Here is a 498,010-nt window from a genome sequence, read left to right on the forward strand (position 1 = left end):
GATTGTCCCATCGAATACCTCGAATATTCTATAGAATTATGCTTTAAAAAGAAGAGTTTCCATCTAGAGATGCTTGGGCCCAAGAGCCAAGCACTTGGCGAGAAATATGTTCTTCAAAAGAACTTTTTTTTTTTTTAAAAGACAATGTTTGACCTGATCGTTTGCCACATGTGTGCCACGTGCTGGGTTGTCTTAGACAATCTTCACCACCTTCTCCTCCTCCACTCCCCCACCACCTAACTCCTTATGCTCTGCCTCAGTGCTGCCGCAAGTGGTCCCATCCTGTGTCATGTAGCCTTCCCAGTCTAGGCCACCAGGGCTGGGTGTCCCAGGAGGAAGGAGCTATCCTGGTCATCTGAGAGGTCCTTTCGAGATCTGGGTGTCACCGAGAGCTGGTTAAAAGCAGTAAGTGAAGGTATTAGCTGTCATATAGCAGCTGAGAGCTAAGAAGATAGCAAAAAGGAAGCGTGCCCATGTATGTCATCTCTGTTCTGGGCCATTCTCAAGGATCTTCAGCGGGAGCTCCCACCCCTTAGAATGATGGTCTCTGAGGGTCAAATTACTGTCACAGAAGCTCTTTTCTTTTTTTTTTTTTTTTAAGATTTTCTTTATTTATTTGAGAGAGGGAGAAAGAGCGCACAAGTGTGGGATGAGGGAGAAGCCGACTCCCTGCTGAGCAGGGAAGCCAATGCTAGCCTAATGGGAGGCTCAATCCCAGGACCCTGGGATCATGACCTGAACCAAAGGCAGATACTTAACTAACTGAGCCACCCAGAAGCCCTGCATCATGGAAGCCTTTCATCAAACTGTACTCATCTTACAAATTCCCTTGACCTCTCCCCACTACTTCCTACCTCCCCTTCCTCGTGTTAGCCAGACAGTATTCTTGCAAATCTGGAGGTGGGTAAAACCCCACCTGTGTTTGCTCACCCAGCAAAGCAGCTCTCCCCATGCACGGGACCAAGTTACCAGTTAAGTTCTCTTAGGGGACCATGCCTCACAATGATGAACATTTGTTCAACAGCCACGGAGTCAGGGGCTATGAAAGGACGCGTTGTTTTTTTAAGAGTCAGAGGGTCTTTTCCGTGATTTGATAAGACCAGAGGAGCTAAAAATAAAGCCAGGGAGAAAGACCCAGAAGAGCCATCAGAACGCATCTTCACTGAAACACACCCCTGCCAATGAAACATCCCGAATGAGAGTGTGGGTAAGAGTTTGCCGGTGACTCAAGGTAAGGAATGGTGTCACGGACCCCTGTGGGCACCCCACAGTATCTATTCCAGCACCGCGCCCACGGAATCTGAATAGGAAGTTAATTTCCAATAGAGCTTCCACGCCAGTTCAATCTAGGGAATCATTTTAGCCTTTGAGGCACAAGGGTGCTTTATCAATTCCTTCTCTTTGTTCATCCTTTCATCCATTCAACCAATATTTATTAATACTGGAAAGAGGGTTATTTCTGCTCTGGTGATACTAACTACAGAAAAGTTTCCACCTTTTCCTAATGAGTAAAACAGAAAGCTAACAAATAATTATATAATATTATGTACTATATAATGCAGGGTATTTGGTAAGTACTATGAAGTTTCCTTACACGAAAATGATAAAAGCTAAAATCCTTTTATTTAAAAAAGGAAAGAAAGAAAAGAAGAAAAAAAGAATTCAGATTCAATGTTGCCTGTGATTTCCAGAAGTTCATGGATCCGCAGCATCCCCCACCCCCATGGAGCTGTTCTCCAGCAGTGGTTCCCAAGCCCACAGAGAGTCGAACTTAGTACTCACTTGAGTCTGAAATCTTTTTTAAAGTTCCACCAGCGATCACTGCACAGCGCTAAGAACCATTGTTTTAAAACATCGCTTTTAATGGACATGATGAAAAAGGAAAAGACAATATGATTGACAATTTACATTAATGACAATTTATAGAAGGCTGGCAAAGAGAGACAAGCAGACCGACAAGACACCTGGCTGGGGCCGGCACTGAGTGGGGTGAGCTCGTCAGCATCTACTGTCTGTGGCCTGTCCTGAGAGGGTTCTCCAGCCCGGGGAGCCAGAGTCCAGGGTTCTCCAGCCCGGGAAGCCAGAGTCCAGGGTATAATTGAGGCCGTTGTCATTTGTGTAGTTCTCAGGCCAATCACACCCCGTCCTGTTTTGATTTGGTTTGGTTTAGTTTGGTTTGTTTTGTTTAACTCGTGCCCTTTTTATTATTTTTTTTAAAGATTTTTTTAAAATTTATTTATTTGACAGAAATCACAAGTAGGCAGAGAGGCAGGCAGAGAGAGAGAGAGGAAGGGAAGCAGGCTCCCCACCAAGCAGAGAGCCCGACACGGGGCTCTATCCCAGGACCCTGGGATCTCGACCCGAGCCGAAGGCAGAGGCTTTAACCCACTGAGCCACCCAGGCACCCCACTCATGCCCCTTTTAAATAAAAATTAAAATCTCATCTCTCAGGGCACCTGGGGGCTCAGTCAGTTAAATGTCTGACTCTTGATTTTAGCTCAGGTCATGATCTCAGGGTCATGGGATAAAGCCCCACACTGAGCCCCCAGTTGGGCTCCACAGTCAGTCAATGCAAAAGTCTGCTTAAGACTCTTCCTCTCCCTCTGCCCCTCGCCCCTGCTCTCATGGGCACCGGCACACTTTCTCTCTCTCAAATAAATAAATAAATAAATAAATAAATAAATAAACAAACCAAAACCAAAGCTCATCTCTCCCTAGGGATTCTGAAATCCATTCCTAGTGGCATGTAATCCTTGGGGAAGAACTGCTGTAATTCAGTGTAATCTCATAAATCAAGTCATTGTTCAACCTAGTTTTTCAGAATGCATATGATAAAAGGATCAAGATTACGATGATGTGTTTGTGCTCAAGACACTTTTCAGACTCCTACACATGATTCATGTCCTTCCTGCCCCTCCTCACTCCTTTGATGTTCTCACTAAATGTAACGCCATAGGGCTTACAACCAAGGTTATGCATTTTGCGTTTTTTGATTTCTAGGGAGAAGAATGAGTGGAGGGGAAAGAGAAGGGGGAATTTGAACAGCAGGGAGTTTTGTGTAAAGATGCAAACACTTGATTTCACTCCCTACCAAAACCCCATTAAATTGCTAGTAAAGAGACTTTTTTAAGGTACAAGCCCACGTGAATGGGGAGAAGGGGGAGAGCAGAACAGAGCAACAAAAACTGAGAGCTGAGAAGTAGCTAGATAAGGGGTAATTTACCCAGCCGGCCCGAGAAAATGGAGAGAAAATTGAATCCCAAGCTGACAGCGCAGAATGGAAACCACCCCAATTTGTAAGCCAGAATCCCCATAAGGATCATGAACTGGCAGCAATGGGTACCTCTGGGAGTGGGGGTGAGGGTGAGGGATGCTAAAATTAGAATTGGCTTAAGGTCTGTTTGTGAAACAGTCACATCTCCAGATGCCTTCCCCAAATTCCACACAGCCAAGTGACTGCCTCTCCCCCATTCTGGAAAAAGACAGGGAAGGGAGGGCAGTAGCTGGAGTCTCTGGACCCGGAGAGGCAGGCACTGCTGAGACCAGGAGAGGCTGAAGTCCACAGGTACCATACCCCGCCACCCCCACTCCGGGAAGACCTGCAACTGGACCTTTACCCTTTAGGTAAGAGCTTGACAGAGTCACCTCGGATGGTCTGACCAGCTCCAAAGGAACGATCTAAAGATACTGACCTTGGACTTCCACAAGGAAGGAGCCCAAACATGTCAAGGTGAAGTCTACATTTAAAAAGTTCACTTCTAGCCCAGAGCTTTCAGTAAGATTCTTTGTTTCCTAGACTTAAATATGAACAACCCTCCATAGAGTGGGGTAACAATATCCCTATCCCATAGGACTGGTGTAAAGATAAAAGGAGAGAAAATGGAGAGAAAATTGAACCCCAAGCTGACATGGGGTCCTTGGAACCGTGCCTGGCACCGTAGGACTTAGGCAGATTATTGTTTAAAAATCAGGATTATCAGACATCTAAAGAAAGTCTCTAATAGGACCAGTAGAGACCAAAGCAAACAGAAAATAAAGTTGCTAGGAGATTCTGCTACTGAGAACACAACCCAAACCCCCTCTCCATAATTTATATAAATATAGCTATACAAAAATATATTTCTGTGGAAAAACACATAAACACATAATATATTAAAACTTTCATCCTCTGCATTAATGAACCTTATTCTGATTATCATTTCACAAGACCTGCATATGCACATCAAATCACCACATTGTACACCTTAAACTTATACATTTACTATATCTTAAGAAAGCTGGGAAAAATGTAAAAAAAAATGGACGTACAAAAATTTTTGGTAAGTGGATAATGGAACAAAAAATATTTTGTTGAACAAAGCTGGGGAATTAGAAAACGCTGGTCCACTCCGCAGACGATTCCAGCGCAAACCGAGAGTACCGCAGGGTAATCCGAGGGTAGTGCATGGCTCAGTGGAGCCGAATACTGTAAGAGCGGATATTGACTCAAGCTGGGCGGGTGTTAGACACGAGGCAGGGCACTGGGCAGGGCGCGCCCATGCACTGGGGCAGTAGGGAGGGGACTTCAGAGTCTTTAGCACCCCCGGCAGTAAGGCATTAAAGGACGCTGAAACCCCAAAAGTGGCAAGTACAATACAGAGATATCATCTAGCGATAGACATGAGAATACGAAAATAATTATCCGAGAGAATAAAAGTGCTTCTGGGGAGAGAGAAACTAGGGGAGGCAAGCAGCGAGGGCTGTCTGGGATTTTTGGAGCTGAGCTAGAAGTGTGTTGGTGTTAGAAAATATATCTTGTCGGGGTGTAACTTCCAGTAAAGATGGGAACGTAAAAGAAAAGTTTACCAGCGTCAAGTAGGTGATGATTGTGCCTTTCCCTTTGGCATGGAGGCAGAGCCCAATGACCCTGGAGACAGCCCCCCGCCCCCAGCTTTGTGGTGGCTTTGGTTGCTGTGGTTTTTTTGATTGTTGTTTTCCGCATGCGTTTATTAACTTGAGGCCAAAATCCTACTGCGCGCGACCTTGCAGGCCGGACCCTAGGCAATGACAAAGGCATGTCCTGGTGCCCCCCACCCCCACCCCGTGCACCCTCCCCCAACCCCCACCTCCCAGCAACTGGGAGTCCAGAGTCCTGAGAGCCAGTCAGGGACTCAGCCCCAGATGGCTAACTTTCTCTTAAATTTCTGAGATGTTTTCAACACTCTGCTTTATCCCCTTATTGAATTTGGCCCTTATGAAATCCCTCCTTTGGACAAAGGTGTGCCCCCAGGACATGCAAAGAGTGTGCTTCCTTCCCTTTTGGGGCCCTCAGCATCCCCATCCAGAAAAGGAAGGGACTGGACCAGAGGGTGTCAAGGGCCCCTTGGTGCATCCAGAAAGTTACTACAGCTTCTCTCCTGAGCCCCTGCAGCATTTCATGACCCACACCCAATGGTTTAGCCTCCAAAGGTTAGCTGGGTTGGTTTGGTAGGTTGCTTATTTATTTTGGTTCGTATGTATGACTTATGTTTGTCTCCTCCAAAGAGATGGACGTTCCCAGAGGGCAGATGCTCGCCCTATACTTCCTGCACACAACACCCACCGCCCCCCCAGCCTGGTACGGAGCTGGGTGTCTTATTCATGGCCAGAAAATCTCCTAAAGAAATCATGATACAGACGCTTTCTGTGGGGTAGGATGAGAATTGATACTAACCCTTGGTTTTGCTCTCTCTGGTGTCCCCAGCTCCTGGAACAGTGCCTGACGCATAGTGAGTGCTCAAAACAAATTTTGTTGGCTGGAAGAATCCAAAGGAAAGCCTGGAATGGAATTGGGTGTCTAGACACACTAAAGCATTGGGGAGCAGTACGCTAGAAAAAGCTGTTGGTGGAGGGCAACCCCCCTCCTCACTAAGTGACTTGAGTGAAAAGCAGGAAAAGGAATGCAAAGCCATCTACCTTCTGGCCAAGACTCCCATGGGCAGAGTGTGAATACTCAATCCCTTCTGAAAGACGGTTTAGCTAAATATTTAAAGCCTTACACATATGCATTACCAACTATTTCCTGTCTAAGAAATCGTTTGTTAAAGAATATCGCAGAGGTAGGCACAAGATGAAAGAATAAGAATTTTTATTACAGCATTATTTATAATGTGGAAAAGGGGGAGGCAACCTAAATGGGACTGGTCACAAGAAATGTTTACTAAACACTGTAAGTTGCTTAACGAAGAGAAGAGAGTCAGACAAAATTCAGTGTGCCTTTGCTTTGTAATAAAAGATATATATATATATATATATGTATCCATATTCAGGTAGATATGTACAGTTATCCAAATAGAAAAATACTGGAAAGATTCGTATGAAATGATCACAGTATGAGAGAATTAAAAGTTTTGTTGTTGTTGTTTTTTTTCTGCCTTTGTGCTTTTCTTGTAGTTTTAAAGTTTGCATTGCTTTTATATTTAAGGACAAAATATATTTGTATTTCTTTAAATGACATTACATGGCATGGCTATTCAAGTTTAGGTAGGCAACAATATTTGTGGATAACTACATGAATGTTAATAACACTCTCACTGACATCAGGAAATTAGGGAGACTCACAAAGTCTTGCCCCCTATTTTGAGAGATATGAGAATTTATTCTGGACATACTTAATAGCTAAGAAAAAAAAAAGAAAAGAAGAAGAAGTGTGATTCTAAATGATGTGCCAATTAAATTTAAAGAGTGTCCCTTGTCCATCAGGGGATAGAGATGTTAAAAGCCAGGAGTAAGAAAACTGAGCCCATTTTTAATGGGGGAGGGCCGGACCCAGAGGGGGCCACTTAGGCAGGGAGGAGCAAACAGCGAAGTAGCTTGAGACAAGTCATTAAACATCTATTGTGCACACCCCGCTCTGTGGCAGGTGCTCTGAGAGATATTAGGGAAGCAAAAGACCAGTTTATAGTCTAATTAGAAAGACAAGCCTAGCACTTATAAAACCATTAAAGACAAAGGCTAGACGGGATTGTTTATAATTAGGGCTAAATAGTGAGTTCAGTCGAGTGCTCTGACAATAGTCTGGATTTTAAATATTTTAAGATACTTCTAATATGTATATATGTATATTTAAACAGAATTTCATTAAGAATTCAAATGGGCTAAAAATAAGCAAGGATTAAACATTAGAGCAACTGGACACATTCTGGTATCTCTATGATTTTATATATAACCTCCTGGTAAGGATGTCCCAAGAGATCAGCATCTTGGACAAGAAAGACGCCAGAGCACTTAAGTTTGTGAGGGGACCAGACAATAGGGCTCACCCCCTTTCTCCCAGCAAAGTCTGATGGACTGGAGAGATCTAGGAGGCCCAAAGACTCAAGGTCCAGAGGCTGCTAATGGATTGAGAGGGTGGTGGGGCCGGAAGGAACTCAGAGTTTTAAGGAGATTGGATGTGACAGACACTGATACGTGATAACAAGGGCAGAGACCCGGAAGCTGCTGCAACGTCTGGGGGTCCTGATAGAGAGGGGTGCTGGCAAGGAGTTGGTGTTCCTCCGAGTCCTCCCTGCCTCCAGACTGACCATCTCCTAAGCCTGACCCCACAGTAAAAACACCATTTGCTCAAAAGTCGGAGGGCATAGGACTCGGATCAGGATTCTGCTCCCTTGATGTCAACATGATACCCATCCCTGTCCATGAGATAACTTAGCCAATACGTAAGACAAGAATCAAAGGAGGAAATAAGAAAAAGTCATCTGTAATCCTCATCAGAGAGGGTTGCCAGATTTAGCAAAGAAAAATAGAAAAGCAATATCTGGGCTGTTTATATGTTTAGAAAGTATTCATTGTTTCTCTGTAATTCAAATTTAACTGGGCGCCCTCTAGACCATCCCCCAACCCTGCCATCAGAGGTGACCACCACTGGGGGCTCCACTGGCCACCCCAGCTCATTTCCGAATTCCCTTCAGCCTTGGCCCTTCCTTTAGCACGTGGGATTCTGCGCCTTCAACCAAATTTAGCTGAACCCTGATGGAAGTTGTGGAAGGGCTGTCGTGAATTTGTCTTGGGCCCTGCCCCTCAGCAGGCACCTCAGAGAGCAGGCTTGGTGGGGGGAAGGGGGGTGTCTGTCACAGCCTCCCGGGCATCCCTGCTTCCAGGTCCACCCAATCCCACAGCACTTGACACCAGTCAAGGGAACACCACATATCCCCCCCCTCGCCCCCGCAAGAAGGCAGACACCAGGCCCAGTGCACCCCCATTAGGCCAAGCCAGCACATGTTCAGCTTGGCTCCCCGTTTGGCCACTTCCGGCATGAGCAGCCCTCACGCTGCCCAGCCACCAGGACACAAAAAGGGATTGGAGGGAGCCTTGACCCCACGAACTCTGTATCCAATTCCCCCCTCCCACACGTAGGCACTCCCAGTCAGGCCCTGGGTGGCCTGTCCCTTAGAAATGCCCTCCTGCTCCTCCCCCTCCCTTCGGCCTCCACAAATCTCCTTTACCTCAAGCCAAAGACTTGGGCTGCAGGACCCTCAAACCTCAAAACTCTTTTTTCAGCCCCTGTGCAGGAGCAGAGCTGTCAAGGGTTAGTGAGCTATTCCAGGGGCGGGGTGAGGACAGGCGAACCGAAGGGGAGGAGGTCAGAGGGCTAGCTTCTCGTTCTTTCTCCGCCATGAGGTCACATCTATTTAGTTTGCTTTTATCAGAACATTTTGGGCGCCCCAGATTTCCTTGCCCCACTCCTGCCTGCAACCTCACTCTCTCTTTTTTGCATATCACCACGGGGGGTTTTGCATCTTCCATATATTGAACCAAGTGTTTTGGTTTTCATTCCTTCCTTTTTTAATGAATAGCTGTGCTCCAGGGAAATTTATTTCAGAATATCATTTCCTGTTTGCAACTTCAGAAGGTTGGGGGTGGATATTGCTGAGAGCCAAGTTAGTCAATAGGGCTAGGGAAACAAAACAAAACAAAACAAAACAAAAACCCCGAAACAACAGATTCACCTTAGGGGCATTACTAAAGCAATCCCTGTCAATTCTGCACCCCAGATATTGATGCATACAAGTGTTTAGGAAACCAGAAGCCGCTTTCCCACTGAATTAAGCGGGTACTCACTAAAATAATTACCTGATTTCACAGGAATAGGCTATTAACCCCAATCCCAAATTCAATTCTTTAGATGCTAGGCATGCGATTAAGTATTCCTAAATGTAATCCTTTAATCCACCTTAATCTCCACCTGCCCCCACCTCATTTGACTACTGAAATGGAAAAATCCATCTGTGCTGCTGTTCCGAAGCCAATCCCGAGACGCCCCTCGGTCTTCCTGGGGAGGGTTAATTGGCAGGGAAGAGGATTCAAAGCAGCCCTGATGTTGAATTCATTTGCTCTGGATGCATTTGGGGTTTAGCACCGGCCACCAAAACCCAAACTAAAATAAGCAAGAGTGCCCAGTTCGGTACACATAATAACTTCACTTTACAACTTTTTTTGTTTCCTTTTCCTTATTTTTAAAAACATTACATGATCCACCTGTTCTTTGTTTAAAAAAAACCAAACAAACAAACCCTCAAAATCATATCAAACTATGTGAAATAAAAAGCAATCATGGTTCCTCAATTGCAAATTTCAAATGAAAGAAACCCCTTTTGATAGTTTGTAGGTGTCCTCCCGCCTCCGATTTTCCAACCGCAATGGACCCGCCCTAGTGCCCTCACACACACCTTGGAAGGTCAGAAACGGGGCTTTGAGCCTCCCAGAGGCAGGTAAGCAGCCTCCCTGACATTCCTCCATGGAGTGGTTGCAGTTTCCAAGTAGAAATAGATATTGGGGTGTTTGAGGACATCTGGAGGGGGCAAAGGTGAGAAGATCTGCAACTGCTCCTCAAGGCCAGAGGCAAAGGCATTCCTTGATAAAGCAGACGGTGAGAGTGCTGCTCACTCCAGCTCCCCACCCCCCACCTGCCAGCAGCAGGACCCTCCCTACAAGGATCTCTGATGGGAGTCACCGGGCCAAACACTACCTTCTTGTCGGGCCTCCAACCACGCCTGCCTCCTGCCCTCTCTATGCTCCCCCCACCCAACCCCGCGCCCCGGCTCTTGGCTGGGGACTTGGGACAGGTTATTTCACTTTTTCGTCCTCAGCTGTGCTGTATTGAGTTGAAAAGATAAATATTTTATATCCAAAGGCAGGAGGCTCATGATGCTGGCCCCTGAGAGAGAAGAGAAGGGAACCAGAAGACCAAGGAAATCCAAGACCCGTTCTTACTGGGACCGAGCACACTGGCTGTTGACGCAGAGCCCCTCACTGCACCCCATTGCTGCAGGATGCGGTCCCGGACCCTTCGCAGCCTCATTCCCCACCGCCAGTCCGGACGGTCACCCTGACACTCAGGCAAGCATGTGAGTCTCTGTCAGCTCCCCTTGGAGGGCCTGCTGTCCTATACCTCCCTCTGGCTTTGGGGTTTCCCTCAAATCCGTCGGTCAACCAGGCGGCAGGGGGTGGCATTTCCGGGTGCCGACAACAGGCTGGAGTGTGTGACGGCTGCCTGATCCAGACGAGGCCAGCATAGTCAGTCCCCATGGTGCCCAGCGGACACGTGTGCTCCTCTCTTCTGCCATCTGCCCAGACCCTGAAGACCTTTGAGTCTGACATGGCTGATCATCTTACCCCATGCCAGGCACTTGGACCCAACCTAACCCCCACACCTGCAGAAATGAGAACAGGCCCCTCACCATGGACTGTTGACACCAAGCCTGTCGCCCCTGGTCTCCAGCCTCAGAAGCCGGAAGGGCAATGTCCCCCTGGTAATGAGGTTTGTCTAGTAGGAGCCTCTGCCTGTGCAACCTCCGACCCTTCCCTAGAATCTCGTCCCTTCCTCTCCCTCATTCCCTGCTCTTTCCCCTCCTCCACCCTCTCCCAGCAGAATCGGGGCAGCACAACTGATCCCCACGAATGCACCTGAAGCTGGGGGCCAACTGCCTTTCCCTCAGTGCCCCCCACCATGGTGGTCCGCTACTAATAAGCTGTCACAGACCCCCTGACGCTTCAGCCCATTTAAGCAACCGCTTCTACAGGTTGCCTTTCTGCTTCCTCGGGGCTGTTCCCTAACTGCTCTCCTGTTTCCCCAATTCGCTGAAAGCTAGAGCGGTATCATTCCAGTAACTCCGGACGAAGATGGTAGCAGAGCACGAGACCACTCACCTCACTCCTCTGAGAAGGCACCAGCCCCGAGGCCACGACCGAAAGCTGGTTCACTACTGCCACGGCTCTGCTGTGGGGAGGGTGGGCCTCAGGAGTGAGGTTCTCTAACTCAAGCAGGCATCAGAAACCCCTGCCAGGCCTGTTGAGACCCGGACACCTGGGCCCCACCCACAGTGTCTGATTCTAGGAGATGTGGGGTGAGTGAGGTCAGAGAATTTGCTTCTCCAACCAGTTCCCGGTGCTGATGCTGATGGTCCAGGAAACACATTTTGAGAACCAGCAATCTCCTGTCCTCCAGAGAAACCTGAGTCTTCCTCAAACACCCCCCACCTCCCCTCCACACGTGCGCGTACACACACACACACACACACACACACACACACGCACACGCACACCATTAACCTTATGGAGGAGAGAGTGTCCCTGCAGGAGGGTTAGGGTCCTTAGCACCTGCTGCTTAATCTGTGAAACTGAATCTAGGCTCTTCTGACTCCTGCCCTTTCCTTTCTCCCTTCGCTCTCATTTTTCCTATCTTGCCGACCTTCTATTTCATCTCTCCCCACTATGGCTTTGTGTCTCTGTCTCTGGGCCTCTCCCTGCACACACACACTTCCCTAGTGATGAGTTGGCATGGGATTTATAGAGTGAGCTCTCAGCCATCTGGAGACGCTGGGCGCCCTGACTGGCATATGTTAGAATACGGGCGGCGGAAAGACTCTGGGCAAAGAGACCAATTTGTTAATTTAATTGAGTTGCAAATAATCAGGCAGCCAACAGGGTTTGTGTGAAACCTATTAGGTGCTCTCAGAATCAGCGGCAGGGCAGGGTCCTGGGAGGAGGCCAGGCTCTAGAGGCCCGTCTCTTCCAACAGCAAGGGGCAAGTGGAAAGGCCCCTGCCTTGTGCTGCTTCCTGGTAGTGCAGGGGGAACCTCTGTTGAGGCTCGTGTCACATCCATGGAGACTCCCCTCCCCTTTACCAGGCTGGTAGCTTCTCTCTTTCTCCAGAGACTCACCCCCAGGGTGAATGAGTACCATCTGCCTTAGGAGCTTTGTTCCTCCCCTGCTGGGGAGCAGCCCCAAGCCAAAGATTGGCTTACTTAGGATACAAAAGCTGGGCCACTTATAGTACACGTCTGCCTGGAACTGAGGGGTTTCTTGGGATGAAGGAAAACTGAGACAGTCCCAGGCAACCCAGCAGATCGTCACTTTAGCCTTACTTCAAGGTCGAGCTAATTTTTTTTTTTTAAAGATTTTTATTTATTTGAGAGAAAGAGAGAGAGAGAGAGAAAGCAGGGGAGAGGCAAAGGGAGAGGGAGAAGCAGACTCCTCACTGAGCAGGGCGCCCCATGTGGGGCTCGATCCCAGGACCCTGAGGTCATGACCTGAGCTGAAGGTAGACACTTAATTGACTGAGCCATCCAGGTGGCCCAAGGTCAAGCTAATTTGGCTATGCATGTGCTCCAGGCCTCTCCCTGGGTCTGGACTCCTACAAGACTCCAGAAAAGACTTCATTGCTCATCTACTTCCCAACAGTCCTGTTTCCCTTACTCCTCAGAGCACTCCCCAATCAATCGTGCATGCCAAATCCTTGCCTCAAGCTCTGCTTCTGGTGAACCCCACCTAGACCTCCATCTCCAGCCCCTATCGCCACCATGAACGAACTACAAATGCAGAGGAGGTCCTTCAGTACTTCTATTGGCTTTGTTGATAAGGAATGTTCAGGACAGGAATAAAGAAAAATAATAATGAGATTTGTTGATTTTCAGGGCACTTCTTAGTTTCTTTCACTAGGCTGCCCCCTAACTCCAGCTAGCTGTCAAAAAATTTGTGCCTTAGTTGCACAGAAAGTGGAGGGCTTGAGGCCAAGAACATCTTTCTCTACCTTTGTGTTAAGTACTTAATGTGTAATCAACACTGCTGTCAGCTCTGTGAGGGAAAGAGAAATGAGTAAGACAGAGGCCCTGCCCTCCTGTGTGGCTGTGTTGATAAGACCATTGCACCCACAAAATCTTAGAAGAGCACAAGGGGTAAGTGTTTGCTGAGGTGGCAAGGGCACATGAGTTCAGAGGAAGGATTGCCTGGGTAGGTTGAGGGATACCAGGCAGGCTTCCTGGAAGAGGGGTTGCAGCTGTGCCCTGAAGGGGTAAATAGTCATGACACGTGAAAAGAAGAGAGAACAGAGATCTTCCCAGAAGCCATACCTCTGGCAGGGAGACATGGGCTATACTGGGGATCCTGGAAGGGGACATTTTTCTGGAGGGAAGGCTTGCATGGGGAAGGAGGAGTTAGAGTCTGCAGATCTTAGCTCAGGGCTGAGGAGTTGGTGTCCCTCTCTGTGGGTGGCAGAATGAGAATGGCTCCCAGAAAACTCCTGGGAGAGAACAGACCGGCCAAACCTCGGATAACTGAGAGCCCCACCTTTTCTCTGAGGGATGCCGGCCCCTGACTAGGAGGCTTGGTCAGTCACACAGGACGCTGGGGACCCAGATGGGCCTCGTCTCTTCCCTCACTTCTCCAGGACAGCCATAGCTGTAAGAACATTTGCAAAGAATCATAAGCAGGAGATGCTCCCCCCGTTTCCTCCTCCCTCTAGAAAGCCCTCTTGTCTCTCATCTCCACTGACCCGAATTACTGCTAATCCCGGTCTGTGTGCCTTCCTGACCCTCCCCACTGGACACCACTGCAGATTGCTCTTCCTGAAACAGGGCCCGCTCCATCTAGACGACATTAGGGTCTCCCCACTGCCTTCCTCAGATTAGCTTCCAAAGCCCTTTACCCTCCAAAGCCCCTTTGTTTCCCCTCCATCCCCTACTCAGCATTTCCCCCACAGGCCCTGGGTTCAGTCAAGCAGGTCATGACCCAACACACCTCACAGGCCCTTGCTTTGAGTCCTTGTTCAAACTTTCTTGCTGCCAGAATACCTCACTCCTTTTCTGGGCCCGATTCCACTCCTTCTCTTCAGTGCCCCCCAAACATCTTCTCGTAGTATGTGTAGCCACACAGGCCTTGCCCTCTATAAATTTCTGCAGCCCTGGTGGGGAGGACTGTGTGCAAAGATGGCTGCCCAGAGGCGCTCCCATTCCTGCACGCAACCCCTGCTCTTCCCATCCAAATCTGTGGTCTATCTGTGGACCTCTAGGAACCCAAGCTGGCTTCATGACTTGCTTTGACCTACAGAACTCAGCAGAAGCAATCAATCCTGTGACAGTCTGGGATGAGACCTCAAGAGACCTTGTACTTCTGCTTTTAGAGCCTTAGAGGCCAGAGAAACCGATGAAGAAGTCTGGCTACCCTCTAGAGAGAGAGGCCCGGCCGGGACCTGGCCAGCGCAGGGGCAAACTCAGCTGGGCCCTCATCCCCCCAGACAAGCTGCCCCAACAGACCCATGAGAACAATGACAGGCCTCCCTGCCGAGCCCTAGCCACACTGCAGAGTCATGAGCAAACCCATGGCTGTGGTTTTAGAGTGTCTGGAGTCAAGTCCTACTTTGGTCTGAATCTCGGTTCTGCGATTTAGCGAGCATTGTGGAAAGTGCTCCACAGAACCAGGCTTTGTGCTAAGTCCCTGACATATACTATCTCACGGAATGGGGACCATGATTGTCCCTATCGCATAGGGAGCAAATAAGTGATTTTCCCAGGCCCACACCTAGTAAGTGATAAAACTGGACCATCCCCTGAGCCTGAAGTTCAGAGGCCAGATTCCTAAGGACTGTTTGCTAGTGACATGAGCTGTGTGACCATGAGTGAGTATTTAACTTCTCTGGGCCTCCTCCTCCTCAACTGTGGGATATAGAGATGAATAAAGAGCTGGTCAGTGGTTTATAAAGATTAAATGTGATGGCTCACATACGGGCTGGGCACTGAGCAATTGCTCATGAAATTGTGGTTCCCTTTCCCCTGGTATGATGTACAAACAGCCTCCCAGCCTCCTCCCAACAGAGACTGTTGAAATCCTGAAACCTCAAGTCTTAACATATAAACAACAGTGCCAGGCTAACTCACAAAAAACTTACATAGACCAGAATGCACCAGAGACTCTGTACGAATGCATGGGAATAAAGATATTAGTTGAAAATAATATTGATAATTAAGCAAAGTGATTAGGAAAGGGGTTTGTGTTTTTCTTAGCAGTAACCTGGGCCTGACGGGAGCGGGGTGATGAGGAAGGGCCATGCCGGCCTTGAACTTGAGCTCCAGGAAAATGCAATCATTGCGTGCCGGTGTGGGGCAAATGTTGCTGGCTGTTCGAAAGCAGGGAGGGGAACTGGTCACAAAGGCGAACTTGAGGCTTGAACTCCATCCTCTGTCTTTCTGCCCCTTACAAAGCGGCTGGCAGGGTTTGTGTTGAGGATCTACTGCAACTCAGTGTGGCCATGAATGGTTCCCTTACACCTGCTTCCGCGCCCATGGGTGCCTGTCTCTTGTCCCTAGAAGGCGTTCGTCACAATTGCTCACCACCACCCTGGGCCTGGGGTATAAAACCAACAGTTACGGTAACATGACCTACAGCAGAACTGCATTGGCTGCTAACTTGCTTCTTTACTAGACCTTATGGTGGTCTTGTGTTTGTTCGCCCATGGCTCACTTCATCATCCACTGTCCCTAATTTGTCAACAGAAGAACTTCACACTCAACGAATCCATTTGTCCATAGCTCAGAGTTTGTCTTCTTTTTTGTTGGTTTTATACCAGTATTTTCAGATACATTTATAACCCTTCAGCATCCTTACGATTTTAGCATCTGCTCGAAAAGGGACCTTGGCTCTGTTGCACAGTACGTTCTCTGGATTTAGGTCTTTGTCATGCTGAAAGTTTGTAGAATGGATAAACAAAGCGTGTTGACCCCCATCGCAGAATAGTACGCGACAACGAAATGAACACATGGAAGGATGAATCTCATGAACTTAACGCGGCGGGAAAGGAAGTCAGATACAGAAGAACAGACATGGCAATGATTTAGCGATGCGCTCTTGCAAGGGAAAGGCATAAGAAACATGAGCGAGGGTTACTCTGAGAGTCACCGGGATGGACCCGGATGCCTCAGGGACCCTGGTGATGTTCCACTTCCCGACCTGATGGTGGTTATGCATGTTTGTTTTAGAATATTTTGTTAGGTCTTATAACTATGTGTTTTTGGTAATGGAGAGGGTTGAAAACAATCGTATTCTGAAGTGAGTAGGAATTTAATAGGAACAGATTCTGTTCCATTTGTCAATTATATGCTGCCTGATTTATCATTTCACGTTTACCTCTGGGTTTGCCAACTAAGCTTAACTGAAATCCATCCAACCGTCAGATAAATTGGAAGATGGGGACTTCAAAATCTGCAGGCTGCCGGTTCCTGGTAGGCATTTGCTAAATGATAGGCAATGAGCTAGATGGGGGTATTAGTCACCTGAGAAACAGAGCCAGTAGAATATATATGGACACAGAGATACTTATTAGAAGGAATTGGTTTACATAACTATGGAGGCTGAGCCAGTAGGTAGGAGACAAGTTTGAGGTTGTCTGAAGGCTGTCTTGTATAGAACCAGAAAGAAGAAAATTCAAAGAATTTTCAAAGAATTCAAAGAAGAAGTTCAAAGGCATTTTGCTAGGGGTACCTGGGTGGCTCAGTCGGTTAAGCATCTGCCTTCATCTCAGGTCATGATCCCAGGACCCTGGTATGGAGCACTGTGTTGGGCTCTCTGCTTAGCATGGAGCTTATTTTTCCCTCTGCCTGCTGCTTTGGCTGCTTGTGCTCTCTCTCTCTGTGTCAAATAAATAAATAAATAGGATCTTAAAAAAGGGAAAACGAAAACAAAGGCAGTGTGCTGGAGATTTCTCTCTTGCTTAAGAGAGGTCAGTCCTTGTTTTATTAAGACCTTCAACTGATTAGATGAGTCCCACTCATATTCTGGAGGACAATCTGCTTTACTTAAAGTCCCCTGATTTAAATGCTACTATCATCTAAAAAAAAATCCTCGTAGAAACACCCAGAATAATGTTTGACAAACATCAGCATCCTGGCCCAGCCAAATTAATGAATAAACTGAACTATCATAGTGAGTGTCACATGCTACCTGATTCACTCCTCATGTGGCCTCATGAGTTGATTATTTCTAGCCCCATTTGTACACGGCATTCACAGACCCTGTCTGAGGTTGCACAGTAGGTGAGCAACAGAGGCAGGAATTAAATAGAAGTCAGTGTGACACCAAATAGGAGTGGTAAGAAAGCTTTTTTTTTTCTTTTGTGGCATGAGACTCAATCCAGGAAAAATTTAAATATTTATGGGCTACATATGGTCATCCCAAAGGAAAACAACTTAAGTGAATCTCCTGGGGAAACTTGAATTTTATTTTTATTATTTATTTATTTATTTTAAAAGATTTTATTTATTTATTTGACAGAGATCGCAAGGAGGCAGAGAGAGGCAGGCAGAGGGGGCAGGGGGGGGGGGGGGTAGCGGGGAAGCAGGCTTCCTGCTGAGCAGAGAGCCTGATGCTTGATCCCAGGACCCTGAGATCATGACCTGAGCCGAAAGCAGAGGCTTAACCCACTGAGCCACCCAGGTGTCCCCAAAAATGTATTCTAAAATATAATCATCCAACTTGTTGATGGGAAATGGCCTCTGGTTTTTAGTCATAAAAATGTCATCTCTGGACATACTTGAGAGGAAGCAGCTTTCTAGTGTTTCACCCTGTGGTGGAAGCGAAGTGGGTCGTGTGGCACATTCTGCGCTCTGTCTGGTACATACCAGAAAGGCGACCAGGGATGAGCAGGCTTCACGTCAGATGGAAGAGGATTCAACTGAGTAGGTACGCTGGCAGAAATTTCTAGGCGCTGGCCAAGGCTTCCGCGCGGCTGATGGCTCTGGCTTTTTATCACGTCTAATCTCACTTCAAAACTCAAGGCATGCCTTTCCCTAGAGGAAGAGCGTTATAGCGCTTAACCTTGATCAACCTTGACCTGAATGCTCTTTGGAGGCTGCCAATGCCGCACACCAAGAAAGGCCGCGAGAAGCAGAGGAGAGGAGATGGGGCGAAGAGGCGAGGCAGAAGAGATGTTTTCTGAGAAAAATGGGAAAGAGAATGGAAGCTGGTGAAGGATGTCTGAATTTTTAGAAAGGAACTATGATGGGATTGATGGGGCCTGGGGGTGAGGACAATCAGGGGACAGGATGAGGGAAGCAGGACAAGGGTGTGTTCCCCTGCAGAAGGAAGAAAGATGGCATCTGCAGAGCTGGGCCTGGGCAGTTCCGGGACCGCAGGCCAGCTGGAGACTTGTGGGGGGTCGGGGGGAGGCTATGGGCAGCTATCCTGGTGTGTTAAAGAGCATGGGCTTTAGAATCGATTAAAAAAACATCACTGTAAATTCAACCTAAAATAATGTCACTACAGCACCATCACCAACATTACCAGCATTACTGGCATTACCCGTGTTTCTGGGATATTATATTCTGTGATGTCTGTCAAAAGAGAATATTATTTATCCTTTCGCATCAGCTTGCAGGAGAATTAGAAATGATAGTAAGTGTGAAGCCCCACGCACGGAGCTGGCTCCTTTCTTTCTTTCCTGTCTCATCTTGGGTGTTTGTAGCTTTGCCACTTTTCACGCTGTAAGTCACTGTTCCGTGTCTGTAATCTTCTCTCTTGGGGGAGACAGAAGCACCTGGAGGTAGGAAACGGGGTTCCGTGTGTGCAGGGAGAGCAGAAAGAGGGGGTCTGGGAATCAGACAGTGAGTGAATTCCTGGTGCTCCCGTTCACGGACGGTGACCCTGGGCACAGCGCTGACCTCAGAATCCTGTTTCTTTCTCACCTGCAGGGTGGGTTTCTAACACCTGCCTTGAAGGTTCATGTGAGCATTAAGAAGAATGGATGCTCGGGTCCTGTCTATGTTGTCTCTAAACAAATGTTTGTCCTCAGAGCTAAGTCCAAGCAAATGTTCAATAAGTAACTGGAAAACTAAATTCTGTCAAGCCCTGTCCCTAGGTGAGTTGGATTTCCAGTGTTTGCCAATGAAAACCCCCCTTGGGTTGTGTGGGTGGGAGGTCCTCTAGCTGCGGAGCGCTGGCACAGGACCCCAGCCTCTGCGTGGGAGAGGCCTGCGGGATCCCCGAGTCATCCGTGCTTGCAGGGGCTGATCCCCCCGATGAGGCAACCCTCAGACTAGCCCACACCACCCCTCCACTCTGTGGGGTCACAGAGGTACTTCCTTCCTCCTCTTCTGACTTTGAAATGCTGAGATCTGGTGGAAAATTAAAACCCATTTTGTCAGATTCCCCAGAGATGAAAGGGAGTCTGGAGTAGATGTGAACACTGTAATTAGTCCCCACCAGGCCCCAGAGACAATAGCTCCCAGCCTCTGATCCCAGGGCTTGAAAGCCACATGCTTTCCAAAAGTGGCCAGGCCAGGAGAATCCACCCACCCTTTCCAGCACAGACATCACGAGCTCTTAGAGGGTCTCTGGGCTGGTCTGCTTCTGTCCTGCTCATGGTCTCTGTGTGGGCAGGACTCTCTCCTCTCTGACATAAGGGTGTCTAAGCAGGGATGAGCTTGATGTCCTTCAATTAACCTCTCAGCTCAAGTCCTGTTCCTCTGTTTGGACTCTGGCCCCAATGCACTCTATTCTTCTCCTCTTCCTCCTCCCCCTCCTTCCTTTTTTAAGGTTTATTGATTTTTTTAAAAAAGATTTTATTTATTTATTTGACAGAGAGAGAGATCACAAGTAGGCAGAGAGGCAGGAGGCAGGGGCGGGGTGGGGGGAGCAGGCTCCCTGCTGAGCAGAGGGCCTGATGCGGGGCTCGATCCCATGACCCTGAGATCATGACCTGAGGCAGAGGCTTTAACCCACTGAGCCACCCAGGCGCCCCGGTTTATTGATTTATTTGAGGGGAATGGAAGCAGCAGGAGGGGGAGAGGGAGAGTAAGAATATGTGCTGAGGGCAGAACCCAACATGGGGCAGATCCCACAACTGTGAGATCAGGACCTGAACCAAAACCAAGAGCCGACGCTTAACCAACTGGCCCACCCAGGCGTCCTATCCCAGTTCACTATCTTGAGTGTGTGGAATAACCCCTCTGGCCAATCCAAATATTTCCCAAACCTTCAACGGTGTTCAGATCCCACTCCTCCATGCAGCCCACCTGACCTCTCCAGCTCTGACTCACCAGCCTCTCTTCTGACCACAAGCTCGTTGGAGGCACCCGGTTGGACCCATGGTTGTAGACTCGGGCTGTTTGATCTTCTTCTGCACGAGGGAGTCTTGGCTTCTGAGCTCATAAGCAGGCACCATGGGTCTTTTTTTTGTTATTTCCCATCCCTGCTCAGGTCAAGGCCATCGGCCTCATCCCAACCGTGCTTGTCCCCGAGCCCCTGTACCAGCCTTTCAAGTGGTTTCCTGCTTCTGTTCCCGCCCTAGCACAACCCATTCACCTGGCCAGAGGGCTCTCTTCCGAAAGCAACACTGATGATCTCAGTCTTGCTCACCTGGTCCCCATCCCCAGAGGCTCCAGTGGCTTGGCGATGCCCTCAGCGCTGTTCTCAAGTCCTCTCTGGACCCACGCTGATCAGCCAGACAGAACAGTAGTTACCAGCTCAGTGTCGGTCTTCCCTGGTAGTTCTCAGCCCTCAGCGAGGGCTGGGCCTGTGGCTGACTTGGCTACCACTCCATGTTCAGGGCCTGGCCTGCGGCCTGGCACACCAACACGTTTTTGCTGAATGTGTGATTGCATGATTGAAGGAATGACCCCGTGTGGTCATGGGATGGCCATCAAGCCGTTGGATTTAGTGTCTCCCCTCGGTTGAGCATTCTGTCTTACATCTCTAGCAAGGGGATTTGCATGCACATGGCTTATTGAGGAAGGGTGCCGTGGGAAACCGGTGAGGGAGTGGAGGGAAGCCGAGGGGGGCGGCATACAAATTACATTTTGCATTTGTCCGCAGTTCGTGGCTCAGAGCACCTAAAACTCTTGGGATTTCCTGAGGGATCTGTCTTTTGTTATTCATAAGGACCCCCTTTCCCAACCACCCCTGAGTTTGTGCTATCAAGGGGATTCTTCGAGAACCCCAGGTAGCTTCAGCATGACCACGTGATCAGAGTGTTGGCCCCATCTCGGCGTCACCCCCATGTCCAGGGAGGGGAGTGGGGCTGGTTGTTGAGCTCTACCATGTATGGGCAATCGGTCATGTATACGTGATGAAAGTTGGATAAACATTCTTGAACAGTGAGGTTCATGGAGGTCCCTAGTTGTACTGGGAGGGTGTTATACCCCAACTCCATGGGGATAGAGGCTCCTGTTCTCCAGATCCTTCTGGGCCTTGCCCTATCTGCCCCTTTATGTAGCTCTTCAGCTGGAGCTCCTCCAGCCCATTGGGCTGTTGGGTTATCATCCCTTCCCCCACATCAATGAAGCAACGAACTTGTGTCCAGCCCAGGAGACAAGAAAGACACAGGACATGGTCTGTCCTCTTGGGTTTTTTTTTTTTTTCCTCTTGGCAGGGTCACCTTCTGATGTTTCAAGAGCAGAGTAGGAAGTAGTTTGCAAGAATTTTATTACTTCTTTTCTAAAGTTTTCGATATATTTTCAATTGAGATAGCATTGACATGCAACATTATATTAGTTTCAGGTGTACAATGCAATAAGCCAATATTCGTGTATATTGCAAAATGATCACCACAGCAAGTGTAGTTCAGAACCTTCATCCTCTGTAGTTATAAAAAAGTTTTTTCTTGGGATAAGTATTTTTTTTTAAGATCTTACTTTTATTTCTTTATTTTTAAGATCTTATTTATTTATTTATTTTGACAGAGAGAGAGAGAGCAAGAGAGGGAACACAAGCAGGGGGAGCGGGAGAGGGAGAAGCAGGCTTCTCGCTGAGCAAGGAGCCCGATGCCGGGCTGGATCCCAGGACTCTGGGATCATGACTTGAGCCAAAGGCAGACACTTAACGAATGAGCTGCCCAGGCACACCAAGATTTTGTTTGTAAATAATCACTACGCCCCACTTGGTCTCCAACTTAGAACCCCAAGATCAAGAGCCATGTGTTCTACTGACTGAGCTAGCCGGGCGCCCCTCTGATGAGGGTTTTTAAGATCTAATCTCAGCAACCTTCAAATATACCATATACAGAATCATGAATGAGGGTCACCATGCTGTCCATTACATTCCCAGGGCTTCCTTTATAACTGGAAGTTTGTACTGGTGTTTTGTTATTAATAATAAAGCACTGGAACACGGAGATAATTTCCTTTTAAAAAAGAAATGACAGCACATCATCTCAAAATAATGCCTGTCTCCCTTCCTTCTGTGTTGAGATTTTTTTTCTTGAGCCATCAAGAATGGGGTGGGGGATGAGCCTGCATCCCGAGTGCCCCAGGGATGGTGCACTAGACTGCGAGTGCCACCTGAGAACCGCCGCAGCTGTGGGGACGTGGGCATCCCTTGCGAGCTCTGGCCTCACCCCATATCAGGCAAGTGGAAAGCAGGGATTTCTTTGAGCACTGCAGAGGGCTGGGTGAATCCCAGCGCTGGGTTGGGTGTTGGCGGGGAGGCAGATGTAGGGGAGGCTGCTGAGGGGGCTAATGACCGGCCTCCGCTGAGCTGGCCATTCCCAGTTCCAGGGCACCATTCCAGTTGCTGACTGCTCTCCGTTTTCTGCTTGTGACAGATCATCAAAGCCAGGCTCTGTCCCTGCTCCCTGCCACCACGTTTTAATATTAATTGCAGCCAAAGCAAATGAGAAGAGCAAATCTGTTGTTCCTGAAACAGGCTGCACGTAGCAGAGCCAAATTGTAAGGGATTCTATTTGTATGCAAGTTATTTATGTGACTGCTCTCTTCTATGAGTGCAGAGACATAGATGACTGCCTCAGGGAGGAGAGGGAATGGGTGATGGTCCAACAGGCAGGACCGGACCTCTGCGAGACTCACAGACCCCAAGACATCCCACTGTACCTAAACTCTGAAAGAAGAAGCAGATGCCTCGTCCTGATCAAAAGCAAGGGGCTGGGTCTGCTGTGTGGATGCCCACCCACGCGGAGCACTGGTCAGATGCCAGTCCCAAAGTCCCATCCATCCCGTGACATGTCAGATCAAGGCCAGAGTCATCTGTCTCGTGGCTGTAGTTCCTCAGCAGTTCCCCCAAGGCAAGCGACTGGTGTCAAACGGATCCTTTGTCCTCCCCTCCTCGGAATCTGCGGAAGGGATGTGTCTGGGGAACTTGAGCTGCCAAGGTTTGCTTGGGAGGCCTTGAATGAAAATTTATGCCACTTCTTGGTGGCAGATCTGTGCTGGGCTGATTACCCAAGAGGCTACAAAGGCTTTATTTAGGGAAACAGCAAAGCAGGGTGGAAAAAAAAGGGGGGGGTGTTCTTAAACTTTTGGTTTTTGACACTTCCCTCAATGTGGAAAAACCAGACTTCTTTTTCTATGTCTTTAGTTTAGATGTACGTGTGGAGAGGGCCTGGGTATTAGTCTTTTCAGGATCTAGGACTTGAATGAGGTAGACAGCCTCTCCCCGACCCAGAAAGGTGGAGAATGGGCGGGTGTGTGTAAGAATTTTCTTCTCTGGGAGGCAGAGGTAAGTTTGGGACTTCCTTATGTCGTGAAGCCAGATCTTGGGAAAAACAGCCCAGAAGACCACCCACCTCCCCATGGATGTGAATGGTCCTTCCTGGGGCATGGAGAGGTCCTGCCCTGTGCATACTCGGTGTGTGTCCGAATCACCTGCAGGGCTTACTAGAACATGGATATCTGACCTTCGCCCCACAATGGCCAGAAAAAAAGGCCCCGATGGTAGCTCTTGCCAGTTTCTGTGGTGTAAATATTCCCATCATGGCCACTTTCGAGAGGCCACATGATGCCACTGAACTTGGGAAAAGATATGCATAGTCAGCTCTTTCAGCAACCTAAGAAGGGATGGTTTCCTGGCAAGGAACAGGCCGTAGCCCAGGGAGTCTGCTAGAACAATACATGGGGTCACCCCCCCCCAACACACACACACACACACACACACACACACACACACACACGGAGCCGAGCTCCTGAGGCCTCCCACCAAGAGATGGAGAAGCAGAAAGACTGAGGGCCCAGGGGGCCAGGTACATCAGGCCTGCCCTTCTCTTTTCCTGCTGCCCTTTCCCAGAGTGTTTTTTCTTTTCTTTTTCTTCATAATTTAGATTTTGAATTCCTCATTCTTGGAAATTTGCTTTGTGTCCCACCTTTTTGGATGTCAAACATGCTCTGAGGAACAACCTTGTATCCATAGGTTGCCATTCTACAATTATTTCTTGGGAAATAATCCTTTTTTCAGATTTTATTTATTTATTTAAGAGAGGGAGCGAGAGCAGGGAGAGAGGCAGAGGGAGATAATCTCAAGCAGACTCCCCGATGTGCACAGAGCCCGACGTGGGGCTTGATCTCATGACCCTGAGATCATGACCTGAACTGAGACCAAAAGTCAGTTGCTTGACCAACTGAGCCACCCAGGCGCCCCTTGGAACTCCGTTTTCTTGTAGGAAACACTGGCTCGAAGAAAAGTGTGCCTATTTTAAAACTGGGGATTCATAGTGTCCAGCTGCCTTCCAGAGATGCCACACCTACCTAGACGTCCATCGGCAGCATTTAAAAGTGACTGTTTCATCAGCCTTTCATTGACACTGGATTTTACAAGTTTTAGACATTCTGAAATGTATGGTTTTGTATGTATGTGTTTGTCTGCTTCGTTTCTTCCAATACGGTGTGGGAGTCCCACCGTGAGAGACGGACCGGCATCCAGGTGTAGGACAGACAATCAATGGAGATACCACCTGCCAGACTTGAAAGTACCACTGACTATTTATACACTCAGATCCCAAGGAGGTGGTTTAAAAGTGAGAGCTTGTACAGCCATCTGAGCCTTGCACAAACCCTATGTCTGGATTGACTAGAGGGGGCAGGGGCTGGGGTGGGGGAGGGCCTGGGTCTTCTGCAGCACCATCTCTCCCCACAGAAGCGATCACGATCCCAGAAAGGAACAAGAGTGGACCAGAGCCGGAAGCCAGGGAGCAAGAGGACAAAGTATTAACAGGCAAATGAAAATCAGACAAGGGAGATGAATCAGAAGCGATCTGATAACCAGCCCAGGATTAAGGGCACCCGGGGATTTCAGCTGCTAATCTTTTCTGAGTGGTTCCCTTCAAGCCGTCTGGAAGGAATGAACAAATGGATGGCTTAGCCAAATGGTTGCTCCTGCAGCATTTCATGCCTGGGTGCACCGACACATTGTCACGTTCCCATTGGTTCAGGATTCAAAGTGTGGCTGGTTCACAAAAGCACAGAATGTCAGAGTTAGAAGGGGCCTAGACCACGTGGGGTCTACCTGTCCATTTCACAGATGACAAAATTGAGGCTCATAGAGATTATAGGATTTCTCCCGAATGTACACATCTTGGTATTGGCGGAGCGGGAATTAGCACTCCGCCCTCCAGCTGTTACTCTGGCCCCATTGCCATTTGTTTGCTCTAGTATTTCTTAAGCTTCCTTAATAGAGAAGCGCAGAAAGAATGAATACGGGGGGAAAAGACTAAAAAAGTAAGGTAAGTCATTTCAGGAATCGACTTCCCCAGGAGAGAAACAGCGAACCCCATTTCATCCTTTGTGCGATGGGTCAGTGACCGCACCCCGGCGAGCTGCGGGGAGGTAGCGGAGAGCATGGCGCATGGCCCTTCCCAGACGGGAGCTACGTGCTCGTTTTTGTTGTCATCTGAGAGAACGCCAGCTGCTTCTCGGTCTAAGTGAAAGGCGAATGTTGTCTGGCAGGGAATATTCCTTATAGGCAAATACCTTGAGTTGCAAAGATAGCCACTGCTCCAAGAACTTTTAAGGCTAGACCACTGCTGCCCATCAGAAGGCTTCCCAGTGTGTTAGTTAGGGGGAGGGGAGGAGGAAGCAATTTTGCACAGGAGTCAAGGGAATGAAGCAGGAGGAGAGAGGAAAACTGCTTACCCACCTGTCCGCTGGATCTAGAAAGTTTAGGGGAGGCTGTGGCAGGAAGCCCCTCCTGATCCAGTTTCTTTGGCAGAGGCTACCTTGCAAAAGTAATGGCTAAGGGCAGAGGAGCCTACACAGTTAAGAAGAGCAGAGCGCGGGGTTTGGGATCTGTGGTCCCTGACAGCGCCACTTGCTGTGATAATATTACTATGCTGTTACAATGTTGATCACGCTTCCACTGGGCAGAGCAGGGACAATGACCAGCAACTCCTCTCCTGGCAGCCGCGGAAACAGCAAGAATACTCAGTGGACACTTGCATCCTGGGCTGAGTCTTTCTGGAATGAGGAAGCCCTGGGCAATTCTGGGTAGAGAGGAAGGTGTCTGGAGGGATGTGCTGGATTTTCTGTTCCTATGGGCGGTGATTGCACATTTAATTATTTTGACACACAAAATTAAAGGGTCCTTTCTTGTATTCAAAGCTGGCCATTAAGATTATGAACTGATATAACTGATATCCATGAAACATACATTTACAGACACATATTACAGAGCAATCCTAACTGAAGGTCTTAGTAGTTCTGAATTAAATATATTATACATAATTAAAAAGATTTTTGATAATTTATTGAGATGAAATTCACATAGCATAAAACGAACCATTTTAGAGTGAACAATTCCGTGGCACCGAGTACATTCACAGTACTGTGCAAACTCCATCTGTAGCTAGTTCCAGAACATGTCCATCCCTCCAGGATAACACCCCATCCCCGTTTGGCCATTTCTCCCACTCTCCACTCTCCCCGGACCCCTGGGGACGACCCATCCATCTCTGTCTTTGTGAAACTGTCTATCCTGGGTATTTCATATAAATGGAATTGAGGAGTTTGTATAACTTTTGTAAATGCAATACAGAAATGAGGCAATAGCAGAAGGGACACAGGGCCCTACCACCAAACGTTAAGCCTATGCTCTTTTCATTCTCTGGTTTAGAGATGAAATCTTTGCACTTCTCTGCCTGGTTTTCAGGAATCTCTGTGAACTCTTTCTCTTTCTTTTTTTATTTTTTTAGTTAAATAAAAAAGTTTTTGTTTAACTAAAGATTCCTGGCTTTAGTTAATAATAATAATAAAAATAAAAGAAAAACACCTACCAAGTACATAGTATATTAGATTCTGAGTTAAAAGCATGTAGGTGTTCTTTCACTGGATATTCACAGAAATTTTACCAGTCAGGACATTTCATAGATGAGAAAATTGACAAAGTGATTTAATCCAAGGTGACACATTGGCAGCGGCCGAGTTAAGACTGGAGGTAATGTGACTGACTCTAAAATTCTGCCTTTTCAAAGAGTGTTTATTAAAAAGGGGCCGATGAGGTACTATCTTCCAGTTATAAAATAAAAGAAGACACAGGTGTCTAATTTCTAGCGCAGGGAATCTGGTCAGTAATATTATGAACATTTTGTACTGTGACAGATGGTAACTAGACTTATCATGGTGAACATTTTCTAATGTATATAAATGTCGAATCACTATGTCATACACCTGAAACTAATATTGTATGTCAATTATACTTCAATAAAAAAAGGGTGTTTATTAATCCCAACACATATTACATTTTTCTTGCATTCACTGGTACTTCTCAGACCAACCACTGGGAATTTTTTTTAGCATGTATTTAATGCTAATTATTATTATTATTTTATAATTATAGTATTTTCAAATCAATAGCAAAGTCACTATAATTGCCTTTGTGTATGTATTTATTGTACGCTTATTGTATCTTGAATGTCTCACCTCGCTGGAATGAAAATCTCTCCTCGTGCCCACTATGAAGTAGGAGCTTAATAACAGTGGAAAAGGGGCGCCTGGGTGGCTCAGTGGGTTAAAGCCTCTGCCTTTGACTCTGGTCATGATCCCAGGGTCTTGGAATCGAGCCCCGCATCAGGCTCTCTGCTCCCCCCGCCCGCCCCGCCTACTTGTGATCTCTGTCTGTCAAATGAATAAATAAAATCTTAAAAAAAAAAAAAAGTGGAAGAAAAAAATGAGTGCTATCCTAGGTTTGACTATTCGCCCCGCATTCCACGTTCTCCAGACCAAAGCTGTGCTTCTGCTGCTATCTCCAAGCAGGAGGCCCTGAGCTCCGGAGGCCACAGCTGCTGGGAACAAGGCTGTGGGTGTGGGCTGGGCTGGTCCCTCCAGATTGCCACCTGCCTGGTCCTCTTGTCCTCATGACACCTTCTGCTGCCGAGTCCCCGCCCCGCCCCCGGCCCCCTCACGTCCCGAAGAGGTCTCTCCATTCCCACCCCAGCGGCTTTGCACCTGCCATTCTCGTCCTACGCCCCGACTGCCATGCTCTGTCTCAGTGTCGGTTATTCTCAAGTCCACGGTGTCCTCGGTATATATCACTTCCCCCAAACCTTCCCTGCCTTTCTTCTCGTGCCCACAGAGATGGGCCTCTGTCTGGGGAGAGCCCACAGCTGTCGCTGGATGTCGGAGATGACCTGTCCTCAGGCCGTGGCAGCCTCAGAGGAAGGCGGGGCCGGCAGGGGCCTCAGACACCGCCCAGACCTCCAGTGCCAAACTCCTCTGGGCCTGAAGTTTCCTGGGAAGAGCCTCAGGGATCCCCCTGCAGGAAAGGGGCAGGAAGCGGGGGGGGGGGGGGGGGGGGGGCGGAGAGGGGGGGGCAAGCCAACAGGGTGCTGGGTCCCCGGCCCTACTTAACCAAGATACCCTGTTGTTCTCTGAATGATGGGATTTCATTTGAAAAAAGATACTAACTGGCCAAATTAAAAAAAAAAAAATTAGTTGCTTTTATCCTACTACTTTTTTCTACCTCCTACTTTTATAGATAAGAAAACTGCAAGTTATAAAATTCAAAAGTTTTTCCTTCCTTCCTCCCTCCCGCCCTTCCTTTCTTCATTCTTTCTTTCTTTTCTTTTCTTTTTTTCCTTTCTGTACAATAGTGTCTTGGCGAATGGTTTCCAAACTAGGGACCCAATTCTTGCGCCGTCCCGGCAGCCAGCCCTCCGTGGCCCCCGTGCAAGGCTGTCACTCACAGAGTGGACGTGGAGCGACGTGGGCAACGTGTGCATTGCTCGCCTTGAAGGGAGCTGCTTGTCCCGTCCTTCCTCTGTCTCTTCATTCCCAGGGGCTGGGTCACCAATGGGTCACAAATCAGCTTCCTTGGCAGCCTGGTGAAGCCTGTGTCCTTGACCAGGACAATTTTTTTTTTTAATTTTTATTTTTTTTAATGCATAAAATAAAATACAGGAGCTTACAGAAGAAAGCTTTTGGCATGTAGATGTCAAAATACCTAACGGGACACACACACGCACACACAGACCCGTGACAGTAGAATTGTGTTGCCTTTGTCGACATTAAATAATGACATCCAACAGCAGCAGGACAGACAGCAAAGTATAATTTTGAAATAGGAATGAATGTTAAATGATAGTTTGGGATATCTGTGACACTGTCATAGGACACAAAAGTCACCATGATGCCTATTGGCAGCAGAGTCCCCGATCCCCCTGTTTTTGCGGTGGTTTATCATCACACTCATAATAAAAGGAAATGCTAATTTTTTTAAAAGTTCGTGAAAATAGAGATGTGATTGATTGATTGATTGATTGATTGATTTTTGCCTCACGTCACTTCACAAACTCCTTGAGTTCTCCGTGTGGAGTCCAGGTAGAGAACCCCTGCATTAAGGGGTGGTAGGAAGAGAGCTGAATGGAACTTGAGTCCCTGAATATCCCTGTGGAAGAGAACTGCCCACGGGTCCGGGCCACTGTCCTCTCAGCTGTCGTGGGAGGGAGAGAAATGCATTGTATTTAAGCCGTGGTGATGGCGGGTGTCTATACCCTTCCTACTACCTCCAGTGAGAAAATGACTTGATACATTTTCTCTTTGATCCATTGTGGGTTGCTTTTCCCAACTGTCCCCTCGTCTCTTGAGTGTAGACAAGACCTAGATAGGGGTCATGCGGGGGCGAGGGTCCAGTTAATAGGTGCCGAATGAATACACATCTGCACAATTGGGTCCCCGACCCTAGAAAAGTAGGGTTTTGTGACAGGTGGGGTTCTGAGTGGGGAAGTACTGGGTTTAAATCCTGATTCTGTCATTTGCTGGCTGTGCCACTGTGTGTAGCCGGTGGCGCTTTCAAAGCCTTAATCGTGACATTTGTTAAAACAGGGGTAATCATTTCTCGAAGCGTCCGAAGTCCAATGGGATAGACCCATGATGACTCAGATCTCACGGTGCTGCCCTTTCACACCTGGAGTCCATCCGTGTGAGGCTCCAGCTCTTACGTGACTTTGAGATCACTGTCTTTTCCAGGAATCTCTGCCTCCTGACCCGGGGGGGGGCGGGGGGTGCAAAGGTGGGGACTTGACCTCGGAGGATTCTCGAACCTGCCCTCCTCGCTCTGTAACAACAGTAACTACGCTCTTCTGAACCTGTCCTCTGTGTCGGGCCACACACTTACCTCGTGCATTGCCTCACGCTGGTCTTAAGAAGACACTCTTAGTGCTAGTTCCACTTTTTCACAGAAATGGAGGCTCAGGGAGGGCCCACAATTTACCCATGGGCATTCTGTGATCAAGAGTCCAGTCCCGGATTTGAACTTGATGCCCATGCTTTGTCGGCTAGACGCGTCAGTCCCGTGTGTGTGTGTGTGTGTGTATGCATGTGTGTGTGCATGTGGCAGGAGAGGGGGCTGTGCCAGGCACCCAGGCTGAGGAAGGGAGCAGCAGCTGGCAGGTGCCCCATGTGAGCCAGTTTGGGGATCCCCAGGCTGGGGGACCACCGAGGAGCTGTTCCATGGCTTCTTCCATATTTCAGTCCCCTCACTCTTCCTCCTCAGGGCCGAGTGCTCTCTGCTTCTGGAACCCCGTTCCCGGCCTCTGGGGTGACATCTTCCACTCACCTACCTGCTGACTTCCTTTCCTCTTCTAGACCAATTCCACTCCCTCTGGCCCCGTCTCCGTGCCCCAGCCTGTGCCTTGTGGCCTGTGGCCTGGGCAGGGGCGTGCGAATGGCAGTGGCATTCCAACGGGGCTGAGATCACGGAGCCCGGAGCCCGGGAGAACAGGCTGCAAGGGGAGGTCGGCCTGCGTCACTTGAGGGCCTTGTTGGCAGATCATAAAAGCTGGAAATGCTTGATGAGGTCATTGCACCCAGGCCCTGGGGGCTGGACCCCGCCAGTTCCCTTGGTGGCTGACACTTCCTGCCACCTCCCTTTGGAGAAGCAGAGCCCGCGGGCCCAGGCTGGGAAAGCTGCTCTTCTTGACCTAACCTTTTCCTCTGCTTCACTGTTGGACCCGCGCTGGCCTCCTGGGAGGGGAGGACAGAACCCCAACTTCTTGCTGGGGAGCTCCATTTCCCCCAAGGATCTGCAAACAGCCCCGAGCTCTCCTTTGTAGCCCTTCGCCTCCAAAGGGCCCAAGCAGCCATCCTGCTGATGGGGGGTGGGGTGGGCTGGAAGAGTACGGAGGGGAAAAATAAATAAATAATAAATACAGTCATTACTGCTGATGTGAGAAGCTGCCTGCCATCGTGGATTGGGAGAGAACAGTCTAGAAGTGGGGTGTTGCTCATCAGAAGGGCTTGCCGCTCCCTTCTCTGGGGTCTCAGTTTCTACATCTGTAAAATGAGTGTGTTGGCCTGCAACAGAGGGACACTGAGTGGGTTGGTACCATTCCTCAGATGCTGTGCTGGGTTCCCAGCAAGGTTGGGCCTTTAACAGCCTGCCCCACCTAACAACTTCTGTGTGCATGAAGGTCGCCAGGAAATGACACAGAGGCCCCTGGAATGGTGCCCAGATGCCCACGTAGCTTAACCTCTCTGAGGCTCTAGGGGCCCAGCAAGCATATCGGTCTGCTTCTGGGCAGACCTGGTGCGGACAAAGCACCTTTGCGGTGCCTGACCAGGTCCCGGGAGAGAGAAGGAAGGAGCCAAAGAGGCTCCTCCTCTTCTGTCCTCCCCTCACAGCCTCCTTGTGATGTGGCAAGATGGAGGAGGGAGACTGCGAGGCAGGTAGGACCCGGCTGGACCCAGTGCCTGAGGTCATCCACCCCAGAAGGTGATTTTGCTATGCTCACTATTGCTATAACTCTGGAAAGAACGTCTGCTCGGCAGCCACAGTCAGCCCAGCCGGAGCCGGGAGAGTGGAAGCTGAGGTCACAGAACCCTTAGACAGCCGTGCAAATCCAGTAGCTTGTTGTGCGTGACTTCGAGAGCACCAGGAAGCAGGTGGTAATATCCCAAAGTTTTTAGCTTCTGCCTGAAGCCACCAGGTCAAGCACAGACCCTCAGGCCAGTGACACCAGGACCCGCTGCCCTCCACCGCCCACCCCCCAACCGCCATTTAGTCCTCAGATGGAGCTCAGACCTACAGTGGGCAATGCGTACGGGCAGAGTACCTCAGAGTTTAGCAATGTGCTCACCAACATTTAACTCTCACAGCAGAGGCCTCTGAGATTTGGGGATCACCAAGTTGTGATGTTTGGGCCTGACTTTGTCACCGTGATGTCCTGAGGCCATGCTGAGTCTTTTGGACCCACTTTATCTCTTGACTAAGCCATGATGCCAAAATACAGGTTACAGGTGGAGAACAGGGAGAAGAAATCTACAGTCTGTGGGGGGTTGGGGGGCAAACCCAGCTCGCTGCTTGTTTTTATCAATAAAGTTTTATTAGAACACAGTCCTATCTATTTATTTACCTATTGTCTGTGGCTGCTCTTACTACAAGGGCAGAGTTGAGTTGTAGCTGAGATGGTGTGACCTGCAAAGCCGGAAATATTTACCACCTGGTCCTCTGCAGAACAAGTGTGCTCTGTTAAGGGATTTTTAAATCAAGATGAGTTTCCCCAAGAAAGCAGGTCATCAGGGAAGTTACTACTTAAGCAAAGGCTGGATGTCTAAGAGTCCCCAGAAATGATGCAAACTACCACAGGCTTTGGTATTTAATCAACCGCTAATGACACCCAGCGCCCCCCTGAGGCAGGCCCACTGGTGAGACAGAGTGGTCATTTTGAGGAACCAACCACCAGAGGAAGAGGGTGGTATTTGAGGCTTGAAGTTGGGGAGTAGGGGTGAGGGGCAGTTTTGAGTGAGAGCAGACTCCTACGCTCCAGTGTGGGAAGGAAGCCACCAGGCTGGACGGGCTGGTGCAAGGTGCCCACACAAGGTCTTGTAGGTGGTGGGGGCTCTAGCAGACTGGGGCTCCATGGCCAAAGGCTGTGTGAAAAGGAACAAGTTCATATTCCTCCCAAAGGATTGCTGGGGCCTGGCTCAATGAGTGTGTGTGTGTGTGTGTGTGTGTGTGTGTCTCCTAGGCTGAAGTGATTGTCTTGCTGGGGTCCACAGCACCACCCTGCAGGGATGTCATCGTTTCTGGGGAAAAGGATCTGCACCTGTGTCTCTTCCATTGCCCTTGAATCCTCTCCTCGTCCCCAGCCTCCAATCAGAGCTTGGTGGCTGTCCCAGCCTGCACTCAGCCAAGCAGGAAGGTTCAAGGGTGGGGTCCTGTGTCCAGTTGTGGGGGCTAGCACCAGGGTCTTCTCCCTTTGCCAACTGTGGCAGCTCCGGGTTTTGTTTTACTGGGGAAGGAAGCATTTCCTCCTCCTGAAATGGTGCAGGACCAGGGGAGCCTCTGGGGGCAGGGCATGGAAAGGACCAAGGGACACAAAGTGCGACAGGGTTGTTTAGACTCTGGCAGGAGAGGTCCCCCTTGCTCTGGAGATGGTGACTCTGTGGTGGGGTCTCCAGGTTGTGCGCGCAGGCGCCTTGGGTGGAGGACCCTCTCCCATGTGCTTCTCTGCTGCTAACTTCAGGGCACAGCAGAGGCCGCAGAGGGAGGGGGGTCCGTCTGGGGCCACCACCCCCTCGGCTCTATTCCGAAGGCTCTGCGACTCCGCGGGAGCTCCCTGAATGAACGGAAGCTTCCGATCCAAGGCAGTGCGCCCTTCCCTCTCTCGGCATCCAACTGTCCGGGAGCGGCTCTCTACCAGCTGCTCAGCGCTCACACTGGAGCTTCTGGGGCGCGGGGCGATCTTGCCCAGTGGGTGGGGTGTCACGGCCTCCTCCCCTCTCTGCTGGCCTCCCTACGAGTCATCTCCAGCAGCCGAGACTAGAATCACAGTTCCTTTCAAGTGGGGCCTGAGTGCTCCCGGGGTCCAAACCCCTCCCGAGGGCCACAGCGTGGGAGCCCCAGCGCTTCCTGCCCCGCAACAACCCGCGTGCGTGAGCCCCCGGCCCCAGCACGCGCTGCCCCGCCGGCCCCGCCCCCCCGCCCAGCGCTTTGTTCCCTGAGCGGCGCAGCTGCGTGCGGCAGCCACACGGGGGCGCTGCGCGGCCGGCGGCGGCAGGGGGGGCTGGCCGGCGGTCACCGGCCCTTCCCTTCTCCCCTCTCCCCGCTGCTTCTCCGCCGCGGACGCCGCCTCGGCCCACCGGGGCTTAGCGCTGAGCGCACCGGCGCTGCCGGGAGGAGGATCGGAGGACGCGGGCGGCGGGGGCGCCTTCGCAGTCGTCTCCCATTCCGTGCCTCCCAGGGTACGCCGCCGGGGAGCCCAGCCCACTCCGTCCTGCTCCCCGACCCCTGCCTTCCCCCTCCATCGCCCGCCGTCCTATCTGCCCCCGACCCCCTGGCGGGCCGTCGTGTCTCCGTGTCCCGTGGGGGTGCTTTCTGCTCCTGGGGAGACGTCTCCCAAGTCTCGCTCTAGCTTGAGAAGGTATACCTACTTTGCTCAGATTCGCTCTCTGTAAATACTTGGGTCTCAGCAGGCGCTCAATGTCTGTCTCAGGGCTAAGTTAAGTACGTGGGGGGGGGGGGGCGGGGCGGGGCTGGCGCATTCATTAGCATACCAAGTTTTTAGAGCAGTTTTGGGTTCAGGGCAAAATTGAGCAGAAATGCAGAGTTCCCATATAGGCCAATGCCTCCTCCCCTGGCCCAGCTTCCCCCACGGTTGGCACCTTGGAGCAGAACGGCTTGCGTGTTACAGTGGAGGGACCTAGGCTGACCCTAGTTTACGTGAGATGTCACTCCGGTCCTTGTACGTCTATGGGATTTGACTGGGGTGGGGGAACATGTGTCCCCACTGTGGTATCCTGGTATCTCCCGGTCCTAAAAACCTTCCATGCTCCCTAGTCATCTGTCTTCCCCCAGCCCCTGGGAACCACTCATCCTTTTACTGTCTCCATTGTTTTTGCCAAATCACACTTAATTTTCACAACTATCCAAGACATAGGAGCTTTCCTGTTGTGTTTTTGTTTGTTTGTTTGTTTGTTTGTTATTTTATCTTTGAAGAAACTGAGGCACTGGGCTGTTCCTGGGACCTGCTGAGCTTCCTGGCAGGAGGGTCCTTAAATTCCATGTGCCACCCAGGCTCTCTGCGTCTGTGGACTGGGACACCCTCTTGAACAGTAAAGATAGTAGTGACTTGACAGCAGACCCTGCGGGAGCCCATTGCCATAGCACGGCCTCAACCTGGCCGTTGCTTCAGGAGAAAGTGTAACAGTTGTGGATGGCACAGCTTTGCTCTGGGGTGGAGGCTGGTGGCCTACCCGTCACATCCGCAGGCTGGTGGAGGACAAATGGAGGCCCTGCCCGTAGTCTGCTCCTTCTTTTCCCCACCCTGGGCTCCTACCCCCCCAATTAGGGCCTGATTCCAGAGCATGTGTGGACACCCAGCTTAGAACAGTTGCTTCCAGCCTACTCCTCAGACCCAGGAGTGCACACACGAGGGGGACCAGATGCCCACAGTAAAAGGAAACAGCAGAGTCCCTAGAAGTGGGTTCTGGCCTTTGATGCGGGGTCTCGGGTACCCAGGATATGCTCCAAGTGAGCACACCCCCTTGCCCACCTGGTACACTTACTAGATTTAGCAAATAAATGTATAAAATACCTGGGTGAATTTGAAATTTCAGATAAACAACAAATAATTCTTTTTACTCTGAGTATATCTCAAGTGTGTGCTTAAACTGAAAGATTATTGCTGTTTATCTGAAATTCAAATGTGATCGGGTACCCTGTATTTTATTCAATGTCACTATTCAATGGACGTCTGATCTTGGGGAATGACACATCAGGAAACAGGCCCCGGTGTGCCTCTGAAAATAGGGTTTAGGGCAGGAGACCCAGTCCTCCAAGCGAAGGCTATACTGGTTACAGGGTCCCAAGTTCTGGGGGTGCTGGGGCCAAAGTCCTGGCCAAGGGCTAGCTCCTCGCCCAGTGGAAGGCCAGTGTGGTTTGACAATCAATCTTACCACGAAAGCCTCTGGAACGCACATGCGTTGGGGGAGGGAGAGAATGGGGACAGATGATGATGTGAGGGACACCATCCCAAAGGGGGACAGAGAAGTGCGCTTGCTGCTATGACCACCATCACTATCCCTCCTAGAAGGCTGGGGAGGTTGGAGTTTGCAGAGGCCCTTCCAAGGAGAGTCCGGGAGGAGAAGAAGGGGACACTGACACATCCCTGGACCCACGGCCAGCCAGCGTGAAACAGCACAGCAGCTGGGCAGCTGCCTCGCAGCTCCACCTCCTTTCCCCCCTAGTTAGCATCCCGGGGGCAGGTGATGAGGTTAAGCAGGGAGGACAGCCTATAGAGCAGGGCAGTGGAGGGGGGGGGTGAGGGGGTGGGGGGGTGTTCTCCCTGCTGGCTTGCTGTTGGCGTATGGTGATCTGGGCCTGGGGTCTATCCACAGCGGGATCTCTTAGGGCAGTGAGAAGAGCTGTCCTCAGGAGAAAACCTGGCTTTAGAGAGGAGACATTGGATATGGTGGAGAGGCCAAGGCAAAGGTTCTAGAATGAGTTCCAAAAATCTTTTTGTGACCCACTAACCGGGCTCTGTGAGAAGCTGAGTTCTGGTCTATCCAGGGGAGAGAGAAGCCCTATCCTCAAGACAGTGTCCCAGACAAGCTTGAGCAGGCAGGGAACACTCCTAATCTGTTCCCTGGCCGGCCACCACCTTGTCCTCCATTTCTCTATGCCACAGCCTCCTCGCCTGATGAGTGGAGACAACTGCATTTACCAATCAAATGAAATCACCCAGAACAGCAGCTCTCTGATGGGAAAGTGCTGTGTAAGTACAAGATGGCATTCTTTATTAATGCGCTGTTAAGCCTTTCTTTGGGGCCAGCCCCCGTGTCAATCCAGGAAGAATGGCAAAGGCTCTCCCGGAGCCTTCCGGTGGGGAAGGCACGTGACCTGGTAACCTGCGTGGGGACAGGGTACCGAAGGGTGCGACGTGGAGTCTGGTCGTGGAGATTTAGTTTATTTTCAGACAACCCTGGGAAGCAGATACACAAACCTACTCATCCTCTTTCCAGTGCTCAACTCAGAGGCACTTTTCATCACTTTCTACTCCTCCCTCAACTCCCCTTCTTTCCCACCCCTCCGCAGAAGGGAGGTGGGGGGTAGAAAGAGAAGAGAGTCCCCCCACAGAGAACCCTGGCGTCCGGTGTCTGGACAGATGATAAATTCTGCAGGCAGACATTAACGGGTCCGCCTATGGCCCGGCGACTATCCAGCATAGAGAATAAAGCAGAGAAGAGAGTGTGAGCAGAAAGCAAGCCCAAGAACTTGTTCTGTGTCTCCAGTGAAGGCAAGGTCCATGAAAAACAAAGCTTTTTGCAGAGATAATTACATATGCAACTTTAAGCACTTTGATGACAACACAGGCATGTGTACATGTGCACAACCCTCCATGCATGCTTGCACGCACGCGTGTGTGCCCAGGAATGGAATGTTCAGCAAGCTCGTCCCCCGCAGGTAGACACAAGTGTCATCCTTGCAGGGAGTGATCCGGTGTGTTTTTGCCTTGTTTGCTTGCTATTCAATGGCATCCCCAGCGGGTTACTTTGGATCTGGAGTGATGTCATTCCTGACAATTTTTACATCACACAGCCTTGGCTTACACACATCCCGAAGGCTGAGTGTTGGGCAACTTTAATCCTGTAGAAAGAGGGGAGGATGGCCTTTGGTTGGGGAATTACGCCCCTTTCAAGTGCTCCTTGACATGGGATCTGCAGTGGGACAGCCAAAAGATATCCCACGGCTCATGCTGCCTACCTCCCACCCCACCCCCCACTTTCCAGATGATACAATAGAGATTTAGAGAGTTGAAGTGACTTTCTCCAGGTTGCACAGAGAATCAGTGGCGTGGAAAGGCTGGGAAAGCAGCCTCCTATGTTCCGGTAAGGAACTGTCCTTAGTGGTAGTAAAGAGGGATTGGGAATGGGAAATAATCCAGGAAACTCTCAAAAATCCCCAAATCATAGATAAGTGTCTTGGAAACAGAAAAATATAAACTAATGGTTGGACCCTGCTGTTAGCATCAAAAGCCAGGATGGTGCTTCTTTTGGATGTGAACAGAGAAATGAACAGGGGACCATGTCCTCAGGCCAAGCCCACTGACTGCAGTTGGCCTCTGTCCCCTTTCCGTGCTCCTGCATTCGGACCACTCCTCCACTTGGGAGACCCCTCTAATGAATGAGTATTAGGGTGAGCCAGAAGCTTAGAGGCCAGGAACCCCCTTCCCTGTGGAGACGTGGAGACGTGGGAGACCAGTGCGCTAGCCGAGGCTCATTGGATGCTCCTGCCTGGGACTTTGCCCCTGGAGATAGTGGTGCCCAGGGGAGGCGACGTTCTTGGAGAGGCAGCCTCCTGGGGTGATGGTGGGGATGCTCATGTCATGCCTATTTTGGTTTCTCCCAGTTTTCTGGGGCTGGCTCTTCAATTTCCCATCCGTCCTTAGAGCTACAATATCCTTTTAACTGATGTGTTTGCTGCCTCATTGTTGGTCTTCTGTGGCTTCTAAGCAAGCACATTGCCGGCCGTACCTGAAGGAGAATGAACAGCCTACAGCAGACCCAGCATTAATGCCTTTGTTGGCCCGCTATTCTGTTCACGCATATCTCCCCCGGAAGATTAAAGAGGCACCGGTCTTTAATGTCCAAATAAAATTAAGTTGGAGGCCATCATTAACATTCACCAGGGCCTACAGCCTTACGCCATGAGAGAAATTGTAAAGGTCAGCACAACTCAGTGTCCAGCTGGTCACCCAGCGGAACCCGCAGAAACTTACATGCACGGCCCAAGTACCTCTCATCTGTCCCTGTTCATGGAGTGGCCAATGCTGGGACTCAGGACTGCTCACCCCGTTGGAGAGACACCCCTACATAGGCAGTGAGGGAGGGCCTGAAGCCATCGCCTCTCCCACTGGTGGAACCAGACCAGTGACTAGTGGCTGTGTGAGGATGTGGGGCACAGGATGGCCTGTGACTGGGGGAGGGGGTGGGCTGAGTGCTTGTGTCTTCCTTAGACTCATATGTTGAAACACCCCCTCCCCCACCATGGGATGCCATGAGGAGATGCAGCCTTTGGGAGGTAAGTAGGATGAGATGGGGTCATGAGGATGGGGACTCATGATGGGATTCGTGCTGTTAGAAGAGTCACAAGGAAACTTGCTTCCTGTCCCTGCTCTCCGTCCTCCCAGGACATGACAAGGAGATGGTCGCCCACAGCACAGAAGAACCATCCTGTGCGGGCACCCTGACTTAGACCTCCAACCCCCACAACCCTGAGGCATAAATTCCTGTGGTTTATAAGCCACCCAGTGTGTGACACTTTGTTACAGAGAGTCACTGTTCCTGTGTCCCTAGAGGAGCCTGAGCGGAGGGTGGCGTAGGAGGGGTGTAGCGATGGGAGACAGATGGAAGTTTTGCTCTTGGTTTGGGCTGGCCTGTTTACATCACGGAAAATGACTTTTCTTATATCTGAATGTGACCAGAAAACGTACAGGATCTTCTCAGAATGTGGAGTCAGGGAAGGAAGACCCAGCAAAGTGGGGTGAGGAGCAGGAGTGGGGGGACAAGGAGCCCCTTCTCGCGGGCACGCTGCTGCGTCTGGCGCCCTCCATAAAATGCAGGTGACTCCATGGAAAGTCAGTGCAAACAGACTCCCCCACCCATGCCCTTTCCTCATAGACCACGATGGCTTTCCTTGGTCTTCCCCCCAGCAATCGCAGGGCCTGGGTGAGGAGACGAGTAGAGGTCCCCATGTCATATGTCTAAACATATAAATCAAGGTAACAAATTATTAATTAAACTGTGTTCTAGTCTCCTATCTTGAAGAGCATACCTTCAGAAAGATCTAGAAAACTGGATTCACTAGTCCTCTGGTTCCTTGAGGTTCTGGTGGGGCAAAGCCGGGTCTTTCAGCCCATAGCCACGCCCTCTCCACCACGCCCACCTCTCCCTGCTTCTCCATCCCCAGCGAGGAGAGGTCCCGCTTGTGAACACTGCAATCTACTGGTCTAAGTTCTGTCCCTCCTCCCCAGCAGCCACCTCTGGTCATCCTTCAGCTTGTGGGCGGGGTTGGGGGGGAACCTCCTGCGGCAATCTGCCCTCAGAAATCCTGGGGGAGGTCTGCTCCGGCCCTGCAAAAAGGCTTGAAGCTGTTGAGGCGGTGAGTTGAGGGGGGGGGTCCCAGGTCTTCTGAGCATGCGCCGTCCGGAAAGGGCTCAGGCTCCTCACATGCTAGGTTCATGGGGAGCCCAGGGCCGGGGCCTGGTTGCCAGGCCAAAGGGCTGTACTGACAACCATTCTCAACTTCTCAAACCCCATTTTAGGCTCTAATTCTGAACTCATGACTCCTTTCCTGGCATGTGGGACAGGCCCAGCAGCCTCTGCGGGCCTCCCTACCCGGCATGGGTGTGGCGGCCGCTGTCAGCCCCAGAGAGGGGGTCCTGTTGTGCCCGGAGGGGCGGGTGGCAAGGGAGGTAGGGCTGTCACTGGGCACCATCTGGAGAGGAGGCCTGGCCACATGTCATTAAGGTGCTGCCGCTGAATGGCCTCCCTGGTTGTCTTCCAGCAGCGTCACATGCCAGGCAAACCCTGAGAAAATTACCAGCTCCACATTTGGATTTGAAAAGAGGACGTCCTTGTCATTTGCTTCTTGCAGCTTGCCCACGGAACCCGGCCATGGATGATGCCCCGTCTTCAGATTATCCAAAACAACAACTCCGATAATCGTGGGGGGAAGTCATGTGTGCTGACCCCTCCCCCCCTCCTTCCCTTCCTCTCCCCCTCTCCCCTTCCCCTCTTCCTTTCCCACTGGAGGAAGAAAAGCAAAACGAAAGGAAAACGGTGAAGAACGTAAGGAAGCATAATCATTTTAAATGTTATTGAGGGAGCAGAGAAGAAAGATGACCAGAAGCCGATGTTGACTGAGCACCTGCTACATGGCCGGCGGGGCTGGTGTTGCACGAGCCTCCTCCAGCCCCGTGAGAGCCCTCTGGGTCCATGTCACCTCGTCCTCTGCTGCGCCGAGCCAGGGTGCTCAGTGACACGGGGACTCCAGTGCAGACAGAAGCTCCGGGTCAGGTCACCCGCACCCCCAGAGCTGAGGCTGGGCTGAGTGCAGACAGGGAGGGAGACTTTGAGATCCTCTGCAGCCACTAGCGGCTCTGTCTGGAGGAGGAAGCCAGGTCGTTGAGCCCCTATATGCCCGACAGGGGCACATTTTTTGCCCCGTTCTTTCTTACTGAGCCACCCCCCCTTCTCCCTCCAATGGCTAATCCTCCCCACCCCACAAAGGCCCACCTATGTGGGGAAATCCAAGCCATTAGGAAATGAAAATGTATTTCTACATTTCAGAATGCCATTCCCATGGAATGATGTTGAAATGGCAAAATAAAAAGCCATTTTCATTAAAACTCATACTCGGGCTCTACCATGCCCATTAAATTAGAAAACCCCATTTTGAGAAGGGAGGCTGAGCACGGGGCTGAATGTCAGCACGGGCAGAGGAATGTGGGATCAAGTTCTAGGTCCCCCTAGGAAGGAAGAGTGGGGACAAAGAGGACCCGGGCTGGCGAAGCGTGCTATCTGGGATGGCAGACTCGTGTGTCCCACAGGCCTGGGGCTGGGGAAGCTCTGAATGAGGACTTACCAGAGCTGCTGGGCATGGAGGCATCAGGAGGAGACCAGCCAGCAGCTTTGTTTAAACTGACTTCACGGGACGCCTGGGTGGTGCAGTGGGTTAAGCAGCTGCCTTCAGCTCAGGTCATGATCCCAGTGTCCTGGGATCGAGTCCCACATTGGGCTCCTTGCTCGGCAGGGAGCCTGCTTCTCCCTCTGCCTCTGCCTGCCATTCTGTCTGCCTGTGCTCGCTCTCTCTCTCTCTCTCTCTCTCTCTGACAAATAAATAAATAAAATCTTTAAAAAAAATAAAATAAACTGACTTCGCTCATTGTGGGGATGGCGTGGCACCGTGGCCGGGAGTCAGTATGTCTGGGCTCTAGCTCTGGCTTGGCCAGAGCTCGTGTGTCTGCCGGCCCGTCCTCACCACATGGCCACTTTGGGCTTCAAGCCCATCCCTCATTTGCAGAACACTGCTCGGGTATATGATCTATTTGGGGGCCACACCACATTATTGAAACTATTTTCCTGTTTGGAGAATTCGCATCATGAATCCTTTCTTCTCAAGGTGGAAACCAGAGGTTGACTTTCCCCGGACAGCCTGCAACGAGGCCTTGACCTCTAGCCATCAGATGCACCTGTACCAGAGAGCAAGGTGAGGAAGCACAGGTGTGTGGGATCTGTTTTTTCTGGGAGGATGGTGGTGGAGAGTGGGCCACAGGCGGGAGTTCCCGTGTCTTGGGACCGGCATCAGCCGGGGGTCTCTGCCTAGCAGCTGCAGAACTCAACTCTGCCAGAGCAGTGTGACACTGCAGAACTCAACTCTGCCAGAGCCAGTTCCTGGCTTCCCGGCCTCCAGGCCATGGGCTGGGAGCAAATTCGACTGTGGCACCCCTTCTGTACACTTTACTGCCATCTGCTGGAAACTGGCTATGATATACAAATCTAGTGTCTCTTAGAACAAATACACAGATCTGTCTAGGGTGTGAATAGTGCCTCTTCAAAAGTGGTGGTGCTGTGCAGTGCACAACCTGCACAACTGATCTTGGGGACTCGGAATGCCTGACACCTAGGCCCTGGGGGAGATTCTGCAAGAGACTCTTTTCCTTTAATAAATGCCTTTTCTACTTAAGCTGCCTGGGTGGGCTCTGCGGTTTGACTAAGAATCTCTGCTGATACAGATAGGGATGAGGATATGTGCCTCTCGAGTTAAAACCCAGTTGAGCAATGGATGTTAGGAGTCCTCTGAGAAAACACAAAGCCCTTCATGTGACTCAGAGGGTTTGCACTTAATGTATTAATTTCTAGAGGAACACGGGAAAGGGTCTGATTCACTGTCTTCCTTCCTTCTCCCAGAAACCTCTTTGTTTATTCTTTTGCTTGTGTTGTCAGGGTCAAAGTTCATGGTTAAACAGAGGAATCACGAGGATAAAGATGAGAGAGTGCGTTATGAATATTCCGGCAGGGAGGCTTGTGGGGAAAGCGGCCATGCTGGGTCTCATCTCCGCGCTGCCATATCTCCTATTGTTACGAGGAGGGATGACATCAACCTGTGTATCATTTGTCTGATGAGCTTGTGTGTGTGTGTGTGTGTGTGCGCGCGCGCGTGTGGGTACATGTCTGGCTGCAGATCGAGTCATCAGTTTCCAGGCTTCCCAGGATTGTCCAGATTTGAGATGTTTTGTCCTTATTTGTCAGTCCATTTCAGGGCCCGGAGTTTTGGGTTTAAGCCCTGTGGGCTCTGTTCCTCAAGGTCACAACAGCCCCTGCCCAGGATGTGGTAAGGAGGGAAAAATGAGCAAAACCTCCCCCAGGGAATCCTCTCTCCATCAATTGCTGGAAATGCATGTTTGACTCAGTTTTCAGGGCTTCCGAGCTGAAAGGAGGGAAGGAGGCTGTTTGCTGGCTTGCTCACCCCCCTTCAGTCCTGCACCCCTTGCAGGGTAGGGGAGAGGTGGGACGGGGGGAGGTCCAGACAGACTGGTAACTCCTGCCAGGGTGATTTCCAGGCTGTCCGTTCAAATCAGTCACCCTTGTTGGCTGCTGGAGGCGTGTGGTGTGGCTTCACTCTGGGGCCTTCCTCTCCACCCCGAACGAGGACCAGGGGTCTGCGGAGGCCGGGAGAGGGAGCCTGTGAGTCATGTTCCCCTTTGGTGGCTCCTATCTGGGTGTAAACAGAGGGGAGGCCAGAGAAGACAGACTGGCCACATTCTGAAGGGCAGTTCAGAAGGGCAGGGGTAGGAAGGGGCACCAGGAGGAGGGGGGAGGGTGACCTGGGGGGTGGCGTGTTGGGGAGTAGGCTACTGGATGTAAACATCTTCAATTCTAAAATTTACCTCAGGTCCCTGGAGGGGCCTCTGACTTTTTGTAGGCCTCCACTCCTGAAGAGTGACAGACTTTTCCCATGAGGGGGCCTGTGGCCATGAGGCCCTGTTCTTTCTCTTTCCCTCACAAAGCCCTAACTTCATGTGGCTTTCAGAAGGGAAGGTGCACAGGGGGAACACGCAGTTGGGCGTGTATCTGGAAATACCCGCCAGTCCACTCTGTGGTAAGCTCAGAAGGCCCTCAGGGAGGAAGAGCTGGCAAGGTCCCAGGACAGGAGGCATGGGGTCCCAGAAGAGGCCCGCCAGGACGTGGCCTGGGCCTCTGCAGCCCTACAAATGGAGACTTTTGTCCTGTAAAGGTAGGCCATGGGGGCAGAGAAAGGCCTAAGGTGAAAGACCCTCTTCATTCCCGTTGGTTCATTACTCCTCTGTCACATAATCAGGGTCTCAAAGTAAGCCTCTTCATCACAAAGTCCTGTTTCTCTGGCCCCAAGTTGCTGCAGGTCACAGGACAACGGGTGGGGGTGGGGAGAGGGTAGGTGGCCCTGAGCCATCAAGCTGGGTTTTGTGAACTTGTCCCATCTCATCTTTCTCACTCGTCACCCCCTCTTCCTGGCACAGTCCTTCCTCACTCCACGGTCACCTGAGGATGGGTATTCATCCTTTCACGAATCGATGGAGGGGACCCAAAGGACAGGCCTCCTTCTGTAGAGGACTCCCATCTACATTCTTGAAAGGCTGTGTTGAACCCTTCTGCTGAGAGCTCCCTGCCTCACAAGGGACCCCACTCCTCTTTAGGACCACCGTACATGTTAGAAGCTACCTTTCTTTGCTCCGACGTCCAGCTACCTCCTGGAATCTCTCTCTTATTGGTTGGCGTTGGCCAGACTTTGGGTAAAATCTTCCCTCTACCTGATAGAGCTTTAGAAATTCCAAGGTCTGTTTTCATAGATCTGTTAAGCCTTCCTCTCTAGGTTAAGATGCATAGTTCTCTGTCCTCAATGGTCTCGTTCTCCAACCTTTCCCTCCTCTCTGTCCTGGAGATCCCTTTGCTGTCAGCACCCCAACTTCCTTAGCACCTTGGGGCCTGAGGGAGCAGGTCATGCCTGGAGAGTCTCCATGGAATACCCACCCAGCCAGAACTAGTAGAGATTTTACCCACTTGAGTTTAGGAGTCCCCAGGGGTCAAGGTGTATTGGACCCATTCCCTACCCCTCCTCTGTGTTTTCTTACAGCCCTCAGTGGACATCGACTCCCAGACTGAGGACCCAGTGAGCCCAGGATGCCTGATCTGAGTGAAATCTTGAATCCATGGCCTCGTATTTCTGGCACTGGGTTGTGCTGACCCCCCAAAGCCCTCAGCCATGAGCTTGGGCCTCTCAGTGGTCTACAGGGTAGCTGGGGAATGTTCTGACTTTACTAGAAGATTTTGGGGGGCGGGGGCACAAGACAAGTAATGTAACTGGCAACTAGTTCAAGATGATATTTTTATATTAAGACAAATGCATATACATTATGGGATAGAATGCAGGTATGCGAATTTCAAAGCCACAGCCTCCAACTGCAGAATTTTACACTATGGGAGGGACGTTTCAGGCAATTTTTTTAGGAGTTCAGTCCCCATTCCTTGAATGACTGAACCCCCCCACTGCTGAAGGGCATTTGGGTGGAAAACTTGGAGATGCTCTGGTGTAATTGCTCCCTTTTGTTACTAGAGCCATGTGAGGACCAGAGTAGGGAGGTGAGTAGCCTGAGGACACACTGCACGAAGGAGCCTGGAAACCCACATTTGTTCTCTCCTCTGTATGGAGAAATGCTGCTTTGCTTTACAAGAATGTTGACCATGGGACACTTGGGGTGGCTCTGTCAGTTAAGTGTTTGCCTTCAGCTCAGGTCAGGATCCCAGGGTCCTGGGATCGAGTCCCGTGTTGGGCTCTCTGCTCAGTGGGGAGCCTGCTTTTCCCTCTGCCTGCTGCTCCCCCTGCTTATACCCTTTCTCTCTCTCTGACAAATAAATAAATAAAATCTTAAAAAAAAAGAAAGAAAAGAAAAAAAAGAATGCTAACCATGGCAAGAAAGGGGATTGCATTGCTGGGAGGCGGGGGGTTGGGAGAGGGAGGTGGGGTTATGGACATTGGGGAGGGAATGTGCTATGGTGAGTGCTCTGAAGTGTGTAAACCTGGCAATTCACAGACCTGTACCCCTGGGGATAAAAATACATTATATGTTTCTAAAAACAAAAACAAAAACAGATGCTAATTGAAAAAAAAAAAGAAAGAAAAAGAAAGGGGATTGCAAACAAAAAAAGGGGCTCTGGGGAACCCGGGGTTACCCAGAAAACACAGCTCAAAGAACAGTTTTACTCAGAGAGTCCGTGCTCTGGGTTCTGGTAGAGTTGACTCTGTTCAATGGCCATCCTTACCTCTTTGAGGATCTCGTGTTCCCTGCTTGGGAAAGAGGTTTGGTGAGAAGTGCAGCTCCATTGCCAGGAAAGGAGAGAGGGTAAGGACAGAGCTAGACCAGTGGGGGTCGCCGTGGATGCCTTGGTGGGGAGCTCAGAGGACTGGCGGTGACCAAAGTGTCAGCACTCTGTGACTTTTGCGGGCTCACACACCACAGACTGTCCCTGCACACGCGCACGTGCACACACACACACGTTGCACTGGGGCTCGTGCCCAGTGATGCCCCAAAGCTTGTGATGGCACAGTGCCTCCCACACCTGAAAGGTAGGAGACGCTGAGGAAGTTAAGCTCTGGCCTCCCTGATGAGGGAGCAGGAGGCTGGCTGAGGACAAAGCAAAAGCTGGCTTACAAATGTCCTAAATCTCACTAACAAAGCCCGATTGATAGCAGGATTGTGACACCCCACCAAAAAGTCTCCCAACGATCTTAATGTTAATGGCTGGTCTAAAGACAACATTGATCCAGCAGCAAGGGCAAGGCCTCCGGCCGGCCTGGAACATCCTGGCACCTTGTAGGCCCTCTTTAGCATATGAAAACTCCATTGAAACCTCTCTTCCCCTCACCTTCCCCCAGCCTCGGTACAGAACCTGCCATCCCTCACAACCCGGGGCAGCAGCTCTTCCGGCCCACGGGTCCTGTCCCCGTGCTTTAATAAACCACCATTTTGCACCAAAGATGTCTCAAGAATTCTTTCTTGGTCATCGGCTCCGGACCTCAGCCCACCAAACCTCACCTAGGTTCTAGAACTTCATCATCCACACCATGGAACCACTCCAGACACCTAAAATGAGCCCTGGAAGGAGGAAGTCAGCCTGAACCAGGAGACTGAATAAGCCTTGCTTTCTATGCCTCACAACACTGTCTTTCAAGTGACTAGTGAAGGCTCAAAGGTTTGAGGTTTTTGCAAAGACGTCTTTGACATTATTGTAACCCTGTGACACCGGGTCATCAGATCCTTTTTTGCAGTGAACCCCTAGCCATTGACTTGTTGCTGGTCACCTCTCACAGAAGTGCAACTCTCAATAATTTAATCAAGTCAATTAATACTGTTTAATAAATAGGCCAGAAAATCAGCTGAGAGTTTTTCTCGGCGGGGTGCAGCGTGCGACCAAAGTTATAGAAGATTGTCCTTTGAATCACTAAGGCAAACTCTGTTGTGTCATTTTACATAAAGCAATCACATAAAAAAAAGTTATAAATAGGAAAAATTCCGAAGTTTTCCCACAGACAGACAGGGAAATTGAAACACCAAAGGAAAAAATAAAAGGAAAAGAAAAAAGGAAAGAGAAACAAAGAAAAGAAACAAAACGCAAGCACCCCTGCCCCCCCCCCCAACCCATCTGCGTCAAGTTCTTCTCCATCATACAGTACTCAAGATCTTTGGATATTTTACAATGTACGACTCCAAACTGCAGCGGAGAGAAAACAAAAAGAAGTAACAAGTCGTCTGAAAAACTGAGTTTATAAGAAGTCATTACCTTTACAAAATAAAAACAAAAGCCCCAACACCACTGGATTCCAATTTGTTCATTTTTCCTTGTTTTCTAAAGTCTGGGTCAGCCCCAGTCCCTTGGCTGATGGGGGGAACATGGGGATGATTGGCGGATGGGTTCCAGAAGCGAGTGTCAGAAATGGAGGTGGGAATCTAAGAGGCGGCTGCCCAGAAGGAAGGCATCTGAAGACAGAAGGGTGTCCGAAGCTGTTCCCTCTGATTGGAATGGCATTGGGGGAGTGCGGAGTCAGGGTTCTCTTCTGGGGAGCTGCGAGGGGGACAGAGTCTGTGGTCTTCTCTGGCCTTTTTGTTTTTTGTTTTTGTTTTTTTCTGTTTGCTCAGAAAGAAGCCAAGGCAATAGGAAGAGCCGAAGTCTCTTGTGCCCACAGCTCCTGGACTGGGGACACCGGCCCTGGGTAATCGGTAGGGATGACACTCCCACTGTCGGGGCTGCTGAGAAACACTGGCCAACTCAGCAAGAGAAGGGGGGGCAGGGGCAGGAAATGGGAAAGAAGAACAGGAAGGCGCTGGGCCAGCAAGGCGGTCTTCCTTCTCCGAACTTTCTACAAACTCAAGAACCGGGAGAGCATGTGGGCAATCCTAAGGCCCAGAGCCCTTCAAACCTATACTGGAGCCAAGACTCTGCCTTCTGCCCCGGAGGGAGGCAAAACACCCCAGCTTCCTTCCCGAGGGATGAGGGAGAGGTGGAGGGTGCACAAATACAGCCGAAGGCAATCCTCAGCGATCCCAAAGCCCCAAGGAACAATAAACCCAAACCCCAGGTAACCAGGTGTTTTGTCTGTTTCCAGGAATCAGGGTAGAGGGGGGCAGCCACCAGGTGTTACAAGGGGCCCCCATCCCTTCTGTATGGGCCCCAGGAGTACCAAGAGACTTTGTACAGCCCTGGAGGGGGTGTGTAGAGGTGGGGTAAATGCTTAAAGAGCCATCCCAGGGGCCCTGACACAGTGGCCTGCCTGCCCCGAGAGGTGGGGAGTACCTGGAGTTCCCCAGAGCTGCCTGTGGACAAGCCACACCGCAGCTCTTCTCTGTCACCCCTGCCTAGTGTGGCCACATTTCTCACCTGTGCTAATACAGGGGTGAACGTGATTAAACGAGATCCGGTAGGATAGGTGTTTTCAGTAGGACTTCAGGAGCACACATCTCCCACCTTCTCCAGAATTCTTTGTAAGGGACAGCTGTGTAGATGTGTGTATGTGGGTGGGTGGGTGGGTTCCAGAGGGGAAACTAAATTAGCAGCCTCCCCTCTGTAGCAGGGTAGAGAGGACTGACCTGTCCAAGGTTATAGGGCAGTGAGGGGAAAAATGGGCCGGGCTTCCAGGAGCCCTCCCGCCCAACAGGGCATTTCCCATAAGGATCCCAGGATGGCCGGAGACTAGAAACATGACCCAGCAGAGCCGGTCATAAACACTCTGCCACAGGACTGTGGGGAGGCGAGGACATGTGCCCCAAGCCCTTAGGGTAGGCCTGAGGTATGCCTCAGCCCTGCTCCATCCCGTCTGTCTCTGGCCAAGCTCCCTCCCTCCATCTAGCCCCACAGAACTCCAAAGTGCCCCTGGGCACCCGGGGTGTGGTCTCTTCTGTGGCACATGCCCCTGTGAGTTTGCGGGTGACAGCCAAAGTGAGAGACAGGTGGAGGCCAGACCCCGGGGCTCCAGGCCCTTCATGCCCCTGTGAGTTTGCGGGTGACAGCCAAAGTGAGAGACAGGTGGAGGCCAGACCCCGGGGCTCCAGGCCCTTCGGGAAGAGATGTCTACCTCAGACACCTTCGAAAGGGAGGCAGGAGGCCCCAGGAGGCCTGGAAAGTACCACTGTTGCTGATAATATTTTTTCTCCTTTCCTTTGTGATTTCAAAGACAAAGTTCAGACCCACTGGGCGGCGCGAGGGGAGTCTGGCGGGAGAGGGGGCAGGGCCGCGGGACTGGGCGGGGGAGTCCAGGAGGACCAGCCTAGTTGTTGGCTTCCGACATGGAGGCCACGTGGTTGAGGCCCGCGAGCCCGGGGAGGCCGGCCAGGCCCGCGGCCCACGGGTCAGGCAGCGGGAAGTAGGGCCGCGCGGCCGCCACGTTCTCGGCCAGCGCGAAGGCCAGCAGGCCCCCCGCGTCCCTCTCGGCCTCCAGCTGCGCGCGCCCGAACAGCTTCATCTGCGTCTCCTCGAACTGCCGCTCGAGCTCCTGCAGGCTCAGCGCACCCTTGGGCGCCGCCAGGAAGTGCTTGGCGGGGCTGGGGCCCGGGAGGCACACGGCCGCCCCGCCCAGGTGGCCGCCCACCTCGCCCAGCGCGGGTGGCATCACGAAGGCCGCCTTGTCGGGCGCCGGGCCGCCGGGCCCGAAGAGCAGGCTGGCGGCCCTCCAGGCGGCGGGCTTGCGGCCACGCCGGGGCCGGGCCATGCGGCAGCTCTGGCGCTTGATGTGGCGGTGCAGGTGGTCGGAGCGCGTGAAGCTCTTGTAGCAGAACTCGCACTGGTAGGGCCGCACGCCCGTGTGGATGCGCATGTGGTTCTTGAGGTCGTAGTTGTGCACGAACTTGGCGTTGCAGTGGATGCACAGGTAGGGCCGCTCCCCCGTGTGCTTCCGCATGTGGATCTTCAGCTTGTCCTGCCTGCAACGCAGAGTGGGCGTCAGTCCCCGCGCCCCACGCGGGAGCCACCCCTACATTGCTGCCCCGTTCCTCCAGAACCTGCCAAGGTCCGCCCCTGCTGTGGTGCCCAGATCCAGAAAGGGGGCCCGTGCTGGGACTTCCTAGCATCCCCTGCCTCACTCCACACAGGTGTGGCTACTCCCGGGGATTACAGGGCCGGAGAAGGAGCGGAGTCTGGAAAGGCCTCCTTAACTCCCCCAACTCCCTTTACTTCTAGGCTCAGAATCTTCAGGAGCCTCTCCAGCAGAGGCCTGTCTCAGACTGGAAATGGGCCTTCTGGGGACACTTCTCCCCACAGGTCAGCAGTCTGTCTTTCGTCCCTGTTGGGTGTAACATCCTTTGATACTGGGTTGCACCTTAATTTCATGCCCATTGTCTCCAGGTGGCAGTCTTCCCTCCTGTTGGCCCTGTGCTTTTGCCTAGAGCAAGGTGGGGGGGGGGGCATGATGGCCCTGGGGACTATTGAGATCTGTCTGTCCTCAGCACTAATCTGGGAGTCTGGGGAAGCCGAGCACACCTTGTTCAAGTCTCCACACACTGTGGCTTCTTATCCTGAGTCATGGGATCTCCTCTTTGTCTGCCAAGAATCCCAGGGTTTACAAAAGAGCCAGGTGCGACAAGAATGTAGCCTAATCTAGGGCAAAGCTTTTCAGGATTTAAAAATCTGTTATTCAGAGGGAGGGTATGTGTGAAGGTGGGGCTCCCCCTGGGCTGGGGAGGCCCTGCTCCAGCTGCAGGCCCACCACTAACATGCTGAATGTCTGCAGGCAAGTTACTTAACGTCTCTGCACCGAGCCGAACTTAGCATTAGACATCGGTTCCTGCTGTCCAGGGCTGATGGAAAGAATCTGGGTTTGTGTCAGACTAGATCCAACACACCTCCTGGTGATCTTGAAAAGAAAACTGACCTCACAGGGTTGTCTTCCTAAAGCCTGAGCTCTGCACAAGCCGGCCAATGGAACCTTCCAGCCTGGCTGAAGTGGGGTCAGGTGGACTGCAAGAACTCATCTCATGGTCCTTCTGGAGCCTTCCCCAACCACGCCTGGCAGGCCAACAAGCTCCTCGTCCTGTCTCCCACATCCTCCCTGCAGGTGTGGCTCGGGTGGAGCATCTGCCTGTAATTTGGGGCTCGGGTTTGAGGTCAGAGCAGATGAGGAGCTCAGGCATCCGCCCTAAAGTGGCCAGATTTAAACCACGCTCTGTAGAACCCCAGGACAGCCGGAGCTGGTCCTGGTCTCCTGGTGTCTCCTGGCCACTAGATGTCTCACTGGCTCTCGTTTCTGGACTGGTTCCCCAGGGGTGGGGCAGGAGAGAAAAGGACATTCTCCGGTCCACTGGCAGGGACGAGGGGAGGAGGACCAGGGAGGACCGAGCCCCCCCATCCACCTGCGCTTCCAGGAAGGCACCCAGGAGATGGAGATGGGGGTGGGAAGCAGGATGGGCAGGAAGGAGGGAGTGAAGTGGGTAGGTGTCTCCACACACCAGACCATCCTCTTGTCCCCACTCCCTGTTCCTGCCACAACCCACCAGCCATGCCTGGCTGCGTGGCCCCCTGTTGTGACATCCCATGTTCCCTTCCCCAGCCAGCTTGCTGCCCTTGTGGTATCTACAACCCACATTTCATCCCATTGATTTGGGGTCTGAACGGGATGCAGTCTTAGCAAGCAACTGGGCCAGCGGGTCTCAAACTCGAGGCTGCCTAAGAAGGGTCTTCAGGGCTCCATGGGCAGCGCATTGGGCCCCACTCCCAGAGCTTCTGATCTGAGAGGTGAGGTGGTGGGGGAGAGCAGAAGATTTGCATTCCTAACAAGTTGCAACTACTGCCACCACCACCCCCCAGCCCCGCCCTGCTAGTCCCCCGCACCTCCTGAACAGCCACCTTGGCTGGAGGGCAGACTGGGGTCTCAGGAGGGGAACTTGCCAAGGTCACCAGAGGAGTAATGACAGCGCTGAGCCTAGAATTCAGGCTTTGTTCCTCAGCACTGCAGGAGTGGGGTGCACGGTACCATTTGTACCTCAAGAGCTAAGTGCCGATTTAGTCGTGGGGGGACAGGTCCTGGAACTCCACACATTCAAGGCTCTCAGGGAAGTGCTGAAGCTTGCTGGTCACTGGGCAGGGGACTTGTGTCTTTCCCTGGGCCTGGTGGAGGGTTCGGTGAGGAGTCAGCGCTGGGGTGTTAAGTATAGCCCCTTATTTAACTCTCTTCATGAACTGATATGCTGGATATTTTTCAAAATCCTGATCACATGTAATCGATAGTATTGATGTGGAGGGCCACCCTCAAGTAATGGACAGTGCAAATAGTAAGGCTTCAGATATTCAGACATAAATACCCATCGCTTCTCCCAAGCTTTTCATTAGAGCATCCAAAATAAGTCACATTTCAGCAGCACTTAACTGAAGTGTGTAAGAAGTGCTCAGAAGGTGACGATCGCTTCCTTTTACTGAGCACCTGCTATAAGCCGATGAATATACACCATTTCAGGGACCCTGGAAGGTTGTTATTCATTCAGAGGCAAGTTGTGGTGTAGGAGCAGGGCTGCCATGGCGGGGGGCGCGGGGTGTCTGGGAGTCCCTGCTGTCGCTGTGGACCCACCATTAAGTTGCTGGGTGACCTTCAGCAAGGTACTTAACCTCTCTGTGCAGAAGTGAACCAAGGGCCAGACATTAGTTACCATTGTCTAGGACTGATGAGAGAATCTGGGTTCAAATGAGTTAGATTCAACATAGTTAGAATAATTGCCTGACTGAGAGGACGAGTTGAAGCTCAGGGAAGTCAAGCGACTTTCCCAAACGTATCAGGCCATGAGGGGCAAAGAGGCCTGGGGAGCCATCTGGGGTAGGGTTTTATTTGCAAGCTATTCTGAGGTTGAGAAAGGTTGATTTTCCAACCAGGGACTCCCAGCCTGTGGCCCAGGAGGGCTGCCTCAGAAAGTGTAGACCAGAATAGTCAGCATTTGTGGCCAGCTTTGTGCCTCTGGGGCCAGAAGACAGGGGCAGGCGTGGGAGGAGCTCAGCCCTAAGCAGGAGCTGGCTGGCCCTGTGACTTTTCTTTCCTGGGAGCAGTGGGGAGGGTTAGTAGAGCTGCAAAGCCCATGATAAGCTAGTCCTGGAAAAAAAAATTTAGAGATCATCTGGTCTACCAGGATCGCATTAGTATGTTCTGATTCACAGTCGAGTCAGTGGGCCGGGCCACCTATGTTATTGGCAGTACACTTGCTGGGACCTTGAAAATACTGATTTCAATTAAACACTTAATGCTCAAGATGAGGAAAGCAAGGACAGAGAGAGAATGGCCTTCTAAGGTCATACCTCCTCCTCATCCCTGTCACGACCTGTGCACGTGGATATAATGTACAGGCCCATTGGCAGAGGCAGGCCCAGGGGCAGGCAGGCTCCAAGAACTGGACCAGGTCCTTAGGTGCCCCGGGCCTCAGTTTCCTGACCTCTAAAATGGGGGGCTGGGCTGCACCATTTTGACCTCTGGTGTTCTGTGAGTGTTCGCATCTGGGGAGTGTGCTTACACCAAACCTCCCTCTAACTAGTTGGCTTTGCAGATGATGGTTCTTCTACTCCTGCTTCCTCATGCATCTGGTTTGTTTGAGGAGGAGGCCTAAGTTTAGCCAGAAAGTGTTCTAGCTTGAATCTCAGGGGCTGAACTCTTCGTCCCTTCCGTTTGGGACTGCAGGTCTGGTGGTCCCACTAAAAATTTCTCGAGGCTGCTCCTGTCCGATGGCTGATGTGCTAACTGGCTCCTTGGCATGGCTTGTAAGGCCCTCACGAGCTAACCCTTCCAGTTACTAACTGAGTTTTAAGTTCGGGGAACCCTCGGTGACTACAGTTAACAATACCGCGTTGTATACTTGGAAGTTGTTAGGAGAGTAGATCTGAAGTGTTCTTGCCACACACACACACACACACACACACACACACACACACAATGTAACCATCTGAGGCGATGGGTGTGTTAATGTGTGCACGACCACACATTAGTGTGGTATCCTGACATCGTAGACCTTGGCCTTCTATGCTCTATGTCCATTATATCTGTAAAAGTTGGGAAAAAAAGATCACCCATCTACTTGCTAGCTCCCCTCCCCAGAGTACTGCCCCCTCGCCCCCCCCCCACTAGACATATATGCTGGTCCCTCAGCAGGCAATGCTCTGGGGAACTGGTCAATTCTGTGTCTTTGAACACCGGGAGGCATGAGCCAGACTTTTAGCTATCCCTCCTTCCAGTGCAGAGCCTGCCGTATTATGAAATGGATGCTTGGTCAATCCTGTCTCCTTCCCTTTCTCTGCAGATCTCGTGTTTGGACTCCAGTGCGCCATCTCTGGGCTCCCACGCACGTGGTCAGCGTGCGTGCTCCTTCCTCCCCAGCCCTGAACCCTCGTTCCGGCCCCCCTCCTCCCTGCACCTCTTTCTCAGTTTACTTTGGCAAATTGCACTGCTGGAAATGTCTCCCACTCCCAACTTCTCACCTCCACCCTTCAAGGTCAACTTCAAGGGCAATCCTCTACAAACCTTTCCGTGTCCACCCAGGTCTTATCTTTGGCCCTCACCTTTCAGAGCACCTGACCTGAATACTGTCCCTCGAGCTAGGTCACTTCGGGGCAAGGAGCCCCTTCTCCCCACCACCACTCCCCACCCCCACCCCCGTTCAGCATCACTTAGTGAGTGCTGGGCACTGCTTTTCCAGCCTCACTCAGTCCGTGGCACCAAAGCTACCTGATCTGCTTTGATGAGAACCTGCCGGACGCTTCTGTATTCTGCACAGTTGGTCCACCACCTGGAGCGTGCAGGGGGCGCTCGTGGAGCCTTTGCCGACTGACCCTTGACCTGCAGGTGCAGGAGCAGTTCCCAGAGCTCCCCTGGCTCTGATTCCAGTGCGCTCTGGCTCGCCCTGACTTCTCTGTCTGCCATCCCCTGCTCCGACCCTGTGCTGGGGACCAGCTCAGGCCCCGTGCACCCAAGCCTTGATCTGCATTCCCCCTTCCAGTGGGGCACGTCATGGGAAAGCTGTGCCAGTCTTTATGAGCTCATTCCCTCGCAAGAAGGAAAGGGCCACGGGGTCTCGTCTGGCATCCCCGGCCTCCACGAGGGCTCCCAGGCCCGACAATGCTTTCCCAGCACCATCCGCCCACACCCACACTTCTTGGTAACCTGACAGTCTGAGACAACCCCTCTTCCTGGTACCACTGCTAATGACATTGCATTGTCTTAATAAGTCCCCAGGGTTGTCAGGAGTGGGAGGGCTAAAAGGGAAATACGGGAAAAAGGCAGCTGCCGGGCTCCTGGCAGGTCCGGGCGAGCAGACCACTGCGGGTGTGTGTAGCCAACCGGCATGGGGCTCACACGGGCAGCAGGGGTCGGAGGTGAAGCTTTGCAGCCTTTATGGGCTGGTGGCAGGAGGCCTGGTGGACACTGAGGAGGTCACAGCTGGCCAGACAGTGATGCTCAGGGTGCGAGACTCAGGGAGAAGGACTCCATGTGATTGTGGGGTGGCCAGGGCTGAGAGGGGACAGCGTGGGGCCAAAGAAACAGAGTCTGGTTAAAGCCTTCAAGGCCCTGCCTGAGGCCCCAGGGGTGTCTCATATCTGGAACAATCAGCAGAAAGACAACGGTCCCCAGGGCTGCTTGAAATCAAGCTTGAAGCCGTCTCCGAGGTGAGGGTCTGATGCCAAGGAAGAGACAATGCCGTGGTGGGGGAGGTCTTCCCCTCTCTTCTTGGAGAGCCACAGCATGAGAGTTACAGGCTGGGCTCTCGGGACAGAATGGGGGGAAGGACTCCCCGATCCTTCCACTGCCGCCAGAGCTGTCAGGAATGACACGTGGACATTCTGGGAATCGGCATCTGAGGCCATAACTCAGAGCCTGGGCCAAAGGGCCACTTTGCCAGAGGAGGGTGGGTGGCTCCACCATCCCCTGGGGTGATGGGAGGTGGGGTCAGCATCAAGGGGAAGGCAAAGGAGCCCCGACCAGAGAGCGGAAGCTCAGCTGTGTTTAAGGAAAGAGGGAAAATCGTGTCTAAGAGGAGGAGTCGAGGGTGGCCCATTCGAGATCCCTCAGCCTCCGGGGGGCCCGGTCCCTAGGAGTGGTTTGGCCTTGCAAGGGAGGCTGGGAATCCTGAGTCAGGGAGGCAGCAGCTGTTTTAAGGGGCTGCTGAAGTGCCTGCATCTGGGGAGGGAGGGAAGGTGTTGTGGGAGGTGGTGCAGGAAGTCAGCCCCCAGGAGGGTCCCCACGGAAGGGCTGTGAGGGATCTGACTACAGGGAGAGGCCAGGGCTCAGAGAAGAAGCCGTGCGGGCCAGCTCCGGGAGGGGGCAGGAGGGAAGCACGGAGCCAGCCGGCCATTCCAAAGAATGTGACAGGGAGGGTGGTCAGCGGCAGGCTTCGGCACGCAATCAAGTCCCCAGAGTCCCTTGTGTGAGGAGGCCAGGAAAATGTCCAACCTCCCCCCACTCTGGGGCGCCCCTGCTCCTGGGAAGGGGGGGGCCCAAGAGCAACTCTGATCTTTCTCAGCAGGGTCAGAGTCCAGTGGGAGCTGGGTGAGGGGAGGTGCTGACTGAGGCAGGAACGCAGCTGCTTCAGGGGGCCCAGATGGCGGTCGCTGAGCTGAGCAGGAGCGGACCAGATGGAGGGCGGCAGGGCAGACTCATGGCCTGGATCTGGCCGGGAGGGCTGGTGAGGACTGGTGAGGCTGCAGACATAGCCGCCCCCTACGCCCCCTACGCCCCCTCCGTGATCATCAGGAATGTGCTGGGAGGGAGGCTTCTGGAATGCGGCCCTCCTCTACAACCCAGTGTCCTACCCGAACCAGGAGGCTTACTCAGAGAATGTTCTCGTGTCAGGAGGGCAAGAAGTCTGTCTGCAGTGACTGACCAAGTTTAACATTTTCCCAAAGGAAGGCAGGGCCCACAGACTGGCATGGCTTGGGCAGAAGGCTTTGTGTGTGTGGGAAAGGCCCAGAGGGGAGGGCCAGCGAGGGAAGGGACTTGGGGGGCTAGGCAGGCTCACTGTGTGGCATGCTGAGATGTGCACCTCCTCCGAAGCCACAGAGCCGGGGCTCCCCTGCAGGGGAAAGGGGTCCCGGAGTCAGCCCTGTGGGAAGGGAACAGGTGTGAGAAATCAGGGACATGGACCCCGGATGGCAGGAGGGGGGTGTTGTGACTGACTTGGGGCCTGGCTGGACACAAGAGTGTCCTTGTCTTTGAAGTCACTCCCAGGGGCCTGGGCTGGGAGCCACAGGCTGGAGATGGGTGAATGGTAGTCGAATGCGGATTGTGGCCTATTTTATCTCCCCAAAATGATCCCCGTGCTTTTGTCACTGGTCATCCAGGTGTTCCAGCCTGGTCAGTGGGGCTAAGGTAAATTTAGGAGAAGATGGTGGTGGTGGCAGGGTGCTGGGGGTGATTTGAGTGGCAGGGCCGTTAGTGAGGGAGGCGAGTCCCAGGGACTTTGGGCCCAGCTGCTGTGTGCCAATAAGAGTGCCCTGAGGTCAGGGCTGTGGGGAAAATTATGGGGGCGCCCCTGGGGTAAGTGGGGCCCTGCCCCTCTGCACCTGGAGACTCTCCCTCCACGGTCAGCTCCAAGCATCTGGGAGAGATTCTGTTTGGGGTGTCTGTCTCAGAAGCAGCTGTGCAGGGGCCCCAAAGCCACCTTGGAAACAATCAGTATCATCCTTCTAGTCACCAAAGAGCCTGCAAAGCTCTGACACCCCTGCCACTGTCACTTGAACAGATTACTGGTACCCTTCTCGGGAAACTTCAAAGAGAGTTATGAAACCACCCAAGACAGTAGGTCTCATTATTTTGTAAGGCTCATCTTATTTTTTTCCCCGGAAAAGTACCACCCCTGATTTGCTATTATTCAACTTGGCTCCAAAAAAGAAAAAAAATTAAAAAAAGGTCACTCTCTCCTCAAAGGCCAAAGCTGGGCCCCACCGAGGAAACTCAAAACAACGAGCCCCCAGCAATTCCCAGAGAAAAATCTCCAAGCCTTGGAACACGTGTGGGTCTCAAGGGGAGTTCTTTGCCAGGGAACGGGGCAGTGTGGGGCAAGGACCTAGTCTGGTAAGTCACGGTCACAGGGCAGGTGTCCCCAGGCTCTGTCTGCATCCGAGCCACAGAAATGACCAAGCCCTGATGCAACACCACCCACCGGAACTTTCTCCACTGTCGCAGTGCCCGGGTCAGCCTCACACCAGTGACACACCCAGCACCAACAAACCCTATTTTCCTATATGAGGACGAGCAAAACGGAGCAGGGAACACATCTGAGCCCACAGCACCCCCCCCCAATCAATTCTGAACCCAAATGCTGCAGTGGAGAGAAGGCACGTATCACACGCTTGCTGAATGGCATGGAGTCTGTGACAGATGGAAGGTTTGTGATGTACTGATTTCAGATCTCAAACTTTACAACCGCATAGAGTGAACCCTCGTCCTGACGTGGAGAATCGGCGGGAGAACATAAAAGGAGGCTGATCCTTTAGATCGGATCCAGAAGAGGACTGAAAGGACCACAGGGAGGAGTCTCTGCAGTCTCCCAGTCACAGATTTTGGTCATACATGTCCCAGCTCTGGCATTTTCCTCTCCATGCACTTACAGGTGGCCAACTCGCCACGGAGAGGGGGACCGCTCCTCTGCAAGCAAAGGCCATGGCAGGCACCGCCCCATCGTCCCAGGGCAGGGCTGTGGTGACGGTCTCTGTAGCAGCTCAGGACGTGGCCGAGCATGCGTGGAGTCAACTAAAGTGGCGGCACTCCACGGGGGGGGGCTTCAACCTGGCTCCCGTGGGTGCACAGTGGGGGAGGGGAGAGGGAGGTCAAGCAAGCGCAGCGCGGGGGTGAGGAGGCTCGCTCTGCCTTACCCCCGGACAGCTCTGCGCTCACCTATACTGTATCTCAGCCTTCCACCTCGTCTGTATTTCAGAAAATCCTCTAGCTCTTGAAACGGGTTTGGAAATCCCTGCACCAGGTAAGGCCTCGCGTGCGCGCCTTCTAGCAAATAAACTCGACATGCCTCTCGGATCCAGCGGGGCCTCCCCGGAACTGGCTGTCTCCACATCCCAGCCCTCCATGCCCCGCTCTGACCACCCCCCGCCCCGACCAGGGGGCGGCGATACACACCTGGTGAAGCGGACCTCGCAGATACTGCACATGTATGGCTTCTCCCCGGTGTGGGTCCTCATGTGCCGCGGCAGCTTCCCGGCCCCCATGATGACCTTGTGGCAGATGGGGCACTGCTGGGAGGCCTTGGGCTTCAGCTTGCGCTCCTCCACCAGCGGCCACGGCGGGAAGAGGCCCCCCAGGTGGGTGGCACTCAGGAAGTTGAGATAGGCACCGTAGTCACTCTCCGCCTTGATGGGGCCCAGCGGCCCCCCGGGAAGGTCGGGGAACATGTCCTTGAAGAAGTCGCTAGGGAAGGGGGGCGGTGGGGGTGGGGGCAGCTCCTCCTTCTCCTCTTCCTTGATCTTCCGGTTCTTGATGACCAGGTCTAGTGGCCCACTGTCCATGGGCTGCTCGGGCAGCTGGGCAAAGGCACCGAAGTCCCCCGGCCAGAGGTGCGGGAAGAAGTCGGGGGCGAACGGCGATAAAGAGGGTCTCCTGTCGGCGATGTTGGCCTTGGGGTACAGGTTCTCCCTCAGCAGAGATTCGATGGAGAAGTCCCGGATCACACCCAGATGCCCAGGGCCGCCGGCCTGGAAGGAGTCGGGGAAGTCCCTGGGTGTGTCCGAATAGGCCTTCTCGGTGAGATGGTCCGTCTTGGAAGGGCTTTGGTGGCAGTTGATGTCCTGGGGGTCAGGCAAGTTTTCTTGATCGGCGAAGTCCTCTGTGTCGTCGTCCTCGTCCTCCTCCTCTTCCTCCTCCTCCTCCTCTTCATCCTCCTCCTCCTCGTCCTCGTCGTCGTCATCGTCGTCCTTGTCGTCCTCCTCCCCGCCGTCCCCGCCGGGCTCCATGATCTCCAGACACACGTTCACGATGCACTGGATCTCCAGCATCCTGGCAGCGTTGAGGATGTGCTTGACGTTGGCGGCGGTGATGGTGAGCGTGGACGTGTAGGCGAAGTCCAGGATGGCGGCCAGGGCCTCGGGCTGGACGAAGTCGATCTCGTAGACGTACGGCTGGCTGGCGAGGGTGCCGGCCGTGAAGAGTTTCTTGAAGTACTTGCTGCAGGCGGCCAGGACGGAGCGGTGGGTACGGTACTCCTGCTCCTGGACCACCAGGAGCACGTCGCAGAGCAGGCCGTCATGCCGCTGCTCGTTCAGGCTGCACAGGACCTCACTGCTGTGGTTGGGGAAGGGAATGCCGATGAGCTCGTCGATGCCATTGGCCATGGTCTCAGCCAGAGCCCTGCAGGGATGCACGGAGAGGAGACCAGGATTAGAGGCATCGTCCCGGGAGGGGATCCCCAGTGTGGGGGGGCCCCCCGGAGGCCTGGCTGCTGGGTGTGGTAGCCACAGCACCTCCACCCTCCCCTGCCCTCTCCCCCTCCACCAGGAGGTGGGCCTTCCTCTTTCTCGGCTTTACCAAACCCCACCTGCCATTCAGGGCCCAGCTCACCAGCCAGGCTTTTCACTGTCCAACATGCAGGTTCTCTCCTGGGACCCTGAAGGCCCTCAGAGTTAGGCTTCTCACTGGGCAGCGGGCATCCACCCTGCCACCAAGGCTGTGGAAGTTTCTCGTGAGCACGTTTTCCACTGAATTTCATTTCATTGACGTGGAGCTTTAGAAGCACCAGAAGGGACCACGGGAACCCCAACCTCTCTGCGTGCTACGGGGACAGCGTCCACCACTTAATCCACATGACATCCGTGGGTAAAGCACCATGGGGGGAATGGTCTCTCACTTCTTGGGGCTCCTGCTGGGAAAATGCTCTGGTTTTTTTTTTTTTTTTTTTTTTTGTCTTTTTTTCCCCCCACAAAACCTGTGACTCAGGTAATGGACGAACATCTTGATCCTACTGGCTCCTGTGAAGAGCTGGGCTGGGGTGCTCCCCCCACCCCGTTTATGTTGAACTCTCAACCCTCAGTATCTCAGAATGCGACTGTATTTGGAGGTAAGGCCTTTAAGGAGGTGATTAAAGTTACAGCGAGGTCATATGAGCGAGCCCTCATCTGGTCTGACTGGTAGCCTTGTAGGAGGACAGGAGGCCACAGACACACACGGAGCGGCCACCCCACGAAGACACAGCGAGAAGATGAGTCCAGCAGGCCTCACAAGAAACCAAACCCACAGATACTTTGACCTTGAACCTCTAGCCTCCAGAACCGTAACAAAATCGATCTCTGTTGTTGGAACCCCCTGGGCTCTGCTGCTTTCTTATAGCGGCCTGAGCAAATGGTACAGCTGCTAGGAATCTTAAAACCAATTTTGTGGTCCAGTTTCAGCATGGAAACTGGGGTCTTATAGTTCATGTTTTGCCTTCTGGACCTTCCTTCTGGCTTCCTCTTAGCTGATGAAGTTTCTCTTCTTTTGCACATCTTGACCTCTTTTTTTCTTTTAAATACTGACCTCCTATACATGAATATACCTCCTATTTATGTGTATCTGTGAGCTGTTTCAGATATAAAATACACATTTAAATTCCACATTAAATTCAAATACATCGTTAATGTATCATGTCTGTATTCTGTTACCCTCGGGGAAAGGCATCCCCTGCAGGGAGAAGCCTCTTCGGAGATCCCTTAGCATTCTATGTATAAAATACAAAGTGTGTCCAGTGAGAGTTGCCAGGAGGGAAAAGTACAGGATGGAGGACACCAGGAATTACCTCCCTGTAGGGAGTAAGACTCACAGCCCAAGTCAGCAGGTCCAACCCGGACAAAAAGCCACCTCAATTTTTATGCCACCACCTATAGGAGGACCCTTCTACTTAGGGGAAAGCTTGATTTATGGCCCATGATAAATCCTAGCAAAACCTGGGCCATACCCCAGGGCGATTACCGTGGACAGAAGATAAAAAATAAAAACAAAACCTGAAATCCTTGTGCCCCTGTGGGAAGAGCTTTGAGGATCCCCACACATTTATCTTCTGGATGTTTCTACTCTGGGAAAGCAGATGCAGTGGGAGGGGAGGAAGGGGAGGAGTGAGGAGTGCTGGGCACACAGTATGTGCGAATGGGATCTGGACGTACCAGGAGCTTGGTGGGAAGTGCAGGGTGCTGGTGCTCCGTCTCCTTTCCAACCTCTCCCATCACCAAGGGCCCAAGGCTTCCCTGAGCAATCCCACTGGTGGGAGGGGCTCAGGAGGTTTCCCAGAGTGACAGCCTTGCTGCCTTCCCACCTTCTCATCTTTAAGACATTCATTCCCTAACTAGTCACTGGGTTTTTCCCAGTGCCAGGCTCTGCCCTGACCTCCAGGAATGCACAGAGGGCAGACCAAGAAAGCCCCTGTTCTAACCCCGCTTACAGACGTAACTGTGATAAAGATACAGCAAGATTCACCAGAGAGAACTGATAGCTCCCTACACACCTCTCAAAATGGCTAAAATAAAAACAGGGATAACACTAAATGCTGGTGAGGATGTGGGGAAACGCGTACTCAGCCATTGCTGGTGGGCATGTAAAATGGCACAGCCTCTCTGGAAAACAACTTGGGGGTTTCTGAAAAAAAACGAAATATGTAACTACCATTTGACCCAGCAAGCACTCTTGAGCATTTATCCCAGAGAAATAAAAACTTAGGTCCACACAAACTCAATGCAAATGTTCTCAGCAGCTTTGTGCATAGTAGTCAGTAACTGGAAAACACCTGGATCTCCTTTAATGGGTGACCGGTTCACCAAGCCGCAGTGCATCCATTCCAGGGAGGACTAGGCAGCAATCAAAAAGAAATGAGCTACTGATGCATACAATTCCTGGAAAAGCCAGAGTGAAAAAAGCCAATACTGGTAGGTTACATCCTATATGATTCCATTTACATAATGTTCTCGAGGTGGCATAATTATAGGGATGGAGAACATGGGAGGGGTGGGCAGGAGGGAGGTGGGCGTGGCTATAAAAGGGCAACACGAGGGACCCTCCTGGCGATGGGAATGTCCTGTACCTACACTGTGTCAAGGTCACGATTGTGGCTGATGTCATACTATGATATTGAAAGATGTTACCATTGGAGAAAACTGGGTGAAGTGGACATGGGATATCTGGACGATCCTTAAAACCACATGAGAATCAACAAATGATGTCAAAAATAAAAAGTTTAATTTAAAAAATCAAATGATAGGAAACAACCTAAACCAATCAATAAATCTTCTTCCACCCCAATGTTATTTATCATCTATCTATAGTAGTGGGTGCGTGGTGGGGAGAGGGAGACTACTCAGAGTGGGCAGGGAGGACCTCCTTGAGGAGGTGTCCTTTGCCTGGATGGGAAGAAGGATCCAGCCACAGGACGATGTAGGGAACAGAGTTCCAGGCTGTGGGAACAGCAAATGCAAAGTGGGCAGTTCCACCAAGGCACTCTAGGTCTGGGGGGCCAGGTTCTGCTCTGAATGGTCCCATTCAACTTGGCTCTTGTCTACTGAAAAACCATCCCACTTCTACCTCCCTCCAGGAGGCTCAGGTCCCCCTGAGGTCCTATGTAGGACTCCTTTCTTTCTGACTAGGAAGGGCAACCCCAGGCTGCAGGCCTCAATTGTCCATGCCACAGAGAGAGTTCTGAGGCTCCTTCCTTCCCTGACACCCCAGGCTTCCCTGCTGTCATGGTGGGGGCTAGAGGGAAAGCAGAGGGCTTGAGAATGCCTGGCAGACTAAGAGGCTCCGGGCTGGATGGCAGGATAGGGTCAGGCCGACCGCAGGCCAAGTGCCTGCCCCCCACAGTGGGGCTCCCAAATGAGGGACCAGGACCATCACCTGGCCTCAGGCCTGTCCATCTTCACAACAGCTGGCATTTAGCTCCTCTCATCATCACCGTCCCTATCTTACAGAGGAGGAGAGGGAGGGACAAAAGGATTAATCACAAAGATGTTAAGTTACAGCATAAGGATCTGAGTCCGAAGCCCGGCTCCCCAGGCCAAGCTCTTAACCCCAGCTGCTCTACCTCCTACGTCCACTCCACAAGGGAAGGCCAAGGGTCCCTGCTATCCCACGAGGGGCCCAGACTTCGGGCATTCAGAGTTGCTCAGGGCTGCCTCTGTGCAGGAGGTGCGTGAAGGATTTGGGTCGGCAGGGGAGGTTGGCCCTCCCTTCCCAGGAGGGCCAAGCAGGCAGGGCCAGCAGGAGGACGAAGGCTTGGCCCGCCCCGGGAGCTGCAGCATCAGGAAGTCTTCCCAAGCAGGCTTCAGGCTGTGGCTTTCCTCCAAGGGGGCAAAGCGGCTCTGAGACCCCAGAGGGGACCCTGGAACTCACCCACTTTCTCCTGGGGAGCCTCCCCTGCTCCGTACAAGCACCCCCCATCCTGCCCGGTGGTGGTGGTTCTGGCAAAGCTCTGCCAGGCAACAGGGGAGGAAGGGAGAGGAGGAGGTAGAGCTGAGGCTCTGTCAGGCTTTCCCATCGCACCTTCTGAGCTGACGGCCCACAGCACTGATCTCAAATGTGCCCCACACCCTAGCCCTGTACCCTCTTCCCTCTCTAATTCCCCGACACAAAACCTGCTTCTCAGCCTCCGTGCCTTTGCTCGTGCTGAGCTCCTGGCTGGAGAGCACCCAGGACCCCGCACGTCCGTCGTCCTCCTTCTCCAGGAGGTCACAGCCCACCCACACTCCCAGACTCCACTCAGATGAACCTTTCTCCGGCTCTCAATTCAGATGCCCGGAGGACTCCTGCCATGGACCTCACTCTGCCTTGGACTTGTTTTCTGCGTCTTGGTGTTTCTGCTCGAGATCAGACTGTCATTACGGCGCGCAGCTGGTGAAGACCAAGGGCAGAGGCCCCGTGGCACCAAAATTACCGTTGTACATGTTGCTCACTCTACAATGGCCCTCCCTTAAAGGCAGACTCAAAGATGTCATTCTTGTCTCCTGGCAGCAAGGACTCATGGCCTTGTGTGGTCCACTTCCTCGTGAATAGGGCTGACCTGTGTAACCAGTGGGATTTGCAGATGTGATGGTGTAACCAGTGGGATTTGCAGACGTGATGGTGTGACCTGTGGGATTTGCAGACGTGATGGTGTGCAACTTCTGAGAGGAGGTTATAAGGGACCCTCTGGGGGAAGCCAGCTGTCGTGTTATAGGGACACTCAGCACTCAAGCAGCCCAAAGGTAAGGGACCACGGCTTCCTGTCAGCAGCCAGCACTGGCTCACCCGCTGTGTGACGGAGCCACGGTGAGAGGGGGCCGTCCGTCCAGCCCCAGGCAAGCCTTCAGATGCCAGGGACCCCACTGATATCCTGGCTACAACTCTCTGAGTGTTGCTGACCTGGAGCCACCTAGCCGAGCTGCTCCTGAATTCCGGTCCCACAGACCCTGTGAGGCAGCAAATGTCTACTCCCCGTTTAGATTTCTAAATTTTAAAGTGATTTGTTACACAGCTATCAGTAGCTAACACAGAGCCTACTGACTTTGGACGCATGATAGAACTGTGATATTTAGCAGACGATGGTTAAAAGCTCCAGTCTAAAAGCTCCAGGCCCTTGTCTAAAGTTCCCACAGCCTGGAACTCTGTTCCCTACATTGTCCTGTGGCTGGATCCTTCATACCATCCAGGCAAAGGACACCTCCTCAAGGAGGTCCTCCCTGCCCACTCTGAGTAGTCTCCCTCTCCCCACTACTATAGATAGACGATAAATAACGTTGGGGTGGAATTACAGTATATTACAAGGCTGTTTTGATAGATGCAAGTTGATGCAGTAAGGAAATGGCCCCTTCTCCAAATTCCCACCCAGCTACCATACGGGTGGCAGGTTCCTTGTGCTCAGAAACACCCTCTCTGCTCAGGTTTGCAAATGGAAACGTGAGTGTTAAGCATCAAGTCCAAATCAGAAAAGTCCCAGAAAATCAGTTCTTTATGGAGAGCCACATTTTCTTGCTTGCTAAGGGCTTACTGCTTTAAGGACAAAAATGTTCTAAATGTTTCTGAGAGAAAATTCATACAATTCTTTAAGCTTTCTCTTGCCTTTTCAAATAGAGGAGACGCAACCCACGGAACTGTGGGTGGGTGGTCAGTGTCTCATCGGAGCCCCCTGAAGAAGGGAGACTGGCCATTCCTACACTAACTGTCCCTCTCGTCACTCTGGGAGCCCCGTCTGTTGGGACTGAGAATCAGGAGCCCTTTGCTGTGTGGCTTTGGGAGGGCATTTGGCCTCTCTGGGCCTCTGGTTCTTCATCTTATCATCTCAAGTTCACGGAACACCTGATGACTTGTGTCATGATTTCCAGAAGCTGCAGGTGCAAAAGGGAGATGAGGACGGGCCTCCTCCTTGGGGCCTGGGTGGCCCTGGACACAGAGGCTGGCCTGCCTGCCCGGCAGCGACTTCTCATCGACCTCGGTTCAGAGCTCTCTCCCATTCCCGGAGGAGCAGATGGAACCATGACCGTGAGAGCCGTTCTTCCGGGCAGGAGGTGGGGCTGCCGTTTGCTGTTTCATTGTCTCTTTGGGAAGAATTGCCCCCTCCGTGCACTCCGGGAGCTTCCCCGGTGACCCTGAGCTTCCTAGGCCCTGGAGGGCCTGTAGACAGCACTGTCCCCAAGGCGATGGCACACCACGCCCCTACCTTCCCGCCCAGGCCCTGCATCCCCTTCGTCACCCAAGCCAGGGCAGTGCTGTCTCCAAGAATAACACACTCAGGAAAGAGAATTACACACATACGCGTGTGCACGCACGTGCGCACACACACACACAAACTCTCAGCAGTCAGGAGTGGCATAATGCAAAATATAAACCTCTGGTTAGGAGGGGGTAGGAAGAAAACATAGATCAGAAATATAAGGGGAAGCAGGTGAGAGGCAAGAGGGAAAGAGGAGCTTGGAGATGGAGAAAGGAGATGGAAGAGGAAGGACGCAGGACAGCTGAAAACTTCATCATTCCAAGGGACCTCCCCTGGGCCTCTGCCCTCCGGGGAAGGTTCTAGAGCCCAGGGATGTCGGAGCAGTCCTGTCTGACCAAAGCAGTACTTCTCTTCTCCGAGCCTCTGTTTATTCATCTATAGAATGGGAACACTACTTGTCCCAGGTAGGGTGCCCATGTCCCCCTCTTCCCCAAACAGGAGGATGGGGCATGCCCCCAGTGCACTAGCTAAGGAGGGGAGGAGGTATTCTTATAAGAGGTACTCCTATAAGAGAAACAGAAAAGTGGTGGGGACAGGGCGATTGGAAGAGGCCACCAGGGCCTTCGAGCCACAGCTATGCCTTAGAGAAACCCAGCTTTAGAGGCACTTGGGTGGGTCAGTCAGTTAAGCACCCAGCTCTTGGTTTCAGCTCAGGTCATGATCTCAGGGTCCTGAGATTGAACTCGTGTCAGGCTCTAGGCTGAGTGTGGAGCCTGCTGAAGATTCTCTCCCTCCGTCCGCCCCTCCCCCTCGCCGCCCTCCCCTGGCTCACACTCTCAAAGGAAGAAAGGAAGGAAGGAAGGAAAAAGAAATCTGGCTTTAGAAGTCCTTCAGTACAAATTTCTTGAATGTGACTTGAATTTTCGTATTCTTTTGTGTCCTGTTCTGATAACCCGTCAAGCAAGCTGGCTAGAGCATTTACAAGAATCATTGCTACGACCTACCATGTACGGATGGATCGTAACATGCCGGTCACTGCGCCTCAAATCCTTCCTCAGCGGACACAGCTCTGAGCGGTGCCTATATTTTATCGTTACCTCCAATTTAGAGATCCAGAGCCCGGTATGGAGAGAGTGAGCCGCCGGAGCCTCAAGCTGGCAGGGGTCAGGGCAGAATTGGAACCCAGCGGCACCTGGGGCCAACACCCATATTCATCCCTTTCCACCACACTGCCTCCTACAAAGTCCAGCTTGGGATTCGAACCCTCCTCCCCAAAGGTCGTCTCTTACTGTAGAGATTTATCAGAGTCAGGGCTGAGGGATGTGGGCCAGGGAGAGGGGGTTTGGGGCTGAGACCCATGCACATCAGGGTGGCTCAGTACCAAGCACAAATGAGAAGTAGAGACAGAAAGGCACTGGACCCCGGTGGCTTGGACGATCAGGCCCGGATTTCAGGAGGGGTCTTGTCTGCACTGTGCAGGACAGAGAGGATTTCACCGGACAGAGGGGCAGGAAGAAGCCATCCCATGTCATTTGGATCTGGAAGACTTTAGGTTTCCAGAATCCCCTCTCATGCAGGAACTGGTTTTCAGCCAGCAGGGGCCTGAAGTGGACAGACGGCCTTCTGAGAACAGAAGACCCTGCTCGGAGTGGTGGAGGGGGAGGCCCTTTTCTCGGACTGCCTGGGTCGACCTCCCGGCTCCCCCACTGATGGCCCCTGGGACTCAGTATCACCGTCCTCCAGCTCAGTTTCATCCTCTGTATGAAGGGCATGATGGTCACGTTCACCTCTGAGAGCCATCCCGTGGCTCGGATGAGGAGAGGCACAAGAAGTGCCCCCTGGTACACAGTAAGCTCTCAACCAGTGTCTGCGGTGATGAAGTCCAGGAAGGACACGGACCCCTAACTGATGTCTCAGCAGGACCTTATTGGGAACTGTTTTGTCTTTTGCATACTTTTCTAGAGGTCCACACTATGTAAGCACCTCTCCCAGAGATAGCCCGAGAACAGCCTTTACGTGCTCCCAGGGCCACCCTGACTCATGTAGGGCATGATAATCTTCTAAGGCCCTTCCAGGGCTCCTGACTCATGTACTTCTAACCCAGGAAATGGGCAAGGCTGGGATACATTTTATGCCCATTTTACAGACGAGGAAAATGAGGCACAGACAGGAGCCCGGGCCCCAGGTGACACAATGGATTAGTTCCCAAGTCAAACTTTGCACCAAGGTGTCCCGATGCCCCCGCCTCTGCTCCTCTGATAGATTACAGTGCCCCACGCCCCCTGAGGTGCAGGTGCTAGTCAGGGACCCATGTTCTCAGACTGGTTTTACCGGAAACGAGACGTGCATGGTAGGCAAATGACGTACTCCGGCTGCCCTCGGTTTGCTTCTCGGGGAAACAGGGGAGTAATTGCCTAGATCTCACCTGCTCTAAGGCAGGCTTTGCTTCTATGTCTGGGTCAGATTCAGACTGCCATAAAACAGCCGAATGAATGAGAGCCGTGGGCATAAACTTGAAGTCATAAAGGGCAGCGCGGTGGCTCCAACCCTCTGCCTTGGGAACACATAGCATTTAACAGAGCCCTGTTATTCATAAGACACTTGCATTCATTCATCTCATCCTTATATGATCCCCATTTGATGGGATCAGAGAGGCTAAGCGGCCTGCCCCAGGTCACACAGCTAGAAAACAGCGGGCTGGGCCTCGATGCCTACTCCGGTCCCATCTTTTTCTTGTATTCCATAGCTGGCTTGGTGGTGTGATTTCTGGGACAGTTCTATTGCTTGGATCCACAAGCCCAGCACCTCCCCGAGTCCTGCTCGTTTCAGCAAATCTGGGACTCAGGGTTATGCTTCTATCTGCCAAACCCCCAGGGCAGGCTGGCCCCAGCCTGCAGACTCCTGCTGCCCTGGGAGTGGCCCCACTGGTCTCGAGCCCCAGCTCCTCCCCAGCCTGGGCATGGAGCTTCAAAGCCACCCGGCAGAAGGTGGCCACAGTGAGGGTGAGGGGCCGCACAGGGGCCGAGAAGGGATGTGGCATTCTTTTCCAGACCTGGCTATGAGGCTGGGCGGCCACCTCTGCCTCCTATGGGCAGTGGTCTATGTGGGTCCTGAAGCCTGCAAGGGGCTGGTGGGCCGGAGCAAAAGAGGGGCAGGGAGGCCTGACCCAAGCAGCTGGCAGGCCCCACAAACCTCTGCCCAGGCATGCTCCACCCAGCCCTTGGCAGGTCCCTAAAGCAGGGCAGCCACACCTCTTGGCCCCTGAATGCCCCGGGGCCTCAGCTGCCCCAGTAGCCCTGGCGAGATTTGCGGGCTGGGAGGCTGGGCCCGGCCCCTTCAACTTCCAGCCCGCCTCCCAGAGCACCCCAGGCAGGGTGCCCACAGCTGGGAGAAGCCGACCCCGCCTGCTCTATTACCCTGACAGGACACACCCAGGGCCCACGGTCCCTGGTGCACCGCACCCGGGCCTGGGACTTGGAGCTGGCTGGTTTCTGTGAAATGAGTTCTGGGCTTCCTTCTCCTGCTGAAGGTGTTGGCCACAGCAGGAGTTCCCTGAACGCCGGAATTCAGCTCCCTCCACCCCGCCTCACACAGTGTGTCTCCCCTTCTCTTTCCCCCAATGCCTCGTCCCCTCATCCACAGGACAAGACATGTGAGGGGTGGGCCAAGGGCCAGGACAGATAGGCCCTCCTGGGTTCTCATCTCAGCCATGGCCAGAGTTTTCCTGTCCCTGCGGCTGGGGGTCTGAGTGTTTTTCTCCTGTGATCAGTCGCTTGGGTTCCTGCTCCACTGTTCTCTGCTGAAACCCCTGTGTCCATAGTGCTTCGTGCCTGTCCAGTTCTATACTCTGCGAGGCTTATCCTCATCGGCTTTTCTCCATGCATTTCCTGAGGATCCCCGGGACGGGAGGAATGACTTTGCTGATGACAAATTTAAGCTCAGGCTGGTCATCACACCAGCTCAAGGTCACAGAACTAGGTAAGGGACAGAGACCCCAGACCTCCTGCCTTGTAGCCCAGACTGTCTGTCCACTGTATTGTGCTGCGTCCCTTGCCCACGCCCGTCCTCACTCACCATCATCACCACCTGCATCTCCCCCCCATACCTGCACCAGTTTGATTTGATGAGAACAAGGTCTAGGACCTCCCACAGGGGTCGGAGTAGGAGCAAAAACCAGGTGGGGGTTCTTCCTACTTAAATTCTTCCTGGGGTGAAATCTGCTCGAGGGGGCAGACTTGAGGGGTACCTAGGAGGGTGGCCTAAGAGACGGCCGAGGAAGAATGAGGGGCGGCTCCACATCCCGACATTGGTGATAGACAAGACATGGGGCTATAGGAATGTCAGAGCTGCTCCCTTACCCTGTAGAGGAACCCCTCCCTCTTGGCAGCAGTGGCCCATAAGCAACTGAGCGAACCCAAAGTGGGTGTATGGGGGTATTGTCCCCAACCCCTCACCCACGGGGTGGTTTGAAGCCTTTCCCTTTGCAAAAGTACTTTCACCTCCTTGAGATTATACCCATTTTGCAGAAAAGGAAACAGAAGTGAAGTGAGGTCAAGGTCATAAAGCAATGTGGTTAAGACTCTCGAAGAACTCGCATAGGCCCGCCTTCCCCCTAACAGGGCCATCGATTTTTCTACAGCTGTGCAGGGACCTTGCAGGAAAGATAGAAAGAGTGGGTTCTCTAAGGGGCTGCACGGCCTCAGGAACACAATGAGGGCCTTCTTCAGTGAGCTGGAGGGAGGCTGGGGGCCCCAGCTGAGCACCCAGCAGGAGGGTCCCCCTGCTGACGGTGGGAGTCTGGGCCAGACAATAAAGTGCTGCCCCTCCCAGCTGCTGTCCTTTCATTATTTACTGATCCTTTGTTTCTTAGAGGACGAGGTGAAGGGGGGGCAGGGAAGACTTGTTTTTAGAAAAATCGCACACCTCTTTATGTTCAAAATAAAGGATTTACTACTTGTGTTTATTACAGGTGATTTCCTGAGCCAGAAAACTCCTTGGGAGGCTTATTAAACCTTATTAAGCCACTGAAAATTTAGATAATAAAATAAATCACTTGTCTCCCATAAACAGCTCTAGGCCCCGTGTTAGCAAGTCTGAGTCTCAGCTGCCTCCTGCCGGGGGGCGGGGGTGGGTGGGTGGGGTGGGTGGTGGTGGTGGTGGTGGTGGTGGTGGTGGTGGTGGTGGTGTGCTTTTTAGGTGCACTGGCTGCTGGGCTCAGCAGGGGTGGGGGGGTGGGGGGGCCGGCTGAGCCAGTCCCCTGGGAGCACTCTTCTCTTCATATCTCTGTCCAGAGATGCTGTCTCCTGCGGGGGAAGGGGGAGCGGCTTCAAGTTTGTTAGTTATTTAAGGGGGTGTGCGTGGACTCTTGGGTTAAGTGGCACCCAATTTGCGTTCTTCCTGGGAATATTTTAGTGTCTTTTCTAGAAGGTACCAAAGTGGCTTGCAGAGCTGGCCAGCCCCTCTGCCTGCGCTCTGCCTGCACATCCCCGTATCCCTGTGCAAAGCCACTGCCACTGCCACCCCAGGGGACTTTACAAGGGGAAGAGGGGAAAGCAGAGGCCAGGTGAGAGGGCCATAGCTGGGATGGAGAAAGGTCAAGTTGGTTTTGGGAAAGAGAATGAGGGGTAAGGGCTGAGAAATGCCCCGGAATGCAGTCTACAGAGAGGGGTAACCCCTTTTGGGGAGGAAGGGCAATCAAAGCCCGTGTTTACAATTAATCTCTGCCCTGCAGCTGGATTCCAGGTGACCTTGGTGCGGCCACGTTCCCTCTCTGAGCATCAGTTTCTTCTTTACTGGAAGACCAGGAGGCTGCTGCCCTCAGACTGAACAGCTCTATGCTCTCCTCCAGCTAATCCACTTAAATACTTGGGTTCTGGGGTTGATCCTTGGATTCCAAGGTCATGAACAGCTCACTTCGGGCAACCTTGGGCCTGCTGCACCCAACTGTGAGTTTCCTGGTTCTGTCCAGCCCTTCCCCACCATGTGTGACAGGGACATGGCCAGGGCACACGGGGAAAGAAGCGTGAACACACTTTGGGCTTTCAAAGGATGGATGTTCCATAAATTCAGGGAGGGATGAGCATTTGGCCACACTGGGCAGAGTGATGGAGACCCAACAGGTTGGTAGAAAGTGCTGGCTGTGTGCCCTCCCCCTGCCCCCAAGGGAGGGGAGGGCACACAGCCAGCACTCTCTACCTGACACTTGGATGGGGGTGGTTGGATGCTCGTGGAGCCAAGTGGTGGCAGGGCAGAGCCTGGAAGCCGCTTCTCCAGAATGGGCACTAATTCATCACAAACAACCCCTCAGGCCCTGTGGGAGGCTGTGGGGGCGCAGACAGAGACACAGATGGACAGAGAGACAACCTGTGGGAGACAGAGGGTTAATTCTGAGCTGCCTGCAACGGAGAGCAAGGGAATCAAACTGGTAACTGAGATACTCATCGATGCCAGACGATGTCCTAAATATTTTATGAATTCTCTCACTTAATCCTCTCAAAAACGCCACGAGGTGGCCAGTGCCATCATCATCACCCCATTTTTCAAATGAGATAGAACTGTGACTCGAACCCAGGCAGCTGGGCCCCACATTTCCTGAACAGGCCGCAAGGCCGCCTATCAGCTGGTGGAGTTTGGCCTTTCTAGGGAGGGCTGGAGAAGCGGGGAGGAGAGGCTGAGCTCCTGGCCGGAAGAACTCGCAGTACAGAATTAACACTAGGAGTGGGGAGTGCAAGCCCAGGGGTGTGGACAGGTCCCCAGCAGGGCAGGAGGCAGGGGCCCTGGGGGGGGTCAGGGAGACTGCTCCACCCACGAAATGATGTGGGGGTTGACCTCAGAGGCACCTAAGCAGCCGGGGTTGGGGCAGGGAAAGAAGAACATTCTGGCAGAGAGAACAGTGTGTGGAAAGCAAGGCACAGAAGCTGGAGTGTAACACTGCGGGAACAATGGGTGGTGGGGTGCTGGGTGTCACGGCTGCTGTTCATTCTTTGAGGAATCCTGGGGGGAATGGGGAGGCAGAGGGGAAGCACGGAGGTGAGGCCTCGGGAACATCGGGACTGTGTAAGCAGCCACGGGAAGGAAGTCCCGGAAGGTTCTGGACGGGAGAGGAATCTGCCTGGCATGGCATTTGAGGCAGGTGTTGCAAGAGGGCTAGGGAAGGGCAGCTGGAAACCAGCTAGGAGACTGGTTAGGAGACCCAGGAAGGAGCTAGCTCCCATTACTCACAGCCACGCTCCTGCCCTTCTCAGGGCACCAGACCTCCCAGACCTCCCAGACCTCAGGTGGGATCTGGTGGGGAAGGGCTTCGGCCGAGGTGGGGGCTGTGGGGGGCAGGAGGGCAGAATCACACTCCTGGGCCTCGGCCCAGGTGTAGGACGTCCTAGTTATGCCTCAGCCCTGGAAAAACACTTCTGCCTCCCTGCCATTGTCCGCCTCAACCTGCAGACAGCACCCAGGTCAGCGGCCCAGCTGGATGGCCTCAAGGATCCCCGCTCAGCCTGTGTTTTCCAAAGGAAGTGAAACCTCAGATTTGCCTCCGATCTTGCTTTTTTTCTTCTAAACAGACGCCATCCACCACGAGAACCGCCTAGTGTTTGGTTGGGAAGAACAAACTAGAAGCTTGCAATTTTCAGGCTTAATTGCACAGTTACGTATAATAGTATTATATAGGACTTTTATTGCACTGGGAAAGTCCAAGCATTTCCTTTTCCTATTTATACTCCAGCCCAGTCTCTCCTTTGCTGTAATGTCCTTCCTTGCCTGCTGCAGAAGCCGAAGGCTGTTCGGTTCCAGGAGCCCTTTCCGAAGAAAGGACAATTGGGACATGAGTGGAAACTCATTTGTCTTGAGTGGTTTCCTAGGGGAACATCAGCGAGTCAATTCATACTGGTCATCAGTTACTCAAATGTTTGCTTGACCTGGGCTTCACACTGTGTGGGGTTTTAAACAAGACCCCAAACCTGCTTTTGATGGGCTTCTGGTCTCACTGAGCAGGTGAGACTAACCCACATCAAAATACTAGACAGAAATAGGACCCAGGAAGGAATCTAGGTTGGTTTGGGAGCTACGATCAGGAATGGGAGGCCAGGAAGGGAGAGGTGGGGGTCCAGGACCCCAGTGCTGGGCTGGGGGTGGGGAGGCTTCATCATGATGTGCAACAGGCTTTCCTCTGTGAGTGAGCACAGCCCTGGGAGTCTGGCCTTCCCTGTAGTTTGGTTTCCCAATGCAAACCTCGAAAACAGGTGTCTGTCTTCCCTGTATCATGCCCGCACTCAGCCACAGGAGCCCAGCACCAAGGCCTGGGCTCTCCCAGCCTCTGGGGAGAGGCCTCACCTGCCAACAGCTTCCAGAGTAACTGGAAGTAACCCCCAAACCTTCTCCTGCCCCACCCTGCCCTCCCCTACCCACCACCGCTCATCACTCATCTTCCATCTGCCCTAAGAGTTTTGGTTAAGATTATCCCAAATTACACTGAAAATATTCTCAAGGCACAAGAATCCTCACCTACACTCCCCTGTAGCCCCCAGCCCAAAGAAGCCTGGTTGGCCTACCAAGGAGCTGGAATGGGCTCCGTGATTTCCTCACACCTAAGGAAGTCTGGTCCCCCTTTGAAGTCTCAAGATCAAACATACGGAATAAGCGTTAGAAAGTTAAAAAGTTAGAAGAGAGTTTGGCAAAAACCCATTATTTGCAGAGGATGGAATTGGATACTTTCCTAAATAAACAATGGACAAGTTAAAAAATACGTTAGAGGAGCCCATTTACTTGGCAACAAAAGTAGATGTAACACCTAGGAATAAGCTCATAAGAAATGTGCAAGATCCATATAAGAGAAGTGACTGGAGCATTTTTTGGAGATATTTAAGTGGAAAGATACACCCTGGTCTTGGGTATGGAGCCATAATGCTGGGAACACACCAGAGCCTCCTAAATTGTTCAATAAATCCCATATGATCCCAATAAATATATCAACCAGAATTTCTATTGAAATTAGATAAGTGGACTCTAAAGTTCATGCGGAAAAATAAGCATTTAAGAATGGCTGAGAGAGTTTTGAAGCAGATGAGTGACCGGAGTAGGGAGACTAGACTTACCAGATAGGAAAACACATTATAAAGCCATAAACATAAAATATTTGGCACTGGATCCTGAACAGTGAGACAGATCAATAGAAAGTCATAGACAGTCCATAAATGGCCTCATATAAATTCATATCTGTATAAATTTAGCATACAATAAAGGAGGGAACTCAATTTCTATTTTAAGATGAACTTTCCAATAAATGGGACTGGGACAACTGGCCAAATCATATAGGAAACCAAACAAAACAAAACTTGGATCCCTTCCTCACTTCTTATGCCAAAATAAATCACAGGTACAGCAAAGATTTGCAAGTTTAAAAAAATAGCAAAAAGGAAATATCGGAGAATGAGTTTATAATCTCAAAGAGAACTGCTTTTCTTTCTTTCTTTTTTTTTTTTTTAAGATTTTATTTATTTGACAGACAGAGATCACAAGTAGGCAGAGAGGCAGGCAGAGAGAGAGGAGGAAGCAGACTTCCCCCTGAGCAGAGAGCTGGATGCGGGGCTCGATCCCAGGACCCTAGGATCATGACCTGAGCCGAAGGCAGAGGCTTAACCTACTAAGCCACCCAGGCGCCCCGGGAACTGTTTTTCTAAGTCAGACAGAAAATCTCGAAGCCATAAAAGATTGATAAATCTGACTAAATAATGGCTTAAAAATTTGTGCACGACAAAAATTCCGTAACAAAATCAAAGCACAAATAAACCGGGAAAAATATTTGCAGAACATATGATGAAGGGCTAATTTCCTTTATAAAGAGAGCTTATATTAGATCAGGAAAAGATCTACAGCTTGTTAGAAAGATTGGCAAAAGGCACGAACGGGAAGATCACAGGAAAGGAAATACAGACAGCTTTTAAATATGCGAAAAATGCTCAAGATCATTCAGCATTAAATACATAAAAATGAAATAGAAATAGATTTTAATTTTCATCTGTCAGATGGGCAAAAAATAAATTCTGATGACCTAGAAACTCCCCTTCTAGATTTTTATCTTATAGTTTTATTAGCACATGTGCCCCACTTATGGACAAGGATCACTCCTCTCAGCATTGATTCTATGAGCAAAGACGAGAAGCAAACCATATGTTCATCAATGGGGGGCTAGCTTGACACGTGGTGGAGTTCTAGGCAGCCCTTAAAAAGGAGGGGCACCTGTGTATTGTTATACAGAGAACTATCTCTCAGATTTACTGCAAAGCGTGCTGTCTTGTGCATGGTTTGTTGCCATGTTTGGAAAGAAAAAAATGACTGCATACACATTCTTTGGCAGGTGCATGGGCTATCTTTGGAAAGACACTAAAAACTGGTTACAGGTGCTCTTCAAGATAGGATTGGAGAACTGCCAGTGAGGGGTGGAAGGTAGATTTATTTTCCTATATCCACAGTTGATATAGATGATATTAGAATTTTAAAGGCATTACTATTAAAAATATTGAGTGATTTGGATTCTCTCCTCTCTTTGACAAACTCCCAAATCTTCTGTGGGGTTTTTTGTAATGTCTGATCACTGTCAATCTGTTGAGGGACATTTCAACTACTCTGTCTCAGTTTTTCTGTCTGTAAAATGGGGTTAATCGCACTGGGATGTCTATCTCAGAGGTGGTTGTGCAGATCAGATGAGAATTGGATGAGGACAAGCTTTAGCCATCATCAGGTCTTGTAGGATACAACTGTGGGATATTAGGGGTGGCCCAGGTTCTGTCTAGCACCTACATGCCACATAGCAATATTCCTATGGCTAGAAATGGTAGGCCATGGGTGAGAGGGAGATTCTTCTATAGTGGAAGAGCACGTGGTTTCAGCCTCAGGAGTCTGACACAGGGAACAGGAGGAACGCTGATATGTTTTTAGCATCTTGTGAATGGCAGGACTCCTAGGACGGCCTGGCTGCAAATGGGGTTCATCACAATAATCAAAACCTACCGCTTCCTAGTCCCCCACCTATTTCACACATATTAACTCATTCATGATGCCCATTCTACAGATGCAACCACTGAGCTCTAGAGGCTTGAAGTGACCCACTCAAGGTACCCAGATGGTAAGAATCTGAGCCCCTGGGCCCTGTTCTGCACAGAACTTTCTATGGCTCCCTTTAGGGCATCCCACCACCCCAGTCTGCCCACCGTGGTCCTTTATAGTCTGGTCTTAACCTTATTTCCCAGAGTTGTCTAACCTCAGCTATCTCTTGGCATTGCCCTCCAAACACACCAGGCTCATTTCAGCTTCTGCACCTGTTCCTGAGCCTGCTCACACCTGTCCTGTGATCCCAGTCTTTTCAAGACCCTCCCTGAATCTCACTTGTCCCTGTTGAACCCAAGGTGGCTTTCCACTGTGTGTCAGTCAGCCTCCAAGATGGCCCCCCAAGGATCTTCACTTCCTGGTATTCACATCTTGTGACTTCCCTCTCACATTGTGTCAGGGTTGGTCGGTGTGACCACAGAACACAAGGATGTAATGGTGTGTGACTTCCAAAGCTAGGTTATAAGAGACATTGACACTTTCGCCTGGCTTTCTCTTGGAACTCTTGCTGTGGGGGGAACCAGCCGCCATGTTGGGAGATACCTAAGCAGCCTATGGACAGCTCCAAGGGAGGAACTGAGGCGTCCCACCAGCATCCAGCACCAGCCTGCCAGTTGTGTGAGTGAACCAACTTAGAAGCAGGTCTTGCAGTCCCAAACAAGACCTAAGATGACTGTTGTCCTAGTCAGTCAAAATTTTGACTGCCACCTCATGAGAAACCCTGGGCAGGAACTCCCTAGCTAAGCAGCTCCTGAATCCCTGACCAAAAAAAAAAAAAAAAATCATGAGGATAATAAATGCTATTATTTTAAGCTGCTAAAGTTTGGGGGGCACTTTTGGTAGGCAGCAACAACTAACGAATGCACATTTCTTTCAAACCCTTTGGGAGTTGGGACCTTACCCCTTGGCCCTCACCCATTTACTCTTTTGCCTAGCTTTTCATGTGTATAATCTTGGCTTCCCAACAAAATAATAAACAAGTGTGGGTCATAATTCCCCTAGATCTCCCATCACACCTAGTTGGGGGGCTGGAGACGGAGGGAGAGAGCCACAGTGATTTTTCTGGCTTCCTATTTGTGAAGGGAAGGCAAGTAAGTGAGAGGTCACAGCACACGGGTGCGGGATGCTTCCTGCTCAACCAGGACCCACCTAAGTATGTACACAACTCACAGAATACCTGCAAACCCACAGTCTAAGACCCACAGCTCACCCTCACACCAAAGCATTCAGAGGGGAGCCATCCGAATGTTCCCCAGTGAATCAGACGCACAACCCACAGCCAGGGGTCTCCTGGAGGGCGGGGGCGAGAAAAGAGCCTGGAAAGGGCTGTTGTCTCATACTCACTACCCTGAGTGCTACTTGTGATTTATTGCTTGCTCCACACCCTCTCCAAAAATGTTTCTTTCAAAGCCAGAGTGACAATCTCCTTTCAGCATTTCTGACATTTGATTCTGAATAGATGGGGTGCTTAAGCCCCAGGAACAGTTTAGGAGTTTAAGAATCATAAAGAAAACTACTGTAGAGGGAACTGCTGCTTGTCAAGCAGCCCCCTCCCCACCAGCCCCTCTCAGAGCCAGAGCTGCCTGCCTTGTCCCCAGAGACACAGCTCCGAAACCACCCAAGCTCTTTCCCCTACAGGCTGTCAGTGGGAGGATGTGACCCCCGCTCTCCTCCTCCCCAACTCCCTCCCCCCGCCCATCTCTTTCCCAGGCCAGCAGGCTGATTTTCCAAGACTCATCAAAAAAGGTTGAAGGGAGGAGGAAAGCCCTTTTGTAAAATGGCGTCTACGCAGACGCAGACCCCCCCGTTTTTTTTCGGCTGGGTGGGTGGAGGTGACCAAAGATACAATTATAACGGAGCCCATCCTCTCCCGCGAGACCCATTTTACCCAGCGTGTAATAAAGCCCCAGCTCATCCACCCTCTGATTTGGGTCAGATGAGATGAATTTTTAGCTTTTCTGGGGAGTTCGTGCCAGCGGGGGCAGCAGAGGAGGGGAGGAACAAACAAATAAGCTGCGGCTCCCTGGAAGAAAGGAAGACTAGGGAGCAGTCAGAGCAGGAGACTCAAGAGGTCTCCCTGGGCTCCTTCCGCCATGTCTCTGCTTCCAAGTTAGCTACCCAGGTCCTAAACCTTGGCTGAGATCATGGGTCTCCCTCTCTTTTGCCCCCTTACTCCCAACATCAGTGCGCTGTCCCAGGGCCACCGTCTTTCTTATCTGTGCTCTTCTCTCCATTCCTGCTGCAGCCACCGGTGCCATCACACGGCCCTTGTCCATCTTGTTCCTCTGTCTCCTGCAGACAACCTGCCTCCAACAACTGGAAGGCATTACCAGCATACCTGCCTCCTACCACCTCAGCCCTGCTCAGTCTGTCCTGTCAGCTGAATCTCCCTCCTGACCTCCTCACCCTCTTTCGCCACTATTGGACTGATTCTTGCTCAACCTTTGAGACTTTGCACAGGTGTCACCTCCTCCAGGAAGCCCACCTGAATTAGGTGCCTGGCCTCCATGCTCCCTTCCTTTCCTGTCTCTTAGTCCTCAGCACATGGAGATACAACTGGAAAATGGGTATTATTGTGATCTACCTGGGATAGGAAGTGCTGGGAGTGACAGGTCAGGACAGGGATAGATAGACTACAGTGGGTGTGGCAGGATGGGCACTCGAGTATCAGGGATCCCCCTAACCCCTGGGGTAGGAGGGGCTGCCAAGAGGGAGAGAAATGTGTTCAAGTGCAACCCTGAGCAGCCATGGAGTGTTAGGGTTGGGATGGCATCAGACAGAGGTAGAGACAAGAGTATGTACAACCCTGTTCCGGCTGGTAGAGGCCAAGGAACTTCCCATGCAGTGAGCAGGGGGTGGGAAGGACATCTTGGAAGTAGCTTCAGCTGATTTATAAAGCTTTAGTTATTAAAATTGTAAAAGGAACCATGTGTACCCAGATGCAAACCTCATCAGGGAGAAGGGTCAGGGAGGAAGGTATCCTAACAGACAACAGTAGGATGGGGCAAATTTGGGGTACTTATATATTCCCCTAAGAAAGATCATTCCTTCCTTTTCCCCTTTGCCTCAACACTCACCAGAGTTTGCAATGGAGGGGCCAGCCAACTGGTGCGGGCCTGCCCCGGAGTTCTCGGCCCTTCCTTTATTAGGGCCGCTCTCGCCCTCTCTAGGCTGAGCCCTGGGTCCCAGTAAGCAAGGCCCTCAGGCTGCTGGAGACAAGGGTTGGGGGGGGTCTTCAGACCCAAAAGAACCCCAACTCCATTAGTAGGCTGAGCAAATGATTTCACACACACGTATGGCTGGGCTCCAAATGCACACAGATGGGATTGTAATGAATACAACACAAATGCACGAAACACCATGACTGAATGGTAAGAGACAGGTACAGCCCGCTGGAGGTCCAAGAAATGTATTGAGCTTCAAAAACGATCCTCATTTTGAAAAGGATAGGGCCCCGAGGGCCAGAACTAAGTCCTTGACAGTAAGACTTGCTTCTCTGTACCCTACACGGGATGGAGCATAGAACTTCAGGCATTTGGCCTATGTTTGTTGAGTGACTTGCTGAGCATGTACAGGCCCTGTTACCTTGAAGTAGTCAGTATTACCTTGACCTTCCTAAGGAGGAAGTGACTGGGAACATAAATAGCGAAGAAGGATAGAGCCCCCAGTAAGCAGCAAACACTTGGGTCTGCTTCACCCTTCTTGTCACCCTGGGCCTAGCCATGCATTGGGCCCCTGCACTTTCAAGTAGCTAGCAGAGCAAAATGCTAAACCAGAAAATTCACATGAGCTAAAACTCCCAAGGTGGGGGGGGAGGAAAGGGGGGCGAGGGGAGAATCTTCTTTCTTCCGATGAAACAATTTTGGCTAGGAATAAAGAGGATTTCCTCTGAAAACCTTCAGCCTAGCACTGCTTCATAAAGGCTATAACCTCAAAACATAACCAACACAACCACTGTGAAACGCTCCATTTTGTTCTCCGATATTCAGTTTGAGAGGGGAGGGGAGCATCCCGTTGGTTCCTCTGAAGAGGTCCGATCCCTGGGAGAGGAGACAAGGGCCCTCTATCCCTCTCCCAGAAGGACCAGAGAGAGCCGGAGTGTGCATCGCATGGGATTTCTACACAATTTGGTCTACGGTATCACTTCTGTGCTAAACATCACATCACGTCCACCCACAGAACCACCAAACCCTGAGGGTGTCAATGCGTCCGGAGTATTTTTCATTTCATGCACCATTTCTTGAGCACCTACTATATGCCAGGTATCGCGTATTATGTATATTATGTTATTAACCTCATTTAATCCTTCTGACAACCAACCCTGTGAGCTGGTTCTTTCTACCTCCATTTTCCTATGAGGAGACGGAGCCAGGACTTGGGAAATCCCATGTCCCAGGCATCCAGGAAGGAATGGATTTCCATCCTCCGAGCTCCCGTTGAGAACATCCAAAAGCCCCGTACTGGGATAATGGTGGAACAAGCTGGAAGGACCATCTGCAAACATCTGAAGACGGCTCCTAGGATGTCTGGGCCAGACAGGACATTTTCTAGTTGAAGATGCTGAGGCTCAGAGGGGCAAAAAGTCTTTTCTGCCTAGTTACGGCAGCAAATTCAACATGTACTCCCAGTCAGGAATCTGCTCTGGGCTGGGGACGGCGGTGACCACGTGGGGCCCGCCTTTGGCTTCCCTGCAACTCAGCTCTTCACTGCGGGGAGGAGGCCCAGGTCCCAATGGGTGGGAAGAAGTCTGTGACTGTACCAACCAGCACTCCAGAGACGATCAGAACACACACTTCTCACCCCAGAGGTACTCTCCCTTCTTCTCACTGTCCAAAGCCTGGAGGGGAGGCCAACTTATCCTGGTTTTCCCAGGACTTCCCTGGTTTACTCATTCAAACATTCTGGGAATCCCCTCGGTACCCCGCAAGGAGAGACAGTTGGTCGCCCTAGACTATCTCCACCTTCTTGTATCTACCCACTCCTCCGCCGCCTTGGATGGTCATGTGACACGTGTGCGCTAGAAAACCATGTGGGGCTTTGGCCCCAGCCCACCCCTGGAGGGACAGCCCAGCCCTAATCGATGCCATCATCCTGGGTGGCTCAACTTCTGCTTTACATGGGAGAGGGCGGCTCTCTGTCTCAGGCTCCCAGAGGGGCACAGGGCAGGGAGGGGCAGAAGTGGGGGAGGCAGGGGTGATGGGCACAGGAGGAAGGGAGGGACAGGGATGTAATTAAATTGAGACAGAGGGAAAAGGGAACAAAGGGAGGGGGGTAAGGGAGGTATGGAGAAAAAAGAGAAAGGTGGTAAGACCTGGGCGGGGATGTGTTTAGAGTTACATGGGGCTGTGAGGACCACCTGGGTTGATGTCTCCGTTTTGCAAGTCTTGGGGAAGCTGAGGCCTTGTAACTGGGAGGTTAAGAGCCTCCACCGTAAAAGGCATCCCAAACTCCTTTTTGTACCCAACGCAGCCCTTTCATGGTAGCATGTGTGGCAGGTTCTTAAATGTTCATTACTAAGGATGGTGAAAATAGTGATATTTATCTCTGATAATCCAGACCTATTAAGCAGGTCCGTCCAAGTCAATGTCAACACAAGGCTAGATAATTATCTTGGAAATTTGAGCAACATGGCCATGAAGGATGGGAAGGTGGCCCCAGTCCACTGGGAAATAAGCAGGATTGGCCTTACAGGTGGGTGGCTGCTGGATGGGGTAGATGGAGGTACCTCATGGAGCCCTACCCACCCCAGTGTGCTTCCACAAGCCTGATACGACGCCACTCAGCTCACCGTTCCCTCTCCTGGGAATTCCCACCACGGGGGCATTTTTCATAAGGAACTCGGTGGGAACACCAAAGCCATTTTTATGCCACACCCAAGTTTGTGAGGATTTCTGGATTAGCCCAAGAAGAGTAGATGGGAGCTCATCAGACCGAGTGCTTGTCTCCTTGGAAGACCCTGGGAGCCTGCCCCATGGACCTCAGGTCTACTGTCCATGCCACTAGTTGTGGGAGGCAAAGGAGGGGGAAGAATGGTGACAGGAACAGGGAGAGGAAGGGGGCTAAGATGGGGCGCCTCTCCAGGAGGACGGAATGCAAGGAGGAAGAATGGATGGTCAGGAGGGACCTAGCAGTTCTGTTCTAGAGATAAACAGAGGGAATGGCCTAGTCTTGACTAATACTGGCTCCCTGTGGGTGTTGTTGAGTAGCTAACCTCCCCAATTCAAGATTTCAGCTGCCAAGACCTGACACATCTCTCTAGTTTGGGAGAGGCCTCCACTGTAAAAGCCTTCGTAGGAAACTCCTGTTAGGAGAGAGGGGGCTCCTCCACTCCCACCCCTGGCCAGTGAACTCAAGAGCACGTAACCCTGGTCCGGCCTATTGGACATGGCGGTCAGGACTCTAAGTCTTATGTGAGTGGCAGCTAGCAGCACTGGTTTGTGTCTCTTATTTGCAAGTCTGAACTCGATCGACACAGGTGTTTGGGACACCTGAATACCAGAGCCCCAACAGAGATTCAAAATGGAGATCTCTCTCTCTCTCACACACACACACACACACATACACACCCTCCTGAGAGACCCCATAGTAAAGGAAACTGTTTAACTTTAACTCTGCATTTCCCAAACTTGTTTACTCTTTCTGCTTTGTCTAACAGCTTGCAATATCCTGCAGGACCCGTACGGCAAGGACCCCAAAGGGACACGGGTATGAAGCTGTGCTTCCCAAACTTTTTCAGTTTGGAAATCCATAGAGGAAGCGTATTTTCATGGCACCCAAGAGTATGGGGCTTCTTAGGGGGTTGCTGGCCAACTCAGCTGACAGGATGAGGGGGCGTTGGTTCGTGTTCGGGCACAGAGCTACTGGTCGGGAAGCCTTGGAAAAGAGCTCGGAGTCCTCTGGGATGAAAGCCTGAGGCCAGACCTCCTGGCTCTGGCTCAAATCCGCCTCCTTGAGGTCACACAGGTAGTCACGGATGCCTTGCCTGGGCTTTCCTCTACCACATCACATAGCTTCCTGTCCTGAGCTCTTGGAGAAGAGGTCTTCTTATCCAAGAACATCTGTTTTCTGTCATGGAATGAGGAGGGCAGGGTGAGGCAGCCCATCAACCAATCCACCCTCCGCCCCTGGAATTAGCTCAGGGTCAGGGCCATCCGGCTCTGTCGCCAGCCCCCTCCTTCCCTCAGCCTCCACAGCCTGGATCCAGCAGCAGCTTCCAGGAGCTTCCTGTGTGAGGCAGCCCTGCCTTTGGAGGCTTCTCACCCCAGTCTGCTCTTGTCCTTCCCCTGCCAGCCAGGAATCATCTCTGGCCAAACCTTCAGCTTCGAGGCTATGCACCTTCCAGGGCTCCTCAATGGTTACAGGGCACCATTGCGGCCTGACCCCGTACCCGTTGTGGTGCTGAGAGCCCTGGTTCCCAGCCCATCTCTGGAGTCCTCCATCTGCCCACAGCCCGCTATATCCAGACCCTGCTTGTCCCCCCATCCCTGGCCAGCATCATGTCTGTATTGCAGAGGGCCTGCTCATGCCGCTGACATGCGTCCTGCCAAGCCCTTGGGGCGCAAGGGTCAGGCCGACTTGCCACTTACAAAATCGACCATCACTACTGGCCTTTGACTTAAAGCAAGCTCAATTGCATACACCACACTTGAGGGTGGACAAGAGGCGGGGACGCAGACGCCATTTCCAGAGGACAGCATCGAGAGCGCACATCCGAGCATGAACAAAGCAGCCACGAATTATAGAGAGCAGCAGGACCTGGATGCCCACGCAGGGAGTCAGCAACCCAGCTCTCACCTCCATGTCGAGGGACAGTCAGTGCACAGTCTCCCCTGCCCTCTTGGCCAAGATCTCCAAGAGCGAGTGCGCAGGCTGGAGAGAGAGGCGAGGCTGGCTCACAGGGTCACAGAGGTACTTCTCTCAGGGTCCTCACCGCGTCAGGTGCACAGAGAGCGAGGAGCAGCCGCCGGATATCGGGAGTCTGCCATGTAAGAACCAGCTCTATTCTCTGCCCAAATGGGTGACCTGGAAAGGGAGCTCAGCCCCCTGGAGTCCCTGCTTCCCTCTATAAGTGAAGGGGCTGGGCCTGCCTTTAAGGTTTCTTCATGGTTTTATAACCTATGAATCTCAGACAAGTAAAGCAGCCATGGAAGAACCAGGTGCAGAGCCCTGGATGAGCTGTTCTACTTCTGTGGGTCTTGGTTCCCTTATTTGTAAAATGAGGTATGTGATATAATTTGTCAACTTGGCTAGGCCACAGTTTCCGGATATTTGGTCAAGTATCAGCCTAGATGTAGCTGTAAAGGTATTTTTTAGATGAGATTAACATTTTTATCGGTAGGCTTTGAGTCAAGTAGACTACCCTCTATAATGTGGGTGGGTCTCATCTAATCAGTTGAAGGCACTAAGAGAAAAAAGACAGAGAGCTCTCCAGAGGAGGAGAGCCTTTCTGCCTCCAGACCGCCTTCAGACTTGAGCTGCAACATCACCTCTCCCCTGGGTCTCTAGCCTGCCAGCCTGCCCTGTGGATTTGACAACACCCCCAAATCACATGAACCAATTCCTTAAAATAAATCTCTGCCCTCTTGTTCTCGTTCTCTCTCTCTCTCTCTCTCTCTCTCTCACACACACACACACACACACACACACACGCCAGATGACTTTGGCTAATGTGAGGTAGCTGGATGAGTTAGTGGTCCTCAGACTCCCGTCCTGTGGGTTTTCACCCTGACTGCACATCAGAATCACCGCAGAAGCTGTTAAAACCACCAGTGTCCACGCCCTATCTCCAGACCAGTTGCATCAGCCTCTCCAGGGATGGGGCTGGGGCATCAGTATTTTAAACTCCTCGGGAAATCCCCATGGGCAACCAAGGCTGAGAACCATGGCTGAGTCACTTTGGAACTTATTAAAAATGTATGTTCCCCGAGCTCCACCCAGAACCTATGATTCAGAACCTTTGGGGGCACCAGACTGAACCCTATTCCAGGCACAAGGGTCAGCTGCCCTTGAAAGTCTGAGAACTCTGGGCATGGATTCCCTCTCGGGTCCCTCTCTGCTTTTGACCGTCTCCCATCCCTGCAGTCCAAGTTTTGGGGCTGGACACACAACTCCCTCGCACGTGTGGGCCAAGGATATCACATCAAGAGAAGCCAGGAGAGCACTATCATTTGAGAAGGGGATGCATTCGGCATCCTTCCCTCCCCCACTAAGGGCACGTGGCACCTGCCAGGTAGGTCACCTGCCCTCATAGAGAGCACACACCATGTCCCCACCCATCTTCATATCCCCAGCCCCCATGCAGGGCATGGCACAGACAAGGTGCTCACATGTCTCTGTTGCTTCATGGACTGAATGAACGCATTGTCTCCTCACCACGGGGCTCAGCCCTGTCCAGGTGTGTCTGCGGGTGGCACGCCTCTCCCCTTCCGCTAGTCTCCCCTGCTACAATCTAGAAGGCCCTTCCCTTTCTTGTCATCTTGGCAGCTGGCCATTCTCCAGGGTCCGGCTTACAGTCCTCCCTTCGGAAGATCTTTGTCAAGTCTTCTCTTTCCCACCGCTGAGTCTGACTGAACTTAGGGGCAGGCCTGAGAGCTCTCCAGTCATCTCATGTGCCTCTCTCCTGCATCACCTCCAGACTGGGGGCAGTTAGAGGACGAGCCTCCCTCCAGGTTCACCCAGGGCCGGCCTGCGGCAGGCTGCTGGGAGAATGCATGGCATGTGCAGAAGACATCTGTGCTTTGTGGTCAACAGAGGCTCAAGAAAGCCAGCTGGTCCCTATAACCTCTCGCACCATCCCACCCGCCATTTGGGGGAGCCTCTATGATCAGGAACAGGGCTCTGGGGTGCTCTCCAAGAAAGAGCACTCTTTCTTGGACCCCATTCCTTCTGAAGTCAGGGCTATGCTCTGAGCCAGTACACTATCAGGCCTTCTCACCGCCCTGTGAGTGGAGCAGGAAAAGGGTAGTTATTGTCCCCAGGAAGGGCAAAAATGAAAAGGAGGATGTGGGTCAAGGATGTAGATTAGAAAAAGGATCTGACAGAGGCTTAGGCAGCTAGTTGGGAAACCACTTCTGGGGGCGGGGCGTGACCTCTGGAGGGCCGCGCTCGGAGAGACCTTGCACATCCCCTCCGTGAGGCTCCTGGAGGCTCCCTGAGCCGCCAACCCCACCTTCCAGGTGAGGCAAATGAAGCTCACAGAGCTGAAGTAACTCACTCAAGGCGTCAGCACTCCTGAGTGGCAGGGTCAGGACCCAGGTGGCCGGTCCGTGTGAGTTCAAGGGGCCACTAAGTAAACGACAAGAGGCAGGCGGGGACTCTCTCCTTCCCCCCTCAATAAATACATGGTAAATGTGTACAGTGTGCCAGGCATTGCTAGGCGTATAGCAGGGAACGAAAGTCCACAAGGACTTTAGGGTTGGGTGACTGAAGGATTTGGAATGTTTTTAGACCATGGTATTCTGGAAGGTCACTAGGCTGGTCCTGCCTGCCTGGCTGTAGGACTGTCTTCACAATGACCTTGAATGCCGAGCCCCAGGCTGTGGACTGGTACCCGGCCCCCAACTGTGAAAGCCACAAAGGCACTCTCATCAGACACTGTCACTGGAGTCAGGTATTAGCACCACCTCCTCATGGAGGTCCAGAGGCAGCCGGAGGAAGAGATGGAGGAACAGACAGAGGAAGGCTGTGCCCTATCCCAGCGGATGCCAGCCAAGGGCCCCAGCAAAGCTGGAAAGAACCTGCCCGTCTCAGTGTAGGGGCCACACCTTCTCCCACACAGTGTTCTCTAGAGAAGGGAAATCCCCCGCCCTGAAACAGCACCAAGAGGTCAGAGATGCCTGCTGAGTCACACTTAGCCTCCCTATACCCTGACTATCCTCTTACAAGTCGGCATTGGCCTAGAAGCAGAAGCCCAGAGCAGCCGTCGGGGGGCAGGCGGGACAGATGTCTGTGCGTGTTGGGTGGAGAGCATCTAAAGGTGCCATCATGGAAGTCTCTGCATGAGAAGCATCTAGAAAGCCAGCTCACCCCTGCCCCTGCTGTGCAACCTTTCTCTTTCCTGATGTCTCTGTGCTGATCCTTTGCTTAGCTTCATGCTGAGCCTGGGTTCTCCCCCTTCCCAGCCCATGTCAGCCCAGCCTAGTGCCCCAGAGCTCCCATCAGCTTACGCACCAAGACTTCTCACTCAGAAAATGTGCACATGTCACATTGTGTTACCACTAGGTTTCCCCGCATGGCCTGAGGTCCTGAAGGGCAGGGACCGGGGACACCTTCCTTTATGCCTGCGGCACCATGCCTGGTCCATCATAGGCACTTAACACACGCAGGAGAAATGGAAGAAAATTTCCCAAGAGCTCTGGATTTTCAGACATTCCTAATGCAACAAGACACACCAGACACAACTGCACTACATAACTGTCCAGCAGATCCAGAGAGCACAGCGCTTGCCCAGGGGTTCTTGTTAATGAACACAAAAGAGGAAGTTAGATTCTCTGAAAAACTCCCAATCGCTTGTCATTTTGAGTCAAGGAACCTGGAAGATGCAACCACGAAAGCAACAAAGGACCACCCAACCCCAAAACGGACAAAGGACATGAACTGACCTTTCTCCAAAGATATATGAATGACCCCACAACCACATGAAAAGATGCTCAGTATCACTAATTGTTACAGACAAGCAAATCAAAACCACGAGATACCACCTAATACCCATAAGGACGGCTACTTTCAACGAAAACACCCCAAAGCCAAAAAGCAGAACATAACAGGTATTGGCGAGGATGTGGAGAAATCCCAACCCTTGAGCATTGCTGGTTGGGGTGTCAGTGATGCGGCTGGCATGGAGGACAGTACGGGGTTTCCCCAAAACCTAAACGAAGAATGGCCATATGACTCAGCAGCTCCAATTCTGAGTGTATCCCCCATAGAACTGAAAGCACGAGCTTCCACTGATGTCTGTACCCCCGTGTTCATAGCAGCATTATTCACAATAGCCAAAGGTAGGAACCACCCCAAAGTCCACAGACGGATGGCTGGATAAAGAAGTAGGGTGCATCCATTATACAGAGGAGGGTATATTAAGGTGGGATATTAGTCACCCTGAAAAAGGAACGAGGTTCTGACAGGCTACATTACGAATGACCCTCGAGGACGTTACGCTGAGTGAACAAAGCCGGTCACAAAAAGACAACTACTCTGTGTTTCTACTTGAGGAACTCTTTAGAAGAGTCAAATTCATGGAGACAGAATGTAGGAGGGCAGTTACCAGAGGCCAAGGGGACCGTGGAATGGGGAGTCACTGTTGAGTGGTGCAGAGTTTCAGTCTGGAATGATGGAAAGTTGGGGAGCTGGATGGGGGTGATTGTTGCACAACCATTAAACGTACTTAATGCCACAGAATTATATACTTCCCTGTGCATTTTATGTTATGTGTATTTCACTGTAAGTCAGAATAAAGGAATGGATGGAGTGTGGATGCCTCTTTGAGGAATTTCTTTAGAATCAGCCAGCCATAATGTCTAGTCCAGCTGTGTGAGATCAGATGACACTCTGCCTGTCTGAATCAAGTCCCTCCTCTGTATAATGGGCTAAGAATACCCCAAAGAGAGGGTAGAAATACCCACTTCATGAAACAGATCTGAAGATTGAGTGAGATGTTGGATAGGAGGTGCATCGCCTAGGGCCCTCATCGGTCACCCTTCTTCCCAGCGGGTCCCTGGAGGGTCCTTTCCGCTGGTCTGCTGTGCCTTTGGTGCTCACATCCAGCTCACCTTTCCCAGCACCTGCAGCCCTCCCAAGTCCCATTCCTGAAGGGCAGCTGCCAGCCTTCTGTGATGGAGGTGGGTGGTGGGCAGAGCCCTCCAGGGCCTCCCCAGAGCTCTGGCAACAAGCAAACAAGCGAAGGCTGAAATGGGAAAGGTAGAATTTCACTCTCTGTGGGAAGCTTGTGGTAAATATATTTTTAGAATGGGAGAAGGAAGAAGGTATTTTTAGGATAGGGTACTCTTCCCACTACTTCTCAGATCCCACTTCACCAAGAAGAGCCACCTCTGTGGGGAAGGGAGAAGAGGGGGCAGGAGCGGGGAGCCCAGGGGTCTCTCTGAGGGGTGAGGCAGCCAGCAGCCCCTGCAGAGCAAGAAATGACCCCGTGCTTTGTCCTGAGGCCAGCGCCCCCAGGGGGTTCAAACCTCTGGCCAGAGCCCTTCCATCCCTTCCAGAACCACCTCTGGGGAAGGGAGCCTGGAGTTCCTTTCCCCTGGATGGCCACATCCCCATTCTCCCTTCAGGATGACCTGAAAGGGAAGTTTATAAGAGGAAAAGGAATGAAAAGGATCCTATTTAACAGCACATACTGGGCGGGGGAACTTCCTGACAGGAAATGCTGTGGAAACCAGGCCCGGTCTGGCCATGGAAAACTGGTTTGGCTCAAAACTGGCCAGAGTGGACAGAAGACCTCTCGAGCAGCTGTACGTCGCAATTAAACTGGACTTGTCCGAGGTCACGTTCTTTCTTGTTCCTCTAAGCAAGCAGACATTGTAATAATCTGTACACCACAGGGGGAAAAAGGTACCACTTTTTTTTTTTTTTTAATCTGAGGAAAAAACCCACCCTGATTTGGGTTGCAGAGACAGAAAGGGCTACTGGTCGGGCCGGCAAATCAGCCCCAGATGGAGGCAGCTGAGCAGAGCCAGGCCGAGGAGGGCCACTGCCATCCAGCCACCAGCCTGAGTCACCCGGGTGGGGAGGGCGGCAGCGGTGGGCAGGGGGCGGTTATCTTTCTTCTGGGGCTGGTGTGTGGGGTGTAGGAAACAATAGAACAGAAGAGTCCTTGGGGCTGGGCCCGGCACAGTGTTGGAGGCAGGTAGAGACAGGTTCCCGGCAGGCCTCTCTTCTGCACCAAAGAATCCCAACAGGCCCTCCATCTGAACAGCGGGAAGGCCTCTCCTCCCCCTCAGCCTCTTCCTCTCCTCCCCACCCGTGCAACAAGACCTTGCAATTCCCTATTCGCCGGCTAAGTCTGGCTGTGGCTGGCCAGCTGGTTTCCGCCCCTGCTTCCCCACCCGCTTTCCCTAAGAGCCAGGCCATCCTGGCGCTGGCATGGGTGGCTCAGTCCTGGGACCCTCTCCCCTCCCCCCACACCTAGGCTTCTGCTCTCTCCAAGTTTCCTTTTCTCTCTGCTCCTTGATGTCCTTTCTTGTGATCCCTAATGGAGATGCAAGCTCTTAGGAGGAAGGCCCTGTTGCTGCCTCTTGGCTACTGTGTTAGCCAGCAATGGGGGGATCTGGTGACACTTGTCTCCTGGAATGCGAGCTTTCTGGAGCATGGAGCTCCCCTGTCTTGATGGCCTTCTAGCTATCCAGCAGTGAGCCTGGCCCAAAGCCGGGCTCCGTGAGTGTCTGCCATCCGAATGGATGAATACCGTGGGCATCAAGGCTTAGAACATCCCAGCACCACTCTGAGGCGGGCTTGGTGGCTCCTTGTATAAAGGAGAGGGTTTTTGTGATATCCTTGAGTCAAAGATAGAAGTCAGCCTGGGACAGAGCGTCCTGGTTTTCCCAGGCCTCCCAAACCTTCCCATGATGGAAAGGGGAGAATAAAGGCCTGCTCTCAAAGAGGCGCAGAGAACAGAATGGAGACATTTTTTGCAGGACCGTCTCCGAGCTCTGTGGCCTGGGGAACGAGAGAGGGAAATGGCAGGATCGGGGACACTTGTCTCATTGGGGGACGCACGCCCAGCTCTCCTGCCATCCACAGGCCTTCCCGCTCTGATGTTCTGGGGTGGGTCACATAGTTACTAATATTCTGGCACCTTTTTTTTTTTTTTTTTAAATTCTCAAATTTTCCTTGACCCTTTGGCTCCTCTAGTTAATTAAACTCACATCTTTGCCAGTATCAAAACTAGGTCATCTGTTAAAGAGCACAGGGAAGACAGAGGCGGCATAAAGAAGGAGAGAAAAGAGAAAAGAGGTGTTTTACAACTTTTCTGGTATATAGGCTTCTGTGTATTTTCTCAAACACTGCTTTCCCATCCCACGTACGACAGGGATCGTTACGAGGAAAGCGATGTTTGAGCATCAGTATGAGCAACTCCTCAGAATCCGGCACTAAGCAGACTCCTCAGCAGGCAGACTTGGGCTCAACCTATCACAGTCTCCTGGCCCAAAGGCCCACCTTGCTCTACAGGACACCAGAGGCACAAGAGGGGCCCTCTGGTTTTAGCTGCATCTGTTTGATGGCGGTGCTGGTGATGGCGGCGAGGGTGGGAGGCCGGGGGGGGGCGTGGAGGTGTGGAGGGGCTTCTAGCCCAGCTTCTAGAGAAAGAAGCTAGACGGAAGCAAGATGGAAGTATCACAGCCAGCCCAGAGAGTTTCAGCCTCCAGGGGACTCCTTGGTGCCTGGGGCTCCGGGAAGCCCAGTAGTGGTCCTTCTTCCCTGACCATGGACTTGGCTGAGATCAGTGATGATCACGCAGTGTTGGGCTGATTTGTTCCACTTCCCACCTCCCCACAACCAGGATGGGACCCGTGAGCTTAACCTGCTAGCCTCTGGGACAGCAAGAGCCCCAGGCCTGTTTCAGGTTCTCCTCAGGAAGGGGTAGATCAATTCCTCTGGCTTTTTCCCAGAGGTGGTTTCCTCCTTCCTGCATCTGAACGGGACAGTGTGCGGGTGAAACACAGGTGCTGGAGAGAGTCCACCTGCTCTGATGGCTAATCCCTCAGCATCTGCAGAGATTGGGACCAGGGGCTCCAGACACCTCCACTATCCCCCGCAGATTGAACAAAGAATGGGTTTATGGGCACCTAAGGCAGCCTTTGGCACCAGAACTCCGTGCAGAGGGAATGCTTGCGGCTGGCACCTCCCTCCCTAATCCTCCTCCCCGGGGCAGGGTAGGGCAGCTTCACCAATGCCCACTGAGCCCTCTCCACGTGACAGACCTGGGCCAGGTGCTGCTGGAATAAAAAGCAAGGTGGGCGGTGGGGGGGGTCAGGACCCCACCTAATGAGTGGCCTCTATGTCCCAAGTCCTTTGTGAAGGGCTTGACTCCCATACCTGGGTCTGGTTTTGTTTCCACAGTTCTGGGAACACAATCCTGCAGTGCAATGGGCTCTTCATTAATAACTGTAAAGGTCAATGTGGGAAGGGCCTGGGAAAGAAAAACAGAAGGTGCCCCAGGGCCCAGAGGGGGGGAGGTAGGGGTGGGGCTTCTCTTGGGGGAAGGGCTACCCGCAGCTTTCCCGTATCCAGAACACTAACTCCAAAGACTCCTTGCTTTCTAAGCACCTTGATCTGAGACTAAGGCGGAGGTTGACTGATACTAAGGAAAATACTGGTTGGCCAAGTGACTGATCTCTCAAGCAGAGTAGAAGCAGGAACCCCAGGGGCAGGAAGAACAGGGAGGGGGTCCTGGCCTGGCAGTGACCTAGTTCAAGTTACCAAAGGACTTGCATCCTCACTGACCCATTGAGGCCTCGGACAGCGACCGGTAATGGATTCCACGGTGAACCCTCTGGACTTGCAGGCCAGAGCCAGGGGTCCCTTAATGCACTGCTCCACGGAGAGCTCCGGTAGCCCAAGTGCACTTGGTCCCTGCATGCCCCATCCCCCAGAGATCTGGCTGTGCCCCCTTTTCCATTCATCTAATTAAACCAAAAAGGAAGCTCCAGTAGACTACTAACCTGGGTTTAATGCCTCTCCTTATGATCCTGCATGTGTCTGACAGCCTCTAAGTGAGAGAGCGCCCAAGGTCTCTTCTAGCAAAGGCAATGAAGACAAAGTGGAAAGAAATTTATGATCTATTTAGTGTGGGGGGTGAGGAATGAGTAAAGAAAGGCAATACAGGCTCATTCGTAAGAAGTCAGAAAATACAGAAAAGGAAAAGGAAGAAAATAAAAACCACTGTCTATCCTGGCTACACAGGGACAGCCCCAAGCACAACTTGCAATATCTATATTTTTATGTAGATAGGTACTTTAAAAATGGGATTATATGCTATAAACTGCCTTATAATATAGTTTTTGCCCCCACTTAACAATATTCATAAATTCCAATGCTGTCTCCACTGCCTTTGCTAGAAAGGAGTGGTTAGGGGCTATCATAAACACATTGGGTGTTAAAGTCAGTACTAAGTTGTTAGCTGACGCCTCCTCCTTGATTTAACTGGACTTGTTGGAAGAGCATTGGAAAGAAACCTACAGTCTAGGAACATATACTGGCAGCCATGTTGAACAATTTTGTCCTAGAACAAATAATGGAAGAATTCTCCATCTTCTGGGTTTCTAGCATCCATCTCCTCTAAATAAGGGGGGTCTTCTGGATATCTGGACACTTTTAGAAAGCAACCGTGAGTGGATAAGGGTCCCTGTCCTCTTGGGATTCCCTGAGATCTGTGCCCTGGTCACCAGGGACCCAACTGCTTAAGTCTGTGTTCCCAAGGGAGTTAAAGGGGAATGGATAAACTCGGTCAATAGAGACAAAGCAGATGGTCCTACTTCAGGCCCACCTGAAAGGTAAATGTTTTGAATCTAAACTATTTGGTGTGGCCGAATTAACCAGATAACGGTCAGGCCTGTCCCCCATAGAATTTTGGAGTCTAATTCTCCCACAGCTGAGCATGGCATGAACCAATCAAAAGTTAAAGGTCAAAAAAGTTCCAGAAGTACTTGGGAATGTCCCAGAGACCTCTTTGTCTTGTGCCTATGAAAATTTCAATACAGGAAATTGTTGTCAATTTCCTTGCATGAGTGGGGGTGACATTTAGCAGAAGGAAGTGGGTGGTGCTTGAAAATTACCATCGGTGATTCTGTTATGGCACCATCCAAATACGCCCCAAACCTCATACCTCAACTTGTGCAATTCATGCACCAAACCAGGATGTGTGGGGCATCACTGCCCCACCCAGCCAGACCGAGCCTAGTACAGGGCCTGGCATGAAGAGGCCACTCCATGTGTAAGACAGCTGGATGGATGGGTGGAGGGATGGATTAATGGATGGATGGATGGATGGACGAACAGATGGGTAGATGAATGGACAGATGGAGAAACACGCAGAGAACGTATAGTCAGGCCATGCATAAATGACACCAGGAGGCTTAGCTCCTTTAGCATCAGAGGTATGTGTGGAAGTGTCAGGAGATGAATATTGGAGGGCACTGCAGCTAATTGTGGCAGAAACAACACTCAATGACAATGGTAAGTGTGTGGGCTCCACGCCAGCACTTTCTATGGCCCGGACTTGGGCCCTGCCTGCTGCACTGTTGCCTCCCTGCTTGCCAGCATGAGATGGTGGGGAGGACTCATCATCGGCTCCTTCCATCCCACCTTCCACAGCTCCCATGGCTGGCTTCCAGCCTGAGTGTCAGCTACATCCACCCAGAATGATAGCATGCAGGGGTGTACCCAGGAGAGGCTGGCAGCCAGGTGGCCAAGGATCTGTTGTTTCAAGGAGCAAGCTAACCTAACATGAGTCTTCTGAGGTGGAGAGAGATGAAGGACCGAATGGATCTCAGGTGGTTCCCTCAGGGTTGGAGGTGACAAGAGATTTGGGTATAGCTGGCTTTTGTCTCCAAGATTGGCCCATCTCCCAGGATTCCAAAAGATCTTCATTCATCTAGGTTCTACTTTAGGGAAGGAGTCCTAAAGGGGGAGAGGCATACAGTCAAATCTAAAGGTGCTGTGTCTCTAACATCTCCAACATGGGACCACAGGCCCCCTTGGGTACCTACAGGTGCCCACACACAGAAGAGGAAGTGGGAGGTCCCACCTCTGTGGGGAGAACACAGTGTGTCAGGGTATCCTTGACCCTGGAGCTGACACCCAGACCCACATTCCACAGGGAGCAGCAGACCCTAGCACAGTGGGAGTAGGCTTGCAGGTGCACAGGGGAGAAGTCGTGGGCCAGCCTGTGGCATAGCAGACCCAGAAGGCAGAGAGGGCAGCCCCAGGCCAGGTGAAAGCCCAGCCGCAGGAGCTGCAGTGTTCTCACACTAGAGTGGCAGAAAGAACCAGAGAAATATTGTTTCTGATTACCACTGTGGCTGGAGTTTATACCCCACAAGTATGGCATGGGAGATGTAGGCTGTATTTATGTAACAGTTATTAGGAATTATAGTGTTTTTTTTTAATTGACGTAAGATTCACGTAACATAAAGCCAGTCATTTTAAATTAACAACTCACGATATTGTCATCAACAACAGGTGTGATTGTCATCATCACCTGTATTTAATTTGGAAACACCCTAAAAGAAAACCCCATACCCATTTACCAATTACTCCCCACTCCCTCTTCCTCAGGCCCGAGAAACACCAGTCTGCTTTCTGAATACTTCTTATAATTGAGATACAACAGGGGTGCCTGGATGGCTCAGTCGTCAGGCATCTGCCTTCAGCTCAGGTCATGATCCCAGGGTCCTGGGATTGAGCCCCACATCGGGCTCTCTGCTTGGCAGGAAGCCTGCTTCTCCTCCTCCCATTCCCCCTGCTTGTGTTCCTGCTTTCACTCTCTCTCTCTGTCAAATAAATAAATAAAATCTTTTTAAAAATTGAGATACGACATACAACTGTTGTGTCTGCTTTCTCTCACCTACTATAATGTCTTCATGGTTCAGCCACTTTGTGGCATACGTCAGTGCCTCACTCCCTCTCATGGTGGAGTACTAGTCCATTGTACAAAATGGATATACTACAATTTGTTTATTCATTTACCTGCTGATGGATAGGTGGATGGTTCTACCTTTGGCTATGATAAATACTGCCGTGAGCACTTGTGCACAAGCATTAGACTGAGTCCCTGCTTTCTCTTTGTTTAAGCATCTGTCTGAGAGTAGAACTGCTGGGGGCATTGTAGAGTTACTGGAGCTACAGTGAACTGAAAGGTCAGTTATTCCAACATTACAGACAGGGAAACTGAGGCCTGGAGAAACGATCCTCCCTGCTGCGGGTCACCCATGCATCTGGATGTGAGGTGTGGCCAGAAGCCAAGTGTCAGAGGCTCTTCTTAGTTCAACCACATGTAAATCGTGACCTGTCTGTGGCCTTCCCTGTGGCTTCCGCGGTGTCTAATACACTCCCACTTGCATGTGATTGACTCTGAATATTTATGGAGTGGATGAATGCAAAAAACAAAACAAAACAAAGCAAAACAAAAACTCCCTCTAGTTTTTAAAAATATGACTCACTATGAAAAGGGAAGTGTCCCTTATCCCATCTCGAAGGGTCAAATCATCTTGAGGTCAGAATAAAATGAGCCCAGCATCCACATCCCTTGGAGACAAACACAACCAGAGTGGGAGCAGGGCCAGCTTGTCACTCCATTCTTTCATCTGTTCCTTCCCAGCTACCTCCACTTCTCTTTGTCACCTCCCTCAGGAAGGGGTGAAGCTGGCCGTGCCTTAGAGTGAGCCACTGTGGCTCTAGGAGAAAGTGGTCAGCTCACCCCTCAGCCAGAATCTCTTAGGATCCACACACACAGCAGAAGGCCCCCTCTGGGCCGGGTGGTGGGCTCAAGCCCACTGGATAGGCCAGCTGTCCCATTGGGCTCTCATGGTACCAAGCGAGTCCATCATGTGGGGCATGATGGGGTCCCAAGTCTTCCTGCCTGGCAAGCGACAGGGGGTCTGGGAAAAGGGTCTGTGCTAGTAGACACCAGGAGTCTCCGCTGGCAAGAACGCCTAGTCCACTGACCAGTGAGCGTGTGCCCAGCAGTTAGAGGGCCCGGGCCAGCTCCTTCCTCGCTCTTCTGCCTCCTCCACCAGCTGCACAAGGCTCTCCTAATGACCCTGCCGCTCCTCCAGACGCAGGGAAGGGGCATCCCCACACACTGGCAAGCCCCGCCGACATCCTAATGGTTCCTCTGGAGCCCACCTGACAGTGAAGGGCCTTCTGCACGTCCCTACCAGCGGCGAGACGAAAGCCCGGGTCCAACCAGCCCTGCATGGAGGACAAGCACTTCTGAGCTAGCTGTCAACCTCGGCACTCAGGACCCTGGGCTGCTTGAGGTCATCGGGGGCGTCCATAAACGACCGTGTGTGGGTCTCACCTCACGCTTCTCACGGTTTTCCGTGGACTCCAGTGAAAGGCCACAGGCTTTGTGTACTGGCATGCGGACGGAGCTAAAAGAGCCACGGAGGGTTCTCCACAAAAGGAAGGAGCAAGGACGGGCTCGGGGTCCACCTTATCCACTCTATTCCCCGTGCTGTCCCTGCCTGGCTGCGCCAGTCATCTTACCTCCGTGGGCCTCTGTTCCTGCAGCTGTAAGGGAAGGAACGGGCTCTGTACCATCCCCAGAAGCTCTACAGTGCCCTTGGCGGTGACCTCCATGCCCCAGCATGTGTGCCCCTGACACGGATGTGTGACAGCAGGCTGTGGCTGTAATGTGACGCGCAGGCTGCCGTGTGCGCATGGCCGATCCCTGTTGCGACGGCACACAGCTAGCCCCCGAGTCCACGATGCCCCCCGTGCTTCGCTGAGACCTGCTGCCAACCTCTCCACATTCCTCCTTTGCCTTGGCCACTCCACAGAGCCCGGACAAGCCCTCATGCCCCCTCCCATCGTCAGCTTCTCCACTGGGTTCGTGCCTTCTTCCGTCCACTCCTCCTCTGTGCAACCTCTCAGCAGCCTTCTTTCAGCCACCTGCGGAGCCAGAGACAAGCAGACCTACAACCCTCCCTGGGGAGCCCACGGCCTGGAGCGTCAGGCAGCCCTGCGCTCCAGTAAACAGACTCTGGGGGGTCACGTCTGAGGATAAGCATGCTTACTGGGGAATAAATGGCGGGGGGAGGATTGGAGCCACCTTAGAGGAAGTGGCCTCTTGGGGAACAGGGAGGACCAAAGCCAGGCGGCCCTGGTTGGCTGCCCCTACTGCAAGTAGGGGCAGGGAAGTGCCCTCCCAAAGTGCAGGAGGAAGCCACACTCTCCCTTACCCACCAACCCCCATCACCACCCCAGGCAGCCCCTCTTCCCCCTGGCCACAGTGGCTTTCTCCTTCCTGTCTCTACAGACCCATGACGAGCATTTCTCCGCCCCTGATGCTGATGGTTTGCCCTCTTATGATTGATCCCATGAGACCCTGGACCTCCTCTCAGAGTCCTGTGCCTTCCAGAGTCAGGGCTGGGCATGGGTTGTGACAATGCTCCTTCTAGGGACTTCTTTCCAACCCCCGATCAGGGGCTTTCTCCCATTGGCTTTACCCAGTCCCCCTTCCCCAATCCCGCCTCCTGCCTGCAGGTCAGCAGCGCCAGAGTCGGGTCCAGCTCAGCAACACATTTTGAACCCATGCTACATGCGACTCTATGTCTGAGGCTTCCGCATGGAAGCCACTGGCCCTCTGTCACTGTGGGCACATAAAAGTCAGTCAGTCAAATGAAGATGGGCTGTGGGTCTAAAATAGATACAGGATTTCGAAGACTTCGTACCAAAAAAAGAAAAAAAAATGGGGGGGAATAGAGCACTCATAACTCTTACATGAATTACATGTTGAGATAATAATGAATATACTGGGTTGAATAAATGAATATACAAATATATATTATATATAGAGGATCCGATGCATATATATATATATATATATATATATATATATATATATATATAAATGAATATACTGGGTTTAATAAAATACACCATTCAGGTTAATATCACCTATTTCTTTTTCTTTTTTCAATGTGACTACTAGGAAGATTTTTTAAGTGCCTATAAGACAGTGATGGTTTATACCCCCGGAGACGCCAGGAGAGGAAAGTTTGTTCCCACACTTCGGGCTTCACGATGGTTTGGGGTCTGGGCATTCCAAATGGGCTGAAATTAAAACAGTCTCCCCAAAAGTATTTGTTTGCCACATAACTGTGCACCATTTTCTTGTACCACTTGCTTGGAGAAGACTCCAACGTGCCAAACCTTCAATAGGGCAGCGGAGCGGGGGAGCATCTGGGACCGGACGGGGAGTCTGATCCATCATTTTCCTCCACGGTGAGGCTACAGGTGAAAGTCTCCCACAACAGTCTCTGGCTGTGAGCACAAGGTTGGCCATGCTGGGAGCTTCTCAACCCACCTCCATTCCTAGCAATCATGTCACTTATTGGCAGGGACCCAAACAAGACGGAGCCATCACTCCGACCCTCCGTGGAGAGGAAGCCAGCTCAGAGAAGTGCCGGAATCTGGCTGAGGAGGGAACGGCCGTGCAGGCTCAGCTCCTTGGCTGCCCTCTGGGATGTTTGGCTGTGGTGAGGTATTGGTTGGGGGAGTCGTAGTATGTGACCAGAAACTCAGAAAGGAAGAGACAGTCCAGGCAAACAGCACACTCTGAGTTCCTTCCACATGCCGGATGCAGGTTTGAGGAAATCCCATGATCCTCACCACGCCCCTGCTCGGTGGGTGTGAGCCCAGTTTATGGAAGAGACAATAAAGGCTCAGAAGGTTCAGGGACCCAGCCTAGTGTGGGCTGCTTCCCACTGCTCCTCCACGGAGAGGATCCGATGCATGAAATTGTTGGGGAATGGGGCCTGGCCCAGAAATCAGGCCACGTGTCCCAGATTCAAATCTCGCCAGATTCAAATCTCGCCAGTGCTTTCCCCACCCGAAACTCATTGTTCTTGAGAAGAAAACATAGGCATTGGTGAATAAGACTAGTGTTTAACTTTAAGACTGTAACTCACTATAACATTTTCTTCATGATTAGGAAATAAATCTGTATGTGCGTAAAACTGTGAAAAGTTTGAATATTTATTTTAACTACATAATGAGGCATGTTGTTATTTTCTATTCTATTTTCTGTCTCTCTCTGTGTTTTTAAGCTGGGAGATGGCCATCCGCTAGATGAATTAAATGACCCATCATAGTTTCTCCCCTACAGTTTGAAAAACATGGTCCTACACGATTGATTTCCAAGTGCCTGTCCAGAACTAATATCCTGAGGGTCTCTTCCTGACGCCACACCGAAAATCTGTGAGCAGGTCTCAGATCAGCGTTCTTCCCAATATTCCTCCCGCCCCTCCAACTCCTTTTCTCCTCCCCTCATGTGCCAGCCAACCCCTCCCCCACCCACCCACAGGTGAGGCAGAGAACAGAGCACAATTGTCTGCACTCGAAGACACGCTGGGACCAGAGATTGGGACCAGGAGGCTACTGTATGAAATGTTGCCTCTGACCCCCAGATCGTCCTTTCTGGAGGCCATTCGCTGAGATACGGAGATCTCTGTATTATAATTGAGTACTTCTCTGTGATGGAATTGGTTGTAATAGGGGTTTACAGGAAAATGTGTTTCAGAGCCCCCCAAAAAGAGGGAACTGAGTAGTTCCCTGGATTGTTAAGTGGTGCCTGTACAAGGTGACCCTGGTATTCCTTCTGATTTCAGGTAATAAACCGCCTTATTTCAGCAACCCCTTTTCCTCCTACCTTGTCCCTTCAGCGGCCTAGGATGAGGAGCTGAACGTGCCCTAATCCCACCAGTGAGTGCTGAATTGTGTTGGCAGAAACAGACCTTTAAACACAGCGAGATTCTGTCTGGGGATTTGTTGCAGGGACAGCCTTAACCAGAGAAGCAAGGAGTTGCTGCCAAGTGCCTGTGGAGAGCCTCTACACCTAAGCATTCTGGAAGCTTCTGTGGGCATGTGGCCTCTTCTGCATCCAGGTTTCTTGTCCATTACCCCTGGATGGATGTCCCGCTGGGAAGGGTGGCTTCCTGAACTGGGAGGCAAGCATGGGCACGGGCTCCCAGCCCCATGGCAGCTAAGGAGGGTTGTGACGGGTGCTAGGGGAAGGCGGGAGCCCAGCGGAGGCTCAGCCTTCAGAAGGCCAGGGAAGGGAACCAGCACTGAGGAGCCTAGACCAGCAGCCAGGAGCAGACAAAGAATGAGGTCCTGCCAAACAAATGTCGCTCCGACCCGACTGCTGGATGTTCTAGTGACCCTCTACCTGTCGCCTTGACGAGTTAGTGCTCTGTTTCACTTCTCACTTTCTTTTATTTCAACTGTCATATTTGGACCTATTCTACCTTTGGCTTTGGGATAACTCTTAGGAGTGGTGGCAGGTGACATTTGGGGTCCTGGCCAGCCTTCCTTCACTGCTCCTGTGCCCCTCAGGCCTGACTGCAGTGGGGGCAGGAAATCTATACTTCCCCCGGCCATGCAGCCTACCCCCGGAGATCCCAGTGCACCGTGAGCCAGGGATGGGAACGTGGCCCAGGCCCCAGCACCAGGTCTGGGTTTTGCTTATACAGACTCAGACCCGGCAGGGCCCAGACGGGCTTTTGGGGCTCTCTGGGCCAGGGCAGAGCTCTCCCACATGCTTCTTGGGTTCTAGAGCACCTCGTTTGCAGCACCTGGCAGCACACAGGCAGAAATGACAGCTGCTTGCTTGGGGTGGGGTATCAGGAGCTAGAAAGAGCGTCTCTCACCCTGACCCTTTTCCTATTTACCCCCAGGCCTCCATGTCTGTCTGATGCCCATAATCCCACAATCAAAGCTTCATACCTTTGGGGCAAGCCAAACTTGGACTTCAGCTCATATTAAAATGCCCATCCCTGGGAGTGGTGTCATTAAAATCTTATCAGTCATTCACCTCTTAGAATGAATGAGTTCATTCAAATCAATTCAGCTGAACTCAAGGGCTGAGCTTGGGTCTGGGCCTCTGCTGGGCCTTAAGGTGGATGGGAAGGTGAGAAGATGCAGTCCTTGCTTAAAGGCCCATAGGCCTTGGGCTCTTTTCCTGAGAGCAGACTTTGAAGAGGGGATGGGAAGTTTCCAGAGAAAGGAGGAAGGAAAGACGAGCTCCATTTCCCGACCTGGGCACGCTGTGTTGCATGCCCACAGGGACTCTTCACCACCCCCTCAGTAGAATTTTCTTCACCAGAAACATCGGTCACAGGCTAATCATGGATGGGAATTCGCACCGTCTGAACACATGTGAACTAATAAGGAGTAGAGGATGTAAAAACACAGCCCCTAGTCCACAGTTTGCATTCCTGCTCTGCTCTGTTAGCTGTGGCTCTGAGTAAACGATCTAACCTCTCTGTGCTTTAGTGTTCTCCTCTGTCAAACGGGGAGGTTAGCAGTGTCGACCTCCTAGGGTTGTTGTGAAGATCAAAAGAGTTGGTAAGCTGGGTGAACGTATCATTAGTAGTTTCTAGAATCACTGCAAAAAGGTGCAATTGCCTCCTGCTTCATCAGTGGGCCTGTGTATTGTGCTTGCTCCCAGATAAGGTCATGGACAAGGTGATGAGATGTCATAGATTGGAACAGTCTATCTTATGATAACGAGGCAGGTGAAGCAGCAGAGCCTGGGACAGACTCAAGTTTCTGAGAGAGGACACCAAGGGCAGAGGGTGGGCCTGGCTGTGACTACCGAGGGCAGCTTTGGTCTGGAAGCCACATATGGGATCCAGAGACCACACACCATTCAGAAAGGCTAAGGGGCCAACGGATAGAGGCACAGGCTTTGCCACAGGTTACCAGATGATGAAAGTGCGTCATTAGGGGGAAATGACACTTGGCACTCACTAAGCGAATATAGCCAGGCCTGCATGTCTCAGGTGGTAGGTTCCCCCAGACATGGAGGGACAAGAGCAGGCAAGAGCGTGAGCACCCTGCTCGAGGGTGGGGTAGGGAAGCCCCGACGTCCCACCAGGAGAGGGATGGCATCATGTCATCCTTTTTCCAGCGGCTTCGTGCAAGAGTTTGGATATGGCTGCGGGTCAGATCCCAAACCTCCTGCTCCCTTCACTAAATTATGCTACCTTGTTAAATAGAGAATTTTACTTTTATTCTCACATATATATTTGATTTTAAAATTTATACATGTTCATGAATAAAACTTGGGAAATAAAAAAAAATCACATTAATAAGAAGAGACTGATACTTCTCTGTCTACCTCCTAAGATCAATTCTTGTGAGAAAAGAGTTGATAATGTGAGTCCAGCGCCCGGTTGGTAGGATGCGCTCCGTAAACATTAGTTAGACTTAGTATCCACTGGCAAATCTCTTCAGGGGAAACTGAGTGTGGACGGTGGGGAACTAGGCTTTGGGCTCACTATAAGGAATGCTGGTCAGGGACAGACTGTGGAAACTCTTATGGATATCTGGGGTCTTCAGAGCCTCCTCCCTCCTCTGGCCAGGGCCCCGGCCTGTGTCCAGTGGCAGGCTCAGTGACCCTGGCCCAGGTGGGAGGCCTCTGAGGGGCTCTAGCTCCTTCTCCAGGCTATGCTCCAGGATCCCCCGCTACATGGAGATCCCTCCTGACCATTCACAGGCTGTCTCAGCTAGAAGTCATCAGAGGCCACCACTGATGGATGGCTTGTCCCAGGCAACTCCTGGTTGTCCTGGGTTGGTGGGGGCAGAGGGGCAGTAGGACTGCCTGCCTTCTCAGTAGGACTGCCTGCCCCGTTAAGGAATCGTCCTTCATGCCAGGGGTGTAGTACTAAGCACCAAGTACCCATAGCATGAAGGACGATTCCTTAACGGGGCATTCACTTTGCCCCCACCTCCTTCCTGGGCTTTTCTTTTCCTCCTTGCTGTATGAGCACGATAGCTACAACGAGATTCATTGAGCTCTGAGGCTATGCTCTGAACAGCCTCAGGAGGTAGATACTAGCACCATCCTCCTTGTAGAGATAGGATACTGAGTCACACAGAGGTTAGAAAACACACTCAAGGTCACCAAGCTCATTGATGGAGCTGGGATTGAACCCCAGAAGCCAGGCTTCAGAGCAGGTGTTCCATTCTGCTCTCCCATGGGGCCACACCCAGTGTTCTCTCAGCCAGGTTTGCTTCCTGTTCTCCCAACACCCGTGCACACGGTCCTGCTGCTCACATCCACTCTTCCATTGCCCGGGACACCCTGCCAGAGTCCAGTCTCTCACCACAGTGCAGTCCACACTTCGGGGGTCACATGGAATCAGTGAAGAGTGCTCTGCGCTCGGGCAGAAGACATCCTCCCCTGTTTGCTGTTTTGGTGATGCACGCGAACACCGTTCCACCTGCCTTATTGGATGCCAAGGGCCCCTCTGTGCATCCTTGACCTTCTTACAGCTGCCCGAGCAGGCTTGCGATTGTTTGTTAAATGAACGAATATAGGATGTGCAACAGGTTGTGAACTTGGCACACGCTCTAATCCAAATTAATCCAATTCTGTGTTGGAGGGGGTATTATTAGTCCCATGATGCAAACAACAATAATGATAATAACGATAGGTCCCATTTAGTAAGTGCTGCCTCTGTGTCAGGCATGGTGCTAAAGGGTTAACATATATTTTCTCAGTAACTCCTTCCCACTATTCTGAGAAGTAGCTTCAAGTACCTCCACTCTCCAGATGTGAATACTAAGGGTGTTGCCCCGGAGCTGCTTGGAGCCACCACCGAGTTCTCCAGGGCTGACTCCTCAGCCCTGGCTGTTTGCTGTTGAGAACGCACTATCCTCCCAGGCCTGGAGGAGGCACCCAGAGACACGCCCCCCCCCCCCACCCGGCCAAGAAAGGAGGACATCCAAGTTCTATGAACAAAGGCAAGATATGCAAAAGTACCTGTGACTTTAGGTGACAAGGAGGACATTGGGTTTCCTGTGAAAAGGCAAATTCTCTGAGTTAAGAAGCTGAATACAATGTAACCTTAAAATACGATTCTTGGGGTGCCTGGGTGTCCCTCGGTTGAGCATCCAACTCTATTTGGGCTCAGGTCATGATCTCAGCGTTGTGAGATCAAGCTCCATATCTGGCTCCAGGCTGGCTGTGAAGCCTGCTAGGGATTTTCCTTCTCCCTCTCCCTCTGCCCCTCCTCCTCCCCAAACAGGATTCCTGCCACTTAAGGTGTTGGGGACTTAGAGCCTCCTTTCCAGGATGCATTTGCTTTAAAAATAGGCTATGTTCTTACACTTGCTACTCTCCCACTTCTCAGATCTGTTCGAAGTGGTCAGAGCTACGTCTCCTCTGAGAGCTGGGCTCCAGGGTGCCCCTCTACCCCCGAGCCCCCAAGCCTGCCCAGCTCCTGGGAGCCACTCAGCGGCTGCTATCCGGTGCCTGCTAATACTAGTCTCTGGCCCAGGACGGATTAGATCCCAGGGAAGGTACCGTCCCCAATTTTTCTTATTTCTCAGGATTCGCTTTTGCCTTTTGCCTTATTCTACTTCATTCTCTCCTTGCTATTTTTCAAAGCTACCCTTTACTTTTCAAAAAGACCAAAAGTAGCAGGTTTACATATATACACGCATTCATACACAGGTGTGATCGACAGCGGTACTGACACCCCCTTCATCAAGGTCCGACTCTGAAAGTCCATTTTCGGTGAAACGAAATCCATGCCAGGTTGAGCCTACATTGCCGGACAGACTTAGGATGGGAGAAATGGTTATGGTAACAGCATAAAGATTTGGTCTGGGTCTTCATGGAGTCTCACAGTCTAACAGGAGAGGAAGAAGGCATGCCGCCCAAATAAGCAAGCTCTCCCTCGGTTCCAGCTACCCTGGGGCCCACCAAGTGAATGAAACAGTTGTAAGCTTGTAAGCTGGCCCCATAGGAGCTGGAAGAAGGACACGTTGCCCTGGCTTCGGCTGTTACAGAGCCTCGGTCTTGAAGGATGGACAACATTTACAGACAGATAAGCTCTGGGCTGAGAAGGGGGTGGGCAGATGGTCCACGAAAAACAAACAAAAATCAAACCTGTATAAACAAAGGAACAATAACAAGAACACAGGTGGTATGTCCAGATGATCAAGGGGTTCCATATCGATCCATGGGATGGACTGATAGAAACGGTGAGTGTGAACCTGACAGTAGGCTGGGGGGCGTGGCTGTCAAATCCTGGGGCTTCTGCAATGCCAGCCTAAGGAACCTGGCCTTAATCTGATAGGCAATGGGGAGCCACGGAGGACATCTGGATGCAATAGTGATGGACTGGAAAACAAATCAGCTGGTGGGGGTGTGTCGGCCACGTCTCGGGATGTGGGCTCCTAGCCACAGAGGGATAAGGGCCTTGAAAAGATGACTTGCCCTACACCCATTATTTCAATTAATCAAAACAATCTGGGTCACTGCTTACGTGAGGGCTATGGTGCCCCCGCCCAGGCTTAAGGGTCAGGTTCAGAAAGCCGGGCCCTGGGTTTGTCATTTCCCCAACTCTGCCAGGTGATTCTGATGTCCCTGAGAACAGGGCTCCTTCCTCGCTCTGTCCAGGGGATGCTGTCCACCCCAGAACTGGAATCGCTGAAATGCAGATTCCGATTCAAGAGGCGTAGGGAGGAGCCTGATTTAGCATTTCGAATAAGCTTCCCTGGGATGCCCATGCTGCAAGTTCAAGGGCACGCTCTGATTAAGCAACCAGGAGATGAAGTTTTGTCTTTGTCCTAAACCTAAAAAGTTGTTTTCTACTCTTCAAGGCTTAAAAAACCACCTTGCTACCTGCCTCCTTCAGCCTAATGAATCAGATGCTGGGGGTACAGCCAGATCTGGGAGAGTCTTAAATCTCCCTGAAGCCAGGGCAGGCAAGGGCTGAGTCTCCATCCCTGACTCTGGAAGGTGAGCACTGGTCTCTGCAAGGGCGTCAAGGGTCGTCCCAGGATCCAGAGCTGGGTGCTGTTGGCAGGGGTGTGGCCAATAGGCCGGGCAGGGGGCTGGGCAGCCCTGAGCCCTTCCCAGCCCTTGGCCAGCAGCCCGCACTCAGGAAGCCTCACACAGGGTGGGACACAGGCCTGGAAAGTGACGGGAAAACATCCACATCTAGAGACAGCATGTGCTTTTTCCTATAAGGCCCAGATTTTGTCAGGTCATAAAAGGAGAAGGCGAAGTGGCGGCACCCAGGACATGTCCCATGTCCCGTCTCTGAGAGCCAACCATGAAGCATGGGCGCCCTGCCTGGAGAGAGGAAACGTGCACCCGGCGGAACCCCACAGGCTGGCTGGCTGGCAACGAGGGGAGCTCTCTTTCGGGGTTTGGTGACCAGCTCCTAATCCTGGGCTTCCAATCTCTATCGAAGGGAGTCTCACCCAGGGAGTTAAAAGTCAGTTGAAACGACACCCACGGAGTTCGGGACACCATTCCGCCCTTTCCTGAGCAATCACAGTCTCCATGAGCCCTGCTGCACTGGCCTTCCAAGTGAGCCAGGTGGGAAGAAGGACCCACGTTCCCTCTCCGCTCCTGCTCATCCTGACCGGCCCAGCAGACCTGAGCATGCTCAGTGAGGGGCATCAAGAAAGGAAAAGGATGGAGGATGGAGGATGAGCAAGCTGTGTGTGCTGGGAGAGCCCAGACAGACCGGCACAAGGACGAGGACAGTTCAGCTCGGCCGAGGCCTGTCTTTAGAGCCTTTGCTCCCCCGATCCCCTCCCAAAGCCTCCACTTCCAGGAAGGTTGGCCAACCAGCTGCCCAGCTGCAGGATGAATGGTTTCTGCTCTGTTAGCTGAATCAGGCCCAGCACCCCCCTTTCCGCCACATCTTCTTGGGGCACTCCGGCCCAGCTCTTTCCTCGCTGAGCTCCTGTGGCAGGTGCTGCTCTGGGCGCCCCTTATCTCATTACACAGCTTCCCTCCGCAGCTGTGCTTGCCCATAGACATCGATTACAAGCCACATATGCAATTTAAAATAGCCTGGTAGCTGCCTAAAAGAAGTAAAAAGAAACAATTTCTGACAATATATTTTAACCCAATATATCCAAGATACGATTCTTTCAAGATGTAGCAATCATGATGCATGTTACTTTTTCTCTCTGTCTTTTTTTGCGGGGGTCGGGGAGTGCCGGGGCGGGGAGCGGGGGAGACTGTCATCGAAATCCAGTATTTTATTTTCGTGGTGCTTCCCAATTTGGGGTAGTCACATTTCAAGTGCTTGAGAGCAACAGGAAGCTCGCGGCTATTGCACTGGGCATCTCGAGACAGTATTCATTCTGAGGGCAGGAATCATGTATTAGGGGTCACAGGCACATTGGATGTGAAAGCTGAAAGAAATCTTGGGACCACCCTGTCTGACTCCTTCAGCTGCAAGGCCAGGAACCACCCCAGCCCGTGAGGGACGTGGCTGGCTCTTAATACCTGGGTGAGGACAGCCAGCAGCCAGGCCAGAGTTCTAATCATGCAAGCAGAACCCCAACAATCTTTCTGCATGCGGTGCTGTCTCGGTCTGTGTGGCCTCCCTGGTGCAGGGAGACTCCACCCCTTCTCCCCTTGTACGTCCTTGAGAAACATGGCGATTGGTTAGAGCCCAGTGATACCTTCGGGGCCCGAGCTCTGAGTGTTCGCACTGAGGCCGGTGCCTCCCTTCACCCCCCCAACTCCTCCAATCCTGGGTTAAGCCATGAAGAGATAAGGAGCTGGGAGGAAGAAACATTGGCAAACAAGCCGAGTGTGGACGCCAATCACAATTCTTGGCAGCAGATGGCATTCTGGGAATCATTAATGCGCTCCTATTGCAATAATGAGGGGACCATCCAACCAACAAGCCCGAGAGCTTGTTTGCCCATAGTGGGTCTGTACCTACAGACACGGAGCCCTGGCAGGGATTTCAGGAGGCCACCTCCACTTACTACACTTGCTGTGGTAATCAGTGCTCCCCACCCCCACTTCAAACCTTCTGAGTACCCTCCACACTCTGAACACCAGAGGCTCACCGGGTCCCCCTGGGGAGCCTGGACACTTGGGCACCCCTCAGCCAAGCGCCCCCCACCCTTGCAAAGAGCAGCTATGCCCAAACCTGTTTATACCAGTTGAGCTTGTTACTATTATTTCACAATTTAATTTAATGTAAACTGATGAAACAGAATTGCAGAAAGAAAGCCACATCCAAGTTTTCACACAAACTAAATTGATAGTCTCAGGAGTGAGTCATTGCAAAAATGCTGTTGAGTTAGGTGTGCATGAGATAAGAAAACACTGGAAAGCAAACCAGAAACCTAGAAGGATTTTGCACTCAAGCAGGCTTTGCTTGTGTCTTTATGTCCTTCACTGTAATCTATTTATTCTAGAATCCTCAGATGACGTCTTATTTATGGGGATGTTTATGCAAGAAGAACAGTGGAGGACCCCAACCATGAGACCCATAATCAAATAAAATCCTTGACCAGCTTTGGTGAAGAAGATTCTAAGTTAAAATAAGACATTGAACGTATTCATACACCTTTAGTATACGCCTGCTTTAACTGACTGATTAACTACAGGTTCTGGTCAAGTAATAAAAGCTGATGGGGTCAAATTTTTGCTCACCAGAAAAAGTCCATGAAATACTGCTGGTCTCCACTGAATACTGAGGTTTGAGGTATACGGGGTTTGCATTTTAATACCGGGAGCTTGTATTGGTCAGGACCAGTCAAGACCAGGTAATTCAACAGAGAGGATTCAATGTGAGGGAACTCATGATTAACAAGGGTGGGAGGCTGCTAGACTATCCAGAGGGGAGACCGTCTTAGCAGAATGCAGTAGGCTCTAAGGCCAGAACCATGGTGGGGTATCTGGGAGGAGTTGGAGCCACAGAGAAGACACAGGCATGGTGGAGAAGCCACCACATGTAGAGAGGGGAGAAGAGGGGATATCTGGCTCCTCCCTTCTTCCGGCTCTCCTGCCCTGAGCTAGTGTTTCCCCAACCCAGCAAGGAAGCCCAGGCAACAGTGCTAGTGGGTCAGGGTTTAGGATACAGAGGACAGCATGGGAAAAAATGAATCTGAGGACAGATGGGCCCAGGACTGGCCCAGATCTCCTAAAATCCAAAAAGTCCCCCTGAGTGACTCCAAGTGGCATTTAAGGTTGATCATAGAAAAGTGAAGATTTGGGGGCAACGCAGAGAGAAGCTGATCTTCTTAGTGCCTTACAAGGGTGCTACAGGAAGTGACTGCCTATCCTGAGGCTGGCCTGACAGCAGCTGTGAGGGGAAAACAGAGACAGGGATTCCTTTGGACGTAAACATAGCAGTTCCCAGAAGAGGAAGCAACAAACTGTCCAGGGAAATCCAGAGTCTTCACTGGGAGGCAATGCCACGCTGCATCCAGCTTTTTCAAGTTCTTTTTTCAAGGCTTTTGAAGTTTCAGAGGCTTCTTGCAGATTCTCACCCAAATCCAAAGTCTAGCTCATTGAACTGGCCACGGCCCTCTGTTCTGGCTGTTGTTCAACGGCTGTCCTAAAGTCAGACGTTCCAGACCCGGATGGGCGATGTGGCCATGGCTGACTGGATAATGATGTGATCGTCTGGCTGGCCCCTCTCATTTTCCCCTCACATTATTACTCCACGTGAAGACCTTTTGGGGACCAGCAAGGTTAGGCAGCTCACATTGTGGGGAGCAGCATGTCACAGTTACAATCACTTGACTAGCACTGAAGAGACAATGTGGCCACCAGCCATCAGCTGGGGGTCTTAGGGCAGGTCACGCCACCTCCTGGGTCTCAGGGTCCCTGTCTGTGAAAGAGGGAGATGAACTGACCTTATACATTGTAGGGTCATCCCTCTGACATGAGTTTTCATTGAACAGGCCTTGGAATGGAGGTGAAGGAGAAAAAGGGATCTTACGGAGGAGGCAGATGGAGTCCAGGCACCTTGGAGGACAGCAGATAAAAAATTCCTCGGGTGAGATTTTTTTTTCCCCCATTATCATACGCTTTTCCCCCTCAAAGCAGAATTCTAAGAAATAAATCCTAGTTAATTGAGAGTTCTGGTTACTTGGGGTGCCCTTAATCAAGGTTTTACTGCATTTTCAATTGAAATGAGTTACACACAGGTTTGCATATGCTGTTACTTCTTAAGTGACTTCTGCTCCCTGACCTCATATCTGTTTCATTAAAATTGAACATTTTGAAACGAGAAAAGGGGCATGGAGCGGAATGGTTCCACCTGGATACAGCTCTGGGGAAACAGCAGTCAAGGTGATGAAAAGCAGCATCCAACCATGCCCATACATTAGCTGCCCTACCTGAGAGGCAGGAATTGTATTTCCAACCACACTTCACAGCACTTTTCAACCTGGCCAGGCATTTCTAGGTTATTCTTCTCACTCTGGGGCAGGTAAATTTGGTGCAAAAATCTCCCCCCCCTCCAGTCCCTTCCTAGTAGCAACCATAATTTAACTTCGGCTAGCTAAGCAATGCTGCTGATTATCCCACAACTCTCAAGATGCTGTGTCTCAGAACTCTGGCATTCTTGGGTCTGGACAAATATAAGGAGTCCTTAAATTCCCAGGACCATGTTGAGGCATTCTGTAGCACACACTGGTGTTGCCATTTTACACAGAGATGGAGTGGAGGTTGGCAAGAGCCAAGTCATTTACAGACCTGCACTCTTCCTCAAGCCAGACACCTGGTGGTCAAGGCAGGAGAGGGCAAGCTGCCCGAGTGTAAGCTTTGAGGAGACTTCTGGCACAGGGCTGGCCGATCGGGGTCTTAATATCTGATTATAGGGTGAAGGAACGAATGAATGAATGAACGGGCCTTACTGAGCTATCCTCCTGCAACCCACAACTGAGGGACAGATGGTTGTCTCCTGCCCTTGCTTCCCCCTAAGTATCCAGATGGAGGAAAGCCTATGGTCTGCAAGCTGACGGACAGCTGGTAACCTCCTCTGCGGAACCCGGCAAGGCACAGAAAGCCATATTTCAATCAGAGAGGCGGGCGGCAATCAAGGCAGTCACCCACCCTCTTCTCAAAGCCACCCTTTTCCTGGAAGCTTCTGTTATAGTCCTGTGATACCTGCAGCTCTGCCTTTATTGGGGGTGCAGAACCCTGGTCCCATGACCCTCTCCCACCCCTCTTACAGAAGTGCCTTTTAATTCAGGCAGGTAAACACTGTTACTTTCTTTTAGTGGGAAAGAGAAAACGGAGAATGCACCAAGCGGGAACATCTGATTAGAAAACGAAAAAACAAGAGGCATTTTGATTTCTTTAGAGAGTGAGAGAAGGCATAAACCAAAGAGAGGAAACGGAATCACAGTCCTGATCCCTTAAACACAGGTCACTAGCTGAGCTGTCACTTCTTAGGAAGGCTCTGAACTGCTAAGTTCTCGGACTGCAAATGCACTTTCTGGGCAGCGTACTTACAGAGAAAGGAAATGGGGCTCCTGGTGACATCAGCATGGCTGCAGATCGCTTCCTGGGCTCTGACATGACTTTATCCTTTCTTTTCTTGTAAAATCATTGTGAGGATGTGACAACACGTGACAGGCAGATGGAGAAGAGGGAGGGCAGGGGCTGGCTAGGTATCATGTTGCTTGGGGGCTGAGGGCACTGCTCTCATTGTCAGGGATGGAGCTCAGTAGGAAAGGACAGTTGACAGGATACTTTCCTCTGAGCTCAGAAGCCTGAATCCTGACATGATTGTGAAACAGTGTCCCATCTCGTGTGGAGGTTGAGAGAAATGGGTGGGGAGAGAGCAAGGGGTTCTGGTGATCTGACCCAGTGATCCAGCACCCAGGACCTGCTTTCTGGCAGTTATCAAAGTCGTTGTGGGGTTTAAATCATTTTTGCAGACTTGGAATCATTTTTGTAGACTTGGAATTCCAAGATGGCCAGTCCCTTGAGGGAAGGCTGAGTTGTCCTGATTTCTGAATCTTTGCCCCTGCTGCCACTTTCCCTGAAACCATTACCACCATGGCCTCCATTATCAAGGTGTGGTCAGCAAATACGCAGAATATATAGAAAGAGCCCTCCTTTGGGAGTGTCTGGCCAGACCTTGATGACCCCCTTTTCTTAAATCTGGCTCCTCTCTCCCTGTGTAAGTTTCCCCTTACTAGGGAACCTCGTTCTCTGACCATCGTTGACTAGGACAAAGCTAGGTAAACAACTTGGGCTAGACTAGCCCAGACTTTCTCTATATATGGTTAGACTTGATGGCCATATAAGTAAGCATCTCATATGACCTTCTTCTATCATGTGCAAGGAAAGTCAAAGACAGATAATCTGTAGAGATGAAAGGATTAGTCAGTTGCATAGACATAAGCCAAGATGAGACCGCACAGGGCCACAGGAAGACAAATATTAAAGAAATAACTGGTTGCCAATGGCTTTCCTGGTTCCAGTAGCTCATGGAGTCCTGGATAGCGTTTTCCTGCACGGTTTAAGATCTATAACCTGCCCCTGTATCCTTATAACAAATGGTATTTTCACCTTAAGCTACCTTGAGTTGGTTTTCTTTATTTGCAATCCCAGGAGTCTTAACTAATACAAGGTTACTACCCTACCTATCTCAGCAACCATCACTAATCAATCACAGCAGTCTTCTGGCAAGCCGCAGAATCCTTTGGCTGAAAATCACCACCAATTGAGCTAAGTTAGTAGATAAGATAAAATCTACTGGCACAAGCAAACCCCACAAACTGACCAACTCAAAGTCTGTGATGAGCTAGAGTCCCAAAAAAGTGCAAGAGAAGAATATGGGAGGGAGTGATCCATTCTAAGCATGGACTTGACCATTGAATGGGATTTATCCAGGCAGAGACGGACAAGATGCGTTTTAGGTGAGAGACGACATAGGCATTAATGGATCAAGTCACAGTATTGGTGAAGGACCCAATATTCGCCTTAGTGTCTTTCTAATCACGTACTGTTGGGCTGTCTTTGGTTCTTGGAATACCTTCTTTTGTTACTTTTTTGTTATTTAGGATGTTCTAGAAAGTTCTGCTTACGAAGGGGGTACTAAATAAAGCCAAAAGTTGGCCTGAGTCACAGCTGGGATGCTTGTTCTTCCACTGCTTCCCAGATCCCTGTGGACTTGGCGGAAGGACCAAATGACTTGGTATGTCTTGGTTTCCAGGTCTGGCTTTATCACCAGTGCACCCTCTATCCTGAAGCTTGTGCTTTGGCTTCCCAGAATCCATTCCACCTTTTTTAGCCAGAGCTTCTGATTCCCTATTGTGCATTCTTGGCTCCCACTTTGGACCAGATGGTGTGATAGGACTCCATAACTGGTTCCAAGGTGAAGCACGTGACTGGGCAGAAGCCAGTCAATGAGTTCCATGCTCTGGCTATAAATCAGTCAATGTGTTCCATGCTCTGGCTACAGGGATTGGTTCAGGGACTGGACATTTGACTCAAGACAGCCAATCAGCCCCACCAAAACTAATCCTAAGGCTTGGTCTTTAATAAGCACCAAGAGATGTTCTCTCTCTCTCTTTTTTTTTTTCCTACTGGATCTGAACTGGAGAGATGTGAGGCTGCCCCTGCTGCTACCCTCTTGCCGACAGGAGACAAAGAAACCTGCATTCCAAGTTTGCTCAGCTTGCATTCAGGGGCATCTGAATCCAGCCATACCCATGAATCCCTGCAGTACATAGCCAGTACATAGTCCCCCTTAAGCCAGTATGATTTGGGTTTTCTCTCATTTGCACCCAAATAAGTCCAGTTACACTCTGCGTCAGTTACCTCGTCAATAAAATGGGAAGAACAGCAGCTATCCTTTGCGTGGGACTGTTCCCATGAATAACTGAGTGGGCATAAAATGCTGTATTAATAAGCAAAGGGGCCCTGACTATAAATGATAACACCACTCCAGTAAGTGGTTTTAGGAAGGGGCATCTAGTGTTCTCCAAAGAAATAAATGTGAAATATGTTACCTCATCTTTTGCAACATGTCTCCTCGCACATGCCAGCCCAGGATAGACGCTTAAGAATAACAGCCAAGGGCTGAAAGCTGTTGAAACACTTCCAGTGCTTTGCCATTGACCTGGGGGCTCTCTGAAATCACTCCACATAGGGTGACAGCAGCCCCAAGGGACCCCATGCTGTAGATAACATCTCAGTGGACTTCCACTCTCACTCTGGCTCTGGATTCAATTTTGTGGCCACCCAGCACCTCCCTTCCCCCATAGACACCCAGGCCTACCTGTTTGGAAACACCCAGGCCTACCTGTTTCATCAGGGGTTTGGGAGAGGTTGCAGGTGACAGATCCAGGGGAGGGACTGGGCAAGTCTGCTGTTGCAGTGTGATTCCTTAATGAGCTGGTAGGTGCAGCCCCCACCAAGCAAACTCCCGTGCTAGCTGGGGGCAGAGGCCTAAGGTCAGGCAGCCCCAGCTGGTTCTGATAAGGAGCCCGGTTATCAGCGTCCAATCTCAAGTAGCCGGAGCCTTTCCCCGCCCACCCGCACAGGTACAATGGCTCCATTAATGGCCTCGGTTGTCCAAATATCATTCATCACTTGAGACAAGTCTAATAAAAGGCTAAAGGCGCTCCCTCTCATACTTACTTCTGAACACAATTCACTTTTAAATTATTCGTGTCTCCTTTAACCTGCAGAGCTATAAGCCTTCCCAGTCCCCTCCCTGGAAGCCTGAGCCCAGAGCCACTCCTGGGAGGGGGCGCTCACCCAGCAACCCCCCCCCCCAGCCCCCAGCCAACTCTGCAGTCATGCTTCCCTTCCTCCTCTCCCATCTCACGCCCCCTCACCCTGGACATTTGGTTTGGGGGAGGTGGACACATTCTCCCAGGTTTTTCTCATCAAGCTCTCCCTTTCTGCCTGTTCCTCCGTCGTCAGCAGATTAGGATTGGAAATAATTTACGTGGAAGTAGGTGATTCTCCAGTTCAGCTTTGCATGCTTGACAATTAACTAAATAAACTGCTTGGGGTCACTTAGAGTAACAATTCACAGACTTCCCTGTGACAGGCAAAAGTTAAACCCCTCGGCGTGCAGGACCTCCCCACGGGGCAGGAGGAGGCTTAGTTCTGCAGGAGGGAAATTCTAGGCATCTTATTATTCACCCGCTCCCTTACCAGTTCTGACCTTAAGAGTACTCTTAACCTTCCTCCTCCAGCTTGCTAATGGGGAAATAAATCTTGGGAGAGTATCTTAAATTCTTTTTTATCACAGACTGTATCACCGAGATAATAAGACCAGCCTTCAGAGTAACCATTAAGCCACAGAAGGTGTGGTCATCATTTATGATTTTTTTTAGCCTTAATTGCTAGACAGACACTTTAAGTGGGAAGTCTGTCTAATGAGCCCAGTCATTAAAACATCAAAAACTGTTATCTGGGGTTTCTATTTTAGTTAGACATTACATTATTTTAATAAGGGGGCCGCATTTCTTGTCACAGGGTTTGGTAATGGAGGCCGGAGCAACCCCCTGGGGACCGGGGGAGGAGGAGGCACACTTGCCTTTGGAAAACAAGGTCGCAAATCAAGACTGAGCTTGAAGGGGGTGCAGATGAGCAAATCTGGGAACCTGAGTGGGAGGAGGGCTGCCTATCTGGCCACAGGGGACTGGAACTACACCCTCGCCCGGGACAGGCGGAAGGTAGATCGAGGGGTGTCCTGGCCTCATTAGGCATCATGTCAGCTTTCTGATCCGTTGCTCTAATTTTGTGCACAGTGTCCTAGGCCTGGAAGGTCCTCCCCTCTTGGATGCCTCCTTGCCCCTGGGGAAGTGGGCGGCCTGCAGGCCCAGCCCCGTCTGTGGCCTTCCTTCTCCACCAGAGCCTTCCTTCCTTTCTCCTTCCTCTGGACTCCTACAACAGGCACACTCAGAATTGCCCGTGTAGTCAGCCCTCAAGTCCACATTGGATGTTCCCAGACCGAAGGCTCAGGACTTTGACAATCACCGTTGGCTACATTTTATCGAACTGGACCAGTTACTGTCCGGTAGAAATATAATGGTGAGCCACAAATCAGAGCCACATGTGTGATTTCAAATTTTCTAGTCGCCATATTTAAAGGGTAAAAATAAATAGGTAACTTTAATTTTAATTGCTTATTTTATTCAAACCAATATATCCCACATATTATCACTTCAGCATTTTAAAATGGTTAAAGAACTATTTAACCTTTTTTTTTTTTAACACAAAGTCTTTCAGAATATCTTAATTTGGGCTAGCCACAGTTCAAGTGCTCAAGAGCTCCATGTGGGTAGAGGCTACCACATCGGACAGAACAGGTTTAAACTTGATTTTCCAAGTCACTAACTGTTACAGAGCATGTACTCTGTGCCAGGCACTATTCTAAGCAGTTGACATACATTAATTCCTTTAGCACTCACAACAGCCCCATCGAGTAGATACTATGATTATACCCATTTTACAGATGAGAAAACGGAGACAGGCAGAGGTTAGGTTACTTGTTCCAAACACACACACATAGAGCTCAGAGCTTGTGAGCGCTACCACCCAAACGGGATACATTATAGGTCTGGGCTCAGCCTAGATTTGATACTTAGCCATCAGCCCCTTGCTCGTTACCCTTGCTCGTTCTAGATTCAGCAGAGCCCCAGCAGACCTGGAGAACGGGCTGACAAATTCCCCACCAAACCAAGCCATCTGGAAGTAGCAAGTTCCCTGCCTCTGCGTGGCTGACATCCACCCCTCCCCGACCCCCCGGCACGGAAGCCATAGGGGACTACCAGCTGCCTTTGGTGGGGGGGGCGGGTAATGTGTCTAACACCGGAGATTCTCTTTCTCCTGGGAAACTCCCTAACATGTAGTCATTATTTTGAAAAGAAAAAAAAAAATCAAGAGGCTAGCCTTAAAAAGGATAGCATTAAAAAAACACAACTTCTTAAAAAGCTGCTGACACTGGCAACTTCCGACATTGAAGCATTGCAGAACATCTTAAAACCCACAGTGGCACAGTAGGAGAGCAAAAGATAACAGGAAGCCGCTCTCACCGTTATCATCACCACCTTATGAAAATAATATTCATTAACGGTAAACGGCACAGAACACTCCAGCCCTAGGAGATGCTCAGTAAGAACTGGCTGGAAGAATTAGCTAACCCAGTCTTTCTGGAGAGAGCGGACAGGGCTTGAAAAGGGTAACTATTTTCATCCAGACACAACTGGGAACAGTTATCGAAACCAGGAAAATAGGATAGCGTGATTGAAGCAGAGGGAGGTTTGTACCAGAGGAGAGAAGGAGCTCTGGTGGAGGATGAAGGAAGGAAGAGGAAAAAATGTGAACCCCATGGCAACGTCACATTGATATCTCACCCAGTCGGCCCTCACTAGGTTCGCACAAAACATTTAAAAAAAAAGCAGTCCTAATTCACAGTTGTTTGCTTTTGAATGTTTATCAGAATCCAATTCAACTGATGACGTTTATAAAGAAGAGAGGCAAGAAAGGCAAATGTAAGTCAGGGAAGACGTGCTTGTGTTTATAGACCGTAGAAGAAAATGCTGGGGTCCTAGTGGGTCACAGACCAGCCAGAGACTTCCAAAGGTCAGGAAAGCATATTCCCAGAAAGAGAAGTGAGAGGTCAGGTCTGGTCCCATCAGGAAGGCAAAGATTCAAAGAAAAACAACAAAGACACCACTGGCAACCGAAACTTCCGGCACAGATGAAAGGCTCACTGAGCTGAGCTGAGGGACAGGTTAATATCGGCCTGCTGGGGTGCACATGCTTTTGACCTAGAGCAGCACGGATCGCAGCATAGAAGAGTCACACAACGCGGGGTTGCCAGAGCAACTCTCTTGCCCTGTGGTCTGAAGCAATTTCTGCAATTTCTCTGCCTCTCAGAGCTTTGCTTCCTTTATCTCTAAAGCAGGGGTAATGACAGCAGCCTTGGCAAGTTGGCCACATTGGTAAAAATATATGTAAAAGAGTTACCAGAGAACTGAGCATTTCTGCTCCTTGCTGTATACATGAGAGAATGAAAACATCGGTCCACAAAAAAGCCTGTACATAAATGCACCCAGCAGCGTTCTTCCAAAATGCCCAAAGTGGAAACCACCCAGATGTCCCTATGTGAGAAGAAGTCAAATGTGGTTGATCAACAAACACAGTGGCGTTATCAGTTGTCAACCAAAAGGACTGAATCACTGATGCCTGCTACAATAGGACGAGCCCTGGAAACCCCGTGCTAAGTGAAAGAAGCCCGCTCACGAAGGACTCCACATGGCATTGACTTCCACTTTTGTGAAACACCCAGAACTGGCAGATCTATAGAGGGAAAGATCAGTGGTTGCCAGGGGCTGTAGGTGGAAAAAGGTATGAAGTTCCTTTTGAAAGGAGGGGATGATATGTCCTAAAAATGACGGTGGCAATGGTTGGGAAACGGGATATACTAAATGTGTGATCGGTACACTTTTTTTTTTTTAAAGATTTTATTTATTTATCAGAGAGAGAGAGGGGGAGAGAGTGAGCACAGGCAGACAGAATGGCAGGCAGAGGCAGAGGGAGAAGCAGGTTCTCTGCTGAGCAAGGAGCCCAATGTGGGACTCGATCCCAGGACGCTAGGATCATGACCTGAGCCGAAGGCAGTTGCTTAACCAACTGAGCCACCCAGGCGTCCCTGGTCGGTACACTTTTAATGGGGGAGTTGCATGGTGTGAATTATAGTTCAATAATGACAGGTGTGTGTGTGTGTGTGTGTGTGTGTGTGTGTACACAAAGTCGAGCCAGTGCATGGCATATAAAAGGCACACACAGTAGCCCCCTGTTATTGGCACTTCCGCTTCCTGCAGTTTCACATCCAAGGTCAACTGCAACCCAAATGCAGAGGGTCCTCTTCTGGCACACGGTCAGCCGAATGCAACATCCCAGCACCCGTGTCATTCACCCTCCCTTCTACTCCCCACTCAGGCCTTTGGTCCCCTCACATCATCAAAAGAAGAAAAATGGGGGAGTACGGTACAATCAGATATTTTGAGAGAAAGACCACATTCTCATAACTTTGCAGTATATTATCATAATTGTTCTATTTTATTACTAGTCATGGCGGTTAATCTCTTACTGTGCTTAATTTATAAATGGAATTTTATCATGGGTCCGTGTAGGAAAACACACCGCATCTACAGGGCTTGGTACTGTCTGTGGTTTCAGGCCTCCACTGGGGGTCTTGGAGCACTCTTGGAGCACTCCATTCCCCGTGGATACGGGAGGACTTATCCATACACGGTGCCTGGCAATTATCAATTGTATCAGAAGATCACTTCTGGTCCTTATTGATGCTCTACGAGGAGGCCAGAGAAGCTGGCAACATGGGGACCTAAACTGGCTCCTAAGTCCGTCTTCCAACCAGCAGCAGGCTTCAGGGGTCTCTGAATGGTCGGATATCCAGGTGGGACTGGGACGTGAGGGGCACAGAGAACAGGGAGTGGGCCAGGCAGGGTGTAGGTGTGTTGTGCAAGGCCTGGGCACACCTGCACTGACTCCACACAGCACGGGGCTGCTGGGTGTGGGGCTTATACAAGAAGAGCCCACGCCCAGCTATCTTGGGATCATTCGGCCTTGACCTCAGCTAAAGCTACATTCCCATAGTGCTTGCCTCGCTGGCAACACTCTGATCAGTGTCGCTGGGGCAGTGCAGGAGACAGCCTGGACAGATCCCCATGGAACTGTCCAGAGTGTTTGCAAGGGGCTATATGGCCTCATTCCCTTCACCTCTGTCCTTTCCTCGGAAGACAAGCCCTCCCCTCTTGCCCCAATTCTGCAATGGGGGTGGGGGGTGGGGGAGAGACTGGAATAGGATTTAGGACAGGGACAGCCTTGGTTCCTGTGCCCATGGCCGACCAGTATACAGCCAAGGGATCGCAGACCCGAGGGAGGGCAGAATTGAGAGCTGTTACCTTCATCCCCACCCCCTCACAAGGTGCCTGATACACTTCGATGGAAGGGAGTTAGACTGTCAGTCCTCCCTTACAAAGCCAGGAGCTCCCCCAAAAACCTTTGTGCTTTTCCCAGAGGCATCTCAGGTGCGACAATCTGGGGGCTGTGCTGGGCTTTGCAGGGTACCTAGCTCCCATGCTCCTGGCCCAACCAGCACCAGTTCCCATCAGTGGGACAACCCCCAAAGAATTCCTGCTTATGCTTGTCAAATAGCCCTGGGTCCTTGAGGTACTGCTCCTGTGCATTGGGGCGGGGGGCCTAGTCCCTGGTGATCTTGAAGGTTCTGCCAGGCCCCCATCGGTGGCACCATGGGTAAGCTTAACGACCAGCTCTCCAGGAAAAGGACGGTGGAGAAGGCCCCTGGGTGGAGACTGCATTGATTGCCATGGAGTAATTGCTCCCACCGTGACGGATTCCAAGGATGGCTATATTGAACAACTGATTCACAAAATTCGAATGACTTAACAATCAGTTCTAGCGCTCCTGAGCTGCCCCCAGCATACCCCAGGCCTGATGGCCAGTGTCTTCTGGAGGCTCTGAATGCTAATTAAAAGTGTACACTGAGAGATGCCTGGGTGGCTCAGTCAGTTAAATGCCTGCTTTCTGCTCAGGTCATGATCCCAGGGTCAGGGGTTCGAGTCCCACATCAGGCTCCTTGCTCAGCGGGGAGCCTGCTTTTGCCTATGCCTGCCTTTCCCCCTGCCTGTGCTCTCTCTCTCTCTCTCTCTCTCTGGCAAATAAATAAAAAAAAATTTTTTTTAAGTGTACACTGAATTAAGAAATCATTTGAAATATTCTTTGTATGGTCATAGTTTAGAAACCATAATAATACTACTAATAAAAATCCTGACAGCATACTGTGACCTGAAGAGGCTATGGAAAATTGAGAAATGCTTCAGGGAAAGGCAGTGCTGCTGCCCAGCACGCTGAGGGGCAGAGTGATTCTGGCTCCTTCCTCTTCACCTCCCTTCCTGTCAGGACCCATGTCCTCTTCCCAGGCCTCCCCTTCAGAAAGCACCTGACAAACCCCTTCAGCCCCATGGGGGGGGTACAGACTTGACAGGTGTGCCCCCTCCTAGGAGACCTTGCATTTCCAAAAGTGGCAACAGAAGGAAGAGGCAAGGAAGAGGCAAAAACTAACATCGCTACAGGAGAAAGGTCTTTAGGACTCTCCCCCAGGCTGGGAGGGTGGGGGTGGGGAGTCCCGGGGCAGGAGGTAGCTGGGGGGGGGTGTTAATGGACTGGTTCACTATCCTGACTGGGGTGATGTATTTGTTCCCAGGCAAATGTATCCAACGGAAAACTCCAGCAATTTACTGACTCTGAAGCTGTGACCCAGTGTCCCCAGGCAAACTGTGGAGATGGCTACTTGGCTCACCAGCTCCGAACAGACCACAGTGGTGCTCAGAACAAGGGCGGGGGATCTGGAAAGGGGGAGAAAGTGAGGGGCCAGGATCTCTCTGGCTCCCCACCTCCAAACTGCTGGGTTGGGGGGGCAGGGAGGGGCGACAGGAGGAGGGGAGGAAATGCTTATATAAGCCGCCTGGCGAGCATGGGACTGCCCTGAATTGTCTGTTTGTGAAGATGAAGGTGATATAATTGGAATCAGAGCCTCAGCTGAACCAGGAAATGAGTGGAGATTTAAATACCAGGATGCAAAGTTTACCAAAGGAATAGGAGAGAGGGAGGGAGAAGGAAGGGCTGAGAGGTGGAGATGTGGGAGGGCGCTCTGGAGAGAAGCGGGATGGAGGAGGGGTGGGAGAGAGAGGAGGGGAGGTTGGGAGAAAGGACCGCTGAGGAGGAAGGAGGAGGCTGGGAGGGAGGAGGAAGGAGGGTGGACCAAGTAGGAGGGAGAAGGGCGGGAGAGGGCTGAGGAAGAGGGAGGAGGGTGGGGGAAGGCTGAGGGGAGGGTAGGTGGGTGGGGAAGCCTGAGGAGGGTGGGGGAAGGCTGAGGAGGAAGGAGGAAGGAGGGAGGAGTGTGAGGGAAGGCTGAGGAGGAGGGTAGGTGGGTGGGGAAGGCTGAGGAGGAAGGAGGGAGGAGTGTGAGGGGAAGCTGAGGAGGAGGGAGGAGTGTGAGGGAAGGCTGAGGAGAAGGGTAGGTGGGTGGGGAAGGCTGAGGAGGGTGGGGGAAGGCTGAGGAGGAAGGAGGAAGGAGTGTGAGGGAAGGCTGAGGAGGAGGGAAGAGTGTGAGGGGAGGCTGAGGAGGAGGGAAGGAGTGTGAGGGAAGGCTGAGGAGGAGGGAGGAGTGTGAGGGGAAGCTGAGGAGGAGGGAGGAGTGAGGAAAAGCTGAGGAGGAGGGAAGAGTGTGAGGGGAAGCTGAGGAGGAGGGAGGAGTGTGAGGGAAGGCTGAGGAGGAGGGAAGAGTGTGAGGGGAGGCTGAGGAGGAGGGAAGGAGTGTGAGGAAAAGCTGAGGAGGAGGGAAGAGTGTGAGGGGAAGCTGAGGAGGAGGGAGGAGAGTGTGAGGGAAGGCTGAGGAGGAGGGAAGAGTGTGAGGGGAGGCTGAGGAGGAGGGAAGGAGTGTGAGGAAAAGCTGAGGAGGAGGGAAGAGTGTGAGGGGAAGCTGAGGAGGAGGGAGGAGTGTGAGGGAAGGCTGAGGAGAAGGGAAGAGTGTGAGGGGAAGCTGAGGAGGAGGGAGGAGTGTGAGGGAAGGCTGAGGAGGAGGGTAAGTGGGTGGGGAAGGCTGAGGAGGAGGGGAGAAGGTGGAAGAAGGCTGAGGAGAAGGGGAAGAGAAGGGCTGAGAAGGACAGGAGAAGAGGAAAAGCTGGAGAAGGGCCCAGGGGAGGGAAAAAAAGGAGGAAGAGAGGGAAGAGGAGAGCTGAGAATCAGTGGGGAAAGGTGCTGATGCAGCAAGGCCAAGAGAAGGTCACTCAGTGACTGGCTCCCTGAGAAGATTCCTGGAGGTTGCCAGCACCTTTCAGGGAGCCAACAGGGAAAGGGCAATCTGACGATGTTTCTGGAGATAAGCAGGGGCTTGGGAGGGGCTTGGGAGGTGGTCAGAGGCAGGGCCCAGAGGCTGGGCCTGGGACAACCTGGGAGCTTGGCCGGACTTTTGGTGCTTCAGGCCATTTGAGCTCCCAGGCTGCAAGTCAGACTGATGTGGGAGCTTGCTTGGACAGGGTCCCCTTGTGCCCTAGGGACTCATTTTCAAATAAGGACAGAATCTAGGGTCATCCTTGGAGCTGGAGCATGAGCTTGGCTCAGGTGCTAAGATGGAGCATTAGCAAACGACACACCTATCCAGTGAAGTAAAGGGCAAGTTCCCTGGGATCAGGACTACCAGAGAGTAGCTGTAGAACCAGCTGGTAGAGAGGATTTCCTTAGCCTCCCTCCTCTTTTGTTCTCAAAAGGAGTTCAGAAGTTCCTAGGGTTTGACTTTATGCCCAGAAAAATGTTACTTCTTCCTCTTCCCCTCATGAAATAAAACCTTCCCCCCAAATATTTGTCAGGGTGAAGTTCCACCATTAGAAAGTCATTCCTTTGAGTATATCTGAGGCTAGGAGAGTGATGTTACTTCTCATGGTCACCAGTGTCTGATTCCAGAGCCCATGCCCTTTTTACCTTAGGCTTGTCCTCAGTGGGTGAAGCCCCAGGAAAGGGAACAGCAGGCTGATGTGGAGGGAATGAGAGACAGGAGGGCCTGGAGTTTTCTCATGCAAGTAGGAGAGTGGGAAATCAGAAGCAGTAAGGCAGAACCTTGCAGTGCAGAGATTTGAGAGATTGAAGTGCAAGGAGGCTAGCCCAGCTAAGCAGGAATGTTAGGCCAAAGGGAGCGGGACACATAAGGTGGAATGCTTGCCCAAGCCTGAGAACCCAGGGAGAGAGCAGATTTGGGAAAGACAAAGCTGTGCAGACCTCAAGGTTCATCTACTCTAATGACTCCATTTTTGTGGCTGAGGATATGAAGACTCAGAGAGGGTAACCCCAGGAAGTCAGGGATGATGGCCCAGACCCCTGGTGACCTCTCTTCTCTGCTCCAGGGCCAACTGCTCCTCAGCACTGGCAAGTTACAGGGACCGCGGGGTAAGAACAGGGAGGTGAGCAGGGAAGTCAGCAGCAGCAAAATGAGGAAAATGCCTGAGTAAACCCCAGGCTGCCATGCTGGGGAAACCAAGGCACTGTGACTTTTGCGCGCATTTATTCTGCCTTAAGGTGTGATCCAAATAGTGAAGTGACCTGGTTTTCAGACTGAGGAGTGTTAAATGTGCCTAGAACGTTGCAACAGAGTGGGGAGAGGGCATACTTGTCGAAGAGGCACTAAGCTGTAGTGAGACAAAGCTCTGGCAGGGGACAGATCTCAGAAGCTTCTGGAGTAGGGACACTTCCTGGCAGAAAAGAGCTTGGAGCAGGAAGAGGGAAAGACACAGAGTTCCGAGTGTAGGGTGAGGGGAAGGGTAGCAGTCTGGGGAGGGTCTCAGGGCACTACTGGAACCCCAGGCCAGAAGTGGCTGTCACAGGCTGAATGAGGCTCAGGGGAGAAAACGAGGGGGCAGGGAACACCATGCGACAGCCCCTGAGCTAAGCGACACCCCTCCATGCAGATGGCCTTATCCCAGCTATGGCTTCCTTGTTTTGAACACCTGGAGCTTATACCCCTTCCTGCAGGGCCCCTTCTCTTTCCAAAATTGGAAAGATGCAGAGATGACTTCTGCCATTAAAAATGATGCTCTTGGTCTCAGCTCAGGTCATGATCGTGGGGTCATGAGATGGAGCCCCACATCGGGCTCAGGGCTGAGCTTGGAGCCTGCTTGCGATGTCCTCTCTCTCCCTCCACCTGTGCTCCCTCCTCCCTCGTAACTGGCAAGCTCTCTCTTTCTCTCTCAAGTAAATGAAATCTTTCTAAAAAACGATGTTTATGATCGGTTGGTAACTTGAACACGTTTATGAAGATGAGCGAGAAAGCAGGATACACAATTGTATATAGTGTACTCATCACTGAATCACAACAGAAAACCACACAAACAGTGCCCGTCTGGCAAGACGAATGGGGCCGGAGGCTGAGCGAGGCTGTCTGATGCAGGGCCCGGGCAAAGGGTGGTGAAGGGGAGCAGAACAGGTACTGGAGAGGCATATTCTATTTCCTAGAAGTTCTAGACGGAGCATGTGTTATTGTTATCATGGTGCAAACAATAATTCTTCGTTGAAAGGAGGAAAAATATGATATTTTCAAAAAAGAGAAAGAGGTGCCTTCTTATACAGAAGGAGATTCAAACACAAGCAACTCCTCACCCCACAAATTCTTCTCTGCCTTACCCCAGACTCGGGGAACCCGGGATCCTCCCACGCACAATGGACCGCAGCCCCAAGGAGCAGCAGGAATGATCTGCAGACACAGATGGGGTACTAAAGGGGCGGGGACCACTCAGCCCAGATGGAACGACAGGCTGGAGGCATGGCCCCACTTCACAGTCTAGGAGACTGAGGCTCAGAGAGATAAAGTGACTTAACCACAGGCTCGTGGCCATTAGGGGGAGAGACCATGGATCCTTAAGTGCAGCTCAGGGATCATTTCTATTCTCTATACTCCTTGATTGATTTTACTGTCCTCACCACCACCATCATCACCGTCACCACCACCATCACCATCACCATCATTCTCCATAGGTGCAATGTTCTCATCTCACACTGACAAGAGAGATCACTTTGGGTGTGTCTTTTGCACACAGCCCTCGGGGTCCCTTGCAGTCCCACACCACACTGAGCAGAGGGTGAACGCCCTGTGGTTTCCGTGACCGTCTCTGCATTTGCCGGTCACCCTGTCCCCTCACGTGGTTAGAAGAGTGGACCTCAGAAAGCCTCTCCGTTGCCGGTGCCTCTTATCCAGTCTGCAGAGAGAGCATTTTTAAGAGGCATTCTCTTTAGGGAGCTAATTACCTAATTAGTGCATCTAGAGGAAGGCTTAGGTTATGAGGCTGATAATAAGGCAAAACCCACGGAACAATTGTGCAAGGTGGCTCCTTGCTGTCAGGCTGGTTGTCTGCGTCAAATTATTAATTACAATTCTTAATCACTCCTTTCCCTGTCAGAACCCCTGAGACTTTGTTCCTTTCGTCGTGTGGCCTTCCTAGAATGCACAGTTCTGAGTATCTTTCTTCTTCAGGGTGATGGGGGGAATGGCTCCATTCGGCCAAGCAGCCATGCTTTCTGCTTGGACCCGAGAGCACCTGTAGCCACCGGCCTGGCTACGGGGCAGGGTCCCCTCCATGCCCACGGGTCCTGTCCTGATGAGGAGTGCCTGGACAGGGGGGGAGGTCCAGATTGGTGGGGGGTGGTTACTAGACAGGGCAGGGAAGCCGAGGACAGCTGTGGTCAGCAATCTGACAGGCTCATCAGGGACGAGAAAGACAAGGATTATTCCATCGCCCCATGGCAGAAGCAGAATAAGTGAATTTGTTGTGTGGGCGTCCCATTCGGAATCCCAGAGTGACTTTCTGATAATTCTAGCTGTGCCAAGGACAGTAGGGATGGTCTGGAAGCCAGACCAGCCTCCAGCGCCCGATGCCTTCCAGCAGCTCGAGGATACCTCCCACTTCCCTCTGAGCCCCTTTCCAGCCTAAACTGACCCCACTGCTGCCCTGAGGCCAAGACTGTGCCTGACTCACACCTGCGTCCCTCTCCCAGCCCCCTAGGTGCTCCGGAACCGTTTGTGAATTGGAGCTGGAATAAAAAAGTAAGCCCAGGGACGCCTGGGTGGCTCAGTTGGTTGGGCCTCTGCCTTCTGTTCAGGTCATGATCCCAGGGTCCTGGGATCCAGTCCCACTTCGGGCTCCTTGCTCAGCAGGGAGCCTGCTTCTCCCTCTGCCTCTGCCTCTGCCTGCCTCTGTCTGCCTGTGCTCACTCTCTCTGACAAATAAATAAATAAAATCTTAAAAAAAAAAAAAAAAGCCCAGATTCAAATATCATAAAACAAGAACACAAACAGGAGTATTTGGCCTGGGGGGAAGGTCGATGGGGAAGGTGCTTTCATGATTTCCTTTTCTTCAAGGAGTGGAATGAATTTGGGGGATATTTGTGAAATGAACAATTAAAGATTATAAAGTCAATACAAAACTTCAAAAGAATCCTGAGATGGCATTTTCTCCCTTTTCTAAATATTTCGTAGCCCAAAGTGAGCAACTTATGACAACCCAGGACGGTGCTGACCCCATCACAGCTGTCTCGGGAGGGAGGCAGAGGGGAGAGGCCTGGGCGGGGGCAGGGGGCTGGCAGGACAGGGGTCCTGGACGCAAGCTCTGCCTAACCTCACGTGTGACAGAGGGTGACGTGGCTGCAGAACCAGCTTAACCCCATCAGTGACCCTGAATCTGGGGTCTTCCTATGGGAGGGCTTCTCTCCATGCTCATTTATTTTTAGAGACCAACCTGGTTAAAACACGCGTGCTTATAAAACAGTGGAAACTCAGGCACAGCCAGACAAGGAAAAAAAAAAGAAAACAAATATACACAATTTTCTGGTGGGCAAGTTAGCAACGTAGGATCCAAAAATCATGATGTACATTTTCTTTGAGCCAGCAATTCCACTTCTTACTGCTTATCCTAATAATGGAGAACGTGGGATGGTTTTATTACCCAATATTAATCTCAGTATTGCTACATCGTGGGATAAAAATTTAAATGTCCAAAAAAAGAAATCAAAGTATGAGACTGTACATTTATACAACAAAATGACTTGTAGCCATTAAATAATGCAGATAAATACTTTACTGGCATGTAGATATGCTCTGTTGTGACACGTGCAAACACGGCCCTACAGAGCGATCCCAATTTGTTTAACAAAATACATGCTCACTGAAAAAAGCCTGGAGTAATATATATTTATAATAATCACACTCAGCAGGAGATTACAGTTGTCTCATTCTCTTTCTCTTACTGTCTGGGGTTTCCTAATTCTCTTTTTCCACCATGCACATGTGTTCTTTTTACAATTAAAAAAATAAGTTTACTTTTATATATGCTTTTGCCAGGAAAAGAAGATCATTATAGACAGTTGAGAAAAAAGAAGTCTGCAAAGCGTATGTGCAGAAACCCGTGCTGTGTACGCTTGTGTACACTGAGAGAAAAATGAGAGGAAAATAGACAGGAAAATTCTAAGAATATGTAATGAGATTACAGATAGCATTTCTAAGTAGTGGGAAGATGAGTGTTTCTGTTGTTTCAATCTTTCTATGCAAAATGAGTATTTTAACATGAAAAGCTTTGAACTTGAAGACTGCGTGGCCACTTAAGTGCTTCATGGGTTCAGTGATTTAGAGAAAGGGTAACACGGAGTTGTCCACGTGGGCGGCACCCGGCTTCGAGGGCCCATCGTGGGACCAGCTGCCCACACACAGCCAGGAAGCAGACAGGGGCTATTTCCCAAGCCGTCTTTGAAGGTGCCCTTCCTGTGGTCCTACGAAAGGGCATTTCGTTGCGGACAGGAAAGCGACGTCAGGGAAAAGGCCCCCATGCTGCCGGCCTGCAGGCTCGTTCATGACACCAGCTCACGGCTGTCTTGCCCCCAAGCCTTGCCTTCCTCACCTGCTCAGATGCGGATAATACTGCGAGCTGCCCCTCTTCTTGGCTTGTGGAAGTACACGGAAAAGGAAAAAATCCCCAGACACACGGAGAACAATCACAGGTAAAGTTACTGGACCAGCCAGCGAAGAGACAGAAGAGAAGCTCAACAGGGCTCCTTGGAGCTACATTGTTTTCAGAACCAGCTTAACCCGGAGCCTCTCACCCCGAACTCACTCTAGCCCCTTTAGGGCCAGGGGGAGGAAAGGATCAGGAGCTGCCCTGTCTGGTCCGGACCACTCACCCTCATAGCGGGGCGGCCTCCTGACCTGGGGTGCTTTTCATCTGGCTCCAAATCAAGCGGAAAGTCATGCAAATCTGCAGTCTAAGTTTCTTAGATCTCAGAAATGGAAGATGTGCAAATGATGAATTCATTCTCAAACCCAGCCCTCAACATGGACTGGGTCTCAAGTTGCGTTTTGGCTGCCGGTAGTATAAACACAGCTCCGCGGCTCTATCGGTAACGAGCTCTGCCAGCTCCGTGTGCAGGGCGTGCTCCTGGCCTGCCCTTAGGGGAGCCACCCAGGAAGCAGCTGCTCCTGGCGCACGGGGTGGCTGGGGACACACCGCTGGTCAGGGGTGGGGGCTGAGACCTGGGCCAAGTCCCCCTTCACTTGGGGTCTCGGTGTCCTCATGTGTAAAATGAGGGCTGTATTGTCCTGTGAAAGACCCTTTGTGCTTTTGAGATCCTGGGATCACTTGGTAATCCAGAGGCCGTAGTTCTGTCCTTGACAGCGGTTATCATAACGCTGTGACTGATGTCCTATGTGTGGGTCTGGATGTAAATTTGCAGGAGGCAGGAGTACTGGCGGGAGAGGAGTACAAGAAAATAGCCAACGCTATTGCCGCAGACACGGGGCAACCAGGAGCGGAGAGACAGCCGGGAGAGCGGGACTGGGTACCACCACCAGCACGGGACACAATTGGGCAGCATCTTAGGAAGCTGGACACACGTGTACCCTCTGACCCACCAATCCCACTACTTGATGCAGAGCACAGAGAAGCTCCCTGCTATCCACACCAGATGCTTCCAGATCTATCTTGAGGCCACCTCGCCCTCAGTCCACAGGACTGCTGAAAGCAGGGCCTGTTGGGTCCAAAGTGAGCTCCTGCCCCAGTCTCTGCTGGGTTTGCTGCTTCCTGTCATTTCTGTGCTGGCTGCACTGGGGCCAGCCAGGTGCTCATTTTCCTGCTGCCGTGACCTGCACCCTCCCGCCAGTGGCAATCCTGCTTCCTGACCCTTCTCTCAGCCGCAGAGGGTCCTTGCTCTCACCCCCTCACCTCTGCTGGCTGTCCTGGCCGCTGCCTGCCTGGATGTTGGCCCACTGCGCATACCATCTTCAGTGCCAGTGCTTATGTAGGCCCAGCCCTTTCTGAGCCTGTGGTCCTCTCCCCGCCCATGTCGGGGGCCGCTGGACAAGTCTGGCTCTTGTGTTGCTGTCACATTGTGAGAGCTGAGAGTGCCACTGGATGATGACCGAGAGCCAGCTGGCTTCTCCAGCCTCCCTATCCCATGGAGGTGATTCTTCCAACACAACCAAACCATCCTTGGCCGGGGACTTGGACATGGATAGCCCTTTCTCTCCCAACTCGTGTCTCCTGAGCATTCCTGCCCAGGGTGGAAAAGTCCTAGGGACCTGGCGTTTAGAGGCCGTCTTGCAGAGGTGGCCCAGGAAAACTCCAAGACCCAGACAGGAGCCAGGCTGAATCCAGTGCCCAGCAGCATCTCTAGGTGAGAGCTGGGCTGACAGGGTCCCAAAGGGGTGTGGCCATTCTTCTAGAGATCCTGGCAGGTGTGAAAGGATGGGCACACACCTGTCAGTGGTTTCCCAGGGGCCGTGGCCTCCGTCAGCCCTGGCAGGCTCTCTGCCTAGTCCTGGCGTCCCACAATCCCCTTCTGCTGGGCATCACCTTACCTGTCCTTCACCTCCCTGCGGGGACTTCTCTTCACATCAGCAGAGCAAAGCAACACCTGTCTGAACAAGATCTAGCTCTGGTCACGACCCTCCCTGGTTCTGCCTTCAGCGTCCCCTAGTCACTCAATTTCCTCACTTGCTCGCTTACTAACATACGATGAGCCCTCAGCAAGTCCTAGGCACTCTTGCAGACTGTGCTGGGGGCTGGGGGACACAGAAAGAAGAACACAGGTCACATTCCTCAGCTGTGCCCTCCTCTGTAGAGATCCCACAGACATTTCTGGCCTCTCCCTTATCTAGACCCCCTAATCCAGCCAAGCTGGAATGCTCACTTTCTGAAGACACCTGAGCCTGCCACCGCCATGGGTTAGTTCCTAGCATTCCTTGTATATTGTTGTTGAAATCCTTCAAGGACCCATTCAGGTGACACCTCCTCCAGTAAGCCCTCCCGGTTAACCCTACCAGAAGCTTGTGTCTGAAGAAAAGAAAGTGCAGGGCCTGCATCACTCAGCCTGTGTAGCTCTTCTCTAGTCATATTGAGAGAGCAGGTCTGAACTTTCCAGAAGGATGTTATATTCCTCAAGGGTAGAGGCTCTACTTTCAGATTCTTCTGCATCTCCCGTGCCACTTAACACCTCTGAGCTCCTGAGGACAAAACTGTGACCTGAGGACAGACTTCGTTTTCCCCCTTCCAAAGGTTCCAGTGATGCTGTTGTTCTGGGGATGGGTTAGAGCTGGGAGTCTTAGCCAGCTGCCGCCCTCGCTCTGATGACCCAGCGGCCATGGAAACCATGGGTCTATTTCCAAGCAGAAACAGACTACTGCAGAGTGTACCAGTCCCTCCATGGACAAAGCAAGCTTCCAGCTCTTGGTAACCCATGAGCCTTTTCTTATCAATTATCTGAAATGCAGATGCCTCAAGGTGCAGGGGAGGCTGTCTGGCAGGCAGGGCAGACTGGAACCCTGGCCTGCTCAGCCAATGGAAGGTAATGGAGAGAGATGAACAAATGCCCTAAGGTCTTGGGTGGCTCAGGAAGGGTCCCTTAGCACTTCTGTCCCTCAGCTTCGGCCTCGCTGAAAAGCAGATTCCCTGCTGAAAGGGAGGTGAAACACACAGGTGTTGGAGGGAGACTCCCTCCGTTCGAATCTTAGCTCAGCTGCTTTCCCACTGTGTGACCACAGACAAGCTATTTGACAGCTTTGGCCTCAACTTCTCCTCTGTAGAATGGGAATAATAACCAGCCCTGCCCTGGACGGTCGTGAAGGTAGAGCACGTCAACACAAGGAAGCACGTAAAACAGAGCCTGGGCATCACACGCTGTGTGGACGGAGACTTGATGACATTGTGAGCCATCCACACGGAGCAAAACTTTAATAAAAACATGCCATTCTGGGACGCCTGGGTGGCTCAGTGGGTTACGCCTCTGCCTTTGGCTCCGGTCATGATCTCAGGGTTCTGGGATCGAGTCCCACATGGGGCTCTCTGCTCAGCGGGGAGCCTGTTTCCCTCTCTCTCTCTCTGCCTATCTCTCTGTCTACTTGTGATTTCTCTCTCTCTCTCTGTCAAATAAATAAATAAAATCTTTTAAAAAAAAAAAATGCCAAACTGGGAAGCCTGGGTGGCTCAGTGTGTTGAGCGACGGACTCTTGATTTCAGCTCAGGTCGTGATCTCAGGCTCATGAAAGGGAGCCCCGTGTCGGGCCCCACGCTCAGCATGGAATCTGCCCGAGTTTCTCTCTCTCCCTCTCCCACTGCCCCTCCCCACCCAGTTCTAGAGCACCTGTGCTCCTTCTCTCTCTCAAATAAATAAATAAGCAAAACCAAAACATACCAAACTGGTCTCCAGAGTGGCGGTGCAGAAGACATGGGTGGGAATATCTAGTTCATTCGGCCTTTGCTTGCCAGTGCCCGCTGCCCTTATTTATTTATTAATGTCGAGCCAGCATTGTGAAAGAGATGAGTTAAAAAAAAAAAAAAAAAGGCGGAATCATGGGGCTTTAACCTGGGGTTTTTCAGTGGTAATGAGCCATAACAACTGTGCATATGCGAGTTGGTCCCTTGCCACACGCAATCCCACATCAGTCAGCTGTTGTTTCCTTTTCCTCCTTTATGGCCCTGAGAGCCTTTCTCTAAGGTTACTGGAAGCTCTTCATAGGGCTGATACGTTAACTTATTTTTTTGCTATGTGTTACATTGTTCTGTATATATTTGTATATATTGTATATATATATATATATTTTGTATATATTTGTATATATTGTTATATAAAAGTTTTGAAAACTTTTTTAATAGTAAAATGTTTATCTGGAGACCCAAAGTATTCAGTGTTTGCCTATGTATTGCTCTTGTAGCATTTTATCCTAAGAAAATACTCAGATTTGGGGTGGTGGCTGGCCCAGTCGGAGAAGCCTGCAGCTCTCGATCTTGGGGTCCTGAGTTTGAGCCCCACATTGGGTGCAGAGATCACTTAAATAAATAAATAAACTTTAAAACTTTTTTTTTTTTAAAGACTTTATCTATTTATTTGACAGACAGAAATCACAAGTAGACGGAGAGGCAGGCAGAGAGAGAGAGGGAAGCAGGCTCCCTGCTGAGCAGAGAGCCCGATGCGGGCCTCGATCCCAGGACCCTGAGATCATGACCTGAGCCGAAGGCAGCGGCTTAACCCACTGAGCCACCCAGGCGCCCCTAAAACTGTTTTTGAAGTTAAATATTTTTTAAAAAGAAAATATTCAGATTTTTGGAGCCGAGATGTTGGTTCTGGTGCTATTTACATTAGAGAAAATTGGAAACCAAGTGTTTGTGGTATATTAATGTATGTGAAGCACTTAGAATGAGTTTCCTATGAATGATTTGGAAATGATTAGGAGCCTGCTAAGTGAATAAAGCAGCATAATGACCAACAGAATCCCAGTTAGGATAAAATTTAAAAATTACACATGGGCTTTAGAAAAGGTTGCAGGAAGATACACCAAAATATTAATAGTATTAACTGAAGTTATTTCTCAGTGCTAGAATTAGTGATCCCTTCATCTTTACACTTCTCCGATTTTCCAAACTTTCTATAAGAAATGTATTACTGTATGTATTTTTGTAAAAAGAGATTATTGTTATCACATCACTCTCTCAAACTCCAGTACCCACTAGATGCCTTACTTGGAGGCTTCTTAAAACACAGATCACTGGGTCCCTCTCCCAGACTTCCTGGTTCAATAGTTCTGGGGTGGGGCCTCCAATTCTCCATTTCTTTCTTTCTTTCTTTCTTTTTTTAAAGACTTATTTATTTATTTGAAAGAAAGACATGTGGGGGTGGGGGTGGGGGCAGAGAGAGAGGGAGAGAAAATCTTAAGCCGACTTTGCACTGAGCACAGAGCCTGACTCAGAGCTCGATCTCATGACCCTGAGATCACGACCTGAGCCGAAAACAACTGCACCAGCTGGGAGCCCCTGAGATTTTGCATTTCTAACAAAGCCCCGGGTCATGCTGCTGGTCCAGGCAACATGCTTTGAGAACCATGGCTCTAGACTAAAGGGTCTTTTTCTCTCCCATTGCCCCGTTTCCATTTAGGTTAAAGTGATGAAGAACACTGGTGTCTGTTCTTCTTGATCTTTGAAGACTGATTGTTTCCACTCACTGAGAAGGAGCCAGAACATTGCCACAAGCCCAGCAGGTAAGTGTCCTCATTCCACAGCCAATCCCACCTTCTTGGAAGACCTATGTTCCACACGCTCCTTCCCTAAAGCTACCAGGCACATCCCTTTCCTTCTCATTTTCCAACCAAATGAACTTGGGGAATCTGGGGACATTTCTCATTAGTAGTCAGTTCCCTTATTTTTTCTTTGAAGTTATTTATTTATTTGTTTGTTTGTTTATCTGAGAGAAACAGAGATAGTGACAGAGATCATAACAAAGTGGGGAGGAGAGAGAAGAGAAGCAGGCTCCCCGCTGAGCAAGAAACCGGATGCGAGACTCAGTCCCAGGACCCTGGGATCAAAGCCCTGAGCCAAAGGCAGACACTTAACCTACTAAGCCACCCAGGTGCCCCCAGCTCCCATATTTTGAATTAACTTTCACACATGACAGGTGGGTCCTAGCAACCAGACCAAAAACTCTCAGTGGGCCCGGGAAACCCTGCAAAGGCGTGTCACGGGTGCTCATAAATGTGTGTTGGTTTGACTGGGTCCCCTCCAGGGACTGTTTTCGGCTGGGAGGACACAGTGGGAGAGCAGAACTGGCTGGATCTTACCTTCATGAAGCTTTCATTCTAGTGGGAGAGCATACAGTATCACAAAAAGATAAATAATCATCTCATGGATGGGGAGGAGGGCTGCGAAGGAAAAAAAAATGTGGAAGAACAGAATTATAAATAATGGGGGGTTTCCATTATTTGGGGACTCAGAAAGGGCCTTTTGAGTCTGCATGGTGTTGGCCTTCCACAGGGTGAAAGAGACAAATAGGGCAGATCTCACCGGGTCTCCCAGGCTTGTGTTTCTCAAAGGGCAACAAGCATGCCGCCCAGTGATTTCAATTCACTATTCAATAGGTCTGGGCTGGAGCCTGAGACGCTTCATCTCCATCAAGCTCCCAAGTGGGCTCCAAGTTGCTGGTCCAAGGACCAACCTCTGAGTAGCACAGAGTTAGGCCATAGTAGGGAGTTTAGAATTCAATCTAATTACAATGGGGTCCACTGAGAGTTTGAAGCTAGAGAGGGGCAGATATCCCATCGATGCTTTAAAAAGATGATTCTCTTTTAAAAGAGAACGTGTGGAAGGCTCCAGAGCAGAGGCAGAGAGGCAGGAGATCCAGGGCCAGTGGAGGGTGCTGGGTCCCTGGATGTGGCAGGGGAGGTGTGGAGAAACGATCTGGGTCCCAGAATGTGTGTTAGAACTAGGGCTAGCAGGACACGCTGTGGGACCAGGCACTGGGGAAAAAGCATAGGGGGAAAGCAAAGGAGATTTAACCCACCAGCCAGCAGGTGGGTCTGTACAACCCCAAAACAAAGGGCAGGACCATGCTGACCTTCATCTTCCCATCAACCCATCAAGGATTTACTTGGGACTGAACTGCGTGGCTTTTTAGCACCACACACACAGAATGTGAACTCCAGGCCTTCCGGATGGAAGGGGCTGGGAAGGCACATGGTAACTTTTCACTCTTGTGTCCTGGAGCATCAGCTCAGAAAGGAAGGCGCATGGCTGCAGGTGACAGGCTCTGGAAGGTTCCAGGAGAGTCCAGTGGGCACCTGGTCTCCCGTGAACTTCCGGCTGGCCTGGCCCGTTTCAAGCGGTCCCAGGCTCCTCCCAGGGAGGCAGCCACTTCCCATGCCCACTCCTACCCTTCCCACAGAGCTGGGCCTGGGAGCGCTCTGGATTAGGACCCCTGCCCCATACTCCCATTTACTCACACAACACCAGCTTCCATTTCTGAGTTCCCTCTTAGCAGGTTATTCCCTGCATTTCCATCTCATTCCACCAGGAATGCGATTCCAGACTTAGCTGCCTGCAGCTAGGCAGTCATTCGCCTTGAAGCCCTGGCCTGAGTGAAAGAGCCCATCTTGCAGGTCTGGGATGGCCCCGGGATGGCTGGAGACACCGCAAAGACAGTGCCCGGAGCACCCACCTGGCCAGGTGGGCTGGAGTCTACGAAATTAGGGCTTAGGGGAGGGGCTGAGGACTGTGGGGCCAGAGAGTGGGAGAGGGCTGCAGCGGGGCTGAGCTGGGTGCCAGTGGATCTGGCTTGGAAAGGGGGAACTGCAAGGGCCCCCGTGATTTCAGCATAATCCAGGGGAGGCAGAGCCCTGTGGGCAACACAAGCCTTGCTCCATTTCTTCTTTTAATGGTGCTTCACGAATCCATGTCCATGATGCTGGGCACTGTCTGCCTTTGTCCTTTTCCGGCACACGGTGTCCAGCTGAGTGGGTGGGAGAACACGGACATCACCGTTCTCCGATTCTGGACTACCTTGACTGTTACTCGCTTCTTTCTCTCTTAGGAAGACGTAGTGGTTATTTGAGCTTTATTCCAGAGGCACATGGACTGCCGGAGGCAGCTGTGTTGGGGTGAGGGCCAAGACCATACACGCTGTCCTGCCCACGTGCCAGTTCCCCGGTGGAAGGGGCCTCGGAGCACGTGGTGCATTCACCCCCCACAGCACCCCGCAGGGAAAGCCAATTTCACTGAGGACTCCAAACGGCGCTAGGCTAGTGAGGGCTGAGAGCACAGGCTTTGGGCTGATTCAGTCTGTAACAACACGCTCCGGAGAAGCGTCTGGAATGGACAGCAAAGTGTAAGGGGTGGGACCAGGGCGGGGGTATGCCAAGTGAGAGCAGAGAGCCGGAGGCCAAGGGCCCGTGAGCCAGATTTCCCCGGAGTTAGGGGGTGAGGAGGGAGTGTTCCAGGCTGGGGATTTATCGCAGCCCAGGATTCTCGGCCAGCTGTGCACAGAGTCCACCCCACACTGAAGAAAAGCCGCCCACACCCCAGGCCCCGCGGCACGATGCCAGCTTCCCTGGAGGATCTCAGTAAATGGAATAGTGAATGAATGAATGAATGAATGAATGAACCAACGAACAAAGGAAGGAAGGAGTGAGGGAACAGACACAATGGCAGCAGCTTGTGTAACTCACAGCTAGAGTTGGCCTATTCCCTCTCAGACCTTGACTCCCTGCCGAAATAAGGAGTGGGGCCAGGGTGATCCTGTCCCTGGGGCTGACCCCAAAGCTGCAGCATTTCCCTCCTGGCAGCTGTGGCTGGGGTTGCGGGGTCCCCAGACACAGAGACCTCCAGCAAGCCTGCCACCTATGCCTCTAGCGCCACATGGCTCACTGACTGCTTTATGACCACCTGTTACATGCTCCACTCCGTGGTCAGGGCCGCAGGGAGAAGAGAGAGCCCTGAGGGCTATCCTTCCCGTCTGTAGAGAAAGGTAGGCCATATACAGACCACAGAGGGCACAGAGCTGAGTCACACCATCCCCTTTGAGAGTCCCTGGTGGTGCCGGCTGCTGGGGAGCCGTCAGTGGTCGGCCCTCAGCTCCAAACCGCCCTTGCAGGACTGCCTGGGCTACAGAGCCATGGACCCCAAGTCGTGTTTGTCTGAGGATGCCTGCAAAGGTCCCCGGGGGTTGGCTGAAGCGGCTGGGGCTGCCTCATCAGCTTCTCCTCCACCCTTCCAGCTCCTTCCCTCAGCCTCCTGTAAGAGTCCCTTCCCCGGGGCACTCCTAACTAACGTCCTTATACTGAACTCTGCCTGCTGGCTACTGCCCAGAGCCCCCAGCCTTGGAGCCACAGGGACTACAACACCGAATATAATGCATACAGTAGCTCTCAGCATTCATTCTATAGCTCAGACTCTAGAAGAATGAGTGGGTACAGAAATAAATGCTGCGAGATGCTTCCTGAAAATATAGTTCTCCTTAGCAATTATTAAGTTTTTAGTAATTAACTTGTAGAGCACAAATTCATATACGTTAGAGTCTCGTTTATTCATATGAACCATTGCTTCTCTCGTATTTTATGTATAATGCTCAGCTCTGGGGTCCCTGATGGACAGGAGGTGGTGTAGCCTGGGGACAGTGAGATGGTTTCTATCCTGCAGGGCTCAGCCAGCCAGAAAAATGCCAATTAAGGCAAAGCTGTCTGAGAGGAATCATTTCAGTTGTCATGTTAACCTCACGACCTGGGGATCACAGACTGGGTACTAGCTCCCCAACTCTCCAGGCAAACTGTGCGCCTTTAATTGGCATCCATTCCTTTGGGGCGTGGTGACCCCTACCTAGTAATGCTGAACTTTGCAGGGTTAATGAAAGAACCAAGCAAAGCCTGCGGTCTGTCTGCCTGCCTGAGACCCCCTGGGTGGGCCTGGGACAGGAGGAGGCCAGAATGGGCGCCCCTCTGTGAATGTGTTAGGAGATACAGGGTAGCACAGACCTTCTCCGGCAGCCAAAAGCACGTGCTGGAAGAGAATCTGCACTGTAGTCCCCAGAGCCAAACAAAATGCAACCAAGTACCTTGGAGAATGGTGGCGTTTTGTTACTAATTACCTTTTTCAGATGCTACTAAATTATCCCTTATGTTATTATTGATTACATTCATCATCATTACAGATAGCTGGCTGGTGCAGCGGATGGGAGACAGTCTGCATGCCCATCCCTGCAGGCCTGGCCAACAGAACCAGCTACCGGAAGTCCTTCCAATGGGAGGACCACAGGATCTTTGGGGTGCAGTGGGATTTGGGGGTGGTGGCTGGCTTGTCCCAGGGCCTCGGGAGTGAGGCCAGGGCACTTGCCCTCACTGGCTGAGGACCTGGAAATAGTCATGGGATACTGGTTGGTGTCTGTCAAGTTGTCTAAACTGACCCTGGAGGGGCTCCTGCTCCTCGAGGAGCAGAGGTGCCTGGGGTGCCTGGGTGACTCAGTCGGTTAAGGTTCTGACTCTTGATTTTGGCTCAGGTCATCATCTCAGGGTGATGAGATAGAGCTCCATGGGCTCTGCTCTCAGCGGGGAGTCTGCTTGAGATTCTGTCTCTCTCCCTCCCCCGCAGCCCCTCCCCCACTTGTGCAGGCTCACTCTTGCACTCTCTTTCTCCCCTTCTAAAATAAATAAATTTTAAGAGAGAGAGAGCATGCGGAAGTGAGTGAGAAAACGCAAAAACAAAGACACCTCTTTACAAAAGGGGAAGGAAGCCTTTTAGAGTTAGTTGGGGAGAAAGCCTCTTGCTGTCCCCTCTCTCCCAGACCCTCTGCTCCAGCAAGAACCAGCACAGGGACAATCAGGAGGAAACTGAGGGCAAAACCTAGGAGCAGTGGCCACTGATCTGGCGCTGGCTCTTTGCAGCAGTGGGAGGAGAAGGGCCAGGAGCCCGAGTAGAACACAGGAGCCATGGGGGAAACCAGGGGCTCTTGGTGGGGCTGGGGACAGTAGGCCAGAAATGGGCTGTATGGAAGTTCTGGGTTTAAAACTATTTTCAAACTATGGTTAGTCTGTGCTAGATGTGGTGCATAATTTATCTTTTAAATTCTTCCATCGGCTCCGAAGGCAGCTATAATTTTCACATTTACAGAAGAATTAATCCAAGGCTCTGAGGCTGCAGGAAGTCCACGGCGACTGGGCTGGAGGTGGGTGCATGTGAGCTGAGACGGGAGCTCAGGCTAAGGGATCCTCACCTGGGCAAGTGCTTCCTGCTGCTGAAGCCACAGAAGGGATCTCACTCCTGCTGGGATTCTGGAGTCAGCAGTGTCCCAAGAACAAGGTTCCCAACCCTGAACGGTGTGTCTCCTGTTGGCTGCCTCCCAGACATCTGTTCTTGCCCTACCCTCCCCCCACCTCCACTGAGCTGGCTCCAGCTTCCCTGCTAGGGAGCCCCCTTGATCCCAGGGAGTACAGAGAACCCCCTGTGCTGGGAAGCCACCACTCACAGCACCTTGTTCCAGCACTTTCCATCCCAGTACTGACTCAGGTCAGAGCAGGCTGGAGAAGCATAACTGAGAGTGCTCACTGGACCAATGCAATGGTTGTAAGAGGTGGTCAAGGCCATGGCAAGAGTGTGGTCTTCAGGGTAGGGAGACCCATGTTCTGGCTTTACCATCTGTGGGGAAGAATTTTTGGAGGAAGAGGCCCTTCTGACAGTCCGACATTGTCTGCCTCTCCTCCGTGGTGGCCCCAGTGGACTTGGCCATGCAGAGCATTGAGCTGGGTCAGACAGCCGTGGGAGTCACTGTACAGCAGATGTCCCTCTGGTGCGGTGTGACTGCACTGTGGTGGCCAGCGGTGCATTCTAAGAATGGGTGACATGGAGAACACTTTCCCTGGTGCGGTCCAGGCAAGTGATCCCCGCAGGGCCCTGCCAAGAATGGGGCAGCCAGGACCGACCGCCACAGGGCCACGAGCACGGCAATGCAAATGCTCTGGGAAGATCTGCTGACTTGGCTCTAGGGCCATTCCTTGATGATACATTGTTTCTAGAACATTTGACCTCTTCGGAGGGTATCATTTTAAAAGTTTCCATACTACTGTTTTCTATTTCCTTTATTATCTCTCGCGCTGATTGCCCCCTCCTTTATTACCTGCTCTGATTTGGTGCCTGGTGATTATTACTTTGGAAAAACCCATGATAAGATAATCCTTCATCATCATTGGAAAATCGACAGGGTCTGAGAGCAGGCCAGGAGTTCGTCATAGGTCTCAGGAGTTTCTTATTAAGTACACCAGAAGAACTGTATCGGTCATCTACCCTGGAACTTAAAGACAGCCCCAATGTGCTGTCCCCCTTCTATCCCCATCAGAGCAGGGCTCAGAGGCCAGCCCTGCCCAGCATGCCCACCAGTGGCTTTAATCCGTCACCTGAAACCTACAGTGGGCTCACATCTCCAGTTTCCCAGGGGGTGCTGCTCAGCTTATTTCCAAAATTTCCAATGGTTCCAGGCTCCAGGGGAGATCCTGACCAAAGGATGCCTCCCTCCAGCTTCATGTCACCTGCAGCCACACACCTGAAATGGGCCATTGTGATGCATCACTGTTCGTCCTGCCCAAATGGTGAAGGCCAACACTTACAGGCTACGCCTGGAGGGCCTCTCCTGTCTGGTCCTTACAGCAACCCCAGGTTGTGGGGGGCGGGGGGAGGGGAATCTCATGCCTTCCTACAAATGGGAAAGCCATTGCACAGAGAGGTTAAGTAACTGGCCCAAGGCCACAGAGCATGTAAATGACAGAGTGGCGGCTTGCACCTGGCCCTGGCCCCAGAGCCTCTGTGCTAGAAGGCTGTGCCAAGGTGTTTCACCCTCCGCCCCAGCTCAGGACACCTTGATGAAGCCTGTCCTGCAGGCTTTGCCTCTTACCCTGTGCTCTGACACTGAATGGCAGCATCCTTCTGGACCACTCAGCCGATTGTAACACTCGATTCTATAGAATCTTGCTTCATTTTAAGTTCTGGTCCTAACTGGATGAATGGATGACAATGTTCGGAGGAGGAGGGCGAGGGCGAGAGCCACACCCCTGTCCTTTCTGGAGCCAGCTCACGGCCCGCCACTTCCGTCCTTGCTGGCTCGCTGTCACCTGCAGGGGCCCCTCTGACCACAGGGCAGTTTCTCTACGCAGGGCCCCTCCAGTCCTCTCCTGGCTCCCTCCACAGGAGGCTCACTTGGCCTGGTATTTCATCCCAGCATGGACTCAGACTCTAGGTTGGCTCACGCTCCGCCTCTTGCCTCTGCCTGGGTCTGCAAAGAGTTCATCATGTTATTGGAAAGGCTTCCAAGAGCTGGAGGCCAGGTTCACTCAGAGGGTGCACCCCGGGAGTGGGGGTGGAGGGAGGCCAGGGGTGGTGCAGGGACACACCCCTACGCAGCAAGCCCTGACAGGAGAGGGCGGGCGGGAGGGAGCCTCTGAGCTGAGAACCCCCGAGCTGGCTGTGTACAGTGCCCACCAAGGGGCCCGCTGCCCCAAGGCCTGCACCCTCTGCAGAGCCTCTTATCTCGATCTTGGCCCTCACTCATTTGTTCCCCAGCCTTCCCCGTTCCTGCGGGTCACACCCCGTGTCACCTTGGCAACCCCCTGACCTATAGAGAGGGGAACCATTCTCACCTGCCTGGTTCTCCCCACAGAGCAGCCCAGGGTGCTCTCCATCCCTGCCCCCACCGCCCCAGGGCCACCTCTGCGCCCAGGCATCACAAGCAGGGGCTGAAGTTGCTTGGCTGAAGTAGCTCCAGAAAAGAAGTCCCCGTTCCCATGAACTGCCCCCTGCTCTGCCCAGAGTTACTGATTCTGCCTTCTCCTCATGCCGGATGACCCACCAGGAGAACCGTGGGCTGGCACGCCTCCTCTTTCAAAGACAGACGCCCTGCCAAGTGGGGGTTGACTCTGTGGCCAGTGTCTTCTACACCTTCATGTGGATTAGCACAAAGAACCGGCTCTTTCCTAGTAACTGGGTCAGATCATCAGAGGGTGGGGGATCGAGTGAGAGTTTTGAAGATTGGGGGGTGGGGGTGGGTGACTTGGGAACACAGAGTAATTCCCAGTTGGGCAGGCCCCAGGGGGGAGAGGAATTTGAGCTGTGAATGAAGAGCATGGAAGTACCCAGAAAAAAGTGGACAGTAAGTGCCTGTTTCACTGCCCTCCACAAAAATGGCCAACGCAGAGTGTGGACAAGCCAGGGCCGCAGACACTCAGGGTGGTTCATAACTTCCCTGGGGTCCCCGTCCCCTGGCCAGAAGCTCAAAGCTTAGACGGTCAATGTCCTTAGTGTGGAGTGGACACAGAGGACACACGGGCACACATACAGTCCCAAGGAAAACACATCAATGCCCACAAACCCACCCCAAACACGTGTCCCCAGCCAAGGAGGCCGCACTAATCAGCAGGAGGGGGCAGATCAAGCCCACTTCCTTTTATTGCAACTTCTACCCTTCTAGAATTTCTCCTTCTCTGCAGGTCCAGGCCACAGAGACATTAATCCCTATTCAAATGAGCCTTCCAGGTTCTTCCTTCATTAGAAAAAAAAAAAAAAAATCTCTCAAAACACCCCAAAGCGAGGCTCCAAAATCCTGGCAGCAAGCAGTGTGCACAGTCCCAGGAAGAGAGGGCCTCACCTGGCCTCTCTTGTTGGAAGGCAGAAATGCGACCCTGCCTTCCCTCCTCCGCCTGCTCCCCCCTCCCTGCAACAGCTTTCATAAACAGTGATTATTTCAGTCCTGTGAATTGTCCAGTCAGGGTGACGGGGTGGGAGCCAAGGGCTGGAGCGTGGAGCTCAGATCTCCGAGGAAAGCGGCCCTCCCTTCCCTCCTCCGCCCGCTCCAGGTGGGAGTTGAGGAGGAGGGCACGGCTCTGGCTGAGACCAGGGATGACAGAAGCATTTTCCCAGCAGCCAGATGAGGGCAGAGCCCTAGTGGGGGAGGGTAGGGAGGCAGAGTTTGCTGACGGGCTTGGAGGTGGGGTCACCCTACCTACACGCCAGGAATTTGGGCCTCTCCAAAACGCTTCTGCCTCCAAATCAAGAGCCCTAAAATTGCAGCTCTGGGGATTAGCCTCGGACTGCCTCTCTGGTTAAAATATACTGGCATATTGAGGACAGCATGGAGTGTTAGTCAACTTGTCTTTGATAGGAGATATTTGGGAAATGGGGGTTAAATGAATGAGCGCGTGAGTGAAGGACACTACAGCTCCTGGTAGAAATCAAAGTTGGGGTGGAAAGCTCTAGGTGTTTCAAGGGAAGCAGGTGCGGATGCCACCAAGGGGGTGGAGAGAAGAAAGGGGTGCCAGGTCAAATTCTGCCATGTCACTCTTGTGCCCTGGGCCAGCCAGGACTGCAGGGGGCCTTTCCTCAAAGAGCAGGAGTCTATTATCAAGTAAGTGGCTGCTATCAGCCACTCCTGATACACCACCCTCCTCGGGGAAGTTGGGACAATCGTCCTCTGGGAAGTTGATACTCAGAATTGCTTTAGCTCAACTGCAGGAACCATCTACTCAGGGGATCGCCCAATTTTTTTACGGTTGTAGGAGTCCCCTTGTTACAAATACAATTTTGTGCAAAAACAGACCCACACAGAACTGTTTGGGGTCAGCTCAGTGAATCCCTTTAATGAATGTCAAACTAGGGGTGCCCGGGTGGCACAGTCAGTTGCACATCTGACTCTTGGTTTCAGACGGGGTCATGATGCAGGGTTGGGGTCTCCAAGTCACGGGATCAAGCCCTGCATCAGGCTCCATATTCAGCTCTGTCTTCCCCTCTGCTCTCTCTCTCTCACATCAATAAATCAATCTTTAAAAAGAAAATAGAACACCAATCTAATCCAGCTTCTCATGCTGAAAAAGGAAATCAAGGCCCAAAGAGGTCAAGCTGTGACCACATTCTCTGTCACAACCACTTTTCAGGCAACTGGACTCTTCTTCTGTTCTTCCCGGGTGGGGCCTGGGATGCCTGGAATCTTTTAAAAGTTTTCATAGGTCATTACCTCTAATCAGGTTTAGGAATTGCTGCAGGAAGCATTGGCTTGAAGGTGAAGAGTAAATTAGTAGCAGAGACTGAGCCCAGCAGCTCTTGGGGTCACACAGACCAAAGTCAATGACAATGACTTCACAGAAGCTACTGGAAAGGATTTCTGGTACTGAGGTTGGCGTGTGTTGAACATGGTGCCCCAGAATGGCCACTGACAAAGCCCTCAGTATGTTCTGGTGAACAGATAATTTTTTTGTCATCTTTGGGAGTCTTTCAGGCTGGGTGCATTTCCCTGCCCCTCTCAGCTCAAATTTGTCTTTGTGAGGAGTCTTACCCCAAGTCAGTCCCACAGGTATGGAAATGGGGTAAAATTATTATATCCTGGAGCTGAACTGCCAGCAGGAAATGGAACACTCAGCTACATCAAACCATTGTAGATGAATCAGTGGGTCTTGCCAGCGACCCAGGGCCCCAAAAAGAAAGGAAGGAGGTAGCCTTGGATTGCCTCACTGTCACTGCCTAAGATGTCAAGGCTCACCAACAGATTCCTTTGTGGTCCCAAAGGGGTCACTCCACAAGATAAAAACATCAGGATCTCCACTAAGTCCCCACTCAAAGACCCAAACATAGAACAATGTGTCTAAATTCACTTCCATTAGGCCCATTTCTTCCCTTCCCAGGGCCTGGCTTTCCACCAGCAGCCTTAGCTGGGAAGAGTGGGGCTGAGGGAGTGGGTCCCACGGCCAGCGCTCTGGAGCATTCAAGCATTCCTTAGGAAAACAAGGAGAGCACCAACCCCTGAGTCATACCATGGGAGCTGTCCCACAGAAACACAGACGGAAAACCTGAAGACAACTCGGGGACATCCAGAGGAACCATCAGCCAGGCAGAATGACCAAGAAGTTGAGACGGCTCTCCCTACAAGTATAGAAAGCCAATGCGACTGTGGGGATCCAGAACGTTGCCTAGGTGTTGCCTCTCGGAGCACACAAACCCTCAGAAGATGTGCTGGCTCTAATAAAAAGGCAGATATTATCAAGTGTTGGCAAAGATGGTGAGAAACTGGGGTCCTCATATATGGGCTGGTGGGAATGTAAAATGGCGTGGCTCCATGAGGAAGAGTCTGGTGGTTTCCCAGAAGGTAACATGTGGAGCCGCTGTATGACCAGGCATTTCCAGGGTTAGGTAAACACCCGAGAGACAAGCCAACCTACGTGCACCTGAAAACCTGGACATGAATGTTCGTGGCAGCGTCATCTACAAGAGCCACAAGTGGAAACAACCCAAACATCCATCCACTAAAGAATGGATACATAAATGTGATCTTACCAATAAAAGGAGTGTCATTCCCAAATAAAAAGTCATGAAGTACTGATACATACTACAAGTGCATGTGCCCTAAAAACATGCAAAGGAGAAGAAGCTAGTCACGAGAGGCCACGTATTACATGACCCAGTTCATACAAAATGGCCAGAGGGGGCAAATCCGTTTAGAGACAGGAAGTAGAGGATCGGTGACCTAAAACGTGAGGAGTTGAGAGGAAATGGGGAGAGACTGCTAAATGGGGACCGAGTTCTGCTTTGCAGGATGAAAGTGTTCTAATACTGTTGGTGGTGATGGCTGCACATACGGGAATATACTAAAAGCCACTGAATGGTACAACTTTAACTGAGTGACTTGTACGGACCATTCATTATATCTCAATAAAGCTGTTCTTTTTAAAAACCTAGAAAATTTCCCAATACCTAGGTTCCGCTTAACAGACGCATCCTCTGCTCGACTTCCCCAAGGCTTAAGGAAGGCAGGCACCGACAAAAGCTGGGGTCACTCTCCCCTCACCAGTGTTCTTTACCCGTAATTCACAACAACCAACAGGCCAACCTGTTCGCTCCAGAAACAACTTAACAGGATTGTCAGCCAGGATCCATAGCCAGAAAAGAAGGAGCCCTGGGAAAAGGAGTGTGCCAAGTTCAGTTCTGTGATATCATTTGGGAGGGTCACGTGTACATTTGCTTCTGGTTTGTATCTAATTTGAAAAAGCCGACCTAGATTGTATACTGTATTATTAGGCAATTTTTCCAGCTTGGAGTCTCGGTGTTGCTCCACATGATTTGTTCAGAGGATGAACTCACTTCTCTGCTGATGAAGAAACATTCTGCCCCAGGTTGCTGTCCCAGGATGGGCAGGCTTGGCGCATGCCAGCTTTCCTATTCCATCCTCCATGAGGGCGCAAGCCAGGCCACCATGGGGGAAGAGCTCTTACCCCATAGGGGAAGCTTCCCTCTCGCTAGCTGGCCTCCAGCATGGTGGAGGGGGCTCAGGGGAGACTGTAAGAGGGCAGGGGGCAGAGCCGACTGGTACTCTCCCAGGCAAGGCACAGACAGAGGGGACTTCCCTATGGAACAAAAGGGAGTTCGAAAGAAGACAGCCCACATTCCTCTTTTTCTAAACACAGGCTCAAGATGTGCAGCGGGAAAGTTAAATTATGTGGCAATTCTCAAAGTCATCCACTAAAGATTATCTCTTCCTTCACAGGAATTACTCATCTCACTCCATCATGAAACCTCGGGGTCTATCACTATTCAAATTTATTGAGCAACGACATGCAGAATGTATTGTATAAAGGACCTGTTTCATCACCCCATTCCCCAAGCTATTTCTTTTTTTATGCTAAGTCATGAGAAGTCTGGCAAGTTAAAAACCAAAACAAAAACTAACAAGGATGCATGTGCATGCATTAAAATACACACACACACACACACACACACACACAAAGATGGGAAAAAATTCCTTCGTGGAAGTTACTATGAGGCAGGCAGCTTCAGAAAGGAAAAACACAATCTCTGACTAATATGAAGGAGACTTCAAATTGCTCTTGGCAACAATCTCTCAGCCCCAGATTCCCCTCCCTCTATTCATCTCTGCAGTTCCCAGCCAAAGGAAAATAAAGTGAATAGCTCTCTCCCTGGCCCAGCCTAGAGGACTGAGTAAGGGCTGAGCAGACAAACATCCCTGTGCAAATGCACACCTGTGTAATTGCTGCAAACACGGGACAGCCAGTGGGGTGCTCACTGCCCTTACTGGGATGATAATCTCAGATCAGGAGAAAATGCCTTTATCTGGGCACGGTGACATCAAAACAGAATGCAATGTGGTCTTGTGACCCCCAAACACAAGATATTTTCCAAAGGGGACGGGACGGGGAGAAGGAAGAAGAAAAAGAAGTCCTCCCAGAAGGGCCCATGTCAGTTCCCAAAGAAGGAAGGCCCCAGAACAGTACTCAGAGGAGTTTGGCTTCAAGGCAAGATTTATCAGTTCACCTTCCTCACAAAAGTGATAGTTAATTTTAGAGGTAGTGATCTTATACCTATTATACCATTCAAGATGGAAGGACAGGTAACAGGCCAAATGTCCTAGAATATTTATGGCTGTTCTGTCCCAAAGATTCATCTGCCACCATTTTATTAGGACAGATATGTCAGGTCAGCTAAAATGGAGATGGACAGGAGCATCAGGAAATGGCCCTGAAGTGCGGGTACAAGCAAGTGGAATAGGATCTTTGGCATTGAGCCCTGAAACACCCTGGCAGGCTAGTGTGGGCTGCTCCGAGAATTACAGATGGCCAAGAGACATGGGTTCTAGTGCTGGCTTTGCTACCAAGTCCTGTGAACGCGGATGAGCCTCCCCAGTGGTTGGATGAGGGCTAGGAGCACAGCTCCGGCCTTCTGTGTGCGTGTGTGTGTGTGTAAAGCGGCTGATGCCTCAGGACAGCCTGGTCCAGAGAGGGGCCAGTCCTCCTGGAGGCTGCATGGGGCTCTTGACATCTCCAGCTGGGACGTGCCAAAACTAAAAGCCCATCTCAGAACCCATAACCAGGAACTGATCATCACAGCTGCAGGGGTTCAAAAAGCTGCGTGCCTACTGTGTACCTTCCACAGGTCTGCTAGGGTCATGGATGAGTCCTTGTGACTGCAGCATGGGGACAGGCCAGCTTTCCAGCCGTCCACCCGCCTCCTCACCCAGGCCTCCTGCCATTCCTCCTTCTCCCACATATGGTCTCATTAAATCCGCTCAATCAAAATAAATAAATAAATCCAGTGAGTCCCCACTAAAGGATGAGTCACTGCCATTCCCACTGACAGAGCCCCGGGACCAGTTCGGACTTCACCTGCTGAGGTCCTTAGCCCTTAATGCTTCGCATCATGCCTGGAATCACACATTAGACAACACAGTAGTTGTTGAATAAATGACAGACTGAATGGAAAGAAACTAAGGTTCAAAACTGTTACTACTGTTAACACTGACACACTATTTCGTATTGTGCTATAATGATATCAGGGGATTCCTGCCTCCCCTAACTGGAGTGTAAGATTCTAAAGGCTGTAGGTATAATGGGCGGCTTTGATTCCTGGCTCGGTCACTGATAAACTGGACTTAATCCCATTAAGCCTTAGTTTCCATATCTGCAAAGTGGGACTAGTGGTTATCTGATGAGTGATGTGGGTTACAGGAGAGACTGTGTGCCAAGCACAGTCTGGCACCTGATCTCTGAATGTCCCATCTCCTCCTTCCCAGCCTTTTACCCTCTGGTTTACTCCCAGCACTGACGAGGCAGGATAGGCCTTGAGTTCTATGCAACCTCCAGGCCTTTGCTCTTTTGTTCTTCCTCTGCCCCAATATCATTTCTGATCAGAAGCCCTTCTTGACCCTCTGGCTGCCAAAATGCCTGTGATCTGATTGCAAAGGGCCTCTCCTGGCTGTCTGGGGAAGATAACCTACTTGCTACCTAGCTTCACTATTCTGTGTAAGCCTCATGTCTGTGTGGTTGTCCAGAGGTAGGGGCTCAGGCCTGACTCCTGTCTGCATCTCCCCAAGGTCTCAGAGGTGCTGGGTGGGATCCAAATCTACCAGTTTCATGAAGTTCTGGAAACCAGGCGGGTGTGGCACTGGTGTCCCGTGGATCTGGGTAAGGCGCACTGGACTCAGTAGACCCCCTTGGCCTCAGTCCCTCCTCACCTGTGAAATGCAGATGATGAAGACACCTGCCCTAGGTATGGTAGTTGGGGAGAGTTTAGAAACCAGTACGAGACACCAGCGCCAAGACAGAGCACCGGCTGACCCTGGCAATTTTAGGGAGAGTGACTTTCTTCTCCTTTTCAGCCCAGGTTGGGCCTTAAGGGCGATAGCCAGGTTACTTTCCTTTCCTGGAGATCTTTCCAGAGGGGGTTCCTGGCCCTTCTGATCCCTCAGTTCATCACTGGATAAAGGAGTGGAGCTTAAACTTGAACCTGGCAGGACCTTCCCCTCCCTTCCCACAAAACCTTCTATCCAATCTGGAGAAAACAGTCTGATTGTTTCAAACACTTCCTTTACATTTTCAAAATTCGGCACTTGGAGGAGGGATTGGAAGGGATATGCCAACAGCCTGCCAATGAATCATGGGAATGGGGCTGCCCCCTGTGAAACCCAGCACCGGGGGTTCAAAGAAAGAGTGCAGTCGTGTCCTGCCCGCCTGCCCACAGCCAGGACAACAGAAGCCAGAAACTCGGGCGGGCAACCGAACCGGATGCACCCCGGAGCCCTCACCACAGGCACGCGGAAAACTGCACCGCACTAGGGACACTCGGCGGCGAGGGGCTCTTCGCAGAGTGAGTCCCCGGCCAGCCCTGTGGCCCGCCGCCGTCGCGCCCCCGTCGTGCCCCCGTCGTGCCCCCGCCTCAGCGAACCAGGCGATCGGGAGGGCGACGGCCAGGGAGCTGGCAGGGGTGGGGGCGCACAAAGCCGTGCCGGGGGCTCCCAGACTGCACAGCCGGAGGGAGTCGCCCCGCCCACCCCGCGCAGATCCGAGCGCCGGGAAGGGTCCCCTGCCCACCCAGCTTGGTGGGCGGTTCGAGCCCGAGGATCGCAACGCGATTCCCTACAGCTCGCCCAGGGACTTCTGCCGGTCGTCCCTTTAATTTCTGCTCCTGTCCGGACCTCGACTTCTGCCCCGAGTTGTCACGGCTCTGGTCTCCCCCTTACCCCCCGAGTTTTGCATCTGACACTGGGGAAGCCCTAGCTTTTTTGGAGGGAGGACATTTAAAGGATCCGCGTCTGTCCGCCACTCCCTTCCGGAGCGGCCCTCGTGCCTCGCTGTCCTCTCTCCCCGCCACCGAAAGCTGCCCACGGAGGTGGCGGGGCACGGAGCAAGCCAGAAGAGTTGCCTACAGAGTTCCAGAGTCCCTCCCGCGTTCGGCCGAGAGGGACGCGGCCGCGCGCCCCGCGGTCAGCCCGGGGACCCCAGCCCCGGTGTCCCCGGGACCCTCGGTCCGGCCCAATCGCGGATTTGAAATTGCTGCCGGGCGCCGCCACTGCCATCCTGACAGTGGGAGCGCACGCCGGGGGCAGGGGGTCCCGGCAGCGCCCAGAAGGGGTCCCCTCCCTACCCGCCTCTGCAGCCCGGCTGCCCCTTCTCGGCCCGGCTCCCAGCCGCCCTGGCCGCCGCACACCCACCTGGCCGCCCCGGGGGCGCCGCGCTCGAGCCGGAGCCGAGTCCTGAGCGCCGCCAGGGTCCCAGGCTGGGGATCCACGCGGCAGCGCTGCTCCGGGGAGCCTGCCGCAGCCGGCGGGAGGTTGTCATTGATTCGTGCAGGGCGAGTTAAGCCATTCCAGGAGTGGTTTTGAGAGAGCACTCCCACCCCTCCCTCCAACCAAAGTATTTGGCAGGCAGCCCCTGTCGTCCACCTGTACTGCTAAGCGCGGGGCAAGGACCAACTTCACCAGCCGCGCTCTGTGCTTCACTTTATCACACGCAGATGAAACTCTTTCGTAAAGGTAAAGCAGAAATGAAAGCGGGGGGTGGGGGGATGGAGGGGATCCCCCCACCCCCGCCCCCGGGGCTCCTCGATTATTTATTTCTCCCTCTACTATTTCACAAAATGCCTTACCACTTATCTCAAATCAGGGCAGCTTTTTATTATTATTGTTTTACTCAATTCTGTGTGTCTTTTATTTTTAGAGGCAATTTTATTTCCATTTGCCTGAAACCTGAGTCCAATAAAATTACTAGAATTATGTTTTCTTCTCAAAGGGTCTTGAGTGTAACTTCACCAAATCAAACACTGCAGGGAGAACATTCAAGTGGCAAATATAAAAGAAGAAAGTGCAGGAAGTAAGCACAGAACTGCAGCTCCCTCCCCCTTGGAGTCCAGCTGGGCTTGGCCCAGGTGGAGCCAGGAGGCCTAAGATGGGGGAGCCCACTTCCAGGAGCCTCCCCCCAACCTGCCCCACTCCCTGCAACAAACATGTCATACAGGATCTCGGCTGCTTTGTCTCCATTCTAAGACTGACTCAGAAATGCCAACCAGAGATCCAACAGTCCACATCTGGGGTGGGCCAAGCACCAGTTACAGAGAGGTGTGGCTGTTCCTTAAAGCCACACACCATACCCTTTTTGAGAACTGCCAGCTGGGGAGGCCTCCTCTCCCTCTTTCTGGGAGAACCCTCCACCTGGGGAGGGTGAAATCTTCATTAACCCCTTGGTGTCTATGCTGGCTCCCCTCAGATAAGGAGAAGGAGCCAAGGGGAGCTTTTCTTCCCTGGTGATCAGCGGCCCCCTGTGCCATGGAGAATCAGCACAAAACAAAGGAGCCCAATCAGAGTTCTGGCTGTCTGTGGCCTCTGCCACTCTTCCAAGGGCAGGCCACTAGCCTTAAAGCACCCCAAAGCCAAAGGTAAATCCCACAGGTCCATCAGCCCATGAAGGTCAAGAACTCCAGGAAGATGGTTCAGACTAAAATATTTTCTCCAACAGGTGACCCCTGCCTGAAATTCTAGTCTTAGTGATTCATTCCTTTGTGGGGCACGCCCTACAGATAGCCTGCACCAGGGAGGCAACGTTGCTTTGGAAAGGCAGGAAGGGTCTCTCTCTGTGCTTCCAAAACTGTAAATATCCATGGGTGAGAGCAGGAATGGGTTTGCCAGACGCTCCTTGCTACAGTGGGAGGGTCGTGGACAGCAGCGTGGGGGGTGGAGGGGGACAGAGAGTCTCGGAGCCAGGAAGGCATGGAATGAAGTGGGGAGGGGGTGCGACGTCAGGGAATCCATCACTGAAGTTCAGAATGGGAAGCACTTCATCTGGGCAGGTGGACAGTTTCCAAGATTAGGTGACTCCATGGTTTTTTTTTGTTTTGTGTTTTTGTTTTGTTTTGTTTTGTTTTTTTAATCAAAAACCATGTATTCCCGGAACACCCAAACCCAGGAACAAAAAACCAAATCCCTTTGTCCACAAAGTCACTAATTAAATATCCAGTCATTTGGAACTCATACTCCACTCCCGGACCCGGTAGGTGAAAGTGCCAGTATGGGACCGGGATGGAGTGGTATCAATCCAGCCGTGTTTGCTGTGAGCCCGGAAGAGGTTTACCTCAATGGCCTGGGTGGAGACAGGGTGGGGTGGTGCAGAGGGGTGCCCCCCCCTCAAAGCCTCGTGCCTTGTGGGGAGATAGAGCACAGGGGGCCGGTCAGTGTGTGGCAGGGCACCTACAACCCTGTAAATGGTCCTTAAGGAGCAGGGCGCTAGTTCTGCTGAGCAGACAAGGAGCCAAGAGAAGACATGAAGACTGGGCTCAGGGAAAGGGCTGCAGGAGGGGGACTGGGCTGGTTGGGATGTAAGTGCTGCCAGGAGCAGGAGGGCGTGTCAGGTGCAGGTGTGAAGGCTTTTGGGGGGGGGGGAGGCAGCTGGCCAGGTATAGAAGGTTCTCCCAGTGAATGCAACATCAGGCTGGGGTCTGAATGGTGCGACCAGTTTAGGGATGCAGCTTCTGCTGGGATGCAGCTTCTGGCTGAAAGAGAGAGTGCAGGGCCAGGCCTGCTTGGGAGGGAGGGAGGGAGGGAGAATTGGAGCACCTCTTTCAAACCCAGCTGGAGCTGGATGTGGGCAGAGTGGTGGAGGAGGGAGGATGCCAGGAGGGGTGGGGGAGAGCTGCGGTGCCGAGCCCAGCCTGCCCCCAGGCGGCCCCTCCTAGCAGGGCTCCAGCCCCGATCTGAAGGAGTGTCTGAGTAGGCCAGTGGGTGGGGCCAGGGCCTGGGAAGCTGCAGCCAAGAGCCTGAGGGGAGAGCTGGCCACTGGCCAGCCCACCGGCTGGGCCCCGCAGTGGACAGTCAATGTCATTCCTCCCTCCTCCCTCCTCCCTCCCCCTTAATCACTGTCTGTGTGTGCCCAGTTGGGGCACGCCCTTCGGAAGGGCTCTGGGCAAAAAGTGGGGAGCCCTACCCTATGGCCCCCTCCAGCCTTGCCTCCTTGTTCTCAGTCCCCGTGCCAGGTGCCTGCTGGGAACGGGAACAGAAAGGAGTTTCGGAGGGCTGGGGCGGGGAAAGAGACTGCGGAGGCTAGCACAGCCACCCACAGAAGGGGTTCCGGGCTGGCCAGACTCTAGATCTGTTATTGTGCATTTCCTTTTGGGATGTGGCTCCTTCCTAGGCCCTCTTTGCCTCCACTCCTTCCCTGGCTGGAGCCCCTCCTCCTCTCCCAGTTCTTTCCCGCCCCCGCCCCTCTTCCTGGGTCAGGTTGATCAGAGCTCTTGGAAACAGGCTGGCTTACAGCTGCCTTGCTTTTCACATCTGCCTCCAAACCCACAACTCACTCTTGGTCCAGGGAGGATGAAAGCTTCTACTCCAACCACCCAGCATGGCTCAGAAGGCTAAACAGAAGCCCAGGGAGCAAACCGGCTGCCGTCTAGACCTCAGTGGTGCCTGTGCATCTGCTGTGACGTAGGCACGCCTGCGGCTTCTGAAGGTGCGTGCACACATACAGACCACCTGTGTGCGTGGGTACAGAGAGGTGGAGACGGATCTGGACCGTGCTATCCAGAAACAGAAACAGCTAATGTCCACTGAGGGTGTACCCCGCCCTCTTCACCTCTGCAACCTCACTATGAGGTAGATACTCTTATGTTCCCATGTCACTGATGGGGAAATGGGCTCACGGAGGTCTCACCACTTGTTCAAGGTCACGGGGCTCCATGAATTATAAAACGGGACAGGACACCACGGTCTTCAGAACTCTGGTGCCCAAAGGCTGTTTCTGGGGCTCAGCTCTGGCTCTGTCTAGCTCCTATAGCTGGCTGTTTTAGGAGAAGTTTGCTCTGCTGATGGGTGCCTCAGTTTCTCCAGCTGTTGAACAGGCAGTCTGATGACTCTTCCTGCACCAGGAGGCTATTATTAGCCAGGAGGAGGCTGAGATGGGGCAGGGGGGCACTCTGGTCAAAAGCCCTGGAGCAAGTCTTCCCTGGGGAATTTGCACAGCCCTGGGCCTGAGGATTACTTAAGCCGGAAACTCCGAGCCACCCTGGCTGCCTCCCTCTCCGGCCTGCTCTGCACCCCACCCCTGCCAATCCATCCATCTGCAAGTTTAGCTCCAAAATAGATCTCCAGTCCTCTCTCTTCCTGCCACCTCCTCCTCCACTGCCCTTGGCTGGGCCACCATCCCTCTCACCCTGACCTCTGCAGGGACCTCCTCGAGGGTTCCCTGCTCCCGCTCCTGTCCCCCTCCCTCAGCCCAGTACCACAGGGCACTTAAAATGCCATCCAAACTGTTCACAGTGGCCCTCAAGGCTCTGGCAAAATTCCTGCTCCTCTCTCCAAGCTCAGCCCTGCCTCCTGCTCCTGTCCTCTGCTAGGGTTCGTTTTCCTTCCTGTTGTGGAACTTTGCATGTGTGCATTCCTTGGCCTGACATGCTCTCCCTGTGTCTTGCAGAAACATACCTCCTCAGATAAGCCTTCCTTGAGCACCACAGATAAATGTGAGACCTCCCTGCTGCCATCCATTTCAGACCTGCCATCAAAGCACTCAGGCAAATTGCACACTTTTATTTAACTGCTGGCCCTACTGGATTGTTTTTTGACTGTCCCTCCCACTAGAATAGAGGCTGCTTGTGGGCAGGGACCCCATGTGTCCTTTTCACCGTGTGTATCTGGTATGCGGTAGGAACCCTGGCAAATATGTGTGGGACAAAGTTTTGTTGTGAGAACCCCAGATCTGGGAAACAAGTAAAATGCGTCTAGTCCTCCCTCTGTCACTGCTGGGCTGTGTGCCCGCAGGGATGTCACCCACCTCCCTAGTCCTCAGCTTTGTCCTCTGTAAGTGGGGACAATGGAGGAGATGAGAGGATGACCCAGAACTTCCCCAGGTCTGGTGCTCTGCATCCTCCACGCACTTGCAAGTGCCGATAAATGGACAAGAAGAGAATCCCCGCCATGCTGTACTTTGGGTGGCTTTGAGAAGGTTCTGCCTGTGTGGTCGGTCCCGCTGACTTGTGTTAGACAACTCAGGCTGTGAGAACTTCGCCCGCTCAGGACCGAGACAGAGCGTGGCCGTTGCACACGCGGCTATGCAAGCATGGAAATGGGGGCTTGTACAGAGAAGGCGGTGACCTCGACGAGGACCAGCACCAAGTAGGGGCTGATCTTATTGGGGGGGGGCTTCCTCCCCAGCAGCCAGGTGCCCACAGCACTGGCTCTGCGACCAGACCTCCGATGACATCAACATCTACATCTACACATAGGGGGCTTTCCCTTTCTGTGACTTTTACACCGGCTGCCCTACTGGGCCTCCACAACAACCCTGGAGAGTACAGCAAGAAGGGATTTTTATTCCCACTTTGCGGAGGAGGAAACTAAGACCTGGATCAGAAATAGTGAGTGAGTGGCAGAATGGAGATTTCTTTCTCAGATTTCTTTGAAATATATACACATATATAAAGAAAACTGGAGTTTTTCTTCTCTATGTATGTTCATATAGATATATATATATATAATTTCTTTCTCTCTATTATAAAGAACATACATTTCTTTCTTTCTATGGATATACATTTTTAAGAAAATATGAATATATATGAACTATATTTGAGGAAAATATACATGAAGTTCTCCCCAATTCGAGAAAATTCGTGAAAGAGCGGGAAGACAGTCTCTCGTAATCACACCGCACTAGAGAGGAGAGTACCTGTAGTATCATAGCAAGTTAGGGTAGTTAGTCTTAATCTTAGTGTCTCTCCCCTCTCCTTCCCTCCCCTCTTCGACTGCTCTCACCAGAGTCAACAGAGGCTCCATCTAACACCCCACTCTGTGTTTCTTCTATGCTCCACAAACATTTAATTAAAAGGTGAGGAAAACTGAGCGAAAACTCAACCCATCTGGCTGGAACAAGAGGAAAAGGTGGCACTTGGGGACACACCAGTCTCTGCCTACGAGGCCCTGTAGCTTCTCTGCTCTGAGGACAAGCCAAGCCCTCACTCTCCTGAGCTCCCTGTTTGTACTATTATCAGAAGGGACTTTTCTGTAATCAGAGGCTCTATCACTTTGATCCGCAGACCGGATTTCACTGAAATATTAAAATGCCGATTTGAATAACAATTCGTAGCTCTTTATAGCGTGAAGAACAGAAAAGGAGCCACCAGCTGAATCTATGCTTAACAGCCCTTCCTGTGGTCACAAAGGTTATCCAAATCTGTTGGTTACCAAAGCCACACACACATTCTGCCACCATGTTTTGGTGGGGGGGGTTGGTCAGAGCCAGTCACCTAGAACCTACTGGTGTTTGCCAAACTCCTTGACCAAACTGCCACTTCTCCAAGCACATGGAGGTGACCCAGAGGAGCAGAGCTGTGTGGCCAGCTAGCCTTTGGCTGCCCCGTCCTGTGGGAGCTGGAAGGTGAGAGGGGGGCCCAGAGGGCAGGCCTGCATACTTGGAGTGGCCTCCCGCTTCTCAGGTGTGCTGAGAGACCAGCCAGAGCTTGCCCTGACCCCAGGCCCTCTGAGGGGAGGTGCAGGCTGAGCACATACTTTTCTCTGGGGAAGCGAGGGGAAAGTACCCCACCTGGCCAGGGCCCAGGGAAGGGTTCAGAGTCTGACAGGCCCCACAAGACACAGGGTCCCAGCGGCTCACAGCCCGAAGGCCCCAGGGCTGCCAGGGCCTTGCCTTCCTCCCAGGTTGTATTGGGTGACACAGTCAGGCACCCACAGCAGGAGGAGGGGGAAGTGCCAAGAATTTGGGCTCCCCCCGGGGCCAGGCCGGGGCTCTGGGTGACTGGGCCTGTCTGCCTCAGAGCAGGGAGCCTAGAGGGGGAGGAGGGCTCAGCAAAGACGTGGCCAAAGGGGACAGCAGTGGGAAAGAGGGCAGCACTGGCAGCCCGGGCAGGAAGCTTCCTCCACCTCCTCCCTCCCCCCTCTCTTCCTTCCCTCCTCTCCTCTCTTTCCTTCTTCCTTCCTCCCTCCCTCCCCTCTTCCCTTGGCCTCCCAGGTCTGTAGTGCCTGTGGGTCTGTGGCCATACTAGTCCAGGCTTTGGCTATAAAGTGACGAACACAACCACATCTCCGAGTCCTCATGGGGCCAGCCTTCTAGTAGGGAAGGACCACGACCTGACAACCATCTGCTGTGAAGTCAGGTGGGTGAGGCCATCATGGTTTCTCAGCCAGGGCCTTAGTGGGAGCACTCTGTGGCCTCCAGCATCCTCCTCATCGCCTTGTTCCGCACCCTGAGAGACCAGGAGAGCAGGGATTAGAGCCCCCAGACAGAGTGAGGAGGTGGGGGGATAGGCGGGGTGTGACTTACCCAGCAGCCCCCCACCCCCCTCCAGTGCTCCCGGCACCCTCCCTCCCCCCCAGCACAGTCCCCTATAGACAGACTACAAAGCAAAACCTTTTTCAAGAAGGTATTTATACCCAGAAAACTAAAAATACAAAACAAAACTAAGAACTTCAACAGAGACGTACAGGCAACACCCTGACATGAAGTGACAGCCCCTAAGACAGGAGGCTGTGGGGCCAGACCCCTGAGGAGCTGAGGGCTGGCTGTGCTGGCCCTGAACCCTAGCCTCCACCCAAGGTCCCTTTAGTGAACACTGTGAATATGGGGCTGTCCCTACGGGGTCGCTGCAAATGTATGAGGGCCCCATTGCCCAACCAGGTCGTTGGTATCTTTTGGGCATAACAAATACCCACTGAGGGTCCATGGGTCCCTTCTTAGGTGTCTGACCGGGAGGAGGAAGGGTGGTGATGGGGATGGGGACGATGAGGGCAGGACTGTGCGTGTGCACGCACATGGGCGTGTATGTGAGTGTGTGGGGCTGTGGCGGTGGGTGTACAGTGTGCAAGGGGACCGGTGAGTGGAAGGACGGGCTACCGAGCTGGCTGCTGCTGGGGAAGGGGCGTGCGCCAGAAGCTTCTCTGTTGGAGGAGGGCTCTGACAGCCTCTGACACCCGCCCGAAAACACGTTCTCTAACTGGCTCCAGGTGTGCTCAGGCAGAGGCTGGCCTCACCCCTCGTCCTGGTCAGCATGCCACTGCCAGGGGCCACTGGGTATAGCCAGGACAGTCCATAGCCCTTCCCCAGGGCCAAACTGGCCAGACTGAAGGGTCAGCACAGTGACTTCACCACACTGTTAACGGTGCCCAGGACCTCCTCCTCGAAGCTGGACCTTCTCTGTAGGTCAAGGTTAGGTTTGTAGGGTGGATGGGAGAACAGGGCAAGACTGAATGGCCACTGTGAAGATCAAACAAGGGCCTGGCCTCCTACAAGGACCTCATCAAAGGAAAGACTCACTGTTGAGCCCCGAGGGCAGGAAAATAATCATAATTACGGTCACCGCAAGCATTGTGCTGAGAGCTTTGCACCATGTTATTTGGTTCCGTTCTCAACAGCAAACTGTGAAGTCAGTATTCCGTCCTCAACAGCAAACTGTGAAGTCAGCACTGTGACGGTCACTGTCATGGGTCCTTCAGGTGTGTGTGTCCCGGGTGGGGGCAGGGAGGAGGAGGAGGAGGAGGTTTGCCAGCTGCTGGATTGCATCTGCATTTAAGCACGTGCTGCCGGACAACCACCTTTAACAGCCACCCAGAATGCCAAGGAGCAGCTGCTCCCATGTGCACGTGGACCCCCCGGACTCTTCCGTCTCACGGATAATGTGGGCACGAACACCCTTGCACATGCTTGCCCTCTATTGTGGGCTTCTGCCTTAGACTGAATTCTCGGGATAAAAAGAATGAGGGGTGTGAAGACTTTCATGGCTCCTCACAGAAGACTGCTATGTTGCATTTTCCAAGAAAGGTGGCACGTTTGGGCGGGCCCCTGCCATGTTCAAGAGTGTCCAGTTCACCATAGCGCTGCCAGCATGCCCCCTCCACCCATCATTTAGAGATAAAGAAACTAAGGCTTCCTTGTTGAAGTGACCTCGGACCTGTCCGGAGCCACATACTCAGTCAAGGCCAGCACCTGGGAAAGAACCGGTATGTCCTGCCCCTGGTTTCTCATTCCAGGGGGGCAAGATGTCTCCCCACCCTCAGTCTCCCACCAGGCGGGAGGGAAAAATCAGGTCTGACACTTGGTTCCCTGTCCCCCTGCCCCTCTGTACCAGCTCAGACTTCAGCGGAGCTAGGAGCTTACCTTTCAGTGCCTCGCCTCGTTTTTCTGCAGCTAAATCAGGGCCTGTCCCCTCTCTGCTCCAGCTCCACATCCTCAGGGAACTCTCTGATCCCTCCCTCAGAGGAAGCCATCACAGGCACACTTGAACCCTGGGTTAGATGCAGATAAGCAGGTGGGGAGAAGGTAGGACAAAGGCGAGGTGACAGCCCGGGGCAGGACAAAGGCCAGCCACACTGGTCAGAGCAGTGGGAGCCTGGTGAGGAAGATAAAGATGGGAAGGAGTTGGGGCCCAGCAGGCCAGACAAAGGAGTCCTAATATGGCAGGGTGTCCTTGAAAGCATGCCTAGCTGCTGTCAGCTGCTACTGGGACACGGACTGTTTCCATAAGGAAGTTCTTACATTAGCAGGGGTCCTTACCAGGGTGTCTGGGAGGCATGGGGGGAGGAGGGGTCAGAGGAGTCACAAACCCCCAGCTAATCACTATGCAAAATTGTATGAAGATGTGAGCATGTTCCTTTTTCTGGGAAGATAGCCCAGAGAGCTTAACAATGTTCAAAAAAAGTTTATGAACCTCCTCCAGAAGTTCAAAGAATAAAATGTAAATGAAAGGTGGACGTGATTGAGAAATAAAAACTATTTGGTGTATATATATATATATATATATATATATATATATATACACACACACACACACACACACATTTTTTTTTAAACCCATGGAAGGAGAGTGGAAATAATTTCAGGTGGTCCTTCTCAGATAGGTAGATGAGAGATGGATGGATAGATAGATGAATACAAGGAAGGTAGGGAGGGAAAAAGGGAGGGAGGAGGAAGAAATTGATCGACATTTAGCAAACAGATGCTGTAAAGAGCCAGTGTTTATACATCTGAGTTTCTTACTTTCCAGTGTGCGCTTGTGAGCCGGCGGAGCAGGCAGGAGACGGTACACCTGGCATGGAGGTGTTCGGTCACTGCCCTCTCAGAATGATCCAAGGCAAAGAGAAAACCTTCTCCAAGTGAAGAAGCCAGCTAGTGGGCACAGGGGATTTGGTTTCACAACTTTTCCAGAACCATCGCTTGCGTAAGATGGGATGCACTTGAAAACAATCACAGCAAGCCCTTCTGGAGCCCTTAGTGGGTGTCCTGCACGGCGTTGAGTGCTCTAGGAGGACTATCTTGTTTACTTCTCAGCAGCCCTGGAGGTTTGGACAGTCCTCTACCTTCCAATTTACAAGGGAGGAATTGGAGGCCCAGGGATTTGAGGTCACTAGCCCCAAAGCAAACAGCCATAAATGAAACAGGGCACCAGAAGCTAGGTGGGCTAGTCCTGGAGTTGGGGCCCCATACAGCCTTTGAGAGCAGTCGTGTCCTGTTCTTCACAATCAGCCCCATCTCCACCTTCCTCCAAAAAACTGGACCCAGAATACTCTAACTCTTCTGTTCTCTATGCCTTTAAAGGAGTAGTTCAGTGAATATACTTCAGTAAGCCAGGCAGATTGTCTACATTTGTTAAAAAAAAAAAAAAAAAGAACTAACAGGAGTAGTTACAGTATACCTTCCGTTTACTGAGCATGGAATATGAGTCAGAAAATATACAAAAGTCTTTACGGTCGTTTTCTTAATTGTATCCTTACAACAACCTTCCAAGGTATCAGCGTGGTCATTTTACAGATTAAGGTTCTGAGGTCCAAGGAGGTCTAGATAACTTGCCTGAGGTCAGCTCATAAGTGGAGGGGGCTGGACCGCACCCACACTCTTTTTCTGCCGCTCTGTCTCTTGCTGGGCAACGCAGAGCACAGAGGTACAGGAGGTAGCTTCCTTGTTAGGGCCTGCTGGAGGACGGGAGCATGAAAAAGAGCCTGGGAGCTCACTGCCACAATCAAAGGAGAGGAGGGAAGGAAGGAAGGGAGGGATAAAAGGAGGCTGTGTTTCAGTCAATACCAAGATGATAAATGATCCAAATCTAGAGCTGCAATTTCAAAAGCGCTACAAATAGGGCAGTAGCTCCTGGCCACAGCACCGTGACTCAATCTACCCTGAGTCACTCACTCCGAGATACACGCGGAGGTATGACCCATGTCTTTTTGGAATTTGGCTATAGTCGCTGAGGTCCAGCTCGGTGCCTTGTGAAAAGTTCTTGGGAAGTCCGTGTGAAGGTGGGACCGTTCTCCTTAACTGAAATCAGTGGTCATTTCAGCTCATCTCTTCTCTGGGGTTTTGATCTTGATTCTGAAAACCATAGGGCCTGGAAAGCATGGCACACAGTGGGCAGGAAAGATAGCCAGCCCAAAGGACAGGGCTGGGAAGGAGGGGTAGATACACTCATACCTGTGGCTCAGGGTCACGGCTGGGAAAACCTCAAGGGGAGGGCTGTGACAGCCTTGTCATGTCAAGCAGGACACAGAACCTGAGAAGTCTTGGGGAGCACAGCACACAGCCTGTGTTCTGAGCAAGCAAGCAGGGTCAGGGCTAAGCACGATGCTGGATGTGTGGCCCCGCCACCTGGACTCCTAACAAGCAAGCACGTAAAAGGGTCAGGAGCCTATCTGACCAGTCAAGGCAGGAGGAAACACTGTGGGTTGGATCCCAGGCCCTGAAGGGAGTGAGAGGAACCCCACACAAAGGGCTTAGTGAGCCTTCAGGATACCCAGTCTGGGCCCTGCCCTCTAAGTTCTGGGTCTGTTCTCAGGGGCAGGAGGAGGAATGAGCTTGACCAAGGAGAGTGGTGGGGGCGGCGGGGGGGGGGGCGGGAGGGGGGGTCGGGAGGCAGGCCAGCAGAAGACTGTGGCAAATGACCTCACTCCCAGAACTGCCTTTCTTCCCTGACGGTGAAAGTCCTTTAGCTTGGCCTGTTCACAGAGGGCCACTCTCCCAGCTCCAGTCCTCTTGGGTCTGCCATTTCCTTTCATTTCAGAAAATAAAACAGCGTTTCTTAATCTTGAAAGTAATATACACGCATTGAGAACAAATTTATGTGTGTAGGATTCTATTATGATTAAAGGTACTTTCTTCCCACCCTGTTTTCCACACCCGTCATTTTATGGTGAGCGCTTTTCCTCAAGGCACTCGCCCCATCCCCCACCCCTCTTCTTGCCACCTCATGTCTGGCCATACCTGCAGGTGCCTCTGGCCTGAGTCTGTGTACTCAGATTAAGCAAGACACCCTCCAAACCACTGCAAGACCTACAGGTCCCTTCATGGGAATTGCTTAAACAATTGGAAGACGTTTGCATAACAGAAAGAGAAATACCGCCCCTCCCCCCCATCTCCCCACCCTCACTCCCCAGCATGGGACTGTGCTCCCCTCCCTCCCAGCCCCCAAACATGGCAAAGCTGAGCTACCCTCCACCCTGCTTGCTCCAGCAGGTCCCGTGAAGGTGGGAAACTAGAAAATTATGCGTAAAACAAGAGCCAAAAGCCCCCCCCCTCCAGTGACATGGGCCCCCTGAGAATGAGTGTTCTAGCATGCATTCTGTGACTACTTTTGGTTCCATATGGTTTTATTTTCCACTCAGTTCTTGGCTATGTCCCAGGCGGAAGAGGGAGACAAATACATGTGGTTTCCCTGCACCCCTAATATTCTCTATTATGTTATACAGACTTTATTTTTTTGAAATTTTAAATTATTTCCTTCTTGGTGCTGTAACGTTTGTATGGTCCGGTCATATTGGTGGGGAAAGAGGGATGCTTCTAGATTCTGGGTTTTGCTCCTCTGCCCGGGCTGAGACCCACAAGAGCTATGCTAGAAAAAAAAAAAAAAATCAGAGTTTTGGGTCTTACTTTATCTGCAGTTGAGCTGTGTGACTATAACAAGATTGGAAATGGAAGCAAACTCAGGCTATTAGAACTGCAAGGTTCCTCAGAGGCTCTACAGACCCACCTCCTCCTCACTCCATCCCCAAGAAAATAGGGTGTGTCTAAGGTTACTAAAGCAACTCTTGATTAATATGCAAATCTCTCCTCCATGGGAGACCTTACGAAATGATGGATTAACAATAACATCCTGGGTAGGATGTGTGCCTTTATTTATTTAATCTAATTTTTTTTTTATTTGACAGAGAGTGAAATCACAAGTAGGCAGAAGTAGGCAGAGAGGCAGGCAGATAGAGAGGGAGAAGCAGGCTCCCTGCTGAGCAGAGAGCGTGATGTGTCCCAGGACCCTGGGATCATGACCTGAGCCCAAGGCAGAGGCTTAACCCACTGGGCCACCCAGGCGCCCCAGGATGTGTGTCTTTATAATCCGTCTTCTTCCCAAAGGATCTGAACCAGTGTACAAATGTGCCCACAGTTCGTTGGTAGGTAAACATACGTTTAAAAATAATAATAATAAATAAGACAGGAAAATGAAGCAATAGGAAAATAAGGAGGAAAGTGGAGCCAGGCTTAAGATCAGCACCCAAAATGCACACGCACCAGACCTGTGTGCTCAGTCCAGCACAGCCATAGATTTGGTACCCAGAGGAAGTACACCAGCCCCCTGGGGCTTCGCTTTTCCTGTTCTCAACGACTTCCTGCCTCCCTCCTCAGACATTGGATTGTCTGTCCAGGGGGCAATTCCTGCCTAGTAGAATCTTTGTGAGGATCAAGTTAAATCCTGTTTGTAAAAGAAAGCCCTCGAAAAGTACGGTGCACAAAAGGGTCCATCATTTTATTTTCTTGCTGCCTCCTTGTGATGAATTGAGCATTCCTTGTTTTCCCAGGCCACCTGAGATGGCTTCCAGGTTTCAGCTGCTGCAGTTGGTCAGAATTTATTCTGTATCCATTCTTAAGAACTGGACCACTGGTGGAACACTAGGTGAGAAACCTTGTAACATTTTTCTGAGCTCAAATGATGCCAATTTCCTCCATCCTAACTCCCCCCCCCCCACCGCCCCGCCCGCTTCAGTTGTTGTTGGTGGGGTCGGTAAGAAATTAAGGTACTTGGGAGTAGCAGGGAAGTTTAAGCACCCCTGAGAAAAATGTGTTTCCTGGCACAGGGAATGGGTAATGAAGAGGAGAGAACAGAGTGGGGGAGAGGGGTGGAGGGTGGGAGGGGGTTGAGAGGGAGCAAAGGGAGCCCAATTAGGGGCCTCTCCAGGTGTACTTTGGCAGGCATGACCCCCCTACCTGTCACTCATGAGGGTTTTCCCAGCCTTAATCTTTGGGGTGGAATCATCTCCTGAACCCCAGCCAGAATTTCATCTGAAAGTTAACTAATGCTTAAGACTGGGCGTGCTGTGATTCTAGGGGGGAGTGAGGGCAAAGGAGCCACCAACTCTGGGGGAACAGAGCTTTGGGGCTTGCAGCTGGCTTCCCCCATGTGGCTCCTGCCATACTCACCAAGGAGAGCTGTTTAATAAATGAGCGCATTTATAGCAAGAAAAGCATATAAATACCATAATAAAAGAAATATATATGTAACAACTACAGAGTATTTGTATTTGGTTGAACTACAGAGTGTTTGGTTGGGGGTTGAACATGAGAAGGTCCCAATGGGCAAAGGGGGTCCAGCATTCTCATGGGCAGTTACTGTGCCCTCATGCCTTTGCTGCCTGCCGGAGCCTGCTACCCCATGGAGGATAAACAGGCCAGGGGGTGAGTCAACACTGGCTGGGAATGAGGTCAGATAAGAACCAGCCCTCTGCTCTGTAGAGCCCTTCACACTTCCCAAAGCTACTGTTTGAGGGGTTCATGCAGACTTACGATTATCTCCATTTTATAGATGAGGAAACAGATCTGAGCTGGTTAAGTTTTTTTTTGTCAAAACATCAAAAATCTGGTTATCCCAGCAGAAAGGCCGCCTGGAATCCTAGATGGGAGTGTGGACTCTGGCTAGAACCTGAATCTTGGCTCTGGGATCACTCACTGTGTGACCTCGGACCAAGTTCTCTCTGCCTCAGTTTCCTGGTCTGTAAAAGGTATTGGGGGGGGGTGACCTGAGCCAATACTTGTGTTTATAAGAGTCTCTGGCACTTATAAGGTGCCATAGCAGCATGTTAGACATCCCAAAGCCTGACTCTGCAGTTGAGCTGTGTGACTATAACAAGATTGGAAATGGAAGCAAACTCAGGCTATTAGAACTGCAAGGTTCCTCAGAGGCTCTACAGACGCACTCAATGGCAAGATCGAAGTGTATGTGTACTACCCTGCAGAAGAAATTCTAATTCTGCTCAGTGTTGGCCAAGAGGCACTGCTGGGGGTGGAGAGAGGGGCTAGACAGGATCACGATGGGGAGCGGGTGCCTTCCCCAAAGCCCGGGGACAGTCCCGCTTCCTTTCCCTCCGAAGCTCTTGCCAAGGAGGAATGCATGGGCTCGATAAACCCGTGCCAAGCAGGAACAAGATGGTATCTGGGCCGGACGAGCTGACGAGTTCAATATGCCCAGGTTCCCAGCAGGAGCAAACACCAGCTCCCCTCTTGGCCCTCCTTCTCCTTCTCTTTGCTTTGGTGGATTTGTTGTAGCTGCTGCCAAGGGCACCCATCAGAAATGACGGCTGGTTTGCCTTTGGGGAGGGCTGCAAAAGTGTCAGGCAAACAAGCTCTGGCTAGCTTTTTCATAACGCTGGCCCTGACAGGCTACACACGGAACAGGGTTTCCCAAAAACCACAGGCCCGTACACTTCAGAGCAGGGGCTGAATAGGAGCACAGAAGTCCTGTCTCCTCGCCGCAGCTCTGCTTCTGTCGGCCTGGCTGTCCCTGGACACTGAGCAGAAATTCTAATTGTCTCCTTCCTTCTTCTCCACCTTATTCTCATCAGTAATATGAAGGCCTTGGGGGGTGGGCGCGGCGGTGGACCGGGGAGGCAGTGAGCTTGAAGGCCTTTTTGGCTCTTCCATCTGTGAGTTTGGACGAAGTGTGTTGGGGCCTGAGCGGCCCCGTTCTGGCTGGTGGGCCTTGGCAGTGTGCTGGAGCGTTTGTTCACAACACACACGTGGATGAGTGTCCCCAGGTTTCTGACCCTGCCCTGGTGGGACAGAAGACGGCAGAATCCGAAGGCAGAGGACGGCAGGAGAGGCCGAGAGGAAGAGTGTCAAGCACGGTCTTCACCTCACTGCGTGGTTCACCCATCTCCAGGCCTCGAAGGCTTTCTTTTAGTGCTGGGGAGGGGGAAAGGGACGGTCTAAGAGGGAACAGGAAGGTGAAGGTAAGTCCCCAGAGGTGGGGGTGAGAACCAGGGGCCTGAGAAAATGAAGGCACAGTCAGCCCCTCTACCTGTGTCTCTCTCAGTACATTGCTTCCACGCAGCCAAAAAGAATGCCATGCAGAGGGAGCAGTGGACCAGAAACCCCGCAGCTTTGGGTGTATCCCTTCCCCTCCCCAGGCCAGTCTCTCCAACTGAAAAATTCTCTGACCAGTGACCTCTCCCATCCTCAGTTCCTATGGTTCTCTTGGGTGTTCGATGTCTATTATGGACAAGCACCGGCATGGGGTGGGGGATGCAGGGAGAAGCAAGCCCACTTCTGCCCTCAAGCAGTTCATTCCATGTCCCCACTATGGCTTAGCTAATTAATCCACTTATCGAGCACCTGCTCTATGCCAGGCCCTGTGTTTCCCTCTTCCAACTAGAGCTGAAGCCCCTGGAGGGAGTAGGGGTCACAGGCCACTCAATTTTTTTCTATCCTATCCCCCTTGTCTTAATACATAAAACCTGGCAGTTAAAAGCATAAACCCTAGAGCCAGACTGCCCTGGTGTGAATCCTGGTGGTTTTCTGACACCAACCTCAGTTTCTCTATCTGTAAAATGGGAAGGATGATCATTCTTAACCTCATATTACGAGAATTCAAAAATTAATGCTTACTAATTTGGCACTTAGCACAGAACCTGGCATGTAGAAGGTCCCTAATAAATGTTTGTCAATAAAATGCTTACCAAGGTGAACAGAGCTGACCCGCTTCTGGTCAAAATTTGTCATCACAATAAAGTCACGTGCATGCACCTTCCTCCCCACTCAGAGTCATGTGTGCATTGTTCATCTATTCATCAGGCTGTGTTCACAGTGCAAAGGTGAATCTCGCCACAGCCAAGCTCAACTGTCCTAAATTCCAAATCAGTGTGGTCCAAGTTCATGGGCTTCTCCTATAACCAGAAGTATTATTTATTTTAATCATTCACTTCGGCCCATTTCCTCTTCAAATACTTGACTAAGACTGATCATTGTAGCCCAGCTGTCTTGAATTCCAAGCCTCCTTTTGCTCTTCCCAACCCTGTGCTCACAAACAGCCAAGGTTCTGCAGGTAGGACCCCAGAGGCCGGGGCAGCCCAGAGTCAGCGACGGGGGCCTCAGCCCTACGTCTCTGGATCTGTGGGATCATGGTCTCCTAACACAATGCCTGGCAGGGCCCCAGGATGACAAGAGTCCCTGCAGGAACAGACATGCCTCGGTCTTTTGCAACCTGTTCAGATATTGGCTGAGGGCAATGAATGGAAAAGAGTCACAGCATTGATTGCTCTGATTTGGAGTTGCCAATTTGGCTCAAGCTTATACCTACCTCCAGACCCATAGTCTCCTTGGGCACAATGACCTGGCTTGAAATGACCAGAGCAGATGCTACACTCCTAGTGGTGGTCTCTGGCTACCCTGGAGAAACATTTCACCAGCATATTCAGTGAGAAGGGACTAGAGTCCCAAGCTTGTGCTGGGCGGAGTAGGGGCAGTGCTCAAGGTCTTTTCACCTCTGCAAAGTGATATTCTCCAACTTCCTCACTGAGGCCTCATTCATTCCTCTCTGTGCCACCCAGGTGCTAAGCTAGGTCCTAAAACACAGAGCTCACCTAAAATTAAAGCACACTGGACCAGGGAGCTAGGAGGTGAATGAGAGTTCTGGCTTTGCCACTAACAAGCTGTGTGACCTTGGGCAGGTCACTTACCTCTCCAGGTCTTAAGGGCCTCAGTCTGCAAAACCTGTGATGATGATCTGCTTGGGATGATGATGTCTGTGGTCCCGTTCTGTTAAAGATCCCAGTAATTTAATCGATTTCATAACAGCCCTGACATATAGATAATGGTGATCTCAGTCAAAGAACTCCAAGCTTGGGAGAAATGCAAGTTCAGCAAAGTCACAAAGCTCCCCATGGCCACAGGGAGGGTGTCCGGTGTGCCACCTGGAAGGAGCAGAGGAACTCATAGCCTTGGGGGATGAATTCGAAGGAGCTGGCCAGAGAGAGATGGGGCAGGACAATGGAAGGTGTAAGGGAGACCATGGTGGCCTTCTTGATGTGACCTGAGGGTCCTTGAAAAGCCACCCCTACCTCAGATATCCCCTCCCCCAACCTGGTGGCCAGCCTTTGTAATTCCAACATTTGAGAGTAACTTCAGGGTGGCGTGTGTGTGTGTGTGTGTGTGTGTGTGTGTGTGTGTGTACCTGCAATTTCAGCCATTTCCCTGCAAAATGCAGACACCCTGGAAAAGAGTGAGCCTCTTACCCTGCTAAGGTTGCCTGAGTCTTCTCTCTCTGCCAGCAGGGGCCTGGAAGCCTGTGGGCACTAGGCCCCGAGGCCACAGGAGAAAGGGGGGACCCTGAAGGACCCCTAAAGGGTTTGCGCGGGAGGAAGGGCCCTGGGCACCGTATTCACTAAGCTCCTTCGCGAAACTCCACCAGAGAGCCTTGGGAGGAGCAGGGGTTCAGGGAAGTAGAAAGGGAGGGCACGCACAGCAGTACTCCAGGAGAGGGTGGGAGTGGGACAGTTGTGGGCAAGAGCTTGGTGCCTCCCTTTGGCTAACCCATTCCTCTGAGGAGCCAACATGGGGGGGCGGTGCGGAAGGGGAGGGAAGGGAAGGGAGGGCGAGGGAGGGTGGGGCCGGGGTGGGGGGAACTGTAAAACCAACGGGGCGGATTCACAGAAAAATTCCCGAGCGTGGTAAGGATAAAGGGTGCTGGGAGCACCCACAGTTCTTCGGGCCCACACCCCTCGAGTTGCCCGGCCGGTTCAGACTGGTTCGCCCACCTCTGCCTCCCAGCCAGCCCCCCTGGCCTGCTCCCTGAGAAAGCAGATTCGGGAACGTGATGTAACCACAGGCACTCCGGACTCCGCGCCCGCCCGCAGCCCGGGTCCCCGCGGCGCCCCTTCCCAAGTCCAGCCCGGGCGCCCCCGCCCTGGTCCCGCCCCCTTCCCGGCGCCCCGCCCCTCCCCTGCTCTCCGCGCCCTCGCTCCGCGCGGCGGCCCCGCACCCTCCCTTCCCTTCCCCCCCAGCCCTGACGAGCCCTCCTCCGGGTCATTCTCCGCGCCCTGGGCCCCTCCCTCCTCTCCCCCCAGCCCCCGCCGCTCTGTGCTCCCCGCGCCCCTCTCCGCGGCCCCAGCCCGGTTTCTCCCGGCCTCCCCTCCGCATTCTCGCAATGCCCCAGCCCGACCTCCTCACCCTCCCGCCTCCCCCGGAGGCCGCGGCGCCTCCCCGGCCCGCGGTTAAGGCTGGAGAGCCGGCGCCGGCCCCGGCGGGGACCCGGGAGAGGGGCAGCGGGGTGCGGAAAAGGCCCGAGGGCCGCGGGCTGAGAACGCCCCGCCGGACTGCCCACCCGGGCTGCCCCCTACCCCCTGCCCGCCTACCCCCGGGCCAGGCTTCATGCCAGCGCGCGATGTGGGCCAGGCAGGCGGCCAGCCAGGCTGCAGCTATCAGTTGCCTGGAGGGTAGTGCCAGCTGCTGGCGTCCCTGATCGCACACGCCACCCCAGGACCCCGGCCCTCCTTCCCTGACAGCAGCACCAGCTACCTGAAATCTAGAGCCACAGAGAGCCAAAGGCAGATCTTACTACGACTGGGAGGCTAGGGGTTGGACCTCAGAAGCAGGGCTGGACTCAATCAAGCCCTGCTCACTTATTTTCTGGGTGACCTTAGGCAAGTCACTTCCTTGTGCCTCAGTTGTTGCATTTGTAAAGTCCAGGTAATCACAGTAGCCGCCTCTGCCAGAGTTGTGAGTTTTGGTGCATGACACATTAATAGTTACTTCACAGAGAATAATAATTATTATTACTATTAGTAGTAGCATTAGTAATCAGCCCCATCATCTCTCCGGGGACATTTGCTGTTGGCAGAGGAAAGTATAGTATAATCGGTCATTTAAGATCTGTTAAACACCGATTCTGTGCAAGGAAGGCCATTCAGCATGGTGTTAGTGTCTCAGGGCTGAGATGGTGGGTTTGAGTCCCAGGCCTGTCACTTAGGAACTGTGTGACCTTCTCCCTGAGCCACGCCCACCCCCAACAGTAAACTGTGGGTGGTGGTGGGGGGCACTTACTGCTCACTCTGCAGAGCTGGTTTGGGGATTAAATGAAATACTGTGAGGACAGTGTCGGGGCAGTTCTCAGCATATCAGGGAGCCTGTTGGGTGTGAGAGGCTTGGAGGACTAAAGAGGGTAAGGACATGGGGACAAAAAGGACAGACTCCATTTCTGCCATGAATGGCTGAGGAGGTAAGCCTTCTGTGCAAAACCTTTATCACTACGTCAAGGGGATCGGAGCTCAGTGCCAAATGCCAGGTCAGGAGGAGGGGTTGTGGGAGGGGAAGGGCGGAATGTCAGGCATCAGTTTCGGAATGCACCCCTCAGCCCACTCTCACCAGGGTCACCAGGGCAGCCACTAGGTTTGAGAGAGGGCTCCAGCGGCTCCAGAATGGCTGGTGTCAGCATCAGCTTTACCGGGGAGGCCCCAAAGATGGCTCGGCCATCTCCCATCCCAACAGGAAAAAAGAGGAATGAAAAGAACAGTTGGAAAACGCAGGCTGAGCAAAACCTCCACCCTTTATAATGACGGTGAATGCGGCTGAACCTCGTCCATGCCCACAGCCATAGCTGTGTGACTCTGGAACCCAGTTCCCTCACTGGTAAAATGACAGGGTTGGCCCCCCTGAGCTGTAACCCTCCGCCCTCTTGAGAGCAGTACTTGCTCTGACCTGCAGGAATGTGGGGGAGAAGCCGCTCCTGCTGGGAGGTGCAGGCTGGGCGCAGTCCCATGGACCGTTCAGTGAGCTGGCTCCCAGCCCTCTGGAGGGGAGCAGGAAGGAGGCAGGGCCCCACCCCGGGAAGAGCAGCTGTCCTGTGGAATATGACCCTGAGCTGGAAGGAGCCTTGCAAGCAGGCATCCAGCCCTCACCCTTGTGGGAAGGAGACAAAAGCACAGAGAGGTGGTGAAGGGACTCGCCCAAGTTCACAGGTCTCTTGAGGGCGGGGAGGTGGGGGGCACAGCCGAGGTTCAGCCCACAGCAGCGCACAGCCTTCCATTTAATTTAGCTAACAACAGCAAACCAGGAACCCAGTGCCCACGGCCAAGCCAAACTTCTCCGAGCTCCTTTCATGAGAGCAAGATGGAAGAGCGTTCCCTTCACTGCAGGTGAGAAAGTGCTTCTGGAAGCCAGGGACCTGTACAAGCACATAGCCTCCATAAACACTGTCGGAGGCAGGCGGGGTGGATGCTGGAGCAGTGGGCAGTGGCCCCTGCCAGGCCTGGTTGAGGGCGGGGGTGGGGGGGTGGGGGGTGGATTTTTGTGATCAGCACTGTAGGCTCCCTGAAGAGAGTCCAAGGACACTGGGCTTGAGGACTAATATGCATTTTTATTCTGCAATAATTTTCATACGGAGTTCAAGAGGCACCAGCTCCAAGTACATAAAACCAAATCAAATTAAATTAATTGATTTTATTGAAACCTGCTGCAGTCGTATTCAAGCCCACAGCTAGGGGCATGACCCTCGTGAAATACCAAAGGGGCTTTTGAAATAATTAAATTAATCACACCCTGGGTTATGCATAAGGGCTTGCTCCCGTGCTCCATGCAGTCCTGCTCCCGCTCACGGCCACGGGCGGGAGAGGTGTATGGCTGTGACACAAATTGTCGCACTGCCTCAGGGTCCCCAGGCCTAGACTTCCCATTCCGGGGTAAAGCCATTGTCCATGCTCTCTTAGCAAACATACACACACATGCCCACATCCACCCCCAGCACGTGCTCAACTGCTAGAATTCCCTTCTTTCGTTCTCTGCCTACCCGCGGCCCAGGCCAAGGGTCCTCTCCATCCTCCTCCTTTCCTGACCCACCCAGAACCCCTTATACTTATGCACTTACACTCATGCACTTGGATGATGTACTTTCTCATACTGTGTCATGGGAGACTGTCTTGCATCATGGAGCTAAGGCTGACAAGCCCCTGGAATGCAGAGAATGATCCTCTGCTGTTTCTGGATGTCTTAGGAGGTTCGCCCAGTGCTCCCCACATGCAGGGAGCTCCAGACATCTATTAAACACCTTCTAGGGGCACCTGGGTGGCTCAGTGCGTTAAAGCCTCTGCCTGCGGCTCAGGTCATGATCTCAGGGTCCTGGGATCGAGCCCCACATCGGGGGGTCTCTGCTCAGCAGGGAGCCTGCTTTCCTTCCTCTCTCTCTCTGCCTGCCTCTCTGCCTATTTGTGATCTCTGTCTGTCAAATGAATAAATAAAATCTTTAAAAACAATAAAAAAAAACACCTTCTAGATGCTGGGCACTATTCAAATGATTTTACACACACTAGCTCGTTGATTCCTTACCCTCCCTCCCCCGCTCCCCACCTGAGCCCCCAAATGGGGATTGTTGCTATCCTTACAGACAAAGAAACTGAGGCAAAGAGAATTCAGGCAACTTGCCCAAAGTCCTCCAAGCTGATAAAGGGAGCCAAGCCGTGTATCTTCAGTAAATCCTCAATCAAAACAATTCTGTAAAACCCGTTACTGATCAAATCACGGCATCGTTTTTCTGTTTGAAGACATTCGTACAAACAAGGTCACAAAATCCACCAGCGTTCCCGGTGAAAAGGACACACCAACCCTTCATTTCACAGATGAGGACAGCTGCAGACCAGCAAGGGGAAGTTCACAGAAGCGATCCCAAGGAGAGAGCACCCTGTGTCCTGTATCCTGCTGGCCCCCAGCTCTGAACTGCGCTTCCCAGAGGAGAAAGTTTCTGATGATTCCGGTTACTCGTGTCAGGGGGGCTCACACTCCAAGTTAGGCTGTTCTTGAGAGAAGACCACGCGTGTTTCCGGGTAGGCATGAGGGTTCCCCTGAGCCTCACCCACGTTCTGTGGCCTTGTGCACATTCAGGGAGCAAACGAGAGCAGAGCGAAGGGACCGGGCCCTTCTGGGCTCCAACCCTATACCTCATCGGGCCCTGCTCTAGTCCTTGCCTCACCTGCTGGGGATGTCTCAGGAGACAAAGCCTGCCACTCTACCCCTGCTCATGAGCTTCAAGCCCTGCTCCCTAATCCTTCCCCCCACCACACACTCCTCTCACTACCCTCAAGATTCACCTCCTAACAGAACCCGGGCCGGATGCCAGGCAGCCTGACTCCCCTCCCTAACTCTATGAACTCCAGCTACTTGACAGTAATGGCAGACACCATCATCACAACGGTGAGAGCCACTCATCACAGACTTTTCATCCTTCTACTCCAGCGGCGGGCACACCGGTCCACAGAAGCCTCACGATAACCTCATATGATGGACGAGGAAACTCAGGGAAAGGGAGATGAGGAACTGGCCCGGGCCATGAAGCTCACACCTGGTGGGTCCTGGATTCGGAGCTGGATGTGCGGCACACCTGTTTGGGTCACCTGCACGATACATCCCCCCCATATTGTTTTTTGACGGATGGTCTTTGATTACCTCTTTATCTGAGGATCACTTTAAAAAACCATGGTAAGGGCCACCTGGGTGGCTCAGTGGGTTAAAGCCTCTGCCTTCGGATCAGGTCATGATCTCAGGGTCCTGGGATCGAGCCCCTTGTCGGGCTCTGTGCTCAGCAGGGAGCCCGCTTCCCCCCCTTCTCTTTCCGCCTACCTCTCTGCCTACTTGTGATCTCTGTCTATCAAATAAATAAATAAAATTTATTTTTAGTAAAATAAATTAGGTAAAAAAAAAAAATTAAAAACCGTGGTAAAAAGTACATAAGGTCCAAGTTGCCATTGTAACCATCTGAGTGCCCAGTTCAGTGGCATTAATCAGAGTCACGGAGCTGCGCAACCATCACCACGATCTCAAAAACTTTTTCATCAACCCAAACAGACGGTAACCATTAAGCAATAACTTCCCGGTAATCCCTTCCTCCCTCCCCTTCCTCATCCCAACCTGGAACCTACTTTCTGTCTCTAGGGATTTGCCTGTTCTAGGTATTTCACATACGTGGAATCATACAACATTTGTCCTTGGTCGGCAAATTGTTCTCTTTGGTAGGAAGCCGGGCTCTTCAATGTTTCAGGCTCTCAGTTTCTCACCTGCCAGAAAGCCTGTCTCCTTGACGGGGATTCACACTCCTTGACGAGGAGTGTGAATTCTGACCTGGGGGGCTGGGGACATCATCATGGGTGGGGGCAGCCAGTCTTGGGGAGGCTCAGGATCCCTGGTTACTGGAAGCATAAGGGTTTCCTCCAGAGGGCCACTGAAGTGGTATATTCGGGGATAATCTATCTATCAGGGAGAGGAGGAAAAGAGGGGACCCCCAGTGCCTCTAGAGCATGGGCACTGTGTTGTCACGGAGGGCCCGTGGCAGGCCTAGGATAGAGTACTTTGAACTGCACCCCTGAGGAGAAACAGCATGGCCCAACCAATGGTCAACACCCTTTCCCCCATTCTGAACCCACAGGCTCTTCAGGAATCACCCCATCTCTTCCCACTGTCTGTGCTTCCCTGTGGGTCCAGGTGGGCAACCTTCTTCCTACCCTGAGGCCTTACTCAGGCAGCCCTGTGTGTTCCTTTTGTCAACGCCCCCGTTTGGGTCCCCAGCTCCTTTAGGAAGCCTTCTGCCCTAGCTCCATTAGCTCCTTTTCCATCTACATCATGGGATCTACCACGTGGCAGGGGTGGGCGTGGGGCGCTGTCTTTCAGGGCCCAGCGCTCGACCACTCTGAACCTCAGATCTTCCTTCGTCAAGCAGACCTGAAAACACCCACTGGGTGGAACGGTCGTGAAGATGAGAAGGAATCCGAGCGGGGGCGTGTGGCAGAAGTGACGCAAAAAGACGGGATACAACATGGCAGATCTCTCTGATGCTCAATTTTACTCAACTACTTAGGCAAAATGAATTCCTTTTACATTAAAAATTAGAGATGATTCAAGAGAAGGATGAAAAAAAATGGCACTGCTTTTAAAAGATGGAAGAGGCCACTTCTAGGGCATTCCTTGCTTGCTGGGAGCCCCATTCATGATTCCCGCGGATCCACAAAATGCGCTGCCTACTTTGTTCAGAAGGTGCTTCTGGGATGGGCCAGTGAAGCCATGGGAGGTCAAGGGCCTGGCACGTGGCAGACATTGGATAAAGGGTGGCTGGGGTGTTTCCCCAGGTTGCTGCAGGGGAAGTTTAAAGTGCAGCACTGAGGTGCGTGAACCTGTCCAGCTGGCAGATCCTACGATTGGTATTGTCTCTTGAGCTCCCTTGACAGAGGCAGAGTTTGGGGGTGGCGAGCACATGGGTCTGGATTCCCAGGAGACTTTGGTCTCCGCTCCAGCTTCACAGGCTGGCTGTGTGTCCTTGGACACGTCACTTCACTTTTCTGGGCCTGGGTTAACTCACCTACCAAATGCAAACAGATGTCCTAACCAAGGCTTCCTCACCGGGCTCCGTGCAGATGCCATGGGAGCAAGTGTATGGAAATGAAGCAGGGGCTAAATGAGCATCTAGGTGCTCATTTAATTTCAGGACTCCACTCTGTGGCTCAGTGTGGCCGGGTGGGCAGGGAAAGCACTCTGTGAAGAGATGACCACAGCCCAGAGGGTGTATGCAAGGCCCGTGCGGCAGGAGCCAAGCTGCTGGCTCAGGAGCTGAAGACTAGGAGACCCAGGCACTAAGTGGCTTTCCAAGATCCGGGGCCAGAGGAGGAAAAGCTGGGCCGGGAGCTGCTGACTCTCAGTTGGTACTCTCCTTGCCCACCCCACTCCTTCTCCTTGTCAGTGTGGCCTGAAGAGGGAAGGAGATGATGAGCTCCTGGTACCTTCAGTGTTCACTCAGACCTTGGCAAGGATGGGAGCATGAAATACAAGCCCTAGGGATGATCCGACCTACTGACCTCTGAAAGATTTCTTCCAATTCCTCAGCTTCTGGGATTTGAGCTGGCTATCAGACTGGGGGAGGCTGCCAAGGGCTCCGACTACAGTGCTCGCTAGGTTTGCTTGTTATACCTTACTGGACTTTTCTGCAGAGCCTTGTCCAGCACTCAGTATCCAGTAAGTGCTCAATAAATACTTGGTGATGGTTTCGCTCAAGTGGCCCTGAAAGCTGAAGTCCACCTGGAACAAGCCCTTTGGGACTCAGCCAGTGAGGCCACCAGCACTTACTGGGCACCTCCTGTATACTGAGCAACAGGGTGCCTCAGCATGTCGTCCTTCCTGAACAGGAAGGAAGCTCCTGAGGAGTGTCCCACGCCCCAGCCCTCAACCCCAGGGAGCCTCTTCCTCCATCTTCAGGAGCATCCTCAGCTGAAAGCCCAGGGCTGAGCCTGGCCCTCAGCCCTGCTCAGCCCTGCCTCTCCCTCAGCCCTGCTCAGCCCTGCCTCTCCCTGGCCCACCAAACCCCAGGCCACCCTTCCGGCAGAGCCGTCCGTGGCTGCTGTCTGCACAGTGGCCATCCGGAGGGAGCCCTGCCTCCGGTCCCTCCTTGGCCAGAGGCAAAGTCCAGACCCTTCCTCCACCCTCACAGGCTTCTCGCCCACTCCTGAATCTCCACTTTGAACACGTCTCATGGACGCGTGATCTCCAGGTCACAGCCACTCCCCTCCCTGTCCGGGCGGCCCCTCCCACGGGCCCCAGCCTACCCATTTCCTCTGCCCTTTTCACCCTTTGGCGCCAGAACCAGCTATTCTGAGCCTCTGGCCCTGCTCCTTCTCCCTGCCAGCTGCTCCCTTACTGGGGCCTCCATGTTTGCCTCTTTGGAGTTGACTGTTCCTCAGCTCTGCCAAAAAAAAAAAAAAGTCCCCTGAAAGCATGTGGCACTAGGATATGGGGACAGGAAAGGCAGCGGGACCCAGCACAGACCTAATGCTTGAGTTACCTACATGGAAATCTTAAATACAGACCACCACCTTGCTAGGGTGTGTGTGTGTGTGTGTGTGTGTGTGTGTGTGTGCATGCCAATAGCTTCTGGGTCCTTCCAAGAGGCTTTCCAAAGCAATCTTTCTCCCCCCTTGCCAAAAACAATGAATTAGTAAGGATGAGCCCCAACAGGATGAACAGAGCTTTTCTGGTCGCCCAGGGTTCTTGTTTCTTTTAAAACACAGCAGCCCCTGGATTTCAAGTTTTCTCTGAGCAGATTCTAGGGCAATTACTGCAGATCTTATACAATTACACTGAATGGTATGTTTGAAAAGATAATTTTCTGTACTCGGCTCTGTGAAAAGTTTCCCATAAAAGCAGCAACAGATAAAGGTGCCCGCCCCCATAAAACCATTTTAGCAGGATCTTCAGATCCCTTTCAGAGTGTGGGGAAGGGAACAGGGAGGAGGACGGGGCTACCAAAAGGAAAAACAAGTCCCCGTGCCTTGATCTAGCCTTGGTGACCAGGAAAATATACTCTGAGGGCACAGTCAATATTGGACTTGCTGAGCTTATCAGCCAAGCCTCGACCTGCGGGTAGTGGAGGCCAGAACCCAGCACAAAACCTGGGGTACTAAGTGAGGCATCCAGGATGAGGGCTGGGCCATCCTGGGCCTCCTCCGGGTCCAAGGCTCCTCGCAGAGGTCCTTGGGAGATGTTTGCTTGCTGCAAGACAACTTTCCTGGATGTCTGCACCAAAGCTTTCCGGTCCTGATGCTCTGGCAAATTTGTGTTTTTGACACAGGCACGGTTAACGTGCAGGTTTTCCTCAGCATCACACAAGCCATAAAGCAGAACAGGAAGGGATGGATTTGATTAAATAAAAGTCAGAAATTTTTATGTCCTAAAGATAACCACAATCCAAGTTGAAAGTCAACAGGCAGGGAGAAAGTATTCGGGCTTTATGTAACAGACATATGTTTACCTACGGTATAAAGAGTTCCTGGAAATGGATAAGGAAAATCATCAAGTCTAACTGCCCGCTTAAGCTGCTCACATGGCTCAATCTCACTAATATTTTTTTTTAAACATGAAAACAAGGGTGAGGTGCCCATGAAGAGATAAGGGGGCAGACGCCTTAGTGGAGGGGCCCAGATGAAAAGAGCTAAGAATGTGAGATGTAGTCATTTATTTGTCCAATGAGACTTCGGGCAGAGCGCCATCCCCGTCTGGGGCAGGTTCCCAGTTAATGTTTCGGTGGCAGCTGCATGAGGGATGGTATAGCTGGGTCTTGTGTCTTTTGCATCAAACATTCAACATGACTTTGCAGACCCTCCCCCCGTCTCTGAGCAGTTCCAGAATGTTGATGGCACTGCTCTCCACCACGCGCTGCAGTCTGGAAGACTGGAAACAAGTGTTCGCGGGTCCTCTCTCCCGCTGTGGAATCAGAGAGCATGGAAGGGAAGTGGCTGAGCTAAGACCCTCAGCCGCCCACGCTGAGTGTTTCAACTTCTCTGGGGCCCTTGCCCTGTCTTCTCTGGGGTCTGTCTGTGCCACAAGGGCTGCGGGCTGGCTGGCTGGCTGGGGGTGAGGAGGAGGAACAAGCAAGGGTTAGAGAAGAGAAAGGCAAGGTGTAAGGAAGGAGCACAAACTTGATAGTCAGGCAGCTGTGGGTTCGAATCTCAATTCTGCCACCTCCCAGCTGTGCGCTGGTAGGCACATTATGCCATCCCTTTGAGTGTCGGGCTCCTCTTCTATAAAATGGGCACATGCTCCCTGTCTCCCCATGTCCTTGTTGTTATCTGTCCCATTCAACTGGACCTATTTCAGAGACAGTGTTCCTTTGCTGTTACTTAACTGTTTCAGTTCCCCAGGCTAGACTATATGATTTCATGGCTGGAGCTGTGTCTCTGGAGGGGGCAGGGACCCCGGAGGGCAGCGACTAGCTGACTAATGCCGGGGACCTGTCATGGTCACTGTTGCACTTCCAGCCCCTGGCCCATTGCCTTGTACATGAAAGGCACAAAATAATGCCTACAGAATGAAATCAATGGGAGAGAAACCAGGAGTCGGGAGAGTGAGGTGATCTCCTAAGGGCCAGACAACTCATTAATTACCTAGAGAGCTAGGAAGCTTTCTTTCTTTTTTAATCACAGCCAAAATGAACAGGACAACCTATAGCCAATTATATTGGCTCCCGAAGTCTCCTGTTTGCCGAGAAAGTCTCGTTTGACACCTGTTTTCCTTATAATAATGTCCATCTTCACTCTCAGAAATGTCCTATTGTGGGTGATAAATTGTCCCTTCTCTCTGTTATGAGGGAGAGTGGAGGGAAGGACTCTGCCTTCCCCTGACCCCATCTCCTACCCCCACCCCTCATTTCTCTTATCTTGTCAGATATGCAATTAAAATGTCATTCCATTAGCTTTTCATCGAAAGCCCCGTGTGAACCGTGCTCGTCCCAGAAGCAGCCCTCCCCCAGCAACACCCCTGAGCCCTCACTGCCTGCACATGCGCTGTTGGGGCTCCGGACTGCTCCAGTGCCCTCCACTGTTTCACCAGCGAGGGGTAGTCCAAACACGCTGCCTTTACCGGGTCTGTGCCGAAGCGGCACCCCCTCCCACTCCGGCTAACTAGCACCTTGTCTTCCTGTTGCTCAGGAATGATGGATGGGGACTCGTTGGCCATAGCTCCTGGTGGGCCTGGCAGCCTCTCCAGAGAAGGAGAGGCAGGCCGAGATGAGAGCTGGAGTCCTAAGGTCCAACCACCTGGTGATGGGTTGAGGGGAGGGAGAGAAGCATCTAGAACAAAGAGAAAGGTACCGACTCACCCACACCCCGCCCCGCCCCCACCCTAGGGAGAGCACACCAAACCAGGGGCAGCTCCAGAGATGAGCACTGTTAGATATGTTCAGGTTGGTGTGGCTTGGCTGTATGACCCAGGGGGGCGGGAGGGGGGGTGGATGGGGCTGGCCCTCCTGCTGGTCCTCAGACTTTCAGAGACAGCCAGGAGAAGAAGACCCATTAGCACCTCAGCCAAAAAAGTGATTACCTGGGAGGGCCTCTTACACACCCTGTGGAAGGACTGGCTACCCAGATGCCTGCCCCAGAGCCTTCCTAAGTTAACCTACCCTCCCTGGGTTCACCCCATCTTCCATGCCCATCCTTTCCGCACAGACACGGCAGATGACAGAAGTCACACTTTTCTGGGGCCGCAGGGTCTTATTGTGGTTGCCCCTCCCTCCAACCCCAGCGTGTCAGGGGGGTGTGGTGCTTTCCCACTGGAAGATGGCCCACTGCCCATCGGGGTAGGAACCCTTCACTTCCTGACTCCACAGGGGGTGTACCCCAGGCTCTGTGCACAGCCCACCCTTGACTGGCATTCGTCAACCATCTGACTGCGAGTAGGAAATTAGAACCTGGGGTTGGCAGGTCCACCCTGGTAGCACCTGGGCCCAGAAATTCCCTTGGCAGCTGCTGAAGATGGCTTCGAGTCTCCTTTGCTCTCTCCCCAGCCCTGCCTGTCCCTGTAGACTCCTGGTCTACAGTGCTCCCAGGCCTGGTTATTAAAGCAGGACAAAGCAGTCTCCTGGCCCCTTCCCTAGGCTGGCCAACATCTAGTGTCCCCATAGGAGGGACTGAGGCCTGCTTTGTCCACCTGAGTGCCTTCTAGAGAGCAATGGGTGTGACACAGTAAGAGCTCTTTGAGATCAGGAGGCTAGCCCTGTTCCTTCTGAATTCCCCTGCCCTCTCAGCCCTCAATTCGCCCACCTGAGCCAGGGCCTCTACTCAGTGAGGAATATTTTGGAAATCATCCATCACTAAATTCTGGGAGTGGTCTCATTTCAGTAGCTGTGTGGTTGGAAATGATCTGGAAAACCCACAGTCTCCATAATGAGAAAGACTCTAGCACCTGGAGGGTAGGGATGCTCCCCCATCAGCACTGCCCCGGCCCCAGCACAACCCGGACAGTACGGGATCCTGACATCAGCATGCAGAACTCAGGCCTTAGCTCACTGAACCTCTAGCTGCTCTGCAGCCTGGCACAAAGAAGGCACATCGTGAGCGTCTGTGAATGCATAGACGTGGGCCTACTGAGCTCAGGTTCTGGGCTGGGCACACGGCCTACTCTATTGGTGCAATGGCCTTGCAAGGCAGAGATGGTCATTCCATTTAAGAGATGAGAAAATAGATGAGGCCCAGAGAGGCGAGGGGCTTCCTCAAGGACACTCTGCAAATGTCTGGCCAGAGTTCAAGTTTACTTCCTGTTTCTGGACACTGGGGTCTTTCCATTTGCATTTCAGCAACTCGACACTGACAGAGCATCCACTCTTGGGGACACAGTGGCTCAGCATTTGGGGGGGGGATTTTGAGCTAAAGGAGAAGTAGCTCTAGCTCTCAGGTCATTCACAACAAAAGGGGCAGACGATCTTGTTCCCAGCCACCAGTGATGAAGGACCGACATGGCAAGGCCCCCGCAAGAAGCCAAACCCTACTTGTGCAGGCAGCACTGGGGGGACACCGAGAGGGGGTTCATTCTGACAAACTGAGAAAGGTATCTGGGAAGGGGTGGCACTGGCTTGGGGCACAAAGGCCAGACGAGCTTGGAGTGATGGGCAGAGGCCAAAGAAGCTTTAAAGAAGCATTTTCAGCAGCCCTCTGGTGGCAAGATGGGCCTGAGCTGGGGGCTTCCCCGCCCTTCTTAAATATCATGATGCAGGAGGAAGGGCTGGCAGCTCCCTGGGGGACTCTGCTCCAGGACCTCTCAGTGCTCTCTCCCAGAGCAGGGATTAGAGAGCCCATCCGTGTGCCCTCCCTCCAAGTGTGGTAGGGGAGGTTCAGCCAACCTCCCCGCCTCAGTCAGGATCCCGGGGGAGAGGCAGATAAGTGAGCTCTGAAGGACAAGTTCCAGCCACCAGGCCACAGACTTACTATTTTTCCCCCACACTTGGTTGGCCTGCGACAGGATGGCCCCGCTGGGCCCCCCACAGCTGAGGTTGGGAGAGGCAGGTAATAACAGGTCTGGGGGCCTGGGCAGGCCCCTCCCTCAGGCCTGGGGCCGGTGGCTGGAGAGGGCAGTGGGGCTTGCCGCTCTCCTCACTTCCTGTCTGCTGCCTCCTCCTGGTTTGGGGGCTTTCTCCCTTCCAGTTCAACACGGCTCAAGAGGAAGCTCTTTTCTCAGGAAGCCATTGGGAAGGTTCTGTTAGGGGCCGGCACGCACATGGTTTTCCAGGACTGGGGAGTGCCGACAGACCGCTGCCTGGGAGAGCCCATATCTCTCTTGGGGGCTCATGGGAGTGCAAACATTAACTTCCTGTAAGCCATTAACACGCCGTGAGACCTTTCCTGAGCCTCAGTTTCCCTCTCTGCAAATGGATGTCTTGGAGCTGCCTCTGTCTAGTCTTTGAACAAGGCCATCTTCCTCTTCAAGCAGGTGAGTGGACAGATGGTTTCCTTCAAGCTTTATTTGTTTGAATTCCTACTCCTACATTGTGATTTGAATGGTCCCCCGGTGTCAAGGTCGCCAGACTTGAGAGGTGATTAAGAGAATCAGTAGAACCACCCCCACAAGTATGGGAAACTAACATTGGCTGAGCTCCCATCCATGACAGGCCCTCGGCCCATAGAAATTATTTATGTTGATCTTCTTTAGTCCTGACATTGGCTCTGGGAAGAGACAGTAATCATCCCCCCTTTCCCTAATTTGACAGAATTTCTTAAATTTCAAATCCTGAAGTGGTTTCCCACCACCTCCAGGATGAAATCTGCCCATTCTTCCCAATACCTCACCATCCCTCCAAGACACAGCTTCTACTATAACCAAAAGTATATTTATTTTAATCATTCACTTCAGCCCATTTCCTCTTCAAATACTTGACTAAGACTGATCATTGTAGCCCAGCTGTCTTGAATTCCAAGCCTCCTTTTGCTCTTCCCAGCCCTGTGCTCACAAACAGCCAAGGTTCTGCAGGTAGGCCCCCAGAGGCCGGGGCAGCCCAGAGTCAGCCACGGGGGCCTCAGTCCCACGTCTCTGGATCTGTGGGATCATGGTCTCCTAACACAATGCCTGGCAGGGCCCCAGGCAGTGCATCCCATTCATTTTATTTCCTCAAGCCCTGTTCAGGTCCTTCTTTTCCCCAGAGAAGAGCCAAGACCTGGGGAAGGCCAGGGAGGTGCCCAAGGGGCACAATTTAAGGAGGCCCTCACTCCCAGGTTCCAGCGCGGCCCTGGCTCAGCTCTGAGGGTGAGGCCTCCTTCAACTCTGCCCTACAGGCCACACTTGCCCCGCCCTGGTCCCAGCCCTGTCCCTACATCCCTCCTCCAGCCCTAAGCACTGGCCTCTTCTCTAAGTTCCCAGCATCTTCCCTGGTGGGGCCAGATGTGATTCCCAGCCTGAGCTTCTGTGGCTGTAGGAAGGAGACAGGTTTCCTCCTTCAGTCCTGAAACCAAACTGGGTGTGGGGTTTTCACCCGTCCGACCTTCCAGCATGCTCCCCTCTGCCCTCCTCATCTCTCTGCTGCTTCTGCCTGTGGTCCCAATTCACCTCTTAGCTTCTATATAAAAATGATGATTTGGGGGGCACCTGGGTGGCTCAGTGGTTAAGCGTCTGCCTTCTGCGCAGGTCATGATCCCAGTGTCCTGGTATCAAGCCCCACATTGGGCTCCCTGCTCAGTGGGGGGCCTGCTTCTCCCTCTCCTACTCCCTCCTACTTGTGCTCCCTCTCTTGCTGTCTCTCTCTCTGTCACATAAATAAAGAAAATCTTTTAAAAAAACAATGATGATTTTTTTTTCAATGAAATAGTAGATAGCCATTAAAAATTGTGTTTCCATATGGGTGAATTCTTCTATAACCTTGATGTAGAAAAGACTTTCTAACTATGACTGAAAATCTAGAGGCAATCAAAGAAAAGATTGGTGAATTGACTATATAAAAAAAATAATAATAATAATTTCTATGGCAAACACCTTAAGTAATGTCAAAGTTAAATGATGAACTAGAAGAAAATATTTGCCATATGTACCATAGATAAAGAGATAATATCAACAGGGCACCTGGGTGGCTCAGTCGGTTAAGCATCTGCATTCGGGTCACATTGTGATCTCAGGGTCCTGGGATCGAACCCTGCATCAGGCTCCCTGCTCAGCGGGGAGTCTGCTTCTCCCTCTGCCCCTGCTCCTCCCAACCTCTTGTGCTCTCTCTCTGTCTCAAATAAATAAATTAAGAAAAAAGAAATAATATCACTAGTGTGTGTGTATAGTCTTAAAAATAGAGAGACAAAGAACGAAAAACCCAGTGGAAAAATGGCCAAATGAACAAAAGTATGGGAAACTCACAAAAGGAATATAAAAGTTATTCTTAATCATATGAAAAGATGTTCAACTTCACTTATAATAAGAAATGCAAATCTGAACTACCTACACTACGGTACCGTTTCATATTCATGAGACTGACAAAAATTGCAAAATTTGACATCACCTTCTGTCAGCAAAGTTGTGAGCAAACAAGGTGGAAAACATAGCAGTACAACCCCATGGAGGGTTTTCTGGAAACACCCAACAAAACTACTATGTATATCTTGACTCTTCAACCCAGGAACCTCCCTCCTAGACATTTACCCTGAGGATACACTCCCAAGCATCCGAAACACACGTGCATGAGCCCTGCAGCATTATTTGGAATTGTAAGCTACAGCACCCCACCTCCATGGTCATCCGGAGGAGAGGGGCACAAATGATGGCATGTACACGTGCAGAATACTATGTAGCTATGAAAACGTGTGGAAAGACCTCCATGAACCAATACAGAGTGTCTTTCGGGAGGTAATACTGAAAACATAAATAAAGTAAAGTATAAAAAAAGAATATATTATATGGTATCTTTTGTGTAAAAAAGAAAGGAAAATTAAAAATCATATATAAAAATGTGCTTATTGTTACAAAAAAGCAACAGAAGTGTAAGCATAGAAGAACGAAGTTGGGATGCAGGAGCGCAGGAGAGAGTGATACATCTCTTAGTCTAGCTTTTTGTGTAGTTCTGACTTGTGAAAGTGTGTTAACATTCTACCCATTAAAAAAAATTTAAACCAGTAAGAATGAGAAGGGGGGAAAAATCCCTAAACCTGGAAACAAATTGGAAAAAATAAACCTAACTGTATTTCAAATAAATCCTCTGACCACCCTGAAGGGCAAGAAAAGAAAGAAAGGACTACTCCAAGCTATTTATGAACACAGCAGGGAAGGAGGAGGAAAAGGAAGGATTGTCACCCTGCTGCTACTTTTTTTTAATGTAACAGACGATTAAGCAAACAATTGAATGTGGTGACAGCTCTGAGGTTTTCACTATGGAAGGAGGACATACAAATATGGAATTAGAGTCTGGGGAGACAAGAAGGAGCTGCAGCGGTGGATTGGAATTGGAGGTATTAGGATTGTGATTTGTAGCATACAAATGTACGTGTATATACATGTATATGTATGAAACACACGTGTCAGTACGTGTACATTCATGCACGTATTTCCTAGTTCTGTCCCCTGAAAGGACTAAGAAGCAAAGACATCCAGCAGCAGTGGGCACACCCAGAGCCCAGATTTTGGTCTCTAATTCCACTCCCCACTAAAAGGAAGCAGGGATTTCAAAGAAATGACTGGTTGTAGGGCTCATTCAGGGCAGGTGTGTGATGAGCCTGGAACCTCTTGTTATCCCAGAAAGTAAGTGCTCCAAAACAGGGACGGTGACGTTTCCAAATATCATGGGAGTCAGCTCATTAGAGGTTCCCATTGGTCAAGTCTGTGGGAATTTATGCACCACAATCATTAAGCACAGTGAGAAATAATAAACTATTGGAAAAACAGGAGCTCATCAGTCCACACAGATAACAGACAAACAAATACCATGTTACTACTTACACCAGTAAATGGGAAATGCTTAAATAGATTGTGCTACTATAGAACGCCAAGGGCTGACTGGGAAATACAGAGGTAGTGCGGGAGCTGGAAAAGCATCATCTTACAACCCTCACATCAAGGATGGGATCTGGTCAGAGACATCAATGGATGCTACCCTGGGGTATTCGCCTGGTTTCAAAGGGTCTCTCTGTAGATTGCTTACTGGTTTCAAAGGAGAATAAAGACCATTGTCATGTAGTGGAGGAATAGGTAATACTTTGATCTGGAGATTAAAATTAATGTCACCCGTGATGTCCCGTGTGGACCAGTGAGGACCAGGAGTGCCTGCCGATGTGGTGGCATATGAAGAAGCCAAGACTGTCTCCGCAGGATGCTGGCCAAGACTGCATAACCCAGATCTCACCCTAAGGAAACACTGGACAAAACCCACAGGGGGAACATTTTACTGAAAATAAGAAGGGGGCATTGTGTTCTTCAAGAATGTCAAAGTCATAAAAGACAAAGAGAGGCTGTGAAAATGTTCCAGATTAAAGAAGGCCAGCTAAATGCAACCCCTGCCCTTAGCCCGGATCCCTACTGGAGGGCAGTGTGCTCTCTGAAGAACATCAGGAAGCTGACTGACAAAATTGGAATACAAATGGTAGACTGGAAAACCAGATCTACATGTGTATTCATGTTATGTTTACTGATCAACCGTACTATGACTATGCCCGAGAATTTGTGTATCCCAGAAGATAGGCAAATTTGCCTGTCTACACACATATGGGAATGTTTAGGGGTAACCGACCCTCCAATGGTTTCAACAAAGAGTGTGTGTTGGACACTTGTGCATGCATGATAGGAAGAAAACACCCATGATAAAGACAGTGGGGTAAAATTTTAACAACAGATGCATCTAGGATATAAAGATATAAAGGACATCTTTGTATTATTTTTATTTGTATAGTTTTCCTGTAATTTGAAATCATTTCCAAGTAAAACAATTTAAAACCTATGTTCCAACTTTTGAATGACAGTCCCTTCTCTGCAGGTGCAGAATCTCCTCGGCCAGGGACGCCTGGCAGGCACCCAGGTCAGGAGGCAGTTCTGAAATCAAGCCATCTAGGAAATGTGGCTTTGAGCAAGTGACTTTGCTCTCTGTCTCTGCTCCTCTGTTGGGCGATACCCTCCTCAGGGACTGTTGGACAACTAAAGCACATGACACTGGCAAGTGCTTAGCTCTATGGCCAATCGAGGTGAGCTATAGCTTCATTGGTCTCGTTTGTCATCTGCAGGAACCCCTTCAGGGTGCAGGGCTGGGAGCTGTCTGCGGTTCCAAGAGCCATGGGTGGTTTCCAGCAGGACTGTGAACCCAGGACAAGCCAAAGGTCTAGGCCTAGCCTCAGGCTGGCTTGCTCCCTGGTGAAACTCCTCTGTAGGCAGACGGCCCCCCGTCCTTTCTTGGCATTGGGAACTTGGTGTCCTGGTGCTTTTGGCCTTGAGACATACTTTCCCTTGCCTACCCTTGGGCTTGTACCCTCCTTCAAGGCCTACTCCCAGACACTCCCCAGCACCTTGCTAGGGCTGCCCCAGTGCCCCCCTTCAGCTCCTTTTCCTGGTGTGGGATCAGATTTGGCATTTCAGAATGGCCCGTCTTTCCTCTCCCAGGGGAGCGCCTTGTGGCAGTATTGTTCTGGCTAAAAGAACAGTGACCCCTGGAGAACAGGCTGGGGAGGAGACATGTTTCTTTGGGCTGGGGATTTTCTTGGAGACCATAAATTGACCTTCAGACCAGGTCTGTCCTGACAAGGATGTTGGGTCTTCCTTTCCACCACTGGTCTGTCATTTGGAAAAGAGTCAGTGCTCCTCTGTCCCCATCTGCCCCTCCAGGCCCACTCTCCACCCTGCCCACACAGCTCTGTGCCCTGGAGACCAACCCCTACGGACCATAGCACTGGGTTCTGCCCGCTCTACACTTCTTCCTGTTGGAAGCCATTGGGGCCCAAGGGGAGGATGGGGAGAGGGAGGTGAGGTGTTGAATGCTCTCTCTCCCTGTCTTCAAGGGCACGCCTCAGGGTGCAGCCCAGGTTGGGCGGCCCCCTCCACAGCACCCTCACTGTCTCCACTTCCAGCGTCCCTCCTCTCCTTGCCCCTTCAGCCCTGGGGAGGGACTGCACCCCAGTGTTGGGGGTACTGCCCTGGGTCCTGTGGGCTCCCTATCCTGCACTGGCCTTTGGACTCAACTCTCTTCAAATCACCCACTTTGAGGGCACCACCTGCTTCCTGCTGGGCCCCGCCTCAGGCAGACCCCTGTGGAGGGAGGCAGTGCCCTCTCTGTCCGTCCGTCCGTCCTTGTGTTTGGTGTTTGCCCGCCTGCGAGGCCCCGTATTACCAAGCTCAGCGAGGGGACCCACCTCGAAGCCATTCATGCCAGAGAACAAAAGCCAGAGCTGCCACCTGAGGCCTCCTCCCGAGGCTCACTGCTTCCTGCTCCGACTTCATTTCATCTTTCCATAAGTTGCTCTTAACTGAGAAGCATTACAAGAAGGGAATTAAAAGAGAGAAAAGTTGGTGGAGGAATGCCTTTTTTTCCCCTGGTTTAAGCCTTTTGTTATCAACTCTTTAGGAATCCGATTCAACTAGAGGAGCATGTGGCAGAACACGTTCTTCAAAATTAGTTCCAAGAGACACTCGGGCTCTTTTATTATTCATTCTATGAAAATCAAAATATTAGCTAACGCCTCTCGCGTCCTCCGAGCGGGCCTGGCAGCTTGTCTGATGTATTGTACGACTTGAAAGGGAAGAAGAAGGCCTTTCCTGCGCAGGCCTCCCTCAAGCCCCACTGCATCCCGCTCACACAGGGACAGAGAAACCCTGACATGCCGTGCCCGAGAGCCTCGCAGGCCTGGACCCACGCAGAGGTGTACTAGCACCAGCGACCTCTTCCTTGGCACCATCATTGCTCCCGAGGAGCCCGGGGGAGTCTGAGTCCTGGCAGAGCAGGAAGGCCCCTCCTGGTCCCGGGAATGAGGTCTCCCACATCCAGAGCCAGAACGGGTGTGGAAGAGGGTGAAGGGGGTGATGACTCAGGGACCCCAAAGCTTAGAAATCAAACCTGCTGGGTATGTTTCTTCTTGGAACCCCACTGCTGCCTTCATTTCTGGAAAGAATACCACAATGCAAACACATTTCATTTCTTGAGGAGCAACACAGAAATCTGGCCTCTGACACCCAGAGGTGTCATAGCAGCGACTTTAATCAGGCCCCTAGGAAGACAGTGAGGTTCTTAGCTGGGGAATGAGGTATAATTCTTTGGCCTTGAGGACTGTGGGTGGGACCAGAGCCCCCCCAGCTGTTGGCTAAGTGGCTTCTGTGCCACGGGAGAGTAGACCAAGTACATCCCTTGGGAGCAGGGGACTTTCAGCTAGCTGGGAGTGAGGGAGACTACCCAGGGCCCAGTGTGAGGGCTACAGGTGGTCAGAGGAGGCAAAACTTCCCAGAGACTAAGTCGACCAAGGAGGGCTTCCTGGAAGAGGTGGTGTTTGATAGTTGGCTAAGCACTAGAAAGGAGAGGGGAGAGGGAAGGGCAAGGAGGACTGTGAGTAGGCCGGGTGAGAGGGAGGTGGGCAGGAAACGGTCGGAGGTAAGGCAGGAGGGAGCCTGACCACAAGTGAAGGTATTTCTTCTTCCTTTCTTTCGTTACCTTGAGCAATCCTAAATTCGCTATTAATCTCCCAAGACCTATCTTGTTGATAAATGTTGATTTCCCCTGCACACCTGTTCATATTTCTGATGGAAATGTATTATATAATCACTCTATTCGGCTGGTGATTACCATGGTAATCAGGCACGCTCAGTGACAGGCCAGCACTCCTCTTGAAAACAAGATTCTGCAGATAGGGGCTTTCATTTCACTTATGTTGTGCCTGGGGAGTGAGGGGAATGAAGCAGGCATGGGGCAGGTGTGGGGGGATGGGTTCCTACTCTGGGAAAGTCTTGGCCCACTGTGGAGCCCGAAGGTCTGGGAGGGCTCTGCAGGAAGACAGGGGTTAGTTAAATGGGGGCAAATCCTTCCTAACTTGGGGCTCTGCAGTGTGCACACAATTGGGGACAGCTTTGCGGGATCCCGGGTGAAGAGAGGATCAGAGCAACCCAGTGCCCAAGATCAGGAACCTCAGCTAGAACCTCATTCAACCTCCCACCTCCATCTCAGGAACCACCTCTGTGCCTTGTGGAACCTTACAAAGGTGTTTCTCCCTGTCACAGGATTATAGTAGAAGGTCTGGGGAGAGCACCACGTGTTTGAACTGTGTTATTTGGTCCCGATGTTCTATTTTAAGTTGGTAAGAGCTCCAACCAGACGGCTTGGCTTCCAATCCCAGCTCCACCGCTTTCCTGGCTGTGCGACCTCATGCAAGTTACTCAACCTCTCTTTTCCTTCTTGCTGGCCAAAAACAGATAACGCGAATTTCTACCGCACAGGATTGTTGTGAGGATTAAGTGAACTGACGTGTATAAAATGGTTAGCACATGCCTGCCACTGAGTAAGCCCTTAAAAATGCCTGGGACACAGTAGCGCCTCCCTTCTCAGTGGGTGGGGGACAGGGAGGATTGAGGGTACAGTCAGTACCCTCAACTTTGTACAAACATCACCTTCCCTCCTTCTGACAGCCCCACGTAACCCTCTCTGCCCGATGAGCAGACCTGAACCCAGGCCCCCTGCCTCCCTGCCCACAGCATTTTCAAATTCCTTCCCAAAGACATCGGTCTGCCAGCCTCTGGCTGTCCCCCCCAAACTAGGACCCGGCCCTCCTTCTCAAGCATAGTCACCCCCATACTCTGACTGCCATCCTAGGAAACTCAGGCCTGGTGGGCACTAGGTTCCAGAACGCTCGCTTCCTAAAAACAGATAAACATCCCCAGTTTCTAGTCGCCCCTGCAGTTGCCCATATATGTTAGATGTTGTTGAATGACAACCACCACCACGATAATAGTAGGAGCTGTGCTTCTCGCTCCTGCCGTTGCAGGCTCTACGCTAAACCTGCTCACTTGACTAGGATAACTTTTGTCACTAATGGAATTATTGTACATGGCGCCAGACACTGTATGATCCAAATCGGGCCAAGAGCTGTGGGCTCTGCCTTCCAGGACCCGTCCCCCAGAGACAGCTGACAGGCCATTATTCTGTGTCCCGCAAACTCTGTGCAGCGATAAGGAAACCCCACCAATTTGATGCTTTATCTGGTTGCAGGTGGAGGAGAGATTATTTCAATCAAGATAATGATTCCATTTCTTGGAAGGAAATGAGATTTTTTTTTTTTCATGGCCTCATGGGGGTGCCACCAAAATCTGTCTCAGGTCGGAAACAGGTCATGCACACGTTCGAGGATTTTTCCGGCAACCTCAGAGAGAACGTGAACATGAAGGAGAACGGAAAGGAGGGAGTTTGCTTGCAAGAAAACACACACACACACGCACACACAAACACACAGGGCAGGCCTATGAGATTACAAAGTCAGCTTTCTTTGGCTATTTACAGGCATTTGACAGCACCTGTGAAACCAGCATTTAGAAGATAAGCTCACATGGTGTGAGCACAATGGCCTGGATTTCAAACCAGGTAAGCGGTCTAGCGAGGCAGTAATGATAATGGAGCTCTGGAGACCAGAAGCTCAGCTGTGGAAGGGACCTGAGTAGTCAGCCTGCCCAGCACCTAGGACAGATGTCCTGTGTAACTTTGTAGATGCATGTCCCAACTACTCTTCCAGCGCCTCTGACAGGGAGCTCCCTGGCTGAGGGGACGCCACCATCACCGACAAGCTCCTATGTTAAGAACATCCCCCAATCATGGTAGGGACTCCATAAAAGGAAACCACGAGGAAAAGTCACAAGGTGCTGAAGCTAGAGTACCTCTAAAAACACTTGGACAACAAGTGTAGGTCATCCAACAATATGCAAATGACATTAGGCAATGAATGCAGTGAGACCAGAATAATCGGAACTAAAGGGTGAATTTGGTGAAATTCTACATTATTTTAAATACTTCAGAATTTCAAGGGCTGTAATACAGCATCTCAAACTCTTTACAGGTGATGTGCAATGATGCTGACATCAATTGTATCTATAGTAACTTCAAAAAGTTTGGGAATGTTTGTCAAGTCTGTATGCATTTAGAACATTCTGCTGAGAGCTGACTTGGTGGGCTGTTCTCCCTTGATCTCCAAAGAAAAGGTGCATTTTAGCTCAACTCCTTCAGAAGGAAGAGCCACAACTGCTGACTCTTCAGTGTTTTTTGTTTGTTTGTTTTGTTCTGCTTTGGGTTTTTTTGTTTGTTTTGTTTTGTCTTACTGTACTGTATCAGATTCACCAAAACTTTGAAATCTACACCACACCGTTGTTGATGTGCATAGACTATCCCTGGAAAGTAACCCCAATCCTGGTAATGCTGGTGGTCACCAGGAGAGGAGTTGGGCTGTTTGGGGACATAGGTGGGAAGGAGACTTTTCACAGTATATCTTTTGGTACTTTTGAATTTAGACTCATGGGACTATATGACCTATTAGGAAAAAAATGATGGTTAAAAAAGCACATACTTGTTTCAGTGAAAACAGACTTTGATACTCACGATGTCTATTTTAATACTTATACTCTTAAAATGCAAACTTAAAATTGTGAAAATTACTGCCAAGTCAGGTGAAAATCTCTTTTGGATGTCTTGACAATAGTGATTTTCACAGGCATGGGTGTAGATGCAACAAAGGCTCCATTCAGATGGGACCACTTTGCTGGCTGGGACACCTCCTCCCAGCTGCTTTCACCTGTGATCTTCTCCAGACCCTGGCTCTTGGTTAAAGGCATGCCTTGGAGTTTGGTAAACGAGGGGTTACTTGAGGCCTGCCCCTTGCTGCCAGGTCATGGACGTCAGTGCTTTGCAATTCACACGGATCACGCTAACAAAAGACACAGGCCCTCCCTGACAAGTGTTTCCTAAGAGCGCTCCTTGGATATAACACATGTACCTGAATCCTTGTCTCAAGCTCTGCTTCTAGGGACTCTAACCTCCATCATTCAAACAACAGTTCCAAATGCAGCCCCCTTGTATCTTTCCTGAGGTGGTAGAAACGCACATGAGCCTTCCTCTTCGGGAGCAGAACCATAACCACCTTCCTGCCTGGCCCAAGCTTACCAGTCAACACTATACATCCCATGAAAGCCGCCCAACAAAATGTTGACCCATGCGAAGAGAGAGCTCCACCAACCAGACCCCTGTGGGGGCCACACAAATACTCTCCTTCTCCAGGAGGAATGAGCAGGAGGCAGGGGCAGACTCAGCAGGCCTGTCCCACAATCAGGTATCCAACTACGTGCAGCAGGAGTTGGCGTGAACGTCAGCTCTATCTATGATTGGCTAGCGAACTGGAGGGAAATAGTAGTTCCCAGCCTCAGCTTCCTTACCTGCAAAATGGCAATACCCACTGAGCCTCTGTGCAGCTCGTGAGGGACGGTACTGCGGGAGGTGTGCTGCAAGCCAATGATGCCAAATAAATACTGCTTGTGATTCTTGAGATCTAGGACACGCTAGCTTCTCCTGCTTGCTGCAACAAATAATTCCCCTTTGTCAAACAATTCCATCTCAGCTGCCCCTCATCTTGGGCATCATACCTAGAGCTCTGGATGTGAGAAGCAGCTCCAGAGAAAAGCAAGTGAACATTGAGAGCACTGTCCTGGGGACCATCCACCCAGAGCTCAGGGGGCTTGCTCATTGATCTCAGGGTCCTCTGGTGGCCCTCAGCTACAGCTGCCCAGAGAGGGCCATCTCTCTCTCTCTCTTTCTGTATCCCTCTCTCTCTCTCTCTGAGATCCAGGGAGGATCCCCCATGTGAATTTCCTGTAATGTATCCAGTGTCTGCACTAATCTCAAATACAACCTCAAATGTGGTGAAAAATCCATGCGGTCACTGTTATGCAAGTCACAGATGAACTGGCAGAAACTCAACTTTATTTACACAAACGAGGGAAACCTTATTCTGTCCTGATTCTTTGCACATTGATCATTCATGGAGACACTTCCAGCCCTTTACCACCTGGGCCAGCCCAGTGTCACCAGCATTTTCCTCTGTCCCCGCATAGGGCATTGGGTGTTCCCATCCTAGCACTTGTTGCTTCTACCCTGGAGTGGCTTCCCTCCTCTATCAGCCTCTTCCAGTTCAAGTCCCTCTGTCCCCAAGAAGTGGGCCCTGACCAGTCCTGTCACCAGCACTCCTAGCTGTGGTGTGTGCACCAGCGTGGACAGTAAGCCCATTCTTAAAGGTCTTTAGTAACCTCTTCTGCGGGTTTCTTCTCCTCCCACACTGGCTCGAAAGTGCCTCCAAAATAGAGCCTAGGCCACAGTTCCTCATTATTTCTCAGAGCCTGCAGACAGCGCCAGGCACCCAGTGATTAAGAACATTCTCAGCTGGAGTAATGGGTTGGGTCTTACGATCGCTCTTAGTGGAACACACTGCTAAATGGCCTGTATGAGAATTTATAGTTCTAAGTGGGCCAACCTATTTAGCAAACTCAGAAGGGTACAAACTGTATGTAGTTCTGGGGCCAAAAATTGCACCTGTTCCTTTATCCTTCAGGGGTCCTGCTCTCCCTCAAACACCAACCACAAGGGAGCTACACTCTTTCCTGAGCTGGCGGGAGGGCAGAGCCTGGGTTCCAACCATCCACCTTCTACTCCGAGGAAGACTTCCGTTCCCGGACCAGCCCCGCCCGGCCGGACACAGCTTCCAGAACCAAAAGCCGATTTCACCGAGGTCATGCCCCCTTCCCCAGACAGGGAAACCCGCCCCCTCCCAGGAACAGCATCAAACCACAGTCCTAAAAAAGCAAAATTCATACTCACGAGCAATGACGCCTTCCTCTCCGATTTCAGGCCAGCAGTCTCCCTGCAAACCTGCTCATTTCCTGCAAAGAGAAGAAAGGGATGGAGAAGCATATTAGCATCTGCTCGGCTATCCTTTGGCAGTTTCCTGGCTGACCTCGGGCTTCGGCACCTTCTCTCCTCCTTACTCCCCACGGCACTCTCCCCTCCCAGGAATACCGTGTGCTAGCTGGGTGGGCGCCCCTGCCTCCCCGCACGCCTCCCTCCCCCTCCGCGGAGCCATGCCAGTCTCAGATTGACCACTGCCTCCAATTCCCTGAAGGCGCTGGGCTTCTTCCCACTCTGGAGTGAGGCCTCCTCTTCAGTAGCATGGGGTTGCCTAGCAACCCCGCGCACCGGCTCAGAAGGCCCTCCTAAATTGGACCTCACAGCACAGGGCATCTCCTTGTACAGCTGCCGGAATCTTAACAATCTGGCTCTGAATAATAACACAATGGTAATTGCATGCATGGGCCCCAAACTACATTTAAATAATGTTCAAGAGCTGACACACACCAACAAAGGCCAGAAAATGCATTGCGGAGGTTGACTGTAAGGCCAGGCGGGACGTTGGGTGCGGGAGGGAGATGACACCAAAGACTCGCGTTAATGACAATGCCAACCTGAACTGTAAATCCCCTGCCTTTCTGCCTGAGTGTGTCACCACTTTAATGCGCTTTAAGTGAGTTTGGGATCTGCAGAGGCAATTAATGCCCAGAGGTAGTGATGCTTTGAGACAGGCTGCCCTTTAGCGGGTTTTTGGAGGGAGCCGGGGAGGGAGAGAGGACAAGAAGGGAGAACTGGGCGTGAGTGATGTCCCTTGGCTTTTACAGTCGTGGCTAAGTACATTTTAGAAGGTGGGAGAAAGAACTTACCAAGCGAGAGCACAAAGCACTTGCTGCCTCGGCAAGGGACAAATTCGACACGACTAATGTGTTTCGGGATAAGAAGTGAAGGCAAAGAGGCTGGAAGCTGGCAAACACGCGGACCAAAGCCCTCAGTGGGGTGCGGGATTGGCCGTGCACAGCTCACTCCAGCCTTCAGTCTGGGTCCCTGGCACAGGGTAACCCCGAGCTCTGCTCCAGGCACCAGAGTCTCAGCCCAGGGCCGATGGAAGGCTGGTGAGCCGCTCTCTGCAGAGCGACAGCAGTGACACCCCCAGGTCAGCCCTGCTCCTTCAAAAGCCTAAAGCATATTTTTTTGTTTTGTTTTGTTTTGTTGGTTTTTTTTTTTTTTTTTACAAAGCTCAAATTCTTCCTGCAAGGGACTTAACCAGATACTGGCATAGCCACGTCTCAGAAACATGAGTCACACGAGGCAAGAAACGGAGGCAACCCAGGGGTCAGTCGACAGATGAATGGAGAAAGGAAAGGTGCTCGGCGCACACAACAGAGTATTACTCGGCCATACACCGGAGTATTACTTGGCTGCACAATGGAGTATTACTTGGCCGTACAACGGAGTATTACTCGGCTGTACGAAGGAAGAAATTCTGGCAGGTTCCACCGTGGGGATGAAGCTTGAGGGCCTTATGCTGAGTGAAATCAGCCAGCCACAAAAAGACAAATACTGTGTGACTCCACTTAGATCACAGAGACGGAGAGTAGGACAGCGATGGCCAAAGGCGGCAGGGAGGGGCACCAGGGAGTTAGTGTTCGGTGGAGACAGAGTCTCAGTGTGCAAAGGTGACAAAGTCCGGGAGACAGATGACGAGGACGGCTACACAGCAACGTGGATATACGTCACACCCCTAAACGACACACTTCAAAATGGTTCACAGGGTAAAGTTTGTGACACGTATTTTACCACTAGGAGTACAACATACACAGTCGATGAGACTTGGTCTATCTTCACCTTGGATGTCAAAGGGGCCTGTGTCATTCATGAGCTTGGCCACAGAGGCTGCTCATGCCTCCCCGCAGGGACGAAGGGGACAGGGAACCCCATAGCTTGTCCGCATGGGGTTGGCGCAGCAGAGTGTCAGATGGAGGCGGGGAGCGTTGAAAAATAAGTCCAAGCACCATCACCCTCCGGAATGTGGCCTCCTTGTACCCCAGGAGTCCCGTCCACTACCGCCTGCTTCCCTATCCGGGCACGAAGGCTCTGAGGACCCACTCTGACTTTTGCCCTCTGCTGCCTCTATGTCCCCACACCCCCTGCCTAGACAACCCTTCCTGTGCTGTCACCCTGACCTGCTCCTCCTCTTTCTAGGGGGCTCACATCAAGGACTGCCTCCTCCATGATGCCCTCCAGATGCTCCCATCCCCCCGTGTCCGAATGCTGCAGGCTGCCATCAGTCCTGGCTTCGTAGTCACATTTGTATCTGGAAGGCTTGCCTCTCCCGATACATCCCTGGCAGGACCCTGGATAAGGATGGTCGTTAACCTTTTCTGTCTGCCACCGGCCCTGGCTCGGGGCTGAGCATACCATAGCCCATCACCCCAAGGCTCTCGGAGGGAGAGCCCCCTGCTTCCCTTCCTAGGGAATCTGCCCACAGCCCCGCTGCCTGGGGTGGAAAGCACGTCTGTGTGTCACCAAGGCCGGAAGCTCTGTGTGGACAGGCAGGTGCCTCCAGCCATCTAGCGTTGCAACTCAATGTGTGCAATAAACAATGGAGCATTTACGGATTTTATTAATTCGGAAAGGTCATTAGAGCTAACAGCGTCTCCAGGTGAAAGTGAATAAATAGCGTGGATTGGTTTTTTTCTTCAGTGTCCTGAGCTGCTTCTTGGGATGTGCTTTAAAACCTTAGAGAACAGTGTTACAAGTGAAATAAATAAAAAGATGGGAGGGAAAAAACCCAGGCTCTGGAGGCAAGAGGAGACCCACAAGAGCTCTGCAGAAACCTCTGCCTTTCTCTAAGCCTGTCTCCCCCAGTCTGTAAAAGGAGGGCATGATTGCTAAGCTCCCTCCAACTTAAACTAAAATTATGATAGGAGATAATCACGCGAAGTTAGTAACTTTCTGAAGGAACAATTACTCCCCCCCCCCGCCAACTCTACCCATCCTCCCAGGTGGTGGACACCCCTGCAGCTCTGGGTAGCAAAGATGGGGGTTCGGACCCCAGAAGCCAGGAGAAGGGCCTTAATGATTCTAGGGGCCCTCACAGAGCCTGACCTGGAGGCTCTCAAACCCGACTGCCTCACTCTCCCTCATTAGATCATTAAGGAACACTCTGGACTAATGACTGGTTTGATCGAATCTCCAGGAATGGCTGGAAATGGGCCAAAGGGTGGCATCCAGGCTCCGTCTCCCCAGACCTTGGCTCCGTGACTGACTGGCAAGGTCTGTCAAGAGCCAGGTCTCGGCGGGCAGATGCCGCTGGTTCTCCCCGAGGCGAGAAGGAAGGAGCATTCAAGAAGACGTGGGGTCTGGCTCCAGCCTGCTGTCATGGGGGGAAGCGGCTGGCCCTCGACCAGATTCTGCAGTCCCACCTCCCCCACTACCTCCCCGCCCCCTCTTCCCACTGCCCCAAGTGCTGACAGAGCCCCACAGCGGCCCCGGCTCCCACCTCCAGATCCCTCGTGGCTTCTAGAAGCAAGAAGACGACCACGTATGAATCAGAATTGTGTGACTCACAACCTAATACTAATATTAACATTAGCGTTAGTATGAGTTAATATTAATGAATATTTGTGTGACATTTTCTGATTACAAGAGTATTTCCCCACTTGTTTATCAGGCAGGTAGGAGAGCTTCGATTCATTTATTGAGCACCTGCTGTATCTCAGGGTCTTTGCTACCTCCTAGGGATACAGACACGAAAAGTGTGTCTCCTGCATGCCAACTCCCTCCAGGACGTTGAAAGTCGGGAACACAGAGGTCCAGAGAAGCTGAGGAACTTTCTCAGAAGTGTTCAAACCGAAACCTCAGATGCGGAGGGCTTTCGCCATTGTCCCTGTACGGCCTGTGAGTTTAGCATGAAATTGAGCCTCCACAACGTCACCCAGAAGGGCCCAGCCAGAGGACCGCATGCCTTGGGGACAGGGAGTGTTGATGCCCCAAATGAACCAATGCCTGGGGTTGTCAGGCCCAGTGGCCCTGAACACTGCAGAGGGGTAAACCCTGGACTGGGCACAGGTCAGAGCCTACTGCAGACATGGCCTTGACCTCTCATGGCCTTTCTGCTCATTGATAAACACCCTTCCTCTCATCAGAAGGGCTGCAGAGAGACACTGTCTGGAGAGCTGAAGCAAATTAATGACTTTTTTTGGTTTTTGAGGTTTTTTTAGTCTGCAGTCATCTTTGTTTTCTAGAAGTTGCCACAGCGCTTACAATCAGCATGTGACACAAACTGATATTGTTCTTTTGAGGGTTTTTACTGGCTTTTCAGAAACTATAATGTCCATGGTTGGGGGAGTACAGCCAGGGCGCCCCAGCCCAGAGATGGTAGATAAGTCACCCCAAGTCATGCCAAGGATAAGCACAGACCAGAGCCAGAACCCAGGTCCCCAGACTCCCAGGCTCCGGCCTACAGGCTCAGGCGGAGTCCCGCTGGCTGTGAGCCCCCACAGCAGCTCCGCAGCAAGCCTGCGAGGCTGGGATGGGGGCTCTCTGATGCCGGATGGCAGCTAGCACAGGCGGATTGCCACCTCCGCCCTTTCAGTGGCACTCAGTGATCTGCTCTGCCTCCTAGCCTGGTGTTGTGAGCCTCACAGCGAGGGGCAGAGGCAACGAGGGGTGCCCTTAGGGACAGCAAGGTCGCCATCTCTGTTGCAGGGACCTGTGGCTCTAAGGAGGCCATCACGCATTGTGGTTTGGAGCTAGGCTGACCCCGCTGTGCCACCCTGAGCAAGTGACTTAACCTCTCTCTGCCTCAGATTTCCCTCGGCCCGGGCAAAATAATGGCGCCCATTTCCTACCTCACAAGGTTGAAGTGAGAATTAAATGAGAACATGGAGGGAACCCTTGGCCCAGGGCCTGGCATCTATAGGTTCTCAGGTGTAGAGAGTGAGATCAGACTTCCCCTCTCGGGTCAGCTCCATGAAGAGGGAAACCATCTGGAAAGGCTACACGTCAGATGATGCCAGCTATAGGATATTCTGGAAAAGGCAAAACTCAGAGATAGTAAAAGATCACTGGTCACTAGGGGAAGAGAAGATGGACGAACTTGGGAATTCTCTAATCCCAGAGGATTAGAATAGTAAAACTAGTCTATGATACAATGGTGCACACACATCATTATATATTTTCAAAATCCGTAAACAGAGTAAACTCGAATGTAGACTCTGGACTTTAGCTAATAACGACGAATCGATGTCAGCTCACCAATTGCAACAAATGTCTACCCTAATGGAAAACGTTAGTAACAGGGGAACCTGGGAAGGAGGGGGAGGCTGGGGTAGATGCAAACTCTCTGTTTTCTGCTCAATTTTTCTAGACACCTGAAGATGCTCAAAAAAACCAAAAAAACCAAAACAAAAACAAGTCTATTAATTTTTTTAAAGCAAGATCAACCACTCCAAAGCAGGATACACAGGGCCCATCTGTACACGGGCCATCACCAAGCCCCCGTGGGTATCCGGGCACCCCAAGGGAGACCTACAGTTGGACCAAGAGACTAGTGTGGTCCTCCCAATGTGAACTGCACCTGTGTCTTGTGTCCAATCAAAACGTCAGAGGCAGGGGCGCCAGGGTGGCTCAGGGGCGCCAGGGTGACCTCTGCCTTCGGCTCAGGTCATGATCTCAGGGTCCTGGGATCGAGCCCCGCATCAGGCTCTCTGCTCAGCAGGGAGCCTGCTTGCCTCTCTCTCTGCCTGCCTCTCTGCCTACTTGTGATCTCTCTGTCAAATAAATAAATTCTTTAAAAAACAAAAACAAAACAAACAAAACATAAACGTCAGAGGCAGTGTAGGGAGGCCAGGGCGGGAGGCCGAGTGGGGAGACAGAATGGGAAGGCCAGCAGGACCAAGCACCCCAGCAACCAGGATACCTCTGGTCACCGGGGGGTGACTCAGCCCTCACTTACCCTTCTTGAGCACACTCTATGCCTGCCTCACCCCTCCCTGCCCTCCAGATAGGGATCGAAAAGAGACTCAGCCCCTTGCCCACAAGCCAGACTCCTCCTAGCCTTTTCCTACGTTCTCCACCTCCAACACCAGTATAGTAGGTGCTCGATAAACATTTACCGAATTAAATAGTGATTATCTGTGTGCCTCTTGCTCTCCCCATGGAAGGAAAGAATCTGACTGTAAGCCTCCCTAACCTTCCAGCAAAGTATTAGCTGACCAGAGCGAACAACAGAATTCAGACAGATGTAACACATCATGGGCGGGGGATGTCGTATTTGGTCATAGGGCCCCTGCCTACAGTCCTGACGGCCTATCTCCGAGGGCACTACCCCAGCGCACCTGGCACACACTGGCCTGCTTAGCCCTGAGCCTCCAGTTAGCAGGATGCACGAGCCCCTGCTCACCCTGGAAGGACTAAGAGGCCAGTGTGTCCTGAAATAGGGTGGCAAATCTGTAGGGTCACCTCCAAGCAGCCTGGGTGGACAACAGAGAGGTCAAGGCAGAATGAAGGCCCTCAGCCTGGGGCACAATGTGGGGGTGTCTCAGGAAAGGTTTTTAGAGCAGGAACCGAGGCCCAGCCCGTCCCACTTTGCACAGGCAGGCAGCAAACAGTTGGGTCCAGTCTGATCCCCAGAAAGGAGTGGAGTCTGTGTGTTGCTGGGAACAGCATCCTCGAAGGCAACTAAATCCTCCTTTCAGTCATTGTTTTAGGGGTGATGGCCCCTGAGAAGTCCGAATTTCTGTGACCTGAGCCTCAAGTCTTAAAATAACCCTGAGAAGGAGGGAGGGCTGAGCCCAGAGCCAAAGCCAACAGTGGGGCCTCGCATGGGGAAGCGGGGGAGGGGAGAAGAGCCTGTCTGAGGATCAAAGGCCCAATCTCCCTGGTCCCATTGCCCAGCCCAGGCCTGGCTGTGCAGTCAGGCACATTTTATTTTTTCTGGCCTCGGGGAAGTGTTCTTGGGGTTGGGCAAATCTGAGCAAGGTCTGCCAGCAGGGAACGGCCTGGAGCAGTGGAGAGAGAGGGCAGCGGCTGTCCACAAGCACCCCCTGGCTCCCAGCAGTCCCCTTGCCTGACTGTCAGGGTAGGAAGGGGGAGGGTGCCCGCTAGGGTGAGGGTGGGGGCGTCCTTCCCAGCGCTCTCTGGCTGGTGGAGCAGAAGAGATTCTCGGTCACAACATGGGCAGGCCAAGAATATTCAGTTTTATAAGAGCAAACAACAGTTCATGTTTGGAAAAAGGAAAAGGTTTCTCCCCCACAAGGGAAAGAAAGTAAGCATGTTCAGTCTTCCTGTCTGCAGGACAGCAGAGCTCCTCCCCTGCAGGGGCAAGGTGAGGTGGGGGCGCCTCACCGGTTTAACAACGTGGTTCTCTGGGCCTGATCTCACTGGCTGATGGTATTCAGGGGGACACACGTGCTGCGGAATTTGCCCGGCTGGTGGGTGCAGCTCTCAGCTGGGCCCGCCTGGTTCTGCTGCCAAGTGTGGCTGGGATTTTAAGGTTGGCATTGGGCAAACGTTGGGAGGGGGAGTCAGAGGGCGGAGGGAGCAAGGCCTGGTCGGGCTGAGCAGGGGTGATGTCAGACAGGTGACGTCAGCGTTCAGAGCTCCAGATAGCAAAACGGGGAAGCGGGCCTGTTCTGTCTTCATGACCACACGCTTCCCCTGACAGCATCTCCTGGCTCTTGGGTCTTGCCCCTGGCCCTGACCTGGTGCCCCAAGTCCTTTTACTCCTTCTTCCTCTAGCTAAACCTGTTTTCCAGAAAGTTCTATCTCCGCCTGGTGTCCCTTATAACGGCATACTTAATGTCAGCATTCCTTTCTCTCAGAGAAAAGACATTTCCAAGCCCTCCCCCCCTTAGGTGGGAAAATGGTATCCCCTGGAAAGGGATTTATTTCACTTTTTATTTTTGAACTCCACTGTCTACTCTGTCTCACACTGACGACAAATACGTAAATGACCTACACTAGGCAATAACCCTGATGCGATGTGGATGGTGTAGGGGGTGTTTGGAAAGAGGACCAGGGACTCTTACAACAGAAGGGACACCACGGGGAGAAGCCTGCCTCCGAAATCATCCCCTCCAGTTCCTGTCCTCATCTTCCCTGGGTACTCCCACCCAGCATGGAACATGGGTAGGGAAGACGTATGTTTTATTGTCCCAACAAGGATACTTCTGAGAGTGAAAGGGGATACTATTCATGATCTGGGGACAGCAGGCATCAAGGGGCTGTCCCTAATCAACCGGGGTGTCACTCAACATTTGGGGTTTGGGAAAACCTAGTCAGAGCTCTTCTCTGGAACTTCCATGGCATCACTTAGGGAAGACAGGTCTGCCTCTACTCACTCCCCGCCCAGCTTCCCCTCTTGGGAGGAGGTATCAGAAATGATCTTGAGAGAGGTCACCAAGCACATCAGACCCAGAGGAAGCATGACAGGTACCCGTGTGAAATGTAAGCAGTCCTCTGTCTGGCCCTGCCAACCCTCAAAGCTCCCCAGTCAGATCCTTGCAGATCCCACTTCCTGCAGGAAGTCTGCCAGGATTGCTCCATTTCTCCCAGCACTCTGTGTGTGTGTGTGTGTGTGTGTGTGTGTGTGTGTGTTTGTAATGACAAGGGAAAAGGGCTACAGTTTTAACAACAGGTGAGTCCAGGATATAAGGGTATCTGAGTTCCTCAGGCGGGTGACCATCTCCCCACCAGCTCATTGGCTCTGGAGTGCAGGTACCACTGTGAATCCTTTGTCTCTGGAAACTCCTGTCCCTCCCCTCTCCCCTCTACCCAGTACCTTGATTGCAGAGAGTCTCTGATTTAAAGTTGCTGGGAAGAAGTGAGTTGGACTAAATGCCTGCAATTTCCCCTTCTCGCACTGGAGATCCAGGGCTCTAGGAGGGGCCCTGCAGCCCTTCAGGAGCTCACTGATTCTCTCACATCAGCTTATAAGTTATCTGCAAGGCAAATACACCTGCAGCTCCTGACCACTACAAGACTGTCACTGGTGCCATTTTTGCAAACCCAGCAGGATGCTGATCGTTGAGTAAGAGGGTCTGAAATAAAACCCGGAAAGGGACTCAGGAAGAACTCGATTTTCATACCTGGGGGGAGGTGTGGTTTGGCCAATGAACTTGGGTGAGAACCTCCACTTACCACCTAAAATTCCCCCCATGTCTTAGAAAGAGAATAAGGCAATCAAGACTAAGTGTAGGGGGTCCCTGGGCAGCTCAGTCGGTTGAGAGTCCGACTCTTGGTTTTGGCTCAGGTCTTTTTTTTTTTTTTTTTTTAAAGATTTTATGTATTTATTTATTTGTCAGAGAGAGAGAGAGAAAGCACAAGCAGGCAGAGGCAGAGAGAGAAGCAGGCTCCCTGTTGAGTAAGGAACCGCACATGGGACTCGATCCCAGGATCCTGGGATCATGACCCAAGCTGAAGGCAGCAGCTTAACCAACTGAGCCACCCAGGCGTCCCTTTGGCTCAGGTCTTGATCTCAGGGTGGTGAGATCAAGCCCCTTGATGGGCTCCATGCTCAGCAGGGAGCCTGCTTCGGATTCTCTCTCTCCCTCTCCCTGTGCCCCTCCCCACTGCGCATTCTTTATCTCAAATAAAGGAAAGAATCCTTAAAAAAAAAAAAATAAAAAACTAAAAACTTAGGGCAGGAGAATGGTGCACTAGTAAGTTCAGGAGGTAACTGGGAAGGCTTCCTGGAGGCAACAGACAGTAAGCAGAGGCTTGAAGGATGGGGAGGGCATCAACAGTAGGGGCAAAGGGCAGTCTCAAAAGGGGAGAGTCTGAGCAAAGATGCAGAGACAGAAATGGGTGCCGCATAATCAGGGCAGTGAGTTACCAGGTCTGGCTGGAACAGATGGTGTGTTCAAAGAGGAGTAGCAGACACAGCCATGAGGACAGAAACCCCAAATGCCAGCCACCTCCAGGCTTGAGTCCCTGGCACTCTGGAATCACCATGTCCCACTCTGACAGTTGTGGGGGAGAGGGGCAGAACCCAGAGAGGAGAAGCTGGATGGAAGCTTCTGGCTCAGGCCCCCAGAGAAACATCTGGGAGGGAGCAGAGGGACTGGCCTGGGCTGAAGCCATCTCCAACTTCTTCCCTGGCTACTCCCAACTCTGCCAGCTCTGAGAAAGCCAGCCAACTCAGCATCTGTGGCCCCAAATGTAATCTCGCCCTGCATGCCTCTGATTCAGAGGGGTGGGAGCGAGTTTCCAGGAGCTGAAGCCCATGGCAAGCATGCCCCTGGTAGCAGCCCTGAGCTGAGCCGACCGCTCAGCTAATTGGAACATTTTCACGCGTATGCTTGGACATCCATTCACCAAACAGTGGGTGGAAAGCCAAAGCCTTTTCTTTAACCTTTCATCTCCTGGATAAAATTGTCCCTATTGTCTTTCTTGCTTAGGTCACACTCCTACAGCCTTGCCTACAATTTCCAATCACAGTTTTTCTAAAGTGGAATGAGAAATTAAATATACTTACAAAATATTCTAAATGCCAAGGTCTCCCTCGATTTAATGGGCATCTCCCCAACCTTTCAGGGTTGTTTCATCCACACCTAACCCAACCACATTTTGGACAAATGGCAAGTCTTGTTAAGTCTTTCCAAAGCTTTAACTTTCTGTTCATTGAAAACAACTTTTCTTCTTCTCCTTCTTCTTCTTTTTTTTTTTTTTTTTTTACTATGCTATTTCCTTGGTTTGTATAATCCTTAATTAAATTGCATAATTACAACAGCAAGTTCCACTGGCATAAACAGGTTTGGGAACTAAGCCAGCTGCCTCTAGGAAAGCATTCAGCTCAGCTGTGGGTACAGCCATGGTGGACATTTGGACCAGCTGTCCTCCTGCCCCTCCCAAGTACCCTCCAGTTGTGGGCATCTGTCAGAGATGATGGAGAGAGAGCTGAGCCTTCCTCTCATGGCAGTTGCCTGAGAAAAATTTGGCAAACTAACCCTATGGCTTTTGTGATAGGTAATAGACAACACCACCCTCCCAGAGGTCATGGGACTTTCTTGCACTGAGATGAGTTTCTAATGACATCATCTCAGATATCTGTGGCAGGTTGGCTGGGGAGAGAGGTTTGGAGTCAGGGGAATGTCTAGGAGTCATCCCTCAATCACACAATCTTCCTGAGGCTGAGATTTTAGACCATGTCCAACTGAGTCACAACTCACACCTCACAACTAAGTCACAACTTATCTTCCTCTAAGAAGATAGGGCTGTGCATTTACCCTTTTATTCTTCATGTTCCCAGATCCCTTACTTGGCATGGGATGTCATCCCCCTCTTCACCTTCTTTAACAAAGTCATTTTCTGTGTCCAGGCTTCCCTATTTCATGGATCACAAAGAGAAAACCAACCAACCAATCAATCAATCCCAAGTATTAGCAGACACCTACAACTCATAGGAGAAGGAGCGCTCTCCAGAGGAACACATCTATTTTGAGCCATTCGCAATTCTTTGTCCCTTCCTCTTGGTAAGAGAACACCTCCCAATTCCTCCCCAGATTACCCCCTGCTTTCCCCATAGAAAGCATGCTTCAAGAGTGATCATGGTTGGCTTAAGGCAACTCGTTTACCTCAGCAACTTGGTCACAGTGACTGGACAAATTCTATTATGCAAGGAGATATTTGTTCTCCTCTTGAGGAGAAAGCTCCATCTTTAGAGATGTGGAGGGTGCATGCAAGGTCTGATGCTGCTGCAGCCATTTCGTTACCAAGAGTTCAGAGGGCAGGGTTGAGTTACAGAAAAACAGAACTGGAAACTTGAAGAAATGACTTCCGAAGATCACTCTGCTTCTGCACTTTTCAATACATTCCCTTTTAGTGTTTTGTAATTGGTTAAGTTTAAAAGATCAAACTAATACATATGCATGGCTTGAAAATTCAGAAGTAATCAAAGCCCCACCATGAAAAATAGCAGTTCCAGCTCCAGCCCTCCCCATACTGAGTCCCAGTTCGCAGAGATACCTCTCTTCACTGCTTTAGCTCTCGACCATTCTCTACTGCCGTATTTCTAAATAACATGCTCTGTTCATCAGCTGGGGTTGTCATACTAAACTTCCACAGATTGGACTTAAACAGCACAGAGTTCTTTCTCACAGTCCTGGAGGCTGGGAACTCCAAGATCAAGGTGCCAGCTAATTTGGTTTCCGGTGAGAGATCCCTGCTTCCTAGCTTAGAGGCAATCAACCACCTAACCACCTTCTCGCTGTATCCTTGCTCTGTAAAGAGGAAGTGAGCTCTCTGGTGTCTCTTCTTATAAGGACACTAATCCTATTGGATCAGGGCTCCATCCTAATGACCTCATTGAGCCTTAACTACTTCCTTTCTCCAAATACAGCCACACTGGGGGGTTAGGACTTCAACTTATGAATTGAGGCAGGGGCACAGTTTATTTCATGGCTCATGTTATATGCCACTATTTCTGAATTTCACACTTTGGGCTGTTGCCTGTTAATGCCCCATCATGGAAGCTGAGGTGTGATCCCTTTTGTGACGCCTCCGCTAAACACACATTTCTGTTCTCTGCATCTTCTCACCAGAGTGACACTGCTACTTCTGGTTAAATCAGTTGTCAGTGTTTCCAGTGTTTTTGGCTGGGCAGATACTGGTCACAGATGAGCCACCTGATAATCTTCCTTTTCTTGCAGAACTAATTTTCCTTCGTATTAAAAATGGCTTTCTATGCGCCTAACACTTACTAACACACAAAATGACTGAGCCTGAGCTCTTCAAATCCCTCCTCCAATGGCTCAGCACATGAGGAATCTGTTAGTTCCTCTTTGTTTTGTTTTGGGTGGGGAGAGTCATCCCATCCAGAGTTCCCCACCCTCCAGTCGAGCTGAGCACAGCACACAGCACAGCTGTCACCTGGGAATTCTTAATTAAATCCCTTGTTTCCTGGATCTCATTGTGCATTAATTTCTATCACTACTATAAGAGATAACCATCGACTAAGTGATCCTAAAACAACATGATCTATTATCTTACAGTTCTGGAGTTTAGAAGTCTGAAATAGGTCTCCCTGGGTGAAATCAAGGTGTTTGGCAGGGCTGCATTCCTTCTGACGACTGTAGGAAAAAGTCGGTCTGTTTCCTTGCCTTTTCTAACTTCCAGAGGACGCCCACATTCCTTGGCTTATGGCTCCTTGCCTCTACCTTCAAAGCCAGCAACCTTGGGAGAGCCCTTCCCCTACTGCCTTACTCTGACCTGCTCACCTGCCTCTTTTCCCTTCCTGGGTCTCCTGGGGATTATGCCGGTCTCCCCAGGAAAATCCAGGATCTCCTCCCATGTCAAGGTCAGTCAATGAGCAACAGCCATTCCTCTGTACCCTGAAATACCATCTTGCCTATAACTTCACGTTTTCACAGGTCCTGGGGATTCAGATGTGGACATTTCTGGGGGTCTATTCTTTTGTCTCCCGCATATACTATTCTTGTTTGCGGCTAATGCTCTTGTATCATTGGCGCAAATCTTCCTCAAGTACTTTTCTGAGAAAGAATACGTAGGAGGGACCTATCTGAATCAACTTTCTATCCACTCCCTCCTGAGTCTGTTTGGCTGTGAACAGAAAGCTAAGTTGAAACCACTTTTCCTCAGAAGGCTGAAGGCATTGTCCCAGTGTCTTCTAGTTTCCAGGGATGTTGCTGGAAAACCCAGTTCTGTTCTGTGCCCCTCCCCCTTTTCTATACAACCCACTTTTCTCCTCTCTGAAAGTTGTGTGGTGTTTTTCCCTAGTATTCTGAAACTCCACAGTCACGGGCCCTGGAGGGAGTCGGCTGCAGTCACTGTGCTCTCCCATGCAGTCTGGCAGGCCAGGGAACGTCCACGAATTGATGTTTCTGAAACCCCCTCCAGGTAGCCCTCTTGGATTGAGCTTGTAATGTCTTCCTGACATTAGATTGAGCTTCTAATATCTTTTCCTCTCCTAGTTTCTACAGTCTTGTCCTCATTTCCTATTGTCTGAGGAAGTCCCTCACCCCTACCTTTCAGATCTTCTACTGAACTTTTAATTTCTGCTATTATATATTTAATTTCTCAGAGCTGTTCCTTATTCTTTTACTAGTCCTTTATTACAACTCCCTGTTCTTATTTTATGGATTCATTATCTCTTCTTACTTCTCTGAGGACCTTAATTATACTTTTATTGAAGTTTCCTTCTGCTCCTGGATTTGACTCTACTAACTCCAGCTCTTTTTTTTTTTTTCTGTTAATTTGTTTTTTTTTTTTTTTTCCCCTTTTTTGCTCTTCTCCTATGTTACAAGTTTTCTTTTAACAAATGCCAGGTGATCCTTGACCATGTTAATATTTAAGAGTGAGACCCGAATAAGTTGGTGATTTCTCTATGGTGGACTGGATAAAGTTCCGGTCATGCTTTTGGGGGATCATACACAGGCAAGCATGTACACACAAACGTATGTTCATATTCACACATACAAGCGTAAACACACACATACATACACCTTATATGTCTATACACACCTATTCACATGCACATTTGCACACACACATTCATTCACACGTACATTTGCACACATACAAACACACATTCATCCAGTGTATAGGGTTTTCTTCTCTGGGGCCCATCAGTTTATTGGCAAAGAAACCCTGAAATCACCCTGCCTGGGGGACAAACATGGGGTTGTCAGTGTGCCAGTAGCAAAGGAGATGGAAGTCCCACCACTCAGGATGCAGCCTTGAAATAAATTCTCATTTTGAATAAAGCACTCAGACTTGCTCTCAGTTGTCTCCGAGGCCAGAACTTCTCTGGATCCTATCCTTTGGGAAAGCAACCTCTAGTCTTTAATCAAGGAAGAAAGGAGAGTTGTGGGAGGGGATATGGGGTCTGATCATCCTTCATGCAAATTTTCCACCAGTTCCTCCACTTTCAAACCCATTCCTCACCTCACCTCCCCTCAACTTCAGAAGTATTTAAAATTCCCACTTCTGATCTGTTGGAAAGTTTGGGGAGGGACCAAGAGTGAATGTTTCTAGAGCCTTCTTCCCACTACTACGCTATGAATAAACATCCATCTATTGACTTCCCGGATTCCATGGTCTTTCTAACATCTCACCTGCTTCCCTGTCCTTATGGAATTGGGCGTTGTCATTGTCCCTAAGGTCATGGGTAGGGGGGATGATTACAAAGGGGGCAGAGGTAAATGTCTGTGGCCAAGTCACCACATGTATCTGGCAGTCTCCCCCTTGATCTTTGGGGCACTTGAGGTGGGGTTTCTGGTACGTGAACCAGACCGCATCCCACATCTCTCACCACTGCATCGTGGGCTCCCTGCCACAGCTCAGGGTACACGTGGCCACACTTCCCAACCCAGCCTGGGCAGTCAATTCCTAACACTGCTCACCTTGAAGTTCAGAGGCTCCTCTCCAATGCTCACACTATCCCAGACGGCAGCACCAGGAGCTTCTAGTAAGTTCTATTTGCTCTTGTTAACAGCTCTCAGCTCCCACTCCCGCTCAGGCCACATACAGTAACTGGAAGCCCCTGTCCATAGCCAGCCGTGCTGTCACCTTGAAGGCACAGGGATTTTCCAAGACTCTCTGCTGAGGGGACCCATCAGATCCGTTAGAAGAGCCACTGAAGAACCCTTTCACAGACACAGGTGACACAGAATCATCTCCATCTCCCTTCCAGGTTCACATGTCAGACACAGCTTGTGACCCCATTACATAGGCAGTGCTGGGGAACTGGGGGATAGCCCAGTGTGGCCAGTGTTAGTAGTGCAGACTGTACTGGGCATAATGAAAAGAGCGGATCAAACTCTGCCTGATGGACAGACTCTTCCTCGACACCGGCCTCATCCGTACCCACTACAAGCAGGGGGCGGCAACACAGCTGATGCCACAGACACTAGATGTGAAATCCAGACCCAGGGGACGGCTGCTGGCCTCCTACTGTAGTCCTCTCATAAATAACATTCAAACCCCTGAGTCATGAGGATAGCGTCTTCCAGCAGAAAAAGACCCCTTAGCAGGAAGTGGATCTTGTTATCAGAAACTCTCCACAGAAGCTTGTGGAGCAGCCACCAGCCTTGCTCTCTTGCCCTCCCAGCCTCCATCCCATAGCAATCTAGGTCATAGCCCAGTGGTCCAGGTAGCCTTGGAGGCAGGCAGAAAGTGAGTGGGTTCCCTGTAGGGCAGTCGTCATCCAGCACAGATGCCCCGCTTTCCTCTCGAAAAGCAACACACTCTCCTCCCCTGCGGGAGAGGCTGGGGTGAGGCTCCCGCCTCTGGGGGCCCAGTGCAGATGTGAACATGCCCAAAGCAGGACGGGCTCCTGCACCTGGGCAGGTGAACGCCCCTTTCCCTACAGCATGGGATCGCAACAGCCTAACACCTCAAATCCCATTCGGCCCACCCAAGGGTTTGTTACTAAGAATGCCATTTTCATGAAGCAAATCATTCCTCCTCCAACGTGCCCCCTCCTCCCCAGGATACCGATGTATCTGTTCCTCAGAGATTCAGATTCTGAACACCAGGCATGCTCAAAAGGACATTCATCTTTTTTTTTTAATTATTTTTTTAAAACAACAACAGTAAAGGAAATCCCCATCATATCCCGACAGCCCTGTCTAAGCGCCTGGAAGCACATTCACAAAATAAAAATCCAGGGGACTGGCAGGCCACAGAGGGGATCATTTTGTATCGTAATAAACTTGATCAGATCTCCTCTGTTGCCCATTCCCATGATGATATCATCCCTGACTCCACCCCGGTCCATGCTCTAGCAAGTTCTTGACAGAGCCCCCATCACGACTTTGGGATTTTGGTGCATCTTCTTCCTTCCCCTTTCTGGAACCTTGCCCCTCTTTCCACCTACCCTCCAGGTGCTCTGCTTTTCCTCGTGAAACCTTCCTTCCATTTCTTCCAGAGCTACTTCCTTTGTCTTGGCCCCCAGGTATCTCTTTCTTTTAAAAATTCATTATGAAATATTCTAGACATACAAAAAGACATAAAAATAACGCACCAAACACCTGTGTACCCGCCACCCAGCTGCATGGATTAAAGGCAGCTCTTCCTCATCCCAGGCCCACGGCTCTCACTGACATCGCAGCTCCTAGCAGCCTTTGTTCCATTTTTCCTTGGAAGAAGCCCAGGCTGCTGCTGAAATCCAAGGCATCCCCAGCTGCCACCTAGACTCTCTGTATTAATTCTTTCTCTACCTTCATGGGTGAAGCTCCCCCATTCCCCAGCCTGCCCTCTTCTTTTGTGATTTGACCACTTCCCTGTCCCGAAGGGAGGGCTTGCCCAGGTCCCCGCCTAGTTAGAGTTAGAGGCCATGAGCAGGTCCATGGAGAGCTGTGAGTTGCATCAAGGACTTTCACCCGGATGATACCCCAGCGCGGGACCACATGCTTCCTTCCCACACTCCTTCATGCATCAGGGACGGGGTGCAGGAGCTGGGGACAAGGTGGCACAGGGGGACACTCTGCCTTCATGGTCTCGCCTTCTCCTGGGGACAGTGCACAGAGGCAGCCCAAGCCAGGGGGGGAGCAGGCTGGAATCTGGGGGCGGTGAGGGGGGTGCTCCCTCCTGTGTAGTGAGAATGGCGGCTGCTGAGGCTTGGGGAGGCTAAGATTGGAGCCCAAACAGGGTGGGATAAGGTGGGGGGATTGAGAGAGACAGAGGGACAAGTGGATCCTTCCAGGTGAGGGAGAGAAAATTAGCAGAGACAGCTGAGAGTGGGGGCGAGATTGCAGAGAAAGGGGGCCCAGTCAGGCCGGAAATCCTAGCAAGGTGAAGCCGCTGGTCAGACCCTTACAAGGCAGTGGGCTGGGGGTGGTGGATGTTGGGCACCCCACCTCTGCCAGGCCTGCCTTTGTTCTCAACTCCGGGTTAGAGGAGCGTATGTGTGTTTGTGAGCCCTTTGTCCCTGCTTCCCAGCCCTGCCCCACCCGCCACACACAGCCCCATGGGAGGATGCAGAGGGCAGTGCCAACCATTGACCATTCTGTTGATATTGGCATGGCCTGGGCAGAGGTGGAAGGTGACTTGCTGGACACCCTCTCACCCAGAGCCCGCCCCAGGAGACAGGGGCACCCACATAGCCAGGAGTCTCCCATGGTGCCTAGCACTGATGATCCTCTGGGGAGAGGGTGCCCTGACAAGGATCCCCTGCCAAAAACAGCAGACACACTGGGAAGCTGGCCCCATCCTCACCACCCACACTACTCATCCCCTGCCCAAGCTCTTGCTCAAGACCATCACCCCCATGAGACTTCCCAAAACTCAACTCATACTGATCTTTTTAGCTTAAATATACACTGTTTTTACTGCTCCTATTGCTTGCTTGGACACCGGTCATGAATGGTCCCTTCTAGACAGTGTCCAAGGGAGACCCTCAGAGCTGGATGGCACTGTAGAGAACAATTAAGTCTCCCTTATAATTTCACTGGGAGCAACACCCATGTAGAGTGGGAAGGCACACATTGGAAGGCTTCAAGCTCATTGGTGACAGAGTCAGAACTTGAACGCAGGTCCCCCAGCTTCAGTTTAGGGACCCCTCCTCTCTGGGTGGCTTGGGCCTTGACTTCTTATCTATAGCAAGATCCTGGAAGATAAAGACTGTGCTGTATGCCTTGTATTATCCCCAATTGAGGACTAAGCAAAGGGTTGCCCAGATTAGGACCTTGAATATTTGGTGATTGGTTGTGTTATGTATTCCAAGGCCTAAAATAACCTCCACACACCCACTCCTCAGTGTCATTGCCACTCTTTCTGCCAACATAGCCCAGTCCAAGCCAGAGCCTCCCACAGAAACCCAGCTGAGATCCCTCAGAGGGGGGAGAAGGGTGATGTAAATTTCCTCTCCTCCAGGCCCACTGGTGAATTTCATTTACTCTGTTGTCTGAATTCTCTCAGCCATTAAGCAAAGAGGTGAATATTCATTTTAATGCTGGCAAGGTACTTTAAACAATAAAACAGCAAACCAGCTTGAGAGTGAGGTAGGAACCAAGGTTAGAAGGTTCATGTCTACATAGGGACCAGGGATCAGGGTATCCAAGGTCTCCAGGACGTGCCTCTTTCCCCTCCTCCTCTGATGAGAAGGTTCTCAGGACAGCCAGTGAGTATTTATAGAGGCATAGCATTCTGCCAAAGGAGCTGGGGGAGTCCTCCTCCAGTGAGTTTACCATTTGGTAAGACACGAAACAGTAAATGAAGTCAGCAAGGTTGCTGTATACACCGTCAACAACAAAAAATCAATTGTGATTAGTAACAAACAAATGGAAGACAAAGAATTTTTAAATAGTACTTAAACAGCAATAATAAATAAATAAATAAGGAAAAAATCCAATAAAATATGGCACAACCTCTACACTAAGAAACATAAAACAATGCTGAGAGAAATCAAAGACTTAAGTAAATGGAGGTACCATGTTCATGGATTGAAAGAACCAAAGAACCAACAGTGTTAAGTTGTTTTCTCCAATGTGATTTCAGAGTCAATGCAAGTGCAGGTACAGCCATGTGCTTATGTGTGTATATGCGAAACTGTGACATAAGAATTACATGGAAATTCAAAGGACCTAGAATATCTGAGGAAATAATGAAGAACAAAGCTGGAAAAGTTTCACTACCGCATGTTGGGACCACTACCATGAAGTTTCAATAATAAGACAGATTGTTATGGGTACAAGGAGAGATTTGTATGAACAGATCAATGAACAGATTCCAGAGGCAGACATATTCATATGTAGTCAAGACAAAGGCTCCACTGCAATTCAGTGAAGCAAGAATGGTGTTTACAATACACGCCACTGAGTCAACTAGATGCCCGAATCAAAGATATGAACTTTTATCTACTCTTCACATTGAACAAAAATTAATTTGAAATGGATCATAGACCTAAACATGAAAGGCCAAACAGTAGAGCTGCTAAAAGGAAGCATAGAAAACTATATCTTCATGACCCTGGGTAGGCAGAGAGCTTCCTCAGACAAGGCAAGGAAAGGACTATTCAAAACTAAAGAAACCAACAAATTAGACATGATTAAAATGAAGAACATCTGCTAATCAAAAAAAAAAAATCACTAGGGGATAAAAAGGCAACCCCTAGACAGAAGTTATATGAGTGAGAACTGACACCCAGAATACAACAAGAAAGCCTTCAAGTCAGAAAAAGACAGACATGCCAATTAAAAAGTGGGAAAATATTTGAAGAGACACTTTACAAAAGAGGCTATCAAAATGGCCAATAGACACATAGAATCACACAAATGCAAAAATAAGACCATAGTGACATATCACTACAACAACCAGAATGGCTAAAACAAAACATGGACTCTTACATGACTGGCAGGAATGTACATGTACACAACTAAGTCCTTCACAAAAGTGGTTGGTGATACCTATGAAAAATAAACGTATATGTATCCTAGGACCCAAAATTCTACTTGTAGGCATTCCCCCAACAGAAGTGATACTTATATAGACCGAAAAACATCAGTAAGAATGTTCATAGGTTTTTTTCTTTTTTCAAAATGTTCTCAAATTTCGAAATGACCCAAATGTGCATCAACAACAGAGGGGGTAAATAAATTATGGTCTCGTCACACCATGAATAGTCCACAGCAACAAGAAGGAATGGACTTCTGGCAGAGTCTACAAAATGGGGCTCTCAAGGATATCATGCCAAGTGAAATACAAAAGGAGTGACTGGGGCATGATTCCATTTATCTGAGTTCAAACCATAAAATCATTGTCAGATAATAGGAATTAGGGTCTTAGTCAGGCTTCAGAGAGGGCACACACCGGAAGGAAAGCAGAGGAAACCATCTGGAGGGCTGGGACGTTCTATAACATGGTGTTTGCCTATGGAGAGATTCCTCAAGCTGTACATTTTAGATCTGGGCCCTTGACCAAGAAGGCCTGGATGGGGGCCTGGAGAGGGAGCAGGTGCAGGAGAGTAGGACAACAATGGGAAGGCAGAAGAATAGGGCGGTACCAGTCCAGGTATTACAGGGTTGGGAGATGGAGGGCAGCAAAAGCTGGCCTTGGGCAACTTTCCTGGTCAAGGCCTAGGAGCCTTGCCGGACAGAGCACCATTGCAGTAAAAAGATGAATTCCTCAAGGGTCAGTCACAAGGATAATAAGGCACCTTCCACCAGCACTTCATCCACTTTCTAAGGGGAGTGAACAAGGGTGGCTTTTGAAAGGGAGGGGGTCATGAGGTGCAGCTGCCGCCCTTCGGTACACACACATGCCACTGGGGACGGCACAGGTCTGTGGCACTGGCTCTGGTTGGCGTCAAGTGTGGCTCTAGAGGGAATTCATAAGATGAGTTTTCTCTTCTTCCTTTTAAAAAACCCCAATCTGCAAACTCACTCCTCTAACCTCTACTCATTCCCCAAGAGAGAAAGAGGAGAAAATGTCTTAGTTGGCGCCGAGCCTGGAGCCTTACCCAGATAAGAGAGATGTCGCCTCCCAGTTCCGGGTGACTCCTGCAGACTCCTTAACGTCTCCACCCACTTCGGGTGGAATTTGTCCCCTGCCCCAGGAGGCCTTGTCAGCACTTCCTTTTCATCTTGGCCTGATCTGGAAGCCCCTGGCAACTTGGGCTCCCCCACCCTCCCCCACTGTCCCTGTCAGACCCTTGGTGGCAGAACGATGGCTTAGGTGTGCCTCTTCCTACTTTGCGGCTCCTTACCCCCCCCCAATAGTTTGTGATTTATTGATATTTGTTTGCTCTCATCCATCCGGCAATCTGGTCTGATCCCCCACCCTAGCCCGGTCGCTTCCATCAGGGCGGCTCTGGAAGTCTGTTAGTTGGATTTACTCTCCATCTGTCCTGCCTGCAGTGTTGCTGTTCTCCATGTTAAACTGTTTAAAAATAAAGTCGAAAAAGTAACAACTAAATAGATGACAGCCGGGCAAAAACAGCAGCTGTTGCCCATAAGGCAAAATAGAAAATATTCCCCTGGATATATTTCTATCGAGATGGATATTACAGAAGAAGAGAGAGAAGAAAGAGGTCTCATCGGATGTAATGTTGTTAAACCCTCTCTGATGCCGAGGGGGCGCTGGCTGTCTCTCAGGGGTGTCTGTTACCCCATTCTTGGGCTCACAGTGTGAATGCATGGAGTGTAGGGACTCTGCGGAGGCAGCTGGTAACTGGGAACCCCCGTGAGATGAGCCTTTGCGTTCCCACACCAGGTACAAGTCAGATCCCAATCTAATCAACAAGTCCAGACGCTGGAACAGATACCACAAAGAATTTCATATGCATTTTGTCCTTGACAAATGTCAACAGTTGGCTGAGTTAGCATGACACAGACTTACCCAAGAGTTTCATTTAAAAATCCAAGTCACAGGACACCAAAAGCCCAAGTGACCACAAGAAAAACAAAAAACAAAACAAAACAAAAAACCTCTTCCAAGTTTAAAGTTTTGGGTTTCAATAGACATCATCAAGAGAGTGAAAAGACAAACCACAGAATGGGAGAAGACATTCACAACTCGTATACCTACTGAGAAACTTATGACTAATAGATATAGACATCTTATGCCTCAAAAATAAAAAAGAACACAACTTTTAAAACGTGGTCAAAATATCTGAGTAGGCGATTCAAAGGAGAGACACAAATGGCCAACAAACACAGGAAACATGAAAAGATACTCACTATCATTATCCATACGAGAAATGCCAATCAAAATCACAATGAAACACCACTTCACACCTCTTAAGATGCCTAGAATCAAGAAGTCAATTAATTACAAGTGTTGGCGAGGATGTGGAGAAATTGGAGCCCTCGTGCACTGCTGGAGAGAATGGAAAATGGTGCAGCCACTTCAGGGAACAGTCTGGCAGTTTCTCAAAAGGTCACATACAAATTTACCCTATGATCCAGCAACTCTACGCCTATGCATATACCCCAAAGAAATTAAAATATATGTTCACACAGAAGCTTGCACATGAATATTTATAGCAGCATTATTCAAAATAGTCAAAAGTAGAAACAGATGTCCATCAACTGATGAATAGAAAGAGGTCACATATCTACGCAGTAGAATATTATCCAACCATAGAACGGAATGACATTTTAACACATGCTACAACATGAATGGACCTTGAAAACCTTATGCAAACTAAAAGGAGTCACTCACAAGAGATCACCTAGTCCATAATTCCATTTACAGGAAATGTCCAGATAGAGACAGAAGGTAAAATTAAATGGTTGCCAGGGGCTGGAGGAGGGAAGTGATTACTTGTGGGGGCAGGGTATTTTTTGGGGGTGATGAAATGTTTTGGAATTAATAGTGGTGATGATTACAAACTTTGTAAATATACTAAAAAAAACACTGAATTGTGTTTTAAATGGGTGAACTGCATGATATATGAATTATGTCTCAGTTAAGCTGTTTTTTTTCAAAATCCATAAAGTTTATTTAGAGAAGAAAAAGACCCAGAATAGCCAACTCAATATCAAAGGAGAACAAAGTTGGAGGACTTGCACCTCCTGACTTTCAAGACTTACTATAAAGCTATGTAATCAAGACAGTGTGGTAGTGGCGAAAAGAATAGAGAAATAGATCAATAGAAGACAATGGAGAGCTCAGAAATGGACCCACATAAATAGAGTCAACTGATCTTTGACAAAGAAGAAAAGGTAATACAAGGAAAAAATAGTCTCTTCCACAAATGGTGCTGGAACAGATGTACATCTACATGCAAAAAAAAAAAAAATGAAAAAAAGAATCTAGATACAGACCTTATACTCTTCACAAAAATTAACTCAAAATGGATCATTGACCTAAATGTAAAATGAATGACTATAAAATGCCTAGAAGAAAACAAAGGAGAAAACCTAGATGATCTTGGGTATGGTGATAATCTTGGGTACAGTGGCCTTGGGTACAATGATGACTTTTTAGATATGACACCAAAAGCATGAACTGGACTTCATTACAATTAAAAATTTCTGCTCTGTGAAATACAATGTCAAGAGAAGAAGAAGACCAGCCACAGACTGAAAGGAGATATTTGCAAAAGCCATGAATAATAAAGGACAAGTATTCAGGATACACAAAGAACTCTAACAACTCAATAATAAGAAAATAAATAGCCTGATTAAGATAATAAGCAATAGACCTGAACAGACACCTCAGCAAAGAAGATATACAGATGGCAAAGAAGCATATGAAGATATTCCATATCATGTATCATTAGAGAATTGCAAATTAAAACAACAGGATGCTACTATACACTTTTTAGAATGGCCAAAATCCAAAACACTGACAATTTGGATGCTGGTGAGGATGTGGGGCAATAGGAACTCGCCTTCATTGCTGGTAGGAATGCAAAATGGTACAGCCACTCTTGAAGATGGTTCAGTGGCTTCCTACAGAACTAAAAATACTCTTACCATATGATCCAGCAATTATGTTCTTTGATGTCTATCCAAAAGAGTTGAAAACTTATGTCCACACAAAAACCTGCACGAGAATGTTCATGGCAGCTCTGTCCAAAATTGCTAAAACTTGGGAGCCACCAAGATGTCCTTTGATGGGTGATGGCATAAGTAACTGGCCCATCCGGACAATGGACTATCAGTCAGTGCTAAGAAGAAATTAGCTACCAGGTCAAGAGAAGACATAAAAATTAAATGCATATTACAAGTGAAAGAAGCCAGCCTGAAAAGGACTCTTTAGGATTTCAACCATATGACATCCTGGAAAGGCAAAACTATGAAGACAATTAAAAAAAAAAAATATCAGTGGTTTCCAGAGTTAGGCAGTGGGATGGACAAGTAAATAGCACAGAGCAGTTTTTAGGGCAAATATTACTCTTTAGGATACAGTACTAATGGATACAGTTGTGCAAACCTATAGAATGTACACCACCAAGAGTGAGCCCTAACGTGAACTGTGGACTTTAGGTGCTAATGATGTGTCAGTGTAGGTTCATCCATTGTAATAAATGTACCCTCTTGTGGGAAATGATGATGAGGGAGGTTGTGTGTGTGTGTGTGTGTATGTGTAGACTGCAAGAATATGGGAACTCTGTAGTTTCTGCTCACTTTTGCTGTGAACCCAAAACTGCTCTTGAAAATCAGGTTTATCAGGGCACCTGGGTGGTTCAGTCAGTTAAACACCTGCCTTCAGCTCAGTTCATGATCTCAGGGTCTTGGGATCAAGCCCTGCATTGGGCTCCCCACTTAGCAGAGAGTCTGCATCTGCTTCTCTCTCTCTCCCTCTGCTCCAAACTCGTGTTTGCTTGCTCTCGTGTGCAAGCAAGCAAATAAATAAAATCATTTTAAAAAATGTTTTAAAACTCAAGTTTATTAATAAAAAATCTGAGCCAAGAGAAGAGATAGGGCAAGGTAGTTAGTTTCTGGTTCATTGCTATATGGCTTTGACGGCAGGTAAGGCAGGAGGTTAGAGCAGAAAGAGCATCCATCCCAGATGGGGAGAAGAAGGGGTAGTGTCTGCAAAAGAGAGTTCATCCAGGTGTGGGGCAGGAGATGGACATCAAGTTCAGGAGTGTCCCAAGTGCCCCCCACTACCCCCACAGCTTGGATCATCACCAAAGCTTAAAAAGTCTCTGAGACCCGACTGCAGCCAGGCATGTGGTCTAGCCCCAGATACACCGAGGAGGGTCTCTCCTCCCAGCTGATGGCAGAAGTTTCACCATGCAGTTCTCCTGGCTTGCCCACTCGGCTGCTTTCTTGTCCAAGGAGGAAGATCCAGTCCTCCCTTCGCCCAGAGAGAATGCCCTCGTGTCAGATGAAATAGCCTGGTCCCAAGGATGAGGAGCTAGCCTGACTTTGACTCATTGATTGTCAGGAACCCTTCAAAGTGGCCCAAACACAGCACAAATAAGACATACCAGAGGCCTTGACACTTGCAAGGAGGAGGAAAGTATGACATGTGCTGTGTGAAGTGCTCTGCCAAGGACCAGAGCAGAGAGGTGCTGAGCCAGACTGGTGGTCAGGGAAAGGCCAGGCGACATTTGAGTGGAGACCTAAATCCTGAGGACAAGCAGCCTGTGAGAGCAGAACAGCATTGCTCTAGCGGGAGCAGTGGGCACAAAGACCTCTGGGAGGAAGGAGTGAGGCTGGTGTGTCAGAGGAGCAGAGCCCAGACCTGGGTGGCTTCACGTCCTGGGCACAAACTGAAAGCCATTGCCATCTAACTCTGTCCGTCTCCAGGGACTCGGTGTGGGACTACACAGGTGACTTGACTTTGGTTTCTCTACCTCCAACCCACCCAACGTCGGGAAGTTAAGGGCCCGGGGAGCTTGCTGCAGAAGAACTCTCTGCAGTGGCCCAGCTCGCTCCTGAGGTGATGTTTGCACAACGGAACGAGAGCATCCTTGCTGGCACGCAGCAGGATCCCCTCTGGCCCTAGGTTTTGCCATCTTCCGCGGCCTCTCCCATGGCCACGGCAAGACAAGTGGCATTGACCGGACCACCTCCTGATAACATCTCTGTGCTTGTTAGCACCTCATCGCTCTTGGCATGAACGGAGCCAACACCCTGCCTCTGTCACCTCTGAAAAGCAAGCTGCTCAATTGTAGGCAACCAACAGCAAGGAGAACAGGGCACCAAGAGCGTGCGCTTTACCCAAACGTATTAACCCTGATCCTGACGTTCTGAACAACAGGCAGCGAATCCCGCGTGGTGAAAAGAGCACGCCCAAGAACTGGGGCCAGGAGGGGAAGTGGCACAAGAGGGGACAACTGGTTAATGGGCCATGTCATGGCACAGGAGTCCCTCCCTGGGCTGAGCTTTCCAGGGTGGGCAGCCCCGGGCAGCTGTCAGAACGCAGGGCTGGGGTGAGAAACGGCCTCCAAAGTGCACAGCTGGGACGATGTGTGTGGCCAACGAAGGACTAGGTGAGTCAAAGGGACCGCTTTCTTCCCAGACACGCAGCAGCCCGTCCGTCGGGGGCAGCACACGTCGTGTGTGGGCACGGGGCTGGGCGTGAACACTGTGGCACAGCGGAGGCCCGGAGAGCCCGCTGGCTTCTTTTCCTCCATGTCTTTTTTTTTTTTTTTTTTTTTTTTTTTTCAGAATTGTGGTAAAATACAGGGAACATAAAATTGACCGTGTTCAGCATTTTTTAAGTGTACATTTCCATGGCATTAAGTACACCCACGTTGAACGGCCATCCCCACCACCCACCTCCGGAAGTTTTTCATCTTCTCAAACAGAAACCCTACACCCACTGACCACGAGCTCCCCAGCCCCCCTTCCTCCAGATCCTGAGAACCAGCATTCTGCTTTCCATGTGTGACTCTAACTGCTCTAGGTACCCATGTGAGTGCAATCATGTAGCATCTGTCCTTTCATACTGGCTTATTTCCCCCCAACATGAGGTCGTCGAAGTTCATCCACGTGGAAGCACGTGTCAGAATGTCTTCCCTTTTTAAGGCTGAATACTATTTCATTGCAGACTGCTTTTTATCTATTTGTCCACCGATAGAGACGTGGGTTGCTTCACCTTCTGCCCATTGTGAACACTGCCCCTGGGAGCAGGACTGCACGAGTCCTTGCTAAGGCCTGTCCGGATTCCTGTCCAGAATCTACCCAGCAGTGGGCCTGCTGGTTCTCACGGTCTCTCCGTCCATTTTTACATATCCAATTGCATCTTCATGTTTTAAAAACCCAAATGTCACCTGCTTTTCTTTTTTGCTTTTGTTTTTTGAGGTGGGTACAGGATAAGATGGTAAATAAATCTCCTCCAAGATCTAGCTGAAAAAGACCAGTCCCAATGACCCTGCTCAAGGAATCCGGCCCATTGCTATTAGTCAACCAACCTTCACAGACCCCAAGACCCCAGCCCCGCCAGCACCCGGTCATTCCCACCAGATGGGAGGTCTGCCAGCGACGACGGGGCCCGGGGCTCACCATCTTGGCAGACCACTCACTGCACAGTGGGCAGCTTTGGTGGCTCTGAAGTTCTTTCCTGCGCCGAAGTCTGTTTTGCCAGAGAAGAGCTATCCGTGGATTTGCTTGGCACGAGTGAAGTCAGAGGGGGTAGAAAATGCTCCAAGGGCTCCTCTCACAGCTTTGTTGTGGAGAGACTGACGGCTGACGGAAATGACGTTATGTGACCACACTGAGTCGGTCAGGACTGAGTGTCAGCAGCCACTCAGTCCTGGGAATAGAAGGACTGGGAATTCCCTGATGGGAATAGAGGGGAGAAAGACACAGGTGGTTGGTGACACTCACTCTCTGGGGGACGGAGCGTGGGAGGAAGAAAGGAGATCCCGCCCACTGGCGACCCTCAAACCCAGGTCTCCGGGCCGTGGGTGTTTTCCAGAGTGAGCGGAAATCCTTTCCTCCTAGCTCCCTGAGATGACATCTCGGCCAGAAGCTGGGTCATTCTAAACGTCCTCTCCTGGGCCGGTGACCCAGCAAGAGCGAAGGGAGGCCTGAGGAAGACCGTTAGTCCATGCTTGTCAGAGAGGTAAAGGCAGGAAGGATGAGTGCAAGTGTGGGGGTCACCTGGCCCAGCTCCTCTCCACACAGGACAGAGAGGAGGTGCCTGGTGAGATGCCCGAGGGGACGAGGGTCATCGAGGTGTCTGCTGGCAATAAATCTGTGTTGTTGTTTAAGCTAAAAACAAATTTTTCCCTTATTGCCTTAAAACAGTTTCTGTCCCGCGTCCTGGATCTGCTCCTCTGAGAACTTCTTTTTCAGCTCACACTTTGCCTTCCTCCCAACTGCCTCCTGCCTGGGCTCCCCACCTAACAGCTTTCTTCTGTGTGAATGTCATTCTCACAGAATTCATTCATTCATTCATTCATTCATTCACCTAGGCCCCAGTGTCCTCTGCCCTTCCCTCAGGCCCCTAGCCGGTGGGTACTGCCTGGGCAGAAACTGGACTTACGGCTTGAAGGCCACTGCCTGGTTCCACAAGTGAAGGTCCCTCTGTCCCAGGCAGCTCTCAGCACAAGGCACAGAGCAAAAACCCATCACCCCCTCCAGCCCCCAACACATACTGCCCCGCACCCTCACCCCACGCTTCCTACATGCTTGCTGCATCTTGTCTGCCAGCCACGCCCCCTTTCACAACACTAACACCCACCCCCACCCCTGCCACGAAGCCCTTTCCGTCCATTGCCTCCTTCGACCCTCATGCTCCCCTCACGCTCGCGACTTGACAGGGGTGTTGGGTGAAGGTGCCGATTGTCTCTCGAGGAGCACTGAGAAGCACAGAGAACCGTCGAATCACTCTATTGTGCACCTGCCACTAATACAACACTGCATGTTAATTGCACTTCAATCCTAAAGAGAGAGTCTGATTCTCCCTTATTTTATACATGCAGCAGCAAGAGCTCGAGGGTGAGCTGTGTGCCCGCAGCAGCCAGAGCCGGTCTCCCCAGTCCGAGACCCATTCTCTCCACTGGCACTGTACGGGCTGCCCCCTCCTGCTCGCCCCAGACACTGGCCTGATCTCTGCCTCCCAGCAAAATCTGGCCTCGTGCACTGGAGAAAATAAGAAGGATGATGACAGCAACACTAACCCTGTGATGAGAGCGGGTGACGCATGCAGCCCCCGTCTTGAGCACTTGCATGCCATAGTTCACTCATTCCTCCTGCCTCCCTGGGAGGCAGGCTCTCCCATTCCCTCCCCGTTCCCGGTGGGGACACTGTGGAGCACCGTCTCAGTCCCCCACCCGGGCCACACAGCCTGCAAGCGGTGCAGAGAGTGAGGTCTGGGCGGCCAGCTGCAGCCATCTGCACCCAGGGACTGATCACTGATGAGCACCTGCTCAGGGCCTACATATTTTTGCTAAGATTTTATTTATTTGAGGGGGAGGGAGAGTGGGGAGGCAGAGGAAGAAAGATAAGCAGACTCTCTTGACTAGCAGGGAGCCCAACTCTGGGCTCGATCCTAGGACTTTGGATCGTGACCTGAGCAGAAGGCAGACTCTTAGCCAACTGAGCTACCTACATGCCCCTTAGAGCCTGCATTTTAACATGTGGGAATGCCCTCATCTGTAGAAGAAGCATCTTAAATAGTGGAAAGGCAGCCTTGGTAGTAGGATGGGGAAACAGAGAACGAGGAGCCCTGCATGCCATATCCCCTGTCCTCAGCCACAGGGGCTCAGAGCTCCATGCCACCGAGCGACTCCATCAGGAGCTTGTTTGGGTAACAGGTGTCAGAGCCGAGCACAGGATGCACAGAGAGAGATGCGGGTAGGTAGAGCTAAAGGACTCTGGGGTAAAGAGGAGTTCCCCTAGTTTCTCAGCACAGCCCCACCAATGGTCTGGCAGCTTGGGGTGCTGGCCAGCATTTGTCCCACGAGTTTCTGTGATCTACAGATGTGGCGCGGAGCCCTGGGGCCCACTCACCAGGCCCACAGTCTTCTGTGGGGCCTGCGGGGCCCCATGAGACATGCTCCTGGCCCAGAAAGCCAAGGCCCAGCTTCACCCAGTTCCCATATGGGAGACCTGCTGGAGAAGGTGCCAGACCACAGCCCTCGATCCTCCACCAGCCCGGCCTCCTCCCAAATCCAGCACTGCTAGGTTCAATCCTGCTCAGGCACAGACCCCAGGCGGAAAGGAGATGAATTAACACACGTCAGCCACTTTGCTGAGGCTGGCATCCCAGCACCAGCATCTGGCCTCTTGGGTGGGAGCCTTGGCTTTGCTCAGTGAGGTGGGGCCGCGGCTCAGATGTTGGTGATGCTGGCCTCCTCCCTACAGACATGGGGCACCAGGAAGGATTCCTGTCTTAACATGCACATGAGACCGACACAGGACCACTACCAGAGTTTATAAGCAGCACCCTACTCCAAAACAGTGTGAGAAAGTATCTCCTTCATCTTCTTATCACCCCGCAGGACTTGCAGGCGACCTGCTCTGGCAACCTTGCACCCTATGCTCTGTCCCCAGAGGAAAAACTCCAGAGGAAACAGCTAGAAATCTGCAAAGGGGAGGAGAGGAGGCCAAGGTGGAGCTAGAACATCGAGGTCCAGAGGGTCCCTGCCCCTGGGGCTGGGCAGCCCTGGGCCAGCAGCACTTAAAAAACATACCCACAATATACCATCAATGTAGTCTTCAGGCTTTGTGGGTGTGTTACTGCACAGGCTGGGCCAGCATGGAGCTGAGAAGTGGTGGCAGGGGGGGTGTCCTGGCTCCTGACCTGTGGGTGATGGGTTTGCCCCAGCAAAGGCTCTAACCAAGGAGAGAGGTCAGGTGAAGTGATTTTGCCACCAGTCCCCTTCTTCTAGCCACCACCACTGGCATGTCCTGGCTCTCCCATATGCCTGGCTAGCTGGCTGTTTGGGTTCAACAGCACATTTAACAGAGATGGCCAATAAACCAAGCTTTGTGGGAACAGGGGCTTGGGGGGGGACACTTATTGGATCAAGAACATTTTTACTGGGACACCTGGGTGGCTCAGTTGGTTAAGCAGCTGCCTTCGGCTCAGGTCATGATCCCAGTGTCCTGGGATCGAGTCCCACATCGGGCTCCTTGCTCAGCAGTGAGCCTGCTTCTCCCTCTGCCTCTGCCTGCCATTCTGTCTGCCTGTGCTCGCTCTCTCTCCCTCTCTCTCTCTGATAAATAAATAAAATCTTTAAAAAAAAAGAACATTTTTACTACTTGAGCCCATTGCAGTGGTGTGTCACTAAGGATCACGCATATGCACACATGAAGATGTGTGTGTTGGAAGGGTGAAGGAGGAGGGGGAGTGGTTCCTCCTTGTTTCTTCAGTGGGCGGGCCAAACATAGACATGACCAGGAGTCCTACCCCACGTCTTAGTCCCAGTTCTGCTACCATGATTTTGAGTAAATCACTTGGCCTCCTTGAGCCTCAAGTCTTCCATCTGTAAAATGTCTGTTCTCTCCTCCAGGCCATGCAAACAGGTGAGACTCAGGAAAAGGGTATGTTTTGGAGATTGCTGTTTTCTTGCCTAGTGGTGGTTCTCTCCTTGTGATTTAGGAACCTGGATGACTTAGAAACCTGGAGAATTACGTTTCCAAGACAACTTGGCGGATAGAGGTGGCTAACCCAACATATGCTGCACTTTCTAAGTAGGACCACAAGAGAGCTCTTTAAAAGTCATGAGAGCTGGAGCTCCAGTAGCCATCTTGGACCACGAAGACGCTAAGGCAAGGACGGTGGAACAGTGTGACTAAAGTCCCAAACAACAGTGGATGTTTCATACTGGCTCCAAACTGCCTGCCTCCAGGATTCCTTTACATGAAAAATAAACAACAAAAACTTTGAAATTATTTAGCCCACTGTTGTTTATGATCTCTGTTGCTAAGTTGATCTTCTAAGCAATATAGGGCCTGCATGCATTTATGCTATGACCTATTTATCCAGTGTGCATGGGTCCAGCATCCTGCCATCCATCAATTCTACAAAAGTCCACGAAGGTCACCAATCTAGAGCCAAGGAAGGAACCTTAAAACACAATATCTGATTAATAAAATTGAAAACGAAATGCATGGGAGGAAGGAGCTGCCACATGCACGAGGAGAGGTGAAAAGCCTGTGACAGAAGGAAGCCATGCATGGATGCAGGGGTTGCAGCACGGGAGGGGGGCTCTCAGGAGGGAAAGAAAGCAAAGGAGTCCCCTAGGGGGTTTAGCTCTGGGGTGAACAGCTCCAGGCATGATCTCAGAATCCCAGGGCACCACTGTACTTCACTAAGGCGAACTGTGATAAAAACAGAGTTTTCTAGAACAGTATGATAATATGAGATACTCTATCAAGTAAGTCAATTCCTAAATCATGGAGGCTGGACAGAGTTGGGTACCAATGCCAGTACCCAACTTTGGTAGCCATAGACAAATCAACTAGCCTCGCTAGGCTCTTTACTTTGTCCTTGAATTGGGAGTAATTGGAGTAATTTGCTTACTATGGGTTACAGATAATGTATATAAATATACATATTTTGCACAGTGCTTTGCATGTAGTAAATGCTCAATAAATAATAGCTACATAGCCTCATACGTATTCTACCCAGTCAAGGGCAATTATAAGGAAATCATTAAACTGGGGTCCCCACACTCAGGCAGCTACTTTATTCCATATGTGTATGAAACCTTTCCAACAGACCACAGGCTGGCCTCAGGACTTGCTTTAACTAACGGAGTGCAACGAAAGTGACCTGTGCGACTTCTGAGCCTTGGACTCAAGAGGTCTTAGAGCCTCCATTGTGTTCCTCTTTGAATGCTGTCCTTGTCACGTGAAGACACAGATGGTAGCCTCCTTAAGGATGGGAGACACATGAAGAGAGAAGCCCAGCTATCTTGGATTATCCCAGCTAAGTCCAGACGTGTGTGGGAACCCAAACAACACCCCACAGAGCCCAGCCCCAAATGCTGGCCATGGAATAATGAACACAGCAGTGATTATCATTAAAGGCATGAAGTTATGGGACTGTTTGTTATACAGCAGTAAAAAACAGACAGAGGTCAACTTAGGGAACATCTCAAAGGTGTCCTGTGCGCTTCTCCATTCAGGCTATGATGCAGGGACAAACCCAGACGGCGACCCTCTCCCTTGATCTTGGCTCCCACCTTCTCCTAACATCTTCATTCTAAACAGACCCACACCAGTCAGGATGCTAGGTCATTAAGGAGCTGGGGGTTTACCTCTCAGCTAAACACGGTAAGGCTGGGAAGGATAGACTGGAGAAGCATCCTATCTTCTTAAAATTGAGAAACCAGAGGGCCAGGGATGTTAAAGTGTATGTGCGTGATTCTCCTCTCCCCCACGTGCATTGGGAGCACCGGTGATAGGTAACATATGCATGTCCCACAGCTTCACATCTTCTGGGTGCCACCTGGGGCCTCACCCACAGCAGGCAGCTGGTGTCTATTCCCGGAGAGAGTGACTGTCCTCGGCCAGCTAGATGGCATTCTAGTCTGCACCCCTAATGCACAGCGACAGCCCTCCCTCCGTCTTTAGCCACAGAAGGGCTCCCCTCTGAAGAGCCCTGACAAGGCTGTCTGGGCGAGGGGGGGTCAGACATGTGCTTGGGAAGGGCAAGAACACAGTGTTCCGTGGACAGTCAGAGGACGGCGAGGTGCCGCTGGGTCCAGCGGGAATGCCGCGGCCCAAAGCCATCTGCAGCGCCTGGCAGGTGCTTCTGCAAACTTCTTCCCATTCCTTCTCACTGCAGCCCTGTGGGCGGGTACCTCTACCTCTGAGGCTTAGTCGGGGGGCCTGCCGGACCCATCCTCTTCCTTTTGGCTGGTTCTCTCGTCACTGAGGAGGAAAGCGGTCTAGCATGGTCTTGCTTGCGATGTCCTCCACCAAACACTAGGAATGATCTGCAGACTTCCTCCTGCTTGCTCCTAGTTTCTCTCTTGCTGAGAGATCCCAACAGCACCAACGGTTGTTCACATTGTTGTTGTTTGTTATTATTATTATCGCCAGATGCCGACCACGCTAGGGAACAAGCTGGTCACCTTTTAGAGTTTTGCTCATTCTTTCAGATCCTAGTTAAACACAGGAGTTTTGTTTGACCATAAGGATTTTCACTGGACTAGTCTTAGCCCTCGAGTAATTAAAGGGGGTAGAAAAAGAAAAAAGTATTTAAAAAAACAGCAAAAAGAAGCTGTCGGGGTGGTATAGTATTTGCAGAAGGGTCCCCCTTTGCTCTCTTTGTCACCTTCCTTCCCAAAGCGAGAGAGCAGCAGCTGCGATCAAACATCCTGATGAAAGAGACATTTAAGGAAACAACTTCTTATTCTGCACTTGAAGCCCAACTCAGACCGTTGCTGGACAAGGGTGGGCCAGCCCTGTGAGGCGCTAAATACAGCCAAAGGAAAGGGGGAATGGGCACCAAGGAGAGCACGGGATGGCTGAGAAGGTGCTGGAGGGGGTATCCAGGAACTGGGAACTGGAGATGCTCCAGCTCCCCCCTTCCCCCCTGTGAATGAAGAGTGCGAGCAATGGTAGATGGACACGGGTGTTCTGTCAGCTGGGGAGAACACTCAGCAGGATGGCAGGACCTCGGGCAATAAACAGTAGTAACAATCCAAAGAACCGACAGGCACTTCACTCAGATCCTTGCATTATACTGTGTGGGCCTCGGTTTTCTCATCGGTGCCATGGGAGGAATGGGCCAGAAGAGGTCCAAGGCCATTTGCTACTTCTGACCATGGGTGACTTTGTTAAGGGCAGGCCCAGAGAAGAAATCCCTGCCCACCTGCCTCTGGAGGGGAGGGTTCTGCGGGCCATCAGCTGGCCCAGGTGGCACAGGGTCTGCACCCTGGGAGAGGGTGATGGGTGTGCTGGCCTTCTGCTGGTGGGTGAGGGTCTTCTGCTGGTGGGTGAGGCCGGGCCTCTTAGGTCCTTGCCTTCCCTCCCCCTCACCTCTTCCCCCTGGCGGGACCCCTCCTCACCGCCCCACCCTATCCACTGGCCTGACAGCAGCTGCCAAGGGCAGAGGCCGCAGCAGGAAGAGCAGAAGCAGCCCTGGTGTGCTGGGGTGGCCTCCCCGCTGCCCTCCCACAGCCCTTCCTTGGAGGCCAGGAGTCAGGAGGCTCGGAAACCAAAGACGGAGGTGGTTTTCCAAGTTAGAGGACATTTAACACACATGTATGTGCATGCGCACACACACACACACACCCCTACGCATACATACGCACATATGCTACCCCACACACAGAGATACACACCCACACGTTCATCTGCACGTGCGCACACACAAACACACCTACACAGACATACACCCCCATTTACATGTGCTCACACACACACATTCTTACGTACACATACCCCGACGCTTCCACATACTCAGACACACTCGAACACTTTCTCATACACACAAACACACACGTACTCTAGACAAACGAGGACGCATCTTCCCTCCTCCTCATGCCCCACCCACACAGAAGGACTCCATCTGGCTTTCGAGTGGCAGCCACAGAATTCCAGATCATCTGGAAACACCGGTCCGGAAGAGCTCTGCCGGGCTGGAGGTGAAGACCGCCAGGGTCGGGGAGGCAAGGACAGAAAACAGGGCAGTCGGCCAGATTCCAGTTCAAATGACATGCCCACTCCCCCTCAAATCCACACAGCCCTCACATGGCCCTTCATGGCCCCTGCATCCACCTGGGCAGCCCCCGCCACCCCCACCATCTTCCTGTGGTCTGTGTCACCCTCTCTGCTGCCCTGGGACACACGAGCAACCACTCTGATGACGTCTAAAAACAGCCCCACAGTCTAATTTTAGCTCCAATCTTCCCTGGCTATGGTTGTGTGGTTTCTAATTATTTTATTCCCAAGATTTACCTTGATGGATAGTTATACATTTTCCAATTTACGGTACAGTATCTTGTAAAATGCCCTTTTTAAAAAATGCGTGGATTAGTCCCTGTTGTTAATTTCACCAATCCTAAGGAGAAACTGGCAGATAATCACGAGCCCTAGAAGCTCTGATTCAATCCTCATTTCCTTTAATACTAATAAAATGGACAGTTCATTTATAAGAAGTTCCCTAAAAGAGAGTATTGAAAAACATTATATTTCTTTTAAAGTTGTTAAAGGGCATAAATCCATTACTCAGATAGAGATCACTTAATAATTTAATGCCTTTGGCTTGGCATTGTTCCCGGAATATTTTCACTTTATCTGTCTTTATTTTCAGGTTGGAACAAATTGAGGAATAATCAGCTCTGTTGGCGGGAATTGTCGAGGATCCCTGGGAAGGAGTAGGGAAGGACTGGGGTGGGGGGGCCCCGGGCAGCCTCCCTCCCAGGCCTTTGGTCAGGGAGCAGCATGGCTGTGGCCCACTGAGCGGGGTTCAGGGCCAGCCAGCCTTACCTTTGGGCGGGGAATGTGTCCTGCCCGCTGCCTGGCGGGCTCAGCCTCCTAGGAAGCCTGGAGCTCCCTGGGAGGCGACCACCCCCGCCTCTCTTCTTCCCTCCCTCCCATCCAGCCTGGCAAGCAGGTGGGAGGGCCCACAGACAGAGGCTTTCGGCAAAGGGGATTAGTTTGCATTTTCTAAATAAAATCATTTACATGATGTATTAACCCAAACCTGTAATTAAAATCATTAACGTTTCTTTGTGCAGATTAGCAATAAAGAGAAACTAAGTGCAGGCATCAACATTCCTTCTTACAGGCTCATCAAAGGACTCTTCTGGAAGAAGGCTTGGAAGCCTCACCCTGCCCACCGGCTCAGCACACAGCTCCTAGTCAAGGACCCTCAGCTGACTTGTTTAGAGCTGCTGAGGAGGGAGCAGGGACCAGGGGGCTCTGGATGGAGCCCTAGACTCACAAGAACGATGGCTGAGCTTAAACCACCCCTCTCTGTTCCTCAGTTTCCCCTTTAACATGATGCTTCCAGTCTCTTTCCAGTTCCCCAATGCCAGGGCAGGTGTCCTACCTTGTAGGTAGGACAGATTTTTGGTATTGGACAGATAGGTATTCAAGACATGTTTGTTGAAGGGAATTGAAGTGACCAGGCCAGACTGAGGAGACGGGCTTGGCAGGGGAGTGGGGGATATCACCACTTCCTGCACACGGGTGTGAGCCATCGTGCTCCTGAGGCCAGGAGCACGAAGCCCCACTAGGGCGCCCCCACCTCTGTAGGCCCTGCCTGTGGAATGACCTCATGTAGACTCAGGGTACAGTGACAGAGTTAACCAGGCTGCTACAGGAGGTGAAGCAGGGAGACCTGATAGGCAGGAGGCCCGTGGTCCAGCCTCCTCCCCCCGGGAACAGCAGCCAGTTTGCCTGCACAGCTGGTGAGGCCAGTGGCTGCATCGACAAGAGCCCAGGGCCGCTGGATGGGAAAGGAGGGCTCAGTAGTCACGTGGGGGTCCTTTGCAGGGAGTCTGGGCCTGGGAAACCTTACCACTCAACAGTGGTACTATAGGCATAGAAGGCACACCTTTATGCTGTCCCTAGGTTTTTGGAGCAGCTCTAGATGCTGACAAGGAGCTGGCTCTCTTTTCTTTCCAGGCTGGTGTCCTGGAGGGAGCATACTTTAGAATTGGACACACATGGGCTGCAATCCTAGCTCCAGAGTTTACCAGCCATGTGGCTTTGAGCAAGTTGCTTAACTCCTCTGCGTTTTGGTTTTCTCCCAGGAAGGGTGAGTAGAGCCTGACTCCGGATGGTTAGGAGGGTTCAATGAGATAATGTGGGAAAATGTCCGCCATGCTACATGGAACGGAGACCTTCATAAATATCAGCCCGTATGGCCAGCTACAGATGGCCACAAATTCTTTAATGTTCCTTTAGTCAGAAGGTGGTTTCTAATCCCTTTCGCCTGAATATGAGCTGGCCTGTGACCCCCCCACTCAGCCAATGGTATGTGGAAGAAATGGCATTCGGTGACTACTGAGGAGAGATCACAGGAAGCTTGGCAGCTTCCATGGGGGTCTCTTGAGACACCCTCCTTGAGAGTCCAGAGCCCCTACTTAGGAAGCACAGCTACTCTGAGAAACCATTCTGGAGAGGCCACGGGCAAGGCACTGGGCCCAAACTTCCCTAACTTCCAGCTGACCTTGCTGCACTAGGCTGAATAATGCCCCTCTCCCCCAAATTCCTGTCTACCCGAGACCTCTACATGTGAGGTTATTTGTAAATAGGGTTTTCCTGGCAGACGTAATCACGTTAAGCTGAGGTCATACTGGATTATGGAGGGCCCTAAATCCAAAATGGCTGGTCACTTATAAGAGGGACATCTGGACAGAGACACATGGACACAGAGGGAAGAAGACCATGCAAACATGGAGCCTGAGATGGGAGTGATGCATCCCGAGCCGAGTAATGCCAAGGGCGGCTGGCAACCTCCAGAAGCTAGAAGAGGCAAGGAAGGATTCTTCTCTAGTTGCCATTAGAAAGAGCATAGACCAGTCAATGTGTTGATTTCAAACTTCTAGCCTCCAGACTTGTAAGAAAAGAAATTTCCATTGGTTTAAGTCACTTTCTGCCATTTTTGTTACAGGGACCCTAGGAAACGAATACACCAGCCGGGATGCCCGACCTAAGAGAAAAAACTGTCTTAGGCCCTGCCTCTGGACCAGACCATCCACCAGCTGAAGAACACAAAAGACCCTCAGTTGATGCCACAGGGAGCAGAAACACCATCCAGCTCAGATCTGTCCAAATTCCTGAGCCACAAAATCACGAGGTCCCATAAAATAGATTGTTGCCTTGAGCCATGAAGTTGTGCGTAATTAGTTTTGCAGTTATCCAGAGAAACACACAGTAGGTCTGTGGCCAACCTGAAATTAACATTCAGGTCTCTTGCCTCTTACTGAATTCAGTGGGACTTTCCATTCCACCATGCTTGTTTCCAATCAAACACTGTTGTTATTCTTCTTAGCTTCTTACACATGTTTCTCCTAAGTCTTATGCCAGGATACCACTAACGATGTAAAGTTAACTGAGATATCATCTTTGTACACCTTCACCATGACCCCCACCCCCTTAGCTGAGTATGTTGGGAGTGCCATTAACAAGGGAAAATAATGAAAATGGGCAAGGAGTGTAGGAGGAAGGGCATGACAGGGGAATAGGTCTTGATATAGAGGGAGTAGGGATATTGAATGGGAAAGGAAAAATCAGACTGTGAGGGACTTTGAATGCCAGGTTGGGAAGCTCAGATACAGGCACAGTTAGTGCCTTCCCCACCCCAGTATTCCAACAGGAATACCAGTGAGCTAGAAACAGCCAGTGCAATTTCACTGCCTACATTGCCACTCCTGTTCTAGCTAGCTGGACACCACCTGGTTTCCCCAGCACTTACTAGTATTTAAGGACACTTGTGAACCCTTTATCTGTACTCAGAAACTCAGCCACAGCACAAGCAAATTGATAGCAGTTTTTAAAATCAAGGTCTGAGTATGAAGAGCCTTGTTGTTTTCCATGGCTTCTGGGAGAGGACTAATGTTCATCTGTGATTCTGCAATGTTTGGCTAAATTATCTCAGCAACTGCAGGGAGATGGGAAGCTGCTTGTGACAAAGGCCAACGGCCAATAAGATGCAGCAATCCATTTAGTAGATGCCAACATTGCCACCTCAGAACCTTCCAAAATGGGGTTGACCTCTCCTTTCAGGATGGTGGGTCAGCTCCAACCACATGCATCATTATCTCCACTCTACTGCTTCTAATAGCAATCTGGGCCATGTATCAATCTCCGGGGTCATTGATCATAACACATGAGCCTCAGTGGAACTGCTTCCAGAGGTTTAAGCGCTCAGAGTATCTTCCTTTCTTTTCCTAATCTCAATCCTACTCGAACCTCAAGACCTAGCAAAAATCCCTTCTCTCTGAAATTCTTCTGCAACCCCGCTGGTCCACATGCAGCCTGGTTTCTGAGCTTATAGCAGCTTACTATATTTTATGTGGTAGCAAATTGTTTTATAATATCTCTACTGTCCTAAGCAATCTTTTACACCTGCATCAATATATTTTTAGTTTATGATTTTAGTAAAAAGACATACCAAAGGCAGAAAAAAATTGGAAAATGAACATATATAAGATGAGAAGTAGGTTTCTGTCCAACCCTAACCCCCAGTCCTCTTCCCCAGAAGAAACTGCTATCTAGATTCTAGAAGGAAAGAAAACAATTAAGTTAATCCACACTTTGGTGTAAAGACCAATTTCAACTCTCACAGAAGCCATTTAAGTTCTTATCTGGATATATCTGTCCTCAGAAACTTCAGACGGGGCCTTGGCTCTGATAGGGCCTGATAAATTCTTGTTGCACAGACACATGAACATTAAAGAAATCAATAAACGTATAGCTCAGGGAACTAACAAAAGTGCCACATAAAACCCTCTTCAGCCTCAGGGAACAGAGGAGTTTGGGCTCTTGTTTCTGCTGGAAGAAAACTTCATAGAAGAAACAGCATTTGAATTGGACCTTGAAATATGAAGAGAAGATTACTACGTGAAAGGCAAGGAGAGAAAGCTTCAATGTTTTGGGCTGACCCACCTGTAGCACAAAATGGTGGGGGGGGGGTCGGGGAGGAGACTAGTCCAATGAGGACACTCTTCACTAACTGTGAATAGTGAGGGTCATTTGCAGAATTTTAAGGTGGTATTAGATTAAGAAAGTATTAAATAAGAGGATTTCAACTCTATCCTCTTGTTAGCAAAGAATCTGACAGTTCCTTCAGTGGGGAGTTTGGCCCAGAGAGCCCACACCAGTCAAAGACCAGGCAGAGAAATAAAGCCCATGTGAGGTAGCTCCACAGAGGGAATTCGATATGGGGACGTCATTATAAAAGCATTAGAAGGATTGAAAAGCCAAACAGAAGATGATGAGGAAATTCAGGGATTAGCAACAGCAGGAAGTTGTGACCACTCCAAGGGATGGAGGGGGCAAGGGGGAGGGTGGTGTTGCTGGGGCTCAACAGCTGGAACTGTGGGCTGGAATTGGAACCGAGGACTTAGGAAAACCACAGCCATTGCTGGCGATGCTGCCCAAAGCAGGGTGTGGGCAAGAACTATTCTGGCTTCTCCCCTCCAAAAATTCTTTCCATCTCCATTTAGTGTATTTCATTGACCAAACTTAGCAAAAACCCAGTTGCCAAGGGAACCTGGAGAACTCAGTGTGAAGGGGTCATCACTCCACAACAGAGCACAGAGAAGAAATCAGCAGAAAATGGTACAAAGAAAAAATTAGCAAACGATAAGGACAGCCCATCAAGGAAGAACGATGAGGAAGAGCAGAATGGACACTGAGACCAAAGAGACCAGCTGGAGAGCTCATAGGGCAGGACACACACTGGGATGTAGGATTCCAAACCACGAAGTGGCAAGGGGGAAGAGAAAGGGAGGAGAGTACTAGAATCCCAAACAGCCAATAAATACAAAAAGAGATACTTAACCTCAGTCATCAAGGAAATGAAAACAAAAACCTTGTGATACAAACAGCAGAATGGCAAAAATTCGAAGATCTGATAATACCACCTGAGGGGGTAGAGCAATGAGGCACATGATTTGGCACATAGTCTTTGCCTACTTGTGGGAGTATATTTTGGTGTCACTACTTTGGGGAAAAAATAGTTTGGTGTTATCTAGTAAAAAAAAAGAAGATGGGCATACTCTGTAACAGACAATCCCACCCTAGCTTTATACTCTATAGATGGGTACCACAGTTACACATTAAGAAGATTTATAGCATTTTGTATTTGTCCCAAATGGGAAATAACCAAATAGCCAATCAAGAGTAGACATAGTAAAAAAAACTTAGTCTGTATCTTGTATATTTATACTACGGAATGCAGTAATGAAAATGAGCACAGGAGCACCTGGGTGGCTCAGTTGGTTAAGCATCTGACTCTAGATTTTAGCTTAGGTCATGCTTTCAGGGATGTGAGATCAAGGCCCAGGTCAGGCTCCGTGCTCAGCAGGGTATCCGCTGGAGATTTTCTCTCTCCCTCTCCATCTATCCTTCCTCCACTCATGCTCACACTGTCTCTCTCTCTCTCTCTCTCTAAGACAAATAATTTAAAAAAAAAAAAAGAAAAAGAAAATGAGCTACAATGACACATAACCAAATGGATGATTCTTACAACATAATGTTGAATAAAACACAAGACCTAAAAGAATACGTACATAATGATTCCAACTTCTTTAGGTTCAAAATCAAGCAAATATAAATGATAAAAATGAAAATGTAGTTGGTAAAATAAAAGTAAGGGAATTATTACTATAAAATAAGGCCAGTAGTTACCCCTTGGGGGAGGGAAAGTGTTTTTAGGGGTTCTTGACATTGATGGTGGTTACTTGGGTGTTGCCTTATAACTATGGATTAAACTGTATTACAAATTTTATTCAGTTTTCTATGTGGTATATTATGTTTAAAAGTAAAAAATAAAAATAAAAACAATGGATTGACAGATGAAGGAAGTGTTTCAAGCACATTTTCCCATAAAGCTACCAGAGGGTGTGTTCCATTAAAACAAGAGAGCGGGGTGCCTGGGTGGCTCAGTGGGCTAAAGCCTTTGCTTTCAGCTCTAGTCATGATCTCGGGGTCCTGGGATTGAGCCCCGTGTCAGGCTCTCTGCTCAGTGGGGAGACTGCTTCCTCCTCTCTCTCTCTGCCTACCTCTCTGCCTACTTGTGATCTCTATCTGCCAAATAAATAAATAAAATCTTTAAAACAAAACAAAACAAAACAAAAAAGAGAGAGCAAACCAAGAAAGAAGATAATGGATCCAGGAAACAGGAGTTCCAAACAGAAGATAGAAAAAGGGAATCTTTAGAATGATGGTGAATGATGATTTCAGGCTGAGAGCTATGTCCCAGAGAGCAACCATATAAGAATGGACCAGATCAGAAGCCTCCAGAGAGATTTCAACAGGAGATGAAAATGACAGATTGTTTGATATAGTTAGAAGGATTGGGAAGATATTTACCCAATTATGGGAACACATGGTACTAAATTAATAATAAATACACAGAAAACCAAACAAACATACAAACAAAACCAAAGGTAATTACTAACTCCAGGGAAACAAAAAGTTGTATAAGAAAAGGAATCATATAGTGTACTACATAGTTCAGGTGTCCTAGCATACATGGTTACAATAATGTACATATTTATCTAACCACAATTATGATATAAGTACAGGGATATGGGAAGTTTGTGTTTCTGATGTGGATCTAGGGTAAAGGGAACAAAATCATCATTCTCCACGAGGAAACACAATAAATCATGATGTTTAAAATAGGAAAATGAAAAAAATAGTGCAAAAGTATATTACTTAGAGTCAGAAAAGTTAAAATTTTTAAAAAAGGCAACAAACGAGAAAAAGGTGCCTGTCTCTGTCAAATGGGAAATGAGGTAGCATGGAGAGAGGGCGGCTGTTTTTGTAATAAGTCATATTGAACTCTTCCATTAGCTAAAAATGAAATTAAAATAAAGAGGGGGTGGGAGGGACCATGTCCTATGAAGGGTGTGCACCGAAGGCAACATTATTGGGTGCCTTCAGTCTGCCAGCGTCTGCCTCACCATCTCTGCCCCAAGACTCCCTCAACTACAGTCAGTCAGGATTGAGGCAGGGATGAAAGATACCAGGGTGAACTGACTTTGAGCACAGAGAGGAGAGTCTTAAAAGAATATCAATATATTCAATACATTAAAATCATATCATGATGAGTAGGGCTACCCTAGGGCTACAAGCAAGAATTGCTTTATACAAGTGTTCTATTAATATGGCACCTCCTACCAAGATGCTAAAGAGGAAAAGCATTTTGTAATTTTAATGCATACTTAACTGATATTCTATAAAATTCAACAATCATTTCTTTTGTTTTTTGGGGAGGGAGAGAGAAGGGAAGGGAAGAACAAAAGGAGAGGCAGAGAGAGAATCCCAAGCAGGTTTCATACCCAGCACAGAGCCTGACTCGAGCCCGATCCCACAACCCTAGGATCACAACCTGAGCCAAAACCAAGAGTCAGATGTTCAACCAACTGAGCCACCCAGGCACCCCAATGATCATTTCTAATAAAATTTTAAGAATTAAAAAATTCTTGTTGATAACATATAGCATCCATTTTTAAACTAAATTAGCAATAATTCCTCTAAACTCCAGAACATGTAAAAGTGTCTGCTACTATCATTGTTATTGAAATATTAATAAAAATATAACTACTGAGCATTGTCTTGAAAGTTCTTATTAAAAACCAAGAGACAAAGATGGCATAAAGGAAATAAATATTGAAAAGGAAGATGTAAAAAAAAAAGTCATTTGTATATGATGTGTTTATATGCCCAGGAAAATCAGCCAAAATGATTCAAATGTAAAAATATCTAATGATCCTGTTAAGGTGTAACAGGTTGTTTCTCTCATGCTCTCTCAACTCCAATGGCCTCCCATCTCTCTGAATTTAAATCTAGCGTCCTTACACGGGACCCAGTTGTTCTGGTGACAACCTCGTTCTTCCCTATTCTCTACCCCAACTGCTCCACTGCAAACATATGGCTTCTTTAACTCATTATGCTGTGGATGCGCCCCACCCCCCCATCTCAGGGCTTTTGAACTTGCTGTTCCCTCTACCACCTCATTCATGTCTCTGCTAAAATGATACCAACTGACATTCGTCTTCTCTATCTCAAATGCCACTCTGTGAGTCAGCCTTTCCTGAGCACTAAATCTTTCCTTTGTCTTTATTTTTTCTTTGTAAGACGTATTGTTACTTAACATATTAGTTACATACTTGCTTGCTGGCTCTTTTCTCAGTAGAATATGAACTCTAAGAGGATGGGAATTTTGTATCTTTGGAGCCAAAAGGGATATCTGGTCCACGAAAAGCATTTGTTAACTCTGTGTTGAGTAAATGATTAAATGAAAAGCAGACAGAATACTCAAAAGATCCTTAGAGGAATTACTCTCTTTTCTTTGGAAAAATAAAAAGTACTCACAGATGAAGAAATTGACAATCCCCATACAGAACAACAGCAACCTTCCCAATAATGAAATTTAAAATTAAAAAAGGAATAACAGGCCAGGGTAAATATTTGAATCAACAAGACAAAAATGATTAATCTTATGGTCTATAAAGAGCCCATTTAAATTTATAAGAAAAATACCAAGACCATAATAGATCAATGAACAGATAATTCACAGATAATTCAATACAATCTACATAAACACATTGAGAAATCCTAATATTCACTAGTAAACAAAGGCATGTAAATTAGAGCAAATCAGGATACTATTTCATCTGTCAAATTAGCAACAACGAGAAAAAAATGTTTTTGTTAACTGCTATTGAAGTTGAGATGAAATTAGTAGATGCATTCCAGAGTGATGACACTGTATTAAATCATGTTTTGGGAAAGCAATTCAGCAATGTAGAGGAAGAGCCATATAGATGTCTGTGTCCTTTGCCAGTAATTCCTCTATTAGGAATTATTCCTATGGAAATTCAACAGCCGCAAAAAGCTATTTGCAGGAAGATACTCAGTGCAGTATTATCTATAAAAACCCCAAACCGAAAACATAAATGGCCAACATTATAGGGAATGGTTTAATAAATTACAGTACCTCAACACAATGGAATATTATGTGACCATTAAAATGATAATTATGCAGAAACATGAAAAATGTTTATGATCTACTGGTCATTGAAAACATACAGAATATAAAATAGTCTGTATATACCATGCACAAAATGCCCAGGACGTGTATACATTCATAAGATAATATGTAAAAAAGAATATAGCCGTTAGATTGAGGTTAGTAGAATTTTATAGTGAGTTATAAGAAATATTATTTTTTAAATGTTCTCTTTAAATTTCCACCCAGAAGCTCCTATCATTTCTAACAAGTTAGATGAAAGACTCTTTCTGAGCCCGAAGCAACACTATATAAATTATCATGTTGTATATGTCTCCATAAGCCCTTATTTTTTTTTAAAGATTTTATTTATTTATTTGACAGAAAGAGAGCACAAGTAGGCAGAGAGGCAGGCAGAAGGAGAGGGAGAAGCAGGCTCCCCGCTGAGCAGAGAGTCTGATGCGGGACTTGATCCCAGGACCCTGGATCATGACCTGAGCCGAAAGCAGAGGCTTAACCCACTGAGCCACCCAGGCACCCCCCCCATAAGCCCTTATTATCCTTTCTTGTATTTACATACCATAGTAGGACCCCTCTTACCACGGCTTTCATCACTCCTTCTGTGATGGAATATAGTGGCAAACGTGCAAAAATAGATAAATAATCAAAAGAGTGCTCAGGCTAGAGTGAAAATGACTCTCCTAAGTGCTCCAGCCACCTGCTGATAGCTGGCAGAGCTCCTGTGATTTCTGCCTGGGTCAGATATTTCGCTGCAAGTTTCTGGGTGGACTGAGATCTCCAGTCTGCCCAAACCAGAGCACGTGGTCTGAAAACCCAGCAGGGACTTGATTTGCTCTCCGTCTTAAGCCAAGGACACATGCCCAGAGGAATTTCCCCATCGTCATGTGTGGAAGGCAAGCAGACCCACCAGCTGATGCCTTCCGCACCCCTGACAGCCAGTAGGTCCTGATGGCACAGAATAGGGTGGGGGGTCTGATCTGCCCAAAATGCTTCCTGCCCCATCATCTACCTAGAGGACAGATTCCCCAACCTTCCATCCTTACGATACCATCCTAACCTTCCCATCCTAGCCAACTGCCTTGCTCCTAGACCTTGACTAGGGTATGTAAACCCTGTGTCTCACTTTCTGCCTTTGTAAAAATGCGGATAATGAAAGCTCCTACCTCATAGCACCACGCAGAATTCAATGAGTTAAAAATCTGACAAGCAAAGGGAAAAGGACCTCTCATATAAAAAACACTCACATAATGTTAGTAACCATTGCATTGTTGCCCCCAAGTGGAATTCACCCCCCCCACTCTACTCTGTACACATACCTCATAAAGAAACATGGTCCTAAACCTGGTATGGGACAGAACCTTTTTGCATGATGTAATTCCTAACCTCCTTCTGGGAAGAAATTAGCGTTGATAAAATGCTTAAGCAATTTTCTGATAAACTTTAATGAGATTAAGACCTCTTCTGGGAAGCCAGTTACCCACCCACTCAGCTGACTGTCAGTCAGAATGTAATGATCTGGAAACAATCCTTTCTTGTATCCAGTCGAACAGTGATAACCTAATCATTCTGTTTTCCTATAAAATTTTTCTGTGGGACAATCTATGAATAGGCTTGCTTAAGCCTCTTTTCCTTGTGACCTACTTAAGCTAAAACTTTGATACATGTTTGAAATTAAATGTCTGGAAAAAATTAACAAACCTAACAAACAAAGTACGTAAAATAGCTTATGGCATTGATTTGTATTCTTCTCTAATTTATTTATTTATTTTTTTACTAAGGTCCCCCCAAGGCAGATCTTACCCTTATTTTTATCCAGAACATAACATTGTGACTGATACATAAAAGATAGTCTATAAAGTTTTGGTAAGATAATAAATTAATGAAATTACAAATAAACCTTTAAAAACAAATAAAGAGAGCACTTCTTGTCTAGGAGAATAGGGACACTGTATTACATAAATCACCACCAGATTTAGATTCAATTTTAAGTTCACAACTGGATTTTGGCTGTGTGGCTTGGGGAAAGTTTCTTCACCTTCCTGAGCTTCTGTGTTCTCATCATACTATGGGATTAATAATGTGCTATAGACATGTCAAGAGTTGAGACAACTTATATGCAGAGTGAATACAATGTCACGTACATTAGGACCTCAGAACATTTTATTTCCCTCTCTTGCCACTAAATCTCTCTGTGACATTGAGAAAGTCACTTCCTAATTCCAGGTCAGCTTTTTCATCCATAAAGTAAGATACAAAAAAATAAATAAATAATCCCTTACCTGGCAGGAATATAGTCAGGACAAAATAAGACAATGAATGTAAGAATGTTTTCAAAAGTAATTAAGCCTCAGGGAAGGCTTCTGTTTTTAGCCAAGATGGAGAAACAGGGACCAGGTTTACCTTCCTGATTGAAACAATCAAAATACTCAGCAAAACACACAAAGACTATAGTTTCAAGACACTGGGCATCAAGCAACAAAAGACAGTGATACCTGAGGGACGAGGAGGAAAATATGTGAGCCCGGCAACTGCCCCAATGACAGCCTCAAGAGAGTATCCAGGCCACAGGGCAGGAAGGTAGAACTGAGGCAGAGCATGTTCTCCCTGAGCCTACAAGACAGAGCCGAGAGAGAGTCCAGGGAAACCAAGGCAGTTCAAGTTCACAGAGTACCAGAGAGAAGAGAGTCACACAGACAGAAAACCCTACCCTAGAGATCTTCAAAGAGTTCCCTCATGGACTCAGTGGAATACTGATCAGTGCACACATGTGAGGAAAAAGCCCAAAGCCAGAGAAAGAGCCACCCAAAGGGGCTAGAGGGGACCATTTCTAACACTCACATGGAACAGGAATACAGCTATTGCCAGCAGTCAGACTGGAAAACCCCCTAATTCATAGGGCATCAGGGTACGCAGAAAGGTCTTTACACTGAGATGGAAAACCATTAGTCCTAGACTAGATGCACATCTAGTCCCACCTAACAAATCTTTAAAGTAAGTTCCAATAGGATCAAACTCTTTCTGATAACTTGAGTCCCAGAACAAATCTCAAAAATATTTAAAGAAATGCAAAAATACTCAACACAGAATAAGATTAAAGTAATATCCAATAAGACACCTGATAGCCAATAAAAACTTTCCAAGTCCAGGAAAAAAGCAGCAAATTATGATTCATAATGAGAAGGGAAAAAATTAATCAAAAGTCAGCAAAACTAATACAGAATTTAGAATTAGTAAAGGACAATGAAATAGTTATTATAACTGTATTCCATATGTTCAAAAGTTAAGATATAAAAAAGACCAAAATCAAAATTTTAGAGATGAAAACTATAATGTCTAAAATGAAAAATATACTAGACAGAATTGGCAGCAGATCAGAACTTGCTATGGAAAAAAAAGAAAGAAAAGGAAAGAAAGGGGGAAAAAAAGGAATGTGAATACATAGCAACAGAAGCTACCTAAAAATAAACACACAGAGAACAAAATAATGAAAATAAATAAACAGAACATCGGTGCACTGTGGGGATCACCTCAAGTTGACTAATATGTGTGTAATTGGAGTCCTCAAAAGAACAGAGAGAGGAAAAAAGTATTTGAAAAAATAAGAGCCAGAAAAATCACTAATTTGATTAAAAAGTAAAACAGAACAAAACTATACATTTATACATTCACAGATCCAAGAAGCTCAACAAATCTGAAACACAAGAAATATAAAGAAAAGTATGCCAAGACACATCAGATTCAAATCGTTCAGGACAAAGAATAAATTGAAAAATTTATTTTCTTCTCAAAGAAAATAAAGCAGGCAGAGGCACCTGGCTGGCTCAGTCAGAAGAACACGTGACTCTTGATCTTGGGGTCATGAGTTTGAGCCCCATGTTTGGCATAGAGATTGCTTAAAAATAAATAAATAAACTTTTTAAAATAATGTAGACCAAAACAGTGGAGAGGCATCTTTAAAGCACTAAAGGAAAAAAGAAATGTCAACCTAGAATTTTCTACACAGTGAAAGTATCTTTGAAAAGCAAAGGTGAATAAAGACATTTTCAGACATACAAAAGCTGAAAAAACCATAATCAGCAGGCCTATACTACAAGAAATGTTAAAATATATTTTTCAAGCAGAACAAAACTGATGCCAGGTAGCAACTTGGGTCTACACAAAGCAAGGGTAGTATTGGAAATGGTAACTGAATTTATAACCTTATTTTAAAGGTAATTGAGTATTTATACAAAAGATAATAGCAATGTAGTATGGGACTTATAACACATGTAAAAGTAAAATAGATGACAACATTAGCATAAAAGCCAGGAGGAGAGAGATGGAAATGTACTGTTGTGAGGTTTGTATACTATACTCAAAGTGGTATAATGTCACCTGAAGGTAGACTGCAATGTTAGAGATTTATATTATTAACCTGAAAGAAACTATTAAAATAATAAAACATTATAGATAAAAAGTGAACAAAAGAGATAAAATGGAATAATAAAATATAATCCAAAGGAAAGCATGAAAAGCAGGAAAAATGGAACAGAGATGGAATGAATAGAAAGCAAATAGGAAGATGACAGATTTAAACTTCAGTACTCGTACTAAACCAAGGGGTCCAAACACTATAATTAAAATGTAGAGGTTGTTACATTGAATAAAAAAGGAAGACTCAGCCATATGCTGGCTATACAAACCCACTTTATTTATATTTATTTATTTATTTACTTAATTACTCACTTACTTACTTGAGAGAGAAAGAGATCAAGAGAGAGCTAGAGAATCTTAAGCAGGCTCCCTGCTCAGCATGGAGCCAGACACCAGCCTTGATCCCACAACCCTGAGATCATGACCTGAGCTGAAATCAAGAGTCAGATGCTCAACTGACTGAGCCACCTGGGTGCCCCCAAACCTGCCTTAAATATAAAAAAGGAAATAAATAAGAATAGAAAGATCAAAAAATATACACCATGCTAATACTAATCAAAAGAAAGGTAGAATATTTATATTAATGTGAAACAAAGTATATTTTAAACCAACTACTACGAGAAGAATGATGACTGTTTCATCAGGATAAAGAGGTCAGTTTATGTGGAAAAAGACACAAAAATCCTAAATGATTGTATACCTAATAACAGAGTTTTAGAAAACTTGAAACAAAATCTAAAATAGAAAGAGAGACCTTAATAGCCAGTACCCCTATTAACATAGTTAAGTTTAAAGTTAAAAACCTTCCCATAGAGACAATTTAAAAACATACCCATACATATATAAACAACTGATTTTTGAGAAAAATGTCAAGGTAATTCAGTAGAGAAAGAACTGTCTTGTCAACAAATTATGCTGGAACAATTAGATATTCACATGCCAAAAAAAAAAAAAAATGAACTTTGATATCCATCTTACACCATATAAAAATTAACTCAAATTGTAAACTCAAAATGTAAAACCCAAAACTATAAGATTTCTGGACAAAAGCAGAAGGGAAAATCTTTGTAATGTTGAGTTAGGCAATGGCGCCTTAGAAATTACACAAAGAGCACTACTCAGAAAAGAGAAATTAAAAACTTGGACTTGACCAAAATTCCTAACTTCTCATCTTTGTAACCTAGTTAAAAGAATGAAGGCAAGCTGCAGTCTGGTAGTAATATTTTCATACCACATATCTGCTAAAGAACTTGCATCTGTAATAAAGAACTCCCAGAGCCCAATAATAAGAAAATAAGCAAGATGTACCTGGGTAGCTCAATCAGTTAGGCATCCTATTCTTGATTTTGGCTCAGATCATGATCTCAGGGTTGTGAGATCAAGTCCCACATTGGGTTGCTTGCTGAAGATTCTCTCTCTCCATCTCCCTCTACCCCCCTTTCCCTCCCCTTTGCTCTATTCACCCCCCTCACTTGCCCTCTCACTGTTCTTTTTCTAAAAAAAGAAAAGAAAGAAAGGAAGAAAAGAAAAGAAAAGAAAAGAAAAGAAGCAACCTCCCTAAAACTGGGCAAAACACTTGAACAGACACTGTATCAAAGAAGATACATTAATGTCAGATAAGCACATGCAAAGGTGCATGACACAATCAGTAAAAAGGTAATACAATTAAAACCACAACAAGATGCCACTACACAACAATTAGAATGGTTAAAATTAGGAACACTGAGCATAACAAGCATTGAGGAAGACACAGGATGGCTGGACGCCCAGACACCGCTGCAATGAGTGGAAAGTGGTACAAGCACATTGGAAAAGAGCTTGACAGTTTCTTTAAAAGTTAAAGACACACCTAACACTTGATCCACTCATTCCTCCCTCCCTCTCTCTCTCTCTTCTTGCAAGAGAAATGAAAACATACGCTTCTGTGAAGATTCAGACATGAATGCTAAAGCAATTTGACTTGTAATAGCCTCCCATCTAGCAGGTGAATGGGCAAGCCACTGTAATATAGCCATACAATGGAACGTTACTCAGCAATAAAGATGAACTATTGATACATGCTCCAACAAGGGTTAATGTAATTGTGTCGAGCAGAAAATAAAACAGAAAAGAGCACATACTGTATAATTCCATTCATAGAAAATTCTAGAAAATGCCAATAATAAGTACTGACAAAAAGCAAATCTACCACAGTGCATGTTCTATTCCTTGAGGACTGAAAGGAGAAGGAAAGTATGATGACAGAGGGGCAAGAGGAATCTTCTGGGGTGAAGGATTTACTTGTTATTTTCATTATGGTACTGATGTCACAGTTGTATTTAAGGCAGAACTTAGAAAGTGGCATACTTAAATATGTACAGTGTATTGTATTGTATTGTATTTCATTTATGCCTCAGTTAAAAACAATGAGCACTGCATTGAGGAGGGCCTACAATCAGCTCCTACAGGGTAGCCAACAGCACAGAGCCAAGTCAGACCCGGCAGCCACCACACAGGAGCCACTCTGAGCCTCCTTCCAGTCAGGGAGCCATTCTGCGCCTCCCACTGACGATCCCTGTGACTCATATCTTGTGGGGGGGAGAACTGCAGTAAAATTTTTAAGCTGGTAAAACCGAAGCAAGAGACGCCAGTGAGGGCCAAATTAGCTGTCATACCTTATCTGGAAGGCCATTTGACTCGCTCACCCCTCCCTGACCACCCACTTCCTCCAGCAGATAGCAGAGAAGCCTGGTCTGGGACTAGAAGTCTGGCCTCTCCACCCACTCTGAGAATCTTGCTTTCTTCTTCCTGCAAACTGCAAACCGTTCTCCAAAAAAACACAAAATCATGATAAAAGGCAGCAGTACGGCCTCACACCGGGCTCTAATGGGCAAATTTGTATGAACAAGGGCAAAATGAAGGACAGCAAGTAAAACACTGAATTAAAAGCCACTTAAATTAAGAATTCAATAGCATCCACTTAACTAATAAATAGTATTCCTCTTTGCCATTGATCGACTCAGGATTGTAATGAAGAGTTCCAGGGGCAACAGCAGAATGTCTTAATTCATGGTATAAACGTCACCAACTCTTGGGTTCCTAAGATTGAATGTGTCGGAGAAGAGCAGCATGGAAAGCCCGCAGGAATTAATTCTTGGAACATCCCTGCGGGGTCAGCATTATTATACCCTGCTTCTAGGTGGATTTAATATCTCGAGTGCTGGGCAGGGCGCCGTTTGCCCCGGGGAGGGGGGGCTCCGTAATCATTATTAAGTGATGATGGGGTACAGGGACTGAGCTGGAGCTCACACGAGATCAGCTGTCTTATTTATTCCGAAGTTAAGAGACTGAACAAATGTAGTGTTGTTATTATCATGGTGATGATTATTGCCGTAGCGCATAATAACAGCCCAGAGCTGCCAGAGCTGTGTAGGAAAGACAGCACTAAGTCACAGGCTGCAGAGAGCTGTTTTCTCACAAGACAGTGTTTTGCAAATAAGGGTTCATTGAAGGATGCCTCCTAGGCTTCCCCTAGACTCCCACCCAGCAGTTCTGCCCGGCTCGCAAACAGACCTGAGTTTCTCACTGCCACTTCTCCTTGGAAAGTAAATGTCAGGTGGCTTCAGTCTGAGCCCAAGGGCCTCCCCAAACACTGCCCTAAGTAGGACATTGTGGTCATGAAAAGGCAGTTTGGGGGTGGGGGAGGGCCGCTCTGAATCTTCTAAAGGTCTATTTCCCGCCCCAAACGGGAGAATGTTTTGGACCAGTGCAATCTCCGGTTTGATGAGTGGGAGTGAGGCCGAATGACCGGAAGGAAGGTACAGAGGGAACAAAGGTGGTTCTCTCTCTCCGTGGGTGCATTTGGGGGGTGTCTGGTCACAGGGGTGGGATTCCCATCCCAGAAAGTCCCACGGGCGTGTGGAAGAGCATGAACGTGGGCAAAATCTAAGCCTCACAAACGTTTTCCGTGATGGTCTTGGTTCACACCTGAGGAAATCGAAGCTAAGAAGGACAAAATGAGGGGTGCCTGGGTGGCTCAGCAGGTTAAGCCTCTGCCTGTGGCTCAGGTCATGATTTCAGGGTCCTGGGATTGGGCCCCCCATTGGGCTCTCTGCTCAGCAGGGAGCCTGCTCCCCCCACCCCCGCCTGCTTCTCTGCCTACTTGTGACCTCTGTCTGTCAAACAAATAAGTAAATAAAAGGACAAAATGATCAGCTCAAGGCTACCCAGCTGGAGGAGGGCTCCCCAGCTCCATGTCTCAGGGTCCCTTTGGTCACATCATGCTTACAGTCCCTTGGCAGGGTAGTGAGACTGAAAGATGAGACAGCTGAGAGACGACAAGAAATAGGTGTGTCTTAACCATTTACCAGGTCTCTCTATCTATAGACAGGCCTGATGGGAACTCCGGGGCAAAGACTTAGTGACCTGCCCTCAGAGAATTGGCCTTCTCCCTGAGGAGGTCAGTCCTATTCCCAGGAAACCCTCCAAGAGAAACATCAGGAAGTTTATAAAATAAAATCAAGAATCCCACCGATCCTGTGCAAATGCTAAGAGATGGCTCCAGAAGTGCCTTCTTGAGGGTGTGTCCTACGGAGCTGCATCATACACAGATATTCTGAAATCACCAGCACACACGAGAGCATCATGAAGCCTTTCTTGTCCTCTGGATATGTTCAACAGATGGGGCCTGCTCAGCACACGCCAGCCAACCCAACCTGCACCAGACCACGTGAGTCTCTCACTGCATACCACGAGCTTTTGTTTCTAGGAATAGCAGCCCGGGCTGGGAGAGTTTCAGGTCCTGCCAAGGCCAAGCCCCCAGAGCACATCCCAGACCGCTCACAAAGCCTGACGGTGCCCCACAGCCAGCATCTGCAAGTGCAGACCCTCCAAGACCAGAGCCTCCGCTGGTCCCCCTAAGAAGCTGTCCACCTGGCCGTTGCCTTTCCAATCCTCCGGTGGCACTGCTGTGACCCCATGCTCCCACTGGAAAGCCTTCTGGGTCCCACAGATGGACCACCTCCACCAGGCCTAGCCCACACTTCCGTCCTGGCCTGGGAACTACCCCAGTGCCCACAGGAGCCCTGTGCTCTGGCCCGACTCCGCCCCTCGCCATCCCACAAACACAGTGCTGAGAGGATGCTTTCCGCCATCTTGCAGTCCTTCCCTTCCTCCATCTTGCTAAATCTTATCTGTTCTTTGGGACTGTCCTCCACGTCCAGACTGCCATAGCTCACATACCCCTCTGCGCCCTGGGTCCCCAGAACCCTTACAAGTGGGGCCCTCACATGCCGTAGCATCACACCATATTCAGCTCTGCACCCACACCCCCTGAGTCACCAGAGTTAAGGATTGGGAGACTGGAACAGACACAAAGGTAACCTAGCTGCTCCGTCCTTTTTTTCAGGTGAAGGAATAAAGAACCTTCAAAAATGGACTGAATGTGCACAGCTGAGCTCTGTGGCGGCCTTCAAATGACCCTCCTGCCCTTCCCCACCACCTCCCCCAGCACAGTCCTGAGGGGGTGAGCAGTGAGGCTGTCTGTGCTCTAGCAACCGAGGAACTATTTCTCTTCAGTCCGGGACTCCTGGGTGACCCAAAAGCTACCAAAAAACTCAGCCAAAAGCAGCAAGGGACATAAGCAGGCAACACGCAAGAGCAAATCCAAGTAAACCAACCTACAAAGAAGCCATCAAAGATATGCAAATTAAACCACCCATGCTCCGCCCCCAATGCAGAGTAAGGCAATAAAGTACCATTTTATGCCTATAAATTCGCACAAAACAGAGAATCCATAAATCAAAGGCTGGCAGGACTGTGGGGAATTGAGAACCTCCAGACATAGCTAACGGCATTCAGATACTGGTGCATGGGAGGGAAACATTTAGCAAAGCGTGTTGAGACCCACAGAGATCTTGGTGCCGGATCACCGAGCAATCCCACTGCTGGGATTTCATCCTCCAGGAGAGAACGGGAATCTGCAGCCCCACACTTGCTGAGTCAGCACCGCTTTAGGCCAGCGTGTGGGTGACATCTCTACAGTCAATTAATGAGCTGGTCTTTGTCCCACAGAACATAGCCAGCCCAGCTAACATCAATTACAGTCGCAGGCTGAGCTGTAATCACGGGATGAATCAGACTGAACTGCTCATTGTTTAAAATGACCACAGAATCAAATCACCTGTATGAAGAGAACGGGGATAAATCAGAGAGAAACAAAGGAAGGAGCACTCGCCACCATGTGGCCTTTCCCATGGCTGGCTCCGTGTCACAGCACTGGGAAGCCACAGCCCCACTCCCCCAGCTCGGCTTGACCAAGGACCTTCCGGGGTCTTCTTCTGAGGGGCTGGGTTCCAGCCGTCAGACACGCCCCTCCTGGTTTCACAGAAGGGGCGGAACAGTTTTTCCATGTGCTAGCAAGCCATGCTTCGAGAAGCTGGCTGCTGGGGTTGGGATTAGGGAAGCCAGCGAGGGCTACCACCAAGTCACCATGGCAACAGTCTCCCTGGCATCACCCTCCCCTAACCCGGCCAGCCCCCACCAACTGGTCTGCTCACGCGGGGACCGTGACTAACTGTTTCTCCTTGCAGCAGACACTCCCCACAGGCTCATGCCGGCGAGTGAGCCGCCAGGGCGGCCTGGGACCCTCGACCTTCACAGAGGGCTTCGCAAACACTCTCCACCTGTTCCCTCAGGTCAGCCCAGCAGCAGAACAAGGAGGAAGGCCGTGGTGCTGAGAATGAGAACCGGAGCAGCCCCTGGGGGAGCTCACAGAGGAACCAGACCCGCCTCTCTCTGGGAGGGACCTGCCTTCCAGGTCTGGTGGTACCACACACCAGCTGTGTGACCTGGGTCTCTCACTTAACCTCTCTGATTGAGGGGTCAGGGGAGGTCAAGACCAGAGCCAGAGTTTGTAGGTTTGCGGATTAAACAGACGTATGTAAACATAAAAACGGGTGTCTGACATGGGGCTGCCTGGTTTGCCGTGGTTACGACATTGGAAAGCACCCACTGTCTACTCTCTGTCCACCATAAACCCTCCCGGATCACTACCGTTTCCTCAAAGAGAGATTGTTCCACCTCCCCCCAAAGCAGGAGGGGCATGATCTCAAAATAAAGAATAATCCTTTAATTGGATAAATTGAGCTTCATAAAAATTGTCTTTTTTTTTTTTTCCTCTCGCTTGCTTTCAGACTGGTGAACACTTCAGTGATCACTCATGAGGAACCTGAGGGATGATGTCTGGGGACCTCTGAAGGGTCAGTGACTCTAGAGAAAGCACGGCGGACATTGCTGTCCCAAAAATGGACTCGACTTCCCTGTGAGGGACCATTGGCACCAAGAAGCCAATTGTACGCTCCTCAGCAGTTCCTCCAGGTTAACCTCTGTTGGGTCCCCTATGTTGGGTCCCCCAATAATGGGTTCATGGTCAAAGGAACAAGACTGATATAAAGCGAAGGTCAAGCAAAGCTTTATTTCGCGCCAAGCATCAAGAATCAAACTGATTGTCAAACAGACCGGTCGGGGCCGCCCCTTAAAGAGAGGGCAACCTCTCTCTGTTTCACAGACTAGCTTTTAAGGGCAAAGGCCATGTGGCTGGGCCTGGCCACGCACAGGTGGCCAATGAAATTGTAACACACAGAGAAAGCTGCACAGTCATGTTAGGTCACGCATAAGTGACCAATTGAAGTACAATTTACCCTAGTAGATATTTGAACTAGCCTATCACCTTGGTCAGAATTGGTGCCCAAAAGATGTCCAAAGGGAGGGGCCCATACTCCTTGGTAGCTAGGGAGACAGTATGCATGCTTTACTGATTGGATGTCTCCACCTGACCCGTCTGTCTCATCCCTGCATTCAGAATGTCATCTCCAGCTGACCTGACCTGACCCACCCTTGTATTTGGGCTTTGTTACCTGGGACTGGTTTCCTGGACTTGCTTTTAAATAAGTCCCCCTGGCGGGGGGGGGGGGGGGGGGGCTCACGACACCAGTTCAATTTAAGTTTTACTGCACAAACTACAAAATGGCTGTTCAACTGAGGTGGGGCTGCTCTGGCTAAATAGGCCCTTACACTTTTTCTCTCAGAGGAGTCGGTATCAGTGTAGGAAAGGGCTCTTGGTCCAAAGTGCAGTGCCAACCTGCATCCCACCCCTGCATGGCCTTGAGGTCCTGAGTTGACTTGTGCACTTTGTGAGGGACAGAACTCTGGGGACTCTGGTTCATGGTAAAGCCACGGGAGGCCCTCCAGGGTGAGAAATGGAAACCCACCTCTGACTTGCTGTGAGGCGCAGGAGACCCCAGGCCTTTTCAACATGCAGGGGCTTGAACTTTGTGCAGGCACCAGAAAAGTCTGTAAGGCCTATTCAAACAGATTCCTAGACCCGGCTCAGGAATTTCTGATCCGTGTTCCTGGGGTAGGACCCAAGAACTTGGATCCCCAACAATCCCCCAGCAAGTTGATGCTGATGCTTCTGGTCTGAAGCCCCATTTCGAGAACCGTGACTTCAAACTGGTCCTTCCTAGGAGCTCCTGGACCTACCACAAGGCATCTGGAAGGCAGGGGTGGGGCCAGAAAGGGGCAGTGGGCTGTGACCAAAAGAAGAGGTTGAATCCAGGGTAAGGGAGAGCCAATGCAAATGCGGAAGTCTGGCAGAAGCTTGACAGTTCCCCAGGCTACAGAGTTTCTCCGCAGGGTGCCTGTAATCCCCATTCACAAAGGGGAAGTGTAATTTACAACTGTGTCAGTAAACACTGAGAGGCATCCTGGTGGGAGCCTGCCTCCCACAGCCTTAAAGGGCTGGTTAGAGGCACATTGCTGGGGGGCACAGAGAGGGGCCGATACCTCCTGTCTCCCCCAGCTAAACAGCCCGTCCACTCCTAGGCCAGGCCACCCAGCTGGGTGCAGCTGCCCTGAACCAGGGAGGCTGGGGAGCCCACGTTTCCATTCTCAGCTCCTCCCTGTCTTTGCTCATCTGCTCGGCTCCACTATGCTCAGAATCTCAATCCTGTCTGAGTGGAACTTGCACAGTTTCTTCTTGCCCAGCGTCAATGCCAAACCTGAGTTAGGGTCCCTGCACTAGGAATGAGGAGGTCTGCAGGCCCAGTTCAAGTCCCGCGCCTGACACTGTATATGGCCCGGCCACGTCCCTTACGACTTCTCTGAATCTCCATCTGTCAAAGGGGCATATTGATTATTACCTGACTTGACAAGGGAGAAACTCGATATGCATGTGTGTTAAAAAAAAGTAGACATACAACACAATACAAGGCATTCCATAGGGCCAATGAAGACTAACACTCTCCACCAAACTTTAGGCAGGCTCCTCCCGACTATGCCTTGACCTTGGTCCTGTCTGTGCTGGGCCCATGCAGGCCAGTTTTAGCAAGACTCCTGCTAATTCAGTTGAGCTAAAATCCTCCTACCCTGAAGTCTCCTCTTAGTCATTTTCCATCCACTGGCCCCTCCCGGGCTCCTTGGGTATCAATCCCCATGTTTTCTTGTTGTATTTGGCCTTGAGCTTGCTCCCATGCTGAAGTCTCTTTCCCTGATGGCACGTTTCTGAATCCAATCTGTCTTTACTCCCATAACTAGTGGCTGACTCTGGTTCCATTGGAAAATAGTAGGTTCCTAGAACTTTAACGCCGGAATGCTTGAGTGCAAATCCCTGCTCATCTGTGATTATCACTTCATGGGGGCCAGTCATTCTCTGAGACAGGGTTTGCTCATCTCTAGAGCAGTAGGTGTGATGAACTGTTCCCGATGTGTGGACCAAATGAGTGCAGCAGGGGAAGCACATGGCCCAGTGCTGGCCTGTGGTTGGGAGCATGATAAAGGACCACCGTTTTCCCTCTGATCTCATTTCAGATAAAACTGACCACGGAAAGGCATAGCCTTACTTCTGCAGCTGTCCTGACAAACAGACACCTTTTAACTCTCATCCCACCGACATCAGACAAACCGCCCATGAGGGGTGCTTCCAAAATCCCCTATTCCTCAAAAGGACCAGGATCGTGAGAATAAGAGAAGATACTGAGAAACTGGCCCACACTGGAAGGAGGGACAACCCGGGATTCTGAACTAGGCCCTGCTGCCTAGAGTATATGATTGAGACATTTAGCAAAACTTGCTTAAGGACCTGAGGATGAGAGCAAGAGTGTGTCCGTGCTAATGTCCCGATCTTCTGGTTGTGATGTGGTTCTGCAGGAGAATGTCCTTGTGTGCAGGAAGAACACACTAGAATGTTCTAGGGTGATGGGGCAGCAGGTTGGCACCTTACTCTCAAATGGTTTAGGGAAGAAGGAGGTGGTTTGTGCTGTACTGTAATGTTTTTGTAAATTTGAGATTATTTTAAACCAAGAAAATTATCCCCCCAGACCCAAAATAAAAATGAAATAAAGAAAGGTTTGTGTGCTGATGCTCTGAAAGCTTTAACTGGTCTGGTGGAAGCAGGATTCACTAACATGCAGGCCTTCCCATCTCAGGACACGTGCTCTTCCCGCTGAGCCCCGGCAGGGCAGAGGGCATCCAGGAAGCACTTAATAAGTACTCCAGAAAGCATCTTGGGTTCTAGCGCCCACCCTGCCTTTAACCACAGGAAGCCCCTTTCCTTCTCAGCACATTAGTCTCTTCATCTGTAGAATGAGCAGGTGGGGCAGGAGCCTGAGGTCCTTAACCAGGCTGGGCGCTGTCACAGCTGACATGTTTGAAGTGGGGTCGGGGGAGGACGTGGCAAAGCATCCATGGTCCCACACAGCCAAGACTTGCCCTGCATGCAAGCACCGCCCAGCAACCAGACTTGGTTTTGCTCGCCATTTTAGTAGGTATTATTTACCATTTGAAAAGAAACCTCATCCCAAGAGCAAGGCTGCTGTCCGTGACCAAAATGCCCACCCAAGCCAAGCGTGTGACTTCGTACGGGGCAAGCTTCCGACTCATTCCCAGATCTTCACTGTGTCTCTCCCTGCCTGAGCACTGACTTCGTGAAACAGGCAGTTTCATTGCAAGTTACTCTTATTTCTCTTCTACGTTATCATTAGTGTTACAGAACAGATTTTTAAAAATCTTACGCATAGGTGAGTTCATACGTATTCATGAGTTTCGTTCAAACTGCGAGATGTTTGTTATCTTGTGTGGCATGGACCAACCCCGGTGGAGGCCTACCATCCCCTCTAGCGGGCTCCACCTCATTCTGTTAAAGGGCTTGTACCCATAGACATTTACATTTTGTGAGATTATCCATTTTTCACTCTTGCAAATAAGCCCACAGTGAATATCTTGGCACCTGCCTCTTTGGTACATGATTAGTTTCTAAAGTAGGTCAAATGAGATCAATGTGCAAGGTCATTTCCTTCTGGCCATGCCCCTCCACTGCTCATCAGCTACTCCCCTCGGCAGCACAGACACCACAGGATGGGAACACGTCTCTTTTCCTTTTCTTGCCCACACGTTTCACTCTCGACAACTGACCAGTCCCTGGAGACAATTCACCCAGCGTTAGAGAAGGCACATGCTCAATGCTTGACAGCAAGGCCACCAACACCGATCAGCAGGGATACCACGTGGCCAGGCACAACACGCTCTGTAGTAATTTATAACTTTCGAAATGCATTTGGTTCTGACAGCCAACTTTTTGCAGTTGGGTCTTCATGTTTATCAATATGGTAACCCAGCCCAGAGGGACAAAGGAATCCAAATTCTCCCTCCCACTCCCACTCCCACTCACATCAGTTTCTCTCCAAGGCTCGTCGGAGCCCGCCCGTCTGTGGTTCGCAGGAGGAAATCTTTTAGATTTCTAGCTTCTGAATGTCTCTATCTTATGCGTGAGAAATGTGAGCACTTTCCCCAGGCCTGCACTCAAGACACAGCCCCTTCTGCAGCTGGACACAGCATCTGGCCGATGGTTTTCCATAGGGGGATGGGTGAGGGCACACTTGAAGTGAAATGTTGGGAAATAACAAGCCACATGCTTGTTGCACGCGTTGACCGGCCAAATCCAACAGGACACTGGCATAACTGCAAGCACTTTATTGATGTATTCATTTTGTTGAACTCGGCTTCATCCATGTGTTACTTTATTCACATGTATCTAGATCTAGATCTAGAAGCCCAAAAGAAAATTTTGCCCTGGACACTTGCTAAAAGCAGAAAGACAGGCTTGATTCAAGCTACTGTGGTGTGGGAAAAAGACCTCAGGATAAAACTGAACACAAGTCCCAATTCAACAAAGACAACAGGGGATGTGTAGTCAAGGAACACAGCAAGGTGGCCAGTGGGTGGAAATTACTAAGAGAACTTGCTTACATATCAAGGGTAAGGGGATTCCTGCTAAAGACACACCAAGGACTTAGACCCCAAGGGTGGGGATGAGGAATTTGATCGGATATCAAGGCTCTGAAGGATTCTTTGCTAAAACTGGGCTGGGCAAACCAAGGTTGAAGGCTAGTGGAGAAGAGTCTCAGAGGGGCCTGACTGAAGCCTGGTCAAGGAGGGGTCCTTGTAGGTATGGCTATAGCTTTAGATAAACATATGGATGTAAAAGTAGATATTGACATACATATAAATATACATACACATATAATCGGGCACCATGTTGGAAGCTGAGGGTGAAGTGGTGGGGGAGAAAATGGCCCTGTGTGGAAAGAGCACAGCATGAGGAACTTCTCCACACTGGGTACTAAGACAGTGTGAGTAGACCAGAAGCACTATGATCAAAGCACAAAACCCACAACAAAGATGTTCAAATCTCAAATTACAAGACAACTGAAAGTATGGGGATAGCCAGGAACACATCTAAAGGCTTTCAGGAGACTCCCGGGAGCTGACGGAAGGAAGCCCACAGACTGAAGGTAGAAGTCACCTTAACGGGTAGATGATTCTGGCAATGTCTTATTCTTAGAATCATTTCCTTCTGAGCCTTTGTCCTGGCTCACTAGAGGTTCACTAGACTGTTCTGAAGCTCGTGAGGAAAGACCATCTGTTGTCCCAATTATTTCACAATTGTCTCCAGAGCTGATGGCCCCCAGGGCTCAGAGCTGCCCCCTCCCCTTACTAGTTGGGTAGCTGGGGAGAGATTCTTAGAGAGAACTCTCAGCTATTCCTATGACCCCAGCCCCTTTGTCCACAGTGGCAAGAAGAATCACCTTGGTTTTCGTGGAGAAGAGGCCAAGTTGGACCAAACTCCTTAGTAACAGCCTCCACCTGAACATATTTCAAAGAAATGTACCCAGATGCTTTAAAACAATCTGTGAAGAAAAACTTTTATAACCAAAGAACAGTGAAACAAATTTACGCACAGTTTGTAATAACTGCCCATGATATAGTATTTAGTAAAAACAACCAAGCAAACCAAACTAAACAAGACACGTACACAGTATTGACAGTCTTACCTCCTATATATAGAAAAGACATTAGAAAGTATCTGGCAAGGATTCCATTTAAGAGGGTATTAGATGTTCATGCTTTGTGTCAACCACCCTGACAATACCCCAAATATATTTTATAGCAAAAATTAAGAGAACATAGCCATGTTCGGCAGCAGGATTTAGAAATCAAACAGGTAGTGAGAAGGGCTGATGCTGTGGGTCTGGGAAACATGGGGACCTGCAGCACAAAGAGGCAACCAGAAGTCCAGCCTCTGGGGTATCAAACTCTCACAGCAGGCAAGGGGCCAGAGCCATTGCCTGAAACCAGGGGTAGGTGTCCATCTGCTGATCATAGGAGGCAGCTCATTCAAACTGCTTCTGGCCACTCTCTGCGGCTACACTCCATGAAACCAAGTACCTTGGGAAACTGGAGAACTCAGAAACAGCCTCACACTAGGATCCGAGTGTGACTGGATCTGCAATATTCCCACCATAAAAGCAAGTGGGAACCATGTGAGGTCCGTAGAGGACCAGATACTGCCCCAAAGGCCCTAAAGAACTGGGCAGAGGCAAACATGAAGTCACCATACGGAGAAGAGTGAGCACTGGGCAGAGGAAGAAAGGCAGCCTGGTATTTAGAAGAGACTGCAAAGCACGTTTGCAAAGCAAAAGAAGGAGAGGACATGAAGAAAGACAGCCAGCAAAGTCCACAATTGGAAGAGGAATGGACCCAAGAAGAAACAAAAATGATAGAAAAATCTAGAAAAAACAAATGTAAAGCATCGTCCCTCAGTATCCACAAAGACAGAACGACCACTGTAAAAAGAAAAAGAATTACCAAACAGTAACATAGAAACAAAATAGAAATAGCTCTATATGAAAAAGCATTAAATCCTGAAAATTAAAAGTAGGGTCACAAAAGTAAAATGTAATAAATTGTAAAATCTGTACTGGTCATTATGACAATATAAATTAGTGAATTATAAGATAACGTTAGGGTATTTATCTAGAATGAAACATGGAGGGATGGAGATTTTAAAAACTATAAAAGGTAATTAAGAGATCCAGACAGTAGAAGGATAGGATCCAACGTGTCTTAGAGACATCCCCAAAGGGTCAAATGGAAGGCGTAGTGAGAAACAATGTTCTGGGGCACCTGGGTGGCTCAGTAGGTTAAGCCGCTGCCTTTGGCTCAGGTCATGATCTCAGGGTCCTGGGATCGAGTCCCGCATCGGGCTCTCTGCTCAGCAGGGAGCCTGTTTCCTCCTCTCTCTCTCTCTCTGCCTGCCTCTCTGCCTACTTGTGATCTCTCTCTGTCAAATAAATAAATAAAGTCTTAAAAAAATTTTTTCTTAAAAAAAAAACAACAAAAAAACACAATGTTCTGGAGTTACTGGATTAAGAAAGGTTTTTTTAGGACAATAAAAAGTCATGAACAGGAGGCACAAAAGTAAATGCATACCTGGACACAAAGTAGAAACAGCAGAGAGTGTGAAAAACAAAGGGAAAATCTTTTTTTTTTTTTTTTTTTTTTGAGAGAGAGAGAGAGAGAGAGAGAGAGGGAGACCACGCATGAGCAGGGGGAAAGGCAGAGGCAGAGGGAGAGAATCTCAAGCAGACTCCATGCTGAGTGCGGAACCCATTGCGGGGCTGGATCCCAGGACCCTGATGGGATAATGACCTGAGCTGAAGGCAGACGTCTAACTGCCTGAGCCATCCAGGGGCCCCAGGATTGTATTTTTTTTTTTTTAAAGGAAAGGGTAGCCTCTTAAAAATAAAAGGTTACCCAATCGACAGCTTTTGAATCAGGAAAGAAAAAGTAAATAGCAGAAATGTGATGAGTCTAGCAGGAGGGAGAGGAAACAAATAAAAAAAAAGTCATAAACAAACAAACACTATGAAAAACCAGGTAAAAGAAATGTCTATATCAGTAATCCAAAAAATAAAACTGGATTGAAATCCACCCAGTGAAAGAAAGACATATATCCTCATCCTGGGTAAAAAAGAAAGAAAAAAAAATCCTGCTAAATAGTGTTACAAAGACATCCAAAAGTAATTCAAAGAGACGGAAGAGAAGGTGATAGAAAAAGACAGTCCAGGCAAGTCTTAAGGGTAAGAGAGAGCGGATCTCACACTATTAGTGTCCAATCAAAAAGAGAGGGACAGAGGGGTAAATATAAATGAGGTTTTTAAAAAATAAGTTAAAAGTTCACCTCAAGAAGTTAGTAAAACAACAACATATTAAACACAAAGAAAGTAAAAGAGCTGTGGGGAGCCTGGGTGGTTCAGTCCAACTAGGTTTCAGCTCAGGTCAGGATCTCAGGGTCTTGAGATCAAGCTCCCTGTGGAGCCCCTCCTCCTGGCTCTGGGCTCAGCTGCCCCCTCTCCCAGCTCACACAGGCATGTCCAATCTCTCTCTCTCTCTCTCTCCCTCCCTCTCTTAAATAAATAAATCTTAAAAAAAAAAAAAAGGTAAAAGAGCTGAAATAATAGAGCTAAGAGCATATTAATGAAAGAGGAAATTTAATTATCAAAAGATAAAGCTAGTTCTTTGGAAGACAAATCCTTAGCAAGAGAAGGACAAGTGGTAAGACCAGAAAAAACAAACAAACAAATGAAAACAAAAACCAAAAACCTGGTAATATGATTTAAATGGAGATGTCTTGACAAAAACAGTAGACATTTCCTAAATCAAAAGAGAAAGGATTAACTGAGTTAGAAAAACACAAGCGATTTTCATTAAAAATATGTAAATGATCACTACTGATTCAAGAAGTAGAAAGCCTACATACACTAATAACCCCAACAGAAACTCAACTGATGTTTAGAAATCTGCACCTCCCTCCCCAAGGGCACGGGCTAAGAAAGTTTTTTAGGCAAATTACGCCAAATCCCTATGGAATAGCTAATCTCCATCCAGAGTAAACTGTTTCAGAGAACAGAGTAAGAGGGATAACTAGCAAGATGATTTTATGAGGTGAGCACAACCTTAATAAACTACAGGATAGTAAAATCAAAGAAAATTATAGACCAGTCTCACTCATGACAAGACATACCAAAAAATCCCATTTTAAACAGTCTCAAATCAAATTCTGCCATGTACAAAAATTACATCAGAATCAACTACAGTTTATCTTAGAAATGTAAGAAAGTATGTCCTCAGAAAATGTATTAATATGCCAAATTATGAGCTTAAAGAGGAAAAAATATATGATCAACTTAGTAAATGCTGAAGAAAAAGCATTTGACAAAATTCCAGACCTATGCATGATAACTTAGCTAACTAGGAATAGAAAAGAATTTCCTAATTTGATGAAGATACATCTTAAAAACAAAATGGCAAACATATCTAACTGTGAAATTGTAGATGTATTTTCATTAAAGTCAGGACGCTAACAGACACTATCACCTGCACTATTCATCCCTGATTTCAAAGTCCTATCCAGTGCAAAAGACAAGAAAACAAAAGTATAAGCATTGAAAAGAGACAGAATTCCCACTCTTTGAGATGGTATCACTGTTCCCAATGCACCTAAAACCAAAATGATAAAGTCACTCGGCAAGATGACCGGAAGGGCATAAAAGAGAATCTAATCAAATGGAAAGGTACGTACCCGGGTCGTGGATGACAAGAGTCAACATGGTGAGGCTAACTTTCCCCCAAATCCATTTGGAAACCAATATGTCTTCAATCAAAATGCCACGAAGTTTACCACTTCATACCTATTACTTCTTATTACCTAAGAATGTGAAATGGTGCACTTTGGGAAACAGTCTGGTAGCTTCTCAAAAAGTTAAACATAGCGCTCTTACCTATGTTAAAAAGGTGACCCTCTGATCCAGTCATTTCATTCCTAGGTATATACCGGAAGAAATAAGAATGTGTCAACACCAAAACTTGCACACAGATGTTCATAGCAGGGTTATTCATAAGAACCAAAAAGACAATTGAGCCAAAAAGAATTAGCAATCTCAGAAAGAAATTCACAGATAGACGTCAAGTTAGTATATGACAACCTTGACACATGGTGAATTAGTAGGCATAGGGCAGACCCTTCAATCAGTTACCCATAAATGGAAAAAAATTAGATTGTTACCCTACAAAGTTTAAGAGAACAAGGAAATTCCATTTCACATTCAAAGTATTAAAAATTCTATAAGAGTTGTTATATTTTAGGAGGAAGGGGAAAGAATTGAACATTGAAAAGGGTAGGAGGGTTCAATGGTATCTACATTTATTTCACAAGGAAAGAATCCAAATCAATATGAAATGCTAAGATTGTTTAATGATGGCTCATGGCTTATAATAAAATAGAATCGTAATATAGTATAGTATAGTAAATAGTATAGTAATTACTATAGTAATAATAACAAAATGTACAGAATTTCTCTGTACATTTCTACACATTTGAAATAATCTCTACTTTTTAAACGTCCTTGCAAATATTACCAGGACATATGCCAAACTATTAAGAGTGTTTTTTCCCAGAGTAGTGAAAATGTGGGTGATTTGCTCCTTGTTTCTGATCTTCTATGTTTTCCTTCCTTCCTTCCTTCCCTCCTTTCTTCTGACGATAAGCAGGTGGTATTTGCTAAGAAGGGAGAACATTCAGACTATTTAAAAGGGAAATAATCCACTTTGTCACTGCTATCCTGCTAAGAAACTCTCATTGTAACTTAAATAAAAGGATAATTTCTGTAAACTTCATAGCTTCTTCTACTTCTCATGCAACCTCCATTCATCTGTGTTGTGACAAGTACATGAAGCCAATAGGCAAAGACTCATGATAAGTTGTTTGTTCTAGTTACACCTGGTTGTTAGTGATGGAGCTGAACCAAGAACTAGTGTTAGGACACATAATCTCATACTGCTTTGGTTATACCAAACTACCACCTCTTAACAACCCAAATTGGCCCTTGGAATAGATGTACACAGCTACTCCCAGCTTCCAAATAGTTACGCTCTAGGGTGCATTTGTTAAATCAGGTATTTTGAATTCGAACCCCATTTTCTCACCAAAACAGCATTATGTTAACCAAATCAAGTTCACAGAAGCCACCATCTCCACCCTGACATCTCCTGTAAGAGCTGTCATCTCTACCGGGATGATTCTCCAGGCATCCCAAATTCTGCATTCCCCAAACTAATTTTGCCCAAGCTTTCCCAGTCTCCCCTACTGTGAGAGTGTGCCTTGGTCTGCACAGGATCCCCATCCAGAAACTTTTGCGAGCTCTCCCCGTCTCGACCTGCCCCTTCCTCTGCCACCATGTAACCACACTTGCTTGCCACTGCTGGAGTCTAAACCTTCACCAGATTCTGGTGAGTGTGCCTCTAAGGTATATCTCAGTTCCATCCACTTGTCCTGGTTCTCCTTTCCCTAATGTGTTCTAGGCCACCATCCTCTCCCCCAAACTTGGTCACTCATAGACCCTTGGCAAGAAGGCAAAGAGCAGTCTGGTCCGCCAGGGAGGGCCCGGGCTCTACTATTTGGGGGGGTTGTTTGTTTGTTTGTTTGTTTTAAGATTTATTTATTTGTTTGACAGACAGAGATCATAAGTAGGCAGTGGTGGGGGGAAGCAGGCTCCCCGCCAAGCAGAAAGCACAATGTAGGGCTCAATCCCAGGACCCCGAGATCATGACCTGAGCCGAAGGCAGAGGCTTAACCCACTGAGCCACCCAGGTGACCCTGGGGTGCTTGGGAGGTCAGTGGGCATCCGCTCTTGTCCCAGCTGAAGAGCTCCTTGCAAAAGTGCCCTCAGCAGCCTCCACCTGGCACACACACCAAGGCTGACCTTTCCCTTCACAGAGCCTTCCTCTTGGGTCCTTGTCATTTCCCACTTGAAGCCAGAGTTATTCTTCCTAATGATCGGAATGACTTATTCCACGGGAAGAGCCACAAGTGAGCAAAACAGTGACTTAATTAAAAGAAAGTTTCGATCTCTAGCAATGGGAAATGAATCGATTAATGCATACCAAGCCAGCCCTAACTAAACGGGTAGAGAGCTTATGTAAGTCTATGGTCATACCACCCTGAACGCGCCTGATCTCGTCTGATCTCGGAAGCTAAGCAGGGTCAGGTCTGGTTAGTACTTGGATGGGAGAGCTTATGTAAATAAACCCTGCAAAAATATAAATGACTGCTCATGGCCAGCACCCCGGCATTCCACCTATCCCTACGATTTTCTAGAAGATAGCAGACTACTCGTTGGGATGGTTCCCCTCTGTAGAGCCTGGTGTTCTTGCACTACTGTCCAGAGCTTTGGGACGTGCATCCAGGGGGTACTTTTGAGCATATGGATCATGCATTTCACTGAGTTCCCTGCAGGGAGGGTACATGGCGCTTGGTCTCCAAGCCCAGCAGAATGGGATGCCTGACACAGAGCTTGTGAAAATGAACCCAGTCCAAATCCCAAACTCAGAGACCTAAAAGGTAGAGCCCAGGAAGGTCATTCCACTTGCCAAGATGACACAGTTTGCCTTTGGTGGAGCTGGGATCGCCTGAGGTCTCCTGACCTTCAGTCCACACTATTCTGTGCATTCAAAGGGAAAAACGTGTATTTCATATTGCAGCTTTCAGTGACTGAACTGCTCACCTCACCATCTTCCAAGAAGCAGACACACGGCGCAGAGTAGTGCTATGGGACACCTTGGTACGAGCCTCAGCTTGCCCCCTTCAGCCCCTGATGATCGTGATTTAAAATCAATGGGAAAACGAAGCCCTTTAAATTCCCGTCATCGGCTAAGCAGCTTTATGGGAAGAACAACAAGTGACAGGGACCCACGAACTACAGACCTGTTTTCTCTCTGCAGAGGCAGGTCTGATCTTGGAAATTTGCTTCTGGAAACATCTTCGGCCTGGGATCCTGACAATGGACTCAGGATAAGGAAGAACGAGGAGAGAAGGACAGATGGAATTTGAGGACAAGGAAGAGGACAAGGCACATGACAAGAACCCAAGAGCTGCACGAGGGACAAGAAAATGACCTCAGATGTAAGAAACCGGAGATGACCTCCAGAATTCTCATTGTAGAAATTCTCCCTGTGCCTCAACCCTTGTCCTCCCTGATCTTACCTTCTTGTTTCTGGCTATGCAAGTGGCCGTAAGAGGGCTGCACACGTGTTCCAAGATTACTCTAAGCTTTTCTGTCCCCAGCGAAAGTGCAAAATAAATAGCTATTCTCCATGCATTCTGAGAATTTGAAATTCACAGCTATGCCGAGGACAGCTTGGGCTCCAGATAAGCTGTTTCACACGGTGCGGCGTGCATGGAGCACGGCTGCATAACGAAGTACCACGCAGGCCAGGGAGGACACACCTGAATTTGGGCAATGGGCACTTGGGGTCGTCCCTGCTTCCTGGCAACTTTTGAGTTTCCTTCAATAGAAATCAGACAGCATCCCCTCTAGTGTGAAATTTGGAGACAGACCTCTTAGGTTTATAATCAACAACAGAGTTCTAGAACTCATAATTTATAGCCACAAAAAGAGCACACACATTTTTAAATTTTTTTTTTTCCAAAAATGTATTATTAAATCAACCTCCCTTCTACCAGGTGGTACATCCTCTTTTGGGGCACTGGGAGCCCAGGGAAGCAGGTGGGGGGGGTGGTAGTGAGGAGAGGAATATGGGTTGAGACATGAAGATGGCTGTCAAAAACAAGTGACTGCGTGGCTCCCTGTGACAGATTATTTCCAAAGACGCCACAACAATCTCTTATCAGGAGGTGGGTGATACTAACCTTCCCCTTAATCTGGACTGGCCATGTGACTGGTTTTGACAGACAGGATATGGAGGAAGTGACCTGGGCTTGTCATGACCTTGTAGTTTCCACGTTCCCAGAGGCAGGTTCCAGCCACATGAAGAAGTCAGGCTGTTCTCCTACAGAGAGAGGCCACAGCAGGGAGAGGTCTTGGGGAAGGCGGAGCCATGAGACAATCAAGCTGCGTGGAGAAGACTCAAGCTTCCAACCAAGAGCCAAGGCCCCTTTGACAAGGGAGTGCTGCCATCTTGATCCTCCAGCCCAGCTGAGTGACCCAAATGGAAGAAAGTCAAGCTTCCTCCAGTGAGCCCTGCCCAAATTCCTGACCCACATGACAGTGAGGAAAGGGTGGCTTCAAGCTGCCGTATCTGAGGATGGTCTGCTATGTATCCATAGGTCACTGAAACATCACCAGCTACTCTCCTCTTCTCAGCCTTACAGGCTGCTCCCTGAGGGACTGTAATGAGTTTGGGTTGGGTTTTTTTGTTTGTTTGTTTTGTGTTTGTTTCTGTTTCCTTGTTTTGCTTTGTTTTGTAAATTCGTCAGCTGGAGCATCTTGTCGGGGACTGTGGAAATTGACTTGAGACCCACAGTGCCCTTCAACCTGCCAGAGGGGAACGGCTGGCTGGCACCTTATCACCCGTGTGCCACACATGTTCACGGGGAAGAGGTCCATGGTACTGACCCATCCCAGGGTCCAGAGGGAGCCACACAGAGCTGGTGTCCCTGCCCATCCCCTCACCTCAAACACAGACCACTGTTTCTTCTGGGAGAGAGGTGTCCCTGCGTCAATGGTGGGGAGGAAAGTGCCCTAGAAGGAAATCCCACGAGCCTTGGTCCCTCTCCAGTCCTTAAGGACAGGTTGGCAGATCTGCCCGCCTGCAAGTGGTGGGCTCCCTGCCTCCCACAGTCATTTCATGGTCAACATGGCAAAAAAAAAAAAAAAAAAAAAAGGAAAGGAAAAAGAGACTGTACTGACTGATTGGGCAGAAAGCTTCAGGTGGGGCTGGCGTCCCCTCGCATTTGGCTGCGGGCAGATCCTGCAAGACGCAGCAGCTTTTTATCGCCAGGGAATTGTGTCCAAACTCCACTGGGGAAAAAAGCAGCTAAATATAATGAAGACAAAGAACCATACGGGGCCTGGAGTGGTTCCGTCTTCTGGCACCAGAACCGTCTGACTTTTGCAGTGGGTAATGGGGAGTAGGGGTGCAGGGGCAAGTTCCCCCCAATGACCTACACTTGGCTGTTGCTAAAATGAAGACACTGTCAGTCCTGAGCCTTGGACAGCTTCCCCAGTGCAGCTTCATGGGCAGACATCGCACCAACACCGGGATAGGGAGCACTGGCCATGCAAATGTTGACCTAGGGCCATGATACGAGAAGTCAGGAGGAGGGAGAAATGAACTCTTAGAGGGGAAGTGATCGCTCTGCCTCTGCACAGAGTTTGCCTGGACACCCTCCCCTAACACGCAGAGGTTTGAAGAAAGGAAACACAGGGCCACGAGGCAGTGGCTAGGGACAAAGCCAGGACTGCAGATCAACAGACACGAGCCATGCAAGAAGGGCTGGCAGAGAGGGGATATCAGCTATGATAAGCGATAACGATCATGCTCCAAAACTCTTTATCCAACACCTGCTGTGTGCAGGCACGGTGCTAGGCACTGGGAATAGGGTGGTAAGCAGGACACATGTGGTCCTTCCCCAAGGAGCCCACATAAGTACAGTGTACCTCCTGAAGGCTCCTGGGGCTGGCTGGGGTCAGAGAAGAAGGTCTGGGCAGGAAAGGCACAGGGGAGATCAGAGAAAGTGGCAACATAGGGCAGCATGGCCCCAAGAGGTTCACCCACAGACCCGCCTTGCTCTCCTTCTGGAATACTGTAGCTTCTCAGTGCCTTTCCAACCAGCATGAACTGGATTCTGGTGATATTCTCATTTGCTTTATTTTGTTTTTTAAAGAGGACTTTATTTATTTATTTATTTATTTATTTATTTATCAGAGAGAGAGAGAGCATAATCAAGGGGAGTGACTGGCAGAGGGAGAAGCAGACTCCCTGCTGAGTGGGAAGCCTGACGCAGGACTCAATCTCAGGACCGTGGGATCATGACATGAGCCAAAGGCAGACGCTTAACCTACTGAGCAACCCAGGTGTCCCTTCTCATTTGTTTTAAAATGTTGCTTCCATGAAGACAATAACCTGTTCAAAAGCACTGTATGACCATCCACCACCTACAGAACAAACACCCCAACATTTTGGCTTGGCTTCTCACACCCTACATAGTCTGCTCCAATCCATCAGAACACACCTGGAACAAAAGGTCCCCACAAAGGGACCCCTCCCCAAATCCCTGCTCATGGTCACCTGTACAACCCCATGACTTGCTTTACCCCCAACTCTGACCATACTTGCTAATACATTTAGGAATGTCTCCACTTCCGTATATGAACTGTAAATACAAGGGTCTACGTATTCATATGGTTATGCATACTTGGGCCAGCAGTCCCAGTGCAGAAAGATATGAGAAACCTAGAAAAGGCCCCAGGTCCAACCAACACCCAACCCCCAGATGGTCTGAAACTCTCTAGCAGCTGTTATTTGTTGATTTAAGCCTTAGCTTACCAGGCGATTTTTTTTTTTTAAGATTTTATTTTTTAAGTAATCGCTACATCCAATGTGGGCATCAAATTCACAATCCCGAGATCAAGAGTGCCATGCTCCACCCACTGAGCCAGCCAGGCTTACTAGGCAATTTTTTTAAATTAAAGATTTAAACACTAAGATAGTGTTGCCACCCAGCAATTCAATCGCACATACATAGCTAACAGAAATGTGAATGATCACTCACCAGAAGTTATGTACAAGAATGATCATGGCCGCCCTGGCTCGAACAGTCCCAACCTAGAAATTATTCAAATGCCCATCTGCAGTAAAATCGGTGAATTATGTTACTTTCACATAACGAAATGCAATACAGAACCAAGAATACACAAACTACAGCTACTCACAGCAATGTGGATGAATTCCCAAGCATAATATCGAGTGAAATAAGGCGGACACAAAAGAACAGGGCTACAGGATTCCATTTGTATGAAGTTCAAAAATGGCCAAGACTAAGCTATGATGTTAAAAGGACAATCGTTACCCTTGGGCTCATGATAATGCCTGGAAGTTGGTTTCTGGAACACTGACCATATCTTATGTTACGATCTAGATGCTGGGTTCATGAGTATATCGCTGTGTGAAAACTGATTGAACCATACACCTAGAATGTCTCATTTTTTCTATGTATGTAGTATTTCTTTTTTTTTTTTTTTAAGATTTTATTTATTTATTTGACAGACAGAGATCACAAGTAGGCAGAGGGGCAAGCAGAGAGAGAGAGAAGGAAGCAGGCTCCCTGCTGAGCAGAGAGTCTGATGCGGACTCCATCCCAGGACCCTGGGATTATGATCTGAATCAAAGGCAGAGGCTTTAACCCACTGAGCCACCCAGGCGCCCCTATGTATGTATTATTTCAATAAAAGTTTACCCTAAAAAAGGAAAAAGAAAAAAAAAAGCAATATTGATAGGGTACATGGAAGCTGACTCTCATATTGGAGGAGGCAAATTAGCATAGCATTAAGGAAAAGAATCTGGCAATGTGTATCAAAACCTTTAAAAACTGCATATCCTTTGACCTAGTAGTTCCATCTCTAGAAATTTACCTTCAGGAAATGAGTGTGCAGTGGTAACTGTCACAGAATTATTTGTAAAAGAGAAAACATGAAAATAACCTAAATGATGAACACATATATACTAGCAGTGCTAAAATACCTTTTATAAAATACTTAATGAAAGGAATTCAGGAGCTTTTAATTTCTTCTCTCTACTTTATATTTTCCCCCCAAATTTCCTACAGTGTAACACATGAGAATACCCATGAAGAAATTAAAAACTTAATTCGGCATTCATTCGAAAAGTATTTACTGAAATCTTCCATTGCCAGACACTGTGGATACTAATGAACAGTTTTAGGGCTTGCTTTCAAGAATTTTAGCCTAGTGAGACCTGAAGGTGAATCTAAATGATTCACAGCTGATGCAACCGGCAGAATGACCAATCTGAAGTCAACATACACGAGTTCAATCTCAGTTCCACGATTTACCTTTGTTTTTTTCCCCCAGCTCTAGTTTTTTGTTTTTTTTTTTCCCCACCACCTTGGTAGGTGAGGTCCTCTGTCTATTCACCAGCTCTTTCCATCTGTAAAATGAGTAAAATGAGGGAATCTCCTGATTAGCTCACCTTGATGTATTCAGCTGCAAGGGAGACTCCACTGAGCACGCTCTGAACATGAAGGCTATAAATATCACCATCAGGTTACTCTTTGTATCATGAACAAAAAGGGCACACACATGCTCTCTAGTCCTACTAAGAGACATTATGCCCCTCAGCCATCCTCCTGCCTCCAGCTTACCCATTCCTGCCCTAAGCCTTGCTCCTGGTGCCAACATTCATGATAGAGTGACTACTGGTTAAAACAGAGGGAAGTGCTTTTTATTTATTTACTTATTTATTTATTTAAAGGTTTTATTTATTTATTTGACAGAGATCACAAGTAGGCAGAGAGGCAGGCAGAGAGGGAGAGAGGAAGAAGCAGGCTCGCCCCCGAGCAGAAAGCTTGATGCGGGGCTCGATCCCAGGACCCTGAGATCATGACCTGAGCTGAAGGCAGAAGCTTTAAACCACTGAGCCACCCAGGCACCCCTAGGGAAGTGCTTTTTAATCACTGAATTCCAGTTGCATTGAATGGTGCCAGAGAACATGGTCTGTATAAGGTCTGTTCTTTAGCATTTGCTGAGCTTAACTTACTTAGTGGTCTTGTCCTTGCTCAGTTTCTGTAAATGTGTGTCTCAGAAGTAGTAGTTTCCATCTGCAGGATGCAGGGTTATATAAAGATCTGTTGGCTGAAGCTTGTTACTTGTCTTATTTGAACCTTTATAGCTTTACGAGTTTGTATCTCCTTGATCTGCTTGTTTCTATAAGATGTGCTCAAAAATCTCCTAGAGTAATTGTGGATTTGTCCTTTTCTTCTTACAATTTCTGCTTGCCTTATTTTGAAGCTATGTCGTTAGGCCCATAAAGATGCATGATTATTATATATCCTAGTGGATTGTCCTCTTTATCAGTAAGCAGTAGTTCTCTTTTTCTATTTATGCTTTTTTCTTCCCTTTCTATATTGTTATTAACCTTTAAATACCTGGTTTCTTTTAATGCCTGCATGGCATGTTCCCTTTCAACCCTTGGCTTTCAATGTCTTTGTGTCAGAATATTGTATGTATGGCTTTATAAAGAGTGTATACCTATATTTCATCCTTTAAAAAAATTTTCTTTTTTTTTTTTTTTTCAATAAAAAACTTTCTGTCTTAATGGAAGAGTTTTATCTGTTTGGAGTATGATATCAGCTTGGGGTTCCATTTTTTTCATGGGTAAGTGTTTTTGTTTTTGTTCTTCACTCCTGGCCCTTAGTAGATGGCACATGGCTTACTGGATTCCCTGGGCTGATGAGTATTCAGCAAGTATTCAGTATTCAGTATTCAGCAAGTATTCAGAGTTATCAATTCACAGAAAAAACTGACCTCCATGGTTCCTGCCATTAGTTTCCCAAACACAGGGGCCCAAACCTGAGCTCCCTTCTTCTTGAAGGATTTAGAACCCCAGTATATATTCATTTTACCTTAGATCAGATCTCCTTACTTATGAGGCCTTTGGCATCAACTCTTACTATGCTCAGGATTTTAGTCACTCTCTTGGCAATATCGCTTTCTTGGTTTGAAGCCTGGCCTCCAAATATCATTTTGTGGGTTGAGGTTGTTGTTTTCCTGGCCATCTTGGCATAGGACACAATATCAGCTATGTGTCTGTATGTGTATGTCAGGGGGTGGGAGGGTTGTACATTACTTCTTTGTTAGCTAGATCCACCATGGTAACCAGACAGAAGATAATGAAATAAAGACAGTAGAAAGCATCCTCAAAGTGTTTAAATGATTGACATCCTGGAATTGTGTACCCAGAAAAATGATCCTTTAGGAATGACAGTGAAATGAAGACTTTTTTCAAAAAAAAAAAAAAAGAGAGAGAGATCACACCAACAAGTATGTAATGAAAGCATTTCTAAAAGAGAAACAGGTAACTACTTACTGATAAAATGTTCAATTCACCAGGAAAATATAATAATAATTCTTAATTTGTATTATGCAATAAATTATCCTCAAAACATGTGAAGAAAAATTTGATAAAAGAACAAGGAAAAGTGGGCCAGACACAGCAGTAGACTTGGAAATTTAAAAACTCCTCTCACAGTACTTGACAGACTTAACAGATACAACATGCAAGAATATAGGTGTTTTGGACTTTTAGCTATGAATGATTGAGTCTGATTTAATGTAAAGCTTTGTACCCTAAACTAGGTAACAGATATTCTTGGATTCACACAGAAAAATTTTAAAACCTGACCAGATATAAAGCAATGTCAAATAACTCCAAATAATAACACAGTCCATGTTCCTTGATCTTAATGCCATTTGGTTAGAAATCAGTAAAAGAAGATAATAATTAAAAAAAAACCAGAAACAAAAATTATATTTGTAAATTTAAAAATACCAAGACCAAAATTATAACAGAAATTTTAAATATTTAAACTGAATGATAACAAAAAGACTATCTAAGATGCAGATAAAGCAGTGTGTAGAGGGAAATTTATAGCCTTGAATTCTTATATTATTAAAAAAAAAGGTTAGTTAATAATGAACTAAGTTAAAAAAATAATCAACAGAATAAAACCAAAGAATATAGAAAGGGGAACAGAAAAAGAATAAATTAACAGAATGGAAAACACTGATAAAATAGAGAAAGTTAAGGGACACTGGAGTTGGTCAGTTGGTTAAGCCTTTGGTTCAGGTCATGATCCCAGGATCCTGGGATCCAGCCCCTGATCAGGGTCCCTGCTCAGCAGGGGGTCTGCTTCTCTGGCTTTATCCCTCTTTCCATCTCCCTCTGCCCCTCCCCCTGTTTGTGCTCTCTCTGTCTCTTTCTCCCAAATAAACAATTAAAATCTTTTAAAAAAATAGAGAAAGCTAACAGAGCAAATAGATGTCTCTTGAAAAGACTAGTCTCTGGGGAAACTGATTAGAAAGAAGAGGAAGAAAAGAAGAAAATCAAATGGTACTAGGAAAGGAGAAGAACTAACCTCAGATACTGCAATGACTTTTTAAAGATCCTAAGAAAATAATATGAAGAACTTTGGGCCAATATACTTGAAAACTTCAGTAAAATGGACAAATGCCTAGAAAAATATAATTTACAAAAATGGATCCTAAAACAAATAGAAAACCTGATGAGTCCTATAATCAGTAAATACACTGAATAAGTAACTTAAAATCTCTCCACAAAAAAACCAAACCAAACCAAACCAAAACAAGAGACCCAGATGGTTTTACAGGCAAGTTCTATCAAACAGGCCAGAAGTAAACCATTTCATCTTCTACATAATCTTCTTAAGCATAAGAAAAGAAAGCCTGTCTTGCAACTCATTTTGGAAGGCAAATAAAAACCTCAGACCAGGAAAGTGTGAAGAAGGAAAATTATAGGCCAATCTCCCTCAGGGGTAAAGATCCAGAAAAACTGAAAAATACTAGATAAACCAAATATAGTCATATATCTGTAAAATATATATCACCATCAAACTGAATCTTTCCAAGGAATTGGGAAGAGTAACTTAGCATCAGGAAGTCTCTAGTGTCATTCACCAGAAGAATGGCTTAAAGGAGACCAATCATATAATTATCTCAGAAGAGGGGGAGAAACGTATGTGATACAGTATAATGGTTATTCCTGATTAAATACTTAGCCAGCTAAGAACTCAGTGGAGCTTCTCTAACTTGATAAAATTATCTAACACACAACTATCATACTTAACGGGGACGTACTGGAAGTATTCCCTTTTAATCAGGAGCAACACTAGGCTGCCTGTCATCTCCTGGCAGAGGTACCATGAAATACCATATAGCAGTTAAAATGAATGACCTTGATATTTATGTAGCAATGTGGATAGGTGTTTTGTGTGCCTTGGTCTCCTAATCGTGTTAAGGCTCAGTTTCCACATTGGTTAAAATAAGGGTTATAATAGTTATGCTAGTACCTTCTTATGGGGTTGTGGCATGCATGCTATCAAAGACATAATTCATTTAGAGAACTTGGCATGTAGTGGGTACTTAGTAAGTGATAGCTATTCATATTTTTACAAAAGGGAGGAAAGAGGCCTAAACTATCCACAGGACTGTGGATGGCTCCGTTGCAGTCCCCATGCCTGTGGGTTCTGTCTGGGGCTGTGTGCCCTGAGTCCAAGGGCTGCAGTGCCAGGACCCCTGTGCAATCTGTCCAACCTTGCTATGCTAGGGGTGCTCCCTTTGGGCTGCCCAAGCTCCTGAGGGTAACAAGGGAAGGAGAAGGTGGGCAATGGCTTCTGTAGGTGGAAGGGGTTTGCAACCTTCAAGCCAGGTAGTGGCATGAGAATGCAGAAGGTGTCCTATCCTCTGATTCACTTGCTAATTATCTCAGGTTGCTGATCAGAACTGCTCCTTTAGGGTATTTTTGAGGGTCATTGGGAACATGGAGGGGAACACTGGGGACAGGCGATTTTTCCTTCTGCAGGCAGGCAATCAGACCTATTGATGGAAAAAGGGAGAGAACGTGCCCTGAGTTGGACCATTAGTCATCTCTGTGCCCAAGCCAGAGTCTCCTGGGCCTGCACATTCTTCTCTACTGAAGGAAAACAAGGCCCCATCACCTCACCTTAAAGGGTGTTTGGAGGATCCAGGGCTCTCCCTCTCCCTGGCTCCACAGGGCTGCAGCCAGGCTGGCCTGGGAAAAATCATATATGGTGCCACTGGTCTGAAACCCCTCCCCTGCCACCTGCCTTGCCCCCCCTCCCCTCCAAAACCCAGACAGACAGTAGCTGAAGGTCAAAACTTCTGGCCCAAGATGACATATCAAGTGTTTTTCACTTTAGAGAAATTGTAAAAACAATATTTTCCAGACTCCTTAAAATGAAACTCCTCAAGTACTATTTATTCATTTGCAAACGCAAAAACATGGGTTGCTTGTTATCATTCCACCAGCCTGAACTCTAGGTAGTCACTCCAGCCCTTTCTGCTCTCAGGACAAAACACAAAAGAGCCCTCGGTTTGGTGTACTCAGCATTTTCATAAGAATGTACATCCACTAAGTTTAGAAGCTTTAGCTGAAGAGTATCTGGCTTGTAAACAGGGCACTACAGCAGCCTTAGACCACAATTAGCTAAACCTTTCTGGAAAGAGGCACCTCCCACCCCAGCTACTGTCATCTTGACTCCTAGGCTGTCCCAAAATCTCAGGGAGGTTTGCACCGGGTGGGGGAGGCAGTGGCTGGGGACCCAAACCTCTAGGGATTTTAAAAAAAGGAAAGACAGTTGGAGCTTCCTTTCTCCAGTTGGCCTGGATTCAATGAACCAGAAAAGCTATTCCCATAAAAAGGTTTCTTCCCCTCGGAGATTAAAATCCAAGGGAAACGCGGAAGTAAGTTGGCAACAGCCCCAAAGAGAGAGCCAAAGGGGAAAGCTGGAGGAAACCCAGGCTCCTGAAAGCCAGGCCTCTTCACTCCCTGGGATGGGTGGCATCTGGACCACAAAATCATCTTCACGTTTACACAGCGTTGTGAATTAGGAAAGCACTCTAAAATCATTTATATTCAGAGACCTGTAACTAATCAAAATATTACACCGTTCCACAGCCACAGCCATGATGATCCCTGCAGTACAAGTTCTTTCCAGGGCTCCTGACTAAGAAGTGGGGTCACTGTGGGGCCGAGGAAGGGGCTGACAAGGAAGCAGCAGGTAGGGGGCATTGGTCAGGTCTGGAGGCAAATCTAACTCACACCCTCTAGGCCCTACATCAGCTATTACAAAGTCTAAGGGGCCTCAACCCCTTAAAAACTACTACATCTGTTAAGCGCTCCCAAAGTCTCAGTCACTGTACATTTCCATGAATGTTCATAATTACTCTGGGACGCAGGTCTAGCCCCCCAGTTCCATGGCGGGGGAAACAGGCGCAGAAAGGTTAAGTCATTTTCCATGGGCATACCGCTAGTGGGGACAGACTGAAGCCTGGGATTAGGCCTGTCTCACAGCAAAGCATTTCATCCAGAGCTGCTCCCTCTCTCAGTCCTAGCTGCTCAGACCCACGAACCTACCCAGGACAGAAACAGCCTATACTGAGGCACCTGCCTCCCAGAAGGGACCCGTTTCACACCAGAATCAGCTACACAGGACTCTGCTTTATTCTTCTAATGCAGTTCTCCTGCACCTGACCTTGGAGAGGCCAGAAACAGCAGGCTCCAGGATTGGAGGAGAGAGTCAAGGCAGAGAAAACACCTCGGCCACACCCCTTCTTTTTTGTAGACTCCAAACCTGGGCAGGGACTCTGGAGTGTGGCAGGTAGGAGGAAAAACCTGGAACTGGAAACTGGATGTGGCACAAAGCCTGGAAATCTGCTGCTGAGAGCATTGCTACTAATGGTGTCCCTCCCTCAGGGGCCGACTCCATGCAGACACGTCACCCAACAGTGAGATCCAGCCTCCCTAGACGGCCAGCTTGCTGAGGGCAGCAAGGGAGTCCTGCTCGGTACCCCGGCTTCTGTATCAGCCTCCTGTCTGCAGAGCCTCCATAAAAGTTTGATGAATGAATATGCGAGCGCTCAGGACTGTCAATCACCATCCGGTGTTTGTGGTTACTCACATCCTCTCCCATCCCCTCTCCTCTTTTTGACATCTGTTTCAAGCCTGGTGGAGATACTAATGAACTTCAGAGTGATCCCCCAGATAAGGAGGAGGGGGACTCAGGAGCACAAATGGTCTGAAGAGTGAAAAAAACAAGGATGCAAGGGAACCTCTTCCCCCTTCCCTATGAGGCGAAGCCACAAGGGTCTAGGACATTTTTTAAAACTCCCCTGAGAACAGCGAAATGATAGAGATCCTGACCCGAAGTAGCGGTGCTTTCTTGGCTACGGCCATCTCAGGAATCGTTAGGAGGGACCAAGGGTGTTCCTCCTTGGAGAAGGGTTCCAAATGCATTGCCTCCCACCCCAGGACCTAGAGAGACAGCGGTCGCAGAGGCCAAAGACGTGCATCCGTGTGTTCCAGCCCTGAGTTCTGAATTAATCACCTGCAGGAGGCACAGTGGGCAGATGGGAAGGAGTTGCAAGGAAGGAGTCAAACCAGCAGCCTAGGCAGCTGCTAAATTTAGCTTGGTCCCCAAAGCAGGACTTAATTAAATTAATCCTGCACACACACACCCCCCTCTACCCCCCAGGCCCCGTTCCCAGGTGGGTTTTTTCTGTTTCTAGCTTGGCTCACATTATAACATGGGCCTCCAAACGTTGATCCCCTTGACAGGCGCCCCAGGCCAGCTCCTGTGGTGCTGGTGCTGGGGAAGGATGCACAAGTTCCCAGCTGTCCTCCGGTTCCTGCCGCACTGGGTGCAGCCCGGAGCAAGGCCATTCTCGAGGCTGTGCGAGGCTGTGCCAGGCAGAGGGGTCTCCACCTGCTGAAATGGATCCAGCACTCAGCCCCACTCTGCCCCTAAATGGGACAGGGCCCTCACCTCAAGGCAAGCATGCCTGACCTGCCCAGGCTCCAGTTGCCACATGGCTAAAGTTGGCCCTTCCCTGTCATTGTCTGTCCCCTCCAAGAGGGCTTGCGGCCTCTAGCACCTGTAAGGTGGTCATCACAGCCGACCTCAGAGCTGTCCCAGGCACGGGGCAGGGAAGGTGAGTCACGGCTCCACGGGTCAGTGGGAGTGAGCTATTGGTTTCCAAAATCCCCACTCCAATTCCTTCCCTTCACACCTGTAACTTCCCCAGCCCTCTGCACCCTGCCATTCACCACTGTCCTTTTCATTTACGTAACCTAAGCAACTGAATCGGAATTAGGACACCCCAAGGGGCCTGGTCTCCACCACCGCTGCAGGAAAACTGACAGTGGATGGTTCTACGCTCCGGCCTCCGGTTCCTCCGGTTCCTCCTGGCAAATGGGACATGAGAAGGCAGGCCCAGGGTTGAGCACGGAAGTCCGAAGTCAGCATCACTCAGGAAGCTCTCTAAACCACTCTTAGGTCCCCCTCCTCCTGCTCCAGGAAGAAGCCCAGGTCTCAAACTCCATCAGGCATCAGGATCGCAGGCTCGGCAAACAGACTGGCAAGGTCCCACCCCAGAGTCACAGCTTCTGCCGGCTCACGGTGGGGCCTGGGGATTTGCCTCCTAACAAGCTCCCAGACAGTACCAGCTTCGGGCCCAGGGACCACATATTGAAAGCAGCGGCTTTGGTGATGGCTACCACCACTCCCCGGGGCTTACACCCAACAATTTCTCAGACTTGCTGAGTGCTGTTTTGTGGGGGCAGAGGACCAAACTCCTGGTCCCAGATGACCTCCAGTCTGGTGCTCCTTCTAGAATGTTCCTCCCTGTAAGTGAGGAGGGTAGGATCCAGGGGTGGCAGGAGCAGGAAGCTTCTCCTTCCTCCCGCTGCCCACAGAGTAGCTTGCCTTCTGGGACTCCAGACCAGGACGATTCAGGCTACCACGGGTTTAGCCTGAGAGAGTCAGCTGCTCTCAGTGGTCAAATTTGATTCAACAGAACTTTCTGGAGCCTGTGCCTGGCCTAGTTTGGGGCGGAAGTGGTTCAAGAGGCACAAAGCAGCCTCAAATCTACGAGTCAAATCTACAAGGAGCTTAAACTCTAGACAGCAGGCCAGATACGGCTCATAAGAGAAAAAGCGCCCCCACCACCCAACTCCACTTGTCCACCAGCAGCCGGAGAGAGTCACAGGCTGAGTGGGCAGTGGGGTGAGGTGGGTGGGGAAGGGCTTCATTTCTGAGAAATGAAAAATCTAGTAAGGTCTGTTGCATGGGATCCATTAGTGCCATGGCTGCATGGCATAAATCCTTCTCCTCCACTGGCCCAAAGAGGCAGTGCCCAGAGGAGAGGTCATGTGCAGACCCGTGCATTCCTGCCAACCAAGGGCCCTACCAGGACCTCCTCCCTAAGAGAACTGTTCCCTGGAACCTGCCACCCTCCACTGTCCCTATTCTGGTTCCCACCTCCCCGCAGGCTGCCAGGCCCTGCAGTGGAGTCCTTCTGGGTGGTGCGGGGCAGGGGGAGGCCTGGGGGGGGCCCAGGCTGTTGCTTCCAGGACAGGAAGGGTTTCCCATGCACCGTGGGCCAGCCCAGCAGGCAGCCTCCTCCTCTGGGCTGCCTTCCTGCGCCCTCAGGGAGCTGCACCCAGGCTCCTCTCCGGGTCTCTGCCACACTCCTACCACCAAGGGTCCAGCCTGAATTTTGGCATTTCATGGATCTCTCCCCTGCACCTTATTTTTTCCCCTTTATTAGTTTTTCCTTTTGTTTCCCTCTCCCTTCTCTATTTGTCTTTTCTTAACTTTTAGACATAATTATGTTATTTTTTAAAAAATTAGATAATAGAGCACATGGCCTGACATCCAAACAGTATGAAAGAACATAAAGGAAAGAGATGTTTCTCTCCAGCACATGTGTCAAGTGTCCTGGGTGTCCTCACAGAGGAGACTGTGCTCCCTGTGTCCCATGCGTCCTGCTAGAGATACGTGGTCTGTGGGCCACAGTATCTCTTGTACACAGATAGGGATTTCCTACACGTGCTGCCCTGTACTTGGCTTTTTTCTCCTTTATGTGTCTGATTAATTATAAAATATTTCAGGTGCATTGGCAAATAGGGAGTCATATAGCAAATATCCTCAAACCTACCTCCAACATTGTCACCTCTTACTACGGTGGATTTTGGTTTAGCATCGCATCGCATCTGCCGTTGAGGTCCTGTGGACCTGTCTCTTGTCCCACTCCTCCCTCTTCAGAGCAAGGCTGGCTCAGCATGGGCTGTTTCCTATCTCTCACTTGCCTCCTGTCCCCCTCCTGTCCCCCTCTGTCCCTCCTCCCTCAGGAAATCCCCTGTGGACGAGGATGTGCTCAGTGGTTTTAGAGCGGCTCCCAAAGTCCTTCTAGAACATGGTGGGCTTTTCATAGCTAGCTCCCCGTTACCCTAACAAAGGACATGCTATTAGAACAGCAACTGGGTCCTGCTGCAGAGCCGGGCAACCTCACAGACTCTCCAGTGGCATCGTCCCCCTCAGTCATAAGTCATTGCGAGTGGCATACATCACAGGCTAAAAAAAATCAATGCCCGCTAATGTCCCTGCAGGAAAGCAGAAACATTAACTTCATGAATTCTCCTTCTGTTTACACACTCATTAGGAGGATATAATGTTCCTTGGGTTGGGTCAGGCTTTTTGCTGCCTCAGAGGTGGGCCTGCATGAAAATGCATACCTTCATTTTGGTGGGACCTGGGTCACTCGTCCCATGCCTACAAGCCAGCAATGGAATGCTAACTCTGGCTCTTTTCTTTACAGTCACTAAGGGCTCTACCATCAAGATAAGAGCTGTGAGTCGAGACTGCCCTGTTCGTTGCTCTGTGAACCGGAGCTGGGGACAGACCTGCTCTTGTCCATCCCACTTTTCTTGCTGGTGGGGATGCCTTTGGGCGCGCACCTGGGGGCTGTGGCTCAGAAGGCAACCCAGACAACTGCTGCATCTGTTCCACTCTAGAGCAGGGGGCGCTCTAGAGACAATCTTAGTCCTACAGTCATCATTTTTAAGGGAGGCCACGGAGACCCAGAGACAGGGAGCCTGGGGCCGAGGGTACCCAGCCGACTGGCCCCATGGGAGCCCTCCAAGAGACCAATGTCGCTTAGCAGAGCCTCACCACAGGAACCGTGGGCCAGAGGGGGAGCAAGGCATTCTTCTCAGTCCCTCGTCCTGTCTGGGTCCCTTTCCCCTGCTTGCACTTTGGTCCCTGAGTCCCTCCCCAGCTTTGGCGATTTTTTTTTTCCTTGAACACCTGGGCTCTCATTAACACCTGCCCTCAAGAAAGCAGAACCTAAGAACAAAAGTAGTGCTTCTGTGTGTGTGTGTGTTGTTGGAAGGCTCTGATGCCAACCAAGGGGAGAGACAGGAAGAAAGACGGACAAGGTGAGAAGTGAGGGTGGCAAATGATGTGGACGGGACAGAACAGCCGCCCTCATACAGCTGTGGGTGAGTAAGGAGTGGCCAGGTCAGAAGGAAGATGGCAGAGACCAGAAGGAGGATGAAGAGCACACCGGGCAGAATACAGCACATGCAAAGGCCCTGTGGGGAGGGCACTAGAGCTCCGCTCCTTTGAGGAATGAAAATGCTCAGGGTGTCGATATTACGTCTATCTTCCTGCACATTAACAGGGACTGACCTTGGTTACAAATTCTTTCTGCCACATTTACACCCAAAATGGATTTGTGGTCACTTATGCAAAAATAACAGAAATTTTAGGCTAAAGGGAATCCTAAAAGACCGCTTATGGAGCAAAAGGCTTGCTCGGGAACCCCAGGGACCATGCCATTATCCACATTCTGGTTGAGAAGTCTGGGGCAGGGCCTGTGAGCCTGCGTTTCTAACGGGTTCCAGTGATGCCCAGGCTGCAGCACTGAGAACCACACGCTTCAAGTAGCAAAGCCAACAGCAAGGCCCCCGCAGCCTCAGGTCTAACTCCACTGCATGTTAGGAGCACCTGGGGAGCTTTTAAAACATAAAGATGTCTGAGCCCCACCCAGCCCAACTGATCAGACTCTCTGGGGGCCACATCTCAGCATCCCTAGGTTTGAAAAGCTCCCTGGGGGATCCTAATGTGCAGTCAGAGCTGAGAACACAAGGCTGGACCTTTCCCAGTTTTCAGGGTATCCATCATCTCTGCCCGACAAATGAGTTACAGAAACAGTCTCCCTCGTGAAACCAAATTTTGCCAGCAGGAAGTGTGCAGGCTCTGGAATAGGAAAACGGAAGTTTCTGCCCCAAGTGGGAGCCCCACCATGTCAGAGCTGGGCATCTGATTCAATCTCATTTCCCAGCTGAGGCTATGGAGGTCCTGAGCCCACCCAGGTGGTGAGTGGCAAGGCCAGGACCATCCAGGCCTCTTTCCACACTGCTTGTGGCTGTTAAGCCAGAAGGGTCTCCGAGGGATACAGGGCTGAATGCGGTGGCTGGGTCAGGAGGAGCTGCAGGGGAGAGGGACATCCAGAAAGGAGATGGTGGGGAAGAACACTGTAGGGGGAAGGATGGAGGGGCGGTGTACGTAGAGGAAACTACCCCCAGTTCTTTTTGAATGCCAGACAGGCCTGGCCAGCTGCTGGAAAGCAGGAGACTGGCAGACACAGGCCAGGAGGAGCGAGGGAATCAGAGCAGGAATACCAGGGCACGGAGAGGTCAGGCATCCACAAGGCCCCCGCAGCCTCGGGTCTAACTCCGCTATGGCGCAGAGCCAGGACCTACGTGGGTGGAGGCCCTCCCTTTGAGAGGGCACGGGCAGGCATAACCAGAGCCAGGCTTTTAGGAAGTGTCCAGAAAGTCAAAAACCTCCTATACCTGGCCATCCACAGCACATGCCCTTGGAGGACCCCTTTATTGGTCACGAGTGAGGAAAGCATCGTCGGTCTGTTGGGGGGCGCCCAGGCTCCCAACGCAGATGAGGAAGGTGGAGGGACAGGAGAGTGAGCCAGAAAAGAACTCAAAGGACAAGAGAGCCGGCCACAGGCCCCCGGGAGGGCTGGGTGTACGGAAGGGGACCAGATTAGAGAGTCACGATGAGTGGTCGGGGAGGCGGCGGCAGGGAGTGGGTGCAAAGCGTGGCTTGAGCTCACGAACAACTCCCTAGCAGTGACAGCGATCTGAGGGTGGCAACCGTCTTGCAGCACAGTGCGACTCCCTCCGTGCCAGAGCGATCTGAGCAGAGACTGGGTGACCCGGCCTCCTGGAGACTACGGGAAAAGCAATGGAGCAGTGGGAGGTGGGGTGACGAGCCTTGGCTGTTTTCTTCCAGACTAGCCAGAGGGAGCACCCTGATACTTGACCTCAAGGGACTAAAGACTGGATTTGCCAGAAAACCAGCTCTATCCCATCTAGAGAAGACAGGTTCCCGGTGCCATCTCTCAACCTGGTCGGGGGAGACCCCTGCCCGGGCCCAAGTCTTCTGAGCATTCTCAGGGGAGTACATTTGTCATTCTTTCCACCTCTGGTTTGAAGCTTTTGCAGAGCTCCCCTCTCTCTTCCAGGAGTTAAGGACGCCGCTTTAGCTCTGTCCTGTGCTCTGCCCAGCCTGTCCTTGGTCTTCCTCCATGAGGCCCCCATCAGTGCACATACAGGCGGGGTGAGGAGTAGATGCCTCTGGAGATCAGGAAAGTGCAATGTAACACTGCAGAGCAGACATCCCCTGTCCTCTCCTGACTGTCTCCAGGAGCATGATCTCAAGCTCTGACCAAGATGTGCTCACTCCCCCTTCTTTGTTCGACGATTCCTGCTCTTCTTACTCCGAGGGGCTCTTCTTTATACATAGAGTCTTTCTTTTCCTACTCACGCCCTCAAGGCCTCATCTCTCACCCAAATAACCTATCAAGATAGTTCTTAATGAAAGCAGCTCCTTTCCTGAGAGAGCCCTAATGTCAGCAGGTAAAGAAATAATTTTTCTCTTTGCCGCATGTTCGATAACACAGAGAGCTGGCCAAGCCCAGCCAGATCGATGTCCGCTCTCCGTCCGGCGAGCTAGCGTGGGTTGGCCAGATCTGGGTGCTTGAGTCAGAACTGCAACCTCTCAGGGGGGATCTCCCAGCATTCCTCCATGGGGGCCTTTCTCAAACACCCACATGCAGAGTAGGTTTCAGGCAACTCAGACAAGTCCCAGGAAAGCTCCGGACCCAGCAGGTGTCTGTGAACCATTTATCTGAAGTCCCGTTCTTCCGCCCTGACTTGCTGCGGCATCCCCCGGTCTGGGGTCAACGGGATCTGCCCTTCCCCGACTTTGCAGCCGCAGAGCACACAGTCCAAGCACAGCACGTGGTTTGCAGGCTTCCAGTCCTGCCAGTTCGCACTGGGTTAGGAGTGATCCCGGAAAGGGGAGAGCAGACACACAGCGTCATGCCAGCAACTCGGGGTGTGTAGGACAGGCCGCCAAAGTGCCTGACTCTCCTCTCCCTTGCCTGTCTATCCCTGGGTGCCTTCACATCGCGTCTGGGCAACGGGACCCACCTGCAACCACTGTGGAGGACGTATCTTTGAATTCCTTGACTTCTGTGTACATGGATACCCTGTGATTCATTGTTTCCGTCTTGCCTCTTGACCTGCTCTCCCATTAGCCCGGAGGAGACAGAGAAGAGAGACCAGTCCCAACAGTCCGCCTCCAAGCGATCCAAAGAGCCAAAGCAGGTAGTGAGTTCACAGTCACCAAAGACACCCCACCCCGCCTTTGACGAGATCTCAGATGTTCCCGAAGCCTCTTTTAATCCCAGGGACCTATGAGGCAGGGGCTGTGGAAAGTAAAGAGCAAATAGACAAATGCCATGTGGAGTGACAGCAGGGGCCCGAGGACATCCCCGCCTCCCCCAATAACCTTGCCAACCTACAAGCAGATTCTCAACACTCTATAAGTTCATTCCCACAGCATCAGGGGTTGACCCTGCTCAAACACGAAGTACTCGTTTCTCTCGGCTGTGAGAACAGAGGTCAAGGTGAACGTTGAGGAAGAGTGCTGGAGACCAGAGCCCAGGGCGCCTGGGAGGAGGGAGAGATGCAGCCACAGGGCCAGGGACAAGGCCTCCAATCCAGGCTTGATTCTCCAGCTACTTCGCTCTGTGAACATGGGCTCACTCAGAATCCCCCTTTGCAAAGCGAAACTAAAAATAATCGCAACGTGCTCCTTGCAGAATGGAGGGCAGTCTTCCTGGTCACCTGGTCGGGGAAGTGCTCTGGGATAGAGTAGCAAGACGTCCCTCTGTGCCAGGTGCCACTCTCAGCCATTTACGCGTGTTAAGCGATCCTTCCGAGAGGCCAGACGTGGGAACTATGACCACCCCCATTTTGAAGATGAAGGACTTGGGGCAGCCAGCCCCGGATGCCCCGGATGCCACAGCCAGCTGGCGAGGAGCCCTCCATGCACGAACCCAGGCAGCCTGGATGCAAGCCCGCACCTTGATCATCACGCTGTCTGTGGGCACAGGCACGGTCCGGGCTGTCTGCCCCCCGTGATCTCATCTGGCAAACAAGGGGTCCAACGTGTCCCTGGTCACAAAACGGGGGCAGCTTCACGTCCTTACTTGACTGAGACCAGAGTAACTGTCTAGATGCATTTTAAGACTGCACCCAGAAACTGGTTCTCCAACTCAGTATTGGGCAGGCACCTGTTGTTAAAAAGTCTCGCTAGATTTGATTTCTGGTACCAGGACTTCATTTTAATCCTGTTTAAGACAAAGCTAGTTTTCCTCCTGACGCTCTACAGGCCTGACACCGCGGGGAAGGGATGAGGCGCCCAGAGCCTTTGTTACCTTTAATTAGGTGTGCCTGCATTGATTGATTGATTGATTTTCTTCCCTGAGTTGCAAGCGAGGACAGGGCCCTGGCTCCCCAGGTGCGCAGGGCCTGCCACTGGAATTATAACAAGCACCACGAAGGCCCAGCATGCCATTCCAGGTCTGCCAGACCTCCACCAGCTCCCTGTCAAACCTCAAATTGATTCTGAAATTGCTTTGAGGATGTAAAGTGGCGAACAATTTGAACCCCGTGTAATTATCTGAGTGGCTGTTGCCGGGTGGCCTGGCCATGGCTGCCCAGAGACCACCGGGAAGGCCCGAGCTACAGGTCCACAACCCAATGGTTCAGGCTGCTGGGCACCTGTGACTCAAGCAGGACTGACCCACCCCCAACGTGCCCAGCTCCGAGGCTGGAGTGTGGCCGCTCAGCAGGCGAACCCTGGAAATTCTACCCCGACCGTGGCTTTGGGAACAGTCTGTGGAAATCAGCTGAGGGTCTGGAGAGCACCTGCCGTGTGCCCAGCTCTGTGAGAGCCACACGGCAGGCAGGGGAAGAGCCGGTACCCTCATGGGTGCTACGTGACCTTAGGGGTAAGATGTCAAGAAAAAACATACTGTTCTTTGCAGAACAGGGCCGGTTAAGGCCCAGAGTGAGTGGTAATGCTCCAGATCGACAGTGGCAGAGAAGTCCGAGTGCCAGGCCAGGCTTTCACACCCTCATGCACAGCCCTGTGCCTAAGGCCTCCTGAGGGTGGGGTATAGACCCAGACCCTATGGCTGGGAGAGCCAGCCCGAGTCACTGGCCCGGACTCCCCTCGGCCCCACCAGTGACCTGCACACGAGTGACGAGTCAGCAGGGACCAGTAAGAAAGCAATTATGCCGGGTAGCCTCCACTCACCTGTTTTTGAAAAAGAAACTCTCAAAAACACATTCTGGAGAGGAGAAAACCAGCTCCTGAACTCCGGGTATCACCATGGTTACAACCCCAAGGTTTTTAGCCCTTAAAATTTCTGTGAACAAACATCAGCTCCCAACAGAAATTCAGACTTCAGCACGATCCTTGTGCTCTGGCAACGGCCTCGAAATCAAGAAACGGTATTGGATTTTGGTGAGAATTTGTTTAAAGACAGCACGCTTCCTTGAACGGGCATGCAGAAGGGTGGCCCCTGCCAAAGGTCCCCCTCCTTGGCTTGTCCTGGGTGTTCCCAGACTTCCAAGATCTCCCCCGCTGACTCCCAACACTGGTGCTTTTTTTTTTTTTTTTTTTAATCTCTAGTTAGCCTGGTAGCTGGGAAATATTAGGCGATCAACAAATATTTGCTTTTTACCGAAGGACCCAGCACTCAGGGGCTGGGCAGTTCTCTGGCTCTGGCATGGAATCCTGCAGAGCTGCAGAAAGTCAGATGTGCCGGCCTTATCACGGCCTTATCACACATCAGACCTCCTCTCCTCCCCCCTCCCCCAGCAATGGCCATTCAAGCCCTGGCTGGGCAACCATCCCCAGGCCCCATAGGGTGCCACGTTTTATGCAGTGCTGATTTCCTGGCCAGCCTCCTCTGCACAAGGAAACAGAAAAGCAAAGGTTCTTTGCAGCCCAGCATTAAAAACCAACAAAAATTAGCCCCAGAGGAAAAATAGGTGGGGTACCTTGGACAGAAATGCACGATGCACGGGAATTCCTTTGAGGCACTCAGTATAAAAATGTAAGCCAGCGTTCCACGGAGCAGACCTGGCAAGAGATGATTTGCCAACTATCTGCCACCTTCTGACCACCTTCCCTCCACCCTCCTAAGGAATCTCATGCCTGGCACAAGAAACAAATGAGGGGCTTTACTGTCCCTGTAATTGCTCCAAATCCCATTAATTACATGGTAAGTCTTCAACAATAGGCCCACTGCCTGCCTTAACACAAGCTCGACTTGGGGCAGATTTGGGGCCTCCCAGGCCTCAGTTTCCACCCTGCTGAATGAGGAGTTGATGAGCGCTAAGCACCCTTCTGGCTCTGCTTTCGACAGCTCTGAGCCTGAAGAACTAGTGGCCTCCTCATGTGCCCAAAGGCACAAGACAACTAATTACTGCTCACGCTGTCACCATAAAATGTCAAAACATGATCTGTAAAGATGGCGGGCTGCAATTGCAGAGCTTTTTTTTCCTAGCTGAGAAGGACTTGCCAGGCCAGACCCTGGTGAGGGCCGGTGACCAATCTCAGGCCGGATCCCTTTCAAGAGGAACTGCTGGTTATCGCGGGATTTACTGCCATGTGGGGCCTTCTGAGCAACTCACAATGCCATCGAAAATCCTAGAATGCCTTTAAATTCTGTGACCTTCCTCTGGAAGAACAGGGGTTCCTTTCTTTATGTGAACAGCTGTCCCAGAAGCCAGGGATAGACTACATACTCGGCACATTTTTTATGGAGTGGGGACTCCTCCAATTTATCCTTTTTAAAAAGGAATTATCTTCACTACTCCGTGCAAAGCTATCCCCTTTCCACACTGGAGCTTCTGCATACTGGTTTTGGATAAAGCAGGAGGTTCCCGTAAGGTACTAACAATGTGCACATGTCACCATGCGAGGACACACACACACACACACACGCACACATATGCACACACACAGTTACTATGTACAAAAAAGTCACTCTGGTTGAACAGGTTCTAACCAGCTCACCTCCCTCCCCACTCCTCGGCCCCAGGACCCCCCAGCCCCAGGAGAAGGCAGGGAGGCCTGGAGTCAGGCCTGCTTCTTAGACCTACTCTTCCCCGGCTATTGTTCCTCAAGAGGGGTTTTACCGGGATTTGGAGCAGCATGAGTCTTTGCCCATGAAGACTTCGCCCAGCCCTCAGCCATCAGATGCCATCTTCCCTTCAGTTACCAGCCATTCTGACAACCAACATCGTGCCCTGTCCCCATCCCCCTGTCTGCCCCTTCCCCACCCCACCCAGCACGTGTTCCCAAACACCTTCCAGGGTCAGCCTGCTGCGTGCCCAGCCTGCCCAGAGCATACAACTGCCTCAGTTTCTTGATGGGCATACAACTGTCCTGCCAGCCTGGGGGCTTCCCTGACCCCTGACCATTAGGCTGGGCCCTCCCAGCCATAGCGCCCAAACTGCCACCTGTGGCAAGGGATCGGACATTTTTCTTAGTAACTGACCCATCCTAGACCAATCTTTTTGTGAAATAAAATAAAACTAAATTGAACAACACTCGTGTTCTTGGCTAGTATGGCAATATCAAACATCAATACAAGTTTCTAAATCCTTTTTCTTCATTTCTCTCTCTCCTCCCTGCCTGGACTCTCTTGCTCTCTCTCTCACTATCTCTGTCTCTCTCAAATAAATCTTTTTTTAAAGAAAGATTGTATTTATCCATTTGAGAAAGAGAGAGAGAGCGAGTGAGCATGAGCGGAGGAAGGGGCAGAAAGAGAAGCAGACTCCTTGCTGAGCGGGGAGCCTGATGTGGGGCTCCATCCCCGAGACTCTAGGTTCATGACCTGAGCCAAATGTGGATGCTTAACCAAACGAGCCACCCAGGCACCCCAATAAATAAAATCTTAAAAACAAACAAAAAAACACATGAACAAGCCTTCTGATGCATGCTCAAGTTTGAGAACCAATATTTTAAGCAGCCCCCTTCCCTCAAAGTCAGCTGGCCTGGGACCCCAAGAGTCTGACCGAAAGTCAGGTCTACCTGAGGATTCTAGAACTTTCCAGGCCAGGTCTCTTGTCATGTTCCTTACCTCACCTGCCATGGCACTGGAAGAGCCTTTTGAGGCTTGGAGGCCTGTAGAGATGCACAAGGCAGGGAAAAAAGGTAAAAATTAAGATCATTGGAGCCCCTCACTGCCAGGAAAACACTCTTTAATTAGGGCCAGACTCCTGGAGATAACCAAGGGAGGCTTGCTGGGACCACTAGTCTCCATTAGCATTTTCCCAAGGGCTACATCCAGGTTATGAAATAGGAGGGCTGTGTGTGATTTGCATCTAATTTGCATATGCCTACTTGGACTGCACTCTCCTCTCCAGCAATTTTCAACAGAATTACGATCTTTTCTTAGAAAACCATTGCTGCCCTAAGGGTTGTCACTTATCATTTTTCCTACTTTCTTCTGCTCCTCCTCACTTCTCCCCAACCACCCCCCCAGCCCCAACAAATCCACAACCCTAAGCAAAAGCATAAAAAGGCAGAGAAATACAGAAGTGGGGAGAGTGGCTCCTTCTCCTGGAACATGGCAGGAAGCAGCTGTTCCTGATGGGGCTGTGTGACCTGAGCATCTCATTCATGAAGGAACTACCTGACTTGGGGTTTCACGGTCCTGTCAAACATTTTTAAGGGGCCAAGGATCAAATTTTCATGTTGCCAGCATCTTCTGTCTCCAGAGTCGTCGTAAAAGAGAGTGCATCTTATTACCAAAACCACTGGAAGAACAAAATAAAGGACAATCCTTTCGAAGGAGGAAGTTTCACCTCATGAAAAGCTCACTCTGTTAGGTTTCTTTTTCTCACTTTTTCCGAGACCAAGATCCCCCGAATCCTGGCTTCATCGCCACATGCCCTCTGGACAACTTCCGACTTCGGAGTCCCGCCTCTGTGATGGGACGGCTGACCTTGCAGGGACCTGGGAATAGCCACAGCGCCGGGCAGATAGCCGACCCTCAAAACCTGGTGGCTGTTGTCCATTCTCACTCTTCTGTTTAAATGGAGGTTGTTGCCGCTGTTACTGTTACTTTGTTGTTATTGTTGTCCTCAGATCTTTTATTTCTTGCCCCTCCTTCTGAGCAAGTGAAAACCATTCCTCCTACTTCCTGTTTCCCAGACAACTCATGAAGGCCTGGATTTTAAAACCAGAAACGTAAGAAGTGGATTCAAGTTGAAAAAAAAAGAGCTACATCCAAGACTTGTAAAGAAAGCCTAGTGTTGGAACACATAGCCTTTTCTTTCTTTCTGAAGTGCTTACAAAAGTGAGTGTGAGAAAGGCTTTTTTCTATTTTGTTTTTTTCCCTCCAAAGGCCCGCAAGCAGCCTTATGTCAGAACGCCCAGGAAAGGCGCTGTCCTCCAAACCCACAGGCCTGGGCAGGCAAAGTCCTTTGCTGAGTTTGTCCCCAGGACAGGTTTTCGGCCCATCTGCCTCACAGTGCGTGGGTTTCTGCTCCCCTGCTCTCCCCACAGCCCAGGTGTCCGGGCTCTGGTGAGTCAGAGAGGTGGGGGCACAGCCCAACACAGGCTGGGAGCCACGGTGTTCTTTGTGGGGGCGACCTAATAAATGCACCTGTCCTCTGCGTTCTTGGTCTTCCCAGGAGACATACCAGCAGGCTCCCAGCTGCCTGGTTCCAAATGTCAACACGAGGTAACTGCCCCTCCGAGTGATGATTTAGTGCACGGCCTTTCAGCCACTTTGGGCAGTAAATTCTGTCCTATGCAGGCTTGAACAACGTTCTGAAATTCATTCCAACAACAGTAGGAACGCGGGGATTTCTGGCACTTGCAGGTCTGTATGTTGTGGCAACTTTGACCACCCACCCCCCCCCCACCCCTCCAGTGAAAGATCCAGGACAAAGCCTCTCTTTTATGTGTTCCCATGGCACCGTGTGCATCCACAGCACAGCTTACCCCAAGATGGTGTGCGGGGCTGCTCTTTCTCACCCCATGGCCTCCCCAAGATGGGAGCTGCGGGCATGCGACCTGTCTTACTCACCCCTGAATCTCTCAGGACCCCAGCACATGGCAGGTGCCTGACGTCTATCGAGTGGATGAATCCAAAAAATGAATGAAGGAAATTTAGGCATTTTTTTTTTTGCCTGAAAGATGCCCAGGGACTATTACGGCCATTCTCAACTGTGGGCAGATTTGCCTCCCCGGGGACATTTGGCAATTTCTGGATACATTTTTGGTTGTCACCAATTCAGGAGTCAGGAGGGTGCTACTGGCATCTATGGGATGGAAGCCAGGGATGCTGCTAAACATGCTATAATGCTTAGGACAATCCCTTCACACCAGATGAGAAAACTGAGATTCAGAGAGGTCAAGTAAGTTGTCCAAGAACACACAGCTCTTCAATAGCTGGGATGAGATCCAAACTAAAATATGTCTGACACCAACTCTATGGTCTTACTTTGTGCCCCACAGCGAAAGCCAGAGAACAGTGGGGATCCCAAAGCATGCATGGCTGATGGTGGTTATGTCATTAAATTTTGCCTTTATTCTGAGTTTCCCTCATTGATGAGACAAAGATGAGGAGAAAAAGCAGCCACCTTGGACCAAATGTTTCTTCCCAACAAGACTGTTTGGATTCCCGAATTTCCCCCAGTGAGTCACTGTCTCCTGTTAGGGTGAGAATCTGTACTTGTGATGATGCTCTCCCACCTGCTGGAACATCCTTGGCTCCCATATGTTTGTCCAGCTCCTATCTATCTCTCAAGAACAACATGAGGGTCTCCTCCTCTGTGGTGCCCTGTCTGACCCCCTCAGGAGGGAGCCGCCACCTGACCTCCAACAGAGGGCATCAAAGGGGCTCTCGGGCAATGCCCAACTCACATGCCTGGGCTTCAGCCACATCTTGGGGGCCCCAGGCCTCTCCTGCCACTTCCCTGCCCAGCCCTTGGGCCCCCTGTTCCCAGTCCGTGGGGTCTCCCTAAAACAGTCCAGGCAGCAGACCCACGTGCTCATCTGCCCAAGGAGGCTTGCTCAGTGGCCCTCTTGGCCTTGCCAGGCCGCCCCACCGCACCACAGTTAGCCATGTCACCCACTGTGTCACGACTCCATCCCACTCCTCCAGCAAGCATCCAAGCGATGACTTCTGTACCATGGCTGAACACCCACATGGCTCTTTATATATTCAGGCCGTGTGTGCCCGCCGGGCTTCTGGAGGCAGGGCGTTTGGGTCCAGATCCCGGCTCTGTCGCTTTCTAGCTATGAGATCTTGGGCAGGCTGCTTAAATTCTCTGTGCCTCATAGGAAGAGCAAAGATATATCAGCAGCTACCTCCCAGCCACGTTGCAGGAATGAAATAAAGAGCTTAGCCAAGCACCCGGCACCTAGAAGTGCTCTGTAGGCATCCGCTCTGATCGTGGCCTGGGCCCTGCCCCTGGGAGCTCAGCTGCCCCAAGGCTTCAGGGACAGTGTCTCAGCAACCATTGGCTCATTGAGGACACTAGTGTCAGATGCTGGGACAGTGGTGGGCAGACAAGCTCTTCCGTGATGCCACGGGGCAGGAGTGCCTTGGCAAGTGGCCTTCCTGAACCCAGACGCTGACTTTCTATACATAGTCTTTTCTCAATTCCTCCCATCCCCTCATCTGACATTCTCATGGCTACTTAGGATCCAAGAAGCTCTTGCACACATGGCCCACCTGATCCTCCTCTTGTTACAGTTAATACCACCTTCATTCCTTTTTTTTTTTTTTTTTTAAGATTTTATTTAAGGGGCACCTGGGTGGCTCCGTGGGTTAAACCTCTGCCTTTGGTTCAGGTCCTGGGGTCTGGGGTCTTGGGATCAAGCCCCGCATCACATCAGGATCTCTGCTCAGCAGGGAGCTGGAGCACAAGCAGAGGGGAGTGGCAGACAGAGGGAGAGGAAGAAGCAGGCTCCCCACTGAGCAAGAAGTCCAATGCAGGGCTCCATCCAGGGACCCTGGGATCACGACATGAGCAGAAGGCAGGGGTTTGACCAACTGAGCCACCCAGGTACCTCTACCCCCATCCCTTTATAAGTGTGGGTCTTGGGATCAGAGAGGTTCAGTGGCTTAGCAGGGGTCACACAGCGCTTAATCTGAATTCGAAGCTAGACTTTCTGTTTCCCAGGCATGCTCCACTCCACAAACCTCCCTAGAGTCATGGAATGGATCCATCCTGCACCTACCTGCCCAGAGGTCAGGGAGAGAAGAGAGACGACCCAGAGAGAGCCTAGGGTAGTGGTTCTCAAGCCTGCTTGAGAATTAGATTCACCTGGGGAGAGGATGTGGAAAATTAGAGCCCATGTGCACCGCTGGTGGGAATGTGAAGTAGTGCAACCATTATGAAGACTAGCATGGGGAGTCCTCAAATTTTTTAATTATAAAAAATTAAAAATAGAACTACCATATGATCCGGCCATCGCATTTCTGAGTACATACCCAAAAGAATTGAAAGCAAGTTCTCAAAGACATACTTGCACGTCCATGTTCATAGCACTATTACTCACGATAGCCAAGAGATGGAAGCCACCCAGATGTCCATCATCAGATGAACAAATAAGCAAAATGTGGTAGATACAGAAAAAGAAGTATTGTTTGGCTTTAAGAAGGCAAGAAATCCTATCACATGCTACAACCTGGATGCGCCTTGAGGAGACGATGCGAAGTGAAATAAGCCAGTCCTCGACAAATACCGCCCGATGATAGCTAAAGTAGTCAGATGGGTCGAAACAGAAAGTAAAAGGGTAGTTACCAGGGGTTGAAAGGAAGAGAGAATGGGGAGTTGTTTCATGGGTATGGAGTTTCAGACCTGTAAGATGACCAAGTTCTGGAGATCTGTCTCCTAATAAAGGGAATACAGTTAACACTACGAACTGTACGCCTAAAAATGGTTAGGATGGTGGGGCGCCTGGGTGGCTCAGTGGGTTAAGCCTCTGCCTTCGGCTCAGGTCATGATCCCAGGGTCCTGGGATAGAGCCCTGTGCAGAGAGCCCGCTTCTTCCTCTCTCTCTCTCTCTGCCTGCCTCTCTGCCTACTTGTGATCTCTGTCTGTAATAAATAAATAAAATCTTTTAAAAAAAAAATGGTTAGGATGGTAAATTTTGTTATGTCTTTATACCACAATAAAAAAATCTTGTTTTTAATTCATTGAATGTCCCTTGCTTGGGCCCCAACCGAGATAAATGAACTCGGAATTATGAAGTGAGCCCCAAGCAGTGAATGTTTTCAAACCTCCTCCCACCAACCCCCCTCCAGCTCACTTCCTAGGGAATGAGGTCAGCCTGGAGACAGGCTCTCCCTCTCTCCTTGCTACTCAAAGTCTGGTCTAGGCCAGCAGCACTAGCCTGGAAGCTTGTTAGAAATACAGAATCTCAGCTCTCAGCCCCACCCCGGACCTACCGCACCATAACCTGTACCTCATTACAACCTCGGGGGCATGGGTAAGTGGAACAGGTCCTACAGAGGACAGAAGGAACCCCTCTTGGTCCCATTCCCATAAGGGGCGATCTCTCTGCAGGAGAAGCGCCTCATCGGGCAAACAAAAATACAAGATGTCCAGCTGGATTTGCATTTCAGACAAATGACAAAGATTTTTTAGTAAAGTATGTCCTATACAGTATTTGGGATATGTACACTAACCTTTCTGTCATGGCTCATCTGAAATTCCCAGCGAAGGGGGAGCGGAGACAAGGGTATGGGATCACTGCAAATAATGGCTAAGAGCTGCTGGAACTAACTCAGGGGATGACAGACAGCACTGGGTCACCGTCAGGAGCAAGACCTGGCCCTTCCAGAAAGTCCCTTTAGGAAGATGTGTCCAGCTGAGGTTTCTCAGAGATCAGAAAAGGAAGAACCCACAGTTGTCCCCTCCCCTGCAGGCCAGCCCACCCTTCCAGAGATGGCTGCCAGCTGGGAGAAGGGTTCAAAGCTGCAGGCCACCTCAAGTACTAGCCTTGACCCTGGCTTTCATGTTTAACATTCTCCTGGGACTTCACAAGCTTGCAGGCAGGCATTTTTGCAGCCAGCAGGGGAGTCCTGAGCAGGGCTGTTAATGGGTATGGTTTCCCTCCATTGCCCATCCTCGCCTGGGGTCTGCACAGCCACTTGGGATGAAAGGAGCCCTCCATGGAGGACATGGTGACCGCGGGCATGACAGCCCTCTCCTGTCCTCTTTTCAGGCTGTCAGAGCCTACCGTGTCATCTGCCTGGGGAATGCCTTCAAGAGTGCCAATTAAAGTTGGGACAAACGTGTGTGATTGCAGAAGCCAGTTGAGTTGAGACACTGGGAACACAGTGACTTCTGCATAAAGCAGGTACCTGGAGAGCTGACCTTGAGAGAAGCACCAGCCACTTGTCAACAGCTGGAAATCTGCTGGGGGTAAATGGGCACACCAGTACTGAATTAGGCTCACAGGACTCAGGGACTTTTGAAAATTCAAAACCCTAACAGGATACAGGAAAATGACCACAGTGCTTCTGTAATCTGGTGGGGGAGGCAAAGCTGGGATAGCACGCGCTTGGATTCACAATAAAGTGGAAATTGTTCCCACAAGGGCTCCTGATGCTCAAGGTCATCCCGTTTTCCTCCTCTTCTCCGTCCTCCCCCCCCCCCAGCCCCGTCTCAGCGCAAAGAGCAATGGTCTGGCACTCAGGATCCCCCTACCTTGCCGCTTACTAGCCTTAGGACCCTTAAGAAGTTACCTGCTGCTTTGGGACTCGGTTTCCTCCTTTTAGGCAAAGTGGGAAGTAAGGAGGCAGACTGGAGCCTATGTTCAGCCCCACACTCTCAGTAGGAACAGCAGCTCCTAAGGGGCATAGTTGAGTCAGCCTCTCTAGGGGGGCTACAGAGTTGGACCCTTGTCCCACTCCATCCAACTGTCCTGACCTGCCCCTGAGTCAAGTCCAGCTCTGACAGGCGGGCTCAGTCAGCTTCATGGCTCCCCACTCCATCAGTGTAACACAAAATGGGAAGACGTCTATAGGCAGGCCATGGAGACAGGCCCTATGGATCAGCACAGACTTGCATGACAACTGGGGCACCTAGAAGCCCCCAGCCACGCCCTGCTCAGGGAGGATCACGAGTCCTCCTACGCCTCTCATCCTTGGAGATACACATCACCAACTGTCCAGCCCTAGAGACCTGGTAACCAGACCCCCCAGACTTCCCACCCAGACCCCGCCACTCAGAGGGCACCTGGGGCCTGCCCTGGGCCTCAAAAATTGAGAACCCTTACTCATTTCCCCCCCTTCCTTATAGCTGTAGAAGAATTGGAATTGTTAAAAGAATGTTCTAAAAATCTTCATGGAAAACAAACAAAGGAGGTTTTTTAAAAAAAGATCAGGGTGGGGAGACTTTGAAAAGAAAAAACCCATGTCTGGGTTTAGGAAGATGAGGTGGCTGAATTTAGGACACGGGCTTCTGAGGACCCCAGACACATCCCCCCGGTGTCCATACCTGCAAGCCCTCAGCCTGGGGAGGAAGCCATGGATTATAACTCTGGGGAGGTGGCTATGGTACGGCGAAAAGTCCACAGGCCTGGTTCTCCTGTGTGACCCTGAGCAAGTGGCTGGGCCACTCTGGGCCCCAGTTTCTCCCTCTGTAAAAGGGGGATGTGTGTATCCATCACACAGGGTGGCTCTGAGAACTGTGTGAAATAGATGTGAACATGTCTAACGCAGAGGAGACACTCCACAAATGCTGCCCTTCCCCCAGGTTTGGCTAAAATGCTACCCCAGCTAGACACTGTGACCAAGGATAAAGGCTTCAGGGAAGCAGGCACCGTCCTCATCATCTCTGACCTGAGGCTCCGGCACAAGACGGTGTCTACCAGTCTGACCCGGCCCTCCAGGTCAGCTCCTCCCAGACCTCAGATTCCAGAAACAAAACGTTTCCCCGAATGTTGTGTGTCCCCAAGGACCCCGAACGAAGGCCCTGCTCCGAGGATGGCGGGTCCAGAGGCTGTCCTCCAGGGACAAGTGCCCTGACCTGACTGTGCAGATTCCCTGTGGGCGGCAGCCATGAGCAGGCTTTGCACACAACATTCCCCATAATTCTCAGAGCAGCCCCTGATGTGAGCCCATGTCACCATTGCTGTCCTGTAGAAGTCAGTACTCGGTCCCACAGCTATGGCGGCGTTGGGGAGTGTTTGCTGGTACTCAAAACAGCAGTGTCTGACTCAGTGGATCTCAGTCCTGGCCAAAGAGAAGAATCATCTCAGAGGCTTTAAAACAGACCTGTCTCTGGGGTCCTTCCCCTGACCTTCTAATTCCGGGTCTGGATGGGCCAGGGTGTCAGTATTTCAGAAGCTCCTGGGGCCATTCCAATGTGCAGCCTGGGTGGAGAGTGCTGGCCATGAGTTCAAACAGTCCTTCCCCCTTCTGGAAAATTCCTTGCCTCCCTACCCCACCCCACCCCAGTGGGCGCCCTGCCCTTCCACAGTGCCACACACCTGCACTTAGCTTGAAGGCTTCTAGGCCCACCAGTGCTCAGGGGAAACTGAGGCTGGGATGGACTTATTAGCATTGGAGGCCCCACTGTTCGTCTTTTGCTCTCTGCCGCCCCCTATTGATAGCAAAAAGCAGAACATGTCAGAGCGTTCCCCTAGCTTCCTTTACTTCTCCCATCAGACAGATTTGGAACCTCTGGGTCACCCATGCACCTCTACTCCCAGCCCCCCAAGGTCAGGCTTCTGGCCCCCTCCACCCCGCTTGGTTATCAGCGATCCAGCTGCCCTGTAAGATTCGTCTGCCCTCCCTCTGTAGCTCAGTGAGGCAAGTCCCAGGTAGTCCTTGCAAAAGAGCTCGGCTCCAGGCCTGGGCAACAGCTGGCTGGCATAGTGGGCCATTCTGCACGCCAGAGGGGTAAATTCCATGGCCCTGTCCTCCCTGTGGTCACACCCAACTCACACAAGCCCAACCCTGGGCTCAGGACCAAACCCACCACAATGTTCATTTATTTGCCTGACCTCAGCCTTACTGAGTGTGACCCCTGGGGCCAGGGCAATTGTTCTCAGGGCAGCGTCTATTTTGGGCTGGAGTCTGTGCCCAGCCCTCCAGTTTTCCATCCCTTCTTTTAGTTTCTAATGTAGAAAGAATCTCAACCTTGAGAGGGTGCTCCTAGTACCACGAGGGGGCACCTGATGGCTAGGGGGTCCCTAGAAGGATCAGCTCTTGCCCAGCTCTGCTCAGTGAGGCCCCTGCGGTCTCCTGGGGCTCTGTTATAGAGGGAGATGAACTGTCCTGAACAGGTTCTTCCTCCCCCAGGCCAATGGCACTGTCCAGCCTGCTCTCCTGGAAGCCAAGGCCAAGGGCACAGACTGTCCAGCTAGATCCTGAGCCACCAGCCTCTGGAAGCACAAGACCTAGATGGCTTTTTTCTTTTCATAGAGAAGAGATGTACAGAAATAGACAGGGACAGACAGACAGCTCTTGGCAAGCATCAGAAGCTAAGGTCTATCTCTCCTAATATAAATTTTCCATCAGTTAACAAGTATTTGTGAGTGATTCCCGAGAGCCAGTGTATACGTGTGTGTGTGTGTGTGTGTGTGTGTGTGCGCGCGCTTACGTGTCTGTGTCAAACCTTGATTTGTAACGGAGAGGCTCTGTAACTGAATTTTTGACTGTGTTTGTGACTGAATAGCAGGGTTCCTGCTGGCCATGGGGGTGAGTGTGTGTGCAAGCAAGAAAGCTACCTCGTGTGTTCAGACAGGGGGTGTGGTGCAGGGACAGGAGCAAGGCCTCCGGAACCACACTACATCGGTTCAAATCCTGCCTCTGCCCCTTGACCCATTCTGGTATGACCTTAGGCCAGTGCTTACCTCTTGTCTCAGTCTTCCCACCTGTTGTTAAGTGGGGCTAATAAAACACGAGAGTGCCTTGCACAGAGGAAGTGCTTAGTAGATGTTAGCTGTTGTTACGAACTTGGCACTATGGGGGGACTGAAAGTTAGATATTCACTCCACTCATCCTTTTTGCCATCAAAAGGAATGAGCCACAGCAGATGCAACAATGGAGGGGGACCTTATATAATATTGAGTGCAAAGGACTTCGAAGATTATGTACAGTATAATAGGCTTTGTATAGGCTAAAAATAACTACAGTAAGACATACTTTTTAGGAATACATATGGATGCAATGAAGTGAAATAAAAGGGAAAACAGGAGAACGATAAAGTCAAAATTAAGAAAGACGATCATCTCAGTGGGGAGACACTGGGATGGGGTGAGGCCGGATCACATGTTCGGATGTAGGTTTTGTTAAATCCTTGCTTTGTTTTGGATGACAAGCTCTTGGGTGCATATTCGATTAATAAAAATAACTAAATAACTATATAAGTAAATGAAAGTAGAGCATGCATGGGCCAAGAGAGAGAATGTCACGAGACAGAGACTGTGATAAAGCCAGTTGTAAGCGTCAGTGGTACGAAAGGGGGGAAATAAGAAAAAATATATCGAGTACCCATCGCAGGCTAGAGATTGTCCCTGGCTCTGGGTTTATGCCAGCGAGTGCAGTAGAAAAAGAAAATTCCCACCTTTTTGGAGCTCACATTCGAGTGTAGGGAGATAGACAGTCCCCACAATACCCAGCGTCCGTCTACGAGTGTCACGGACAGATATGAAGATCCGGGAGACAGGAAGCAGGTGGTCTGGGAAGATGTGATGGAGAAAGTGGCATTTGAGCCAAGTCCTGAGGAAGGGGAAGGAAGAGACTTGTCCATTTCTGAGCTTCGGGGGGACTGAGCTTCTAGGCAAAGGAAAGAATCTGGGCAGAGGCCCTGAGGCAAAGGGACCTGAGAACTGGCTAGCGAGGCCAGAGTGGAGTGACCCCAAGGGCCTTGCAGGCCACTCAGGGGACTTTGGCTTTTATTCTGAGCCACATTGAGAGCCACTGGTTCTGAGCAAAAGAGAAAACCATCTGATACATTTTAAAGGATCTCTCTGGCTGCGGCCTTGAGGATGGCTCATGGCGGGTGAGGTGGGGAGGCTGGTATGCCAATCAGGAAGCTATTGTAGAAACCCAGGTGGGAGAGCAGGCTGCCGGAACCCGAGAGAACAGCAGAGGAGGCGAGAATCGGTCAAATCCCAGACAGAACTACCAGCCAGCTATTGCTCTCCTCGGAGGCTCCCAGGCGGGCGGCAAAGACCGGACACAGGGCCAAACACCTGCAAAGCATCATCTACCATGGACCGTACCGCAGCTCACGTCCAGTCAGCTGCGACCCCCTTGCCTTACCTGAAGAGCACCTTGTCAGCTGTAGGGAGTGTGCTGGCAGCCTCGGCCCTGCTCCTTGGACCCTGGCTCTGGGCACCCCTGCCTCTGGGAAGGAGGTCCTCATGCTCTTTTCCAAACCCTCCTGCAGCCAACCTGACCGGAAACCCTGGGCATCTGTGTGGCCCCCCAGGCAATGGACCTTCCCCAGCTCCAAGAATCCCTCCTCATGGCCGGGCTTGTCCCCTGAAGTGAGGCACCCTCTGAAGGCCTCATCAACCCTGAAAGGAGCTGGGAGCTCCCATCTAACCCACACAGCGGGTTAGGACCCAAGGCTGCCCCCTGCACCTGGACCGCAGAGAGGACACTCAGGACCACCGGCTTCCAGGGGTCCCCAGGCTGCATTTAAGGCCAGAAAAACCCTGCGGCTCAGGTACGCTTCATCAAGGCTGTTGGCAGCTGGTCACCCTCCCTGGCTCCTCCCCATCCTGCCTCCTTTAGGACTAGAACATGGAATGCATTTTTATTTGACTTTTCCTAGGTGAAAATGGTGCGGGCCTGGGGGTAGGGAAGCTGGACAGAGTGTGATTTACACTTTCCCTGAGTCCTCACACCTCCCAAGGGCAGCTGCTCACAGAGCCACGGGCAGACGTGTAACATTGCATGGCTGCTCCCTGAGCCATTCCAGCAAGGACCCCCCCATTTCTGCAGAAGCACCCCGAAACCCTGGATGAGCCAAAGACCCTTTGGAAAGGGAACAGCGGAAGGTGGGTGCTGAGATGTGTAAGGTTCTGGCAAAGATGCCCCTCAGAAAAACTACGCATACTTCCTGAAGCCCATACCTTCTGAGGTCACCCCTGTTCCATTTTCTCTCCACGATAAACGGTTGACTCTTGGCTGCTTCTCTGTTCTATCTCAGCCTTGGAGCCCTGCTCAGCCTCGAGCAAGAAAGGCCATTTGCCCCGGATACAGACTTACAAGGCACCCTCTGGCCTTTTCAGAGAGGGCGTCCCCCTATAAATGCCATAGTACGGTTTCTCAACATTGGCACTATTGACATGTTGGGATTCTTTGCTGGGGGTGGGGCTCCTGTCCAGCCCCCAGCCAGCACCCCAGGCTTCTTCCCACTAAACATCAGTAGCACCCCTTCCCCCTTTTAGGACAATGAAAAATGTCTACAGACATCACCAAATGCCCCCGGGAGAGTGGAAGGGCATAGGTAAAGTCACCCCGATTGAGGAGCACTATGTCACAGCAATATGATCAGAACATCTGGAGACAGCTCAGTCCAGTGACCAGTACAGAAAACCAGGCTGGGCGTTAGGAACTGTGTGATCTTGCTCAGGAAGCCTAACCTCTCTGGGTTTCACTGTCATGCTCTATAATATAATAATAACAGCCCATAGGCACTCAGGGCTGGCCCTCTGCTGAGCACCTCACATGGGTTTTCTCATGTAACACGTTTCTTCCCTTTTAATTCCTCACAGTGTTTTCCCGGAAAAGGTGCTGTTCCTATCTTACGGATGAGGAAATTGAGACTCAGAGAGGTTGGGCAACTTGCTCAAGAACACACAGCAAGAAGGCAGGCAGTTGGAACCCAAGAGGCTGCAGTCCTGGCCACAGTTCTGCTCTCCCTCCTTCCCAGAGGGGCTTGGGACTCCAGACTACCTCTGAAGTCCTTTGTACTCCCACAACTGTGTCATCCGACTGATGTTGCTACAAAAGGAACGTTCACTGGCTGTCTGTGTTCTTTGAGTCCCCCTGCCCTGCCCTTCGGGACACGGGCTGCTCATGCTTCCCCTCATTCGATATGCTCCTACTATGTTCTGTGTGCTGTGCTGGCGTCCAGCTGTCGACAGGACATGGAATTTACCCTCTGGTGAGGAGACAGATATCAAATAGCTCATTACATGAGATTTTTATATATAACTGTGATCAGGGCTAACAAGGGACCGGACCTAGCCCAGAGGGTCAGGAGAAGGACCACCTAGCTGCTCTCTGATGGGTGTGCAGGGGTTCAACCCATGAGGTTGAGGGAAGCCAGCTCCCAGAGAGAGCAGCTTGCATACCACCCCAGGAGGGAAAGAACACTGCTTCTTCCAGAAACCAAAGGGAAGAGGGTGCAGGAGGAGGCAAACAGGTGGGCAGGCCCTGTGGGTCCCAGCAAGAATTTCTGCCTTTGTCCTAGAAGCACCAAGAGGTCAGCAAAGATGACATATTGCTCTGGAAAGATCGGGGTCAAGGTGGCAAGAGGAAAGGCAGAGAGGCCATTTGGGCTGCAGAGCTAGTGCATGGGAGAAGCTTTGGGCTACATGAGGACAGGGGGAGCAGAGAAGAGCCAGACTCCAGGGACGTTGAACACGCAGAGCCTAGGGGAAGCAGGTGGGCTGAAGCAGGAGGCCGGGTGGACGGAGCCAACGGCGGTGCTGTTCACGGGACGAGGACGTGGTAGGTGTGGACCCGCTGCATTTGAGGGGTTCTGTGCAGGACAGCATCAGTGCAGGACAGACCAATCTACCAGCTGGTTGACCGAGATCTACCAGCTGGGGCCCAGACCTCCTTCCTGGGGGGAGGCCCCTGCTGACTTAGGCACACCCGGGACAGGAAGAAACTAAACCACAAAGAAGGCACACGGGCCGGCAGCAAAGTCCTGGGGAGGGAGCCCGCGTAATGAAATTGTGGGTTATTATTACTGTTACCTTATCAGATCCGACAAGATCCTTGGGCAAGGGGGGCCGCTGCAGCCCATGATTCAATATAAACGGGCTCTTGGGTGGCGGTTGGCTGTGGCATCGATTCCTATTCACTCAGAAGCTAAATCACAGTGCTTGTGTGAAACGTGTGTGAAATATCCCTTTTTCATGCACTAGCAATGAAAGGGCGCCACAAATCTGTAGCCAAATGAATGTACTTATGAGTAATGGGAATCCGCACGTGGGCATCGTTTTATTAACGCGTACAAGCCAGCTTCATGGACGCTTGGATTTCACGTTAAAGAGAGCATTCCGGCCCCCCGGGGAGGGGAGGCAACACCAGCAGGCAGGCCCGCGTTCGTTGCTAACCCAAGCCTCAGGAATTTAAAACTGCCCTGAATGCCATCCGGCTGCTCCCACCACCACCTAAGGTCAGCGTGGGAGAGGAGGTCAGGCCACTCGGCTCCCCGACAGGACAGCGCAGGGGGGGATGCTGCTGCAGTGTCCCCGGTTCATCGGCAGTAGATCTGGGACCAGAACCCACACCCCCTGACAGATCCAGGCCATGACGTTTCTGCCGCTGGGCTCAGGACTCGGGCTAACCTTTCCAGAGACTTCAGATGTCTAGGGCCCAGGATTGAGTCTCTGCTGAGACCACCAGAGGAAATGAAAGTAAAGACCATTTCTAAAGTCCCAGATCAGCTGGCGGAGGACACTGCATCTGGGCAGACATTTTGGTGGCTATGGCATGCAGGGAGCTGGGGGACGGGGTCCTTTGGACAACCAGGCATGGGAATCTGGGAGCAAAGTCTCGTTCACATATCTGCTCTAAGATAATGCATACTCCGCCTACTTCTGGAAAAAGATTTTGGGTGGTTTGTTATATACCATGTACCCACACGCAACAAAACGGTCCAGCCTGACATCAGATTGCAAGTGGGTTTTTTTGTTGTTTTTTGGGGGGTTTTTAAAAAAAGATTTTATTTATTTATTTGACAGACAGAGATCACAAGCAGGCAGAGAGGCAGGCAGAGAGGGGGAAGCAGGCTCCGTGCTGAGCAGAGAGCCCGATGCGGGGCTCGATCCCAGGACCCTGAGATCATTACCTGAGCCGAAGGCAGAGGCCCAACCTACCCAGGGCACCACCCAGGCGTCCCTGCGGAAGTGTTTTTAATAGTCAAAAACTGGAAGCAATCATAGTGTCCCTCTATAGGGGGCTTGTTTAAAAAAAATTCTATCCATGCATCTGGTAACTACTTCACGGCTATTAAAAAAATAAATAAGCAAATAAATAAATAAATAAATAAATAACTGAGGAAGCGATCTGTGTGCTAATATGAAGACATTTCAAGGATACATGCAAGGAAAGAAGAAAAGCAAAGGTACAGGATATACGGAAGGTATTTTTTTTATGGTAAGGTGGAAAACGAAAGATACATATTCGAGTTTCTCCATTTTGGAAGAAAGTAACACTGGAAGTATAAATCAGAAAATTATGTAAACGGTCGCCTACAGAAGGCAAAAGAGGGAGAAGGAGAGCTCTGGGTATATACCTTTATATGTCATTTTGACTTTTAAACCCTATAAATGCTTTACCAATTCAAAAATTCTAATTCAGTCAAACACAAGAGTAAAGGGGAAGGAGGAAATAATTTTTAGGCACAAGCACCACCAAGGTCTCCCTTCTGCCTTCTCTGAAAAATGGGTCCTAATATTGCCTTGCCTGGGATCCCGCAGTCCCAAGGACCCAGGAGGGTAGGTCACCAGCCTCCAGCCTCCTGGAGGCTGGGAACAGGGGGACAGATAGGCAGCCTGATGGAGCTGCCCGCGGTGGCCTGGCATCCCTGCCTTGGCAGCGGAGGGAGGAGGTGAAGGCCAGGGCTGGTACCAGGCCAGTGCCGTTCAAGGTTGCCCACCTCGGGAGGGCTATGCCACGTCCGCTCCCTGACTCAGCCCTGAGTCACAGTTGTCCCAGCTGCTGGCATTCCATGGTCCCACAGCAACCAAGCTGCTCTAAGAATGTGTTTACACCATTAGGCTCTGGCCTGCCCGTGGCTCCAGCCCACCCCACCCCAGGCCCTCCTCACTGTGCCCCCAGTTCTGGGGAGCAGCACCCTCACTCAGGATGGCGGCTTTGGCCCTGGAAGCGTGCTCTCCCCTCACGGGCTCTTCTCTGACCTGCTCGCGGAATAGGAGGGGCAACCAATCATCCAATCAATGACAACTCACTGCCACCACCCAGATGTCCATTAGTGAAATTAATTCTAGTCTATTAATAGATGATGTCCATACTCTAGAAAACCATATTATAAAAAACAAGAGTGAGCAATGTGAGTAGTTTTTTTAAAGATACATTAAGTAGAAACACAAACTGCAGAACATAATACGTAGCTTGATCTCATGTTGGGGCCATCTGGATCTATTTTCCAGAGCCACAGTGACCATACAGATAGAATAATGCCATGCTAGTCCCTGGGAGGGGAAGGGGAGTTATAGTTCCTTTCGCTTTCTCGGTGACACACTTGTAATTCTTTTCTTATATGAAGCAGTTATTATATTTGTAATCTGAACACAGATATCTCACATTCATTATACACTTCGTTGGGCTGATTTGCTCTGTCAGAGGCTCAGGACAAGAAGTGCCCTCCCAACCCTGCACTTCCTGGCAGAAGAGAAACTGAGGCTCAGAGAGGTCATTATTTTCTCATGCAGAATCATACAGTGAGTGAGCTGACAGCAAAGTGGCACCCAGAGTTCCTATCTCCCGACAGATGCCTGTGCTCTTTCCACAACACCATGTGGCCTTAGAATAAAATGAGTTTGTATTTGTGGAGGGTTTCTTATGTGGCTGATAGGGGGAAAAGGGGGAAATACTGCCCCCCCCCCAAAAATAAAAAGACGTAGCACCCCAGGACTCATTCCCTGCTTACAAGTCAATACCATCACCATTGACTGATGGAAGTTTCCAGACAAGTGTTCATTCAAAGATGAACCATTAACTGTAAATCAAAACCTAGAGCGAGTGCTGAGTTATAAAGCAAATTAGAATAAGCGGGTAAACGGACAGCTGATCTCGGCCCCAACGGCCAGGGCTAGGAGAAGGAGCACTTTCCGACTCAGAGAGGCAACAGAGGACCGGGGTCAGGGACGGCTGCTTCAAGGGGTGTGTCTCTAACCGAAAAGAAGCCCCCCCCCCCCCAGAAGCAGGTGAAATAGCAGATGATCCATTCATCAACCCGTTCCAGGACTTGCTCCGGCTTCACCCAGGGCAGCCTAAAGGCCACGCCGGATGCCAGGTCTCTGGGGCCTGGCCCCACGTGCCTCTCCCACCCCCAAGAGCACGGGGCAGCCGGCCAGAAACGGGGCCGACTGGCCTGCGGGAAACTGAAGCAGCCAAAAAGCACAATACACACCAGCTCAGAGACAGGTGCTACCTGTCTCCCTCCCAGGACACCCGCGTCACGCTGGGCACCCTTCTGGCCACTCCGGGAATTCTGAGTATGGTCTGTGTGTGCGCGTTCACACGTGGGACTACCTGACCGGAACGGACATGCGCATACGCTTTTTTAAACGTTTGATGAACTCTGGCTACTCCTTCCAACGTTGTTACCTTACTTCCCTGTTAAACTCACTCCTCACTGTGCCGCCACGTCAGCAGGGCAGGTAATCTCATTATTTCCATTTCGTAGACAAGGAAACTGAGGCTCGCGGGAGCTTGCTGGCTGTCATACTACTGCACGGCGGCAGAAAGGGTAGAAATAAAGACTGAAAGTTGGTGAGGGTCCATAGGGGCCAAGGGCTCGCTCTGGATCATTTCATTTGCTAACCCCCCACCCCCGCCCAGCCATAGTGGGAGGGAGGACCCCATCTTACGCCTAAGGATACCAAGGCTTAGGAAAACCCAGTCACCTGCGTGAGTAGTGAAGCCAGGATTAACAGCAGGCCCTCTGACCCCCAAGCTGAGGTGTGCAGTCACTATGAAAAGCACAGTGGGGGACAACTTCATGCTGGGCACTGGGTAAGCCCCTCCCCCCAATATCAGTACGAACAGTAGCTTCCTGAGCCTTACAACGAGCCAGGAGTGGGCTGAGCTCTACCCACACAGACTCTAGAAGAGGACGCACGTGTCCACATCTCTGAATCCTGGCGTGGCACGGAGCTGGTCTCCTTGCTGACTCAAAGCGCCCACCCCAGCCCTGTTGTTTCCTTGGGTCCTTCTCTTGCATTTCTGCCGTGCCAATTAAAGGACAGCGTGGGCTCTCTGTGAGCAAGTGCCCTTGACTGCTATTCACACCCTAACAAACTGCACGTACACCCCACGAGGAGAGTCGAAGCCCCCCCGGCCAGCTCTCTGCACCCAAGAATCTAGGCCAGCCCCCAAGGGTGCCTCCAGTTCCTCCACGTCCACTCAGACCACTGCTGCCCACCTTTCCCACAACCCCCGCTCAGGCCGTCTTCTCTCACTGCCTGAAGGAATGATTTGACAGTGATAAACATTTCCACATGAAGGCTTGGGTGTCTCTGAGTCATAATTTATTGCTTTGTTTCTGTGCTTTATACTTTCTTTCTTTTTTTTTTTTTTTTTAACTTAAAAAGGAGGGCAGGAGTGATGAGTGTGGACGGGATGAGTAATCCCAGCTCCTCTGGGCTCCGGTGGGCAGATGGAAACTAGAGGTGGAGATAGAGTGGAGGAAAGGATGGGAGTGGCCGGGAGGGCTGAGCAGGGGGGGCACTGACCCCTGCTCTGGACGGGGAGGACCCGGGCCCCCGCGTCAGATAGTACTGCAATCCAAACAAGGTTTATGTGTTCAGCTGCAGAATGTGGGCGGGCGGCGGCAGGAGACAGGGAAGTATTCCAACGAAGTGATCCACAACTAACAAAGGGATGGTCCGTGCAGATCTCCCCCAGTTTCAAGGTCCAGGTCAAGTGCCACCTCATCCGGATGGCCCTCCGCAGACCACCCCAACTGAGAGCACTCCCCTCTACCTCTGAATCGGAGACGTTCATTTGTCTCAAGGGCTAGATGGCTTTGCTAGTCCCCATCATTGCTTGCTCTCACTGCCCACCCCCCCAGGTCCATTGTGAGCTCCTGAAGGGCAGAGACCTTGTTTTTACCGCCTTTGTATCTTTTGAGCATGTGACACCCCCTACAATCCATTCTTGAGGTGACGTGTGACACCCCCTGTGTACAGAGTCACAAGCCTCCAAGCAAACCCTCGTGGACCAAGCATTGGAAAATGGTCCCAGACAAAAATCACACAATTTCACCTTTGCTCTTGGGCTCTCTACTGTGTACGAAGCCCTTCCATAGTCTTGTAAAGTACGTGATAGGTGATATTAAGCTCATTTTACAGATAAGAAAACTGGGACACAGAGTGAGGGATTAATCGATGACTAGGGAGTAAACAGAAACAACTCTGCAACTAGGGTTCTAACTTATTTTCCCTGAAGGGGCTGGAGGTGTCTACCTCCTTTGAAGCCTATGACAAATAATCTTGGGGAACGCCGCATCGCCAGAGCCCACCCTCATGCAAGATGTCCAGTGCCAATCAGCCAAACCAAGGCTCCAGAGAAATCTCTCTGGCTTCGTTCAATACAGACTTTTCCAAACTGGACCTCCCCTGGAATTCTTCTGCACTGGGGACATATTCTTCTGACCCACTGTGAATTTCCTAAAGTGGAAGTCACACTCCCAGGAGAAGCTGCGTATGATGGATGAAGGAAGGCTTAAGCTGGGTGGATAAAGCGCTGATGATGAAATTTCAGGGCTCAGCCAACTAGCCCTGAAATATCCAAAAGGATATTTCTTCTTCTCTTCTTCTTTCTTTCTTCTTCTTCTTCCTCTCCTCCCCCTCCTCCACCTCCTTCTTTTCTTTCTCCTCCTCTTCCTCCTCCTCCTTCTCATTATTATTCTACTTGTTATCATCAAACTTCTCAAACGCGCACAAATAGAGGAGCCTAATAAATCTCTAGGTGTCCATCACCAGCTTCAACAGTATGCAACGATCTGCTATTTTTGCTTCATCTTTTTGATCTGGAATATCTTAGAGAAAAGCCCAGATATCATGTCATCTGTAAATACCTGTCACAGTATTACATGCCTTAAAAAATTCATAACAATTCCTGGATATCTAACGCCCATCCTGGATCTAATGTTCCTGGCTTCTCTCAGATTGGTCCATCTACGGCAGGTAGGCCTGAAATCAGAACTCAAACTGGACCCACAGAGTGCATTTGCTTGGTGTATCTCTTAAGACTTTACCAGTCGGGGCACCTGGGTGGCTCAGTCAGTTGAGCATCTAACTCTTGATTTCGGCTCAGGTCATGATCTTGGGGTCATGGGATCGAGCCCTACGTTGGGCTCTGTGCTCAGCAGGGAGTCTGCTTTTCTCTCCCTCTCCCTCTGCCCCGTTTATGGAGGGCATTTGTCCTGAGGTTTCAGTGTGGCTGTGTGGATAGCCTCCCTGCATTGGCGTTTTGCCTATTTCTCTAGTTCCTGTGTAAAATGGTGGTTAGATTTACCAGCTTGAGCAGATCTGGTTCAGCTTTACAGCAAGCAAATATCATGGGTGATGCTGTGTCCTTCCTATTGCATCTGTCTGTCCAGATGACCCAACCACACACAACCAAGTGTTGACCCAATCTTGAAAACGGTGCCTGGTATTTGTTTTTTGTTTTTTGTTTTTTGTTTTTTGTTTTTCCACAGAGAAATATATTTATTTTTTCTTTAGAATTTGGCTCAGAACAGTAACATAAAAATATTTACATTAAAATAAATTAATGTGATTAAGCATATGTAATAATTATGTTGGAATATATTAGCCTTTTCGTGAATTTAATAAAAACTAAGATTTGGTTTTAGATTTAGTACCATCCTTCCAAATATTTGGTATAAAACTTGGTAGCAATGCACCTATCTAGAGGACAGGGCAGTCAGAGATGTCACCAAGGGACAATCAATGCCCTTCACAGTCCGCTACCTCCCCTGGGGCATATTAGCAAAGCTAATATGGACCCATGGGTTTGGATACCTTTTTGAGCAACTAGATCCTCCCAGTGCCTCCAAAGTTATATACCACATCCTAAAATGTGCTTCTAGATGCATCTCTAACCCTTTGGGACTTGCCCATTTTTCTAAGATTTCACGGGAGACTCTCTCCAACGATGAGGTTCCAAAATTCTACCACCATATCCTTTCTTCGCCTGTCTCTGTGTGACTTTTAACCTTCCCTTTCTTCTTTTTAAAGAAAAGACCTATTTAAATGACCAGCCAAGCTGGGGACCCTGTGCTCCCTACAGTCCAGGCCCTACCAGCAACTCTGTGGGCTTAGCCAGAATCCCAGGGTCTCAAGAGCCTGTGGGTTCCTCCAGCCGTCTCCTAGAAGATGAGTCAGAATCTCAAGGAGAACAAGAACACATAGTTGAATATGATAAATATGCATCCAAAATTTTTAAAAACCAAATTACACAAATCAAGCTTATTCTGAGAGGTTCGTTTTGCCAGGGGTCTCTAGTGCTCCAATCAGCATAATTAAATACCAAGATCTCTCTAGAATTGATTGTGGTTTTCACATTTTTTTCCTCCTCCAAGGACCATTTCAGTGGGATGATTTTAAGCTAATAAGAACCCCCAAATTAGAAACTAATTAAGGAGATGGAAAATACAAACGTATTTGTTTTTAGTCAGGCACTATTTTTATCAGAGGAATCATGAAAAATTAAAATTGTTAAATACCCATACGAAGGTTGTCAGTCAAGGGCAATGTGGCTTTCCGCCTCTCCCGGCTACAGAAGTGTAAAGGGATAGATCAGAAACCACTCCCTGTGTACCCCCAGGAAGCAACAGAGAGGCTAATGTTAAAGAACAGAATGACACACTGTTAGAGGCATGGGGAGGGAAAGCGTGCCGCCCTAAGACTCTCGAATCTTTGGTGATTGAGGTTCATAGTTCCCCTTTGGAAATGCAAATGCACCTGGCATCTTGGCAACACATGTTCTCACGCCCGTTGAACAGATGAGAACATTAAGGCCCAGGGAAGGTGAACAACCTGCCCGGGGTCACAAAGCCAACTTAGAAAGAGCCATGACTACATCTCTATCTAAATGTGCTTGATGTCGTGAAACAGCCTTCCCACTGTCCTCCAAATGTGCCACGGATTACCTCTTAAAATAGATGTTAAGTCACAATGACACAGGTTTGGAGGGATTCTTTCTGATTCGTGACAGCTTTGAGAACTCGGGGCCCTGGGAGAGGCAGCAGGAAGCAGGAGCCAGCTGCTCCAGGGGATAGGACTTCCTGCCTAGAGAGGCAGCAACACGGGGACCTATGGGCCACTGCAGTGAGCCTCAAAGGACTGCTGACCCCGCCACACACAACCAAGTGTTGACCCAATCTTGAAAACGGTGCCTGGGTCCCCAGGCCTGGAGTCTCCACTCATTTTGCAGACTTTGCCCTGGTTCTCCAGCACAGCTGACACCCCCTTACTCTCTGTGTCACTGACCTTACTGCCTGCTCCTTCCACAGCAGGCCAGGAGGACCTGGGATCTGCCTGCAGGCACTCTAAACCTCTACCCCATGGCAGAATTCTCACCAAACCTTATTTTGCTGCTGCTGTTGGGGGCCTGTGGCTAGAGCAGATGTCACTCACAAAATAATAAAAACCATACCCCCATCCCCAGAAAGAGTAGCCACGCTCTGTGCCAGTGGGTTCCCTTATCCTCAGAGGGAGGAACCTGAATGTCTATGGCTCAGGAAAGATAGTGGGTAATAAGGTAGAGATGGGTCTTCGTTTCAAAGGCGGCAGCCGGGAGAATAGAAACAGAAAGGTTGAAGGACATTCAGTTTTTAGAGCAGGACCCCTGGGGTGGGTCCCAAAGAGCAACTTGGCAGTGTCCAAACCCTAGAGATGAAGGCCTAGGTACCTCAAGATTCCCTATGGCAGAGCTGACACAGGAGCACAGGCTGCCTGCAGGGTCTGCCTCCTCCAGATGGCCCCAGGAGGGTCCCCAGGCAGGCCCTGCTGCCATGCGCTGGGATCCAGGCCTCACCTTCCTCTCCATTTTTCCTGACCTGTAAAGCCCCATCATTCCTGTGCAATGGACAGAACCACAGAAATGCCCGCTAGGAAACTTCTGCCAAACTTAGGGGAACTCGAATTGGTTTTTGTTTGACTTAAGATAATAACAAGAATTCTTTCTTGACAACGAATGTCACGAGATAATCACTCATTGTTGTATTGAAGTTCTCATCATTACCCAGCAGGATAGAAATGATTAGTGCTACTTCCCACAAAGTCTCTGATGCTCAGAGAGCTTTAGGAACTGCCTGAGGTCAGCCTTGAACCAGCAGATGCTAGAGTTCTAAGACCAGCTGGGGACACCCGCCCCTAGGGCTGGTTCTAGAAAACATAAGTCACCATCTAGAATGAGTGATTCAAGTCATCTCAGATTGCTGAAGCCAATTTCCCCAGGGATGCATGACGGATGTGTCATAAGAAGAGGACATGATAGTGAGTCCTATTGTTAAGCTTGGGACACCTGGCCTCTGGGTGCCCACTGACAAGATATTCTAGACTGTAGACCTGAGCTGTCCAGGACAGTAGCCACAAGCTGCTTGAAATGAGCCCTTGAAACGTGGCCAGTCCTAACAGAGGGGTGCTGCCTGTGTCAGATGCACTTAGGACTTGGAAGACTTTGCATGAAAAGGAGAACGGGAAATACCTCATTAACAATTGGCATATTGATCATAGGTGGAAATATTTGGGCCTTTCGAGTTATATGAAATGCATTATTACAATTAATTTTATATTTACATATTACATATTTACATACTACAATTAATTTGACTTTCTTATGCTTACCTTTTTGTGTGTGGCTACTGGGAAATTTAAAATCCCATGGGTGGCTTACATCTGTGGCTGGTGCTCAGACTCTCCTAGGCAGCCCTGCTGTAGGACCCAAGGCCCGCCTTCATTTCTATACCCAGCTCACCCTGCCCTGCTCCCAAGAACAGTGCTGGAAGCTGAGGAAGCAAGATCCTCCGGGCATTCTGAGAATGTCCTCTCTTCTCAACAATTCTGGAAATTCCCACCCCTCCCGCCGTCTGTCTTACTAGGTACCCATAAAGAACCGTGGGCCCAGCAGTTGCCAAGGCACTTGAACCCAGTCACCATTTCTGGGTGTTTGGCTCCACCTTGGACTACACCTTCCTTGGCCAGACAAATTCTGATAACCAGGTTTCCAGAGTCCAGGTCTTGGATCCCATTACAATTGTGACCCTTGGGACTTCCAGCCTCCTTTGCTCCCAGCCCGGCCAGACCGTGAGCTCCTCCAAGGGCGGCATAATGCAAGTAAGTTCGATGTATTGATCACTTCTTATGGTGCCAGCTGCTGCGCTAAGTGTTTTTGCATGTTTTATTTTATTTAATTCTCCCAACCAGTCTGTGAGTGAGAAAGCATTGCCCCCGTCTTGAAGATAGGAGCCCGAGGCTCCCATGGTCTTGGCTCTGTCCCCACTGCTGTGCTTATTCCTGTGTGCCATCCTCCCTCCCTCAGCAGCAAAGATCCTCATACATCTTTGCATTTCTGGCACCGCGCGCAGTACCCAGCACACAACAGCTACTCAGTAATATTGATAAACTAGGTTAAGAACCTTTTTCATAGACTTGATCCTTTGTTCTTTCTTGCCTTGATCAGGAAGCTTACTACTCCGACCTTCCTGAAACCACACACACGATGAAAGTCCTCACACAGCACCCCACAGGACTGGACCTTTGCTGCCCCTATCACCTGCCATCACGGGGCTCTTTAAGTTCAGCCCTGCGTAGGTCCCCAGTCCAGTCTGAGACATATGGACCACAGCCCCCACTGAGAGGTGGGATATGTGAGTAGTCCAGGGCCAGTATGCTGGCTTCTGGGGTCCCCAGAGACACAGCCCCAGATACCTGTGGAGCTGGCTGCCTCCCTAGCAAAGCCCCTCCAAGCACAGCCAGACCCCCGACTAACCTTGCTGGGCTCCCCAGAGCTCAACCTCCCTTCTATTTCCTCATATACATAGGAGCTAAGTCCTGGGCCTGCCTGGTGCATGTGGCTGACCCATTTCCTAGAGCTAGGCTCAGCTTTCTAAATTCCTTCTTCATCTTATTCTTTCTGCCTGATTTAGAACAAGGCCACCCAGAAGTCCTAATTCTCTGCCCCTCCCCACCCCTTGGCTTGACCCAATGGATCCTGACACTGGCCGGAACTGGAATGGAATTTGCCACACCCCCTTGGGCATCCTGCCCCAGGCCATTGGTCCTTCTCCCCCTGCCCTGGTCAATTTCCCAAGGCCCTAAGCTATTTTTGCCTCTGCCCTAGCCTGCCGTTTTCCCCAAAGTAGAAGTTGCCAGAATGGTACCCTATATGACACACAGAGCAAAGACCAGATGACCCATGGGAACAGGCCCTCCATCAGATCAGAACTCACCTTCAGGGTCTCCAGTCCCACTGGCTCCCTTCTTTTTCTAGCCTCAGACCTCCACCTTCAGGCTCTGGGACCTGCATGATGCTTCCTGCTTGGCTGACTTCTAGATCCAGGGTATCCACCAGCCCCTTCCTCTGCTCCCCAAATCCCTACTCATGACCTTCCCCAGCCACCCTGGATGATCTGCTACTTGACCTAGTGCCCTTGGAGAGAGAGAGAGAGAACCATAAAGTCCCCTTTTCCTTTAGTCTACAAGAAATACCAACCTACTGCCTGACCCTCTCTTCAGAGAAATCTCAGTCAATCAAGAAGGCTTCCCAACCAGTGAGGTCTCCAGACCTACCCCCCCCCAAGAATCCGCCAAGCACTCCTGCGCCCCTCACTGCCTGTTTACCCACTGGCATCAACTCCTGGCCCAAGGGAGCCAGTAGGAAATAATGACTTCTTGATTTGTTACTTTGAGCTCTTCAAACAAGAGGTGCTACGTCTATAAAGGCATCACGCCTTCCCATACAGCATAGGAAGTGAACCAGCCGATGCTAAATCTTCCGGTGCCAGGCTCCAGTGAGTGCATGGGGCAGAAACTAATAACTAGAAAGCGCCCATCTATCATCTTACCAGGCCTTACGGCACTTTGTTTGCATAGTTATCTTTCCAAGGGTTGACATTTGATGTCTTCTGCAGGCTGATGTATTCTCCTACCTGCCACATCATTCAGAGAGGATAGATGAGCCTCAGGTTCATTACCTGTCATTACACCGTGTACATGTTGCTGGGGGCCAAAGGATCGATTCTTCTTGAGTCTCTCCGGTGGCGAAGCCCTCCCGACGTGGCGGCCCCAGGTCCAGCGGTCTGCAGACGACCCTCACTCCTCAGGCCTTGGCTGCGATCCGCACCATCCCCTCCTCCTTTTCCTGGCTGGCCCACTCCTCAGAGGTGACAGCACGTTCTGAGCTCCCAGCTGCTTCAGAAAGGACCTGCAATAAGAATGGAGGCCTCTGTCGCCCACCGCGAACAGAACCACCTGTCCCAGTTTTAACCGTGCTAGAATTTTCCAACCATCGTCTTATTGCTTTTTATGATTAGGTCCTGCAATTGCTGGGTACCATACATAGTTCACCGCAGCCAAGGTCTTCACTGCCAAGGTCCCACCCACCAGCCCCACCCCCGGGCCACAGTGCACACATGCCCACGCACACACACCCTCAGTCCTGTTTCCTTACCTCTGTATATTTGTTTTCTCTGCCTGTAAGACATACCTACCCTTCATCCTACCCACTCTTCAGAGCTCAGTTCCTAATACCGACAGAACCTTATTATCCCAGGAAAGAGGAGGGAACGGGGCACTCTCCGTCCACAGATGAGACCACAGAGAACAGACACGTGCCCATCAGGGACACTCCTCAACTCCTGCAGCCCAGGAAGCCCCTGGGGTGACACTTCCAGCATGCTGTGGTGTGGGAGCTCCAGGCAGCCCCCCCACCTGTGGCTTATTATGAACCTCCTTTTGCAGTCCTTGGGCTCAGAGCAAGAGACAAGAGAGGACATGCAAGCCTCACTGAGTAAGGCACGCAGACTGGCTCCACTGAGTGACAGCATCTCCTCGCCAAGACCACAGCTCACACTCTAAGGAGTGGCCAGCCTGGAGGTCCGCTCACCTCCGAGGACTAGGTCCCCAGTAGCCATAGCCATGTGCCTCTAGCCAGTCATGGCCTCCACTTCCAAAGGTACAAGGGAAGGGTTCCTGCTACCCAGATGGCCATAACCCTGAGCTCCATCCACCCCGGCCCTGGCCTCCGCGGAGCCTCAGTGAGCCCACTGCTGGGAAGCGGCTGTGGCCCGTGGGGAGTGCCCACAAGGGCACCCAGCACTACCAGTGAGGGGCAGCACCATGGACAGGGATGAGGGTGGCAAAGGAAGGCAGAGATGGGAGGTCCCATGAATTCCATAAGCATGACGATGACAGTGTCTTACACCACATATAATGATAAACACCCTTCAGGCTGCTTTGACATCCATTGGATCTCTTTGGTTTCAGAACAGCAAAGTAAAGGGGTATTTTAAAGATGAGGAGACAAAGCACAGAGACACTGAATATCTTGCTAATGGTCACACAGTAAGTGGGTGAAAGAGCCAAGACAGGAACTCCTGACTCCCAATTACCATTCTTTCCAGCAAGCTCCCAGGTCCTAGGCTAACTCCCGGTCACCTCAGCGGGGTGGTCCAGAGGAGTAGGAGGGGGAAGGGGAACAGAGACATGCTTGGCCTGCTACGGGAGGATGAGGACAAGAGAACAATCATGCCTTCGGCTTCTTCCCTGAGAGGAGGGTCTGGGAGGAGGAAGCACAGAGAGAACAGAATAGGAAGACAGGGATATGCAGGCTCCCAGCTAACAGGAGCAGCTCAGGCAAAGAGGAAATTGGCTGTGATAAACAGCTACAGCTTTGGGGTGCAAGGCTGTGCCGACCTTGAGCTTCCTGGGGGACCTGACTCTATGGCTCCAACCTCCGAGGCATTTCTGGGCAAGACATCGCTGGAGGTGGTGTTTGTGCATCACTTGGAACAAACAAGGCAATTCCTGTTACAAAAAGCATATATGCATTTCTATGTTCTTTCATATAGGTGATATGCTCCTAAATAATAAAAATTTTTAAAAATCCACACTGTCCCACCCGTATGAGGAAAGATTTGCTTCTGGACAGTAGGATGCCCTGCTTGATTCCAGAGCTGCTCTGCTTCTATTGACAAGGGAGGAATCACAACTTGGAAATCTCTACCTGGCAGTAGAAGGCGGGGCCAACCCAGCTCCTTCCAGAGAAAAGCAGCCCCGGCCACAGGCCCGGAAACCCAGGAGAGGGGGCATATCCATGGAGCTGTGCAGAACAAAATGACCCAAACACTAATGGCAGCCACAGCACCTGGTGCAGCCCCATGCACCCCGCTCCATCCAGTCCACCGTGGACTAGACCTCCCAACCTGGGGCTATGGGAAGAGCAGCAAATCATTCCCTTGGCCTTAGGTCTCTGAGTCCCAGGCAGCCAAGGGGGTCCTTAGTCAACCCTGGAGCTCTTAAGTGAGCCCTGCTACGTGCTGCAGATGCCCTGGCGGGGGAAGAAGGAGAATAAGTCGACCCCTTTAGAAGCCAGTCACTGGCCTCTCCCGCCAGCTGCATGGTCACCTAGCAGCTGTAGCTCCAGAGGCAAACAGCTCAAGCTCATAAATTCTTGTTGGGGGTTGGAGGGGGTGGGTGAGGAGAGCCGCACTTGCGGGCCCTCCTGCAAGGTGGGGCTGAACCACATTCACAGCAGATGGTGCTGTCGCCCTCACTCCAGGATTCTCATTCCTAATTATCTGTGCTGTCAGCAAAACAATTAACCCTCGAAGAAAAATTGCACCGTCCACTCCCAACCATATGAAAAGGCAATTTTTCCCAAGGACGAGGGACACTTAGGGCAGTGGCAGACGGAAAGTAGGGCAGCCTTGCCTTCGGTTTTGGATCTCACTCACCCTGGGCAATTTCACCATCCTCTGACCTCCGCGGTCTGGGAGCCATCCCGGCAGCCCCAGCAGCCCCTCCAGCCTCCGAACCTGAGCTGCCTTTCCCATAAGAAGGCGGGGAGCCTAAGCCCTAGGGCCCCCTGCACCCCACAGTGCTACCATTCTACAAGCCCCAGTCTTTTCCTCCAAACGTTAAGTCCCTTTGGCGCTGAGACCGCTTTTCTGTCCGTTCCTTCATTCATTTGCTTACTTGCTCATTCATCTGTTTGTTCATTCATCCAGTCATTGCGTATTTACCGTGTTGCTCCCAGGAGATACAAAGAAAATATCTATTCAGCCTTCTTGACCACGGCTTGGAGGCTTCTTCCCTGAGATGTGGGGAGGTGGGGGGTGGATGGGGCAGGGAGGGCTGGGGGCCGCCAGCCAGGAGCTGGAGCACTTGGCAGGGGCTTGATTTCAGGCTGTAGGAGGGAAATCCTGTTGCTGCATTTGGATTCTCTGAAGATTCGGCGGCAGGAAGGCAGCCTCCTCTCCCGAGAGCTGAATTGGAGCGAGCCACTCCGGTCCCCAGAGCAGGCAGGCCTGCAGAGGGTGGAGAGGTGTGATGGGAGACGAGCCCTAGCCCCTACCCCCACTCCCCTACCCACGCTGTGGGGGCTGGCAGTCACCAAGGTCTGTACCTCCCAGGTGCTCAGGAAGTATCAGAGGCGAGTGGAATGAATCAGAGCGCCCCTCCTTAGAGGAAGTGTTTTAAAAGCAAAGGGAAAAATAAATTCAGATGGGAGGGGGGGAAGCAAAGGGAGTTTTTACAGGGCTGGGGCATGGTGGTTGTCCCCAGGAGGCTACGCTTTAAGGCCGAGATCACTTGATCTAGATTGTCCCTCCCCGCACGATGCCATGGAAGAGAAAAGAGAGTGAGCAAGAGATGCTCGGACCTCTCTGGTCAGTGCTGAGCGAGCCTTCGGGGATGAGGCCGTCAGGACCACATGTCATAGGTCCCAGGTGGAGAGGCTGATGGGCTGGCTGCTTTCAGAGGGAGATGGAGCGAGATGCTGCTGCAGGTGAAACCACACCCAGCCTCCCTCCAGCCCCACTCCCACTGCCTCCCAGGACTGCCCCTGAACAGCCCTGGGGAACTCCGAAGGCAAAAAGGAAAGTCCAGGTTGGGGCACTGCTGGGCCCCCATGGGGGCTGCAGCCCCCCCTCCCCCGCCCGTTCAGACAGGGGTGGCGCTCTGGGCACTGGGAGGCGGAGTGCGGAGAACAGGGAGGGACGGACTTGGGGGTGGGGTGGGGTACGGAGCTGTGGCCCTTTCTTCACCACCACTTTGACATCTTTCTTCCCTCTCCCCATTGCCCATCGGCTACCAGTACTTGCCCTCACCCAGGGCCCAGGAGTGCAGGCCCTGATGCCAGCTCCTCCACATAAAAGAAGAGTGTTTATATTCAAAGCGGACTGCTGACCACTCAGAATCTGCCTACTCGAAGGCAGCGCATGTGACTGCACCCCCTGCCCAGAGTCCAAGCGGGACCGACGCCAACCCCTGGCTGGAGACGTTTCTAAATATGAGCCTGGCACAAACAGTCAGGTTCCCAGGCCTCCTCTGCCCTGGGAGACCCAGCCAGGATTTTCGAGGCTGTTGGGAGGGAGAGGGCTGGTGGGGATAGGCAGGATCAGGAGGCAGCCAGCTGAGACAGCCATCAGCCCTGGAAATATCGCCTGCACCCCTCCCTGGCCTTCCAGCCTCGTTAAGGGGAGAGAAAGGATTGCCCTGCATCCAGAAAGTCTCATCAATTGCCCGCAATCCTTGGCAGTGGGGACAGGAAAGCCACTGCTCAAATGTGCACGGATTAAAAATATACAAATGGAATCTTTTTCTTCCCCTCTCCTCAACCCCCTGAAGCCTGGGATGCTCGTTAAAAATAGCCTTGCTGTGGTGTGGATCCTACAAAACCCAACGGCTGGCAGGAAAATGAAGGAGCCATTTGAGGCAGCGCTAAGTGGTCACCCCGGGGGAGTGGGCTGTGAAGGGCCAGGAGAGGGTGTCTTCAGGTGTTTCTAGACACATTGCTTGAATTTATTTATTTTTTTTAATGGAAGTTTATCCATTGCACCCTCCAACCTAAGCTGAAAGCTAAATATCCACAGACCTAGCCTGGTGCTGTCTGGCCTGGCAGGGCACGTACCCTTGGCCCCCTGGGCAACTGCTACAAGGAAAGCCCAAAGTCATGAAAAGAATCCTGAATCCAGAATCAGGGTCTTGGATCTGTAACTAACTGGCTGTGTGGCCTTAGACAGGTCATTGAGCTATCTGGGTGTTCACTTCCTCAACTATAAAATGAGTTGGATTTCATGCTAAGCCAGGTACCTTCTAGTCCTGGCATCTCAATTTTTGGTATTGAGGGAAAACATCTAAGACTTGCCCTGTGTTTCTCCCCAGCACGAATAGGCCAGGGGACTGCGTCCCTGGGCAGAAGTGGGGTTTTAAAACCAGCAAGCAGGTGGAAAGGTCAGAAGCTGTTCCGAGAGCAGAGACCAACTGCGTACCTTGCTGACGAAATGCCAAGTAGAAAGAGCATCACTTCAGGACCCACAGTGTCCTGGGTTCAAATCCTGCATTCAGCAGTCAGTAACTATCTGAACTCAGGTCATTGCTTACATGCAAATCAACCTCCTCATCTGCAACACAGGGTCAGAATGCCCACGTGCCAAGTGGGTGTGAATGTAACTGCGACACAGTGAAGCGGTACCCAGTGACCCAGCTCACTGTCGCTGCTTAACATCCTTTCATTCTTTTCTCTTTCCTGTCATTCACTCTGCCCTGAATTGCAGGACACCTAAGGGCTGGGCCCTGGATCAGGCTTGTGTCCCTGCTCCACTGCCCATTAGCTTGTGAGCCTGGCCAATTTCCCTGTGCCTCAGCCTCTGCACCTGTAAACTGAGAGCGAGCTACGAGCAGTTGCCTAGTGGCCCCAGCCCACAGCCCTATCTGTGCTAGCCAACTGGGCCCTCAGCTTTCCATCTTGTGTCTTCCATGGGTTTGCCATTTTGGACTTCCCTCCCAGGCAACCCCCTGCCCTCCAACCTGTCCAGGGATCCTGGACCACAGTGGACCACCACCTGGAGCGATCCTGCTGATCTGGTCCTTCCCTATTCACCCTTACCTACTCTCCACTTGGTCTCTGCTCAGCAGGCTGTGCACCTGGCTGGGAGCATGGATTTTATCCTGGAGGCACGAGGAGTGTGTCTCAGATCAGTGCTTCCCAAGCTTTAATGTGCTTATGAATCACCTGGGGATCTTGTCAAAATATAGATGCGGGTTCTGATTCAGGAGGTGCCACGTGGGGTCTCAGGCTCCGCATTTCTAACAAGCTCCCAGGGGATGTCCATGCCACGGGTCTGGGACCACCCTTTGATTAGCAAGGCTGTAGACTGGAGGAAATCCTAGCGTGTGTGTGTGTTTAGGGGACAGGGTCAAGGCAGACCAATTATCCACATCGAAAAAAGATGACAGAGATGGCACCACGGAGACCAAGGATGGATTCAAGAGATGCCAAAGAGGAAAAGCAGGTGACTGTTTTACCAAATTATGCGACCTGATCCAAATAATAAAGATCACACTGATGGGCATAACGTAGGAACACGGAAACATGCTTACGACATATCATCTGAGAAAGGGAACTGCAATCACACACACACACTGTGTCTTCAACTTGGCCAAAGGCGCATCTAAGGAGCCTGGTGGGAAGGCTACAGTGCAGAACGCCCCCCTCCATCCGGCCCCTGGTGAGATTACACGAATGCCACCGCGTGCATTTTCGTTTCTCTGTCATTTTCTAGATGCTCTCGATGAAGTCTCACCAGTTTTGTAATTCCAAACTTATCTTCTCCATGTTCTTATATGCCCACTTCTTCCGACTGTCAGTTATTCTGTGTCATTGAGGTCTGATGTATTTCAAGCACAAACTGCCATTTGCTGCAAGGATTGGAACACCGCGCGTTAAATCTTCTCCAACCCAAAAATAAAGCAACCCAGATTCTGTTTTTCCTCTAAGCCAAGGGTCCAGCGCTTTGGAAGGCTGGCGCTATCACCTCTCACTATAGCAACAGGGAGACCCTGGTGACCCCGAGCTTGCGGTTATTAAGAGTAAAAATAGGAAGCCTGTAGATAGACGTTCAGTAAGAAGCTGTACTGGACAAGCCGGGCTTGAAGTCCTCTCTGCCTCTCTTGCGGGGAAGAGAAAGCAAAAATCAGACTCTAGGAGCTGATTCCTGCAAGATTACAAGGTGCGTTTGGCATTTTCTTCTGTGTTTCTCAGGTTGGGGCGATGAGCTGCCTTTCAAACCAGTTCCTAATGCACCTGGAGGTAGGCTGTTCTAGAATAGGAGGCAAACGTTCCAGCCAGGGGATGCCTGTAGCTCACTGATAGATTGGGCATGCTCACACCACTCCTAGCTCCCTGCCCCCAGACTGCCCTGTGCACTAGGGTGACACCAGCTTTCCATCCACTTGGAACCCCATCCCATTCCGTGCAGGGTCTCCCCGGCCGGTCCTTGGGCAGATGCTTTGCGACCCCCAGTCTCCCATCAAGACCTTGGCTGGTCAAGGCCCAGCCCCGCCAGCAACAGGTTGTAGAAATTTGGGCAAACCGCTTCATATCTCTGAGCCTCAGTTACATCAACCATACCCATTTTCAAATGGGTTTATGGCATCTCGTGGTCTTTTTTGGGCCTAACGCTCCGTGAGGCCAACAGATACCACCATTTATCTGGCAATACAGATGAGGTATTTCACAGGCAAAGATTTTTCTAGATAACTGAAACAACTGCCCCTTCAAACAACAAAATGTGTTTTCTTTTAGCCCTACCCTGAACAAATTATTTTTCTGAATGTGTACATGTTTCTCTTCCTTTTTGTGGCAAAAGATACAAAACCTAAACTTTGCTGTGGACATCTGTCCCCAGCTTTGGTCCACAAAGCCCTTGCTGTGGCTAAAGTGCTGAATGTGATGTGACCTTGTCTGCATGGCCATCCTGCCTCTCCAGGAGGCTCTCTGCTGTCCTGGGGGATACTGTCCCCACTGCGGTGATGGGGCGGCTTCTCTTTTCTTCTCTCTGCCCCTTCCCACTGGAAGGCTTCCGGGCCTCATGCTGTCTGTTTGGGTATGCCTGCCTAAAGAAGCTTCTTGGCTTCTAATGTGCAACTTAGAATCCTCCTGGGCTGGGCAACTGTGGGGCTCTGAGCCACTTCAAGATCTCTGTTCTGGGTAGGAGGAGTGATGGCAGGCTGATCTTTGGGTAAGTGAGGTGACGGTCTCTTGACCCTGCACCTGAACCGACACTTACTTCTGCTTCACTGGGTGCTCTTTCTGGATGCGGGTAGAGAGACCGTCGGAGCTGCTGACATTACTACACAGGCCAGACGAGAAGGCAAGCTCGGATTTAGAATTTAACCCCAATTCTGTCTGTCCCTAGTGTCTCCCCCTCCAAACCGACCCTCAAGTTTCAGTGGGCCTGTGCCTTGCGTCCTCTCTAAGAGATGCTACAAGTCCCCAAATTAGGCTTTCTTTCTCTGCTTCCCTGAGAAACCCGGCTGGAGGCATTAGCCCAGATGCAGGCTCATCCCTGGGTCAGAAACTTCTTGGGGAGCCATCCACGTGCCTCAGCGGTCCTCTCCCAGGTAAGGTAGTGGGAAGCCTTGAGGCCCTCTGCCCTTGCCCCTCCATGGCAGATGGGAGCCAGCTAACCCCAACAGGCTCTTATGGTCTCCTTTGCACACCAGGCTTCCAGCAGCCTCTTCTCCCACCTGAGAAGTCAACTCCCGCCAGTCAACTCTATTTCATCACCAACCCTACACATGTCCCCAGAACATATGAACTTCCTGTTCCATGCATAGCGGAGCCCACCACAGCACAAATCTTCTGGGAGACCCCAGCAGGGAACCTGGAGGAGGTGGTCAGGAAAGAGAATTCCCGAGTTCTCAAGCCTGGAGGTGGATAGTTCAGAAAGATGGCCTTGATGGGAAGGCCAGGCTGCCCACGACAGGAGAGGTAGGCTGCTGGGGATGAAACATCAAGACCACTTTGAGACCAAGGCGGGAGATGGCTTGCGAAATGCTGAGGTCATGGAGAACAAGGGCAGGGAATGGGGGCAGAGATGGCCTGGGAGATGGGCATGGGAGGTGACCAAGGGAAGAAGGTGGGGTGACCCGTAGCCCGGGCATTGGTATGAGGACAGAGCTATCAGTCCTGCCTCACCAAAGACCTGACCCATGCTGTCACCATGAGGCCTATTAGAAAGGGACCTCTGCAAACCCACCTTCCTGCTTGGGTCCAGGCTAGGGAGCAGAAGGGCAACAAAATAATAATGCACCAAGACAGTAAAACAGCACAAGCCTTGCAAAATAATAACCAGTGCCCGGACCCAGGCATTTCCCAAGGATAGGTCAAGGCAATCATCATGGCCACCCCAGCCCAGAACTGGCACCCTACTTCTGCTTTGCCAGGCCATCTTCCCAGAGGGAGTTTATACACGGTTGGATCTAGTGTGAGCACGGGCCAGAGCAAAAGACAAGCTCAGGATTAGAATTCAATTCCAACACTGTACCTCCCAGTATCACCCCAGGTCTGCGACCAACCTCCACTTTTATGAGCAAACTGAGGTTTTGAAAGGGTTAAGCAGTCAAGATGACAGAGCTCATAAATGGGGGGGCGTCTGCTTTTGCACCCTCAGCTCTGGGCTCCCTTGGCTGCCACACATCTCCAGACCTCTGATTCCTAATTCTTCACTGGAGGCAAGGACAACAGCTCTGGGCTGCTTTGCTCTGGGAGACGGTCCTGTCTCCCTGCATGAAAACGCTGCTCCCGGTCTCCAGCGGAGGCCGAGATGGGGCAGCAGGATCACTGGTTTCCAAGAGGTACAGCGTGCACACGCGTCACCTGACTGTGCACTCTGCGCCCGCCCACACGGAGCATTGTCCAGGAGAGGATGGCAGAGACGGAGCGGAACAGAGGACACGGGAAGCTGGAGGTGGGGAGGAGAGGGGAGCAGCAGGGGGCGGGCAGCGAGGGCTACATCCCTGGGTGTGGCCCTGGCAGGACTTGAGAAGTACCTACGAGCAGCTGGGTGGCCCCTTCAAGTCAAGACAGCGGCACCCTGGCCACCCATGACAGGGAAGGGGGGGCGGAGGGAAGAAGTAATTTTACCTTCACGTCCAGTATAAATGGCTACAGACAAAGGAAATGGCCGAGAACGAGGACAGGTTTCCTGGTTACAGACTAGGCTCCAAGACCAAGTTTCCATTTGTTTGTTTTTCTCTTGCATCCTTTCTCACGCGCACCTGGCACTGCCCGGGGCAAGCTACGGAGCCTGCCCAGATATTCCCATCCAACAGGTGTTTAGCAAGTCCCTGTTATATGTCTGGCCCTCCTGGGACGATGAGTGGACAACAGACCCCTACCTGAGGGAACATGAGGTCTCGTGAGAGCAGCCAGGATGGCACCTCCCAAAGCAGAGGGCCCGGAATCACCCAGTCCCTGAGTGATGCCCGAATTCGTGGTGCCCACACTAAATGCTTTAAGAGGAACATTCAGGGTAGAACCAAAATGCTCAAGAGGCAGTGGGTCCTCCAGCCCCAGAGGTATTCAAGGCAGGCTGGCCACAGGCAGGGACAGGAAGGCGAGTCTGGTCCTCTGAGACCCAAGAAGGTTCTAGAAATGCGATGCCCAACAGGCCAATGTTGTGGGGGTGGGTGCGGGAACGCAGGGCACACATCCCTGGAAGCTGGTTTTAAAGGGAGGGGGAGGTGCTGCAAAACCTGCCAGGAAGCCCCTGGGGCAGAGACCATTTCCTTTTCATTTTGAGGCCCCTGTTAATACGTACTTGCGTTTCTATCCCGAGACTTTATGCCTATATAAATAAATAGTACTATGTATTATTTTTACCCTTTTTTACACACGTACTGTTCTGCATTGTGTTCTTATCATAATACCAGTGAAATCACCCCAGACCAGTATACAAAAGCGCCCTGGTTTTTCGTCACGACCACCTGCTATCCCACTGCCGACGGACGTTTATGTCGTGTCCAATCTCCCGCTCTTACAAGCAGTCCTGCAGCGAACAGGCTTGCAGATATACCCTTTCCTGCACGGGCCTGGATCTGCAGGAAAGAAGTGGCACTCCTGGGCCAAAGATGCGTAACTGAGATTTCACAGCTACTGTCGAACTGCCCTCCGGAGAATGGATCCCCCTCCTCTAGCCCTGTCGAGGAGTGAGCTCACTGTGGCGGGGACGCCAAGGCTTACATTTCCTCTGCGTCCCCACGGTGCTCCTTCCAGGGATAGACTTGGGAAGACGTTGGGGGTCACCACTGCTCACAGTTATCTGGACTCTTAGTAGTGGGGGCTCGGCCAGAGAGGAGGATGAAGCCAGCAGGCAGCAAAGGGAGGGCCCAGGTTTGGAGGATTTGAAAGAGCAGTGGCTTTGTGCACGTGAAACAGCCAAACTCCCCCTCCTGCGCGGAGATCCCTCTGGGCAGACAGACAACAGGTTGCCCCAGGGCGGAAAACACATGAGCACCGTCTCAAGGAGAGGCTCTCAGCATGTGCTCCAAGAGGCGATTATAAGTGTATGTGGGCTTCCGAAGTCCCAGCTGCACCCGTGTTAAGAAAGAACCGTTTTCTTGCTGTTAATCCATTCCTGGTGGAGATGTTGCTTCGAATTGAATGAGCCTTTTATGTGCTGAAGTCAAAGGCGATCTCAAAGATAAGTTAAATCACTTATTCCGGAGAACATGAAAACTTCGATCGGAATGATTAAGACTTCACAGCAGCAGTTGCTGGACCAGGACAGCCCCAAAAGGACCCACTGCCCCCACCAGCCTGCCTTTGGCCCCACCAGCAGGGCAAGCTCAGGCCCCGGCACAGGACCCAGAATCCCACCCACTGGGAGACTTCTCTCTGGCAGAGCACAGAGGAGGCTGGAGGGGAGAGAGCAAGGGAGCCTGAGGGGCCCTGCTGTGTCCGCTGCCCAGCTCCCTTCCTCACCCCTCTCCAACCTCTACCCAGCTCCCTTCCTCGGCCCTCTCCAACCTCTACCAGGCCTTCTAGCTTCAGCTCTTCCCAGATTCAGCGGGCACCCCAAACCATGTTCCTAGAACACTTCTGACTGGAACAGGGACCCCGTCCGTCTACCTGGCTTGGCATCCACAGACTGGGAGCGCTCTGACGCAGAATCCAGCACCAAGTTCGAGCCCACTCAAGTACTCGACACGTGCTTGATGAGGGAATAGCTTCCTGCCCTAATGATGTCACCCACCAACCATCCCGGTCCCCGTGGGTGCTAGCCGCTGTAGTAGGCCCTGGGGCATCTGATCCCTGGATTAGGCGGCGGGCTAACTAACTGGGCTCCCTGAACTTAAAGGCCACGCTGGCCCCAAAGGCCCACTGTTTGAGGTGCTTTTTCATGGAAGTATCACCTTGAGGAAATCCCTACCCCGCTAGGAGTCACCCTGTCACTCAGTGGAGCTTTTTACTTCCCCCGCCAGGTAGCAGTGGGGGGGGGGGGGGGTGGGACACACAGACAGAAAGGCTCGATCTAGGGCCCTGCTGTCCATGGAGGTGAGACAAGTCTCCGAAATCCTAAAAGTAATGTGGAAATAGACACTGCCACCATGATAACCCTTTCCTTGCCCCATGTCTTGCAGTCTGTGTAGAGCTTCCTATCTAGTACCTTCTGATCCTCAATGCAACGCCGAGGCAACTGGGGACATTCATACCCAATTCACAGATATGAAAACAGAGATGAGGATAGCTCAAGCCCCCAATCACCCCGATAACACGGGGCTGATCTGACAGCTGTGTCCGGGTCTTCCGCCTCCAAAGCGAGCATTCTATTGACCACGGCAGGAGGCACCAGCCTTGCCTAAAGCCACAGCTTCCAGCTGGGCAGAAAACCCTCTTCCTCCTTCAATCCTTCCCCTTCCCCAAACTCGCTGATTGAATGAGCTTCCCAGGGCTCTTTATAACCAACAGTGTTGGGGGGCGGGTGACCCACCTCCCCAGGCTGACCCACTCTGGGGCTTCGGGAGAGGCCCTGTCCCCCAACTTCCTCCAATTCTTCATATCTTTGATATTAAAACCATGCAGTGACTGTAATCTGGGCATTTCCAGGAAAACGCACTTGAGGTTTTCCTGAAGGGTGGCAACATGGAGAGCTGGGCAGGGCTGGCCTCTTGGTACAGGGCTACCTACTCCTCTCCTGGCTTTAAGCATGTCTTCTTAGTGACCCCTGATAACTGCAGGTCAGGGTTAGCCTAGGGGTGGAGGAGAACAGTTGCATGGTCTGCCCACAGCCGTCACACAGCCCAGAAGGGGCCAGGCTCAAGGGCCATCCTTGCATTTCCCATCACAGCACGGGTGGGAACAGTGGAGACAGAGCCACCGTGCTGGGCCTCTTAGTCCACTCCCCAGAAAAGACTTTATCCGCACTCCAAGCCAACTTGTGGGCCCCCCAATTTTTCCTTCACCCAGTGAATTATGTGGAACAAAACACAACCAACTGGTTGCAGAAATCAGACCCCCGTGTCTCAGAGACCTTCATTCTACAAAAGCATTGTCCGAGGGGAGAATGCCTAGGAATACACCTGTGTGATTCACACCTGCGGGCAAAACGCTGTCTCTCTACCGGGCCCATTTCAATAAACAGGTGTTTCAGGTTGACATAACCAAACTCAACAGGAACACAATTAATGACTTGGCTCCTAACAGTTTTGTGTTGGAACTTTATGTGCGGTACAGACACTGCTCTCCCTTACGGAGACCATCTGATCTGGGAAAGTGACTTCAAAATGGAAAAATAAGGTAATTAATCACCTGGCAGAAGGACTCACCAGAGATTTCCTTGTCAGCTCGTCATCCCCAAATACAATTACAACTGCGTTCCTCTTCCCACACGGTTAGAGGAGCATTCATAACTAAGGGACTTGGGATCACGGCCCGAGAGGTACAGCTATTTCCTGCTTTCTGGCTGCAGATCTAGCCCCAATTTCAACCTGTTAGCCAGTTAAGCAAGAGAGGAGAAGGCTGGTGTGTCAGGGTTGGTTGGAAACCCAGCAGTACATGCCCCTGCGTGTTCTACAGAAGTGAAGGGAAATGGGGTGACCGAAGACATTGGGATGAGCGATTGTGAGCCTCCCAAGTGGACTGATGCCTTCCTGTGCCATGGCCATCCAGGCCCCTCTGGCCTCACACTATCCAGAACATTCTTGCTGACCAGTCTCGAGAGGGCTTTCCCTTTATCCACCGCGTCTCTTGCTTCCTCTCTGATCATCAAGCTGTGACAAGCCACCTCTGCCACACCTAGCCTCTCTCTGCCTGCCTCAAGGTTCACCAAGGTTTACCTGTTCTATGTCTGCTGCCCACTGGTGCCTGGAGAAGAAGACTGCCATGGCAACCTCCTCTAAGGTGACCTAGCATAGCATGCCAAGGTGCATTTCTTTCCTTCTTGAGCATTTCTGGTGCATAGCATGAGCCTTTTGGAGACAGTAACATTTTTGAACAAAAGGAAATAATCTCTAATGGTGAAATTGCAAGAACTGTGGGGAAGAAACTGGGCAGAGGGAGCGAGGTGACAGCAGAGAAATCTCTGAGATGCAGCCTTGAAATGCTGCCACATGGACTGGCCACGAGCTACTACTGAAAAATCTGTTTTTCAAAATGTAAAACAGTCAATTTCCAGATGTCTGCTTTGGGGAGCCAAGCTGCTGTTGATTTGTTCCCAGTTCATCAAGGAATAAAGTCTGAGCTCCTTACCGAAGCAGTTCAGGCCTTCCATGGGGCCCCGCTCATGCAATGCCTTCTCTCCTCCCTGCCCAGAGAGAAAGCCCGCTTGCTTCTGCACTGTGTCTCCAGGCCTACTCTGGGCTTCCCAGTCTAGGCGCACATGCACTGCCCAGCCCCGAAGGCCTCTCTTTCACTGGAGCTACCTGCCACACAGATCAGGGGATGCACCCCTATCCAAGGTCCTGTGTAGGCAGTACATGCATGGCACGGTCATCCGGGTCACCTACCCTCATAGCCTCTCTTTTTTGGGAGGCCTCCCCCCATCATGGTGCACTCCTCCTCCCCAATTTCCTCCCTGCTTCTGCCTTTGGTGGACTCCAGGGCTTGGACACCCACTGTTCTCTCGATCTGGGAGGGTGCAGGTAGGTCCCCCGGGGTAGTGACGGGGTCCAGAGTCTTTAGAAACCACCCCCACGCCCAGCCTAGTGGGCTGGGAATCTGGCCTTGGCTTTCCAAGTGTGGTCCTGGGACCAGCGGCAGCTCAGCACCCGGCAACTTGTTAGGAACGCAAATTCCGACCCCTCCCGAGCTCTTGAATCGGAAACTCTGGAGGTGGGCCCCAGTGCCCTTTGCAGAAGCCAGATACGATTCTGATACACAGGAAGTGCAAGAGCCACCAGGGTACAGGGTCCTCGGCCACCCTGATGGGTTTGTTGAATTGATTAGCACTGTTTCCCAACCAGGAGAGGAACAGGGCCCTTGGAGGGCGCCCACTTCCTTGGTCTGTGGTGGAGACCCAACTCCCCTGGTTGCTCGGAAATGTCACCGAGTGAACTCACTCAGAAAGTCCTCCCGGCAGCCTAAGCCTGAGCTCTCCTGTGCCAAGGCTGAACACAAAATGTGCCAAGCCCCCAGGCTGCTCTCCTCCCAAGGACACTCCTGTCCCACAATCCTTGCCCTGCTCCTGCTCACTGGGCGGGTCAATCAGTCAGCAAGCAGCTAGAATTTAACAGGGTCACTGTCTCCCTGTGTCCCTACCAAGTTCTTGGCTATCTCAGAGACCCTCCTCCTGGTCCCCACACCTCTTGCAGCCTGCCCGGGGCTAAGCCTCCATCATCCCACGTCCTGCCGCAGAACTGGGAGTGGGCACGGTTCCCAGCCCCAACTCCAGACTCCCAGAATCTGAAGCTCTCCCAGGAGGGTCCCCAGAATCCCGGTACTGAACAAATCTCTCTGGTAACTCTTATCATTGGCAATCTGAAAAGCAATCAGGGAGCCCACCTTCCTTATTTGTCAGACAGGGAAACTGAGGCCCAGGGCCGTGAACTGACATTCAGTGACTATTCCTGACCACAGAGCACTCTCTCCTCTCCTCGGCCTCAACAGCACTCACAGCCCGGATCCCACCCCCAGTTCTAGCCCTCATTACCCTACACCACCTTTCCCAACACTGCCCGCTCAGCCCTGCCCCTCCCCCACTGGACTGCAAGGGTCTGGAGGTGGAGCCAGGGTGTAGTCACTAGCCCCTTCCCACCACCTCTCCCACCTCCAAGTACTTAGTGCTCAGTGCTGGGCACATGGAGGTCTCAATAACCATCTGAGGCAGGAACACAGCCTGCACTCTTCCTTTAGCATAAGCACTGAGATTAATCGACCACTTTGCCAGATTGTCACCTTCAAACACCCTGGAAGTTCTGTCCCACGGGGGTGAGACAACGTGTACATTCTGATGTGAAGCAAACAGTCACCTACAGAACAGGTGGAGAGGGGGCCGGAGCGATGGGGGGTAGAGGCTGGATGGGGCCTGGGGGCCTGGGGGAGTGTCACAAGGACAAACTTCAGCTTCTTGTTCATTCCGCTCAGAGCCAACCCCTGGAGACACACAGCTGGGAAGTGGGACACAGAGCTCACACTTTCTCACCTCTGCCTCTCAGAGCCCTGATGCTGACACACAGAAAAGGTGACAATGAAACAGAGACAAAGAAGAGCCCCAAGGAGAAACAAAAGTCTGCCCCGTCTGTGGGGAACAGGGTCCAGGGTGTCCTCACCAGGTGCCCTGGGCAGTGCGCTAAACCCGCCGGCCTTACCCAGTGGCATAAAAGGGCACTGCCACAATGAGGAGTTTTCACAGGCTGATATTCGAACTTCGTACAACCCAACCCTGACCAGGCCCTCCCCACCTCCCAGTATTAGTCAGGCAGGCTAGGAAACAAACAACTCCAAAATCTCAGGGGCCCAAGACAACAAAAGTGAATTTCATGTTCACAGTATGTATCCGTAGATACTCCAACCATTTCATTTTCCTATTTGCCCTAAGCCAGTGGCACATCGTTTGCATTTTTGCAACACAGCACAGCTCCTCCAGGCAAAGAATCCATTTCTTTGCCAGCCAGGATGGGCGAGGTTCTGCCACAGTCACCACGGCCAGCCACTGCACTGTGCTTGTGGCAGTCACTGGTGGTGGTGGTGGGGGGGCATTGCAGGAGGGTGGCAGTTAAGCTGACACACTGGTCACCATCTTGAAGGGTGTTGACTGTCCTGCCAGCTTGGGAGTGCCTCAGGCCACAACCTGGAAGTGAAACCCAGCACGGCCCTCATGACCTACTGGCTGGAACTCATCTCATGTCCCCACACCACTGTGACAAGCACAGGAAGGACAATCTTGCCAAGGGCCAGAAGACACTGCCCCCACCAAGGCACACCCCGGCCTCCCAGCGCTGGTACGTGACATTCCTCCAGCAAAGCTTCATCCCTTTCCCTCGCCTGCGAGGGCCAAACTTCCTCCCCTTATTTGTCATTTTCACTCCAGGATAAAGGAAAGCTTTCAGATCAGGGAACTATGAAGACGATCAAAACACGATTTTCAAAGGAAATGACAGGGGACATTATTACAATATAGAACGTTACAGTCTTACAATATAGAACAACATTCCCATGTATAACATTACACATTTTTAGATAGAACAGGAAGTTCAAAGTAAAGGTTTTAGTGGGATGGCAAAATGACGGTCACCAGATGCCCCTGTGGGAGTGAGAAGGCAGAAAGCACAAAGGGAAATTTCAAGAATGAACTTAACAACCGTTGGGCCTTCCAATAGATCAAGGGTATAAAAGGAGGCCAGAGAAGGCCTGCCCTGAGAGTCTGGCCCCTTGAAAACCCTTCAAAAGCTGATGGCATCAGTGCTATGAGGATGCTTTGTGACTTCAACAAACCATCGTTTCCCTTGTGCCCAAAGACAGCAAGGTGGGTAAGAACTGGAAAGGAAGCCATGGGTGGTGTGAAAGAGGAACAAGAAATCATATGTGCTAAGGTGGGGGTAGGGGAGGTGGGCAGGGGCAGAAAGAAGCCAGAGACCGAGGACCACTGCTCTTCCGGGGCGCTTATCAGGAGAGGGATTTACACCCAGGAACAAGACTCCAGAAAAGCAACAGGACACAGGAGCCTCTCCCTGGCTCAGAGCTAGAGTGTTCTGGCTCCTTCTGTAGGCCCAACACAGCAATCTAGGAGGTATGTGAACCTAGAATTGTCCGTGAATGGAGCCTTCATAGAGGAAGCTCTTGCCGTCTGTTGAAATCAGAACATGGAAGAATCTGGAAATCTCAAGACTCTAGCTAACTGTGCATTAGCTATAATAGAGCCCATATGAGATTAACTACTTTTCCAAGCATTGGAATACAGGAACAGTAGAAGCTAAATGGACCCTTCTTTGAGTATCCAGAAGTCACCGTGGCCTGTCAAGATACTTCAAGCCATCCTTTGCAGATAAATCAATTCAGTTCTATGCACGTGTGTTGAGTACTAACTCTGCACCCAGCTCCACCCATTTGAGGGTAAAAGCTCGAAAGAGACAGCACCAGCCAGGAACCCTTCCCTCACTGAGCTCACTGGTCCCGGGGAGGCCAAGGCAAAAGCTTACGTGCCTCACACAGCACGAGGTGAGCTCTAAAAGCAGCATGTCTGAGCCGCAGTGGCCCAGAGCAAAGCAAGGCAAGATAAACCCCGTTTGGGATTGGAGCAGAGAAATCAGGGGAGACTTTCTGAGGGATTTGACCTTGAGCTGGGATTTATTAAATGAGTCCTGCTCTGCCATGAGGTTGGGGTAACAGTGGTCAGGGAGGGCTTAGGGGGACATTATAGAACGTGAACATCGCAGAGCCATGACATGCCACAACATGGGGAATGAATGCAAATGTAGAAGGAGGAGTTGGAAGAGATCAGTCTGGAGACACAGGCGGGGGTCAGGTCACATGGGGTTTTGTGTTGGACTTGATCCTGAGGAACAGAAGGAACCAGGGGAGGAAGGTCAGGATTCCTTAAGAGGCTGGACCTCTAGCCCAGGTGAGAGATGAGGGGTCAAAGCAAGGTTGTGGCTGTGGGCACTAAGGGGAGGATAAAGGTTTGAGAAACAGTTCAGAAGTGGAAGCCCGAGGGCCAGGTGGTCAGCCGAAGGTCAAGGTGAGAGGGCAGGGGAAGATGAGGAGCCTGGGGAAGGAGAGTATCACGAAGAGAGTGGTCCTTAGGACACATGCAGCAGAGACATCGGGGAGACAAAGATACAGCAGCTGGTGGCCATGGGACACTGGGTGCCTCTAAGGGGAGAGGACAAGGGAATTACATATTCTAGAAACCTGGTGGTAAGGTAGGGGTAGAAGCATGGAAGCTAGATGGGGGCCAAAGGTGTGCCTTATTTTTCCTGTAAGAGAGAGAAATCAGTTTCTGTCCTGAGGGGAAGAAGCCAATAGAGGGCAATGGAATTAGAAGATGGGGGCTGGGCAAGGAAGGGGACTGGCCAGGGCTGCCAGGAGAGGATGAGGTCTGGAATGCACATGGCGGGCATAAGACCAGGAATTTGGGACATCTGGTCTCCTCGTGTCAGGCCAAACTCCTGAGGGATGGTGTCCAGAGAGTCAGGGCTGACAGGATGCAGAGCACAACTGTTTTCATGCAATATTTTCGTGTGTTTAGAAATCCTGGTTTCTCAAAATGTTTTCATGAATGATCTCGTGTGTTCCTCACAGTGATTCTGGGAGACAGGCACTCATATCCCCACGTGACAGATGAGGAAGCTGGGTTCAGAGAGAATGGGTGGTCCCCCCCAGACTCACAGAGTGAGTAAGTGACATGGCCAGCCTTGGCAACCGGGCTCTGGTTCTGCTGTCTCCCCGCTGCCCTACAGTCAACACACTCGGATCCTAGAGGAGATGCGTGCTAATTCACACATACAGTGTTTCGTTCAACATAAACATCTAATGTACTCCTTTAGTTTTCTGTGACCTTGCAAAATATATCCAGCATCGTGCCTAAATCCTAGCACAGCATCTAATAAACATGTTTTTAAATATTTTTCTAGGTATGTATGCTGCCCTTGAAGGTCCGACAGATCTTCTCTTTACTCATGCGTGCCCTTTGCTGCACCATGGAGAGTAGGCCTCAACCCAGGGGCCTCCTGGAAGCCCTTGGGAAGCCTTTAAAGTCATACCAAGCCCAGGCTGCACCCAGGACCCTGGGATCAGAACCCACAGGGTGCCTCAGTTGGTTAAGCATCCGACTCTTGGTTTCAGCTCAAGTCCCGATTTCATGGGTTGTGAGATCAAGTGTCAGGCTTCAGGCTCAGTGGGAATCCACTTGGATGTTCTCTCCCTCTGCCCCTTCTCCAACTCATGCTCTCTCTCACTCTCTCTCAAACAGATAAAATCTTTAAAAAAAAAGAAAAGAAAAGAAAAGAAACAAACTCTGGGGTGGGCCCTGGGCTCTGGAGGTCTTAATGGGGAGCTGCCAAGAGATGACTCAGAACCCTGATGTAGAGGCAAAGATACCCCAGGAGGATCCTGGGGACAGGGGGAAGGCTGCACAGATTCAGCGAGTCTAGAGTCCAGTCAAACATACAAGCCCACCAGCCAGGAAGTCAGTGGGGGAAAAACTAGGGAGAAATTGGCATTCGTCACTGAATTCCAGTGCTTCTGGCCACCAGGTCTTTGCCCCAATGGGCACACTCCCATCTCACCTTCCCAAAGCTCTGCTGCAGGGAAAGAGAAGGCAGAGTTGGATATTTCTCTCCCTTTCAGAGGAGGTAAATGAGGCTCAAAGATGCGAGATGCCTACTCCAAGGTTGGTCATCTTCATGGAAAAAAACAGCCCGACTGGAGGACCAGAGCCCACTGCTAGAGGGGAGCCCTGGGACAGAGGGCCGACTCTGGCCCCTACCTGTTGCCAAGGCCTTCCCACATAGGGGCTTCCCTCATTTTCAAAAGGGGATCCTTCCCAGTGAGCTCTCCTCCCCTTCTGGTCACAGGGTGCATCTTGACGGCTCTCCCCCACAATCCTGCAACACACACAGGAGTCAAGCCCCCCAGGAAAGTCTTGTCACCTGTGTCACTGTGTCACCTTGCCCCTTTCCTCTAAAACAAGAACCATGGGGACATTTTGGGCAACTCTACCCACCATGCCCGAATCAGGCTTTTGGCTCTCGGGAAGGTGCAGAAGGCTGCTCCCCACCTTTGGCCCTAAAACAGCAATCCTCTCAGCCTCTCATGGGACCAGGAGCTCCAACAATCCACAAGCCATGAACGACAACACCCCTGTGACACCAGGCACACCACCTACAGGTGTGCGGCGCCCCCGCTGGACAGGCCCACTGGCAGGCTGGGAAGCTAGGAAATGTGCAGACAAAACAGGGAGATCAAGCATTAAATGGACTGAAAGTCACCTGAGGTGTGTCCCAGCTCTTGGGCAAGTTATTTAGTCTCTTTACCTCAATCTATCCATCAGGATAATGGGGACACCAACACGAACACTACCTTTCAGGGGAGTGGGAAATGGACTGAATTAATCCATGTCAAGTGCTCAGAAGGTGCGTCAGAGATATCTAGGCTCTGAGATGCCATGGCTGCTGGAGCTATCGTGTTTCTGTGTGTGCTTGATGCCCAGGGGAGGGAGGGGGACCCCTCGGCCAAGAGCAGGTGAGGGAGAACTTCTGTGGGAAGTGGGGATTTTAAGCATTAATACAATTGAGAAAGGAGGATGCGTTCGAGAAGAAGACAGAACATGAGGATCCCCAGAGTCAGAATTTGGACATTAATTTACTGTCAAGGAGCCAAGGAGTGTGAGGCCCGCACCCCGCCCTGACCCCCCCAGAATTCCTGCCACCACTGCAGGACGGGCCGTGTTATTAAAGCAAACGCCCCACAGGAGCCGAAACCAAACAACTCCAGGCAACAGGAGTTCGGGGAACCTTTGGTTCTGTCTCCAAGGCAATTGAAAAGAGCTCAAAACAGATTAAAATATGAGATGAATTTTGAAGCCCAGGAATGAGAGAAAATGAATCCTGTGACTGGGAGCCAATATGATTATTTCATTATTTGGTTAGAAAGTTAAAATGTGCAGGAAATGTCAGATGCTTTCTCGAGACGGAGGGAGGGTTGGGACGGCGTGGCCATGGGGGCGCATATTCTTTTTAATATTAAAAAATAGCTTCGCCCCGACTTAGTTTTAATCAGAAAACCCTCCCTTGATAGGGCAGCCCGCTGCCAGCCTGTGTGAGGTCTCTTTAAGGCCCACGTTCTACCCTTCGATTACCCACCCCCACCCTTCTCCAGCAACAGCACATCTGCCTTTTGGAAAGAACATCTCCTCCCATCAATAAAATTAAATAAATCCCATGCACTCCCAGGTAAAGGGTGCCCCCCCCACCCTACCCCTTGGGGCACTGATGATGGCTCAGTCCCAAATGAAGCCCAGGGGAAACCCAGCCACCAGTAGCTTCTCCTGCAGCCTCTCCTCATCTTTCGTGCCCAGATGCATTCTTCCCCACCCTGGGCAGTTACCATTCCTTAGGTCTGTCCACGATCCATGACATCTTACATCCTCATGTCCCCATCTCTATGGCCATCACTTAATTGATCACTCAGTTATCTGTTGAAAAAGTCCTAGGTATCAACTGGCAGGCTGTGTGGGTGCAGGGCGCACCATGATGTGCAAGGAAGGCCCAATCTCTCCCTGCAGGCAGCTGACAGTCTGTAGAGGAAGACAGGCGTGTGGCAAGCAACACAGATGCACAGACTGGGGAGCCAAGGAGAAGGACCAATTCATCCTGGCTGCAGGCAGGAGTCAGGCAAATATCCCAAAGGAGACAGCCCTTGGGTCAGACCTTACAGTTGGCTTTGATTACGAAGGAAAGAGTAAAGGGAATTCCAGATGGGCGCACAGAATCAAACAAAAGCCTGCGACTAGGAAGTGTGACCCAAACCCAAGGGACAGCAAAGAGACAAATTTGACTGTCCTGAAGAAGCCACATCAGAGCGGAGATAGAAAGCTCATGAGGAAGGCTGAGGTCTGATTGATGGGGGCTTCCGTATTTTAATAGTTTAATGTAGAAACACATTAAATGATTTAAACTCACAAGGTACAAAAAGATATACAGTGAAAAGTCACCTTCCCGCTCCTGCTCCCAGCTATCCAACTCCCCACCTCAAAGGCAACCAATGTTAGCCATTTATGAATCCCTACAGAGATATTTTATGCACATTCATATAAATATATGCCTCTCTTACCTTCCATGCACAAGTAGCAGTATATGATATACACCTTTTACCTTTTTCTGATTAATTACAAATATTGTAAACCAGCAGTTCTCAATATGGAGTGTGCATCAGAATTACCTGGCTGGCTTGCTAATACAGAATTGCTGGGTCCCACTCTAGAGGGTGATTCAGTAAGTCAAGGGTGAGACCTGGGAGAGTACATTTCTAACAAGTTCCTAGGTGTTGCTGCTGCAGCTGTTCTAGGAACCACACCTGGAGAACCACTGGTAAAGATCACACTACATGAGTTTATAAAGAATGGTTTCATTCACGTTCATGGCTGTGTAGTATTCCATTGGTGGGCTGTATGGTTACATATTTATCCAGGTCTCCCACTTAGGTCGTCTCCAGTCTTTTGCTATTCCAAATAGTTCCATAGTGATTATAGTGGTGTATTCATTATGTTATCCATGAGGGAGTATAGTTCTGGGATAAAGCCTGGGTCAAAGGCTTTGTACTCTGGCAATTTTGACAGATAACTGCCAGACAGCTCTTGGAGGAAGTCCTGAATGCTAATATGAGAAATTCTTAATTTTAACTAATGTAGGGTTTGGAGCAGAAGACTGATGAGATCAGAGCTGTGCTTTGGGAAAATTAATCTGACTGTATGGTGAAGTGTGGACTAGAGAGGAGAGAACCTAAGGAAGGACAGCCACTGGGGCAGACAGACTCCACAGATACCTGTGAGCCCTGCCCTCTAGAGGTCATATCTAAGAGCAAGTCTCTTCCTTCGAGTGTGGGCAGGACCTGTAACTGACTTCTAACCAATACAATATAGCAAAGGGAATGGTGGGCTGTCATTCCTATGATCATGTTACGTTATAGAAAACTCCATCTATCTTGCTACTAGACTGGCACCAGAGGCTCTCTTTCTCAACCTGCCATGAACTAAATGCTGCCAATAATCACCTGAGAAGGTAAATGGATCCTTCCCCAGTTGAGTCTCCAGATGAGAACCCAACCCAATCAAGGCAAATGACACCTTGAATGCAGCCTCACTGGAGACCCTTAAGGCCAGGACCCAGCTAATCTGTGCTGGGCTTCCTAGCCCGTAGAAATAACAATTCTAACAGATGTGTGTTATTGTAAGTAATTAGGGTTGGGGTGATTTGTTTGAGCAGTAAAAGAGAACTGAAACAAACATATAGAAGGGAGCTAAAAAAATCGGCTACACCAGTGAAGGCCTAAATTTTCGGAGGCAGAAGAGGGGAGCAGGAATGAAGCATGGATATACAAGAGATTTCAGAAAAGAGCAGGACCTGTGGGTTCATGAGAGGAACAGACAGAGGGACCTCCTACCATCAGCGAGCAAGATGGCTGGACAACATCCCTAAAACAGACTCAGCCCATTTTCATGAGATCGAACCAAAGAGCAGTCTGAGGTGAGATGGAGCAGACGTGCTGGCTCTTTATCCCTTTCTAAAAGTGTTCCTTCCCTTGCAGATGGCTCCAAGATTACCACAACACAGCCTCCCCAGGCCACCAGCTGCCATCCACAATTTGCTGACAAGGCAGATAAGCACCTACACAGAGAAGCCCCACAATAAATCACGGTGGCATTTCAACCCACTGGGATGAGATAGACTTTTCAACTAACTGTGTTGAGACAACTCAGGAATCATCTGCAAAAAAAAATGGGAATCATGTGTAACAAGGATCTAAACAAGAAATTAATGAAAAAAAACTGAAAAGAGCTAGAAGAAAAATGTAGGATATGTTTGTATTAATCTTGAAATAAGAAGGACTTTCCAAACATGACCCAAATCCAATACTCATATTTTTTAAAAGGCTACATCTGAGTTCAAAGATTTTCAATATCTAACACTAGAAAATAAAATAAATTCAAAGACAAATGAAAAATAAGGTGAAAAAATTGCAACATATATGGCAGACAGAGGGCTGATTTCCCTACTACATAAATAATGTGCATGTACAGACATGTACAAGTCCAAAACAAAGGCCAACAACCCAACAGAGAAATGTACAATAAAGAAGAAATTAAATTGTCAGTCCGCAACGCAGGAAACAAAAATGCATTTCACACATCTGAAATGATGCTCATCCTTACTCATTAATTTGCAGGAAATGCAAATTAAATCTACAAGATCCAGTTTCTCCTATATCAGGTTGGCAAATTTGCTTGAATACACACAGTGTCGTTGAACCAGAGTATGTAAAACCACTCCCATCCATGGCTGGTGGAAGGTTAAACTGGTGACGGTATCGTGTAGGTGAAGAGCACGTACTCACGAGCACACGTGTGCGCACGCACACACACACACACACGCAGACTCTCTTGAGAAGGACTCAAGGGCACTGGTCGCAGTGGCTGTCTCTGGTACAGAGCCATGTGGCTGCCACCAGGACACAGGAGTGAAAGGAAACATTTCACTGCATCCTTTCTGTACTGTTCAAAATTTTCCCAAGTACCTGTTCTATGTTCTCAACAACTCTACAAAGTAACAAAGAAAAAGAAGTAGAGAGAACTTCCACTTCTGGGAAGATGAAATACATATCTTTTCTCCCCACACTGCCCTGTACGCACAACTGAAAACGCAGGGCGTTGTACATAAAGCAGACATAAGAAGCATCTGAAAGGCAAAGTCAAGCAACTGGATAAGAAATTTGGGACCGGAGCGACAAGAAGATGGCGAGGTTCCTGGGTTTTCTTTTGGTCTCATATAGCCCAGATTCAGAGCTGAAGAAGCTGGCAACATGTGAATATCAATGGGCACAGACAGAAACAGCAACAACAACAAAAGTCTGCTCTTTCTAGCCAAAAGACTAGAAAAGGGACAGCCTAGAAAGACATTTCTAGACAGTAACTGCTCCAATCCAGCCAAACATTGCAGAAAAAATTGAGGTCCCACTCCCATCCATGCTTGCAAAGGCCAAGTGCAGAGCCTCGTTCACCCCCACCCAGCAGTAAAGAGGCACCTTTACTCATTCCTGCTGGAGAGGTGCCAGAGGAGAGCTGACGGAGACTCAGGATTTTCCCATTGCTCAGCAGGGATGAGGCCCACCCTCAGTCCCCATGGTGTCAGTGGAGGTCACACAGGGAACAGTAACTAGGCATTCCAAAACTGCCCAGCCAGTATTTGTGGGGGCTGAGTGGGATACCTGGACTTCAACCTTCACAGTAATGAGGCAGTGTCCCAACATCCAAATCTAAAATCTAAATCCAGATCTAAAATCCCAACCTAAAAAATGAAATAAAATAAAATAAAATAAAACCTGAAGTGGACAACTGAAGTAAGATCCAGAGGTCTCAAAAAATATTACCCTAAATGTCCACTGTTTTAACAAAAATCACTTATACCAAGAATCAGGAAGATCTCAAACTGAAGGAAAAATACAATCAATAGAGACCAACCCCAAGAAGACAGAGATGTTAGAATTCTCTGACAAAGATATTAAAGCAACCATCATAAAAATGCTTCAAAAAGCTACTATGGGGCACCTGGGTGACTCAGTCAGTTAAGCACCCAACTCTTGATTTCAGCCCAGGTCATGATCTCAGGGTTGTGAAATTGAGCCTCACGTTGGGCTCTGTGCTCAGTATACAGCCTCCTTAAGATTCTCTCTCTCCTTCTCCCCCAAACCCTCCCTCACCCTCTTTTGAAAAAGAAAAAAGGCAACCAAAAATATGTTTGAAACCAATGAGGAAAAAAAAAAAAAAAACACAAAATCTAGCAGAGAAATATAAGGTATGATAAAAAGCCAGTGGAAATGTTAGAACTGAAAAACACAATAACCGAAACACAAAATCTAGTGAGTTGACTCAAGGGCAAAATGGAAAGGGCAGAAGAAAGAATCAATGAACTGGAAGATGGAACAATAAAAATGTAATAGTCAATAATTAATACTCAATAAATAAAAATAATTAAGCAGTAAAATATAATCAAAATAAGTAAATAATCAAATACTTAATAATTCATGATAAGTATGTTTTTAAAAACCCAGTCTGAAAATTAGAAAATAGAATGAAAAACAAAAAACAAACAAAGCCTCGGGGACTTGTGGTACTGTAACAAAAGCGGGACCATTCGTATCACTGGAGTCCCAGAAGGAAAGGAGAAAGAGAGAAGGCTGACAGAGTGCTCAATAGTTAAAAACCTCCCCAATTTGCGAAAAAAATACATAAACCTACAGATTCCAGAAGCTGAGTGAATCTCAAAGAAATCCACATCAATACATATCACAGTCAACTTCTGGAATTAAAGACAGAAAAGAAATCTTGAAAGCAGCCAGAGAGAAACACCTACCTATGGGGGGGAAAGAACAAGAATCATATAAGATTTCTCATCAGAAACCACGGAGGCCAAAAAGAAGTAGTACTTTCTATTTCAAATGGGGAAAGAACTGTTAACCCAAAATCCTAGATACACTGGAAATACCCTTCTGGAATTAGGAGAAAACCAAGTCATTCCAAGATGAAAGAAAATGAAGACCATGTGTTGCTAACAAGCTTCCTCCCACCAAAAAATAAAATGGCTAACCCAATAATAAGCAATAAAAGAAGAAACCTTGGAACATCAGGAAGGGAGAAACATGCAAAGCAAAGGTATAGGTTCCTAAAATAAACTTTATATCCCTCTTGAATTTCTAAATTATATTTGACAGCTAAAGAAAAAACTCTAACACTGTTGTGGGTCTAAATGTATGCAGAGGAAATGTTTATGACAATATTAGAAACAGGAGGAGATAAGAAGATTTAAAGGGAAAGAAGGTTTCTACATTTCATTGGAACTGGTAAAATGATGACACCAGTAGACAGAGATAAGCTATGAAAACATCACGTGTGATATAGAACATCCACTGAAAAAACCATACAAAAATGTAAACTGAAAAACATTATTGACCAGTGAAGGTAGGATTTTAAAACTTATTTAGCCACAAGAATGCAGAAAAAGGAAAAGAGAAACAAAAGAGAAAAAGGGGGAAACATAAGAATGAAATCATATATATAAGCTCTGACACACCGATAACTACATTAAATATAAATACTCTAAAGCCACCAATTAAGAGATCATGACTCAGCACATGCCGTCTATGAGAAATTCCCTTCAACCGTACGATATAAGCAGGTTGAAAGTAAAGGATGAAAAAGCATATATCACATGAACATTAATCAAAAGAAAGCAGGTAGGGGTGCCTGGGTGGCTCAGTTGGTTAAGCAACTGCCTTCAGCTCAGTTCATGATCCTGGAGTCCCGGGATGGAGTCCTGCATCAGGCTCCCTGCTCAGCAGGAAGTCTGCTTTGCCCTCTGACCTCTCCGCCCCATGCTCTCCCTCTTTCATTCTCTTTCTCTCAAATAAATAAATAAAATCTTAAAAAAAAAAAAAAAAGCAGGGGTGGTTATATCAATATGAGAGAAATTAGACTTTGTAGCAAAAATATCACCAGAGACCAAAAGGGATATTATATGATAATAGAGGGTCAATCCACTAGGAAGACACAGCAATCCTAAATGCTCAGGAGCCAAACAACAGAAACATAAGATATGTGAAGCAAAACCTGACAGAACTGAAAAGAGAAATACAGTTGACCCTTGAACTATGTGGGGGTAAGGACTGCCAACCCCCCACATAGTCAAAACAACTAAAATTGGGTTCCCTAAAAAGTAAACTACTAATAGACTACTGTTGACCAGAAGCCTTACCAATAATCTCAACAGTTGATTAACATGTTTTCTGTATGCTATATGTGTCATATACTATATTCCTACAGTAAGCTGGAGAGAAGAAAATGTTAATTAGAAAATCATAAAGAAGAAAAAATCCACTTATAGTACTGTGCCTTCTTTATCAAAACAAAACAAAACGAAAACCTGTAAGTGGATATACATACTTCAGATCTGTGCGGTTCAAAGGCCAACTGTTGATAAAGCTACAGTTATATTTGCAGACATCAATACTCCTCTCTCAAAAAATTAATAAAATATCTAGACAATCACCAAGGATATAGAATAATTCAACAAACACTATCAGCCAGCAAAATCTAGTCAACATTTTAGAATACCCTACCAATAAGAGCAGTATATACATTCTTCTCAAGTACCTATAGAATATACATCAAGACAGACTATATCCTGGGCCATAAAACAAATGAATTCAGAAAAATTTAAACCACAAGAGGGTGTGCCCCTTGATCTCTGTAGAATCAAACTAGAAATCAGTAATGAAAAGATAACAGGCAAACCTTTATACATTTGGAAACAAGGCAACCGACTTCTAAGTAATCCAGAGGTCAACGAGGAACCCAGATGTCTTTCAACAGGAGGCCGGTTAAATCAACTGTGGTATGCCATGAAATACTACTGAGTAATAAAAAGGGAGAATTACTGACACACGTATCGATGTGGACGAATCTTCAGAGGGTTGAAAAAAATCCAACCCCAAAGGTTCCATACATACTCCATTATTCCATTTATATAACATTCTTGAAACGATACAATTACAGAAATGAAGAACAGGTGAGTGGGTTTCCGAAGAGAAGCAGGGAAGGAGAGCAGGGGCGGGAAGCCGCTGTGACTCTGAAAGCGGAGCAGGAGCCATCCTGTGAGGATGGAAATGTTCTGCATTTGACTACATCAGAGTCTTGCGAGTTACTGTCATCAGGGAAAAATAGGTTAAGGACGCAAGAAATACCTCTGTATTATTTTTTACAATTGCATAGGAATCTCCAATTATCTCAAAATAAAAAGCTTAATTTAAAAAAAAGTAGAGAATCCCTCCCAGAAGATGTGTTATCAAGGTAAGAGTGCTGATACACACATCTTTCTCTCTCTCTCTCTCTCTCTCTCTCTCTCACACACACACACACACAAACACACGCGCGTGCGCATGCGCATACACACCCCTCACCCATCAACAGCCTTCAGCTGCTGCCATATAAATTTGCACTGATTCTTAAGTCTGATGTGATTTTCTGCCTCTCCTTAGAAAGGACTCGTGCAGTCTCTTGTGAAGTCAGAAAAACAAACAAACAAACAAACCTCTGAGAACTTCCTTTGGGCCTCCTGAGGCTCTGCCACAGCTTGGCTCAGGAAAAAGCAAAGAATTTGTTAAAATCAATCAATCAATCCAGAACCCACTAGGGAAAGAAAAGCCAGGAGGTGGTGTGAGGTGATCTAAGCCATGTTTTGGGGAACCATGAGGCCATGAAATGAAATGCAAGAGGGGGTATGTATCTGGTACGTGTCGCATATTTATCTGGAGATACGGACTGTAGCTTTCACCCACTTTCTCAAAGGGGCCCTTTCTTAAAATGGTGAGAGGAGGAGGCCCACACTTGATTCCTACAACCCCCAGTTTCTGTAGCCCCAGGTGAGCACCGCTGAACCCCAGTCCACCTTCTGGAAACTGCACGTAAGCCTCCTGGTGTTCCTGCCCCTAGCTGAGAAAGCCCTGTTCCGAAAATTGCTGTACCCCTGGGATATTCAGTTTCCATCCTGTGGAGCTAGAAATGTCAGAGCCTGGAGGTTATTTAAATACCCACGCCCCACCAACAGAGGAGGACACTGAGGCCCAGGGATACACAATGACCTCCCAAGATCATCCAGACAGGAGCCAAATTGAAGCCGGAACTTGGGGCTCCTCCTTGTTGCCTAGCTTCGAGACACCTGTGCCTGAGGTTGGCATAAGGGCCTGACATTGGGCAGGGCCAGCAGGAGGGCAGTGCCTGGGCAGGAGGACGGGGGCCACCAGCGGAAGAGGACAGTGGGAGCACAGCCAGGCGCTGGATTAAAATGAGCACGGATATGCAGAAGTTAATGAGCGAAAGCTTCCTCCGAAAATCCCAGACAGTACCCCGCATGTGGCAGCTTTCATTACTCCTCAGAGACACAGATAGGTGGCAATGAAGGTTAGGAACACTAGCGATTTTATTACCTCGGAAGACAGGCCATTAAATGTCATTGTTTCCCAGGGATGTCCCCCGTCCTGCCCCCCTTCTACTTCCAAGCCCCTTCCCTCACACCCATGATTCATCTACCAACTGCTCGCTCACTCTGCAGATGTCAACTGAGGAATTCCAAAGGGTTGAGAACATGGAGGTCAAGAGACAGGAGCCCTGCCTTGGCAGAGTTCACCCCTGCTGAGGGCCTGGGATCGAAACACCAGGAGCATCTACCTGCTCAGCTCTGGCCCCCACGGAGCCCTGCGTTCCTGCATGGGACTGCCTGCTGTTCGGCCCACGGGCCCCTCGCTGACCTCCCTCACGGCTGTGTGCACCCCTCTTCCTTCAGAGCCGGAAGGCTTGCCTGGCTGCACCTGGAGAGAACTGGGGAGCTGGGAGGGTCATGTCGCTGGATCATCGGAAGAGCCTCCCTATCTCCATGTGTGAAGCCCTTTCGCTCATTCTGCTCTCGGAGTGAACATCCCTAACCACGCATCAGTCCACAGTTTTCCTAACATCTGCGGCAGCGGCCCTGAGTGCTCCTGAATGTGTGTGGCCCCCCGAAGTCCTCCAGCCTCCCTCGCAACTAGGCTGGGGCCACAGGCCTGATTCCCACCAAAGGGCCTCAGAGTGGGACTTCAGGTGTCACCTCTAGGCTGAGGGCGTGGAGTGCTGTCTGCCTTCTCAGCTTCTCTCCCTCCTACAGGTATAGAATTAAACCTTTATGGGAGCTAAGCCATTACGATGTGAGGGGTTGCTTTTTGGACAGTTAGCAGTGATCGGCTAATAAAACCTTTTAGTGACTCCTCTGAGGATATAAAGGGGAAACCTTGTAGGCAGCCGTATTCAATGCCTTTTATGGCCCAGCCCAGCCCCCCGCTCTGGCCTATCCCTTGGCCCTCCCCTAAACACACTCTGCCAGGAGCTCTGATTCAGCCATATTTGCAGATTCTGAAAGGACTGTGTCCCTCCCACCTGAGATGTCCCCTTTACCTGGAATGCCCTTATATCTCCTCACTCGCAACTCTCCTGCCTGCATAGCAAACTCCCACTCGGTCTTCAATTCCCAGCTCAAGCATCTCCAGCTCCGACTCTCCCAAAATGAACTGGGGCAACTTTGTCCTGACCACAGGCACCCTACCTACAGTTCCCAGGGAGCCCTTGCATGCAGCTGTACCTTAGCTTTTTTGTTTGACTTTCTGTGTTGCCCACTGGACTGTGAACTCCACAGAAGCAAGGAAAGGCTTTTGCTCACCTTTCTCGTCCCTAGAGCCTACCTCAGCAACCAGGAGACCTTCAGAAGATATTTAATGACCCCTCAAATGAAGCCCACATTTTTTTTTAAGATTTTTTTTTTAATTTATTTATTTGACAGACAGAGATCACAAGCAGGCAGAGAGGCAGGTAGAGAGAGAGGAAGGGAAGCAGGCTCTCTGCTGAGCAGAGAGCCTGATTCGGGGCTCGATCCCACGACTCTGGGATCATGACCTGAGCCGAAGGCAGAGGCTTTAACCCACTGAGCCACCCAGGTGTCCCAAATGAAGCCCACATTAAACTCTTTCTGGAGAAGGCCACTTCTTCCTTAGGGAGAAATTCAGACAAATTGCAGGAACTTTCATAAAAAGAGCAGACTCAAGGTAAAGAACAAAATGACCCATAAACTGGGCTCTAGAAAGAGCTCTCTTCTGGAAGCCCATAGGCCAGGTCTGACTGCCTCTGTCCCCCACTGACCCAGGGTCTCCGAGCAAGGTAATCGCCCCTCTGTCATCCAAGGTACATGGTCCTTGAGCCTGGTGAGGCTGTCTCTGCCACCCCGCCTGGCCTCTCGTCATCCCTCTCTTCCCCAAAAGCCTCCTCTCTGAGTTCCTGGCCCATTTCCACTGAACACCCTAGCTGGGCGTTAAACTAAAATCCGAGAAGGCATCCACCAGCAAGGAATTACCCTTCCTCGGGCACCCGTTTTTAATATGAGACAACTGAGGAACTGATGGAACAGTGCTCCTGGGGGGATTTCAGGCCCAAGACAGCAGTGGGATAGACATCTGGCCGGTGGTGAGGGCTGCTTTGGAGGCACGCCTTCTCCGCAACCCCCCGCCCCACCCACACGTCCTGCTCCAGAGGCAAGCGCTCTTAGAGCAGCTGGACCCTGGCAGATATCAGGGAGAATGCTGCCCTGAGAGTTAATGTTGGTGGAATATCCTGAGGGTGGGACCCAGGCTCCTCACTCCTCATTCCATGGTTTCTTTTATCTGGTATTTCTGGGCAAGACAATGAGCAGACAGACTGGAAAGTTACAGGCCAGCTTTGCCGAGTCCTGCCAAAAATGCAGCAAAGGAAGCTGGAGGGAGACTCAGGCCTCTCTTTAATTTCCTCTTCTGTTTGGCTCCGCATGTGCTCCTCCACCCACCCCACTTGGACTCTTTTCTGCCCTTGGGCTCTAACTCCAAAGGAGCACTGCTTCCCATCCCAGATGTGTGGGAAAGCCCTCACCCACCCGAGTCTCTCCTGACTGATGTGCCGGCCCCATTTAGCATGACTCCGGCCCTTTTTTGAGCAGCAAGGACACGGAGAAACATGAGACCAACCAGGAAATCCCATTTCCAGGCCAAGCTGGAAATAAAATGGGAAGAAGGCCTGGGTGAGTCTGTCCTACTGTCCCTCAAGATGGGAGTCAGAACCCAACCAGAAGCAAGAGTGGAAAGGAATACCTTTCCCAGAGGAGTGAGAGGAGGCCCCCTCCCCACGCAAGAGAGATGAGTCTGGAAAGCTACTGTGACCACTTAGCACGACCCTACCCCAAACCTGCAGGGTCTAAACATAAATCTCCAGGGCCCACGTGTGAACACAGGCACACACACAACGAATGCAGACAAGCGAAAGAGAAAATTCCGGACTGAAATACTGTCTCTATCTGGGCACATTATTCCGCTACACTAAGTCTCAACTTCCTCCTCTCCAAACGGAGCAATTTGCAGAATTGTGGTGAGGATCAAATGAGATAACACTCCTGCTATGGGACTTGCATGAAGAAACCACCCCCCCCCTCATAAATATAAATTCCTCCCCAGATCCTGGCAACCAACTGTCATTTGAAAATGACAGTTCTGCCATCAACTAGCATTGTGACCTCAGGCAAGTCCACTACCTTCTTGGGCGTTCTTGAAGCTTCCTAATCTTGAAGAGCCGTGTTTCTCAAACTAGAGTGTGCACCAGAGTCACCCGGAAGGCTTGTGAAACACAGATGACTCCGCAGGCCCCGGTGTGCAAAGTTTCCAAGTTCTGGGGTAGGCTGGGAGAATTTGCATTTCTAATACATACCCTGGTGATGCTAATGCTGCTGGATCTGGGGCCCTCCTGGACAAAGTACTGAAGTCAGGCAATCTAAGAACTCCTTCCAGTTCTCTGGATTTAATGAGTATGTTAAACTAATCCACATTAAGGTGTTAGTGACTGATACTTACTTGATATGTTCTTCCTAAGGTTGCTTGCATTTTAAGTAGAATAATGTCCTGACCCCAAAAAACTATCCACTTCTAAGTAGGCTGTCAAGACAACCCTAGTGTCTATGATCTGGAGGATGATTTAAAGGGGAAGAGCTTCCCAGGCCTCTCCAGACACGCTATATAGGTGTGACCTACCTAAAAGGAAGACTGCTTGCAAAACTCTTTAGTATCCCAGGTGACTCAGCTGCACTTGGCTAATTACCATCTGGGGGCATGCAGTCTGAGGCTGAGGAAAGGCCCCTGGTTGCCTGAAATCAGCCCAAGGCCAGGCCCCATTGCTGGAAGCAGGGCTGTCAGTCAGCCTGACTTTTCTGGGTAGCCCCCACCTCTGTCAGAGCCCAGGAGAAGCCTTCTCCCTGGGGAGTGTGGCAGAGCCAAGGGCCTGCAGCCCCAGAGGCTGTCACTGTACATCTGTGCATCTGGGGGCAGAATCCCTCTCAGCTTCACCCCCTGCTTTTGTGTCACTATAAGACCCGTCCAGCCAGGTGGCTGGGCTCTGTAAGGCTGCTGTCATTCTGCTAACGCTCTGGGCCTGCCTCAGGGAAGAGAGCTGCCCCGCATGTCAATTACAGAATAATGACACCCTCCTCCATGCTCTACACCAGTCCCTCACCCAGCACTGCCTTGCATTTAGTGCCCAGGAACATGAAGAGGGCAGAGATCATTATGCAGCAACACCACTCAGCCATACTGTGTTCTCAGTATTTCTAATCGCAAACTCAGACAGGTGGACAGTCTTCCGGGAAAAGGTCAACGCTGAGAAAAAGGGTTCCCAGGAAGAACTGAGGGGCTGAAAGCCAGGCTGAGATCAAGCCCTCCGAGACTCTGACCAAGCAGACAGGTCACAGATATTGGGAGAAGGATGCTCAGGGTAAGCCCACCCCACCACAGCATCACACCCAAAGCACCTTGTTCTGCTTTTGTTCATGTCACGATCACTTCCTAAGTCTACTGAAGCCTGAGCATTGGGTCAAGCAGTGGAGTTCTTCAATGAGGTGGGCTCCCAGAAGCTCTCAGTCTGGGAGGGCAAGATAGCACCCCAAGTTACCATCAGTAAAGGCAGTGAGAGGAAGGTGTGCACAGCCTATATGAGCTTGGGAGAAGCGGTGGCCAACTGTTCTTGTGGAAGGAAGGAGGGAGGAAGAGGAGAGAAAAGATAAAGCAGCACAGAGAGGGTGATATCCAGGCAGGTCCTCAGGGGTGAATGGGAGAAAGCGTGCCTGGACAGAGAGAATATTCAAAATCTTTAACAACTGCTAGGGCCCAAGCCGGGCCAAATCAGAAGATTACCTTACCTCACCAGGTAAATATGGTGAGTCAGACATGTGCATCTACTTCTGCTTCCTCCCCAAACCCTACTGGAATAACAGTTTTTAGAAAAATAAGTATAAACATATAAGGGTGGAAAAAGCCAGAGAACAGACCAAAGTAGCAGAATTTTGGAAGCTGGGAATCAGATGGACAAGTGGTAAATCACCCAGGAATCCACAAAAAAACTGCATTCTAAGCCAGCAGTAGGGGAAGCTGAGACCAACCTAATTTATACTGCAAAACCCTCTTCACAGCTTGGAAATTGGTCCCCATCCCTCTTGAAAGCAGGAGAAAAGAACCAAGGAAAGTTGGTTGGCAAGCTGTTTAGGAAGCAGTTAGAGCCTCAGGTTCTTCCCTTGACTAGCAACAGCCCCACTGGGCCCAGAAGAAGATGGAGGTCTGTTTTCCAAGATAAACAGAGACTTTCTGGCCTGGGAGACGCCAGACAGAATTGAGGTTGCACCTACAATGTTGAAACACAGAGGGATTAAAGAACACTGAATTCTGCTTATGTAGTCTCTACTTCCTCCTCCACTGGCCACTCAGAGCACTAATTCTCAAGATGTCAGCCTCCTGGCAAGAAACAGGATGAGCCCCCTCTGAGCGTTGCAAACTAACTTCATAGGAAAAAAACCTCATGATTTAAGAAAGAATTCATAACATTTAATATCCCACAAGAAAAAGGCCCAGCTAGATCATTCCCCAGCAAAGGCCATGATTATTGAATCCCACCTGCACACAGATCCTTAAATATGTACAGATAAACAAAAATAACCAGACAACTGAAGAAAGCTTCAAGATTGAACAACAGACAAAATAAACAACTTCAAAGAAACAGAGACTATGCAGAAGAAAAATGTATCATTAATTTCTTAGACAGCACTGTAATCATAAAACAGGATGCTATAAAAAGGAACATTCAGAGAGAAAAAAAGAATTCTTGTAAATTAAAAATATAACAAATGAAATGTCAATAGAGGGCTGGAAGGTAACGTTGAGAAAATCTCCCAGAAAATAAAGCAAAAGACAAAGAGATGGAAAAGAGAAGTTAAGAAAACTAAAGAATCAGTCCAGAAGGTCTACTATCCAAATGAGATTCTTAAAAAGAGGAAACAGGGCAGGTGTGGGGGGTGGTGGGTGGAGGGGGAGAAATAAACAAGAAAAGTAAATCATCTACAAAATCAAGAAAATGTCTTGGAACTAAAGGCTCAGAGCTTACAGATTAAAAGGTCCTGCCAAGAGGGTGTTGGGTAAAAATATGAGTACAACTGATCAAAACAGATCCACGGCAAGGCACAGAACATTATTAGAACATCTCAGAACACTGGGGTAAGAAATAAAAACAACAACAAAACACGTTCTTGGACTGGAAGACTCAATATTAAGATTTGAAGCCTTCTCAACTTTATAGATTCAATACAATCATAATCAAACCCCCAAAAGCTCTTTTGTAGATACTGACAAACTGATCCTAAAGCCTATTCAGAAAAGCACAAGACCTAGAATAACCAACACAATGCAAAAGAACACAGTTGAAGGACTCATGCTACTTGATTTTCAAATCTCCTATAAGGCTATAGTAATCAAGACAGGATGATACTAGTGAAAGAATAGATACAGGTCAATATAACAGAAGAGATTGCCCAAACCTATGCCCACACAAATGTAGTCAACTAATATTTGATGAAGAGCGAATACAACTTGAGAATGGATGGTCATGCTGACAAATAATGCTACAATGTTCGGCAATAAATAAATTCATTCATTCATTCATTCATTCAGCTAGACATAGGCTTTGTGCCTAACACACAAAAAATTAAATGGATCATAAACTTAAATATATATAAAATGTAAAACTATAAAACTTCTTGATGAAACACAGTAGAAAATCTTCATGAACTTGGGTTTGCTGATGACTTTCAAAATACAACAAGTATCACAAAAACATTGAAAGGCACAAATATTTGAAAGGAAAAATGGCTAAGTCAGTCTTTATTCAAATTAAAAACTTTTGATCTATGAAAGACAAGTGTCAACTGGGAGTAAATATTTTCAAAACACACATTTAAGGGAGGACTTATATCCAAAATATACAAATAACTCTTAAAATACAACAATAAGAAAACAAACAAGCTTGTTAAGAAATGGGCAAAAGATCTGAACAGACATCTCACCAAGGAAGCTATATGCATGGCAAATAAGTGTATGAAAAGATGTTCAACATCATTTGTCATTAGGAAGCTGGAAATTTAAAGCAATGAAATAATACCACCCACTGATTAGAATAGCTAAAACCAAAAACTGACAATAACCTCTACAAGGATGTGGCACAAGATACTTGTGCTCAATGCTGGAGAACACAGAATAGGATAGCCATTTTGGAAGACATTTTGGCAACTTGTAAACATAGCTTTACAATACAATCAAATCATGTTCCTAGGTATATACCCAACTGATCTGGAGACTTTTTCACACATAAAAAACTACATGAATATTTATTCAGCTTCATTTACAATTGCCAAAAGTTGGAAGCAACCAACGTGTCTTTCAAGAGGTAAATGGATAAACAATCTGTACCATACCCACAGAATGGGCTATTCTTCCATAACATTAAAAAAGGAGCTATCAAGCTACAAGAAGCTATGGATGAATCTTACATGTATATTGTTTAATGAAAAAAGCCAATTTGAAAAAAGCTACATACTGTATAATTCCAATTATATGCAATTCTGGAAAATGCAGAACTACAGAGACAGTAAACAGATCAGTGATCACCAGAGGTTTGAGGGAAGGAGAGGGGAACAGGTGGAGGGTATATTTAGGATGGTGAGACTATTCTGTATGATACTGTAATGCTGAATACAAGACATTAAGCATTTGTCAAAACCCATAGAACTTTACAGCACAAACAGTAAAACTTAATGTATAAAAATAATTTGTTAATCATTTAGGAGATGGAGCTAACCAAGGATGGAATGCAGAATGTGACAATAGAATCTAAATGTTCATATGTATGTGTGTGTGTATGTATATATATATATACATACAAACATGTATGTGTGTATACTCATGTATGTGTGTATATATATACACACACATACACGCACACGCACACAACAAGTTCACTGAAGGGGATGAGGAATAAGGTGCTAACCTTAGAGAAGTAGAATACATAAGGCTAAAGGCAAAAGGAATTGTACATAAGCACTACACTCTAACTGATACAGCTGTTTCCCACGAGTATAGGTTAACAATTCTGTAATTATTACACTTATTACATATTACATATTACAATTATTACATATTACTCCGTTATATGTACTATAACTAAGTATTAATAAATGGATGGCAGATGGTGGAAGCCAATTTTCTCACTGTTGGAAGGGGAAGTTATAAGTAAGCAAAGGCTACAGTGATCCATGTGATAATTGTAGGTAACAGTATGAACTCATGATTACCTTAATATAGAAATATTTACAGATACGTATATAATCTTGGGTTAATATACAGAACATCTATCCTTGCTCTGTCCTTTGAGAAGTCCTGCAAAAAATGACACTCCAGTAGCAATGAGCATATCCACTGCCCAGATCTTGGTTTCTAATACTATTCTCCAGTAAAAGGAACTAGGTCTCCTTGGGGAAATGACTGGTTGAAGGAGTGGGACAGGAAATACACAAAATAAGCCTGAAGCATCTTGTAATTCCAGAGTAAGAAAGTGCTAAGGCATACAAATATGTATAAAAAGAGCAGTACACACACACACACACAAGCACATACACACACACAGAGTGATGGGTGTATATCAGAGGAATACAGGAACCAACTGAAAGAGGTCCCAATGGCAAAAACTGGAACAATTTAAGCAACAAAATAAAGCAGCACTGCATTATACCCAAGGCAATATGTCCATAGCAATAAATAATTCAAACAAGTAAATAAATGGGAGAGAATAAACAAATCTACTGTGTAAAAGAATTCCAAATAATTATGTAGATACTCTGTCCTTAAGGAGGTGAACATAGTGATGTTCTTTCAAAGAGAAAATTATGGAAAGGGAGGGGAACAAAAAGGGTAACTTTAAAGTGGGGAAACTTGACGAACCTCAAGTTAGGTGATCAAAGTTAAAATCAACAATGACAGGTCATATTGATAGTATGTACCCTTGAAATGATGTAATGACAATGGCATTTTACCTATGTGTTCTTCATCCCCAAACATATTACCCCCGTCTGATCATGAGATAAACATCATATATATCCCAGTTAAGGGACACTCTACAAAATATACGAGTGCTCTTAAAACTGTCAAGATCCGCCACAACAAGGAAAATCTGAGAAATTGTCACAACCTGGAGGAATCTAAGGAGATATGACTACTAAGTGTAATGTGATATTCTGTACAGGATCCTGGAACAGGAAGGGATATTAGGGGAAAACTAAGGAAATCTGAATAAAGAATGGAATTTAGTAAATGATCATATATCCATATTTGTTAGTTTATTGTGACAAATGTACCATAGTAATATAAGATGTTCAAAATAGGAACAAACCTAGATATGGGGTCTTTGGGAACTCCCTGTAACCATCCTCACAATAATTCCATAAATTTAAAACCATTCTAAAATTAAAAATTTATTTTAAAAAATTCTTACAAGCTTCCAGAAAGAAAAGAAAACCAGAATATGTAGAGGATCAAGTATTAGGATAGTTTTTAGATTTCTTAATAATAGTGAAATCTGAAAGATGATGAGAAAATGTCTTTAAAATTCTAAAAGAAAATAATTTCTAAAGGAAAATAAATTCTATACCCAGTCAACCATCAATCAAGTGTGATGGCAGAATAAATATACTTGTAGACATTCAAAGTTTCAAATAAAATATGTCCTCTGCACCTCTTCTTGGGAAGCTACTGAAGGCTGTGATCCACCAATATAGGGATGTAAACCAAGAAACAAGAAACCATAGGATAGGAGAAACAGAAAATCCAGCACAGGAGAGAGTCCAAGGGAATCTTAAGGATAATGATAAAAGCTGACCCCAAGATGATAGCTATGCAACAGGTTTAGAGATCAATCAGTCATTGGAGCACTTCAGAGATTCAAGGAGATTATTTTTGAATGAAATTAAATTTGAATGTTCTTAGAAGAGATTTAGAACATTGGCAAGAATTAGGGGGTTGAATTAGTAATAAGAACATGTAATCATCATTACAAAGTAGTGAAAAGTAAGGCAATGATCAACACTAGGGAAAACAAAGAGTGATCCAAGAAAGGAACAGTATCATAGAGATACTGGACAGTTCCCCTGGAAAGAGCACATATTTACTCATAACAATGTAAGCCTTCAATTTTTATCTCATAAAAATTATGATATAAATATTTTGGGAGGATGAAGGAGATGATGTATCAGTCAGATTTTGCTAGGTTGTAATGCAGTAACAAAAGAAACCTCAATGGCCTACAAGAACAAAAGTTCTCACTCATGTAACATTGCAGCACAGCTGTAGGTCACCTGTGGCTATACCACACTTGTTTCCTTCATTGTAGGATCTAGGCTAAAGGATCAGCCCCCTTTGGGGACATGCCCATTTGCTTGGCAGAGGGAAGAGAATAACTTACATAGACCATGCAATGGTGCCTAAAGCTTCTGATCAGAAGTGGGATAATCACTCCCACTTACATCCCATTGACCAAGCTAATCACAAGGCCAAGCTCAATGTCAATGATGTTATTCCTCCCATAGGGATGATAGTCACATGACAGTGTAAACAGGCATATTATCCATTTATGGGGAGGCAGTGATTCGACTGGGAGCAATAATACAATTGGTGGAATGTATATATATTTTACAGTACCAAGTGAAGGTTAGGTGCAGGAAAAGAGAGCTAAAGTTTCACTCTGCATGAAAAGAAGCCAGTAGAGAAGGCCTCACACTGAAAAATCAAGAAGTAGCCATTTGTGCACATTGTTTAGAAATATGGACCTAGTATTAATAATGCAGGAGTAGGAACTGAAAACAGTTGCCTGTGGAGAAGACAAAATAGGGATGGGGGAGCAAGGGCCTACTATTTTTTATAATAAATTTGTAAAACCGCTTGATAAAAAAACTAAAAGCTGAGAAATAACAAGGAAACCAAGCAATTCTTAATCGCTAAACTTCACTGTGCTGTGATTACTTTTCACTCTGTTTTGATAGTAGGAGCATGCATAAATCTTTTTACTTTAAAACAAAGAAAGTGAAATCATTGACAGCTACTATTATATTAACACCCCTTCAAAACCCACCAGCTAATGTCATACATCCTCAGTGATGACACTCCTTCCTACATAAGGAAAACCTAAATATTCTCTGCTTTCTTTCAGCCAAAGCTGTATTATCCAAGCCATAAAAGGATAATAATACAGAAACCCGTAATGGAATATAATTCAAAAGTCACACAAATGACTTGAGAATGCATCCGTGTTATTACTGTGTGGGTGATTTGCCTTACTAACTATGCATAACTCCAAATGCAGAATCTAAAATTTTACCTATGCACAGATTCATTTAGCAGGAACTATACCAGGAGCTCTCAGAATAACAGAGCTTGAAGGTATAAAATTGCCTGAAATGATATAACATGAGGCTGACCAAGAGTCAATATTCCTTCTTCCCTTCTCTACTCTCAAGGTATACGCTGCATCTTGAAAGATATAAAAATGGGAGGCAAAGTAAAAACCAATCATTGTTTCATAGGAACTCAAATTTGGCCTCATAATTTTCTTTCCAACTTAACGAGGCTAGATGTGAACTTTCATTTATAGGTATTACATCAGTAATACCTACAGTATTTTAGTCTCCAAAGACCATGAGCCAACCTCATACCAACTTCAAGCAAACCTGTCAACCCTCATACCAGGTTACTGGCTCAGGTCAGTATAGAATCTCCCTCTTGAAGCACTCCTTATGCACTCCTCAAAATAAAAACTTTTGTAGAAAACTAATGTAATGACAATCTTTTAAAAACTAGTGTGGCTTAAGGGAAAGAGAATACATTTCACTGCGTTTCTTGTGATACTTTTTGACATCTGAATTGTTTAAAATTTTTAAACTATTTTTTAAAGTGTCAGAAAGGAGGGTAGAATGAGAAAGGCATAGAAGAATTTAGCATGTTTTAGGAACAGCAAACAGCAGAATATCCCCAGGGTTGTGGTGTTGGGTGAGGTTGGACGGGTGTTCCCTGAGTTAGGGCTTTAAAAAGTCTCGTGCTATGATGTGGGGGGTGGACTTTAAATTTAGGTCTTAGGAAGATAATCCTGGGGGCTGAATAATCCGAGGGGTCAGAAGTAGCGGATAGGAGGAATCTGTTTGCATCCTCAGTCTTTCTTGCGTGACCTTGTGATTGAAAGATGAGCAGTAACAATGGAAGTGGAGCCAATGGGCTGAAGTCAAAGAGACTTAGACAGTTGAATCCAGATTTGAGAACTGCTACAAAGAGGAAGGTAAAGGGAAGAAGGATAGAAGAAATAGGAAACAAGGCTTAGTCAGGATTAGCTTGGGCTAACCCTTGCCCCTGGATGAGCCCATCCACAGCCCCTGATACGGTAGAACACATCTCCTCTATTGTCTCAGTCTGAAGAAGGAAGTGTGCTTGGCCAGCTCAGCCTGCCCTGGTACCAGCCAGACCGTCCCCTGAGCTCCCCCCACGCCAGGAACTGGGGGACTGAACACACTATGGGGGAGGCTTTACCGGGCGGGAATAAGACCACTGTCCCTGCTCCCTTTTGCCACACCCCCAGGAGAGACACAGATGGAAACTGGAGGGTGTGGTCAGGAAGCTGGGAAAGGGATTAAGAAAGGTGTGGCAGGGGGCACCTGGGTGGCTCAGTGGGTTAAGCCGCTGCCTTCAGCTCAGGTCATGATCTCAGGGTCCTGGGATCGAGTCCCGCATCGGGCTCTCTGCTCAGTGGAGAGCCTGCTTCCCTCTCTCTCTGCCTGCCTCTCCATCTACTTGTGATTTCTCTGTGTCAAATAAATAAATAAAATCTTTAAAAAAAAAAAAAAAAAGAAAGAAAGGTGTGGCAGAAGACTCAGCTGGATGGTAAGTCATGGTGCTGGATATAACCCCACCGCCAGGGGCCATATCAAATGTACCCACATCCTTCACTGAGTAGGATGCTTCATGATCAAGGATCCAAGGCTGGTTGCTGCAGATGTCGTATTATATTTCGGAAGCATCTTACTCCATTCTACCACCTTTCTCTTTGCAATTTGGAGTTCATATTCTTCTCTTCAGGTATCAGGTATTTTTGTAGGTCGTTGAGACATTCCTACACCCAGTAGCACCCCTATTGCTCTGCACCGTGTGGCCATCAGGAAGCCCCCAGCAACATCTGCAGAGCCTGATGGGGGTCGTGGATTAGAACACCAACAGGAGGAGCTACGGTCAGGGTCTCAGGGCCTGTCCTGGCCGCCTGGTTTTGCATAGCACAGCAACGACGGGTCCCGTCTTTGGGCACAGCCAGAGAGGATGGATGACCCCATCATCTCCATCACAATTCCAAATGCATGCACTTTTGTGAAGGGGGTAAAATACGCCCTGCACAGTGACTGGCCCAGAAAACACTTACCCTTTGGAGTGGGAGGCAGAAGGGCAGAGAAAGACGTACATAGAGAGGCAACTGAAGCATACAAAAAGTCCCTTTAACCTCTTCCAGCTAGCAGTTCAGAAACACACAGGAAACCCTGGATATTTGCAGAGTCGTGATTTGTGGTTTCCAACATGCACGGTGCTGCTCGCTCCCCGCTCCTCGCCAGCCCACAGGGCTGTGCTGCAGGCAGCCCGTCGGGTAGACACCATGGCCCATGTGTCTCTACGGAGCCCCTCAGAGTGGCCTTTCTGCCACCCTGATTCCATGACGGGGAGACTCTCTCACCCCCACTGTCCCTGCCAATCAGCCCCCACAGATGGACTCTTTTTCACCCCTTGCAGTTGAGTCACAGATTCATGTGATGCCTGACCGGGGAGGCAGGAAGCTTAGAGACCTAGCCCCCTCTGTCTCTGAACTCCTTGCCCATTATTCCTGCCATCCCAGCCCCTGTCTGATGCAATCAGGAAGGGTGTCTCCTAAGCAGAGGCTGTTCCCTCCGGTTAACATACTGTCACTGAACTCTGACGGAGAGGGCTCCTCCGTCCACCGTGCGGACAATCAGTCCTGGTGGGCTTGATCGAGCAGCAAGAATCTTCTGGGCTCGACGCTGACAGAGGGGAGGGAGGGAAGAGGGAACAGCAGAGGACAGATGCTGAGAGTCCACAGGGGAAGACCATGTGCCATGTGCCAACCCGACATCCAGGTAAACCTGGACCCCCAGCCCATCCCTCCCATCCACTAGACAAGTGTTTACCCTAGCTGGCACAGTGGAGGCGAACAGAGGTGCATGGACGCCTGCCACGGAGGGAATGCACTCTATGCTACAGAGGCTGGGTGTACCCGCAGTCCCCATATTTTCCAAACCACAAATCAGAGCTGTTCTGGAAAACCCAGATCATAGAAGAGCAGGAAATAGACAAAAGAACCTTAGGTGGAAGATGATGAAATAAGGCCTGGGTGTCGAGGCACTGGGCTGCTGCCGTCGGTAACCCAATAAATCCAGGGCCTCCCATCACCCAGTCTCAGGGAGGACTCTGGTCAAACATGCAGAGCCCAGCAACCCACAATAGCGGAAAGGAGATTCTAGTCTTGTCTTGCGTTGAAGACAGACGCCACAAGATAGCCCACAGAAACTCCCCCCCCCCCAAACACACACACGCACACACACACACATACACACACTCAAGTCTCCTACGTCTCTCTGGAGCCTCTCTTTGCCAAACCTTCTAAACCCTCCCAGATGCCCAGCATGTACTTTCTCCAGCCTCTCTCTCCTTTCTCAGCCCACAGGGCTGCGGGAGCAGTTAGTTCTGTGGGGGTTGATCCAGGAAGACTTCTTGGAGTAGGAGGCATGTATGGTGAACTTTAAGAGATAAGCTGGGTTTTGTTAGAGGAGGAGTAAGTAAAGAAGCTACTGGAGCAACATTCACATACAGTCCAGGCTGAGAGGCTATACTGAAATGCCCTGTCACGTGCAGGGATGGTGAAGTAACTGGGGCCAAGTATGCAAGATGCAGAGATGAGACTCAGGAGCTTGGTCAAGAGTGAACTGGGAGGAGAGACATCTGTACCCATTGCAGGTCTTCTGGTAGAAAGGTGAGGTAAACAGCATTCCAGGAAGACTCACTGGTTAGGATAGAGAGGAAGGGGCCAGTATGAAATGTACTGCAACAAGCCACCAAGCCTGCCTCCCTTTCCATAGCTGCTCAAAACCAATGGGCTTTCTTCCTAAGAGGCAGCTGTAATGGATACAGCTGGAAAACCCGGTCCACTGAAATCCACAGCTGGCTCTCAGCATCGCTATCTGGCCAGCTGCCTCCTCCACTCAATCTCTTGCCTGAACCTTGGGTCTGACCCTCTTGTCTATGTGGGACAAACAGGGAGACAGGCCAGGGAGGTAAGGGCAGCAGGCAGAGGCTACAGGCCTGGGTCTGAGATGCCAGCAAGTGGGGTGACCTGGTCAGAAGGGGCACACCAGCTGATAGCGTGCTGTTATAAACAGCACCATTTGACAAAGGGAGAAAGCAAGCACGGCTTGAACTCTGTACACTTGTCCCATCAGCTGTGCAGCCTTGTTCCATAAGACGGTTTCCTCCTTCCAATCAAAATCCCAACCACGCTTCAAAACCCACCCCAGCCCGGAGCTACCCTCATCATCCCAGCCGTCCCCGTTCTGAACACCAATTGTACCTGATGGCACACACTATCAGATGTACCAACTGTACACCTGACTTTGATGCTATGTTGTACTTTTTTCATCTTGTTTCAATGGACGTTCACATCTTCCCCCTAATGAGGGATGATATTTCTCAAGGTCAGGTATCCTGTCTTGTCCCAGACTTCCCCCACGGCACCTAGGAGTACGTTGGGCACATAGAAAGAACAGAATAAACCATTGCTGATTTTTTTTTAAAGGATTATAAAATAGGGCAGTATCTGTATTGCTTTCTTCTCTGTGCTGGGGAATTCATGAGAGAAGCTGGCTTTTGCAAACTGATTTGAAAATATCTTACGTAGATTGACACATACTGATACCATAGAAGCGGTGGCTGGAGGAAAGGAATGTTTGGGCAACTTATTCCATTACTCATGGAAGTACTTGGTATGTCTGATCTAGAACAGGCAGAGATAAAGGATTGCTTGGAGGTGCCAGTGGGTACTTAAAACGATGTTCTCCCAGAGTTCAAGCCCTGCACTCTCTCTTCTTGTTTTCAGGACTCATTTGGCCTCCCCCTGCCTCCAGTCTTTATTTGGACCAAGCTGTACTTCAGTCCAACCCTGTCTGAGTCATCACGCTTTCTAAATAATCACCCCGCAGGCTGACTGATGTGCAGGCTGGAGGCTGGCAGGGGCAGGTTAACTCTGCCTGCTGCAAAAGTGCATTTTGTCATGAATTCATAGAGTGATGACCAGTGCCTTGTAACAGTTTCCCCATGGGCATGTGTGCATGCATGCATAAGCGTGTGTGTGTGTGTGTGTGTGTGTGTGTGTGTGTGTGATGGGCCTGGCAGAGGGCTTCACAAGTGCATGAGGGCCCGGACCACCTTGGTAGATCAGGTCGTACAAGAGCAAGGTAGGAACACTGGGACTCAGACAGATGAAAGTATGTAAACTCAAACCCTGATTCTGGGGCTTCCTAGCTGTGTGATCCAGAGCAAGGTCCTTGACTCCTAATGCTGGATTTCCTAACATCTAAAAGGTTATTGAGAAGATTAAAATATGTGTGAGCACTTAGCCCAGTGGCCGGCTTAGGGGAAAAAAATCAATAAACAGAAGTGAGGATCAAGATGCGTCTGGGTGGGAATCCCTGGAGTGGGAATCACAGCCTCTCCTCCTTCTAGGCCACCCTAGGTCCCAACCCTGCTGGAGAGGCGTGCTGGAGTCGAGTTCAAGTGCAGCGAGCCTCTCTCCTAATGAGAATCGAAGAACTGGATCCATGCAGAAAGGGAGAGAGCTCAGAGGAAAAGCAAGCCACCATGCCCTTTCATGACTCTGCAGAGCCCAGTGCAGGGCCTGACACCCAGAAGGCCCTTGATACAGATTTTTGGATGAATGATGAAATGTGTGAATTACCCATTTATAGAATTGCAGGTCTCTAATCTAGAGTCTCTTCTCCACATGGGGGTAGCCCCACTCTTAATGAGCTGGACTCAGAAGAGTTCCAACAGAAAAACATTTTTAGTGTATTTAAAGATCCAATAACAGACTTTACATGAAACTGGACTTCACAGGGAGGAGCAAGGACTGGACCGGGAGCCCTTATTAAAGAGAGTCCTCTGGGTTGTCCAAAGATACCGGAGCTCTTTTCTGTTTTAATTCAAATTGATAATTATTTTTTCTTTTCTTTTTTTTTTTTAAGATTTTATTTATTCTTTTATTTCTTTGTTTGTTTGGCAGAGAGAGAGAGAGAGAGAGAGAGAAAAAGCAGAAGGGAAAGCGGCAGAGGGAGAAGCAGGCTCCCTGCCATCAAGAAACCTGATGCAGGGCTCGATCTCAAGACCCTGGGATCACGACCTGAGCAGAAGGCAGAAGCTTAACCAACTGAGCTGCCCAAGTGCCCCAATAATTATTTTTTCTAACTACAAAAGTAACGTACACTTATACCAGAAAAACTGGAAAAAAAAGATAGGCTAGAACAAGAAAATGTCACTCTTCATACTGTTCTAATATTCATTATTCCAGACTTTTCCTACAGGTAGATACATTTCTATCAAAATGGCATCATACCAGAAAACGGTGTCTTCTTTTGTGGAGTGATTTACTTTGACCATTTTTTTCCCCCAAAGCACTACAAACTCTTCACAGAATTTATTTTTCTTTGGTCTAGAAAAGCGCTTCATTTTTTCTTAGTGCCCCCCCCACACACACACAATCACACGCAGAATAAAAGTAAGATACAGTCAAAAAAAGGCACACAGCAATGAAGAGTACTGAATAAAATGCAAAGTAAAAACCACTCCCTACCCACCATCCCAGGCAGGTTCCCAGAGGTAACCCTTAGAGGCCGATATTTTTATAACTGCTGGTGGTTGCTGAAAACTGGTAATCACAGCGTGTCACTCACCTGCTTAAACTCTTCCAACGGCTCCATACGCAGAATGAATTCCAAGCCCCTCCCTGCACCCAGGGCCTGCGCTTTTGGACTTCCACTCTTCCGCTGATAGAATAAGACCTGTACTCCACCAGCTCCAAGGTCGGCTGGCCCCGGGCAGGCCGTGGCTATGCCGACCATACGCCCATCCACAAAGGGACAGCCTCTTAATCCCTCTGGAGGCCGGGGAAAGGCGAGGCACGTAAGAATGGCAAGCGCTGGCCGGCCCCTTGGGCTCCTTCTCTGTCCAGAGAGGCCTTTGCGATGAACAAAGGAGCCTTTCTCTGACTCTTACATTCCCCTTCCTGTGGTACAGGCTAAAAAGTGTGAGGACAAATGGACAAACGGTATGAGCAAGGAAACCCCGGAGCTGGGCTACAGCAGACCCGGGCCCTCGGTCTCTCTCTGCGAATGACTCATGGTACGGCGTCAGAGCTCTGCATTTCCACGTCTTCATCTATAAATTCCAGCAAGTGGCCTGGCTCACCAAAACCCCCTCCAACGCTAGCGCTCAATTCCAGAAAATTCCGTGGTCCTCTGGGGGAGAATTGCCACAGCATCATGGCAGAGCCTCAGAGTGGAGCCAGCCGCAGGAGGGAAGCTCTCTGTTCGGGCTCCGAGCTGGAATGGGCCTCAGTGGCACCTCTGGCTCTCATCGATTCGTGAGAACTCCCGAAAACAGGTAATTTTCAACAACAAAAAATGAGGCTCAAGGGTCTTAAATAACCTACTCAGCTTCCTGCTGCTGGCAAGAGGTAGAGTTAGAATCAGCTGGTCTGACTCGCAAGACCTCTGTTAGTCACTGATTGTAGTTAGTTACTTTTTGCTCTGTTTTTTGAAGCACCCGTAGTAAGACTTCATTCAAAATGCATGGAAATACTTTAGGCTTCACGCGTTAGAATGCAAAGTGCAGTAGACCCTTGAACAACGCAGTAGTTAGGGGTGCCAACATCCCAAGCAGTCAGAACCCTGCCTGTAACTTTTAATTCCCCAAAAACTTCATTGACCACTGTGGATGGAAGCCTTACCTATAATATAAACAGTCAATTAACACAGATACTTTTAATGTTATAGGTATTAAATACTGTATTTTGTAAAAATAACAATAAAGTAAGCTAGAAAAAAGTTAAGTAAATCATTTTAAAAATATCTTTACAATACTGTACTTTATTGAGAAAATTTTGGCATATAAGCAGACCTACACAGTTCAAACCTGTGCTATTCAAGGGTCAGCTGTATAATATCCAATTTTTTGGGTTTTTGGTATGCAATTCAGCTACCTATCTATTCTATAGGTTAACAAAAATTCTTTTGTTAAATTGACCAGACAAGAGTTAATGATTTATCATATTCACAAAAGCAATACAGAACCAATACTCCCATCTATTATCGATGGGTCATAGCCTAACATAACCCCCATTGTGAACCTGGGAGCTTGTCCGAATCTTCAGGAAGGTTCATTACGCTACAGTGCGCTGGGCCCGTCCCCAGAGTTTCTGGTTCAGGGTGTCTCCATGGGGTAGGGCCTGATAATTTACATTTTTCCCAAGTTCCCAGGATTTGCTGTTGTTGCTGGTCCGAGGACCTCATTTAGAGAATTATTCCTGTCTTCCTGCTCCTCTAGTTCCTACTGGCCCAAGCACTCAGTTGTCCCAGCTGTAACTGCCACTGCTTAATTGTCGCAACTTTGCTCCTGTGTTCCCAGTAGGCCATCTACCTACTTCTCCCCCTCTGGCTCTCAGCACAAGGGAGAGCTTGGCTCTCTGCCCTATTTGTTGGCTTTCTGCTCCATACCAGCTGGCAAAGGCTGAAAGAAAAGGCCTTCTAAGTAAGCATCCCAGCAGGGAGAACTCCCTATGATGAGCTCTTGGATCAGAAGGAAGGCTGTTCCCCTTTCAAAGCATAAGATCTTCCCTTTCCAACATACACTGGGTGTCTAATAAGTACTTATATCTACATACAATTGGTTTCTTCACTAACCTTTTTTTTTCCCAAAGCTTTGAGTTCTTCAAGATAAAATGCTTTTTTTTATCCCAAAATATAGTTTTTTCAGAACTTTTCTCAAACATACACACACACACACACACACACACACACACACACAGAGCACACACAGACACACACCAAAAAGAATGCAACCAGGATTTTAAATAGTGGTTTCTGCCCAGAAGTCTAAGGGTGAGCTACGGCTGTGTTTCTCTGTTTGGCCTAGTTTCTTGTTTGGAGTTGTCAGGTATAATCAAAGGATTGCTGCTTTTGGAATGAAGGTCTAGGTTAGGGGGTTCTGCACTTGATCTCTACTTCTTTCAGGGAAGTTGATGAGAACTGCTTGAAAACCAGACTGGGAGAGCACACTGTCCTTACTGAGACGGCCTTAAAGTAGCAAAAGACAGCTGTGGGACTGGGCTCGGGAGCTGCTACACCAGACTCCTGGGAGGAGACACGTGGGCCTCTGGTGGCCTCCATGCTGCCTTTCTGCCCACTTCTCCTATGCCCGCATGAGGCCATCCTGGCTGGGCAGCAGTGAGAGGGCCCTGCCACTGGCCTACAAAGGGGCAGGCGGCCCGGATCTAGTCCCAGTCTTCGGCCCCAGCACTGAACAATGAGTGTCCCTGGGCCACTTGCTTGAGCTCCACGGGCAATATTTGGTTGTTTATAGGGCAAGGGGCCTGGATGACCTCAGAAATGCTCTTCAGCACAGTCAGCTAGTGAGAACAGGAAATGCTTTTGGCCAAGTGTGCTAATGGATATGTTTGTTGTGACAATACCTTAGTCTTTGTGAATTGTGCATGACCAGGGAGGAACTGTCCTTGTCTGAGAGCTGAAGAGCCCCACCTATGAGGGCAGGACCCTGTGGAATGGGGGGGGGGGGCTCCCTAGAGTCTGTCTCCCACTGGCCCATGGGCCTGCTCTGACCACCTGCCCACAGGGCTCCCTTCTGCACAGAAGGTGGGCTGAGAAAACACCTGGCAGGCTGCATGGGACAAAAAGAATCCTTTCCCATTTCTTCTCCCTCCCAAGTCTCTGCCGCACTGCCACCCTCCCTTCCTGACATATGCATATTAATTTAATACATATATTACTAAAAATTAACCACTGAATTGTAAACCTAAAACAAACTGAATTCTATGGCATGGAAATCATACCTCAATAAACCAGTTAAAAATGTTCTTTAGAAATAATTTTTTAGGGGCAGCTGGCTCAATCGGTTAGGTGTCTGACCCTTGATTTTAACTCAGATCCCGATCTCAGGGTTATGAGTTCAGGCCCTGCACTGGGCTCCATGCTGGGTGTGGAGCCTACTTAAAAACAATAATAATAATAGTAATTTTTTAATGTAAGGATTTTATTTGATTCTTTTGCAATTAAGCTCTGACTCAAAACTAAAGAACACCGGTGAGGACATCTTCGAGATGATCACATATACACAGACATATACACACAGGACTAAAGCCAATGTTCCTAAGTAAAAATCACCACAAATGGCAGAAGCAGAGAGGTAGCAAAGTGATCGTAAGCATCCCGAGGTCAGCAACTAGGGGCACTGGAGTCAACAGATGGCTGCCACTTAGGTAGCTGGAAAATGATATTCCTTTGCCTTCAGAAGTGGGGACCCTCCCTGATACCTAGAAGGGTATACGGTTCCCAATCTTCAGAGCACTCTTTGCAGCATTTACTTCCTGATGGAATACCAAATGAGCAGAGCAGACCGCACAATGAAAAGGCCACTGGAACCCCTTCCCAGCCCTGGTCGGGTCCGGGGGCCAGCAACCCCCAGGCTCACCATGTAACCGTAGATTTGGACAGCATTTCCCCTGCCCCCACCACATTTGAAGACTTTAGTGGTTCTGCTCTTTAATACTCCCTATACTTAAATGGGGTAGAAGAGACTTCAAGTTGGCATTCTTTTTTTTTTTTTTTCCCTGAACTTCAAAAAAAATATATCCCATTGGATCATTTTTAAAATTCAGGAGACTTATACCTGGAAGACCTTGAAAAGGTCTAAATTTCTTTTCTTCCTGCTGCTCTATTTCATTGGGTCAAATCAAGCACTGCCAATGGCAAGTTCCCTAACGATTGATTAGAGGGTGGGGTGTGGGTGGCAGGATTTTCTCGCAATGTTAGTTTGAAAGAGCAATTTGGGATGAACTCTCCGCTCTCAGGGAGCTCAGCTCCACCTGGGGCATGGCGGATGACTAAAGGGGGGGTGGGGCGAGTGTGGGAAGCAAGAGACCCAAACCAGGAAAAGATCAGATGCCCGGCTTCATTTATTTTGACAAATCTTTCCTTTGTAATCATCTGTAATAAGACCCCAGGACATTGTGCCAGTGTATGATGTATTTTGGGAAGGTAATGAAGTCAGGGGGATAGGCAGCATAACTCAGCTCCCAGCAGTAAATCTTTGCTTAGAAGTAGGGTAAAGTCAGAGGTAGGTAGGGGTCTGTGTGTGTGTGTGTGTGTGTGTGTTCACACGCACGCATGTAAAAATTATAGGGCTGGTACATTAGCAAGGGCAAAAATTAGCCAAGTTCTACTACTACACTGAGATTTAGAACATCAGAATACAGTGACTACATTTTTCTGGAGAGATCTTTACAGCTATTTGAAATTATGAACCCATAATATGCAAATGCACAGGGCTAAGAAATACACATTCTTGGCAGAGACCGAAGATGTTATAATGTGTGCTGTAAACGGCAAGGCGTATGTGTATAAAATCCGTGTGCACATACTAACTGGTCGATTATCCCCTCTAAAACCACACATAAATTCTCCTGACAGGAATTGGAATTTCGCACGCATCCCAAGAATGAACAGACTCTTAATGTGCTGTGTTGTGTATGGATAAGAGTATAAAAAAACAATAGAATGGGTCACTAGGCTAAGAGAGCTTGCTGATTTTCAAGCGTGACCACAAAGGAACTTGGGGCTACACTTTCCTTTTGAACATGATATTATATTACTCACAGTAGTTGGTAATATTTATTAAGTTCTGGGCTCGGTGACAGCCACTATACTGGGTGTTTACCACCTATGATCCCATTTAAGGGGGGGAAAGAGAGTGAGAGGGGAGGGGAGTAGGGGCATATATGTGAGTGTGAGTGTGTGTGTGGGTGGGGGGTCCTATTGGAAGGCTTTACCCCTCTGTCAAATGGATACTTTCCCAGGGAGCGTAACAATTTGCCATGGGAAAATGTTAGTTTGTCCATACGGCCGACAAGGAGGAGAAGGAGTTGACCCAGGTACCTCAGTGGCCAAGCTGAGCCCTAGTACAAAGATGTGTCCTTTTGTGATGAGACGGACTCCTTCAGACCTGGAGCCAAAATTGCGGCCAGAGCCATTCCTGAGCAAAGAGCGAAAAACTAGGGAACTGCAGTCCAGATTCGGAGAAGAGGTCACAAAGTCCCCAAACAGAACGTTGCTGAGTCAGGTCTGTGCAAAGGCGGGCTCTTGAAAATCGTAAGGAAAGAAAAGAAAAGCTTTTAGTTACACAATGGCTTCTAATGACTTCTGCAAATAGGTGCCCCTCAGTGAGGTGGCTCAGTCTGGTGCATCAGAATCTGTCATGAGAAATTTCTGGCAAAGCCACAAAGACAGAACATAGACTGATTTAGTTTTCTATAATGTAAGCAGAAATATTTCTGTATCAAATAATTTACTTCTTCCATCCACCCCCCTCAGAAGCAGTTTAGGAAAATAGCCAGGGCTCCAGGGAGACCCTCACTGACAGTGACTGGGATTTTGACACTGCGCCCCCCCCCCCCCCCAACCCCCTGCCCACCAACCTGGGCACTGTCATCTGTGCTACCCAGCTTGTGCACACAATTTCTGAATTATTGGGAGCCCGCTGAAATCCAAGTTAGGATATGATTTCCAAAATGGACAAAGGTATATCTAATATCAGAAGTTAGCCAGAAAGGCAGGAGCCTCCACACAACACATCCAGTGTTCCCTCCCTTCCCTTGGGGAGCTTTCTGTATTTTGCAAAGTTGAAGCAAGGAGCCTGCGATGGACATCAGTTCATCCAGTGAGCTTTGAATCTACTAATACTTCATTAAGGCACAGACTCCTAACTGTCAGAAAAATAACAGGCAGGCTTTTTTGTTGTTGTTCAAGTGGTTTGTATTTATGTGTAAATTAGTACTAGGACAGAGAAACCTTGAGATTACAAAGATAAATACAAATCCACTAGGGGAAGCTTATGCAAACTTGGGTTTTGTAATGGGGTCCTTGAATCTCTCCAGCACATCTCACAACCTAACCATGACACAGGATTCACCACCGTGCAAACCCTTTCTTCTGTTCCTGTCCATGTATCACCCCAACAACACTTATTGTTTTGCCTACATCACACAGAGAAATAAGTATAACAAAAGAGGAATTCTCATCCTTGACCATGAACCACAAGGTCATGAGCAAGTGGTTCTCATAGAAGTTGAGATATGGAATCATCCATCTGTGGAATTCTAAAACACGGAGAGAGGCACACCCCTGGGATTCTAATGACCAGATAATCCTATGTGCTGGTAGTTGCATTTTTACAACAGTGATTTAAGTAGCTCCAAAAACAGTTTCCTAAAGTGCCATAGGAAAGAGACATTGGTCAATGAATAAAAATCATCCCAGCTTGGTTCTAGCCTGAAATACACGTTTTTAATAGTTGGCATGATGTGGATTATTTCTTCCTAAATTCCTACCATTTAATGCAAAAATTAGCAATATGACATTGTCTGCAACATACCAGAATTGAGAAAAACAAAAATAAAAATGAAGTAAACTGAACAGAGGGGATAAACAGCTTGACAGTTAAGATTTGCTGCACTCAATTCTCCAAGTCTGACCCCCTTATCCAAATGTATTTCCTCCCACTGTCTGCATGGGCCTTCCTGCTGCGGAGCTATTTCTTCAATGAACATGGCACAGGTCATGTTGGTACTACCACCATTCCTTTGCACAGGCCATTCCTCCCTCCCTGAATAATCTCCAGGAAACTCAGTGTCCATTTAAGTGCAGTGGAAAGAATATGGGCTCTGGAATCTGAACAGATGGACAGTGACTGAGAGAGGCAGCTGAAAGAAAGCAAGAACATGGTACCACAAGCTGTGGTCAGGAAACCTGGCTGTTCACACACAGCCAGGCAGCCCAGAGCCCCCTCCCTGGCACTCTGTACCCTCACCCCCAAGTCAGAGAGCCCAGAGCTCCCTCTGTGACTTCTGTGTTCCTTCGTCAAGGCTGCCCCCAGGGCTGCGTTAACTGTCCTCTTCTCCAATCAAGGACACCCCCAAATGCACTCCCCAGTCCTGGCCCAAATGCAAAGGCCATCCTGCGTGCCCTTTCCTCTTTGCCCCATCTACCCTACCAACTGCCTGGCCCAGAGCCCAGCGCCCAGCACCTAGCGGGAACTCCAAAAACACCAGCTTAATGAGTGAATGAGGACTGTATGTCATTTTCCAGAAAGTTCAATGCAAAAATTATTTATCTTACTCTTAACCCTTAAACAAGTAAGGAACTTTATTCTTTCAAGCATCTTGCAAATGATAAACCAGCAAGCTTAGAATGCTATCAATTTTTCTGTAGTCAGAAAATTCAAGGATTGCTTTCATTAAAAAAAAAAAAAAATCATCAGGTAAAAACCAAGAGTATTAGATTAGCAAAACACTGGAAACGACCAAAATATCTATTTATAAGGGGCTGGTTAACTAAGCCAAGGAATACCCATACAACGGAATCTACATAGTTGAAACAGACGAGCAAAAAAGAATAAAGAAGTTCTTAATACTCAGATAGTCAGATGTCCCCCAAATTTAGTGCTGTTGGAAAATATAGTGTTTATGGTATGCTTCCACTTGTGTAAAAAATTTCAGGACTAGAGACACACATGTATATGTACGTTTACACGTGTGCACGTACTTCCCTGTATATTCACACCATATCTTTATGCTGCAGAAACCAGTGACTGTGGTTGCTTCAAACTAAGGGAACCAAGAGATGAGGAGAGAGAAAGATGTGTCATTTTGAATACCCTTTTGTACCTTTTGAATGTTAAACCATGTAAGTATTGACCTATTTGAAAAAATTAAATTAAAAATTCAAAGCAAACAATGTGTGGGAAAGTAATAAAAAATCTAGTTTAGGAAAACATAAAAGAGAAATCCTCATTTTAAAAAAATGGTTCGAGGCCGCCTGTTGAGTCATCTGTAAACCGTGGAGGAGACGAAATCTAGGGAGGCACCCGTGCATGGCAGAAAGGAGACTGTGGCGGCTGCGGCCATCTCAGCTGCCTTCCCGGGTGACCTGAGAGTGCTGGGGCCTCTCTGACCCTCAGCCTCCTCCTCTTTGAATCCAAGTGTTTGGACCAACTCTTAGAGCAGGCAGGCCCTTTCCCCCTGAGGGAGTAGGAGGTCCTCAGGTAGATACACTTAGTTACTTGGTGACAATCTAATTTAAAAAGAAGAGACCACCCTTTAAAAGGAAAGAGAGAGTGCCCCACCTACCACATAGGAGTCTGTGGCAGGGAGATAAAAACCTCAAACCCCTCCTCACCAGAGTGCAATAAAACCAATGCGTCTCACTTCAGGAGCTTAAAATACATTTGCAGACACACCCTTCCCTCCAAACACACCTGCTGCCTTTTTCCTCCCACTTCCCACATCCTCTCTGGACAGGCTGAGTGCCCATTTATGACAGAGCTGAAATATTTCCTTTTTTGATCTAATATTTCCTGAGGGCCCCTCCCCTCCTTTATGGCTGCCATTCACAGCCATCTGGGATGACCTAGGAACAAGAAGACACGTCAGATCTTAAAGACAATGGAAATATGTCGCTTTTTAAAAATAATAGTTCATGCCCAGTCACCTCTATCTCCAAAACATACTTTTAGATAAAGGCGACTTAATGGTGGTGACTGGATATTGGCATTGCTAGAGAGGCTTACGTATCTCTCTAAATTGTCCAGATAGAACCTTCTATGAGCTACTTGGCAAACATGGGGCCTGGGCATCCTCTCTGTGGTCCTCACTTTCTCTCCAAGCTCCACCCCTACCCTCTTCCAACTTAGGAAGTGGCTAAATTTGTTCTCCTGGCTTTTCCCTTAGGAATTAGAACATGAGGAGTGCCCAGGTGGATCAATGGGTTAAGCATCTGCCTTTGGCTCAGGTCATGATCCCGGGGCCCTGGAATCGGGCCCCGCATTGGGCTCCCTGCTCAGTGGGGAAGCCTGCTTCTCCCTCTCCTGCTCCCTCTGCTTACATTCCCTTTCTTGCTGTGTCTCTAACAAATATATAAATAAAATCTTGAAAAAAGAGGGGGGGTGTTAGAACACGAGAGTCAGAACGGGTCTTAGAGGTAATGCTGGCTCATTTTGCAGGTCGGGAAACTGAGGCCCATGAAGGTGGGAAGCTTCCCTCCACACAACACATCCACGGCAGGGCCAGGACAAAAGCCAGGGCTTGCAAGCCTTTGCTTCCTCCCTAACGTACTTGCTTTTGTGCATTCCCGCCCAGAGGCCCAGCTGCCTTCCCTGCAGGGTGGATACCCCGCCCCCCCCACCTCCCACCTGGTAACATCAGCCTCCCCCAAACTGCCCACCCCACCCCCCCGCCCAGGTGAAGGGCTGACCCAGCTAACCCCGGGGGGCAGGGGGGCGGCCAAGCACCTGAAATGTGGCACCTGCAGACATGGTGAGAGTTTGGGTATAGTGGCTTAAATTAAAGGCATTTCCTTTTTCCTTTGTACTTCTGTTTCCTTTTACTTTTTTTAAATGTGGCTACCGGGAAACTTAAAATTACATAGATGACTCGCACTGTATTTTTACCAGCCCGCACTGCCCCCGGTCATATGCTCCTACCCATTTAGCTCCCAGCCGGCAGAACTGACCTGCCCCGTGTGCCATTCTCTGTGCCCTGGAAGGTCTCTGTTCTAAAGACCCAGCCATGCCCAGGAGTTAATGGGGTAAATAATGTGCCACCAGGGACATCGAGGACGAGCTCTAAAGCCTTGGGGTGATTTCTGCAAGTGCTTCTCCCTTTCCTTCGGTGGGGATGGAGGGAGGGATTCTGGCACCCCTCAGGTGACTCTGATTCTCTCTCCACAAGCAGTGGCTTCCCACAGCTGTCTTTCCTGTAGATTGGATTTTTTTTTTTTTTTTGGTAAAGATTTTATTTATTCATTTGGCAGACAGAGATCACAAGTAGGCAGAGAGGCAGGCAGAGAAGAGAGCCCGATATGGGACTCAATCCCAGGACCCTGAAACTATAACCTGAGCCGAAGGCAGGGGCTTAACCCACTGAGCTACCCAGGCGCCCCCGTAAATTGGATTTTTATCCCCTGAAGTATGGTGGTAGCTTGGGGGGGAGAGGAGGAGGAAGAAGGCAGTCTTGGATTTGGGGCCCCCAATCCTCACTCTTCCCTCTGCTCCCTCAGGGAAGGAGCAGGTTTCACAGAGCACCCGGAGCCCGCGTCTTCCTTGCCGGGAGTCGTGCTGAGGACGTTGGGTGTTATCACATCCCCTCCTTTTCCCACCCGCCTCACGAAGTTGGTGCTCCCTGCTTTCTCGATGAGGAAACTCAAGCTCTGAGAGGCTCAGCAACATGCCCAAAGGGACCACAGGAAAGCAGCCAAGCCAGGAGATTCAGGTCTCGCCGGTTCCAAAACCCACGCTCCTCACCGTCCGTCACTCGACTTCTTGAGGCCTCAGTCTCTTCATCTGCAGTCTGGCTACAATACTAGCCCGGAGACAGGGTGGAGCCCTGTGACCCAAGGACCCATCCTCCCCTGGAACTAGGTTCTGGGCCCACGAGGGCCCTCCAGCTCCCGCCGTTCCCTGGCAGAGCTACACTCCTCATCCTGGGCTGACAAACCTACCTTGTTCGCTCAACTCTGAGGCTCCACACAGCCCGCTGTCCTGCCTGGGTACCCTCTACATCTTGTCTCCAGGGAATTAAACCCCAGCCCCCAGCCCCTTATATTAAGATGCCATCTAAGCATCGCCTCCTCCAAAACCCCGCCAAGACCAGGTAGTCAGAGAACTGCTTCTCATGTTGCCCTTTCCTGCTTGCCAGGCTGTGACTGTCTTCCTCCTCCCTTTCCCCCCAGGGCCCTGCTCTCCCTCCCCAGCCAAACCCACTCCCAAAAGAAGCTTGGACGTGGACAGGCCTGAGTCTCTCCTCCCATAGGAAGGATTCTGCATTTCCTTCATTCAGCAAAATATTTCCTGAGCACCCACGAGCAGCGGCCATTCTCGGAGGCCCTGGGAACATGGCGGTGATGGCCCCTGAGGGAGCAAAGGTTGTCTCCAAACAGCCCTGCCCTAAACACACGAAGCCAATGATCTGGGTTCATATTTCTCAAGATTCTCCTGCTGTTCTTATTTTGAGGTCAAGGAATGATCCGTTAATGGGCTCTGAGTTCGGTTTTTGGCAGGCATGTAATGGTCAAAGTATGATCCTTGACTTGAAGGAAGGCTCCACGTCTATTAAAATACGTTTTTAGAGACCGCGATGGCCTTGGGAAATGTGACAGAATCCTCAGTAAGGAGACAGCCTGTAACACCATGAGCTGGTGGCACTTCACGTGGTGACAGAGGGAAGGCCAAGAGTGCGCGACACCTTCCCAAACACACCCACCACGTGCGGGAGGAGCCCACTGCTCTCCCAACTTGTGCTGCATTCGGTAAAGCGCGTTGAAATCTTCCCGGCGGGTGGAACATAGATTTTCTTCTATGTATCAGTGATTTGCTGTGGGAATGGTTGACACTCCCAAGAGAAGAAGCCCTTATGCTTATTAAGGATGGCACGGGTTCACAAAATTTCAGAAAACTACGTGCGGGGGTATGTGCGTGCATGCCCATGCGTGTGTGTGTGTGTGTGTGTGTGTGTGTTGGCGGGAACAGAAAAAAAGACTGGAAGGAAACGCACCAACATCAGGGTGTCGTCACAGTTTGGGGGCTTAATTTTACACATTTCTCTATTTTCCAAATCTTCTATCATGACTCTCATTGCTTTTATAATCAGAAAAGCAGTAAACTGAATGCTAATAGTTTTTTAATTTCCTCAAGGATCTGTTTTTACAGGCACCATTTCAGTGGGGTTTGGAAAGCAGCAGGGTGTGAAACACAAATGAAATCCCCCATTCCTGCTGAGTGTAGGGCTGAGTGTACCCCTTGGCCCTGAAGAGAAGCCCTCCCAGCATTCACGCTGGCAGCCAGCTGTCCACAGCTGTTCCGAGGAGGCAGCGAATGAATGGAGCTGGTGGAAAAACACAACATTCCTGACTCTCCAAGGATGGCATTATGCTTGGAGCTCTCGCTCACCAAAGAAGTAAATAAACAGAGAGAGAGGTGGCAGCCAAGCAAGCGAGAGGAACTTCAGTCCTGGAGGTGGGTCAGCTGCCAGGGCTCCTGACTCCTAACATAGCAACAGCAAAAAGACCCCCCCCCCAAGCCAACCAGCCCCGTGGAGTTGGGCTAACACCAGCTGACCAGGGCCCTCCCTGGCTGTACCTCAAGAATGCCATCCTCCCTTCCCGCCACCATAGAGCCTCAAGGACACATTTTCTCTCTGCCTCCAGGCCGAAGAGGTCCCGAGGGCAGGGTCCCTGGCCGGTTCGTCTCTGCAGACCGCCAGCATATTCACTGGCACACCCACTCACTGTCCATTCCCTCTGGCACTGCTCCATTCCGGGCACCGTTCTGGGGCTGAGGACACGACGAGGAACAAAACAGACAAGGTCCCTGCCCTTCTAGAGCTCACAGTCTAGTGGGAGACACAAGTGACAAACAAGAAGAGAATCAAGATTCTATCCCAGATGGAGGTGGGCACTGTGAAGAGTGTAACACAGGGTGCGGTCTCAGCTGGGACCTGAAGGTAGGGGGCGAGGGGGGGGCAGCTGAGGGAAGATGGGAGGGAAGGGCATGCCAGATTAAAAGAACAGCCCAGGAGAGCAAGGTGTGTTCAAGGAACAAAGAGGTCCCAGCAGGGAGGGGAGGGAGTCTTAGAGGCAGGCAGGGACCAGACCCCAGGAGGGCCCCCAGAAGGCCCATGGAAGCAAAGGCGTGGCCCATCTCTCTCATGAAGGAGACTCACTCTGCACACTCTGAGAGGCTAGACTGCGCCACCGCAGCTCTCAGAGAAGGACTCCACGGCTGTCTCTGGCTTCCAGCATCTATGGCAATGGGGAGCGGCCAATCAGCTTGGCCCCGGGGCTCTCAGAATGCCTGGGGAATTCTGTCTCTTCTCACTTACACTGATTCTGCTTCGTCAAGCTCCCGACACCAAGAAACACCACCGATGGCAATAAAGAAGCAAACCTGCCCGCTGTCCACCCACCCACGAGTGCCCCCCAGCCCTTGCTAAGCAAACATCTGCCATGCCCAGGGCTGGCGCTGCGTGCCGATGAGCAACACACCAGCCCCGCCCTCAGGAGCCCCCGCACGCCATGCCCGCACCAGGCTCACCAGGCACCACCCTCGGCGGGAGCTGCCCAGCACCCCACCTCTCCCCCTACGGCCTCCCGCTTGTCTTCTCTCCCTGGCAAAACCTCCCTCGAGCCCCGGAATGGTTCTGATGGGAGGCTTAATTCATTGCGCGGGGCTAAACAGAGAGACGAGCTCAGTGCCTTGCCTACTTCCTCCACCGCCCACCCTCATTCTTCCGTCCACTGGCCCAGGGAGAAAATATGTTCAGTTGCACAGATGAGGTCGTAACCAGTGGAATGGCAGATACTATTTTTCTGAAGACAAAAGAGGACTCGGGTGTTGGCTGAAGAGTGCAAAGGTGAGGGGGGCCATCGGGGACTGGTCCAGGGCTGGGGTGGGCAAGGCGGCGGGGGGGGGGGGGAGAGCTTCATGTGCACACCTCTCCAGCCGGCACCACACAGCAACATCGCAGCTTATAGTCAGAGGGAACCACATCTGACAGGTCACTTTCAGAATCTCCACTCACGTAAAAATGAGTTACCGTCATTCAGAACAGCCAAGTTCCCCCACTTTTGCAGATTCTTTAGTTCTGCTCTGTGAGATTTCTAGGGTACAAATGGAGGGCCTTGCCTAAGAAAAAGTGCACATACAAGGGCTCCAGGAAATCTTTCTATCTTAAAACTCCCAGAGCAGTCGAAGTTCCAAGAAGCTCCACAGGACCCCTCCACATGGATCAGGGTTCACACCAATACCCGCCATGCAGTTGGGTGGTGGTTTTTTTCCAGCGGGACACAGCCATCCTTGGGCAAAGTCACCACTGAGGATGGTTCCAGACCCTTGAGTCTCTTCTTCCCAGGAGGGGAGGATGGGTTATAAATAGCCTGGACTCCTTCAGCCCTACACAGGCACAGATCCCACACCCCCGTCCCAGGCTCAGCCAGCTGGTCCCTCCTCCCCCAAGTTCCCACAGCCTGCTATAAGAGGGAGGAAACTGCTCACCCACTGTGGGGGTGGGGAACTAAATCCTTCAGGCCCCCTTCAGAGCAAGTGGCCTCTCATGAATTTTAACTGTAACCCCCACACCTCTGCACCCTTCTGTAATGGCAGTCCTGGAGAGGGGTCAGGGGCAATATGATTAGAGGGCCTATTACCCTCCCCAGTCACCCACAGAAGCCCTGAGTTGAATGCCCAGGATATGCTAAGGCACTGAATGAAGCATAGGAATAACCCTCTCTCATGTCTCTGCCTCAGTTTCCCCATCTGTAAGATGGACACAGAGCTGAACCCATACCACTTGGGGATGGCCATGACATTAGCATGCGATGACAGTGAAAAGGCACTGTCACAATGTTAGCCCTGGACCGTCATGATGACGTCAGATCTTGGTTTCTTCTACAGGGGCCCCCAGCACAACTGTGGGGACACCGATTCTTATCTGTTCATGAGAGCAGAAAAATTCTATTTGGCCGCATTGCATTAGCCTTGAATTCTTGATACTGCATACCCTTGAAAGCAATAAAACTTACAAAATATTCTCTCTTACAAGTCACTTCTGACTAGTACAGATTGACATACACCACACCCAGACCGATTTTGATTGAATACGATTCCGCCGGACTGTACGTGACAGTATATGCTGAAGGAGCATTGCCCTAAAATATTTTGGTCTGAGGCAAGAGGAAGGTCTCGACAGTCATTCTGTTTCCCATTCAAACCCTTCCCATCCATGCCCACTGGTAAGAAACACAGGGCTAAAATCTAAGTGGCCAACTCCCAGTTCTTTTTAATTAAGACACTTTGTTTGCTCAATAAAATACAGCGCAAAAAACATTTACTGAAAACCCACTCATTGATGTCTAATAGCTGTGTCAAATACTCACAACAACATTTATTCCAACACCCCCAGATAATTGCTCATCCTTCTCATTTGGTATCCACAACAGCACAACATTTGTGTCCAAGTGTAATTGATCCAGAATTGGGCTCCCTTTCAAAAATATCTGTAAAACCTAATTACCAGGAAAACAGAGTTCTGGCATCCTACGAAAAGAGGGTGCTTCACAATGAGACAAGCTGCAAACTCATCTTGGCCAATCAAGCTGCATTATGTTACAAAAGGAGTTTGAGGAATTTGGGGTGAGAAGGGAACAGGAAAAGTTGGAAAAGAGTCAGACTGGAATCTTCAGGGATAGTCCTGATTTTTTTTTTTTCCTAAGCCAAGGACAGAGAACAGAAAATATACCACATTAGCTGGCAAGCATAGCTATAGAAAGTACCAGATAATGAGCCCCTAATGGGCTTGGGGTCTGGGGTGGCATTTCTGATCTCAGGCCCTCCAGACGCCTTGCTGAGGGAATTCTCTCCACCCTGGTCTGGGAGGCTGATGTCATTTCTCATCTCCTGGCGTTTCTAACCACCGTGGCAGGTCACTTTCCCTTGGGCCTAAGTTGGGTCATCTGTAAAATGAGAGTTCCTCATATCTCTAGAACATCTTTCTGCTCAAAATCCCCATGACCTTTTTTTTTTTTTTCTTTCCTTTTTAAAGCAAAGGGCACCCTTTCCGCTCAGGTGCTCCGTGGGGTTGGGGGAGTAGGGAGGAACGGTGGGAATGAAGGACTCAGTGTTTCCAACCAACTCTCACACAGTTCTGTGCACACTTGCACCAGCTGGGGATCAGACCCACTCCGGGGATAAAGATTCCTTTCAGCCTAGGATGGACCTACTGGGGTGGTTCTAACCTCGCGGCCCTAGATTCGACAACTGGCCAGTAAGGAACCGGGCCAAACCACTGGCCTTCTTGGAGCCTCTCTCCCAGAACTGACTACACCACGGCACACCTTCCTCTTCGGAGGGGGGTTTCCTTCCCACCTTCATCTTTCCGTCCCGCAGACCCGAGAAATCCCAACCCCAGCCTTGCGAAGGGCCGGGTGAAGCTCCCGGAGTAGGGAGCACACACCGGCGTCTCCGGGCTCCCTCTGTTCCTGGACCCTCCTAGCCTAGATGTGGGTACCAGCCTCTACAGCTGGTTCCAAAGGAAGCGAGAGTTGTTGCCGCTTTGCTTTTCTTTGGCTCCTCCTAGTTCTCCTCCTAATGAAATCAGACAAGCAGCCCGAATAACAAAGCAGCACAGCGGCCAGAGACAATTCGATTTCAAAGGAGCAAGAGATGCGCACGCCTGGGAGCGAAGACTGGCGCGGTTCCTAGGAAGAGACCCTGCGCTGCCCCGTGTGAGAGACAAGTACCGGGCTGGCCTCAGCTTAACTTTCCCAAGGTACGCAGGAACCGTGTGCGTGAGCCCATTTCCCGCAGCTTCTCAGTGGCCAGCCGCGTGAATCCGGAAGGTCTGGCAAGGGCGCCACCTCGGGCAGAGACCGCACGAAGCCCGCGAGCCGCGTCTCGAGATGCGGGATCCCAGGCTCTCCACCCCCTTTCTAATCTTCGAGATAAGACAGTGTGAGATGCGGATGCCAAAGTCTCGGGAAACCGTCACTCTCCAAAACGCTCCCGCGCCTTCCCGGCAGAAGTGCGGTAAAACTTTTGGCAGAAACCACCTGTGGCTGCCGGCAGGCCCGCCCTGTCCCGGCCCTGAGGCGCCGCCAAGCCCGGGCCCGCACGCGCCCGCAGAAGTTCCCCTCCAAGCCCCGCGCGCCACTTCGCTCCGGGCCGCGGTGCCAGCCAGGAGGCGCGGCGCCCGCTCGCTGGCTCGCTCTCCGCTGGCTCTCCCCTCCTCCCTCTCTCCTCCTCCCGCCTCCTCCCGTTGCATGGCTGCCGCACGGAGCCCCTGAATAGCCACCGCAGCCCCCCGCCTCCTGCCTGCCGCGCTGGGGGCGCCCCTGCCCCCGCCGGCGCCCCGGGGCGCGCGGACCGCCGGCCTCCTAGCAACAGCCCCGAGACCGCTTTCCGGCGTCGGCAATGCGGAGCCACCCTCCCGGAGCCCCGCGACCCTCTGACCCGCCTCGGCAGCCGAGGTGCGGGGGAGACCGTGACCCTCGCAGCCGGTGCCCAAGCGCGCCGCGCTAAGACACTCACCTCTGCGCGCCGCCAGCCCCGCGCGCCTCCCGCACTTGGCGCCGGGCCGCGGTCCTCGCGTCCTCCTCCGCCGCCGCCGCCACCGCCGCCGCCGCGGTCCGACCGTGCCTGTGCGCCCGAGCAGCGCGGGCCGCGCGCTGTCAGAGTCTCGTGGCGGGGCTGCGCCGGCGGGTGTGGAGCCGAGCGGCGGCGGCGGCGGCGGGCGCGCGGGCAGCTCCTCCCTCCCCGCGCCGCGCCTCCGCCCTCCTCGCGCCCCGCCTCCCGCGCCGCGGCTGTCAGCCCCGCGCCCCGCGCCGGGCGCCCGCGCGGCCCGCGCCACCGGCTCGGGGGGCGCACGGGGTTAAAGGGCCCGGATGTCTACGGTCACCTCTCCGCGCGCCCGCCCCCTGCTCCGCGCCCCCTCCCCGCCTGCCACACTTGCACTTGCTGCGCCCTGACCTCCTCTCCAGCTCGCGGAATTTCTATTTTGACAGTAACTGTGGCGGTGGGTGGAGCGGCGGGGGGTGCCCAGGACCCGCGGAGGCGGCGGGCGGCTGGCAGGACCCGGCGCGGGGGCGGAGTGGGGGGCCGGGCAGAGCCACCATCCGCTCGGGGCTTTTTTCTTTCTTTCCTTTTTTCTCTTTGCCTCCTCCAGGATTTAAAGGGACAGCCCCGGCCGAGGCGAGGGGCCAGGCGGCCGCCGTTTCTCCGGTCTCCAGACGCCCTCTGCGGCCCGGCCGGACCCGCCCGCACCCGGAGCACAAGCTCCCGACCGCCGGGTATTTTTAGGTCCACACCCTGCCCGGGACAGCGGTGCGGCAGAGCTTGGCTCGCTCGCCCCGGCGCACGGCTATTTTTACAGAGTCCGGTTGGGGGAGGAAATAAAACAACTCAGCAACTGCTTTCCCATCCGAAAGTAGGGAGTGAAGAGTGGAGGCGAGAAGTTTCCCAAATTCTCTCGGAATTCCAGCGACTCAGAAAGATACCTCTCCGACACGAGAGACTATGGGCTTGCTGCATTTCACGGCGCCCAAATCCCAACGGGAAACCCCGCCCTAGAGACCGCTTGGACGCGCGGTCTCCCACCCCTCGCCGGGCGGAGTCCCCTCACCCTGCACCCTGCGCGCCAGAGACCCGGCCACAGCCACGGGACACTCCCCTGGACGGCCTTAGAAGGCGGCCTTCCAAAGCATCCAATCGCCCAGCTACGCAGCCAGGGGCGGGCTCTGGGGGCTTGGTTCCGCCCGGTCCCTCCAAGCCCCGCCCCCGCTGTTACAGTGCTCGCGGGAGAGTCTAGGTGGGACCGCCGCGCGGAGCGGTGACAGACAGCGCCAAGGGCCCATTCCAGGGAAGCCGGGCGGCGTGGGGTGGGTTGAGGGTGGGGGACACTAGGGTCGGGCGGGACGGCACGATCGGTTGCACGCCAGGCCACGCTCGGGCAGATATGCTGGCCACCAGCAAGCGGGGGCACACAGGGACTGGATTTCTCTCTACGTTTTTGCAACCCTCCCCTCTGCGCTCCTGGCAGACAACGGAATCCTTGCCCGCCCTGGCGCGAGTCCCCTCGGATGACAGCGGGTTCTCCCAGGGGCTCCGCCACCAGACGCGGGAAGTTTGCCGTCTTCAGATGCCCGCTGGGGCTGAGCATTCCTGAGCTGCGCGGGGCGTCCAGGACAGGCAAGAAAGCGAATGCCTTCCTCCGCGTCCCTGTTCTGGCCATTGACTAATGAAAGAGAAGTGGGGCTGCCGCCTGCCGTCTGGGTATTGGCTTTTAACGTTGGAGATACTCGGTGGCATCCTTTACAGGAATCACCAAAATAAATTTGTGGACCTTCTGCTTGACCCTTCTTCCTAGGGTTGCTGGTTGGAATTTTTTTTTTTTAATCGTTTCATTTATTCGTGCAGTAAATGCGCAATAAAAGGCACCACGTTGGGACAGTGAAGACAAGGGACACACTCTGAAATACGATGTGACAGTAGACAGCTAGGGACACACGTGAAAGGGGAATCTGGACCATAGGGTTGTGTTACGTGTTTCATTTGCTAGAGAGGCCAGACTTTTCCTAGTGAGTAAATGTCATTCACACAACAGTTTGAGCAACAACCTTAACCAAACCGTTCAAAAACTCATAGAAGTCTGGGGAGGTCCCTCCCAGAAACTAAGAGATTTTCAGATTCAAAATATCACGATTCCAAGTCATTTGAGCTTCCGGGGACAAAATCATATTCTTTGCTTTAAGCCTTAGGAGCCATTGTCCCCCTACTTTAGGTTGACTCTCTCCTTTCCTTTCCTTAAAAGGTCTTTGGCAACTTGGGGTTCTGCTGACCCAGCTAATGCTTCTAAGCCAAAACTATGGAGGAGGGTGCATTTGGGGAGTACCTGGAAGATCTGAGCCTGGAATGGCAAGGCAGGTGCAGATGATAAGACTATGGTTCTGGGGCTGAGGGCAGCTACAGCCATGAAAAAGGTGTTTTGTTTGAGAAAAGAGAGATTTTCTACTAATTAGAATTATCTCTAAATCAGAAAGATTTTCATTCTTTCTCTAGGCACAGTTGGCTCAGAGCAGATGTTTGTCCTATAGATCACTGAATAGCTTTCCATGCCATGAGCTATGGGAGGAGGGCTCTATGTTTGAACAGCGAGTCTCAGTGCTACGGAGCCTAATCACACAGGCAAAACTTTTATAAACTTAAGAGCAGTCAGGATGAGACTGGTCTGCTTTTTTATTATTTTATAATAGTGATATTATAAAATATTATAAAATATTTTTCAAGAAAGCAGCTATTACACTGCATTTACGATTTTTGTTCATTTGATTTTTTTTTTTCCTACAAGACTCGGAGCTCCTTTGCCATCTTGACAGCCTCAATGCCTAACACACTTAGCACTTAATAGGTGCTCGTTAAAAAAATAGTAAACCAAATGAATGAAAAGTCATTTTAGAATGGTAAAGTGGGTGGTGGTAACACATGAGGATAGAGACCCAGAGAACTTTGTAAGACTCATTTGCAGTTGGCTTGTTTGTATTTAACAGTAGACTTTGCCATAAGTGATAGGATTTACTGGCTCCTGCCAGACTCCTACTTCTTAGCCATGAAACCTAGGAAAGCATGTCATTCATCTCCTTGGTGCCTCCATTTCCAAATCTATAAAAAGGGGATCATCATGAGAAATTTTCTACCCCATAGAGATGCTGGGATGACCAGATGAGAAAAGTTGCAGGCAAATATTGCCCCATGAACAACATTCATTAAGGAGTTAATAAGTGTTGAGCACAGTGGATACATTGCAAATTATCAATATTAGTTATTAGAACAAATTTTATAGAAATGATCAAAGAATTGTATTCAAAATTTACCCATGTCCCAAGGATGGTTAAAGGCCAATTCCAGAGAAGAGGAAAAAAAGGGAATTAGCATTCACAGAGCTCCCTCTAGAATCAGAATCGTGACAGGCATTGTTGCGTGTTCCTCCTGACAATGGCGCAAAGACTATTTCATGGTCATTTATCAATGAGAAATCTGGGGTCAGTAGCAGTAGTAATGACCAAGGTCCCACAGATGAGAAGTGACAACTGCAGCACTGGGGCCCAGATTCGTGAATTCAGGAATTCACTGCATTCTATCCAGCTGTGCTGCCTCTAGAGGAGAAAGAAGCTTTGAGAGAATTACGAGATAACTGTGGTCCATGTCACCACAAGGCAAGGTGGGCAAGATGCAATCTCATTTGAGAGGGACTTCCTGGAAGAGGTGGCATTTGAGAAGTAGTTTACTTCTCTTTTTTTTATTCAATAATTTCAGGTTTTCAGAAAAGTTACAAAGATAATATAAAGAATTCCCATATACCTTCACTCAGATTCCCCAAATGCAAACATTTCCCATGTTTACTTTATCTTGCTCTCTCTTATATGCATATTATTTTTGTCCTAAACCATTTGAGAGTGAGCTAAAGACATGATGCTCTTTTTTTTTTTTTATATTTTATTTGTTTATTTGACAGAGAGCTAGAGAGAGAGCACAAGTAAGCAGAGAGGCAGGGAGAGGAGGAGAGAGAGAAGCAGGCTCTCCGCTGAGCAGGGAGCCCGATGCGGGGCTGGATCCCTGGACCCTGGAATCATGACCCGAGCCGAAGGCAGCCGCTTAACCACCTGAGCCACCCGGGCGCCCCGACATGATGCTCTTTTACTGGCTAAGTCTTCAAGGACTGTTTTCAAACAATTTTTACATAATTAAAATTAGGAAATTGCCTTTGATACTATTATCTAAGCTAAACCATACCTAGATATCACCAATTATCTCACTCATGGCAAAAATGAAAGAAATAAATTCTGATTAGGATTCAATCCAGGATAATATGTTGAATTCAGCTGTCATATATCTTGGACGAGTATTTTTATTATTAAATATAAATTTTATCAATTTTCATTTCTTCTTTTAAATGGTCATACATGTATGGTCCATAAGGTGTCACGAAGACCAATCTTCTTACTCCACATTCAGACAGTTTCCTCTGAGCCCTTTTTTTGGCCAGGCCTCACCCTCGGGCCCTGTCTTCAGCCTGCCAAACCCAGCGGTAGCAAGAATCCTGCTAAGTCAGTTTAGTGAGAATCCCCCCACCCTTGATATTTGATCACCCTGACTTGACTTTAGCAAGAATCCTGTTAGATCAGTTTAGCAAGAATCCACCTACCCTTGATGTTAGTAATTTTCCATCCACTGACCCCCGCCCTTACTAGGCTACAAATTTTCATCTGTCCTTGTCAAGCCTGACCCTTTTCGCCCCTTTTGCCATGGTCTCGAATAGTCTTCCTTACCATTTTAACAAGAACAATTTCTTCTTTAACAACGCCAAAGAAAAGAGAGAAAAAATTAAAACCCATCTGTAATTGCCCACCAGATATAACCTTAATTAATCCATGGTTAATTTAAACTTATTAATACTTGATTTCTTTTTAATGTACATGTGTAATCCAGGCACACAACCACCATCCCTTCCTGGGGGCCAGCTTCCCCTGGAAAATATTAAGGATATGCAAGTTCTACTTATCATTCCTCCAGAAGATCTCCCTCCAGGTCCAGTGCCTCCTGCTGCTCCCAGTGGGGCCATAGCTCACTTTGCCCTCTACCTCCTAACCCAAAACTCCAGTTACCACCTCCCTTGAAAAAATGCTGCAGCCCCTAACAGCCCTAAAAAGAAGCTAATGTGGGCAGGCCACACCCCTCGTATATACCTATTTTGTTTGCAACATCAAGACCTACAAAAGCTCTTCTGGCCAACAGATTTGAAAAAACGTTCTGGTAGCTCCAGAGAATTAACATGTAAGACTGGACAACTTAAAGCTGCCCAAGAGATACGACTTCCCCCATGTTCCAAGAAAGAGTAACCACGTACTCAACCCTCCCTTGGGTCTCTCAATGGTGCACCTCACTTCTAACCTGGCCCCAACTTTGTTCATCTCCTCTTTGATATGACTCTCCATGGGAAAACCAGCCCCTAACCTCAGGGGATGAGCTTTCCCTGGGACCCCCCATCCCATCATTTTCCCAACAAACAGTTCACAAGCCTCAGTCGGTCAAGATATCTCTTTGACACTCTGGGGTGGTGGTAGTTAGGTGTCACCAATGGGACTGGTCAGTGACCGCCATTGGCATTCCAAGCATGGCTGAACAGCTGAGCAAGTCAGGGCAGGGGAGGTCCTCTAGTAAGTTCAGCCTCCTTCAAGATCTTCCCAACTGTCTGAGTTGCAGGTGCGCGAGTAATTGTTGAATCACAATTCTCAGAGTGGCTTCATTCTAAATCAATGAGGGTCATAGAAACAATTGACTAATTCCACCTCCAATTTTTCAAAATACCATAGTATTACTTCTCTTTAATTAGTATGATATATTATATAGACATATTACATAGTATATTATATATATATTATTATGTAATTATTTTTTATTCCTGCCCCCCGCATTGAGTTTATATTGTCTTGTCCTCCTTCCCCTCATGAGAACTCCCAGGTGGAAATCACTTAGGGCCCCCACCGGGATTTCCCTTAGTTAGCCAAGTACCAGGTCAGTGCTGCGCAATTATCCTGAGAATGCGATTTAATTGAGAGCCCTCACTCCACTCAGAGGCTGTGTGAAAGGAGAGGACTGCTTTCAGGATGCGCAGGGCACGAGGCAAATATCTGTTGCAAAGTGCCTGTCTACATAAACAACCTGATTTCAAAATGCATTATGAAACCCCTGGCCCATGTGAAGTACAGTGATTTAATGATGAAGGTTTAGAATAATGCGCAGAAAAGAGATACTTACATATTTATGTATTGCTTCATCAGTGCGCATAAGATTTCCCCATAGTGTCCAGGCAGCCTCTCTTCCTGTTCAAGTCCAAAAACCCACCTTTTCATTTTCTTTCTTGCTCACGAATGCCAAATACACCATTCTTAGTTAATTTCATATCTCTCACCTCGACAAAAGATGGCCATGCCATTATTACTCACAATGCCAGGGCTCTTCAGAACCTATATGTATTGAAACAGTACAGCTCTTCTTCCCCTTCAGTTCCCTGATACTGTTGACTCATGTTGTTGCATCATTCATCCCAAGGTCTGTGAACACTGGCTTCTGATGACTCTCAAAGCTGTGACTGTACTCTGTTCAGGAGGACCTCGCGTGCGAGCCTTACCCAAAGTATGCAGGAAAATGTGAGCCATCGTTCATTTCCAGATCATGTTAAATTTACCATTTGGAATTATATAGTACAAACCTAAAACAATACATTTTTCCACCCTTGTCTTCTCTTAAACTCCTAAGGCTGTAATCACTGCATTCCTAGCATGTGAACTCTTTCATTGTTAACTGAATTGCTGTAGGTTTGGCGGAAGGGTGTCCCCCTAAGATTCATGCCTACCTGGAATCTGTGAATGTGACCTTATTTGGAAATAAGGTTTTTATAGATGTGATCAAGTTAAGATAAGGTCCTACTATAGAGATTGGAATGATACATCTAGAAGCCAAAGAACACCAAGATTGGTGGCAATACAGAAGCTAAGAAGCACTGAACAGGTTTTCACTCAGAGCCTCCAGAAGAAGCCCTGCTGACAGCTTCATTTCAGACTTTCGGCCCCCAGAACTGTAAGAGAATAAATTTCTAATAAATTCCTAATGTCTAATAAAGACACCATCTTTACAGTAATTTGTTACAGCAGCCCTGGAAAATGAATATGTCCTGCTTTCTGCAGACTGCCGCCAGTGGGAAGGAAAGCAGGAGCCTGTGGGTGGAATGAGAAGAGAAACTACTTGGGCAAGGAATGTCTATCCCTTGTCCAACATGGAATGAGACTGATCTGGAAAAGCATGACATTGCTTATTAGCTAGAGGCTAGAGAGGACATCAATGAGAAATGCCTGTAGGCATTCTGAAACAGTGGTCTCAAAAAGCCACTGCCACCCCTAGAGGACTTTCTGCCCTGTGACACAGAGCCTACTGAGGACACAGGATGATTTCCCTGGATGCTGGGCTGGGGACAAATGTCATGTAATGAGACTCATGTCTCCCAAGTGTTACAGACCACCAGCAGCAGCAGCACTGTGGTCTGATTGCATATAAGGGTGGGAGCTGATGTGCAGATCTATATACATGGCTCAAGTCCAAGGGTTAGCAGTGGACTCTCAGGAGCTTAGACCCCCGAACTCATCCTGCATCCATAAGGGCTACAACAAATCAGCATGTCTTTTTGGTGGCCCAGTCACACAAAAATCCACAACACAAAGCCACATTTGTTAGTAGAAGCTACCTACTCACAAGGCCAGCCTCCATTAGAGCCCAGGGATATCTCTACAGGTATGAGTCTTGGAGCTGTTTGGGACATCTAGTCTACCCCATGCATAGAGTAAAGGGTCAGTGAGGCTTGAAGGGGAGAAACAGTGTCTGGGACACGTAAGGGTTCTGGACTCCACTGTGAGCCATGTACCCAGCTGATCAAACATACATGAAGGAATTTAGGAAATTCTGATGAAGATACTCCAGACCACAGGGTTTTCTAGACTCAAAGATGGGGTAGGATCCTATTTGTGAGGGTCTGACAAGGACTCCCTACTTGACCACACTTTCATCAGTCTCCATTCAGAGCCAGAAACTCAATCTTGTTGTTTTTCCAAATGGTTAGATAGTTGGGATGAGTCTTGGATAAAAACACATCCCAAAACAAAGGCAAAGAAACAAATCTACAACGGTAAGAATTTGCAGTCAGTTGTGGAAATAGCGGCCTGGTGAGGCTGTAACAGAGGCGGCTGATTGAGGAAAAATAGAAAAGACGACTAGAAAGGTAGGGAGGAATTTTAAATGAGAGTTTCAGTCTGTCAGCAAGGAGGAAGTCTCAGGGGCTTGGAGAGAGGAGAAATATGACCAGAGCAACCCTTCAGGAGGGTACATGGTGCCTAGAGATGGGGTGAAGGCCATCGAAGAAGCTGAGGTACACACAACCAGGGTCTAAATTAGGACAGAGGCAGTGGGATTGGAGAGGTGATGGTTGTTCAATGTCTGGAATAGTCCAGCGGGATGGACTATGAAGACAAGGAAGGGTCTACTGTGACTCCATACGAATCTTGCCTTGTGGTTGTCAGGAGGACAGAAGTTACTCATCATATGGATGGGGCTATTCTGTTCCTTATGGCTCCTGCCCATCTTCTCAGGTGGTAGGTAGAAGAAGTTTTCCTTTCTGCATTTAAAAAACGGGGACACTGAGGTTCAGCAAATCATGACTTGCCCAAGAGACACTGGAAAACTGAATCCCTGGCAGCAAGATCTAAGTAGAAATGTAGGTAGGACTCTGGAGCTCTGTTAGGTCTCCTTGAATGTGGCAAACTCACCTCACCTGTGCACACAGGGTTGGGGGTGGTGAAGCAGGAGATGAGGGGACGTGTGCCTGTGTGTGTGTGCATGCATGTGCTCCATGGGCATGTGGGTGAGGAGGGTAGCATGTGTGCCAGCTGGATTTCTCCCTCAGGAGGTGGTGATGGGCACCAGGGCTCCCTGGATGGCTTCCTCTTCCCAAATAAACAATCATATGACACAATGTCTGAAAGCCCAGAAGATTTCCTGTCTCCATTGGCCCCATGCCCTGCCTGCTGCAAACCCCAAGCCAGTAGAGCTATCTCTAGCCCTCCACTTCCCTCCACCCTAAGTCTCTAGCTCCAGGACGAAGGGAATGCCATGAGCTCACTGCGCCCAGCCTGCTTGGCACCAGCTACTTGAAGAAGCTGGACATTCTTCTGCCAAAGAAAACCCAGTGGCTGGGCCAGCGACCTGGACTCCTGCCAACAGATGGCTCCACCACACTACCTATCTGTAGTCTCCCGAGGGTCTGCTCCTTCCATCAGGGCCACCGAAAGACCCCGAATAGGCTCCACCATTACAGAAAAGGATGTCATGTTTCCCAAGGGCCATTTATTTCTCTCCACGTTGCAAAAAAAAAAAAAAAAAAAAAAAAAAGCAACAGTGCAGGGAGTGAAAGGGAGCTGGTGGTTTCTAACCTACAGAATCCATTCATCCTTTGAGGTCCGTTGATTGGCCATCTGCCCTGTGACTTCTCACCCAAATCCCACCCCAATAGCTCTAGCCAACAGCTCCTCTGTGCTCCCCTAGCAAATGTGTGCAGTGTGATTGCAGTCCTTTGTTGCCTGGGAAGCAAATAGGTTCCATCTTTTGTTCTAGGGCTGATTGACGGGTGGCGATTGCTTGGTTGCTGTGTCACGAAGGATGCTGAGGCCATATTCGGATACAACGGGAAGCTTACCATCACCAGTTAGGAAAGGCAGTTGGGGTGGGTGGTCGCCATGTAGCCTGCAGCTGTGACTACCAACCCCCACTGCTACGCTGCCCCACCCTGTGTCACCTCGATTGTCCTTAAATGTCACCCTTCAAGCAATTTGAGGACAGGACTCCTTTTACTCCTCTTTGTATCTCCAGTTCCTGTCACAGGGCCTGGAATTTAATAGGTGCTCAAGAAATATTTTTGCTGAATGAATGATTTATTAAAATATTCCATAATTCTTCCCATTGAGCGGACAAGCAGTTACACCCAGCCTGGCTCTCAACAAGGGGGAATCGTGCAAACTCAACATCCCTTGGGCCCGCAGGGAGACCACTCCTCTGGGTACCCACCTTCTTTCCTATAGTCTTATTCTTGATGACATTGTGTCCAATGGCTTTATTCCTATGTCTTGAGGTCAGGGATGGTAGCTTCTACTTTAACCTACACTGGGCGTAGCATGGGGTAGCCATAGGTATTTAGCAGCTCCTGGTTAAAGAAATGAATGGACCTTCTCCCTACTCTCTGCCTGCTATCTACTCTTCTGTTGTGTAAACAACATCGTATTCATTTTAATATATGGTAGTAAATACATTACCCTCTTACATTAATGTACTTAATTTCCTCTTAAGTGATGACCATCTTAATTGTGTTTATAAATATTACCAGAGTCCCAGAATTTGAGGTTGGAATGTACCATACAGTTTAAATCTCTCATGTTAAAAGACAAGGAATTGGAGATGAGGTGATTACCAAAGGAGTTGCTATCTCCTTTTTTTTTTTTTAACCTTTTACATTTGTTCACTCAAGGCTATTTTGTTAGAATTAACATTTCATTGAAACAATTTAGTTATTTTCAGAAGAACACAAAGCAAGCCATGCTTCTTAATGTTTTGAGATCTCTTCTACTTCTATGAGCTTTTCAAGAAAACCAAATTTAAATGAAGGTAGAATTAACAAGGCCCCCCACCAGGTTCACTTTGAACCCCTCCTCAAGCCATACACAGCCCTTCAACACAAATTTACCAACAATCCAAAGTGTGTCTCAACCAAGTAGCACTGGTTACTGAAAGAAAGAGAAGACATAGCTTATGCTCTCCAAATATTCTCTGTGCAATTGTCTAGAGATTTAAATGTTGTCTACAGACTGTCGAAACTATAATAGCCTCGCATTTTTGTGGCATGCTACACAAGCAGGTTTCTAGAAATCTAAAGTGTAACTCTCCTGCCATTGGAACTTAAAATATATACCTATTACTATACACATTGGGAAGAAAACTTTTTAAAACATATTGCATACAGGTTTTTATTTTTTTTATTTTTTAAAGATGTGTGTATTTGTGTATTTATTTTAAAGAGAAGGGGAGAGGGAAAGAAGGAAAGGGAGAGAGAGAATCTCAAGCAGGCGCCGCCTTCAATGCGGTACAGGACATGGGGCTTGATCTTCTGGCCCCTACATTATGACCTGTGCTGAAACCGAGAGTTGGAGACTCAACCGACTGAGCGACCCAGGCACCCCTGGCATAGATGTGTTTAAAACAAAAAATACTCACTGTAACTCCACCAGCTCTTAAAGATGGCACCAGCTCTTCCTGATCATCTGTGGACTCAGCTACAAAACCCTGGTGGGACTCACGTTTCACTGAGGCGTGAGGGCCTCTACTACATGGAATCGCCCTGGAAAGCCATGGATTTCTAGTTCTTCTACATAATTTTGGAAGTATTTCTGCCTGCATTCTTACTCTCAGCTGTTAGTTGTCATTTCTTCATTTTGCTGGTCTTCTTGCTTCTTTCCGCTCACACTCTTGGGGCTCAAGCAGGCTGCTCAGCATACATCCTTGGTTCTTGCTTCCCCCGTGCTTTTCTGTCCCTCCTTCCTTTTAGGTGGGTCTTTACTGGGTCGCTCTCCAAGATCTGTACAAGGACTTAAGACCCCACACTCAGAAAGGCCCATACTTGGTTCACTGCTGTGCCACCACTGTCTTGAACACTTAATACTTTTATCTACAATTTGTGTGCTCTAAATGAAGACCCGTGGGACAATGGGCATGGTCACAAGAGAGGAGATATGTTGAGTGGGTGTCTCCGCCCTTTGCCACCCATGCAGTGTTGGCTATGCTTGCTATGTGGCTCCACGATGCCCTCACCTTGTCCTGCCTTTGAAACTGGCTCAACTCCCATGCGTTGTGGGCTCACAGGAGTTCTGTGCTCACATCCTGTGTCCACACAGCTGTATCTGAGTGAGGGGGGCCCTGACAGCCCAAGGGGCCCCTCTTTCCATTCAAACCAGAACTTGCTTCAAATATAGAAGGATGGCGATGGTATTTCTAGGAAACACAAATGACCAAGGAGCCCTATCATATCCTTCCTTTTCTCCCTCATGCTGCTTCTCTGTACTAACCAGCCACTTACAACGTAAATGATGACATGAAAAGAAAGAAAAAGAAACAACAACCCAAGTTCCCTTTCTTTAAAAGTCCTCTCTTCCTTCCTTGCCGACTGGTGAACTGAAGGTAGAGGTAGGTGTGCCTTTCCAAAAGTGAAATAAACATTGTGGATTTAATTTCACCCAGCATTTTCCTGATGGTGTTAAGAATGAAATATATATGTATGTGTAAGCTATGAAATGTGACTTTCGTAATGGTGATTTTGCATAGGAGTTAAAGTTTTTGCATCTTTTTAAAAGATTTTATTTATTTATTGACAGACAGAGATCACAAGTAGGCAGAAAGGCAGGCAGAGAGAGAGAGAGGCTCCCTGCTGAACAGAAAGCCCGATGTGGGGCTCGATCCCAGGACCCTGGGATCATGACCTGAACCGAAGGCAGAGTCTTTAACCCACTGAGCCACCCAGGCGCCCCAAAGTTTTTACATTTTCATTTAAACTGCCTTTGCTGGGATGAGTGGGTGGTTCAGTCGGTGAAGCATCCACCTTTGGCTCAGGTCATGATCCTGCAGTCCTAGAATCCAGCCCCGCATCAGGCTCCCTGCTCAGTGGGGAGTCTCTTTCTCCCTCTGTCTCTGCCCACCACTCGCCCTGCTTGTGTGCTCTTTCTCTGACAAATAATAAATAAAATTTTAAAATAAATAAATAAACTGCCTGCTTATTCAGAGCAGCCAGAAGTGGATATAACCCAAGACTAGAAAGTCTTCTCAAACTCATAGAAACAGGGGTGCCTAGGTGGCTCAGAAGGTTAAGCATCTGATTCTTGGTCTCAGTTCATGTCACAATCTCTAGGTCATGGGATCAAGTCCTGGGTGGAACCCACACAATGGAGCTACCACCCCCAACAAGGTGTCCCCTCATCAAGGCGCTTCTCCCCCACCAAGCCCTACATTGGGCTCCATGCTCAGTAGGGAGTCTGCTTTCTCTCTCCGTGCCCCTCCCCCACTTGGTCTCTAAATAAATAAATAAATAAATATCCTTTTAAAATTAAAAAAAAATAGTAAATGAGTGAATGAATATATAACTGGCACAATATAAAGATGAATGACAAAATTCACACAAATAATTTAAACATTTGGTTCTTCTTTATTTACAATATTAAATAGAAAATGTTCTTTAAAAGCCTTAATTGAGAGGGGTGCCCGAGTGGCACAGTCGGTTAAACGTCTGACTGTTGGTATCAGCTCAGGTCTGATCTCAAGGGTGTGGGATCAAGCCCCTTGTGCTCTCTCTCTCTCAAATAAATAAATAAAATCTTAGGAATAAAAAAATACCCAAGTTGCGCCAGATGGCAGAAGAAAGGGAAAAGCTCTGAATTTTAGTCCTTTAAACTGCATTTTCCTCTGCTTTTTCATTTTGCACTGGACCCTGCCTGACAACTATGTAGCGGGTCCTCTGCAAACTCCCCTACCAACCTTCCCCCCGCCCCCTTCCTTTTCTGAACCAAGAGCAAGAGTGTCACTGCCACATCTCTCTACTTATCTTCCGGGACACATTTGTCCTCCCCCTCCTTCCTTCAGCTGAGAGCCGGGCCCCCAGGGCTCTTCCTCACTCGGCTCATTCCACTCACCAATCTGCTCCTGCTTCCCTTTTGCATCCTGAGGCCATGGTGCTTTGCCTTGGAGCCTCCATGGACCACTCCCTCTTTCCCCTTCTTCTTCCTGGACTCAGCCACTCCTGAGTGGAAGGCTCCTGAGAGATCCTATCAACTTGGGTGTCTGAAGCTCATTCTTCTCTCGACACACTCCCCCCACCCCCGACTCAAATGGGTTACCCAGAAACACTTTTCTTTTAAAAAGAACAGGTGGGCAAGCTAAGTATCCAGCGATGGATGAAAGCATAAGCAAAGCGTTGTCGCTACAGACAATGGAAGATGATTTGGTCTTCGAAAGGAAGGACATTGTGACACGAGCTATAGTTTGGATGAATCTTGAAGACATATCACTGAGTGAAGTAAGTTTGTCACAGAAGGACGAATACTGAATGATTCCACTCACATAAGTTTCCTAGAGGAGGCAAATCTGTACAGATAGAATGTAGAATGGTGGTCTCCAGGGGCTGAGGGGAGGGAGGTGTGGAGACTTCATGGTTCGTGGGTTTCGTGGGTTTCGTGGGTGCACAATTTCTGTTCAAGATGATTAATACATTCTGGAAATGGGTCAGGGTGATAGTCTTACAACATCAGAATGTGCCTAATGCACATAATGCTACTGAATTATACATTTTCAAATGGCTAAAAGGTTGCAGTTTATATTATATATATTTTACCACAATAATAATTTATTTTGAACAGGTCTGAATGCTAATTCGTACCCTCCCCTCTTTCCCATCTTCCTTCTCCTCCTAGAGGTGTGTGTGCTCTGGAGAAAGCCAAGATGATTTACATCTTCAGTCCAAGGCTGGATGGGGCGGTGGGGGGGGAGACAGAGGAAATGAAGGCAAGGATGTGGCCTTATCCATCAAGGTTATGGCGCCCGTTGAAGGGTTGTTGTCAGAGAAGCACCTGAGGGCTTTCTGATGATGGCAGAATGGGGGAATCAAACTTCAGAGCTGGAAGCCTCAGAGGGGAAAAACGCCTTACCAGGTCCTCCCTGCTCATGGATGACATAAAGAGGACCGCAGTCAGGGAAGGGCTGGCACTCCTCTCCAAGCCCGGAGTCTTTCCTCCTGGACTGAAGTTCTCCATGAGGTGGCAGCTGTGAGGGAGAGGGTAGGTGGGTCAGTGACTGTGGCACAACAAAATAGGGACTCTCAGGAAGGTAGACGCACAGGAGTCACAGATGCTGCTTCTGGGGTTAGACCATGGCAGGTTTTAGGATGAGTAGCTAAGGATTCGTGTAAGGCAAGGAGCCTGGAACAGGCACCCCGGGAAGGAGCAGCATGTACCAAAGGAGCAGGACATCACAGGACATCACAGCATCAGGCAGTGGCTCTGTTGCTGGACGTTCAGCACCTCTAATTCTTGCTTGCTGAACTCCATAAGCATTTCCCATCGTTGTGACAGCATCACACACCTGATGTATTTCCAAATATAACCCTATATAACTACAGCCTCTAGTTAAGAACTTCCTGTGAATCTGGTTCCTTTGAGTCGTTCAGAAAGAACAAAGCAAGGTGAACCGTGATTGAGACTGACAGTGAGCATGGTGAGTCAGGACACGGGCAGCAGGACATCTGGACCAGAGCAGCTACCCAGGACTCCATATTCAGATGGGCCCTGTAAGCGGGATTTTAATGCTCAGAGGGCGCCATCTTGAAATTCTTGACCCTGTTATCTTTGCCTTTGTGTTTTGTGAACAGAGTCCACAGGACAATGGAGATGTACTGAGGACCTGCTCTGGAGCAGTCCCCCTCCCACTGCCTCCTTAAGACAAGTTCTCAGACATTGACTCCATGATCCCTGGCACTTGGGGCTACCCCGAGTCTCCCCTCCCTCATCCCATCACTTGACCCCCATCTCTTTGATGGTGGGGGTCACATTCTGCTTTACCCCCCTCCATCTGCTTTGGCGGCCAAAACAAGCTCAGGGAGGTCCAGAGTTGGGCACATGTCCCCTGGCGTCTTAGGCTAGGACAGAGCAGTGGCCATTACTGCCCCAGGACTGGCAGTGCAATGACCCATCAGGGGTGAGTAAGCAGGGGTCTCTTGTCTACTCCCAGTGCAGGCAGGGAGCTTCTCTTTGGTTGCAATTCCTTAGGGGTTACCCATTCATCTATGGCAGGGGGTGAGTTCCATGAGAAGGGAGACTGATTCCCTACCTCACACCACCTCCCTGGAGGCCTCCATTTTGTGCTGGACCCACAGCTTGCAGAGCCAGTTCTGTGCATATAATAGTGTGAACAGTGAAAATACAGAGAAAGGGATGCATTCGGGAGAAGATCTGGCCTGGACTCAATAGCTTTGGATGACCTGTCACATACAGAAGGAGAAGGAGCATTTTAAGAACACAGCCTTCCCCAATTGTTAGCCCAGAAATAAAGAAAGGTGACATTTTTTTGAAGGGGGTATGGAAAAGTGGGGAGAAATAATGAGCTTATCTTGGGACATATTTATTTTGAGATTACAGTGGAGACATCCAAAAAGCATTTCGAAATTAGGTCAGAAGCCCAGGAAAGAAGTTTGAGAGAAACAAATCTGTGGGTTGTAGGTGTGTGGAAAGTTTCTGAAGTTATAGGAGCAAAAGGGAAAGACTGGGACAAGATGTGTTTTTTAGGAGAGGGGCAAGGGGGCTGCATGGACAGAAAGTGAAATCCAGACACAAACATGGGCATTGAACTTGGTCACTAGAAGGTCACAAGTACTTCCAGCTGTACTGACCACACAATAGTCACTGGCCATTGAGCAGCACTGCATTCAAGCAGATTCTGAGGGGCAAGCTTATTTGGCAACCTTGACAAGACCAGAACCCAAGTGTCTAGACTCCCAGCCCAGGACTCTTGCCTTTGGTTCAGAGACTGCACATTTCCTGGCTGGCAAGGGCATAAATCAGCACCCAACACTTTTGCCCCCAACCTCCCCACTCCACAGCCCTCCCGGGCCTGCAGGCTCTCCAGTGCCCCCGGGACCTCCCTTCCCAGTTCCCCCAGGTACAGAGCCTGGCACACAGGAGACCCTCACTAGACACCAGTGGAACGAATGAGGAGGCCCTGGTGAAGTGTGTCAGCTCCTGGGAATGCCCTCTCGCCATCACACACTGTAGAAATTAGGTCTCCTCCTTCGCACCCGCCCATGGTTCTCAGGCTGGTCTCGTCAATTGGGATAAATGCATGTCCAGCCTCCTGAAATCGCTCACTGCCTCAAGCGTTCATTTTCAAGGCATCTTGGAGGCTGGAGGCACCTGCATGGTCCAAGGTGCATTTGGAAAATGCAGGAAGAAATTCAGAGGGTGAGGGATCTGTCCCGCCCAGCACAAGATATCAAAAACTGCAAGGGTTCCCCTGCAGAGAACCTCTCTGTGCCCTTGTTGCCCAGCTGGGAAACAGACACCTGATCCTGTCTGCTTCACCGTGTTGTCGTAGGGTCCTGACTGCACGTGAAGGGATCTGAAGCGGCACAGGGTACTCACATCTCTCCTCCTGACCAGTCCCACCACCACCTCCATCAGCACGACTCCTACTCCTTCTTCCTTAAACACGCTTCCCAACCGTACTCACTATTGAATGTTCCACACTCCTTCCACCCAGGGTGGCTTTTCCTGTTTGGTGTCTGAACATAGAGGAGTTTGTCACCCTCCAATCTTTTCTTCTGCATTCCACCCAGGGATATTTCCCCAAAGGACCCCTTTCCACCTGCTGACTCCGCCCTCACGCCCAGGCCCTCTGGCCCTGCCCCGCCCCTCTGCAGAGACAGCTCCCACTGACAGCACCAGGAGCTCTAAGTCCCCCACATGACCCCCGGAGCCAGTGGTGCTCTGGCCACTCCCTCCCCCTCCAGCCCTGCTCTTTGGTCCATTTCCAGGATTCCAAGTACCACCCACTACCTCTCTGGTCCCTCCCTCTCAGGCTGTCCACAGTCCTGACAGCGCACCCACCTCCACTTGCATGAACTTGAATGGGTCTCTCCGTGCTCTGCTTTCCGCAGTGGCCCTCTCACACGGCAGCTGTCCCCTGGTGGCTTGACCAGCTCCTGTTCTGACACCCCCAGGTCTGCCTCTCCAGCCCCAACTGCTTTCTGATGCCGAGGACCCACATGTCTGGCTGTCTCCCAGACATTATACCAGAAGGGCCCATAAGCATCTCAAACAGTGTGTCCAAAAGCCAACTCAGGGTCCCCCAAAGGGTCCAAGTGAGTTCATTTTCTAGCAATAAAAGAACCATATTCGATGTTTTAAAATGGACTTCCCAACCCCTCCATCACACCCTGAAAGAAGGGGTCCACAGCATGTGGTTTCATTGGGGAGGCGACATTTCAGTGAGGCCCCATCTGACCCCTCCACTTAAGACCCCCCTCTGGCCCTCCCATGACCCCACTCTTTTCTCAGAGCGTTTGTCAGCCTCTCACACACTCGATGAACAACTCACTTATGACATTTGTTTTGATGCTCTGTCTCCCGCTAGAGTGAACTCCATGGTGCAGCCTTGCTCCTATCTTCTGTTCGCTGAGGAGTGTCAGGTATCTGGACCCCGTGTGGCACGTGGCAAGTTCAACCCCCAGCTGGGGAATGAAAGGAAGACTCGGTGAGTTGGGGAGGCCTCTTTTCCTGCCTCCCACACTGACGTAAACTGCATTGGGGTGGACACTGGTTTTTTCTCCTCTGAATCCCACACACCTAGCACTGTGCAAAGCCACATTCTAGGCCTCAGTGCATGGTTGGACAGTGTGACCCAATCTAGGGGGACAATTTCTACCAATGCCTGTTGCCTCCTTGTGACATATTTGAAGCTTTGAACCCTACTTTGTGAAGCCTGAACAAGAGAATGCTATAGACCCACTCCACTCTTTCCTCCTAGCTATGGCATGGAGGGAAGTTTGGTGCACAGAGACCAGATGAAGCCCCAGTTTCTGGGACCAAGCAGGGAGTCTCAGGAAGACCCTTCATCTCTCTTCTCTTTCATGCTCCCTCTCTTGCCCATTGCTCCATGACACTGTGGGCCTGGGCCCTAGAGGCAGACCACCTGGATTTCAAATTCTGACTCCCCAACTTCCTGGCTGTGTGACCTTGGGCAGATGGCTCACCATCTCTGTTCTGTCGGCTGAAAAATGGGGATAATAAAGAGCCTACCTCACTGGGCTGTCGAGGGTGCAATGAAATAATAGGCAATAGGGCATGCAGAACAGGGCCTGCCAGGGGGTAAGGGCTCGATGATCGTCAGCTAGTCCTCCCCTATCCTCCGTTGCCACAGTCCCCTAAAAAACTGGGTGTGGAGGACTTTGAGAGATAGAGTCAGAGACAGACTCTCTGACAGAGTCAGAGAGAGACAGAGACAGAGAGAGGCAGGCCCATGGCTATTTTCCTAGTGCTCACCAACCCTTATTTATGGCTCTCTTGGCCTTTTCAATTTCTTTCCTTAAGAAATACCAAAAGCCAAGTGTGAGATGAAGGAAGCACATACAGCTGTCTATAAAAGATTGACATGGTGTGAGTCTGACGACCTTTCAGACCAGGGCCTGGACATCTGCTCCTTTCTGAGATGTGATAGCTCTCCGTTTAGAGCTAAAAGATCCACGGTTCCCTCCTGAGCCTCCTCCTCACCAGCAGCATGATGGTGGGCATCTTGCTTGGTTCTTTCACCTGTGAATTGGGATCCACAAAACCCTCCCTGCCTCCTCTAGAGGGACACTGGGTGAGGTTCAACAGGGAAGTGCTTTGTAAACTAGAAAGTCCCCAACACACAGGACCCTCTTGGAGAAGAAAGGTCCAGGAAAACTTTGATGACAGTGATCAGATCTTGGTCATTCCTTCACGCAGCTTTCCTTCCCCAGTGTCACCTCCGTGCACACTTGGTGCTCTGTAAAATGCTCCCTGGGATGACTTGAGGTTGGGGAAGGAGAGGGCAGGGGATCCATAACCCTTCTGGGTTTCCAGCCTTAAGGGCTCTGACTTCTCTCAGCAGTGCGTGGGTTGCAGGGACCCTGCCAAACACGTCACCCATGAAATCACAGGCCACCGGGAAGGCGGCACGGGGTGGGGTTCGCCGGAATGTACTAGTTCTGTAAATTGCCCTGGGCCATCACGCGCACACCCATGGACGGCAGGGAGCAAGTGTAAGAAGGGAGGGAAGGGAAAGGAGACAATTTCGTGTGAGCGAAATTACAGGTCCTCCCAGATGGCTCACAGGCCCCGGGCTGGCCCTTAGCACAACTGTGCCGTGGGAAAGTTTGTTTTCACTGTTGTCACTCCTTTCATGTCATCATCTTTCCCTCCCCAACACACCCCCCCACCTCTCACCCCTGCATTCTGTACTCTGACATGCTCCACTCTTCTGCATGGGTGCCCACTTGCCTACCCCCGAGGGAAGCCGTGACCTGAGCCTTTCCCTATCCCCGTGCCTCCTGACCCCATCTCCCGCCACCACCCTCCTGCTCCACAATCCAGCTGTCCAACGGCTGCTGATTTAACTGTCACCCCTTATCTCCTTAACACGAATCAGTTCCCTCCCGGTAGCATCGTTTGAACTCTACCTTGTATCATCAGGCTTTGAGCCCAGGTCTGCCTCCCAGGGAGCGGGCAGGCTCTGAGAAGCAGGAGACTGGGCTGGACCCTCACGGCAGCCCACTCAGAGCCCCGCAGTGTTAGCACCATGGAGGGTGCTTGGGGAACACTCGGTCATGTGCTGGGCTTCTAACTGGTTACCTGCACCTTGTACCCAGGCAGCCACAGAGTCCAAGTCTCCCTTAGAGCTGAGAGGGCTGAGGAGGATCTGAAGACCCTGCAGATGGGGTATGACCTTCTTAAAGAAACTCGTGGACCCTCCCTCCCTCAGGCAGTACCATTGGACTGACTATAGTTCTCCAAAGGAAAAAAAAAATTGTCTGGTTCAGCTTGGGTGAAGGGTGTGTCAGAGCTCCCTGTCTTTGCAATTTTTCTTAGTCTAAAAAGATTTCCAAATAAAAAAAGGAGGAGAAGAAGGAAGAAAGCACAATAACAAACCTGGAAAAACAGACAATTCCTTTGTATACAAACACTTTTGGAGCATAGAAAAAGAAGACGAACTAGTTCATCGGAGGAAGGTGTTATGACCCTCATTACAAAAGCAAACAAGGACAGTGAAAATAATGAAAGGAAAGATCAGGCTCACAGAGGAACTTGGTACAATCATCCTAAATGAACTAGTTAACAAGTTGAATTTATCAGTGTATCAAGAAAAATACAGCATAACCAGGTAGGATTTAATCCAGGAGTATCAGGATGGTTTAATGCCAGAATATCTTTTACGTATTATACTCTATGAACTAACTGCAGAAGAAAATTGATATGTTTATGTTAATGCTGAAAACCATTATATGTATCAATTAAATATATACCGATGGTCATTCATGAAAACGACATCAAAGTCTCGGCAAACTAGGAAATGGAGAAAACTTTGTTATCAGGACAAATAGAATCTATCACATTATTAAGATAAGAAAGGTCAGGAAACATGTTACATATAAAAATTAATGCATTTCTATAAATCAGTTACGGTCAATTAGAAAATGTAGGAGAGAAAGAGGGCTCATGCGTTAGTGCAATAAAATGTAGGAGGAACATACAACTGCATTTGCAGAAGAACAATGTGTAAATAAGAGCTTCACAGAGAAGTTCACAGATCTCAGTGGGGACCCGTCACTGTGGAAAAAACCATCCTAAACCAGGGAGTCTAAAACAACCCCTGTTCTCTTTGCTAGTGATCCTGCAGGTCCGTAATCTGCTCCAGGCTTAGCTGGGCCAGTTCTTTTGCTGGTGGTACCTGGGATCACTGCCGCAGCCACGGACAGCTGGGTCTCCGTGGGCTGCACACTATACAGTGGCTACCCTCATGCATCCGGTGGTTGGAACTGGGGTGGGCGGGGCCCCCTTTCTGCAGCCACACAGCAGTGTAGAGTTCCCAAAGGGGAAAGGCAGGAGCTGCAAGCCTTCTTGAGGGAGGAACAGGCATTGAAGACCATGACAACATTTCCTCTCTGGGAAAGGCAGGAGCTGCAAGCCTTCTTGAGGGAGAAACAGGCATTGAAGACCATGACAGCATTTCCTCTGCATTTCCCTGATCAAAGCAAGCTTTAAGTCCAGCCCAGATGGAAGGGAGAAGGGACTGGCAAAGTCACATTGCAAAGGGTTGTGCATCTTTGAATACAAACAAGTCCTATGAACACCTTTGCAAGAAGTCGACCACAAATTCTTATTGATCATTAGAGATGAATTGAGGGGCCCCTGGGTGGCTCAATCGGTTAAGCATCCAACTCTTGATTTCAGCTCAGGTCATGATCTCAGGGTCATGAGACTGAGCCCCGCTTCCTGCTCCACACTGAGCATGGAGCCTGCTTAAGATTCTCTCTCCCCCTGTGCACCTCCCTGCTCATACACTCTTGTTCTCTCTCTCTCTCTCAAAAAAAAAAAAAAAAAAAGAGAGAGAGAGATGAATCAAAATAAGGAGTTGTACCTTATTCAAATACATGGGAAGATACAAAATTATAAAAGATACTAATTCTCCCCAAAGTAGTGTACAATTTTTTAAATTTCTCTAAAAATTCCAAGGTTATTTTTCATTTTATTGTTGTTGTTGTATGTGACTTAATGACCTGATCCTAAAATGCATTGGAACAAGTGAAGGGATAAGAAAGATTATTAGGAAGACACGTAACAGTAGTATACCATGTAAGATAGAAAATGTATTAAGGAAAAATCAGGGAAGAAACAGAAGACTAAAGGTTAAAAAAAAAAAAAAGTGGATTGATCCAATGCTCCCACTTCTGCTCCCTCTCGAAATCCCACTCTCTCCCAAGCAACAGTAAAGTAAAAAGAAAGAACGAGAGAATGGGACAGAATCCTAGCTACAAAATCTTGGAAGCTAAAATCAGATGAGAGAGTAATAAATAACTTAGCAGCTCGGTAGATCTGAGAAAACAGAGTTCTAGGCCAACAGTGGAGAAAACCAAAAAGAAATGTGATTAAATTTTAGAACTATCCCCTGGCTGGGAGTGCCTGGTCTTTCTGGGTCTAAGAGCGCCCGGCTTGCATGCACCAATTTCAGGTCAATTAATCTTTGACAAAACAGGAAAAAATATACAGTGGAAAAAAGACAGTCTCTTCAATAAATGGTGCTGGGAAAACTGGACAGCTATATGTAGAAGAATGAAACTTGACCATTCTCTTACACCATACACAAAGATAAATTCAAAATGGATAAAAGACCTCAACGTGAGATAGGAATCCATCAGAATCCTAGAGGAGAACATAGGCAGTAATCTCTTCAATATCAGCCACAGCAACTTCTTTCAAGATATGTCTCCAAAGGCAAAGGAAACAAAAGCAAAAATAAACTTTTGGGACTTCATCAAAATCAAAAGCTTCTGCACAGCAAAGGAAACAGTCAAAAAAACAAAGAGGCAACCCATGGAATGGGAGAAGATATTTGCAAATGACAGTACAGACAAAAGGTTGATATCCAGGATCTATAATGATCTCCTCAAACTCAACACACACAAAACAGGCAATCATATAAAAAAAAAATGGGCAGAAGATATGAACAGAGACTTCTCCAATGAAGACATACAAATGGCTATCAGACCCATGAAAAAATGTTCATCATCACTAGCCCTCAGGGAGATTCAAATTAAAACCACATTGAGATATCACCTTACACCAGTTCGAATGCCCAAAATTAACAAGAAAGGAAACAACATGTGTTGGAGGGGATGTGGAGAAAGGGGAACCCTCTTACACTGTTGGTGGGAATGCAAGTTGGTGCAGCCTCTTTGGAGAACAGTGTGGAGATTCCTCAAGAAATTAAAAATAGAACTTCCCTATGACCCTGCAATTGCACTCTTGGGTATTTACCCCAAAGATACAGATGTAGTGAAAAGAAGGGCCATCTGTACCCCAATGTTATAGCAGCAATGGCCATGGTCACCAAACTATGGAAAGAACCAAGATGCCCTTCAACGGACGAATGGATAAGGAAGATGTGGTCCATATACACTATGGAGTATTATGCCTCCATCAGAAAGGATGAATACCCAACTTTTGTAGCAACATGGACGGGACTGGAAGAGATTATGCTGAGTGAAATAAGTCAAGCAGAGAGAGTCAATATTCATATGGTTTCACTTATTTGTGGAGCATAACAAATAGCATGGAGGACATGGGGAGTTAGAGAAGAGAAGGAAGTTGGGGGAAATTGGAAGGGGAGGTGAATCATGAGAGACTATGGACTCTGAAAAACAATCTGAGGAATTTGAAGTGGCGGGGAGGGGGGGAGGCTGGGGGAACCAGGTGGTAGGTATTAGAGAGGGCACGGATTGCATGGAGCACTCGGTGTGGTGAAAAAATAATGAATACTGTTATGCTGAAAATAAATAAATTTAAATAAAAAAAAATTTAGAACTATCCAAAGGCCCAAAAAAGGGTTGAACCAGTTATCATCGCTGGAAATCAAGATGAAAACGGGGCTAAACAGTCGAAAGTCTGCAGGGGACTCAGTTTCCCGGGCTCCCTCCCATCTGTGTGCAGCAAACACTGCCTGCCCATCCCGGCCATAGGTGCACAAGTTTCTTCTCCAGGAAGGACCAAATAGGAGGCTCCCTGGATTGGGCAGAGGTGAGGGTGGGAATCTGGTCCTAAAAGGCAGAGTATTAGCAAGTTTGCAGGCACAGCCCTCCTGGGCCTCCCCAGAAATCATGAGGCCAGTCACCCTTAAGACAAGAAACAATTGGGTGAGCCCCCCCACCAAAAAAAACCTGAAGATACACAATCCCTGAAAATCTCCAAGATCTAATCTAGCCTGATTGTCTCAGAACAGCCTGTATTCACATATCCAGAGCTTCTAACTGGTCTTTTTGTCTCCCTAAGTGTACAAAGATCTCCAAACCCATAAGGAAAGCCACCAACAGGAAAGAGAAAGGCCAGATCAACATATGGGGAAAAAAACTTGGAAGAAGCAAAGTTGATTTGGGGCAAAAAGCACTTACAATGTTGCAACGAATATCCTCAGAGATAGAAGAAAAGATATTGAAGCCATAGGACAACTAGAGGTCTTAGGAAAAGGAGCATTCAGAAAACAAAACAAGTGCTCTTGAGAACTTAAAAACATCAGAGTGGAAATGAAAAATCACGTAGAAGAGTAGAAGGCTCAGTGGAGGAGAGAGAGCGAGAGGAAGGATGGAGAACAGAAGAGGGAGGAAAATTAGAGAATGAGTCCAGGAGTCACAATGCAAACACAATAGGAGCTCCAGCAGGAAATGAGAGAGACAGAGAGAGAGAGAGAGAGGAGCGGCATCATCAAAGGGAAGAGGAAGAAAGGAAGGAGGAAGGGAGGAAAGAAGGAAGGGACGGAGGGACGGAGGGACGGAGGGACGGACGGTGGACAAGAAGAAAGGAGGAATGAAAGAAGGAAGGGGAGGAGCAGAATGTAGTCGACTGGAGAGGATGGCAGAGGAGACAGAGGAGAGGAAGGGAAATGAGGGGAAAGGAGGGAAAAAGAAGGGAATCTCCCAGAATTGAAGGACTTGGATTTAGAGAGTTGAAGGACCTAACCAAGTGTCCAGCCCAATGGATGAAACAACTTTGTGAAATTTTAGAATACCATCTACAAAAAAAGCAGGGGCAGGGGTACCTGGGTGGTTTAGTTGGTTAAGAGTCTGCCCTTAGGGGCACCTGGGTGGCTCAGTGGATTAAGCCGCTGCCTTCGGCTCAGGTCATGATCTCGGTGTCCTGGGATCGAGCCCCACATCGGGCTCTTTGCTCAGCCGGGAGCCTGCTTCTCTCTCTCTCTGCCTGACTCTCTGCCTACTTGTGATCTCTCTCTCTCTCTCTCTCTGTCAAATAAATAAATAAATAAAAACTTTAAAAAAAAAAAAAGAGTCTGCCCTTGGGGGCGCCTGGGTGGCTCAGTTGGTTGAGCGACTGCCTTTGGTTCAGGTCATGATCCTGGACTTCCAGGATCGAGTCCCGCATTGGGCTCCCAGCTCCTTGGGGAGGGAGTCTGCTTCTCCCTCTGACCTTTTCCTCTCTCATGCTCTCTCTCACTCATTCTCTCTCAAATAATAAATAAAATCTTTTTAAAAATTAAAAAAAAAAAAAAAGAGTCTGCCCTTGGCTACAGTCATGATCTCAGGATCCTGGATGGAGCCCCGTGTCGGGCTCCCCGCTTAGCAGAATGTCTGCTTCTTCCTCTCCCTCTCCCCCTGCCCCTTGCTCATGCATTCTCTCTTTCTCTCTCTCTCTCTCAAATAAATAAATAAATCTTTCTTTAAAAAAAAAAAAAATCCTACAAGTTTACAAAGATCAGAATGGCTTTGAAGTTTTCCGCAGCACTATTGGAAGCCCAAGGATAGTGGTGAATGCCTTCAACATTCTGAAGGTAAGTACTAAAGACCTAGGATTGGGCCACTGTCCAAAGTAGCAATCAACTAGGAAGGGAGACGAGAGATATTTTCAGATATGACAGATCCCAAGACATTTGCTTCCCATCTATGCCTCTCCAAGAAGCTACTAGAGGACACACGCTCCCAAACCAGGAAACAAACCAAGACTTAAAGAAGAAATGGGACACAGGATATTGACCATGAAAGACAGATTACCCTGGTCAAGGACGGGCCCAGAACAACAGCTGTTTACACCCCACAGCAAGGGACTAGGAAAGGGAGGGAGCACAGACATCCCCAGTAGATTCATGGTTAAAACATAATGATTAAAATTGAAAAAAAAAATTACAAGGTAGCAATAGAAGTTTAGACATGGAAATAAATACCCAAATCATCAGAGCTGAGAATGATGGTACCCAGGGAGGGAGATATGGTGCAGAAGGACGGGGGACTGCTGTGTTTCATAGCCAAGCCCATAAAACAGTTTGACCATGTCTATGTATAACTTTGATTAGAATAAAATCTAAAAGATAAAATGGCCCTTACCATTCTATCAGGTGGAAAGAGTGGAAAGTGCCATCCAAGGAGAAGGTATTTCCCAGCTAATGAGACAGGGGAACAATAGCGTGGGTCAGTATTTTTAATCTGGTTGATATTTTGAAATGTCACCGCTTTGTCATGTATGCTCAATCTTCTGAACTGTTTGTGCTTATTTAGCATAAGTTTTTCCAAACTCGAGGAAACATTCACGCTACACACACACACCGATCTAAGAATAGCCAAGGCAACCAAACAACTGGATAACAAAATGGCAGGGGACTTGCTTTGCCAGATATTAAGATTTTACAGAAAATGGCATTAATTAGGTATGCTGTTGACACTGCAGAAATAAGCCAATAGAAACAACTAGAGGGCCCAGAGATATACCAGTACACAAATGGAACCCCAACATGCGGCCAACATTGGACATATTCGTCACCCGCTGTACGTAAATGCATTTGGGGCGATTCGTTATCTACATTGAAAAACTGACCTTGAATATAATGTTGATTTTTTTTTTTAAAGAAGAAGGCTATAAAAATAGCAAACCATTAAGATTTAAGTTTTTATATGCTGAATGAGAGCCAGGTAAAAACAGAAAAGCCAACAAAACCTCAGTCTGGGAGGCCTGTGGTTGACAGACTCAGGGGACAACACCCAGCTGAGGACACCCATTGGAGTCCAGAGCACTGGTGAGGAGAAGAGACAATGTGCATTTAAATAAAAGGAGGGGGATGCTAGAGAGAGGGCCTGTGTCCTCCAGACATCTCTAAGGGATATTTGCGAAGATCTAGTGACTAACCAAACGGGGTGACCAGAGAGAAGAAGAGTCAGAGGACCCCCCAGGTACATAGCCTGCAGATGGGAAGGGTCTATGTTAGTAGTTAACAAGTCATACTGGATTAACAACTGATCTAGTTTGGATACAATTATTTCCACTGTGGATATGTTTAGATCTAAGACTGCAACAGAACTTGCTGGTGGAGGGGGTGCCTGCGTGGCTCAGTCGGTTAAGCATCTGACTCTTGATTTCCACTCAGGTCATGATCTCAGGGTCATGGAATTCAGCCCTGCTCTAGGCTCCACTCTGGATGTGGAATCTGCTTACGATTCTCTCTCTTCTCTCTCCCTCTTCCACTGTCCTTCCCAGCCACTCCCGCAGAAGTAAAAAGAACTCAAGAATTCGTAAGTGGAGTTGGCTAGTAAGCAGTGGTAAACGCAGGGCTGTATTTCAAGAGAGAAGGGGAGCTGGAAACAGAGTGAAAAAGGCCTTAGTGGGGGGTGTGTTCAGACCCCTGCCACTTGCTACTATGATCCTCTCCTCCCTTCCCATCATGGACTTGCAGTCATGGACTGCAGCTGCTTCCTGTTTCCTAGCTGGGCTGTAAATCCTGGGCGGTGGAGGCTGTGTCTTGTTTTCCTCTGTATCCCTAGTGGCTGGCACATACTAGGTCCTTTATCGAGGACCTAGCAAAAGGAAGATGATCAAGGACAGAGCCTTTGAGAGCTCCAAAACCTCTAAGACCAGCAACAAGAGAAGGCCACGGAAGGAGCCATCAAAGTAGCCACTAGAGAAAGAACCACAGAATGTACATTGCCAGGAGCCAAATGGAGAGATAATGTCCAGTGTGGGGTGGGGCCAAGCGGCCAAGAGGTCCCTATCCTGGGTAGGTTTTCTGTGGGCCCCAACCCAGCTCTTTCTAGAGGAGCTTCCCAGTCCACAGTCCAGGAGCCACATTACTCTCCCTTCCCAGGGAGGCCAATGAGACCAAAGATGGATGCCTGACCCAAAGCTGAGTCTGTCCATTGGGCAGCCAGTGGCGGGGTGGGGTAGGGGTGGGGCCGGGGGGCAGTATAGTTCGAGAGGAAAGTGGAGAGCAAAGTCAGCACTCGATGAGCCGAAGCCCCATGACATTTATGAGGGAACAGGACCTCTGGGTCAGCAGAAGAAGCTTAGAGCAGAGAGAGGGAGGCAGCCCGCATCCGGTGTCGAGCTCCAGCCTCCGCAAGGCCTTCCCTGACCTTAGATGGGATCCCGTAAACCTCCTTTATTCCTGAACTAGTTCGAGTGGGTTTCCATCTGCTCGGCTCCCACCAGACTGTCTTTAAACTGTATCTATTACATAGATAACAGGTTTAAGGGAAATCAAATGTCTCCAGACTTAAGAAACTCTTTCTCATGACTGGAGATTGTTGACAACCCCCCTGCTCGTATTAAAACCATAATCTTTGGGGCCCCTGGGCGGCTCAATCGGTTAAGCATCTGCCTTTGGCTCGGGTCATGATCTCAGGGACCTGGGATCGAGCCTCAATTCGAGCTCTCTGCTCAGCAGCGAGTCAGTCTGCTTCTCCCTCTCCCTCTATGATCTCTCTAGCTCTCGCTCTTAAATAAATAAAAGCTTTATAAATAAATAAATAAATAAAATGTAATCTTCATTTGCATTTGGAACATCCCTGTTTAGAATTTTGAAGTTAAATGGAAACTTAGAATTAGCCAGCCGGGGAAGGAATTGATCGCCTGCTGTCGTATGCCATTAAGTGGCCAAGAAAGGACTTTATTCGAGGACCCCTGACTCCCAATCGTTAGTATTTGTCACAACTAACTGTATGCTGTTTGGTCCCCTCTAGGCTCAGGGAAACAAGGGACCATCGGCCCCAGCAGCCCTCCCACTCCAACGCTGGGAGGCAGTGTGCAGCCCCAGGGGCTGGTTTTCGACCAGGAAGGTGGCTAAAACGAACTCAGGCCCGCGAGGATGGCTGAGAGCCTCCCCTCCACCCGAGCCCAGTGCCACATGGGATTCTGTTCGTGGAAGCCTCGTGGTCCTTTTATGTGTTCCTTAAAAGCCACATCTGGTGCTCACCTGAGAGCCAGCACTTTTGTGCTGGATAAAAGCGACGGGACTGTGTGTGCACAGGGTTCGGGACTTCTCTGAAAGCAGGAGTCCCAGCCCTCCCAAACCGGCACAGGACATCCGGGCCCGCTTGGCCTCCTCCTCCACGCTGGAGCGTGCCAATCGAAACACTGTCTCCTGCCAAGACTCCAGGACCCTGTTCAGATCCAGGCCCGGGGGCAAGAGGGAGAGCTCATGCCAACTTTCCCAAAGCCCGGCTCCTTCTAGGCTCTTGTCCTGGAAGTGTTCTGGCCTCTTCTTTGGAAAGGGGACATCAGTCTTCAGATGATTCCTGACCCTCCTCCAGCTTGTCTTGCTCTCTCCAGCCCAGAAAGGCTGGTTTGCAGCGTCTGGAAAAAGCATTTGCCGGTTTGGTTGTGGTTCGCCCGAGCCGCTGAACCCCTGAGCCAGTCCAAGTGCCACGTCCTCCACCGACCCCACCCCCCACGCCCGAGGGCTCCGCCACTCAGGAAAGGCGACAGGGATTCCCACTTGTACACTTGCCTCGCGCTGTCCTTCCCCTGTTCGTTGGACTCAAAAATGTTCATTTTTGTGGGATGAATGTGGAAAAAAGCTTGTCGGGAATTCTTTTTCCAACAGTCTTTATGGCCACGCTTGACAGATGAGGAAAGGCCTGAATGAAGTTTTCCTGCATAATAATTCACGGGGCCTGTGTCAGATTGGTCTGCCTCGTTTATGCCATTTATCTTCCCAACCTTCTTAGAAAGGGGCAGAGGAATAAACCTCCTGTCTGTTCTCTATGTGGAAAAACTGAGGCCCAGGGAAACTACAGAGACTCCCAGCTGTAGGCAAAGAGCCAGTAAAGGCCACAAAGCCGGGCCAGTGTGAGGAAAGGCATGCTGGGAGGGTAGACTTTTCCCGACTTCAGGGAGTGACACAGCTGTTAGGCACCGGAGACACCACGGGTGGGGAACAGGGAGGGCAGAGGAACTGGTCCCTTTGCAAAATTAATTTGAGGGACCCCCATTTGAACAGGTACCCCAAATTCCAAGCCGAGTCCTCTTATCCTGGTGCCACAAGACGGGGCACAAATGACCCCACTTCAGAAGGATTCCCTGATTCCTCAGTCGCCATCACCCTTCCTATCTAAGAACTGTTCTCCCAAGCCCAGTCTGAGCCACCACCTCATTCCTTACTGTTCTCAAATTCATGGCAGCCTTCTCTTGGCTAGATTACTAGCTGCTTCTCCAAGGCAGGGATTTTACCCTAGACTTTGGAAACCCCAGTCTCACTGGATTTCCTCATTGTTTGCCAAATGACGGGATCATGAACTCCACCCCAAGGACAGGATCAAAGAAAACAGTCATTTGGGACTCGGGAGAAATCTTCCTTGTTTTTTTGTAAGAACTGATCAGGAGGAAGAAATTCAACCATCTGAAATGATTTGGTAAAGAAGTTTGACCTCTTCTTCAAGTCATGGAAGGTGGCTGTGCTGTTAGCTGTATACATAGAGAATGGATCTGGGGTGAACCCCAGTATGACTGACCCAGGCTAACACCATCCATAGGGAGATTTCTCTTTTTTGTGTTCCACAGTTAGATACTATGTTCTTTAGCTACTACACATGTATATTATGTCTCACCTAGACTACAAGCCCTCCTATAGGCAGGGATAGCTTACAGTTCTTTTGGACACTATAAGACAGTGTTGGGGCGCCTGGGTGGCTCAGTGGGTTAAGCCACTGCCTTCGGCTCAGGTCATGATCTCGGGGTCCTGGAATCAAGTCCCGCATCGGGCTCTCTGCTCAGCAGGGGGCCTGCTTCCCTTCCTCTCTCTCTGCCTGCCTCTCTGCCTGCTTGTGATCTCTCTCTGTCAAATAAATAAATAAAATCTTAAAAAAAAAAAAAAAGACAGTGCTTTAGACACATAACTAACATGTTCACACTAATAAACCTGAATATCCCATCAAAAGAAGAGCACATAACCCAAGCTGGAGAAATGAGAATGGACCATTTTCTAGGTAGAGAGATGAAATGTATAGCTCCATGGTAGTTTCTGCCAATCAACTGCAAGGTTGTAACCAAACAACTTAGGCTCCCTATGACCAGTGCATGTCTTTATGGGGGCTGTCAGATCTCTCAGGGAGCTTCTACCTATCTCCATATCATGCACAAGGATTTCCCAGCATCTCCTGTTCTGGAAGTTTCCATCTGAGGCCCATTACCCCATAATCACGAGAACAGAACTTGAGAAGCTCCTTCCCACCTTCACATTCCAGCCTCATACTCCAATCTCCACTTCCCTGGCAATACCCCTATTAAACACCATAAGTACCACCCAGAATCAGGGCACCATGACTTCGGTCCCATCAGTGACCTTGAGCAAGTAATTTCCTCTCACTGTTTGTAAAACAAAGGAATACACTAACTGGTCTCCAAAACACTAGAATGACAGATGGTGTGTCGGTTTTGTTACCACTTGGTCAGTTTTCTTGTCTGTATGTCTTGGTCCTGCGTGGCCATCTCTACCTGGAGGGGACAAACAATGATCCACATGAAGTCCCCCCTAACTGGAGAATGACTATAAGCCTCGGCTCCAGGGAGGCCTGGGGTGGCCAATGGCTGATCAAAGGAGGTGTGAAATGACTTTGAAGTCTCTTACTTCCCTTCATGTAAATTTTGCATTCTTTTCTATATTATCACTAAGTTTTTTACAACAGAAATTTTCACACACACACACACCCCCCTTTAGAACAAAGTGACCCTCCAGCAAAGTATTTCATGCTGAAGTTGTTGGAGCTGAAACACCTGTCTTCAGACATTTTCACAGACACCAGAGCTTCCAGGGCTAAAAATTTGTTTTTTGATCCAACCAGAGCACCTTTTTTTATTAAAATGCCATTCCCTTGGGAAGAGCCTGAAAGTTGGGACAAAGTAAGACAAGGGTAATTTCTATATTTGGATCTGGGAAACCAGTCCCAACAAAACAGCTCCGGCTATTAGAGGAACTGGTAAGAAGAACAGAGGACATTGGTTAACCTCAATCAAGGCAATGGCATGAATCGACCGTGTCCTCCAGAATAAGGACACAGTTCTGCGGGTGCCAACCCCAAGCATGTCCCCTGGAAAGCTGCCCTCAGAGGTGGAACCATCCCTCAGTGGGACTTGGTCTACCACACCATGGTACAGATAGGGGTCGTAGACGGGCATCTCACATAGATCAGGTAGAGAGACCAGAAAAGGCAGTAAATTGGAGGATACTCCCAGTTGTCACAGGGATGATTTTTCTTTTTTTTAAATTTGTGTAGCCCCAGAGGGCAGGACCCAGAGAAGTGCTCACCTGTTTTAGCTTTGAGCCCAAGAGAGGGGAACGTAGAACCTTGTGCAACGGACCTGGGCTGCCTCAGTAGGAAGTGAGAGCCTTGGTCCCGGGAGAGTAGAGGCAGGAGCTAGATGGTCACTGGGTGATGGCATCCTGTGACAGGGTGAGGTATACACGGAGATGTGGCTCCTAGGTCCCTCTGAGGAAGGACTCACTGTGCAGCTGTGTGGAGTGTGGCCCGCGGCCATCGTCCTCCAGACTCAGCTCTTCTGGGTCGACCTCAGCTTCGGGGAGCCTCGTCCCCTGGGCTCAGACACAGAGACGAGGGGGTGTAAAGGCTTGGACTTCTGGGCCTGTTCACATCAGGGCTCGGTTGCCCGAGGCTCTGCTGGGTCTGCATCACTGTTCCACATGTTCCTCTGCCCCTCAAACCCCGTATCAGCCTCCACTTCTGGAAAAGCCAACTGAGACAAAAGGATATGACATGAGGTAAGTCAGGGGATCACACTCTTCTCACTCACAGCCACGCGTGAGTGAATTCCCTGAATGAGTTACAGAGGACGAGTGAAGACAGGTGTAGCCTCAGGAAGTGGGGAGGGGAAAAGGTGCAGGCCAAGGAGGTAAAGAGCCAATGGATCGAATTGCACCCTTTAAATGGCTGAATTGGGTGGTGGGTGAATTCTAGCTCAGGAAAAGTGCTTTTTAGAGAGAGACGACAGAATTGCTCTAAGATGGCTGGTTTCTGCCAGGGCTATGCTAGAAGACTTCCACTTTGTAGCCAAACACCAGGAACATTACTCAGCAAGGTTCTGAGCCTCAGAGCAGATTCGGCACACCTGAGGCATGGCTCCTGGAGGCATCAGTAGCACCATCTTCTTCCCTATGCTCAGGGTGCCAAGGAGGAGCTCTCCTGCCAGCCAGATCCCCACACGCCATTTTGTTCTAGAATCCAAGGCAGCAGACATTTTCTATAAAGGGCCCAATAGTAAATACTTTAGGATTGGTAGGCAGCTTGGTCTCTCTTGCAACTATTTAACCCAGCTGTAGAAGTACAAAACAGTCCCAGACAATACCTAAATGAATGGGCGTAGTTGTGTTCCAATAAATCTTTATTGACAAAAATAGGCAATGGCCCAGATCTGGCTCAAGGACTTGTAGTTTGCTGACCTCTGTGCTAGACTCCTGGACCAGCCCATTTGGAAATAGTTCCAGGCCATGGAACAGAAAAGTTTTCTCCACTTGAAATCCACTCAGGCATCTTGTTGCTTGTGTCTTCCAGGCCTCACTGGAGAAATAGACCAAATGGTGTATGTATGTTTGACGTAGACTTTGGTTCACCTGGGAGCAGAGACCCATATAAAACATGGTTTCTGCTTAATCCTGTTGGGTTCTGGAGACATGTAAATAAGCAGATAATTCTCCTTCTGTATGATAAGTGTAAGAAAAATACTTATCTATCTCTATCTCCATCTATCTATCTATCATCTATATGTAGATTTGGGCTAAAACCATTATTGGCCATTGTCACCAGGATTCAGATCCTTAATTTGGGGGCTGGGTCAGTGGGGCTTCATGGTGCGGTAATGAAGTGGTATCTGTAATCCCTTCCAGCCATGATCTTTGCACGCATACGAGGACTTGACTTTTTCCAGTTGATCTTGGAAGCAAGGACAAACATAATTCCAGCTTGTTAAGGAGCCGGATCCCACAGGTACTGCTTTGGTTACATAAGTCACAGTGGTATCCACCAGGAAGGCTGGGTAGTCACGGCCATTGTATGGAACAGGCCAGGGGCTGTTCCCATTTCCCGGGCTTCCACAAGCTGTATATTTCAGCTTGTGTGCATGCTTTTCCTTCTGCTGTGCCATGACCTGGACCACCACAAGTGTCCTCTCTGGCTCTGTCTCTGGGTGCCCTCTGGTGGCCTTTGGGTGGAAAGTCTTGGCACCTATTCCAGGAGGAAACCCGGCAGGCAGGAAGTGGGAAGAATCAGGGACAGAGATTTCTACCAAGATTCTCCAACACAAACTCAAACCTCCCCCTAGGGATGCTGGTGTGCATCCAGAGCTTTCCAATCTGATCCCCTTCATTCTTTTAATTGGGGTCATTCATATCATCAAACTGCCCAAGAGATGTGGGCATTCTGGACTGTTTATGACACAGAGGACACCCAAGATCTTCCAAAGGCACTGGGGGCCCCATGGATAAAAAGGCAGCTGCAAATTTTCCTTGTGGGGCCATTTCTCCTTTGCATCCCCACCTCGCACCCCCTCCTGTTCCTTCACTGCCTCCTGCCGCTGGGGCCTCAATGGGCAAGGAGGGTCTTCTGTGTGTGACAGGTACTAGAAAAGCCATTTCTGGTCACATGTCTGTTTCAACTGAATCGTTGCTCTGGCTGTACTTCACCTGCTCCCCACCCTCCATGGAAGCTGTCCACATGTTTTCTTTCTCAACCAGAGGACAGGATCTGTGGCCTGCTCCTCCAAGCTACGCTGCTGCTGTCTGCGACTCTGGCCTTGCCTGTCCTTGGCTGGGCCATCATGTTGGGATGATGGCCATCCAAAAAGCTACGGGCACTGACATTCAAGTGCCTCTCCCAGGGTGACTTGCCTTTTCCAACCTATGTTTCTTTTGGGAAAGGACTTGGTTCTAGGAGTCAAAGATCTGGATTTCCATTCCAGTCCTGCCACCAACGGCCATGTGACTGTGGACAAACCACATTTTTTGCATACAATAAGGAGATTGGTCTAGGCCAGTGGTTCTCAACTTGGCCGTGGATTAGAATCACCCAGGAAGCTTTTTCTAAGTTATTCTTTGTTGCCTGAGGTCAATCCGAGACTTGGCTGTATCTGGTGGGGCGGCAGGACCCCACCACTAGGACTTTCTATGAACTCTCTAGATAGTTCTTATGCACAGTCAGGTTGAGCTGTTTGGGGGCCTTGATCCAGCAGTTGGGTCAGAGGTTGGGGTGGCCCGGGAAGAGAGGAGTCTCTGAGACCCCCTGAGCACTGTCCCTAACATTGTAATGCTGTGCTGGTCAGCTCTGGACCCAGGAAATACATGCAGAAGGCCATGTGGAGCCAAGAGAAAAGCACAGGGCAGAAGGGGTGAAGTAATTTAAGGAAACATCTCTTTACAAAGCCTCTGTGCCGAGTGCCAAAGGCCTTTCCGGCCTCCAGAGCAGCAGCACAGCCCCCGTCAGATCTAGGATGATGTAGCAACAGCCAACATCATGTTCTGTAGACAGTCCATCCTCTAACTAATGATAGGGCTTAGCCCAAAGGCACAGGACCTGAGCCCCAGCAGGTCTGGAGCTGGCTTAGCCTTGGAAGCACCGTGTTAACTGGTCCCAGGTCCCCCAACCCTACCTTCCCCACATTTCCCCAAGCCTTTGCAAAGCCCTGTAGCCCACTGTCTAACTCTATGACCTCTGGATCCAGGCTCCCGGGGTTCAAATCCCAGCTCTACTGCTTACCAGCTGTGTAACCTCAGACAAGTTACTTAACCCCCCTGTGCCTCATTTTCTTGTCTGTAAAATGGGGCTAATCACAATGTCCAGCTGTTAGGGTTGTTTTGAAAATTAAATGGACTGGCATCAGAACAGCCTGTGGCTCTTAGAATCTGCTCAATAAAAGTATTCTCTCCTGAGTCGGGAAAAACCTCTAACTGTAGTGGAATGTGAAAGTGAGGCTCTGGCTTTCAGCCCAGTTCCACCTTTATCCAGCTGTGTGTTCTGGGATAGGTGACCTCCCTTCTCTGTGCCTAGCACCCTCTACTCGAAGATGAGGGGTAAGACTAATTCCCTTACTCTAAAATCCTCCATGGATCCCCACTGACCTCATGAAAAAGTCCCCGGTCCCTCTCTTGGCCTGAAATGCCCTTGGTGCCCCCAAGCCATGCCGCCCTTCTCTCTAGCTGAGATTCACACAGCACCCAAGGTGGTCATGGCTAATGAGTGTCTCTAAGGCAGCATCATGGGTCCCTCCTCTGCTCAGAGGCTTCCTAGGCTCCTTGTGCCATTGGAGTAAAACCAAAGGCATAGCCTACATGGCCTCACAATCTGCCCTCAGCACCTACCACCACCCCCTCTCCACCCCTGCCCACACCCAGCTTTCTGGCTTCTTGGTGGTTCCCAAGATGCCAGCATCCTTCGCCTTGGGGCCTTGACCCTTGATAGTTCCTCTGCCTGGAACCTTTAGTCTGAGAGCCAACAGCTCGGCCTCACCTTCCTCGAGTCTCTGTTCAAGCATCTAGAGATGCTGTAATAAATACTAAATAATGAAGTCAGGGCTAATGACATAAGACACAGGCAAGGAACACATATGTGAAATAGTACAGAGCGAAATGGGGACGAAGCATGTGATCACAGCAGATACGATTGTGTTAACTCTAGGAGACAACTGAGGGGCTTCTAGAGCCCCGGGGGTGGGGGGATCAGGGTGGGCTGCAGCCCAAAGCTGAGAGCTTTGAGCTAAAGGAGAGGCCTTCTGTCAAGAGCAAGCTACCCATCTCCCTGCTGTACGTTTCTCAACAGCCTGACATCTGTAACTGACTGTGTATGAGGTTACAGTCTGTCTTCCCATCTGCAAGGGAAGCGCCAAGAAAGCAGGAGCTTGGTTTGGTGGCTGCTCTGTCCCCAGCTCTTATGCCCGTGCAGGGCACATAGTAGGTGTGCATCCACTGAAGAAGGATGCCCGCTGCCTGCCGGAGGCAGTTGTGTTATTGCAAAGAACTTCCAGGAAATACATATCCTCACCTAAAAGAATGAACCTCTTTTACAGGTGATGCCAGGCATAGAAGCAGATGGGTGGGAAGATATTTTAGGAACAGTAGGAACATTCTTGGCCCAGGTCTTCAGACCCGGACTCTGGGACAATACCCCTCACTGGTAAAGCCCAGAACAGGAGAGCTTGGAAAACCATTTAGCTCAGTCCCCGTCTCCCCAGAGGACCCGAGCCTGAATTTAGGCCTCCTGGCTTGTCCTGTCCCAAAGGCCTCAACAAAGGAGCCGGCATCAAAGCTCGCCATCCCCACTCCTGCCCCCCAGGATGCCTCCGGACACCTGGGAAGCCGCAGGCGCCTGGCAGCCACCTGGGATCTCCTGAGGGGGGTGGGGGCAGGTAGGACCCTTCTTTTACTTTTTGCTTCTCACCGCATGATTCGAACGTGTGACGGCTTCCAAAATGTAGCCACGTGGTTTGATGGGAGATCTCTGGGGGGAGATGCTGTCCTTTAATTGTCCTCGTGGCTGTTCTGAAAATAGAGTCCTTTTTATTCAAAGCTTAATGCAGTTAATGTTCCCAATATAAATGAATAATCGAAAGCGTAAGCGAATTCTCTCACAGGCCGTGAGGACAATGTTCCTCGGTTCTATTTAAAGACCCTTCCTGGGCAGAGCCTGGGCTCTGCTTTCCCTGAACCTACTTAAAAGTCCCTGGGTAGCTCAGTGGGTTAAGCCTCTGCCTTTGGCTCAGGTCATGGTCTCCAGGTCCTGGGATCGAGCCCTGCATTGGGCTCTCTGCTCTGCGGGGAGCCAGCTTCCCCCCTCTCTCTCTGCCTGCCGCTCTGCCTACTTGTGATCTCTGTCTGTCAAATAAATAAATTAAAAATTAAAAAAAAAAAAGTCCCCACCCCCGATGCACTGCACTGATTTCCTTCCAGCGCTGTGTGTCCTGGGAAGAGGAGCGAGGAAGACTTGGAAGAGTACAAGGTGAACCCCCACCCTTGGCCTATTCGTGTGCTCCAGTGCTCCCCAGACTTGCCTCCACTGTGCCCCTGGGCACAGTGTTGTGAGATTGTCTAGTTACATGTCTGTGTCCCTGACTGGGACCCACGTATGCCCAGTTCCCAGCCCTATTGTGTCCTGAGCCTCAAGTGGTGCCCAGACCCTGCTGGGCCCTCAGTCAGTATTTGCTGAATGGAGGAATCTGCCCTACAACAATAGGCTCCTAGAGTCTTTGTATTCCTTCCTGTTCTTATCACACAGTTGGCTATTTGCTGAATGAAAGAATGAATGAATGAATGAACGGTAAACTTCACAGCAGAGGTAGGACTTGAACTGGGCCTTCATGGAGGAAGTACTCCAGAAAGTCCCAAAAGGACTGGCCACGGTTAAGTTCCCACCAACCTCCCAGCTGTGGCCCAACTCCCCTGATGGGGTCTCTCCTATTAGATCTGGTTAGCAAAGAAAATCCACCCAGAAGTGTAATAGACAAAGGATGCTCGCTGCCTTGATTCTGGGTCTGGCATCCACTGTATGCACACCCAGAGCTTGCCTTATATCCTTAGGGCACAACACAGTGCCTGGCACATGGTAGACTCCTCGGAAATATGTTGAATGGGATAAAATATCTCCAACCCATTAAGTGTCCCACAGCCCACAGGACTGGGATACCTAAAACTCTGGATTTAGGAGAAATGTGTGCAGAGAGGGAAATCCAACCCCCCCTTCTGCTGGGCAAGATTCTAGAACCTAAGATTCCACAAAAATAAAGGGCTTCTTAATCTCAGCTAGGCACCACGCCTCGCCAAGTACAAGCTGCAACGTTTATTCAGAAGTGTCTATCACACACCAGATCTAGAGGCCAGAGCTGTCCCCGCACAGCTGAGCCACAAGGATCCCTATCCAGGCCCTCGTGCTTGACACATGACCTAAGCAAGGATGGATGAACAGAGTGGCGCCTGATGGGGACACAGCATCCAAAGGAAAGGGGGCACATAATTCAGAGTATGGGAGGAGGTGTCTGGAGGCACCACAAGTCTCATCCATCTTGGTGAATGGTGGGTCACCCTGGTACCCAGAATTATAAAATCTCATTTCTCCCAGAGAATCTGGTCCTTGGAGAGTTTGAGCCGGAATATTCCCAATGCAAAGCAGAGACTGTGAATGGAGACATAATGGGATCCTTCCCTCCTGTCCACACCTCTTTCCTAGTAAAAAGAGAAGAGACAGAGAAAGACTGAGCGAGAGAGAGAGAGAGAGAAAAGATAGCAGTTGAATTTCTACCTGCCCACCCTCCCGTGGGCACTGCAGGAAAGTTCCTTCTGGTTCTCCAGGTGATGTAGGTGCTGCTGGCATATGAGATGCTTTCTGGGAACTGGTGGCCAAGTTCACGCAGCCTAGGGAGCAGCTGACAACGGGCCTGGAGCAGAGTCGAGCAAAGCCCTCACCTCCTGTGCCCCCTACATGATTGTGGAGTCCCTGGGCAGGGTCTCTGGGGCGGTGGGGGGAGGGCATCCGGTGGGGCCACCTTCATCCCAGTCCTATGAATCTGTCGCTTCCAGGAATGTTCCAGTGGCTGCCAAGATTTGCTGCAGAGCCATACCCCTGCCAGCCCAGGGACAAGACCTTGCTGGCTCTCAGCCCGGGCAAGCTCTCCCCAGCCACAAGGCCTCTGTCTCTGATGTCCAGGCTGCATCCCTTCTTCCTTCCTTAACTAGTCTGTGCCTCAGTTCCTTTGCATGTACAATGAGCACAATAATAAGGCCTCCACTTACTGCCCAGGGACTGACAGTGTGAACCAGGGAGATGGTGGGTACGAGGTCCAGGAGGAACCACCAAGGGCTCCAGGTTAATTTATTATTATTAATTCTACTCCACTGACAAGAGAAAGTTAGGGAGATTGCGGTGATCAGGGTGGGGCCAGGCTGGGATCTGTTCTCCCTCTCAGCAGACCTGCACACAGAGCCCCAGGACACAGGCAGGGGTCCAGCACTGGCTGAAAGAGGAGAAGGGCCAAAACTCAGGATGCACCACAGGGCCAGCAGTGGGGCATGTCAGAGTCCCAGGCAGGTGGCTACAGGACAAGGCCATTTAGAGCCTCCTGCTTGCTCCCAGATTATGTCAGGATTAGGGCAGCCCCAGAGGACCCCTCAGGGTGCTGCCTGAGCTAAGTGGAACAGCATGAGCTCCCCACTCCTGGAAATGCCCAGGTGCTCAGAGGCCTGTCACTCCTGAGTTTCTACTAGACTCCCCCTTAGAGAGCCCCAGCTCCATCTTCGGGGGCAGGTGACAAGGCGTGGATCTCAGTACTTGGTGAGGCCTGCGGGATTGGGGCGCTGCTGGGAACACGTGCAGGAGTGGGATGAGTTTCCCCGTTCTCTAGGCAATTCCAGGCCTGCGTGAACGCTGGGGGAGAAGGGGGCGGCCAGTAGGTGCTACCCTGGGCGCAGTACAAGGTAGGAGGAGAGGAGATTGCTGAGAGGCCGAGAATGGGACATTCCCTTCTGCTGAGGGTCAGGAAGGCCTTTGCAGAGGAGTTGGCATGCATCCTAAGAGCTGGTACTGAGCAGCGGCTCAGCCCTCGGTCTGGGTGGTGGGTCTTGCCTCCGCCCCTCCAACGAGCAAGTAATTTTGGACTCTTCACTCCTTCACCTTCTCCTCTATAAGGTACGGGAAAGAACAGTGGCCATGAAGCGGCTATGACGGGTAATGTGACAACATCACAGCATGGAGCAGGTGGTTTGCCGCAAAGCCAGCCAGCCACCGTGAGCTCGCTATCATGAAGGACAGTGGGGCGGGGATCTGCAGAGGCGGCAGGGAGAGAGAAGGCACGAGAGGCCGGCGCCAATCAACTTGCCCACCAGTTAGGGTTGAGGTCCTCAGAATCTCCTGTTACATAACCAAAGCAGATTCTATTCAAAGTACCCCATCAGGGGCACCCGGCTGGCTCAGTAGGAAGAACACGTAACGTGTGATCTCCGGGTCGTGAGTTCGAGCTTCGTGGCGAGTGTCAAGATCACTTGAACAAAACTTTAAAAAAAAAAAAAATTAAATGAAGTGCTCTTTTAGAGAAATGTTTTGTAAAATGAAAACTCCTTTTAGGAAACTGAGGAATCTGTCTCCATTTTCCTGCTTCCCGTGGTGTAGTTACTTCGGCATGCCCTAAGCCTGTTCTTGATCCGGAATGCTATGAGGAGTTCTGGCAATCTGGGTGGATCGGGAAATTTCTACCCTCAAGGAGTTTGCAAGTAACAAGGGCAATGCACGGTCCTGCGGGGGAGTGAAACCGTGCTCAGCCCCTCCCTCAAATATTTCCAGGGCACTCAGAGGGATAGGTCCCTCCATCCACCCAGACCCCATGGAGTTAGACAGACCCGCTTCTTCTGCTGAGCTCAAGGGCAAATGGGTCACTGTTTACTAAGAAGAGCTGGGTACCCCAGCTGGAAGGAAGCAGGAGAGGTCTGTGAGAAATTCCAAGACCCCAGGGCAAAACTGCCCCAACCAGCCATCCTTTGCTGAATTTAAAAATTAACAGCCCAGCTGCAAAGAGACTATTTGTTCTATGCTCACAGGGATATGGTCTGTGCAAATCTGACCTTGCCTGACTCTCACCCTCTTGCTATGGACCAGAACCACAGAAAACATTAACCCTCCGTCCACCAAACCACTGCTTCTCAGCAGAAGGCATTCAGCTTCTTGTGTGGGTTTAGCAGACGGGGGAGCAGGATGGCCTGGACTTCTTTGATTGAGCCACACCCACTATGGGGGGGGGGGGTTCATCATTCTAGGGGATAGATGCTTCCACGAGTCCCACTTGACAGATGAGGAAACTGAGACGCAGTCAGCTTTAGGAACCTATCCACTGATCATACAGCTTCAACGAAACAACTGAGGGGCATTCCTCAGAGCAGGACACCAAAGCCCATGTTTTTAACCTCCTACCTAGAACGGTCCCCAATCCAGTGTTGTGTTGTAAGAAGCCCTCGCTGGGAGGAGGGGTGGCCCCTGGTGATGCAGTCAGCTAGGCATCTGACTCTTGATTCGGCTCAGGACATGATCTCAGGGTTGTGAGTTCAAGCCCGGTGTGGGGCTCCGTGCTCAGCACAGAGTCTGCTTGACGATTCCCTCTCCCTCCGCCCCTCTCCCCCTAAAATAAATAAATTAAAAAAAAAAAAAGAAGCTGTCACAGGACTCTGATACTTTTCCTTACAGTATTTGATCAGAATAGCAGAAGTACAGACTGTATACAAGAGGGCTGGAAACTCACAGCCTCAGGAGTGTATCTGGTCAGGAAGTATGTTTTATCTGGCTAAAAAATTGCATTTAAAATAAAAAAAAAAAAGTTTTTATGAGATCTCGAGCCTGCCATGTATCCTGTGCCTTATATCTGGTTCTTTCTGTAGTTAATGACCTGCCTAGTCCTAGCAAGCATGAACCTATGAGCCCTGGAAAAGCCCATCTCACTCTGCTTTGACTTTAGGCCGTTGCCTTGACACCTTCCTGTGCGGAAGGCATTTGGCCTTCTTTTCCTCAGAAGGTATTTTGTGACCGTCTCACCTGCAGTGAGAATTCAGCCCAACGAGCTGGCTGAACTGATGGGACTCCCCCTTCCCCTGCTCCACCGACTTTTCCTCTCTCCCCACCCACCCTGCAAAGGACTCTACAGTCTTAGACAGGCCAGCCTGTGTTCCCAAGGCCAGATTCCGCTGAGTGTGGGCAGCTCCGAGGGGAGCCAGGCTGTCAGCACTAATCCCACAGTCCTCGATGGACCCCGTAGGCCACAGAACTGGCATTGACCAAGGCCTCTGGGTGCAAGGCTGGGTCACTGCCATTTGGCCCTAGGAGCCCTAACCCAAGGCAGCCCCCATGCCGGCTCTGCCGAGCCTTAAGACAGTGCCAGTAGCAGCAGATGTGAGGCCTCCAGGTCCGAGACAGGGCCTAGCTGATCCGCTGGGTGTCCTAAGGGCTATGGGCACTTTTTGCTTACATCTTCTTGGACCAAATCTTGAGCAGCCTTGTTTCGTGACACCAGGAGACAGCTTCCTGATGGGAAAGCTGCTGTAGAGAAAAATGGGGTGTGTGTGTGTGTGTGTGTGTGTGTGTGTGTGTGTGTGTGTGTGTTGGGGTGGGGTGGGGAGGGAAGGGAAGAGGGAGACAAGAAGAAAGGAAGGACAAAACAAAATAAGAAAAAACAGCCCAACTCAAAAGGCATGTGGTTTTCTTCTTGTGGTTTGATTCAAGGGCTTGGTGGTTTAAGTAAAGCTCTGAGCCCAGATTGTGGGACAGTTAAACACTGGGCGGGGCTGGGACAAGTCCTGAGAACAAAGAGTCTATTGAGGGCGCCCTGCCCAGGGGAGAGGCAGGAAGCAGGAGGGGGCCATCTCCACTCACCTGGGGGATCCCTCCCCGGAGGTCAGGCTTCTGGTCTACCCAGAAAGCCTCACAGGCATGACTCACACAGGAACTCTTCTTTCTCTCAAAGAGCAGCCGCCAGATGCAATGCTGCACCGAGGAGTTTTAGGGAGAATGTGACCCCGTGTGAGCTCTGAACTTGGGTTTCAAAAGGTGAAGTCTCCATAGAGCAAATCCTATGATAGGAATACAGAGTTTAATTCTGGCACAGTTTCTCACCGACTTGGGGGTCGGACCAGGTCACTTACAGCTCCAGATTCACAAGATTCTAGATGCGTTTTAGGGGAGCAACATTTCTTCCTATTTCTTGGACTTAGCATCATGGAAACTTGAGTTTATATAGCACTTATTTGGCTGGCATCTTCTAAATGTTCTCTATTCACTCCCTGACTCCCTGCAAGTCTATGACATAGGTCCCATGTCTACTCTCATTTTACAGCAGAGGAAACTGAGGCAGCATTCAGGTGACTCCCCAAGGCACAGACCCTGCAGCCTGGTCCCTTCCTTCAGCTGCCAGCTCCCTATCCCCAGTGCGCACACACACACCTGCAGAAACTGATATTCACTCCCCAGGGAGAGGGATGTCCTGGCTTCCTGACCGGGGGAGAGGCAGAAGGAATCAGACTCGCTTGTCCCCGCAGCCTTCTGAGACGGAAGGACTGGACTCTAGCCACAGTGACAATCCAGACAAGTCAGATTTCCACCCCCACCCCCACCCCCACCCCCGCCGGACCATGCAAAACAGACTTTGAGCAAAACCCCTACTATAATTACCGTGCCCAGGGGTTGGAATTAGCTGGTAAATTGTATTTTCTGGATATCGGAAACCTCACTGGCTTTCACTGTTGCTGCTGGAAACCTCTTTCTCTATGAGGAGAATCCCAGAGATACCATTAATTCCACCAGGCAAGCCTGCACCCTTCTCCCCGCGTCCAGCAGCCTTGTGCCTTCCCTCGGCACAGAGGGAAGGCTCCAGCCAACAGGGGCCTTGGAGAGGATCTAAGACCCCAAAGAGCAGCACAGAAAGAGAACTTTGGAGCCCTGAAGGCCAATGATTGGGAGCCCGTCATTATGCTCTCTGAAATACCCATAGAAACATTCACCCGGTGGTCCCCACGAAAAGGGCTCTGCTCCTGCACACAGAGCACCATGCCTGGCACAGAGCTGACACTGGGTAGGTCATGTCTCTTACCACCGAGACCCAGACCTGAGTTTACGATAAACAGAAGGCAGGGAAGCGGTCCTAGACAGTGCCATGCGCCTAGCATTTTGATGAGCCCTTGACATACATTTCTTCCCTTGCTCTGGGAAATAAGACAAAGGGTTACCTGAGACCCAGATAGATTAGGGGACTTTCACAAGGTCACCCAGGTGACCACTGTGGCCAAGCTCATAGTCACACATGGGAAGAGATTGGAAGAGGGAGTCCAGAGACCGTCTCTGCCTGTCTGGTTCCCAGCAGACCCAAACCCATGATGAAGCAATGAAAGAAGGAATGAATATATGGGCTAGAAGGTCTGAGGGCAGAGACATCCCCGGGATCTTGCCAGTCACCCAGAGCCTTGCCACTGCCAGGAAGATCTGGTCTGTATTTCCTAGGACTAATACGGGCCAGAGGAGCTTTGCTGGCAAAGAATCCAATCTGGGGAGGAGTAAAGATGTTTGTAGAGCGAAGATGAATTCCCAAGACAATCCTCAAACCTGATGTTTTGGAGCCAGAAGACACAAGGCACCATCCAGCACCCCAGCCACTCTGGGGACACAAGGAAAGGAGCCCCAATCCTGTTTCTCCTCCAGGGGACAGGTAGGAACGTTCGGTGTGAAAGGAGGCAGAGAAGCCTGAGCCCAGATGTGAGGGAGGAGAAGCCATGTCTGGCAGAGGCCTGGTCGTGTCTACGCAGTGAACGAGTCTCTGCGGCTGCACTGAGTGAGCGTTCAGGAGGCAGAGACAAGAGGTGGGATGAGAGTGGACCCCGGGGCGGCACTGTCCCCTCTGTGGCCCCTCCTCCTTGTCCCAGGAGCGTTGCTCAAGGACTTCTGTAGCCCCAAGGGCCCCTCCCTGTCTTGTCTAAACCCCAGACCCCCACGCAGAAGCGAGTCAGGCTCTGAGTCCCCGCCCACCCCCAGCGCCATGAGCTGCCAGACGCAACTCGGACAGTTGTGCCCAGCAAGGACAACTCGGCAGCGTCTGGCTGGTGAGAGACAAAATGGGGGGGGGGGGACACATGACAGCTGTCATCTGGACTGGACCCTGGAAGAGAAAAAAGACCCTAAAGAACATTTTGAGGGTTGGGACAGCTTGGGAAATTAGAATATCAACTGGATATTACGTAAGAGCATCCTCCCGAAGTCGATTTTCCCTGAATGTGAGAACTGATTGTGGGTGTGTTCGAGGACGTCTTTGTTCTTCGGACATACTTCATGCCCACGTGTTAAGGCTAAAGTGTCGTGATATCTGCCACTAAGAGCTGAAAATAGTCCAGCAGGGGGAGAGGAATAAATAAATACAGGCACAAATGTATGTCTGCAGAGACACAGAGACAAAGAGACAGAGACAGAAATAGGAGCAGAGAGAAAATCGTGTTAACCAACGAATCCTCCGGGGCGGGGGTTTGCAAGGACTCACGGTGTATTTCTTGCCCCTGCTCTGTAAGCTTGTGTTTTTTCAGGATAAAGCTTTGCAGGGAAAGGTTTTAAAATAGTTTTTTGTTTGTTTGTTTGTTTGTTTGTTTTCCAAAGAAAAGGTGAACCTTCCGAAGTCAGCCTCTTCCGAGCATGAGGACAGAGGAGACTGTGCAGCCTTGGAGAGGAGGCAGGTAGGGCTGGCTGGAGGCCTCCCTCCATTGACCCCCTGGATGGCCCCTTGGAAATGAATGAATCCATTTCTTCTTTAGTATGTTGGGGCGATGATACTACGGTTTTCTCTTAGTTCTGAAGTTGTTTTGTTTTGTTTTGACAGACAGAGATCACAAGTAGGCAGAGAGGCAGGCAGAGAGAGAGGAGGAAGCAGGCTCCCCGCTGAGCAGAGAGCCCGATGCGGGGCTTGATCCCAGGACCCTGAGATCATGACCTGAGCCAAAGGCAGAGGCTTAACCCACTGAGCCACCCAGGTGCCCCAGTTTTGAAGTTTAAATGAGATCATGTATATATGATTGTGCTTTGTAAATGGTCTGGTGGGATGCACCAATGATAATAGTGTTGTTAAGTGCCTCACCAGTGAGAAGGGCTGGTCAGAGGGGGTTTAGGAGGCAGAGCTTAATAAAAGAAGGTTCTACACCATGCTTTATGCCTATGCCTTGCGCTGTGGCAGATGCAATTAGATTTCTTTTTTCCTTCCTTCCCACCCCTTCCCTTCCTTCCCTCCCCCCCTCATCCTTTCTCTCTTTCTATTTTTTTTTCTCCTACTATGTGTGCTAAGTTCCATAAGTGAAGGACAGTAAGAGAGGACAGAGAATGAGAGAGGCTTTCTATTTCAATGCCTCAGGATCAGAACTTTCAGAGAACTTCACTGGATGTAATCTGGTACACGTACTTTGAATGTTATAGAAATCAAGGCAACAAAATGACAACTACCACGTAATTAAAGTGCCACTCCATTGGGGTTCACCAAGACGTGGCAGTGAGGGGTCCAAGCATGAGGATTTTTGTTTTTTTTATAGTTGCTGAGGATCATGGAGGATGTGAAAATTCCAGATCATTTCCTTTCTTTTTCAAATACTTGATTTTTTAAAAGTACTTTAAGGTGCACAACAAAACCACACAGAAATTAGAGAGTTCCATATACCTGCTATCCCCACACATGCACAATCTCCCCCAGTGTCAACATCCCCCACCACGGGAGAGTATTTGTCACAACTGATGAACCTACAATGACACGTCACTATCACCCAAAGTCCATAGCCTACATTAGGGTTCACTCTTGGTGCTGTACATTCTGTGTATCATGGCGTGTATCCACCATTATGACATCGTATACAATAGTTGTGCTGCCCTAAAAATCTCCCGTGTTCCATTTATTCATCCCTCTCTCCCCCTCAACCCCTAGCAACTGATATTTTAACTCTTTCCATAATTTTTGATTTTCCAAAATATCCTATGATTGGAATCATACGGTGTGTGACCCTCAGTAATATGTATTTCAGGTTCCTTCATGTCTTTTCATGAGTTGACAAATTCATTTATTCTTAGTGCTCAATAATATTCCATTGTCTGGATGGACCACGGTTTATTTGTCCATCCACCTACTGAAGGACATCTTGGTTGCTTCTGAGTTTGGGCAGTTATGAATGAAATTGCCCTAAACACCTGTGTGCAAATGTTCGTGTGGACATAGTTGTCCATTCTTTTGGCTAAATACCAAGTGGTGCTATTGCTGGGTCATACGGCATGAATATGTTTAGTTTTGTGAGAAACCTACCCAACGGTCTTCCTAAATGGCCATGCCATTAGAATTCCCACCAGCAAAAAATGAGCGTTCCTGTTGCTCCACATCTGATGTACCACATCTGGGCAACACTTGGTATTGTCTGTGTCCTGGATTTTGGCCATTCTAATAGGTGTGTAGGGATATCTCATTTAATTTTAATTTCCCTAATGACATATGATGTGGAACTTATTTTCATATGCTTATTTGCCATCAGTGTATCTTCTTTGGTGAGGTATTGGTAAGATCTGTTGCCTACTTCTTAATTGGGCTTGGATTAATTAATTTGGGTTTCTTATTGTTGAGTTTTAAGTTTCTTGAATATCTGGATCCCTTATCAGATATGTCTTTGCAAGTATTTTCTCCCAGTCTGTGGTTGTCTTCTCATTCTTCTGAAAGTATTTTTCATAGAACCAGAGTATTTAATATTAATGAAGTCCAGCTTAGCAATTGCTTATTTCATGGATTGTGAAATATCCCTGTGATAAATCCCAGTTGGTCATGGTGTATAATGGTTTTTAGAAATTGTTAGATTTCTGCTAATATTTTTGAGATTTTTTTGCAACTATGTTCCTGAGATACATTGGTTTATAGTTTAGTTTTGTTTTGTTTTTCTTGTAATGTCTTCATCTGCTTTTGGTATTAAGGTAATGCTGACCTCATAGAATGAGTTAAGGAGAATTCCTTCTGCTTCTATCTTCTGGAAAAGATTATAGAATGTTGGTATAATTTCTTCCTTAAGCTTTGGAAGAATTCACCAATGAACCCATCTGGGCCTTGTACATTCTTTTTGGAAGCTTATTAATTATTGACTCAATTTTTATCAATTAATTGTTGATTCAGATATATTGTGCGAGTTTTGGCAGGTTGTGTCTTTCAAAAAATTAGTCCATTTCAACTAGGCTATCAAGTCTGTAAACATGGAGTTATTCACAGTATTCCTTTATTATCTTTTTAATGTCCATGAGATCTGTAGTGATGTCTCCTTTTATTTCTTATATTAGTTTTTGTGTCTTCTCTTTTTTTCTTAGTCTAGCTAGTAGTTTATCAGTTTTATTGATCTTTTCAAAGAAATAGCTTTGGTTTCATTGATTTTCTCTATTGAATTCTTGTTTTCAATTTCATGATGTCTGGTCTACTTCTTATTATTTATACTCTTCTATTTACTTTGGATTTAATTTGCTCTTCTTTTTCTAGTTTCCTAAGGTGAAAGCTTAGATTATTCATTTTAGATCTTTCTTCAGTACCATAAATACTATAGTATATTATAGTATTTCTAAAATTTCCTAGTAAACACTTTTTTTACAGTATCTCACAAATTTGCTAAGTTGTATTTGGATTTTCACTTAGTTCAAAATTTTCTCAAATTTCTTTTGGGATTTCATCTTTGACAGATCTGTTGTTTAATCTCCATTATTTTGGAACTCCCCAGCTATCTTTCTGTTACTAATTTCGAGTTTAATTCGACTGTGGTCTGAGAGCAGACAGATGATTTCTATTCTTTTAAATGTGTTAAATTCTGGTTTTGACCCAGAATGTGATCTATCCTGATGAATGTTTCATCTTTTTTTGGCATTCCTGCTAGTGTTTTCTGAGCTTCTGGATTTCTCCTTGAAGCCCTACCAGTTTTACTTCCCACACTTTGGCACTCTTTTGTTAGGCTCATACACATTAAAGAGTGCTGTGTCGGGGCACCTAGGTGGCTCAGTGGGTTAAGCCTCTGCCTTCAGCTTGGGTCATGATCCCAGGATCCTGGGATCAAACCCTGCACTGGGCTCTCTGCTCAGCAGAGAGCTTGCCTTCCTCTTCTCTCTGCCTGCCTCTCTGCCTACTTGTAATCTCTGTCAAATAAATAAAATCTTAAAAAAAAAAAAAAAAGAGTGCTGTGTCTTCTCAGGGAACGGGCTTTTTTTTTTTTTTATCATTATGTAATACCTCTCTTAATTCCAAATTAGTGTTAGTGTTCTCCATCCCTTTATTTTTTTATAGTATATTTATATTTAAAGTGGGTATCATGTAGACAACATACGTTTGAGTCTTGTTTTTTAATCCATTTTAACAGTCTTTTATCTTCTAATTGGTGCATTTAAACCATTGATATTTAAAGTGATTATTTATATACTTAGATTAATGTCTATTTTATTTTTTACTGTTTTCTATTGGTTGTCCTTAATTCCTTCTTTGTCTTCCTCTCTTTTTCTGTCTTTTGTGGTTTTAATTGAACATTTTCTATTATTCCATTTTCTCTCCTTCATTAATATACATGTTATACTTCTTTTTAAAACTTTTTTAAGTGGTTGCCCTAGAATATACAGTATACATTTACAAACAATCAAGGTCCATTTTCAAATAACACTAAATTATTTCACAGGCAGTGCAAGAACCTTATAATAACAATATAATCCTGATTCCTTCCTCTTTACACTTGCAACATTGTTATCATTAATTTCACTTGTACAGAAGCCTATGTATACAGTCAAATGCATTGTTTTGTTGCTACTATTATTTTGAATAGCTGTTAGCTGAATCTCTTAGAGCAATTAAGGATTGGAAAAATAAACATGTTTGTGTTCATTTGTACCTTTTCCAATGCTTTTCCTTTTTTAATGTACTTCTGAGTTTCTGACCCATAATTTCTTTTCTTTCTGCAGAACTTTTAACATTTCTTGCAAGGCAGGTCTAATAACAATGAATTCCTTCTTTCTTTCTTTTTTTTTTTTGTCCAAAGTCTTTATTTCTTCTTCAGTTTTGAATGCTAATTTTGCAGGGTGCAGAATTCTAAATAGGTAGCTTTTTTCCTCTCAACATATTAAATACACCATTCCACTCTCTTCTTGCTTGCATGGTCTCTGAGAAGTTTAATTAATTTTTATCTTTGCTTCTCTACAGGCATGGTGTTTGTCATCCCTCCCGACTCCTGCTTCTTTCTTATAGGATTTCTTCCTTTCTCTTTGACTTTCAACAGTCTGAATGTTATATGCCTAGGTATAGGTGTAGTTTGTTTTGTTTTGCTTTTTGGCATTTATACTGATGGTGTTCTCTAAGCTTCCTGGATGTGTGATTTGGTGTCCAACATTGATTTGGGGGAAATTCTTGCTCACTATTGCTTCAACTATTACTTCTGTCCTTTTCTCTCATTCTTCTCTTTCTGGTCAATCTATTACATGTATGTTATACCTTTTATAGTTGTCCCACAGTTCTGGGATATTCTTTTTTTTTTTTTTTTTTTTAGATTTACTTTTATTTATTTTAGAGAGGGGGCAGGAGCAGAGGCAGAGGGAGAGAATCTCAAGCAGACTCCATGCTGAGCATGAAGCATTACATAGGGCTCGACCTCACAACCCTGAGATCACAACCTGAACCAAAACCAAGAGTCAGATGCTTAACCAACTGGGCCACCCAGATGCCTCCCCCCACCTTTTTTTTTTTTTTCTGCTTGCTTTTCTGTTTTGGAAGTTGCTATTGACATATCCTCAGGGTCATCAATTCTTTTCTTGGCCATGTCCAGTCTACTAATGTGGCCATCAAAGACATTCTTCATTCCTGTTACAGTAGTTTTGATCTTTAGCATTTTTTTTATTCTTTCTTAGAATTTCCATCCTTCTGCTTACATGGACTAGACTCAGATATGGCAGGGATGTCGAAATTATGAAACCAGTAATTTAAAACAGCTCTGATTAATATGCTAAGGGCCCTAAAAGATGAAGTACCCAGATGTAGAACTTCTTGCATTTCTGTAGAGCCCTCTTCTACACACTCCGAATCAGACTGCGCCCTCTCTTCTGCCCTCTATCCTCCATCAGAAAGCCAGACCAAGCCCATGCGGCACTGCAGGGCTGCTCAGGCGTTCATCATTCCAAAACTCTACAGCATTTAGAGAGCATACCGGCTATACAAGAGGAAAGGCTGTCCCTCTAGGTTAAAATATATCCCAGTCCACCTCAATTAAAGTTCCCACTCTCAGTCGTTCCTCCTGCGAACATCTAACACTCTAGTGTCTCCCAGGAATCCACTGTGGCTTACCCTGACCTTCCGACTTCACATTAACAGATTAAAGCTTATTGAAGGCCCACGCCTGTAAAAAAATGGGCCTTTGGAGACGTCCAGTACTTCTGTGTTGTTTCTATGCTGGAACAGATAGAGAACATGAATTTGTAACTCTATTTTCATTCTATTTCAATAATAAAACATGTCAAGCACTTTCTACAATTCTGACACTACAGAGTTAAGACATAACCATGTGGAGAGATGTGGTTCCTACCTCCAAAGAAATCACAGACTAACAGAGACCCAGTAACTGATACAGCATCCCACAAGTTAGGGCTCAAGGAACCCTCTGGATTTCAACTATCAGTCATCCCTGCAGCAGGCACCAAAAGTAAATAAATATTATTCCTGTAGTTGGAAAGATGGATAGATACATAAATACATACATACATACATACATAGCTGAACATATGGATAAATGTTCCTTTCTCTATTTAACCCACAAAGATTCCACATTTACCAAGGAGAGATTCAGAAGTGGCCACACACACACACACACACACACACAAACTGAACCCAGAAAGTAACTGAAAATGATCAGCCCAGATAAAAATAGGCCATCCTAACCATAGCCTGAGGATGGCACAGGAGCTTGAGAATTATGTAAGGTGTTCTCAGAATTACAGATGATCCTCAGGCTCCATCCCTAAAGATTCTGAACCAGTGAGGAGCTAGTCCTAGGTATCTATATTTTCTTAAAGCTCCTGGGATTGTTTTGATTCACAGTTGAGTTTGAGAGCCATTGGGACAGCTTCTCAGATCTAGCAAGTGAGACTCGGGAAGCCATAGATCCAGGCAAAGAGTCAACACAGGGAAGACAGAAGACTCATTGATAAGGCACAGCCAGGGTAGAAAAGAGGGGTCCTTGCAAATCTTCAGTTATATATAGGTAGAAGTGGGCCTTGAGTCTGAAATAGACCTCAGTGTGCTAGCAGGTGCTCAGAGAGCAATACACGACTCTTATTAAAGCAACATGGTTCTGAGAGTATTTAAAGTTAATATCACACTGTTCACCTGTGGCTGTCAATCAGATCCATGGTATAACTCCCTCTGTGAAGAAATGAATCTAAGGAAGAGAGAGAAAGCATCTCAATATTTGCACAGCGAAAAGTGTGATTTTTCTACTGCGGAAATATGAACCTGTCACTACAACAATTATCTTCCCCCATTAAACCCTAAAATTGGAACTCTTGAGCAAAATCAGCTTAATTCGTCACCGTCTTGTCATTGGTCATGTACTGAGGTCATCAAAAATTAGTGACACCTCCAGTCTGGTTTTCCTTCACTGTCCTGCCTCCCTAGAGCCCAGCCCACAACAGCTAGCCAGGAGCCATCTCCTGAGAAAAAAATGCAAAGCCTTTCAACTTTGCTTGAGCACATGCAGCATTTGGAAGCCACTGGCTTTATATTTATTGAGTAAAAACTCCATCTGGCCTGACTAAACAATAAATTAGGTTTTTGAGTTCAAGATAACAACACTGGAAACATGAACCTTTAAAAACACATCTTTTGCTGAAACTGAACTCTTCCCGCTGCCAATTAGAACATAATCACTCCCATCCACGAAGGAATTCCCACTTTACAGAAGGGTTACCCACCAGGCTCCCTGAAACCCAGAGTTCTGCCTTTTTTAAGGCATGAAGAGCTATGGCATGAAACTCGGCACACCTAGATGCTTTCTCAGACAATGTTCACACACTAAGTTTTCATTTATAAGGTGCAGAGTCCTTGAAAGTAACACAATTGTATCTGATGAAATTGTGAGAATTCTCCAAGGTAAGAATTCTTGAGCGACATGCACCTGATTTGTCTCTCTTTTCCAGAAGCACAGCATAGCTGACACAGACCTGGTGCCTCCCGGGATTTCCTTCCTGGCTTCCTGCCCAAGGTTCTGTCTCCGGGACCACGTTCCTGCCACTGCTTTTTTTTTTTTTTTTTTTTTTTTAAGATTTTATTTATTTTTCAGAGGGGGGGGGGAGAGCGAGCACAGGCAGACAGAATGGCAGGCAGAGGCAGAGGGAGAAGCAGGCTCCCTACTGAGCAAGAAGCCCGATGTGGGACTCAATCCCAGGACGCCGGGATCATGACCCGAGCCGAGCCGAAGGCAGCTGCTCAACCAACTGAGCCACCCAGGCGTCCCCCTGCCACTGCTTTTAACAACCTTCCCGAAGGGGGCAGGAACCCAGGCTAAGGTCCCAGGCCACATGGCCAACTGGTACTGTGTACCATACTGAGGTCTAGACGTGGATACCATGCCACAGTCAGAGCTTGGTGTCTGACCCTCAGAGGCACAGCTGTGGAGGCAGATCAGGTAACACAGGGGGCTGAGCAGCTCCTAGGAAATGGAAGGTGGAGGTAGCAGCATGATCAATTTCTCCCTTCTGTGGACCATTCTGAGGGCTCGTTTCTCCTTGAACTGCTGCAGAAAATCCGATGTGCCCCATGACCATGCCCACCAATTGAGTTGCGTGGGGTTTTGTGGCTTGTTGTGGAGCAATGGCCGACGTAGTGACAAAGCGCATAGCTTCCCACGTTCCCTTGACTCACTCTCCTTTCTTCTTCACCCTCCTCTCACAGGTCTTGCACTTTGCAAATATCACATCGGCACTTGAATCCTCAACTAAAGCTCTGCTTTTCTATTTTTTTTTTTTTAAGATTTTGTTTATTTATTTGACAGAAAGAGAGAGACAGCGAGAACAGAAACACAAGCAGGGGGAGTGGGAGAGGGAAAGCAGGCTTCCCACCAAGAAGGGAGCTGGATTTGGGGCTTGATACCAGGACCCTGGGATCATGACCTAAGCTGAAGGCAGACGCTTAATGACTGAGGCACCCAAGTACCCCAAAGCTCTGTTTCCTAGAAGACCCAGGTAAAACAATTGTCCAAGAGTGGTTCTAGAAAACAATCTTCAAGATGGAATTAGGGAGGTGAACGGGCCACCCGTCTGAAAGTCATAGGTACTCTACTGTTAGAGGTACAGGGAGTGGTAATAATCCCTTGGCATTTGGTAGACTCATGATTTCTTCAACTTTCATTGTGGTTAACAGGGATTGAGTGCAGATGGAGGAAGGTCAAGGCTCTGGGAGCACAGGGGGTCATGGCATTCAATCAATATAGAAACAATGCTAATTACAAGGATTGTGGGCTAGGATAGATCCTTGTTACAGCATTAAAGATACTCAAATAAATAACAGCTCAGGGAAGTCAATTTAAGGCATGATCTAGCATTCAGATGCCCTCTAAGGCAATACTCAAGGAAATCTTTATTTCCTGCAGCCTCGGGAAAAAAACGTGCTGAAAATCAGGGCAAGGATCTGATTCTAGGCCATCCAGAGCTGCCATGAAGACGAAATGTAGAGCCTCAGCAAATATCCTACATCAAGTCAGAGCCCTAGCAGGGAAAGTTGGAGACTCTGAGTACCGTGACGGAGACACTGCGGTGAAGGAAACTGAACACTTCAAAACTCCGAATCCCCTTCTAACGTCCTTCCCAAAGAGGCAGCACCTTGACCTTCACCAGAGAACACTAGCCTCTACTTGCCTAGAGAATAGGCAATGCTTTCACTTAAAGCAGTTTCTTCACTGGATGATGCCTGTCCTCCTGAAGACAAGCTAACATCCACCAACCTTCATTGTCTCCAGATGGACAGCCAAAGTTGGTTCTCAGCAAGAAGTAGACAGAGGAGCAAAATCCCTGTTTCAGGAAGGAATCATCCGGATAGGTAAGAAATTACAAAACTAATGAGGACTTGGGAACATAAATGGAAGTGAGTATCAAGGGTGCTAGCCCCAGGGTGGCAGTATTCAGAGCTGGATAGAGGGGAATTGACTGACACAGAGTAATTCATTTATGATTCACACTTCACTTTATGTCAAGGACACCTGCATAGTTTGCTGGGATGGCTACTTGAAGCCTAGGCTCCATAAATGAATGAAAAAAATGGGCTGCCAGAATTACCTTGGCTTCATGGTAAAGAAGAGATCGGAAGACATAGGGAACATGAAACATGGATCTATCATATATGTCATATATGGCCCCGGAACCTACCATTCAGAGGACATGGGCTTCACTATGACAGTAAAAGTCACATTACTGAGGAAGATATGAGCATCTTGAAGAAGTTCGTTCATGGCTTTCAGAAGCACAGTGAACATAATTACTTAACAGGCAGCACATTGGACTGGCGGTCAGGGTTTCTTGGCCTATATATCCATGGCAGTACTTCATAGATGATGGTGTCCTAGGGCAAGATAGATGGACAGCCATTAGAATTTTGTATTTATATATGAAGAAAAATACCTAGATTTGTCAAATAGAAAGACATTAACCACCAAAGGCCAAATGGTAATCCTCATCTCTTGGCCAATTCACAGACACAGACCCCGTTGGGAAGGGAAGTCCAGGATCCTGAGTCCAGGACCAATGACCAAAGTCACCCTCACAGAGGACCCAATGCATCTGCAAATCCACCCTGTGTTTTTTTCTTTTTTCTTTCTTTCTTTCTTTTTTTTTTTGTCCAGTTCCCAAGAATACACTTAAGACAGATATACTTAGCATGTGGTTAGCACTGATAGACCCCTCATAGTATTGGCCTGATTTGTGGGGTAAGGGTCACCATGGTAGGAAGGGCCAAGTGGAAGCCCTGAAAATTCCTTCTCTCCCACAGCAGCCCTCAAGATGAATCAGAAGCAATATGACATTTCTGGAAGAATTTCAGGCAGCAGCACCACCATCAAAGATTTGAAAGATGAGGAATGTGTAGTATATTTTTATTTTCTTCAGCCCCGACAGCGGACTACTGTAAGATGAACCTCATTTTCAGCTGCTGGTCTGAATACAGATCTTTACTGGGGCAGATCAACACGGAGCCTGGCATCTATTCGCCGCATGAATCAGAGGAAGATTACCTTTAATTAACAAGGACAGCAGTGCACACTCACTGCCTTGCCCTGAGGCTCTGTGAACTCTCTTGCTGTCATGACCCAGCAGAACGCCACCCTGATCCACTATATTGGTGACGTCATGCTATTTGGAACCGAACAGGAACTGACGACAAGCCCCCAAGTGCACTGAGACATGTGCACGGGAGAAAGTGGGCGATCGGCTCCATAAAGATGCAGATGCAGATGCAGGCCACATGGGTGAATGTCATAGCGTTCTACTTGTCAGGGATATGTGGGGACATCCCCCCAAAGGTAGAGAACAAGCCACTGCACCTTGCATCTTACATCACTAGGCTAGAGGCATAATGCCTAGGAGCTGCTCTGGATTTTAAGGCAACAGCCTAAACGTCTCTTCCCTTTCTCTGATGACTCAGAAAACCTCAAGTTTTGAATAGGCAACAAGTACAAGTGGTGGTTCCAAGTACTCTGTTTCTTGGGCCACGTGACCAACAGATCAAAAGGAGCTTTAGGCATATCTGCGCTGGGTAAGAATGTGCAGTCCTCGGTAGAAAGGTCAGAGCATGGAGCCGGCAGATTCTAGAACAAGGCCATGCACCTGGTAGAGATCCATACTGCTTGAAAAGCAGCTCCTGGCATGATACTGGACCCTGACTGAGACTCAGCAGCTCACCACGGGACACCCCATTCCTCAGCAATCTGTTTCCCATTGTGAGCTGGCTTGTTATGTAACCTGCAAAGACATAAGTTTGGACATCCACACCAGCAACCTATCATGCAATAGAAGTGGTATATTTGGATACAGCCTTTAGCAGATCCGGAAAGATTTAGTAAATTCTATAAAGAGCTACTCGGACTCTCACTTGTCTTGTTTCTGCTGCATGGCTGACTCTCCCGCGATCCACACCTACAGCCTTTCCAGGTGCCCTCCACCTCGCTGAACTCAGGCTTGGTTCATGGAGTAGGACTGGGGCTTCATTGTTGCCCAAATCAAGGGAGGCCCTTAAAGGTGATAGTAAAAACTGATTTTTCCGGTGAAGCTAGCTGGAACCAGGGGGGCGCTGGTCCCCCACTTTAGGAGGAGAGAGGAGAGACCGGAGGCCTAGCTGTGTGTTGCCTTCTTTGCAGTATTTGGATAGCTTAGCCAGTTGTCAAGGACCTAGAAGGAACAGAGTAGGGGATCAGAGACAAGGAAATCTGGGGAAGCGACATGTGGAGAGATCTGTGGATATGGGTCCCCAAGCCTGTGGATGCATCTTTGAAAACTGGAAGCATATGGAAAATGGACAGAGACAGAAACTCAAATAGTAAGAAAAGTACAAGTAACGGACAACACCTGGCTTAGAGCTCAGCACACCTGGAGATGGACTCATGACCCGGCCCCTTGCAGGCTGTGTAACTGGGCAGGTCGTTCCCCATCACTGTGCATCGACTTTTATATCTGCGAATGAAAACACCTGTCTTGCAAGTTGATCACGAGGATGGGAGATAATATTTACCACATGCCAGGCACATTTGCTGGCATTGGAGGTGCCCCATGGACCCACCACTCTCTTTATTGCAACATCATGGATTCACATGGTAACTAACATCCGAGCCAGGGGCAGAGCCCCACGTTCAAGAAACCAGCCCAGGGCAGTCCTGGTGCTCAACCAGTTTTCTCCAGCTGGGCTGCGGCCAAATGGCCATCTTGTCATTATAAAGGAACCCCTCCCACCCCCCCCCCCACCCCCGGACCAGAAGGCACATTTCTGAAAACCTTTCCAGAACACACTCTGCCTGCACGTATTTGAAGGGCTGGCGTCAGATCCAGGCAAAACCGAAATCACGTGACCCTGAGTTTTGTTAGAACAGAATTTGACTGCATTTGGAACGAAGCGGATGAAGGGTCAGAAATGGTGACCGAAGCCACCGTATTCCCACTCTGCCCTTCTCAGATTCACACGTTGCCTCTTTCTAAGCCCAGTGAGCCGGCCACAAAGGGGAGTTGTTTTTGTGTTCTTTCAACTTCTGTAGTCGCTGCACCCTCTGGTGGTTGTGAACGAAATCAGGTCTGTTGACTCCTAGACATTAGGGGCAAGATGAAATGGATGGATGGAACGCCAGAACGTCCTCCTGAGAAAGATGTGGGTAGTCACAGACAGACACACACACACATGCACGCACACACGCACGCACGCACTTTAAGGAAGACCCAGTTGAGGTGGGTGTGGCCCGAGGGCAGAGTCTGTGTCAGGGAAATTCTGCCCAGAGGCACATGAGGAAGGTGAAAAGAGGGGTCCGTGGGAGTGGAGAGAAACAATCAATCAACGGGGAAAACCACAGGATTTGGAAGTGGACTCAGATGAGAGGAAGGAGGCAAAATGATGAGAAAATAAGCTAGGAAATTTCTCCTGGTTCCAGACCATGGGCCACATCCGGGTTACGGCAGGCTTCTCCATCCCCAGAAAGTACAAAAAGTACAGAATTCCACTGGGCGGTCTGCAGTCAGCACCGTCCACTGCTACCATGCTCCTCTCCCTTTTCTGTCTCCTTCATGCTTCATCCCTGCACCGACCGGAGAGGCTGGCCAACCTCCTTCTTCGCGAAGGAAGTGGCCCAGGTGAAGACACCTAAAGCCTTGAGCCTATTGGGATAACACCTCCATCCTCTCCACCCCATTCCCCATCTGTCTGTAGAGTTCATTCCTTAAAAGAAGCCTTTTCTGGGCTTCAAAGCAGAATATAAGTAGATCTAGGAAAAGTAGATTTTTAAAAATTAGGAAAATCTGGATTTAGCAAAGATAAGCAGTTTTCTATACCGTGGGACTTCTCAGAGCCTTAAGTATACTAACATGGCTATGAGAGTCGGCTGGAGGAAATTAGAAGCTGCTGTTTACAAAATGACTTGAGCACTGTAACCTACTTTTCAAATAGCATCTTGAAAGCACTTGGGAAGCACTTTTTTAAACAACTGGTGAGCACATTCTGGTTAAAGTCCAAAGCGCAGGTCCTTATGATAGAAAAGGGTACTATTTTAGGTGCCAAGATAGGAGAACTTCCCCTCAGATCTTCCGTTCTGTGTGTGTGCATTGGTGCATGCTCCTTTCATTTTGGGGGGTTCCATTTCCTCGTCTGTAAAGTGAGTTTAGAGACATCTGTGGCTTCCAGATTGTTCAGGAGAACTTGGGGCTTCATGGAGGCCCTTCATCAATTCCACAACAGTCATGAAATTTCCATAAATTAAGAAAATGTGAACTCCTCAGGGAATCCACTATTCTCCTTTTCTCTAAACAGAACCAAACAAATAGCAAACAGCCTACATATAACCTCTTCGACCCAACTAGGAGACCGGAAATCTATCAAACTCTGGGATATAGACAAATGCATCAAACCAGCCACAACAGGACAAGGCCACAAAAACGAAAATCTGCTACCCCCCAAAAAAATGCTCACCCCCACAAGAGGAAGACGCCATCCTGAGCAGAAACCAGGCCACCAGATCTGCGCGCATGGGGAAGAGACGTCCCCAGCCTGGCGCTTGGAGGGGACAGCAGTAGGAAGAGTGGGTCTGGGCGGGGAGATGGGGTCCGCATAAGGGGAATCTCATAAAAGGCCAGCAAACAATTCATTCATTCCAGCAGGAAGGAGCGTAGCTTTGAGGGAAATTACTGGAAACAGAAACCAAACGGAGCAGGGCAGAAGAGTCTAAGTGAAAGAGAAAGCTCGCCTGGCGAGAAGAGCCTAGGGGAAGTGGGACTCCGAAAACACAGGACAGGCAGCAGGTGGAGCAGAGAGAAGGCTGGAGAGCGTGGCCTGCCCTAGGGCCCGGAAGGGCAGGTGAGGACTGGAACAGGAAATCTCCTGGCCTGGGACTGGTGGTTCAGAGACCAACAAGGGGCTGCAGAGACAGAACTGAGCTGAGCCTCGAGCTGGGAAAAATGCCTTAGCCCATCTCCTTGCAGAACCCCTACTCACTCCCAGCTGAACCTCCACCTCCTGCAGGCCCAGGGAAGGCAGCAGCTTTAACCTGGGGGAAAAGGCAAATCCAGCCCAACTCTACACCAAGTCACCTTCACAAAGATGAACACGAAACAAGCAGCACCTGAGGTGCTGGGCTCTTGGCCACCCAGTGTCAGTCCAAGGGACCAAGGACAGATCCCTGCAAGCCCCAAACCAGCCCATCCCAGAGGCCTCCTCCACACGGGGCTCCTGGCTTCTTCTGTGTTCTCCACCTGGGGGTCTTTCCAGTTCCTCTCAGCTCAGAGGTACAAGCCACCCAGAAGCACAGAGAAGCTGACACCCCCAGGGGCATCCCTCAAGCAAAGGAAGAGGCCAGCATCCTTATCCTTCAGCCCTCTGTCCCCTGGCAGAGATCCTAGCACAGCAAGTCCCCATTGCCCACATATTTTTTAAAATATTTTGTTTATTCATGTGTGAGAGAGATTGAGAGACACAGCAAGAGAGAGAACACAGGCAGGGGAAGTAGGAGAGGGAGAAACAGGCTTCCCACTAAGCAGGGAGCCCGACACAGGGCTTGCTCCCAGGACCCTGAGATCATGACCTGAGCCAAAGGCAGAAGCTTAAGGTCTGAGCCACCCAGACACCCCCCACTGCCCATAGCTTTTTTATTTTTTTAATATTTTATTTATTTATTTGACAGAGATTACAAGTAGGCAGAGAGGCAGGCAGAGAGAGAGGAGGAAGCAGGCTCCCTGCTGAGCAGAGAGCCCGATGCAGGGCTCCATCCCAGGACCCTGAGATCATGACCTGAGCCGAAGGCAGAGGCTTTAACCCACTGAGCCACCCAGGCGCCCCAACCCCCGTGCCCGTAGCTTGATGGCGCAACCTCCTTTGGTCCTTTTTCCCTCCCTGTCCCACTATCCCAAATCCCTCCTTCCAGCTCCTGAGGTCCTCCTGCAAATATCCACCCCCCAGCAAGTCTGTTTCAGGCCAGTTAATATGGGATGTGGCCCCCGAAGAGAGAACCGGACAAATTTCCAGGAAAACCCATTCGAGCTGGTAAAACTGTTGTTTTTAAAAGTCCAAGGACAAGTCATTCCAGTTGTTCACAGAGTAATCAAAGTTCACGAAAACGATGACAGGGACAGCAGATTTCTGACTCGAGGAGAAAACAGGGAAGCTGCGGATAGAGGCTTGTACAGACAGGGTAGAAGGGACTTGGAAAGAAGGATGTGGCAGGAAGAGGCAGAGGGCTTGGCTGCACGTCAGGGCGGTCACCACAGAAATTGACTCTCCAGAACCCAGCGGCGCTCTGCTGGCTGTCACTGGTGCCTACGTGCTGCAAAATGTGAATCCTAAAGTGAGGAACAGTTCCTAGCACCAAAATGAAAGGAATTCTCTCGAAAAACAGAAAAACTATTATATTTGAAATGTTCTACTCGGCATAAAATGAAACAATATGGGGACATTTTTGTCTTGTCCAAATAAATGATTTTGTGGTTAAAGAGAGAGAGGGAGGGACACCTGGGTGATTCAGTCGGTTAAGGGTTTGCCTTCGGCTCAAGTCATGATCCAGGGGTCCTGGTTCATCCCTGGATCATGGGGTCCTGGGATGAACCAGGACCCCTGGATTGGACTCCTTGCTCCCTGCATTGGACTCCTTGCTCAGCGGGGAGCCTGCTTCTCCCTGTACCCTGCCCCCCCCTCTGCATGTGTGCTCACTCGCTCACTTTCTCTTTCTCTCTCTCTCTGGCAGACATAAAATAAAATAAAATAAAATAAAATAAAATAAAATAAAATGGGAGTGGGGGGACTTTTGGGATTGGACAGTGGAGCTGAGCCCTTAGCGGGACAGCACACTGCTGGTGAACAGGCTGGCTGGGACCCCTCGTGTCCCGTCACCTCAAGAGTGCACCTGAAACAATCAGCAAGCCATGTGGCCGACCCTGGACTTGGCTAGTGTGGGGCATGGCTAACTCCAAGGACTGTGGAGGCAACTAGCTTTGTTATCGCTTGGTACGCTGCTTTGTACACCTTGAAGAAACACAATGGCAGGTTCCGTTGGGCCTCGTTTCAACTAAGAGCACACTGTCAGAGCAAGATGTCTCCATGGCACTATTGGGAGAGACCCACACACTATGCAGCCCGTGGAAGGACATCTCAAAGGCCCAGATTTAGTGGTAATGGTGACCAAGCAACAAAGGAGCCTGAGCAAGGTCTGGTTTGCTAAAATTGTGACCCTGATAGGAAAGGCTCCTGACAGCCTCCAGCCTCTAGATTCTCCTGCACCTTCTGGGTTGGCCTAAGGGTTCCTCTCCTCTTTCTGAAGGACAGCAGCCTTCCCAGGCCCTGACTCTCTATTCAGAGATATAATCTGAAACAATTGCTTCATGAGATGATGTGTGTCATGCCCAAGGTCTGCCCATGGCCCCATGGCCCATGCCCAAGGTCTGCCCATGAATCAGGCTGCATGGCTGCCTGGCAAGGGAAATGCAATCTCCTCTATCCCAGAACTAAGTGAACATGCACGTCTAAACCTTACAAGAGCTGGCTAATCTGCACCCACAGAACCGGGGGGCCCTGCTTGAGAGCAGGCCTTGGAGACGTGGGGCTGAGGGAGCACCTGGATGGAGGAACATAAGGGACACGATGGTTCATGGTCTGTGTCACCTTGACTGTGCCACCAGGGGTCCAGACATCTGGTCAAATATTATTCTGGGAGTATCTGGGAGGCTGTTTCTGGATGAGATTAGCATGTGAATCAGTAGATTGAGTAAAGCAAGTTACCCTTTCCAATGTCGTTGGGCCTCGTCCAATCAACTGAAGACAAAAGCAACTAAAAGCCTGAATAAGAGGGAACTCTGCCTGCCTGTCTACTTGGGTTGGGCAGAATTCTTTTTCTGGCTTCAGACTCAAGTTAAAACATTGGCTCTTCTTGGGTCATGAGACGGTTTTGGACTAGAGCTCACACCATCAGAGATCCTGGTTCTCAGGTCTTTGGACTTGGACTTGAACTATGCCATTTGCTCTCCTGGGTCCACAGTTTGCTAATATCAGATCTTGGGACTTCTCAGCATCCATAATCTCACAAGCCAATTCCATATATATACATACATACATATATCTGTACTTTCTATGCAGAGAAATACATTCCTTGATCAGAACACCTTGACAACAGATAAGGCATTCTGTGGGCCCACACATAGTGAGGCAGGCCGAAACACCATAAGCAGGGAAGGCAGATCTACTTCCAGAATATGTATCTATTCCCATGAGGAAATATCCCTGCCCTATTCCATGACAGGAGAGGTCCGATGTTAGTGTGCCACTAGGTAGCTGTCTAGTCTCCTGGGAATGGTATCATATTGGGAGTTGGGGTTGGTTTCTGCTGTTCGTTGCTGTTGGCAAAGCATTCAGCAATAACCATAACTAAGTCAGCCTTAGTAAGGAGAAATCCGTATCATTGGGCCCCTGTCAAGCCTCCAGCCCTGACGCCTTCACCACTTTATTCATTAGTCCATTGTGCAACTGGAGAGAGAGGTTGACAGATGTTCATAAAACATTTCATTTGGCCCACCTGATTATTGAAAATCTTTGCAAAAGATGTTTTTCAGGGACGCCTGCATGGCTCAGTCGGTTAAGCCACTGCCTGCAGCTCAGGTCATCATCACAGCCTCCTGGGATCAAGCCCTACATCAGGTTCCTTGCTCAGCAGGGAGCCTGCTTCACTCTCTGCCTCTGCCTGCCACTCTACCTGCTTGTGCGCGCTCTCTCTCTCTCTCTCTCTGACAAATAAATAAATAAATAAAATCTTTAAAAAAAAAACGTTTTTTCGATAAGCAGTCACCTGGGAGACAAACATGTTTACAATCTATGCCCATTGTGAGAGGCCTATCCAAACAACCTTCTCAGATTTTCTTGTCACTGGTCTTCAATCCTGTTCTTTCCAAGTCCCCGATCATCTGATCGAATCAGTTGCAGCCATAGATCCATATCTCTGGCCATATCTTCCCCAAAGACTCAGAGTTCTTCCCCCTGGGAGGATTTGTCCCTTCACTGCTGTCCTTCACTGTTATCCGTAAGTGGGGCCCTAATGACTGTAGAGCCTTAGCAAACGGGGCCGAGCTTTTTCTTCCTCTTCCGTTGACTATAAGGAACTGCCCATGAGGCCATAATCGTCTACTGAGGGAGAGGAAACAAGGTGACCAAATTGAAGATGGCTGAGCTATGTGCTCGCGCTACCACTTGTATCTTCTGGGCCCGTCTGAGCCTGAGAGCTTGTGTACCATTTCTGTATGATAACCGATGGTTGTCTCTTTGTTAAGCATTTAGTCTCTGCCAAGGCCAAACAGCAAACCAGAGGCTCTTTCTCAAAGCAAGAATCTGCAGAAGTACATAGACTCGCTCAAAAATCTTAGAGGTCTGTGTGGTGAATCTTCTACTGGTAGTTTCCAGAGACTCCGAAGAGCAGCCCTCTTTGCCACGGTGTCATGTATCTGTCGGATCATAAGGCCAAGTGGGGAACCAGGCGTACTGCTTCCTGGGCTTGCTGAAGAACTTCCTGCTCTAGTTCCCGCTGGAAACTACAAACAGGTATTAACTCAGACTTCCTGCTTACAGCTAAGTGCCGGATTTGGCAAGTTACCGTTTTGCTGGAAAATAACACTGCCATGATTTCTCTCCCACTGACTGGCCGTATAGCAGCATTCAGGAACCTCAACAATACAGAGCTCTGTTAGCCTTTCGTCCACCGTTTCTTCATCCAGCCCACCTGACAACCGACCCTGTAAGATGCTTCAGTGGTTCTTCCAATCCTACTCTGAAAAGCTGTAACAAACACATTCTGGCCTTTCAAAACTTTATTGTGTCTACATTTGAAATGGCCCATTTTGTTTTCCTTAAACTCTGAAGGGTGAGTCTTTTTTTTTTTTTTTAAAGATTTTATTCACTTATTTGACACAGAGAGATCACAAGTAGGCAGAGCAGCAGGCAGAGAGAAAGGGGGAAGCAGGCTTCCTGCCAAGCAGAGAGCCTGATGCGGGGCTTGATCCCAGGACCCTGAGGCCATGATCTGAGCTGAAGGCAGAGGCTTAACCCTCTGAGCCACCCAGGCGCCCCTGAAGGGTGAGTCTTGAGTTGTGCCCCAAGTTGCCTGATGCCATCATAGCATTCAAAAATGTTTTGTTTTGTTGCATAAGACACAGTAAATGATAAATATTGATAAAGGTAAAGGAACGATAGTTTTCCCATTTTCATTTTTTATTTACAATTTCATCTTTTTTTATTTTTAACATTTTATTTATTTATTTATTTATTTATTTATTTATTTGACAGACAGAGATCACAAGCAGGCAGAGAGGCAGGCAGAGAGAGAGGAGGAAGCAGGCTCCCCGCTGAGGAGAGAGCCTGATGTGGGGCTCGATCCCAGGACTCTGGGATCATGACCTGAGCCGAAAGCAGAGGCTTTAACCCACTGAGCCACCCAGGTGCCCCTTCATCTAGTTTTTTTGGAGTATATTCCTCTCTTGCATGAGTCAGAGGATTCTCTGATATCAGATTCATCTTTTTCAGCTTCTTTCAAGGCAGACAGTACAGCTGTGAATTAAAAAGGGATGTTTTCTAGAAAAGAAAACGGAAGGAAGGGAGGGAGGGAAGGAAGGAAGGAAAAGAAAGAAGGGAAGTCTGCTAATCCCTGTTTTTAAGCCAATGATCCATTCTCAATTATAGGAAAATACATTGCAAGCACATTGTCTTTGATTGTAGAAGAAAATAGAATTAACTTACAGAAAAATCACTGTGTTATGTGGCATTTAAAAATTTAGAGAAGTTTAAACATATTGCAAAACAACACCTCCTTCTTGTGTTTCTGTAAGATGCGAAGAAAACTTTGAGACTTCAGAATGGTAATTTATTATACAAAATGAAATCACAGGATTATGGCAGGTATAAACAAAGGCAGGTATGAAAGAAGTAGACTCCTGAGAACAGAGTTAATTTATAAAAATGCATTATAGGGGGTGCCTGGGTGGCTCAGTCCATTTAGCAACTGACTCATGATCTTGACTCAGGTCATGATCTCATGGGTTGTGGGATGAGACCTGAGTCAGGCTCTGCACTCAGTGGGAAGTCTGCTTGAAAGGTTTCTCTCTCTCTCTGCCCCCAACTCATGTGCACACACACACACACAGACTCTCTATAAAATTAATAAAGAAATATGATACATATTTCTTTATATATATTCTTTATATATATATTATATACATATTATATAATATAGAAAAATATATAATAAAATAAAATGCATTACATAAACCCCACTCCTACTAGCTTAGAATATTCTAGGAAACACAAGAACACATGAGCAAATATTCTAGTACCCATCGGGGTCATAACATCACCACACATAGTGAAGCATCTGGATTTCAGACCTGCTATAGACTAGTCATTCCTGTATATATTCCATTTTTGCTCTTTTGGAATAAACATGTCGATATTTATACCACTTGCCTATCCTACCAGTGTATACTAGGTGGGCTGAGAGCAGGCAGTTGGTGTCTTCAGTTCACACGTCCACAGAAGGTGTACTTACCAAACCACAGCCCAAGACCCTCACCCAGCCTCATTTACATATGGACCCAATTAGGATAATGACATCTTGGACTTGGGGCTTACCTTATAATGGGAAAAGGCCTGAAGGACCTTGGTGGGGGAGTGAAGACATTTTGTCCACAAGGAGAAAGAGAACCATTGGCGACAGGATGGCAAACATACCCTGACGAGGTTCCTCGTGTTTTCACCTTTGTGTGGTTCCCCATCCTTGAGTGCAGGTGCTGTCTGTAACTTGGCTCTAACCAACTGAAGATGGCAAAAGTGATGGGATGTTATCCTATGATTACTCACATTACATAAGGCTCCATCTTGCTGGCAGGTTCTCTCTCTCTCCCCTTGCTGACTTGGAAGAATCCAGCTGCCAAACCATAGCTGTAAGTCACTGAATGCCACTCCCAACCACGCAGATGGGGCAGTGGATGCTTGTCTAGGTGAGCCTGGTCCAGTGGTACCTTAATTACTACCCTAGAAAGACCCTAAGCAGAGGACCAAACTGAGCCATACACATCCAGACTTCTGACCAAGAAAAAAATTAAATTTCATAGCAAGATCAGTGTAAGAGGAGACTTCCTTAACATGAATTTTTTAAAAGCATCCAGCAAAAATCTGCACCAAAGATTTTTTTTAAAGATTTTATTTATTTGACACAGAAAATGAGAGGGAGAGAGCACGAGCAGGGGGAGCAACAGGCAGAGGGAGATGGAGAAGAAGGCTCCCCACTGAGCAAGGAGTCTGATGTGGAGCTTGATCCCAGGACCCTGGGACTCAAGCCGAAGGTGGATACTCAACCGGCTGAGCCTCCCAGGTGCCCTACAACAAAGATTTTTAATTACAAAACATTAGGAGCTTTCCCTTTAGGATCAGGAGCATGACAAGAATCCTACTAGTACCACTTTTATTCACTTCAGAAAGGAAAAATAAATGACCACAGGTGTGTGTACTAGAAGGGAGGAAACAAAACTATAATCATCTTCAGATGATGTCCAACAGAATATCCAACAGAATGGGGCACCTGGGTGGCTTAGTCATTTAAGATCTCAAACACATTCATGCATGTTTTGTTTATAGTAACCAGAAATTCCAAGAGGAGGACGGATGGACTCATCGTGGTACATTTTTACATCGAAATATTATACAGCAGTGAAAATGCACTCGTTCTACACATATCAGCAGGAACATCTCAAAAAGCTAACATTACCGGATAAAAATACACGAGTTTCAGAAGGATACACACTCTCTGATATATTTATATAAATTTTAAACTATGCAGTTCTACCATATGTTGTTTAGGAATACATACGTATATAGTAATCATGTAAATGCATGCATGGGAAGGATAAACACCAAATTTAGGATCGTCGTTCCCTTCGCGTGGTAGAGTGTGAAGGGAAACGTAGTTGGAAAGGGCCAGGAAGCTTCGACTATATTTATTATTTCATTTCCTAAGATGAATGTTGTTTTCTCGATCTTTTAGTATGTTTTATATCACCATAATTTTTTTTTAATTTTTTTTACAAAAAGAGACCAGTCCTTGGTGAAACCATCAAGCTGCTGGAGCAAGTTTTTTTGAGTTATTTGAGCCCATAAAAGCTTGAAGTTTTTCAGCCAGTGGGAGAACGATCTTGTTACTGCCACCAAAGGCTGGGAAGGGATTCTGTCTCCTCCCCAAAGCCTCGCTAACCACTGCAGTTCTCCGCAGAGCTTCTCTGGGCTGCTCTGAGCTCTGCGGGCTTCCACCTGCTCCGATGTTGTGTAGATATATTCGCAAATTACGTCATGTACTCTCCTCTACGATACCACGACAGCAAGAGCAATGCCTAATGGCTTCTCGAGCTCTCTGTGTGCCAACCCGGTGCTTGACTTTCTGCAGCCATTGTTCGAAATCACCCCCCAGCGACCCCAAGAGCATTACAAACTCCATTCACAAACCAGGGACCTGGACCTCAAAGATGCTAAGTGACACATTCAAGGGGCACCTGGGTGGCTCAGTGGGGGAAGCATCTACCTTTGGCTCAGTTCATGGGATCGAGCCCCACATCAGGCTACCTCCTCCTTCCTTTGCCCATCCCTTGCTCATTCTCTCTCTCTCCCTGCAATAAATATATAAAATCTTTTTTTAAAAATGACTCGTTCAAGATCACGTAGCGAAAAAGTGCTGAGTCGATCTGTTTTCTGCCAGCTCCCCCAAATTCTTTCCTCCCCCATCCCTCACTGCCACCTGAGATGGGGGCCAACAGCAGAAACTGGCTTGGTGGCCAGTTTGCAGGCACAGTTGTTCTGAGGGAGCTGAACCCTGCTGACAAGGCCAACCACAGGGTGGGAATCAGGGTTTTCAAATGCCAAAGGCTGGACCGGCCTGGCCCCCGCACTCTGTGGTCTCCAGGGTGGGGCAGGGCCCCGGGGCGGGGGGAATACTGCCCACCAGGCCCAGCCCGTCTTCAGCCACAGGCTCTCTTGCTGGAGCCTTTGCCACCAGCTCCCACTAGGTGTCGCTGTCACTTTATTTTTCTGGTGGCCGAAGGTGAAACAAGGTCCCTTCAACTATTCAAAACCAGCTAAGTGGGCTGCCTGGAATTCCGTGGTTTTCACAGAAAACAGACTCCTCGTGCCGAAGCTGTGGGCTCGACGGAGGAGAGCAGAGGATTCGCATGTATTAGAGGCCTTCTGGATGTCTGCCATGGAAGTGACAGCCAGCGCCCAAGTGATACTCGGTCTGTCCAAGGCCCTGCTGGGCGCTCCTTACACACATTCACTCACTGAGGCCTCACGACGACCCAGGAGATAAGTACAGAAGCACAGAGAGGTTAAGTAACTGACCCAAGGTCACAGAGCCAGGAAGCGGTCCTTTGGATCATTTGGATCCTCAGGGCAACCCTCTCTGGTACGTGCTGCCCTCCCCCTTTTACAGATGAGGACACCAGGCTCCAAAACCCCAAGAAGCCCACATTCCCCAGCTCAACAGTGGCAGAAGCTGATTTCAAACCTAGGTCTCTTTGACTCAGGACAAAGTAGAAGACCTGGCGTCTTCCCTGAGAAGGAGAGAAGACTGGGTCACAGGGAAGGTCTCAGGTCCTTGGCCCCACATGCGTCCCCTACACGGGCCTGCGGTCAGCACTGAGGACGGGGCTGCCACCCTTCGCTTTGGCAAGGCTGAGCTGCTCTGCGCTATTTCAGGATTTGCTTCAAAGGAAACAGAGGAACAACAGAGTCTGTCACCTTGTGTGCCAACCGCTTGTCTGGGTATGGACAGAGAGCATCTGCCCCCTGCCCCAAGGATGAGGGCGCACTGCCTCCTGGGGGTGGCTCTTGTTGGGGTCAGCAAAGGGCACTATAAGGGATATGTGAGAGGATCTACAAGGAGCCTCAAGATTGTCCCTCTTACCCAGCTATGAGCTGCTGCCTGAAATCTCCCCTTTAGAGATGGATTTATTTAGTTGAGGGGATTGGCCTTTGTTAAATACAGATACCGCCCAGGAGAGTCTCAGCACTGTTCTCCGTACATTCCCACCCAGGCCTGTGGTAGAATGGTACACCGGGTCCCCATGGAGTTGGGACTCTACATGACTCACTGAGGACAATGAAATGGGAGTGAGTGTGGTGTGCCTCGGTTCCAGTGGGAAGCTGGCCAGCCCCGCGCTGTCCTGGATGCTCTCTCCTTCTACTGGCTACAGGGACCAGCGCTGCTCCAGACGGGGTCAGGTCTAGCTGCCTGGGTCCCCAGGGGAAAGATGTCAACCTCTGTGGACACAGGTATGAATGAGAAATACCTCTGTCAGGGGGCACCTGGGTGGCTCACTTTGTTCAGCGACCAACTCTTGATTTAGGCTCAGCTCATGATCCCAGGGTTGTGAGTTTGAGCCCTCATCGGGCTCCATGCAGGGCATGGAGCCTGCTTAAGATTCTTTCTCCCCCTCTCCCGCTCCCTCTCCTTCTGCCCTCTCTCCCTCTCTGAAAGAAAGAAAGAAAGAAAGAAAGAAAGAAAACACCTCTGTGATATTAGCCCCCAAGATTTGGGCGTGTTTTGTACAGATGGTATAAGCGAGTCCATCCTGACTGATACACCCCCAAGGCCCATTAATCTAGTAGTCAGACATTAACACCTTAGTGTGAATTTGCCCACAACCAGGACTTGGGGAAACCTGGAGCTTCACTGGGGGGAGGGGGGAAGAAGGAAGAAAAAAAATCTGTGTTGGTTAATTTCCAAATTTCCCAAATAATTCCAGTCCCCTGTTTCATATATATTGTACCTCAGATCAAAAGATAAAGTGTAATTTTCCTGATCTTAAATCGGGATGATTTTAGCAACCTTCTCAGCCCATAGAGTGAGGTAGGAATGATATTCTGGGACAGCCAAGGTTAGGTTCTAACAAGCCTCGGTCTCCTGAGACACTCACTTCTGGAACCCACCACTGTACCCCAGAAGCCCAAGCCATAGGAAGTCATGTGAGTCATCAACTCACCAGCCCCCACAGAGCTCGAAGCCAACTGGGCCCCATGTGGGTCAGTCATCTTGAACATCCAGCCCCGTGAAGCCTTCAGCCCGGGGCACCATGGGAATGCAACCACAGCAGAAATCCTGAGTGAGAACCATCCTGCTGAGCCAGTCCACCAGGCAAGTCAGGAGACAAGAGAGGAAGTTGCTTCAGCCACCCCGTTTTGGGAGTGGTTTGTTATGCTGCCCTCATTAAATAAATAGACCTTGGTGCCAGAAGTGGGGTGTTAATGTGCTCTTTTCTTAATCTAAAGGTTTCATCTCAAACTGGCATTGGCCTTGGCACAAGGGAAAAGGCAGAAGCCGAAAAGGCTCAGAGGAATCTGTCTGTGAAGGCTTGACAGACAGTGGGGAAGAGCACAGAGAAGGAGCTCTTCTGCTCTCAGACAGGGGTGGGAAGTCGGCGACGCTGGGAGCTTTAGTGACACTTCGTGGGAATCGTACTTCATGAACTGCTGGGCTCGACTATGAAGGTTTCCCGGCTGCAGGTGGCAAGACCCAGCTTTTGACAAGGTATCAACAGAGAGAGCAAAGAGAAAAATGAACTAAAAAGAAACTCTTTTTAAAACTTTAATTTTTAGCACAGTGTTAGGAACACAGAGAGTTCCCCTGGATCTCTGCCCCCAATATACACAGCCTCCCCCACTATCAACACCCCCCTCAGGATGGGACAATTGTTACAATAAGGAACCCACATCGACGCATCACTGTGACCCAAGTCTATTGCTTACACGAGGGTTCGCTCTAGGTACGTGCTATGGGTTTTTTTTTTTTTTTTTTTTAAAGATTTTATTTATTTATTTGACAGAGAGAAATCACAAGTAGATGGAGAGGCAGGCAGAGAGAGAGAGAGAGGAAGAAGCAGGCTCCCCGCTGAGCAGAGAGCCCGATGCGGGACTCGATCCCAGGACCCTGAGATCATGACCTGAGCCGAAGGCAGCGGCTTAACCCACTGAGCCACCCAGGCGCCCCCGTGCTATGGGTTTTAACAAATGTATTGTGACACGTCTCCGCGACTACAGTATCCTGCAGAACAGTTCACCTGCCCTAAAATTCCTCTGCGTTCCATGGATTCATTCCCTGCCCCCAACTCTGGGCAACCACTGAGCTTTCTACTGTTTTAATGTCTATGATTTGGCCTTTCCCAGATGTCATAGAGTCGGTATCATATAGTCTGTAGCCTTTCGGATTGGCTTCTCTTAATTAATTAAAAAGATTTCTCCATATCTTTCCAAGGCTTGACAGCTCACTTTTTTTTTCTTTTTTTTTTTTTTTAGCACTGCATAATGTTCCTTTGTGTGGACGTGCCAGTTTACTTATCCAATCACCCACTGAAGGACATCTTGGCTGCCTCCAAGTTTTGGTAATTATGAATAAACCTGCTATGAACACCATGGTACAGGTCTTGTGTAGACCCAAGTTTTCAACGCCTCTGGGTAAACAGTAAGAAGCAAGACAGCTGGATCTCCTGCTAAGAGTGGGTTTAGTTGTGCAAGAAAGTGCCAGACTGTTTTCCAAAGTGACTATGCCATTTTTCACCCTCACCAGCAATAAAGGAGAGTCTCCCTTGCTGGACATTCTCGCCAGTATTTGGTGTTCTCAGTGTTCTGGATGCGGGCCATTCTAATAGGCAATGAGCTCTAATAGAGCTCATTGTTTTCATTTGCATTTCCCTGATGACATATGATGTGGAATATCTTTCCATGGGCTTATTTGCCATCTGTATCTTTTTTGATGAGGTGTCTGTTAAGATCTTTGGCCCATTTTGGAATCAGGTTCCTTTATCTTTTAATTGTGGTTTTAAGAGTTCTTTGCATATTTTGGATCAGAATCCTTGATCAGACATGGTTTTTGCAAATATTTTCTCCCTGTCTGTGGCTTATATGCTCATTCTCTTGACACTGTCTTTTGCAGAGCAGAAGTTTTTGATATTAGTGAAGTCCGTTTGATCAATTCTTTTTGTAATGGATTGTGTTTGGTGTTGTATCTAAAAAATTATTGCCAAACCCAAGGTCCTCTAGGTTTTCTCCTGTGTTCTCTTCAAGAGACTATACAGCTTTGCATTTTACATTCCAGTCTATGTATCCTCTTTAGTTAATTTTTGTGACAGGCATAAGGTCTGTGTCTAAATTAATTTTTTTAACATGTGAATTGAGCATTTGTATGATTCCATTTTCTCTCATTTCTTAGCATATCAGTTATGCTTTTTGTATTTAGTTTTTTAGTAGTTGTCCTAGAGTTTGCAACATACATTTGTGACTAATTCAAATCTACTTTTATATTCAAAGTATGACTTATGACTAATTCAAATCTACCTTATAATAACAAAATAATCCCAATTCCTCCCTCTCATCCCTTGTATCATTGCTGTCATTCATTTCACTTACTACAAAAGTGAATATATATATATATACATATATACATGTTGTGTACACTTATTTGTTTATATTCTCTTATGTATATTTATTTGTGTATGTGTGTGTATATATACACACACAAAGTATACATAATCACATGCATTACTACTGTTATTATTTTGAGCAAACTGTTATGTGTTAGATCAATTAAGAATAAGAAAAATTTAAGTTTTCTTAAAAAATTTTATTTATTTATTTGACACAGAGAGAGAGAAAGAGAAAGCCCACGTGTGCAACCACAAGCAAGGACGATGGCAGGCAGTTTGAGAAGAAAAGGGAGAAGCAGACTCCCCTCTGAGCAGGAAGCCAGATGTGGGGCTCGATTCCAGGACCCATGACCTGAGCCAAAGGCAGACGTTTAACCAGCTGAGGCACCATGGCGCCTGAAAAAATGAAGTTTTTATTTTACCTTCACTATTCCTTCTTTGCTCTTCCTTCTTTTCAGATCCAAGTTTCTAACCTATATCACTTTCTTTCTCTCTAAAGAACTTCTTATAACATTTCTTGCCAGGAGGGTCTGTTGGCAACAAATCCCCTTAACTTTTGTTTGTATGAGAAAATTTATCTCTTTTTCACTTTTGAGGAATAACTTTGCAGGGTACAGAATTCTAGATTGGTGGGGTTTTTCCCTCCCACCGCTTTAAATATTTCACTCCTCTCTCTTCTTGTTTGCATCATTTCTGAGAGGTCAGATGTCATTGTCATTAGAGTGGTTTTTCCCTTTGACTCCTTTCGGGATTTTTTCTTTGACTTTCTGTAGTTTGACAGTGATATGCCTAGACGTAGTTTCATGGCATTTCCTCTGCTTGGTGTTCCCTGAGTTTCGTGGATCTGTGGTTTGGTTCCTGACATTATCTTGGGAAAATTCCCAATCATTATTGTTCCAACTATTTCTTCTCTTCCTTTCTCTCTTTCTTCTCCTTGTGGCATTCCCATGATGCTTATGCTTTTGCAATTGTCCCACAATCTTGGATTTTTTTTTTGTCTTTGTACCCTTTGCTTTTCAGTTTGAGAAATTCTCTTGACATGCCCTCATGTTCAAAGATTCTTTCCTCAGTCATGTCTAGTCTATTACTAAGCTCATCAAATATTCATCATTTCTATTACAGTGGGGTTTTTTTTTAAGTTTATTTATTTATTTAAATAATCTCTATACCCAACACGGGGCTTGAACTCACAATCCTGAGATCAAGAGTCACATGCTCCTCTTTTTTTTCATTAACATATAATGTATTATTTGTTTCAGGGGTACAGGTCTGTGACTCATCAGTCTTACACAATTCACAGTGTTCACCACAGCAATACCTTCCCCAGTGTCCATGACCCAGCCACCCTATCCTTCCCATCCCCTTCCCCTCCAGCAATGCTCAGTTTTTTCCCTGAGATTAAGAGTCTCTTATAGTATGTCTCCCTCTCTGGTTTTATCTTGTTTTATTTTTCCCTTCCTTCCCCTTTGATCCTCTGTCTTGTTGCTCAAATCCCTCATATCAGTGAAATCATATGATAATTGTCTTTCTCTGACTGACTTAGCATAATACCCTCTAGCTCCATCCACGTTGTTGCAAATGTAAAGATTTTGGTTTTTTGATGGCTGCCTAAGATTCCATCATATATATATACCACATCTTCTTTATCCACTCATCTGTTGATGGACATCGAGTCTCCTTCCATAGTTTGGCCATTGTGGACATTGCTGCTATAAACTTTGGGGTGTACGAAGTCACATGCTCTTCTGAGTGAACAGGCCAGGTGCCCCATCTATTACAGTGTTTTTGATCTCTGGTGTTTCTTTTGGTTCTTTCTCAGGATCTCCATCTCTCTGCTTGTATCACCCATCTGTTCTTGCATGCCATCTACTTCATCCATTAGAGACCTTAGTGTATTCATCATAGCTGTTTTGCATTCCAACATCCAGTCATATATTGTTCTGATACTTGCCATGTCTCTTCAAATTGTGTTTTTTGCTTTTTAGTATGCCTTGCAAAGTTTTCCTAATAACCACACATGACGTACTGGATAAAATGCATTTAGTAGCATTGTGGTGAGGTAGGGAGGGTGGGGAGAAGCATTCTCCAGTCTTATAATTAGGTTTTGGTATTTTAGTGAGTCTGTGCCTCTGGACTATGAGCTTCCAAAAGCATCTCTCAGGTTTTTTTTTCTCCCCCCGAAGAGAGACAGGATGTCCAGAATAGGCCGGAAGTGGGTATCTCCCCTCCTCCAGGTCAATATGGTCTGATAACAACTGAGGAGCTTAATTTACACCTGGGGCCTGATTTAGATAACAAATGGAGCTAATGCTGAAATGGGATAAAACTTTTGAGTCATTGGAGGGAGTCATTGGAGTACATTGCCATATGCATGTACCATGCATATGGCAAGGACATGAATTGTTGCAGCCCGAAAGCAAACTGTGGTAGTTAGTCTTAAATGATAGCCCCAAACAATTCTGCCCTCCTTTTACTATCATACTGTGCCTCAAAGGAAGAGGCAGAGTCTGGTTCCCACCCCTTGAAAAGTGGCCATCTTTAGTGATCCTCGACAAGAGAATACAGCAGGCCTGATGTTCTGGGACTTCTGAGCTAGGTTATAAGAAGACTTTCAGATTCCTCCTGGAATTCTTTTAATTCTTGCTCTTGGGATGATTCCCCTGGGAAGCCTGCCACCACTATATTGTAAGAAGTCTAAGACAAAGGACACATGTAGACTCTACAGTCAACAGTCTCATGTGAGCTCCCAGCCCACAGCAACTACTGTCAGTCATGCAAAGAGCCATCTTGGATGGTAGCTCATTCAAGTCTTCAGATGACTCCAGGCCCAGTTGCCACTTGACTGCAAATTCCTAAGAGACTCTAAATGAGAATGACCCAGCTAGGCATAGTCAACTCACAAAACTATGAGTGATAACAATAAACATTTGTTTTAAGCCACTACGTTTTAGAATATTTTGTTACACCAAGAGATAACCAGACAACTTCTACTGTATGATTCCAGAGACCCAGAAAAGAATGGGTGCTACCAGTTTTAGTTTGATAATGGAAAACAACAAATTACTGTACACTAAAGAGGAAAGACAAGTATACATCACATAATAGATGTTCAACAAACACTTGTTGCATGAACAAGCAAATGAATAAATGAAAGTGGACACGGCAAGAACAGATTTCTCCTCCTTTCCAGGTGAACAAAAAGTTCTGGCTCTCTTCTGCCACCAGGAAACAAGGCTGTGTCCCCAACTGGCCCTGGCCATGATGGAGGGGTGTGCCTAAGGACCTTTCCTATCATCCTACTCTAGAAAACGGAAGAGGCTTCCTCCACAGAGTTCTGGCAGCCTCCCTCCCTCCTCCTCCTCCTCTCCATAGCTCTCCAGTCCTGTTCAGTTCACAAGCATTTTCCTTTCAGCCTACCACACATTTCTATACCATTACAATGGCAAAGATTAAGTAATTAAGAAAATGACTCTCCCTTTTAAAAAAATTATTTATTTATTTGTGAGAGAGAGTGAGAGAGAACATGAGAGGGCAGAATGTCCCAGACAGAGAGGTAGACTCCCTGTGGAGCTGGGAGCCCAATGCGAGACACGCTCCTGGGACTCCAAGATCATGACCTGAGCCAAAGGCAGTTGCTTAACCAACTGAGCCACACAGACACCCTGACTCTCCCTTTTCTGACTCTCCAGCAGTTCGCCAGACCCCATGCTGATTCCAGGAATGCCTTAAAAAGGTCATGGGAGCCCAAGTCTGTGTTTTCTGCAGACATCCATGCAAAGGAGACTCTGAATAGGAAAAGCTCTTTAATTTTCATTGAGTCTTGGGGTCTGGACTTATTTCTTCCCCAGTCACTTACTGTGAAAGCTTAAGCAAAGAAAGTACTTAGATTCAGTCTAGTTTCTCCATCTATGAAGAGGGAATCATTGTCCTCACATCACACAGTTATTGTAAAAAGTAAGGCAGATGCACTGAGAGAATGTTTATTCAAATTAGCACAGAGCCTGGGGCGCCTGGGTGGCTCAGTGGGTTAAAACTTCTGCCTTCGGCTCAGGTCATGATCCTAGGGTCCTGGGATCAGCCCCACATTGGGCTCTGCTCAGCCGGGAGTCTGCTTCCCCCTCTCTTTCCACCTGCCTCTCTGCCTACTTGTGATCTGTCTGTCAAATAAATAAATAAAATCTTTTTAAAAAATTAACAGAGTCTGGGCTCATTGTTCACCCAATGAATGTCTATTTGATGATTTTTCCCCCATAACTATAGGACAAAAAGTTGCAATATTCCCTTCTGAGAACCTCAGACTTTGGGGTTTCTCTCTCAGCCTAGTTCAGAAGTACCACCCAAAACAGTTCCCTAAGAGAGTACTAAAACCGTGTCCTTCCTTACATGCTAAAGCACTATTAGTAAAGGAATTATTTACATGGGGTTTCCGCTCTAAATTCTTTTTCCTCCCTTCCCTTCTCTCTCGCCTCCCTTGGGAAAACCGAGTCCCAGCTGAATCAGAGATTACGAGGGTCTCTCCACTCTGACCCTGAAGATCTCCCTCTGCACCTCCTGAGTGTTCCTTCCCCCAGCCTCTTTCCCCAGGAAAGTAAATTCCTTTCACTCCTCAGCAGCCACTTGGCGTTCCTCAAAAGAACTGAGCAGCAGCCTGACAGAAAGGCTATAGTACTAGAAAGAGATCCAGGACATGCTAGTTAATTTTGTTGTCGACTTGACGGGGCTAAGGGATGCCTAGAGAGCTGGTGAAGCTTTATTTCTGGGTGTGCCTGTGAGGGTGTTTCTGGAAGAGATTTGCATTTGAGTTGGTGAACTGAGTAAAGCAGATGGCCCTCCTGCATGTGAGTGGGCATTATCGAATACACTGAGAGCCAGACTAGAACAAGAAGGGTGAATCTGTTTTCTCTGCCTGAGCGGAGACATCCTTCTCCTCCTGCCCTCAGACATTGATACTTCCAGTCCTTGGTATACTCGGGCTGTTTACCACTGACTTTCCTGGTTCTCTGGCTTACAGAGAGGACATTGTAGGACTTCTTTGTCTCCATACTACATGACCAGTTCCTTTAATAAATCTCTCTCTCTCTCTCCCTCTCTTCTCTATCTATCCATGTACCTATGAGTTCTGTTTCTCTGGAGATGTCTGACTAATACACAGGAGTTCTGGTGTCCAGTTTTGGCTCTTTCATCCACAGAATTACCTAAACACGTGATGAGTGCATGATAAGATCCCCGTCCCTAGAGATACTCAAGCAGTTCATAAAACAGCCTTGGGAGGGGCGCCTGGGTGGCTCAGTGGGTTAAGCCCCTGCCTTCGGCTCAGGTCATGATTTCAGGGTCCTGAGATCGAGTCCCATGTCGGGCTCTCTGCTCAGCAGGGAGCCTGCTTCTTCTCTCTCTCTCTCTCTCTCTCTCTCTGCCTGCCTCTCTGCCTCCTTGTGATCTCTCTGTCAAATAAATAAATAAAATCTTAAAAAAAAATTTTTTTTAATTAAAAAAAAAAACAGCCTTGGGAGACCTTCAGTTCAGTGAATAAGTGAATGACATAATGAACTTTATCTTGACGGCACTAAAGAGCCATGGAGGAACCCCGAAGTAGTTTACACTTGTCATAAAGCTTGTTTTAGGCTTGGTCATGGCACAAGGACACTTTCAGTTCATAAAGGTTATCGTGGAAGTAAGGCGGAGAGCAGACAAGGGTGGGAGAGGAGGAGAGTCTGGGACACCATTGGGAAAATATTGTGGTGACCCAGGGACACATCAGGGAGGCCTGAACTGGGGCACTGCCCCTTGACCTTGAGCAATTCCCTCATTCAGTCAACAAAAATTCATCAAGCCCCTAGCATACCTAAGTCAGGCATTGAGAATTATTACTGAGGGCAAAGGGGTAGAGACCACATTGTTTTGTTATTTAACGGTTCTAATTAACTTATTCCTTGGCCAAACTGAAGAGTTCCTTTACATTTTTCCCAATCAACAGGAACTGACTTGAATTGAATACAAGCGTCATGATAAGCCACACTGCTTTCAAGGTAGACCATCAAGCCTTGGATCGGAGAGATAGATGTGCGATGTCACTAAGGACAACGAGAAAGTTCCCACATCCCAGTTCCTAAAGAACCCACAGATGTTAGCACATCATCAGCTGAAGGGAACACAGTATGTCAGTCTGTATGTTTTCTTTAAAAAGTTCTTAAGGAGCGCCTGGGAGCCTCAGTTTGTTAAGCGACTGCCTTCGGCTCGAGTCATGATCCCAGAGTGCTGGGATCGAGCCCCACATCAGGCTCCCTGCTCAGCGGGGAGCCTGCTTCTCCCTCTCCCTCTGCTGCCCTGCCTGCTTGTGCTCTCTCATTCTCTCTGTCAAGTGAATAAATAAAATCTTTAAAAAAAAAGTTCTTGGGCCCATGACTGCTTTGCAGAGGCCCCGGTCAGCTGCGTGCTCCGGCCTCACATTGTCAGAACACAACTCCCCAGCTCCTGCTGAGGCTCCCATGAATACTTAGGTGGAGACTGAAACTGATCCTTAACGAAGAAAGTAGAGGGAAGAAGTTTGGTTTAACAACAAAGGCAAGGAGAGGAGGAAAGAACATTCTCATTGTGTTTCTAAAAATAGCTCAAGTCAAGAAACTTCATTCCAAGTTGTTCGAATATGAGAAATTAAATAGAAATCTGGTGTTGTCATTATTCCAATAGTTTATTGGAAGCAAAGCACATCATTTTGATTTGCATGACAGCACAGACAGAAGACAATCTTCTATCCAATCTCGTGCAAAAAAAAAAAACATTTAAGGCAACAGGGACCACCTTTGGTTTGTGAGCTCGTTAGTCTGGGGCTTGGTATGTGCCTGTGAGAGAGGGATCAGGACAAAAATGACCAACAAGATCAAAATGGCGGTACATTTGTCGACTGCTTCTGTTTTCACCTTCACTTTCCATCTATATGCTCTGGCTCTTCATCTCCACACCAGGAGAATATGGAAATTAGTCTTAGCTCTCCACTAACAGATCCTAGACTCTTTAGACCCTTGACCTGCCTGGGTCTCAGTTTCTTCATCGGTGATGTGGGAACAATTTCACAGCCTGAGTACTTCTTGAGCGGCTGTGAGCATCCCATGAGATTACCATCCATGGCGTGATTTGAAAAGTTAAAGGTGCCTTGAAAGCACAAGATGTTGTTGACTCTCCAATCATCAGCCATTCATGCCCGAAACAGCGAATCCCACTCTAACACCCCACATACTTCATTCATTCATTCACTCATTTGTTCATTCATGCAACGAGTATTTTTTTAGTACCCACCCTGTGTTAGGGACTGTTCTGGGCACTGAGGGTATATCAGGAAACAAAACATCATTCTTGCAGCTTATACCATAATGTGAGAAGATAGATAATAAATCAACAAATAGGGGCACCTGGGTGGCTCAGTGGGTTAAAGCCTTTGCCTTCGGCTCAGGTCATGATCCCAGGGCCCTGGGATCAAGCTCTCTGCTCAGTGGGGAGCCTGCTTCCCTCTCTGTCTCTCTCTGCCTGCTTCTCTGCCTACTTGTGATCTCTGTCTATCAAATAAATAAAACCTTTTTAAAAAAATAAAAATAAATAAAGCAACAAATAGAAACTATGTCATGCAGTAGAAACAATATAGAGAAAAATAAAATATACGATGAAAACCCTAAGTCTAAATACTACTCTGATAGAAGACAGTGCCTGTGTGCACATGTGCACGTGTGTATGCACATGTGATGAGACGGAACATGTGTGGAGAAAGCAGGGAGAGGGAAGGGGAAACGGGATAAGAGGTAGAAGTACCATAGAAGTGCATGTGTGTAAGGATAATTTTGCTGGTAAGATTTGGGATGGAATTGTTTTGGAGTTTGGAAGAACATAGAGTCCAAGACCTATTTATTCTATGATTCACTGTTCTGGCTTTGTCTGGACAGGGGTGGGGAGAGAGTCTAGACAAGGTGTCCCGTGGGGCTCAGCAGCGGATGACCCAATTGTGGGAAGCAGAATGTGAGTGACTGGGGAATGGCCCCTGTCATGGCCCCTTCCCTGTCAGCACTCCCTGAACATTGAGATGAGAATGAAGTGGCACCTTCCTGGAATCTTCTAGAACTTCTCATGGCTCTCTGGTTCCCAAGCTTAACTCCTTCCTGAGAGAACACTGGCCTGGAAGCTCTGAAGGCCCAATCGTTGTGCCCTCCCCAGGAGGTGAGAGCGTGGGCTCTTCTCCCCACCCTGACTCCAAGCAGACTCTCTGTTCACCTGGGCTCACCTGGCTTGTTCTGGCTCTGATTCTAGAAGAGTAGCTTACGGCCATTTCAGGCCACAGTGGATCCTCCATATTTGGTCCCTATTATCTAGTTAGCCTTCTGAGCCTCTGCCTCCTCATCTAGAAAATGGGCATAACAGCTGCTAGCTCCTGGGGTATATCACGAGTTTAAGGATTTATCACGAGCCACAGGCACTGTGCTAAGTACATCACAAGCATGACCTCCTTTACTTTAACAAAATTCCGTAACTAGTATTGTACCCATTTTACAGATGAGAAATCTGAACAGAGGCAGTTAAAAACCTTGCCCAAGTTCACCCAGTTGGGAGACTGTAGAGCCATGACTCAAAATCAGACTTGTCTGTCTCCAAAGCCAGCGGGCTTGATTAATGTTTATAGAATACCTCAGTCATAGTAAAAGTATCGGTTAACTAACTGCTAGCAAACAGATCACCCCAAAAGTTAGTGGCTTAAGACAACCACCATTTATTTAGTCCAAAATTCTGCAGGCCAGTAATTTAGGCGATGCTCAATCGTGTGGTTCTTCGGGCTTCTGCTAGGCTCCCTCGTGCATCTGTGGTCAGTGACATGGTGGCTAGGTGTCTCTGCCCACACGCGTTGACTAGCTGTGGTGGGACTGCCACAGTCCTCTTCTATACAGTCTCTCATCGTCCAGCAGGCCAGCCTGGGCTTGTTCCCCTGGCACTGACCTAGGCTTGGAACTGGCCCCCTTCCATCCCCTACTTCTGTACGTCACAAGCCAGCCCGGATTTGAGAAGTGGGGAAAGATTGCTAGCAGGTGCTGCAAAAGGCACACTCAGAGGGCACAACGTGGGGGGGTTATTCACGAAGCAATCAGTCACTCCCAACAGGTGTTCGAGAAACAGCAGGTGGTGTTACTATGAGATCTATTTTGACAATGCCCATCAGACATTGTTATGTCGTTATTACTCTACTGTCACGAAGTTCCCCAGAGAATGCTTTGTAGTCATCTGGACTCTTCCAGTGACAAGCGGGCAGGACCATACCTCATCAGGAATCTCGCTCCCCTGTCAGCTCTCATTTCCTCCATGATGGCATCTGGCTCCCTAATCTCCATGAAGCAGCAAAGACAACGCCAGCAGATCCAAGCTTCCACTCTCCCCGCCCATCCTGACTTGAAAAAGAATGTCTCCAACCCAGCACCCTAAGGAAAGCCCTCGAATGAATTCCACTGGCTCAGGTGATGTCCCCAGGCCTTCCCATAGCTCCTGTGGTCACTGGTAGACCAGGTCTGAGTCACAGCTCTATTCCCGAAAGAGGCGGGACTTGCCTTTGGAGGGTAAGATCCCTGCTCTGTTCCCAAGACAAAGGGGAGAGAACACTGAGAAACCCACACCAGAGATGTCAATCACCCACCTTTTGTCATTCCTACAGAGGAACACCTGCCCAGTTTCCTGGACCCTGTACATTGATCTGAAGTTTCTAGGCTAAAATGCACTAACAAGATCTTAACTGTTTTTTGTTGTTGTTGTTGTTTGTTGTTGTTGTTGTTGTTGTTAATGTTAGAAAGTCCAAGGGAGCTTCTCTGAACTAAAGCAAAATCGCCTTTAAATGCCAATTGCAAAATCCTATAATAAGGATATTGTAAAAGGGCTGAAAGAAGAGCTATGCAGATTAGAAAGTGCACGGAACAAAAAACAAACCCAAACAACACAGGATAGGCCAGGAAGCCGGTAAGGAGAGAGGGAGGCCTTCTGCATGCGGAATATACTGGATGCTTTATTCCTGGTCCAGGGAACATCCTGGAATGGAGCCTGTGCAGAAGGCTGGAGAAAAAAAGAGAATGCCTGGCTTCTGCCCTAGAGATTCTTCTCACTTTTAACCTTGTGGCTCCCACAGTCCTGACTCCGAGTGACCTGTGCTCAAATCCTGACCACCCAACTTAACAGCTGTGTGATCTCGGGAGGGTGATATGCAATTTATTGTCCCGACCAGGATGCTTTGGAAGGGGGGGGGTGTTATTAATGATTTCACAAGGGCAACATAATGTATGGTCATTCTCTCTTAAGTAAAACGATAAATACTTATTTTTAGCGTCATAACAACCAATGTAATATTTGCTCGGCACGTCTTATTAGACTGTGCTCCGTTCTTCATATACTCACTGACATCCTGTGACAGAGAAACAATGATTATCTCCATTTTTCACAGACGAGGAAACTGAGGTTTGGAGAAGTTAATTTTCCTAAGCTTGAGGGGAAGAGATGTTTCAGGTCTCCTATAACCAGGCAGTAATGAGACTGTAAGGAACCATTAGAACTAGAGCATTCTGGGTGTCCGGTTGGCTCAGTGGGAAAAGCTTGTGACTCCTGATCTCTGGGTAGTGAGTTTGAGCCCCACGTTGGGTGTAGAGACTACTTAAATGAATGAATAAAAACTGAAAAAAGAAAAAAAAAAAGAACTGGAGCATTCAAAGGAGTGTCCTCGCTGGGAACACTCATCTTGAGAAAGGATGCAGTGATCACCTGGTACTCATTACGGAACCTGTGTTTGGAATTGTGCATTGAGAATGTCCCACAGATCCTGAGCTCCCCTTTGAGAATCATTTTGATGGTAGAAAGTTTTCACCCATGGAGGATAAATATGGTTTTTTAAAAAATATGGTCTTTGAATATAAATACGGTCTTTGAAAAGAACCTGAAGTGAAGAACCTTTGAAAAGGTACTGAAGTGATCATCTAAAAATTTATTTTGACTTCTGGCTTCCACTTAGAATGTAGAAAACTAAAAGAGTGTCCCCTCTTCCTAACAACAAGGAAAACAAAACCCAGAAAATCTACAAAATCATGACTTTTCTTGAGCCCATTGGAAAAAACTCATGCCACAGGACCACATAATTAACATGAAATCTAGGGAAAGACAGGCTCCTCCAAGGTTAGACAGGACATGAGCACTGGCACTCCTGTAACAGAGTGAGAGAGGAAGACCAGGCCAACCTACAAGTCAAGAAGAAGCATCCAGCTAAAAAGATGGAAGAATCACGAAGGCCAAGTGTGGCTAGCTAGCACAAGACCACAGATGCCCGGGAGCTGCAGACATCAGGGACCTACCACACCACTCAGAAGTTCTTCTCTGGAAACCTCCACCAGGCACTCAGAAAGATTAGGGACAAGATAGGAGACCAGAGAAAACCTTCCTCCACGGTTCAGGACTGGAAGAAAGGAGTAGACTTGGCTTTAGGAAAAGGCATGAGACCACACCCCCATCTTTCTGGCAAAGAGAGGGGGAAGGGCAATGGCCCTATGGCTTGTAGAGCATGAATGAAGATACAATGCAACTGGAGTAAAGGAAAAGGCCAAAGTTTCAACTCCCAGAGGAGGGAAAGGATACAGTCCTGGGCCTAGCATGAGGTCTCATGCTACTAGAGGAAGGTCAGGATTACTAGGAAAAGCCCCACTTCCAAGACAGAGACCAGAGTCTGCCCAAGGCTGGGGCTGAGTCCAGACACGAGAGGACCCTACTCCTGCCCTTCCACACCCACCCCCAGGCTGGCAAGCATCACGGAACAAGCAATAGCAGTCTGCACTGGGGGCATGGCAAGACAATGGGAAGGAAGAGCTTCCCTCTGTGGAGCAGGCACACTGGAAAACTGAGGGTAGAGAAAAGGTACAGAAAAATCTTTCTGGTATCCCAGCCCCATCCCTTAGCACATGGTGTTGCTCACCAATAGAACACATAAAAAGAGAATCAGTAAATATTGAGCTGACCTGTGTAGCACTATCAACCATCTTGACCTAATTGAGTTTCTAGAACATTCCAAAAGATGACATCTAAATACACATTCTTTACAAGTACACATGGATATTTACCAAGATAGTCCATAAAACAAACTTCAACTAATTTAAAAGAATTGAAATCATAGGAAGTATGATCTCAGACCATGATGGGATTATACTAGAAGCAGACAAACAGAAAGATATCTGGACAAGCCCCAAATGTGTATATATTGCATATCCCATGTTCAAGTAACTGAGGAGTCAAAGAAGTCATGTGAGAATTAGGAAAGATTTTGAGTGGAATGAAGAGGCACCTGGGTAGCTCAGTTGGTTAAGCATCTGACTCTTGCTTTCAACTCAGGTCATGATCTCAGGTTCACAAGATCAAGCCCAATGTCAGGTTCCATGCCTAGTTCGGAGTCTGCTGGGATTGTCCCCCTCTCAGCCTCTCCCTCTGCCCCTTCTGCTCTCTCTCTCTCTCTCGTTCCCTCTCAAATAAATAAATATATCTTTTAAAGAAAGAATTTAGGGCAGCTGGGTGGCTCAGTGGGTCAAAGCCTCTGCAATCGAGCCTCACATCGGACTCTCTGCTTGGCGGGGAACCTGCTTCTTCCTCTCTCTCTGCCTGCCTCTCTGCCTACTTGATCTCTGTCTGTCAAATAAATAAATAAAATCTTTAAAAAAATAAAATAAAATAATAAAAATTTAAAAAAGAATTTAAGTGGAATGAAAATGAAAACAAAACCTACCAATTTGTGGAGCGCCCCTAAAGTACCACTTAGAGGAAAATTATAGAATGAGATGGTCACATTAGAAGATGAACAAATGTCTCAATTTGAGGGAATTAGATATCTTAACAACAAAGTGCAGATCAATGTATTTATTTAGGTTTCCTTTAATAAAGCTCAGCAATGTTTTAAACTTTCTAGAATAGAGGTCTTGCGTGTCTTTCATCATAAAGTTTTGAGTTTACAAAAAAAAAAAAAAAACAAAAAACAAGAAAAATGACCTTAGAGCATAAAATAAAGCTTTCACTGTAGTTGGGGATATAGTCCAAATCAAATCAAAAATAAAGTTTCCCTTATTTGTTGTATCAAAAAATATCCAAATAACCACTAAAAATGAGACACTGCTAGTTACCACTTATCCAACAGGCAAAGCAGATTACCAGCTCCTTGAAAGCAGGAAAGGGTCTCTTTAACTGGATTTGAGCAACCCTGGGGAGATTTCTCTCCCCGGATGGGGCTCCCTCGGAAGCATTTTCAAAGACTGATTATACCTCTCAGCTCTGCTCAAGTGGCACCCTGTCGAAGATAGCGTCTTCAATGACAGCCTACCATCCGTGTTCAGCGTGAGTCTTACATGTCTCCAGCGGCACCCTGTGTTTACCTTGATCTTCCCTTGTGATTAGGTGGGTTGTGAGTCACAGAGACTTGAGACACAGCGACTCTGCCTACAGAGTGTGTAGTAAACCTACACACGTTTACTCACAGAGAAAACCGTCTGAGGGCAGGCATCTGGGGCTGGCATGGCAACTCCAGGAAACGACGCCTTCATTCCCTCCCCTTTCGACTCCAACATCCTTCCTGCGTGATTTTCACCCTCAAGGTCACCACCTGTCCAAAATGGCAGCTAGAAATGCAGCCTTTGGGTCCACACTGCAGACACCAGAACGGACCAAGGTCCTGGCTACCCCACACAGCATTTCCACTCCTGTCACATCGGCCAGAATCTCATCTGGGGCCCGCACCTGGGTAAAGAAGCCTGGGAGGTGTAACTTCTCTCCCGGGTAGCATTGTTTCCAGCGAAACATCGGGATTCTGTTACTCCCGAAGGAGGAAAAAAAAGAATGTGGAGGAGCAACCGCTCTTAGTACACCGTGTTCTAATTGCCTGGTTGTCTGTCTCCATTACAAGCATATGTATCCTGAGTGCCTAGAGCGGGACCCAGCATAGAGTAGGCACTGAAAAAGATTTTTAACTTTTGTATTGAGGTTTATTACACATACATGAGTGTGCACATCCCTGAGTGCACTACTCTTCAGAGCATGTGTATATATTATATATATTGTATAAAATATATATATGAAGATACAGCTATCATATATATACATCAAAGAATTTTCACATATGTAACCACCACCCAAGTCAAGATGTTGGGTTTCCGAAGGTTCCTTCCCACCCCTCCCGGTCAACTTCTCCCATAGGTAACCGCTATTTCTGACTTTCCTCACTGCAGTTAGTCCTGCTTATTCTTGAACTTGGTGTAAATGAAATCACGTGGCACTTGACATTTTAACAAACTAGTGATTTCTAGGAGTTCCTAGAGTTCCACACAATCTAGATTTTCTGGGTGAGGCTTCATTTCAAACAGCTTGCTGCTGTATATACATTCTTACTTCCTAGAACATTGGGGTCCTAACTGACATACTCAAATGCTGTCAACAGACATCGTATCGTGTAATTCCCTTTGGCCTGCAATACTTTCACCAGTAAAGTTGTTCCATTTGATCTCCTTTTTACGTGATACGTGTCTTAAAATGCCACCTCCACCAAGAAGCCTTCTGTGGCATTCCCAGGAGAGCCTGCGCACTCAGCATGAACGCTGTGGGGAGAGTACTGGCTGTGGGACAGAAACAAAAGCTGGCAATGGAGACGAACAGACCCGGGGCTGGCCATCTGCAGCACCTTCCGTGGGCCCAGTGTGATGCCGTGCACCAGTCCAAACGGCCCGGCTGGAGAATTTTCTGCTGCTGTCACTCCCACCATTGACAAGGAGCCATCACCCTCCTTGCCGGCAATCAGCTCATTCTCTATTGGTCAGAAAGAGTCAAGTGGGCCCAGATTCGTTCACCAGGCCCGGCAGGACGCAGCGAAAGCTTGGCAGAAGCGTAAGCAGCAGACAAAAGGCTGTCAGAGCTGGGTCTGATGCGAAGGCAATGCTTCTTTGCAGCAGAGCGAGACATCTCCCTCGCAGATGAAAACGCCTCCATTCTTCCTGGAAACCACCTCTGAAAATTTGTCCTGTCGTGTGGCAGGCTTTGGCTGTGATGAGGAGGTTGACTGGGACAAGGGGGAAGGAGGAGGGGGGTAGGAGGGCCAGAGGGCCTATGCCCCCGTGAGGATGCGATCGTTGCTGTTAAGGTGGGAGAATGGGAACACGTGGCCATGTTGGCCTTGGCACCAGCGTGCTGGCTTCCTGCTTCCCTGCAGTCCTAGGTATACCAGCTTGCCCCAGGAGGTGTCCAGAGAACAGAGCTCAAGCCCTAGCCGCCTACCCCAGAGCTCCCAGGGGAATACTGAGAGGCAGCTCCCCTCCTGCCCCCGAGTGGAGTGGTAAATGGCAAGACTGGATCATCTCTTCCAGATACTTCTCCCAGCTTGGTTCTGAGCTCTCTCCACCCCATCGTTCTTCCTTCCTTTTATGTGTTCTAGGACCTCAGTGCAATTCAACTTTGTAGAGTCAGGTGGTGATGACGTCCCCAGGCACACTAGTGGGACGGTCCTGGCAGGGGTGGGGGGGCATGCCACTCACCCGCTCTCCTCTGGAATCTTATGCATATAAGTATAGTTTATACACACTTGAGAAATAGTGTGTGAATACCTCAAAAGGGGTCCAGATGAGTCACAACAGAAAGATCTAACTGGGGACATGGGGCACTTGCTTTGTCTCAGAAGTGACTCATTCTCCTAAGGTCGATCAGAATGATTCTCTGCTCTTTTTTCACAGAAGAAGAAGAAAGAAAAAGAAGTTTAATCTCCTGGAGGACAACTGGAAACCCACAGTGCAGTCACCTTTCAAGGCCTCTCAAACCCTGTTATAGGCTGTAATGTGTCCCCCTCTCCCCCACTCTACTCATATGCTGCGGTCCTAACCCTTCAGGACCTTAGAATGTGACTGTATTTGGAGAAAGGGTCTTTAAGGAGGTGATTAAGCTAAAATGAGGCCATTAGGGTGGATCCTCTCCATCTGGTGTCCTCAAAAGGAGATAAGGACAGATACACACACAGAGGGAAGACATAGGAAGAAGGTGACCATCTCCAAGCCAAAGGCAGAGACCTCAGAAGAAATAAACTCTGCCAACACCTTGACCTTGGACTTCCAGCCTCCAGAACGGCAAGGAAATAAATTTCCCTTGTTTAAGCCATTCAGTCTGTGATCTCTTGCTATGACAGCATGAGAGCATTGATAGGAGCGCTATCTCTTGTATAAAAGTTTTATTTTTTATATCCCAAAGTGTGGTTATCATTATGACAAATCTCTATGTTTTCTAAAACCTTGTATTACATAGCAGCGGTCCCTAAATTTTTTTCTTGGCACACTTTCATAAAAATGATTCCCCCACATCAGAAAACGCCCCCCTATTCTGGGGCACCTGGGTGGCTTGGTTAAGTGGTAGAGTCTTGGTTTCAGCTCGGGTCATGGTCTCAGTGTCCCAACTCTGAGCTCAGTGGGGAGTCTGCTTGAGGATTCTTTCTCTCTCTCTCTCTCTCCCTCTCCATCTTCTCCCCATCCCCACTTGCTCTCTTTCTCTCTCTCTAAAATAAATAAACCTTAAAAAAAAAGAAAGAAAGAAAGAAAAAAAAACAGAAAGAAGGAAAATGTCCCCATTCTACTGGAAACCTACTCCAGAAAGTGTCATCTCACACACTTGCACAGAAAGGACAGCTCCCTATCACAGGGATTCCCACTACAAGGCCTGAATCACATGTGGGAGGAGGGCAAGCGTGCTTCACCACAGCACCCTGGATGAAGCGGATTCACTACCTCCAAGTTGAAAGTCGTTGTAACACAGTTTAAAACAAACAGTTAAGTACTTGCGATATGCTTCTTTATCTTCTGTTCTATTTGTTTAGGTGTATAAATTTCATCTTCTTGTTTCAGTCTGGATTCCCAGGAGGCAGAGCCTGAGACAAGGGTTTATATACAAGTATCTTATTAGCGAATGGGGTCCCAGGAAGTAAAAGTGAGGGGTCAGGGAGAAAAGCAGAGCAAGAGAAAGTCAACAGAAAGCTGCATTCTGGCTTTGCTCACTTCTGTGGGTGATGAGTTGCCTGGCCCCACAAGTCCATTTTGGAAGCCACATGAAACGTGCCTGGAATCATCCCTCTGGGTAAAGAAAAAGGACAGCATTTATCTACCAGTTCCCAGCTACCATTGGTCATTATGGTTCCATGGGGTGGACGCTGACTTGCCTGTGCTTCCCAACTCTGTACACACTCCACGCACAGTCACTGGGTGGATTCCCACAAGCCCCACATGGCTATGTCCGAGCAGTCTTAGAACAAGAAATGAGAGGTTTGGGGGCATCTGGGTGGTTCAGTCAGTTGAGTGTCTGACTCCTGGTTTCGGCTCAGGTCCCCAACCCGTAGTCATGGGATCGAACCCTCTGTTGGGCTCTGCGCTCAGTCTGCTTCAGAGTCTCTCGCCCTCTCTCTCCCACTCATTTTTTCTCTCTCTTCCTCTCAAATAAATTTAAAAAAAAATCTTTTCAAAAATAAAAGAAAGAAAGAAATGAGAGGTATGAATAGAGCTATCCTAAGGATATACAGTGCCTTGGATGTATTTTTGTCAGGGCTCCAACTACTTAGACAATTTGATTAGAAAAATCTATTACAAATTTCACAGGCCTAAGAGAAATAGCGATTTGTTAATGAGAATTTAGAATAATGGACAGAGAATAGGTACTGTGTGTGTTTGTTTGTTTGTTTGTTGTCCTATCATGAGAGTGAAGTTTTTTTGTTGTGTCCAGTCACCACCCCCCTTCCTGTTCAGGACCATGAACTGTCCTTCCTGTTCAGTCCTCACTAATCATAATTGTAGGAAAAAGGTAGCAACACTGTTATTACTCATCATGGCATGACTCCTTTTGGAACCTGTTTGCATTGAAACAATACAGAGCTTCTTGCCTCCGTGGTGGCCTAATACCATGTATTTAATGCTGGTCCCATCATTATTCATAATGATGCCTCACCTGTGATGCCACCCCTGAGTACTGGCTTCTAATGACTCTCTTGAAGGTTGTTAAAGGGCTTCACTGAGATGACCACAGATTTACATCTTATTCAGGGTATGCAGGAAAAGGCCGATGTAAATTCATTTCCTGGACATGCATGTTCAGTGTGTCCCTCTAACTTTCATGATATAAACAGAACATCATGTCTTCCAACCATGCCCTCCCTGAACCCCTAAGCCTCTACTTGCTGCATCCCAGAGTGTAATCTATATGTTGAGCCACCCATTCCCTGCCATCAAAAGGAGGAACGTGGGAAGCCTATGGAGAGACTGAAGAGAGCGGAACAGACTCCACAAGGCGTGTCCATCCCTCCTTCAACAAGGCCTTGGGCTTAACCTGGAGGGCATGAGGTCAACACTCCGTCAGAAGGGCGCACTGTCATTGAGAGCAAGGATCTGGGAAGTCTTTGGAGGACATAGGAAGGGTCATCCTAGAGGACTGCCTAGTTGGAACCAGCCAGAGATGGGCCCATAGGCTTGAATCCCAGAGCCTGGGACAGCTAGTTGACCCCTTACATGGTGTGTGTGTGTGTGTGTGTGTGTGTGTGTGTGCGCTTTCACATTTATGTGTGAGTGTGCACTTATGTATGAGTGTCTATGAGTGTGTGAGTGGGTGTTTAAAGTGTGAGTGGGTATGTATAGATGTGAATGCGTGGATGTGTGTGTGAGTGTATGTGGGTGTGTATGTGAGTATGTGTGGCAGTGTGTACATATGTGTATTTATGGGTGAGTGTATGTTTATATGTGAGTGTGTGCATTAGTATTATGAGTGTGTGTGTATATGTCTTATATACGTGTAATGTGTGTATGTGAGAGTGCATATGTATTTATGTGTGAGTATGTTATGTTTATCTGTGTGTGTTTCTATATGAGTGTGTTTCTGTGTGAGTGTGTGTCGATGTGTGTATGAGTGTGGGGGTGTGTGTGCATGTGAACGTGTGTGTACATGTAACATCCTATGGGAGAAATAGGGCCCCAGCCCCACGCGGGCGGCAGTCCAGGTTTAGGAGTACTACAGAAGCTTCGCGGAAGGACCAAGCAGGGATGGGCCAACCCTGAAGCTTGCCTGGATCCAGGGCCGGTACCAGGTACGGGCAGGTGACAAGGCCACCCACTGCAGGGGTGGTGCCATAGCAGGCTGATCGGAACCCTTTAGAAGCAGTCACTACAGCAATGGCTTGAGGAGGAGGCAGCCAGGCCTCAGCCACCTCTCCAGGGTCTGGGAGAGCCTGCTGGAAGCCCCCTGAGGGGTCAAACTCCCTAAGGACCTCGTCTGCTCTTTTTCCTCTCCGCCAAAGCATTTGGCACAAGGCTGGGGATTTAGAAATAAGCTCTCGGTAAACACTTAAATTTATTCCACCTGTCATTCAGAACTGTTTGCTGAGGGCCTGCCTCTTCTACGCCAAGCAACACTAGGCTTCATGGAGAAGACAAGGATTATACCACACCATCCCAGAGCACAAAAAGCCTGGCTTATCTGACTGCTCGGCTGAAGGAAGCAACCAAGAGTCCATCCCTTTCCCTAAACGTTGTAGGGTGGCCTCTCCATCAGCTCTGGCTGCCCTAGCAAAATAAACACCCGAGACCAAGGACTTGAATGACAGAAAGCTATATTCTTACAGTTCTGGGGGCTGGGAGTCCAAGGCCAAGGTGCCTGCCCGGTAGTTTTCATTCTGAGACCTCTTCTCTTGGCTTGTCGGAGGCCGCTGTCTCATCGTGTATTCACACGAGCTCCTCTCTGTGAACTTTCTGCAGGGAGGTGGTGGGGAGGACAGAGAGAGAGAAGACAGAGGAGAGGGAGACAGAGAGAGAAGGTTCTGGCTCCCTGGCGTCTCTTCTTACTTGGGCACCAGTCCCATCATGAGGGACCTTCCCTCACCGAACCCTATTTACCTCCTAAAGGACCCATCTTCACATAACATTACAGTAAAGCTTAGGGCATCAGTGTATGAATTCAGGGAGGGCAAGGTGGGGTATGGACATAGACATTCAGCCCATAGCAAGTGCCCAACCCATATTAAGGACTCAATACATATTTGCGGAATGAAAGAACACTCATATTAGGAGCTTCAGATGATCCTGCCCATAATGCGGACTTGCATTTGGGAGCTATCGTGAAGTCCCACGAAGAAGCATGTAACAAACATCCCCGTGTGTCCACTCTTGGACTTAGCACTGATGAGGAATGCAAGGCAAGAGATAAGATTCACGTCCTCTCAGAGCTAATGATCCCACCAGGGGAAGAGAGAAACCCACAGAAAACAATCAAAGGACCAGATACGATGGAAGTCTGAGAGTGAAACCCTGTGACTTAGGCTTCAGGGTACCTATCCGCGCGCCCTTCACAGCTTAACCCGCAGGCTGAGGTACAAGTTCCCTAGGTGTCTACTAAATTAGAAAACAATAACCACAAAAATCAGAGGTTATTTGATGGGAGCCTCGACCCAGAGCCAGACATTACAGAAACAAATACACAGAAGGTGTCTTTGGTGCCATCCTAATACACCTTCCAGAACCTTCTGGATTTTGCAGTTTTGAGGTATGCGGACTTTCTCTCCAGCTGCTCAGAGCTGCTACACCAGCGCATCCCATGGCCTGCTTGCCCAGGACAATGAATTACACCCTAAACCTGTGTCCCACCACCCCACGTTCACCAGCAACACCTACCTGCTCTCCTTCTTGTCAAATGGTATGAATCACCTGCTGATTAACACCAAGTGACTGCAGACGTCTGCACGAGGGCTCCCTTTGCGTGGGGTTAGGCTTCATCCCCCTGTGCCTGGAGAACACTGGCTCTTGGGGAGCACCCTGAGTGCCCTTCTCCTCCCCCAGGATGCCCGACTGGGAATTTTGAGTCAGGTGGTCATCAGAGGCACTCTGAAGGGGCCATTCTGAGAATATAACGCTTCCCGGATGTCTGGAAAGCCCCATCACAGAAACGATACAACCTTTCTCTACATGTACAAAAGAAATCAATATTTTCACTCTTCCAGTAGGAATAAGACATCAAATGCCAATATCACTTATCAGGCTAATCCAGGGATCTATAAAAATCATTTACAATCACAATCTTAGAAGTCATCACATCAAAGGTTCTCCAGCCTGGCCTTACTTTATGAACTGCACCTGGGAACTTTTAAAGTACATGAATGCCGTGGCTCTACCCCAAATACATTGATGTGTGGGGCCCCTGGCCACCCATATTTTCAAAAAGCAGCCGTAGGTGACTCCTGTGTATAACCGGGGTGGAGAACCATGGATCTGGACCCTCGCAGCCTTCACCCCATGGCCTTATTCATGAAGGAGCGGAACCAGAGAGGGGGCATATGACTTGCCCAAGGTCAAGGGCCAGATGGTAGTCAAGCCAGCCTAAGAACCTCGGCCTCTCGATTCCTTCTCAGAACTCTTTCCTCTACCCGTGGCTATACACACTAGTGACCCCACTTCTCCCCAGTGGAGCTTCTGAGGAGGGATGAGTGAAAGACCAGGGGAGCCAGAAGTCTGGCGGAAGGAGGAGAGGAGCCAGGAAGCAGCGGGGAGAAGCCACGGTCAAGAGGAGAAGGCCATGCCAAGAGGCAGCCGCGTTAGCTCTGTGCACAGCTGCCCCCGAAGGAAGAAGAACGTAGTGTAGTGCTAAGATGACACTCTGCGGTCATTGTGACGGCATCCACAGTTACCGGCTTTGCATCGCTGTGAATGTTACCACAGTCCCCAGACCCAGGCACCATTCCCAGCTCTGAAAAGGCCGCGCTGGGCCTGACCTGCTCCTTTCACTGCCCCCGGGGAAAATTGCAGTCGACACAAATGCGGCCACTCCCAGGAGACAATCCTACTGAAAGGGCCCTGTATCTTAGAGGCTGCACAGAACACCCAATTATCCCCTGGCTTCCCCAGGGAGAGAATGGAGAGGTGTGGGTTTTCAAAAGCCAGCAGCCCTCAGGGCTCTATTATGGGGACACTCACATAGCCGCCATTCTCCAAACGCCACTGAAGGTCACGGGGACGCGGGGCAACAGAAGCGCTTCTTTGGGGCTTGGAGAATAGCCTCTCTTCCTGCCCTGGTGCCGTCGGGGGAACCCCAACTTCTATTCTTAGCTAGAGAAACAAAGATGGAGGCCACTGATACAGACTCTCCGTATGACACGGGAGGCGCCCTCCCGGCCAGCCCTGTGGGGGTTTTGGACAAGACCCAGAGAAAAGTCCAGGAGGGCTTTCTCTCGTCCAAGGTCACTGTGCTCTGTGGTCCCTCTTCCGGCCACCTCCCACCCCAGGCCTCCTGGGGTCTTTTCTCAGCATCTGGGACTGCCCGCTCCGTTCCCCGGACTCGGCCTGCTCAGGCTGTTCTCTCTGCCGTGTATCTCCAGCCGCACTGGCAAGGCCCTCAGAGCCAGAAACACATCCTCCGCTCGTTTAGCTTTGCTTCCCCGTGGCTATTAATACAGTACCGAGCTCACCATAAATCCGGGGCGATGAATATTTCTGGATCGAAAGAGAAGACATTTCCTTGTTTCCAAGTCTGAACCTCTGGGCTTCGTTTCACTCTTTTTATTTCCGCCACGGGAAAATGTTTAATTTTTGAAAACGCACATAGAGCTCATGAAAAGCGTTTATTCTTAAATTCCACAAGTATTTGGAGGAGGGAGTATCCTGTAGTGTTACAGAGTATGGAGTCCTCATGCCTGGAGGTTAAATCCTACTTCTAGAACTTACTATCAGGGTTACTTTGGGCAAATAATTTAACTTTCTCAAGGCTCAGTTTCCTCGTCTGTAAAACGGACTCGATATTGGTGCCTTGGTCCTTGAGTTGTGAAAATTAAATGACATAATGCAAGCAACGCTCTCAACGTGCCGCCTGCCACCTGGTAAGTGGTAGATAAAAGTGAAATACCATCATTCATACCGGGCTCCTGGGTGCCGTGGTCGGTTAAGGATCTGACTCTTGGTTTCGGCTGAAGTCATGATATCAGGGTGGTGAGATGGAGGCCCGTGATGTGTTCCCCACTCAGCAGGGAGTTTCCTTGGGATTCTCTCCATCTCTCTCTGCCCCACCCACTCGTGCTCTCTCTCTAATAATAATAAATCTTAAAAAAAAAAAAGAAATGTCATCATTTATTGAGCAGCTACATACCTTCTAGGCATCATGATGCAGGGGGCTAGGCCTACAAAGGAGAATAAAGCAAATGAATGGCTTAAGACTTGTAACGTGGGGTTGGGAGGAGGACCAGAGGAGATCAGTAAACAGCAGTGTTACAACCGCAAAACAGGTATGAACAGGGTATTTGAGCCCAGCGCAAGGAAACCACCCAGACTTCCTGGAGGATGACAGCTAAGTGAAAGATGAGCAGAAGGGCTGGAAGTGGAGTGGGGATGGCACAGCAGGCAGAGGAAACCACGTGAGCCGGAGCACAAGAAGTAGGGGCAAGAAACAGCCTATCAGGCCGAAGACGGGAAAAAGCAAGACAACGTGAAACGGGCTAGCCACCTTTGTCTTTTTTCCCCATTGCTGGTGCTGTCCAACACAGGTGCCTCAGAGCGAGAGATGCACAGGACGCATGCCTCCTCGGTTTCCGTCTCCTTTCCTTCAGGAAGCAGGTGCCTAAGGGAGGAGGAAGAACCAACAGACTAACCGACTCAGGCCTGCGATCTTGCACTTCGTGGCATCACTCCCGAGAGGCCCTGCATGCCTGCAGAGGCTGCAGGAATGAACGGCACGGCCGCCCTGCAAGAGGAAGGTTCTGTGCTCACCTCTAGAGGCAGACAGTCTGCAGCTTGAACCCAGGCTCCACCTCTTGGAAACCTCAAAAGTTAATATAACCTCTCCAAGCCTTACTTTCCTCCTTTATAAAATGGGACTGACACCCCCACCTCAGAAGGATCCCGTGACCGTTAATGGAAATCATGCACGGAGTAAGTCTGCTGCATATTAAGTGTTCAAGAAAGGTTAGTGGTTACAATTGGTGATACCGCCATCGCGAGGCTAGCTGCTGTAATCTGGCTCAGGAGTTTCATGCCGTACTATGTAGCAGATGCTTTGATAGCTGATGATCTTAAAGCAAATAAGACATGGTATATGTCCTATGTTTAGCGTCTAGTTTAATGGCGGAAGGAGACAAATAAGATTTTAGGTCACAGGTCAGGGTGTGGGTTCAACAGCAGAGGTAAGCACGGAGATGTGGGAACCCAGAAGGGCATTTAACCCACTTTTGGAGGCGGTGGGGAGAGGCAGTCTGCTAAAGGCATCTTCAGGATACGACTCATGAGTTGAGTCCTAAAGGATGAGAAGTAGAAACTGTGAATGGGTGGAGGGAAGGAAAAAAAAAAATCAGCAATGGCTCAAGGAGGAACATTCCAGGTGATAAAAACGAGGACATGATTAAGATTACTGGCGAGTCTAACCCACAGGCTAGCCTGGCAATGACGGGAGGAAAATGTGGCGTGGTGACCGGGGAGCCATCTGATTGGAAGGCTCTGCCAGAATCATGGTTTTCAATAGCTTACCATTAGCAAATGTGGCAGAACGTGCTGGTCGCCGACCAAGTATCCACGCTTCCCTTCTCCCTCACCAGCAGGACTCCGTATGTTGAGTGTGACAAATGCCCAGGTAAAAATCCATTTCCCAGTCTCTCTTGCAAATCAGGGTAGCCAATGAAATGTAAGCAGAAATATATACTTTTCTTACTTTTCATAATAACAAATACAAACATCTCCCAAAGCAGAGAAATTGTATAAGAACTGCCATGTACCCTGATCATGGGTTATAGCTATCAACATTTCACTATTCTGGGGCACCTGGGTGGCTCAGTCATTAAGCATCTGACTGTAGCTCAGGTCATGATCCCAGGATTCTTGCTCAGCTTCTTGGTCAGCAGGAGGCCTGCTTTTCCTTCTCCCACTACCTCTGCTTGTGTTCCCTCTCTCGCTGTCTTTCCCTCTGTCAAATAAATAAATACAATCTTCAAACAAAACAAAATAAATTTCACTACTCTCATTTCATCAATCCTTCTAATTCTCATGTCTTTTTTCTTTTCCTAGATCTTTTTAAAGTTTATTTATTTATTTTTTTAGAGAGAGTGAGCACCCGGACAGAGGGAGAGGGAGGGAGAGAATCTCAAGCAGGCTCCACACTCAGCATGAAGCCTGAAGCAGGGCTTGCTCTCACAACCCCGAGATCGTGACCTTTAGCTGAAATCAAGAGTCAGACACTTAACCGACTGGGCCACCCAGAGCCCCTAGATTATTTAAAGCAAAGCCCAAAGGTTATATTCTTTCCACACATAAATACTTCAGTATATCTATCTTTCCAAGAAATACTTCCTTTTTTAACATAACCACAATACTAATATCATACCTAATAAAATCAATAATAATTCCCTAATAGTATCTAATGTGCAATCTGAACTTCTTTGGGACATCTTTTTTAGGAGACAGATTTGGCAGAGAATCAAAGTGTCCCTTTGCCCTGTGTCCCATTCCTCTGCTGTTAGGTGATACCCAGGTGGCTAGAGCTCAAGTCACCATTCTGTGACCATGAGCCAACTTTGAGATGGAAGCCATGCTTGGGGGAAGGCGGAGTGGAGAGGCGGGCAGAGCTGGTGCTCCGGGAAACGTGGAGCTACCACTCCAACGTCAGACTGCCCCATTCTGGATGTTTTTCGGTTTCTCTATGTTGCTTTTTTCTTTTTATGAATGAATGGACTTTCCTTTTTGAAAGCAGTTTGGGGTTTACAGAAAAATTGAACAGCGAGTACAATGTTCCCATATCTGCCCTCCTCCTCCCCCACAGTTTCCCTTACAATTAACGTCTTGCACTAATGGGATACATTTATTACAGTGGATGAGATGATATTGATATATTATTATGATCTAAAATCCACAGTTTACATTAGAATTCACTCTTGATGTTGAACATTCTGCAGGTTTTGACATTCGTATAATGACTTGTACCCACCATGGCACTTACCATACAGAGTGGTTTCACTGCCCTAGAAGCCTCCCATCATACCTCTACTCATCCCTCCTTCCCTCCCCTAGAATGCTTAGCAAACACTGACCTTTCCAGTCTTTTGATATAGTTTTGCCTCTTCCAGAAGGTCATATAGCTGGACTCATCCAGCTTTATCTGATTGGCTTTTTTTCAAGTAGTGATATATATTTAAGATTTCTCCATATATTTCTGTGGTCTGAGAGCTCATTTCATTTTGGTGCCAAACACTCACCATTGCCTGGATGGACCACAGTTTATTTACGCATTCACCTACTGAAGGACATCTTGGTGGCTTCCAAGTTTTCCCAATTATGAATAAAGCTGCTATAAACATCCATGTGCGGGTTCTCGTGTGGACATAAGTTTTCAGTTCGTTTGGGTAAATACCAAGGAACGTGACTGCTGGATCACATGGGAAGGGTATGTTTAGTTCTGGAGGAAGCTGCCAAATTGTCTTCCAAAGTGGCTGTACCAAAAAAATTTTTTTTAAATGTGAGAGAAAATCCCTCTCATTTCTGAAGCCACTGTAACTTGGGTCTCTGTTATTCACCACTGAATGCAAAGCCTGAGTGAGATCGTGGGGAGACACCTGCCGAGTGCTGACGACCTGGACAGAAATCTTCTACCAACACACAACACGTCATCTCATCCAAAAACCAGTAGTTACTGCTCTTCAAGCCACGTGTGATTTTCCATGGACATTTCTGCTTCTTTTTCATGAGAAGGTCGGGAGAGATTGCCAAACGCATAACGAACCCATGGCTCTCTCCTGTTCCAGTTCTCTATTAGCACCGGCAATCCAAGAAAAAATTTCAGTTTGTCTTGGCTTATTATTTACGTCTTGCTAAGGACTCTTCAAGTGATTTCTTCTTCTGGTGGGTGCTTGCAAACTGTTTGCTTAATAATTCGTTCCACATGTCTTCTGGCATTTCTCTGGTCCTTCATAATTTCACCAAGATTAAGGATAGTGGTTTAACAGTTGAGTCTACAAATCCTTTTGTAGTTGGAATCCTCAAACACTGTAGTGAGCAAATATTCCCGACTATCTTTATCCCGTAATCAAAATCATTTTAGCAATTTGATTTGGTTTCATGCTGGGCAGTAGTTGTGTACTGGGAGAGCTATATATACATCACACTGTTATAAATGAATTCCTGTTTTAAGTGAATGGGGAAAGCTCATCACGAAAGAGGATAATTCAGTGAATCCTTCTATAAAGCCAATAATTCCATTATATGAATAATCACCCTCTAATTTAGTTCTCTATGAATATGAAATGTTCATATATTGAGGGTTTTTTTTTAACCTATGGAGATTATAGATGAACACTTGCTTGTATTCCTTTTCTCTCTTTCACATTTATTATCATTATTGTCTTCATTGTCATTTGTTGTCATCACCAGAAATGGCACTAAATTTTAGGAACATTAGAAAAGAATTGCATTACTAGCAGTTGTCCTGCTCATCCGGAAGCAGACCTTGTTCTGTGTTGAGGAATCCTACAGCCTCCTTCAGTGTCCATGTTCAGTGGTATATAATAATGACTTATTTATGTGGCCTTGAACAAATCACCAACTATATAAACTCTGTGTATCTCAGTCTCTTCATCAGTAAAATGGGAATGACAGAGCTAGTTAAAGAATCAAACGAGGAGGGGCGCCTGGGTGGCTCAGTGGGTTGAAGCCTCTGCGTTTGGCTTGGGTCATGATCCCAGGGTCCTGGGATCAAGCCCCACATCAGGCTCTCTGCTGACCAGGGAGCCTGCTTCCTCCTCTCTCTCTGCCTGCCTCTCTGCCTACTTGTGATCTCTGTCTGTCAAATGAGTAAGTGAAATCTTTAAAAATAAAAAAAATCAAATGAGGTAACTAACATAGACTGTGATGAGGGTTAATTTTATGTGACAACTCAATTCAGCTATGGAGGGTGTCCGCAGAAAAGAGTAGCATTTGATTCAGTAGACTGAGTAAAAATCATCCTCATGTGTGTCTATAGATATATACATACTTATGTATACATATGTATGTATATATGTATGTATACATCCTCATGTGTACACACACACACACACACACACACACACACACATACATCCTATTGGTTCTGTTTCTCTGGAGAGCCCCTAACACAAGATACGAGTGTCTAGCCCATGCTAATATGTTCAATTAATGCCAGCTATGATAATTGCTATTAGCAGATGTGTTATTAAATGGTGGGGTTAGACAGGCCCTCTTCTTCAAAAGGTAATTATGACCACAGACACCCATCAGGATGGCCACTACCAAAAAAAAAAAAAAACAGAAAAATTATAAATGTCAGCAAGAATGTGGACAAATCAGAACCCTTGAGCACTGTTGATAAGAAAGTAAAACGGTACAACTGTCATAAAAACAATATGGAGTTTCCCCCAAGAAAACTAAAAATAGCATGGCCATAAGATCCAGCAATCCCATTACTGGGGTATACTGGATGTATCCCCCCCCCACCAAAAAATTGAAAGCAAGGACTCAAAGAAGATATTTGCACACCCGTGTGCATGGCAGTATCACATGCATTAGCCGAAAGGTGGAAGCAATCCGACTGTCCATCAACAATGGATAAGCAAAATGTAGTATATACACACAATGGAATAGTATTCAGCTTTTAAACAGAAGAAAAGTCTGCATGGACTACTACAGGAATGAACCTTGAGGATGTCATGCTAAATGAAATAAGCCAGTTATAAAAGGACAAATGCTGTATGATTCCATGTATATGAGTCCTCTGGAGTGGCTAAATTCGTGGAGACAGAAAGCAGAATGGTGGCTACCACAGGCTGGGGGAAGGGGAATGTGTTTTTATTTAATGGCTATGGAGTTTCCTTTTTGCAAAATGAAGAATTTGTGGATGGAGAGTTATAATACAACAATGTGAAAGTACTTAGTGCCACTGAATTTTAATATAGAAATAGTTAAGATGGTTAATTTTGTGTTATATGCATTTTACCACAATTTTAAAAAAAATTTTTTTTAAAACAGAAGAAAAAACCCCGTCATTCCATAACTAGGGGTTTTATATACCTAGGAAAAGGGAATATACCAAGTGGAAGGAGAAAGGAGGGAGTGGAGAAGCCAAGGGGAGGAAAACCTGGAATGTTCTTTGGTGGAAGTGAATGGATGCCATCGTCGACAGGTGGACCCCTCAGAGCCTGCTTGCCTTTAGCAAGTATCCTAGAAGCTCCTTCTCTAGCCCAGTGGCCTCAGGAAGCACAGCATAGCTTAGGACCTGCTTGTCATAACCACAGCTTCCAGAGGTAGGCCCACCCCAGGAAGCTGGGACTTGAAAATTACAACCCAATAGAGAACAAAAGAAGAGTTCACTAGTGGGGCACTTGGTGGGGGGGCTCATTCTTTAAGCATCTGCCTTCGGCTCAGGCCATGATCCCAGGGTTCTGGGATCGAACCCTGCAGCGGGCTCTCTGCTCAGCGGGGAGGCTGCCCTTCTCCCTCTCCCACTCCCCCTGCTTGTTTCCCCTCCCTTGCTGTGTCTCTCTCTGTCAAATAAATAAATAAAAATCTAAAAAAAAAAAAAAAAGAGCTCACTGGTGCTGGCTTAGTAATTAAATTACAAGGTGATTATTAGTCTGCCCAGGCAAAAAGATTACATCTGAGTACTTCAAGTAGCCTAAAACTCAAACTCCTCCCAGTAAAAAAAAAAAAAAAAAAAAAAAACCCTAAACTAAATTAATGCCATTTTCTACCAATTACAGATGCCCTCAGTGACTATAAGGTTGTCATGGCAACATGCCCGCTGAAAGGGTATGTTTGATAAGGCCTGAAATAAAGTATAGCAGAAAGGGAACATTTCACTTCTTATCTCTGTATTAGACCAAAATTGTTTTCTAAGATGGAGACAGGCCAACTCTGCAGTCTACAGCCTGCTACTCTCTCTTCTGTAGCCCATCTGAGGCCCATCTCCTGCAGGGAGAAGGGCAGCTCCAACATCTCGCCATATAGCTCCCTCCCCCTGGGATGGTCTCCGATTCAATGTCAGTCAAATGGTATCATTCCTTGTTTTTTTTGAAACCCCCTCTGCCACTTCCTCCAAGCAGGCTTCCCTGATGCCCTGGCAGTCCAGTGCTCTCCACACCAGATTCAAAGCCATTGGTGAGCTCTGCTCATTTTAGACTTTACAGAAATTCTTCAAAGAAGTCAGCAGAGCCCCTATACTGGCTTAAAATGGAACAAAATCAATTCAAGCATTTCTTATATTCTTTATCCAAGTATCAAATTTGATTTAAATTAGTTAACTCCTGGGAAGGTGGTCATAGGCAACAATGTTGTGAACCATACTAATAACCACGGATGCATTCCAGAGAAGTTTCTGGCAAAGCACAACTCGTCAATGAGATCTGATGTTGAGTGCACCAGAGGAGCTTCTATTTAAAGAAACTACAGTTACTCCTTTTGTAAAAGAGATAATCATCTCATAAAGTGCCTCTTGTGTAAACTCCTATTTCCATATATTAGGTATATTTTAGATCTTAAAAAGCTGTCTCGAATCCTTTCTGGAAAGAGTGGCATCTAAACAAATTCGATAATCAATATTGTCAAAACAGAAAAAGAGGTGGGGCTTGTGGATCTGTGTCTCCACATGGGGGAAAGAAGAACAGAACCTTGGCTTCTAGAGCATTTGGAAGCCTGCTCTGTATTCCCCAGGCTCTGCTGACAGGGAAGAGGAGGATTACTGTGGTGGTGGCTCAAGCCAGAATGAATCCCTGAGTCTGGGCCACACTCTGCTCAAACAACAAATCTAAGGGTACTCCTGGGGGCCACAGAATAAAGTCCAAATGAGTCAGATTTTCCTCGCAAGTTCCACAGAGCCTATCCCCAGGATAGCAACAGAAATACCAATAATAACCAAAAAATAAAACCTGAACTTCATTGAGCCCTTACGATGGGCAGAGTGTTCATACACATGATCTCACCTAATCCCCCTAACAAGGCATGGAGACAGGCACTATTATTTCCTCGTTTTATAGAGGACACATGGAAGCTCGGAGTTGTCTACCGCTGTCACCCGTTTATAAAAGGTGGCCACAAGATGCAAACCCTGGTCTGTCGGCCCCCGGAGGCCAGGCTCAAACCAGCTCTGCATTCCCAACTTTCTGGACCTTCTGCCTCCTCCTTCCCTTTGCTGACTTCCACCCTGCCCTGGCTGATTTCCATATAGGAGCCCCAAGCCTTCTCATGCCCTTCCCATGCACAGAACACTCAGGCCTCAAAGTCTGACTCAGGTCCCGCATTTATAAAGCCTCCCGGGACACTCTGGCCCTCAAGACACCCCTTTCCCTGGACGGGTCACTCTACCAGGATCATATATCTGGCATGTCTCAGGTTTTACAATTATACTCCCATTTTTCTTTAAAATGTGTCTGTCTCGGGGCACCTGAGTGGCTCACTGGCTTAAGCCTCTGCCTTCAGCCCAGGTCATGATCCTGGGATCCTGGGATAGAGCCCCGCGTGGGACTCCCTGCTCACCCGTGGGCCTCTGCTTCTTCTTCTCCCTCTGCCTGCCACTCTGCCTGCTTGGGTGCACTCCCACTCTCTCTCTCTTTCTCTCTCTGTCAAATAAATAAATAAATAAATAAAATCTTTTAAAAAAAATTAAAATACCATATTTAAAAAAAAAAACCTATTGGGGTAATAAATAAGTCGAAGGAGGCATTCAGATTTAGTTGACTGCATTTTCATTATTTCCCGCAATCATTTTATTACTAACAAATTGGGAAACGTGACAGACATTCAAAATCCAAGATACGGTATGAGTCCCAAAATGAGCCACTGGGGTGCCAGAAGAAAGTACTGTGACATTTATTGATATTCACTTTTATATTAAATATGGGCAAAAAATGGGGCTCCTAGGGGGCTCAGTCGGTTGAGAGTCCAACGCTGGGTTTTGGCTCAGGTCATGATCTCAGGGTCGTGAGATGGAGCCCAGAATGTGCTCCCTGCTCTGTGGGGAATCTGCTTAACATTTTCTCTTTTTCTGCCCCTCTTCCCACTTGCACACCTGTGCTCTCTCTTTCTTCAAAAAATAAGTAAATTTTTTAGATAAATAAATAAAGACAAAAAATAATCTCAGACTTTTGAATCATTAATTGATAAAAATTTTCAAATTACATAAAAATATTTATTTTGTCTTTATGGGGAAATGGGTGGAGGGGGGTGAACTAGGTGAAGGGGATTAAGGGTACGGTTCTCATGACGAGCACTGAGTAATGGGCAGAATTGCTGAATCATTATATTGTACTCCTGAAACTAATCTAACTCTCTATGATAACTATTTGGAATTAAAATTAAAAACTTAATTAAAAAATAATCACACTGTACACATTAAACTTATAGAATGTTTAAAAATATTTATTTCATCTTTAGAGCATCACTTAAAGTGTCTATTCTGGCAAATAGAATAGCTAGCTAGCTAGATAACTGGCAAACATATATTATAGATCCAAAAGTAGTTCTTGACTGATGAGATATATGAACGGAGATCCTTCTTCTATGGCATAGAATCATTTGGGGCATTAGATTTACACAAACAAACCCATACACATCTCGAAGGCTCAGTTTAAAAGAAAAATACACCTCATTATAAATGCACTAATGAGGAAGAACAATGTGTCCTACAACTGGAGGAGAGGGGATCCCTGGGGACTTAGAGAAGATGGAGCCTCCTGTTAGGGATGAAGGGGTGTGGTTAAGCTCCTGGGCTCTGAGGTCCACAGCCCTGCCTGGACCATCACCTACCCTGCTGGCTGTGTGCCCATGGGCATGTTATATCACCCCTCCTCTGCTCCTTCTACTATAAAAGTTGTTATGTTGAAGAAATACGGTGAAATGTTTCTTGCTGCCCGGCAAATAGTAAGTCCTCGATTAATATATTGGCTAACTGTTTTTTGAAAAAGGGGGAGTTAGAGACTGTGGAAGGTTCATGGCCAAATTATTCTGCAGACCTTTCAGAATAAGATTTAGGAGACAGGAATTACAAGGCAGTGGAAAAGGGAGACATCTAGGATAGAAAAGGGAAAGGCATCTTCAGGAGGGGGAATTCCCAGTTACAGGGATCTTAATGGCCCTAATTCCTCTCTCTCTGCATTTTCTGCCTCTGAAGCTGTTCTAGATGTGGGTCTTTTGATTATCAAGATCAGAAAACCACCCAACCTAGCACAAACGAAAGGGAATTACTACTATAAGGATACAGAGGTATCAGGAATCTGAGAGAGGTACAGGGGATTGAGAATCAGAAAATCAGGAACTGAGGTTATGCTGGACATCTGTGTTCCTTTTCCCCACTCCACCAATCCCAGCTGACTCCTCTTGCACCTGGCCCAGCAAGGCCACAGGTGGGAAAAGAGGGGCACCCAACCAATGATGAGGAGCAGTCACCAATGAGCAAATGTCTTTTAGCCCCTTCTTGCAGAGTCCTGAAAGAGGGAACCTGATTGGCTCAGCTTATCCCCTGGAGCCTGGGCCACTCACGTCTAGGTCTAGCCAATGGCCTGCGGTCCCCTGAATCAGGCCTGTACCTTTGATCCAATAAGCCTGGCTATGGCTCCCAGGGTGAACATGGCATGGTTTTTCCCAAGTGTAACCTGACATTGAAACTCCTTTCTTGCAGGGATGTAGGGGTGTCCCTTTGCCCACGTCCTCATCCTGGACAAGGCCACCATGTGGATAAGAAGCTCATGCCCCTGACCTATGAGGTCTGACCTTGAACTCTTAGGGACTTGAAGAAGGCCTGACTACCCATGGGCTTTATTTACTATCCTTGAATCTTGCAAAACAAGATCTACCTGCCTTAGTTTCCCTCATGGGTTTCAGGGCTTTGTTTAACAGAGACTACAAATCCCTCTTGCTGTGCTGGAATGAAACAGCCTAAAATTTACCCTTTTGGCTGCTTAATTTTACAGCTACTTTTACCAGCTGGATTGTAAACTTCTAAAAGGGATAACTTCTGGTTTGGAAATAATCTTTGAGATTGTAGAGTCCAGCTTCCCATTTCACAGGTGTGGAAACTAAGCCCGGAGAGGGGAAATGTCACACAGCAGCATAGGGTCAGATGGGACCTGGAAGCTGCCCTCACAAGCTTAGCCGCCCACGGTCCTTGCAATGCCTGACGCATAGCATGTTCCCGATAAATACCCCTTGGTTTCCTTCTTATTTAGCTTTTGCGTTTTACAAGCTCAGTGGTTCTCCATTGATACCCATCCTCCCCCACAACTTCAGCCCTAAAGGATCACTTTCCATCTGCCTTTCAGATGTTGGTCTTTGGGGCTATGGAGTGGAAGCTGAGAGGAGGCATGGGTGAAATATAACCTGGTTCTATCAAGCCGTTATCTCTCCAGGCCAACACCACCGTAACCGAGTACAGACACTAGACGGGCAACTTCCTTCCTTTTGCTGGGCCAGCGGCCATCGGACTGAGGCATGGGGAACACGCTTAGTTTCCACCTAAAGACACCTCTCCTGCAACATCTCCCAGGCCAATGCTACGCAGCAGGGATTCTGGCCAAAGCTGCCCTCCTCCCCCCAGGTCCACTTTCCTCCCAGAAGCCTTCTCTGACCATGCCAGCCTACTGGGAAGACTTTGCTCCCTTGACGTCCCCCTCAGGCAGTGTGGCACTTTGTCATTTCCCCTAATGTCACACGGTCTCCTCAGCTCCTGAAGGCAGGGTAGCCTCTCACCCCGACCCCGCACTCCAGTGGGCTCCCACAGCTTTGCAATAAAGGTACCGACTGATAGAGGAAAGGCTGGAAGGTGGGCAGAAGGAGAAGGAAGGAGAAAAATGGAGAATATCCCTCTCTGCTAGTACCTTAGGCATGCGTGAATTAAAGAAAGCAGATGCTTAAAACAGAGAATCATTCTGACTTTCAGTTTCTAGGCTACGTGGTGACCAGTCAAACAAAGGCAACTTAGCTCTACCACAATTAAACCCATTCTGGTGGCAGTTCATGAACTGGGCACTCAGCAGGGTGGGCGTAAGAACCACTACAGAGCAAAGAAGGAAGGACACCAGATGAGGACCACCTAGAACCCTGGGCCTCCCGTTCTGGGAAACTTTGGTCTAAGGGTCCCACAGAGCCTCCCTCTCAGAGATCCCCACTCCAGCCTGGAATCCGCATCCTTAGAGGTCATTTCAGAGAGCTCTTGATAAGAAGCCAAACACTAGGGGCAGAGAATCAAAGGCTTATCTTTACCCTACATTAAGGAAGGCTTATCAGACTGGAGGTAAAGCAGAGAGCCAGGCTCTGTTAACCTAGGGAGCAGGGGGCAAGTGTTGACACACAGGGAGAAGCAATGCAGGGGCCCAGCACCCTGCCCAGAGAAGCCGCCCCGGCTGGCATGACACATTACAGGAGTCCTTGGGCAGCAGGGTGGGGAGGTGAGGGTTAGGAGAGCTGGGCCAGTGGTGGTTGGGGACTAGAACCAAAGGTTCCTTGAAGATGAACCTAATCTATTTCACACACGAAGGTGAGTCACGCTCCAGGAATCTTCCTGGCAGCATCAGCTCTCCCAGTAACTCCACAGAAAGAAAAAGTCAGGGATGCTTCTCTTGGCCCAGAAGGACCGTGGGCCTAGGAAAGGAATCTGCTGTCACTGAGCCCTTGCTATGTGGCAGTGCCTGTGCAAAGACTTTATCCCCACTGGTTCTCACAAGACCAAGAATGGTTGAACACACTATCCAAGGTCACCATGTGGAGGTTAAGGAAGCCATCCAAGGTCACAGAGCCTGGAAGCTCCATGCCTGCAATTCAAACCCAGGGGTCAAGCTGACTCAAATCTGTTGCTGTCCCCACGGGTTCTCTCACCTCGGGCACACTCCCCAAACAGAGGCGTGTACTCTCCACGGATGTTTTGCATTCTGCACATTGCTCAGCTTCTCCTCACCTCTAGGGGTGTGATTTAAAGCAGAGGCAAAACCAAGACCCAGACCGTCCCATTCTTGTCTCTTTCTAGGTGCCATGCATAGCATACAGCACTGCAGTGCTGCAAAACAGCACTGACAACAAAGGGTAGGTCCATGGGAATGTGCAGAGTGGAGAGACTCCTGTACTATTTTGTAAACCTAGGAAATCATCCAGATGTTAAAGCATAAAAATAACACACTGCTTGAACCAATGAGGCATAAATGTTAAAAGGGACAAACCTGCAGGAAGAGTGAGGTATGCTTAAACATGTTCCTTTGGTGGAGAGGGGGTCCGGACTTGGCACCCAGACAGCTGGCTTCCTATACCCCCTCTGCCGTGGACCTGCTGTCTTCCCCTAGGAGGGAGAAGATGACACGCCCCCATGCCCTTTGGTACAAGGATCAAATGAGCTTTCCTGCAAGGCGTCGCTGTGGTTATACTTTGCTTTCCCTCCATAGTTTGGCTCATGCTGAGCCTCAAGCCTGGAAGATAGGCTCTCCACTAAAAACGAAATCTCACGCCTCCTTTAAAGGATGACTTCAAGCCTCATCTCCAGTGAGAAGCCATCTCAGGCTCCTTCTGCCCTCCAGATCCACCTTCCATTTACTTTCCCCCAGGCTCCTGCTCCCAATAACCCCCCATCAGTCTGCCCCACCTGCCTTGCCAAACTGCTGGAATTTCGGAATTTGCTTTCTTCTCTTTTATCTGGAGCCTTTGAAGCCTTAGTCAGATGTCTACCCCTTCCTTTGCCTTTCTTAAAAATCTTAGTGATTTGGCACCTGGGTGGCTCAGTGGGTTAAAGCCTCTACCTTCAGCTCAGGTCATGATCCTGGGATTGAGCTCAGGCTCTCTGCTGGATGGGGACCCTGCTTCCTCCTCTCTCTCTGCCTGCCTCTCTACTGACTTGCGATCTCTATCTGTCAAATAAATAAATAAAATCTTAAAAAAAATTTTTTTAGTGATTCTTAGGTCAAGTGCCACCTCCTCCAGGAAGCCTTCTATCCTGCAGCCACCCTCCATCCTGGTTGGCTGCTCCTGCAGAGGGCTCCTTAAAACTTTCTGCTTATCCCTGCGTTAAGTGTTGCCTTTGCCTACATTTTCTTTGACTGTGGACCTCACACTAGACTTTGAGCTCCTGGAGAGG

General features: G+C 49.3%; 1 protein-coding gene across 2 annotated transcripts; it reads right to left on the bottom strand.

Moving 5' to 3' along the window:
• Positions 1-48,279: 48,279 nt before the first annotated feature.
• Positions 48,280-386,195, bottom strand: ZBTB7C (zinc finger and BTB domain containing 7C). Of its 2 annotated transcripts, XM_004752193.3 has the most exons (5): positions 386,011-386,195; positions 319,520-319,749; positions 198,731-198,792; positions 60,118-61,341; positions 48,280-50,947 (listed from the first exon to the last, which is right to left on the bottom strand). In XM_004752193.3, exons 4-5 carry the CDS (start codon positions 61,323-61,325, stop codon positions 50,296-50,298), a joined length of 1,860 nt encoding a protein of 619 aa, XP_004752250.1. In that variant the 5' UTR covers positions 61,326-61,341; positions 198,731-198,792; positions 319,520-319,749; positions 386,011-386,195; the 3' UTR covers positions 48,280-50,295. The 2 variants fall into 2 exon arrangements, with proteins under 2 accessions (XP_004752250.1, XP_004752251.1); XM_004752194.3 differs by lacking the exons at positions 198,731-198,792; positions 319,520-319,749; positions 386,011-386,195 and adding an exon at positions 154,089-154,212.
• Positions 386,196-498,010: the final 111,815 nt, after the last annotated feature.

Source organism: Mustela putorius, unplaced genomic scaffold (genome assembly GCF_011764305.1).
Source record: "Mustela putorius furo isolate JIRA1106 unplaced genomic scaffold, ASM1176430v1.1 tig00003858_pilon_pilon_pilon, whole genome shotgun sequence".
NCBI classification, from domain to species: domain Eukaryota; kingdom Metazoa; phylum Chordata; class Mammalia; order Carnivora; family Mustelidae; genus Mustela; species Mustela putorius.

Excerpts from the sequence above, each read along its gene's own strand:
- ZBTB7C (XM_004752193.3), bottom strand. The coding sequence starts at position 61,325 with ATGGCCAATGGCATCGACGAGCTCATCGGCATTCCCTTCCCCAACCAC. Across the intron at positions 50,948-60,117 it reads TGCGAGGTCCGCTTCACCAG|GCAGGACAAGCTGAAGATCC; the intron begins GTGTGTATCGCC and ends TCTGCGTTGCAG.